Source organism: Lissotriton vulgaris, chromosome 4_1 (genome assembly GCF_964263255.1).
Source record: "Lissotriton vulgaris chromosome 4_1, aLisVul1.2, whole genome shotgun sequence".
Taxonomy (NCBI): domain Eukaryota; kingdom Metazoa; phylum Chordata; class Amphibia; order Caudata; family Salamandridae; genus Lissotriton; species Lissotriton vulgaris.
In genome coordinates, this window is record NC_141691.1 from 1,758,774,961 (window position 1) to 1,759,349,092 (window position 574,132).

A 574,132-nucleotide genomic window follows, 5' to 3' on the forward strand; every position below is an offset into this window, starting at 1 on the left:
AATCAATCAATCAATCAGAGTACTTGTAAAGCGCGTTACTTACCCGTGAGGGTCTCAAGGCGCTGAGGGGAGGGGGTGCTGCTACTGCTCAGAGAACCAGGTCATGAGGAGTCTTCTGAAGGCGAGTAGGTCTTGGGTCTGCCGTAGGTGGGGAGGCAGGGTGATCCAGGTCTTGGCGACGAGGTAGGAGAAGGATCTGCCACCGGAGATTGTTTGTTGGATGCGGGGTACAGCAGCGAGGGCGAGGCTGGCGGAGCGGAGCTGGCGGGTAAGGGTGTAGAAGCTGAGTCTGCTGTTCAGGTAGGCTCGTCTGGCGTTGTGGAGTGCTTTGTGTGCGTGGGTGAGGAGCTTGAAGGTGATCCTCTTGTTGATGGGGAGCCAGTGTAGGACTCTCAGGTGGGGGGTGATGTGGCTGCGGCGGGGGTGTTGATGATCAGTCGGGCAGAAGCGTTTTGGATGCATTGTAGTCGTCATAGGTGTTTGGCTGGGATTCCTGCGTAGAGTGTGTTGCCGTAGTCCAGTCTGCTGTTGAGGAGGGCCTGTGTCACCGTTCTTCTTGTTTCGGTCGGGATCCACTTGTAGATCCTGCGGAGCATGTGGAGGGTGTTGTAGCAGGAGGAGGAGACGGCATTGACCTGTTTAGACATGGAGAGGGAGAAGTTGAGGATGAATCCTAGGTTGCGTGCATGGTCGGTGGGTGTTGGTGCTGTTCCCAGTGTGGTCGGCCACCAGGAGTCGTCCCAAGCTGAAATGAAATTCACTTCAACAGAAAAATTTCTGACAGCGGTTCAGACTGCAGTAGCAAAAGAGAGAGCCCTCGGCAGGGTAAACGCATTATGGTCATTACACATGTACCTGCCTTAGAGGCAGTGACAAAAGCGAGCCTTCCCAATGCTAAAGCTTTACATCTGAGATGGATACAATGGGTTAATTCTCTTGCTGCAACATACGTTGAATAAGTTTTGATCCATATTTGAAGACACAAGCATTTCTACAATACGAACAAGAATGTCCTCTGCCTACTGAAATTCTGCCTCTAGATCAGTATGAATGTATAATTTACACTGACGGATCAGCTCAACCTGCTACGGGGGTAAACAAGCCTATAGTGCAGCATGCGCGATCGTTAAAGGTCGTTGGCGCAATGGCAAATTCCAACCAATGGTCACTAAAACAAAATCTCTAGGAGATTGCACAGCGCAGCGAGCTGAACTACAAGCAATCAAGATGGCGCTTGAGAATACAGACAGCGAATTTCCCACACTCATAGCGTGCGATTCTTATTATTGTGTTCAATCTTACAATGAATACTTGCAAAACTGGATTCAAAACGGTTACAAAGATGCAAAAGTGGCACAATCAAGCATAAACTGCTTTGGGAACAAGTAGTTCAGTTACGACAAGGACTACAAAACACTCACGTGATACATACGCTGAGTCCTCAACGTGATGGCATTCACGTTGCAGGGAATTCATTGGCTGATGAAGCCGCGAAGGCAGCTGTGCAAACTGCTTCAGTAGCTGCAATCACTTGTTCAAAAAAGGAAATAGACAGCGAAATAATGCAAGCTGTCAATGCTTCAAGCAAAGAAAGTGGTAAAAAAAATTACCAAAAGGGTTTCCACTCAAATACTCATACATAACTGATGCAAATAATGTTCAGTTTGCTCGAATCCCTCGAGTGGGGGATAGAGTAATTCCAAACATGGAACATAGATTAGGACTAATCTTAGCAGCACATGAAGGGCTCGCCTCTGCACATGCAGGTCTTTCCGCCACAGTGTCATTATTAAAACAGAGATACTGGTTGCGGTGCAGGTGTTTTGGAAAGCGAAATCTGCCAAAAGGTGAAAGTCTCTACAGTAAAACGTCCTGCACAGACGCCCCTGTTAATTTCAGATAAACTATTAGCTTGCGTTTACCTGGACCACTGTGGTTCCTTACAGAGGGATGGTTACTATAAATATATCATGGTCGCAGTAGATTCGTGTTCAAGGTTCATTTGGATGTGGCCTCAGCGTCCGGCTGACGCTAGAACTGTTATAAAAGAATTGCGAGTCTTTATTGGCACATAAGCAGTCGGCACGCTACATTCTGACCAGGGTCCAGAGTTTAGCTCTCGAGCTTACAAGGAGGCTGTGGCCAAATTGGGCGTTGCATTGCGGTACTCTAGTCCATTCCATCATGAGGGAAATTTGGTAGTGGAGAGAAAAAAAACGGGACATAAAGCAATCTTTAACAGCTAGGTAAATTAGGCTCGGGTGACGCGTGGGTCAAACATCTAATAAGTGTCCATTGTAGTCTTAACAATCTGCCAAGAAGTTTTCTACGGGGTAACTCCATATGAAGTCCTTTTTAGGACCAGAATGTTAGTATTGGTTCTCGATTGTCAGACATAAGTGGTAGAACAAAAACCCTTTGCTATCAAAGACCGTTTGGCAGTTGTACAGGACTTAAATGGAATTAGAATGAAACAAAGTAACATGTTCCTGAAGCCAACCACCACTGAAGAGAAATCGACCATCCCCGCAAGGCCTGTCTGGATTCCTAAGCTTGGGGATCTAGTCAGAGAGAAGATCGCGGACAAGAAGGAATTTGGGCCTTCTTACAGACAACCAGTACCTGTCCTAGCAATCCACAGATCAAGAACAGTAATACTGCCGCCCTGTGCTGGGAAAAAGGAGAACAGGTTTGTGTCCATCAACCTGGTCAAACCACATTATGTGGCTGATCATAAGCAGTAGGCCAAGTGGACTCCGCCAATGTAGCAGACGCCCTAATCTGGCTACTATCCAAGAGGTTCAAACTGAGAGACTCATCACCTTTGAAGAATCTGCAGTGCGAAATGAAGGTCTATGCAACAAAGCTATGGAACTTGTACCTTTTGATACCCAAATAACAGTTCAGCAAGAAACACCTGTCTACAACAAAGTAGCATCGGACTACACAAATGTATCAAGTGATCAAGTGGTTCCAGTAATTTCAACTAATCCTGATGCAATCCCAACAATTGATAGAATTGCCTCTGGCTATTTCATTAACTTTGATTCATTTTCCGAGGATCCAAGCGAACCTGAAACAACACTAGTAAAAAGAACTTTGAAAGAACAAGCAACAGACTTTTTTCATCACTTGGAAAAGACTTATCTTGTTTCACCATGGATTGAAGTTTGGATTGTATTGGATGTGCTTTTTCTTCTACTTTGGTTGGCTCTGGGAATAACTTTGGGAATGCTGATAAATGGAAGATATGTTAAAAAGGACACAGCAAGTAAGAACATCAAATTACTACTCAAGCCACACAAATCATCTCATTGTGAACAAAGGGCCCGATTCATAGAATGAACTTAAGACTCAATCCTAAATTTACTACTGTTTAGATATTCACAGATTGCACTTACTACTTTTGGTATTCACAGAAGGAACTTACTACTTTTGGCATTCACAGAATGCACTTATTACTTTTGGTATTCACAGAATGAACTTACTCATTTCGGTATTCACAGAAGTTAGGACTCCTAACTTTAGGACTCCTAAATGCCTTCTGTGAATACCGAAAGTCTTAAAATTAGGATTTTTCTCAATTTAGTAGTAGTAAAGTTAGGACTCCTAACTTTAGGACTCCTAAATGCCTTCTGTGAATACCGAAAGTCCTAAAATTATGATTTTTCTCAATTTAGTAGTAGTAAAGTTAGGACTACTAACTTTAGGACTCCTAAATGCCTTCTGTGAATACCGAAAGTCTTAAAATTAGGATTTTTCTCAATTTAGTAGTAGTAAAGTTAGGACTACTAACTTTAGGACTCCTAAAGGCCTTCTGTGAATACCGAAAGTCCTAAAATTAGGATTTTTCTCAATTTAGTAGTAGTAAAGTTAGGGCTCCTGGGTTTCTTTAGAATGTGTGATACTTGATCCACTTTGAGAGTATCCGGGATGCAGCCTTGTTGACGAGAGCTGTTAATTATCTTGGTCCAGAGAGGCAGGAGCAGAGGCGTAAAGTCTTTAACAGCGTTTGCGGGGAGAGGATCGATGAAATGATTAACAGGCTTCAGGTCCCTAAGAATCTTATATATATCTTCTTCAGTGTAAGTGGCAAAGGATGACCAAGCTGCTTTATTTTTTTAGGTCAAACTTAGTGGAGATTTGGAGTTGCGACAATGGAAGTGTAGGGGTGGTTTGGTTTTCGAGTACGGCCCTGAGTGTGAGATTAAATCATTGAGGAGTTCTTCTGAGTAAAGAAGGTAGAGAAATCTTCGGAGTTGGGTTGCAGTCCAACTGAGTCTTGAGGACGGTGAAGTGCATTGTTAGTCTGGGTTTTGATTAGATCAAAAGGTTTTTTGGTATGATTTCTAGCTTGGTCTAGTTGGTGGCTGAAAAAGTCTGCTTTAGTGCGCTTGATCTGTCTGAAATATGGATTTCACTTTTTCCTTAGTATCATAAGATGATTGGCAGATGGGACTGATCTCCAGTTGCGTTCAGAGGTTCTGAGAGACCTTCTATCCTCATTAAGTTGACCATTGTACCAAGGTTTAGAGCTTTTTGAGGAAACTCTCTTTAGTTGCAGGGGGGCTACCTTGTTTATTAAGGAGGTCATGGCATTGAGGTAGTGGTTGGTGAGGTCCTGTACTTTGGAAGAACCTGCTGGTGGCAAAAGCAGGTTGTGGCTAGGAGAAGGCAATAAGATAGGGTTGAGATTTTTTAGATTTCTTTCCAAACTTTTGGTCTTGTGGCTTGAGCGGAGTTATATGTCACAGTTTCCTTGATCAGGAAGGTGATGATGTGATGGTCAGGCCAGTCACAGGGTTTGATCGACTCAAGCTGAATGGAGTCTCTTTTGGAATTTATTATATCCAGGATAGAGCATTTATTGTTGGTAGGGCTGTTGCAAATTTGGGTGAGGTCTAGATCAACGAGAACATTTTTTAGACTATTGACCACTGCATCACTATGGTCATTCCAATGGAGATTGAATTTGTGTGTTTTGACGCCCATTGTTTGTAGAGACCATATCCATGAAGTGTTCCGTGAAAGTGAGGTTGTCACCTGGAGGATGGTAGATGGTGTGTAAGTAGCATATAGGTTTGCCGTTACTGGAGCTGTTGAGGCACACATATTCGCAAGAGTGGAATACCGGGGATATAGCTTTGTTTACAGAGATGTTGCTACGATGTATACAAGCGATCCCACCCCCTGTTTTATCCATTCTATCCAGTCTGATGATGTCATAGTTTGGCGGAACTAGAATGCCGATGATAGGAGAGGATGATTCCGAAAGCCAGGTTTCAGTTAACATTATTAAATCCAGGTTTTGTGAGATAATGAGGTCAGCTATGTCCGCTGCATGTCTGCATCTACAGTTTAGGAGTACGCATTTTCAGACGGGGAGTGAAGGGGAATGGAGTAGGGTCCTGCATGAAAGGGACTCTTCTTAAGTTGTTGTTGATGATTCCTCTAGTGTTTTGTTTAGAGGTCCTGTGAAGGTTCGGAGGGATGGTGGAGATGGACAGTGCAGTGGTAGTGAGGGGGATTGCAAGAGAAGGTTCGTAAGAGTGTAGCAGAGAAAGGAGATCACTCTTCGAAAGCAGATTGGTGCTTCTAATTGGGCGGGTTGAGTTTTTATGTGCGGGAACTGATTTCCAGCTGGGTAGAGTGAGTTTTGCAGTGAATGATAGGTGATTTGGGAGCTTGCTTGCTAGCTTGTTAGATAGTTTGCTTGGGAGTCTAGTAGTTCTAGAGCCCCAAGATTGACTCGCTATCGCCTCTTTAACGGTTTGGAGTTCTTCTTTGATTTGGCGAAGCATTATCATGATTTCCTCTAGTCTGGGTTCTGGAGCGGTAAGGAGAGTGGAAGGTGGCTGTGATGTGAGTGTGACTGGCTGCAGTGTGGTCTGGTCCATTCTGTGTTCAGGTGTCGGTGTAAGTATAGTGGCGGGGTGGATGTAAGTGTCTGGGTTGTGGGCATGGCTGGCTGGGGTGAGGATGTGGATGGGAGGGTTATGGATGTAGATAACTGAGTTGTGGATGTGGCAGGCTTGGGTGTGGGAAGTATACTCGGGTGTGATGAGTGGTCTGAGGTCGGAGTGTTATCCAAGTGGTAGTGGGTTGTCATATGATGTGGCAGCGTCTGATCAGGGTGGGGTGGATTGGGATGGGGAGAGTACGTACTAAGAGTAACATTGTGCAGCAAGGATGAGGTAGTGGTAGAATTGGTTATGGAGGGGATGATGATGGTGGTGGGGGGATCAGTGGTCGTGCACAGAAGGGAATCAATATCAATGGCGGGGTTGTGGATGCTGTCTCAATCGTGCTTAGAAAAAATACAGTATGAGAGTTAGTTGGTGTGGTAGTGGCATGAGTCTCCCGTATGAGACGTGGTCGGTGTAGTGGAGGAGCGTAGATGGGGGGAGTGTTTGGGGAAGTGAGGTGCAGTGAGCTAGAAGGGTGTGGTCTGGAAGGAGGAAGTGTGAGATGCCGACGCCCGTAATGGGAGGTGAAGTGGAGGGGTGTAGCTGTTAGATGGGATTGGCGATGTAATATTTTGAGTACTGGTGGTGGGGGCAGCTTGGGTGGTAGTTTGGGGATTAGACACATGATCTTTAATAATGGGGAAGATGTTATCTAGGAGACTCAGGTTGCGGTCTGTGGATTGCATGAAGATGGTTCCGGTATTGTATATGGTGATGGTTGCTGTCCCTTGGAAGAGCTGGGAGGGGGAAAGATAAATAACAAGACCATGCAGGGTTTTCCTAGACAATGAGATTTTAAATAAGGTTAAGAATGCTCGCCTCCATTGCGCTCTTTGTTTTGTGTGGAAAATTATATCAGAAATTGTGTTATCGTAGTGTATTGAGAAATAGGGGTCAGCGATGAGTGCTTCTGGGTGGAGTTTTATCAAATTGTGCTTGAATCGTGTGGCTGCTTTACTAGAGAGGTTGGGGTAGATAATGGTGTGAGTATGTGTGCCTGTGAGCTCCATGTTATGGCCAGGATAGTAGGTAAGATGACATGCGGTGCAGAGCATGGATGTGGTTCATGAAGGGTCAAGGCAGTGCAGCGATATGGGCTAGGGGAGGTGCATGGGTATGGGATAATAATAGTAGCAACTATGGAGGTGGCTGGATATTGAGCTGGGGGGAGGACTGGGGTTGGATCTAATATACTACTGAAAGTTCCTTGGGTGCCAGGAGTAGATTATGGAGTGGAATGGCCTAGTTAAGAGGAGAGACACAAGAGCAAGGAGAAAGAGGATGCAAGGACATGCGATGAAATGAGGAAGGCATGCAGTGAGATGAAATGAGGGAGGGGTGTAGTGAAATGAAGTACTAAAATAGATATATTAAGTTAAAATGCGGAGTGGGCTAGCTAAGAGAAGAGAAGAGACCAAGAGCAATGAGAAAGCATAAACTGAGTGAGGAGTGCAAAGAGATTAAATGAGGGGGAGTGCAAAGTAATGAGATACTTACATTAACTAGATTGAATTAAATAGATCAAATTAAAATGCTGGGAGAGAGCAAAGAGCAATAGTGGGAGGAAAGAAATTACATGAAGGGGAGTTCGGACCTGAAATGTGTAAGGAGAGTTGACGAGGGTCGATTATCAATGTGTTGTACTCCTGGGTGATATCAGTCTAATATGGCTGACTCCTTAGGCAGGATCCTCATAGGCATCTGTGTAGTCCTCTTTCCGTTTCCATAGGCTGTGAGATTCCCGGAGTAGAGGTGTTTCATCGACCAACAAACTGTAGGGCAGAGGTCTTCAAACTTTTGGATGTGGAGACCCCCTGTCAACATTTTGAGGCGTAAGGACCCCCTCCTGACAAAAATTTCTAAACCTGTAGGCAGAGCTACTAGAATTATTAGGAAGGTGATGACCAAATTACGTGACAGGCTTGACTAAAATGTGTGGGAAGAAAATGTAAGTGATGTTATGTGATGCCGCGTATTTTGGGATGATTCAGAAAAGGGGGGTGGTGATGGACAGAGTATCTGAATTAAGCAGAACACTCCTACCCAGTCCAAAGATCAGGGCTTGATCCATCACCGTTTTTTAGCTCACTGCACCATTCCAGCACAGAACCTGGCTACATGCAAATTAGTCTGTCCCTGGCCCACCTCACCACCCCCTTTATGTATCGTTTTTGGCCACTATAGGTGTGGCAGGGTATACTCAGACATCAGTCCCTTGCTCACTGCACCACCAGGATTCAAGCAAGCCGGGCCGACGACGGCTGAAATGCCAGAAACCGGTCCCCGGAAGCGTGTCTCCTTTCCGGTGAACAATTGGCTTGGTAGTTTAGTCTGCCCTGTTCCCATGAGGCACTGGGTCAGACTAATTTGCATATAGCCAGGTTCTGAACTGGGGTGATGCAGTGAGCTAAATAACGGTGATGATGGAGCCCTGATCTCTTGACTGGGCAAGAGTGGTCCTCTTAATTCAGACACTCTGTTCATTACCACCCCCTTTATGTATCATTTTTGGCCACTATAGGTGTGGCAGGGTATACTCAGACATGAGTCCCTTGCTCACTGCACCACCAGGATTCAAGCAAGCCGGGCCGACAACGGCTGAAATGCTAGAAACCGGTCCCCGGAAGCTTGTCTCCTTTCCGGTGAAGAATTGGCTTGGTAGTTTGGTCTGCCCTGTTCCCATGAGGCACTGGGTCAGACTAATTTGCATATAGCCAGGTTCAAAACTGGGGTGATGCAGTGAGCTAAATAACGGTGATGGATCGAGCCCTGATCTCTTGACTGGGCAAGAGTGGTCTGCTTAATTCAGACACTCTGTTCATCACCACCCCCTATATGTAGCGTATTTTGGGATAGCATTGCTTCATTATTTTGAAATTGTTTACACACGGTAACACTGAGGAAAGATTTCACCCCATCAGAACCCGTTTATAACCAAAATACAGCAATTAAAATCAGAAAGATTTCTAGTCAACTTTGAGAAGGGCCTTCCACTCCACAGGAATACGTGGTGCCACATTAGAAGCTCACCTGGCCCTGGCCAGGAGAAGCAGGGGTCTCGTAAAAACCTGGCGGTTTTGTGCAGAGTTAAGCAGTACCCATGCAGCATTCCTCTCACCCTTCCCTTCCCTTTCATTCCCCTCTCCTCTCGTAACCCTGGATCCCTCTCTCACTATGCAGGCCATTTTCTTTCACCGCTTTTTACAACTTCTGAACTCCCCCATTCAACCTCTCACTTCACCTTTAATCACCTCTTGCCATTCTCTCTTTTCACTGCCCTCATCTCTTACAGTCTATCGCATTTATCTCATGACCTCTCTGGTCCCGTGCCCCTCAGCACTTCTCATTCACCTCGTCTCTCCATTCAATTTTTGTCTATTTGTATCTTACACCTCTACAGTCCCCCCATTCAACTTTCACATCTCCCCTTTGTTCTATAAGGAGCCCTCACCTTTGGCTCACACTCACTTCTTGTGTGTCCACACGTCTCTTCTGCAATTCACATTTCTCCTTATCCCGGACCTCTTCAATCAAATTCTCTCACTCTCTTGCTGTCCTCTCTCATCCTCTAATATCTCCTCACCAAGCATATGGGTCGGACCCATATGGTCCTCTCGGGCCTGTTCCACTCTGCTTATTGTTCCCTAATTCAAGAAGGCATGAGTTGTCTGTCTCGCTGTTTTGGTGCAGGCTGCGCAGTTATGGAACTTGCACCCTCCTTTGCTTTGCTCCACTAAGAATCTATTATCCTTTAGGAAAATATAAAAGCCTTTCTCTTTGCTCTGTAGGTTACCCCATTTGGCTGGTTCTCCTTCTCCTTCTGCCTGTTTCTCATTTACCTACAGGCAGCAGATGGTTATTAGCCGCAGGACATCTTTTGGTAACAGTAGCGCACTACAAATGTAAATAATAATAATAGCCAGAAGCAGAGGAGTCACTAGACCAGAAATTCAGAGAGGACTAACACTCCCAGCCAAGGCTGGTCTTAACACTGGTCGCACACAGTGCAACAGTCTTTTTTGGTGCCCCACCCCTGTTTCCTCCTCCTCCATGAATTCCTTCACTGCCACTCACCAACAATGCACGTCGTCTCTCTATAGCACCTTTCTGACAAACATTTCATTTTTTATAGCACTACTCATAGTTTACTCACACTCAGTTCTGTGATCTGCATGGTACACGTTCTTTGTAGCAGGCACATTAACCCTCTGCACACTGCATGGGTGACAAGAGTGTCCATGTGAGTTCACGGTGAGCGATGCAACAGTGCAAGAGTAAGGTAAGAGGAGTGACTGTAGGGTGAGTGAGGTGGCGTATGAATTTATGAATTTGGGTGCGAATGCAAGTTCAGAATGGGACGAATGAATGTATGAATACTGATGGAGAATCAATGAAAGGAGCACCCAAATAGAAAAATTCACGATTAACAGTCCATATTGAAGTCCATATTCATTTTATTCAACGAAAAATGTTCATTTTCCAACAGAAGCATTCATTTTGTACGTTGCATCAATATTTCTGGTTACAAAGCGATCAACAGCCTACGCGTTTCGTTACTAATGGGACATCATAAGGGCTGTAAAGATAACAAAACAAAATATCAACATCAAAATTTGTTGCAAACATGATCATATAGATGTGACTATTGCATTCAAGTCATATTATTAATTGTTCACTCTTGTACAATCAAACTAACATGATGTGTCACCTCAAGACCGCAAAAACATATCATCTGTAGACACCACCGACATGAAAATTGCTTTTAAAACATTGTTTAGCACAAAATATGGAAAGCATAACATATAAGAATTATGCAAAACAAAAATATAATTCCTGACGCCCTAATAGTGTCATCAATTAATCAAATCTGTATATACCATTGATATTGCCACGCCCCTCAAACTGGCTTCAACTGTTCATGGATGTATTTCCATTCTTTTAAAAATCACGAACTATTATCCACAAACCTAGATATAATATTAAATGTTGTTAATAACCCCCAGTACATTATCTAACCTGAATAGGGGAGATCTTTCTCATAAGTTATTAAGGCGATTAGTAACAAAAGATCATATGATCCTGATAACGATCTGTAAATTCAAGAAAATAACCAGCCATTAATATCATCTTGGCAATAAAGAAAAATGGGATTCTTACTCAGCATCTACATTCTCACCTTAACCTCTTAAGGCAATTAAATTCTTCTTGTGTTCCTCAGTGCGTGTACAACCGCATTCAAGAACCTGATTAAATCCGAAACTTGCACCCAAGTTTGAGAAACTTAAATTTTAATCTGTAGATTTGAGAGATAGTCTGCCATTAATTAAATGTAAGATGTAATATTGAGTCCCTTCACATATCTCACCTTTGCTACTGTATCAAATTAGAAACACCTTCAATTCCTTGTTACAAGGTAGAGGGTTTGCCTTTGTTTCGTTACTTCCTGTAATCCCCGTAATTCTCACCAAGTCTAAAAAGAAATGAAGTCATATCCACTGTTAGGTCCATCTCAAAAGGAAAACGAACTGTAAGCATTTGAACATCCTAGCTATTACTAGTGGGGGCGTCGTTATCTTACAGAATCTCACCTAAAGCTGTATTTTCAGCACTTATCTGTGCATACTTTGAACAGAAAATATAAATAGAAAACACTTTTAATTGTGTTCTAGGGCTGCCTCAATGATCCATGACTGACAAAGAGAAAAAAGACAGAAAAGTCACATAAAGAATTCATACATACCTTTGTAATTATAAGTCTATTTAGTGTCAAGAGGAGGTCTTTCCAGACTCTTTAAACAAAACAGGCAGGCATTTTTCTTTTGGCAACAATACTTCATATTCCTTTTCATTAAATGCATCCTCACAGTACAACAGTAATTGTGAAATGCAAATGTAAGGATCAGGCAGAGTGGGGGCCCAGGGGGTACTGGAACCAGGAAAAAACTAAGCCTCTTTAACCAGTTTACAAAGCGATGTAAATATGCAAATGGTCTTTAAAGACCTGTGAAAAACTGGGGCTGCTGGAGATGACTCCAGACACTGCCCAGCCGAGCCCCCAGCAGCTCGAGGTTCACTGCAGCAGCAGCCGGGCTGAGACACACGATGAGGGAGGAGTGGGGCTGAAGCCCTTTGGCCTGGGCAGAAGTGTGAAAGTGAAGGCACAACCCCCTTTGCATCGCTCCATGGCCCCCCTGGGGGTCGCGCTCCATAGTTTGAAGACCCTTGCTGTAGGGGGATGTAGTCCTATTTCAGTGGTTGTGATTTGGGCCAGAAGGTTGCTGTTTATCAGTCAAAAGAATGCCCTATGGCTGAAAATGGTCCCCTTGTCTTTGGTGTTTACGCAACCGGACATTTTGTGGGTATATAATCCAAAAGCCCCTACCTTCCTACTGATCGCAAAGACCATCTAGAGAATACGTTTCAAGCTGTAGTTCCATATAAAACACGCTAACAGCGCTATCAGCGTTGTTATGGAGGTAGGGCAGAAATGCAACTTCCTGCACCGAGCCGAAGCAAGGTTGAAACGGCCCGACCTAGCCTCTGGGTTGAAACGGCAGGCGTCCTGAGCGTGCTGGCCCTGCTAATGTGAGGGATTATGATGTGGGGGAACTGGGAGACCCAGCTTCCTCCACGCACTCCTGCAGCCACAGGTCTTGTGTGCAGGTCCCGCAGAAGTGGGGAGAACCAAGCGTCCAGGTGTCAGACCGAGTGCAGGACCCGCAGCGGTGGAGGGATCCAGGTGTCAGACCGAGTGCAGGTCCCACAGCAGTGGAGTGATCCAGGCATCAGGACCGGTGCTGGTCCCGCAGCGGTGGGGGGGATCCAGGCGTCATGGCGGGTGCAGGTCCCGCAGCTGTGGGGAGATCAAGGCGTCTGGGCGGGTATAGTATTGTTTCCAAAAACCAAGACAGACCGGGAGTCGCTGTTATGGCTTTCACTGAACATCTCTTCTATACGAATTGATACTTTAGGAAGAATGAAAGCCATTCTTTTACAGAAAACTGTGCCACTGACCTCGGCCAAAAAAACATATGATCTGCAAGTCGCAAGGACTTCTGCAGAGATACATGCCCACTTAACTACAAATTGCTCTATACATTTCTCAGAAATGTTAAGTCCTATCTTAAATATGTTTTATATGAGTGGTATCGTACATGTATTTAAGACAGTATTTTCTGGACTGTGAGCACCTTTTGAAGCAGTCCTAGGAATATTTCCAAACTTTGTGCACTCTGTGTTTGGCGGATTGCCTCTCATTTTGGGACTCGCTGCAGGGATACTATTTTTGCTCCTACTTCTACAATATGGCAAGCCAATCCACAAGCGACACCCAGTTCACCCTGGAGACAACTCTACTGGGGATGAAGTGTCGTGAGCGCAACTTCCAAATGTTGGGGCTACCTCGTCTAAGAGAATTAAATACCACATGGTTTCTGTCATTCAGACCAATTTGGCAAGATTGCATCTTACCTGTTCTGCGCTGCCTGCTATGCGAAAAAGAATGCATGCTAGACACATGTCTGACAATCCCATCTGTAATGACAAAGAATGTTGATACTTTGGACACCAATGTGGGATCGCCCCTGAGCATTGTGGTCAATGCAGTTCACCAAGCGTGTGTGCTTTCAGGATTGTCTCGAGTAATTACAAAGTTGTACTGGCCATCTCTACACACGAGTTTCTGGATCATTATCTCATTTTCTCAGGTCACAGTACCTCTCAATGTTAAAAAGGGTTCCAAAGACATATCGCCTCTATGACCCACCAATATTAATCAATGAAGAAGCAGGCGCTGGAGACTGGAAGGCGGGAAACGAGGATTTTATTCTCTCCGGAGGAGAACACATCAATTCAGACAGCAAGTATCGTCACGAGGTGCTCTAACCACATCTCTGAGGCCTGGCCTCTTATACTAGGGTTTACGACCTTTATTGCACATAACACATTCTCGCAATACTTTAGAACTTGAAAGAACATTCTCGGAATCTCCCCTTCAGACCCGTTCCCACACACATTTACAGTTGGATTCCCCACCCTGGTCACAACAGGTGATGGTCGTCGCACAGCAGGGCATTCCGCCGATTCACGAAATGCATGGGGTTGATCGGATCTCATGGGGTGGGGGCTTTGATCGGTTCGGGGGTCTTTTGATGGAGAGGGGAAGCTTCCTACTGTACGGGGTAATAAACAGTATCCGCAGAGCCAGGTGGCGGCCTGGGAACAGGGAAGACAAACGGGGGCACAGGAAAAAGGGGTTTGTATCAGAAGGATCTGAGGCCATGAAAGGAATGAGGGGAGGTGTCGCGCTGGGAACAGGATGGGATTCCGTGGTGAAGCTGCGCTGAAGAGGGGTTTATGACCCGAGGCATGAGAGAGCGGGGGTTGTCAGCGTGCGGGGGAATGCTTGCGAGGTTAAGAGAGAGAGAGAGACGCGCTGGCTATTAGTGAGGGGCAGGGAGGCCATGGTGCTCAAAATGGCTGTCGCTTACGCGCACGAGTGGGCCTGGAAAGGGGCAAGATGGCGCCGATAATGTTCACTAAGTTTGTATTTATTTTTCACAGTCCTCCCTTTAACATTTCCAAGACATCTTGCTGGCCTATTTCCTATCTACCCCTATATGCAGTGATCATAAGTAAGGGAGAGGGGACTTAGGTGAAAGAACTGTACGTAAACACCACATTATAAACATCATATTGAAAAATCTCATCAGTTAGTAGGCGGGTTCATCGTTAAGTTGATTTCAGGAAAAGTCATCGTAATGCAATATCAGACTAGAATTACGTAGCGAGGGCGTTGGGTACAGATCAGAGAATAAGAACTGGTAAGTTATCATATGAGTAAGTCCTTTTTGTATACGGCGAGTGCGTAGTCAGTCCAATGGTGCTTGGGAGAGAAAGGAGAGACAGTAAAAATATCAGAGTTCTCGTTGTCTTTTGTCATCTTCTGTTGGCACTGTTAAGCACCTGGATTACAATTCGGTCCGTCAACAGGAATGTTCATGTGGATTGAGTCGTTGGAGGTCTGCGGGCAGGGGTACATTTTGTCTTGTTTCGCCAGGCCTCATAGGAGCAATGCGTTACGGTTTTGGGGCAGGTGCATCTTCTTCCGTAATGCAGAGCATAGATTTTGCAATGGAAAATGCAATTTGTTCCAGAACTGTGAGATCTGTTCGTTCCTTGAGTCTCTGTGGTGGGCACTTCCTGTTGCTTCCATCATCTTCAGGGTGCTTGGTAGCGGGCAGAACCACAGACTTTGTTTATCTTTTCTTCGGGGGTGACCCTTGGTGGAGTTCTAGGTCACCGTTCTGGGATTTAACATAGTTCGTGGTCTACTTAGTCGGAGCTCCCCCCCTTTCTGACGCAGGGAGTACTCTTCTCTGGGTAGCTCAGTAGGTTTTGGAGGAATTTGGGAGTTCGGATGGAAAGGTGCGGGTGTGAACAGTCCTTATGGTAGGTCGGAGGAGGAGGGGATGGAGCAAGGCCAAGTCGGGGACAGATCAGGGGGAGGCGGAGAGTTTGCGACAGGCGAGTCCGTAACCATGTTCAGAGAGCGGGGACTCTTGGCACACGTTGATCATAGAGCAGGGGCTTCAGGTCAGCCCTTTCCTTAGCTTTGTTTGAAACAGTGCCTCGTCCGGCGTCTCCTTACTGCTGTGGTCTCGCCTCGGCCTCCGTCGCTGATGTTCCACAATCCGCAGTCAGGCCGCGTGCTCCCACATCCGGTCTCTTTCTCCTCCGACAGTGATACCCTTAAATGAGTTTTGAAAAGACAGTCTTTAGAGATTTTGCAGAAAAAGGTAATTACATAAGTCTATTTCTCTCCCAACACCAAGCAACTGGGGTAAGCACTCGCTACATTGGAGATTCTTGCGGCTAACGTATAAACAATTGATGATGGGTTTGCTGGATTCCTTACAATTTCCTTTCGCTGGCTAATTCTTTGGCGCTTTGATGATTATTTCGTTCATTTGTCATATGTCTAGTATAGTAGATGTCAGTTCTTCTGGCAGAGACCCATTTCCCTAGTACAAGTCTTGAAAGGCTAGGCTGGTCTTCAGGGCCTTGTATTTTACAAAAAGTGCAACGTGCTATTCACCATAGTCTGATAGGCATCCTTCTGAGGGATGAACATAGGCTAAACAAGTCTGCATTACATAAAAGCATCTTATTTTCAACCATGCTTACTGCAACAAGTTCTTTCGTTTTTCAATCTAATTTTCAACTTTGCACACATCCTTCTAACTTTCTATATAAATCCTCGCAACCTGGTTACTACAAAAACTCGGGAGGGGTGGTTTGCAATAATTATTAAACTTATCCTCGGGGAAGGAGGGATCTTATGGATACCAAACTGGGGGCATTTTGGGTAGATGGGGGTGTCTCGATCATTTCTTACAGCTTGGGGTACGGAGACAATTTTCAATGGGGATGGTCGCATTACCACAGACACATTTTTATCATAGGAGCCACTGACAAATAGTTCCCTGAGAGTGGGTCAAATTTAGGGAACCTTAGTCGTCTTACCTGTCCCTTTCCTATCAGTCAATTTAAATTTCATCCATATTTTAGTAGAAAAGGAGAGGTAGTAACGTGGTACCAATACAATTTTATTTAGGACAAATTTGCGCAAATACTTGTGGTATTTGGGGCCAATCAGGAGGTGCACCAGGTTCGCCAATTAGGTGCCAGTTGCTAGGAAGAGGGAAAGTGTGGAGGGGTGGAAGAGTGAGTGAGAGAGAGAGAGAGAGAGAGAGAGAGAGAGAGAGAGAGAGAGAGAGAGAGAGAGAGAGAGAGAGAGTAAGAGAGAGAGAGAGAGACAATAGGCCGAACAGTACACGTGTGGCATAGAGAATGACCGTGTATTGTTTGGGCTATTCAGTGCGTTACCCAACGTTAGACGTTTCGGGTCTGTGTTAGGAGGTAGGAAGCATGCAGTTTTGGGACAGAAAAGCGTTAGATTTGGTAAAAAGGTCGTGAGAGCGTCCTTGTGGTGCCATTTTGTAGCGTTAGTCCGTCTTCCTGCATCGGGCGTGACGTGGTTCCAGATCCCTTATGATACTCTAATCGGGATTCTAATGTAACCTGCAGAGGAAAAAGGGGGGAGAAATAGGGGAGGTAGGGGGACAACATTCGAACATATCAAATGTAAGGGCACGAAAATCCTTTACTTACCACATACTCGTACTTGTCTCTTCGGGATATAATCCCTTAGGGTTCTGGTTTCTTAAAGTCATGGGGGCAGGCAATGTGATAGGTGGTTCATGGGGAGGTTCGAGGATGGCATTAAGGATCGTGTGTAGTGAAAAACGCTAAAAAGAGGAATCGGAGGTGCCTAGCGCGAGGTACCCGGTTTCGTAGATGTATCCGGTCATCGGGGTCCCTAAATCATTCCCAAAGCTGTGATGTTCTTAAGGCATACCAGTTCTTCGTTCAACTGTACCTTAGTACCTTCGACCACCATATCCTTATAACAATTTATCAATCACACCATTTTACTTTACCCACTCTCTGAAGTCGAGGTCCTTCTTCATACGTCAGTTCCTGAGCTTAGTCGCATATCTTGGAGGCAGCGTATCATACCTTCGATTTGACCATCAACCCAGGGCCGAACAACCATTTCTCGGATAACCTTAAAAAGAGAGCAGAACAGTTGCACACAGAAAAACCCTCCCACCGATACCCGTATTTACAAAAGTACGCGATGCCTATCCATAGCTTTTAAGACTTTTATTTGTAGAATTATTCAGTACGTAAAATGTGAGAGCGCAATTCATATTTTGGCCTGACATGTCGTCGATGGAAGCACATACAGTAGGGGGTTATTTTGTAGTACAAGAACATGTAAAAAAGGTCTAATTAATTATTTGTAAGTAACCAAAAACATTTCATTGCGTGACGAAGGAATCAGGGGCATTTCAGTTCATAGATGGAAACACAGTCAAGCTCATCGTAATCACATTTCCTAAATGCAAAACCGCGGGCGTGCATCATGAGCGACGTTATGTATCAGTTACAACAAATATCAAAAATAAATTGTTCATTGAAATCAACATTTTTACGGAACCCTTCTTAAATGTTCGCCAAGTGAACCCTCCTCCCTTTAACATCGAGTGCGCAATGGTTCGTATATATATATATATATATCTTAGTACATCCAGTTTCATTAGCTAAGGAATACCACGAGGCATCCGTTAGTTTCCATTGATACCAGCGCCATTTTGGGCGAGGCCGGTTTTAGTCCGGAAGTAGCATCAGGGGCAAAATATCCCCGACAATTGGCGGTTGGACCAGAGTCCCTTTCGGCAGTCCAAAAGAAAACTGTGCTAACAAAGGGGCTGGTGGTGTGGGCCGTCAATCAAGAGAGGGAGGGGGTAAAGTCTCTCTTACCGGGTCATGTTGATGTTCAGCCGGAACTTGCTCGAGTTCGTTAGCCCATAATGTTCCTGGGTGGTTCAGACGGAGGCTGATGCAGACACGAGAGCACCGCCATCTTGTTGCTGTGCCGTGGTTATTTCATTTGAGATCAATGCAACTGTTCCTCACCGGAAGCCTGAAGGGGCCGAGGGCCCTTGGGACTTTGGTAGAATCTTCAAAGTCGAGGGGATGTTTGTCGATGGTGGGGGCTTGCGCCCAGGTGGGCAAGTGCCCGAGTTGCAATTCCGGACAAAGTTACTCCGGCGGCTTAGACCCGCCTTTCGAGGGCCCAGACGCCATTTTGAGACCCTGTGGCAGCCACCTTTGCCGTATCCATCAGGAGTGGAAGAAACTTCTTGTGATGGCAAAAGACAGAGCATCATGCTGCTGGAGCAGGACATTTTGGTTCGGGGCGCCAGGGTGCAGCAGTGGAGCCTTCGTCTGGGGAGGTGAGGGAGGCTCGTCCGTGCCGTCTCCCTCTCCCGGCGCATCCTACACCGTCCCTTGGAATCAGGGGCGCACATGATGACCACCCTACACCCCTGATTCCGACTCTTGGGGGACCACTGTACATCCGGTGCTCCGTAAATATGCCCATCGGACATTGTGTGTCCTGTACCACGCAAGTATACCAGCCGGGTCTTGTATATCCTGTACTGAGAAAATATACGAGTCGGGCATTGTGTGTCCTGTGTTGCGGAAATATGGCCGTCGCCCGGCTGGAGGACATCGGCGTCGGGCCAGGGCAGGGAAGCCTCCTACCTGTGGAGGTGGAAGAGGCTCGTCCGCGTCGCCTCTTCCTCCCTGCCCACCCTGCATCCGTTCGATGGAGGAATTCGTGATGGCCGGACCAGGAGATACAAGGGAGGGGGTCATTTTCATCCGCCCCCTCCCTATTCGCGGTCCGGGGGACGCCATCCCTGGAAGGGCAGTATGGGAAGACCATTTCATTGCCCGCTGTGTGGGGTCTCCAGTACCTTCTCGCCAGCAATCTCTTTTTGGCTCATGGTTGCTGGCAGGCCCCGCCCCACACGTGCTATGTGTTTCGGATGGGCGGGACCATCGAACTGTTACATTTCGAGGACTTCCGGAGTGAGCATAACATGTTTTGTATTTTTCCTATTAGTCAAGTTTGCTTTTTAGAGAGTTCTACTAGTTATTCTATTTACTGTTGGTTGTGTGTTTTACCGTAATTAAATCCTAAGTTATATAATAGACGCTTGGCTTTCTTGAATCTTTTCTCTAACGGGGGGTTGTTTACACTGACCTGCAGTTGTGTTTGTTTTTCAGAGTGGGGGAGCAACAGAGAGCAATCAGTCCCAGAACTCTAACATGTCGTTAAAATTGGTCTGACGAAATCTGTGCCACCGAGCATAATCGAACGGGGTGGTCCTGTCTGTTCTGTCTGCACTAGTCTGATTGGTTTTTATCTCACGTCTTTTTCCTTTCTGTCGGTCCGTCCTTTCTGTCAACCCTCCATTCTTACCTATGCTTTGCAGAGTCGGGCATTGGGCTTTCCAGTGTCCAAGACATTTACAGAAAGCACATTGGTTTTGTTTTAAATCTGTCCGTCCTGTGCGTAATGTCGGGGGATTACCTTCGGGTCGTTGTGTTCCGGGGTTGGCTTGTCGGCACATCCCTTTACACCATTCGCTTTTCATGTCTACTCCTCGGGGCTGTGCCATCGCTGGTCCTTCCCTTTGCCTACTAGACGTTTGGAGGGTTGTCCGTCGTGTCCCTTCACCTTTTCTAAATTCGTCGCCTTCCCTTCGTTGCGTGGCTTCTTTGCGCCACATACCGAGACTATCGAGCATAATAGGTGTTGTTTCATTCCTACGAAGGGCTATTTCTACTGTTTCTATTTTGTCGAGATCAAAGGATCCTCTCAGTGGCCACTGTCTTTCTCGATCCCTTTTCGTATATTTATGCCACAGCTCACTATAGGCTATAGCAATTAATCCATGCTTCATGAACATGTCCTTATTAGGGGTGCCTTCCAGCGGAGCCGGATGGTTCATCTCTAATAAGCGGTCCGGGCTAAACAGGCTACTGACTAGTGGGGAGAAGACAGGCATGACGGATCACAATGGGATAATAGTCAGCACTACCTATCTTATCACTGCGCGCAAAGACTAGACAGAATATTTCTATTCTACGTTGTTTGCACGTAGTGAATACCTCATGAACCAATTCTGATCAATCAACGTTAGGTCAAAAATAAAAAATCAATATGGTCAATGGGGAGAATAAGTAGGCTCGCAAAAGTTCGCGTCACCTACCCTTTCACTATCTGTAAAGAGGGGACCTATTTTTCCCTGTTTGCAGACGGAGAATCTCCAGAAAACAATCTATAACAGTTAATCAATGTTTAGGTCGAAAATAAAAAATCAATATGGTCACTGGGGAGAATAAGTAGGCTCGCAAAAGTTCGCGTCACCTACCCTTTCACTATCTGTAAAGAGGGGACCTATTTTTCCCTGTTTGCAGACAGAGAATCTCCAGAAAACAATTTATAACAGTTAATCAATGGGGGAGAAAGATGGGTCCGATGGGTGCGTACCTATCCTTCGCTGTTTATAAAGGGAGAGCCTGTTGTTTCTCCGTTTGTAGACAGTGAATCTCTAATAAATTAACAAAAAGTAATACTAGTATTTTCTCAACAATTATCAACCACTTCCAATTATCTATCACTTTCGCAATTCGTCGTGTTTACACGACCTTACCCGGACCGCATGGACAGTTTCTCGTCTTCCGAATCCAGCGCCCGATCGTCCTCTTCTCTTCGTACTTCTCGTGGCACTTCCTGATGGTTCCCAGTCAGGACCGCAGATCACTCGAGAGAGGTCTGTTCGGAACCAGTGAAGTTCGGATGATCGGCTGTCAGACAAGGGTCTATCGGACAGGGTACCTTCCGATCGTTGCAGTCGTTCACTCTGTCGTCGGGACCTCTCCCACTGGATCCACGAGTCACTGATGGGCCCCACGTTTGGGACGCCAATTGTTAAAAAGGGTTCCAAAGACAACCGGTAACCAAAGACCCTTTTATGTTGCCCGGCAGTATCGCCTCTATGACCCACCAATATTAATCAATGAAGAAGCAGGCGCTGGAGACTGGAAGGCGGGAAACGAGGATTTTATTCTCTCCGGAGGAGAACACATCAATTCAGACAGCAAGTATCGTCACGAGGTGCTCTAACCACATCTCTGAGGCCTGGCCTCTTATACTAGGGTTTACGACCTTTATTGCACATAACACATTCTCGCAATACTTTAGAACTTGAAAGAACATTCTCGGAATCTCCCCTTCAGACCCGTTCCCACACACATTTACAGTTGGATTCCCCACCCTGGTCACAACAGGTGATGGTCGTCGCACAGCAGGGCATTCCGCCGATTCACGAAATGCATGGGGTTGATCGGATCTCATGGGGTGGGGGCTTTGATCGGTTCGGGGGTCTTTTGATGGAGAGGGGAAGCTTCCTACTGTACGGGGTAATAAACAGTATCCGCAGAGCCAGGTGGCGGCCTGGGAACAGGGAAGACAAACGGGGGCACAGGAAAAAGGGGTTTGTATCAGAAGGATCTGAGGCCATGAAAGGAATGAGGGGAGGTGTCGCGCTGGGAACAGGATGGGATTCCGTGGTGAAGCTGCGCTGAAGAGGGGTTTATGACCCGAGGCATGAGAGAGCGGGGGTTGTCAGCGTGCGGGGGAATGCTTGCGAGGTTAAGAGAGAGAGAGAGACGCGCTGGCTATTAGTGAGGGGCAGGGAGGCCATGGTGCTCAAAATGGCTGTCGCTTACGCGCACGAGTGGGCCTGGAAAGGGGCAAGATGGCGCCGATAATGTTCACTAAGTTTGTATTTATTTTTCACATCAAGGAATGCAGGTGCCTCTCCACGGGCTCATCAGCTCAACCGGCTCGAGGGAGCCTTTTAAACAGGAAACCAATGTGGGATCACACTGTTTCACCTCCCAGCGGGTCGCCCTGGAGCATTGTGCTCAATGATTGAGCGCTGTGTGCTTGCAGGATTGAGCCATTGAGCTGACGAGCTTGTGGAGATGCACCTGTGCACCTGTGAGAGGTACTGAGACCTGTAGGGATTATGGCAGCCTGCTCAGCAACCCCATATAAAATGTGTTTTTATCTCTACTGATGACAGATGTAATCCAGAAACACGTGTCTAGAGATGTACAGCACTAACCTGCATCAACTTTGGTGGAACACTCCAGTAAAATCTTAAGTAAGCATGTGCTAAGAATTGTATTTACCATAATGATAAGGGGCGAACTGTGCTGGAAGGTGAAGCAGTGTGCTCCCACCCCTTCTGGATGTTGATACTTTGCTTGAACCAGTAACGGCCCATGCACTGTGTTGTCCCCAGCAGCTACCAATTCTGATGACAGCATTCATTGAGATCTCACAGATGCAAATTGCTGACGGTGAGGTACGAGAGGAAACAGGCACACAGGTATCATCCACTACGAACATGGCTAATGCGACCAATGCTGACGGCGATTCTTCACATCTATGTGTGGTGGATCTTCTTAACGAGGTGATCCAACTCTCACCTACAATGGTAGACGACTTTTTAACAGACTTGGAAGATTTGATGTTTTCTACAAACAATAACACTGACTTTTGATTTGGCACACAGTATTCTGAGAGACTCTGAATTCGACCTTCATTTTTTCAAAACAAAGTTCTAACTTTGGAACTCTTTTTCCTATGATTATTATTTTTTTTTTTTAATTTGTATTTTTACTCTTTTTTGGCACAAAGTAATCTGCTTAAAGTAGAACTGTTCATAGAGAACTAGAATTCTTTGAAAAACATCCAGAGACAATATTTGACCTTGTCCTCATACAAACAGTTATATGTAATATGACATGAAATGGTTTTGGCACCTTTTTCTTCTGTAGTTACGAGTCATTTCATAAATGTATATTTTCATGATTCATTCAGACAGCATTTACAAATGTCAACATATATGCTCAGAATGAAACATTGCTTTAAATGCATACAGCACCAATGTGCTTTTGTGTTCAACCAGTACCATTGCATTTTTATGTATTTTGGGTGGGTTTTTAACACATCATGTTTAGATATGTTTAACGTGTTTAGAACTTAGTAGAAGTCATACATAAGAAAGTATAGTGGGTTTTGTATGGCGTTTTAGATTCCAAATTGATTTTCCTGATTCATGCCCTTATATAGGTACAATTCATGTTGCCCTTACATAGGCATAGAAATGAAGCCGTTCTTTAGGCATAGCCCATGCAACCCAAATACAGGCATGGCTACTTCATCGTTCACTAAACGTCACAACGACTTCTTGGAAAACCAGCTTAAGCCGTAGGGACTTCCCCTTGCTTGAATATTGATTTCTCCAAAAATTCAGTTAGTTTTACAATGAACAACTATTCCTTAGGGGTTCATTCATGACATTCATATGCCCGACTTTACGTCAAACATGGCATTCCTAAACACCTCCAATGTATAAATATACCTTCACTTTCTATGGCAAAGCACGATGGTTCGGAGCAGTTCGATGACCTACTACGCTACGGCTTCCTTCGGCAAGTGATGAAGGAAGCCGACTCTCCAGCTGACGCACTGATCAGGAAGCTTCCCTCCTCTGCTGAGAAATCCAGCTACAGTGTTTCTGACTCCCCTTGAGGGTGTTGGGAAATCGAGTCCCAAGACAGAGATACCAGACCTCCTTCATTCCAAGGTATGGAGCTGATTAGATAGTTAGTCAAAAGGGGAAATCCCTGGAGTCAACTAGTCCACTAATCACTGTTTGCCTTTCTTGTTGTAAAAGGAAAGGTCACAATATGCCATGGGTATTCGGACAAACATAAAAAATAGGTTTCCACAAAGAAATAGTCTTGTTTACAATCTAGATTTATTAAAATTACATTAAATTAAACAATAAAAACAAGATAAATTCATACAATTCTTCCAAAACAATTAAAATCCAAGATTAGGTGTCTTGGAGGGATAAAAATGATTATTCAACAGTATTACACAAACACAATATTACAGTACACGATAAATGGAAAAACAATCAAAATGTGTTCACAATAAACAACAGACGAAACATAATCACAACAAACCCCTCATGTGTAAGTGGCCCACTTGATATCTCTGCCACTGTATTACACTAGATCCAGTGGCCGTAGATAATTTGGTTACTCTGAAGCTTTAGTGGAAAAATGTGATACCCATCTAAAGTTTTTTCTCGGCCCTATCTGGATTCTTTTAAACCAAACAGTGCGTCGACGCGTTTCGGTGCTTAACACTTGATATCGTAGCACCTTCCTCAGGACTTTCTGGGGTTTCGAGGAACGGATGGATACACCGTATCCTCGGGACCGTGTAGGAAACGTTCCTAGATGGGGTCTATTTGAAGTATCACTTTTTGCTACTACAGATGAAGATCTTGGAGCCTTCTGTTAATTAAAAAGAACTCTCTCCTGTAAAGGGAGCTCCTTTTTATGGGGTTCCTTGGTTTTTTGTTTATCAGGCGATTGCCCACTTGTCGTATATCTCAGATGTTTTTAAAACGTTCTTAGAACGGGCATACAAAGTCGTTGGTCTACTCCTGAACTGGATATGTTCGGGTTAGCGCTGTTTGTCTGCTTCTGCCTCGTTCCTTCACTCGATCTCCCTGTTTTAAAAACATCTGAGATATACGACAAGTGGGCAATCGCCTGATAAACAAAAAACCAAGGAACCCCATAAAAAGGAGCTCCCTTTACAGGAGAGAGTTCTTTTTAATTAACAGAAGGCTCCAAGATCTTCATCTGTAGTAGCAAAAAGTGATACTTCAAATAGACCCCATCTAGGAACGTTTCCTACACGGTCCCGAGGATACGGTGTATCCATCCGTTCCTCGAAACCCCAGAAATAAGAAGTCCTGAGGAAGGTGCCACGATATCAAGTGTTAAGCACCGAAACGCGTCGACGCACTGTTTGGTTTAAAAGAATCCAGATAGGGCCGAGAAAAAACTTTAGATGGGTATCACATTTTTCCACTAAAGCTTCAGAGTAACCAAATTATCTACGGCCACTGGATCTAGTGTAATACAGTGGCAGAGATATCAAGTGGGCCACTTACACATGAGGGGTTTGTTGTGATTATGTTTCGTCTGTTGTTTATTGTGAACACATTTTGATTGTTTTTCCATTTATCGTGTACTGTAATATTGTGTTTGTGTAATACTGTTGAATAATCATTTTTATCCCTCCAAGACACCTAATCTTGGATTTTAATTGTTTTGGAAGAATTGTATGAATTTATCTTGTTTTTATTGTTTAATTTAATGTAATTTTAATAAATCTAGATTGTAAACAAGACTATTTCTTTGTGGAAACCTATTTTTTATGTTTGTCCGAATACCCATGGCATATTGTGACCTTTCCTTTTACAACAAGAAAGGCAAACAGTGATTAGTGGACTAGTTGACTCCAGGGATTTCCCCTTTTGACTAACTGTCTTCCTACCCTGTTCCCTGGTGAAAGTGGGGTACCCTCTCTTTTTTGAAACCAATGGAGCTGATTAGAACCTAGAGAAACCTTTGGTAGATTCTTGGCAAAAACTAAACCTATGCTAAAGACCATACTTACTTCTTCCCTCGTACTAAACCTTGGTTAGGTACATTGGGGAAGGCGTATTTTAGAAGCACCAGTTGAGTATTTTAGCCTGATTTATTTATGTATGTATTTTTATATGGCTTAGAAACCATACCATGCTTTTACAGTATTATTTTATAATACTATTCTCGCTGTACGCATTATACTTTTCATTCTGTCTAACGATTGTAGCAGTTCACCTCTCTTGCATGAGAAAGAAGACTATTCAATAAACCTTTTATTGAAAACGCCTGTCTCACTAATTCTCTGCAAACTCTGTAGAAACGAAGCATGCACGATTGACTGGGTGAAATACTTATCTATTGTTTCCACGATTTTGAAGTTAGTTATTCCAGTCTTAGGGAAACAAAGTTGTCATGTTTATGTGGTTGTCAGAAACTAATCTCTTCTTGTGAATTCAAGAAAGTTTCTAGTGACCTCTGAGCTAGCTGGTACTCACAATTAGGTTTAGTATTCGATAGACACCTACTGACCTAAGTCCTACGTCATATCTATAGGATATATTATTCCAATGCGCAGAGCCTATTGGGAATATAGGAACTACACTACAGTGCAGGGGTGAACAAAACCTCCCATTTCCCTACAGAAATAGGAAATGAGGTTTGGGGTAATTATTCACCCTTTATTTTATTGCACCTGCCCCCTCACAACCAAAGATGTCCTCTGTTTCAAAAAGTGGCTGAATGTCCTTCCCTTATAGTACTACTTTTGATCAAAGATCTAACCACATTGGAGAATATATGGATTTGTGTTGGCCAACACACAGCTTTAGATATAGTGGAGGGAGCCCTTGACGGGAGACGTATGAGACTCTGTTCAAAGGGACGGTGCCGTGCCTAGTGCAGCGAATTAAAATGTGTTATGCTCCCATCTCTCATGCATTCGGCACACAATGGCTGGAAGGAGACCACAGTCTTTAAGGAGATGTTTATATGGATGTTTATATGGGTTGTCTCAACAACCCAGATCAACTGGAGAGACTGTTCGGGTTCAATATGCTGTTACAAACAGGTGTTGCCTTCTGTATCAAGCCTGTCTGTGCTTCTGCGTTGGATGCGAGTGGTAGGAGGAGTCCTCTTCCAGGGGAGCAGTTAATAGGAGGAGAATCCCACATTGTGTGGGACACTGCCGGAATGCGTGCGTATTATTTAGCAGCACGTGTGTTTGTACATATTTTTTTGTGATTTTATGTTCTGTTACTTCAGACTGTTTGTATTTGAAAACCTGAACACCCGGCACTTATTAGAGTGTAGTGCATGTTGCAGATGTAGTAGGTGTGAAAACAACAGACTCTGTATTCTTTTTGTATGTGTATGGCTTACACATACATAGATGTATGTTCTGAATAGGGTTTGGACATTTTTTTAGATTTTTTTGTTGATATGCCTCACTCAAATAACTTGTATAAATCGGCCATAGAGGGTGATTGACGTAAGTCTTGTTAAGGGCGTGCTTGCAGAATAAATATTAATATGCTCGTCATTTTTAGCACATACATTTAATTTTGGTTTACACTGAAAATTTGAATCTTGGATGGCGCACACCAAATTAAACTGTCTACTGCTACTATTTGAAAGTTGCAAAAAAGCGTTACTTTTTTTATAACTGTCAATATAGGTATGGCTGTTTTTGTCCAGTGATATAAGTGAAAACTTATATTGTATTTTCCTCTATTGTGGACATACCAATACTGCACAGGAAAGGCTGCAGTGCTTCTTACGGGGTTTATTTGCACTTAATAATTTCTCTTAAGTCACTATCCTTTTTATAGCCACTCTAATTCCACTTTATTCCTTATAACCGCCTGACTACAGTACAGTATGTGCACACCGTCATTATCACTGGTATAAATTGGTCGTGGGTGCTTTGCAGAAACCCATTTATTTAACAAATAGTAAAATAATGAGCTGGTTTCAAACAATTCTATTTATTATTGCTGGGCCAGATTCAGAAAAATCCCCAAAAATTGGAATTCAGATATTTACTACTCACAGATTTCTTCTGGTTTTTTAAGGATTTCCAGCTTTCTAGCGACTCTGAAATCATACTTCTCCAAACATAGTTTGTCAGATTTCTCTTAAGTTACTCCTGAGGATTGTGCAGGAAAAACTGCAGCGAGAATGTGCAATTCTGTGGACTTCCTTTGCTGTGGCCCCACCCCCGGGAACTGTCTTACCCCCCCCCCCCCCCCCCAACTTGTCCTAACTGTAAATTGAGGTGTGCCCAGCGCCGCTTTTAATAGAAAGCACCTAGTCCTATTTTCCAGGTTAGCATAAAGGCTTCAAAGTTACTAGAGTAGCTCAGTAGGTTCATGGGCTTGCTGCAGAAATGTGTCCTACCTGTTAACTCGCGTTTGGGTAGGGCAAGAATTTCCGTATCTGGGATCTGGAAAGCAGGTACTGTTAAACTGTGGAAGGGTGTGATACACACAATTAATTACCCCATGTAATCTGCCCCGGCGCAGGCTGGAGAGTACACATTGGCTCCGCAGTGCACGTTGCATATGGATGGGCCAGTCCCACTCCCGTAGCTGGTGACGTGATTTTGCACTATTATGTGCGTTGTTCTCACGCACTTCTGGCAGGCCCGGCCAAGAACTCTTTGTGCGCGTTGAGGAGCCCTGACAAAGCCTCTCCTCTCGGGTAACACTGCTGCTGTCGTGGTGAAAAGGTGTGTGTTAACCCAAGACCAACATGCCCTGGAGGAGGAGGGCGAGGTTGGGAGCAGCCTTCGCTCCCCGGCCGGGTCTGGGCAGGCAGCGTGGAGTAAAGTGAGCCTAATCCCTAACGGGCCTGCCCGCCTCTCCCGGCCGCTTCCACCCAACCCACGGGGCCCCGGGCAGCGAGGAAGCGCAGGAGCTCCTGGGCGCGCGGGGCTCTGTACCTGGGCCTCTTGTCCAATGGGAGCGCGCCGGGGCTGGCGTCCGTCCAATCAGTGCCAGCTCCCCGTCCCCGGCTCCCAGTGAGTGGAAGAATGTGGCTTCTGTGCATAAAAGTACCTGAGGGGAGCGGGTCCCAACACCCCACTGCACTTGTTAACACAACTGGCGACTTTGGTGCTGGAGCCAGGGTTCGAGCCTCGGGGTCGCGTCCACATCCTTTGATTCTGGATCACTTAATCATCCCTGTGCCTCGCTGTGTAATGTAAATATGGTGCTATTGTAAAGCGTTCCAATACCTTCGGGTCGAGTTCGCGCTATATAAATATGTTTTTTTTAAAAAGTGTCAAAAAGGGAGCTTGGGGGACGGGACCAGGACAGAGAGACCCCAGTGTCGGGGCAGGAGCGGGAGGCACACGCCGCTCGGGCTCGGCGGCAGCGCGCCTGGAAGGTGGGGCCCCTTACCTGTTCCCTCTCCCTCGCGCTCTCCGGCTCTGATTGGGCTGGGAGAACAACAAAATAAAGGAGACGCGAGGGAGGGAGGGCGAGGGAGGGGGAAAGAAGACATACCTGTAGCTCGAGTTCTGCCATCTCACACATGCACACCTCCACCTGCACAGACCTGAAAGTCCAGTTTCTCCGGCGCAGCAGAGGGAGAAATTCAAGGGGGAGAGGTTACTGGATCAGACATGTCACAGGAGACGGACAAGTAAGTAAGCGCACACTGGCCTGGCTGCGCCGGCGGCGGCTGCTCCAGCAGCTCGGTCCTCCGGACACGGAGCCTGGAGCCCCGGACCCCCGCAGCCCTACCTGACCGGACTGTGCTCCTCGCCGGGGGTCCCTGCCTGCCCCACGCCGGGCTCCTTATCGCTCTCCGCCCCCTCAATGGCTGGCGTGCGGCTTTTCTCGGCCAGAGCTGCGCTGGATTCTTGAGGGAAGGCCTCCGAGCAGACATGCCCTGAGCCTTTTGTGCCAGGGCAACAAAGGGCTTTTCTTTGGAATGCAAACGGCCATTTCCCGCAACTTGGGTCTCCCTCCAGGGACGGCGACCCCCTGCCTCTATTTTTTTAAAAGATGAATTTGATTTTTATGTCACTTTTTAGTCACAGCTGCGAATTCTATTGATGTAGGTAAAATAAACCCCCAGTGCGCTTAAGCCTACCAGCTGTTAATTGTGGGGTGCATTTTCTTTTACTTTTTAAAGAACTTCAAAGGCGCATTCTTCAGTGGATGGGTATTGAAACCCTTGCAGTCTTGCTTTTGGCATCTGGCGTTTTAGCCATGAAACAAATTCAGTTCAACAACTCGTCAAATGTACTAGTGGCTTCAAATGTAAACGTGCTACATTAACATATCTAAGGTTTTATATATTTCAAAATAAAACATTTCAATGACCGTGATCACGAACACTTCACGTGTACAGTGCTGTAGTGCTGTGTGTTTCTATTTAGCAATGAGAATTTTTTTTTAGTTGAATGACATTTCTATGCTCCAATTTTAATTTTGTACACAATTCTTTGAAACTGTCACTCTGATGGAGGCTTGCTGCTGATGTTTTTCTCACACTGCCAATGCCTCTTCTAAACATATTGTTTACACGTGTTACTCTGATTACGGACTGACAGCCCGAAGTTTGAAAATTGTTTGCGGTATGGACATGGGGGCTGCAGACTCATTAACATGTGTTATTTCAGAATTGACATTTAATTTTCAATATCTATATGTATGCTCGAATGCCCCGAGGTACTGTTACGGATTTCATGGGTGGGTGGCGTAGAGCTAACATTATTTGTCAGGAAAAATGTGTTTACGCAAATTTCACGAAGGTTTATAGCCATAACGCTGATCTAGGTGTTCAATTTAAAAAAATTGCATCAATATATACACCGGCAAATTGCATGTAAATGGCTGAAGTTGCACCTATAAATGCTGCATAATCCAACATACTGTTTTTTAATCCAGTTCGTGTCCTCAGGGGCGAATTACAGAATCTGACAAAATCGTACTTAATTTACAAATGATGTTAACCAGTAGATAGATTGTGTGGAGAGTTTGACAGTCTGTTGTTGTTGCTAACTACTCTATTGCTTGGCAGCAGGGCTCGCCTACATATTGCCAATCAATGTGCCTGGCATGTTGTGGATGTGAGCAAATCTATCTACCTATCTATCTGTCTACCCCTGTAACATGGACCAGTATTGAAGTAGATGGGTTCTGGTGACATCATACACCGTGAGATTGAAGGCTGACTGGTTTGAAAATATCACCATAACCCCGAGATGGCAATATAGATCCATATTGTGTTATGTATTTTTTTATTTTTATATACGATTTTTATTTTGGAGAAGTTAGTTTGAAAGGGTTGGGCTTTTTCCGGTGCAGTTAACTCTGAGCACTGGTCTGAAACAGAAAATTTAGGTGGTGTTTGTTTTTCAGAAATTAATTTTTGATAAAACAATGGACAATGGTGAGTGCAGTGGATGTTTGCGATTTTGTGGTTGCAGGATTTACTGCATAGATATGAATTTACCAAGTTTGCCACTTCATATGTATCATTTGCAGATATAAAAGAGTCTTTCAAAATAAGGCCACCAGAGAATGTGCCACATAATTAGCCTTTTTTTGCTGCACAGCTCGCTAACCTTGCAGCGGAAGCTTTTTTCTCAGTACCACATAATCTAAGGGGCCCTGTCAGTGGTAACATTCTGCAGAGTGTTTTAGGGGCTGTCGTTGTGATGTTAACATCCATATTTTACAAAAGTCATTATAACACTTCATTTTGTGCAATAAAAGCATCCAAATGCATGTGTGTGTGTATATATTAGTACACACACACATACATGTCATTGCAGTGAAAATAAAAATGGCCCTGTAACACGTTATTAAGAGCACCTGTACTATTAAACACACATTTATTAGTACAGTACCAGGATCAGATTTGAGTTGTTTAAAAGAGTATACCAATACTGGCACCAGCAAAATACTTCTTACTGCTCGCAACGAAACAACTTTCGTTATAGGTGAGGTGTCTTTAATGTGATTTTCCGCACTGCTTTTATTTAATTCTTGCATCTTGGTTTTGGTTAAATGCCTTTTGGTAAAATAAGTACACATGAAAATTATCAGGGCATAATCCATAGATGCAGATGCACATAGTATAATGCTCGACGGAGGGGTGGGACATTATGACTCACTAAAAACTTTGCATCCTCACACTCAACAATGGTAACAAATAGCATGTAGCATAAACACTGCACACCTATATAGATAGACAGACATCTATATAGATAGATAGATAGATAGATAGATATAGATAGATCGAAAGATAGATAGATAGACAGACAGACATCTAGATAGATAGACAGACATCTAGATAGATAGATGGATGGGTGGATGAATGGATGGATGGATGGATAGATAGATAGATAGATAGATAGATAGATAGATAGAAAGATAGATAGATAGATAGATAGATAGATAGATAGATAGATAGATAGATAGATAGATAGATAGATAGATAGATAGATAGATAGATAGATAGATAGATAGATAGATAGATAGCTGGATAGATAGATGGATAGATAGATTGATAAACAGACAGACATCTAGATAGATAGACAGACATCTAGATAGATAGATGTATGGATGTATGGATGGATAGATAGATAGATAGATAGATAGATAGATAGATAGATAGATAGATAGATAGATAGATAGATAGATAGATAGATAGATAGATAGATAGATAGACAGATACATAGATAGATAGCTAGATGTACATGCACACAAACATACAGTGTTGCCAATACTGAAGCTTTAAGGTGCTGGACGGATGCATAAACAGAGCCAGACCTGACAGCCGACAATTCTCTGAAATTACATTTTACTAGTACTTGTGTTAAGAAGCTTGACGCTTCGCCCAGCCTACCCCAGCTGCAGCAGGACCTGACTAGTCCTTACTTCCTTGTGCTGTGGCGAGCATGGGAGGGGCACAAAGACGTCAGGCTCAGTGTACTGACCTGTCACGTTGCCTGGTTTCCGCACAGCACAGTTAGTTGGCTGTGTGCAGGTTAGGCTCTGACAGCAGGTGCTGGCAGGGGTTTAATAATGCAAGAGCGTGTGTATAGTACGGCAAAGGACCTGTAAATACTAGTACGGGGTAATGATGGTACTGAATGATCTGCTGTGGGACTGTACTGCTGATGCGCCTCACACCTAAACAAGGGGCCAGCCTTAGCATGGTAACAATCCCTGGAAACCCTCCAGGAAACCAGGACAACATTGGGATTTCTTTAGCTTTTTTTTTCCTCCAGAAGATATAAACTTTCCTTGAAAGCAACGCTTTAGGATGAAGACCGGGCAGGTGTTGATAGCTGAAGGTGGCCCGTGATGTCACTGCGGGGCCAGCTGTTCCCCTCCTGCTCGGACCGTGCCCATAGCAGACATTGTACTGAAAGAGATGCAGCAAGCAATTATATCTCCTGCAAATGCCGGTGTGTTAGGTGATTGAGCAGAGGCATGGCGTCTCCTTACCTAAAGCGTTTAAGGGATTTTTTTAAACATCATGTTGGATACTTCCTTATTTTCGCTAAAAAAACATAATTCCTTTAATGGACGTTTTGTGAGTGAGTGTGGTTACTCATGACACACCTGTGAAAACAAAAGTGGAGCATAGGGCAAGCGATCTGAAGCAAATGTACTAATAAACCTCCGCTCACACACGTATTACAAGAGTTTAAAGGTCAAACTCCAGGTTATTTGCATATGATAGTCTAATTTTTAATCTTCAGATTAAGAAGAAAACCCTGGCTTCCTGATGAGTGTTAGGTGAGCTGCATGGAAGACCCGTTGAGTTCTCATCTGGTCCATATATTTGTTTATAAATCGTACACATGAAGAAAAATCAAACCATGAACAAGAAACTCACGATCAGTTGGGAGGGGCTCAGTGGCCTTCGTAAGGTTTTGCCTCTCCTGACTCATGGCTCCACCCCCTCCACAAGAGTAACACCATAGAATTTGACCTTTGGAGGAATATGCCATGGAATTTGACGTCTGTAGAAATACAGTCAGGGCCACTGGAATTATGCGATTCTACGGCTGCAGCTGTTTCCACATAATTAAGGACTTGCCGCTTTTGCCACATAATCCACCATCTGCTGCATAATCCGCAGATGTAAAAAAAATGTTGATTCCAGCTCAAAAGGATCAAAAGTGACTTAAAACATGGTGATATGTATCCGCTTGCTTTGGAAGACCCTTTGCAAGGATGAACTGGTCCTCTTTCAGTTGCTTATATATTATGCACTTGTTTTAAACAACGCATTTTAGTCGGCCGAGTACATTTTTTACAAGGTGACATAGAAATGTGATTTTGTGTGTAGATATGACGTAGACTAGATCCTCAACCGCCAGATAGCAGTAAAATAGAATCCACGCAATCAATGAGAAACGGGCATTCTGGTGCATGTGCGTCACTTTAGGGTTTGGTTGCACCCGTTTTTGTAGTGCGCATAGGGCCATTAGTACGGTCCTGCATCCCTGATGCAGGGGCGTACCGCAAAGCCCCTGCAGAGTAGAGGGCCCTTCAACCTTTCAGGGCCCCCAGGCCACAACCTTTCAGGGGGCCCTCATTCAGCCCTGGGACGATGAATGGCTGGGATATGAGAGACTGAAGGGGCCTCTTCGCATTCTGCGCGGGTTGGGGGGGGGGGGGGGGTCACTTTGCGCGCCCGCTACGCCACTGCCAATATGGAATATTTACTCTTGGCTTAGTTTGTGGGCTCCTGCTGTTAGAAGCCAGTACTCTTCAGACTGTGACTTGAAGGAGAGGCCCCTTGAACCCTCAGACCGTGCTCACAGGCTGGGGTGACCAGGTGTCCCGGATCTGCAGGGTCAGTCCCGGGTTTCACTAGCTGTCCTGGCGGATTTTGATAACTTTACCTTATGTTCCGTTTTTTTAAAGCGGGTCGGCTGAAAACAGGAGAAGGGCCTTTTTTATGTGTTAGAAGGCAGGGGGAGTTGATAGCTCTTATAACTCCAGTTAATTAACAGCCATGAGGCTGGATTTAAAAGTTGCTTTTGATTTAGTTCCTTGCTGCCTCTTTGTGTCTCTGTGCTGACGCACGGCGTCATTTAAGCAATGTTCTGCCCTTCGACTGATGTAAACATACAGTCGTTCTTCTATGTTTGCTAAATGTCCCGGATTCCGAGTTATCAAAATCCCCTTCCCAGAGGCTGCTCGGGCACCAGGCCGCGCACAGCTGCAAACTCCCCCTGGACAGTGCACTGTGCATTCATATGGCAGGACCCGTCACACTGATGCTAAGATCCTGGTCACACACGCACCTGCCACCTGGCATGAGGCCGTGAGCCGGAGGCACAGATCACTGCCCTGCTTAACCCAGGCAAGCCCGGCAGAAACAAGGAACTCCCCCAGACGTGGCAGGCTGAGGGCACCTGCTCTTTAAAGAAAGGCATTTGATCGTTTCATCCAGCCAGGGGTTCGGGTGGGAAAGCCAATCTGTCCCTCTAGTTTCTCTGACTGCACAACACACGCACGCACGCACATCTCTCTCTCCCGGAAGCACACCTCAGTTTCACATTAGTTTTAAAGGATGGCTTGGATTTCATTCTAAGGACAAACAAAGACGTGAGTAGCGCGAGATGACGGAAGTAAGCGACGAATGTGGCTCTTGTGGCAACAAGGACACGCCTGCCCGGGTGAATATTGCCCCAACAGTCAGCCCGATAGTTTAGTGCGAAGGGCTCGGCCATTCGCCAGTGTAAACAGCCGAGTTAAACCGGTAGGTATCCTGAGAGCTCTTAGTGAAGATCAAACACTTTGGGTCTAAAAAGAGTTATTTTTTCAAACGCGCAATCGACCGTTCTGAATACTATGCGTACAACAGTAAACAAATGTGTCACGCCAGAGATGAGACTTTTTTAGTGTGCTGCGTCGCACATCATTGACAGGGAATGGCACTACATACACATGGTCTGTTTTTCGCTCATACATTTGTTTTTATTTTAGGATTTTACAATATTCAGAACACATGATAAAAAGTGATTTGTTACAAAAAATGTTTTAAAATAGCAGGATGAAATGGTATGTGGACCTGTCATGAAGGTGTAGTGAGCCACCCGGCTTGTCCATAACATTGTAGCACATTCACCCTTCCGGAACCGGTGCAGACCAGGAGGTATAAATTAAAGGGGACATCAGCGCTTGTGGCTGACGGCACGGACTACTAGCAAAGTGTGGTTGTCCCGTTATTTCCCTGTGCTCCATGAGGCCCTTATACCCCCCATATCCCACCACTACACTGGCGACGAGGCGAAAGGACCGCAGACGAGTGTGAAGCAGGGCGTACCATGGGTCCCGTGTGCAACAACCCTGCCGTAAACTGACTACAACATCTGGACCGGAGTGCGATAGAGTGCGTACCACGAGGAAGGAAGGCAGAGCGCCTTCGAGCCTGCCCGTGGGTACAGGGCACGAGTCCTAAAAAGAGAAGAGGGGGGACGCTGTCACCGGAATTGACGTCACGGCGGGAAGTGACGTCACGAAAGGTGCGCTCCGATCTCGTCCAGGAGAGGCCAAAGAGTGAAGTCCAGCTGTTAGGCAGGGGGGATGGCGTCCGCCCGGTAAAATAAGTGGTGGGACGCCGTCCACCCGCGTGGTACCCCGACTCGAGCCCTGCGTGGGTAGCTCTCACCACCGAAAGTGTGGCTGCTGCCGTGAAGAGGTCAAGCGCACACATGCGCAGTAGGTGAGTGCGCAATCGCACTGAAAGAGTGAAGAGCAGCGGGGGAGTGTGTCAGCGGGACGTACAGCCTGGAAGCGCCTCAGGCGGTGTTGAGGGAGCTAAGAAAAAGGTGAGCAACCCAATGTACCCTTGCAGGCTTGGGCAGAGAAAGGGTTTAGCAAATTGGGCCAGCAAGGGGTTTTGTTAATATGATCAAATCTCAGCTGGTGTGGAACTTAAATTGATTAGGAACTCGCACTGTTGTGGATTGATGGCTGAGGAAATTAATTTATAATGCAAGCAAATAATGTTACCACACTAACATCATGCAAAATAATACAATAACCAGGTGTTAAGAGTCAAAAAAGTTTGTTATTTACTTGAAGACAAAAAGTTGATCATTGATAAAATAGGGTACAAAAGAATGCAATTTGAGATATACAGGGAGTATATTACATGTATCACTAGTATTTCAGAAATGAAAGTCTAAACTGCTGACAAATAAAAAAACTCACACAACACAACACATTGATTTCAAATCAAACAGTAGATGTAAATCAATCGTGGTGGATGAATCAGGTGCAGAATTAGACAGTTGTCGACGTTTCGGTCTTTGCGTTATTATTTCATAAGACCATCATCAGGACATAGAATAAGAGTTTTGTATGTAGACCCTCTTTGGATATTGGTTCAACAAAGCACTCGGGGCCCGTTCAATTATTGTGAATGTGTTCTCACGCTTTCAATAGTCGAGAGATTTCGGCAAAATCGTCATCCGGGTCAGCCGTGGCAGCGTATTCAAAAGGAACATCAGCTGTTCCTTTGAACCACCTTGCATCCATCCATACATCATTCATGCATCCCACCCATCCTGCATCCATACATCATTCATTCATGCATCCACCCATCCATCCATCCATCATGCATCTACCCATCATGCATGCATCCATGCATCCATCCATGCATCCATCCATACATCATTCATGCATCCGCGCATCCACCCACCCACCCACCCTGCATTCATTCATGCATCCACCCATCCATCCATCATGCATCCACCCATCATGCATGCACCCATGCATCCATCCATACATCATTCATGCATCCACCCATCCATCCATCCACCCACCCATCCTGCATCCATACACACACAAAGCACAAAGCACCCCCCCCCCCCCACACACACACAGAGCCCCCCCCCCCGCACACCCACACACAGAACAGAGGGCAAGGAAATCGGGAGAAACTCAGAGGGCAAGGCAAACGAATGCAAAGAGGACAAAAAAAACGGATTAAAAGAGGGCAAGAAAAATGGGAAACATAGCATTGCAAAATAACCACAGAGCCTCGCACACACACACAAACCCCCCAAACACACAAAGCACGAAGCAAAGGGCAGTTCCACTGGGACTTAACTTGGAAAAACAAAGCGCTTTAATGCCTCATCAGGGGAAGCAAGCGCTACATAAATACAATTACAATTCCCGCCAGGTTTGAAATTATGCTTTTTAAAAGTTACATTTAAGAACGGCCGGTGTGCAAAATAACCACAGAGCCCCCCCCCCTCCCACACACACACAAAGCACAAAGCACCCCCCACATACACACACAAAGCACAAAGCACCCCCCCCCCCCCCCCCCCCCCCCACACACACGAAACAGAGGGCAAGGAGATCGGGAGAAACTCAGAGGGCAAGGCAAACAAATGCGAAGAAGGCAACAAAAATGGATTAAAAGCGGGCAACAAAAACGGGAAACATAACATTGCAAAACATAACGCATAATGCTCTGTGGCCTTACCTGGCTGTACCGTGATGGTGACGCGGGACTCGGAAGTCACACACGATCTGCAGCCTGGCACGAAGCGAGCGGCCATCCCGAAGTCACAGAGTGATTGGCCTACACGTGGACCACTGGACCAGCCAATCCTGGCGCTGCATGCAGCGCCAGGATTGGCTAGGAGGGCACTATGTCTGCTCGCCCAGTCCCCTTTGCAACCCCGGGGGCTGCGGCCCGCCCCCTGCTCCTATCTCTAAGGGGAACTTGAGCAGGAAACCCATCTGCGCATGCGTGGGCTAGTTTCTGCCCAAACATTCATGTGCGCAGTACTGCTGCAGCTGAGTGGACTGTCACTCAAGCTGCAGCAGGCCCAGCCCCCCCTTCACACTCCAAAAAAGTCGGTGTCTCCCGCATTACCGGCCGGCAGGTAGCGCAATCATTAAATATTTGCATTTTTATTTTAGCGACGACGCGGTGGGTCCAAGGGACTCACCGCGCCTGCCCCTTAGGGTTGTTTACGTGTGTCTTCCAGTGTGTACAATGTCTTAGCAATAGGCCATTGCCTGATTGTGCACCGCTAGGTGATGTGTCTAGCATCAGAGGGCCTGTGATGCTCTTGGCATCTGAATAGCGTGAAAGCGGCCATTCATAAGACATCATTGCACTTTCAACTTTGTGAGGTTTTTCCAAACCATTGTAAGGTTTCCATCTCAAACCACAATCTGACCCATTTTGTGAAACTGCGCTACCAGGAGTATGAATGAGTTGGTTCCTATGTTATGGGAAAGTGTCAGCTTCAGTATGGTGTGGTTGAATGTTATCCATGTTTGAGGAGTGAGACCAGAAGGCTGTGCTGACTTGATGACCCACATACACTTCTCCTAGCCCCTTAGTTGCGATGATTGCTGGGTTGGTGTGTGTTTTTTCATGTGTGTGAGTGCTGGTAGGTGCTTTAATAGAGTGACTGCAGAGGTATGCTGTTGGAAACCAAGTTTTTGCACCATAGCTGGAGTACTATAGAGGAAATGCCATTTGCATAGAATTTAAGATAACTACATTTATCTAAATGGGGAAATGCTAAAAATCTGGCATGGATCCGGCCCTCCAGGACTGACTCTGGAAAACCCTTATAGTAGATTCAGTTATTAGTGAGTGGTGGTGCTTGTTGGTTTAATCTGTTAATGAACCGGTCAATGGCCCCTGTGAAGCAAACGGAAACCTTTCATAAATTGCCAAATGTAATTCCCACCATGGATAACATAATGGTACATAACATACCATGAAAGGGCTTCACATGGCATAACATATTATAACTGTATGCTTGCTAATAAAGTCTCCAGTGACAGCTAGGGGATACAGGCTGATCGCCTCAGCCCAGGATGTTTTGCAGCAGCAGCAGCAGGCACCCGGCAGTGCTTCCGGGCCTCTGGTAGGGGAGCGCAGGCCACTCTGGTTGTTATAGGGCTCCTCAGTATTGAGCTAGGACCTCTCAGATTTCCTAGTCCAGATACGTTTGAATGTTATCAAGTAGGCAATGATTGACCAGTTATGGGCAGAACGAGTCCTAATATGCGCTACAAAGCATCCCGGGAAGAAAAGACCGCAGATGGTATCTCAGCTTCATTTTTTTAATCTGATCATGCCAATTCTTCAAATGCATGTTACAATATTAATACATCAGCGATTTCAATGTCGTAGTGATCAAGTGATACCAGGATTCATGTACAACGAACCCTTACCCAGTCAAGCGCCCAAGTGCACATGCATTAATCACTGCACATCTTGTGCCTCTCTTGATAAAAGCCTCAGCAAGGTTGGGCCCATTCACAAAACGTGATTTCAAAAAGGTCTGTTCTTCGTGAGTCTGATTCTCCCACTTTCTCCCCACATAAGTATTGACATCATTTGCAAGGGGCCTGATGTACTAACTTATTTTGCAGTCACAAACACCGCAACTTGCAAAATAGGTGCATTTGTGACCACAGCATACATTTTTAGTACGTATAGATCCCATTTTAGGATTCAGTACATTTTAGTGAGTTGTAAAATGGGACAGCGAATGGATACCAATACTCAATATGGAAGGGCCGTGTTTTAGGCACCCGCTCCAAACCGTGATGCATCAATGTTTTGCAGCTCTATATATATATTTTACTTTGGGGGTTGGAAATCGTCCAAGGGACCACTACCAGGTTGGACAAGAACCTAAAAAGAAAAGGAAACTTTTTCTTTTAACGGCAGCTCCAATTTGTTTAAGGGAACTGGCCGACATTAAAGACATTCTTTATTGAGAGAAGATCATAGACATGGAGGGTGGCTGACTCTAGGAACCCACTAGCGCTGTGATGGCCTCCAATTGGAGAGTCTCAATTTGTAAATCATGAATATTAACAATGTCGGTTGGTTTGCGACTCACTCCGAATTCTTTTTTTTGTGAACCAATCTATTTGTTTGTGGTTGCATAAAATACTGGTCACAAGTGGTAACCAGTGTGTGTGTCCAGAAAGGCCATACTTTAGGCCCCACATCATGAGTGACAGCCCTGGGATCTGCTGACATTTTCACTCACAGACATAATGTCATAGTATGTGGCGTATAGGAATGAAAAGGGTGTGTCAGAGGAGCACAGCATACAAAATGCAGCAAACACATGTAGATATCCTCGTAAAGTTGTGGATATTCACAAATGTATTAATGTGGGCTCCCAACTTGAAGTCATACATAAAAATACCTCTGTAAAAAGGCAGGAGTAAGGCATTTCCAGAGCTGGTAAGGGAAGGAAACAACCCCATATGTCATGTTTTTTTTTAGTGCAATGGGTTTATGAGCAAGGAAAATAATCCTGTGAGCAGAAAAGAAAAACATATTTTTGTTTTGTGCAAATGCACAGATAATTCTAACTTGCAGGTGCATATTGACTGTGCAGTGGACAATCCACACACATATGTTGAAAAGAGAAGGAGAATGCATGGAAATCTACAATTTACTAAGATTTCCATGACTGCATATAGGGATTATTGTAAACCCTCAAAAAGGTGAAAGTTAAATTGTATGTGGAAAGCTAGGATGCATAGATTCTGAAGTTCATAAAAAATGAATGTGAATCAAACCCATTGGAATTACTGCTAAAATGTCAGCATTTTTACCTTTGTGGGGATCAAATAACATCACCAGTCTATGCAAATTGGAGATTTTCACCTGAGTGACAGTTCTGTACTAGAGGTACTGCAGCGGTTTGTCATTCCCTGTGAACTGTCTTTCCTTGTCTTTTCTTTGCTATGCAACCCCTTCCCTCAAGACCAATGGAATATGGTAGCCTTTGGAGAACAATGACATTCCATCCGCTCCTGTATTCTTTCTGGAGTTCGTTCAATTTTTTGTGGAAGTGGTGGAAAGACTGGGAAAACTTCTGAACACTGAAAAGCGTATGCCAATGAGGCTTTCTCCTCCCTGTTACTGATGATATAATTCTTCAGTTAGTACTGTCGGAAATCTGCTATACTGGTAGCATTTCTATGGTAGTAAGACACAGAACTTGACTTTACATTTGGGATTAAACGCACAGGTAGATATTTGGGTTAAATTTAGTCCCAAAAGTTCAGATGAGTTTCATGTAAACTAATAGGCTGGACAGTTCAGGAGAATGGAATGTCTGACATTATGATCATGAATAGACACTCGGGCTCACTTTTAATAGACGGTTTATTTGTTGCTGCACAGGTAACGCATTTTGATCACAGCAGCGATCTTCATCAAACCGTTTTCCATTTCATTGCCACATTGATTTATACATGTTCCTGACGTCAATACTCACTTTTGCCACGCCGACTGCGCCAGGGGCACACAGGAGGACGAGCCGCACCGCCGAGAGTCACTCTGCTTGAAAGACCCGCGCCGCCGCTCCGGGAACCACAACACCCGGCAGGCCTCGCGGCGGCGCGTAACCGACGCGCTGAGAGTGCGCCCACGGCCCCATAAGAGAGGAGACACCCCGGCAGAGCGGGGGAGACGCAATACTCACTTTTGCCACGCCGACTGCGCCAGGGGCACACAGGAGGACGAGCCGCCACCGCCGAGAGTCACTCTGCTTGAAAGACCCGCGCCGCCGCTCCGGGAACCACAACACCCGGCAGGCCTCGTGGCGGCGCGTAACCGACGCGCTGAGAGAGCGCCCACGGCCCCATAAGAGAGGAAACACCCCCGCGTCGCGGGACGCCCGGGGCGAAGCCCGGGCAAAGAGCGGGCCCTCTACGGCCCTCATCGGCAGGAAGAGGCTGGGCTGGGCCAGAAACGCTGCTGAAAAATCGACAAAGACGCCTTTCCAAGTAAGACTTGCTCTCTAGCTGCCTTTTTGTTTGTATTAACACTGGCCTTGTATGGAATTTGCTAATTATGCCTAAGAAACCGGAGGAAGTTCAGTCTAATACCATTAACAATTACCTGGGGCAGACTGTTAAAAAGATAAACATACAAAGAAGAGAGTCTCTGGGACTGAGTCAATCCCCTGATATGCGATGTTTATCTCCCTCTGCATCTATCTTGATTGATGACACTACCCTGCAAGAAGCTCACTGCGTGGATATTAGTAGTGGTCCTATTTCCCAAGGTTCTATTGACACATCTGTTAATACTACCCCAGCACTTGAGGGATTAAACGAAGAGGCTGAGGGAAATATAGACATGGACACTGAACTTGAACTAGAAAAACAGATTTGTGCCTTAGCGGATGAGCAGTCCCCTACAAGACACGATGCTAGGCCAAAACGACATTGTACTAAAAACCCACCAAAGCGGGTGGGGTTACGCTCAGGGGCAAAACGAAAGAGGGTTACTACCCCAAAAGCTAAGCAAGTGATTTGTGATGAGGATACACCAAAACTATCTCTTGAGGAGGCTTTTTATGAAAAAATTACTGAATTCCTTGAGATAAAAATTAATACTATCATCAAACCTCTAATATCAAAAATTGATAAATTGCAAGCAGAGGTAAAGAAGTTGGGTGGTCTTCATACTTTGGTTGCTGATGGGGTAGAAAATATAACTACAATAGTTACACATCTAAGTAACACCACAGGGGGAAATGTCGCTGGAGATGTTGTAACTGAAAAAGTAGCAAATCAATTGCCAGAGGAGATTTCATCATCTCATCCATCAACATTAATTGTTAATAGTGAGGGCCCTTTGTCAGTCAACATTCCCACAGATATAACCCCCCTGGTAAATACCCCCTCAGCACAAACGTACCCATCAGACCCTCTACAATTCTTAGTAGAAGCTACACCTGTGGTCTTAGTCTTAGCAAATGTCCCTCCTTTGGAAGAGGGAACAGTGGAAAGCCCTACTTCCCTTAGTAGTAAGGCTCTGCACTGGCTGACTAGTAACACGCCGTTTGCACCAGGGGGAAAGCACCATCTGGCTAGTGTTATCAAGTTAGTAACTACGGTCCCCTGGTTGGGAAACCGACCGAAAAAATTTAAAGGGGACTGCGTGGCAGTCAGTTTCTCAACAAATGATGTCCTTCCCAATATTCTTGCTAACACATTCCCTCCCCAACGCAGACGGGGCAATGTTGTTCCCTTGACTCTAAAGTTCTTTTATGGCGAACAGGAAAATGTTACTTATCCAAGGACCCCAGCCCCAGGGTGGGACAGTAATTGGGATTCGAATTTTAGATGGGATCAGGAATCAAGGCATAATATAGCAGCTTACCATCGTCATCCAGCACAGCTTAACCCAGTTGCACAACCCCTTCAACTGTTCAACCGCTATGCTCCATTATCCTTTATGGATCAAAACGATTGACTCTCCCCAAGACAAGATAATAGAGGCGAGGACCTTCAGCCGACTCTTAGTCCATCCGTACAGAGCTCCGCAGGTATCAGGGCCTGCAGAATTATGAGCTGGAACATCGCTGGTCTCAGAGCCAAAATTAATGATAAGAATTGGCTGGACATAATTAGATCCTACGATGTCCTTGCCTTTCAAGAAACGTGGGAAACATCAGACAGTTTGGTTCTGGACGGCTTTTCCCACTTTACTGTACCTGCAGACCCCAGTAATGAAGGAAGGGCAAAGGGGGGCTTGGCCATATATATTTCATTAGACCTTCAAGGAAAGCCAAGATACATTAAATCTAGCTCAACAAATTGCTTAGCGGTTGAACTATCCACACCAAACTCCTCTCCCATATTATTAGTTAACTTTTATAATTCCCCTGTCGGTCAAATACTTAACGAGCATTTGGCAACATTAGAGGAAATTCCTGTCTACCCACAGCGAGAACAGTACCTATGGGTACGAGGTGATCCTCATGGGAGATTTTATCATCCATCCTTGCCATGCGGACTGCCCTGTGGAGCATGAGGAATTTTCCTCCCTTTCCTCTCCACCACATTTTGAACATACATCACGTGGACAGATGTTGGAATTGCTTCTAGCCACCTTTAACCTTTATGAATCATCTAGTTGTCCTATAGGCCCGAGGTTATCGACATACGTGGGCAATAATACAGGCACAATTATAGATTATATTTTTTTATCTTCTAGTTTTCTACCTGAAGTTATCAACTATAAGGTAGAACCGACAGTTTTTAGTGATCACAATCCTGTGATTTTAGAGACTATATCTCAGGGAGTCTTGGGAAAAAGAAAGGCTGACATTCTATGTGCTACAGAATTAGTCTTAAAAGATCAGAATCGGAGACTGAAGTGGGACCAAGTGACCCCGATTGCCTTTTTGCAGGAAACTCTGGCAAAAGTAGAGGGGGAGGTTGCAATTTGTCTGGACAATAAGAATTCTGGTGCCAACATGATTGAGGCCTTCGACGCCATTTGCCGACAGGTCAATCTAGACCTGACCGTAAAGATAAAGGCAAATGGGATCAGGGGCCCCAGATGGTATGATTCAAACTGCTCCAAGGCTCACTCTATTCTCTTAAAGGCTTTAAAAAACAAACCTAGAGACAAAACACAGATAGCGTTACTGAGGAAGCAATACAACCACGCTATCAGAGTGAGGAAACTCGAGATAAAAAACGAGGCCTGGAGTGAATTGTTATTGCCCAAAATACAACGAGATAGTGCCAAATTCTGGGCAATCATAAATCACCCATACTTCGTGGGACAAGATAATCAGAGAGCAGATTGCATTATACCAGACGATAAATGGGTGACACACTTTAGCAACATCTATAGTAGCCCTGACACCCCCTCAGTTTGCGAGACGTCATCTCCGCAACCAACAACCGCAATCCCCCCCTTTACCCCGGAGGAGGTCAAGAAGGCAATTAATGACACACTCTGTAAAAAGGCACCGGGGCCCGATGGGGTCCCCGCAGATTTTTTCAAAAGTGCCCCAGAATTTAGTACCAAGATTCTTACAAATATTTTTAATGTTACTAGGGACCTCATTTTTCCCAATAGCTGGACAAAGTCTACAATAGTACCTATTTTTAAAAAAGGACAAAGGACAGATCCGGCCTGTTATAGGCCAATTTCCCTCATAGACTCAAGCGTTAAAATCTTGGGGAGAGTCCTTTTAGGAAGATTGACCCAGCTCATAGAAGGGAAGGATATTCTATCAAATGTACAATATGGCTTCAGAGCCAAAAGAGGTACCATAGACCAATGCCTAAACCTGGAACTAATTTTAAATAAATATGTGATTGCCAAGGGGGGCTCTCTGTACATGGCCTTTATGGACCTCTCATCAGCTTTTGACCTGGTCAACAGGGCTAAGCTGTGGAGGATCCTTTTGGCCATGGGCATCGACCCCCCTCTGGTTGAATACCTAGCTGAATTACATAGGGAGCTTAAGACCTCGGTCAGAGTGACTAGGGAAGGAAGATGCACTTGCCACTTTAACTCGGAGAGGGGGGTTAGGCAAAGGTGTATCCTTGCCCCCCTCCTCTTCACTCTTTACATAAACGATTTGGAGAAAGTCATGGCTGCATCTCACATTGATATCCCGCGTGCAGGTGAGACAAAGCTACCTGTCCTCCTGTACGCGGACGACGCAGTCCTATTAGCACGCTCCGGAGTGGCACTGAATAAGCTCCTCTCATCCTTTGGAGATTTCATGACCACGTTGGATATGAAAACTAACACAGAGAAATCCCATGTTATGATTGCAGGAGTCGCAGGTAGGAAAAGAAAGACAAAAACATTTTTCTGCACAGGGAAAGAGGTTAGGAGAGTCCCATCTTTCCCATATTTAGGGGTGACCTTTGATGAAAAGGGCACTTGGGGCCCCCAGCACTCCGTTAAAAGCAACGCTGTTGCTAGAGCGGCAGCAGGGTTGCTTGGATTTGCGAAGAAATTAGGTGCCCGTCCCATGGAAAGCATTATCAAAGTCTACAAAGCAAAATGCGTGTCCGTTGCCCAGTACGGCTCTGCCATTTGGGGGTATACCAGTCACGATAAAATCCAGAAAGTAGAAAATACATTTTTGAGATCTCTGCTTTCAGTCCCCCAATCGACTCCCACTTACGCATTACATGCAGAGCTAGGTTTGGGCTATATAACGGACACCCTAAAATTAGCCCCAGTTATTGGATGGATGAAAACTTGGCTTAACCAGGAGCTCACATTAAATCATATTATTTTAAAAGATTGTTTAGCCCTGGATAGAGCCTTACACATCCCGTGGGTAAAATTTGTACAAACTCAGTTGACTCTTGCCGGACGTCCCAAGCTTTTTTCTTCTCCAGACCTGATTAGTCAGGATGATCTTAAAACAGTAAAAAATACCCTGACTGAGTTATACGTTCTGGAGAGGGAAGCTATAGAGCTAAGAAAACCCACGGTAAGGAAACATTGTATGCTGACATCTGTTCCAGGAATGGAACCATACCTTGTCCTGGTAACCAAACCATACCATCGTTTCCTTTTAACAAGATTTCGTTTTGATCTGATCCATCTTATTTTGGGCAAATATAAAACTTGGAGTAGACCTGATGATGCTGAACCATGTGACTGTGACCACTTTTCCACTCAGGACACAACACATTTTATTATGTTTTGTGGACATTATACCGACATCAGAAAAAAATATTTGCTTCCAATCCTGCGTAACCAAGGTTTTATTCAGGTTAAACCAGCTTTGATGTTTTTTGCAACTCCTTCCTAATGTTAAAGTAGCCTTCCATGTTGCTAGTTTTTTAGTTGCAGGAGCACGGATAAATAAGAACCGTACTAGAGTTAGGCACCTTATTGAACACTGAACATTGACTTCCCTTTTATCTTTTAAACTTCTGTCTTCCGGAGGGTTTCTTACTTAATACTTTTTTAATATTTCTTAATATTTTTATATGTTTCATTTGTATATTGTGATTTTAAATGTTTTTTAAATATTGATAACTTGCTGAACTATGTATTAACTTGTGCTCTGATGAATTGCTATGTAATTATGCTCGTTCTTTAATGATTTTTAATAATCGAATAAAGATAATTGACTGACTGACTGACTGACTGTCATTGAAACTTCAATTTTTTAAACTTTTACAGTGACGGTGCCATAAATACAAGTTAAAGCGAAACGTGCTAAGTGCAAATCAATAAACTCTTTCAGTTAAGAATGATGAACAGATCAAGGAAAAAGATAAAAAAAATAAAATGACAAGTGTCTGTTCAATAGAACTCATCATGCGCTACTACAAAATTGTTTCATATATTGGTACAATCGTATATAAAAAAGGCATTTACGGATTTTGTTACTAAATAGTCAACTTTTGCATTTCAACCAATCAAATTTAAAAAAAAGTTGAACGGGGGAGCGTTTAAAGAGCGGGAATTCCAGTCAAGTGCCTTATTTCTCAAACTCATCTTTTGACTTCCATCCCCAAATGGCCCAATGTCCTTATTTAGCAGCATCTGTAATATAAAGCATGCACAAAATCGCATCAACAGTACTACTGAAACTGTGCAAATTTGCAACATTCAACAAGACATCCTTATTCTTTAAAGTGCAAAAACCAATATATGAATGTCTGGATTAAAAATTCACATATTAAAATCACCAAATGGATCTAATAGGGGATATGCAGATTATGTGAAAAAATAGATGCATATTACTGGTAGAGTCTGGCATTCTAAAATACATATATATATAAAAGCTCCCACTTCCTTATGGAAAGACCAGGACTTGCGATAGAGGTTAAATCCTCAATATGGATTTTTTGCACACTTTAAACAACAAACGCATTTCGGCATTGCGCCTTTGTCAGTGTCGGCGGCTGCCTCAAAAACAATTGTTTTTATGTCAATTACACATCATTGGCATAAAGGAGGGACTCTGTTACTGGACATAATGTAAAACGCTATCTTGTAATGTGCAAAAACAATAATCCTTTAGCATGTATTAAACATTTACACATCTAGCATGCACAGTTCTTATGAGAAGGTCATTATAACTTCTATTCAATTTGATAGTTTCATGCTTTTGAAACTGTTCGCTGGATCTCCGCTTATTATTATTATTATCATTATTATTATTATTATATTTAAGTTTATAGAGCGCACAGCTACCCGGAGGTTTCCCGGCGCTAGGGACCAGATGAAGGAAGTGTACCGGCCGAAAAAGACTCAGGAAGCCAGTGATTATTGGTTAAATAACCAAGTTTTAACCTCCCTACGAAACTTGAGATAGCAAGATTCAGTGCGCAAGGATAAAGGAAGAGAGTTCCATAGGGAGGGGGCTAGACAGGAGAAGGAGCGGCCACCCATTCTGGCTCTTTTGACCCTAGGGACCTGGAACCTATCCTGGTTGGATGAACGAAGGGTGCGGGGTGGACAGTACTGGTGAACTAAAGTGCTAAGATAAAGTGGAGCCCTGCCTGCATTAATTCTGTGCATAAAGCAGAGGGCCTTAAATTTAGTGCGGCTTTCAATACGGAGCCAGTGCAGGCTACGTAGAGAAGCGGAAGGGGAGGATTTGTTAGGGAGTTTGCAGAGCAGCCGGACCGCCATGTTCTGGACTGTCTGTAATTTGCGAGTCACCTCCTTGCATGCCCCCAGGAAAAGAACGTTACCCTAGTCCAGTTTAGAAGTAATTAAAGCCTGGAATACGGTTTTCTGTGTCTCCTGAGGAAGCATCCAAAGTATCTTTCTAAGCCACTTGATGATAGTGATGCATGTAGAGGAGGTTTTGACCATGTGTTGTTTCATGGACAACTGGTCGTCAAAGATGATGCCAAGATTTCGTGCTGTTCTAGAAGGGACAGGAAGGGTGGCATTTTCGCCAGCCAATGGTGGGGACCCCATAAGGTAGTATTATGGCCAAACAAAAGGAGCTCTGTTTTCCCCCGTTCAGTTTTAATTTGTTTTCGTGCATCCACGCGGCGATATTACTGAGCCCTACGCAGAGAGATGATGGAGAGGAGTGATGTCCCATAGAAAGAGAGTAGATGATCTGAGTGTCATTGGCATATGAGTAAATGGTGAGCCCAGCTTGCTCCGCAATGGTGGCCAGTGGTCTAACATATAAATTAAAGAGTAAGGGGCTCAGAATGGAGCCCTGAGGGACGGCTGGAATGCCAGAAACCGGTCCTCGGAAGCTTGTTTCCGGTCCAGGGAAGACATGGCTTGGCAGTTCGGGCTGGACTGTTCCCATGAGGCACAGGGTCAGACTGATTTGCATATAGCCATGTCTTAACTGGGGTGGCAGAGTGGGCTAAAGAACGGTGATGGATTAAACCCAGATCTTTTGACTGGGTGTGAGTGTTTGATTGATTCAGATGCTCCGTCCATCACCACCCCTTTTTGTACCGCTGAGGGACGCCGTAAGCAGATTTATGGATTTGAGAGGCCGATGAGGAGGAGAATACTTGAAAAGTGTGATCTGAGAGGAAGCTAGCAAGCCAGTTGAGGGTTGAGCCAGTGATGCCAGATGGCTTAACTCATTGATTATTAGACACATATGTCTAAACCCCCCTAAGTCAATTCAATGTGTAAATCACATTTTTGTGCAAAATATGCGGCAGCGGTATACATCTTTTGGAAGTTTCATTACCTACAAAATAAATTGTGCCCTGAATTCTTACCTCAGGTGTCTGTCCTCTTCTCTTAGGTTTAACTGGGATCTCATGCTATAATTCTCCTATTTATTCACCTTCCTGCTTCATTGAAAACCTCTGTAATGCCTGTCACGGATCCTTCTATTGCTCTTACACTATTTACATTCCTGTTATTAGTTCTTAGTGCCACCTCTTTCCCTTACAGATGTACGCCCAACTCCACCTCACTTGTAGACCTTTCTGTGATTTTGTCTGCATATTGATTATATATCTTGACTCCAGTCCTCACAGTTTTTTCTCCCTGTCACCGCCTCTGATATCACATGGTACATGGTACAGACAAAAATATTGGAGCAAGAACCTATTGCTCTGATGGTGACTAGCAAAATGGTGAGCTACTGGATAATTGACGTCTTTATTGCTTATTACCTTTGCTGCTACTGGATGTGCACCTTCGTTGGGTGAATAGTGCTCCTTACATACCACAACCCACTGGGGCAAATTGGACAGTACACTGTATGCAATGTATTGCAGTTAATGAATTGTGTTATTTTCTTTCCCTCCACAAGGCCTATGATGTTATAAAAACTCACTTTTTTACTGTTAGCACAGGCCTTGGATTTTTCACAGGGAAAGAAACCAGATAGAAATTGCAAGGTTGAAGGCTGTTTGCTGGCTGATAAGTGGCTCTCTAATATCTGATCTCTTATTGTTCTCGATTTTCTGAATGTCAACTGAGGGTGTGATGGAAGATATCGACCTATTACTTGATCTGATTGCAAGATTCTCCAGTTCCTTTGTAGGATACTTCTTACCTGGCTTGTGGCATTTAAAAAACCTGTGATCATTTCAAAGTTGTTGGTCACCTTGCTTTCCTTTGTTTTAGGTTCATCCTGCAGCAAATCTGCCCTTACTTTTGTCTCAACTTTTGTGCATCTTTCAGAACTCCCTTCTGGTATCCTCTTACCTCAAATCTCTGAATACTCTCCTTTGCTGCCTGCTGGAAATCGCTATCTCTCAAACAATTTCTCTTAATTCTTAATACTTCCCTGTATGGGATGCTCCTAATTAAATTTGGCGGGTGATCATTGGAGGCATGCAACACTGAGTTTCCAGATGTTGGTTTTCTGTACAAGGCAGTGTGGATTTTGTTGGTACTCACAAATGCCTTTAGATGCAGGAATTTTACTTGGGAGGGGCTTATCTCGCTTGTGAAAATTAAGATTCAAACTGTTGTCATTTAAGCGAGTGATATATCGTTTGTCTGACTCCTCTGTCCTTCTCCATATTATGAAGAGGTTGTTGATATGTCTCCTCCAACTGACAATCTTATCTACCTATACATCCATGGTATCCGCCCAGGCCACCCGCTTCTCCCACCAGCCCACAAACAGGTTCGCGTAGCTGGGGGTAAAGCAGGTGCCCATGGCCGTACCCCGAATCTGTATGCACATCTGTCCTAGAAAATAAAAAGATTGCTATTTATACAAAAAGTCACATATTCTAACAGCATTTTGCTGTATTCCAAGTATGTCAGAGGTCGCCCTTTCAGAAAGTACTAAATTGCTTCCAATCTGTCTCTGTGTATCATACTTGTGTATAGATTGGTTACATCAAGTGTTATCATTAGGAAGTCTTGTTCCCATTCCACTCCTTGTATATGTCTGAGAAAATCTTTAGTGTCCCTTGTGTATGACACAAATTGGGATACAAATGGGAACAGGAAATAATCCACATATGTGGACATATTCTCCATTAGACTGCCTATCGATGAGACGATCAGTCACCCAGGTGGATCCGCTTTGTCTTTATGGACCTTGGGTAGATGGTAAAAGGGTGGTATCCTTGGGTGCTTGTTTTGTAGGTAGTGGAATTCCTCTGTTGGAGTATACCTTTTCTGTACCACTTCAAGGTTAGTTCTCCAAATCGTCTCATTGATAGGTAGTCGAATGGAGAATATGTCTACATATGTGGATTAAAGATTTTCTTAGACATGTTCAAGGAGTGGAATGGAAAGAAGACTTCCTAATGATAACACTGAAAGGGTGACTTCTGAAATGCTTGGAACACAGTGAAATGTTGTTAGAATTTGTGAGTTATTTCAGTCAGACGATATTTATGTATATTTTACTGCAACATAAAACCCCACCACATACATGGCAACATTTTAAAAGAGGAAAGTGTGATATTTACAAAAAATAATCGGGAAACTGTACTCCCATCAACTTCTTTTGAGGACGGAATCGGGTCTATTGCCATGTATCGGACTTGCAACTATGCTGCTGCGAGATCGGCTATTGGAAATGCAAATATATATATATTTTTTCCCTTGCCTGTCAAGAGCACGTATAAAGCGCTATGGCAGGCAGAGAGTGTGACAAAAGAGCTGGTTAGTGGCTGGCTCACACTCCGAGTCACACAAGACAAGTCCCTTTCCCCAAAAGCCTTTTGAGAAAACAGATTACTTGGATGTAGGAATCGGGATGTGGGACACTAGCCTTGAAATCGGTAGCCTCCCGCTGGAATTGGGAGGGTTGGCAAGAATGACACCATGGTTTTAAAATTTAAAATAAATACACAGAAGATAAGGCAGCAGCCCTGCTCTTTCTAACCTATATTCATCAAGTAATAATTGCAGACTACACTTGGAAGACGCTGTGGGAGATCCGGTTCCGAGTCGGTGGTGAGCTTTGTTTTTGCACCATGTTCCAAGGATATCCTTCAAAATGCAGCAGGGTGGGGGTGCATTTCACCCTTTGGGCAGATTTTCAACGCTGGACAGAGCAGAGCTGACACATTCTTGGGTCTTGTTTTCGAAGGACGGACAGCACTGGGACCAGAGGACGTAGTTGCATTCCTGCCAGATCCTGCCAAGCTGCACACACTTTTTTTTCTAATAAAACAAATTCATACTTGAATACAGTAATGCTGCTATTTGCACCTGCCTGTGGGAAAACAAATTCCGAAAGCATTACACACACCCTTGCCTTAGTGGTGCACTTATGTTTTATGACATTTCATATGACAGTATTTCCATTTAAGGCAGTCCCCCCACAGCCTCTCAAAGGGGCGAGATGCGCACAAGATGACACAGTGCATGAGTGTGGCTCCAAATTTTGAGGTTACCCAACCCAAATGCACTGCCAGGTACAGAACAGCTTGTCTTTTCAATAGGCTTGGCATAATGAATGAGTCACGTGTCATTCATGCCAAGTCTTATAGCGATCTATGAGGGAGCGCAGGCATTTTATACCGCAGTAAGAGCAATATGCAAACGCCATGCATGGCGTACCTACTCTAGCTGTTGCATCATGTTTACCACATCAGGGGGTATATTTACAAGCCCCTGTCACCACAGGAACGTCACTTTTTCTGAAGTTCCTGTGGCGATACGGGCTTCACCTTGCGAATAAGGCCCCCTTTCATGCTACACTTAGGGGCATATCTACAAGTCCCTATTGCCACCACAATGTCACTTTTTCAGACGTTGTGGTGGCGATATGGGCTTTGCCTTATTTCCAAGATAGTGTTAAGCTGCTTAACATGGCCTAACGCTGCCTTGTAAATAAGGCACCCTTTCACACTACACTTAGCGTGAAATGGTAGGGCAATGGGTGTTTCGGTGGGAGTTCCACCGCAACACCCATTGATTTTGAAGCTGCCCCCTATTTACAAGGGTGGCATAAATAGGAGGCAGCGCCAAAATTAATACCATGGAAAACCTGGTCTTAAACAGGGCAAAACAAGGAGAAATGCTTATTTATTTTTGTTTTTGCCATTTTCATGTGTGCTGCGTTGTGCAGCACACATTGAAACAACAAAACACCATTAATTGTTTATGTGCAGAAAGGTTTCCCTTCCTGCACATAAACAATCATTCCCCTGCAACGCAGATACCCTAGCACAATGGTGTAAGGGTGCCTCTGTTGGCGCTAGGTATCTAAATTAGTGCCAGCGCAGAGGTTAACACAGGGCTGCACTGTATTCTTGTGAATACAGTGCAGCCCTGCATTTCAAAAGTGGCAGAACATGGTGTTAAGCCAAGGAGGCTAACACCACGCTCCGCCGCTTCTCTCATAAATATGCCTTATAGTGTGAAAGGTGAGTGCAATGGGCGTTGCTCTGGGCGTACCACCGCAACACCCATTAATTTTGACACTGCCCCATATTTACAAGCGTGGCATGAATGTGGGGCAGTGCCAAAATTAAGACCAGGAAAAACCTAGTCTTAACATCACAAAACAAGGAGAAATGCTTTATTTCTCCTAGTTTTTGCTGTTTCTATATGTGCTGCATTGTGCGCCACTCATAGAAACAGCAAAACGTCATTGATTGTTTATGTGCAGGAAGGAATCATTTAAAAAACTTACAAGTTCCAACTTTTGTGTGAGCTGCATTCTGCAGCACACATAGAAGTTACAAAACGCCATTACTCATTGTTTATGTGCAGGAAGGAAAAATGTTGTAGGGCAGCATTAGCCTTCCTAGCTTAACGCCGCGCAGTTTCCTAGTAAATATGCCCCCTGGTGTCTGACTTGTATGTGCTATTAAAAATGGAAGGATCCAGGCTTTTACTGTGTGTTTGGGCCAATGCATTGATGGACTGAAATAAGTAATCAGTGTTAATATTGATAAGTGGATTTAGTCCTCCAGTGTCACATTGGAATGATTTATAACATGGCATCCTTCTTAACAGCATGGAAATGAAAATACTGGCTGATGGAAAATAGTGAAAGCCTTAAATTGTTAGTACAGCAAGAGTGCTTCAGTTGTTTCACCAGCCTCACGTAATCATAAGTATTGAAAATACAAGCAATGTCAAAGCCAATAGGTTTGATGCAGGCTGCCAGCCTTTTGGCTCAGTCATTGCTTGTTTTCTCCTGGTTTTTGTAAAAAAATACAGGTTGGAGCTGCCCGGACCTCGCCATTATATTCAAAGAAACCTTGACTAAAAGTAATAGGTTTTTTTTTGGTTTCAAAAAGTACACATTACCATAGTAATCTATGGCACCGAAGGGAACTCCTCTATGCGCGGATGTGCGTCCTGTGAAATGACATAATTCCCTCTGGTACAGAGAGTTAGCCAATGGCTGAAGTGAGATGACCCATTGCTCCATGCTGAATGCTGCAGCAAGAGGAAGAAGAATGTGAACAGGATAACAAATGCCATTTTTGTGTTGCCAATAACTTTGGCGATGTTACACAAAACTTTCCAAAACAGTACTCTTTTTTTGCCAATGTATTGTGCATGGAAGCCCCATGCTAACTACAGCTACCCAGAGACGACCGCCACTATATGTGTCTGCTATTGGTAAACTCAAGAAATCTTGGCTAACACCAGACCTCCTAATAAATACATGTACATAATTCTTAGCGGGGCTTTGGCTCAGCCCTTCTCATCCATTGCTCTACTCAACTGTCCTTCACATTCATTTTGGTTCTGTGCACCACATGTGGCAGTGGGTTAGCCCACATCAGCAGTTGGTGCTGTGTGGTCCACAGGATGGCATTTTGCCTGATCACTTGTGCACATCCACCTAAAAAGAAGTGAACTTCAGTACCAGGGCTGATGGATCAATATCTTTGCCAACGCCTTTCCTTTCTAATGTTTATATTTATTTGCATTTTTCTAGTCATCATTGTGTGTTTAAACTGAATTCAGGTTAGAGTAGTTGAAAGCCAATAGGACCTTTTCTGTACATCAATAGTAATCATATTGTGTTGTGATGTGCATTAAAAACTCAAAGAATTTCTATACCTATTCTAATTGCAGCTGCTTGCTAGGAAGGACATGCACTGTTCTATAAAAATTATATGCAATGTTTTTTTTAATGTAAATATGTTTTGCAAGTTTGTGGCTCCCATGTATAAGTAGCAGCATTGTGTTAACCATTACACCAGTTTGACGAGACCAGATCTATTGGCTTTACCACTGCTTGTTCCATCTATAGGTTAGGAAATGCCAACAAAAAAGCACATAGTTCCCAAGTATTCGGAAAAGTGAAAATCAAAATGTTAACATCATGAATACCAATGTATTCAGTGTTTACAATAAAATGCAATAACCTTGATGAATGCAGACCCCAGTCCATATTTAACAAATCAGTAGTGCTTTCCAGCAGTTGTAGCCCTCATTTGTTTTAAATGCAATTAGCAAACTGCTGAGATTAAGACATGGAGGTGATGGCATTGGCCCATCATTTTTTTTAAAACTTTATTTTCCATTTTTGCATAAAGAAAAAAAAACAGCAATAAAACTGCAATATGATGACATAAAATGACATTTGTGAGGGTTCTGAAAAACATTTCAATTGAAACATAAATACGAATCATGATAACAAAAAAGCAATGTGATACATAAGCACCGACAACAACCAATGTGATACACTTAATGAAAAAATCAATCACGTGACATAACTGGAAACAATATATACTGTCGAGAACAAAAACAAAAAGCCAAATAAATGCAATATAATCATCTCCCCGCTGATCCTATCCGGAGTCTGTAGGGAACTATCCCACTCCGGTAGAGGTAATGCCGGACTGCAACTGAGAATCATGCGCCAATCGGCGCCGGGAGATGTAATCCCTATATGGGCCCCAAATATCGATTGGCCTGGAAGAATTGGGAAGTAAAGTGCTAAATTCCACGCAATTCACATTACAGAACGCTAGGCTGTTCAACCAGGAGCGGTGGGTAGGAGCGCGTCTACTGCCCCACAGCAATGCAATCTTCAGTTTGACCAAAAGGAAGCCAAGCGCAGCTAATCTACGAGCTTTCTTAGGAAAGTTCACCACATAACCTAATAGTGCAATCTCAGGTAAAGGAAGGAGTAGCAGGGACAATATATCACCCAAGGTGGCGTGGATTTCCAGCCAATACTGGTGAACTTTAGGACAAGTCCAGGTTAAGTGTGCGAAATCAGCAAAGGGGGCCAGACATTTCCGACAGTCGTGTGGCCTGAAGTTGTCAATTCTGTGTGCGTGGGCCGGAGTGAAATACATCCGGCAAAGGAATTTAAACTGAAGCAACTTATGACGACTGTTCAAAGAAACGTCCATCGTGGTCCTACAGCAGTATGCCCACTGATCATCTGAGATAGGTCCACCAAAGTCCCCCTTCCAAGCAGCCCTGAGTCTAGAGTCATCTATTGGTTTGAGTGTCCCACACTGTTTATACAGTTTGGAAATCAGGTGTGCACTATTTGGGTTCTGAATCAACAAGGTGAGGGGAGGGGTCTCAACCGGGGCCAAAGGGAAGGAAGGAAATCCAACCCTCAAAGAAGTGCATATCCGGGTGAGAATGAATGTGTCCATAAAGGAGCGATCACTAAATCGAGCCTCCTCCGACAAGGAGAATACATGCCCGTCCGGGAACAAGTCTCCGACGGTACATATGTTAAATTTCGCCAAAGTGCGCTCTATCAAAGCTTCCCTGGTAATAGGAAAAAGGGAGGAATTGGGCAAGGGTAAGGCTGGGGAATATAAAAGATCTAATCCCAAAAGTCTACGCAATCTGATCCAAGCACAGCAGGTGGTGGAAACTGTTTGGATGTCTCGGGCGTCCCGAGGGAAGCCGGTGGGAAGAATCGTAAGAAGCCGTCTCTGGAGAACCAGATCTGCCTCTGGCCTCAAATACGGGATGCGTGCGTCCGGATGGAACCAGGCGTATGCGTAGCAACACTGTGCGACTAAATAATACAAATACAAATCTGGTATGCCCAACCCTCCTCTGTCCGGTGGCAAAGTTAAGATTTTCCAACCGACCCAGGGTGTCTTGTCTCCCCAGATCAAGACAATCAAAATAGAGCGGAATTGCGTGAAAAAGACCTTGGTTAAGGGAACAGGAATATTATTAAAATAGTAAAAAAAACGAGGCAAAACTATCATTTTAATGATTGCGATTCTACCCGCCATGGACAGGGACAAGAGGAGCCACTGGGTGACCTGTGATTCCAATGCGTCAATTGCGGAGCCATAGTTGAGACGGATCACCGATGCGGTGTCAAGATGAATGTGGATACCAAGATACTTAATAGAATCATTGCACCATTCCAGCAGAAACTTGCATGACCAAGGCACGGTGCTGGCTGTAAGCGGGAAAATTACAGATTTGTGCCAATTGATATGGAGCCCAGAAAAATTGCTGAATCGTATGATTTCCCGAATCAACGGTGACAGATTATTGTGAGGCAGTTGGACATACAGCACCATGTCATTCGCGTACATGGAAAGCAACAAAGGGCCAGTGCGAAATTGCTAACCGCGCTGGAGATGGTTCTCCTGAAATTCTCAAGCTAAGGAATCCATGGCTAAAATAACAAGCATTAGAAATGCAATAGGTCTCGCAGCATTAGAGTTAGTGCTTTTAGAATTGTTAATGGTTTTTTTTGTAAATCTTTAGCATGAGGTTGAGGGTGAGTGAGGGTGAGTGAGGGTGAGGGTGAGTGAGGGTGAGTGAGGGTGAGTGAGGGTGAGGGTGAGTGAGGGTGAGTGAGGGTGGGTGAGTGTGAGTGAGGGTGGGTGAGTGTGAGTGGGGGTGAGTGTGGGTGAGTGTGGGTGAGTGTGGGTGAGGGTGAGGGATTGAGGGTGAGGGGTTGAGGGTGAGTGAGGGTGAGGGGTTGAGGGTGAGTGAGGGTGAGGGGTTGAGGGTGAGTGAGGGTGAGGGGTTGAGGGTGAATGAGGGTGAGGGAGGGTGAGGGGTTGAGGGTGAGGGGTTGAGGGTGAGTAGGGGTGAGTGAGGGTGAGGGGTTGAGGGTGAGTGAGGGTGAAGGTGAGTGAGGGTGAAGGTGAGTGAGGGTGAAGGTGAGTGAGGGTGGGTGAGGGTGAGTGAGGGTGAGTGTGGGTGAGTGTGGGTGAGTGAGGGTGAGTGTGGGTGAGTGTGGGTGAGTGTGGGTGAGTGTGGGTGAGTGAGGGTGAGGGATTGAGGGTGAGGGGTTGAGGGTGGGTGAGGGGTTGAGGGTGAGTGAGGGTGAGTGAGGGTGAGGGGTTGAGGGTGAGGGGTTGAGGGTGAGTGGGGGTGAGTGAGGGTGAGGGGTTGAGGGTGAGTGAGGGTGAGGTGTTGAGGGTGAGTGAGGGTGAGGTGTTGAGGGTGGGTGAGGGTGAGGGGTTGAGGGTGAGTGAGGGTGAGGGTAGGTGAGGGGTTGAGGGTGAGTGAGGGGTTGAGGGTGAGTGAGGGTGAGGGTGAGTGAGGGTGAGGGTGAGTGTGGGTGAGGGTGAGTGTGGGTGAGGGTGAGTGAGTGCCATTACCCTATATAGAAAAAATAACAAAATTAGCCTTAGTCTTTGTTGTGAAGCGCTCTTATGTCCATGGGAAAGGTTTGCACTATTTAAAACTGCCCAACATTAAATGTGGATTCTACCAGTCACCCACCTCTTGTCTCAACCTCCAAAATTTGAGGACAAAGCAATAACATTTGATACAAGAAAGAATTAAACCAGGTAGCAGCTAAATTACACAGTGAGAAAAAAGAATGTGGAATTAATATAGCCTTTATTGCTGGAGTAAACTGTGTGATCTTAGGCAAATACCTTATTTCACTGAGGGCCCTTCATATGAGAGTACCTTTAAATAAGTGAGCTGTTCAAAAACCTCTTTTGTGTTTAATAGCTTATAACTTTGCTCCACCTATAATACGAATCTAGGCAACATTTAAGGTATACGTGACAACTGGTTTGCCTCTTCGTTACTTGTACGCAACGTCACCTGACGGGGCACAGGAAGGCTTCTCAGTCCATAGTTAAAAACTCACTTTTAATAAATAATTTTCAAATAAACTAGTGTACCTAAGGTGAAACGCTTACATGCGTTAAAGACATACAGTTCAGCCCTGCCACCCCCCCCCTCCCCTCCCCATCTCCAATATTTCAGAAGCCCCGTTTCAGCTCAAGGCTAATGAATATCTGTGAGACACGGAGCCTCTGAGGCTCCTAATCACATTTTGGAGCGAGGGGGGCAACACCAGTTCGTGTCAGGCCACTGGTCAGACAATGTTTGTGGGAGAAACAACTGAAAACACTGTAGGAGCCACAGTGTAGGATAATCGATTGGAGCAAAGATTGAGAAGGAAGGCTGAGCTATGCAGTCCTGCGGGGAGGGAAGAGTTTAAACTGCAGAAGGCGCGGCCAGGACGAACTTCAACCGTAGACCGATGACCCGAGACTTTGAAAACGAGCCTCGTCACGGGCCAACTTGTGTCGCCGGAGAGACGAGACAGGAATGCAAATTCGGCAGACAAATGCAAACCAGTACACCCCTGAGAAGAGCGGGATAAATATTTGATGCTGTCCAAATGGGAAGTCACGGATGCAGAGGACTAATCCTGAAACAGAAAGCAGGCCCTTCAAGGGAAGTCTGGCCGCTTTTCATGCATGCGGCGCGAGGCTCCTTTCCTCTGCAGAGCGCGAGCTGCGGCCGTTATTACAACACAACTCACATGCCGAGCACGAGCAAGCGCTTGGATACTGTGTGTGCAAACACCGCACTGTGGAGAGCGGGAGAGACATCTTTTTTTAAATAATACAACTCGGCGCGAGGCTCCTTTCCTCTGCAGAGCGCGAGCTGCGGCCGTTATTACAACACAACTCACATGCCGAGCACGAGCAAGCGCTTGGATACTGTGTGTGCAAACACCGCACTGTGGAGAGCGGGAGAGACATCTTTTTTTAAATAATACAACTCGGCGCGAGGCTCCTTTCCTCTGCAGAGCGCGAGCTGCGGCCGTTATTACAACACAACTCACATGCCGAGCACGAGCAAGCGCTTGGATACTGTGTGTGCAAACACCGCACTGTGGAGAGCGGGAGAGACATCTTTTTTTAAATAATACAACTTTAGAAGCTAAAAAAACATTTTAACCAAGTCAAAACAGCTCACTTGTAAACAACCAGATTGCTCAACAAGCCTTTCACCGTAACACGGCGGGCAGGGGAGGGGGCGGAGAGGGGAGAGGTGCGACACGGCAGGCAGGCAGGGGAGGAGAGTAGGAGGAGGAGGGGGGAGGAGAGTAGGGGAGGCACGGCCTAGCGGCAGGCAGGCAGGCAGGCAGGGGAGGAGAGGAGGAGGGGGGAGGAGAGTAGGGGAGGCACGGCCTAGCGGCCGTGCAATCAAGTAGTGAGGGGGCGGAGTTGTGGGAAGGCTGAGAGAGAGAGTAGGCGGCTGGGGGCATGTGCACGCGCATTTAAGCTCAATGCGCATGCGCATTGAGCTTAAATTTATCGTGCACTGCAAGGAATCGCCACGATTCCTTGCAGTGTGGATAAAGAGTGGATAACTCGCAATAGTCTCGCTTGCTCGATGCGCATGCGCATCGACAGGCGAGACCTAAAAAGGAGAGGGGATAGGGGGCAACCCTGCCTGGTGCCGCGGGACAGAGGGAAAGGGTCGGACAAAGTGCAGTTAAGACACAACCGGGCAGTGGGTTTAGTGTATAAAAGAGTAACAGTGGCCACGAAACATTCCGGCATACCCATCCGACGCATGACTGAAAGGAAAAAGGTCCACTCAAGGGAGTTGAGGGCTTTCTCCGCATCATGTAAAATTGCGGCAGCGGGCGTGGAGGGGTCAATACGGTGCAGCACGGTGAATAATGTCCGGAGATTAAGAGAGGTGGACCTGTGTGGAACAAAGCCCGACTGCACAGGGGAGATGACAAATTCCATCAATAGTGATAATCTAATGGCGATGACTGTGGCTAAGATCTTTTAGTCCAAATTTAACAAGGACAGTGGACTGTACAAGCCGCACTGCATAGGATCTTTCCTGGGTTTGGGCAATAAAATTATCACCGCTTCTCGAAACGTCGGTGGGAGGATACCCACCTCCAGGGCCTCGGCATAGACCTCAACCAAGCACGGCACCAATAGGTCTTTGTAAGCTTTATAAAATTCAGCCGGAAAGCTGTCAAGCCCAGGGGCAGAGGACGCGTGCAGGGCATCGATCGCCTCCACAATACTGGCCGAGGTGATGGGGGTCAGAAGAAACTCCTGCATGTATCGCTCCAGATAGACCAGAGCCACCTCGGATAAATAATCTTCCTGACTGCCGGGATCCCCGGAGAGCCGTGAGGAATAAAGGGTCTTATAATAAGTGAGAAACAACTCACCAACTGCGGGGGTGGAATAGATGGGGGAGCCGTCCAGTCCTGTCATAGGGATAATATACATGGGGCCCCTGGGGGAGCACAGCGTGTTGGACAATAAGCGGCCCGGGCACTCACCCTCCCCGTACCGCCGCACCACATAGTGTTTATTAAGGAACGATAGTTCCCCATCAGCCGTGCCCCGAAACTCAACACACAATTCCAAACGGCGGGCCGCAAGAGAGTCAGAGGGAGAGGTAAGCAATTCGAGATCTGCTGCAGCAATTTTCTTCTCGATCTGATCCAAAGTAGAACGCAGATCGGGGAGGACTCCGGCATGTTTTGAAATACAGACTCCCCTTATATAAGCTTTAAAGCCCTCCCACAAGACCGCCCACGTGTCAACAGAGCCAGTGTTCAGGTCAAAATAATCTTCTATAGCCTGTCTGACTTCCTCTCTGAAAACGGGGTCCATCAAGGCCCGGGCGGGGAAGCGCCATTGCCGTTCATAACCACTCTCACGGGGAATAAATAACTGAAGGAGAACTGGGGAGTGATCGGAAAGAGTAGGTGGGAGAGTCTGGACCGATCCCAACCAGCTATCAACCCCGGGGAAGACCAGCCAATAATCAATTCTGGTCCAGGTGTTGTGGATTCCAGAGCAATGGGTGAAGGCAGGATGGTGTGCGTGTAGATGGGACTCCACGTCTACCAAGGAGTACTGTGTGTAAATCTCTCGAAGGGCTAGTCGGGCAGGGGGCTTGGAGTCAGGAGTAGAAGCAGTACTGTCCCTAGAATGGTCCAAAAGGAGGTTAAAGTCCCCACCCAGGATCAAGAGCCCAGTGTCCACAGCGAGGAGGTGAGTCAACAGGGAATGAATGAAGGAGGGAGAATCAGTGTTCGGACCATATACGCACACAAGGGAAACTATGTCCCATCAGCAGACCAGTGACTATCAAGAACCGGCCTTCGGGGTCCCGTTGTGTGGAGCAATGTGCAAACTGAATTCAATGTCAACAGCTCTTGACTACGAGCTGTAGGTAGAGAAGAACCTGTTTGGGTCCCATCCAGAAGCTATTGAGTTAGCACCCATGTCTGCCAAGTAGGTCTCCTGCATAAAGAGGATATCTGTCTTATGTCGTGCTCCATAATTCAAAACCTGTCGACGTTTCCTATTATTATTCAGGCCACGCACATTCCACGTTAATAACGAAAGCCCGGAAGGACCGGGCACATTTCCTAACTGTACCATATATACTGTAACAAAAAAGGGAAGTCAGTGTAAAAATGCATCACATCACATAAAGAAAACCTCATCTTCTGCAAACTGAAATATCCATCATTAAACAAAACAAAAACTCCCCTCCACCCACCACCCAACCTCTCACTTCCCAGGAAGAGAAACACCCTAACATCAGATCCCAAAAAACAAACCATGGAGGTATTCACCATGGGGCATGGCGACGCCACGGCAGTCGGGCAAACCAGCAATCAAACAACAGAATAAGCGGAAAACAGGAAAACATGTGACAGTGCCAAAGTCAATGAAACACCACAAGGGCCAATTAACAAAACAAAACTGCACTCCGCCTTTCCCTGTTGGGGAGAAAAGGTCCACGCTGGATTGTGATGCCTGCAGTGGAGGAGAATTGGATCTAGAGCCACTCGATGCCCCACTTTTATTGTTCTTGAAGTCTTGAAAGAACTCCTGTGCAGCATTCGGTGTGTCGAAGATCCTTGGCCTGCCAGCAATGTCCACCTTGAGAAGAGCTGGATAAAGCATGCCGTAGTGGAGCCCCAGATTTCTAAGCATGGCCTTGACACTTTGATACTTGCGCCTTGCCTCCTGCACCATGACCGTGAAGTCCGGAAAGAAAGAGAGACTGTATCCCTGCCACTGGATCTCACCCCTCTCTCGGGCCGCTCGAAGGGCAGTGTCCCGATCACGGAAGTTCATAAGTCTGGCGACAATTGGTCTGGGAGGCAAACCAGGTCTGGGGCGAGGGCCTAAGGATCGATGTGCACACTCTACAACAAAGCCCTGGACGAAGGATTCCCTGCCAAACAGGTCAGAAAGAAGCTGCTCAGTGTGATTGGCCTATAGGACTCAATAGTTAAGGGGTCCTTATTAGGTTTCAGGATCAGAGTGGCTGTGGCTTCTGACCAAGTTTGTGGAATACTCTCGCCTGAAAGATGTATCTTGTTAAACAAGGTCATTAGGACAGAGATGACTTTATCAGAGCCTATTTGATATAACTCTACTGGGAGCCCATCGGGCCAGCTGCTTTCCCTTAGCCATTTTTTTATCTGATTTCGAACTTCACCCTCTCGTATGTCTGAGCTCAGGGATGCATTATCTGCCTCTGTTAACTGTGGTAATTCGAGCTGATTTAGCCAGTCTTCTGCTCTTCGAGATGGGAAACCATTCTCTTCTGTATAGAGTTTTTTCATAAACACTTTTGTCTCCTCAAAGATCTGATTGTTATCATAGGAGGTGACCCCTGTCCTACGCAAGATTAGTCCCTTGATCTGATTTCTGACCCTGTCAGACCTGGCCTTCCAGGTAAGAAGTCATCCGCATTTTTCCTCATAAGAGAAATTTTGCAATTTACTTGCATCCCACCTATCTTTGATTATTTTATCGAGATTAGCCTGATATTCGGCCCGTAAGGAATCTAACTCACTTTGTATAGCAGCCAAATTAGTCTGCTGATCTGACGAAGCCCTCTGTAGCTGCTGTTCTTTTTGTTTTATTTCAAGAAGACAATCTTCTTCCACTCTTCTTCTAGATTTATTTCTCCCGATTATTAAAGTACTTAGAGATCCTTTCATACAAGCCTTAAAGGCCTCCCATACAGTTTGATCAGTTGCAGTACCACTATTTATCCTGAAATACTCGGCTACCTGCATCTCCAAATCGATTCTCACGTCCTCTTTTAGGAGTATTGATCTGTCTAGGGTCCACCTTCGTGGTTGATCTCCCTGTTTAAGCTTAATTGTTAGTTCCACCATCGAATGGTCCGCTAACAGGGCTGGAATGTATGATACGGTGTGAACTGCAGGGAGAAGCGCCTGATCTAGGAGAAAAAAGTCGATTCTAGAGTGGTGCCTATATCTGCGACTATAGAAGGAATAATCTCTTCCATTGCCATTTTTCATCCTCCAAATATCCAATAAATTAAAGTCTTTCATGATGTTTTTAAGCTCAGTTTGTGATTTGCGTGGGGGGGGGGGGGGGTAAATTTAGCCCTGGAAGTGCGATCCAAAGTTGCATCGAAGATCAGGTTAAAATCTCCTCCCATAATAATGGGTATTGCCAAATCCAAGAGACTGTTTTTTAGACTCAACAAGGCCACAGGGGAATCTAGATTAGGCCCATAATAGACTGTGCGTGCCAACCGTGAGCTATCTACTACCAAGGATACAGTCAGCCATCTGCCTGAACAGTCAGTTTCAAACCTCTCTACTCTGATCCTGGTGTTTACAGGAATTATGACAGCCACTCCTCTAGTATTTCCACTCTGGTTAGAGCTGAGAAGGCCCTGAATCCCCCTTTGGTTCCTGAAAGCTGCCCTTCACTGTTGTGGCTCTAAATGGGTTTCTTCCAGTAAGCAAATATGGGCCTTTGATTTGTTCAGGAATTCACAGATTCTAGAAATTTTCCTGCCTTCCCTTTACCCGTTTACATTCCAGCTTACTATTTTTATTTTATTAAATGTACTTGTCATGTGAAAGGATATCTTGGAGAAAACTTAAAGATAATTTGAATCTTTTTCCTACTAGAGAGTAGGGCCTTATTTTTCTTTGCCTTCATGGTTGTATAAGGAATAGTTTTTCCCTTTATTAATCCCAACCCCCCTTGCACCCACCCCCCACCCTTGAGGAACCCCCCTTGTGATCTTTGACGATCTTGTCGCCAATTGGGAACCCTCAGTTCCGACTTAGGATCTGCCTCTATGTCAAAAACAAAAGTAAACCTATAGAGCTGACTGTGCCCCTACTTGATATAGAAGTGAGAGAGAATGAGACAGATAACACAAAGAAAGATAATATTATTTCCCCCCCCCTTCCTTTAACTATATTTCTAAACACTGACTACAAGATCTTTGCAGGGGTTTTGGCAGCGAGATTGGCTAAAGCCATCAAAACTATAGTACATAAAGATCAGAGAGGCTTTATTCCGGGCAGGCAGTTAAACAAACTAACCTTCCAAGCTATCGCTGCCATATATGTCGCTGCAGATAAGAAACTCCCCTTGACTATCGTAGCCATCGATGCCGCTAAGGCTTTCGACCAAGTAAACTGGTCGTATCTATGGTTGGCATTATCTGGCTTTGGAATTCCGGAAAATTTTATATCATCGATCAGATCGCTCTATTCCAGCCCTAGGGCAAAAATTCTTGTAAACGGACTCCTTACGGACTGGGTCCGTATATCGCGCGGAACTAGGCAAGGGTGCCGCCTTTCCCCGCTGTTGTTCAATCTATATATTGAACCATTTGTTTGTCAGTTAAGATCACACCCCTTGATTAAACCTTTTAATATCGCAGATCTAGCCTTAAAATTTGCCCTATATGCAGATGATCTGCTCATGTTCACCTCTAACCCGGAAGAGGCAATCCCCAGGCTATTCGATCAGGCAGAGTCCTTTGGGGAAATCTCGGGTTACAAAATAAAGAAAAAACCGAGATTATGCAATGGAACCGGGAGGTGGCGGCCCCAGGTGTTAAGTTGCGAATGAGATATCTTGGAATACATCTGGCCCAGGATATCTCAGAGATATCCAGAATAAATCTAATAAGAGTCTATAAGGATATCTGCGGTCTTCTACAACAGTGGTCAGGCCTCCCGTTAAACATCTTTGGGAGGGTGAACCTAATCAAAATGATCATCCTACCTAAAATCACTTTTCGTTTTAATTCAATCCCACTAATGTTTAACCCTTATGACATAGCCAAAGTACAGGGGAAAATTGGTTCTTTTATCTGGAATACCAAGACATCAAGAATCTCCTGGAAAAAACTGAGGACAAATTTAAAAACAGGAGGGTTAGCTTTGCCGGACCTACTTATTTATTATCATTCTTTCCACTTCAAAAACTTCAGACTTTTGACCGATAAGGCGGACGCATCTTCCTTAGGTCTATTGTTCCAGGCACTACTTCATGTCATCCCACAAGGGCAAGAATACTTTTTGTTTAAATATGGCTATCCAAATTTCTACAAGAAGGTGAGGCTACAGATCTTGGGTGCGGCCCTGAAAAACTGGATATTTATTAGGAAAAGGCTGGTAATTCCCTACTGCGTACCCCAGGCCCCGATATGGGACTCTTCAGGGACGCCAGATTGCCTCAATGAACAGCTATCATGCCCCCTTGAATTAGCAGGAATAGCATGCTCGCGTGATCTGCAAAAGAATTCACTGCTTATGGATTGGGAATCTTTGTCTAGCTTGACTGCGGGACTCTCACTAGGTTCAAGTATTATCAGCAGTCAGGCTGGTGGGCAACTATACCATGGGATTTTAATGCATCTAATCCAAAGTTTGATTTAGGAACTAGGAAGGGCAGATGGAAAAAAGAGCTATCCTTTTGGTACTGGGTCATGATTGAGGCAGAGGGAGTGACAGAACCTGAACTCCAAAGATTGTGGGGTAGCGTTGTGGGTCTAAATTCCAACAACCTAAAGGACCTTTGGGTGGGCTCCTTCACTATGCTGAAGGCAGTGGTCAAGTCAGCTCCCCACAAAAGAAATCATCTTTTTACTATGTATAGAGTATATGTATCACCTAAAAAACTAGTAAAAATTACGGCTCTAGAACATTACTGCCCAAGGTGTAAACATCTGGCTGCTGATGACCTTCACATGTTTGTAGAATGCCCAATGTTAATAAAATATTGGACTAAAATACAGGATTTTCTGGCTGAGGTACTACATACACAACTGGTGGTCACCCCGGGTATGATTCTTTTTGGTTTAGCCACAGACCATCATCTCAACGATATGGCGTCCAATTTTTTTTTCTATGTTATCATGTTGGCAAGGCGAGAAATATGCAGGGCCTGGAAAGATGAGAATGCCCCCACATTTTCAGAGTGCCTGAAACATATCATCTTCACAAGCGAGTCTGATATAGCTTGTGATAGTACAAGCTATAGTAAGGTCCGGGCGGCCCTTGTGGCATGGCGGAACAGATGACGGTAATCCAATGATTTCACCTGGGCACTGTTGGTTCTTTGCCTCCAAACCATCACATGGTCATCAGGATAGAGTGAAATGGAGTGGGTTAAGAAAACAGTTGCTGCTAGAGGGGCTTACCCCTTCTCTTTCTCCTCGGGTCTCAAACAACGGAGCCGGAACATCTTGAGTAGGGGAGAGAGGTTGGGATTCTCCATCTAGAACGCCCACATTGGAATATGAGGAATACAAAAAAAAATAAGAGAAAAAAAGAAAGAAGCTGCACCACGAATGAGTCCAGTCGACCAGTGGCTGTCGTCTCCGGTACGCCGAGAATGCGTATGTTATTGCGGCGCCCCCGAGCCTACAAATCTTCGTTTTTATAGCCACTTCCTTAAGGATCTTCTCGACCCTCTCCAGCCGCTTCAGAGAGGAGGAAGCCCCATCTTCAAGATCCGAAACACTAGATTCAACCACATCCAGCCTACAATCGTGGCCCTGGACCTTTGCGTTCATGTCAGCAAGCTTCTTATCAAGGTCATCTAACCGGGCATCCAGGGCCTTGAAGCCCGCTCTCATTTTGGCAAGCATGGCAGCGACCAGGGCGGCCGAGTCGGTCGCGTCCTGAGGGTGTGCAGTCTTTGTGGCCGAGTCCGCCGCGGGATCCGACGTGCCACCCGGCGTCTTTTCAAATTGAAGCTTGGGCTGCCTAGGGTCCTTCTTGACCATCATGGCAAGCAAGTTGAAGTAGAGTTGCGAGGAAGATGACCAATTCTTAGACCCTCAAGTAGGACACGCGAGATGGAACAAGAAGGTGCAGCCAGGCAAGAGGGCAGGTGCAGGAGCAAAAAACTGATCTCAGGGGATGAGCAGGGCCACCCGGGTGGGCAATGTTGCAGGCATAGTGAAAGTCACTGTAAAATCCAGGCCTCCAGGCAAACAATAAACCAGGAGAAGAAGGAGCGCCACCAGGAAGGAGCAGCAGGAAGGTGGGGCCAATATAGCGCCATAGGGAAGCGTCGCCGCTGTGTAGATATGGCAGGACGCCCAGGAGAGGGTCATGTGGCAATCAGTAGTTGCAGGATGGCCAAAGAGCGCGGCAACCAGTCAGGCAGGACAAGAAGCAAATGTAGGCCCATCAAGCAGGTACGGCCGCGTATCAAGGAGCCCAGATAACCACCAACACAGCCGGGCGATCAGTGCCACAGGTGTATCCCAGAGGGCCCCAAACCGGAAGGAAGGGGGGGCCAGAGAAGGCCCTCAGCCCAGCCGGCTACGGAGCACCCCCCAGGTGCCGAGGGGAGGGGGAGCCCAACGGCCCACCACCACAAGTCCACCACCAATCCCCGACCCCCACCTAACCCCGGATCACCTCCCCCGCAGCCGGCACTCAGAACCGGTCCACTCTCCTACTCGAGGCCCCGGCTTTTGCAGCGCGGTAGGCTCCAAGGCCAAGAGGTCTGCACTAGCAGCGGGGGCAGGAGAGAGGCGATCGAGGAGCGGGCCGCAAGAGTAGGCCCCAGGGCAGGCGGGAGAGGGGAAAGCGATCGGGCAAGGGGCGCAGACTCACCTCCGTCTCTAGCGGTGGAGTATGGCAGGCCCAAGCCGGGGCTTTGGCGGCATCCCACAAAGTGCCCCAGCAGTTACGGCGGCATCTAGCACCGTTGGGGAGCCCTGCGATCACAGGGGGACAGTGCAGGCATGTGGTGAGGCTCCCTCACCGCAGGATCGGGGCTGCTGACATCGCCCGACCGGCGGAGCTCTAATCGGATGCAGCCATCTTGGTCGCCTCCGTAGCAACGCCCCTGGCATTGGCCATCATTCATTTCACCCACCTTGTCATGTAAGATTTTACCTGCAGAGTGGCTTGAAATTAAGCCTACATTTTCAGCACCTTTTATGATTCCACCCAGCAGTCCAGTATTGATGTCACCATCCATCCCCCTGTTTGTCTTTTCCACCATTGTGCACTCTAATGTTAGGAGACAACGTGTTTTGATCAAATAAACGCTTTGTATGCATATTCTGAGCATATGCGCTTTAGTGGCTCTAGGGTGTCACCCAGTAGTGTCATCCACTCAATGAAATTGCCCGAAAACGAACGTTCTTTTTCTATTGGTGTCACCAAGATTAAGGAAGGGCCCATGCCAAAAGCCACCTAAGTCCGGTGGGTTCCTTTCCCTTCTGTGTGGATTGTTCCATTTGCTTTCAGCTGCAAGGGTACAAATAGACTGACCCACAGAGACGCACCTGTTGGTTGAACCGAGTAACTGTTGAGCCAAGGTTGGGCCAATTCATTTATGAGCAAGGGAGTAACATTCATAAATAAAAGTAGCTTTATGTACTCTTGCTTGCGTATGTGAATCAGCTTGAAACACCGAACACCCTTTTAGTAAAGGAGAAAATAGGGCATAGCCTTTTCTAGTTGCACTAAATATCTATGAATACTCACACTTTATTCCAAATTTAGATGCTTTAAGGCAAGTTGCAATGCATGTAAGAGTATGTAAAAGAGAACTTCAGGAATACTTCTTTACTACTCTGAAATGTCTTTGTGACTAGGCCCCTATATGCTTTTATTGCTACTGGTGTTGCTTGGCGAGGGGTTGAACAATGTGCCAGAGGTTCACCTTCAGGAAGTGTACTTCAGTAAACCTTCAAGAGCATAGGGCATGTGACTTAACATGGAGTTTGGTGCACCATAAGCAGCCTGGGATTGAGGACCCTAAATATGTGATAGTTTGTTACTCGAAAAATGTAGGCACTGAATTTGCATATGCAATGTGCATTTAAATAGAAGAACCCAATGATGAAACTGGCACTTGGAGTTAAATGTGTATTTATCTGCAATTGATCAGTCCAAATAGGGAAAGGATTTGATGAATGCGGAACTGAAGTATTCCATCACTCAGTGATATTCAGGTTGACTTACCAGACACTACAGGATGTCTGGTTGCAAAAGACCTATTGTGGGCTTACCAAGCACTTACAGCTGCTTATAGCTCGCCCATTGCTTACCATTGGTTGACTTTATTATCACTCTCATTTGCTTGCTTCCGATTCAATGGCTTTGCTTGTGTTTTGTTTTGCTCTTTACCGTGTCTCCGATTCCTGTTTGTATAAGTCTGCTGATCTGGGCTTCGGCCCTTATTTGTTGGTTCTTATATGCATGGAGTCTATTTATATGTGCATATTTATGCTTGCATTATCATGGGTATATGTGCCGAGGTGTCAGTAGGTGTGTTTGCAGTGTGTGTGGGTGTCTGCATGCCCTGCAGGTATGTGTCATCTATGTGTCAATGTGCACATGTTGTGTGCCCATGTATTCAATCCATAAAAGGCAAAACTATCGGTTTTGTCAATGCTTGTTTATTGGGGCTGAGCTTCCATTCATAGACTACTGTAACACGGAAGAGCAGCTTGTAATAAGCAGTCATGCCTACCTGCACATTAGAACTGGCTCACATTTCAACACTTAGCAGGCTTGTTTTGTGTAAACGAGGGTGTCTTATGCAGCCATTATTCGTCTTACATTCTGCACTGGGTTAAGTCGTGTAATTACTTTGATTAATGTTTAATTTCCTCCACAGTGCCGTGCCTCTGTGGGGCTCTGCTCTGGTAGTCACAGGCCATGAAGCAGGCCGTCTGAGGCGATTTGGAAGAGCTCATTATACAGGCTAGGTTCAGGTGTGCCTCGAGCATTTTTCATGTTTTATATAGCAAAGTTGCTGGGATTTCTGTTCTCACATGAATCAGTAAATTCCAAAGTAATGTTTGGTGACAACATTTTATCAACAACAATTGTATTTAACCACATAAACCAGTAACTCTTAACTGGTGGTCAGGGGACCGACGCCTACTCGGGTGGTCTCTACTGCTTTAAATTTAGAAGTGTAACATTGGACATTTTAGATCGTAGAGTAAATGTGAATGAAATTGCAATTGGAGGCTAAAAATGATGTGGGTGTACTCAGATTGGTTTGTGAGAGATGTGCAAATGTGCTGAATTTTAAATTTAAAAAAAGCCCCAACCTCCCCATTAAGATCTAAACTTTTACTTTTTATATTTGTTCGTGAATTAAATTACCTATTTCGTCATTTGTGTATGTATTTGCTGAATACGTGTTTCTGTATTTTTGTGTATTTTTTTGAGGTTTAAATCATCAAAATTATTTAGGCTTTTGATCCCTGGCTTTCGGTAATGACTCTGTGGTGTCCCGATTTTCCAGTAATGATTAATTGAGCTACAGGATTTAAAAAAAGCTAAGAATCACAGTCATAAACTATTTTTTCGACCCTACACTTAATAACAATGACCCTTGTGTGAAAAAGACGAACAAGAAATTCAATATTTTTTTCAAACTTAATTACATCGAATTTTTTTTCTTTGTGAAGTGCCCTACACACCTCTGATTTGCTGCGTTCGCTCATTGAATGTGACTTTACAATCTGAACACACCGTGATGAGGGGAGAATCTTTTGTATGGTAATCCCTATGTAATGTGGTCGTTCCGAATGTAAACAATGAGTTGTACAGCAGGTGAATGGCCCTGTATTATTGATGGCCTCTGCAGTCCTTACATACGGGCATTTCTCAGCGTTGGGCCTCAGCTCAGGAGCCCACCCTCTTTCTGTTACCTGAAAAAAGTCACAATCCTTTGACCAAATCTTACTCTTAAATTACAGTTGATGGCTGTTCCTGAGATGATTTAGAAAAGTTGTTCTTTTCCGCTGGGTATGGTCGGCAAGTAAAATGGCGCCCTAAAACATCTCCCTGCACGTTGTTCTCAGATGTATGGATTCCAGGAAGGCTGTATGTGCTCGGCCTCATATCAGTGTTGGAGTGTAAAGATGAAAACTGCAGAAAAGGAAATGGCGGCTCTAGCCATCACATGCTTCCTTTAATTCAAGCAAACAGCATCTCACTAAGTATCAAATTCAAGATGGCTGCGTTGGCCTGCCCTCCTCTACAGGAAAGTGGGCTGCTGGGTATGCAGACCCTAGTAGACTGCCTGTATAGACAGCTGTTAAACCTTTCAATCCCCAAAGCCGTTCTGCTCACTCTGGCATCCATGTGCCCCCTTCCGACGGAGAGTGGAATATCCTCAAGTGCTCCTCAGGGTATGGTGCACCAGATTCCCCGGAAGTCATTAAACCCTGTTTACCTTTGCCCTTGAGTGCTGCCCTTGCACTTTTATGGACTGCCCCGTCAGAGTACTTGTACTTTGTGTGTCAATCGCGTTTTTTTTTATTGTAAATTATTTTTTGTGTCTTTTGATGCTTTCGTATTTGAAAAAAACACTTTTATTACTGAACATTTCATTGTAAAAAATGTAATTTAGTCCCCATACCAAAGACATGTGGTCTTCTATACATAACCAGCTTCTGGGTTGCCTATGAGAACCATACATTCTTTTAGATATCTGCTTGCCTATTTCCTACAGAACACTGTGTTAAATGGGACTTCATCCAGTGATTCCCCAGTGGCTGATCTCACCTCCCTCTCTCTTAGGTTGTGAGCAGCTCATACTATTTTCCACCAAAGCAGCAGAGACAGAAATGAACTAAATATAGCTATAGCTGCATAGATTTCCACCTTTAGCTCAAGAGCACGCGTTCGGTAATATGCTCCGCTGCTTTCTACAGTTTACTTATAATCTTTACTTACCACTGCAGCTCAAGGGGACACTTGTTTTTTGTATTATTCACAGAGAAAATGGATTCTGTACAAACAGGGCACTTCTCTGCGCACGTCCCAACAACAGAGCAGTGTGAAACTTGACACAAGTATTATTGAAATGCAGCCACTGAAATTGGCACACATTCCTTCCTATTGGCTGGGCAGGGAAAACCTGTTAGTACCTGACCGAAGACCTCAAGCAGCGGGCTCGAGGCTTTCTAAATCCCAAACACACAGACACAGCCTTTCCTTGAGGACGGTGGCTCTTTGGAAATTTACACACACACTTCGTGGTATGTGTGCAATAGAACTAAATATCTTTCTACCTATAGCTCCAACTACCCACTCACTGGCCACCATGCACCCAAAACTGAGATCATGCTAGGTAAACTGGCCCCAACAGCCCTGCTCTGCAGCTGACATATTTCCTGGCTCTCTTTGTATACATTTTTGGCCTTACCACAATATTTCAGAGTTGTAGTAGAAGGGGCTAAATGCCAGATTATAGGATTAGGAGGGGAGAAGGGGGATATGAGAAATGGAACAGCTGATGTTGTTAGGAGACAGCATGGTGTCTTGTTGGAATGAACAGTTTTGCATGCACATTCCGTCTATATTAGTTTTAGTGTGAGAGTGGCTCCAAGGTGTCCCCCAGTAATGCCATCTGCATAATGAAGGCGGGTCTCCAGTGTGGGCCCCAAGATTATGGAACAGACCATCCCAACAGGCGTCTCAGTGAAGTGGATTTAGTCCCTGTGTGTGCTTGTGAGTGGAATGTTCCATTTGATTCAGTAAAAAAGCCTGTGATGATGCTTTTATAGCCAGTCTATGTTCATCGATGAGAATCTATATATTCTTAATTCTTATTTGAGTGACCCACAGAGACGCTCAACTCTGGGGTGCACCTGTGGCCGTGAAGCGACTAGCTGTCTGTTGGTGTTACTACGCCAGTTTTTGAGGACTGTCATTGTTTGTAGAGGGTTCCAACCATGGGCCTAAGGATTTATCCAGAAAGTGCACTGTAGTGTCTTTCAACAGCGTAGTGCTTTAACACTTCAGCTGCATACATAGACATAAGTCACCATGCGCTACATGCCAACTGCAGTTACCCACCCGTTAGCCTGTTTCTCCCTTTCGCTTTGATTGTAACAGAAAATAATACGTGGGGGGAAGTCAACAGTATGATTGGGGTCTTGCTGCTACACTTTAAAAAAAATGTTTTTATTAACTTTGCTCAATGACTCGTACAATACAGAGCAATGTTCAATTGGCATGTAAAAGGATAACAATACATTGTACATTCGAAGGCATACAGGGTAGTATAATAGACCAATACCAATTATCTCTCCTGTCCAACCCCACCCCTCATGGCTCGGTACTTCTGCCAAGGACCCCATACCCTCCTCCATTTCTTCGCACAACCCCTGGCCTTGTAGATCGTTTCCTCCGCCCTCTGGCACCAATCCAAGTCCCGCAGCCACTGGTCCCATTGTGGGGGCGCCTGTGCCCCCCAACAACTGGCTGTATTCTGTTTAGCCACCCCGGCTGCCGTGGCCAATCAGATCTCCTCATACCTGGACCAGTCCGTGGATCCTTTAATCATTAGTAATAGCCACCTGGGTTCCACCGGGACCGGCGACCCCACTACTGTCACCATTGTGTGTGCTACTTTGGTCCAGAAAGGCACTATATTCAGGCAATCCCAAAGAATATGGAAAAAGGTTCCCTCCCCCTGACAACCTTTCGCACACAGGGGAGACAGGCTCCTGCCCCATGAAAACAGGTGAGTTTGCGGGTAGTACACCCGATGCAAGATTTTTAATTGTACAAGACGGAACCTAATCCGAATTGTAATTTCGCGGGAGGTCTGCAGGGCGTCCTGCTAATTGTCATAATCCAGGCCTCCGATATCCTCCTCCCATCTCTCCCGCAGGGACAACAAGAGGTCGGGCATATTATTTATGAGCTTACGATAGATAGTGGATGTAGGTTTCTCTAAGATGGGGTTGAGTAGAAGCCTGTCTTCCATAGGAGAATATTCCGGGATCGAAGTGTCTGTATGTATATGAGTGCGTGGGGCATGCGTAAGGCGCAAATAGTGATAGTGTTGGGAGTCGTGCATCTGATACTCTTTTTTGAGATTTGTTGCTACACTTTTGAGCAAAATCTCAACTTGTCAGAACTTAGAATTTAGAAGAATCAGATTGACAGAACAAGGAAATGATTAAAAATATGTTTGCAAATCACAGTTGCAAACATCATCAAAACACCATTGATTGAAGGTTTAGTGCTGGGTCTTTGAAGCGGGTGTTATGGGGTGGACAATCCTGCTTAAGCAGGGGAGCATCTACAAACTGGTAGGGTTTTGAGCATTCACATACCTCTTGCAGGAAGTTTCGAACCCATTAAACACATACTAATTTACTTCCGTGAATGGTAGGAGTAAGTATCTTTCCAGGGTAGAGTGAGATGAAGTTGAAGGCTCTCCACAAGGAAGATAAAAAAAAGTTAATGCTTATTTCTGCAGGATTAACTTATTAAAATGTTGTGTCAAGTGGAAGATCTGCATTCATAAGTTTCAGATAATTATTTATCGTATCCATTTACCTATGCTCTTATATTGAACAGCTCTACCAATCCCAGCACTTTACATTTCAAACAGCATGTGAGACACTGACATAGAGATTAGCATTATATAAAATGACATCCAACAAGAAACTGCTTCTCCACTAAAGAGAAGGGTAAACATACTACGGTGGAGAGAGTTAGAGTGTGTGTGTGGGGGTGGGCGTGGGGGAGGGTGAAGAAAGATATGGGAGAAAAGTTTAGAGGAGCATTGTCTATGCACAGAATAGAATCACTGATGCAGCAAATAGAAAGAGCATCAGGTTTCATGCAAACACAGGTAGGAGAGGGTAAGGACTCAAGGAAGAGAATTTAACAGGTAAGGAAAGCAGGCAAACTGCGCCAAGTGGAAGGAAGATCAAAACGCGTAGAGGCCAAGACGAGTCTTAGTAAAGTGGCATTTTAATTAGGTTTGTTTATTTATTTTTATTTTTTTCAAAAAAAGAAGACCTACAAGTGATTATACTAGCTTGTTTGCTTTTGATTCGAGCTTCTACTGGGAGGCAATGCAACCCTCATAGGATTGGGGTAACATATTTGCATTTTGTGGTCCCTAATACGAATCTAGATGCTGGAGTACAGAGATAAGTGATAAAAGTGACTTTGACACTCAGTTAAATTGTCATAGTCGAAATGAATAGCGGTTGGCACATCTCTCTAAACGTCTTTGGAGTCAGACATGGTTTTAGGTTTTTTAAAGGAAAAGAGAGACAGTCTTGCTGCTCTAACTATGTGGTCAGTCTTTGAGGTCATCGAGCGGAGTGGGTCAAATCCGCTTCTGAGAGACTTTACTTTGCTGCCAAGTGTTTGATTGAAACTGTCAGTTTGTAGCGCCAACGCCCGGTCCAGACTGAATTTGTGATATCCGAGAAGCAGAATGCAATTCCCTTTCTTCCAGCTTTTGTCTGAGAATGTTTGCTGGAATCAGTTTTGCAATTTCTGGAGGCATAATATTGGACAGTGGGCATCTTGGAGGGTGGAGGTCTTCATGCAGGTTTGAATGACATCTGTATATTGGGGTACTGCAGCACCAACTTCCTCCATCAATATTCTCCTTGGCTCTTTATATCAGTTCACGAGCAAAGCAGCGCAAATTGATAAATGTGACCTCAGAACTCTGCGTGAGATCAGGGTTGGAGTGGGGAAGGACTGGGCCTTCCTCCCTCATTGTTTTCAATCTGTGAGGAACAAAGGAAACTAAACCGGAATCTTTCCCTTCAATACCGTTCAGGAATCAAACAATTTGGGGATGCACTATTGGGTGGAAGGGAAATGATCAATCTGTTTGAGTGCTGCTGGAAATCCATGATGGCTACAGACTTTCAGGAGGTTTCTTGGGATTCCAAACACAGGAATGAAGGATCCGCTTTGCAGCGGGAGGGTCAAATTATCACTACCAGGGGACAAATTCAAAATGCCTGCCCTCGCCTTATCACATAACACACAAGGCAGAAGTGAAGTGAGACAACACTCAATACATTTATAAACAAGCAAACATTTATTTGACCAAATTGTATTCTAAATCGAATTCTATGTCATTATTTAAGCTTGTTTCTAAAAAATATTTTATCCAGCAAGTGATAAGCAAACATTATTTAACTTTTCTTTGAGTCTCTTTGAGGAGTTTTATATAAAACGTTGTCAAACAAAAGGCTGCTTCACCATAATTGATTTGGTTTTTACAAAAATGCAATGTCCAAGCTAAAAATATGTGAAGGATTAGCTATTAATTCTTACCAATGGAAAATGATTAGGAATAGATGGGAAAATGAGTTCCTGTTATTCAGTTGTGGAGGTTTTAGTTTGATAACAACGGGTGCATACTAGAAGTCCCTAACCCCAAATTTTAAATATATATATTAAACCCCTTTATTTCTTGTTAGGACCCTTTTAATGAGGGTCATGAAGGGGTGCCTACAGAACAAAAAGAAAAATGTGTTTGTGGAATGCTTCTTTCTTATTTCCGGAACATTTAATATGTGCATTGCACTAAATGAAGTAAGTGGTCTCGTAATATAGAAAAGAGGTGATATCTATCTATCTATCTATCTATCTATCTATCTATCTATCTATCTATCTATCTATCTATCTATCTATCTATCTATATATCTATCCATCCATCTATCAATCTATAAAAAGGAAGCAGAGAACTCTGGGTAGTTCTCAAGTTTAGGTGAAAAGCACCCCCAACACCAATGACACTCTGGATCTGCTCACCTCAAATATCTTGTTTTGTATCAAAGTCTTTAATCATAGGACTAACACAGTGCTGTCCATGCCAAGATGTAAAACAACAAAAGCCTTTTGCCACTCCAGGCACAGTATTACAGCTTTGAATTGGGGAAATACCAACCAAGCCAACCTGAAATGAATAAAAGCAACCCCTGACAGTTGTTTCGCTCGCATTAGAGCTCTTCAGAGGGGTATCGCTGTGTCCAGACATAAGGAAGCACCCAGCATAAGTCAAAACAATACCCTTTCAGGCACAGAGTGATGCATTAAATTATGCAAAAAACAAGCCTAGAACTCTGGGTAGTTCTCAAGTTTAGGTGAAAAGCGGCTCCTGCATAGAGCACCCTCAAAACCAGCGACACTCCAGACCTGCTCACCTCAAATGTCTGCTTTTCTATCAAAGTCTTTAAGGATAGGATTAGCACAGTGCCATCCATGCTGAGATAGAAAGGGACAAAGGACCTAACTTTACTACTCCTAAATGCCCTTGGTGAATATCGAATTCGTAAACGTTAGGATTTTAAAATCAAAACTTAAGTGTAACGGAGACAAAATCCTAACTTTGCGGCTTTCCTTTTTCACAAAGGGCATTTAGGAGTAGTAATGTTAGGATTCCTAACTTTACTACTCCTAAATTTGCTCACTGATGCAGCAATACACAGGCACACACACACATAAACACATTAACATGCAGTGCATATATTATGCTGTGCTCCGCCCTGGTATGTCAATGGAAGCACAGGTACATTTTATTTTATTGTTGACAGACTATTCTAATTCATTGACTGAGATAAGTAATTAGTAATTCCTAATCCAACCGATTGTGCGGAAAATATGGCAGCCAACATAGGATTCCAGTCTTAAAGGATCTTCAGTTATTCCCTGTTGGTCAGAGGTGTCAATACAAGGTCTCACTGCGATGTACAAAGACATTCATGGCAAGAGATATAGATATCTCAGGGTCAGGTTGGTCGATTACAAATCAACAAGAGAGCCAAGACCCACTGGAAAAATGTTAGTAGCTCTAATATTTCTCAAAAGAGGAGCTTTTATAACAATAACACCCCTTTTGCTGACCACAAACCCTGGGCCCGAGTCACAAAAGTAACCTTGCACGTTTGTGTAAGTTTACTCTTATTAGGTATTCACAAAACTGCAACTTAATAGTAAGTTTACAACTGTCAACTCCACAGTCGAGGCGGAGAGCTCCGCACATAAAAAGATAGGCCTAATAAATGTTTTTATGCGCGGAGTTCTCCGCCCCGACTGCGGAGCCTACGGATTGTAAACTTACTATTAATTTGAGGGAATTAACCTCGTACTTGGAGAGGAATGCATTATGGACCAGGTTCACATATGCTTTGTAAAAGTCAGAAATCTATGGATTATAGATTTCCACCCATGATGGTACCAGGACTTTGCACAAAAAATGTATACAAATCACATTTTGTCATGCATCTCCCTCCAGTGCTATATATTTTTACCCTTCCCATGGAGAAACCCATTAAATGGTCTCTTTCTTTGCCCACCTTGGACTTAGTCCTGCTTTCATGGAAGAACCTTTACTGTTTTTCAGGGTGTACAAGTTTGCGAATAAGCACAAATGTATGTATTCAATACATTTTGCTTCATTCCATCTCTTGATAGACCCATGTTTCCTACCACAACCCTAAAGGTTGCACTGCAGACAGCAGTAATTAGGAGCTCAGCATCCACACCCTCTGATCACTTTTTTTTGTGAAACAGTGGAGTGTAGTGAGTGGGATGTGTGATTATAAAACATTAATAAAAAAATAAAGAATCCTCAACACTGCAGGTTTTTCTGCACATTTTTAGATAAGATGCCAGATAGATTAATGCATAAACTTTAAAAGTAACACTTAATTCTCAACTGACAGATGCGCGAGCTACTTCCATCTGCCATCTAAGGAGTCTCTGGCATCTAAATTTAATCTGCTCAGAAGACATGTCTTTGTGACTTTGAAAATCCACGCACTGTACCACGACAGAAGTTTCAAGTTAGCCCAGTAAATGTAGCATGTCAGAAAATCGAGCACTAAAATAGTGTGCTCCATATCAGCATGCCGTGGAGACATATACATTGTCAGAGTACTTAGGGCGGTGTGACCAATGCATCGGGCATTTGCTTCCCCATGAGGCTGGAAGGGTGGGTACCGGATATGCAGCAATGGGGGCCGCTTTGTTATTGGGGGGCGGCGGTATTGCAGCGGTGCTGCAATAAGGGCACTCAGTAACAAAAGTAGCAGCGTTTCACACTTGCACCACCCCCCAACCCCATTGCAGAGGCTGGTCTGACAAAACTGCTAGGGCAGCTTTGGGTTACCAGGCCTACTGGCACTGACCTCAGGGAATTCGGAGGGTTTGTGGGGGCTGGGGGGGGGTTAATTAATAATAACCTATGGGTTCAGTGCTGCAGCAGTTCCTGTGTGTCTTGCAGTTTTCAGGCAGCAATACAAATGTCAATATAACTCTGGAGATTAATGTGTTGCTGAAGAGGGATGGAGTTTTGTTTAGTGGTAAATGTTAATTCTAAAGTAGCGCAGCGGGTTAAAGTGCCTGTTTCAAAGAACATGTACCATGCAGATCTCAGAACTGAGTGTGAGTGAACTATGAAAGCATGTGAGAGAGGGGCTATGGAGAGATGAGCGGCACTGTTGGAGGGTGGTAGTCAGTTTGGTTGTCGTCCTGAGGGTTGAGGGGTGGGTGGAAAATTAAAAAAAAATGTTTAAATTAAAAGCATTTACCTGCGAGCGCGACATCCTCCTCAATGGTCTTCTCTCCTCGAGGCAGGCTCCAAACTCCCAAAGCCAACCCTGGTGCTGCTGTCACCAGCATGAGGGCAGTGCCAGGATTGGTGGGAGTGGCCTCTATCAGCGCTCAGAAGACCACTGCAGGCTTTTGCTTTCTCTAACCCAGATATCTCAAGACAGCTGGAGTGGAGAGGTTCATAGTGTGCATGTGTGGCTGGCCGTCTGAAGACAGCAGGCCAAAACGACATGCGCACTTTAAACTGAAAGTGCCCTGATCTCTCTGCTGCTCCCAGTCAGCAGGAGCCCCTCCCCGGTCCTGACACTTATATTGGGACGGGGTGATGAAAAGTAAAATGGTAATGAATTAACTTCATTCCCATTTTATATTTTGTCTCTCAAAGCATTTCAGAGGGGCGACTCTCCTCCGCTCAAACGGAGGCGCCACCCCTGGTGGTAATGAGGGAATTCGTGCGGTAGCCAGTTGTACTATTTCTGTTCATTTCCTATTTCATTTAATATTATGACAGTAAGTTCATACATGTAAGCATAGATTTACTATACCTAATTCCACACAGGGACGGCTTTAGTGTTGAATAAGGTATCGTAAATCTATGCTTACATTTATAACTTTACAGTCATAATATTTTGATTGACAGTGCTTTGGCAACATTATTTTGGTAGCACAATATTTAAAACCTGATATTCAGGTAGTATACCCAAGTAAACCTGCAAGCCTTGGAAATGCATACTAGACTAGACTATCTATTTGCAATAAATGAAATAGGAAATTAACAGAAATAGTACAACTGGCTAATGAGCCTGCTTCTCTTGGACAGTGATGGCCGGCAAGGCCTATGTTAAGCTAAATACAATCAAAGCTCCCTTCCTATTTGCTATTTGGGTGGTGGATGAATCAATTGTTTATGACTGCAATTGCAGTTTTAAGTTGATACCAACCAGAAGCTACTTAGAATATCTTCATTTAATACTCATTTATATGTTACTAGCTTGCAACTTTTCTTATGATGTAACTTTTGTAAAACGCTCTGATACCCTCATCGGGTCTAGTCCACGCTATATAAAACTCTATAAATAAATACATTGATCAGGTATCTCCCCAGAGTTTGAGAAGTAATTTTCTCAAAGGTGAAGATGTCCCAGTCTGACAGATTCCCCTTTGGGAATCATGAAGGGCAGCGTCTGGGGGAGCATTCAGTGGTTTACGGTGGCGTAGCAAGGGGTCCACCCTGGGTGGCACAAGTTTTGGGGTGCGGCAGCCCCTCCCCCACTCTTACTTGCTGTCCCTGGGCACTCTTCAATCGGCCGCAGACTGGTGGCAAATTGAAAAAATCACGCCAGCCCCCCACCCGATCTTTGATGCGGCCGCAGAAGGGGGCAAGCACAGTGACCGCCACAGGCAGCCAAAGTGATAGCTACGCCACTGGTGGTTCAGAGGAACTCTACATACTGCTCCCAATTGTGTTCACAAATGGATTTTTTTTTAATTCAACCCCTGTCTCTTTGATGAACATGGACTGCTTTAAAAACAAACATTGGTAAAACCTATAAGTATGGTTTGAATGTACCAATGCACTCAGCGTTAGGATATCAGAGCACAACACACAGTGAAGAGCCAGCAGAAGCAGAGTGAAAGATATATAGTTGTAACGTAGTCTCTGATGCAGTTTGATGCAAGTATTTAAGTAGGGGTGGAAGGATACTGAACAACCAATAAAATGGAGGTCAGTCTAAAGGCAATTGCTGAAAGAGGCTTTTTGAGGAAAACCAATGGTTGAAAGGGTAGACACAATTCCTGGAGCAAAAAGGTTTACACTGCGATAATCCTTGTTAGGCCCTGTTTGAAGGGGCTGTAGATTGATTTACCAACAGTAATTATATATACATATATTACATATATGTATATATAAAAAACACCATTCAGGCTTAAAGTGCCGGTTATGCAAAATAGGAAGCAGAGAACTCTGGGTAGTTCCAAAATTTAGGTGGAGAGCAGCTCCTAACTGGAGCACCCTGTAACACCAGCGACATTCTGAATCTGCTCACCTAAAATGTCTGCTTTTCTAACTAAGTGTTTAAGCATAGGATTAGCACAGTGCCATCCACGCCAAGCTAGAAAGTGAAAAAGCCTTTTGCCATTTATAGGGCAAAGTCTTTAAGCCTGGGATTAGCAAAGTGCCATCCATGCCAAGTTGTAAAATGACAAAAGCATTTTACCACTCCAGGAACAGTATTACAGCTTTGAGTTGGTAAAATACCATCCAAGCCAACCTGGAATGCATAAAAGAAACTCCTGACACTTGTTTCACTCTCATCAGAACTCTTCAGAGAGGTATAGCTTTGTCCAGACTTTGAGTTTGTCTAAATTGCAGAAAGGTGGAACTTAACATTTGGAAATTAGGATACCAGAACCGCCGCACCAAAGTCAAGGAAGCTCATGTTCCGTCTATATAGGTCAAAAGTTCTTTAACTGTATATGGATGAGTGGCTAAAAGATGTATTATTGCAGCTATGGCGAGGGGAACATTGATTAGACACAGAGCTTCATGTGGATTCACGAGGTCCAGCGGCAACCTAATGTGGGTGATAACGGGGCGAGGACTAAGCAAATGTGGCCATCAACGTGGGGATTTGTGTAATTGTACGTACCTACCTGTTCCTTTGCCGAACATTAAACTAATGAATTATCAATGAATGGCAATTACTTAGGGAACGGGAGCATGACCATCTGCAATCATGGACATTCACCACTGAAAGATGGCAGCTGTAGAAAATGTATTCAAATAATGACAGCAGTAGTCCCCTCCTATATGCTGTGGTCTCCCCCAACAGGAGCACATCATTTTGCGTAAAAGAACAACTTCCATCCTCATGTTGTAAATTTGAAAGCAAACATTGAAAAAGGTGTAAACCCAAACGCGTCTACCTGCTTAACATAAACCCAACTTAAACCCAGTGAGTGCTCCGTACTGTCCGTTGTTGGATATTTTGGCATATATGTATATAATATATCTCCTATGGAAACTCGATCCTAACTACCCAGTGGTGATTGCCACTGGGTAGTTAGGATTGTGTTTCCATAGGATATGTATTTTTTGGGTTGCTCATAACTTTGGCGTGGTTTGACGAATCTAGGTAACTATAACTCCTGCCCTCACCATGCATTGCTAATTACCTCACATATTACATAACTCATGAAATCTTCTATGACATCATTGGTAATATCACTGTAACATTTGCAGTGAAATTATTGATGAGAAAACTGTGCATGGTGCGAGTTATTGTAATAATTATATACATGTATATATTATCCTTACAGTTAGGTCCTCTGTTAATAGGAAAAGCATTTTTGTCTGGCTTTTTAACTTTGGTCCTGCTTGAAGAATCTGCAAGAAACTTTCCACAAAGGTCTACCTTCTGACTTGTTTGTGCATGAAAAGGTTCGGGTGATCTGTCAAGCAGGGGCTGAAAAAGGGGGGGTACCAAAACATACAATCCCCATGCTTTTTCCATTGAATTCTTTAAGAATGGCTGCAGGAAAAACTGCTGATCAGAATTTCACCAAATTTGACAGGAAGATAGTTATTGGCCCACAGATTGTGCTTTTAGTGATTTGGTGCAAACCCGTTCAGTAGTTTTTTTAGAAATTATGGGTCAAACATATTTGTATATCTGGGCAGTTGGGTCCGCAAGAGGCTGGAGAGACTCTTATGGGGGTGCGTCAATTTAAAAATGGAGCTTTCTGCTTGGCCCAGGGAGCTTTTTTTCCCTTGGGCCAATCCACCGCCGTGGGAGCGAGTGCTCTGATTGGCTTCCACCAACAACAGAAATTTTTCATTGGCAATCATTACAGTATTAGGGGACTTAGTCTCATGTCCTGAAGTAGTAAATAAAAAAATATATTATGGTGGAGGTTAGGGATAACATGCCTCTTTAGGCCCTGTGGGGGGGACACAGAGGGATGACCCCAGGGCCGTAATAAGAACAGAAAACAGCAGTTTTTGCCACAATGGAGCGGGACTCCCACTGGATCGAAGAAATAAAAATGCCAGCCCGGGGCCGGTTATAATAAATAAGTAAAGGGGGCATGCGGCCCCTTCCCTGAGCCATTTTAGGCACCGGGGAGCTCACTCCTGGGGCCACATTCAAGAAAGGGAGGGAGTTCAAGGCCCACCTTCTCAAGCCAAAATAGGCCCCGGAGAGCCCCCTCCTGGGGCCATATTCCTTTAAAAATGGAAGTGGGCCACACTCAACCCCCCTGCCCGAGTTGTTATGGGCCCTGAGGAGCCCAGCCTCAGGCAAAATTTACCAAAAAAGAGGAGGAGGGCTGCGCGTCCCGCTTCACCAAACTATTATAAGTCCCGGGGAGCCAACCTCCGGGTCGAAATGGACCAAAAAAGGGTTAGGTATTTATGCTGCTCCCTCCAAGTGTGAGCAATCTGTTTCTTTTTGTTTAAATCTGTTTATTGAACATTTACATGTAGATAACCTACACAATATTAACAAAATCAACACAGCATTAGTTTCTATGTAATTCAGTGCCAAACAAGTAAATGTACCTTATTGTGCAATAGTGTATGGACTATTGTCCACTGCAGCATATAGGACCGGTGGTGTATGAAATCAGCACATTCTACAGGTAGGATCCTAAGGTGCGGAGCAATGCGGACAATACATTTCGACAACAAGGTTCAAAGAAATGTAAATAAAAACTACTATAGACAAAAAACCTAACCAAGGAGCAGGCTCGCACCCATCTTTGGAATTTAACATAAGCTGTCTTGCTGCACAATGCCAAGGAAAATAAACAGAAAGACCTGTGGAAAATAGGCAGGGCAGGGCATACAACATATCTTGCAATCAGTTTGCAGCCAAGGTATTTGTGTTTACAGTAGCATCCAGCGGTCGATCAGGAGAGTCAACTGTGTGCGATATAGGAGTTTGGAAGTCCATTAGTATAGTGTCCTACCTGGCTGCAAGGGGATAGTTGTGCAGACCCAATTAATCTACCCTATGTAAGGCCATCCTTTCCACCTGAGTCCATGTGGACAGGGATTGTCCCTTGTGGCAAGTGGAGTGGGGTTGGTGATTTCCACTTGCATTGAATTAGGTGCCTGGCTAACAGGAGACCCAGGTCAAGGAATCTAACGGTGGCCCTGTACTTCTTATCTCAATTATCCAGGCCTAATATACAGATCTCACACATATGTAATGGAGTTCATCTGGTGCAGACTGTCATATGTGAGGTAACACCTTCCCACTATTATGCAGCAATGGACAGGCCCATAGCATATGCACAAAATCTGCATCAAGCCGATGATCTCAGTGGCAGGTGGCGTCTGAAAGATTACAATAAAGATTCATTTTATGTGGAGTGAGATAGGCTTTGTGAAGGGTGTAATAGTGGATGAAGTGGAAGCGGGTATTGCGTGGTAGATAAACAGAACTTTCCAATATAGAATTCCATTCCCATTGGTGTGTATAGGAGCAATCTGTTGATCTGTTTCCCTGCCTGCTTCAGAGCAGCAGGGAAACAGATGAGAAGTCTGCTCCAAGGTGGCAGGAGCATTTTCCAAGCTCCCGCCCACTGAGAGCAGATTTTGTTTGCTCAGGTTTGGCGTGAGTTTTGAAAATGCTCCCACCAGGTGGAAGCACACCTAAGTTTCCCTGCCTGCTCCAGTGTGGGCAGGGAAACTGCAGTTTCAAGGCTCGGGTGGGAGGCCACTTGGCCCCCTCCCCCTGGGCTCCCTTGGGCCTGTAATGGTTTTTGGAGGGTAGTTTGTGTGGCCCCTCCCCTTCTGTGATGGATTTTGGCCCTAGGGCTGGTCTCTCCAGGGCATATAATGGCTTGGGAGGCCATGCAGCCCCTCCCCTTATTGAATGCAGCCGCGGGGTGGTCTCCATGGGGCCTAAAATGGCTCAGGGAGGTGGGCTTAATTTAAGTAGCGGTCTTGGGGCATGGGGTCCTCAGGGCCTATTCCCCTTAAGAAATACTTTGAGCCCCCAGGGAATTGAATCTCCGGGGCTGACTATTGCTCAGGGAGGAGTCTGTGTGGCCCCCCTACCGATAAATACATTGGGCCCCGGGGCCGAATACTGATTGGGGAGGTGAGTCCACGCAACCCCTCCCCTAAAATAATAAATTGGGCCTCAGAGGGTGAGTTCCTCAGGCCAAATATAGCTCGGTGCGGGAAAGGGGGATGCAGGGGGGTTGCAAAGCCCCACCCCTTTAAATTACATTTTAGCCTTGTAGGGTGTAAGGGGCCATGAGCCCTCCTCTCTTTATTAATTATTTGGCCCTGAGCAATGGTGTCCCTGGGACCAAATCAGGTTCAGGGGAGGGGAGCTGTGGGGCCTCCCCCCCTTTTAATAAAATACGGCCCGGAGGTTGAGGTTTTTGGGGGTCTATTACGGCTCGGGAGGGGCCTTTGTATTGTAACAAGGCCCCGGGTTAGGGTTACCAGGGCCTAATAAGCTTGGGAGGGGCACCTTGTTGCCCTCCCCTTCTTTTTAAGAATTGAATGGCCCCAAAGGATGGGTTCCCCGTGGCTAAAAGAGGCTCAGGGAGAGGGTCTGTGTGGCTCTTCTACCCGTTTAAAAACAAATGGCCTTGAGAGAGGGGTCTCCAGGGCCTGACAAGGTGCGGGAAGAGGGCCACATGGTCCCCCTTCCTTCTAAAAAAATTAAAAAAAAGGCTCAGGGGGATGGGGTCGTCTGGAAATAATAAGGCTCAGGGAGGGGTGCTGCACGCCCTCCTACCCTGTTTAATTGTATTTTGCCCCAGGGACTAGGGTCCCTGGTGCCAATAAGGGGTTGGGGAGGAGGTTCTTCGCCCACTTCCCTTTATATATATGTTTTGCCCCTGGGGATGGGGTCCCTGGGTCCCAAAGGCCAACCCTACATTGCACACGCAAAAAGACTGTGGGCGGTGTGGGGTTAGGAGCCTGCTAGGGGTTTGGCCACAGGCCCTGGTGGCAAGCTAAACCCAATGGCCAAAACCCTGCTGCGCACTGCTAAAGTCTGTGTGCAGCGTGGGGTTGGCTGCCTGTGGGGAGTTGTACGCAGGGCCTTGCTGAAAGCCCTACTAACTATAACCAGTGAATTTCTGTGCTTTTGTAGTTTAAAAAGTTAAAGTTATCACTGATATATTCACCTAACTAGCGGAATTTAACCAAATTTAGCAAAAAGGTAGCTCTTGGTTCAGAAAGATCTCTTTTTGTTGAATGGTTTAAACATTTCTCAGTTATACAAATATCCCCATGGGGGATCCGCAAACCCTCCCAATCTGGAGCCTGCAATTTGATTGGCTGCCAACAGTTCCAAACAGAAAGTTGAACCAAATCACAACAAAATAGTAAAAAAAAGATTAAAAAGAAGAAAAGTGAGCAGTGTAGAAACAGCCGACCCCCTAGGCCTGCTCAGGGGATCCCACAGGGGCCTCCAGGGCCCTAAAAAGCTTTATCCTGTGCTTCCTTTCTTTTAAGCCCCTGGGTGGGCCAGGTCCCAGGGGCAATCCCAAATTATGATGCAGGGGCCCAGGGGGCCCCCGTTAGCCCCAGGGACCACCACTTCCTAGATCTTTATTTTAAAAAATGTTTGGGGGGCTTCTGCCCCCCACGCAGCCCGGTTACGCCACCTCCAAGGGGCTTTGTTTAAAAAATAAGTGTGGGGTGGTTCTCGAGCCCCCCCACATAGGCCCTGGGACCAGCACTTACCTGGGGCATACAATAATTAAATGTGGGAGTCCGGGGGGAGGAAAAGACACAAGATGGACAAGGCAAGCCATCCATTAAGAAGCAATGAAATTAAAGTGACAATAATACCAAGCAATGGTCAGTAAACGGCGCTTTAAGCCCGTTGTAAGATCTGGTAAGCTGACAATCGATATTTTGTGCTGTCTGGTAGGATTGAACTAAAAATATGAGACCTTAAATGTACCAATTATTTAAATGAATACTAAGGATTAGACATATGGTATTCTTTGTTTATGCAGGGATCAGACAATCCTACTTGCAAACTACACTTTGCATGCAGTAACAGTAGCACACTTAATTTTGTGCACTAAACAAACACGGTATTTGTAGGTTACATTAATCTTGCTTTCCTGGTAAAAAATGTTTCCTATTTGCTTGGCATTTTGTATCTTCCTAATGCTACTAACAGTAGATATGTATTCTTTTTATTTTTGTCATTGACAATTGATGTTTTAAAAGATGCTACGTTGACTTATTAGGTCATCTAGGCTGTATAACATATTTGCGAGTTAAATGCTTTCCTTTCCTAATGGTACTTTTTTCTATCCATGTCACCAATGAAAACTGCACATGAATACCTAGAATATGCACAGAAAAAAACTCAATGCCTGGAGCAACTCACTTGCATTATTCTCTTGTTCAGCTAATTACAAAGCATGGCATCCAAAGTCCCTTACTCTTAGTATGCCTTCTGAAGGGTTTGACATATGAGGGGATCTAGCTGCTTAAAGCCAAAGCTAAAAGAATACAATAATATGCATACCCCATCTCTGACCACTCATCCTACCTCTCATATAGTGTGCAAGGCCTAGTCTCATTTCTTCTGGGGAGCCAATGTGAAAACTAAGAAGTTAGCAGCAAACAGAAGCTTCCAGCTATGATGTAGGCCTGTCTCTTGGCTGATTATCGTGACATCGAACTGGCATTGCTGTTCTTGCTCAATAAAGGCTACAGGCATGCATGTGCTTCAGATATAACCAACTCTATAACTTTTATCCAAACCCAATAGGGCTTAGCTATTTAAAAGATGAATTAATTCATAGATACATCATCTAACGACACAAGCAGGGCTTGATTTGGGGAAAAATAAACACAGATACCTAAAGTCGCTCTTATGTGCCTTGCACTAACACTGCCAAATGCCAGGGCTGCTGAATACCAAGTTTGCCTGGTCTTGATTCCAACTCATGCGTCTTTCTTTCACCACCCTACACTAGCTCTTCTTTTAATTCACCTTTGCAGGTTCCTTTTTCATCACTGTTTCTCCCTGTCACTGTTTTCATATTTTTTCCATGTTCCTCCTTCTCTTGCGTGCTAAAAATATTGGCCTTACTTAGAGTTTGGAGGACGGGATTCTCCATCACGAACGTGTCCTGTCTGACGTTGTATAAGCCTATGGCACTTGTAATATGGCGGACGGGCTAGCCATCATATTTTGCGGAGTATTCCATCCTCTAAACACCAAATACCGCACGAAGACTCAGCCCCCCAAAAAGAAGTGCTTGTTTCAACCACAGGCACAAATGGAGCACTGTACACATGTCAGAAGGACAGTACCACTAGCATAACATGACACTCATACAGAAAGTAACCAGGCATTAGCCTGCACAGCCCCTACGATGTGCCCCCCGCCCAGCTCCAGGGAGCCCCCTTTAGCACTGTGCATGTGCGGTGGGCCTCTGCCCGGAGAGTCCCTGCCTGTGTCTGGAGGATGGGAGTCCCTCCATGTACTTAGAAAGGGGGGCCTCAAGTTTTGTTACACCACTGGCTGAGCACTCTCGCAGATGTAAGGGTACATATATCATCTTGTCTGAAAATGATGGGAAACAGGAGTGAATGCAAACGGGTCACGTGCACCTTCTGGCAGCAGCATTTCCCTATGCTGCCATCAAAGCAGTCAGCAAATGGCTGGCATAGTCGGCGTTACTCCAGCGGTCCTTCGTTCAGCAACCTGCCAACATCAAAACACAACGCCCGCCAGCTAGCGGGTGGGGAACTCAACGCTGTTTCAACAGCGGGACCCTTTCCGGAGAGATAGTAATCAGGCCTTAAATCTTCACCAGCAGATAATCCTAACTAACTCCCATCCAGTCCCTAAAATGGGATCACTCATATAGAAATAATCCAAATAGTTTGAACAGCTGAGAACCTTGTGACTCCTCATATCGATAGACACGTTGAAAGGCATGACTTGTAACTCCTTGTACATGTTAGCTGCCTTAGTACACAAGCATCATAAATACTTCTTGTGTTTTACTTGCTTGTGAATTACAGTCAGAGAGGAGGAAGGTATTCAGTGTCCTTAGAAACTATTATTGACAATATAGCTCTCCTATAAAATATTTATACCAATTATTAGATATTCTTTAAATGACTGTAATTGCTAGGCTTATTAGATACATTAAAGTACGGACTGAAGGTGCCTGATGGAATTAATTAATGTTATTTGATCAAAAAAGGAAATCACAAAAATGCCACTCATCATAATCCAGCTTTCTTCAATAGAAATAAATTCATGAAATAATATCTAATTACATCCTTGAGAGAAAGAACAAGGGTCTGAAAGGAGACACCGTGTTCAACTGAACTAACAAAGAGAAAAATCAATCAATAGATACATGAAATAAGGAAAACGTTTGTTATGGATAATAGCTTTGTTTATATGTTCTTATTTATTTTAACAGCTATGCTGTTTATTTATTTTGCTTGCCACCATTCCAAGTAAAATAACGAACAATGTAAGCTTACTTTAACAAGGGGACTTACCCTAATAAAGACAGAGCTATGTTATCAGTGGATCTATGACAGAATTTCGACTACAAAAATATCGACCTACAAGAATATCGAGTCAACAATATTGAGGGCAAAAATATCGACATCCTATCTACAACATGGTAAGTACAAAAATATCGAAAAAATAATATCGTTGTAAAAAATATCGATGTTAAAAATATCGATTTTTTTTTAAATATATATAAATGTAAAAGTAAGTATATAACACTAATAAATAAAATATACATATTTAAAAGTATCTAATAATGTTTAAAATTAATAAATAAAACATATATATTAATAATACATTAATTAAATATATACAGTAAAGATATAAGATATATGTACTGAACAATAAGTATTAATAATTAATTTACTAATTTCTAAATTAATGAAATATATTCTAATTTACTAATACATGTACAAACATAAAACAATAACATACATAAAATGTAAGTAATATAAAAAATAAAATAAACATGTGATATTTTAACAATTAATTATATAAAACGTTGGATAGCGTAAGGGTAAAAATTACTATTCCTACTCCAGAGAGTGGAACAGTAGGGAAAGCGTTTGATAGCGTAGGGATAAAATTACTATTCCCACTCCAGAGAGTGCAACAGTCGAGAAAACTGACCCTGAACCCAAAAACCACCCCTTTACCCACGAACTGAAAACTGACCCTGAACCCTAAAAATACCCCTTTACCCAAAAACTGAAAACTGACCCTGAACCCTAAAAATACCCCTTTACCCAAAAACTGAAAACTGAACCTGAACCCTAAAAATACCCCTTTACCCAAGAACTGAAAACTGACCCTGAACCCTAAAAATACCCCTTTACCCAAAAACTGAAAACTGACCCTGAACCCTAAAAATACCCCTTTACCCAAAAACTGAAAACTGACCCTGAACCCTAAAAATACCCCTTTACCCAAGAACTGAAAACTGACCCTGAACCCTAAAAATACCCCTTCACCCAAAAACTGAAAACTGACCCTGAACCCTAAAAATACCCCTTTACCCATGAACTGAAAACTGACCCTGAACCCTAAAAATACCCCTTTCCCCATGAACTGAAAACTGACCCTGAACCCTAAAAATACCCCTTTACCCATGAACTGAAAACTGACCCTGAACCCTAAAAATACCCCTTTACCCATGAACTGAAAACTGACCCTGAACCCTAAAAATACCCCTTTACCCAAAAACTGAAAACTGACCCTAAACACTCAAAATACCCCTTTACCCAAAAACCCAAAAATGACCCTGAACCCTAAAAATACTCCTTAACCCAAAGTTAAATAATATTATTTATTTAGCAATTAATAATTAATTAACAATAACAATAAAGTAAATATATTAGCACATAAGCTGTAATTAATATAATTTAATAATTAATATCATTTTTCCCCAATTAATTAATTAACAGTAACTAAAAATTATATATATAAATAAATTACTCTAATAATGTAATTAACTAACTAATATTATTTAATTACCAATTAATTACTAATTTAAAATATGTACCAAATTATATTAATTAATTAACTAATTAATATTAATTATTTGCCAATTAATTAGTTATAAATATTTAAAAACATATATTCATTAATTAATTATTATTAAATTACTCCCCACCCTATTCCCCTATAAACCCACATCCCGCTACAGAAAATATATATCAATTAATCAATTAATTATTTCCCAATTAATCAATATTAATTAGCAAATCATTATAATTAATAATTAATCCTACTAATTATTAATCAACTTACATAATTAAATTACTTCCCACCCTATTCCCCTATAAACCCACAACCCGCTCCGGTACTAAAACATCAAATTTCCTTATAAATTTCTATATTATTATAGAAAATGTATACACATATAATAGTAATTATTTTAAATACTTAAATTAAACATATAACACATACATAATAAAAAACTATAAAATAATACAAATATCAATATTAGTGTCATCGAAATTATTAACATCGATATATATGCTATCGATATTACTAACTTCGATATTACTTACATCGATATTAAGTATTTCGATATTACTTACCTTGGGTCGATATTCTGTCCTACGATATTCTTGCCTTCGATATTATGCTCCTTCGATATTTCAGACTCGATATTATGGTAGGTCGATATTTCCAACTCAATATTTTGACTGTCTACCGTTATCAGTGTCATATCAACGTCATATAATGCTCGATTTGCTAACTGATTTACTAACTGAACCAGACATACCCTTTGTATGTGAAGATTGGTGCATCATGAGTACCTCATAAAATCAAAAGAGTAGATCACTTAGAAAACACAGCCCAAATCATGTTATAAAAATATACCATTTCAATATATAATATTAATGTATATTAACAAATTAACATATAGGTGCTTGTAATTAAAAACAGTAAAAATAAAACAATGTTTTAAATGTTTTATTTAAGTGATATTATATTTTATTCATTTGATAATTGTATGTTTTCCTTTGTGTTAGTAGTCTACTTGCCTCCACTGATTTCTAAGGGAGTGTGTTGCAGTACTAATGGTTGGTTTAGAGTGGCGCTTGACTTACTGGTTCAAGGCTGAACTGGAGTACATTTTGAATGTGTTTTATCAATAGTACTTCTGTAGTAGACTTAAATGTGTATTTTGTGAATTGCAATTGTCTTATTATTTTGTGGGTGTGTGTTTTGTAGTAATCCCTAAACTCCCCCTTCAGTTTCTCTTAATCCTGTCCATTTTCTAGTAATTATATTTTGATGATTAACTGTTATGTATATGCATTTATGAGAATGTAATGTGTTTTGCGGGTGGGTTTCTTTATTCATATTACAGGTTTTTCTCTACAAACTTGACCTATCGGCATTTGGAGTTTTCATTTCTTCTTAAGGAAATCAGTTTTGGTTTATAATAAACCAATGGCTTTTACTTTGATTTTCTTTTTTTTATAAGGTTTCATGGAGCGTTTCTTTTTTTAAAACACTATTTCGGGTTTTTTGTATATTCTAGATACATTGGATTGCTTTTGATGATTTCTTTTGGATTCGTTATATTTTTGGAAGGATTTTTTGGATGTTATTTACCTCATTTTTGGTGGATTAATATTTTTTTATTACATGGATACAGAGAAGGTTCAGCAGCTACAGAACAGTAAGTTTTCTTTTTTTGTTCTGTGCTTTTGGGTGAGAAATGTGATAATATATTGTTTATGTCAAAAATGTGTGATTGTTATGTGAAATTATTTGGTTTATGTGTTGTAATTATTTTATATGATAGATTGAGTTTGCTTTCAACTACCTTGGTTGGTGATGGTTACATTGTTTTTAAAAAAGTACTATATACATTATTTTACAAAATGAGGTTTGGTATGTTGGTTTATAGTTTGTCATAGTTTTGAGAAATTTGGTAGGTTACTATTTATTTTATAAAAATGATTTTGGCTGTGTTTTCTAAGTAATCTATTTTATTGATTTTTATTAAGAGTTTGACTTTAAATTGTAGCATGTCCTACATTATTTTTGTTTGTTTGATAAGTTTAGAGACAATTTGGCTACCTGATTGTCCCATTCGTAGTTGTTGGTAGCTTTACTGTCTTTGTAATACTTCTATAAATGTGTACAGTGTAGGCTGAGTTCTGCCTAATATGAATTGGAAGGTGTTGTGCCATCCTTCCACTGTGTTGTTTGTTTTGGCTTTCTGTGCCAAGGTGCTGTCATAGATATTCCACCATCGTATTTGAAATGTGGGTTTGCACCAGAGTAGGAGTGTAATTCTAGGCGAACGTTGCTGAGACGGTCTCACAGCGATGGCTCTAAAAGATTCATAACAGAGCCTTAAAAGCAGACCTTTGCTGTGACAGCGCCTGCAACACGCTCCTGCACAGTGTGGCATGCATGCCATGCTGTGCAGGAATGGGGTAATTCCCAGGGCAATGCCAGGGATGGCACAACATGTGCCCCCTCACATGCCCCCACAGGCCCTTTCCTGCATTTCCACCACCCCGTTTATGGCGGGCTCACCTCCATGCAAAGGGCAGAAGATAGGTAGGTGGCAATATGCTCGGCGGAGCCGGCACCATCTGCATATTGAGGCCGGTTGCAGACCGCCAACCCAGTGTAATCCTTGATCCTGGCGAAGCAGGTGGTCTTGTGGCGGTCCGACTGCCACACTTAAAATACTTCAGGCGGACTCGCTGTGTGTCTGTGGTCACACCACCACTGCAAGTACCACAGTCCAGAGGACCGCTGTACTCGTAATAAGGGCCTTAGATTTCGGCGGATTGGTTACTCTGTTACAACGTGGCAGATGTTCCATCCGCCGAAGTATAAATTCCATAAAATCCTATGGGATTTATATTTCAGCAGATTGAATATCGGTCACCATTGTGACGGAGTAACCCGTCCACTGAAATCTAAATCAGGACCTAAGTTTTGTATTCATTTTGTTGGTAGAAAGGGCATTCTATTAGTAAATTTTAGTAGTCAGCTACTTCTGTAATCGTGACGTAGGCTAGTGCTATAATTTTTTTATTTCAAAATCAAAATGGCTGTTTGTAGCATATTTTACACTTAGTACAGATTTGGAGGTGTCTCCATATACTTTGAAATTATAGTAATAGCCTTGTATGTCTGTGCGGGGGTACATTTTTATAATGGTTTCCTTCAAGGCTTGTTCAAAGTCTATGCTTATTTTTGGGGGGCAGTAGTTATCAGCTTTATGTTTTGTGTGGTTTAAGAGGTTATAATATGTGCTGCTTTGTTTATTTGGTAGTAGCGCATATATAAAAGGGATATTTGTGTTTTGATATTCACTATGTATGCTGTATATCTGAGTGAATGGTTTGGTTCACATTTTGAACATCCCATCCAACTTCCAGGTTTGACATAAGTTGTTTCTCATTATTTAGGTTGTTAAGTAAAACGAAAGGTTCCTCTTTATGAGTTATTGTTAAATGTCCAAGTATGTGTATGTCTTGGAATCTTCTAGGGGCTTGTGGTGTATCACTGGTGGCTTTTTTAGTTTGTGCAATTACATGCTTTAAAGTCGGTATAGGTGGTAGTTACCTTGTTATATGTTTGTGGACTTTTAGTTAGTAGATCTTTAAGTATTTTGCTTCTGGGTTCCTGGGAGGTAGTGCTTGCTATTCTTATACTCTGCAATATTTCTCTTACTTCATTTTCTGTCACATTTGGGGGGATTGTGCTCTCTTACATGAATTACAACATTGTCTTTTATAGTTGCCCTCCCATAGCATGCATTAGGACAATATTTAGTACAGTTCCAGTTTATATTTTCTGATGATGCACTTTCTTGGTTGTATGTGTAGCCCATGTTATTTAGTAACTGCTTTGTTTCCTGTGTAGTGACACATTTGGCAGCCTCTGTCACTGTATCTGAAAGTAGTGTAATAGCATAAATATATGTTATATTTTATTTTTAGCACGTTTGTTAATAACATGAAAAAAATTCAACTACTTCTATTTAGTATACTTACATGTATCTTCTGTTTAGATGTTTGACACAGTTTTGCATCTTTTCCTTTGGGGGTGTTCTAATGTAGAGTAGGTGCTTTCTTTTCTGTAGGGTGAAAAAAAAATATGTTTCATTTTAAATGTCAGTTTGTAGAGGTTGAGGTCGTTAGGTTGACTTTTGCTCATTATTTGGGTGAGTTTATACTTTTTCATTAATTTATGTATACTGTTTAAATATATTTTTGCTGGTTTGCTATAGTTGCTATTTTCTGGCAGTGCATTGGTTTTCAAGTCGTACCTTTTTTAAAGTAGTCTATCTAAAGAGATAGTAGTTGGAGAGTGTGTTAATATTTATTTGCTATTTTACATTTTTATGTTTAACTGAGTTACGTTAAATATAAGTTTTACTTACTTGATTAAGTAGTTGTTGAGATGCATATATTTTTTCTTTAATGGTTTTGTGAGAGAATCCAGAAGAGTTATCTCATCTTGCAGCGTTTGTTGTTTTTGAAATATTTACTTGCTTAAATTAGTGCGCCATTTATACAGTTGTTTAATTGTTTAATTGACTTTATTGGTTAAAGATGTTAAGCGTTTTATTTTCTTGGTAGGTTTAGTTTAGTTTGAATTCTTTTAATCAGTCGAGTCCTTCTATGGTAAATGCTCATTTTAATTTTATAGTTGATGTACAATAAATAATAGGATATTTTTGGATATAAATGTATATATATAAACTTCTTAATATTATTAATATTTAGGTTGGTGTTTACATGTTTGTAATTGAATCAAACATTTTTGAAGGTTGCATTGTTAATATTTTAGATATATAATTTTTTAGGGTGAATGATAAATATTTTGTTGATGTAATATATTTGTATTTAATTTAAATACATGTATAAGACATTTTGGGTTTATTTAAAGTAACTGTTTTATGTTAAAAGAGTTTTTACCTATTTATAAATGATTATTTAATTATTTTGCCATGAATATGTTGGGCGATATTGTTTGAATCAATATTTTTGATATAGTATATGTTTGTTTAAAGGTAACAATATTTTTGTTTCATATATTTTTCTTTTCGGCATAGGTAAAAATTGATTTTTTGGGCAATTACATTTGTGTTTTTGGTATTTGTGCTTTTTATAGTTAAGTATAGGAAGTCGATATTTTTGTAATCAATATTTAATTTCTAATATTTTTGTGTTTCCATGTTATATGCATCAATATTATGTCAGTGATCCAGACCGACATAATTCCTGAACTGCATCAGCATTCTCTTTGACATGCGAGTGCATGGACATTGACATTTTAGAGAGAGACTCTCGTGCTATCTAATAATATATAATTGCAACATTATACATCATGATCTTGTGTCATGCTTGGCCCATAGGCCAACTGCACATTACCAGATGGGCTTGTATCATGTATTTCTCTGTGTACAATAAAATAATTGTTCACTTGATGTTCCTCCTGGATAAAACCTATTGTACCAGATGACTAATAATTATCTCTTCCTAGAATGAAATGAATAGAATTAGAAAATTGCATAAAAACAGCTGCAATTCTTTATCACTCTTCCTCACCGTTTCTACCCTTCTTTCCTCCCTGTTTAGCACCATTTTTCTCATCAGGAATAGTCTAGGATGAAATCCCCTATTGATCCATCCGGGCATCGCAAGCTAATAACTTTAATGGTGCATACGCACTGAACCACTTCTTCTATGCTTTAAAGACTATTAAAAGCAGCTTGAGTCTTGGAGATAAACTCCAGATTATGTATTTTTTAAGTAACAGGGCAAAGTGTTCAGGGCTCTGTATGTGAAATCTAATAAAGAACAGAGAACTTTAGAAAAGACAACATTGATTTGGGAATTATACAGTGATAAGAAGTAAGTAATATCTACCTAAATATACTTGCAGAGATCACATGAAACCAATATTAGTAAGGCATAACATATAATGCAGAAACTATCAGTAATTCTTCAGTTCCCCAGCATCTTGTTCTTCCTTTTGTTGTCCTTTTTGTTAGTGTTGATGCTATTGGTTCATTCATCTGTCTTGACCCCCACCTGTTTCTCTTAGTCTAATGCATGTTGCGTTGTTAAGCTTGAAGTTTGAGAAGATTGCCATTTATGCTCATCCAGGCGGAGGGCCTTTGTTGCTTCTTTTGTTGATGGCATGCATGTTGCAAGCTTGTAGTGAAAATAACTTTGAATGGCAATTTTAATGCATGGAGTGCACATTGGTCCACCTGGAAATATGGGCCTCCCAACGTCTTGAAAGATAAACCTGTAGGATCCTCTAAATTTTTGGTCTGATGGCTTCCTAGAGCATTTCAGAATTTTTTTCCCTATTAGTGGGCCAAGTGAAAAACCTTTGTTCTTCTGGTATGGAGAACAGATTTGGTGAGAATATTGAGCTGCTTAGTCAGAATATTGTGCACATGGAACATTTAGTCTATTAAGGATTTATTTTCCTAGTTTCTCTTTTTACCCCAGTTGTTACCTCTCTGTGAAGCAGGTAATTTCATTAAAGATCCTGAAATGCAGTCTTCTCACGAGCATGAGCCACAGCTGAGGTTTCAAGACCTAATACTAGTTACTAGAGACTAGTTATTTCAGTGGTGTTTTGAAACTGCGCATTCACATACTTGGTTTTGGCAGCTGTTGATACAAAAACATGAATTCAGTTGAATTGTAGTGCAAGTTATACAGAAGATAACCATGCAATGCCAATGTCAGAAACAAGTAAAATATATTAACAACACACAGTGTATCCAGAAACAGCTTGAATGCATGTTTTCTTTCTTTAGGACAGAGGTATTTCTCCATCAGTAAAATCCATAATAACAGTTGGAACCTTGAGCCTTAAGTGTTTTTTAAAAGTCTATATGCTAATAGTTTTCCTGAATCTTGGTCAGGAGGACATTTCAGAGGAATCTCTGAAGGGTGAAAGTTCCACCCCAGACTTATTCTTTAGGCAATGTAGACCTGAGTTTGAACTCAAGTTATGCCTGCGGATGATGGGCAGAAGTGTAATGTATGAAACCACGTTGTAGGATGTACAAAACCTGTTATGCACTGCAACATCCACCCGACAGAGCACCTTGAAATTGATTCTCTGTTCTGGGACCCAAGGCAATTTCTCCAGATTGGTTAAATATTCTCTCTGTGGTTGTGGCTAAGGACAACTTTTGCTGCTCTATTCTGCAATCATACAATAGCATCAGTTTGGAGACTCGGGTAGATTGAGTTGACTGAACTGCTCAAGGCCAAAATTGTTCCCCTTATGAGACATCCACTTTTTGAAAAGATAACATGTAATTGTTAATGCAAAACTGTGGTAACAGTGTAATCCCTCCACCTCCATTAAGGCCTTGTAGTCAAAATAGTTCTCAAGTTCTTTATGACAGTGGGGGGATAAGGGGACCCTTGCTATCAAAATGTTGAAAAGGGAGGGGAGAGTGGAACCACAGCTCCTAGAAGTAAAATCACACCCTTGGTCCATTAAAGATGCACCTGCTTCCTCCTATCCCTTATTCATCATAAAATTTGGATCTCAAATTGGGCATTTAGTTGAAACTAGTGTGTTCTTCGAGACAGTCTTGGGATTTATATCTATATCCCCGACATGTGCTTCCTCTTGTCAGAACGTCTTTAGAGTTTTTTTTTTTTGATTTAAGGATTTTTATTGAAAAAATAAAGTGGCATATACATTGGCAGTTTTACAACAGTGCTGAAGAGAGAGAGGAAGAAAAAAGAGAGAGGGGGGGGGGGGGGAGTTAGTGTGGCTTCTTTAAATGTTCGTCGAGTTGTTTCCACATGTGCTCTTGGGGCGTGTGTTCTTTCGAGAGGTTGCCCGTGATGTTGTCTGCTCCTCTTAGGAAGGTGACCCAGTTGATCCATGTTTTGAAGTTTGCTTTCGCCGTGTTCTTCCAGTTCGTTAAGATTATCTTCAGGGCTGCTGTCAGGAGCAGGTCTAGGAGGTCTCTTTCTTCCCTGCCGTTCAGGTTTGCTGTTACATGCCCTGTCGCTAGTGTCACATAGTTTAGTACTAAGTCTGTTTGGAGCATGTCATTTATGAATGCGTTTATTTGGGCCCAGAACCTCTTGACTTTGACGCACCCAAAGATAAGGTGTTCAAGTGTGCCCTCCTCTTTCTGACAGTTCCAGCACTCGCCTGAATCTGCTATTCCGCTTTTGTGGAGTCTTGATGGGGTCCAGTAGGCTCTGTGGAGAAGCCAGTATTTTGTTTGTGCCAGTTGCGGGGTGATCTTGCTTTTTGTGGCTGAGGCCCACATTTGCGCCTGTTCCTTTTCGTTTAGCTGTCTGCCCAGGAGTGTAGCCCATGAGTTTGTTGTCTTCTTGTTTAGAGACAGGGTCGTCGGGGCGAGCAGTTTGTAGATCTTGGCGGTCTGGTGTCCCGCCGAGTTTAGCATTAGCACGTACTTGACGATATCCGGTTCTTCTCGGGTTAGGTTTGCTCTTGTTATGGCAGACCTTATTTTCAGAAATGTGTATAGCTCTCTGTTGGGGAGGTTGTGTAGTTGTTGTAGGTTTGAGAAGGTTAGCTGCTTCCCCTTTGTTTCTATTTGTTTGGGAAGGCTTATCCCTTTTTTGATCCATGCATCATAGTCTATTACTGCCCCTTGGTATGATATTTTTGTGTTGTACCAGATGGATTCCCATGTTGTACCTCTCAGTTTCTGTGCCATTCGCTTGTCCACCTTCATCAGCGCTTCTCTGGTGTGCTTCAATATGGTGTTGGACCATAGGGGGTGTTTGTTTGCAGTTAAGATCGCTATCGGGTGTAGGCCTCCTAGGAGCTCGCTTTCTAGTTCCAGCCAGACTGGTTTGTAATGTTGTGTTCCGTCGATCCATGCGAATCCTTGTTTGGCTAGGCAGGCTGTCTGGTAGGTTTTGAAGTTTGCCAGGTTGAGACCACCCAGTTCCTTCGCTAGCCTCAGTTTGGGTAGGCTAATTCGTGGTTTTTTGTTTCTCCATAGGAAGGTGTTGATCAAGCCATCTAGTTTTTTGTGGAAGCCTTCCGTCATTTGGATCGGTAGCATGTTTAGCGTGTAGTTTATTGCGGGTGTGATCATCATTTTTATCGTCTCTATCCTTCCCCACCAGCTGATGTATTTTGGCGACCACAGTTCTAGTCTGTCTTTGACTTTTTTTAGCAGGGAGTCTTCGTTGTGCTGTATCGTTGATGTTAGGTCCCTTCCGAACTGTAGGCCAAGGTATTTGAGTGGTTTCGTTTGCCAGGCTAGGCCGGAGTCTCCTAGTACAAGTTTGGTGGTGTGTATGTTCATTGGTTTGCATTCCGATTTGTCCTTGTTGAGTTTGTATCCGGACGCTGCTGCATATTCCCCTATTGCCTCCATTAGTACTACGATCGACGTTGCTGGCTTGGTGGTGGTGATGAGGATATCGTCCGCGTACGCTGCCAGTTTAACTGTCTTCTCTCCGATCTTGACACCCGTTATTCCCTCATTGTCTCTTATTTTTGCAAGCAGTGGTTCAAGTGCCAGTAGGAAGAGACCAGGTGACAGTGGGCATCCTTGCCTGGTTCCTCTTTCCAGTAGGAGCGGGTCGGATGTGCTCCCGTTGACCACTATTTTTGCTCTCGGTTTGTTGTACAGGGCCATTGTCATTGCTATGTACTTCTCCCCTAGTCCAAACTTTGTCATGCAGTTCCTGAGGAATGGCCACGAGACTCTGTCAAAAGCCTTCTCCGCATCCAGTGCTATCATGACCGCCTGTTCATTGCTCTGTGTTGTGTGGTTGATCAGATGGCATAGTAGCCTTGTGTTGTCTTGCGACAGCCTGTGTTTGATGTAGCCCACTTGTGAGTTGTGTATGATGTCAGGTAGAATTCTATTAAGTCTGTTAGCAAGCACCTTTGCATAAATTTTGCAGTCCACATTTATGAGTGATATGGGTCTGTAGTTTTGCGGGTATTGGTGGTCTTTACCTTCTTTGGGTATTATTGTGATGTTTGCCTCTCGCATGGTGTTCGTCATCTCCCCTTTCCTTATGCAGGCGGCGTACGTTTCCGATAGTATTTTCTTGATGTTGGGGCAGAAGGTCTTGTAGAACACGGCGGAGTACCCGTCTGGTCCTGGGGCTCTGTTCCGTTTTAGCTGATTGATTGCGGCTTCGATTTCGTCTTCCGTTATATCCGCCTCTAGGGGTGCCTTCTCCTCCTCCCTGAGTTTCGGTAGGTCGATGTCTATTAGGAGGGAGTGGCCCCCGTCTTTGCTCAAGTTCTTGTCCTCGGAGTATAGCTCCTGATAGTACTGTCTGAAAACCTCCAGTATGCCTTTGTTTGTTGTTTGCGATACGTTGTTTTTGTCTGTTATTGCTGCTATTGTGTGCTTCCTTTGCTTCCCTTTGAGGTAAGATGCCAGTTGTTTCCCTGCTTTGTTCGCTCTGCATAGATTCACCGACTTGAACTTTGTTAGCCATGAACCTGCTCGTTCGCTTAGGATTCTGTTTAGCTCGTATTTTTTCTTTGTGAGCGTGGTGAGTGTGTTTTTGTCCGTTATGTTTGCGCAGTGACCTCTTTCCAGCTCTTCTATTTCCCTCTCTAGCTCTGAGATCTGCTTATTCCTGCTTCTGTTCATTCTTGATTTGATGTTTATCAGTTTGCCTCTTAAAGTCGCTTTGAGCGCTTCCCAGATGGTGTCCTTCTCCACCTCACCATTGTCATTGTCTTCCAGATAGTTATTTAGTGCTTCCTCTATTTCTTTTACATTGTCTCTTTTCTGTAGGATGTCATCGTTGAGTCTCCACCTCCTCGCTATGCTTTCATTGTGTTTGCCGTTGAGGGCGAGGGATATATGTGCATGGTCAGAGATGGTTATTGGGGCTATCTCTGTGTTCTCGATCAGGTGCGTGCGGTCGCTGGACATCAATATATAGTCGATTCTGCTATATGAGTTATGCGGGTGTGAATAAAAGGTGTATTCACGCGCTGTGGGGTGTTGAAGCCTCCATGGGTCTGCTAGGTGGTGTTTGGCACAGAGATCTTTAAGGGTGTTGCTTCCTGGAGCGGTGTGGCTTGGCCTGCTTGGGTGTCTGTCCGTGGCCTGGTCCATTGTCTTGTTCAGGTCGCCGGCTACAATCAGGAGGTCGTCCTGTGGTAGCTTGCTGAGTTCGCCGTCTACCATTTGCCAGAAGTCTCTGTCTTCGGTGTTTGGTCCGTAGATGTTTGCTACGTGTAGCTTGTCGGTTCCTCTTTGGACACTTGCTATCAGCAGACGTCCGTCTTCATCCGTGTTTGTCTTGTGTATGGTGAGGTTGGCTTTCTTGCTTAGGATGGTTACCACGCCCCGCTTCTTCCCCTTTGCAGGTGAGCATAGGATTTCACCTATCCATCTTGCCTTCAGTAGTTTAGCCTCTTCCTCTGAGAGTTTAGTCTCCTGTAGCGTGTAGATGTCCCCCTTGAGTTTCCCCAGGTGTTCCAGTATTTTCCTGCGTTTAATTGGGTGGTTTAGGCCTTTGACGTTCATGGAGATTACCTTTAGGTTCACTGAGAGGTTCGCCGGTGGTCTGTCTGTCATGGGACTTTGTAATTGTCGCTGGCTGCTATGTCGTCTTCATTGCTGGGTCTTGAGGTGCCTGCTTTTGTACCTCCTGAATACTTGGGTCTTCCCCCCCAGGGATTAAGCGGGTAGGGTGGGAGGTGGGAAAGAGGGTGGGTGTAGAGATCAGTATAGAAAGAAGAGAAAGAGAAAGAGTAGTTATACATTGCACCACTGTCCGTTGTCACGCTGGCCTTCATGCCCGCCTGCCCCCCCCGCCTCCTCTGGCCGCCCTCCTCCCCCCCCCTCCCCCCTCCCTCCGCCTGTAGAAAATCGGGTGTGTGACAGCAAGGTTCCTCACACTCCCCTCCCCCCCAAGTATGGCAGTGTCTCTGTGGACAGAAGGCAAAGGATATGTGCTTCATCGGTCTTCATAGTCTCTATGATCGACATTGGTGATTGAGGTAGCAGCGTTGATCATTGGCGGTATTGAGGTAGCTATGTTGATTAGTCTGTGCGTTATCGAGGTAGGTTTGTTGTCTAGAGTTCAAGGTTGGTCATCTTGTTGTGTGCTCGAGCTTGTCACACGCCCTCTCCTTCGTTCTCGTCCGTTGAGGCTCTTCTCTTGGCCCCTGGGCTTTGGTGTTCCATTTCTTCTGGGGGTGGCCCTCGTAGGTACCTGTGTAGGTCGTTGGGGTCTTCGAAGATTTTGCTACCGTATCTGTCTGTGATTCTCAGTTTGGAAGGGCCTGCGAAAGAGAAGGTGATGTTGTTTTTCCGCAGGGTTTCTCGTTGAGCTAGGAAGCCCTTCCTCACTTCCACCGTTAGCTTCGATAGGTCCTGTGTGATCGTCACTTTTTTCCCGTTAATTGTCATTGGCTTGCCTTTTCTGGCAACTGCGAATATCGCCTCCGTGTGGTCCTCTCGCAGCGGTTTGCATATGATTGGTCTCGGTGCGCTGCTGTTTTGTTGCTTCTTTGCTGGGATGCGGTAAGCTTTGACCAGCTCAAGTGGTCTTTCAAAGGTGAGCCCTGTTATTTTGGGGATAATGTCCTCCAGCATACGGGCGCATGCTCCCGGGGCGTCCTTCTCCTCCTCGGGTATTCCTAGTAGTCTTATGTTCCCCTTGCGGCTCCTGTCATCCTGCTCGGCCATTGATCTTTGTAGGGCTGATGTTCTTTTTATGACTAGGCCTAGATCATTGTGTGTTGTGTTGGCCCGGTCTTCCAGGTTGCTGATTCTTTTTTCCGCTTCGTCTATTCTGCCGTTGGCTCTGCTCTGCTCCGCTCTTATGGCTATTAGCTCCATTTGTATGTTGTCCACTATCTTCTTTGTCGCCTTTGCGAGGTCGTTACCCTCCCTTATCTCTTTCAGTAGTGTGTCCAGACTGGTTGTTTCTCCGCCCGTGTCTCCGCGATCTTTCGCGGGCGACGCGGTCAGATCGTTTTTGTTCTTCTTCTGGGCGTTTGTCACTAAGTTGCCTTCTTTATCCGCCATTGTGTCGAAACCTCTCCTGACCTGGTGCGTTCTGGGTTTGACTTCTGTTGGCTGCTGCTTTGTGGGTGTCTTTTGTTGTTTTCCGTCGTCCTTTTTCCTTTGGGCCGGCCCCGTTATTAGGTTACAGTCTCTGAAACGGGGTGGCCACTTGACCACTCTAGTCTTGGTCCTGGCCTCCGCCAGCCTTCTGCAATTCTGCGGGGTGGTGTTAGCCCTGGTTGTGTTGGCCCCTGCGAATTAGTGTTCTCTTGCTGGCGCCTGTTTGTCACTGGTGACTGTTTGTCTACGTGCTCTTTCTGCACGACCTGTGGTGAGCGGCTGCTTGTGCCTGTGTGTTCAGCGGGTAGGTGTGCTTCCTGTGCACTGCCCTAATTCTCGTTGTTCCCCCGCCTCGCCTTCCTCGCGGTCCTTCAACACCGCCGTTTCTGCTGCCAGAGGTCCCGCTGTTCTGTCGCGCCGGTATCACACCTCGCACTGCACGTTTCTGTGCGGCTATTTTGACCGCCGGCGATTTGGCCTTATTTGACCTCACTTCTGGTTGTGGGCTTGTTGTGCACCGGAGCGGCGCTTCACCCGCTGCTGCTGCCCCTCCTAAGATGGCCGCCACTTACTTCGCCTCAGGAGTGGCCTCAGGAGTGACCCATGGGCTCCGTGGCTTCAGTGATCTCGAGCGTTTCCGCACGCTTGGCCCTGTGCTGTTTGGCCTTATTTGACCTCGTGTCTAATTGTGGGCTTGTTGGTGCACTCCGCTCTGTTTCGTTTCGCTGCTGCTGCCCCTCCTAAGATGGCCGCACCCGTTTAGTTTCCTTCGGTCACCGTCGATTACACCCTCCCTTCTTTCCCGAGGATCTGCGCTCCTGTCTTCACCGCCTGTGTTAGAGTGTGGCACTGCCTCTTTGTCTGGCGCCTGCTTGGACCTGGGGGTGTGACTGCGGACTTTACTGATATGGCCGCCTCGGTTCCCAAAGGGCGGGGTCTTCTTTTCTCTACGCCTTGCTCCTAGCACTCGCTCTGCTCTCGGCCTCTCTCTGCTCGTCGGCCTGCCCGGTTTCGGTGAGCTCACTGTCGGATGGGTGAGATACTCGCCTGGCGCCCCCTTCACTTGGCCGCGTCCCCCTCTCGTGCTTGTACTACACCAAGATGGCCGCCCTTACGCCTCCGTCCCGGCTCTGCTCCCCTCCGCCCTGGCTCCGATGATCGTTAGCTTTAGGAGCTCCTTCCTGGGGATCGGGGGCTTCCCCGGGGGACTGGGAGGTGGTACGCTGCTCAGGGGCGGTGCACTCGGTAGTTCTTACTTGAGGCTCCGGAGTTCTCAGCAGCCCGCCGCCATCTTGTGCTTCTGTTCTTCCGTTTCCTTCGGTGGGTCTTTTTTGTCTCTGGCGGCTTCCCTGCGTCGTTTCAGGGCTTGTAAAGGGTCGCGGTTTGTGCTCCTTCAGTTCATGCACCTCTCCGTGTGTTCGCTTCGTTGCCTATTGCGTTCTGTCCTTTCGCATCGCCGTTATTTGACTTGGGGGATCGGGAGCTCCGGACTCAGGACTGCTGCCTCCTTGCCATCCAAACCACGCCCCCCAACGTCTTTAGAGTTTAACGTAGGGAGTAGTTGGTAGGGCAAGAGTGTAGCCTTGGAGATCTCATTTGCACAACTGTGAAGCTGTTAGTTCTCAGGGCTGTCTCCACTGACCTGGAGTCAATTACAAGTGTCATTAGTCTCTATTTCTCAGATAAATAGTGCTTGAAACGTAAATCTAAATCATGTCATTTTCTCATGCAAGGTAAGAAACATTTCTACAGGTGTTGATCTGAAATGGTGCAATGTTATCATCCCATAAAGTTATGGTCAGAGACCTAGTTGTTCTTCAATGGCTTTTGTAGTGGTGGATGAATGGCCCATATTGGTAATTTAAACTTAAAGATGGCTTTCATAATTCATGCAGTTCAGTGCTCCTGTGAGAACAGTACATCAGTGTGTTACTGTTGGACCCATCAAGAGAAGCAGCATATCTCCACTCTGTAGCAGATATTCATGGGGGACTATTATTATTGCTTACCAGCAGTCTTATGCACTACCATGTGTTTTGCGTTGCCTCCCTCCACCCCATGTAATGTTTTCAAATTGGTCTGCTTCCGCCCTGAGGGCCCCAACACCTGAGGACCCATTGCACACATGAGGACTGTTAAGGAATTCTGCTGTGGGCCACATACTCTCTGGGGCCTAGTACAGGGAGAGATATGTGATGCCCCTTGTGTTTACCATCTCTGTTGGATTTTGCTGTGTGGAAATTCAGTTGCACTGTGACATATTTTTGTCACCTTCCTCAAACAGGTAGACATGAAACAGAGAGTTTACTATGAGGGGGACTTCCACTTCATCTTTTGTGCCTGGTCCATCAGGAGTCCATGACTCCTTTCTCCCACCTATCCCTCAACTAAACCCTGAATCAGCATCAACTTCACTGCATGAAATGTGGTACAAATCTGTGCTAAAAATAATTTGCAGATTTTACAAAAAAAGATTGTTTGTAGAAAATAATATTGGTAGAGAATATGCGGCACATTTTGCATATTTGTTGCATAATTTAGATAACCTTTCACATGATTTGGTACCCCATGCACCTTAATCATAGTAGCCCTGACGATAGTAAGAGTATGCCGAGTGGTTCGGAGGCTATCATTATGATGATGAAATTTGTGTTTCACCTCAGCTCTTTCCTTTAAAGTTTCAGATGATCTGTCAAGCAGAGGCCAAGAAAAACAGATGGGGTGGGGGCTGGTTTCCAATGGTAATTCCCATAGGAAACTTTGCTCACTTATACGGATAAATTGGCTGAACAAAATTATAACACGTGTGGCAAAAAGATAGAATTTTACTTAGAAAGTGTGCTTTTCATTATTTGATGTAAAACGGTTCAGCTATTTTTGAGATTCACATTGAAAGAGGTGTTCTGGGTGGCCATGAAGGGGTTAAAAAGTCTGGTATATCCGGATGGTTGGTCCCAAGGAAGTACCGCAGGACTGCATTTTTAAAAAATATGAGGCTATCTGATTGATGCAGGGAGTTTTCTCCCCCTTTGGCCTTTTTCAGGGTCATGTGAATGGTTAGCTGCAGCTACAAACAGAATGCTTCAGCCGCCACTATAGGACTCTGGGACTCAGTCCTTGAGTCGTGAAGATGTTTTGTTAAAAGCCTAGAGACAGGGTATACTCTGACCCTAGGGCCATGTGGGGGAGTCTCAAAGGGCATTCCATTAAAAATATATTAAAAAGTTGTATATTTCGGGAACTGTGCACTTGATTCCAAACATCTTGTACCACAGTACCCAGATCGTCCCTTTGCAGTATCGCAGTACCAGCTGTTTTGTATCACAGTATCCGTCACCCAAAATATTTCTTTTATGTATTTGTATGTCCTCCATGAGCCCTGTGCTGCCCCTACACCATCCTTTATCCCTGAGTGGTCGATTGCGCTCTCCAGCTCCCCCATGATTCTCTCAAAGGTCACCCTGGCCTGCCCTACAGGGCCCAAGGGCTGCCCTGCTCCCTCCTGCCTGCTCAATTGTGCTGCCCCTGTCCTGCCCTGCAGCTCTCAAAAGTCAGCTTTCTGCCTTAGCGCACAGGCCTACACTGCAAGGTGTGTGGCTGCGTGTCTCCTTCCGCTTGTATCATCCGTTGTGCTGTCCCTGCACTCTCTGCTTCCACCAAGGTCAGCTTGCTGCCCCTATTCACCCAGACTGCCCCATGGGGGCTGTGGCCCGCCCCTGCCCTTTCCTGCCCGCCCTGCATGGACTGTTGTGCTGCTCCGGCCCCTCCCTGCTGTCCTGGAGGTACCCTTGCTGCGCCTTGCACCCTTCCATGCAGGGTCGGTGGGCTATCCTTATCTGCTCTATCCTTATCTGCTCTGTATAGTCTGTTGTGCTGCCTCTGCCCCTCACTGCTGTCCTGGGGGTACCCTTGCTGCTCCTGGCACCCTTCCCTGCAGGGTCGGTGGGCTATCCTTATCTGCCCTGTATAGTCTGTTGTGCTGCCTCTGCCCCTCCTCGCTACTCTCCAGGGTCAGCTTGCTTACCCTGACCCTCGGTGGTTCTTCTGCTGCTTCTGCCTGCCATCAGTGCTTCCTTGTGATGCCACTCGCCCTCCCTGCTGCTCTCCAATATCAGTTTGCTGCCCCTGGACTTCCAGTTGTCCATTTACTGCTTCTGGTGCCTCCCACCTGCCCTCTGTGCTCCTCTGTGCTGCCCCCCTGCTGCCCTCTGAGGTCAGTTTACTTCTCCTGGCCACCCGGTCTGCACTCTGTTGTCAGTGTGTTACGTGAGTAAGATATACCAATGGTTCATCTGAAGAAGTAGAAAAAGAAGTTTAACACTGATAAATGTTTAGAATAGTTTGTTACTAAGTCATGAAAACATGCCAAATGAGTTCTAAAAAAGTCCACAAATGAATGAAAATTATTTAACGTGTAGAATGCTTAGAGCTTTAACTTTTTGTGGTCTACATGTTGACTGCAGTAGATGAGAAATGAGAATTGCAGCTGAAACTAAAGTCACCCTCCCCTGCTTTCAAACATAGTTGTGTAAAAACTGATATTCCAACAGATCCGATGAGGACTGGGTTTAACGTGGGAAAGTGCACGTTTTACAAAGTTAGCAAGGTTTGAAGTCAAGTGTCAGGCAGCTCCAAATATTCCATCTACTGACATCTTCACTTTCCTCCATTACATTCTGATAAAGCAATTGGAGCTGAACCTACGCTGAACCCTGTGGAAAAACCATTCACTAGGAGTGTGAAAAGTGGGCCGCTGCTGGCCCTACCGGAGTGGTGAGGTTCCCTTTACAAAATGAAGGGAACAGATTATTTTGCACTGAAATCACCCACTCAATGCCAGTAAGGCACTACGTCTGAAGAAGTAGAAACAGTAGTTTAAGTCTGAGAAAAGTATATCTAGTTGTCTATTATGAATCTGTGAAAACATAGGAACCAAAGTCTGAATGTAGGCTGGAAAATTACTGAAAATAATTTAATGTGGAGACAGCTGTGTAGCTTTAATTACTTGTGGTTTCTGTGATAACTGTGGTAGCCGAGAAAGGAGAATCCCAGCGGAAACTGACATTGCTCGCCTCTGCTTCCAAGCATAGGCTTGTGAAAAGTGATTTTCAAACACAACAGATGAGGACACGGTTTAAGGTGTGAAAGTAGGCGTTCTATAAAGTTATCATGGATTAGTGTTGGGTGACAGGCTGCTCCAAAGTATTCCATCTACACACATCTTTACTTTCCTCTCTTATGTCCTGAGGACGAAATTTGAGCTGAACCTACGTGGAACTCCTTGGAAAAACCCTTCCGGAAGAGTGTGAAAGTGGGTTGCTGCTGGCCTACTTAAGTGGTGAGAACTGGCTTTACAAAGCGGACGAAAAACTCACTTTGAACCTCAGTCGTTCACTGAGGTATTCAAGTCCTACATCTGAAGTAGAAACAGCAGTTTAATACAGGGAAAAGTATATGGAATATTCTGTTAGTAACCCATAAGAACAAGCAAAATTAGGTCTGTAATTAGGTCTAAAACCTTTTAAAATGTGTTTAATGTGTAGACAGCTGTAGAGCTTTAACTTTAATTTCTTGTTTCTTCGGTAATGAGTGCAGCAGGTGAAAAAGGAGAATTCAAACTGATACTGAAGGCCTCCCCATTGCTTCTTGCCATATCAGTCTCAAAACGTACATTCAAATAGAGCAAACTAGTATAGACGTGAGAGTACGTAGTCTACAAACAACATTCTTTGGATTTGGGTCTCAGAAAGCTTTAAAATATGACATCTGAGGTTATCTTTTTACTCTTTAACTTTCTGAGTACAAAATTGGAGCTCGGGCTCCCTGAGATCCCTTGAAAACCAACCTCATAAACGGTCCGTAAAGCGGGTTGGTGCCAGGACTACTGAATGATTAAGATTTGAATTTAGAAAGTGGAGTACAAAGTTAGGGGCCGATTATGATTGCAGATAATCCGCATCCTCCGGGCCGGCGGAAACTACCGCCGACCCGGAGGATGCGGATTATCTGCTGCGGACTGTTATGACCATGTGGTCATAACATACCTTATTGTAACCACAAACACTTTCTTTTAAATATTGTCTAAGTAGCTTGAGAATAAATTTGTATTTCACACAAGTTATACCAGGACAATTTTTAATTTTTTTTTGTTTACACCACTCACACAAATACCAGCTCCACTGTAATCCAGATGTCGAAGCACACCCTGATGGCACTCGGCTATCAGGGTGGACCCCGATGATGAAGCATGTCACCAACCAGGTTGGTGAGTGAGGGGTTTTATAAACAAAAGAAGGACTCTCTTCTTACTCTTTTGTAGTCATCCCACTCAGATTGCTTTGTCGGAGCAAATTCTGATGGTACTCCTCTAATGTTTGTTTGATACTGAAACCCAGGGGACTAGGAGTACTCTCCATTCACCTTTGTGAATTTATTCCCTTACTCTCCCTTTGTTTACCGGTGTCTATCAGACACCACCAGCCATATTAGGATAGCTGCGGTCATATGCCTTTCCACGGCGTCATTTCCGCCGTGGAAAGGCATACGGTGTTGTCTTCGGGGGCCTGTTGTGGGCCCCCAGGGGTGAAGGGGGTGCACATGGGGGTACCTATGGTACCCCTCTGCCTTTGCATGCACGAAGCGGCAGGCACCACGCGGTGCCTGCAGCTTCGTGCATGCAAAGGTTAACAAGCATTTTTTTAACATTGCGGCATGTGCTGCTTCAAGCAGCACCCGCCGCAATGTTAAAATACAGTATTTGAACGCCAGGGTGGCGGTCACATCCTAATTAGCACATCCTAATTAGCAGCCCCTGCGGGCGGTCCCTCCTCCTCTGGGGTGCGTCCGTCCGCCATCATAATAGGTCCTAAGTTTCCACTTTACTCATCTGCTCAAGATAAGTGTGGAATACAAGTACTGCATATGAAGAAGTAAAACTGCACTTTATACATGGCCAAAGTTTGTGAAATACTCTGTTAGTAACCTGTGAAAACATGTGAAATGAAGCCTGCAAGTAAGGGCAAAAACGAATGAATAAGATTTAATGTTTGAAGAGATATAGAGCTGTAACTTCTTTTGGTTTCTGTAACGACTGCAGTAGGCAAGAAGAGAGAATACAGGCCTAAACATAGGCCTTCAAAAACTGATATTTAAACGTACCAGATAAGGAGGACAGTCAGCGTTCTACAAAATTAGCTCAGTTCTGAGTTGTGTGTTAGGCAGTTCCAAAGTATTCCATATACAGACATCTATACCTTCCATTCTTACATGCTGAAAAAGAAATTGGAGCTATGTGGACTCTTTGGAAACACCCTTCACACAGTTTGCGAGACGTGGGCTGCTGCTGGCCAACCGAAGTGGGCTGTGGACAGGGAACCCCACTTTGAACCTTAGTTGTCAACTGAACATGACTAAGTTATACAAGTGCTAAGTGGAATAGTCTGTTAGTAGTAACAAGAACATGTGCAATTAAGGCTGCAATTATTCCCCTAAACTATTGAAAAGTATCTAATGTGTAGACAGCTATAGAGCTGTAACTTCTTATGGTTTGTGTGAAGAGTGCAGTAGGTGAGAAAGGAGAATCCACACTGAAGCTGAAGTGGCTCGTCCCTTCTTCCAACCTCATCTGTCTGAAAACTTATATTCAAACAGAACACACAAGTGTATGATTTTAAGTTATGAAAATGCAGTTAAGTCTCGGGCAGCTCTAAAATATTGCATCTAGCACTGTCTTTAGTTTTCTCTCTGACTTCCTAAGTACAACATTGGAGTTCCACCTACTTGAATCCTTTGAAAAAACCCTTCATAAAGGGGCTGAAGTGTAGGTTGGTGCTAGGACTACTGAAGGACTGAGATATGGCTTTTGAAAGTGAAGTGCACAGTTTCCCCTTTACTCGTCCACTTAGTAGGATTGTAGAATACTAGTATTGCATCTGGAGATGTAGAAACTGCACTCTATGGAAAAGTACATAATATACTGTACGAGTAACCTGTGAAAAGATGCCAAATGAAGCCTAAAAGTTGGTGCAAAAACTACTGGATATCATGTAAGATGTACACAGCTGTAGAGATTTAATTTCTTGTGATTTTTGTTAGGATTGAAGTTGGTGAGAAAAAAAATAGAGACTGGGCTTGAAGTCACTCGCCTCTGGTTCCAAAAATAGGTGTCTCATAATCAAATAGCAAATGGTTGAAAGTGGGAAAGTGGGTGTTATACATATTTAGCATGGGTTGGAGCTGGGTGTCAGGCAGCTGCAAATGTTGCATCTAGTGATATCCTTACTTTTCTCTCTTACATCCTGACAAAGACATTTGAGCTGAATCCATGTGAAACCCTTTAGAAACATAAACACAAAGCGTGTGAAAAGTGGCTGCTGCTAGGGCAACTGAAGTGGCGACATTCACCTTTACAGAGTGGAGTGAACATTTGTTTTTTTATCTTACTCAACTTAGTGTGAGTAAGGTATACAAGTACTACAACTGAAGAACTAGAAACAGTAGTTTAAATGCAAGAATAGTATGTGGAATTGTCCATTGCTAACCCATGGAAACATGCAAAGGAAATCTGAAACTAGACTTGATAAGTCCTTTAAATCACATCTTCATCCCTTGAGGTTCAGGTTCTTTGCCATACACCATGTGTAGAACGTTTCTGCCCATTGGGGCCCGAATGAGGCTTTAATCACTTCCTGTAGAATATTGAGGTATTATAACCTGCCTGCACTATTTCATCTTATACCACAGGGCTCAGAAAAGGCTTAAATGTCTCTATATTTCTGGCCAACTTGTTGATATTTATGATTGCACATAAAGTGTTTACTCAATAGTATGATCATCTAAAGTTTCGATTTGAGCTTTGTGCTACATTACTAAACTAATTTTACCTGTTTGGTAACAGAGGTCACACATGGGTGTCACCGTTGTAAATTATTACTATATTTGGAATTGCTTGTTTATTATAATGTTTATTAGTATGTTATTGCAGTGTTTGCACTAACCTGTGAGCACTAAAAAAAATTCCTGTTGGATTACACATAAGGGTTTCATGGGAACCAATGTCCAGTGGCACAGTTGCATCACAGTCCTGGTAGATGCTCAGCACTAACTTATCAAGTAGTGGATTCATGTTTGTGGATGTGGGGTGGACCTGGTTAGTTTGTTGCCCATGGGCCAGATGCTGATCTCTTTTAATAGACATAGGGCCCAATTCACAAAGGGACTTACAACTCGTAAAGTTACAAGTGCGGAATCTCTACACTCAGGGCGGAGTTTTCACACTTGTAGCAGAATCTGTGCAGTGAGAACTGCAGGGCAGAGATTCCGCCCTGAGTGTGGAGATTCCGACACGAGTGTGGAGATTCTGCACTTGTAACTTTACGAGTTGTAAGTCACTTTGTGAATAGGGCCCTGTGATTTCTAAAGAGAGTACCACACAACTCACTGTTGGTCACGGAAATATTGTCTGAAGTGCAGAATTCTTCCTATATAGCTGTTGATGGGGGATATTGTAACCACTCTGGAGATGTGAAAAGTCGCGCTTCGATCACTTTGGTATCAGTGAGACTTATGTGATCCAGTTAGAGTTTCCCAAATTGAACCTGGGCAGCCATACATGAACATTTAAGTAAAGTATCTGTTAAGGTTTTTCAAAGTTACCTTCAAAATACTTTCCAGAAGCATCTCTAGGATTTGATGTGCACAATGTCCCCCAATGCATTTGAAACTGCAACCTGATCACTGCTTTTGTTCAGTACTTGTATGGAAAATTCTATTGACTGCATGGGAACTCTGTTATTTGAGTGTTGTTGCACCACTTCAAAGAAAACCCCCTCCATACACTCTCGAGTGCAGAGGGTTGAACATTTTAAAAAACATTTGTATACTGAAAGACTATCTCCTCTGAACACTCTTTCATGTGAGGCTGACAATTTCAGTTAATTTTGTTTACCGTATTTTTAAAGTTGTTATTGTTTTATTGAGTTCTCTGAAATGGGTGGATTTCCTATGATGTGCTATACAGGAAACCTTATCAAATATTGAATTATAAAAATACAATACATATGTGATTAATCCAGCATTAACATTTATTTATTTAAGACATTTATTATATCGTTGACGTGCCACCTTACACTCACTTCATTATTGCGAATAACTAGAAAGTCTCTCCGCAGAAAATCTTATATGGATATGCATATATCTGAATAAAGCTTGCATTTCTGCTTTTTATATGTTCAACCTAATAACTTTTAACCGACAGTGCGAGTGAAGGTAAATGGGAAGGTACCTATTTGTGCCCTGAAAGCCTGAAAGGCTTGAAAGCTGTGTCTGGAATTCTTTATCGATTATATTTAATTTAATACACCAAGTGTGATAAATGCTAAAACTCTCACATGAATGTGTTACATAACCTTCAATAAACCGTATGATTCTTTTCACAGTAATATTTTAAACAAAATTCTTATAGTTCTGTAAACATGTTATGCTACGTTGTTGGTATTTGTCCAGTGTTAAATGCCGATTGTGGCTATTTCTATGGTGGGAAATGCCAGTTTCCATTAGTTTAGATAGAGCCAACTCTGTTCTGCAGAGAATCTTGCCCTGGTGACCTCTTAATGCATTCTTAAACAGATTTCTTTAAATAAGGTTTTCCTTCAAATTATTTTTTATGTAGTTTATTTTTTATGTGGGTGATGTGCGGCAGTCTGCTACAGACATTTTATATAGAAATGTTAGGTTTATGTTTCATGCAAGATCCATAAAAAAAGTTTCTTTTAGATCGAAACAGAACCTCACATATGAGAAATGAGAGCGGTCACAGAGATTATTTGCAATACTATTAGTGACCTGCCGCTGTGTTAGAATATTGAAAAGTCACTATGCCTGAATATTATACATAAACACATTTAGAATTTGGACCAGTGTGTCTGTGCACTGTCAGTGACCTTGCTGAAGAGGGTGAGAAGGAGCAGAAACTGGAGCATAAATTCAAATATGCTCCAAACATGGGCCCCAAAAATACGTTTAGCCCAGGGCCCCCAAAATTCTTAAGATGTCTCTGCTCGGGTGACCCAAATAATGGAGATGGGGAGGTGAGGAAATGCTAGTTCTGGGCACAATCCTCGTGATGAGGAATTGTCATAGGCGGTGGTGCCAGGGCACAACAAAGGACACTGGTGAGCCAGAGGCTGCCTTCCGGGCCCCCAGCCATCCTTCTGTGGGCCTTGGGAGCCCGATGCTACAAGGCGGACCCCCACAGACATTGGAACATTTCCATAAGGAATAGGTATTTTAACAAAGGCCAGGATAGACTACCAGATGGACATTGGAATCCCGTGCCATTCGAGTAGACAATTACTGAAATAGCCAAGAGGGAGAAAGAGACCAGAAGGGACTAACGCTAAAATCAAGCTACCCTAACTGGGACTTCATGAACACTCCAAATGGCAACCCTGGCCTAGCCTTTAAATAAATCGAACAAAATCTTTCTTTTACATTTCGCCAACAAACCTGGAACATCGAACCAAGGGGAACTTTTTCGAACTTAAATAGGTATAACAGGACAACCCACTAGTAGCAGATACTATAGAAGGCTCAAGTAATACTGCTTTCTGGTTTCAAGAAGTTTTACTCAGAAGACTTATATAAGTCAATCTTTCAACTCAGGGGCGATTGTTAACACTCCCTGGTGAGGACAGAATAAATCTTGTCTTGATAAAGGTTTTAACCAATAAGAGAACCCACCGAAACGTGTCGACGCTACTTACCGTACAATTCAAGTCTCCATAACCAGATTTGATATGCCGATGTCGTAGCAGTACAACACTGGTTGCTAAACCATGGAGCAGGAATGTACAAGTTGTAACCAACAATTTTTATGTTGTACCCATCTTTGTCTGTTCTCGATAGTGCGGGTCATTATTGAGTGAATTGTTTTATTGTGTTTTATTCTTAGGGATTTAGATTAGTTTGCCCTATTGTGTGTTTTAATTTATTGAAAATAAATGAATTTTTAACTTTCATATGTTTCTGTTGTATGTAACTTTGACACTGTAAGGTTTAGTATTCTAAACCTCCACTTAGCTTTGTCTCAAGGGAATCCTCTTCTTTCTTGCCCGATGCTACAGCCTGCTCATCAGTCGACCTAAGCACGGGGGCATGGTGCCAGTTTGGTGGGGCAGCGGCAGCTCTACCCCAGAGTGCAGATTTCAGGCCTAGTTTCGAAGCCATGCTGTCAGATCAACCCCACCTATCAGTGAGAGGACATACAGGAGTACCAAGCACGCTACCAGGTTACAGAGACTGCATGCTGTACTCATCAAGTCTGCTAGGAGCTCCGCAGCATGGTAATATCTGGCAGTCATTATCTGGGGATCATTGCTGGAGAACTGCACCCTGCTGTAGGTGAAGGTGTGAGCTCTGACTTCTCTGAGCAGTTTGAATTGTGACAGCCCAAAGCTGTTTTGACAGACAAGGGCCGTCTGGACTCTTTTGTTGAAAACAAGCTATCCGAACTGTTTGTCTTGGCCATCTTTTCTGGCATGTTCCTTAAGGAGAGAGCTCACCGATCTCTTGGCCCAAGGCCACCACCAGGAGCATCACCGTGTCCGATTATTGCAAGACTCCTCAGCATCAGAGATCGTGATGTGGCACTTCAGCTGGTGAGGGCGAAAGGGCTGTCAAATACCAAGGTTTGACTCTGGAAATATAGCCATAGTTTATGTCGGCCAAACAAGAAATTTGTGCAGAGTAAGCTTACCCTTACATCAAAAAGACATCAAATACAATATACTATATACCACTAAACTTAAGGTAAACTTTGATGCGAGATCTCAAATATTCACAAATGCAGCAGTGGGCAAATAAGTTCTGGAAGAAGTGCATCAATGGAAGGATATCATCACTGGCACCACAGCAATTAACATCCTTGGAGGGAGGAAGAGAGCGCTCATTGGCATCGTGCAATGTAGAATACATTTATTATGGATTCCATGAACAGAAACCCTGTGCACTGCCCCCTCTTCTCTTTTTTGCTGGTGGAAGGGAGATAACTAGTTTATTAGGTCTCGCCTGGTGAAAGCAGGGCAGGCGGTGCTCTCGCCATTGCGAGTACCTTTTGGAATCGATTCTGCCGAGGGCTTTTATGCACGCGTCTGCATGGACAAACATGGCTGCTCTTGCCATTTGTCCTTAGCAAACAGCATGCACTTGTCCATAAGGACTGTGGACAGTCCAATGCCATCTTGTGAAGAACGAAAATGCCACTTCCTGTACCCAGCTTGTTTGTTTTAAGATCGCCATCGCTTTCACTTTCACGATCGCTTTCACTGCCGCTTGTTTATCATGTCTGCCATCATACACGCAGCAAGCAGCGCAGAGCCTTTCTCACTGTGCATTTTAGGTGTCACTCTTCTTCTAGCACCACAGGACCTCATCCCAAATTAAGTGCTTTCAACAAATGTATGTATATCTCTGAAATACCAGAACAGGTTGAGAGCGAACCTCAATTATATAGGCACAGGACTCTTAGCTTCAAAACCTGACGTGGGCAATAAAATGAGACCCACAGGACTGCAATACCTCTGAAAAGAGTAAGAGTAACACTTACTCTTCATAGAAATGCAAACCTGCAAGACGCTGGCCGAAGGCACCATTAAAAAACATCTTTTTACGTTTTTGCACAGGTGCCTCAAATGCCATTTCTGGTGCAAACCTACCCCGGGAATGCTGTGTTCTGTCACTGCAGAGCCTGTGTGCCGCAGCAGCAAAGTTTTTATCCCTCTCATAAATAAGTCATCTGACCCCAGAAGCCTGGCTCTCAGCCGATGCCCATCCCTCGCGCTTCACTTAATTGCCGGCAGTGGAGACAGAGGTGGTTAGGCCGATGATAAACTGGCTGTTAACCTTGCACTAATGGCTCCCATCCAGGGGACCCTGGAACTGTTTAGTAACTCGAGGCTTGGGAGGAGACGGGATTGACCAGGTGGCATCGGTCGGAAGATCTGCATCACTTTATCCACTGCCTGCTGTCCCTTTGAGTTCAAGGAACGAGGCCCAGGCAGCGTGTGGTGTGACTGAAGATGAGAACAGGGAGTCTGGGCTCAGGGTAATGGGTTAGCAGGGCTGTAAGTGAGATTAAAAAACAGGGGGGGGCTGCCTCCAGTATAATTAAGGGTGTGGTTTAAAAAGGTACATTAAAAATCTTTCCTGACCACGGCGTGCCGCTGGACTATTTGGGTACCTTTCTGTTATTCCCTCAAGATATGTAACACAACAACTGACATTACACCTAAAACAAGCCAGCTCTATTGATTTTGGCAATGGTCTTTAGCTGCATAAGGTAAACAAAGAACAACAATGTCATAGTTGTAAATAATATTGAAAATGTTTTAATTTTGAAATTATGAGACTGTGAAGTAATAAACACTCAATTATACTTGTGAGACGGCGTCCCGGCGACCCCAACATGAACACCGCCCTTCCCCGAACATACCTCCTTCGTTACCACCGGGACTGCATCCCCGGCACCAAAACGCCATAGCAAGGACAAGACTCGAAGCACCAGCCATAACCCAGGGAACCCCACCCTTCTTTCTCTCACAGGGACCAACCAGAACACCGAGTCTGACGGAATCAAATCTCGTGGACCCCGGAAGTTTCGCCCCTGTGGCAGCGGCAGAACAGGATAAAACCGAGAGCCAGGAACAGAACGCGGTCGGAGATTCGTGGCAGGACCCTCGGACTGGAGGTGGTGTAGAAGAAGGAGCTGGAGACGGAGAGCAGACGTGCGACGCAGACGTGTGGACCGAAGAGTGGTGGAGTCCACAGGAGGTGGCTGAAGAGCGGCTGTAACTCACTGGAGAGTTACGGCGGACCGCGTGAGTGCCTTAAACCTTCCTATTTCCTGCTCGCTAGGAGCCCTGTAAAGTCTTTGTACATTCTCCCCTATCTCTTTAGTGTCACGTCCCCTGCACTGTAGTATACTTGTATAGCACCCCACTGCACCCCCAACCATTCCCTTCACGTCCCGCCTGAGCACCCTTTCTCTCAACCGACCTGTGTTCCTACCTCCCGATACCTCCCTTCCCTCACTGTCTCTTTCCGTCCCTTTCCATACACGTCCCGGGCGACGGTGAGCGGTACATAGTGTCCTGAGACTAGGATAGGACTAACGGTCCCTTGTTTTCTCTTTCTCTTACTGCCCTCCGTGGATCCTCCGCGTCACTGGAGCCGTCGTTGGAGTACCCGAAGACCTGGAGCTGTACCCAAGACCCGGAGCGGATCCCGTACCCTGGAGCCTTCTCTGTTTTCCCCTGTAACATTCCTCTTTGACTCTCTACAATAAACAACCAGTATAGCACACTATATACGGCCTCCTCGCCTGCTTTTCCGGCCCGCTGCACACCCACCCTCACATCTGGTGTCAGAAGTGGGATCAGCTGGAAGCATGGAGGCCGTTGTTAGAAAGATGGCGGAATCCCAGGAACAGTTCGGTAAACTGATGGAGCAGTTCCTAAAGACCGCCGAAGAGGACAGGGGACAGCTACACGACGTCCTGAAGGGACAAGGGACAGCCCACGAGCAAACCATGGAAAAGTTAACAACTGCTCTGGGACAACAAAGACCTATAGCCTCCCTCCCTTCAGTGGTACTGCAGAAGTACGTCCCGGGAGAAGATCCGGACTACTTCTTCACTAACTTTGAACGACTCGCCCAAGCAGCCAATTGGCCAGTGGACCGTTGGCGTCAATACCTGGGTCCCCTTCTCACGGGCGACCTACAAGCCGCCTATCAACAGGCCAACATACAGGGCACCACACCGTATGCGGATATCAAGCAGTGCATATTGGAACGTCTTGGGATTGACGATGATACCTATAGACTTAAGCTACGACAGGCAAAAGAGAGGCCCCAAGAGAATCCAAGGGCCCTCTCATTCCGGATTAGGGACCTTGCAAACAGATGGCTCCGACCCAGACCTCCACAAAGGACAACATCCTTGAGAAGATATATTTGGAACAGTTCCTGAATTCCTTACACCCAGCCACCCAGCATTGGGTGAGGCAACACTCCAGACTCACCCTGGAGACGGCCATTGAGATAGCTTCAGCCTTTAGTCGAGCACAGGAACTCCAGCGGGGTAAGGAGGAGCATCCACACCGGGCCCCGAATGCTATGCAATCTCGTCCTCCCCGGCCCCTACAGAATCGAAGACCAGAACCTACTCCCCTCTTTCCTGCACCGGTCATGTTTTGGCCCCCTAATCCCGGACCCCAGTGCTATGCGTGTGGTGGGTTCGGACACATCGCCCGGTTGTGCCCACAGAAGGAGGAGCCGATGGAGGTCGGCCTTGTAAGGAACTATCTGTGCACCCCTCCAGGGACCACACCACCAGCCTTCCACTGTCCTGTGTCTATTGACGGTCAACAACTTATGGCCCTTGCCGACACCGGTTGCCGTCAGAGCGTCCTGAGGCCACAAGACCTGGCACACCCGGTCAGTAACCCTACGGGGATAGTTGCCATCCAGTGTGTCCATGGGGACACCAAACATTACCCCACTACCCAGGTGCGTGTCCAGCATCGGAACGACCCCGGAACATCCCTCACCGTTGGCCTCGTGCCCGCTCTCCCCGAACAAGCCATTCTCGGGAGCGATTATCCGGGACTGCCTACGGTTCTCCAGGACACCTCTGACTCCCTGACACAGTGGTGGAAGGACGCTCCTTATCAGGGACAGACCCACCCAGTGACAGTTCCTAAACCTCACAAAACTAAAAGCCAGAAGAGAAAAGAAAAGAAAGAGTACGTCGGCGCTTTTCCCGCATTTACTGAAGACCACCCGTGGCAGACTGACAGGGAGTTCAGAGCGGCTCAACAGGAGGATCCCCTTCTTCAGGAAGCATGGGGAAGAGCCCTCGATCATGAAGACCCTTTACAAGTAGGTCCTTACTTCTATAAGAAAAACGGGTTGCTATACAGAAAAGGGGGGCCACAACAAAACGCACAGCTACTTGTCCCCGGTCCCTTCCAGGACAAAGTCCTCTTCCTGGCCCACAGCCACCTTCTGGGAGGTCATTTCGGGGACGAGAAAACCAGTCAAACCATCCTGGAGAAATTCTATTGGCCCGGGGTATATCAAAGGATCAAAACCTACTGTCGTGAATGCATGGTATGCCAGAAAAACAGTCGGCATAGACCCCCTAGAGTACCTTTGCAACCCCTCCCTCTCATAGACATCCCGTTCAGCCGAATAGGGATGGACATCATAGGACCGCTCTTGCCATCCCGTAGTGGGTGTCGCTATGCCCTAGTCATAGTGGACTATGCCACCCGCTTTCCGGAGGCCATACCCCTACGCCAACCCACTACACAGGCGATAGCGAAAGCACTGATCTCCCTATTTTCTCGGGTAGGGTTCCCCCGGAAAATCCTGACCGATCAGGGCACGCCTTTTGTTTCCGCTCTGATGAAACGAGTATGCTCTGAACTCGGAATAAAACAAATCAGAACATCTGCCTATCATCCGCAAACGGACGGATTGGTGGAGCGTTATAACGCCACCCTAAAGCAGACTCTAAAAAAGCTCTTGGGCCTGGAAGCAAAAAGGTGGGAGGACATGCTGCCTTTGGCCCTCTTCGCCATCCGCTGCAAAACCCAGAGTAGCACAGGCTACTCTCCGTATGAGTTGCTGTACGGGCGGCCCCCTCGTACCCTGCTAGACATGGCACAGGAGGCCTGGGAAGCCGAGCCGGATCGTACACGTCCGCTCCCCAAATATCTGGAGAATCTGAAAACCCACCTATCCATGATCCGGGACATAGTCAGACAGAATCGGGGGAACGCTCAGGACAGCCAAAAGAAGCAGTATGACAAGGGCACCCGGTCCCGCGTCTTTGCTGTCAACGATTTGGTCCTCCTCATGATGCCCTCGTCCGACCAGAAACTTCTGGGACAGTGGCAAGGGCCTTACACCATCCTCCGGCAGGTGACTCCGGTTACCTATGAGGTTGAAATAGACCCTACATGTGGAACCTCCCAGATATACCACGTAAATCTGCTAAAAAAATGGGAAGGACCCCGTCCAGTTCTGTCCGGAACCCGCAAACCCCTTCCTTTCTCTTTTGACCCCTGTCTTGACCCCGAACTGACCCCCGTACAAACCCAGGAGCTGCGAGAAGCCCTAGAACTCCTGAAAGGGGTCTTCTCCTCTTCTCCTGGTCGAACCAGTATCACTGAGCATGCAATAGAAACGGAACCAGGGAAAGTAGTCCGCTTGAGGCCCTATAGACTCCCCGAGGCCCGCCGGGCGGTTATACGACAGGAGATAGCTGACATGCAGAAGATGGGAATCATAGAGCCCTCAGTTAGTGACTGGAACTCCCCTATCGTCCTTGTGCCAAAACCAGACGGGTCAGTCCGTTTCTGCATTGACTTTCGTGAGGTCAACAAGGTCTCTACCTTCGACAGTTACCCCTTGCCCAGGGTGGACGAAATGATTGAGAGGGTAGGAAAGGCGAAGTATATATCGACCCTGGATCTATGCAAAGGGTATTGGCAGATACCTCTCAGGGAACAAGACAAAAAGAAGACTGCCTTTTCCACCCCTGAGGGGTTATATCAGTTCCTAGTCATGCCCTTTGGTCTTCATGGCGCCCCAGCCACATTTCAGCGTGCTATTAACCACGTCTTGCGGCCCCATTCACAGTACGCCGGCGCCTATCTAGATGATATCATCATCTTCAGCGACAGCTGGCCCCAACACTTGAAGCATCTTTACGACGTTGTCTCCTCCCTAGGGTCCTTTGGTTTTGCCATCAACCCTGCCAAAACCACCCTGGCGGCGAAGACAGTGAAATACCTGGGGTATCTTCTGGGGGATGGCCTGATAAGACCCCAAGAAAGTAAAACAGTAGCTATTCGGTCCCTTCCCTTCCCACAAACAAAAAAGGACCTTCGAGCCTTCTTAGGGCTTCTCGGGTATTATCGCAGGTTTGTGCCCAATTTTTCCCAGAGAGCAGCCGCCCTGACGGATCTGCTAAAAAAATCAAACCGATCCGATGAGATGTTACGGAACCCCTCTCCCGAAGCATGGCAAGCATTCACGCACTTAAAAGAAGCTTTGACCTCAAGTCCTGTCTTGGTCCCCCCGGTCTATTCCCTACCCTTTATCCTACAAACGGATGCCTCCGATCATGGGTTAGGGGCGGTGCTATCCCAGAAAGATGCCCATGGTAACGAAAGACCCATCCTCTATGTAAGCCGCAAGCTGTTCCCCCGTGAAAAACATTACGCTGTGGTAGAAAAGTAAGCCCTGGCCATAAAGTGGGCGGTGGACAATCTGCGATACTATCTGGAGGGCAGAGACTTTGTCCTCTACACCGATCACGCCCCTTTGGAGTGGATGGCCCGGAACAAAGGTCAGAACGACCGGGTCCTCCGATGGTTTCTATCCCTACAGCCCTTCCACTTCAAAACCAAACATCGGAAAGGATCCGATCAGGGTAATGCGGATTTCCTTTTGCGATATCCTTCTTCTCCCTCCAGTACAAGAAGGACAGCTAGGGAAAGGGGATGTGAGACGGCGTCCCGGCGACCCCAACATGAACACCGCCCTTCCCCGAACATACCTCCTTCGTTACCACCGGGACTGCATCCCCGGCACCAAAACGCCATAGCAAGGACAAGACTCGAAGCACCAGCCATAACCCAGGGAACCCCGCCCTTCTTTCTCTCACAGGGACCAACCAGAACACCGAGTCTGACGGAATCAAATCTCGTGGACCCCGGAAGTTTCGCCCCTGTGGCAGCGGCAGAACAGGATAAAACCGAGAGCCAGGAACAGAACGCGGTCGGAGATTCGTGGCAGGACCCTCGGACTGGAGGTGGTGTAGAAGAAGGAGCTGGAGACGGAGAGCAGACGTGCGACGCAGACGTGTGGACCGAAGAGTGGTGGAGTCCACAGGAGGTGGCTGAAGAGCGGCCGTAACTCACTGGAGAGTTACGGCGGACCGCGTGAGTGCCTTAAACCTTCCTATTTCCTGCTCGCTAGGAGCCCTGTAAAGTCTTTGTACATTCTCCCCTATCTCTTTAGTGTCACGTCCCCTGCACTGTAGTATACTTGTATAGCACCCCACTGCACGCCCCAACCATTCCCTTCACGTCCCGCCTGAGCACCCTTTCTCTCAACCGACCTGTGTTCCTACCTCCCGATACCTCCCTTCCCTCACTGTCTCTTTCCGTCCCTTTCCATACACGTCCCGGGCGACGGTGAGCGGTACATAGTGTCCTGAGACTAGGATAGGACTAACGGTCCCTTGTTTTCTCTTTCTCTTACTGCCCTCCGTGAATCCTCCGCGTCACTGGAGCCGTCGTTGGAGTACCCGAAGACCTGGAGCTGTACCCAAGACCCGGAGCGGATCCCGTACCCTGGAGCCTTCTCTATTTTCCCCTGTAACATTCCTCTTTGACTCTCTACAATAAACAACCAGTATAGCACACTATATACGGCCTCCTCGCCTGCTTTTCCGGCCCGCTGCACACCCACCCTCACATCACTGTATTGCTAAATTTACATAGCCCTTAATACCCTTGAGGAGGTACTGTAGCACTTTACGTCGACCTGCATGCTTAACTCCACAAAGCCCTTCAGCATCGGAAGCAAGGCATGTGATGTGACTGGCTCTACCGATCGCATTAAACCCTGTATAGACAACAACCTGACTGTGCGCAAGCCCAAGAAGCTCCTCATAGATGTCAATCATGTAACTTCCTTCCCCAATGCCCATCAAGCTACATTGAGACATCAGCCTTACATGTGACTGACTCTGCACGAGCCCATGAAGCCCCATGGAGAAATCAGCCTCAACCTGACACATGACTGACTCTGCCCGAGCCCATGAAGCACCATGGAGACATCAGCCAGACCTGTGACTGACTGCTCAAGCCCATGAAGCCCTGAGCAGACAGCAGCCTAAAAAGTGACTGACTCTGCCCAACCCAAACGCTCTTCCAAAGCACTGGCATGCCTTGAAGCACTCCAGTTTGCCTGAGTTGCCGACTATACTGCAGCCCACCTGCCAGCAGACCGAACGAATGACCCTTTTTGCACTCATCAGGGGTAGCCTTAGGCATGTGCAAGCTGTGCACCTGCACAGGGACACCAGACCCCAGGGGCCACCACGCCAATATATATCCTTAATATAATAATCCTCAGAGGATGGATACTTATTTGTGTGGAGGCCCCTGGCAGGGATTTGGCGGCCTCCGGCTCTGTTCCACTTCCAAACACCACCCCCACCCCCTTCAATGGCCTCCACGCTCCGCCCCGCTCGGACCCCCTTTTCTGGGGCCCCCTACCAACGCTCCCTGCCCAGGGCACCCATGAGCCTAGGTTCGCCCCTGCACTCATTAGCAAAGCTTCACAAGCCTGTGTTATATCAAGATTTTAAAGGGTTTGCTTTATCTTTCTATAAAGCACACTCATTCCAAAGCCTGGTCCAGCCCTACATATATTGTATAATTGCTCATTTTTAATGGTCTCTACTACTCTTTCCTTTTCATCTTCGTTAGTGTCACCTTACGTACTACGGCTCTGTTGTTAGCCATAATAAACGGAAATCGCATGCAGGGCGCCAGCTCGGGCTTGGGTTTGTTTCTTGAGTGGTGTGTCTCTGGGCGCAGAGAAAGCGAGCAGCCTAGGACTTTACTTTAGAGACCATACGAGTCCCTGTCCCTGTATATAAATTAATAATTAAATACTCATATGAAAAATAAAACTAGTTGCACAATACAACATGCATGGAAAATGCAATAGGTCTCGCCTTTGATTAAGGTAAAGCCATTTGCTTTGCAAAAGGTGTTGTATGGCAAAGCAAATGGCTTTAACTTAATAAAAGGCGAGACCTATTGCATATTTAATGCTTGAATTTTACTGGCTCAACGTACATTTCTCACTAGTAAGAATCGATCAGCGCCTTGGAGTATGGCCCTAAATACATAATGGACAACGTGCTACTTATAAAGTAAAATTAATAATTTTGCATAGAGTGTGTAGACTAGATGCCATACCACACCAGGGGTGTATCACCACCTGAACGTCTTGAGTGTATTATCTGTTAGGGGTATCTGGCAGTGATAGTTTGGGTGATTAGTGTGAGTGGGGACGTGGGCAGGAGTCTGGGGAATAATTGTGTGCGACATGATTCATACACAGTTGTTTATTTTAGAGCATTTGTGCAGCAACGCAGCTCACTGTTACAATACTGACCCATTCGAGATACCTGCTAGAAAAGCTCTAGTATCCTTCAGGGGTCTAAAAATACCCAGAAGGAGAGGTAGTTGCTGATATACGTTGACAGACACTTCATGGATTTGACCATGTTGCAGGAAACATAACTAGACGTGCTAGGAGATTAGGCCAACATCCATTTTTCTGATCTTTCAGCACCTATTCCCGGGGAGTGTGCATTCTGATATAAATCTCAATAATTGTAATGTGATCAAAACAATTAAAGATCGGGAGGTAGATACATTGTACTACTAGGGCCCTTAACAAACGATAGATTGCCCATGTCAATGTATATGCCTCGGATTTAGACACCCCTGATGTCTTTTCATTCCCTTGGGATGCCTACCCCTCTCTATGTATGCTGGCGTTATCCTATTCTTCATCTAGAAGCTGACTGATAACCTGTGACTACAATAACAGAAGTGATAAGGTGTAGCAGATTCTCCTTTATTCCCATCAAAAGGTATAAAACCAAACTCTTTCCTCTCACTGATGCCACAGTTCAAACAGCCCTGGAATATCCAATGCACTGGGTGGAAGATTTGGACAAATACCTAGGGGTGACCCTGAACAGAGATTGCAAAGGCTATCGCCAGATTAAACTACTGGCCAGCGGTGGACAGGTTGGCACTTCAGATTAAGACCGGGATAAAACTGCCTCAATCACTTGCTGGCTGGGTGGCTCTCATAGGTGCCCGATACAGAAACATTATCTAGCGGCACAGTGCCACTTTGTAAGACAATAGCACCATTCAGGCGCTAGGCTCCCTTACTTTATACTGGAGAAAGAACAAACTAATGGCACTCCTCTGGAGTACTTTCTACCAAGACCCTGAAGAGGGATCCGCACAACAGCTGCCAAATGCTCGGCGTGAAAGACTATAAGCCAAAGGTCTGAAGTGTTGCTTTCACACTTCTCATTGATATCTTTAGCATGAAAATCTCTCTTTTCACTTGCCAAGAATCATAGAGTGATACATACTCTGTCCAGAGCCAGCTTGACTGAGCTGGGACCCTTCGGTGCCAAATGCAAATGCAATTTCTTAAACTACAGCAATACAAAGCTAGATGTTCTCACTTACTTTAGATGCTGTGCGAGAGGCGATCCCAGGGCTCGCTGGGAAACTGCTGGAAATCAGGTCATTAGCCCAGTTAATCAGACCCCCAAAGGACACAAAATGGGTATCTAGGCTATAAGTTATGCTTTCTGCTCTAAGGGAAGAAGGACCTGGCTGCAGCGAACCATAATGAGAATTAGAAGTCAGGGCAGATCTGACAGATGCAAAATGGCTTACTATTGTTTGCAGACCAAGATAATAGCTGCTTATTTTTAAGTTCTTGTTAAGATTCCTACTTATACTACTCCTAAATGCCCTTTGTGAATACCGAAAGTCGTAAAGTTAGGATTTTGCCTCAGTTAAACTTAAGTTTTGGTCTTAAAATCCTAAATTTATGACTTTCGGTATTCACAAAGGGCATTTAGGAGGAGTAAAGCTAGGATTCCTAATTGGTAATCTAAGGGCCCTAAGGGTTTTGGACAGGGGAGGGGCATTTTGTTTTAGAAGGATTCGGACTTGGGGTGGGGTGCACCAGGGACGGGTTTAGGGTTTAGTGTAGGGGTCACACATATGCCTTTGGCATACATGCATTTACAACGAAATTCATTGTAAAGGCATGTGTGGTAAACGCATATTTGTTGAAAAAGCATGCGTGGTAACAAGTTGCGTTGTAATGGCATTCGTGTTGTAATGCATGCGTGCGTTAAAATTGAATGGGATGTAACATCATACATCCCTCTATAAGTTTGGATTTCGAAATTAAAAACAAGCATTAACAAAATGCAAACATTTACAAAATGTTCCAACAAACGTAAATACCAGCATTCACAAATGCTATTTGCAATCCATGTATGCACAAAAGTTGTTTATCACACTAACTCTTTGCTAATATTGGGAAAAAGTATAAAACACTTTGCATTTTGTGGCACAGAAGTTTACATTCTGTGTAGAATTCATTTAGAAGAAAAAAAACTGCACAAACAACATAGTTGAGTTTATTTCTCAGATTTAGAATAATCCCATGTGTATTCCTATTGAAGCAGTTCCTGGAAATTGGATGATACATTCTCAACGGATAGCATAAGGTGAGAGAGTAATTCTCCTTTGGGTGCAGCCTAGAAAAATCCCTTTCTATTCATATTTTAAAGAATTGCTAAAATATATACTATACAGACAACTGTGTTTTCAAGCCAGACCTAAAAATGGTTGTTTACCATACCTAGATAGGAAACATTTAGAATAATAATGCACCAATATTTGGTGCATTTTGTCATTCATGGACATACTACTTTGGGGGTCATTTAGAATATCTAGAAAGTTGTAAAAAATCTATCTGGTGAGATATGTGGAAAGTGAATAACAGTCTATTTAAAATTATTTTTGCTTTTATTTCAAAGGCACAAGCACAAAACTTGTGTCATTTTACACCAATAACTGCAGAAAAAAGAGACCAAAATAATGCTTGCAGATTTATCTCTAAATGTGAGTTAATGTCATGTTGACTGGTTGTTGCTATGGTATTACCAAATTAGGCTATAACAGAAAAACATCCAAGATTCTGTAAATTACTCCATTAGTAGAGCATGCTAATTTTCCAAAATGGTAATGCAGCACAACTCCACTTTTCTTAAACAGCATATTGTAGTCTTGAAAGTGCCTCCACCGATGCACTAAAATGTTCTTCTAACGCTTTAAAGATGTTAGCTTTTCTGTGTTGCTCGACACCACAACAGGACGTCCCAGATATCATCCCAGAGTGACTGATATCAGGGGAAATAATGCAAATGTCAAATGGGACCTGAAGGGTTGCCTTAGAAATGAAGAATTACCTGGGGAATTAATAGTTTTGTACCCAATTCTTTTAATTAGTTCACCCATACTCTCCCCCTACATTTATCAGGAAGAGTCCCTGGTTAGGCTTTAAGAGGTAGGCAGGAGTTTGTAGGATTCAGGAGAGGGTTTCGATAAGAGGTAAGAAGGGGCATTTAGGGTTCAGAGAAGCATAGCGGTAAGGGCTAGTAAGGAGTGTTTAAGGTTTAAGGAACGGTAGAGTTAAGTGGCAGTAAGATGTTTTAAGGGTTTATGGAAGGATAGGCACCATTAAAGCGAGGTAAGTGGTTTTTACCCTAACTACCTAAGGGGTAGCTAGGGTTTTCAAGGTTCAGGAATGGGCAGCATTAAGGTAAGTAAGTGGTTTGTAATGTTACGGAAAGTGAGTACTATGAGGTTTGTAGGATTTTGAGAATTAAGGCAGGGTAGCATTAAGGGGCAGTAAGGAGTTTTCGGGTTTAGGGATGGGCTGTGTTAAGGAATAGTAAGGTTTTCTGGTTCAGGGAACAATAACATTGAGGGGTAATAAAGTGTTTCTAGGGTTCAGCGAAGGGTAGCTGTAAGAGGTAATAAGAGGTTTAGAGTTCAGAGATGAGTTGCAGTAAGGGATATTAATGGGATTTTAGGGTTGATGGAAGGGGCTTTCAGTTCATGGAAAGGTATTGTTAAATTGTGGTAAGGAATTTTGTGGTTCACAGAAGGGTAGCGTTAAAGGGTATTAAGGGGCTGTTAGAGTGCTAGGATGTTTAGCGTTAAGGGGTAGCAAGGGTTATTAGGGTTCAAGGAATGGTAGCATTAGAGGGCAAAACAAACACAAGGAGATGATGGACAGATCACTGAAACTTTTAAGACACTCACCCCAGTCACATATCTGGGTTAAATACATCACCGTTCTTTAGCTCCCTTCACAACCCCAGTTCAGACACAGCTATATGCAAATCAGTCTTGACCCTGTGCATCATGGGAACAGTCCAGCCCGAATTGCCAAGTCAATGGGTATACAGCTTTCCAGTAATAAGTCTAGATTTTCTTTTAATGCTAATAAATCAGGTATATTTTTGGCAAACTATTTACATATAAAAGCAGATACAACTCATATTACTACGAACCATAGTGTTGATGGTAAGGTGGCATTATCTCATAAGGATATAGTTAATGAATTTTTAACTTATTATGAATCTTTATATAATAAACCTCCTTCTGTAGACTCTTCGTTGATTGATAGTTTTTGGCATAATTATGGTTTGCAGAAAATATCACAATCAGTCAAAGACAAGCTACATTCCCCAATTACTTTGGAAGACATCAAATTGGCTATAAAATTCCTTAAACTCAATAATTCACCTGGACGAGATGGAATCCGGGCTGAATTTTATAAGGTGTTTGCTCCATATCTCGTACAATACTTGCTCCAGCTATTTACTGCTTTTAGTACATTAGGAACAACTGCTGGTTCATTCACAGAACATTAATTGCTTAATTGTTGTTCTTCCAAAACCTAACAAAGATCCCACTGTTGTCTCAAAGTATAGGCCAATTTCCTTAATAAATAAAAATTGTAAACTCTATGTCAAAATACTTGCAACTCTATTGTCCTCTGTACTTGATTCTATTATAAATCCTGATCAATCTGGTTTTATGAAACATAGATACTCTGCAAACAATACCAAAGGTTTACTTCACGCTATTGAGTAAAGATCTAAATTATCGGTACCATCTGGAGTGCTGACATTAGATGCAGAAAAAGCTTTTGAAAAAGTTCATTGGCACTTTTTATTCCACTCATTAGCTATGTTTAATTTTGGTGAGACTTTTATTCCCATGATATCGGGTTTATATATCATGACCTCTGTTAGACTTTTTATAAATTGCCCTATTTCTAATCATTTTCTTTCTTTTAGGGGTACAAAACTAGGCTGTCCTTTGTTTCCTTTACTTTTTCTTCTAGTTATAGAATCTCTGCTTATTGCTATTAGAAAATGTACAGAAATTAATGGTGTGAACATTAATGATATTACTATAAAAACATTAGCTTATGCAGATGATGTTCTTTTGTTTATTAGTAATCCTGAAACATCCCTTCCTCCGTTACTAAATGTAATATCATTATACTCTCAAATTTCTGGATATACGTTAAATACAAACAAAACAAAATTCTTTCCTTTCAATGTATAGTGCACGCCTGACATTATGCCTATTCAGGATATAATTTAGCAGAGAGAGGAATTTAAGTATTTAGGTGTACTTTTCTCCCATAATATTAAAAAATAATCACTTTTAATTGTGATGATATTATAACGTATATCAAAGAAAAATTGTATAAATGGTATTCTTTACATCTTTCCTGGTGGGGAAAAATAGATTCAATCAAAATGATAATAGCTCCCGTAATATTTTATCTTCTCGCTATGTTACAGACTCAAGTCCCTAGATCATTTTATAGAAGTATTAATAAGCTTTTTTCTAAATTCATTTGGAATAATAAAACTCCTTGTTCCGTTATAATAAATTGAAAATGGTAAAGTGTAATGGAGCTTTTGGATTACCTGATTTTTTAAATCATCACAGAGCTTTTATATTAAAGCATAGTTCTCTTTGGTTTACTCATTTGCAAATTACTAATCCTCCTACATGGCTTCTTATAGAGAGGGGGTTAGTGGCTCTATTTCCTTTGTCTACTTTAATAAAAATGTCTAATACCTCAAAATGACTTAATAAATCTGTTATTTTAAAATCTTCTAAACTTATTTTTCAAGATTTACATTCGTTATTTCAATCTACTGTCTCCCACACCACAAAAATATTGTTATGGCATAATGCACAACTAAAACTTTCTAGAACTATACCATTTTGGAACAATTGGATAAATAATGGGGTTTTCTTCATTAAAGATACAAATCATCATAATGCATTTCTTTCATTTAAAGATTTAGAACAAAAGTTTGGTTTACATTCCTCTAATTTTTCTAATTATGAGCCTTTATGTAATTCTATTTTAGATGCATTTTCTGGTAATATTCCCTCAGATAATACCCCTGATTTAGAAGTTTATATTCAAACGAATTACTTTACCCCAAGCCAGTTCCTTCATTCATAAGAAGATGTATAACTTACAAGGAGTAATATTGATATGATTTCTAACTTCTAGAATCTATCATTATCACATGATATTTGGCAGAAAATCTGGTTAAATGGTATTTCAGGATGGGGGCGTGGCCAAGGACCGAGCATGGCGGACGCGATCTAGCGAGGCTCCGTCCATAACCAACTACACTAGCTGATTATCCTTTACCCCCTACCCCCCCCCCGATCGCCACAATACACCCCCCGGTCCCGGGAGGCGGTGCGGACCCCCGACGCCGGTCAGCGGCTGGGGAGGACTGCGGACGGCTGTCTGCTGGCGGTGAATCGGGAGCGGCCTGACCCTCGTGGTGGAGCAGCGGTCTGGCGTGTGGAGGCGGCCGGCGCCGGCTGGGGCTGGTGCGGGTGCAACCTGGGCCGCTGAGGAGCGGTGAGTCGGAGCGAGCCTGCGGAGGATCCACGGGAGGGAACAGTGATCTGCTGAACGTCCCGGGGGCCTGATTCCGGTGAGGGCGCTGCCTACGAGGACTGCCGTTCTGCCCTGTCTGCCTGGTGAGGAAGCGGCGCTGACCGCGTTGGGTCCCGGCCTGAGCGCGCCTGCCCCCGCCGCGCTCGGCGGACCCCCTGTGACCACTGCCGCGACTGTCCTGCACCGAGCGCCGCTGCCCGGAGGGACCACGAGGGACATTGTCGGTGGCGGGCCTGACGGAGGGCCTCCCCCTCCCCCCCGCCCCGGCACCACGAGGACTCCGCTTACCGACTTGGGCCGCCGGCCAGAAGGTGCGGTACACGCAGCGGAAACGGGACAACAGGCGCCCCACCGCAGACTGCATTTAACCTTGAGAGGCCCCCTACCCCCCTTCACTGACGCAATACCGGAGTGAGATACCAGCTCCCGAGAGAGCTGTGTGGGCCGCCATTCCTGAACTCCCCCTTTTCCTGACAGTGACTGCTGGGCCCTGAGGGGGGGCTGGTGAGGCCTCCTGCATACGCCGGACGCGGCGGAGCGGCGACGGGCGACCCCTTCCTGGCGGCTGTACTTGGGGGACACCGACATCTTACTCTACTGGGACCCACTCGCCGCTGGCCCAGACCAAGAGCACTGGGGACACATCCAACGCGCAATATGGGCAGGAACAGGACCAAGGCGCAGGACCGCGGAGCTGGAGCCGACCTTCAGTCCACGGGCTCGGAGGACCCGCTGGCGTCCTCGAACGTGGAAATGATCCCCCCTACGGGCAAGTCCTCACAAGACGCGAAACTGGACCTTATCCTGATGGAGATCAAGGCGTCCAGGGAGGCGCTCGAATCCCGAATGGACAGCATGGCGACGAGCCTAACACTGCTTAAGGCGGACCATACGAAGCTGGCGGAGAAAGTCAAAGAGCACAAAATAGCGCTGGACGACCTCATACCACAACAAACATCCCACTCTGCGAAACTCAAGCAAATGGACAAGCAGATCAAATTGATATGGGACAAGCTGGATGATGCGGAAGGGCGGGCCCGCCGCAATAACGTGCGCATACTGGGTATTCCAGAGAAAAGCGAAGGGAAAGACCCTACCCAATTCGTGGAGGACTGGCTAAAAAAGGTAGTGGATCCCCAAGACCTCACACCACTATACAGTGTGGAGAGAGCGCACCGGATGCCTGCAAGGCCGCCTAAACTAGGAGCGTCACCGCGCCCCTTAATTGCCCGCCTGCTACACTACAAAGACCGTGACTCGGTCCTGAGGGCCGCAAGAGAGAAAGCTCCATTGCGCTTTGAGGACAAGACTATCTCTGTGTATCCAGATTTTACTCCGGCGGTACAGAGGGCCCGCTCGACGTTCCTGGGAGTTAAGCGCATGCTGCGGGACAGGGATCTGAAGTACGCACTGTTGTTCCCGGCACGACTCAAGGTGCTTTATAACAATAGGTCCTACTTTTTTGAATCACCGGAGGATGCGGCGGAATGGATCGAAGTGACACTGACGCCCCCGAACTCGCAGGACGCCGGTGGAGTGGACCACGGTGAGGGATCATCGCACCGGGGAGGCCGACACCGGCGGGGAGCGGCCAAGGATCACATGCACCGGAACGCGGACTCTGGGGGACCGACATTGGCCGGGGCCGAAGGGCTGGTCAACCTGACATCGGCCGCTTTGGCTGAACACGACGCCCGGGACCCTGCCACCTCAGCCAGCCGCTCTGCCACCCACACGGAGGTGTCGGGGTCTGCTGATAGCCTGCAGCTGTTTCCCAAGATCACGGCACAAGAAGCACATGACCTGTGACTGTGGCTAGGCGACGAGCCGGATGGTAATGTATGAACTATCTGTAAGGCGATTGGGGGGAGGAGTGGGCCTTCCTCGCTCTTTGTGAGATGGAGTGCTACCAGCTGACTCTGGACTGGTGTAGGAGGCCCCAGACCCCCACCGTATAGACATGTTTAACTGTAAGACAAGCCCACGTTGGGCTCTACTGTTTGGACCCCGGAAGGTTTTGTTCGGGGACCTGGGAGTTACGGGGTTGTTTCTTGTACAGGCACGAGACTCATGGTTGTTTAATTATACCTGCCCCATGGTGCGGAATCCACCGGCTACACCTGCTGCTACTAGGGATGGGGACCCATAATGACTATAAAATGTGCACTTGGAATGTTCGTGGCATGGGGTCGGTCCACAAAAGACATAGAATCCTAGCTCAACTGAATCGCAGGAAGGTCAATATGGCCTGCCTTCAGGAAACCCATCTAACGACCTCAGAAAGTGGGAAATTGCTTAGAAAATGGAAGGGCCAACTGTTCGCCACCTCTTACTCGGCCTTCTCGAGGGGGGCGGCTGTATGGCTGAGGAATTCGGTCCCCTTTAAGATGGTGGAGCTGAGGGCGGATACGAATGGCAGATATGTACTTGTTCGAGGGTTGTTGGATGGCTACCCTGTTGTGTTGGGAAGTGTATATGCACCGAACTCGAACCAATCAGCGTTCCTAGTGGCGCTTAGCGGAGTGCTAGCAGATTGGGCAGATCTTCCCTGGTTGCTGGGAGGGGATTTTAATGCTGTATTAGACGTCTCGATGGATAGATCACACCCACCATTACAGGCCACGGAAAGTAGGAAACAGGCTGAGGCGCTAGTGCAGTGGGCAGAGGGTTGGCAACTAACAGATGCATGGCGTGGCAAACACGTAGGGGACAGGGAATACACATTCTATTCACCACCACATAAGTTGCACACCAGAATAGATCATGTGTTCTGCACCACGCCACTCTTGGGGTCGGTTCTAGCTGCGGAACACATGGGGAAAACTTTCTCGGACCACAGCCCGGTGGAAGTCACTTTTCAATGGGGTAGGATCCCAACTCCCATACCAACTTGGCGCCTTACCCTGGACTTATTAGAGGACACGACCTTCCGCGCCTCACTAGAGATGGCCATTGTCACTTACTTTGACATAAACAGGGGGTCGGCGAGCGCCCGCCAGGTGGAGTGGGATGCTTTTAAAGTCACGATTCGGGGTGAGGCGATGAGCACACGGGTGGGCATGAGGCACATGGTGATGGACAAACTCCGGGATGTAGAGGGACGCCTGGCACTACTGGAGAGTGAAGCTGCCGGCACGAATGTGCCTTTCACGCCCCTGCAGGAAGCACACATCCAACATGCAGAACTGTTAGAGGAGCTGCGTATCCTTGACTACCGTGAGTACACGAGTAGACAACATGCGCAGGCAGACAAGGCGGGGCCTTTATTAGCCCGGCTGGTAAAGGACGACCCGATCCACTTGCCCATAATAGAGGTACTCGACCAGGGGGGGACCATGGCCACAACGCAGCTGAGTGTGAACGCAGCATTTCATGATTACTATGGGACGTTATACGGCCCACACGACCCTATGGTAGATAGGTCCCTCGGGGACTTCATGAGGGGGCTGGACATACCAAAGCTAGAGGAGAGACAAAGGAAGGAGTTGGCAAGACCTATCACAATAGCAGAAATTAGACAGGCCATTCGCGCCCTTCCACGGAACAAAGCCCCGGGCATGGACGGCCTTCCAGTGGAATTCTATGGAGCCTTCATAGATCTTCTGGCACCACGACTACTGGAAGTATACGGGGAGGCACTTAAGGCACGGGGTCTACCACAGACCACATTACAAGCACTAATAGTGTCACTGCTGAAACCGGACAGGGACGGCCTATGCATAGCAAACTACAGGTCGTTATCACTACTAAACACGGATTACAAAATATTGAGTAAGCTACTAGCGAACAGACTGGCCCAATACATCCCGACGCTCATACACCCAGACCAGTGTGGCTTTGTCCCGGGCAGAAGCACTGCTATGAATCTGCGGCGCCTCAGCCAAATCATGCTAGGTGCACCGGGAGGGACGGGGACGGAAGGCTGCGTATCACTAGACCTGAAGCAAGCCTTCGACTCCATCAGGTGGGACTACATGTTTGCGGTACTCGAATACTTCGGGCTGCCGGTAGAGAACATTAGTTGGGTGGAACTGCTTTACACATATCCGACTGCACGGGTCCGCACAAACAGGTGCATATCGGCGCAGTTAGCAGTGGCTAAGGGTACCAGGCAGGGATGCCCATTATCCCCGCTGTTGTTTATACTAGCGCTAGAGCCTCTACTGTGCAGACTCCGGAAGTCCGCGCAGCACAGAGGTGTACGGAGGGGTGAGACGACACATGTGGTATCGGCGTACGCGGACGACATTATACTCTATTTCGGAGACCTGGGAGGGGACTTAGACCCAGTGCCCGGCATATTTAACACCTTTAGTACCATGTCGGGCCTTACGATTAGTGAACCCAAGTCATATGGGTTCTTCTTCTCTGCAGCCAGGATGGGCACTCATCTTCCCTTTGCACCTTACTCATTCCAGGTGGCGGAGCACACCTTCCGTTACCTGGGGATACAAGTGTATAGAGATCCAAGGGACCTGCTAGAGGGCAACGTGGGAAGGGCAATCACGAGGCTGAGGGCACAGGTGCGATTTTGGATCACGCTCCCGCTAGCGGTGGCGGGCAGGGTGACTATTACCAAGATGGTGGTCCTGCCACGTTTGCTGTACTACTTTACTGGACTGCCGCTGAAAATCCCCGCCGCAATATTCAAAACGCTTGACACCCTGTTGACCGAACTGGTATGGGGCACAGGGAGGCGACGTATTAGCCTTAAAAAATTGCAGCTTCCCACGTCCGCGGGTGGTATGGGGGTCCCGGACCTCCGGGCATATAACTTTGCATGTCAACTGCAATGGCTTGCCTACTGGCTGGCAGGACGCAACTTGCACGAAATCGATATGTCTGACTCAGAATGGAATAGAGGGAGGGTTCACGCCATGTTGATCCCAAAGGCGGGGATCCCGAGATCCACGCCCCCCCTGCTCCGCATTGCGATTGAGCACTGGAGGCGGGCCGTGAAATACACGTCTCCCACGACAACTTACGCCCCTACGATACCATTACTAGGGTTACCAGCCGGACTGCGAACACTATCGACACACATGCTGACGGATTGGCACGACTTGGGAGTGACCCAGGTGGGGGATTTCTTTAATGATGGCAAGATGATGGCTTTTGAGGAATTTCGCATTACACACCACTCACCCGGGAGGTCGTTCTTGTTACACGCAGGTGTGAAATGTTACATAGCACAGGCATGGGCCCCTGACGGGACGGAGCCACCCACGAACCCGCTAATCACGATGCAGTATCTAATGGGGACTGGCAGCCACCTGACCAGGTGGATAACGCATGGTATAAGAGAGGGCAGGGCCATATCACTACAACCATTGCGAGATAAGTGGGAGCATGACATCGGGAGACCGCTTAGGGATAAGGAATGGGACAGGATCTTGAGATACCCCAAGAAGGTATCGAGGAACCAGAAGTTTAAGTTCATACAGCTCATGCTCCTCCATCGAGCATATCTGACGCCTCACCGCCTGCACACTATGTTCCCAGACACTCCTAATACTTGCCCAAGGTGTGGGGGGGAGGATGCCCGACTGGTTCACATGTTATGGGCTTGCCCTAAACTGGGGTACTATTGGACCACAGTGCAGTCTGATTTAGCTAGGCTGGTTCCTTCCAAACCGTACAACACATTGGAATATACCCTCCTGGGACTGGGCCCTGTGGAGCGGAGAAAGAGCGTAGGTACACGGTTCACAGACTTAGCACTGATCTTAGCGAAGCGTGCGATCACCATGAGGTGGAAGTCCCCCAAGCCACCAGACCCTGAGATGTGGAGGGCGGAGCTAGTGAGGTGGGGAAAGGCTGAAGGTACGACGCTACAGCGCGAAGAACGCAGAGGGCTTAGGAAACATCCCATTTCCCTGGACTGGAACACTTTGCTGGGGACATTGGAATCAGGGAGCGACTCGGACTCAGAACACACCATAGATATGGGACACCAGGACTAAGGGTAGCTCCACTTCGCAGGCTGACACATGTGCGGCGGCAACCAAAAGGTGGGACCCATCGCACGAATATAGAGGTGCACGGCCGAAAACGGCGCTCACACGACAGTGTCTAACCCCACATGCCCCTAGTGCGCATTCAATGTAACACCCGCTATATACATGTGTAGGAATGTCCGACATCAAGGGCTGGTGTAAAAGTGAATGGGTAGTGCCTGAGGGGGGGAGGGAGAGGGGGGGGGGAGTTTGGTTGGGTGTTACAGTAACATAATGGAAAATGGAAATGTGTACATCCTGTCAGAGTGATTATATGATGCAAAAATGAAGCTTATGTACCGAAATGTTATGCTCTGATTACTATACCTTCGTTTATCCTGCCAATAAAGAAATTTTCACAAAAAAAAAAATGGTATTTCAGGATGGCTTCCTGTATCCCCTTATATCAAACCAATTCATATATTCTTTTTAACTGTTTATGGACTCCTTTAAAGTTATTTCAAGCTAAGCTTTTACCTTCTTCTATTTGTTGGCACTGTAAATTAAATACTGGTTAATTAAAATATATGCTTTATGAATGTAATATATTTCAATTTTGGATGGAGGTTTGGGATGTTATCAAAAGTATATTACATTTTTCTGAAAAGTTTCATACACAACTTTGATTTATAAATCTGCTATTCTTCCGATAAATATGTCAGTTCTAGAATCCAAGCGTTTTGATTTTCTTATTCTGGCAGCCTTTAAATCTATTACAACTAATTGGAAAGGTTCTTCCTCGTTATCAGTACATGCATAGTGGTCATAGATAGTGTTTACTAGAAGAGGTGCTAGTTTATCTTTATCTGGTGTTATTCATGACAATTCTGAGTATAATAGATTTTGGGAACCTATTGATAGTTATGTATCTACCCATTTTTAATTCATTCTTTTGTTAACGCTTTGTTTATTTCTATATTTATAAGATGTATAATAGTTATCAATAGTAGCTCCACTCCTAATCTTTGAATAGATGATAATTTATATTTCCCCCTATTTTCTTTCATTTTAAGTTACATTTCCTATTCATCTTATATTATAGACATGTTTAATGCTTGCATATAGGTACTCTTATTCCATTGTTAATGTTATTAACGATTTTGTATAAGTACCTAATTTGGTACTCGTTTTTTTGTTGTTAATTTCCTATTACAAAATTCAATAATATATTTTGACCCAAAAAATAAAACGTGCTCCTGTCCACTAACATGTGGGTGAAGGCAAATGCCTCTCTCTGTATTTATCCTGAGAGCTCTTTTTAGCTTGATCTCATAAGGTATTGGACAACTCTACTGTCAAGCCAGACCTACAAATCATGAGATACTCCCTTTGACGCTTTAAGATGCAGGATTGCATATCATTAAAAAAGCACACTTCTGTAAATCCTGAAGGTTGCATAATATGAGACGTTGAGAAGCTATGGCGCCTGTTTACAAGTCAAAACAAAGAAGCATTGTTTCAGTTAGAATGCATTTATTACAAACAGTGATGATCACGGTTCCTGCAGGTTTCAAAAAGCATTGCCACACTCAAAGTTCTACAGGCTTTGTCTGTTCATTTGCAAGTAAAAATCTGCTGAATAACACATGAAAACATGACCTGGCAATCTGGTGACATTTATACATGTGCTGTTCCATAACTTGTAGTTGGTGGGGTAGCTACTTTTCAAAATATCGTTATGATATTGTTAAATAGATCTCATTGAACAAGCTGCTGCACAGTGAAAGACATTTTTGTGCAAATAAAAAATAATAATTAAATTGTCTCCCAGATTATTTCTGGCTTTATGCATCTGCTTCTGTGAAATGCAGTTGGAAAGATATTTGACATGAATCCACGCACTACAGGTTTTAGGTTGATTGCCCTTCATTATCAAGGCATAGACAGACCTCATGGCTATGCGCATTTTCACTGTAAAACATCCAATATTATTAATTTATATGTGGACGTTCAATTATGAAGCCCTACACTTACTTGATTAAGTCATGGTGCTAGAGAGTTTGACATTTGTATCATTTGACAAAAAAGGGTGGGTGGTTAGGGGGAGTTAGAGTCCCAACAGTGTGGAGTGTATGCTTGTGACCTCCTGCACAGGTAATTTATAATACAAGTCTAAATCGTTCTGTTTTCAGAAGTTAATGTTATTGCATAAGATACTTCCATCACAAGCTCAGAATAAGGATATGTGTACAGTTTCCCTTAAAGCACCATTGGCTAAGACTAAGACAGCATCTCTGAAAGTTGTTCAGCAATCAACAATGCAGTACACACTGCTTATGCCTTATGAGTATAATGCACTTGCCATATATTCAGAGCTATGAGTCTGGAAGAAAAAAATCTTAACTTGGTGTTTTGACCTTATTAGGAGCCCTCTTAATCAATGGAATTTCAACAAGCATTGGCAAAGTCACTAGGTCTTGCCTTTTGAAACAATTGGCTTTGACAATTCCATTTGCTATGCTGGGGCAACATGCATTGTTGCCACTGTTATACAGCATCCAGCAAGTTAAATTAAAAAGAAGGAAGATGATGTGGTTACTACCAGCATCATTTCATAGGTATGTGCACACATGATGACGTATGCGCCTGCATGCAGCACCACATATGCGCACGCCAACCAACTGCCTCTGGTGCCATTGCTTTATTTACTGATCTGAAATGGATCTGTACATTAAAAAAAAAATGCCACTAGGAAGCAAGTGCTTTTTGTAAGGATGGAGGGGCCAGTAGCAATTTGCTGCCTGTTCTTCCCAACAAATTACATTTTTTTCAAACAACCACTTAAATGGGGAGCAACGGAGGAGAGGGTGATGGAAATAATATAAAAGTGAAGCTGGGAGGGTTATGGAAGCCAGACACCCACAAAAGTATAAACACCAGTATTTTGTGCACCCCAATTTTTAACTTTGGTAATTTGGCTCCTCTGAGCTCTTGTTGTTCTAGCGCAAGAAATTACCCTCCTCATAAATTATTTAAAATCGAGATCGGAAATGGGTTACAACAATTTAATACAGATTTGTTCAATAAATAATACAGAATAAATGCAATGCTTGTCTTGAAGGCTCAGCTACATAAAACGAAATCATAAAATCATTATAAAATCTCTAAGCAGCTAAGTTGCTCTAGATTCTAAGTGCCAAACTAATTAAGACTAGTGACTGCATCGAAGTAAGGAAAAAAGTGTCAAAATAACACAGATGGACCTCAGGAGGAAAATGAGAAGTCACCCCAGTCCTTTGAAACTAAGAGGTTTTTAGTACACATTTTATACATAACAATTAGCAAACCTGCAAATTCACTATTTTATGATCATGGTTAGATCATATTGGCAAACCAAAAATGACTTTGTATTAATTAAATCATCTTAGCACTAACCCATTTCTTAAGGTAACAGAAATCTTCCGCTTGCGTCCTCAGCAACTGCACTCTAGAGATGTATAACAAAATATGAAACATTTCTCAAAAAATTATAGCTCATAGAATTATGTTCTTCTGCACCCATGCTTTGGAACTTTCAGTGGCAACCCTTCAAAATGATACATCAGGTACATAATGGAAAGTTTCACTCACAACACATGCTTTCTAATACATTTGCTCACTTTCGTCATTCTACTCTCCACGGAAACTGTAGGGTGAGAAGACTCGCAGTGGGTCACTTATTGGGAGAGGGGAATCAGAAAGGAGCAAGATGAGCAGAACATCAGAAACTCCATCCATTTTCAATAAATGGTGTCTTGCGCAAAAATGTGGCATAACTATACTACAACATTAATCATACTTCTAAACAAAACTATAAACTTGTTTTAAGTGCAACATCATTAGTTCATCTGTTGCGGTAATTTGCATCATGAAAATCACTAATTCACACTAGTAAAATTTGTCACCCAAAATTGCACATATGAAAAACTTCTACAGGGTGATGGATGAATCCACACACAAAGGAGAGAGCAACACATGGAATGGGGAAGTAGCACACAAGTGAGAAAGCAACATAGAAGCCAGAGGCAGATATCTGACAGGGTAGGAGAAGCTCAGAAGGGAGAGAGCTGGAAAACACGACACTCTCATATGGTGCTTAACAAAAAACAAAAATGTAGTCCCCTCAATTCGAGCATTGGAAGGATATGTCAGCCAATCAAAGGAATTGAAAGGGGTGGGACAAACAAACACAAGAAACGGAGGGCAAGCCATCGAATAGCAAACAAGTAACTGAGAGTAACCGTAAAGCCAACCAAGTTACGCAATAAGACAACTGTAATTTTTTGTTAAGCCTACAATAATTCTTTAGCAACCAGACACCTTGCTCTGCCTGGTAGGAAAGACCTAAATACAATATCAAATTGATTAGGGAAAATTGAAAACATACTTTGAGGCTATCATTTGGAATGGAATGCTTATTTTACAGTGAGGCAGGTTTGTAAAGGTTTTTTAGTACCTTGTTCAACCTAAACTTATTATTATTTATTTCTGAGTTTTAAATAGCACAAACTTGACCTGAAGATATCAGAGCGCTTTGCATGAGCACCATTTGCATTACAGACAGACACATTCATTTTTTGTTAGGCACAAGGAGATTACGTGATTTGCCCATCATCACAGAATGTTGAATATCCCTTGCCGAGACTCAAACCCAGTTCCCCAGCTACAAGGTCGACCGCTCTAGCCGTCAGGATACATTCTCTCCTCCTAATGGTGCTAATTCACAGAATCAGGAATGGGAAATGTATCAGCATAAATAGGTCTTGTTCATAGTCAAACTCCACCAGTACGAAGAATTTTCCACATTCACACAATAGTGTTAAAGACAAGTTTGTGGGAATTCCTGGGTGGGTCCATCTGTAAAAGTTGGTGAACAAACACAAACTCATACATTTGTGAGTATGCATCAAAAACTTGCAGGTGGGTCCCTTTGTTGGCAATCCAAGAAACGTTCCTCCAGTCAATGGCAGAAGTATGTGCCTTTTCACCATGGTAATAATGTGGGAATACCACCAATATTGGCATAAAGAAAGAAGTTCTTTCTCGAAACGAAATCTTTTCTCCAGGAGAAACCAACTACAAAATATAACGTGCAAATGGGAATTTGTATTTATTTTCTGCATTCAGAATTGTACATTTGTTTACAGTTTTACAAACGATAATGTTACACAATCGAGTACTCCTCAATAACTATGACTGCTGTAGTTTTCCATGAATAATCCTGGACATTCTTTGAGAATTTCAAAAAGGCGGAGTGGTAAACCGCAGGAGCAAATTTCTACCTTTTTTTCAAGGATTTCTGTCAATCAGATCAAATGTTGGAAACAGATTTCAAATTCTTTGACATCAGCGATGATCAGACTTAGTAAGGACCTATTGAAATTTTACTTTTGATTGAACCACCAGGGCCATTCCTAGATAAATCACTTCCATCATAATGGACATATTATGCGCATTCGTTGGCATCAGGGTCTGTCATTTTGATAATGCTTTTAGCAGTACCAGAACGCTGTGGACTTTCACCGGTACATGGACTATTTTTTTTTTTTCAACAGTAATTAGATGAAGATACCAACTAAAAATAACTTGTTAACTTTAAATAATAATGCAGAAACAAATAAAGCAAATTTGATAACAACAAAAAACCCTGTTTCAAAAATTAAATGTTCAGGACCAATAATACCAGAAACATTGTAATTTGAAAAGTGTAATAGTTCCTGATACACATTTGACTTGCTCAGCTAGGCTGGTAGCAAAGCATGTCAAATAAGTGACCAATATTGTGAGTGGTTAGTAACACACAATATGAAATACTGTGCAAATAACTCACAAATGAAAAATGCTTGGTTTGGTTGGTAAATACATATAGAGAAGATGGACACAGTTGTGAATGTATTTCACTTCACAGCATTGTACTAACCTGACAAGTAATACATTCAACTATGTACTGTAGAAACATTCCAAACTATGTTATTTTACAAATATTGGAGAGGTAGAGACTTAATATTTTCAAAAGGCAGAAGTTAGAAGTCATCTCCTTTAAGTTGTTTCAAATCAGAGCACTTAAACAAGATAAAAGTGGTAAAGTTGATCATAACATATTTTTTTTTAAAAACACACTTTTACCAATGGCCTATCTTGCTACAGTTGTTAAAGAAGGGCTTGTGCATTTTCATTGAAGAACCAATGTTCAAAGTTGACTTTTTGGCTTAACAATTTATTTAGTTCCGGCCCAGACCGTGCCCCTTTGCAGTAGTGATTTGGAGTTTGTGACATTAGTCAATGACTGTTTGAGGAGGCAGCCTATTTGATGGAGGAGATTAGCAGGGGTAAGAATAGTATTTGTGACTAACTATGCCTGTTTTACCAGTCTGGCTAATGTCAAATTATAGATGCTTGCTCCTAGAGTCCATCTTAGTGAGGCCTCTTGAAAAAGCTGAGCACTACATCTTCCTGTTGTTGGTTGTATTTGCAAATGGTGAGAAACTGGGTTACTGGTTGAGGGAGATTAAGCCCTTCTCAAGCAGCAACCACAATTCTTCTCAAGGTGAAGTCACAAGCAACCCTAAATTTACCTGTGCTCAATCCTCAGGTAGCTTGGTACAGAGGGTTCAGGCTTAATTCAGAGGCAAATGTGTGCAAAAGTATTTGGACAAGGTCAAGGGCAAAACATAAAAAACTCCAATTAGTAGAACCAGAGATATTGGTTTTTAAATTTATTTAGAGAAAATAGGACCAAAAGACATAAAGCGCAAAGTGTGGATATATGCTTGTGCCAGAATGGGACAAAGGGGCTCATTATGATGGCAGAATGATCGCCACCGCCGGGTCATGTATAGCGATTGTTCTGCCATCACATTCAGATTTACCCACCACCATATTAGAATGGCGGTGGGTATCGCAGCAGACACAAAGTTAGTCCACCGTTATTCCGCTGGTGGCAATCACACCAATTGCCTGGTGGGTGGAGCAGGGCCACTAATATGGTGGCGGTACCTAGCAGGCACCATCCGCCATATGTGTGCGGCCAGGTGCCTTTCCATGGCGGCATGGAAAGGCTGGTGAGAATTGGGTTTAGGGGCCCGTTGTGGGCTCCCCTTGTTGGGGGGGTGTCCTCTCAATGGGGTGTACCCATGGTGCCCCCCTACATTTCCATGCACAAGGCGGCAGGGACCAAGTGGTGCCTGCCATGTTGTGCATGGAAATGCACAACATGCGTTTTTCAACACCGAGACAGTGCTGCAGCCAGCAGCACAATCTGCAAGGTTAAAACACTGGAAGCCGCCACCATAGTGGGGGTTGCATCCTGATTTGGAGTGCGGGACTGCCACCTTACAGGCAGGCGGTCCTGTTACCGCTAGGATGGCGAGCGGACTCAAGTCCGCCCGCCATCCTAATGACCCCCAAAGTGACAAGTTCAGGCCGATCGCAATGCGGCGCGGTTGACTACAGGTATCAAATTAGGCCCGCTGAAGAGAGTACCTTAAATCCTGGTTTTGCAGCGCATTACATGGATCTGAGCCGAAGATGCGTTGCACTGCTGAAGCGATGTGTTGGTTCCAAAGCACTGTGAGGCTGCGATGTGGAGTTTGGCATCACAGTCGAGGCTGCCGTCAATGGGGGATGTGGGGTCTCCACTGAGATTGTGTCATGCAGCAGAGGTTCTGAAGGCGATATGGACTGCAATGCAGGTCTAGGCAACAGCTCTAAGCCACACAGCTGCAGCAATTAATTTGTTTGTCTTGGGTTGCACTGTACAGCAAAGGAGATGTGTCTGTTCCGCTGGGTTCACAGAGGCTAGAAAGCACCATAAGCCCTCTTTCAAGGGTCCAAAACTGGGGTGGCACAACTTGATGGGTTAGACTCTCAGATGGCAGAGACCAGGTGTAAGGTTGTAGGAAGCCGACACTCAACTCACACTATCCCTCACAAAGAACCCGAAGACACCAGACTCAGCTTCTAAGTAGGAATGAAGGACATCACAGCCTGGATGAAGGACAGCTGCCTGAAGTTCAACTTGGAAAATACTGAGGTCCTCATCCTTGGACATTCCACCGCTGATTGGGACAACTTATGGTGGCCCTCCACCCTCGGGATCCCACTCACCCCCACAGACCATACACGGAACCTCGGCATCATCCTCGACTCCTCCCTCACCATGACCGCCAGATAAACGCTGTTGCCTCCACAAGTTTCAACTGCCTTTGTATCCTCCATAAAACCTTCAAATGTGTACCGCCCGAATGCAGAAAGACCGTCACCCATAAGCATTACGCACTCGTAAGCAGCACACTGGACTATGGCAACGCCCTCTATGCCGGAATCAACTGAACACTCCTACACAAGCTCCAAACCATCCAGAACACCGCGGCCAGACTTATCCTCGGGACACCACGGCACAAACACATAACCCAACACCTACAAGAACTCCACTGGCTCCCCGTCAAGAAGAGAGTGACCTTCGAACTTCTCACGCACGCCAACAAATCCCTTCACAACATCGGCCCCAAGTACCTCAACGATAGAGTCTCCTTCCACGTACCCAAAAGAAATCTCCGCTCCACCGATCTTGCCCTGGCAGAGACCCCAGGCACCCACCAAACAAGAGAAAGGGGGAAATCCTTTTCCTACTTCGCAGCAAAGACCTGGAACGAGGTCCCAGTCAACATCAGGTGCTCCCCGACCCTGCACACCTTCAGGAAGAGCCTAACAACCTGGCTCTTCAGCAGAACCAGAGCTGCCCCCCCCCCCAGCACCTTGAGCCTCTCACGGGTAGGTAGCGCTTTTACAAACCCCTGATTGATTTATTTATTGAAGTCTGTAATGTCCCTGTTGGACCCGGGCCTTTTTGGCTGGTTCACCCCTGAACTTTTTGCTTTTGATGACGACCTGGCGTTCGTGATTTCTGGCTTGACACACTTTTTCCCTGTGTCCCAGGGTAAAGTGCGTGCGTGTAGTGAGGTTGACCTGCCCTCCCATAGGAATGCATGGGGAATGTATGGTGAGTGGAGAGATTCGCATGCTGATGTGAGGGAGGGGTGCACCTGGGGCCTGAATAGGGCTGGGCTTTTCCCACACAGTGCTGGCTCCGCACCCTGTGGTGCGTCTAATGACCCTAGCCCAACTAGTGAATAGGAAGGATGGCTGAGCACATCAAGAGTGCTCCAAAACCAGCTCTGACTGGTTTCTCCCCCACCCTCACACAGACAAAGGTTTTTACTTTATAAAAAGGGGCTGTGTCCCCTTACAAGATGTTCTTCTTCTTGATCCAAGCAAGGGGGGGCCTGCTGCTGCTGCTGGGCGCGAGGAGGACCGCCACTGGGGATTGCCTCCCTGCCTAGGAGGACCCTGTGAGCTGGCCCCTGGGCCCAGCCTTGCCCCCCACCCCCTGAAGGACTTTGTGCAGGACTTTGGGGGCACTAACGCATGAGAAGCGCTTGACTTTTACTTTCCTAAGCCCTACAGCGCCTGGGAGCACTGGACTTGCCCCTAGCGCTCAAAGGGCTTTTATTCCACTTTTGTGGCTGTCCACGCCACATGTTGCCAGTGTCCTTCTTTTAATTTGACCCCTGACGGGTGCCCACCCCGCCAGGGACCCTGCCAGCAGTTATTGTTAATTGACCGAGGGAGCCCACCCCTCGTCTTGGCCCCCGAGATCACCGCCGCAGCACTGGGGCCGAGGAGAAGCCAAGGGAGCAGCCGCTGACGTCACCCGGGAACCGTGTTGCCATTGGTGGAGGCTGCGGGAGGCTCGCCGGGCGACCTGAGTGGTGATTGGCCGCCCCAACGCGAGAAGGAGCAGGAAGCGGCGGGAGCCTACCCCGCGCTCCTGCATTGCCCAAGTGAACGCCACCGTCCCCCCCCCCCGGGGCTCCCAAGAGCGAGGGAGAGCCCCGGAGAGCGAGAGGAGGCAGCGACGTCGGAGAGCCCCGAGGAGCGGGAGCTCTCCAGCCCCAGCCGCCGCGAAGACCCAGTGAGTGTGACTGCGGGAGGAGAGGGGGGCGTCGGGGCACATTGCCGGTGCCCGCCCCTCCCCTCCAGTGCGAGGCCTGTAGTGTTGAGAGGCCCTTAAGGCCTTACTTGATTTTGAGTACCCCAGGGAGGGACTCCAACGACTATGCATATTTGTTGAAGAGCCCAGAGAGGCTCCGGGGCATTGCTTAGTTTTTGAGCCCTGAGAGGCTCCAGGCAGCATAGTTGTTTGGCGAGCCCTGAGAGGCTCTTGGTTGCCACAGTTGCTCTCAAGTCCCCCGAGAGGGACTCCAACACCTAAGGGGGCATTGTTCTTGCGTGGTAGAGCGGCCCCGGAAGGCAGCGGGCCGCTCCCACTTGCCCCACAGTTTGTTCTCGAGCCACGAGGCTCACAGGGACACGAGGCTTTTGTCCAGAGCCTGCGAGGCTTCACCGTGTTGGCCATATCATCTCCACAGCTGCCCAGCACTTAGTGGGCAGCTGCCCCGTTTAGGCCCCTGACATTGGGACACAGGGCGTCCTAGCCCCAGAGAGGTCAGTTGGCCTGGGGACAGTCACAGGTTGTGGTTTATGTGATTCCTGCGCAATTGTTATTGGCTGCACCTCTGAATGTGTTTTTATGCATCATGTGCTTTTCCCTACACCGCTGAATGTATGTTTATGCATCATGTGTTTTCTTCCCTACACCTCTGAATGTTGGGATGCATCATGTGTAATGTGTTCATGCCTATACCCCTAAATGTATAGTGATACTTAGGTGGTTGTTCTTTCTAGTACAGGTGTTGCTAGTGAGGTCCTGGTTTCCTGCGTAATATTCACCTAAGGTGGTTAGGGTTGCGTAGGTGGTACTTACCTTTTACCAGTGATTACTGGTTGTGTGCTTCATGTGCTAGTTATGATATGTTCTACGTGCTAGTTCTAAAAGTGATTACTCCTGACAGCGGCGGTCCAGGTGGCCCTGTCCCATGTAAATAATCCCTTCTACATTTTGCCCTTGCCCATGGCACCTTGTAAAGTATATGTTTATTATCTAATGTTTGTGGTATTATATAAAGACTATTTTTTATATATACCCTTGTGTGGAGTTTCCTTTGTGGTGGGACTTGGGTGTTGTTGCTGGGTGTGCGCGCAAATGCTTTACACATCGCCTCCGGGATAAGCCTGTCTGCTCGTGCCAAGCTACCAAGGGGGTGAGCAGGGGTTATCTTGGCGTGTGACTCCCTTGCCCTGACTAGAGTGGTGGTTTCTGCCTGGCTTTGGCGCAAGTCTTAGCCAGCCAAAAATCCCATTTCTAACAGTCCCTGAGGCTTCAGATCAGGAGGCCAGCCAACTAGCGCATGGAGTCACTCTGGGTTCTGGTTTCAAGAGAATCAGGTCCATTTCTTCTTACCCAGGCAAGAAGACGCAGGCGGTAGGTCAGCACAGCAAAGCAGGAGTCCAGCAGAGGCATTACAGCAGAATGGCATTCCTTCAGCAGCAAAGTAGTCATTCTTTCTGGTAGAGTATCCACAGGTCCAGAAGTGTACTCAAGTGGTCGTGTCTGAGATCCATTATTTATACCAAGTTGTGCCTTTGAAGTGGGGTGAAGCTTCTAGAGGCATGCATTTGAAGTGCACAGATGCCTTGCCGTTCCAGCCCTGGCTCCAGACTAACTACAGGCAGTATGCAGCCCTTTGTGTGGAGACAGGACACAGCCTTTTCAAGCAAAAGTGAGGCTGGGCCCAGCTCCTTCATCCCATCCTGCCAGTGATGACCCATCCAGTCATGCCTAAGAACCAATTGTGTGTAGCTGTCTAGAAGGAATATACAAAGCCCAACTGCCAACTACACCCAGGCATGTGCCCAGAGACAGGCTGTAAGCACTAAATTGGTAAGGCAAGAAAATACCAGCTCTCTAAAAGGGGCATTTTCAGGGTTATAATTTAAAATCCGACTTCACCATAAATTAGGATTTTAAATAAGGATTCCAATTCCAGATACACCAAACTCTTTGCATTTCGATACCCCACTTCTAAAATGTAGTAAGGCAACTCCAATGTTATCCTATGGTAGAGATAGGCCCTGAAATTATGAAAAATAAATGTAGGAGTTTTTCACTACCAGGACATGTAAAACTTAGAAGTACATGTCCAAATTTTTAAATACACTGCACCCTACCCTCTGGGCTGTCCAGGCCCTACACTCAGGGTGACTTATGTGTATTAAAAAAGAAGGTTTAGGCCTGGTAAGAGATATTTAGCCAGGTCGAAATGGCAGTTTAAACTGCACACACAGACACTGCAATGGTAGGCCTGAGACATGTTCAAAGGGCTCCTTATGTGGGTGACACAAGCAGTGCTGCAGGCCCATTAGTAGCATTTAATTTGAAGGCCCTGGTTACATGTAGTTCTACTTTACTAGGGACTTACAAGTAAATTAAACATGCCAACTGGGGATAAGCCAATATTACCATGCTGTAACGAGTTAGCACATGCACTTTAGCACTGGTCAGCAGTGATAAAGTGCACAGAGTCCTAATGCCAGTAAAAAAGAGGTCAGAAAAAATTGGAGGAGAAAGACAAAATGTTGGGGGAAGACCAAACTATGGTTGACAGATCTAATACAGATTAGACGGGCAAATGCACACAACCACTAGAATGCTATCAGAATATCAAGTTTTAAATATTACCCTACAATAATATTCTGGCCAAAATATGAACTACAAAAATCTTGTAAAGGTTAGTAAATGTTAGTATATACTGGTAGTCGATATTCTTGCTACAATATTTTTGTAGCACAGTATTTCGGTGCTCTATTTGCTGATATACAACACCTCGGTTGCATACTTTGCAGTCCGCCAATAGCAAATTTTTTGAGACTGTCATTCTTGAACTGGTTATTCAGTGCAAACGACCTGAGTTATAGATATATATGTTCTTAAAATTACTGTAAACACTGGAATAAACAGTTAAAAAAGATTTGCACAACTACAGGTGGAGTTTTGTTGGAAAGAAAACATGTCAAAGCACAGACTCTGTGGAACAGGTTTGAGTGTGACGTAAACAGGAAGAGCCTTCTCCTGGCTCTTTGAAGGAAGTGTGCCCAGTCTGTGTACACAGGCTGCGCCATCTCCAGGGACGATATGTAATAGTAATTGCATAAAGCACACAAAAGCCTCACCTCACTTCATCAAAGAAGTGAAAGTTATATTCCTAGGCAGGGATTTACTAAGGGGAACGTGGTTCCAAGTGTATAATTTCTATTTGGAGGTATAGACCTTCGACATGATCATCCATCGACATAACTTAATGCCAGGAGGAGCACAAGCAGCATCTCGTACCTCTGCCCCTCCTGATGGCTTCTTTTCTTACCATGAGCTTCTGAACAGCTTCCTGTCTGCTGCTAAGATAGGTGTAGTGGTTAGGGAAGCGCATGGAATAGCAGCAGTGCAAAGTAAACAATGATCTTGCGGGCAGGTGCATAGCTTCAGGGGGAGTGTTTGGGGTGTGACATCCCCCAAAAAATGCATTCTTGGCTTGAGAGTTGGGTCTGGGGGTACTGGGTCAGATTTCCTTTGACATTGTTGGTTTTTCTCATAGTCCTCCTTTGACTGAGAAGTTTTAGTTTGCTACATTTTTTGATCAGGGAATTAGACAGAGACCCACCTAATGCAAATCAGTATTGACCCTGTTCCGCCTAGGAACAGTCCATTCCAGACATGAACATCTCATCCCTCCAGCCAGCGGCATACTGTTATTTTTTTTTTTAAGGAGTTTTATATAGCGAGAACTTGACCTGAATCGGGTATCAGAGCGCTTTACATAGCACCAGTTACATTACATGAGGACACATTCATTCTTTGTTAGGCACAGGGAGATTAAGTGATTTGCCCAGAATAAATGGATGTTCAGCGTCGTGACTGTGACTCGAACCCAGTTCCCCAGATTTGAGGACGACCACCCTAGCCGTAAGGCCAACTCCTCTCCTCTATTTAGTTGAGAAATTTGAAAGTCACGCCCGCTGAATATCATGGACCAAGCTCTAAACCTGCTTACAGGCTAATCGCGTGTGTCACGCTTGATCTAGGTTGCAAAAATATCCAGGAAATTGTATACCTGCACAGTCAAGGTATTTCCTCAGGCAGTTTTAGAGCTGTAGTCCATTACTATGGACATTGATTCAGCAAATTACAAGGCTAGGAAGAAAAACCATGCACCCTTTGACCCCCAACCTATTATATCAGAAAGTTGACCCACTGTTGCATTCTTTTTTATTCTCTTTTTATTAAACAGTTGTGATAGTGCAGTGGTGGGCCGCAAGGCCACAAAACAATACCATACATTGGTAAAGACTCATGACCAGTAGCACAGATAGAACCATTTTCTCTGTACAACCTTAGGGAGGAATAAGATCAATGTCCAATTCTGCTCTCCGAATTCGACTAAAGGAGACACACATATGTCACCATGGGATATGTTCCATTTAGCCCATTTGTGATCCCATTTTGCGAGGCATTCCCTATGTTTAAACACATCCTTCTCTGCAAGTATCCCATTGTCCATATCATTAGCCCGATTTCGAAACGTAGGCAAATCTCCTATCCCCCACCCCTGAGCTATGTTTCTTTTGGCAAGGACAAATCCCAACGATGCCCATGTGCGCTCAGTTTGGGTCAGTTCCGTGGCCTCCCACACATTTAGTAAATACAATCGCGGGGAGTGGGCAACGTGTTTCCCCCTTACCCTTGCAAGTGTGAAGATAATTTTCCCCCAGTATGGCTGGACATTCGGACACTCCCAGATCATATGGAAAAATGTACCCTCTGCTGTACATCCTCTAGGACACCAAGGGTCCAGCCTACGTCCCATTTTGACCAGCCTATGCGCAGACAGGTATGTTCTATGTAGCACTTTAAGCTAAATGAGTCATAGTCCTAGTGGTATAGCTACTTCCTTGGGGAGGAGAGGGCTTCCTGACAGTCATCGTCCTCTAGATACCCAAGGTCTAACTCCCACAGCTGCCAGAGACGCACCAGTGGGTTTGGTTTCTTGTTAATTAATTTATGGTATGTGAGTCATAAAGCTTTGCGTGTCAGGGGATCGGTTAAGAGTCAATCTTCTAGATAGAAGGGCTAAGGTAGAGCCTTACCCCCGTCACAACAGTAGTTAGTGCATGGCAGATTTGTAGGTAGCAGAACATCTCAGACCCAGCTAACTGGTATTCTGCCTGTAAATCTGTAAATGGGACCATCTTGTTTCGCGTCCACAGATCCCCAACTGATGAAATACCAATCAAATCCCACTTAGCAAAGCCCGGACATCTACTCAACGTACCAAGTTGCTCGGATTCCCAAAGGGGAGTGAGCAGTGTCAATTTCTTGTGCCACCCCAGTGTTTTTGTTGCGGTGTGCCGAAGTGCAACTGTATGGGACGTGGGTCCAGTGAGGTGCTGTCGTTTGGGATTAGAGTAGAGTGCACGTTGATACCCCCGGCCTTTACCCATCTGTCTGTGCGGAACACGGGCTCAGACTGCGAGGCAAAAACCCACTGATTGACCACCGCAAGCTGGGAGGCCCAATAGTCTTGTTTTAGGTCAGGTAACGCTATTCCTCCCTCATACCATCCATGAGTCAATTTGTGTGGCTCAATGCGTGTTTTTTCCCCATCCCATTAAAACATTCTAATCTCGCTCTCCACACTGATAAAATAGGCATCTGGGAACCTATGGGGGGGTTTTGCGGCATGTATAAAATGTGTGGCAGCGCTAAGCATGAGCGAATTTTGCGGATCTCGCGTTCGCGAATTTTGCGGATTTGCGGATTCGCAATCCGCAAAATCCGCGAATTCCCGCGAATTTGCGGATTTTTTTTTTTTTTTGTGTTCGCCCGTGTTTCTGCCAGTTCGCGAGGGTTTTTACAATTTCGCAATTTGCGAACTTACCTGTCGGGTCGCAAGTTTTGCGAACTTGTTGTTTCTACGTGTCCAACCTGTTTGGGACACTCTTCTTCATCACTGCCACTCTCTGTCACCACTGCCACTCTCTGACTACTCATGCCACCCTCTGGCCCACCCATGCCACCCTCTGTTTCATCACCACACCCTCTGGTTGTCCAGTGTACATTATTTTCGGCAAAGCAAAGCACACCTTCCCTGCCTCAAGTGACCTGAATTAATTTGGGGCTGATTAATGTGTCACAGAATATTTTTTTAGCTGGCACCTGCTTCCTTAGTGCGCCCTGATTAGTGATCTTTTGCACTTGCTAAGTGCTTTCATTGTTGCAAAATTAGTTACAACACCTGCCCTGCCCCAACTGACAATAATGAATTAGGGGCTGATTAATGGATTTTAACTTCCAGCCTGGCTCCTGCTTGTCTCCCTTAGCTGTAATTCATGACCTTTGTGGCATATGTGTAACTATTCTGAGGTTCAGAGCAGGGTCACATAATAGTTTCAACTGGCAACTGAACTCTGGAGGGGCCCCTCAGGAAGCACTACAGGAAATGGCTACTAATGATGTGCCTGAACTTTTGAACCTGGTAAGTAGTTACTTTCAGTTTTGCTTAGATCGTATTTCTGCAATTTCGCACTTATTCGCGGGGCGCGAACTCACGCGAACAGTGCGAGCAGTGCGAGCAAAATCCGCTGCTCGCGGATTTGCGGATTTTGCAGGAAATTCGCAAATCTCGCGGATTGCGGATTTCCCGAAAATCCGCAAAATCCGCGAGCGGAACGGATTTTCCGCCCATGCCTAGGCAGCGCCAGCATGTTGAACAAAGCTGCCCTACCTAGCAGAGTAAGGGGCAGCGATCTCCAGTGGAGCACATCTTTATGCAGTCTAGTTAATGGAGCCTTAATATTAATGTCATAGAATTGGGCGGGGTGTTGAGTAATGAAGATGCCGAGATAACGGAATCCCTCGATAGCCACAGTATTATTGGTGCCCTTGGGCATACGTGGCACTAAGCCCCGAAGCATGAAAATAGCAGACTTTGTTCAGTCAATTGTGTATCCCGAGTGGGCACTGAAGATTGCAAAAATGTGTAAGATCCTATGGATCGAGGCCGCTGAAGCAGCTTCGTACAACAAGAAATCGTCCGCATAGAGGGAGATGCGGTCCTCGTGCTGATCTGACCATTTCAGCCCCCTGATCATGGGGTCACCCCAGACCCAGGTCGCCAAAGGCTCCAGTAACAGGGCAAATATGAGTGGCGACAGGGGGCAGACCTGTCTAGTCCCCCTCTCTAGGCGGAAACGTTGGGAGGTATGTTGGTTAACAACTACTTGGGCTGTTGGGTCTGTTTATAGTAGTTTAACCCACTTTATAAAGTGTGGGCCAAACCCCAGACCTCCGAGGAGGGCAAATAGGTAAGGCCACTCGATGGTATCGAACGCCATTTTTGCTTCCAATGATAGCAATGCAACATCTTCTAGGATAGTGTGGATTCTCCCCAAAACCTCATGCAATCTTCTAAGATTGAGAGCCGTGTTGCAGCCGAGCATAAAGCCTGATTGGTCAGGGTGCAAGAGTTTACATATAACTTGGATAAAGAGGTTGGCCAGTACCTTAGCAAGAATTTTAACTTTGGCCGTCAACAATGAGATTTAGTGATAAGGGTCACATCTCGCCACTAATTTGCCTTGCTTATGGATGACGACCACTCAGGCCAATATCAAGTCTTGGGGCAGGACCCAGATTGGTAACTCTTTAAGTACATGGCTCCAAGAGTGGGTGTTATCTTTGAGGTCACCAATTTAAACAGGTCTATGGGGAGTCCATTAGGGCCCATGGCTATAACCGATTTAATACCTCATATGTCAGTCACTAATTCCTCCTCTGTAATATCCCCCTCCAAGTATTCGCTATCATCTGGGGTGAGGGTGGCGACCACAATGGTGGCCAGTAGGGTGGTACAAGGGGTGGAGGAGTATATGGTGGTAAAACGGGAGGCAGGTCTCCCAGGTCTGTCTCAATAATGAGCACCCATCTCTGTGAGGTTTCTCGCTTCTCTAACCATGCAAGCAATTTCCTGGTACCCCAACTCATATATTTTATGGAGACTAGCTCACTGTTTTGACCTGGCTGCCTCCGTCTCCAACTGTTGGTAGTCTTGTTGTTTGACCTTTGATTCATAACAAGGTTTTCACTCTCCCACCCAGTAAAAAAAATTATTTATTTATTTATTCCAATTCGTTGTTCTATCAGGGTCAAGGATAAAACATCTAAATAAACAGCTCTGATCTATTTTTCAGTTCTGTTTGCTTGGTGCCAAGACATTGAATTGTACCAGATGTGTACACGAAGCTGAGGGACAGTCAGGGCCGGACTGGGAACCACAACCGACCTTGGCAAAGTGCTTGGCCGGCCCCCCTCCCACTACGCGGGGGTTGGAGGTGCCGCCGAGCTCTTTGCCGGTCCGGTTTTCGGCTGATTTTAGTACAGGGCCGATTTTTCGGGGGATTGCCCGGTGCCCGCTATGGCCAGTCAGGTCCTGCGGACAGTGTGATGCCACTATGTTTTATACTTCTGCCAGATAGTCTAGTTTTACAGCCTTAACAAAGAGAGTTGCTTTGGAAGACGCGTTGGCTCTTTGGAGTTTATCGGATCATTGGATCATATAATTGAGAATAAAGAATTTATTTTTGAAAAAAATCCCAGAGTTCAGCACTAGTCAGTTCTGGAACTGTTACCTTGATGTATTCAAACTAAACTTCTAACTGGGAGAAGGGACAACGTGATGCGCCACAGGGCTTCTGGTGCTGGAGTTACAGGTATTGGAAGTAGCATCCCCATGCCCCCAACTGTGAAAGACTCTCTAGAAAGTACATTGGCAGGATTGAAACACACCTATTTATATCTGGAATAATATATTTATATTGACTCCAGTGGCACTGTCTGAAGCATAATATAGCCTTATAGCCCGCCGTAGCGGGCTATACTGGTTATTAAAGGCCCGCTGCAGCGTTAAAGGCCCGAGCCAAAGGCGAGGGACATTAACAAGGAATAGGGACTTTAATAGTCGGTATAGCCCAGCTACGAAGGGCTATAAGGCTATTAGAACATTCTGCCACAAACATTCAAACAGTTCAATTGAATAAGTATAGCATGGCCTGCAACTAAGGAATGAAGTTGTAGTTGCATGGACGGGGGTGCAAAAGTAAGAAGGAAGATTAGATGGAAGGCTGTTGTCCTCAGGGACTCAAATACTTCCGTTCTTAAGAATAGCGCCGACGCGCGTTTCGGTGTGGGGCACCTTCATCAGGGTGAGCAGATACAGCCACGGAGGGGAACAAACATGCTGGGGTCAAGGAGATTTCGATGGAATTAAAGGTTCAAAGGTTCCGCATTTTCCAAGTCTTATAAAAAAGGATTTCTGTTCAGCCGAAAAGAGGATCCTATTTTCTTTCCTTTAAATAACTGTAGGGGTGTCCACCGGTAGGATTTATTATTCTTCTTTAAAACCGAGCTTCGTGTTTCAAAAGATCAAACACTGATGGTTACTAATCAGTTACAGCCACGTCTAGAATCTAATCTGCCTTCTTACTTTTGCACCCCCGTCCATGCAACTACAACTTCATTCCTTAGTTGCAGGCCATGCTATACCTATTCAATTGAACTGTTTGAAGGTTTGTGAGTTTGATTGATCCCCTGAAGGTATGAGTGTTTGTTGAGTCCTTAGAACTGCCCGGAGTGAGTGGAACACTGATTATTATGAATATGCCTTTTTCTTTTTATGTGATATGAAAAATTGCGTTTGTCTTATCCATTGAACTCTGTGTATGTATTTATCGAATGTTTCTTAGAAATGTCAGATTCTATCAAAATAAATAAATGTATATTTTCTAAAAAAAGTATGGACTGACCTACACATGTTTGATGTCTCTGGCTCTGATGCACAGTTAATGTTGCTCCCTATATAACAGTTGTGGATCCCTTAGAGGACCTCTAGTTATCTATCTTGGCAGGGTGTTGTTCTTTCTATTTACATTGTTCTAATCCCCTCCCTTCCTGCCTATAACATTTATCTTGCCGGGGAACCCCCTTCTATTGTGTACTTCTTTTTTTGGGACAAATTAAACACTGCTTACAATTTTGTTTTGAAAGGTGGTGCCCAGCATGTGTGGTCAGTTGGTACTAGGAAGTCACCACCATCCCAAGGCATGCCTTGGCTTAGATGAAGTCTTGTAGCAAGGGTTCTTCCGTGTGACGTGGCATGCAATGACTATCACCCATCTACCATGGAATGACTGATATGGTTGCCCAGTAGGCTACTGTAATGTTCTCTATATTTTACATACACTCTGGCAGTGACGTGCCCAGAGCCTTACTACATGTGTCTCATCTCGCCCGAAAATAGGGTCATGTATCCCAGCCTCTGACGTCACTGCACTGTCTTCTTATACAACCACGAGATCCCTATTCCTCTTTGTTCACAAAGTTGCCTCTTTGGTATGGTGGTGATAAGAAGTATTTTTACTTAGAGTTTTCAGCCAAGAGAGGCAAAGATATGTCAAACAGTTCCCCTAAGGCTTAAGAGTTCTACCTCTGTCTGTGGCAAAAAACAGTATTCTGACATATGTGACAGGGACAGGAGCAGTGTCCATGGAGCCCAAAGAATTAGCCCAGAAATTATCCTGTACTTCGACCAGAACAACCTCTGTTATATTGATATGGAACTGCAATGCATCTCATCATCCCAATATCAACTGCACTCATGCAGCACTTAAACTTGGCTCAGTGGCCTAACAGGACAGCACTGGATTAAACTGTATGGAAAAATACAGTAAAGGAAGCCAAGCACGCGTTTAAGGGGTGGCATAAATATTAAAAACTGTGGAGCCAAGGGAAGATAACTGGGGCCCACCACCTTTAAGACATTTAATGTTAGAACTCCTAGGTATGATGGCAACAGCTTGGCTCCAATCCTGTAAACAAATGTCAACCATTGTATAGCTGGACATCCCATTCAGATGGCTGTGAGATGCTCAGCCAGTAAGTGGTCGGAAACCATATGAAAGGCGACAGAAATAGCCAATAAAATGAGGGCTGCAATGCCCCCTCTTTCCACAGTCATGTGAAGATTGTCAAAGGGAAGTGCAAATGATGCACCCTTTAAAAAGCAGCTGACAAGCAGTCAAATTCAGTTCAAAGACACCTGACCTCTCTCTCACGGTGATCAAAAAGCTGCAATAAAATCATCCCTCCAGCTGAAGAGTGTCAGAGTGGTTGGTGGTCAGTAATGCAGTAGAAGCAGATCAAGGATACTGCTAATGGCCCAGTGTGCTTCGGTATTTACAACTCTCTATTTGACCTGCTTTTATTGGACAGCATATTGGACTATCGTCTGTGGACAATATGAGAGTCGATGCCCATAGAGCTCTACTTGGTTTCCAACATGGACTTCAATTGCGATTCTCATATTAACATGACTAGAGAATCTGGATTTCATTAAAGACTCGGAGGCTGACATTATGCATAAACCTTTAATGCAGACCCAAGCAGCCTCGTCACAATACGAAGGTTCCAATAGAACACAGGCAACTGGAAAGTGCTATAAACCAACAAGAGACAGCCTCTTTTAAATGAGGACAAACAAGAAGATAAAGTTCATAAAAGGCTTGAGACGTCGAAGGAACCAAACTTCGAAACTTGAGTGGAGAAGGTAGGAAAGGAAGAGATCCATGCAGGACGCACTGGTGAATGAGATGCTGTAAGCACTGTCAAGTTCAGGGATTATCTGAAAAAGATAAGGAAATTGGACCAAAAACCAAATAAAGGTAAATCCAAACATGTCATAAAATACAAATCCAAAAGTACACTAAGAATTGTAAAGATAATACAAAGACCTTAAAGCATTACAATAAATTGTACAAGGTAACAATACCCATTGGAATGCCTCCAGAGGAGGGAGGGAGGGATAATGTCAGCCTCCGAGTCTTTAATGAAATCCAGATTCTCTAGTCATGTTAATATGAGAATCGCAATTTCATTACAAGACCGGAGGCTAAATTATGTTATGTTATGTTATGTTATTTTTATTTGTACCGCGCACAGCTGCCCCAGCAAAGGGGCGTCCTGGCGCTTTGAGAAGGTAAACACAACACAGCATTAAAAGCGGGCAGAAAGGAGAAGAGACACAACAGATGAGCTAAACAAATAAAAAGGTCTTGATAGCCCGTCAAAACTGAAGGAGCTCATCGATGGCCCGGATTTGTGGAGGAAGAGAATTCCACCAGCTCGCTGCCAGGACTCGAAAGGAGCGGCCACCAATTCTGCTCAACTTAAAACGCGGGACCACTGCTAAGTTCTGGCCTAGCGATCTAAGAGTGCGAGAGGGGACATAGGGGATCAGCAGTTTCTCCAAGATTTGTGGGGAAGTACCCTTGAGGATTTTAAATGCAAGGCAGAGAACCTTGAATCTAATCCTCTGCTGCACAGGGAGCCAGTGGAGAGAGCACAGGGCATTGGACACCGAGCACCGCCTAGGCAGACCTGTCACCAGTCGGGCCGCAGCATTTTGAACCCGCTGGAGCCGCGGGAATTCTGACTGGTTAACCCCCGCCAGTAGGGAGCTGGCATAGTCCAGCCTGGACAGCACTGATGCTTGGACCACCAGCTGTCTTGTGGGTGCATCAAAGAATTTGAGGATGGGTCGAAGTCCTCTGATGATGCCATAGCAAGAAGCCGCCACCTTCTTGGTATGACAGATGAAACTCAGAGAAGGATCAAGCCACACCCCCAGGTTTTTTATCTCTGCCGCTGGGCGGAGAGTCACACCCAACTCCGAAGGCCACCATTTGTCACCCCACAAAGCCACCTGTTTACCAACCACCATAATCTCCGTCTTCTTGGTGTTTAACTGGAGACAGTTGGAATTCATCCAGTTAGCCACTTCCCGCAGACCATCACAGAACCTGGGAGCCTCCAGGTCTGAGTCCCCACTCAATGTGACCACCAGCTGCGTGTCATCTGCGTAAGAGACCATGGTCAGGCCCCACCGCTTGACAACCGCAGCCAACGGTCTCACATACAGATTGAAAAGGGTGGGACTCAGTGATGACCCCTGTGGGGCTCCCTGGTCTAACGGGTAGGATGACGACTTACCGGGCGGGATCGCCACCTGGAATGACCTATCCGTAAGGAAGGATCGAAACCAGTGCAAGGCGGAGCCAGAAACGCCCACCTCCTCAAGACGCCGAATCAGAATCCCGTGCAAGACCGTGTCGAAGGCGGCACTGAGATCTAATAACAATAGTGCCGCCCTCCGACCGGAATGCAGCACGGAACGCAGATGCTCGACCATCGAGAGAAGGGCCGTCTCCATGCTGTGACCCGCACGGAACCCGTTCTGGGTAGGGTCGAGAATGTTAAGCCTACCAAGATGGTCTGTAAGAGTGGCATTCACATGGGCCTCCGCTATTTTCGTGGCCCAAGGGAGAAGGGAGATAGGGTGGTAGCTTTCAGGTTTAAGGGGGTCAAGGGTCGCCTTCTTCAGAATTGGCGTGACTACTGCCTGCTTCCATCTGACGGGAACCACTCCAGAAGAGAGGGACAGGTTGATCAAGGACAGCACCGGGGTACGGCAAACCGGCGCCAGGGTCTTGAGTTGGGCCGGTTTCAGCGGGTCTGCCGGAGATCCAGACTTGATTTTGGCGCTGAGAGAGTCAAACACCTCCAGAGATAAGGGGGGTAAGATAGAAAGACATTCCCCCTCACCTAAGGTGCGACCAACCTGCTCTAGCATCAGGGAACCCGTTGGAAAAGTGCGATAGATGACATGCACTTTTTCATGGAAGAAAGAGGCCAAACCCTCACAATGTGAGTCCGAGCATATTTCCACTGCAGTTGCTCTCTTCGCCATCAGGTCCTTTAATACTTTAAAAATAAGTTTCGATGGATTGGCAGAATTCTGAAACTGTTGAGCATAAAAGGAAGCGCGAGTTTGACACACTGCCCTGTGGTAGATCTTGACCTTGGCCAGATAACATATCTTCAGATCTGGGTCGTACGACTTCCTCCATAATCTTTCGGCCTGTCTACAGGCCCTCTTAAGAGATGCCAAGGAAGTGTCATACCAAGGACTCGGCTCCTTCCGATGACACTTGGACCAACACATAGGAATCAGAGAATCGAGGGCACCAGATATCCACTCACAGAAGGAGTCGTATCCACAATCGACCTCGGTGAGCGGACCTAAAGGAACCTCCTCGAGCAGATGGTAAAAATCCTCCAGTCTTAATTTGTTCCAGTGTCGTTTAAGAACAAGTCTGTCCTGAGATAGAAAAGGAGAGTCAGACAAAGAGCATGCCGTTTTCACCAGCATGTGGTCTGTCCAGACCAACTGGGAGGAACCAAGAACTCTGAATCCTTCTAGATTTGTGAAGAACGGGTCAAGAGTATGACCACCTCTATGCCTTATGCATGTTGGAAGCTTCCTAAAGCAGCATCAGACATGTGTTGGATGGGTTTACAATAGTGACGAGCGAAGGTACTGGCATTGGACCAGTCAGCAGCTTTCAAGATGTCGTTCAACTTACCTCCGGACCAAAGTGCATTGCTAGCCATAGCACCTCTAAGGGAGTGAGCCTGAAATCTACTCAAGTCAACCCCAGCCAGATTCATCGCGGACTTCATCCATCTAGCGATAGAAGAGGAACTAATACCTTTTATGTGGCTTAATGAAGGAGATAAGCAATTGATTAACACCAACAGGAGGGAGTCCAGACATTCTAAGATCATATCCCTTCATGCACTCAACAACGCAGAGTTTGGGATGAAGGTCAAAGCGCGGATAGTATATGGAGTCAGACATGTCTTAGTCCTCCTATGGATATCAAACTTGACGCCAAATACATTGTAAGAACGATAGGCAATATCAAGAGCACGGATATCTGAGACCTTCTGCAAGAAACTAGGTATAAAAGAGTAGCCAGCTTAATAGAAAGATTCTTCCTGTTGAGGAGAGAATTAGAAGGCCAATTATTAAAAAGACGAAGAATCAAATTAACATCCCAAAGTGTATCATACTTGGGCATAGGAGGTCTTTTAAGACGGATACTCTTCATAACCCTACAAATAATGACATTCTTCCCAATGGTCTTTCCATTAACAAGAGTATGGCCTGCAGAAATCGCAGATCTAAAGCAGTTGATGGACCTGTAACTAAGTCCCCTTTCGAATTGTTCAACCAGGAAATTAGTTACATCAACAATAGGGGCCTCCAAGGCATCCAGATCCCTTTCCATGCACCAACGTACCCAAAGCTTCTAGATACTGTTGTATCTGTAATGGGTGCCTGGTGCCCAAGACTCCAGGAAGAGGATTGAAGCTGCATCCGAAAGGCCCGAGATTTCGTTAGATCTCCTGACACCCTCCAGGCAAGAAGGGATAAACTCCGGTCGAGAATTAGAGGATGTTTCCGTTCGTCCGAATTCACTAAAATGCCAGTGGTAGTGGAAGTGACATCACATGCTCTTTGACCTTCACTTTCAGTCAGTGCACATGCTTACACATACACACACATGCACACATACACACACTCTCTCTCTCTCACACAAGCACACTCTCACCCGCAAGCATGCTCGCAACTTAAATTTGAAATGATTTTTTTTTTAACTTACCTCAGCTGCCAAGGAAGAACCTATTTCAGCTAATTGTACTACCATTTTATTACAGTAATAGTGAATAATGTAATACTATTCAATACTAATGCAATAAAAAAAATTGACAGAAATCATGGAAAAGGAGCCTCAACCAAAGTCTATAAGGTTGAGTTGCTACTGTTTTTCATGCACTGATTTTGCCACCTTTAAGGCCAAGGTTCACATTAAATGTGCCAGGGGTCACAAGGAGCAAACCAGAGGTCAAAGCTGTGACCCTTGGTGACCCCTAAATGACGTCCATGGTTTCTAAGAAAGCACGATGGACGTACGGTCAGCACTACTGTTCAGTGAAGTTTGGATCTGCAGTTGCCCCTCAGCCTATGTTCAGTTGTATCCTGAGGTTAGTTTGAGTTTGAGTTTGAGTTTGAAATTACTTGTAAAGCGTGCATACACCAGCGGTTTCTTGGCGCTACAGCTGACAAGATCCGGGGCTAGGAGACAGGGGAAGCTGTTGGGAATTTAGTCAAAGGACTTAGTGAACAGGTGAGCCTTGAGGTGTTTACGAAATTGTGGGTACAGAGTGATGGTGCGGAGTTCAAGGGGGAGGGAGTTCCACAGGATTGGGGCAAGGGTGGCAAATTTCGAGCCTCCCCACTTTTTTCTCCGATAGCGTGGGATGGTGAGGAGGGACTGGGAGGAAGAGCGTAGTTCCCTGGTGGGAACGTAGGGGGTGATTTCAGAAGAGATGAATGCGGGTGCCAAGCCCAGTCGAGCCAAGAAGGTGATGGAGGCGAGCTTGAATTGAACCCGAGCTCGCACAGGGAGCCAGTGTAAAGATTTCAAGAGGGGGGAGGAGTGGTGAAATTTCGGAAGATTGAAGACCAGGCGGGCCGCCTGGTTTTGTATCTGCTGCAAACGCCGTAGACTATATGCAGGAATACCTGCATATAGGGCGTTGCCGTAATCCAGGCGGGACACCACCATGGCCAAGATGATAAGTTTGAGGGCAGAGAAAGTAAAAAAACGGGACACCCTACGAATAGTGCGCAATGAAAGGAAAGAGGAAGATACCACGGAACTAACCTGGGAGTGAAGGGTGAGTTGAGAATTGAGTTTTATGCCAAGGATTTTAACAGAGGTAGTGGGTGCAGGAGAGGGGCCAAGTGAAGGGGGCCAAAAAAGAGAAGACCAGGGGCTGGATGAACCACCCGTCAACACCAGCTCGGTCTTATCGGGGTTGAGTTTCAGGTGATTGTGGTTCATCCAGTCCCGGATGTGAAGCATTACAGTTTGGAAGTTAAGAACAGAAGAGGGGGAAGAGGACAGATTGAAGACAAGCTGGAGGTCATCCGCATAATTAAATACGGCGACCTCCATTTGTTGAAGAGAAAAGATAAGAGGGGCAACATAAAGATTAAACAGGAGGGGGGAAAGGGAGGAACCCTGGGGGACCCCGCACTGAACTTTCCGGACGTCCGCTGTAAAGTCACCGAGGCAGACGGCCTGGGTGCGGTCACTCTGGAAGGAGGATAACCAGACCAGAGCAGTCCCCCCGATCCCCGCCGCCCTGACACGGGAAAGTAAGATGGTATGATCCACCGTGTCAAAGGCGGCTGAGAGATCGAGGAGCACAAGGGCCTGGCGCTGGTTGGTATCCATACCCTCCCTGAGGTTGTCCAGGACCGAGATGACAACGGACTCCGTGGAGTGTGCGGGGCGGAAACCGGCCTGGCGGGAAGCAAGAGCTCCGTGCAGCTCCACAAAGGAGCTCAGAGCGCAGGTGACATGGCGCTCGAGCACCTTTGCCAGAAATGGCAAAAGGGAGATGGGGCGGAAATTGGCAGGGACAGAGGGGTCTGCCCGAGGTTTTTTAAGAATCGGCACAATAACCGCAGACTTCAAGGGGTTGGGTACTACACCTTGGGCCAGGGAGCTGAAGAGAAGATGAAGGGGGGGATCTGGGCAGGTAACAAAAATATGACGGAGGATGTGAGCAGCACAGGGGTCAAGTGGAGAGCCAGATTTGACCAAGGGTACTAGGGAAGTAAAGGCTTCCTTGGATATGAGAGGGAGGGTGGCGAGTTCTCCCTTGGGAGGGGGGCATTGAGGATCAACAAAGGAGGGAGAAGGGGGCGGGATGTTGGCTTTAATGGTAGTGATTTTGTGGATAAAATAGTTATTGAGGGAGTGGCAGAGTTCTTCGGACGGGGCGGGCTTAAGGGTTGTTCTGTCTGAAAACGCCAGATTATGAACAATCGTAAATATCTCCTTAGACTGGTTTTCTGCGGCAAGGATTTTGGAGGAGAAGTAGGTGGTTTTGGCCTCCAAGATGTCTTTTTTATACTGGGTAAGGATGTTAGTATACTCCAGTCTTAGAATAGGGCAATAGCTTCTCCTCCAAGCCCGCTCCGCGCGACGTACTGTAAGTTTGGTGGCCTTAAGCTCTGCGTTGAACCACCGGTTGGCATCCTTATCGCGCTTGGAGGTAATGCGTTTGAGCGGGGCAACAGAGTCACTACCAGCGGAGAGCCACTGATCTATAGCCTCGACCTGGGAAAGGGTGGAAAGGCCCTGCAGGGAGGGGAGGGAGGTGGTAAGAAGGGAAGAAAGATCTTCCAGATTAGCACGGCCCCATGCTCGGACCCAGATGTTTTTGGGGCGAGGGGGCTTGGCTGGGGGGTGAATGGGCAGAGAAAATGAAATCAGATGGTGATCGGACCATGTGCAAGGCGAAATAGAAAGAGATTCCACAGGACAGTTCAAGGACCAGATCTGGTCAAGCATGTGACCTTTGATGTGGGTGGGGGAGTGAACATGGGGTGTGAAATTGAGGGATTGAAGGGTTTCAGAGAATTCCTTTGAGGACGAACATTCAGCTGGGTCAGAAGGCCAGAAGTTGAAGTCGCCAAGGAGTAAAATAGAGGAATTGTTGACTGTAATGGTGGCCAAGACTTCCAAGAAATCAGAGAGAAACTGTAAGGGGGATTGAGGAGGGCGGTAGGTAAGAAAACAGGTCAAAGGGGTAGAAGTGGCGGTGGTGCGGATAACCAGATATTCGGTGGTCGCGATGTCAGGCAAGGACAGGGTTTGAAAAGGGAGATCGGTGTGGTGTCCTGTGGTCGTGTTGGTTCAGTTCACTGCACCAACCTATCATCCACTATTAATGCAAGGTTACCCTGTTTTTAAAACTGTCCTTCATTGGACACTTTCAGAAACAGAACACTTGACTGACTGGCAGTCACAGGTCAGTACTAAAGGTGAGTGCATTTTACAGACCAAATGCTCCTTAGTGTCTGCACTGATAGCGAAGAGGGGGTGTTCTGGTGGAGACGTGCCTATTGCATAAATAGGCATCTAGACACAGTAATCATGAGAGTTTGATTTGCTCTCAGCTGGACATGAATGATCAAGATCCCAGCATTCCCTGCAGGCTGCCTTCTGTCATAGTGCTCAGTTCTATATCAATGCTCCCCGGTCTGCGGCCATGCGCCTCAGGGTGGAAGTAGGAGCTGCCAGAGGCATGGAAGGGCACAGCTCTCTGATCAATGATGAACACTTTCCCCGTTTGGCCTGTTAAGATGAAATGTTGCCTTCAGCCTTGGCAGAATTTTCTCCACAATGTGAGGTTTTGTGAATTTTTATTTACTAAATGTTAAGCTCTCAGTACTTCTTTACTTCAGATTCTGGAGCAAATTACAGTATTTTCCTAGTGAACGGCCATTACATGTCCATGTCATACTCCTCAATGCCAGACATCCCACAGAATAAGTCATTGACTCCAGGCTGGAATCCTCCTGTGTGCCGCTGGGCTGATGTGGTTGTTTCTCTGTTCCATCAGGGCATAGAGACTAGAATCACAAAGGTAAGATTCTGTTCTTTCAAGGATTCCAGGCACTGAGTCTCACAGCAAACCTGTGCCAGATCTGGAGCAAGGACCCATTGGCCCAACACGCTCTGAAAGTAATCTTCAGAGAAGTGGGCACATAGGGCAGTGTGACAGCTCTTAAGGTTGACAGTGAGGTAGGCACCTAAAAACAATTGATAATAGTAGGTGACAGCATCATCTTTTATAAGAAAATGTTTATTTGTCAGTGGTGATTGTAAGCCTCAAAAATATCTAAAAAGGGATTTAAGGGAATTTCCTTTTTTGGGCAGCCATTAGCTTTTTTCAGTACCAAATGTCATGTCATGCATTTTAAACTTTCCAAATTGTCTCCATTACTCATTCCTTACAAGACTATCCTGAAACCATTCCTTCTCCTACTTTGTGTAATTCCAAGACATCTGACACTTAATATCAGAGACATATTGTGTCTGAGGAAACCCAGTCTTCTGTTGCTCTTGCAGATGACAAATACCTGCACATCTAGTGTAATAAGAGGCTCAGAGCTTTACATGTATAAGTTCTGAGGAAGGTTTTCTAAACTTTAATACACATATGATGCCATCACAGTGGTCACTGGAATGGTGAAATAAAGTGTAGACTGATAATTATTCACTTTTACAAAAAGCTTTGCTGTATATGGTCAAAGACAATAATTAAGTCAGTAAATGATAAGATAGAGAGCTGGATTGTGGACGGTTAATTCATTGGGATGTAATGTTCCCTAAAGAGGTGAGTCTTAAACTCTTTCCTGAATTGGAGCAGCCTAGGGTCAGTCCTGATGGATTCTGGGATGTTGTTTACAGATTTTTGATGCACACATGAAAAAGGCCTGTTGTCTTGTTTTTTTCCTTCTTTTTAAAACTTCTTTGTCTGCCTTCTGTCCTGGTGTCCTGTCTATGGGTGTGCAGAGAACCACCAGAGATAGTGAGCGTATCTGCAAAATAAGCAGGAGTGCTGGTAGAGATGGCTTTGCAACTGATACAGCTGATTTTGAACTTGGTGCGGGCTGGCAAGCCTATGGAGTTCAACCAAGGGCGATGTGATCATATATGTTTCAGGTCCTGGGTGAGACGTATAAGATGCCCATTTGGGGTGCTAGTGTGGAGTCTGGAAGGCCTTGGGGTAGGGCACTATTACCACCAACCAGATCAGAGTGTGTGAGGACTTGCACAGTAGTTTTGATGTCATTTTCTGGAAGAAACTGTTTGACTTTCTTTAGTTAACCTCTTCAGTGCGGCGCAAATTCCTGCGCTGTGCTGAACGTTCTATTGGGCTTATGGACTCATGACGGAACGGTTCCGTCATGAGCACAGGCCAACCGACACTCATGACGGAACCGTTCCGTCATGAGCATCGAAGGGGTTAAGAGAGCTGGCCCAGGCTGTCTTTTTTTCCTTGGCAATGTGTTCCTTGAGGGTGAGGTTCACGTCATTGAGCCAGGTTGTTGTTCCTGGCAAATAACAGGACTTTGGGCTTAGTTGGGTTGAGCTTCAGGTACTTGGTGGACATCCAGGTACGGATGATATGCAAGTAGTGTTTGAGGCGTTGGATGCCTGAAGCAGAGGAGGCTTTTAAGTAGAGTTGTGTGTCATCGGCATATTGGTGCTGTTATCTGTGAGCAGAGGACCAAGTGGCTCCATATGAAGGTTGAAGATGAAGGGAGACACTAAGGCACCCTGAGGGACTCCACGGGTGATAGGGATCTTTTGTGACCTGGAGGTGAAAGGGGAAAATCAAAGATTAATATATAAAAACTAGAAATTGGTAAGGAGAGATGACATTTCCAACATAGTCAACTGGATTCATGTTGTATTGTATAGTAATGTAGCATTTGTATACTGCTTACCCATATGGAGGGTGGTGAAGGACTTACGGTCTTGGATCCCAAGTTACACTGTGTAAGATGTGTGGTTAGAAGGGTACTGTTTCCAGTTTATGTGGCATGTGTTTTTGTGATGTGCAGGATAACCACCAAGTTGCAGTTAACAATGAGACGTAGGGCCCGATTCACAGAATGAACTTAAGACTCAATCCTAAACTTACTACTGTTTTGGTATTCACAGATTGCACTTACTACTTTTGGTATTCACAGAATGAACTTACTACTTTTGGCATTCGCAGAATGCACTTACTACTTTTGGTATTCACAGAATGAACTTACTCATTTCGGTATTCACAGAAGTTAGGAGTCCTAACTTTAGGACTCCTAAATGCCTTCTGTGAATACCGAAAGTCTTAAAATTAGGATTTTTCTCAATTTAGTAGTAGTAAAGTTAGGACTCCTAACTTTAGGACTCCTAAATGCCTCCTGTGAATACCGAAAGTCCGAAAGTTATGATGTTTCTCAATTTAGTAGTAGCAAAGTTAGGAGTCCTAACTTTACTACTACTAAATTGAGAAAAATCTAAATTTTAGGACTTTCGGTATTCACAGAAGGCATTTAGGAGTCCTAAAGTTCGGAGTCCTAACTTCTGTGAATACCGAAGTGAGTAACTTCATTCTGTGAATACCAAAAGTAGTAAGTGCATTCTGTGAATACCAAAAGTAGTAAGTGCATTCTGTGAATGTCAAAAGTAGTAAGTTCATTCTGTGAATACCAAAAGTAGTAAGTGCAATCTGTGAATACCAAAACAGTAGTAAGTTTAGGATTGAGTCTTAAGTTCATTCTGTGAATCGGGCCCGTAGTGCCTGGCAGGATGGTAAGGCACAGCCATTGAAGGCTGTGGTGGGGTGTGGCAGGATGGGGTAAGTGGGGGAGTTGACAGATAATGGAATAGGGAAACTAAATAAGTAAATAAAACCTCTTACATATCGAGTCGGCGATGTTCCGAGTGCAAGGTGAGTAGTGTTCTTTTGTTTTTCTTTTATTATATTATAATTGTAATTCAGATGGAAACATATAGACGAAGCGCGATCCACCAGAGAGAAGAGCCAGTAATCCATATGGGAACAGGCACCAGGGCGAGATATTGTGTGCTGCCTGGTCACAGACACTTATTACAACACTGGAGTGTTATTACCTTTCTGAATTTAAAAATGAGAGAGTGGCTGGGCCGAATTGGCTCCTGTTCCTTGAAGCCACACACGCAGATCAAAAGCAGAGTGATGTGCGGTACATTATGTGCATGTCCCCTCGTTCCAAATGCTAGTGTTGGCTCCAGCACAGTGGAGGGCTGTCCCTGAACTCAACACGAGAATAGAGAACAATGTAACAGAAAGAAGACAGAAACTGGCAAACAATCAGAGGGCATAAAAGGGGCAGATGCATGACCTGCACTATGCCATACAAGCCAATGCAAATCCACAGTACTGGACCTGATAATAACTCTGCAGCTCATCTGGGGTTGAGAAGAGACTGGAAGGGCTCTGACGCCTGTTACATCTGAGCGCCTAATTATGCAATGGGGAGCTCTAATAATAACTATAATCAGACAGGCAAAGAATTTTTGTTTTGGAATATTAATAACATCAAATTCTATTTCATATCATGAGCTATTATTACAGCAAAAATTAATTGCTACTTTTTTAATTAACATTGCAGCCGATGATGTAGAATTTAATTAATTATGATTAATTATCAAGCTTTTTTAGCTTAACGAAAGCAGTTATTGATTTCAATTTTAAGTATTATTAGTTAATGCCCTGGCTTATTTTCTGCATATGTGTTCAAAATGTACAAGATACATTTCAACAACTTTACAACTAACCATGTCTACTTTGAAAATGAGAACAGTCTAAAGTTAAACAGAAAGTATTTCTTACTCTTGAAGAGCACGTCTCAGCACGAGTGAACTCTATCACACATAACGTGTTCTCCTGCAAGGGGCTGTGTTAATGATCAATATGCAGAACATTTGAACATTTGTAGAAAATAAACGGAGCTAAATCTTTAATTAAGTGCACGTAAAGGATTGTATTTGCATTTATATGGCGCTTACTATCTCTGACAAGGCATCGAAGCGCTTTTCAGATAAAAACCAACCCTGCCCTCTGTTGTTGCAGCAATAAAAGGCTTCTTGTCCTGGTCCCCAATGACACCACATTCAACAGCAGGAGAGTGTACACCAGTGAAGATGAGGCCTGGAAGTCATACCTGGAAAACCCCCTCACGGCAGCGACCAAGGCCATGATGAGCATCAACGGCGACGAAGACAGCGCAGCGGCCCTGGGCCTGCTCTACGACTACTACAAGGTAGGCTGTTGTAACTTGTAATGTTGCTTTACAACCTTTTCCCATAGCTACCTGTTCCCTGCTGCTCAGCCAGTATGAATGTGATGCGTGTGTGGAATGTTTGAATGCCTGTTGAGGTAGTGGAATGCTGGAGTGCCTGGTGGAGTGGAGAGAGAGCGAGACAGTTGGAGTGTGTGGGCGGAGCAGCAAGAATGCTGCTCCTGGTGGGGCTTAACTTCTTACCTGCTCAACTGCTGAACTACTGAACCTATCATCCTACTTACCATCTGTAACTAAGCTTAACAAACCTCTTACATACAACCTACTTCGGGGCTACCTTTGGGCTTCTTTTGGATTACATCATAGACACTAGCAGACGTCGCTTAGGCTGCTTATCAGTCTTTTGCGCGTGCTGCTACACATGTGTTTTCTTCGGTCTGTAACCACACCTCCTCCCTTACATCACAATGGATGAAGAGTGCTTAGGCAACCTGTCAGGGCTGGACTGGCCATACTGGGCATCAGGTGTTCCCCAGAAGGCTGGGAGGGTGTGGCCAGTTTTGCAGTGGTGGGGGCGGTTTTGGTACTGGGGGGCAGTTTTGCAGAGGTGCTGCAATATCAACCCCCAGTAACAAAAGCAGCAGTGCTTCACACTTGCACCCCTGTTCTCCCCAACAGGGGCTGATCGATAAAATTGCCAGGGCTGCTTTGAATTCCCAGTCCAGCCCTGCTGCAACCTGCTCAATCCATGCATAGTGTCGCAACCCCAGTCGGTCATGGGTGGTAACTGCACTGACTGAGGTAAAGTGACTACATGCCTCACTTGTCAAGCCTATTCAACAGTAATCAGATATTCGCCCAATACTCATGAGACCCATTAAATGTAATTTTATTTCACTGTACTTAACCCTTGCATCCTGGTTCTGGTTATCTACCTTTAGTAATAATGATTGTACATTTTCAAAAAGCAGTATTGATTAACCCATAAGTGTAAATCCACAGAGAGTAATATGCTGTTCCTTTATTGTTGAGGAGGGAATAACCAACTCTTTATGCTTTGATAGCTACCTAGGAATTCTGGAACACTAATCGTAAGGAAAGATAAGTATTCTAAAAAAATAAATGGACACCCACACCTCTCCCTATGCTTAGAATAATTATCTCAAGCTTTGTCGCTCTACACTATTTTGTGGAATATGAGCATAGTTTCTCTTTGACTTCTGAAGAACTGTAAAATGAGGAATACCATTAACATCCTATTGTTTCCTACTCTTAATAATATATACAGATACTGGAAACCTAGGACATTGTACAAAACTTTCATGAATATACACATATATGCAGTTGTTCTCTTAAGATTATGTCTTGTTTTTTTACTTGGCTTTTAGAAGAGCACACAACCACCGTCTTAAGAGTACAGATAGCTGTAACAGTCTCTAAGAGTTCAAACAAATGTGCGAGATACAGTTTAAACGGTGTTTTCCATAACACACTTCTTCAGGATACTTCATTGTAATCCAAAATGTTTATAGCATAATCCTGTAGAAAGCAATGTATCTTGATAGTTGAAATCCAACATACTTGTCATGAGGTGTAGGCTGCTGCAACATTGCAGTATGATTGCCAAGCAAGGACGCTGTGAACCACAAGAAAAGTTAGACATGAAGAACCAAGATGGCCGCCATCTCTCTAGTACTGTGAGGGTTTGTGGTCTGCTGGAAATTGTTCTTCGCTGCCAGTGCTCTGCTGTGTAGTACATCCTCCACACGCACCCAGAGTGAATGCTGTCGGTGCAAGCATCCCTGCAATGACCTCCAACATTTGCTTCCCTGAAAGACATTCAGCACAAGCTAAATTATTGCTTTTCTGCACACAAGCTAGAAATAACAGTAAGCAGTTCCTTTAGCCCCAGTTCCTGACTGCAATGACCTCCTTAGTCTTGGTATGGCTCTTTCCTCTGGTGCCTTCCTGGATCAAGAGTTTCGGTTTTGCTAGGCCCGCTATGTTGTTTTACATGTGGCTGGTGTACTGCCAAAGGGTCCTTTTTTGCAGCCATCGCTAGGGTTTTTCCAGCCTTTGGTAAGATGAGGTCGCTGGGTGATCCTCCATGGTATGTACAAGGAATTACACTTGTCTCTTACTTAAGTCTTATGATCTGCGGTCTCCAGAGTTGCTCAAACTAGGAGCTATATGCTTAGTGCATAGAAGCTTGAAGACATGTGTTTACTCCATAGTCTCTCTTGTCCACTCCCCTATAAATATAATTTAAAGAGACTGAAACCCTATACCACTCTGGTTTCTGGTGATCGGTGTTGTCAACCCCTCGGAGTTCAGCCATCTACCGAAGGGGAATAGAAATATGAAAGATGCAAGTTCTGAAAGGAGTAGTTGAACTTCTCTGAGTAGTTAGCCTTCTAAATCACATGTTTGTTGTAAAGTCTATTCAGGCAAATAAGCTTCAGCCTTCAATGGGTGTTTCTACTTAAAGCCGCCCTCTCTATCCTCCCGGAAATTACCACGAGTGATCTCCCACATGTTCTCCCTTGAGGACCCTCTAGCACAGGAAGTAAACCTGGGATTTAACGGTGGTTCAAGAAGTGTAACCAAGAGGGCACATTTTGCCCTGCTTTGCACAATGAAGTCATTTATGTAACTCTCTGCTGTGCTCTTTCTAGTGTAATCCAATCATTTTCTTCTGCTACAGATTTCTGTCTCCTTTCCTACAATCCACATTTTCTAATAATGCTTACAGCCTCAATCAGGATGGCTGATTAACAATGAATACAATGTTTAGTTAGGAAATTACTTGTAGGAAAATGCAGGAAAGCACAAACCCAAAGCCTTTCTGGAGTTCAGTGGTTAATTGGACCCATTTGTTTATAAGCCTTCATTAAACTAGTAAAATGAATCTGATATATGCAAGGTAATGAAAGATATATAAACCATGATGGCCAAATAGGCCAATTGCAATGTGGCATGAATTTCAACAGCATCTATGAGATGAACAGGAATCTGACCTGTTTCGCAAACAAGCAATTGACCTATATTTTATTTCAATAAAAGCCTAGAGGTCTATGTAACCAACGTATGATCACGCATGACCAAGACCTAAGTCCACACTATTACCAACATATTCCTTTTCTTATCTCCTGGTGATTTTCTTAGGTGCCTCGAGAAAAAAAGCTGCACTATGGTAACAAAGTGAATGATGTTCAAGAGGATCAAGATAAGAGGTAAAGTACATTGAGAAAAGATTGTTCTTTTGTGTGAACTTAAGTATGAACTTGTGTCACCATTGTTGATGTGTTAGTGGCAAATTCTCAGCTGAAACTGATTTTTCAGTGCAAATCACCAAGTAAGACAGCTTGACTCAATTTTCACTGACCACAAATGTCTGGGTGAGGACATAGAAGGGGAGAGGTTACAGAGTTCCACCACTGTGTTATGAGAAGAAGGAGATCTCTATCACCTTTTTGTACCTTTCTAGTCATGGGCAAACAGACTATGTTGAGAGAGGATGAATGCAAGAAAGCATGGCCAGACTGCTGAATTGTACAACATATCTTTTTTTAACCGCAGAAACAGACAATAATTACACGTTATTGCTATCACCTGCAGGCAATAATGGCTGTTATTTACTCTCCCCATTAATATGGTCTCAAGCCTGATGGCGGACGGACTTGAGTCCCTCCGCCATCGTCACGAGAATCTGGACCGCCCAACCATATGGCGGTGGTCCCGCACACGCAATTATAATATGACTGCCACTGTGGCGGTCGCATTGTGCATCTTTACCATTTCGGCAGGTGCTGCTGGCTGCAGCACCCGCCGCAATGGCAAAAATGCATGTTGTGCATTTCCCTGCACTATGTGGCATGCACCATGCAGTGCCTGCCACCTGGTGCAGGGAACTGTAGTGGGGCACCATTGGTGCCCCCCGAGTGCACAATTGCATTGCCCATGCACACGAGGGGCCCACAACGTCCCCCAAAGTCAATCTCCGCCAGCCTTTGAATGGTGGAGGAACCGCCATTCAAAGACTGGCGAAATGCAGCATCCTAATGTGGCCGATAGTCCCATCTAGGCACTGCCACCATTCCAGGGTCCGGCAGGCAATCGTAATGTTTGCCTGTGTCGGACCCGTGTAAGACGGGCTTTCCGTCTGCCAGCACTCCGCCCCCCCATCCTTATCTCTCTCTCTCTCTCTCTCTCTCTCTCTTTCTCTCTCTCACTGTGAGCAAGGCAGGATCCTTATGCTAAAAGGAAAGGCAGGAATATCTTATCAAAGGATTATCAACTCAAGTTTGTGGTTCTTCAATACAGCCTACACAGATCAGTAAAAAAATATATTTTGTTCTGATGTTATAAGTGAATTTGCGGTTTAATAATTTTAGTTAAAAATCACAGTGGCATCTAGATGTGCATTCATGTCATTTTTACGACGATTTTTCGAAGAAAGTTTTCTATTGGGAGGTTAAAAGAGAAGAGACTTGAAAAATTACAAAAGCTTCAGTTATCTGTGTGGTCACTTGGACCCGAGGTATGATACCCTTCTTTGTTGAAGCCTACACATCTACTATGTTAAGTTGTGATTGGTCCTCCGTCGCACTTGACCCTCTCCAAGCTAATGCCATGTACGAGTTACGGAAGGGGATATTGTTCATGAGAAGCTCATACATTATATGGTGCTCCCTCCAAAAATTGGACTTTGAATGTATTTCCAGTGTCTATTCCCTCCTCAACCTCCTCTTTACCAATAAAAAATCAACTCTGGAATCCTGTCGCCTTCCTCGCATCCCTCAAAGTTTACCCCTCCTTTCACTGAAAATGTTATCCTGACACCGGATCTCCATCATCCTGCAGGCTACTTCATGTGTATTTTCAAGAAGCCTGGTGGCCTGGTGTCTGACAGCAGCCCCACTCCACCCCAACCCCACCACCCGCCTCCTTCTGGCCTTCCCTGTGCCTTACCCTTTGCACATATTTAACAAAAAAAAATTCATCCTGACCTCTCCCACTTCATTCTGGTCTTCTCTCTCCCAGGATCTACAAGATGAAGCTCTCGCTCTCCGCGAGACAAGGAGAGAGAGTAACTCGTACTGTGCGTGGCAGCAGTGCCATGACTGTGCCACCGTCGCCCTCGGCTCTGTGCAGATCCACCAGAGGAGGAGAGATGGTTCACGGTTAGGCCCTAGTGGGACCTGCTCATTCCTTCATGTCTGTGGAGCGTGAGGCAGGGCAGGGGCGGATCAGGATCTGAAGATCCATCACTTCATTTCTGTGAAATCCATACATAGTTGTAACATATCCAGATATTTTTTGATGACCTACACTTAATAATCGTTTAGTGAATGGAACCTGACACATGGTCTCTTGTATTGGAGTAAATCTGTTTATGTCCAACACACTACATCTAGGCAGTGTTGTTAACGAATATAGAAGCATGGAGCATAATGACAAGTAATGATAAGTAAGGACTGTTAGACCCGCCCCCACTCAGCAAAAACTCTTGGACGAGCCTGGCATGTGCATCCTAAGAGTTCTTCATCTTTACACTTACTTTTTCAATGCTATCATATTTTTTATATAGGTTGCAGGTTTTGGCAACGATTGTCAGAGACCTTCCTGCTCTATAATCATCACAATTCTTAGTGGGTCAGAACATTTCCTTCTGATTGGCTGTGGGGCCAGATCTCAGGACAGTCGTGCTGAGGTCATGCTATCTAAACTAGAGCAATGGCCCCAGAGCAATGCCAGAAGGCATGTAGGCCCTTTCCTAAAATGTCCTACAGACTATCCTTTGACATTGGACTGCATATAAGCATGTGACATGTCAAATCCAGCCCTTCTTCAATAATTTCTCGGGACATGATACTCCCCATACCTTCCCCGTTGTAGGAAGCCTGTTTAGATATTTTACAAAATGCATCTTCTCCATTGATGGAAGAAGGGTCAGGATAGGATCAGGGTCACAGCTTCTCATAGCAGCCGGTGCTCTTTTAACTCCTGTCCAAAGTTAATGAATTGAGTTTGAGGGTCTTCCTCATATACATATCTATTTATGCAGCGTTTTATATTACGATGCTTGTTTCCTTTTTGACTTCAGAGCACTAGGAGGAAACAAAACAACCTGATAAATGAGGGATGAGCAAATGTAGTTTGATTCAAGCCAGAATTGAAGGCGGGGCTCAGATCAGGCTTTCTTTAGTTGTTCCAGTTGATTTAGTTGATACATAGTGGATTATCAGTCTGAGTACCTTGTGTATTTTTACAGGTTTTCTCGACGGAGCTAGTTTATTTGCTGTTTTTTATAGCGCTATGAATAGACTCCCAGAGGAGTATCTCCGCGCTTATGACAGCCGGCCTAAAAAAAGCTATAGAGGTAGCAAAGATATCTAAAAATATTTATTCAGGATAAATCAGAGGAAAGGGAAATTCGCTAAAATGAGCTAAACAGAAACGTTTTCAGGTTCTTTCTGAAACGAAGATGGTCAGAACATTGTCTCAATGACAATGGAAGCATATTCCAACAATTGGGGCCCACCACGGACAAGGCCCTGCCGCCTAGCCTGTTTTTACTGATTTTAGGTACATTTAATAGCAGCTGTTCACTGGACCTAATGGTACGGGCAGGAACATATGGGACAAATTTTTTTGTCAAATATTCAGGTCCTAATTCATGAAGACTTTTATGAATAGTACAGCAGGTCTTGAACTTTACTCGTAAACGTATGGGCAGCCAATGAAGTTTACGTAGTAAAGGTTTGGATGGAGATCTGGGGGGTGCATTAAGCACCAGCCTGGCTGCTGTGTTCTGTACTACCTGCAGACGATCTAAAATCTCTTCATTAGCTCCTGCTAGCAAACCATTGCAGTAATCTAGACGGCTGATCACCAAAGCCTGAACTAGAGTTCTTCTGTGTGAGTCAGGGAGAAAAGGGAATATTCTTCGGAGGAGACCTATCACGTGGAAACAAGATCCTACAGTGACGTTAACATGCTGTTTCATGGTCAACTCCGGTTCCAGACGTACCCCCAAATTCTTAATTATTGCTTTGGGTTCAGGGACTGGGCCTAGGTCTAGAGGCCACCCATCAGGAGACCATTGGATCCTGGCTTTACCGAAGAGCATCACTTCAGTCTTCCCAACATTGCATTGGAGAAAGTTGGAAGACATCCATCGCGCTACTGCCTTCATCCCATCAGAGAAAGATTGTATGATCTCAGGGGTAAGATGTTTAAAGGGGAAGAGTAGCTGCGTATCATCAGCGTAGGACACTGGACAGAAGCCAAAGGATCTGGTTATTTCTGCCAAGGGGGCCACATAGGTGTTAAAAAGAGTTGGACTTAAACACGATCCTTGCGGGACCCCCTTGGTGATCTTAACCTCTTCAGATCTAAAATCACCCATGGTGACACATTGGGTGCGGTTGGAGAGGAAGCTTTTAATCCAGTCCAGTGCCCTCCCGCCGATTCCACTCACAGTCAGTCGTTCGATCAAGATGTTATGGGAAATGGTATCGAACGCTGCCGATAAATCAAGTAGCACCAGGACAACTGAATAACCATTGTCCTGATACATACGTAGATCGTCCGTTATCGACAGCAGGGCCGTTTCGGTGCTGTATTTTGGCCTAAAACCTGACTGTGATGGATCAAGGCTGTCTGGTTGCTCAAGGTAGTTGGAGAGGTGTTTATTGGTGTGCTTCTCAATAATTTTCCCTAAAAAAGGTAGAAGGGAAATCGGCCTAAGGTTGGACATGTTAGTCCAAGGAGAAGATGTATTTTTCCTAATTGGTCTAACTAAGGCCGTTTTCCATTGCAGAGGGACATTAGCTGTATTAAGTGAGAGATTCACCAGTCTCTGAATGTCAGGACCAAGTGTAGTCCCCAAAGGACCCATGAGCCGGGCTGGAAGTGAATCGACCGGGCTCCCACTTTTGATGTCAGTGAGCAGCTTTTGAACCTCTTGTAAGGTAATTTCAGGGAAATCATTGAATGAGTGAAAATTGGTAGGCACAGTTGGTACCGAAGTTAGATTATCTAGGCCAGTCGTAATAGGGATAAGTGCCTCTATTTTATCATAAATGGCATCAATTTTTTCAGTGAAAAAGTTTGAAATATTATCACAAAGGTGTTGTGACGCCATGTCTGCACTTTCACAAGCTACCAGTTTTTAAAAAGTGTTAACAATCTGGTATAGAACTTTGGAATCGTTACCAGCTGCCTCCAACTGAGTGGTAACATGGTTCTTGCGTGCAGATCGTATAGCTTTATGATATACACTTAAGGCCTTATGATAATTTGTTTTATCTTCGTTCAAATGGGATTTCCTCCATGTTTTTTCTGTCTTTCGAGCCCTACGTTTGAGGCTACGTAGTTCTTCCGAGAACCAAACCTCTTGTTTCCTTGCTAATCGCTTTTTAAAAGTTTTTATCGGGGCAATTTGTTGTACCGCAGTGTTAATGGCTAGATCCCATTTTGAAAGAGCAGAATTTATATCATCTGTGGGCTGGATGAAAGGGGAAAGATATTTTTGTTCAAAATTGGTGTTGGTAATTTTATGCCATTGTCTACGTTTAGATGGAATTTGAACCGGGGGAATGGAACAAATGCCCTTCACAGGCATAGAGAATTCAAGCACGAAATGATCTGTCCAGTGATACTGCTTGGGGGCATAACATTCAATACCAGAAAAATTAGATATTATCATATCTAAAGTGTAGCCTGCTTGATGAGTAGGTCCGGAGTTACATTGTTTTAGTCCCATTAGGGATAGGTCGGTCAAGAAGGATTGTACCTCATTATGATTTATTTCCTCACTGTGGATGTTAAAATCCCCGAGCAGCAGAAAGTCTTTGTCTGGGCGCACGTGAGGGGCTAGTGCTTCCAGTAGCTGTTTAGAGATGTTTTTATGGGGCCTGGGGGACGATAGACCAAAGCACCTTTCCTACAGTATTTGGCTGATGAACCAATCCTGAAAATCATCATTTCAAAAGCCGTATTACACCATTGGTCAAGAACCGAAACTGAGATATTATCCTTAAAAACAATAGCTATTCCCCCACCTACTTTTAGGGGTCTATCCATTCTGATCATCTTATAACCCTCTGGTATACTGAGGGTAATGGCTGGAGTAGAGTGGGGTTTAAGCCATGTCTCTGTTAGGAAGCACAAGTCAGCTTTATGGGTGGAGATAAGATCCCATACTTCAATATAGTGCTTTGCTAAGGATCTTATATTACATAATAAGTTCTATCCTCCCTGAGCTTTAACAGTAGGAATATTAGCGATATGTTTTTGGGGGGATGTGTCTTTTTCTGTATTAAATTGACAATGGCAGTATCTACACGAGAATGGTCCTTCAGGACTGCAATGGTATATTTGCTGACAGTTAATCGTGCACGAATTATCACGCAAACCCATTAAAGCCCGTGAGGAGTAGATTAGTCTAGATACCTTATGAGTACGAGCGGTTTCTGCCATGTCCCCTGGTCCCGTCCTGTCGCGGACGGGCGCAGACGGGCTTCTCTCTGGCGCGTCTCAGGCGCTTCGCTGCGCGCGACCGCTGCGCGCTTTCTGTGACGAGAGGGCTAAATACCCTCAGCGTGCATCAGCTAGAGCGATGTCTGCTCGATATGGGCGGAAGTGGCCTGGCTCTGCCTGACCCGCCCTCCGCTCAACGGCACTGGTTGCCGAGTCGGGGTGGGGCGGGCAGGACGGGAGATCGAGCCCAGGCTGGGTTAACTGTGAGTTTTGCCCTGAAGCGCGTTACCACTGATTGAAGTGCTTCGGTTTAGAGCTGGTGGTGTTCCAAATGCTTGGTCCCTAGACTGCTAAAGATGGCCCACCATGCATTAATCTCATGAATTAACATTATTGGATCAGATGACACAAGACAGGCGTACTTTTTCCTTTTTGGATAGTGGTGTGCCAGTTACTGTAGGGAACCAGAGCCGTGGCTTCGCTTTGTGCATCATTCAAGGGTCTTATGGTCCTGGTTTCCACTGGACGGTAATAGAATGCTTTCAGGGCTGTATTAACACGTCACCTCTACCTAAGTGTGTAAATGAGCATCGATCCTGCAGACATTTTAATTCCTAATAACATTCTGAGGACTATTATTGCATTGGTAAAAGCGATACACCAGTGATGAGAATAATGCTGGACTTATGACCTCTAAGACCAGCCAGCACATCCTAACTCAGTTAACACATGGCCAGAAGGCTAAACTTTGGAGGCAAACCAGAAAAAGTCATGGGTTGAGGTGTATGGATTAACCTTCCACTGTCCTTGAGAAACCAAGATGGCTGTCAGCAATTGAGGAAAGATCTTGAAACCTCCTTGTTTAGTGATGCTTTCAATCTACCCTCAGCTCGAATGCCACCTGTTAAAATGGTATACTCCTCTTATGCCTAGATTTCCACTGTTTATCCAGCCTAAAGAAATTGGGCCAAATCCTTCTTTTCTTATGCCAATGTTTATCCTTCCAGGTTCACCCCCTCTTGCTTCCCTGTTCCTCCTGCCTTGCTATTCCTTATTATTCATTTATGTTTCTTTCCTACCATCATAGTGCTCTGAAATGGCCTTCAGGCGACATGTAATCACTTTATTAAACCTCATAAATAATTGACTAAATTAATGCATCTGTCACTTAGATCTCTACGTGCATTCAGCCCCGGGAACAGGTCCATCCAGTAAGAAAGTGAAAGGCAGGATCGGCTATACTTTAAAAGAAAAAAGGATTTAGGATTGCTTACAAAAAAAATTATGTGTTAAAACTAATTGGAAATCTGGCATTGACACAATAAAGTTAAGCAAACGCAGTGTCTTTGGAGAATGAAATCCTAAAGGTTACAATTTCCATGGTTTATGATGGATATCAAAAGGTTTGTGGTCTAAGATTGGCTCATGGAATATTAATCTACATTTGGCCAAAGATCAGAAAAACTGCAGCATATCTGATCTGCAGTTTTGATCATCAAGATTACCTACTTGGTGCCCAATGTGCATCATTGATCTAATCTGTATTCCATCAACAGCAAAATATTTGCAACCTCACCCACAATTTACACACTTAGTAAAGACCATTATTTAAAACAGAAATGTGGTACCCTAGTGGTCTTAGACTACAGGCTATATATATATGGCCTGGCTTGCAGTGGCTTACACGTCAAACAGGAGAATGAGCCGATTCTGATCGCTTAATGGAAGTACTCCAATCCTGGAAGAACATCGAGTACGGCGCTGATATCACACAGAGAATCAGTTCAGGCGCCGTGAGTCATACATTTCTGAACTGGAGCCAGGGAAATTGGATTATTCTCTTGCTCATGATCCTTAATTGAGTAATGTGTTTTATGTTAGGTTTTACCCCCTAAAATGTACTCACAAGTTCTGTGTGATATTGGACAACACTACTATGTGCAGTTTAACTCACACTCTTGGGCGGTCTTATGTTTCCCCAGAAGATAGTCTCTGATGTTTGACCTGCTCACTGCACCCAAACACCAAGTAAATTAAGGTTCAAAGAGATGGCACCAGCAGGATTTTTTTGCAATTGAATATGATCTAGAACTAGGGTCTCTGTTATGAACATCCGTACCCAAGGGCCAAATCACATGGTGCGAAACTGGAACAATGCAATTATTTATTAACATTTACAACGGCCGGATCACAAGTACAAATGCCAACAAGGGGCCTATGCATACATTTTTTTATGCTGATCGGTTTGTGCAAATGTTGCTGAAAAGTTGAGCTGCCCCAATTCTGCACTATGTAATGTGGCACCAGATGTCTTTGTGTGCCTGCATGGAACGAGGATGGCTGATAGGTGGCTAGACAGCCGGGGATGATATGCTTAGAGTTTCTCTTCCCAGATATCTCACATTTTCTATGGCAGCTTCCTTTCCTTCCACTCAGCTGAATGTGTGGATTCCTCCTAAACTGGCTTCAGCCTGTGCATGTAACTTCCTAGACTCCACAACTGTGGCTTATTTCTTCAACATTTACACTCAGGCTGGTTGTAACATCTTAAAGCTTCATCCCTCATCCTAATATAGGCTTCCTCGCAGTCTGCACACAACTGGACAATACCTTTATGGAAGATGAGGTGGCAGGGTGTTGGGGCAAGGAAGGTTCCCAGGGCTGGAGTTTTTAAGCATCAGCACGGTCAACGCCGGTAGGTCGAGCTTGCATTTTGAGTCCTGAGTACTATATTTAAAAAGCCTTTTGCAGTCAAACCACAAAAGAAAAAGAATTATCACTTTCTATTTACAATGCTTCTTGGGCCAATATGACTGATGCTGTTTGTAATTATTCTAGAAGGCGGGTGCAGGTCAGAGGAGCTTCGAAAGAAGAATTGCACTTACCCCATGTTACAGAGCCGAAATGTGGGATGAAGACAGACCTTGCTTCATAGATCCTGATTTATTTAGAAGGTTAGAGAGGGAGTTTTGCTTTCAGCTACCAGGGAGTATCATCATCAAATATCTTTATTCGACACTTAAAAAGATACCATAAAAGTACATAAAAACATTTAAAAACCACATTAAAATGATTAAAAAAAAGAAAGGGCATTAAATTCATATCTTAGAATTTCTGTTATCAGTCTCTATTTACAGGGCATTACAATCATTTACTTCTCATGTATTCCTTAAACTCACAGCCACCTTAATAAAACTTATAATACAAAACAGTGTGTGAGCGTCTGGGGCCTTCTGCAAGAACAGTAGAGCTGCTTTTGCCGGTTTGAATTTAGCTTTTTTCAGAATCCCCACCAGAAACTTATGTCTAGGGGCTGAATAAAATTAACATAACAGTATAAAGTGAAGGGTATCCTGCGCAGACCTACTGTCGCAGCCGCAGGTACCCTTCAACTCCACTGATAAAGTAAATTCAGAGGGGACAGACAATAAGTGATGTAACATATTAAGTCTAAAACGGGTCATATAAAATCTGTCCTGTGCGTTGTACATCACTGATAAATAAGGTTCCATTCCATGTTCCGTTTTCAAAAATCTGTAGGACAAGACTGTAGATTTGCGCTTTTCAGTGACAGCCCTGCTTGTGGATGTCCATTCTCCAAACAGTTTTTGAACCAAAGTCTTATTCTGGGCATTTAGGGTTTCAGGTGCGGTGTAAAAATTCTTGCAGCCGATTGCCTCCAAGGTGTCTTTTACGTATTTTATCCAGGGGATGTGACTCCCTCTGTCACGATTCAGACAGTCTTTAATAATTTGTCTACTGAGGCCGGCCTCTGGATTAGTCCAGATTTTGATCCAGGCCAGGAGCGGCCTGATCTTTATTCGGTCTTCAATGTAGGGTTCTCCCAGTTCTTCGTGTGTAATGTAAGATGGGGTACTCTATGGCACTTTCAGTATCCTTTTAAAAAACGTATTTTCCTCCACCTGAATCTGGTGTATGTTTGTAAAGCCCCACACTTGTGACCCATAGGCTGCTTTAGCGCAGCATATCGACCTATACAAATTTAGTTCTTGCTCCGGCGACCATCTGCCCAGTCTTCTCCCATAACCCATTATGGCCCCTGACGACGCCACCAATTTTGCCGCGTTTTTGTCCATCAGGGATTTAAAATCTAAGCGCTCGTCAAATAATACGCCTAGGTAGGAAAAGGAGTGGACCAGACCTATTTTATAGGAGCCTATCCTATAGACAGATTTCCTGTTTGATCTTACCCCAGCTGACATAACATAAGACTTTTCCATATTAGCTGACAGGTCAAGTGTGGCCATGAAGTTAACAAACCCATCGATCAGCCTCTGCTGCCCCCGCGGTGTTCGAGCTAGCAACACCGCGTCATCCGCGTAAAGTAGGACGGGGACCGGACGATGACCTATTTGGGGGGAATCCACACTCAATTTGGATAGTTCCCTATCCAAATTATTAATGTATAAGGAAAATAAAAATGGCGCTAAAATGCAACCCTGTCGCACTCCGCTCGTACATAGGAATGGTGCGGTCTTACTTCCATCTTGATTATAACGGACTGTTGCCGATGTGTTCTAGTGTAGGGCCTTAAGGATGTCAACTAGCTCTTGCTCCACCCCTAAGCTTGTCATCAGTGCCCATCATTTTTCCCTATTCACGGAGTCGAAGGCCGCGGAAAGGTCCATAAACCCCAAGTGGATAGCCCCCTTACTGGCAATGGTATACTTAGCGATCAGGAGGTATAGGTTCAGGCACTGATCAGTGATTGACCTTCCCTCCCTAAACCCGTATTGAATATCTGTAATTATGTGGTTATCCTCTGCCCAATCTTGTAGGCGGTTTAAAATGGCCCGACCCAGCACCTTCGCCGTGACATCAATTAGAGATATGGGAAGGTAACATTGGGGGTCGTTCCGATTCCCTTTTTTGAAGATTGGTACAATGGTCGCCGAAGACCAGGAGCGAGGCAGCCCTGCCACAACTGCCTCGTTCAAGACCCTCGTGAGAATGGGAGCCCACAGTTCCATGTTGCTTAGGTAGAGGTCAGGGAGTACGCCATCAGGACCAGGAGCTTTATTTTTAGTTAGCCCCAAAATTGCCAATTCCACTTCTGCCATAGAGAACTCTAGCCGTGCAGTCAGTTTTAACCTCTGCCCTTCATCGTGGTTTATTTTCCCTGTGTGGTTATACAAACTCTGGAAATGAGTGTACCACTGTTCTGGTTTGATGGTGTTCAAAATTTGTGGTGCGCTTGGGTCCTGGAAGCACGGCTTATTTATAACTTTCCAGAACCCAGACAGGTCTCTTCTTTCTGCAGCCTCCCTTAGATCCTCCCAGGCTTGTCTTTGAAGGCTATCTTTATGGGATTTCAGGGCCTTTTTATATATCAATCTGCATTGGGCAATTCGTGTGTTTTCCCAGGGGCACTGTTTTAGGCTATATTTAAGCTCTTTGTGTGCCTCGGTACACTCTTTGTCGAACCAACGAGATGTAATGGCTGGTTCACTTCTTTAGGTGGTCTTTAATAGACCGTCGACGAGACGTGCCATCTCTTCGATTGCTGTAACCACCGTTACGCCCTCGTTGTTTTGGTCAAGGCATACATTTATAGCGTCTGACCCTGCGGTTACAACACTCTTGTAAAACTTATCTCCATCTATCTTGGACCATCTAAGCCCCCTCCCTTGGTCTACCACCTTTTCTATCGAGTCTACTCTAGTTGGTGGGTTCTTAAGGTTTAGTTTCACAGCCAAAGGGTTATGGTCGCTAAAAATGCTGTTTTCAATTGCCGCGCTGCTAATCCACGTTCTAAGTGTGGGAGAAACCATGATAAAATCTATATATGAATGACAGCCTCTACCCTTACAGGTTGGGCTAGGTTCCCCACTGCTACCTATCTCAATCAGGTCCATCGTATGCACCAAATTGTGTCTTTTCGTCAACTTGTCTATTTCCCACCCCTCTGCGGAGTGTACAAAGTGCGGTCCTTTTAACACTGTACACCGCGACCAGTCCTTATTCAATGGCCTCAAGTTCCCACAGAGATGACAATTAAAGTCCCCTGCGAGGATGACGCACGGGGCAGCTGCTACATTTGCCACCGATAACTGAGCATCTAGGCGGGAATCTAATTCTTTTATTACATTTCCTCTACTATTTGTGCCTACCGTGTTATACCAGTTTACCAATAAAATGTTAGTCCCTTTAGAACGGAAGCCTATCGCCTGCAAGTTTCGTGAGTTCCAATTATGGTTGGACCATACCCCTTGTATGCAAAGGTCTACATAGATTAAAAGCCCTCCAATCGCTCTCCCTGATGAAGACCTTACAGCAGGGACTGGAAAACACTTAAACCCCTCTATGGCATAATGGTTGGAATCAGTCACCCAGGTCTCCTGCAAGCATATAATATGGAAACTGGTGATATATTGTCTCCATTCTTGGCCCTCATATTTGGCCGCCAACCCTGCTATATTCCAGGATATGACTCTAAGACCGTCCTGCCCGTCCAACGTGTTTGCCCCATCCCCTGATGGAAGGGTTGTCCTATCCTCCACAGCTATTATTATATCATTTAAGGCGACTACATTGTCTGCATTTGACCCTGCTAGTTTCTCTGAACTAGATGTGACCCGCATGTCTTTCCTACATGCCTTATGCTCTATGCACTGTATCCCCCCTTGCTGCTACTTTCTTCAGGGGTGGTGGGTAATATGTTTCCCATCCGTATGGGCCCTTTACTAAGTGATCCCCTTGCAGGTTGAAGTGGACAAGTTACATCCCAAGAAAGTCAATCCACCTCATCTAATACACAAAACCTATTCCAATGGGCATGCAGTGGGTTAGTAAGATCGTATGCAAATGTACCCTCCCCAGGTGCTCGCCACTCTTGCACTCTATTTTGGGGGCCATAATAATCCCTGCTGACACCGGCCCTGTTTATATACACAGGTCTCTGGGGTGTGGTGGGATAAAATATGACAGGTGCAGTGGGTATATTTGGGTGTTTGAACTACCTGAAGGGGCATTACAGATATAATCCACAGCCGAAGTGTCCCTAAAATGTATTATTATAATGTCTCCTGCTACCGTTTTTAGTCCCTTCCCAATCCACTCCCCTCTTCTGACAGCAAGTATTTCCCCTGAGATGTTTGGGGGTAAGGGTCTATTAACATTTAACCATTGCACACACTTGTTTTTTAACACAGAATGGTTTTCTCTTTTCCCTTCCTTTAAGGGCGGAACACCTGTTAATACTACAACAAAGGGCAGGGCTTCCGGGGGGAGGTTTATGGTCGGGAAACGAGCTGGGCCTGGTTTGTCTGTTAAATTTTTAGGCAGGGTATTTTTGGTCACATTATTGCTCTCCTTCAAATTGGGGCCCATTTTACCGTTCGCGGAAGTAGGTTTTCCCACTCCCTGGTGGGTATGGTCATGAGGGGTAGTGGTAGGACAAGGGGGTGAGGGAACTCGGGTATTTTTGGAAGTGGTAGGATGTGTTCCCATCTTTAGATTTGAGGTGGAAGGGTTAACTGCTGGTGCCACCTTATCCCTATGTGTGTTGTTTGATATGTCCCTCTTCTGCTTGGCCGGAGCTGGGATTCCAACGGAAACCGCCGGCTTTGCCGTTCCTACCCCCCTGTTATTTAATATAGAGGCTAGTCTATCAATCTTAGACACCAGGGTTTTGATATGAGTGATAATAGTCTGTTCCAGACATGCCTGTAGGTCAGCTACCATATTTGCCACCCAACAGGGTATGCCTGGTGTGGTATTGGATGTTGGTGTCAGCAGGTTATGGTTGGCAGTGTTTCTTTTACCCTTTTTCTTTTTTGCTGAAGTTTCTTTATTCCTTCTCGGGCCTGTATTACTTATTGTCAACATTTCCGGAACAGGGGGAGGATTTAGATCTATAGGAGTGTTCTCAACCACTATGGGGGTCCCTGTGGGTGCCTGTGCGCAGGGAAGCTCAGCATAAGATGACGTTAAGTAGGAGCTTATGTCCGGAGCATCTGTTACAACCACTGAACAATCCCCTCCTAAGTCTTGGATGGATACAGTGGGTGTGAGTGATAACCTTCTTTCAGTGTTTACGATTGCCGTAGCTACTGCTCTTATCGTTTGTTGCAACATCTTGTCTATTGCTGTTAAGCTAGGTAGGGGCTGCGGTATGGCCTTTCAGTCTGGTGTTTGAACGTAGCGTGGGCATTTTGGCGATTTTAGTCACCTTCCTCATTCTTTAGTAGTCAATGCTTGTCAGATTTGAGAAGTGTCCTCACCAGGTGGAAGTTATCTCTTTCCAACTTTAAAATCCAAACAATATTACCAAGCACTTTTGGGGCCAAGGGGCTTTATATCGGAGTTGACAGTACCTTTAGATAAATATGTTGTCCTCACAGCAATCCAATAGCGATGTTAGGGGGGTGGCCCAGCCCAGCCTTCTCCGGCCTCTGAGGGCTGTAGAGGGCCCGCCCTTTGCCCGGGTTAAGCCCGGCGCTCCCACAGCGCGGATGTAGAGCCTGTTTTTTTTGCGCCACCTGGTGCGCTAGTTCGGGATACAGCTTCCGGTCCAGGGGCAGGGGCAGCTGGGAAGGGTAGTTTTTCTTGAACCCTCTCGCTCTCCCCCACTCAGTGACTGCTGTCAGGCTGCAGCGGCGGAGAGAGAGCGGAACACCAGCGCAGGTCCAAAGCCGGTAACTTGTGGCAGTGAGCAAGCAAACAAAACAGGTTTAGTATGTCCCCCGCTCCACCGATGTAGAGCTGGTTTTTATGCGCCACCTGGCGCGCTAGTTCGGGATACAGCTTCCGGTCCAGGGGCAGGGGCAGCTGGGAAGGGTAGTTTTTCTTGAACCCTCTCGCTCTCCCCCACTCAGCGACTGCTGTCAGGCTGCAGCGGCGGAGAGAGAGCGGAACACCAGCGCAGGTCCAAAGCCGGTAACTTGTGGCAGTGAGCAAGCAAACAAAACACGTTTAGTATGTCCCACCAGGGAGTAATTCCTTCAATCTAGCGATATCCAGCAAGGGACTGAGGGTCTGAAAGGGCCTGACCACGCCATATTTTCAAAATATCACCATAAAATATATTGACATACAATTAGCTCATGGAACATATTTACATAAACAGTGGTTATCCTGAAAATCTGACATGGATCTAATCCAGCGGGTTACCGGCAAAAGGTAATCTAATACCACATACTCACCTGGGCCCATAAACTCATTCACGACACGCTGGTAATAACCGCTGGGGTTATGTTTTTGTAATTCTCTAGATTAGTTATTTTAAGTCCCTAACTAATCTTTCACTGATCAAAAGTTCTTTCCTCTGGTCAATGGACCATTAGTTGGAACTAGTTGGTGGAGAAATGACATAAGATTTCAATATACTTACACATTGGAAATTGTCACAGAGTCGGAATGTCCTTTAAATTTTTATCTTAGATTAAATTCATGCGAACCACTTACTCAGTACAGAATAAACTCCATCTCTCACAGGAAGGAAGATTCAAATAATCAATCAAATTTGCATTTAATTATACTTTGCAATGACACTGCATGAAAGGGAGAGGATAGAGAGAAAAGCACATAAGCGCATATACAGATTGAAAGGGAGAGGATAGAGAGAAAAGCACATTAGCGCATATACAGATATAGATATAATTATCAAGTATTTATTTTTTTTAAACTTATTTTTATTGGCATTTTATAATTTGAGCATAACAAGTTATGTAACAAGACATACAAGCAATTGATATACTGCATTTGTATTAGTCCATTATGTCATCAGTGATGTGTGAAACGGATCAGTAGACTTTATGCAACGGTGGTACTTGGAACCGGGACGTAAAAACTGGGGAGAGGTGCATGTATGTACGAAGTGTGGGTATAGGAGATAGGATGCGGGACTGGGTGGTGTACGTCTCGCTAAGCTGTGCAGCAGCATACCAGTGCCGCGTGGGATATAATTATCAAGTATGGTGTGGAAACCAATTCCCAGGCCTGGGAATTGGAAAGGGTCCCCAAGGAAAGGTCTGGCGAACAAAGACTTCAGGACAGGAAATAAGACAGGAATCAGGACAGGACAGACGACCTCTCTATCACCGACACTTGCGTAGCACCCCTCTCTGACACTCACTTCCTCCTCAAGTTTTCTTTTGCGATGTTCTTCTAAATTAATTTGCTTAAGATAATTGGTTCAGTAATTCGATTCTTCTTCAGCATCACTCATCACTCTGACAGCATCCCGGTCTGGACTTCAGCATCTCCATCTCCAGTCTCACTTAACTAACTAAGAACTACCTCAATTATACCTTTCTGTATGCTTGTACTACCCATTAATGTTTCAAATGTATGAAACTCCTAACTCTGATTGGACAGGCAAAGGTAGGTGATCATCACACCATGCTTATATCCCATTATTTTCTTTCAGCTCTTTGTTTATAATCCCACTCCTTATGTTTTATACATCAATCTTTATTCCCACCCCTATTCACAATGTAATTGTCACATATTAGAGAAAAAAACAGTAGTTCCCATGCATTTCAGTGGACTGTCATTCCGGTTTCCATGTAAGTAACAGTTTGCAGCCTTGGCCGATGTTCAAGTTGACATTGCGTCTTTCAGTTTGGGTTCACTGCGCATGTGTGGTAGAACGAGAGGGAATAGACTGTGGTTCAGGACTCTAGACCCGTAACAAGCACTACTGAAAGAGTCAAAAAGACAAATGTTAAAATCAAAAATAAATGGTTTCACTGTATACCACCTATCTCTACTCTAATCCCATTTACTTGTTATTATTCTTTCAGCATTAGCATTAGTATAATAGCTGGGTTTAGTTTTTCAGCAAGCAGGTGGCAAGCATGTGAGTTTCAAGTGGCCATTTTATTAGCTACTGCGCAAGTGCAGAAAGTTTCCCTCCAAGCATAGATACCTCATACTACGTACATGGAGTAGACGCATGCGCACTAAGGTATTCCGGTTAGCGGCCATTTTAGAATCACTCTTGAGTTACTGGTTAGTAAGACACATAGGCAAGCTTCAATATTATACTCAAATGTCCTGTAAATGCATGTTATTTCCACAATACAAGTTTTAATACGGGGTTAGCGGTTACGGGAGAGGATTGTATTCAAGCAAGTCTCTTTTTCGCGAGTCCTTGCTCCATTAGATCCGACCTATAAAGACACAAAAGAGAGAGACCCCTGAGAACCAAGGGAACAGGGTCAGTGCAACATACAAAACTGAGAAGTCTCGTAGGCATAAAAATACCCACCTTCACAGAACATACGCAACCTGTGAAGATTTTTTTTATATACAAAAGGACCACAGTCAAACAACACTATATTATTTATTAAAATATAATCACATGTAACTCATAGATATAAAACGACCAACAATACCAAAAGTTAACAGAGAAGAATAAAGACTTCATAATAACACTAGTAAAAACATGGTTTTTAATATGTATTTCATATTTCAAAGACCAAATGTAACTAGAAATGAGCGTTTATGCTCATCAATGCATTTCGGTGGGCTAGAATGCTTAAAACCACCTTCTTCAGGACTCAAAGTATTTCTTTTGAATCTTCTAGTTTAAAATTCACAACATTTTTATATTCCCTTAATTGGGAGGGACAATGGCCTAATACTAAAAACAAACATAAACACAGCATGTTACAAAACATATTATATATGATGGACATAGCATTAAAATAACCAAAACATTTACCAAAGACCAGACATAAAATTAGCATATGTTTTGTATGACACTTCACACATATAGTCCATATTAAAACATTTTGTGCACAGCAAGCAACAGTCAAAACTAGTCCAATAACTCGTCAGACCCACACCAAAAATACCCTAAGGGTATAGCCAGGGATGCCCCAACCGAAAGCTGATGTGCAACATTCAGGATATTTTTAGATCTGTATTCCTATAATCTCAATGCCCACTCATTGGACATTAAACCCAGCACACCACCAAATGTGTGTGTGTAATCAATCACATAAAAATATATAACTTTACCTTTTCCAAAAACACCTACATAGGAACACAGACATCATCAGAGGGCCTCCTGTGCCCTTCCAATAACGCTGTTCCTGTGGTCTTAACCCATACAAAATTGAACCATGCTGATTACTACAATATAAATATTTTCACTAATACAAATTTCCATGGATATATATCTTATATCAGGCCTTTATGGACCTACCTTGAAAGCCTGTGACTTGATCAGTGTGAGATAACAAGATGTTCTGGCGAGTTTACTGAGGTGCGAGCAACAGATTAGGAGCTAGTTAACGGGAAATTTGATTGTTATAGGAGAAACATGAAACCAAATGATATATTTTCAGGCTGCATTTATAGTGTGAGTTACAAGGGCTGATTGGTAAGGTAGGAAAAGAGATGTCTCCAAAATGACTTCATTACTACATATGTTCATCCTTTGTTCCCAATTTCCAATCTAGTAAAACCCTTTGATTGAATATTAAGAATATGAATAGTCTCTTGTGACAATATAGTCACCCAGAGTTGGTCTACAACACTTTAAGATGAGAGAGGTAATTTTGTTGCGGTAGAGGTAAGATCTCACAAAAGCCTGTGTGCATAGAAGCAACGAAGACGTCTCTGAAAAGCTGAAGGAAATGGATGCATGAGCACCTTAGAGGCCAGTGTGGACTGTGCAAACAAATGCAAGTCTCAGCCTTTGAGACTGGAAAAAAAGGCAAACTTTAAAGACTCTGTAATTTCAATCCCAGCTTTATCATTAACTAAGCTAAAGCAGGGTTCACAGGCACTGGACATACCTGCCTTGATTTAAAGGATTGGTTGTGTCCCGAGGAAGACCTCATTACATTTGTGGTCCACTTTGTTAGATCGACAAGCACTGGCACTACCGAGGAGTACTTGGGTGCCACCATTATGGACTTTATAAAAAACAAGGAGACTCATGGACACCTTTCAGAGTACCCACATTTGGCACAACATTATTGTTTTTGAAGTAGTAATATGAATGTTGATGCTGGTTACTTCAAATAGGATTCTGATGTATAAAATCTAGAAGTCAGGTGATGAAGTCGTGGTTTAAGTAGGATATGGTTGGAAAATGTGGCTCAATGATTAGAGCGGCAGACCCTGATGCAGAGGTCTAGCCCGGGACAAGGGTTCCATTCCCTGCCTTGGTGGGTCTTGGGCTCAAAATTCCACGGACCTGATAAATCTCGCCTTGGTGCCTTTTCCAATCATGGAGTCCCACTCTGCAACTCTGGGCAATAGCTTGCTTGATCTCCACAACGGCCCCCACAACGCTAAGGATACCTGGCCACCACCTTGGGGATGACCAGGAGTGGACGCCTCAAAGGGAAAGCCAGGATGGGTTCCACAGCGGTATTCGTACAAGCGCCTTGAGACCCTTGCGGGTGAGTAGTGCGCTATACAAGTATCAATTTACATTTATATCAATTTACATTTACATAAAGTATCTGATTTTATTTTTCAACCACAATCCATGTAAATTATACAAACATGATTTTGTCAATACATTTAAGTGTGTCTTTGTTTTTTGTTGTTGTATATAACAGAATTATTATTTCATTTGATTTAAGTTGATTACGTGGCATGATTACGGAAAAGTGGATAAACTTGAAATAATTAAAATCTTTTTGCAAAGAAAATGGTACGCCATGATGAATGAAATCTGCATGTCATTATAAACTAAGTAAGGATTTATAGTGAATGATGGTGGTTAATGCATTAGTTGGATATCTGTCTGTGAGTAGAGCACCAAGTGGCTCAATGTAGAGTTTGAAGATAAAAGGATACTGTATGGAACCTTCAGGGAACTCTGCCGGTGACAGGGATCTTTTGGAAGCTTGGCGTGCGCATGTGAACAAAACTGGTGTTGGTTGGAATGGTAGGAGGAGAACCAGTAAAAGACATTACTGGTGAATCCCAATCGAGACTCAAGGGTGAGTTGAGAGTGGAATGGGTGACTGTGTCAAAGGCGGCTGACAGGTTCACCAATATCAGGAGGCAGGGGTTGTCTTCATCGTGGTCACATGGGCATTGTCTACGATGTGTAAGATAGCAGTCTCCTTGCTGCAGTGTAATCCAAAGCCAGAATGGTGTTCATGCAGGAGATTGTTACCATTAATGTGATGTTGGAGTTGACCATAAACTACTTTTTCAATTAGTTTGCTGATGAATGATAGGTCAGTGATGGGCTAGTCAATGGCGAGGTCATCAGAGTCAAGTGTAGGTTTCTTTAGGAGTGGGAGAACAGGGCTATCTTGAGAGCTTCTGAGAAGATGCCTTGAGTCCAAGAGACTTTACACTGATAAGTAGGGGTAAGAGAGCTTCCCCAGAGAGAGCTTTTATGAAGAACAATAGTAAGACATCATCTTCATAAGAAGTTGTTTTGAGGGGGTGGTGGCCAACATGGCGGTGGCGGCCTGAGTGGACATGTGTCTCGGCGCTCCGGAGGCATTGACAATGGTGAGTATGGGTAGGAGAGCATCCCCAGAGAGAGCTTCAATGAAGGAAGAGGGTAAGACATCCTCTTCATAACAAGTGACTTTGATGGGATTGAATATGTTGGTGAGATATGCATGTCATAGGGCTTTGAAGGCGGGATTTTACGGGGAAAGGTGGGTGTGAAAGTTGAAGCAAGTTTGGTGTTGTCAAAGTGCTGTCCGATGTTCTGTATTTTTTCACTGGCTGAGATTTTGATGACATTGCACATATCTGTGGAGTGCAGAAAGGGGGGGACTGAAGGGGGGTTGATGCAGTACCTTATGCAGTCACCTACATGCCAATGGTCTTTGAGTAATCTTACTTAAAACTGGGAGCTGTCAGTGCATACATGGTAACCCATGTTGAAACCTTTACAAACATACATCAAAGGGTCCATTTAGGCATGACAGAAGGTCAGTGATAGCTCTGTTATGTCTGGGATGCCATGAATGATACAGATTGCGGGAGATACGTTGAAAGCCACTGTATTTTAGGTGACCTGTCCGAGGGTTATGAAGTGATCCACTGCGAGAGGTTTTTCCCAGTACCAGAGGTAGCTTAGGGTCAGTATTGTTGAAAATGTCAAATGACATTGAGAAACCAATGAGGGCCTTGCCCTGGTCCAATACAGTGCGTGCTTTGTTTGTAACGGTCAGGATACTGGTGACTGTCCTTCACCATGAGCAGAGCTGTGATTGAAAAGTGTCCTTTGACTCTTCATTTCCTGTTTTTAGACTAATTCCAAAAGAGATAACTGCGATGTATTGGGAAAGAGTGCGCAGAGTCCTGGATCTATGATTCATCTCCTTTAGGAGATGAGAGAGTATGAAAACTGTTTTCTTTCTGTGGAGCAGTACATATTTGGCAGTTCACACAACTGTTTGGGAAACTTGCCTCTTCTTCTCAGACAAGCATGATAGGGTCCTCATGCTCTTTGAGGCTTTGGAAGTTTAACACTATATGAAATGTCATTAATAAACATTTAAATAAATAAATGTGACGATTAGAAGTACTTAGTTCAAGGAAGAGTCATGCATGTCACTTACTAGGAGTTTGGTCTTTGACAACTAAGTCAGGCAAGGCCCTCTTGGTGTGGCTATGTGTTATCTTATCAGGATCTCTAAAGCGTGACTTATCACCCAAGGGGTATCCAGGTGCTGGCACATGTGTGAAGGCCGTCTGCTGGGTCTTAGCTGAAGAGCCAGGTCTTCAGCTTCTTGCAGTAGGGCGTTGAAACGTGTGGGAGACTGATAGACCGCAGAGTGTGCTAATACATGATGGTCATTCTGTCAGAAGAGAGAGGCTCATGTAGAGCTACAAAGGTCTGTACTAGCGATGGACTATCTCACGTTCTGTAGTGACAACAATAAAGAAGGATCTGGATGGCAATCACCCACAGACCTTCCAGGAGTCAGTACTACAGGAGGGTGTTTGAAATGGGATAAGAACGAGTCAGTGCAGACAAGTTTTGAAAACCCCAGGCAGAGAAACACACAGAAGCACTACAGGATGGGAAGGAAGAGAGAGGAGGCCATCTCCCAAAGGATGGGTCTTGAGGAACCATATCTGAGGACCTTAAAGTTTCGAAGCAATGGGGCAAGCAGTATAAAGAGAGATGGGGAAATGGGATGAATAGAGACAAGTTCCTCAAATAGAAAATGACCCTTTATTTCACCCAGCGTATAAACTATTGATGAGATATCATCTAAAGTAGTGTGGCAATTTATAGAGACCACATCTCCAAAAGGAAAATGGATTATATGTACCCATGGTATGAATAAAGTAGAAGAGATTATCAAACACAAGTTTATTTGTAGTTAAAGAACCTGGAGCCAAAAGATAAGAATGACTGTGGGGTATCCGGCAGTTGAGAGTAAGACTAAGAAGGATTTCATCACAGAAATAGTGATAACTATATAGAAGTGCCTTCTAGCACGGGACATGGCATCAAAACCAATTACACAAGTAGAGTTTCTTATGTTATAAGAAACAGGGAAGTGAGCAGCCCAAGTGTCTAACCTGTATCTGACACCACACCCTGTGCATCCATGAAGATATCAAAGGATAGGACTGTTCACCTCAAGACCTCATGCCTTTCAATTGGAAATTACATTTAAGTTAAATCTCTTGTCACAGAACCATGTCATAAAATAATGATATTGCAAAAAACACAGTTGATGGACAGAATGTAGAACAATGTCATACATTCACCCCAGTACAAGGATCTGGGCCTAAATAATGATATTGACCTAACGTTTGGGTTACACAAGTGCACACAGAGTGGGATGGAGTAATGGCTTATGCTGCTGTATTCTACGAAAAATGTCTTTGTGTTGTCTATCAAACGCAGCTTTTCTCAGGTGAAAATATATTTTTAGCTGGATTAACTTATTTGCTTCTTTGTGTTTTTTGCAGAAGTTGTGTAGGAAATCACGACACTCCAAGTAATGTGAGTGGAGGAGAAAATCGAGTCCAAGTTTTAAAGACTGTGCCAGTCAATCTTTCTTTAAACCCAGAACATCTGGAGTCTTCGAAGAGAGAACAATTCAGCACCAGTGTGTCTGTGAGTCCCACGGCCATATCTGTGCCAGGGATTGCAGTTGTGAAAGCAGAAGAGTTCACTCCTGTGTTTGTAGCCCCTGCGGGACATTACTCCAGGGGGCAAAGTGAGGAACACCGAGGGGTTATCTTCGAGCAGTCGTCGTATGAGGTGCCCAGTATCGTACCACATTCAGATTACCTGAAGGATGACCAGCGCAGCACTCCAGACAGCACCTACAGCGAGTCCTACAAAGATGGGATGTCAGAAGTAAGTCTCATTTACTGTCACTGCTTGTATATCGGTATGATCCATTGATCAACCATCATAGAACACGCTGCGTTGACCATCTCAGTATACTCATGGTGGGATTAGCCTGAAACGGTAGGATTGAGACTTCACTTGAATGGACATAAAGACACTATCGTTCCTTTAGCTTTATACGACTGATAGCACCTAAACCTATCAGTGTAAGTGTAATGAAGTGACGTGCGAGCTTCTTCAATATTATTGAGGAAACCTCCAAACGGTGTCATCCTGATGTCGTACAATGCGATGATCTCTGCACAACTTTTCCATTTCCTAACCACTGGTGTCTCCTGAGATTTTACTGTTCGTGCCCTCGATTTGCTATTTTTAAACTGTAAATAATTAGTGGTGAAAATATGTGTCAGTTTGGTGGTCAGTACCGATATCACTAATTTGAAATGTGTGTCCTTAGTAGAACAATATGTAGTATTGCACAATGCCGGCCTCAGTTTTATGATGTGAATGGACTATCATGCACCATTTTGTACTAAAGCGAGAAGTCATGTGGTTTCTGTGGTAAAGCTAGAAGTGGTACACAATGGAGATCAATTTACACACAAGATCGGGGTTTTGGCTGCAGTATCTTTGTTATGCAATTCACTGTCCTGCCAGTCAAGGCCCATCAGTCATAAATTGAAGAATATAGGCAGGGTTCATCTAAGAGGCTTAAGTTAAATCACTTTCTGTGACCAATGGCAACATTTAGTGTTTTGCTACGTCTTTAAAGTGGTTGTAGGACATGTAGCCCTTTTGCTTCACCAATGCCTCTCTCATGTTTATGGGTAAGTGAGCCGCGTATAAAAGAGCTGTATTCACCCAGAGTTAAGCGCTCATTTAATGTTATACCAGCAGCAGCCAGGCCGCCATACTTAAGTCGCCTATATTTAAAGAAGCCCATTAATGTGCAGCCATTTTTCCCCTGAAGCAGCTCCCACTGTATGACGGGAGCCGCTTCATGGAGCAAGAAAAACTGCAGTGGAAGTTCATGCTATAGCAGCATGGCAGAACTTCTTGAGATAGACTGTCCCAAAGTGGGGTCCTTTTCCAGGACCTGCATAATAAGTATCTGTAGCATGCTGGAGATTTCTCCTAGCACATGGGGGACACTCAGAAAAGTTTCTCTGCTGGACCTCCATGTTTTTAAAGTTGGCCTTAGTTAAATGGCGGTAATGTCGTGCCTAGGTTGCCCGATATTTGACACTGATTTGGCTGCATCTATGTTGGCCAGGTATGCCCTGTTTTTGGATTGTAGGAAATATTTGTGAGCTGGGCCAAACCTCTGCTATGCCTCTCATTTGCTTGTTCTAAACCCTCGGATTACTAATCACAATTTGATGCATGTCTGAAAAAAGGTGGAATGTTTTTCTCACCAGCTGGTCTGAGCGCAACGATTTCGGAAGGACAGTGATGAGGCCAGAAGGTTGCTGCAATATTGCTATGCAACCAGCATGTGTTAGTGTAATTCTAGGATTGAAGAATATGGTGCTTGTTGTATTGCTTTTATTGTGCTAGTTTCTGATCAGTCACCATTACATAATAATAAAGGGGGTTGGAACACAAGGTAAATTGCATGTCTAGAAAGAGTAAATCCTGGCACTTTCTGAAGGAGACTTCTCTCCAGTGAAGAGAAGAGTTGGCAGGTATGCCAACTCCCAGTGCAAGGATGAGTGCAGCCCTAGTCACTGTGACTTATTTGTAAATTTTGGCTCAGAAGAAAGGTTTGATGCACTTGGAGGCATTTGGTGGCTTTTGAGGAGTGACATCATCCGGTCCAACCTGGAAACACTGAAGGTGGACAGTTATCCTGAGTTCCTGTACCAAACAATGCTTTTTCTTAAAATGTACATGAACTGTTAGGTCCCAGGTCAGAAGCCCTCTGCCACACCCATCAGCAGCTGCTCATGCTGGGAGCTTCAGATCATGTTATACCCTCTTCACTCTGACTTGTAGGAAGCTGGTCGAAGTTGACATCTTCGTTTACTTCATATTTTTCTACGTTTGAACTACTTCTCTTTACTTATGGAATTTTGGAAGAGTTTTATGAAGAGCGTTAAGGATCCAGCCGGCTCTACTGTAATCTCTCAATCATGTCTCTTTTCTGTGCCCTGCTGCGTTTATTCCACTGAGGTGTGAGGCTGTATATCTTCCTTGGGACTCCTGAGGTTTCTGTGGTGAACCCTTAGTTCAATCACACATCCGAATGGAAAAAGAGTGAGGCCTTCTTCAGCTCTTAAGTAAAGGGCGCACAAGCATTTTGCTTTTGTGTAAAGTGCATGTCTGATATATATCTGTGTCTGTACACCAGTGTGCTACACTATCTGCTTCTGTACAGTGCGCTATTTTTCAACGTGTGCAAAAAAAAAAAAAGAAATCCTCTCATCCGTCGCGCTTCTGACATTGTGTTAGCCTGCGGTGACCAAGGTTCAACAATGGATTCCTATAGGCCTCTATCAGGTCCCACCTGTTTGAATGAAATGCACGACTGCATACATACATTTTAACAGGTGGCAACAAATTTTGATCTACCAGGTATAGGTAATTTCCACTGCAGCTGACGAGTTTATTTGTCACGATTTTATACAGTTATACAGTGTTTCAGGGAGCAGCCCACGCCTGCACGCGCCAGTCGACCTTAGGATGAGATGAAGAGGTCTGTTACTGGTCTCCCATAATGCAGATGAAATGAGAGTTGTAACAAGCAAATCAGCACTGTGTACTGGAAACAGGTGGGGGTAGTAAAGCCTGCTGTGTTCCCCTTTTTTGCCTGCTTTGAGTGCTCAAGTTCCTGCAGGTGGTGGAATGTGAGATCTGAGAGAACAGAGAGACAGCAGCTTTGCTTTCCCCATTTGCCCTGGCTGTGGACGGGAGGAGTGGAAAATGTGTGAGACCTACCGGATCCGTGGTGTGCTTTCTTGACATTTAGTGACTAGTGAAATAAAGCCAACAGCCCATACACCACCCAGGCTCCACCCACAATGGCAATTTCACTAGGAAACAAAATGCCACTGAAGCCATGGGCAGGACTAACTTTTAGAAAGTTCCTTCGCCTGTAGGATGACGGAGCAACAGCACCTGGCAGGATGGCCCAGTGGGCTGGAATTATGAGGCTTTGAGTCAGCACTAGCGCAGGGCAAAGCATTGCTAACGGGTGCATGCTGTTTACTATCCAGCACGAAAGGTGGCCCTTTCACAGCACAAAATCTGCTATACGCCATTTTGTGTTACTTTGTGTAGATGGCTTTAAAGAGGCGTCTCAATGAAAGCATCACAAGGTTTTGACGGACAGCCCACTATACAAAGAAGCTGAGCTATACAACTTTCTGTCCATTGGGACAGCGATCACAAAGGCGACCTTCAGGATGTATGACGTTACAACGCATGCTTTTACCACGCATGCCTTTACAACGCGGTTTTTACAACGCATGCCTTTCCAACTTATAGTGCTTTGGGGCGCTGGATAGTGAATAGTTTAATTTACTATTCCAACTCCAGTCCCCGTGGATAGTAGGGAAGGTATTGGATAGTACATTCAACCTATTCCCTATCCTAGAGCGCCCCCCAGCGCAATGCGTTGTAATGGTTTGCGCTGTAAAAGTTGCGTCGTAATGGTAGTGTGTTGTAAAAGTTTCGTTGTAAAGGTTGTTTACTCGAACTTCAGCAGCCTAACCCCCTCAATTTTCAAATTCACAGAAGACCTAAACAAAACGAGGCACCACATATCTCACATATACAAACTCCTCCGAACAACCACCTCAAAACTCAATGACAAAAACATAAAATACTGGGAAACCCAGATAGGCAGAACCCTCACAGAACAAGAACTAATTTCCTTGCTTGTGGACCTCCCCCTCACATAATATAATTTCAGCAATACTAGCACAGAGCAAATTCTGACTACTGCACCAGGCACACTGGACCCAAACAAAGCTGGCAAAACTTAACCTCAAAGAAAACAGCCAATGTTGGAACTGCAATAAGGCAACAGGGGACATTGCCCATCTAATATTCCTGTGTAGCAAGGTCAAAAAATTCTGGGATAAAGTCTTCGATTTCATCAACTAAACACTAGGCTGCAACCTTAAGAGAGAGTTCCACACTCTGACAACAGCCCTCTTTAACACCGAGATCACCACACAGCAAGACAGGAACCTTCTAGACTTTCTCCTAACTAGCGCCATCAAGGTTATACTGTCCAAATGGAAGAACACCGCCAAAGCGACATTTAAGGGGTGGATAAGCTGGGTGACATTCCTGAGAGGGGCAGACAACACAGCACTGAGAAATACTCCATGGAGGAAACCAAGCAGACAGATGTTGGCATCGCTAGATAAAGCGCTAGACCCATTCAAAACGCCTTAGGTAACGTGTACGTCAGGGAAAGTACCAGGCAGGATGTAGTACGCCGATCACCAACAAACTGCGAACACCTATATGTTACATGTTTTATGTTATATGTGTATGAACAAGCATAGCGCCGCCAAAGCCATACCAGGAGTATGTTTACAACGATAACTAGCACAACGGACTTGAACCAAACACCCAAGGATGATGAAGATCACCCACGTAAAATGAGCTATGCAATTTACCGGCACAGTGCTCTATGTGCAAGTAATGCTATATATGTTCATACTTCTGTGTACCCCGTGTCTATGTAAAAGACAATAAAAATATATATTTTTTAAAAAGCAGGCATAAACAAGGCTTAGGAAAATTACTTCAGACGCTGGACTTTCATATATATCGTTTTTGAAATTAGTTGGTAAAAGGTTTGGGCATTCCTATCCCAAACGACGTTTTTCTCTTGTATTGGACATTTGTGCTCTATATTCAACCCGTTTAGAAAGAAACAGTTTGAGGTTTTATTTCTGCAAGGAATATTTGTGCCCACTTTCTCTTGATGGTTTTTGCTGGGATGAGTGAATAACCGAAGGCTGCAGTTAAATAAGATGCAGGGAGTGTTGTGGTAGAGAGGGCCGGTACTGTTTGGTAATGTGCTTTAAGATGGAGGTGGGTGACACATCAGGTAAAAAAGGAACCGTGGGGTGGAAATGGGGAGACTATCTACACCGCACACTGAGGCCAGTTCAGAGGAGGGAAAGCGAACTCACTCTGGGGCAAACTATGCTTCTCCCTCTGTGCTGTGTATAGTGAGATCCCCAGCTGAGAGGGTAGTTCAGTGTGAGCAGGTCTACTCTATAAGTGTGGCTCAGACCACACCTTAGGTTAGCCCTTCCCATGCTCACTTTATGTGACCCTGAGTGCTTTTAATTACGCCCCGATTGACAGACCAAAGGGAGCCTCATGGTGGGACACAGAATCCTCAAACTGAGCACCGGCCTTTACCAAATGCCACGGACTACTGGGGTCAGGTCCAGAGCTCCTCCTTCCAAGTTCAATGCTTTTATGAGGAGGTAATGCATTCATGCAAAAACCTAGGATTAATCAGAAGGTCACAGTTTCAACAAAAGTAACTGCTGATCCTTTTATCCGACTGAGGTTGATAAAATAGGACCCGCCGAGTTTGTGTACAACAGCCATTGTTTGACTCCACTGAAACAATTCAGTTTTTGGTCTGAACTGGGGGACTAGCCATCATTCCAGCAACCTTCCATCAGAGAATGTCAAGACACGTTGCCAACAAAAGAGCAACCGCAAACAACCCTGTGGCGGCCGGCTTGAAATTCAGCAGCCCAGATACACTCGGGGCACCTATCTGAGAGCGCAGCCAGAGTACCGCTTCCTCAGGACGTTTCTGAAAACAGAGCTGGTCAACATACTTTTACAAACAACTATAACAAGCATTTACAATGCAACGGTCTCGCCTTTGCAAACGTTAAAGCTATTGGCATTGTAAATGACAACTTTATTATTTATGAGTTGGTTTTGAAAACAGATAAATAAATGGCATTGTAATTTACAATGGCAATAGCTGAGCAGTAGAGAGCAGTAGTAGTGAGTAGTAGTTAGCAGAGAGTGAGTAGTAGACTAATAGAGAGTAGAGTTGTAGACAGTAGAGTAGTAGTGAGCTGTAGGCAGTAATAGCGAGTGAGTAGTATAGATTAGTAGAGAGTAGTATAGAGTGAGTAGGAGACAGCAAGTAGTAGAGAGTAGTAGAGAGTGAGTAGTAGAGAGTAATGAAGAGTATTAGATAGTAATAGAGGGTAGTAGAGTGAGTAGTAGATAGTAGAGTGGGTAGTAGATAGATTTAGTAGAGTGAGTAGTAGAGAATGAGTAGTAAAATTAAGTAGAGCTTAGAGAGCAGTAGTTAGTGAGTACTAGAGAGCACTAGAGTGTAGTAGAGAGTAGTAACAGATAGTGGAGAGAGTAATTGAGTCAGTTCTGAGTAGAGTGAGTAGTAGTAGATAGAGAGTAGTTAGAGTCTGTAGTAGAGAGTGAGTAGTAGAGAGTGAATAGAGAGTACTAGAGAGTAGTAGAGAGTGAGTAGAGAGGAGTAGCATGTGAGTAGCAGAGAGTAGTAGTAGAGAGTGAGTAGTAGTTAATAAAGTGTACTAGAGAGTCGTAGAGAGTAATAGAGAGTATTAGAGTGAGTAGTAGAGAGTAGTATAGAGTGTGTAGTATAGAGTTGCAATAGAGTTAGTAGTAGAGTGAGTAGTATAGTGATTTGAGAGTAGAGAGTAGTAGAGAGTGAGTAGTAGAGAATGAGTATTAGTGAGTAGAGTAGTAGAGTAGTAGAGAGTAGTAGTGAGTAGAGTATTAGAGCGTAGTAGAGTGATTAGTATAGAGTTAGTAGAGTTGTACAGAGTGAGTAGTAGATGGTAGATAGTGATTAGTAGAGTGTGAGTAGAGTAGAGTAGAGAGTAGTAGAAAGTGAGTAGGAGAGAATAAGTAGTAGAGAGTGAGTAGTAGAGTGAGTAATAGTGAGTAGTAGAGAGTGCGTAGTAGAGGAGTAGAGAGTGTGTAGTAGAGTAGTAGAGTGAATACTAAAGTAATAGTTATTAATAGAGAGTGAGTAGTAGTGAGTAGTAGAGCGTTGTAGAGAGTACTAGAGTGAGTAGTAATGAGTATAGTTAGTAGTAGAGAGTGAGTAGAGAGTAGCAGAGTGAGTAGTAGAGCGTTAGTATTAGACTGAGTAGGGAGTATTAGAGAGTTGTAGAGTGAGTTGTAGAGTGAGTAGTAGAGTGAGTAGTGAGAGTAGTACCTATTGCATTAGCACACACACACAGAGCCACACATAGAGCCACACACACAGAGCCACACATGCACACAGAGCTACACACACACACAGAGCCACACACACACAGAGCCACACACACACAGACACACACACAGAGCCACACACACACACACATAGCCACACACACACACACACACAGAGCCACACACACACACACAGAGACACACACACACAGCCACAAACACACACACGCACACACAGCCACACACACACACAGAGTCACACACAAAGCTGCACACATACAGAGCCACACACACACACTGAGCCACACACAGAGCTAGAGGTCATATCATGGGTGACATGAGTATTTCAAATGATCTTTTGTTTTACATTCTTTCGCAGTTCCCATAACAGGGGAAGAAGTGAAAAAAGTGTGCTATTACCTATTTTGAGCAGTGGAAAGACAATAATAAATTAATTAGTACTGTAGTACTGCCCATGAGTTGTCCTGTTTTTGTTGTTTGTTTTTATTAAGTTGAAAACCATTTGACAGTCCTTTGCAGTATGTTGTGGGTGATTGTGACGCATTGGTATGTATTCTTTTTTGCTCAATCGCGCAACAGGAGAGCAAATCTTATTCATTAATGTGCATCCAAGGGGAGGAAGAGGCAGCGCTGGGGGTTAATACCAAGATGGCTGACAGCGGTATGGAGGAGTACGAGAAAGAGGACGAGCTGCGTCCCTGTGTTGCACCCCGAGGTGAGCGAGCTGGTGGCCTCCCGCCGCGTAATCCTTACCCTTGCCAGGTGACGGCTTGCCCCGCTGGCAGGAGGGGCACTGTGAGTGAGCTGGTGGCCTCCCGCCGCGTAATCCCTACCCTAACCAGGTGACGGTTTCCCCCGCTAGCAGGAGGGGCGCTGTGAGCGAGCTGGTGGCCTCCGGCCACGTAATCCCTACCCTTACCAGGTGACGTTTCCCACGCTGGCAGGAAGAGCGCTGTGAGCGAGCTGGTGGCCTCCCGCTGCGTAATTCCTACCCTTGCCAGGTGACGGCTTCCCCCGCTGGCAGGAGGGGCACTGTTTTATCGCACACCCCGCGTGTTTGGGTTGGGAGCTGCCGCAAGCTGCGAGGCTCTTGTGGGGGCAGATGAAATTCTTAAACGAAAAGCTCAATAATTAATCCGAAGGGAAAAGGCACTGCTTCCTTTGTGGTGGCTGTCCGAATAAAGAAAAAGATACAAGATAGAGATGTTGGACCCTTTTATTTATGTATGCGTTAGAGCAAACAGTACATCCTTCTTTCTTCTGCACACAGGGAGCGATCTCCAATCTTTCAGTCTGCTGCAAAAACGGGGCTTCGTACTGGACGATGATTCTAGTTGCGTTTCATATGTTTCACTTTTTTGGCCGTGCCTTGTCATTGTTGCTCCCTGTGGCCTGTGAAACAAGCACTCGCAATGACACAGCCTTTTCTCTTTTAGAGCTTACTGCTGGCGTAAAAGGTTCCTTATCTTCTTTATAGGGCCATCTGTTTCGCCCCATAAAGAAGATAAGAAAGCTTTTACCACAGCAGTAAGTCAAGTAAGCCAGTCTGAAAAGGACGGGGCTTAAAGAGAAAGAAGAACATCTCTGGGACCTCTTCTCCAATGGCTGGCCACCGTTTAGCATGAACGGTGACGCCAGCCAATGGAAAAGAGGGGCAGGGCTTAACCTCGTTAGTGAAACTCACTCTATGTCATTAAGTCTCGCCAGCGAGACTGCGCATGTGCACAGTCTTACGCTAGCCCAGACCTAAAAATATGGAAGGGTGCTACAGCGCCAAACTCACAATATACTGCTCCCTCGGGTGTGCACTTCCCTCCCCAATCATCGTCCATGAGCAGGAAACAGGAGTTCTTACCTGCTCAGTTGACACCAAAACAAACCAATCCTGGAGCTGCTCTCACCTTGAGAGCAGCTTCAGGATTGGTGGAAGCAGGCTAACCCAGCGCTCATTTTGAGGCTGGGGACTTGTGCCAGCAATCACCCAGCTGTTTCACAGCCAGGGGATTGCTGAATTTACAGTGCACATGTCAGGCTGATAGTACAATAGAGCCGGCCAAACCAACATGCACACTGCAGGGGCAGCTGTAATCCTGCAATTGCAAGATTCAGCACCGCCCCCTGCCCTCGCACTACGACATTTAAGTACAATTGCATTAACATGCTATTTTACTTATTCGTGTGTGCCTGCTGCGCTATCAGCAGGCAAGGCGACGCTCCACCGCTCAAACTGAGGAGCTGCCCCTGCTGGTAAAGCAAATTTCAGCGGATGAGAAACACCAGAAAAAGGGACCCACCTTACGTTCTTTTCTGTCTCTCTAATGGGTTGTCTGCCTTTCCAATTCATTTACACATATATTTATTCATTCTTCCTTTCTCTTCCTAGGCTGTGCCCCATAGAAACATTAAGGGGACGGTTTGGTCTTCACTGCATGTAAGGAGGTCCTGCTTCTATGTGTAGGGGATGTGAACAACTAGGTTTATGTAAATGTTGATCCTGGGAGGGATGTACCATATCCCTCTGTTACTGTACGGAGGACTGTCTTCAAAGAGTCCTCTTTTGTAAAACATCCCCTGCAAGCAATGTGGGTATGTTTTCCCTTCTGGAATGTCACCGCTTGGCTGTAGCTATAGCCGGTAAAGGCAGAGAACCCAGAGTGGAGAAAGAGAAGGGAAATATCACTTTTGCCTGCACTATTCTTTGAAATATTCCCAGGAAACCTTTGTCTACAGCAGTGGATGCGCACTCCTATACCAGACTCCAAGTGGCTGAAAAGATTAAGTACCCTTGAAGAACCACACTGTGATCACTCTTCCGAGCTGGCACAAGACTTTACCCAGTTTTTATGACCATAAAATAACTGATGACTCAGTACTCAATCAAAGCCAGTATGCCCAGAGTTTCAACACCCAGTACTGCTGGACGTCACAGGGCAACAAACAGCAAAGTGACAGAATCCCTGCAACTGGCGTTCACTAAAGACTCCCATTCCAGACCATGGTTTTTCATCCACTGTGCCACTGTAGACAGAGGTCAGTCATATATAAATCACTTGTGGGACTGTCTTAAAAAGAAGGTCCACCCCACACTTCCAGCTGAGATCCTGTCAGGAAGGAACAAAAGCAAATACAGACTGGATTTGGTTAACTTGCGCCACATCAGTAAGATGCAGATTGGATCCTAGCATGGGACCCACTTCTGGGAGCACATGTGACACATAAGACATCCAGTGCAACAAAAAAATCAATGAAAGAATGCTTGAATTCATCTTATCCATTGGTAAACGTTAGGGCGGCATTCCATTGCATAATAGTTTGCCTACTGTGCCACTTTAGACAGAGACCAGTCATATGCAAAATAGTCTTGGCCCTAATCTAATCGGAGTACTCCATCCCAAACTGCCAGGTCAGGTCCCCTCCAGATGGGAGCACAAGCAACTCCATGAGGAACAGGCCTGGCAGGTCTGGTAGGAATCTGGTCTTTCAATGAATGTAGGAAACCAGTTGAGAATGTGGTGGAATCAAATGAGTACTATGACAATTATTTCTTTACCTCAAAGCTGAGGAACATTGTCTGAAAGTCTTATAGGAAAATCATTTTGATACATTTCCATACATTTCACTTTATTCTTGCTTGCAGCATAAACAAATGAAAAAGAAAGATCCGTCAGGTCAAGAACAAGTCTCATTTTCTCGTAACCGGAAAAGTGATGCCATCAATATTATTCTCAGCATGTTCTAAAAGTGCTCAATTTGAGCAGGTGGTATCCGGTGCTCCGATCCGGCACTTAATTGGCACCACCTACACTTATAACGGTCTGCATATGGTAGTGCTGTTTGTCAATTGTAGAACTGAGAACAACAACAGTTGTATATTAATACCATATACATTAAAAACAATGAATATCTGCCGACTAAGCCATTCTTAAAGTTTTGGGGGCCTGGGATGGTCTTAATTGTCAGACTTGTAGGGAGCACGATGGCAAGTAGTTGTGCTGGGATTGTTATTGCCAAAGTTGGCAGGGGCAATGGATGGTTTAAGTTGCAATGCCTCCTGAAGAGGGCATCAGCACTTATGTTTTTACAAATTAAACACGGATTAGTATGACCAGACCCAATTATAACACACTCCACAGACGCAGGCTGCCCCAACCAGTTAATGTTTGGGAGAAAACGCTTTGAGAATAGTAATGTGTGCAGTCTTATAAAGGAAAATGTAGCTGTCTGCCTCTTGTGGACTTTTTTTCACGTTTTATTATTTGAAAAGTGTTGTACGTACTCTATAACTTAGTCTATAGGTTGGGACATGAGTGAGTACATTAATTAAGTGATTATGTAAATCGTGAGGTGGCTGCGGAACAAGAGACAAGACATAACAAGCACTTGGCAGCAGACCAGGCTCTAGGATTGTGCTGGCCTGACAGTGTGAAGCTTTAGACAGCAGCACTATATCTCAAGTTACACATGTTTGCATACTCTGGTTTTTGACAGTGGATCTATCCTTCAGACTAGGACCTTATATGTATTACATATCAGAGATAGCCTTCAGGTATACCACAAATTACAGGTGTTTCAGTTATAAACAGCAGAGCTGTAGCTCAGGTTGCTCAAGGGGCCTATCTTTTGGGTTATGACAATGGTTTGATCTCTCGGGGTACATAGATGTTACAATTTTTCTTTAGGCAGCAAAGCTGCCTCTGACTCTACCTAGAACTTACAGGTTCAGGACACAGACAACAGAGCTATCTCTCAGCCTTCCTAAAACCTAGCAGTCGTAGGCTCTAGAAACAGATGTACCATCCCTTGGTAAGATATTACAAACCCATGAAACCCATGCTTCAGAAAGCGGAGTAATGACAACCTCTCAGGCCTCAGACAGCAGAAAAACCCTTCAGGTCAACAGCCCTGACTACATAAGACCTCGGAAAGCATATCTATGCTTTATTTTACACTGTAACTGGTGCAGGACATATTTCTTTCTGCCTTTCTGTTTTCAGATAGATGCTGCATTAAGGATTTGCAAAATTCGTGTTTCACATAGTCTTTTTTTTCTTAACTTGTTTTAAATTTGCAACAAATCTTGCTTCTTTCTTGCAAGTATGAAAATTAAGGCCTGGATCTGAAGTTACACCGTCATTCTAATGAGGGTTATTTTTCATTCAATACTCGTCGGAATTAGAAGTTGTGTTTAAAGTTCATTGACATTTTTTGCCTTTCTACAGTTCTCCAGGAAAAGCATGGTGACGTGTATGTGAGGAAAATGTGTTGTGTTATGTGTTCTTTTTTAGCTCTCACTTAAGACTACTGCCTCATGCTAGACAGATTGTTTTCTAACAGTGGGCAGAGAGACCACCCATTGATTACAATTGATTGGCTTCATTGTCACTATTATTTGCTTGATTTGTATTGGTCAGCTGCAGTAGGCTTCCTTCTTCTTTTTATGTTTGTACCTCCCTTGGACATGGACGCATTCCTTGTGTCCTTCCACTGCTCACTTTTAGGCACTATTTTTTCCTTTGTGTTGAAGCAATGTACAATAATTATGTTTTTCAGCTCTCTCCCTCGTGCACTTTTCCCTCCTGCATGTTCCTCCAGCTCTCCCTTCTCCCATTGTCTGTGTTGCTACCCACATGCTTTTCCGCCCTCCATTGTCTGTGTTGCCCCTCCCTCCATTGTCCATGTCCCCTCCCAATTGTTGTACCAAAAAAAGATGCAGACACAGCTGGCATCATATCACTAATTTCCCACCATACCCTCCATAATCCATCCGTGTTTAGCCCTCACCCTCCCGCTGTGTTACCTAGCTCAACGTTGCCTCTATCCCACAATAAAAATAAAGTGCAGTGTTCCCTCTCGCAATAAAAAAGTGCTGGCCACATCATAACACTGTTATGTTTACATTTAGCTATGCTGCACAGCAACTGCCATGCTGTACAACATGGTTAAATAAACAATGACAATGCCAATACTTCCCATAGGCAGGTCTACTGATTTTGTCCATGCCTGTTTGTGTTGTACTGTAGTTCAGTGGTTTCATGGCTTTATGTTTATAGTGCCATTTGTTGTTGTGTTGGTGTGCTACTGTACAGAGGCTTGCGTTGGTTTGAGGTGCATCTTTAAGTTGTACTGTTATTGAATTGTTGTGTTGTTGAATAGTAATTTGTGTTGCTATATTGCTGGTGTCATTGTTGTGTTTTAATGTTATGTAGTGGCTATTTTGTTATTGTTTATTCTATTGTGCTTTGTCTTATTATTGTGTTGCATCGTTTTGTCTACGTTGAGTTGCATTGCTGTGTTGTGGCTTTGTGCTGTATGTCGCTCTGTTAGGGTGGTGTTTTTCTGTAGTACTATTGGGCCTCTATGTTGAGATGTTTTGCTGTTTTGAACTGTTTGTAGTTGTTACATTTTGTTATTTTGGTGTGTTGCGTTGGTTCATGGTGCTTTTGTGTTTTTTTGTGTTGCAATATTGTGTTATGCTATTCTGGTGTTTTGTAATGTTAATTTCTTGTAGTGTGGTTGTGTTGTTATTGTGCTTTTGCTTTTCTGGAATATGTTGTGGTTGTTTTGTTTTGAGCTGGCCTGTTTTTTTGTGTTTTTGTTGCTGTTTTATTTTGTTCTTTTGTATTAAGTGCTTTCTTTACAGACTTTAGCTATTGTCGCTAAGTCCGAGTTAAAATGGAATATTCTTTTAAAATTCTAGTGAAAAATACAGCCATTACCTTTCCTAAAATTTGTGACTGCTACCACAGGTCTACATCTAAATGTGTGATTTAGACCAAACTGTAGGTTAGCACTTCTCTTGCTCACTTTATGTGATCCCGCCTGAGTGTTTTTAATTACACCCAAATTGACCAACTAAAGGAAGCCTCGTGTTGGGACATAGAATTCCAAAACAAAGAAATTGCCTTTACCAAATGATAACCTGTGGAGCCCAGACATTGCGAGGCCAGTAACCAGCAAAGAATGGATCTAGTGGTGTGGGTTATTTGTGGACCAAAGACCAGGGATTGTGGTTTGAACTTTTGATGAGCACCACCAAGTCCCTCTCCAGTTCTGGACACAGATTCACCAGTTCATTTCAGAGAAGCAGCTGCAGGAATAAGGAGGTTTATACGACAGTTACATATTCCCTTGTCAGAAATTCATTTTGCCTGGTCGAAAATTACGGTACATTGTCTCTGGCACCTTATTGGTGCAACAAATCCAGCATCAGAAATTCACCAAAAACTACCTGCCAGCATATCAATCATGTTGTGTCCAATCCTGTACTGCATGGTGCACTCTGAGTTCACGGCACATTCAATACCAAAGCTAGCATGTAGTTGGGAGAGTAGTAACTGTGCAGTTACTGTGTGCATGTGTACATTAGCCAGATTTATAGATTGAGACAGTGGGAGAGGAAGTGATATGCACCAAATCACACACTTGTTTATTGAAGAGTGAAAGAGAAGATTAGAAGTCTGGTCTGAAGGATCTAAGGTTCATGTCACCACATATAGTATTTATTTTATTTATGTATTAGTTCAAAATGGTGGATCTAACACTACATAAACTTTGAGTCCAAGGGTGGGACCTTAATTCTGAATTTCTGTGGGAATATGTGCTATAGTTTGGGTAACTGAAAGCACTAGAGTATTTCGACACAAACAAGGGAATGTTATCCTTGACTGTCCTAGTTTAAGCGCCAAAAATAATAAGAGGCTCAATTATATTGTGTCGTACACACCCATAGTTGAGCGGGCCTCGGGCGATCATGTTCACTCCTGCTCAGGAATAACAGAACAATGTGGCAGCTGTAGCCTCCTGAGCGAGAGTGTAATGGAGAAGATTACAAACACTGGCCTTTCTTTCAGTGCAGATGTAACGTCCTGTAGTACATAAGGTGACATCATATCCATATCGGAAGGTGGTACAGATAGATGTCTTACATTTTACCAGGGGTGGCTCCTCCATTATAGCGGAGGAGCGTCTCCCCATTTAAATGCCCCTAGAGATAGAAAAATAAAATGTTAATGAAATTAATGCATTCCCATTGTATTTTTCATCACCCCGTCCCGAATGGAGTGTCAGGACGGGGCGGGGCCTGCTGAATGGCAGCAGCAGGAGGGAGGAGGGTGGGCTGTCTTTGCATTTGTTTAAAGTGCGCATGTCTCTTTGGCCGGCTGTCTTGCGATGGCCAGTCACATATGCTCACTTTAAACCTCTCTAACCCAGCTGTGTTAAGACAGCGGTGTCAGAGAAAGCAAAGTCCTCCAGTGCTCTTGTGCTCGCTGATAGAGGCCGCTTCCACCAATCCTGGTGCTGCTCTGACGCTTTGAGAGCAGCACCAGGGTTGGTTAAAAGAGTTAGCTGGGGTCCTAGATTTACGAGAGAAGAAGACCGGAGCAAGGACGACGCAGCAACAACCACAGGAAGTTAATTTTAATTTTATTTTAACATTTTTAGATTTTATAAAACCACCCACCCACCACTCATTTGCCTACCCCACCACTCACAGAAGTTGGCGGTCGCCACTGCATTTAAACAAAAGTAATTACACCCATCGATAGAAACATGTCTCTGCCTACATGAGCCTTTAGGACGCACCAGAGTTCTTTGACTAAGCATCATAGGAGTCAACAGGCGAAGAAATGATGTGTTAGCATGATGAGGTGTGTGAGACCCTCCTAATGGTGTGTGTGTATATTCACCCTTTCAAGTGCTGTTGGCTACAGAGCCAGAAATGGGCAAAGTGTAAATCAAACAGGGGCAAGCTTGGCTGGCCTGGGTTTGCTTCAGTTCGACATTTTGAACTTATGCACCTAATAACTAAGATTTGTGAAAGATAATCCGAGGTATTGAAACATCTTTACGTGTTGGCACACTGAAAAGTTTTTAGTTGTGTTAACACTTAAAAGGGACCTTTAAGAGTTTCCAGATAATGTCATCTATAGGTTTGATAGTTCTCTGCCTGGATGGGAATTGTTATGACCAGGAATAGAAAATGGAAATGTTGTGGTGGCTGTAGCAGGCTTGGCAGGAGCAGGCGATAAACAGCAGTGCAAGGAGCAGGGGTGGCTGGGCCAGCTCGTGCTGCTGACGGCTCGCCTTCATGACTCTGGCTTCACCTGCGAATGCGATCACCCCCTGACCCAGGAGACGGAAATGATGCAGCGAGAGATACTTTCAGGAGAAGCTGAATGACCCAAGACACTGGCTTGGGCACAGCAGGACATTCATTTTTCGTTTTCAGAAAACAAAACAATAAATCAAAACGTGGCCTTAATTATTTTTTTTTTAAAGAAAAGAAATTGCAAGTAATGTGGTGGCTGTCTTAAAATGGAGCTTTCAGTGCCGGAAACTGACACTTCCTTTGCGACTCCAGGCCTCAGAGGTTGCACAGGACTAGAGGAAAAGGCATCTATCTCTCTCTCGGGTAGCAGCTTCTGTAGGCTGCTAGGCACAGAGCACAGTTGAAACTTTTAAATGTGTCAACTGGCCCGAATAGCTACCTGGTCGCTTAGCAACATCTTGACAGGCCTCACTCTCCATAAAACACAAGTGTGCATGGCCTGGAGGCTCTGGATTTCGGAGAATTTCTAGACTGGTGTGTCCTACTTCCCAGTGTAGCTGGACCCTAGCTTTCTTCTGGTATATAACCTGCACTTTTCTAGAATGAAGCATTTTTGCAACCTGCCTGTCGCCACAGCATGCAATTGCAAGTGGTTTCCTTTTACTTTTTGCATTTAAACCAGTTGGTGCCTATGTCACTCCGCCAAACTGGTTGTGAATACACACAGATTTATACTTTGTGAGTGTTGAATGCATTTTGCAGGGCCCCCGCCCCCAACTCTACATTTACACAGGCAGGAAATCCACCCTACTTGCATGGGGATTTTTCACAGGAATAAGTGCACTTTGCTCTTCGAAACTGCTTCTGATTCCGTGAATCAAGGTGGTGGAATTTCAAAGCACAAATTTAATTTCGAAAGTCAGGCCTTACGCGTTCACCAAAGCTTAATAATGACAATAATACATGATAGAAACGTAAACAGGGAGTGACATCCCCAGAAAGAGGATAACACGGGAGAAGGAAGAACGAGCTGCAGAGCATGTTTCAGGGGCATCTTTACAATGTGATCTTTTCTCACTAGGGTCTTAATCTAAACATTACACCTGCTCTTTTAAAACTGCTTCCCTATCCTTAAGTGAACAGCTTCATAGCACTTCACTGAATGATACCTGAAGATATTTTTTTCAGAATTACCAAGAGATAATGCCAAAAGATATTTCAGAATGATTCTTTGAGAAAAAAGTATTCATTCGGCATGGCAATCAGCACAAAAACTTCAAGCAAGCTTATATTAAAAACTCGAAATGACAAGCGTTTCAATAGAATGAAGTCTAATGTGCTATTTACAAAGGGCCAATCTACTAAGAGAAAGGTCGCAAAAAGTGTTTGAAAATTGTGCATCGACTTTTTGCGTCTTGTCTCTGATTTTGAGGTGCCACCTCTGTACTAATAGGTCACATTAGAAGTCCTATGCATTAATAGGTCACATCAGAAGACCTATGTATTAATAGGTCACATCTGAAGACCTATGCACTAATAGGCCACCTCAGAAGACCAATGTACTAATAGGTCACATCTGAAGACCTATGTACTGATAGGTCACATCTGAAGACCTATGTACTGATAGGTCACATCTGAAGACCTATGTACTGAAAGGTCACATCTGAAGACCTATGTACTAATGGGTCACATCTGAAGACCTATGTACTAATAGGTCACATCTGAAGACCTATGTACTAATGGGTCACATCTGAAGACCTATGTACTAATAGGTCACATCTGAAGACCTATGTACTAATGGGTCACATCTGAAGACCTATGTACTAATGGGTCACATCTGAAGACCTATGTACTAATAGTTCACATCTGAAGACCTATGCACTAATAGGCCACCTCAGAAGACCAATGTACCAGTTCCTTGGGGAATATTGGGTTGCCCTCCTCTAGCAAATGTACTAATAGGTCTCCAGGGAACACCATCCCCTTTGCAAATCAGTTACTAACTGATCGACCGTTGTACCTCTCAATTAGGAAGGTATGCCCCTTTCACAATCCCTCCTAATTGCTTTTGGAATGGATCGGAAACTACATTTTTCAAAGGCTTTTCAAACTTGCTAAATGGTTTTAGTAAAACAGAAAAAAAATAATTAGTGGTTACAAACCCTGTACTTTTTCGAATCGCACTATTAGCGGTCCTAAAATGCCTTTATACATCGTGCTCACGGCGCAGAAACACAGGCCCTCATTTCAAAGTTGCTGCTAAATAGATCAGCACTGATGACATCATCATTGCTGCTGTATGTATGGGTTTGCCTCAAAAGGTGGGGGGTAACTGGAACGACTCACGATGCTTAGTTTGTAGAAACATAAGCTGCAGCCCAAAGTTTTATTTACAAACCTGCTGCAGCTGAATGCCAGGGTTGCTGAATGCTATGGCTGCCTTTTTTTGATTCTACTCCATCCCACTTTCTTCGACCACTCTATATACCTTATCTCTTTATCTGACTCTATCAGATTCTTTTTATCCCCCTTCTAGCTTTGTCACAGTTTTGCTATCTTTCACTCAGTATTTTTTAATATTGACAATGGTCCCTCACAAAACAGATGAAACTCGAAGTTAATATAGAAATCCAATGAGATCTTTATAGGTTTGCCCATGCGGGCAAAGAATCTTTAACCCCTCCCATGCTGGTGACGGAACCGCTCCATCACGCCCCTCGGGTGGGCTGTGCTGGTGACGGAACGGTTCCGTCACTGCCCGCTCGCCGTGCCTGCGCGGCACTGATTTCGCGCCTGCACAGCGCGCTCTATTGAGCGAGCAGGCCGTGACGGAACCGTTCCGTCACAAGCACAGCTCACCCGAGGGGCGTGGCCAAGCGGTTCCGTCACCAGCATCGGAGCGCCGCGGGGCCCCCTCCGCCCCTTAGCGCTGCGCGGAATTGCCGCCGCAGCGAAAGGGTTAATATATATTTAAATAAAATAAAACAAACAGTAAATATTGAAGTGGGAACACATACAACATGAAGGGAGAGAAATTCTCAGGCATTTACAGATGCTTGGGTTCGAAGTACATAATCTGCAAAGTAAATGCGTAAAGCAACACCGTAAAATATTCCAATGAAAGAAACAATAATAATTGTGTCAAGGTGTACAAAGTCGACGACGTTTCAATCCCATAGAACAAGGTACCGGGATCATCATCAGGACATAAGATTGTATGTCTGAGACTAATGCCTGTTGATCTCAATGAAGTCACATAACCCATGTCCTAAATGAGAGCGGGATGAACTTACTCGGCAAGCGCCAGAGCGTGCGCCGTGAACAGAACTCCGCGGGAGGTCCGATGGACCCCGAACCATGTGGGGTACTTTCGCAGTGAATACGATTTTCATTGAATGGCACCCCGATCTGGTACATAATTTGATCACTGACCCATGTACGTCGGTTGGAACGACTGCGGCACGTAGACGGTTCCTTTTCTATGAATTACATTACCTGCTACTGAAAATCGTAGTGGGTAAGGGTCTTTGCAAGGTCACCAGGCTCATCTCAAACATTTTTTGGTACACTGGTTTAACACCTTTTCTGCCCCAGTATCTTTTTGGCAGCCTTGTCACCTTTCAAAGTCTTATGAGTCGCGCCCACACTGCAGTAGGCACCATAGATGGCTGCCTGTGTTTCCTAGGTCTGGATCGACCCTCAGTAGGGTGAAGGTGGTATGAGCTGGGGTGGCAAAGATTATTATTTCCTTGCATTTGCCCTCCAAATCTCAGCACAGAGATACCGCCGCTGCGGCCTCTGCGTTGGTGCAATGTCAGGGCTGCTGCCACCAGTCCTACTAGCGGTTGTATCTACTCAAGTTAGTGGGATTCTGCCTAGTCCCAAGCTTGTACCACTAATTCTCAAAAGCAGAATGACTTAACTCTCCAATAGTTCATCTCTAGTCTGAACTTTAACCTCACTTCGGAAGCCCCTTTTCTCAGGGGCCATTTCTTACAAGAATGGATTACATTTTGCAGCTCCGGTTAGCTGCCACAGCTTCTCTCTAGTTTGATGAGGCTTCCTGTGCTCATTAATTTGAGTGACATGTGGCACTGTATTGAAAAAGAAATCCCAGTTGTAGGTATTTTTAAAGATTTGAGTGCTCCAGTATTAAGGTCCATGAACTGACAGACGTTTCCGAGACAAAGGTCGCCCTCTTCTTCGGAGAGAAATATCCAGCTGAGTGAAATAAAATCCTTCGGTGAGTGAGTACACATATTAGACCGCATAAACAGTCGAAGGTGGCGGCGCGCCATCTTCGGTTCAGGCCTCAGCTGCTACGAGGAAGAGGATGGAGGGGTCAAAGGCCAAGCAATTACCGATGAGTTTAAAGGCAGCCCGGGGTGTACCGAGGGCTCTTTTATCCACAGCAGAGGGCTCCACGCTTAGGCGGGATTACGGCGCTGAAGGCCGGAGAAGGAAACAAGAAAAGATAACTACTGCAGCTGCCTATCTTTTAATACAACTCGAACGTAGCCCGCAGGTATCGAGTGCCAAGGGACCAGCCAGCAAATTAAAATGCCCCACTTTGATCCAACCTCGAATGTCATTGGGTGAGCGCAGCGATTATGGCCTACCGACTCTAGATGAGGTTCCTTATTAGCCCCTTCGGTTCATCTTTAAGCCTTTCATGTAAACATCCATCTTTTCATTCTTTCATCCATCCACCCTTTCATTAGTTTTCCATCCATCCTTCCTCTCACACTTCTAAACATTCATACATCCTTTTACCCATCCATTCCTCTTCATCCGTCCACCAATTCACCCTCCTTTTATCAATCCATCCTTCCACACCTCCATCCAGGCGACCACTCATCCATTCACCCATTCATCCAGACTTTTATAATTCCAGCCACTTTCTTTCTCTCACTCATGCGAATGCTGTTTTATCCTTACATCCATCAGTCCATTCAACCTTGCATCCATCCTTTCATCCTTTTTACCCTTCCTTCTCGGCACAGTCTCTTCGTTTTTTTCATAGGCCCTTCATTTCACTCTTCCTTCCAGCCCTCTCTCTCTCTCTTTTCTCTTCATTTCTTTGTTGTAATCATCTCTCCTTGCTTGACCTCTGTTATCACTGTGTCCGAGACTCGAACCTGTTTCCCCACTTCCAAAGTCGGGAGCTCTGGCAGTTGGCCACTTCCTATCCAATGTGTTTATTATATAAGGTTATGACAAAGGCAGTACATCTGAATTATTTTTTGTTAAAGCATATGCTAAATCCACTAGTCCTTTATGGGTGGATTGCTTTTACACTTCGTTAAATCCTGTAGACGAGGATCTTCTAACATGGATGCCCACAGATTACTCATAAGTAGTTTAGGATGTTGGTTATTTCTAACAAACTCTCTTTTTTTATTGCATCAGCTTTTAGGCCTTGCTTAAAAGCATAGCTCTCTCAAAGGAGTTATGTGATCTCCAGAAAAATAGCCATAAGAACCAGAATTAAGAGGCTCCTCCCACATGTTACTCTTCCCTATAAGCATTTGGTTAAATTAGTTGTGCTATCCCTCCTAAGAAGCAGTTCCATTGCTCATAACTGGTAGGAACATTTTTAACACAACCCCCATGTCAAATACAATAGGAAGGAGTCCTGAATGGTCTTACCCCATGGGCAATACAGTAGCAAGGAGTTTCACATAGGAAGCTCTTTGACAAATACACATGACAGGGTTTACACTGAACTCCTTGCCAACCTCCAAATGAAGAGAATTCACCTTATGCTCTGAAAAATGCAGCAATAATCGGTTTTACATGTTAACTTTGAAAATGCAACATAAAGGGTTTTAGGTAGTCAACTCTGACAAATGCAATATGAAGGGTACTTACATTGTGAACTCCATGACAAACGCCATAGGGTGAGGCTTTACATTTTGATCTAATTGACAAATACAATAGAAATGGGTTTTACATTGTCAACTCTATGACAAATGCAATAGGAAAGGGTTTAATACATAGATCTCTATTTAGGTCTGGCCTCAATAAATGCTTTACATCATGAAAGAGAGCTAATGTTCATGCCAATGTATACTTTGGATGTGCCGAAACCGTTTGATGGGTCTCAAGGCAGAGACCACACGGTCATGTTTATCTTCACAGTAAAGCCAAGAGGCTTGGTTTATTGAATTTTAAATGTGGTGTCAAAGGCAGTAGACTTCTCCTTGTACATTATGAATATCTTGACAAAGCCTATAGTCATAAACTTTTGATTGTGAAACATCATATTTTCGAGAAGGCTTTTATTGCAGCGTCAGTTGTTTTTAGGATTAGAGTCTGCTTGTGCGCCCATTATCAGATGGTACCTTACAAGAGCAGACTACATGGTCAGGGTTAGTTGCCCCTGTGATATTTCTTCTGGGTACATAATTTGCATCTTGGTTAATCTGCGAGGCCTCTGAAGGAGGGGTTCAAATTTTAAATTCCACCTGACATCTTGGAAATATTTGGCATTTTGAGTGTACTATTGAGGTGAGTGTGCATTAAAGTACTTTTCCTTTATAAAGCAATACTTTGGTTGAACATTGATGTATTGTGTGTGTCTTAGTTTGGAGTTTCTAGCCCACAACACCCACCTGAGTCAGCCCTGGACTGCGAGTCTGAGAGCCATTGTGAACTCTTTGACAAATGCAAGGAAATAGGTTTTTATTGCAAATTCTACAACAAATGTTAGATGAAAACGCTGTACACTGAGAACCCTGTATCAGCTACAATAGGAAGAATGTATTGTTGTGATCTTCTTGATGACCAGCACAGGGAGGGGCTATATAATGTTTAACACCAACAGACATTGTGACACAAATCTCTAGTTCAGGTGGTGCTATACTGGTCTGATTTTCATTGTGTACATTTGCAATTTTATGTTTAGTATTTAATTGTATGTGACTTGAAGGACATTGTCTTTCAAAGGTAGAAACTCTGGAAATTGATTTCTTTAGAATTATTGTGCCTTTTGTGGAGTTCTTTAATGCTTATTTAACCCCTTTAATTGCTTTAATTCATTCCTTTTACTTTACTTTTTTAACTGCGCTGTGGGTCCTCAATTCCTGTTGCAAAAATTGGCAGTAACTCTGAATGTCCCATTAAATTTCTGATATCTTTTGCTTCAGTCACATGCTGTATTATCAATAACCATTTGAAGTTGAATGCAAAAAAAAAAGGGTGCTGGTTTTAGGTAATCCTTCTTAGACCTGGCTCTCCATTTCATAGTCACTTGATTTTGGCCCAGCCCTGCTACTTCGACACAAACGTCTGTATTACTATAAGTGCTGAGTTTACCTTCTGTCTGCATGGGACAAGATCGCATGTTTCTCCCTTTTGAATAGCTTAAGGAAAATTCTTCCTTGCCTCCAGGTAGACAGGAGAAGGGTAATGGGCCACACAGCTACCTCATCCCATTTGGATTATATGAATGCAGTCTTTCCTGACTTCCTAAATATATTATCTGTCACCTTCAGTTGAGCAAAAAGAAGCAACCACGTCTGTGACTTAAATTATCTCAGAGAGCTTCAATTAAATCTAAGTTGTACTTCCTCTACAGGTTACCACTTAATAAACAGAATCTGCTTAAGATACTTTGCATGCTGTGCAAAGCACTTTCCTGAGTATCTCAGCTCTCAGCTCCAATCTTAGGAGCCGTCTCACATGCTTCAGTCCTCTTTTAATACACTCTTGTTTGTTCCCATCATCACACAAGAGAAGGGAGAGAGTATTTCTTGGTTATAGTTCCTTTTCCTAGCACACCAGAGGTAAAGCTATCTGCCCAAATGAATGCTAGTGGGAGGTGTTCCTCTGAGAGTGCAGAGTACAGCACATTAGAGCCAGACCTGTTGACATTGTCAATGCTTGTTTTTTTTTAGCCATTAGAATCTCATTCTAAATTGACGTAAAAATATGTCAAATGGTCCATCATGGATGCCAGGTATCCTGGGACATTTCTTCCTTTGTTAGCGGATTATGTCACTTTTTTTACTGCTGTGCTTTTGGGAGGTTGCTGTCTCAGAAACCCCTTCAACACATGCAGTCTAATCTGCTGCTATCAAAAAGAAATCGGTCAAAACTCACCCCTTTACAATAGGAATACCTTGTTTAAAAAAATTAACATTTTATTGCCGAATAGAGACATCTCCAATTGTATGATATCAGTGCTGGTCAAATCATTTGCCCCTTTCAAGTCCCCCAGCACTAGCATGTGGAATTTCATATCCTTTACTTTACTCCTGCTAGGTGATCCTCGCCAGATTAGAGAGTTATAAATGTCAGACCTCAATTAATAAGGGAAGTGGGATTAGCCTCTACTTAGAGGGGTGACAGCAGGTTCAGCTGAATGTCTGTATATGTTTGGATTTACGTAGATGGCGGTCATTCTATCTTGGCTTCAAATATGGCACCATCTCCTATAGTTCTTGAAGGTTTGGACAAGCACATGCCAGAGGCTCACAGTGGTGGGTGCCATGGAAGAGCGGACCACGAACAGACAAAGACATTGGTCAGTCCACCAAAGAAGGCTTCAGGCACAGCAGCACGAGAAAGAATAGGTCAGCTAGCCAAAGTGGGCAAAGTGGAGACCTATTACCATGTGGAAGCCCTGGTCAGACACTGTAGCAGCCATGTGAAGGTGACAAGCGATAAGCAAGGAGCTAACAGCACACTATTACTGCAGCCTTCACATCCAGCAGATTGCTTTGCACTCAGGGGCCCTTCCTATTGGTGCGCTCAATGTCCATGCATGTTTGGCAATGTGGCCCTCACTCACATTGGAAGACACGGTACATATTTTATGATACTGTCTGTCCAGCCCTTCATAACTCCTGAGGTCCTGGACATTGTAGCGCTTTCTCCAGATGCTTGCATGTTGTTGATAGGATCTTCCGTGGCACAGAGTTAGTCTGTCATAATGGAATGTGGAGCAGCATATCTAAAAACACAGACTGCATGCTACAGACAGGAATAACTGGAACAATACTACCTCAAGCAATTAAATCAAATATTACATAGTAAAGGGAAAAATGAGGTCTAGAATTTATTTTATGAACATCAAAACTCTTCTCATCATAAAATTCCTTATTTTAAAAGGAAAGATTTCATCACAATATCAGATTAAAATATTTTAAACCATCAAGTAAAGGATCTGGAAAAAGAAGACAAGCCAATACCTGTTTTGGGAGTTTTATCATTATTTTGATGCTTATTCAGGGCTACCAAAATATTATAAATTGGAAATTCTTTAACCCTAATCATCTGTAGAAAAAACAAACCTATCATTATTTTCTCATTAATATATTGACTTAAACCACAGAAGACTTTCAATTCATATTTGTGATTAAATAATACTTCTAATTGTGGCACTAAATGGGTGGGCATTGATTAAGATTACATATTTGACCTTTTATAACTCTACAGATTAAAATATTTGAATTTGATATGGGCACACAATCTATGCTTTTATCAGTAATTCAATATTGAACAGATTTTCAAGTTCATAAAATTTGCATCTAGACCTCATTTTTGTCTTTCAAGTGCACAATTGGACTCAGATTGCGAGAGCCCCAGCATTTAGAGGTGTAATCCGGAGGTTTTGTTTGAGGTCCCATCCTCCCTTGTTGCATGGGTGTTAAGAACCAATCTGGTGCTGTGAAGCAGATACTGTTGAGTAGAAGTAGGGTTAGGAGATCTTGCCATTCATACAAACAAAAAACAACCCCCGATTAACAGATATGGAAATGAAGGAGTCTCTGTCTGAACAGGAATATGCTACAATGCCTAAACAAATCATAGGAAGTACTCATACAAAAGGTAGTATTTAAGTTCAAGGGTATAGTAATATTTTTCCATATTTCGTACATTGTTATACTTTTGGGACGACTTTAATCTTTTTTTAATACAGAGAGTCTATTGTAACAATGACACACACTTAAAACTGAAATATATTTTGTGTTTATTACCCAGTGCCATTATGATCCAGTCCAGAAGGATAACATTCTGAGTCAGTCCTGTCTGATTTGGACCCTTGTGCCTATAGCTTACTATAAGAGCTCACCCCACTGCATTTGCTTTCCTATAGTGTTCTGCCCTCCACCTCCCATCTGATTGAACTCAATTCAAATGTCAGACCTTGAAGGTTTATTTGTATTAAGTCGTGTTAAGAAGGGAATGAAAGTAGAAGACATATAAAGTCTTCAAATACAAATATATTCTTTTTATTTAATAATACCTGTGATTAGTTATTTCTGAAATTACTATTTCTGAATTTGCTAACTGTTTTGGGTGTACATTAATGTCAAATATTGTTTCCTGATGATTTGTTTTCTTTCTAAAACCTCAGAAGTACGGCAGCGCATCGGTCGGAGCTGAAGAGTTCATGTATGAGGACACTGGAAGGTAAGCAATGAGAGCTCTCTTACCAGATGAGGGGACACACAGGTAAAAAGTGTTGTCAAGTTTAGAACATGGCCGAGAGACATCTGATGCAATGTTGTAAAGAGGTGCCATCAGATGGGATTCATGTGACCATTTTACACTGTCCTGGATTACAAAGCCATCTGCCCACCCAAGCTCATGCTAGGGGCACACCTGGAATGATTTACAAGTGAAAATCTAATGTTCGAGTAAAAAATGTTTAGCATGTAAAAAATGCATCTCCCTGCATGTATTTTATGTTTTGGAACATTGTAATGGTTTTAATTAGCTATACAATAAAGAATTTTCACTGCATCTCCCTGCAATCACAAGTTTTTTTTTTAGATAGTTTTTATAGTTCAAACTTGACCCATGCGGTGATCAAAGCACTTTACGGATTTATAGAGAGGATAATAGGGCTAGCAATAAAATCAGTAGTAATCATAGTGCTATCAATAAAATCAGTATCAATGTTTAAGTGTCAACCAGAGAAGGGAGGGAATGTTATACAAGGTTCGCAAAGCAGAGGGGGAAAAATAAATAAAAGCCAAAAATATGTGCAAATACACCATGTACAATTGCATTTATAAACGCTTGGATAACTATTCATTTGTAAATACTTGCAGCTCTCACATCTTCCCAGGAGTGCTTGAATTATTTGGTGCAAATTTGTCACCCATTTCAGCCTAGCAACCAGATTTGCAGCATTGCGGTGTGTGGAAGGGAAGGACCAGAACTGAGCCATATTACTAAAATGCCACTGTATACCCCCACCACTCCCCGCTCCCCCAGGGATGTAGCACTTTAGGCTGCCTTGCACCATGAACAATAGCACAAGGGTGTGTGTGTGTGTGTGTTGTGTGTGTGTATGGGTTTGTGTGTTGTTAGCCAATTGCACATTGCCATTTCAATGAACTATGACTCCAAAGAATCACGGAATCCTGATCCAAAGTTTAGTATTTTTATTACCAAGCCAAAACCAGTTGAACATGCAAACACCTCAAGACGACGGTGTAGAAATACATTGGAACTAATACAAAGCCAAACATATGGGTGAAATTGCACAGGATAATCAGTCCCAAAATCAGGGTACAGAGGATGACGGGTCCCACGTCCAAATTACTTTTCATTGGAGGTTCAGAAGTGAAAAGCCTTTGTCTATCCCTATACTACTACTATCATTACATCCCTTCTTAGCTTTTCCCAGGCAAGTTCTGCAAAGGTTTCGGCACATGAAGGCTTCCTAAGAAGTCCATTCACATTGAATTGGTCAAGTAGCATAAAACTACAGAGTTCGTTCTAAGATCCTCCCTCTCTATCAAGGCAAGGTAGAAGTCCCCGGACTTTGTCTCTAACTTCAATACAAAAGTTTCAGGTAGTGTCCCTGAGTACACTTCGGCATCACCCCATCCAATCAAACCACATCCTTGTAGGTAACTTTCCATGCAGCAGTGATCCTCCCTGGCCTTCACTTGATTGCCTTGATTCCCAGGCCCTCTGATATGATATGATATGATAAATGGAATTTGTAGAGCGCACGGTCACCTACGATTTCTTGGCGCTGAAGTGGTAGGGCTGAGCGGAGCAAAGCAGAGTGAAACTAGTTGTGAGCCAACGAGAAGAGCCAGGTTTTAAGTGACTTTCTGAAAAGGGTGTAAGAGGGGATAAGGCGGAGGGCAGGGGGAAAAGAATTCCAGATAAGGGGAGCCTGGGTGGATTATCTCAGGCCTCCATGTTTCTTACGTCTGAAGGAACAGGGAGTAAGAAGATTGGAATCGGAGGAGCGAAGAGCACGTTGAGTAACATATCGGTGTAGAAGAGAGGAAATGAAAGAGGGTCCTTGAGAGGAAAGGGCTTGATGGGTCAGGCAGCCGAGTTTGAAGAGGAGAAAGAACACTGACCCTTATTATCAGCATCCCGGTTCAATGTATCTTCTCCTCCCTAAGCCTAACTCCTAAAACAAAGACATTATTCTAACTACCAAAGACGAATTTCTCCACCTGCTACAGAAGCTTGAGAAAAAACAATTTCCACACACACATGAAATTCACTACAGAGTTTACTGCAAGAGCTTCCAGGGGAAAAATGCAATTCCGGCCTACAGAGTTCGGTCCAAAAAAAAAAATGGTACATGAGTTTAGAAAAGCACATGCATAAATGAACATTATTACTGAGCACATTCAAATCAACAAATAAATAAGCACATTCATTGCAAATGTTTTCATTAGCTATACGTACAATTCTGCACGATAAGGTTTTCGTCTAACTATGCATAGTTGCAACGTTGATTTCTTCACGTTCACATTGAAATACACCTAACACTTCACCTTGCACGTTATTACAGTACACAATCTAATGACCAAATGTTAACACAACAAAGGATTATATGCAAATTACCCATAATTATAATGCGCCCCTACAAATAAAAGAGCAAAATCGCGCTCTAACAGTTTGATGCACATTAGGAAGTTATACCCACTGCATCACGGCAATAAAGTACTGTGACTGTAATAGAAATGAGCCATTATAATGTTGTGCCCAAATAGCATAGGTTTTTCCAAGAAACCGCTCTATCGGTAGTGCAAGCATTAATGCGCTAGTTCAATGAGTAGCAGCAGCTTTCAGCATCTGTGTGCGCTTGCGCACAACATCATGGCGCGACCATTGGACTGACAGTCTATGACTGATAGTATCTAACAAAGCAAGAGATGGTATGTAAGCTGAAAAGTATATTCTTCCATGACCTAATAAACAAATGGATGAATAACACATAAGAAAGGGTGGAGAGTTATTCAGGTAAATTACAAATGTTTAAGGAAGACACTTTTTCAGAAGTTGAGTGACCCTCAGCAAAATGTATATATGAGTATGGTACTTTGCTGATGATTTTAATACTCCAAAGTTATATGACCTTGCGAACAGAAATAGCTGTGTTCCTACACATGACTTGTAGTTTGTAAATACGGTCCATGATTACAATTAAAAGTCTATTGTTTGGCGTAGTTCTTGGAGAATCACACTTTTCCCCCTGCAAGTCTCACAGATTTCCACTCTGCAGTGGAATCACATACATACCTAGGAGTGCGTACTTAACTTCATGCACATTGTAGATGTTCACGCGCAGTCCTCCTGTATATTTTGTACTGAATTGTCTGCAGAGCAAATAATGTACACGTTTTGCAGACATTTGCTTTCCACCTGGAAAATGATATTGTAGGTGGAGAGGTGCCTTTAAATCCCCTTGGGAGGTGCTTGGGTGCTGCATACAACACTTCTCTAATTTCATATTGGTGTAGATATGACATGTTCCTTTGCCCAAGTTCAGTGCGATCGATTCACCTGTGATGTTTTCAGAACTCAAAAGTGTAAAGTTGGAGTACTGGTTTGTTCTTTTTATTTTGACAGCAGCACGTTTCAGTACACGCTGGAAGCTACCAAGTCTCTGCGACACAAACAAGGGGAGGGGCCTATGACCTATTTAAACAAAGGACAATTCTACGCCATTACCTTGAGCGAGACGGGAGCGAACAAGTGCTTCCGGCATCCAATCAGCAAAGTCCGGGTATGAGTACATCTTCACCATCTTAAAAATGTGTCTCAAATTGATTTCCTGTTAGAAATTCCAGTTGATTAGTTACAAATTGTTACTTCTGGATCGATTTGTAAACCTAACCTACTTAAGTGTCATATTTAGATCCATTCTAGGTGATTTGAGCCAATTTTGAACAGATTATATTACTTTATCTTTGGGCATCGTATTTGGGTGATTTTTAGATGAGAAATATTGAGTGTACACAAACCCTATGTTTTCAGCTATGACCCAGGAGCGGGGTCCTTATGCAGGAGAAAGGGTTGGTGTAGTGAAGTGTCACCACCCAGGTTCACAACAGGGCACAACGTGTACCAGCCCTCCTTCATGGCCTTTTCTGCTGATATGCAGGAGGGCTGTGAAAGCTCACAGCTGTGATGTTGCCCTGGTCACAAACATGCACAAGGCAGCTGTGATAAGCCACTAATGGTGCCTTGAGTTTAGCCACCCTCACCCTTGGGCAAAGTGAGTGGGAAGAAGCAGCCAAAATACAACTAGCCTCGCCCTTGGAGAATACAGGAGTATGACCTTCAAGGTTAGGCCACCACTCTTGGGCAACGCCCAGGGTACCACACCATCCCCTTGCACTTTGATGCTGCAGGGGCGGGTGTCGGGTTGAAATGTGGACTCTTTTTCTGAATGGTATGTCAGAATATTGTTAGAAAATATATTGTCAGACAGAAATACTGCAACTAAACATTGTTTGAAAAATACTGTCCCAATGGGGCAATGTTTTTGTAAAAGATATTGAGGATGTGTGTAGTGATACAATGTTTGTCTTACTTCTGTTTTCACCACACATTAACAGGCCAGGTCTTCAATGTGATATAGCTAACAATATTTTGGTTAGGATATTCTGGTACATTTCCTTCTCTGCCCTTAGGCAACCCTTGGAGGGCCAGATAAATCAGGGGCAGCTAGCTAGCTACCCCGGTGAAAAGTAAACCTCCTCCCTTCGGCAGAGACGGGGGAGTGAAAGGGCATGAGGAAGAATAAAAATCCCCACTCTTGAGTAAGTTGAATAGGTTTTAGTGCACCAGGGTAATGGAGGGTTTAGATTTTAGGCACCATACCTAGTATGGCTGGAATGTATTTTTAACCTCTTCCTGGTCCCAGCAAAGCCAAGAATATTTACAAATACGTACATAACTGGAGCATTCCTACTTGTCAGTCACATTTTTTCTTATGTCTCCAAAACCACTGAATTAAAATTCACAAAACCGAGAAAAGGCTCTGAATGACGACAGCCACATGCCATAACAATGTTGAGATTTTTAATTTCGTGGAACTGAAGTCACACACACAGACAGGAGCAACTTTCCAAAGGAAAACCCCATATTAATTGGCAATATGACAAGTTTTGGGGTGCCCTTAGAAGGTGTGATCCATGTGACCAATCCGCACCAGATTTGGTATGTCCAAAGCCTGCGGCTAAACACGGTCCCACAAGCCTGATGAAACTTGCCCTTAGGGGCAATGCGATCTGAAGGGCAAAGATAGAATTCCGATGAATCAAGGTGCGATCGTGACAACAGAGATACAACACGTTATATTGGTAAACACGTTGACCACTCACCAGCCCTCTGCTGCTCAAGTGTTTGTCCTCGTAGTTCTCTCATAGGGCACGCCACTCTGCATTTGCCCTTTCTCCATGTCACTTACATGTTTTAGATACTGGCTGACACTGTATGTATGAGGCACTTGTCACGCCCTAGGTTGAGTATGGCTTGTGGCAAAATAACACTCGTGTTTCAGCCTATAGCGAATGCTGGCAACTCGGTAATGACTTCTAAACTGTTCCAGAGACTGGATCGCACTTTTTTATCCAGATTTGTACAAGATTATTTTTCAGTTCTGCAGAAAGCGAGGACAATACTTCCATTATGAGAATATTTGAACTCGGCTATCGGGTGTACTGCTCACAATGGAAGCAGAGCGTTTCCGCCTCATGAATGGTTTGTTGTTTGAAAGAGAGCTCCAGCTATTGTCAGGCGTGTTAAGTGGCCTCGCCTCCTTTTTGCAAAATGTGCATCGACTATGAAGCCCTAATGAAAGCTCACCTCATGTAGGGTCGCAAAAATAGAGGGACTACAATTTTACCGAAATCTGCCAGGACAACTATTGTAAAACAGGAAGTGTCCCAGCCTGGTCACCCTAGTGAGTCTAATGCACCATCACAGGCGCCTGCACCTAAAAGCCGGCCATTTTGGAAGTACAAGAGAGAGAGATGGCAACTGTTGGAGAAGACACAGAAATGAGTTTGTTAGATTGGAACGATCTTCACCTGTCATTTGGTTTTCTACCTGTTTGTTTTCTTGTTATTTTAAGGTGTTGATTACCACCCATAGCACCTTCAGTGGACTCATCACAACAAAGTCTGGCGAAGACGTGAGAAACAGCATGTCGTCAAAACATGACCAATGTATACACTAAAATACAAAAGAATAATTAATAAGCAAATAGAGTTACAGGTCTCTCGCTCACACCCTAAATAGTCTCTTGGGACTTCAGAAAGGCAAATACATTTTTAAGTCATCTAAGAACATCAGTGGTCACTCAATCAATCAATAAGGATTTATAAAGCAGGGCAAATACCCCAATAGGGTATGCAGGCGCTTGCAGGCCCCGGAGGCTTATTCAAACACTAGGTCTTGAGGGCCGGGTGTTAAATTAGCAGTGGAGTCTGGTAATAGTTGGATCAGGAGCCGCTCTCTGCCAAGGTTCAGCTTCCTGTCCCCCTTTCAGATTACAAGGCATGGTGAGGCCAAGGTCCCCTCAATCATCTGGTGGTATCCCCACATCTGCTCCTTCCAATGGGCAGCCAAACATCTGCCATATTTGAATTGGGTGCCTGATCTTGCTGGCGGAAGGTCATAGAGCGTGTAGGGGAAGACGGATGACCTTGCAGTGGTGCTCGCCACCTCTGACCTGACCATAAGCCTCCGTTTCCCACTTCCTAGTGCTTGGGGAATCCCCGAGAGTTACTCTTTGGCCGATCACATATTCAGGGAAAGCTGTGTGAGAATCCATAGGTAGTCCTTGAGCCCCAGGAGAGGGGAGATAAGTCCCACCACCCCCACACCTCAAGCCACCATGGTAATCCACTGTGACAAATTAGGTAGTTAGGGATTCTGTCACTGGTATAGCACGAGTGCACAATACCAGCAAGGTAAACACCTGGACTCCCCCCTCAAGGACAGCAGTGTGGTGGGGGCATCCAGGGTATTACTCAGATCTAGAGGGTCTGGGCCAGGTACGCATTCTATCTGGTATTCTTTTAGGTGCTGCCAGGAGTGTACGAGATGTCAGCATGCAGTGCTCGCATTGCTACGCTTAATGTCACCGCCATGCACTGTTCCAACACTACCGTCCGGCCACCGGCGTGTCCACATTGTTGGCGGGAGAAGGGTAGCACTTAGGCACAGGCAAAGGTGGTGCCTCTATCCAGGTGTGAATACGTCCCAAATCATATTCTGTAAACCTGATGTACTCCCAATTTAGGGCTAACTCCTGAGTTTATGTGAGTAAGCTAAGCCTACAGAAAATAAACTCTGGCCTTTTAGTCGTTTTCCTTGATTATGACACAGGTTCTCACCTCTACCTCTCTACTAAATTGGATTTACTGGAAGAGAGCCTGGGGTTTGAAGAAATGCATCAGTAGCAGCCATGTTAAGAAAGTTTTGCTAAATGTGAACAGTATATTAGCCAGATATTTTGATTGGTCTTACTAAATATACGAAGATTGCCACCCCGTCTGCAGTGAGAATATGGACCAGCCTTGCCCCAGCATGCCTTACATCAAATTGACTCTTTGTTATGAACCTAATATGATTTGTAACTTCCAAGTGTGTGCCTTTTGTGACATGGACAGGATCTTACATAAGAGCTGTGTAGATAACTTTGGCCTGAAGTTTCTGTTGTGTGACCACCAAGAATGTTTTATTTCAGAAAGTGGAGGCACAATGTTAAGAGATTACAATGAAGGATATGTAGCCAGCAAGAACATCTGATTGAATTTCATGCCTGGACTAAATTCACAGCTGCGGGTGAAGTTCTCAATGACTTAAGACACTGATGCTGCAGCGTGAGCAAATGAACACAGTTTTGTGACCATAGTTAGTTTAAGGGATTACATGTATGTGTTTTGTGGATCCAAGACAAGTGCTTTCTTGGAACTAGCTGCCACATTCCCAGTGCTTAATTTGAGCCGGTGGTTGCCACCAACAACGACTGGCACTCGTGTTTGGGCACCGGCACTTATTATTAATTGTCATTGAACATTTACCAACAACCGAAAAATGGAAAAACATCACAAAGGGAGACAGCAGAAACCTCCACACGTGAGATAAAGGGCAGGGAGTGTCTGGTAGTGGATGGAAGATCCATCATCTTGATTCAAACCTATGCAGCCTTGTTACTCGGCATGCAGACATTTAAAAGCACTGTCTGCAGACTGGATCTTTGAGCTCCAGCACTCACTCTTTTATAAATTTGAATATTGGAATGTTGAGAGCTCCGTTGATGAAAATGGAGTGGCTCTAGGATTATAATGGCTGATAGAAGCCTGCTGCTTCAACAGTTCAATGTTTGTCTTTCTGTTTCTCCCTAGAGCTGTCTACCCTTAGTGGGTGGAATGTTCTAATAGCCGTGTAGCCCTTCTGCCTCGGGCCATTCCGGGTGTTAAAGGCCCTCAACCTCATTATTTGCCCTCGCTGCACTCGGGGTTCAGGGCCTTTAAGAACCGGTATAGCCCTCTGCAGCTGGCTATATGCTATATTAAGCAACGCACTTTCGACAGCCCCAGCATAAAGGTTTATTAAGGGCATCATGACGGACATGTGTAAGACACACAATATCAATTTTTTAAAGGTTACATTTAGGAAAGCTGCATCAAGTGCCCTGGATAGGACAGTGAACTTCTATGTGCAGTGCACTGGTGTGGCCCTTTTATACTGCTGCATTGTAACAAATGGCCTTAAAAATTGCCTTGTTATTAGGGGAAAGGAAATGTCAACATAGAAAAATATCCTTGTACATGGCACTGCATCTTTTTTTGGGGGAAATAATCTTACCAATGTGTTCATGTATGAGTGCACCATACGATGATTCACATGCTCAGGGGAGACTCAGAGGTATGTAGCGTCAATGGCTCTTTACTGTGAATCTGTTGGGAAACTTTTAGGGAGCTTTTTATTCAACAACTTTTACACTAATGTATTTATTTTATTTATTTTGAGGGTTTTATATAGCGCTAACAAGACCGTTACGAGTATCAGAGCACTTTACAAGTCAAATGTAGAAAACAAGATGTAGCAAACAAAGATATAGGTGAAACAGCTATACCTAGGTTACATGTACACATCAGCTATCGTGAAAGACAAAATGACAGCTATTGAGCACAAAGACATAGATAGTTATAATATACAGTAAAGCTAGCAAAAGGCCAGAATTCACGTGAATTTAACCATAAGGATCACTTTCACTTCTTTTTTGAAGGAGGCGGAGGACTGGTTCGTTCTTGTTTCAGTGGGCAAAGCGTTCCAGATCCTAGGAGCCATACCAGAGCATGAACGGATATAGGTTTTTTTCTTGGCAAATCGTTGTGGTTTTAGGAGAAGTGTCTTGGCACTCCTGGAGGCTCTGCTGCCCGCAGTGAGCTCCAGTTTCTGAGCTAGGTAGTACGGGGAATTGTGGTGTAGGGCCTTGTGCGTCATACAAGCGATTTTAAGATGAATTCTAGCTTCAAATGGTAGCCAGTTGAGGGCTCTCAGGTCAGGGGATATGTGAGAGTTTCTCTTTGAACCCGTGATGAGTCTCGCAGCTGAGTTGATAGTGGCTCTTAGTGGAGCTGTCGATGACCTTGGGAGCCCGCATAAGGTTACCTCCCCATATTCCACTCTAGGTTTTACTAGGGCTTGAACTGCTTGTTTGAAATCGAAGGCTGGCAGAAAGGGTTTCAGTTTTGGCAGGGTCTTCAGGAGGAATTTGGCCCCTTTTGTGGAACAGCTGATATGCGTCTGCATCTTTAAGTTGCTGTCAAGCGTTATCCCTAGCGATTTCGCTGAGTCAGCGATGAGTGGTTGTCCTTTGAGAGCTGTTAAGTGTTTCAGCCAATCCAGGATAGTGGGAGTTTTGTTTGGGGGAGCGATTAAGAGAAATTCCGTTTTGAGGGAGTTTAGTTTCAAATGGTTTTCGGCCAGCCATGTTTGGGTTTTTTGTAGAGTGGAGTTGAGTGATTTATTGTCATCAAGTGAGTGGATCTTGATGTAGATTTGGGTGTCGTCTGCATACATATGGAAGTGAATCTTGGGGAGGCTGAGAAGATAGGTAAGAGGTTCCATAAAAAGGGAGAAGCCTTGTGTAACTCCTAATGTGACTGGCATGGGTTTGGACAGGGATTGGTTGACCTTGAATCTTAGTGATCTGTTTTGAAAGAAGGAGGCGAACCAGTTAAATACAGTACCACACATTCCTATTCTGTGTTTCAGGAGTTCAAGCAGGTTGTCGTGTTTGACGGTGTCAAATGCTGACGATAGGCCGAGTAGGATAAGTAAGCAAGCTTCGTTTTGGTCCAGGACTTTTAGAGCGTCGTCAATTACATGTGCCATGGCTGATTCGGTACTGTGACCTGCTCGGAAGCTTGTTTGCAATTGGTTAAGCAGGTTGAATTGATCAATGTGACTGTTCAGCTGCATGTTAACACATTTTTCCAGGAGTTTGGCTACCATAGGTATGTTAGAAATCGGACAATAGTTATTTAGGTCCGAGGGGTCAGCTGTTGTTTTCTTTAGGATAGGCAACACCTGACCTGTTTTCAGGATGTCTGGTCTAATAATAAAGAAATTAAGGATAATAATGGTGGGTGAGTGGGAACAGTCCCACAAGCTAATATGTTGATACTTGGTTCAATACTCTAGATCTCCTAATAAATCCTACTCACGTGTGATCATTCGTGTCCTTTTACTCTCAATGTTCCTCCTTGTTGAAGGATGGTGATATCCATGTGCACGACTCATGCTCATTTCTGCCAGGAAGCTACCGTGGGAGCTGGAGGTGAACGCCCAGGTGTCCTCAGCAAGGCTTGCTGGTAAGAAATGGCCTGGCCTGCTCAGTAATGGGATTTCTAATGCTTTTTTTCTGCAGAGCGTGATAATGGTTGTCTTCAGTGAAGATAAAAACCGCGACGAACAGCTGAAATACTGGAAATATTGGCACTCGCGGCAGCACACAGCGAAACAGAGAGTCCTCGACATAGGTAAGCTGAGTCTCAAGATCACGTTGATAGAACTCAAATTGCAAGGATGGCTGGGACACAAAGTGGCTTTGGGCACCCCATCAGTAGCAGGAAGATGAATGTGCAATTGTAACGTTGTGTTAATGGTGCATGGTCATGCTATGTGGAGACAGGAGGACTGGTACTCAGGATACTTGAGAGTCGTTGAAAGTGTTTGCTTCAGATCTTGGTTCATGATGAATGGAGTTGAATATCTCAGAAGAGCCTGTTTGGGTCCGTATTTCAGTGAATGGATTAAAAAGGCCATGTTTATAGGGGCATTATTTTGATTTTCTGTAATTTTTGGACTTCAGTACCACTCTAAGATTTAATGTGTTGCTTGAGTGTTGTTTTTTTAAACATAAAATAGCACTGGAATTCGTGAAACGTATCGGAAGGGTGCTCTTTCAACTCTTACTTCACAGACAGTAGGAATCAATTACAGAAGAGAGGATGGAAAAAGGTGTAAGGGGCAGTGAAGGGAAAAGAGAAGAAAGGAATAAAGGAAGAGAAGGTTCCTTCCTGTTACTAATATATTAGATGAGTCAATTTTACGAACAAGTAAATATTCCATGAAGTACAAAATTAAGGACCTGGTCGCAAGTTGCCTGGTGCTGGCTGGATTAAATCTGCACTCACTTAATTATTTTTAATGTCCAGTAACACCCCACCACTACCACGTAATTATGGGTAGTTACATCCCTTGGAGTGGGAAATAACTGTGTAGGCACAGAATGACTATATGGACTTCTATATGGTATTCTTTATTCAATGGAGGTTAACGTACACCCACGGCCAGTTTTAGGGCAGTTCGGTCGCACTGGGCATTGACCCTTGGAGAGGGCACTGGCCTCATGGGGTGGGTGGGAGCGTTGTGTTTAGCAATAACATGTGAATGGAGAGATGAGGGGCACTTTTGCCCGTTGGTAGTGAGGGAATCCAAGGAGATAATAATAATGGGATGTGGGGAACCAAAAATAAATATTGCACCGGGATCCTCCAGAGCTAAACCAGCCCTAAGTACGCACTTACCCCCGGCTCTGAGCAAGTGGTATGTGTGTGAGGATATGGGTTGAGGCTAGGGAAGGGAAGAAGAAGACTGCATTGGTAGGCAAGGGGAAGGGGATCTTGTCAAGTAGCAGCATTGCATACTCCCCTCTTGTCAGAGATAAAAGTTGGATGGGACCAAGGGACAAGGCTTAGCTGCTAGAGCAGCAAAGCCTCGAGTTTTTATCAACCAGAATTTATGGCTGGTAAAGTCGGGTCTGGGGTTCTTGCTCACGGAAAAAGCAGGCACAGGAACACCAAGTCATTTGTGATTGGGGGGAGTGGAATACCACACTGGAATTCAGCGTCGTCCCGCTCCTAACCGGGCCCCAGGTGGAGTGTACTGCTATCCTTGATATTCTGACTCATACCAAATGTCTGCTTGGCCTAACATTCTATATGCCTAATAAGGATTTTTTTATCTTTTCCCCAGGCACTTAACTGTATTGTGTGGACCACTTTTGCTCAATTAATTCATGGTTTGATGGTATCTGTAGGTCACTGTTGAGTTGTCGTGGCTGATAAAACGGGGTGCTATCGCAAATTCGCGCTAGACAATGAATTTTGTGAGTGTCAAACAACCCAGTTTTAAGAAACATCATTAACATCCAAGAATTGCTTAGTTTTTCTCTGAACACTAGATAAATATGTTTTATGTAAATTGCAGAGCTACACAGCTTTTATTGATGTAAGCAGTGCTTTTAACAAGTTGGGTAGGCCACAAAATTGCGGCTCCTGATCCTTCGTTAGTTCTGCTGATTAAATGACACCCGTCAGCAAGGGGGCGCACACACCCACAACACCACCGCTGAGCAAATTCTGGTTCACCATCGTCTCCCCTCTTTGTAGCTTGCTGAGCTTCCCAGAACTTCTGCGTCTATAAGTTTGTGATCTCGTACGTACCTAGTATCCTTAAAATATAAATATGATTTTGCTGGCTATGCTAATCATGGGCTTTTAGAGTAAAATCTGTATTTTTAATTTGAAGGACTCTGTCAGCATACTTTAGGGACTCTACTGGAAGACAGTGTTACCCATGAGACAATGCAATAATGCCTTTCAATTGAGGTCTTAAGTTTGGAACTGAATATGATTGGAATTAAGTTTAAATTATAAAACTATGTTAGTATAACATCAACCAATATTTATTACCGTATTTATTACAGATTCAATCATATAAGGATTTTGCAGGAAAGTTACAATTAAATGTGTATTTATGATAGAAATGGGATGCTTAATGAAGCGTGAAGAGACGTAGAGCCAAATTTAATAAAAAGTCACCCAACGCAACGCAGCAAGACAACTTGCTGCACAGCGTTGTGTGGTAGCCTAGCGCTTACACAGGCACCCTTGCGCCATGGTGAAAGAGTGCCTGCTTAACAGGCAGATTGTTTTTGTACAGAAAGGGGCACCATCCTTCACAAAAACTATCCTCTGAGGCTTTTTTCCTCTTTATACTTATGCTGCAGAATGCAGTATACATAGAAAGAGGAAAAAACAAGGAGAAATAAAAATATTTCTCCTGGTGATGCCTCACCTGGAAAGGTGTAGCATTTTGACGTATTCCCAGGTTTACTAGAGTGAGAAAATCATGGAGTGCCCCCCAAAAAGTGGGTGGATGCGTGGGAACACCCACGTTCCACCCATGGAACGCCTTCCCAGGGCAGAGTAACACAATTCAGTGATTCGTGCAGCCTTGCGTTACTCCAAATGTACTAAGTACGCAGAGCCAAACGAGGTGCTGTGTGTGGCTTAGTAAAACTCACTGAAGCCCTTGCGTTGCCTTGTGCCATCTTTCATGATGAAACGGCAACGTAAATCTGGGCCTGAGGCTTTACACACTGTAGCATGCTGTATGTAAATTAAGTGATTAGAACTTCATGTGACAACTGCAAAACTACATAGGATGCAATTTTATGCAAAGGCAGCCTGGCTTTGACCCAGTTATCAGACATGTTTCCCTTAATCTTTTACAAGGTGGCGAGTCTGGAACCCTCGCAAGGCACAATACACTCATACCTCGGCCTCCCACCATATCCATTCCCGCATTGATCTCCTCCTGCTCCCGGCCACAGACTGCCATTTGGTCTACGGAGTGAATAACTTACCTAGGGGCTGTCTGATCACTCCCCCGTCTCCCTCCGACTTGGATCCGCTCCGGTGGGACCGCGAGCGGTATGGCGCCTCAATGCATGGTTCCTACAAGACCAGGTGCTAGCAGACGAGCTTGGACAGGAACTAACCCACTATTTCACTGCCAACGAGGGTTCGGTCTCATCGCCAGGGACCCTTTGGGAGGCCGGCAAGGCGGTGATTCGTGGGGTGGCGAGGGGGCTTGTCCACGCCAAACGAGCGGACCGGCTGGCCCGGCTTGCAGAGTTGGAGTCCCGAGCGGCCCGGCTGGAGGCCGAACAATCCGCCGTCGGTTGAGAGGACCCCACCCGGCAGTTGGCGCTGATCCGAGAAGATCTCCGTCAGATCTCACTCGACTCGGCCCAGCAACTGTGGCGGCCGTCGGTGGCGCGGATATACGGCTGGGGTGACAAAAAACGGTAAACTCCTCCATAACCTGGTCTCCTACCCCAAGATCCACTGCATTATTCCAGAGATCCGCGCACCAGATGGCACCCTCCAGGTAACCTCCGAGGCCATGGCCGGAACCTTTGCCGTTTTTTACACCCTCCTATATGCGGTGCGCCTGCCCGACGCACCCCTAACCACCCTCCTGGGCAGGGCCGGTGCTCGACTACCCTCTCTTACCCCGGCGGATGCAGAGGCTCTGGAAAAGCCCTTCACACTGGATGAAGTCTTAGAGGCTACCCTTCTTCTGAACCCTGGCAAGACACCCGGTCAGGACGGGTTCCCGCAGGAGTTCTATGCGGCCTTCCGGGACACTCTGGCTCCCCACCTGCTGAGTCTTTTCCATCACATGGTGGATAAGGGCTCCTTCCCCCCGAATCAGACTTGGTCACGATTGTGGTCATCCCCAAGACCCACCCGCCCTCTAAGAACTGTGCAGACTTCCGTCCTTTCTCCCTTATTAACACCGAGATCAAGCTCTTCGCCACGATACTGGCCCAGAGCCTTAAACCCCTTTTACAAGATCTGGCCCTCCCGGACCAATGTGGTTTGATGCCGGCCAGAGGCACCCGTCACTGTATCCGCCGCCTCCACCTGGCCCTGGCCCATCGCTCCCGCCTGTCACCATATCTGGCCCTCCTCTTTCTCGACTTTGAGAAAGCCTTCGATACAGTGGGCTGGGCGTATCTGCAAGATGTGCTGGAGGAGATGGGCTTTGGCCCACGGTTCCGCTGATATATTGGGATTCTCTACGCGAACCCCAGGGCCCGGGTGCTGATCAATGGGTCGCTGTCGGAGGCATTCCCGATATGCAGAGACACGCGCCAGGGGTGTCCCCTATCCCCACTCCAGTTCGCGTTAGCAATGGAGCCCCTGGCGACGCTCATCCGGCAAGACCCCCTTGTCCAAGGGTGGGCCTGGAACCAGAGTCACATAGATAAGATAGCCCTTTACGCCGACGACGTGATCCTGTACTTGGCGGACCCGGCGACCTCGGGCCCTAAATGTCTGCAGATCCTTCTCGATTTTGAGAAAGTCTCTGGCCTTCGGCTTAATGCGGCCAAATCCACCCTGGTTCCGCTGCACCCCTCCCAGGAATGCTTCGACTGGCAGTCGCCCATCCCCATTAGACGCCACTTGGTTAAATACCTGGGGATCTGGGTAACTCTACCGCTGGAATTGGAATGGGCTCTGAACATCACACCCCTGGTAGCCCGAATGCGATCGGATCTGAAGAAATGGCAATCCCTCCCCCTCGACCCCCTGGGACGGAGTGCACTGTTAAAAATGATGGTCCTCCCCCGTTTCCTCAACACTTTACAAAACATCTCCATACCCCTTTCCCGTACTTGGTTCCGAGAGCTCGACAAACGCTATCCAGGTTACTCTGGGGTGGCGGAAGACCAAGGATCTCTCTCGCACACAGCCGCATCTCCCCCTTTGACAGAGGGCTACGGGTGACTCACCTCTACTACCTTGCCACTAAACTGATTGTAGTCCACGACTGATATGCGGGCGGCTGGTCCGACCCAGCGTACCGGCTGGAACTGGAAGAGGCGGACTTCACGCAGATTCAAGCGCTCCTCTACGGCTGCCCATTCCACAAACCAAAGCCCCAATTACAAGAGCGGTCTTGCTGGCGTGGCGCGCCGCCCTGTGCCACACAGGATGGGGCCGCAAACTTACCCGCCAGACGCCACTCTGGCATGGAAACTGGCTCCGGGAGGTATCATCCCTAAGCGGATTCCGGCGTTGGGACCTTATCGGGGTGTCGGTGCTCGGAGATGTATGGGTGGGAGATAACATTTGAGCCTTCGCTGACCTGCAGCAGCGCCACGCCCTTCCCCATGCCCAGCATTTTAGGTGCCTGCAGAGAGGCTTTTCCGAGCATGACTGAGACCTTCCCCAGAGTGCCCAAGATGTGGACAATCCCCGGCCGACTTCTACCACATGGTGTGGCTGTGCCCGGGGTTTAAGAGGTGTTTTGGAGGGGAGTGGAGCGGGAGCTTTCACAGGCTCTAGGCTGGGAGGTCCCTCATGACCCGCTGCGAATGCTGCTAGGGACCTTCGATGGTCTGGATGGCACCAGATTGGATAACCGCCTATTGGGAACAACGGTGGCCGTGGCCAAAAGGGACATAGCAAGACACTGGTTACGCAATGCAGCGCCCACGGTGGGGGGGATGGAGGAGGGGGGTGGACTGGTGTGGTGCCCAAGAGGAGGCCCTATTCGAATCCCGAGGCTCTCCAGAACTGTTCCCTAAAATATGGGGGAAATGGTTCAACATGATCCCGCCGTGAACCCAGATATACTCACTGTCTTCATAGTTGTTGTTACTATTACGGAAACTGTAACGTCGGACTGGAATGGATTGACCCTACCCGGATGTAATGCTGAATTTAACTCATTTTACCTGTTGATTTATGAGCTGCAGCCAATTAAATTTCTTTGCTGTTTTAAAATTCTGAATCAAGTTGATTATCAAAAAAAAAATCTTTTACAAGGGGGTCTACTAAATGGAGTAGATTCTGTAGCTCAGACAAATGTGTTCCCCTCTGTGTGAATCTGCTTGACAATATCCTGGTTTCCGTGCACATATTGTTCGGATGCTTGTTATTAAGAATGTTACAAAGGAAACATATTAGCACTACATTTTTAAAGCAGCATTATTTGAACCCACCCGGTTAGTATATAGACCATCTCTGTAATATTTGTAATGCCTTTAAAAAAAATTCAAGATCATTTATCATTCTTTATGTGAATGACTAAGCCAAGTTGCTTGCTTGAGTTGAACTATTGTTTAAAACATTTTAATTAATTGTTTTTCATTGTATGTACTCTTAATGGGCCCCTCACACCCCAGGGCCAGGGTGCCACAGCACCTGCTGCTGGTAGCAGTGCCCATGCAGACAATGATGGTTAGAACAAAACTCTATATTATGCGTGTGTGCAAATGTATTATACAAGATAAACGAACCCAAGTTGCTATGCTGGGACTTCTGGTTCATGTGTCTTCTATAGCCATCTGTGTTTCAGCGCAAGCCCACAGGTTCGAACCCTCGCGGCTCCACTCAACCTTTCACCCTTCTGAGGAGGAGATGCGTACCAATACCACTTGTTGCATGACACCAGAATGACCCTACAGGTGAACGTGTGCTCTATAAGTATGTTATATGTAGCCTAGCACGTATTTGACTGCGCACAAGATGGCTTCTTTGAAGTCACGGGCCCTCTTTAGCTTGATACAACTAGATATTGTTTTATCTACATATTCAAATACTAATTTAAGAGTATTTGTGAAAAACTTGCAGTATTGGAATATGATTTGTCATACTTTGCTCTAGTTTTACTCAGCTGTGCAGTTAATTTGAAAAGCTGGGTTCAAGCAGCACCATTTCGTATGATATTTTAGGCCTGTCCCACAGAAAAAAGGCTATTGGTGGTGAATGTATTTTCAAATGTTAGCTCAGATTTAGTTTGACAGTTAAGAAGATTGTAAAAAGCTGCCCTGCATTTTGCAAGCTGCAGGCCATGTGAGCTGAGAATCCCGAGAGCCACACCCAGAAGGTGTGTGCTCGTTTTCATACTGTCTGAAGGTTGTTTACCTTGATCGCCTGGCCTGACCCAGTCTGGTTGTCGTTCCGCTGGATTTAACCGGAGCGCTTTTTGTACACACCCATGCAGTGTTTGACAACCTTTCTTTAACAAAAAAAAGTGTTTTGTACTGTGCTATTTCGGAGGCTTCGCCGCCATTTTATATATATTTATCCTGGTTGCTGCATGACGCATAGCCATTGAAAGTGTTTTTTTTCTGGTCAATTTCTTTGTGTTATGCCTTTGGTTACTGTGCGCCCTCTCCTGCTACACAAGGAAAGGGCGGAATTCCCTAAAAGCGAGCCTATCATTTGCTCAGTAACACTTTAACAGGCAGGGGCAGGCAGCCAAAGGGGTGCAGGGAATCCAGACGATGGAAGGTCTTGATAACCTTTTGAAAGTGCTTAAAGTTAATTGAGGCTGTGCTGTTTGAAGATTCCTTCCTGTAATGGGCCTCACAGCAGTCCTGCCCAGTAGACGCATGAATGGAGGCTTCGCTTCGGGCAGTTAGTTAGCCTGGCCAGGGGCTGAAAGAGGGCAGTTAATGAAAGTGGAGAATTGGAGTTGAGGAAAAACAATACATTTATGATGGAATGAGTTGACAGAGTGGAGCACAAAAAAGGGACAAGCTTTGTTTGTCCTTTAGAATATTCCAGATATCCTTCTTTTGCTTATGGGCAACTTTCCACAAACATGGTATTTTTCCCCTGTCTTTTCCTGTCTGTCTCCTAAAATCTGAAACCCCACCCTCCTGCCACCAACACCAGCCTACCCTCACTACTCCCTTGCTGTCTCTGATTCCTTTCCTCTGGATTTCCGTTTTAGGTCTGGTATGACAGCCCAGCAGGTTGCAAGACATACTGTTACAAATTCTTTAAACTAAACATTGATTGGGCTTTGGTTTCACCCACAGGAGTATTACTGTGTCACTCACCTCATGGTATTGGCTATTTGATGCATTATTTAATCTTTCCTGAAGTTATTCCATTAGAATGCATGAGGGAGTATTTTTTTTTACATTTGAAGAATGCACTCAATCATCACACTGTTTGTTGCATTAAATTATCTGCTCTGTGTATTCTGTACTGCTTTGGATTTAATGTGATAAGCAGCAGCGGTGCTTACAATGCATATTAAGCATTAAATAGCATTTTCGAATGCCTTCGTTTAGATGAGTTGGCACATTAAAGCCAGACCTCTTGTCTTTGCCAATGATTTTTTTACTCAGCTGTATAGGGCTTATGGTCACTCCACATATTATATGAACCCCAGTGTAAAGGCTTTTTGAATTTGCGATTCCTTATTTTGCACCCAAATTCTTTCATACATACCATTTTGCGAAAGTTAGTTCGCAAACGCCAACATTCTGCGAATTTCGGCATTTGCGAACCCATTTGGCCTTGATACATATGGCCCTTGGATACATTTTGCACTAAAATATAGCACTGAATGACACATTTTGCATTTTGCTTAATTATGCCTAATTTTACAAAGCAAATACTTAAAATTTTACACTCCCCTAATTTTAAGTATTTTGCTATATCACTATCAATCAGAAGAAATGAACAATTGAACTTAGTGCTTTACACCTGATTATTCAGAGCAAGTCTGATTAAACATTTGAGTATTGAAAATGTTTTAATCTTTAAATTACGTGTTTCATTGCTCTTAGCCTCTGGCAGTTCCAAGAGAGGGCAGCCTGTGTCTCAGGACTTGCATGTCGAGTTACTTGTGGATATCAACATTCTTCTGAGATTCAGTGCTCTTGTTTGTAGCACATATAATTGTGTTTATGGATTTTGACTCAAATGATTGTATGTGCAGGGCACAGTACTTGCAGTCTATTCTACCCTAAGCAGTGGCCGGTCAGGTTCTTTCAAGGCAGTTAGCATCAACACTGTGCTGGATGGTGGAATGTTTTGTAAATAATTTATAGCAAGTCTATTAAAGAGAGTCATGAAATAGTCAAGTCTGAGCATCACTCTGGTTCAATTGGTTGAACATGTTATTAGCGGCATTTGTGCACTTTCTGCCTCACAGCACTGTTAGCGTGCCATGTGTTTCTGATGTTTCCCCATAATCCGGACTCTAAGTCGTCCTTTGATGATATGTTTAGTGCTGTGGTCTGATTAGTCCCTATGTTGCATGGTCATGTCTTATTCAATGAGCTCAGGGTGTATCATTTGGTGTTCGAGAGCTGTGGCAGGAGCGTTTCACGGATTGCTTATGCATATTTTACCCGATGCTAGGCTGTTAGTACAGAACAAGCATTGTCAAAGCCAATTGGTCTCACCTTTGCGATTCACTGGCTTTGCCATTAGGTTTAGCCGTGCTGTCAGCATTCCTAATGCTGTGCAGCATGGCTTAAAAAAGAGAGAAAAAAAGCCTATGATTCTGACAGCTGTGCCACTTTGTAGGCATGTGAACCAAGCAAGCGACGTTCTACCAAATAATGTAAGCGCTTTGGTTTCTTTTTGTTTACCTATCTTGAGTTGGTCAGAACTAAAAGGAGAGCAAGCATTGGCATAGCCAATAGGTCTCGCCTTTAGGACCTTCTACGTTTTTAGCCAGGCAGCACATTATCTATTACATTAGCCATTTAAGATATTCAAGTTTGTGGTAAATCAATGGCAGGAGATAATTTATATGCTGTCAAAAAAGCCATCAAATAAATGAATATGCAAGCACATTAGTAATAATGATTGTTTTGTCAGAAATTGATTGATACCATGGCAGACGGCCGACAAAGGATTCTTTATTCAAATAAATGCAATATCACATGTTTTTCGAACAGCTGCCGCAGATCACTGTACAGACATCAGTCCGAGGCTGTAAAGGCCTATTTATCGATCCACGCTCAAGCACCGCGTGTGGGGTTTTTGTATACTTAACAGCTGTTACCAGAAGTTTATACCCACCTTTCCGGGGACACCCCACCACAGGAGGCTGCAGTCCCTGCTGCATAACGCATTCTGAAAACCCCCCTCCCCTCTCCCCCCTTCCGTTCCTCATTCATAAGCCATAGGCCAGCCCCTTACCAGGACCGTCACTGTCCGATCTCAGCGACATCGATGAAGTAAAACATGTCCTCAAACACACACACAGCTTTTCTTGCAGTTTTATATAGTGCGTACTCGACCCGAAGCCGGTCTTGGAGCGCTTTTCGTAGGTGCTGGCAGGAGCAGGAAAGCCAGGGGTTAAACTGGAAAAAACAATGCATGGGTGTACAGGCTTGGGGTCTCATGCTAATAAAGCCTTCCCTCGCATCACTATGCTTCAAGCACGAGCTCAATAATAACTCCACAACGGTCATGTACTGCATTGTCTCGTGCTTCTGACACAGACTCGAATCGCTGCAAGTTAATAGCACTTGGTTTACCAAACTGGTAAGGATGAAAAGCTGAGCAGCCCCTACAGCGATTGAAGTTCATACTGCCCTGCAGTCACAGACAAACCTCAGCATTCAACCGAGCGATGATTGGATACTGTAATTAAGTGCCAGTGTGCGAGATGACAAAAATAAGGCACATTTTACATGCAGTCAAAAACAAACAGAAAAGAGAAAAGGCAGACATTTTCAGAGGTTGTGGGTTGGTAATCTCAGCGTTCCGGTAAACAAGTGGTTCGTCCATTGAAAAAAAGAAGAACAATAGGAGAGGAGGCTTTAACAAGCGCGGCAGCCCGAAAGCTAAACAAAGAAGCACGGCCGTGTGAAAGCTAAATGAAAAAGCGCGGCCGTGTGAAAGCTAAATGAAAAAGCACGGCCGCGCGATAGCTAAACAAAGAAGCACGGCCGTGTGAAAGCTAAATGAAAACGCGCGGCCGTGTGAAAGCTAAATGAAAAAGCACGGCCGCGCGATAGCTAAATGAAAAACAACCTTTGAAACCTGACACAAAACAGATGGCACACTGCGCGCCGCTGCTCGTAACCGCAAGCCGTAGGCAGTGGGTGGATACATTTCCTGGGAAAGGTGGGACTTGCACTCGCCTTTGCCCAATTGCATGCTGTCTTCGCACGCAAAGCCCCATAGGAAAAATGCAAAAAAAATTTTTTAAAACACACGCACTAGCACGAGAAAAGTCCTGAGTGATTTCAAGAGGTCGTTTTCCTAGTGCAGCACATGCACGCTGTGCTAGGATCAATCTAAAAAAGTAGCACGGGCACATGGAGAAAGCAACATGGGTGAGGGAAAGCAACTTGGTAGGAGCATTGGAATCAGGGAGCGTGGAGGTGGGGAAAGTTAAGAAGGGCGGGGAAGGCAACATGGGAAGCGGGTGGAAGCAGTGCGAGGGACTGAGTGGGTGAAGCAACACGAATGACGTAGGCAGAGAAGCAGACAGAGAGGAACGTGAAGGAGGAAACAAACGTACAAGTGAGCACAAAGAGGAGCTGGGTAGAAGAAGTATGTGGGTGAGAAAAAAACACTGGGGAGAAGCACACAAGTGTGAATGCATCATAGTGGGGGGCAGGAAAAAGCACACAGGCAGAGAAAGAGGAACATGAGTGCAATGGAGAGGGAAGTGCACAAGGGAGATACCTGGAAAACCGAAGCACTCTAATGGGGTGCTTTAACTAAAAAGACAGAAATAGCACCTTAAAAGTGAGCAGTGGAAGAACAAAAGTAATATGGTAATGTCAGAGGCGAGGGACAAATGCAAGAAAAGGAATTAAAGATAACTAACAGGAAGAAAGCGTGAGTGACAATCAAGCCAACCAGTGGAAGGCAATGGGCCGGGCCTAAGCCCAAGCTAAGTTGACAATATGTCTTGCAAAAGATAGCGCATGCGCTGCCTAGTTTGGGAGACCTAATAACTGTGATATTGGTCACGCTGATATGGGTACGTGGCTGGATTTCTGTGATATGTGCATTGACTGCCTCATTCTGAGTGCTGTGATTTTTGCTCCCGTAAATCACCCTGAGTAAAACTATTACTGCACGCAGTGATTTCGAATATTGTACTGTGAAAATTGTACCACCTTATTTTCAGTTGGATACTTGTCACAATATCGAGTGACAACATATCATTCTGCCACCATAATACTGTTAATATTACTATTCTTACCAGAATATTGCCTACCACAATTGTGTGAAGGTAAGTATGTATACAAGCATACATTTAATATTCTTAACTCTGCTCTGATACCCTCTAGGGTCATGTTTGTGCTATACAAAACTTTCCAAATAAATAAATACATCTACATACCGTAAATATATATATGGAGTGATGCTGTGGTGCCCTTTGTTTTTGGATTGCTTTGAGGGTGTTCTTTTGCACATTTTAGAAGTGACTTGCTCCCGCCCCGCTGGCACTGATGCAGAGGGTGGTTAAGGCTGGTTCATATTGCAAGAACTTTCTCTGATATATATGTAAATCAATCTATCTGTCTGTCCATACAGATATAGGTATATAAATCTATATATTTATATGTGGATGTACCTACAAATGTCAGATTCCAATTAAACCACCACTCAGAAATAGGGACCTCTCACAGGCATATCCTAAGACATACCAGGCTTATTCGTAAACTTATCACAAGAGAAGTCACACGTGCCAGAAACCTTGGATATGTTGAACCAACCTCCCTTACACTGGAGGATTCTGCAGATGAGAGGGAATTCCAGAGACAATAGTACTTCAGGTGAACTGTCAGTATTCCACACATTGAGAAGCATTGAGGTAATGGAACCATTCCCTTGTCAGAGGTTGAGGGGTTAGGGAGGGGGTGAGAGAATGTTACAATAAACTTCTGTTAGCATATTCACCTTAAAAGCCATTACAGCCACAAAAAAAGGCATGATCATGTAAAATGAAGTAGTGTTGTAGCACCACAACTTGGTTAGTGGTTGTTTGTTGAGAAAATAGTTTCCGTATTATGCTCAAAAAGAGTGCTTATTCATGTACTGAAACATAGAATATCAACAGGTGTTTCCCATACCAATGTGACCCATAAGTGGAGTGGAAGCTGGATGTTAATTAGGTTTGAATGCGGCACAGCTTCTGACATATACAATACAGTTGTCTGTTAAGACTTAATAAACAAAATAATATTTTACACCTGAAGAAATAGCGTAGACCATTGTATATTACAATGCATGAAGCACCTTATCTTTGCAGTGGCATCTTTGAACATCTTGAACATTATGAACATGTAGTCCCACATAACTATTCCGAACTAGACACAGTAAAGCGCTACCGAGGAAATCCACAGCAGACAGAAAGACTCTAACTTCAGACCCATATCCCTTCTCCGAGCAGCCACAAAAATTCTAGAGTCCATAGTAAACAAACAACTTTCAGAATTCCTAAAATCCAACCACATTCTGCACCCCTCCCAACCAGGTATTCGTTTGTGTCACAGCACTGAAACAGTATTGCTGGAAGTTTCTGAGTCGCTAAAAAAAGTCCCTGTATCTCGGACACAAAACCGCACTCATCTTGTTAGACCTGGCGGTGACTTTCGACATTGACCCCATGACATCCTTCTACAACGCCTATCAAACTGTGTTGTTAGAGGAGTGCTGTGAGATTGGCTGACTGCGTTCCTCTCTGAGTGAGAACAATCAATCTGGATAAAACTTCACTACTCCAAGGCCTTACCTTTAAAATGTGGGGTACCCCAGGTCGCCTCACTCAGCCCAACACTATTATGCTTACATGTCCCCAGTGGTCACCCTAGTAGAGTTGTTCAGCATCACCATAGTCTCTTATGCCAATGATACATAGCTGGTCTTATATGAACGCAACTCAGACACCTGCAAGGAATCTTTCTCAAAGTCCATGAGAGCAATCTTAGGTTGGCTCATAGAAAGCCAACTACAATGCAACCTGGATAAAACAGAAATCATACTGTTCGGGTCTAACCCTATTCCAGGTTGGGCCGGCACCTGGCCCAAGGACGGACTTACACACCTTCTGCCCACTTTGGTAGCCAGGAATCTGGGAGTCACCTTTGACAATAACCTATCTTTCAAGACCCCGATCCATCGAGTCTCTAGAAACTGTATATGGCTACTCAAAGCTTTAATGAAATCCCTGCCCCATCTCCCTTGGGATGTCAGCAAAACTGTAGTTTGAGCCACAATTCTTTCCAGTGTGGACTACGTGAACTTCTTGTACCTCGGTCTATCCACATGCCTAATCCAGCAACTGCAAGTGGTTCAAAGCACAGCAGCACGCCTTCTCTTCAATTTGCGAAAAGGCACCCCCACTTCACCCTTCCTCGCCAAACTGCACTGGCTCCCTGTCAACTAATGGAGCACCTTTAAAGCACTCCATTTTGCACACTGGCACCTGTACAATGCTGGCCCCAGCTATCTGAACAAAGGAATCATCAAGTACCAGCCCAGCAGAAATGCACGTTCTAGTATGGCCCACTTCATAGCAATTCCCCCGGCTTCAAAAAAACTAGACGTGGTGGGAACTCCTTCCTAGTGTATACTGCCAAAATCTGAAACCCCCTCCCTCTTCAGCTCAAAAGCATAGAAACTGAATCTGCCTTCAGCAAATCCCTAAAAACCTATTTGTTCAGCCAATAATACACTCTCTCCTTTTCTTTCCCTCTTCTTTGTGCTTATGACGGCACCGGGACACTCAATTTTGAGTAGCTGTTGCGCAATACAAATACTGCCATTCATTCATACAAGGCTTTTCCTACATGTATCCCTTGAGCTCTCCAGTGTGCAGCCCAACAGTCCAGCCTATTAAATTAGTTTATGCATGGATGAATCCATCTATCTATCTATCTATCTATCTATCTATCTATCTATCTATCTATCTATCTATCTATCTATCTATCTACCTATTGATATCAATATAAATAAAAAACTTGTGTATTACAGATGAAAATGTGTGTATTTTCAGAACTCATTAGCTTGCGTTTAAGGATACTTATTACTAATATTAACTTGGTCCCAGGGGCATTTCAGATCTGGCTTTTATGTATTAAGAATTGTATTTTTTAGTGCTGGAAACCGTGCCTGATTCACTGAGTGGATCACTGCGGGTAATCTTGCATAAGGTGGACACTAATGTAAACTTTTCAGATGTGGTCAGTATTAAAATATATAAAAAATATTAGTTGCCACGGATGATTTTCACTGAACATGAAGCATGTTCCAGTTGTCGGACACTTGTTCTCAACATGAGTCTGCTTGCAGTTTGTATAGTACGCATTGTTTTTATACGTTGTAAAGGCACTAATGAGAGCAACAGTACACATGGTAACTTTAAGGCAGTAGCATGCACACTTCTTTGATTATGGGTGACGTTAAACATGCACATTGTAATTTTAGCTGTTTTATATACATCCTTGGATACTAAGCACGGTCTACATTATTTGTCCAACTTGGTAGCACTTCACTTTATCACTGGCGAATTAGAGATACTGTCTTCAGTGCCCCGAGACTATTATGTTTTCATTTCTTTAGATACCCCTGAAGAAGGGTCATTTGATCCCAAATCCATTGTGTAATAGGAACTGAATGAATATTGGATACATTGAATATGTTTGGATGGATAAATAAATGAATGTACTCTGGAATTTGCATAACAGCATAATAAAAGATGCATTGTTGTGAATAAACAGCGGTACAGAGACTTGATGACTAACGTCTGAAGTGTATTATTAGTTTTAAACTGTTGAAGTACAACCTCATGGTTCAGAAGTTAAGTGCGACTGGGGCAGGCAAGTGAGGATCCACTACCATCACATTGCTCATACCCAGCAGGATTGTCACATAAATTCTCTCACTTTGAATTCAGGGAAAGAAAAGTAAGCACCAAGCTTCTATGGCAGACAGAGTCTGACATTTGACCTCTGTCCTTGGATGCATAGCAAATGTGACAAGATAAGAACAAAATGTAAAGGCATGTTTACAGAAAGCGAGCACACATGGACACTTTCTTGGAAGAATGCAAGGAGCCCTGGTAAACAGGCTGTGCTCTACAGAATAGACTAACAAAAGCTGGAGAGCCTAAAATAAATAAAGGCAGCAAATAAAAAGCAAGCAAAAGAGACTAGCAAACCACAAAGTCAATGATGAGCAATGGGCATAATGCATTCCCAGGGAAGCTTTCCGGATATATCCCCAAGATGTCTTTAACAACCCAGACAGCTGTACTGTCTGGTAGGATTCGACCTAAAAAGGTGAAATTGGTGTTCATAACTGTATTTAGGATTAAATGATACTTCGCTAAAAAAGAAAAAAAATCACTAGGAAATATTCTGCTTGTGAAATGTGAATTGTCCATGTAAGTTAATCTTTATTCTAGCGGGGTGACACTGCTGAGAAAGCAAGTCTCCCTCATGGATGTGATATTTCAACCAACCCTACTTAAATCAGATGTACTCATTTTCGGGGGATAGTCACCGCTTCGCAGGGCATCTTGCCTTTTGAAGCAGACACAAGTGACGCCATGAAGGATCCTGACAAAGGACAAATGCGCATGTGGATACCTCTTGAATGCTTTTATTACAAAGAACGAAAAAAGTAACACTTAATAGTTCAGGCGCTAGAGCACCCGAAGTTGCTAGACGTGAATCACCAGACAAAAACATTTGATAAATCATTTGATAAATATATGATATACATTGCTCTTACTCTAATAGCCCCAATATTGGCTCGCCACCGAACTACTACCAAAGGGAAACAATATTTTACTGAATATCATTAGAAAGGAGGACAATTGTGGTGAGAGTGTAAGCCTCAACCGGAAAGGGGAATCGTGAAGAAAGCGCCAAGTTCAAGATTGAAAACAGAAAGCAGGGATTAACGGAAATTGATGAGATGCATAGAACAGAAGGGGCAGTGACTGGTTATCAAGTTACTTTAAAATTTAAGGAGAAAACAATCATTGTATTTAGTGATAAGTGACAAACACAAGAGGCCAAGGCAGGGTAGCGTGTGTGATCTGAGCCAAAGGAAACAGCTACCCAGTCTGTAAATCAAAGTATTCTGTATACTGGGTTAAGTACTGTATTAGTGACATGTAGTGGAGAGTGCTGGTAACTGGGGACTGTTCTGCTGGAAAGGAAATTGCAAGTGGCAGGGATCCATCTCTAATCTTCATTAAATTCACAATACTGGACATAACAGGTATTGTACGCCCATTTTCAGACGATGCAAGGAGATGCTATAGAGATAATGGGCAGATTGTTAAGGCTTTTTGCTGTCACAAAGGATCCGATATGTAAAATCAAACCATTTGCAACTGCAAAATGCTTTTTGCTATATATCAAGCACAAATTGCGATTGAGTAACACATTACCAAATCGGACTTTGGATTAGTGACTACATACCAAATCAGTAAAGGGTGTGTTAAGAGTGTCACTTCCAAATAGTGTTTCGGAAAGGGATCTATTAACGTTTTGCGACCGAATTCCGGTCACACAACATTAATATTTTACCAACTTAACAAAAGTAGTGGTAACCCACTTGTAAACAGGAAGGGATCATCAAGACTCCTTTCCCTTAGTAAATGTAGACAAAAACATTTTTTGTAAACCAGGCAGTGGATCACTGCCTCGTTTTAGAAAATGTTTGTAAAACGATTGTTTTTTTCAGTGCATCCCAAAAGGTTGCTTTAGTTAAAAGCAATCACAGACATGGTGGTCTTTGATGGCAGCAAATCCAAGTGGATCACAATTTGCAACCCTAACTCAGTAATGTTCATGAGGTAAGTCGAATTGCAACCCACTATAACGCAGTATTTTAAAAACCGACTTATTAGTACATATGTCGGTTCACAAAATGCCACACTGGTTGCAAAAATACTGGTCTTGAAGATGGCTGAGAATGTTAAATATGGCTGCAGTACAATCATTATAATTGCTAGGAATGGGAGGCAAAGTTGTGTCACCACGCATCATAGTATCCTGTGTTTTAGTGTTACAATATTTCATGGCTTCGAAGTACTTAACACCATGCGCGCTAGCGGAATTCCACTGATGCGCTGAGATTTAGAAAAACGCACTTTACGTGACGAGCTGGGCTCGTCATCAGCGTGCGAGGAGGCTACGCCATGATGAGCCCAGCTCGTCATCAGCGTGGAAGGGGTTAAACAGTGCAACAGGGGCAGTGGGAGGACACGTGGCATGTTGGGATGCATATGGAGAGTAACACTAACAAAGCTAGAGGAAGTGTCACTACTGTGCACTTTGCCAGTAAGGGCTTATTGGAATACTGAGTTAAGTCTGGAGGTCGTATTTTAGATAAACTTTATATAACAACTTTCACCTATGAATATGATCCCCGAGAGGCGAATTTCTGAATTTAATATTTCACTATATAGCAACAAAAGCACAATCCTTCCTTCTGCAGAATGTAGTTATCTAGCTTCAAAGCCATGGACAAATTGTCTACTGTTATTGGCAAGCCTCCTTTGTATTCTAGTAATGAAATCACGCAAGCATGGACAATAAGAGTTCCCTCTACAAATATTGGCTGTACACAAGAGAGGCATTCCTCTCCAGTGTTATCTGGCACCTTCCACAGCTTCAGCAAAGTGCGCCTCTTTCCAAGACTTGATCACCGGAGATTGATACCGCAGTTTTATTTTGCAAGGTTAAATGAAAGCCATAGGCGAAATACTAGAAGCCCCATAGAGTTACTATTGTGGGACAATTTTTTACTGCTGATGGGGGCCACTTTTATGTTGGTGAAGAGCCTATTTTCCAATCCCAGTCCAACCCTGTAGGTGGTGTCTTTCAATCAGTTTGCCGCTGAAGGGGGTCCACTGTGAGTTCTTAGGTTGCTGGGAATGGGCACAGGTAGGTGAAAGGGGGGTTGGACGAAGATCTGATAAACCTGATTGTGGCTCTCCTGCTTATGATTAGTATAGGGTAAAGAACAGTCAGACTACTCTCGGGGACACGGGGAGGAGAGGATTATGGTTAGAATCTTCCTCTTCACCAGGTGTGTACAGCAGATCTCCATGTCTGTGGGTGCCTGCCCATCTTGCGTCGTATCCTTAGTTGGAGTGAGCAGATAATGTATTCAGGCATGTCATGTAGGTATGGGTCACAGGGTGTTTTGGGGGGTTGACATGCCTGAATTATACTGAAGGGAATAGGATGTCTTACAGAGAGTGGTTAGTGTTGGGCTACCAATGACTGACTAAGAAGGGGATGGTAACGGCTTTGCACTTCAATCGAATTCAGCTCCACTAGATCATCTGCGACTGTGGATAAACCGGGGAAATTCAAAGAACATAGTTATTTTTGAGTTTCCGGGTGGGGATGCCTGTGTCAGCCTTCTTGGTTTGGGGGCAATTTGTCCACACTGGTTCCGTATTACAGTGTCCATAAGTTCTGAGAGAGTGTTAGTTTTCGGTGCCGTTCTCCAGTAGAATGATAGGTTATCTTGGGAACAGTAGCTGTTTTTCTTTTTTCTACTTGTGTTAAAGAATACAAGTAGAAAAAAGAAAAACAGGTACAGTCACTCTTGCATATGATGTTGACTTTTATGTATTTTATTGTGGTTGTATCAGAGGTGAATGCAAGAATGAGTGGATGAATGGATGGATGCTTATGTGCAAAGATGAGTGACAGAGCGCATACATGATGACTTCTTGAGTCCCTAAATCCATCAATGACACAAAACACATTTTGAATCATAAGCCAGACCTATTGGCATTGCTAATGCTTTTTTAGGAAAATCTAAAGCACACTGATTCATGGAGTGTGCCGCTACATCATTCTCAAAACTTCAGTTTATAGGAGCACCGGAAACTGCTGTGAATATGTGCTTTGTGTTAAGTGTCCCACACCCATGGCAAGGGAGTGTCATGTATAATTAAGAAAAGCTGGTATTTCTTCACAGCTTCAAGCCTGCACACGCATTGTTGCTGGTGCATTGCATACTTCTGCAGACATGCCCATGCGGCGTGATCCAACCACATGTGTCGGTTCGTCTTTCACAGTCGTGCACTCCCAGCTAAGTCTGACAGACTGTGGAGAAGAAATATTCAGTGACAAAACACACAGCAAGTGTCTAGGTGCTAGCCACCAGGCAGGCATTTTTATTCGGCTTCTAGGAATCCTCCTTCGATGTTCTAAATTAATGGACAGGCAGAATTGTTGAAATTGTACTACATTTTTCTGGCTTGTCATTATTGAAAAAAGGAATTTGCTCTCCAGGCTGTGGTGTAAAGAATGCATGATGGATGTCGGCGGTTTCAGCCGTTAATGGAATTCCTGGCACATTGTTTAACTAGTTCAGACAGTGCTGTTCCCGCCTTCCTGCGTGTTGCTGTGAGGAGCATACCTTTCTCTTCTGTTGTAATCTGTTCAGGGAGAGGTTTTACAGGTTTTATGAGAGCGAACAGGAGAACCGTGTTTAGCTGCCATCTCTGGGGAGAGGCAGGCTCCCCGCTTGGCGTAGGTCACCTGAGGGGCATCCCCACCGCGGCTCGGAGCGTTGTGTGTGTGCAGAGAAGGTTCCTAACCACAACGAATGTATGACGTTACAACGCATATATTTACAATGCATGCCTTTACAACACAGATTTTACATCGCAACATATTTACAACGCATACATTTACATCGCATACCACTACAACAATTTTTTTTAAACTACACTTACAACGCATTCCATTACATCGCATTATACCTTTACAATGCATACCATTACAATGCATACCATTACATTGCATTTAAGGTAAGTGTTGGATAGTGTAGGGGTAAAAATAACTATTTTAACTCCAGGGGGTGCAGCAGTAGGGTAAGTGTTGGATAGTGTAGGGATCAAAATTACTATTCAAACTCTAGGGGGTGCAACAGTAGGGTAAGTGTTAGATAGTGTAGGGGTATTATGCGTTGTAATGGGATGCGTTGTAATGACATGCAATGTAATGCCTGCGTTGTAGTGACATGCGATGTAGTGTCATGCGTTGTAGTGACATGCAATGTAATGGATGCGTTGTAGTGACATGCTTTGCAAAGGATTTTGTGATGTAATGCCTGCGTTGTAAATGTAGTGCAATGTAATGGTTGCGTTGTAAAGGTTGTTTCCCAGCCAGAACATATCACTAGCACACGTTCGCACTCCCTGTAGGGGGCAGTAGTTTTGGTTCCATAAACGTACATACTAATACTTAGATACACGCCACACTGAGCAGTCCCCACGGACCACGGTCCCCATTGTAGATGGTGTCTGTGACGGCCAGCACTCAACAGCGCAGCTCCTGGAACACAACTAGGACATGTGTCGAGCAACAGATAAACATTGGCTCTTGCTGACCCGGACTAGAGCCTGCAGCACTACCTTTTGAAAAATTCAAGTAACACATTTTATTTGGTGCTAACTAAGGTTGTAAGCTGAACTATAACTTTAAATGTGAAAGAGAAACATGCAACTTTTAATCAGTGAAAACAAGTGTGTTTTTGTGTGTGCACAGGCGCGCATACAGACCTTATCTATCATGTTTTTGGGTGGTGCATTTATCAATTACTGTTTTGATTCTTTTGGGGTCGGAGTTGCAGCTGTCATGATTCAATATTGTAATTAATTAATGGAGTGGTCTCTGAGAGCCCGTCTGCCTGAATTATAACTGTTTGTGTGTTTTGTATAGTCCGGAACAGGAAGAGGCGGGCCTTTTCCCCTCCCAATGTACTGCGAGTGATCTGTGGGCACCCTATGATCTAACCAATGTACAGCCTGTGTGTACAGCACAGGACCAGGTCATCTCAAAAGGGGGGTGCATTGGCCTATGATCTTCCCAAATGGAATCAGTGTGCCATGTGCTGAGATTCAACACCTTATTTGACCCATGTGTGTGGTCAGAGAGATACTGGGCCATACTGGCACCTCTGGATCCGAGTATTGAGGTTTTTGAGATGTCTGGAAAACAAAGTTAGGGAAAGGTTGACAGACATCGTTTTAGGAATGTCATAGGAGACATCCAGTGAGGCTCTCTTTCCCTGCAGAATTCTATATAGCAGAGGATTCCTCATAGGGGGAGTAGAGCGCCCTGTGAAGATGCATACTTTTTTCTTTTTTCTAAGCAGGAAAACATGTTTGTCTTTCCGTACACCACCACCACCACCAAATCTGTTGGCGATCCTTCCCATCCTGGGATGAAGGTTACTCCATCATGAAACCATTTGCAAGTTGCGAAAGGGGTGAGTTGAAGTTTGAGAATGCCCACACGCGTACACACCATACCCTTGAATTCCCGGTTCCCTTCCATTGATGGGCTGTGCTACTCATTGAGGAAAAATCCGAAGTAGTAATTTAATTGACACTTTCTAGAATTCCTGGCATACGTAAATTGGATGTATTTTCAGCCATAAATGTACATTTATGACAGAAAATAGTTATGTGAATAAGGCCCTACGTCCTGAATTGTATTTCGTTTTGTTTGGTATGGGTAAACCAGTGGAGGGTGCTTTAAAATGAAGAAAGTTTTGCCTCCTGCGCTACACCTATGTGCCTGGGTGGTATGACATGAGTTGTTGGTGGCCCATAGGTATATTACTGCCTAACCTTTAAATGTATGTGCACCATTGTGTGAGGGGTCAGAGAGCTTGTAATGTTGGTTGTCCTGATTGAGGGTTTTCCATGAAGGAAGGATGCTTGCTATTTGCCTCTTAACTTAGGTCTGTGATCAGTGAATCATGTGGCTGTGTTTGTCTAGATATCATCGATTGACTTACCTTTATGTGTGTATGTTTCTGTATGATCTGAAGGTTGAACTGTATGTGCAATCCACTGTCATCTAATCTGTATGTGAGTATTATACTTTTCTGGTCAATGTATATTTGCCTTCTTTCTCCTTTAATTTGGCTTTGAGCAACGAATAGGGCGGAGAGGAAGGAAAAAGAGGATTATCATGCAGGGAGGGGACCTACTATGGAAAGAGTTGGATAAAAGAGAGAAAAGAGTGTGCTGCTATCTTGCTGCAGATGAATGGGTGCGTAATAAGGGTATTGGAGTGATTAGAGATGGTACCATGAGAATAGGGCTTGTAAGGGTTAGCAACCGGAGATAGGTAGGTGATATTTTCCGGATTAGAGGACTAAGTAGAAGGAGAGGGTGTAGGAAACTGTGTTATAGAACAATGGATGAGAAAGGTCTACGTGTTGAAGTGGGCTGCGACAGAACTACCGCAAAGTCAGATCAATCTAATTCTGTGAGGGAACCCTAATTTACCTGTAATAGATTGGCACAAGCATCAGGGCCTTCTGCATAGAAAATTTCATGTGATACATGAACAGCAACATGAAAACAATATTATTCTTATAAAATGAGAAAGGTAAAATTCCCACACAAATTCAGGGCAAAAATAAATGATTAGAATGATGCAAAAATGTTGAAAATGGAATGGTGAGTTATTAGAATGTCGAAAACCATACAGCGAATGTCCATGGGTTGTGGTTGACTTGGACAGACCCAGTTAGGCTGACTGGTTATGAGGTGAGGTTGGATACAAGCTTTTGGCTCACCCCCCAGTTAAGTATTATACGAGGCTGGGACTTAGGCACACTGAGGCTGGCCGGTAATGGAGTAAGGTCATGGAAGACTTTGTGGTCATGTCCCAGTCATAGGCTTTATCTTTGGACTTTGAAACTTTTTTCAAAGTTGAACATTTCAAATAGTGCAAGCCTAGAGTCGAGGAGCAAGCACCATGCCACAAGGCAAGATACCGCTTTTCACTGTTTCTCCATGGCCTCAAATTTCCCCATCAAAAGCTCAGAGCAGAACAGACTATAATAAACTAGCCACTGAGGTCTCAGCTTTTTTTAGGTCTGCTTTCCACCTTATCCATGTCCTGCAGATATGGAACTTTACTGTGTCCCAGTCCTTTTAGACAGAACCCTTCCTTGGTGGTCCAACTGTCTCCAAGTTTTCAAGAAACTCTTTTTTGATAGAAGGTCATAGGTTCAAGTCCGGAAATGGCTTCTTACACATCAGTTGAGGTCCCCAGCCAAATATCTGGCCAGAACCAATTTGCTGTATTTTTCTGGGAGCTCCCTGTGTCTTTAAGGTATTCCACACTCCTCTAGCTTAGCAGAGACCTTCTAAGAAGCAGGTATTTTCCTTCTTTAGAGATAGGATTCCATTTTCCTTTGCGGGCATTATCAAATGGCTCTTTCCCTTAGCCTCCAGAGCAGTTCTCAGGGCTACATATACAAGGCAAATTAGGAAACTTACCTTTACCTTCCTTCAAGAATATGCAGAGACAAATGAGGAGTTTTGGGCAGAAAAGTGAGTAAAGCCCTTGCAGACACTATGTGATATGGGATGTGATTGGTAGCAACTTTAAGGTGTGGGTTATTTTCTACTAAATCTGGTTGTGTCTGTTAAAGTGCCTTCATTATCAATATTTTCTCCGCTATTTGTCTCAACAGTTTCTTCAACCATGCCCTTTTTTAAGAGCGGGACCTTGTTCTATTCAGCTTTTGTTTCCCTGATTGGCTTGCTTCCAAGCCCTTTTCCTTGGTGGAACTGTACATATTAATGAGACAAATAACTTTTATCAAGCACAATACATGGTATTTAGCACGTTGTAACGTCCATAGTATATATACTATCAAGAAGTCCAACTCATGCTGGATACCTTCCGCTATACTGACCTTTAAGCGAACAGCAAGTTCAGTAATTCGTTTTTTTCCCACTAGAAGAGTAGGCCTACAGTTCCAGCGTGCAATGAGTTGATGGCCAATTCTTGCTCCATTAATGACAGTAGGCATGGTTTTAGGCTCCCCTGCCCTTTGTAGGATACCTACCTATAAGACGAATGTCTTGTGACCTACCATTTCAATCTTGCTCAATGATGTGTTAGGATTGTCATCATTAGGGTCTTTAGTTACTGCTGTTTAACCACAGGTAGGCAATTTCTTTCAGTGTGTTTCTGGCATGATTTTGGTCTTGAATTCAGGTTCTTCTGTTGTGACTGGCTCTGCATGTTTGTTCTCATTAATACTCAGGTTGCTTTCAATATAGTAAGTCACTGTTGCTTCTGGATTTTGTTTGATGTTAGATGTATATTCTGTTGAAGAAGTTTGTATTTTGCGGCTGTGGTGTTCGATATCGTTCGATATCGTTTTGGACTTGATATCGTTTATTTAGAAGTGTCAAGAAAGTTTTAATACTGCTCCTTCAGTTGTTTTACAGTCTTGAATAGGGAATGAGTCTGTGAGGTCACTTGTGAAAAGTATCAAGATTTAATGCTTTTCTTGAAAGACAAGTGTTCCGATGTGCAAGAATGCTGTGGGTGGGTGGGGGGAATTTCTTGCATTCTGATGCTTGTATGTTTGCATTTCTTGTTATAAATGGCCAAATGCACTACCCATGATGCATAGAAAAATATTGTACTGGGTCAACTGCCCATGCAGACTGTGTATATGCGACAACTTGAGAACTCGGGGAACACTACTTCTTAGTCACCTGCTTGTCATCACGCGCCTTTCCGTCAAGGGACGCAGGCGACATTGACTTCATGACACCTTCGAAACAATGGTCCTGAGCTTTTCTTCAATCACTAAAGGGATTCAGGGGGTTGTAGTCCTAGATTACAACAAGTAATGGAGCATGGTGTCCTGGGTGACAGGAGTCCTCTGGCGATCTTAATTTCATGACATCAAAACACCATGGGGCCCATTAGGATCACGGGCAGATCGCCACCACCCGCATGGTGGTGGCGATCCGCCCGTGATCTGACCCCGCCGTCCACCCATTTCCCCCCCGCCATATTACTATGGCCTGGGGACAGCGGCGGACAGGAAGACTGTCCGCCGCTTTTCCGCCCGGTCAGCTTGTTGACTGGGCGGAAAAGGGTTTAATATGGCGGCGGTGTCTGTTAGACACCGCCAGCCATATTACCATGGGTGCGGTAACATGCCTTTCCGTGGCGGCAAGGCATGCAGGAATAGACTGTGGGGGCCCCCAGGGACTTTGGGGGGTGGGGGTTGCACAAGGGGCGTACCTATAGTACCCCCTGCAGTTCCATGCACAACATGGCAGGCTCCGCGCGGTGCCTGCCATATTGTGCATGGAAGTGCACGACATGCCTTCCTGGCATTGTGGCGGGCGGTGCTGAGTGCAACGCCCACCACAATGACAGGAATAAGGATGCGTGGCGGGCGCATCCAAATTGCCCCCACGGGACCCCCGCCCTTAAGGCGGGCGGTCCCATTTCCCCGATAGGATGGCGGGAGGACAACGTTTGTCCGCCATCCTAATGACCCCCATGTCTGTTTTTGTCTCTCTTTTGATACCTTAACACGTTCTGGAAGTTTGGGACTTTTTCTGCTTTCTGTAAACTAGTTTGACTTGTTTTTATATCTTAGAGCTTTCAGGCATCAAATTACAATGTCTAGGTGTCAATAACAGGTGTTGATAAATATGATGTCCTACTTAATGAGTACGATGATCCATCGAAAGGAGCATGGACAGCCCGACTGTGAGACTTATCCTGTAGCCGAGAGATCCCTTGAGAATTTCTCAGGTTCATTTTGAGGAATGTCAACACGAACAGCCCGAACCGGTAGAACCTGGTTTCACCAGGGATTTTTATCTAGACAAATTGTTTTACAGTGGAAGAGCATTTATTTGTCTAACAAGATAAGCCAGCTAATTAAGATAACCTCAATGTACCCAACAATGACAGGAGGGCACGTGCTTATAAATCAAGACTTCTCAATCAGCTGGAAAAACCCCAGCTTGGCTTTGTTTGATCTATTTATAGAGCCCTGACATAGAGGTCGGTAATGTTGGCCGAGAGATACTGTGCAAGAAAAAACAAAAAACAAAACGGGAAATGTGAAGCACGAAGGAATAACCTGTCGGTTTAAAAATTGTTAACAAAGTGAGAAATAAAATAACAATAACAAAAAAAAGATAATCTATATTTTGATTACCATTGGTTACTTACTGTATGGCTCCCTGGGGCGCCTTTTATCTGGTTCTGGGATTCCATTTCACACATTAGTGCTTTCTGGGAGTTGTAGTCTTGTGACAACTAGATATACTAACACACCTGAAACGAATGATTTGTAAAAAGAAATCCCTGAACTGGAAAGTTGTTCAGTGACCTTCAGTCATCCGTTACTTCAAACAGTTCTCCAATCGGTGAATCCGTAGAAATGTATAGTTTTTTTTTCCTTTTTTGTCAGAATTGACTCACAGTTTAACAATTCCCTTTGAAAGGCATAGAGCGTCAGGTACATGAAACAATAATAATAAACGGTGTAAAGTGTATACACCAATTTGAATCAGCAATGTACAATGTGTTAAAAACACACCGACAGTCAGGCAGCTTCTCTTTTTCATTAGGCCTATTTTCATTAATCACTTTGAATGTTATAGCCCGGCACTCCGTAACGACAGCGTTATACACCCATTATTGGTAAACACACCAGGAGAAACACTCAACAAATGAGTCAGCCTGAAACCGTTAGTCACTTTCACCTTTCTTCTTAGCGCTTCCATCACAGACGGAAGTGAGGTATGTTGCAAGAAACAATGATACTTTAAAGCTGGATGAACTTTGAGCACGTATTTGCTATATAGGTGCAGAAAGTTATCACTTACAGGTCTAACATGGATAGTTCATCCAAGCCTGATGTTGCTGTCCAGTCCTGATTTGGAGTTTTACCCAGTTATAAATTCAGGCCTATACATTTCCAGCAACACAAAGCTGGCTCAACAATCTAGAATATTAGATACATTTTGGTTCTAACAACGACCTCCTGTCACATTCTGGTGTTGCTATTACTACCATCTGTGTATCTGCTGCCGCGGCTAAGACTGCAATGCCCAAGGTCCCTTGTGAGGCATTCTGGTGTTGCTGTGACTACTAGCTGTATATCTGCTGCCGCGGCTAAGAGTACCATGCCCAAGGTCCCTTGTGAGGCATTCTGGTGTTGCTGTGACTACTAGCTGCTTATCTGCTTCCGCTGCTAAGAGTACAATGCCCAAGGTCCCTAGTGAGGCATTCTGGTGTTGCTGTGACTACTAGCTGTATATCTGCTGCCGCGGCTAAGAGTACCATGCCCAAGGTCCCTTGTGAGGCATTCTGGTGTTGCTGTGACTACTAGCTGCTTATCTGCTTCCGCGGCTAAGAGTACAATGCCCAAGGTCCCTAGTGAGGCATTCTGGTGTTGCTGTGACTACTAGCTGTGTATCTGCTGCCTCGGCTAAGAGTACAATGACCAAGGTCCCTTTTGAAGCATTCTGGTGTTGCTATGACTACTAGCTGTACATTTGCTGCTGCGGCTAAGACTGCAATGCCCAAGGTCCCTTGTGAGGCATTCTGGTGTTGCTGTGACTACTAGCTGTATATCTGCTGCCGCGGCTAAGACTTCAATGCCCAAGGTCCCTTGTGAGGCATTCTGGTGTTGCTGTAACTACTAGCTGTGTATCTGCTGCCTCGGCTAAGACTACAATGCCCAAGGTCCCTTTTGAAGCATTCTGGTGTTGCTGTGACTACTAAGACTACAATGCCCAGGGTCCCGTGGGAAGCATTCTGGTGTTGATATGTCCACTAGCTGTATATCTGCTGTCGGGCCAAAGAGTACAATGCCCAAGGTCCCTTGTGAGGCATTCTGGTGTTGCTGTGACTACTAGCTGTATATCTGCTGCCGCGGCTAAGACTTCAATGCCCAAGGTCCCTTGTGAGGCATTCTGGTGTTGCTGTAACTACTAGCTGTGTATCTGCTGCCTCGGCTAAGACTACAATGCCCAAGGTCCCTTTTGAAGCATTCTGGTGTTGCTGTGACTACTAAGACTACAATGCCCAGGGTTCCGTGGGAAGCATTCTGGTGTTGATATGTCCACTAGCTGTATATCTGCTGTCGGGCCAAAGAGTACAATGCCCAAGGTCCCTTGTGAGGCATTCTGGTGTTGCTGTGACTACTAGCTGTATATCTGCTGCCGCGGCTAAGAGTACCATGCCCAAGGTCTCTTGTGAGGCATTCTGGTGTTGCTGTGACTACTAGCTGTATATCTGCTGCAGCGGCTAAGAGTACAATGCCCAAGGTCCCTTGTGAGGCATTCTGGTGTTGCTGTGACTACTAGCTGTGTATCTGCTGCCTCGGCTAAGACTACAATGCCCAAGGTCCCTTTTGAAGCATTCTGGTGTTGCTGTGACTACTAAGACTACAATGCCCAGGGTCCCGTGGGAAGCATTCTGGTGTTGATATGTCCACTAGCTGTATATCTGCTGTCGGGCCAAAGAGTACAATGCCCAAGGTCCCTTGTGAGGCATTCTGGTGTTGCTGTGACTACTAGCTGTATATCTGCTGCCGCGGCAAAGACTACAATGTCCAAGTTCCCTTGTGAGGCATTCTGGTGTTGCTGTGACTACTAACTGTATATCTGCTGCCGCGGCTAAGAGCACAATGCCCAAGAGTCCTTGGGAGGCATTCTGGTGTTGCTGTGACTACTAGCTGTATATCTTCTGCCACAACTAAGAGTACAATGCCCAAGGTCGCCTGGGAAGCATTCTGGTGTTGCTGTGACTACTAGCTGTATATCTGCTGCTGTGGCTAAGAGTACAATGCCCAAGGTCCCTTGCAAGACATTCTGTTGTTGCTGTGACTACTCGCTGTATATCTGCTGCCGCGGCTAAGAGTACCATGCCCAAGGTCCCTTGTGAGGCATTCTGGTGTTGCTGTGACTACTAGCTGCTTATCTGCTTCCGCTGCTAAGAGTACAATGCCCAAGGTCCCTAGTGAGGCATTCTGGTGTTGCTGTGACTACTAGCTGTATATCTGCTGCCGCGGCTAAGAGTACCATGCCCAAGGTCCCTTGTGAGGCATTCTGGTGTTGCTGTGACTACTAGCTGCTTATCTGCTTCCGCGGCTAAGAGTACAATGCCCAAGGTCCCTAGTGAGGCATTCTGGTGTTGCTGTGACTACTAGCTGTGTATCTGCTGCCTCGGCTAAGAGTACAATGACCAAGGTCCCTTTTGAAGCATTCTGGTGTTGCTATGACTACTAGCTGTACATTTGCTGCTGCGGCTAAGACTGCAATGCCCAAGGTCCCTTGTGAGGCATTCTGGTGTTGCTGTGACTACTAGCTGTATATCTGCTGCCGCGGCTAAGACTTCAATGCCCAAGGTCCCTTGTGAGGCATTCTGGTGTTGCTGTAACTACTAGCTGTGTATCTGCTGCCTCGGCTAAGACTACAATGCCCAACGTCCCTTTTGAAGCATTCTGGTGTTGCTGTGACTACTAAGACTACAATGCCCAGGGTCCCGTGGGAAGCATTCTGGTGTTGATATGTCCACTAGCTGTATATCTGCTGTCGGGCCAAAGAGTACAATGCCCAAGGTCCCTTGTGAGGCATTCTGCTGTTGCTGTGACTACTAGCTGTATATCTGCTGCCGCGGCTAAGACTTCAATGCCCAAGGTCCCTTGTGAGGCATTCTGGTGTTGCTGTAACTACTAGCTGTGTATCTGCTGCCTCGGCTAAGACTACAATGCCCAAGGTCCCTTTTGAAGCATTCTGGTGTTGCTGTGACTACTAAGACTACAATGCCCAGGGTTCCGTGGGAAGCATTCTGGTGTTGATATGTCCACTAGCTGTATATCTGCTGTCGGGCCAAAGAGTACAATGCCCAAGGTCCCTTGTGAGGCATTCTGGTGTTGCTGTGACTACTAGCTGTATATCTGCTGCCGCGGCTAAGAGTACCATGCCCAAGGTCTCTTGTGAGGCATTCTGGTGTTGCTGTGACTACTAGCTGTATATCTGCTGCAGCGGCTAAGAGTACAATGCCCAAGGTCCCTTGTGAGGCATTCTGGTGTTGCTGTGACTACTAGCTGTGTATCTGCTGCCTCGGCTAAGACTACAATGCCCAAGGTCCCTTTTGAAGCATTCTGGTGTTGCTGTGACTACTAAGACTACAATGCCCAGGGTCCCGTGGGAAGCATTCTGGTGTTGATATGTCCACTAGCTGTATATCTGCTGTCGGGCCAAAGAGTACAATGCCCAAGGTCCCTTGTGAGGCATTCTGGTGTTGCTGTGACTACTAGCTGTATATCTGCTGCCGCGGCAAAGACTACAATGTCCAAGTTCCCTTGTGAGGCATTCTGGTGTTGCTGTGACTACTAGCTGTATATCTGCTGCCGCGGCTAAGAGCACAATGCCCAAGAGTCCTTGGGAGGCATTCTGGTGTTGCTGTGACTACTAGCTGTATATCTTCTGCCACAACTAAGAGTACAATGCCCAAGGTCGCCTGGGAAGCATTCTGGTGTTGCTGTGACTACTAGCTGTATATCTGCTGCTGTGGCTAAGAGTACAATGCCCAAGGTCCCTTGCAAGACATTCTGTTGTTGCTGTGACTACTCGCTGTATATCTGCTGCTGAAGCTAAGAGTACAATGCCCAAGGTCCCTAGTGAGGCATTCAGGTGTTGCTGTGACTACCAGCTCTATATCTGCTGCAGTGGCTAAGACTACAATGCCCAAGGTCCCTAGTGATGCATTCTGGTGTTGCTATGACTACTAGCTGTATATCTGCTGCCACAATTAAGAGTACAATGCCCAAGGTCGCCTGGGAAGCATTCTGGTGTTGCTGTGACTACTAGCTGTATATCTGCTGCTGTGGCTAAGAGTACAATGCCCAAGGTCCCTAGTGAGGCATTCTGGTGTTTCTGTGACTACTAGCTGTATATCTGCTGCCGCGGCTAAGAGTACAATGCCCAAGAGTCCTTGGGAGGCATTCTGGTGTTTCTGTGACTACTAGCTGTATATCTAATGCTGCGGCTAAGACTACAATGCCCAAGGTCCCTTGCGAGACATTCTGGTGTTGCTATGACTACTAGCTGTACATCTGCTGCCGCAGCTAAGACTGCAATGCCCAAGGTCCCTTGTGAGGCATTCTGGTGTTGCTGTGACTACTAGCTGCATATCTGCTGCCGCGGCTAAGAGTACAATGCCCAAGGTCCCTTGTGATGCACTCTGGTGTTGCTGTGAATACTAGCTGTATATCTGCTGCCGCGGCTACGAGTACAATGCCCAAGTTCCCTTGTGAGGCATTCTGGTGTTGCTATGACTACTAGCCGTATATCTGCTGCCACGACTAAGAGTACAATGCCCAAGGTCCCTTTTGAATCATTCTGGTGTTGCTATGACTACTAAGACTACAATGCCCAGGGTCCCGTGGGAAGCATTCTGGTGTTGATATGTCCACTAGCTGTATATCTGCTGTCAGGCCAAAGAGTACACTGCCAAGGTCCCTTGTGAGATATTCTGGTGTTGCTATGACAACTCGCTGTATATATACTGCAGCTGCTAAGACTACAATGCCCAAGATCCCTTGGGAGGCATTCTGGTGTTGCTATGACTACTCACTGTATATCTGCTGCCATGGTTCAGACTGTAATGCCGAAGGTCCTGTGTGCCGATCTGTCACCAGCCCTGAAGTATCCCTGAAATAACCAAGCCAAGCACATGAGTGTCTACATTGGAGAATATCCAGTCTCCCCCAAACCTACTGTGTAGACTATGTTGTGCAGCCGCTACCAAAGAATTCCTACACAATGACCTGTAAGGCCAACATACAACAAGTGATACTCTCCTTTCAGCGTCTGCACATGAGACTAACCAAAGCTCTTTGAAGAGACTGAAACACAGAGGTAGATCCCTAGGAATAAAAGCTAAACCCAAACTTGAGATGCCACCAGAATCATTGGCACTTGAGAAAACATCTGAAACAAAGCTTTTTTAGACTCATTTTCAACAGACCATGTATGCGACTGAAAGGTGCCCCTTTGTTTGGAGTCTAACATCCTTATTGATGCTTTTAAGTGACCCAAATGCAATAAGTAAAGCTTCACAAAACATTTAAACCAAAAATACAAAAAGAGGTCTTTAATGAGTTGAAAAGTCTGATCGCTGGGCAAGAAGTAAAACTATTAAAGGGTAACAAGATCTTGGGAAGAAGTTGATTTTCTGATCTAAAGCAGAACATTATATTAGTGTTTGTCTAGTGCCTTTCCTGTAGTTAGGGGAATGTTCTGCAATGCATGCGAAGGCCTTGACTCATGGCATCCCTTGGAAAGTTGACACTGCTGCTTTAAATTTAGAGCTCCAGTTAAGGGCTGCCTCTGGGGAGTGGCTCAGACCGCTCTGAGGCAGTGAAGCTGTCAGCCTTATAGTCATCTTTATGCAAAGGTAACTTTAGTTTGAGCAACCTTTCTCCTGGTGAGTGTGTGAGTCAGACACTCCTCTTCCTGTAAGTGCCCTATAACTTCAAACACAGTAAATAGAAAATTCATCACGTGACGACTGTTCTAAAAATGTAAGAGCTGCAAATGCTCCTGATAGGGTGAGTCAGTGCCTCACAGTCAGAGCTGACCTGTCAAGAGTCCACTGCAGAGGCGAGCACAGAAAGCTATTTGCTTCTTTGCTTGACTGAAGGCTTGTCCTTGTGAACTTGATCCCTGCCATGATCTCTCTTAAGGAGCTCAAATAAGAAGCAAATTGTCCTCCTCTTTTTCAGAAGCAAAGAAAGGGCAGCGCCAGGGCTGAAATGAAGGGTGGGAGTGGGTTTTATAGAATCCACAGCCAGCTAACGTGCCGTAAATGTAGGTGTGGTTTCCTTGCAATATTCTGAAGTCAAACGGAGTCGGCCTTAGCAAGCACAATGCTGTCACATTGGTGAGTGAGCATAGTTGTTCCAGATGTCTGTCTGAGCGGTCTGGCCGAAGAACAATTACATTGTCAGATTTAATTACCTTGCACCCCCAAAGAAACCCACAAAAGTAACTGATTTACACGTAAAACACAAGCATCTATTGAACACAACATCTTCCTGTCTTGTAAAGAAAGCATTGCTTGATTTTCGGAGGTGGTTGCAGGTGGTGGGCATCAGCACTCATTTTGGAACTGTGATTTATATTTTTATCATCTCTCTTTGGTTCAAAATAAGAGAGAGAAGGTCAGAAAAGAGAGAAAGAAGGAGGAAGAGAAAGATAGTAAAATAGTAACAGTATGATAGGACTGAACACAACTCTTCCTCATCAAAAGTCTTTTGATCTCTGTATCAACTGTCCAGTCTGTAATGTCCTACAAAAGTGTTCAAAAAGTGTCCACAGGGGACCATATTGCTTCTTTACAAATCCCTGTCCTAGACACATCTTGCACTCAGCCAATGCTGCAACTAAAGCTCTAGTGGATCTTCCCTGTATTCTATCTGGGAGCAGAGATCCTGACACAGATTAAGCCAAAGCAATCATCCAGATAATCAAGGTTAAATTTGAAGATTTTATACTATGTTTGATCAAAAGTTGTAAGTAAATCATCTGCTAAACAAAAATCTTTAGATCTTCGAAAATAGATCAAAACAACTCTCTTAATATTCAACAAATGCTACAGTTTCTCTTCCTCCATTGAAGGATCTGGAAAGAAAACAGATGAGTACAGTTCCTGAAATTTAGGAATTAATTTAGGATGTGTGCTTAGAACAATCCCATCATCAACCATGGATAATAAAAGATGGTCTACATAATAGTGTCTCCAGTTCCACAGTTCTTCTGGTTGATGTATTAGTGATCAAGAAAATCACTTTCATTTTAAAGAATTTAAATCAAACAATTCCAACAAATGGGTACATAGAGCCTTAAGAACTAGGAGAAAATATCCCACATGAGCAATAGGGTAAGAAATAGGATGTGAAATCTAAAAACATTTTACAATCTGTTTATCATCTTTTAAAATGTCCTATGGGTGTCTTAAAGCTTTGGTTGCCGACCACTGGACTCGTGGAGTTTGTTTATGAAATCCATGCCACATAAATTCAAGAAGTGTTGAAAGATGATCATTTAATGAAGACATAGAATGTTCTATAAGAAGATCCCCTCAATGTTCTTTGAAAAAAATCCCCAGCTTAGCGCATAAGATTTGAGTGCTGACGGCCTACTTGAATTTTGTATTGTCTTTTCAATACGGAAACAAAATCCTTTTTTTTCACTAACTCTCTGCTCTCACCTTCGAAACTGAGAGGCAATGGCCTCAAAGCGTTGTCTAGCTGAGGTAGAGTGGTGGAGATAATGGGAATTCGCCATTGCTGACAAATCGACAACCTTCTGGAGCAGGTAGGACCAAAAGTTCCTGGGCCTAGAGGTCAGCACAAAAATAATGTTATTGTTAGACTGCTGCAGATGAGGCAAAAAGTTCAGGATCAATGAAATTGAGGGAAAGGCATAAATCCACTTCTGTGGACATTCAGCCGTGACTGCTTCCACCCCTATGCTCCCAGCAGCAACATACTTGAGCAAAAGTTGGGCACTTGATAACTGGTTGACTGGAGGTCTGGGGTGGAAAGTTGTAACTCTGACATATTTTCTGAAAAAACTCTCTAGTATATATATATCAAGGAAAGAACACTTCTTTGGAGAGCGAGCCACGAGGAAACAGCGGGGATCATGTCAGGAAACACCTTTATTCACAAGAACAGCTTTGGCATAATGCATTTCGGCGTGTTCGGCCCTCTTCAGACGCCGCTGTTACTGCATCATCACCTTTTCCCTCCTTTGTAATTCCTCTAGCGCTCCCATTGGTGGGAGATCAGGTGACCCAACTGCGAAGAGATGCTGCAGTCAAATGTGAGCCTACAGTTCCCAATGTGCATCAGTTCAGGTAAGTGCGGCAGCTGGATCTTACTGAAGTATGCTACTCAAGGGAGGGGCCGTGTAGCAGCAGGTGAGGACGTATTGAAAGTGTTCGAATGTCTCCCTCCAGTCCCCTACGCCCGAGCCTCAAAATAGAACCAAACCAGGCTGTGAGGTGAACTGTAATCATGCTCACCTCCCCGTGCAGTCACAGGCTGTCATTGGCAGCAGCCACTTGCGTGATTGTTTCTCGAGGCGATCCTGGGAGCATCAATCCCTTGATGCACATAATCCATTTGCCAGACGTAGCCCAGGACGCTTGCAGGACGGGTCCTCGTTTCGCGCTGCTGGCAAGCGCGATAAACGTCAAGGAAGACCACTTCTTTGGAGAGCGAGTCACGAGGACACAGCGGGGATCATGTCAGGAAACACCTTTATTCACAAGAACAGCTTTGGCATAATGCATTTCGGCGTGTTCAGCCTTCTTCAGACGCCGCTGTTACTGCATCATCACCTTTTCCCTCCTTTGTAATTCCTCTAGCGCTCCCATTGGTGGGAGATCAGTTGACCCAACTGCGAAGGGATGCTGCAGTCAAATGTGAGCCTACAGTTCCCAGTGTGCATCAGTTCAGGTAAGTGCGGCAGCTGGATCTTACTGAAGTATGCTTCTCAAGGGAGGGGCCGTGTAGCAGCAGGTGAGGACGTATTGAAAGTGTTAGAATGTCTCCCTCCAGTCCCTTACGCCCGAGCCTCAAAATAGAACCAAACCAGGCTGTGAGATGAACTGTAATCATGCTCACCTCCCCGTGCAGTCACAGGCTGACATTGGCAGCAGCCACTTGCGTGATTGTTTCTCGAAGGCGATCCTGGGACCATCAATCCCTTGATGCACATAGTCCATTTGCCAGACGGAGCCCAGGACGCTTGCAGGACGGGTCCTCGTTTCGCGCTGCTGGTAAGCGCGATAAACGTCAAGGAAAGGCCACTTTTTTGGAGAGCGAGTCACGAGGACACAGCGGGGATCATGTCAGGAAACACCTTTATTCACAAGAACAGCTTTGGCATAATGCATTTCGGCGTATTCAGCCTTCTTCAGACGCTGCTGTTACTGCATCATCACCTTTTCCCCCCTTTGTAATTCCTCTAGCGCTCCCATTGGTGGGAGATCAGGTGACCCAACTGCCAAGGGATGCTGCAGTCAAATGTGAGCCTACAGTTCCCAGTGTGCATCAGTTCAGGTAAGTGCGGCAGCTGGATCTTACTGAAGTATGCTTCTCAAGGGAGGGGCCGTGTAGCAGCAGGTGAGGACGTATTGAAAGTGTTCGAATGTCTCCCTCCAGTCCCCTACGCCCGGGCCTCAAAATAGAACCAAACCAGGCTATGAGGTGAACTGTAATCATGCTTATATAGATATATATATTTTCAATCGTCATGGGGCATTCTGGGATTGGTAGTCGAGTGACTTGTATTCCGGTGAATTGTGGGCATTTATGCCGATATTTGACATTGCACACTTGTCATGCATTTAAAAACCGGAGTGCGGCTACAATTCTTTCCGCTGCCATGCCCTTTCATAACTGTCTTGGAATGCAGCATCTTCATAAATTACGAGAGGCAACTCGGATTGCTAAATGGAGGTCAGAGGGTGCGTCTCAGCATTGCTGTGATTAGAGGCTGTGTCTACTTCGGGGCTAATACTGTCTCCTTGGAACAATTGAATGACTTTTAGCAGTATGAAGGTTTTTAATTGTGAACATGATTTTTACGTGTTCAGGCGTTACAAGAGGTTTTAGTTTGGCGGCACATTCAGCTGTTTTAATTACATTCCCAGTACAACGTTTCAGTATACAATGCCTGCAAATGCTATTTGATCTATGTCAGTCAGTATGAGGCAATTGTTGTAAACTGTCTAAATCATGTATTGTGCATTTTTATATAGCAACATATCGCCTCACCAATATTGTGGACATAACTTTGCAGCACATATTTATAGGCTCCGTTAGCCATACAGTGTGGAGACGCATTGGAGAGTATGTCTTCTATGTTTATCGTTTACTTACAATGGGAGTGACTGTATATAGAGTGCATGAAATGGCGCCAACTAGATTGATAAAGGCTTTTGCCGAAACGCGTCTCTTCTTTTACCTCATGGGTTGAGGGTGTCCATAAAGAATAAATTGATGCCATACCCTGACAGCCTTGTGTCTGTGCCTGCTTCTATGGTGTACTCTGTGGGAGCTGGATGGAATGTTCATATATATATATATATATATATATATATATATATATATATATATATATATATATATATATATATATATATATATATATATATATATATATATATATATATATATATATATATATATATATATATATATATATATATATATATATATATATGTAATTATAAAATGTTCCAGGCCACCATCCTTATAAGCGCCAGGATCAGCAGCTCGACGCGTCCCAGGGTACGAGGAAACCCCTGTAATACTTAAATTTTCACCAAAAGCAAACACTCTGCACAGCAAGCACTCCCTCCAGACATGTTAAAATACACCTCAAATGTGGCTCGAGTGATTTATCCATAGCCAGCAACCCAACCCGTTTCGACATCTACACGCCTTGATATTTATATCATATATATATGCATTAATTGTTCGACAAGACTGGGATATGGTATCCTTTGACCTGTCGGAGAATAATTAAAGCATTGGGATTCAATTACAATTATCTCCAGTTGAAGGATTGCTGACTGTATTTCACAGACTACTGGAATTGTGTGTCTAACCATGCTCCCGATTCAATTGCACTGGCATCAATTGTGATGACCTTTGGGGTTACGGCATGAAAATAAATTACTTTCACTAGAGAAGCAGGGTGAATCCGTCATACCAATGATTCCCAAATCTCCTTTTTCACTGGAATTAGTCTACCCAAATTCTGAGAGCTTGGGCTCCAAATCCTTTGCATATGGTTTACCACTGGATACAGATGGAGGTGAGCCCATGGCACTGTGAAAATGCATGCTGCCATGTGTCCTTGAATTTTCAACAAAAATCTGGGTGGTGTTTTTTTTCGTCCCATAAAGGAGCTGCAAGAGGGTATTCAGCCTCATTGCTTTTTTCTGCAGAAGAAACACTTTGGGATTGTCTCTCTTAAACATGGCCCGATAAGAGGTTGGTTTTGAGAGGAAGTTGTCTAGGATTTCTTGACATTCATAAGAAACCTATTCGTCTTCATGCATTGTTTCATTATTCCCAACCCCTATTCTAATTCCCCAATCATGGGGTCATGAAGCATCCAGTCGTCCAAATAAGGGTAAACTGTTAGATTGTGGAGATGTAAGACGATTACCAGTGGTGTCGCCATTTTCATAAACACTCTGGGAGCAGGCTTCAGTCCAGATGGCAGAACTTGAAATTAATAATGATTGCTTTTACCGACAGAATCAAAGGCAGCATTGATGTTCTTTCGCTATTGTGATATGGAAGTAAGAGCCCTGAAGATCTATACTTCAGGACAATCCATTATTTTGGAATCTTCAGGTCTATCGCTTTGAATTCTCCTGATGGTTTTTGAACAAGGGGGATGACTGAATAGAGTCACTGAACCTTTTACTTCCCAGTACTGGGATTATTGCTTGTTTCTCAAGCATTTTCTGGATGATCTCCAACAATGCTGTCCTCTTCCTCTAGCACATTCGTCATTTTGTTGGTTTTGACACTGATGTCCAGTGGGTGAGGGAGGCTGATGGCAGGTTCTCGAATTCTATTAAATAAAGTGTGGCTCAATGAATAGAGCGGCAGACCCTGATGCAGAGGTCTAACCCGGGACCAGGGTTCAATCTCCCGCCTCGGCGGGTCTTGGGCTCAAAATTCCACGGACCTGATAATTCTCGCCTCAGTGCCTATTCCAATCGTGGAGTCCCGCTCTGCAACTCTGGGCAATAGCTTGCTTAATCTCCACAACGGCCCCCACAACGCTAAGGATGCCTGGCCTCCACCTTGGGGGTGCCCAGGAGTGGACGCCTCACAGGGAAAGCCAGGATGGGTTCCACAGCGGTGTTCGTACAAGCGCCTTGATACCCTTGCGGGTGAGTAGTGCGCTATACAAGTATCAATTTACAATTACAATTACATCCCTCTTCATCCATGTATCCAAAGTAGGTTTTCCCCATTTTCTCACAAAATGCTGAACTTGACATCTTATGGACAATTCTCCCTTTTTATTCACACAGCCAGGATCTGTTTCCCGGATGATCCTTGTCTTTGCTGCTGGATTACCTTATCTGGATTTATTATGCCTTTTGATTTTTAGGATCTTGACACAGACTGCTATCTCCTTCAGGGCTATTGAAAGCATTTTTCGCAGAATAAGAAGATTGTTGCTGCCTGAATGAAGAAGAATGTTGATTTTGTTATGCAGCTTCTCTTCAAGCTCTTTGCCAAAACGTCAATCACCTCAAAAGCCATCTCTAAAACTATAGACATCTGATTAGAGTCCATATGCCACTCTTTTAGACAGACTTCTTCCTGAAGGTATTGTAGACCCACTTGCCAGTGCTGAAGCATTTAAAACATTGAACAAAATATCTAAATTAAACTCCACATGCTTTTCCATCATCTGTAGCAAATATTTTCTGCAACTTTATAATAATTCCTTGAAATTTGAGAACAATGATTGTACTGCAGAAGCACCATAAATGGCATCTCTCGTTGAATTCATGCCCCCATCTGCCTTATTTTCGGAGGAAATAATTTTCTTTTCTGTTTGATCTTTTAGAATAGATCTTTCCACCATTGAAACTCTACATGAACAACCTCATTGGTTCAGCAATTTTCTCTAATGGGTATAGTTTAGCCATAAAGCTTGACATGGATATTTTCTTTGCGTCTATACATGCCCTGTAAACCACAACACAACCATGTTCCAGAAAAGGCAAGTCATACAATGGGGTTTGTGGAACTAATGTTTTCTTGCACCGCAAACTCCATATTCTGAAAAAGTCTTTCTGGCATGAATTCTTACCCAATGTTATTTTCCTTCTGATCTTAAGAAGAAAAATCACTTTCATATCCACTATTGCAGGGTCACAGGGGCCAATTCACCGAACTAATCTGAGATAAAATCCTAAGGTTACTACTTTTGGCATTCACAGAAGGCATTTAGTAGTATTAAAGTTAGGACTCCTAACTTTACTAATACTAAACTGAGACAAAATCCTAACTTTACGACTTGCAGTATTCACAAAAGGCAATTAGTAGTAGTAAAGTTAGGAGTCCTAACTTTACTACTACTAATTGCCTTCTGTGAATACAAAAAGTACTAAGTTTAGGATTTTATCTTAAATTAGTTCTGTGAATCGGCCCCACAGTCTCTATTTCCTCCATTAGGACTGTGGCATAACTTAGACTTATTCTTAGAAAGATAAGAAAGTTTCTTCTTCACAATACATTTTGAAAGTAGAATAAATATTTATTAGTTATTATGTATTAATTAAGATGTATTTGTATGTTTATATGTTATAGGTTTATTTTTTTAATTGTAATAACAAAATGTAATAATAACTTTTTAATTAATTATAAGACTGGTATACATTTTCTTGTTGGGAGTATATTTTCAAATATTGTCGATATAAATGTATTATGTATACTTATTGTATCATCATAAAAGTTGTTGTCAATTTTTTTAATATATTTAATCAAATTTAAATGTATATTATGTATTTATTTTTTATGTTCTGTTTCAAAAGTTGGGAATATTAATAAATATTAATACAACTATAATATTTTTTAAATAGAATAGTATTGTTTCATTTTAGTTATATCGGTTTTTATTTTGGGTTAATATATCTTTTAAGTACTTTTTATCTTATACATGAAAATGTATGTGTGACTATAAACATGTTACTGTCCAAAAAGAAATAGTAAATGTCACCTCTGTAGTCTCCAACCCCTTCCCCCAAATGGCTTAGATTGTAGGTGAAACAGTATATGTTGCCCATTTAGTGCTCATTTACAGGTCTGGCGGTCCTCAGACCGCCAGACTCGTCGTGGTGTAGCGTATTCAGCCATCACTGTACCAGCAGTCTGACCGCCCAATTATGACTTGGGCAGTCGGCCGCCCTGGGACTGCCGGTTCTGCCAGGAAAACGATGTTCCCTCGCATTGGAGCGGCGGTCAGAGGCCACAATATGCGGTCCTGCAAAGCATATTACCAGTTTCCTCTCCTCCAGGATTTATGTGGAGATTCTTCCTCCGTGTAAACCATGGAGGAGAAGAAACAAAAGGAGCACCCTACAGGGCCCCACGGAGCCTCAGCCACATGTAGATGCTCACAGGGGGGCATAACATGTGCCCCCCTGTGTGCATGCACATAGGTTCCTGCACAGCATGGACTTTCAAGCCCATGCTTTGCAGGAACCTTGTAGTGCAGTCCCACTACGGTACCTTTTCCAAAGATTCCCCCCATGGGACCGCCACCCGCCTGCCTTCTGGACTACTCACAAGTCACAATCAGGTGAGCAAGCGGCGGTGACTTTTGGCGCGGCGGTGGCGTCGCAGTTTGTACCACCGCTCCACCAAAAAGTCGTAATCAGGGCCTAAGTGTCCAACAACTTTCCCAGATTGGTTTAAAGTGGAGTGGAAATAGTAAATGTGACCACTTTAGTGTCCAACACTTTTCCCAAAATGGTTTAGATTGGAGTGGGTATAGTAAATGTCACCCCTTTAGTGCCCAACACCTTCCTCAAAATTATTTAGATTGTTCTGGGAATAGTTAATGTCACCTCTTAATGGCCAATATCTTCCCCAAAATGGTTTAGATTTTAGTGGGAATAGTAAATGTCGCACATTTAGTGCCCAACACCTCCACCAAAATGGTTTAGATTTGCATGGGAATAGTAAATGTTTCGCCTTTACAGTCCAAACCTTTTCCCAAAATGATTTAGATTGAAGTGGGAATAGTAAATATCACACCTTGAGCGTCCAACACATTCTCAAAAATGGTTTACATTAGAGTGGGAACTTTTATTTTAAACCTTGTAGTGTTAAATTCCTTTGTGAAAATGTATTTCTATGTATTAGAAGTAGTTTGGTATTTAGTCAGTATTGTGGATGTTTAGAAAGATAATTAAAATAGTGGTTGGTGGTATATTTGTAATAACATTGGGCCTAATTACGATGGAGGTCGGATGGACGACCAACCGCCATCACAGCAGGAATGAGACCACCCTACAAGCAGTCGGCGGTCCCAACTATCATATTATGATAGGACCGCTGTGTAGGTGGTCAGAAACTGCCTTTTTCTACTACAGCTTGTGCTGTGGCCCGAAAAAAGGGCCACAGTAGAAAAAGACACTTTCTGCACATTTATGCACTGTGTGCCAGGCAGGATGTGGTGCCTGGCACACCGTGCATGGATGTGTGGAAGGCCCTACAAGTGCCCCCAGGGAACTTGGCAGTGGCCCACGGGGGACGTGGTCTGCCATGGAAAGTCTGTTGGAAAGGGACACCACCTTATTCAGGATCACAATTACATCTGCTGATTACGTCCGCCAAACCGTCAGGATCAAGTAGATCCTGTCAGAGGCGGTGGTCTGCCCTGACAATCAAAGCTTTGACCGCCTGCATAGTAAAGCAATGGTTGGCCTGAAGGGCAACGGCCAGTCGGTGGCACTCCCACCGGCATCGTAATGATACCCATTATTATTTACATATTTTCATGGAATAAAGATATGTGACACATTTTCATTTTTTGTCTATTGTTTCAAAGTTAATTTGATGTATATGTTTCAAATTACTAACATACACAGTTATAAAAACATTTATATACTGATAAATTAAAAAGAATACATGTTTATTATTAAATAAACAATGTAAAGCAAAATTAAATAGTATTGTATGTTATACATTTTTCAAGTTTTTTTCAATTGTTCAGCATTTTTGTAAACATTAATTCAGTTTCATATACATATTATTAATATAGTTTTTACATAGTTTTTAAAGTATATTTTAAATAATTGTATATTGTTTATACTAATATTTTATTTATACTTTACAATTTTATTATATATTTCAACAACATTTTATAGCATATTTTAAATGTATAATAATTCTTTATAATTTTGAAAACATCTTTACCATTTTGTAATATGTTAAAGTTATATTACCATTCATTTCTACAGAGAGATAGTCTTTTTTTTAGTTTTATTTAGTGGCTATTTTTTTGTTACTGCTACCTTCTATTTTTAGTCTATTTGTCTGGGATCCAGGTCACAGGAAGGTGTTTTTGTTTATCAGAACAGTAAGTCCTTTTTAAAGGTTTTTTTTAGGTTATCGAGGTTGGGAGGGTTCTAGTGGTTAGTTATAGTGTTGTTTGTGGGTTTTTAGTAAATTTAGTTGTAGAAATTGTAGTGTTTTTTACCAGTGTGTAATTTGGTTCTCATACTGTGTTTTAATAATGTATTCATATGTATACATATGTTGTTATATTATGTTTTGTGCTTCTTTATGATTATGCGTAATGTATATGTAATTTTTGATGGTACTGCTTATTGCGTGTGGGTTTTCTGTTATACTTTGCAGAAATTTCTTTGCTTATGTGGCCTATGGACAATTAGATGTGGCATTTGTTTTTTGAAAGAAAATCTATTTTGGTTTCTAATAAACCAATATTTTTTTACTTTGGTTTCCTTTTTTGGATTAAAAAGAGCTTTTTTTTCAAACTCTTTTTGAAATGTTTAGGGTTCTTGAATATTTTGGATTGCGTCCATGAATCGCTATTGGATTGGTTTTAGCTTTGCTTTTTTTTTTTTTTGCCTTTTTGGAAATTATTTTTCCAGGTTTTGGAACAACATGGATACTGAAAATGATTTGCAGCTACAGAACAGTAAGTCACATTTAATTTATTTGTCTTGGGTGGGAAATGTTATATTTTATCATTTATGCAAGTGTTATGTGATTGTTAGTTGGTATTGTATATTTTACGTGTTGTAATTTTTTATTTTTCACAGTGGATTGAGTTTGTTGTTTGAGGTTTTTAGTTGGTGAGGTTTATGTATTTTTATAAGTAATATACATTTTATTTTGTTGTATCAGTCTTATTAAAAATTGGAGTTTGATGTAATGTTTTGACTGATTTGATATAATACTATGTTTATTATTTATATTAAAAAATGATTTGTAATATTGGTCAAGATTATTCCATACTTTTTGGGAGATTTGTAGGTTAGTGTTTATTTTATAATATGCTTTTGGCTAATTTTGTTGAGTAGTTGTAGGTGCAATTTGAATCACGGATTGCCCCATTCATAGTTGTTGGTACCTCTGCTCTTCTTGTAGGGCTTCAATGAATTTAGTGCAGGTTGGGTTCTGCCTAGTATGGATTGGAAGTCATAAACATTCCACCGTGGGATTTGGAATTAGAGTTTGCGTCTGTGTCAGGAGCGATGTAGTCTGCCAACCCAAGTGTCTTCAAAATAATCTATTAGGGGGCTTAGTGTGTGTTTGTTTTGTTGGTAGAAAGCTCTTTCTGTTAGTAAATTGTAGTGGTTAGCTACCTCTGTGAAAGGGACATTGGATAGTGCTATCATTGTTTTGTACTATATTCCACACTTTATGTAGATTTTTGGAGATGTCTCCATATGTTTTGATAGAAATGGTAACAACAGCCTTTTTTGGCTGTGTGTGGTTAAACTTTTAAAATGGTTTAAATCATGGCTTGTTCAAGGGTTATGATGATTTTTTACGGGTAGTAGTTATTTGTTGTCTGTTTAATGCAGTTTAAGAGTTCATAGTAAGTACTACTTTGTTTATTTGTTCGGAGGGCCTATATAAAAGGGATATTTAAGTTGTGATATTCACAATGTATGGTGTATATCTAAATGAAAGGTTTCATTTCCAACTGGTTCATATGCGCGGAAAATCAACAATAATACCAGTTTGCCACCAGTGTTAAGGGGTACATTGGTGAAGGCACCCGATGAGTCATAGATGAGACAAATGACTAGTTTCTGCCCATTTAAAACTCACCGGCATACTTTGTGGTTGCGTTCACCAGCCCGTCCTGCATCCCCGGACCTGTGTGTGCTTCCCGCTCTCCCCCCGGCGCTGCAGACCAACAGCAGCTGACGAGTGAGGGAGAGTGAGAGGGAGCCTGACTACAACCCCCAGCTGCCCTTGCACCGGGACCGGAAGGGAGGAGGTCATCCAGCGCGCCAGGCGGCGTTTAAATTCAAGGCTCCACATCCGCGTCGCGGGAGCGCGCGGGAGCGCCGGGCTAAGCCCGGGCAAAGGGCGGGCCCTCTGAGGTCCTCAGAGACCGCAGGAGACCGGACCGGGCCACCCCCCTGACATTTACCATTCCCGGCATTCCTAAGGTATACAACCCATCCTTTGTGATTATATACAGTAAATATTGGGTAACAGGCCCGATGGAGGGCAAAAGCAAAAGTAGGGTGGCGGTCAAAAAAACACCTATGCACACTCGCTCAACTACAAGAAAACAAACCTTGGCGCCAACCCCTTTACCCACCCTAACTGCAATTGATAGGATGTTGCAACAAACAATTGGTGTTGTTGTTAACGCTATTGAAAGTACTGAAAGAAGATTATCATTACCAGCGAGTATGTGTTTGATAAATCAAACGTCACAAACTATTAACACACATGTTAGCGTTCCAAATGAAACAACAATATCACATGATTCACTTTTATTGGAATCATTTGCAGGTTTGCCAAGGTATGATATAATTCAACCTGATGTACCACAGCTTTTAGGACCCACTGTTCCTTGTACTAGAGAGTGTAGATTGTCTATAACACCTGACCTGTCAGCCAGCATATCACCACAGCCCCTAATGCCTAGTGTTGTGACTATAACTAATGGGGATTTGGATGGCTGTGTTACTAATCTTGTCATTCCAACTGTACAAATCAGTGAAATTAGTTTGTTAAGTAGCGAAACTGACTGTGAGCCTGTACCCTTTAAAAGGAAACTAACCCAAAGTCGAAAAAGGCTAATAATAAATAAACAGACTAAAATACATAGAAGAAAAAAGAAGAGGGCCATACAAATTCTTGAAACCAACGAAAGTGAAGGTGAGATACAGCAGAACAGTGGAGGGAGACATGTAAAAGATATAACATTACTGGAAATGCAAACTTTAAACAAAGCCGAGGCAGTCAAAGAATGTCTCGAGAAAATGGTAAAAACCTACATCGCACCAGTGATGGAATCTTTAGAAATTCTAAGTAAAAAAATAGAAAACCTAGAGAAACTGGGAATAGCTAACTTGGATGTCCTAGAACAACTGGGTTCACAAATTAGACCTCATTCAAATAAAGTAAATTCTGGGACCCAGAGTAATAGTAAATCAAGTGCAGAAAATCGCACTCCTAGTGTGCCCATTGTGATGGGAAACCCGGTACCCTCTACAAGTGGAAGGCAGAGGCCAATAACCATCACTCCCAAGGTAGCACATGGGCAAAAAGTAGATGAGGGCCAAAGAAACATCAATGAACCTGCCACCACCTATAAGAGCCTACCTGTACCGAGGTCCCATATTAATAATGTCATCCCAGCCACTATTAATCTGCCACCTGATTGCAGACCATTTGTAGCGATACTCGCGAATGTCCCCAAGCTGCTGCCTAACCAATTTGAAAATCAAGAAACCTTGAAAAATAAGACCCTATATTGGTTGGTGAAAAATTGTGGGTTCCCAATGCGAGGCGCGGATGAGATCATAACTACACAGAGGGTAGGTTGGGTAGGGCCTAATAAAAAGGAGATAGACGGGGACTGCATAATTATAAATTTCAGGACTACAGAATGGGCGAGAGATTCGATTTTACATGCACCTATGCCATCGAATCATGAATATAACATCACACTGTTCCCACTGGATTATTTTTATAGGAACCAGGCAGTAAGACAAATTACTACACATAACTTCCAGCATCCAAGAGCGGCTTTTATCAAATACCCTAATGTTGTATCTATTTGTCCCCCTCTACTGCCTAACCTGTATGACAACTTCTTGGTCCCAACCTCTAATAGATTCCAGTTGCTCAGCTCACTTGAGGAGAATGACTGACTGTGCGATCCATGCTTGACCCCGAGTTCTGGTAGTTCTGTAATAGGTGATACATTAACCTTAGAGAAAGAGCGGGGTGATGAAAGCTGTGCAAATAATATAACTGAGTCGCAATTAATTTCATCAAATACTGTACTATGTATAGGCAATGTTATAGACAATGAACCATCTGTAACAAATGATAATGCTATTGTTACCCCGATTGTAAGCTTTGAAGCTTCACTCTTGACTAATCACTCTGAAAGTATAGGATCTAGTAATGCTGATTCTCTTGTATTTAACAGCTGGAATATTGCCGGAATTGCCTCTAAATTATGTACCCCATTTTGGGATGACTTTATCATATGTGGTTATGACATTATTTGTTTACAAGAGACATGGCATACAGGACCAATAGAAGTTGAAGGTTACACCTCCTACAAAGTGGCAGCAGTAGCTTCCAAAGCTGGTAGAGCCAAGGGAGGCCTACTGACTTTGGTTTCAACTAAATTAACAGAATTTATTCTTGGGGAACACTCTATAGTCTGTCAGCATGCGTCTATATTGCGCCTAAAACATAGCCATGCTAGGGATCTAATTATTGTAAATTTTTATAATAATATTGTGGGCCCTAAACGTGATATGATTGTTCCCGATGTTGAACGTGCTATTGAAGCTGCAATCACTCTCTCCAAGAACAATTTTATAATCCTGTGGGCAGGTGACTTTAACATCCAAGCTTGCAGATATGCCCGGAAGGGGATATGTGGTCACCTCGAGGATTATGTAGGGGGTGACAGTGTTTATGTCAATCATTTCCCACACAGTAACTATGGCAGCGCACTGAACAATTTAATAGCCAAGTTCAACTTGGAATTGCTTGATTGTACAAAAAACAAAAATAATGAAATTTGTCCAACTTTTAGGGGGAGAGATGCCCATTCCAATATCGATCATATTTTGGTGTCCAGCGGCTCAATTTTTACTAATGTTTGGGTAATAGAGCAGCCTGTGAGCGATCACAACAGCATCTCTGTGGAGTTAATGGGTTGGGGTCAAAAAACGGTTGTGAATGGCAAAGCTGTCCATGGGATCTCCGTTGAGCGACCTAATGGCACGAGAATTAAATGGATTAAAATTGACCCTAACAAACTAACAAAGGATATTATTTGTAAATGTACCAGAGAGGTTGAATACTGCCTTGCACCTAATGTGATAGCGCCCGATGTCCTCTCCAATTTTATGAAAATTACATGCACAGTTGAAAATTCCCTGTTAAAAAGAAACAGAAGGGTTAAAAGAAACAAAACTGTGTGGTTTGACAAACATTGTGCAGAGACTCTGAAAAGATTAAAAAGTGTACTTAATGCTAAACCTAGAAATAAAGAAAGAGTCAGAGAAGAACGTATTAATTATAAACTGGCCCTGTCAACCAGGAAAATGGAGCTACAGGACGAGGCCTGGAATAAACTTGATATGGCCGCTGTAACTAAAAACCATAAACTCTTTTGGGAAACGATAAATGGCCCATTCTTAAAGAATGAAAACATTCCTGAGGTCAGTTCGCATGTCAGCAGTCTTGCATGGATTGCACATTTCTCTGAGATTTTTAATTCTGATCTTAAATCTGATGGGTCTATTTTATGTTTTAATTGGAAGAAAATGCAGTTGTTTTTAACTTTAAATGAAGTGACAGACGCAATCACAAATAGTAAGGGTGGTAAAGCACCCGGGCCCGATGGGGTACCCATGGACTTTTATAAACATGAAATAACATTATGGGCCCCAATCCTAACTCGTTACTTTAATGCTGCGGTGGAAGATAATTTACCACTGACATGGGGCCAATCAATTATTATACCCCTTTATAAAAAAGGATCCAGGTCAGAGGCAAGGAATTATCGTCCAATCTCTCTTTTGGACTCGACAGTTAAAATCCTTAGTCGAGTCCTATTAGTGAGATTGGAAGCCTGGGCCGAGGAGAATACCATTCTGTCCCCAGTGCAGTATGGGTTTCGTAGGGGATTAGGAACAATGGAGCAGTGTGTGAACCTGGAACTCATAGTTGGCAAGTATACCAAAGCTAAATCTGGTAATCTTTATTTATGCTTTGCCGACTTGAGTTCCGCGTTCGACCTGGTGGAACACGCACTGCTCTGGCCCATACTACTAGCAATGGGCGCCCCCACTGAAATTATCCATCTGCTAGCTCGTTTGTATAGTAACTTATCAAGCAAAGTAAGGTTTGGAATAGATGGAGAGTGTACCCCTTTCTTTGAAGTTAAGCGAGGCATCCGTCAAGGATGCGTACTTGCCCCTTTACTATTTTCACTTTTTATCAACCATGTGGATACATTTCTGAAATTGATTAATGCAGATGCCCCAACTATAAATGGTAACCCCGTCCCAGTCCTCTTATATGCGGACGACGCGGTCCTCCTCTCTAGGACACATAATGGACTGCAACAATTAATTGATCAATTCCATATTTTTATTAAGAGTAGGAATTTGAAAATTAATAAAGGGAAAACGGTTACCATGGTTTGTGGTAAGAAACCTAGAAAACACAAACCTTTTTTTTTAGAAGGAGAGAAACTAGAATCTGTTAATAGCTTCTGCTATTTAGGCATCACCTTTTCGGGAAATGGGAAATGGATTAATGAACAAAACAGTGTCCTTTTCAAAATGTCCCGGAATACAAACTGTATATTTAGATTTGCCACTAAATTAGGGGATCGCAGAATTCGTGAAATGCTATCCCTTTTTAATGCTAGATGCGTCTCCTCAGCTATATATGGAGCTGGAGTATGGGGGTATGATGTACAGTGTGCTAAATCTATCCAGGTGAGGGAGAATGTGTTTTTAAAAAGATTAATTAGTGTTCCAGCCATGGCTTCAACTGAGCTAATACATAAGGAACTTGATATGTACTATATCAATGATCTAATTGCCCTTCGTCCTCTATCCTTATGGCGCTCAATATGGGCAAAGGAGGAAACTAAGTTTACGCAGGACGTAATAACAGATTGTATCAAACTTGATCGCCGATCAAACATCCCCTGGCTGAAGCATATACATCATTGGTACAAAACATTATATGGACTGGACATTTATAATGAACTAATAATGGACCCTATTTTATCAAAGCGGGAACTGAAAGTTTCGTTTATGAAATTTACAGAAGAGACTAGGATGGAAAAATATACCAAACAGAGTACATTCAATCTTTACCAACAACATAATATTAATGTAGGCTTCCAATCTTATTTTGTAATAGTTAGTATTCCCTCCCATCGATTTGTTTTAACCCGCCTCCGCCTAGGAATTGTACATCACCTTGTGGCTTTCCCTGTGCCTAAAAAACCTGGAACTTGTGTATGCCCGTGTGATGGCAAATCAAAACAGAGCACGTGTCACTTTATGTTGACTTGTACTTTTTATACTTTTTTAAGGAAATATTATTTGAAACCCATCTTTTTAAAATATAATACGCATCATCTACAAACAGCAATGACACTAGTGTTTAACCTAGAGTCCCCAGATGTTTGCTTTTATGTGGCTACTTATATTTTAAAATGTATCTCTGCAAGAAAATCAATTATTATATGAATTTCTTTAGCTGCTAAATGTACTATGCACTTTAAATTGATGCTGCTGAATTATGTATTTGTATTTTTGCACACATATGTTTGTTGGACTAATTGCTGCTACTGTACTAGATTTATCATAGGATTGGCTTACCACTTGCACTTTGTTTCATTTATTATTGTTTTTAATTAATAGATAGTCTAGGTGCTGCTAATTGCATATGCACTTTAGAATTGCCAATTTGCACATATACTAATATAGAGACAATATTTAGCACTTTAAATTGCATCTTTGCACATAATTATAGGTCGCAGGATTGTTAAAATCTTAGCCAAACTTGAATGACCTAATGACTATGCACTATTGATACTGTAAATGTTTCTACAATGAGCGCTACTGTGTAAGACTGTTTTTTTTTTTTTTTTTTTTTTGACAGCTTAATTTAGTATTGTGTTAAATTTTATGTGTATGTTGCTATATGGTTGTATTTTTTTTACAAACCGAATAAAGCACCTTTTGAATTGACTAGTTTCTTCTAAGACAGTGTGTCTCATTTCTATCAGAGTAGCCATGTCTGAGGTCTGAGTTTTGGTATACCAGTTTAATATTGCCTAATCACTGTTGTTAGTGTTGACTAAGGCCATTTTCTCTAATTGGGGAGTTTATGAGTCTGCTGTGAAATCATATCTGCATCGGTTATCCTTTGCATTTGTTGCTGCTTAGGATTAGATAAAAAGGAAAAAAGTAATCCCAGGTCTGAAGACACTAGTGTCAGCATTGAAAGCTCTAACCTTTACAAAAAACAGTTGGTAAAAGGTGGGTAGATTGAGTGGGTTTATGGTCGGTAATATTTTCCTCACATTGATGGCATGCTCAGCACACTTGAATTATTCATTACCATAAGGACCCTTCTTTAGCACCTGTGGTCACCATTTTGTAATTATGCTCTTTGCTCAAATACAATGATTTCATCTGTGGATATGGGAATGGTAGGCAAAGAGACAGATAGTGCTATAAAAAGGCACCTTTTCTTTTTCTAGAGTAAGGAAAAAATCTTGAGTGATAGCTGCCGTTGGCAAGGTTATATCAAAAGGGAAATGCAGTTTGTACGTCAAAGACATTTGAAGACCTGGCAGAATGTGTTTTTGGTACCCTATCCCCTGATTCAGTATCCTTTAGTACCAGTCTTTAGTTAAAGTTGTGTTGGAACAGTTTGGTTTTTAGGATCTTCTAAAACATAGGTGGCTTTGCTTGTGCTTTTTGGGGTAAGCTAAGAGCATTTCACCCTCTGCGATCCAGTTTTACAAGTTATCTGATCTTTTCTTTTTATGTGTGAACTCTGAAGGCTTATCGTTTTTTGATCAACCTGACATGCATAGTGGAGGTAAAGGTTTCTGCAGCAATCCTTAACCCTTTCTTTAGAAAGTCTTTCACATGTTGCAGAGCACTATGAATATAATCCTGTACTCCACTTGCAAGGTATCTAGGCATTATTAAAGAGTACTGACTCAAAAAGTTATTTATGTATCCAGCAAGTTTCCTCGTTCATGTTTTCATCTTCTTACTGTGTTTACTTGCATGTTTCTATTTAATTTAGTTCCTGTTCATCAAATTTGTAATTGGTGACTTAATATCTATTATTTGGTTATGGATGGAAACCTCCATAGCCCCCTTCTGACTTCTTTCATTCGCCTTGCCCATCTACCAATCCTGTCACCCCAGTTCCCACCTCGTGTTTGTTGGTCTCACCACATATGCATGCCCTGTTTGTATTACCTCTCCATCATATTTGTATTCTTTCCTTCTGGTTCTGTGTTTCTCCTTCTGTGCTTTTACGTCCTGCTTCGATTATTTCCAACCACCCACGGATTCTGTGCGAGGACAATCTTCTTTAGAAATATATTTCAACCTGGACTGTCATTGATGTTTCTCTCTAATTGAGATGGTACTTTCTAAAGGCTTGCCTTCTTTCATTTTGCATCAGAGCTGAATCAGTTACTCATTGAGGTTGTACAGAATTGCAATGAACTTGTTAAGTTTCTCACTGATTAAATTAGTTATCTAAGAAAACTAACTGCACCCCAGTAAGACGATGGAGGACTTTTAAGGATGTGTGTATGCGTCTCTGAATGCAATTCAAGTTTAGCTACCTGGATGACCACTTGCTCCAGCAGGTGATGTGATGTGTGAGAGGCTGATGTAAATTAGACCACAGAAGTCTTGGAGTGCAATTTGAAAGGATCTTGCCAACTTTCATCAGGGCAGTTCAGTGGTTGGTTGTAGGAGTGGGAGGATCTCTGGGTGCGTGGATAGTTCAACATTTCATAGAAGGAGGATAATTTGGAAGTTTGTTCCAGTGCCCTCATCAGGAGGCCACTGCAGCTTGCGCCACCCATTGCCCATGCCGGCGCTGCCAATGACAGTACAAGCACACCTACTAACCATCACACTCCTACTTCAGACTATTCAAAGCCCCCAAATCTATTAATGGCTTAGGTGGAAGGTATGAGTTATTTTTTACGTATAGTGAATTAATAAACAACTGTTTTTATGTTCATCTCTAAATAAAACAAACAACTCCATCATGTGGCAGGCTGTCATAAGTGTTAGTGTTAGTAATTAAATGCCGGTGCCGACTACTGGAAACTACCATATCAAATTAAGCACTTATTGTATCACAATAAATAGGGTACAATTTAGTTTGGAAATCAACAGAACGTGACACTGAATGTAGCTATTCTGTAAGATTTTTAGTTCTGTTTACTTCTAAGTGAAAATTTGCAGCTGTTCTCTGCAGCTAGTCTAGATTTTGGAACTTCAAAACATACTGTTTTAGAACTTTTCTCCCTTGTGTGGCCTCCCTAGTTTTGCAGTTATGTATGTGTTTTAATTTTACTGGTCAATGGATTCACTGTGGTGTCTACCACAAATCAGATACAGGGGAATTCTGATATCCATTAGAAATGGTAAAGCCTGATTTCATTTCTAAACTTCAATGAGGTAAAGAAAATGAAGTTGTTTTTTCCTTGACAGTGGTCAAGTGAGCGTAATATAATATCTGTGTATCTAATAACTCTGAATCACTGTTCATTTACTAGAAACCCTGTGATTAGGAAGTACTGAAATATAATCATAAAATAAATGTTTTATTAAAAGATTGAAGAGAGTATTAAAAGATTGATGGGAATCAAATTTGAATTTATTCGAATAGGATTCATGATATAAGCTTTCTTCGCTAGTGACATTAATATTTCATCCTACTTTTCACCCATCTTTGATCACACAAATGAACAATGTGAAGACAGGAAAGAGCTTTCCAGTCCTGTGCAACCAGGAAATGCTCAAGGAGAAGGAAGGCACTTAAACGTAGATATTGTAGTGCCTCTAGGGTCCAAGATTAAAGTTCCATTTTAACTGTACAGAAATGTGAACCAGCAGAAAATAACGTGGAAGACAATCTTATTATTATGATGTACCCTGAATCACTATTACATGGTAGAGATACTTCTCTTAATGTACTAGGAATTTGCTGATTTTACACTTAATTACCCAATTGTGGGCATTTACTATTAAGGACATTAGCTGTGTGGTTTATCTATCAAATCACCATATGGGAAGTTTACTTTTGCCCACATGAAAGAATTTATGTATGGCTCTGGTAGAGAGCCTCGGTCATTTATTTCAGTTTCTAAATGTTATACCTCTCTGCTATGATATAGCAACAGTTGTTAATAAAAATGATTGCCCACTGTTGTGATGTCACAAAGTCCTTCCAGGCCAGGCTGACAGGGCTTTCTGAGAACCAGTCAGCACAGCTCGGCTTGTCTGCTTTGAATGAATACACAGCTGCAGGAGGAGGATGGAAGGCAGGGAAGGTGGTGGGGGCTGGTCAAGGATGGCAGATAAGAATGTTATTTTTTACCTTTGGGACAGGGATACATAACAGAATAACCAAAGCTATGTTATGCATGGGTCCTCTGCCACTGCATAACAGTTGTAAGCAAGGGCAGATGACATAAAATTATATGCGGGTAAAAAGTAAATTATGGGGATGTTTTTCACCTCGGGATTCTGTGTGACATTATAGACAACTCGAACTTCCCTCTTGTTGTCTCACATGTCACTCAGAACCCCTCGATTGAAAACATCCCTGTAATTCACTGTTATCCATCTATAATTTTCTATATTATTATGTTCCATACTGGGTGTATTTGTTGTAAAGTAGAAAGATGGTCTGACACGCAGATAACTGGCAGGTAAGTCATTTATTACAGCACAGAAGTAAACAGGACTGTCGCCCATCTGGCCAAGCTCTAACTGCCACAATATAGAACATGCAGGAGCCTCACAGGGAGAATCTACAGGCAATCTAGAAGGTTGACAGGAAAGGAAGGCTAAGGAAGATTAAGCAATATACAACAGTATTCATGCAGTAAATTATGATTTACTTTTCGCAGAGATGGCCACGTTGAAAAAAATAATGAAAGCATTTCCTCCTGAACCAAACTATGACTCGATATACAGGAATGCCTGAGTTCTACCAGCATATTAAGCAATATACAACATATCTCCCCCCCTTGGACAACAAAAGAAAAGAAACAAAATACAAGAAACAAAAAGAACAAAAAGAGTTCTCAATGAACATAATCATTTAAGTAAACAGGTGGGTGACGAGAGTGAGGACTCCTCAAATTAACACTTGACTGAGAGGAAAGAGCAGGAACGGAATCAGGGGTAGAGACTCCAACTTCACATGAAGAAGAAGAGGCATCACCACTACCCACCTCCCCCCGTACAGCAGGCAGAGAAGAAGCATTAGAATCCTCCTGAGAAGATAGCATGTAACCACTACAACTTTTATCATAAAGACAAGAAGAAGCACCCCGAGAAGCTACTCCACACTTTTGATAAAGCGCCACCCTCCTGTAGTTCCACTTTTCCCCATTGTCAAGAAGTACAAAATGAGAAAAAGCTTTCTTAACACCAAAAGGACCCCTAAATTTGGCAAGACCTTTGGCACACCGACCAGGCTTGACCTTGACAAGATCACCCACTGAGATCGGTAAAGAAGCCAAATCAGGTGAGGAGGATTGATTATCACACCCTCTTAACCATGCAGGAGTCAATCTCGAAACAGGAGAACGACCACGCATCAACTCAAAAGGAGACTTTTCCCCTTGTTTATGAGGAGTTGAGCGATAGGCCCAGACAAGCTCCTGAACACGCTCGTTCGAAAAACACTCACTCGCAACAAACATCTGAATCACACCTTTCACCAACCGATTCACTCTCTCACATAAACCATTGCTCTCAGGATTGTAGAGACATGTGCGATGATGAGCAATATCACACTCACGCACAAAAGAAACCATTTTCGCAGAGGTTAATTGAGTGCCATTGTCGGTGATCAACACAGACGGGAAACCCTCATCAAGAAAGACAGACTTGAGAAAACAAATAGTAGAATCAGTCGTAATTTCTCTCATGAAACGAACAGTCAACCACTTAGAGAAACAATTGATAACGACCACAGCAAAACGTTGATTTGAGGGTAACTCATTCATTGGACCAATGAAGTCTAAGCATATGGTATGCCAAGGCACATCCTTAAAAGAGATATTACCAATAGAATGAGAACCAACAACTTTTAAACGTTTCTCTCCTTCCTTGCAAAAGCAACATTTAACCACACAATCCACAGCATCAGTGTCAATTGAAGGCCACCAGAAATTCTCCTTCACACGACGTGAACATGCAGGAGCATCACAGGGAGAATCTACAGGCAATCTAGAAGGTTGACAGGAAAGGAAGGCTAAGGAAGATTAAGCAATATACAACAGTATTCATGCAGTAAATTATGATTTACTTTTCGCAGAGATGGCCACGTTGAAAAAAATAATGAAAGCATTTCCTCCTGAACCAAACTATGACTCGATATACAGGAATGCCTGAGTTCTACCAGCAGGCTTAAACTATGATACCATAGGGCATGGTTGCCCTACTCTGTAGACCAGATTAGATTGACTGCAAATCTGAACAATATAGGGTGAATATAGTTGCAGCTGGTGAACTTGAAGGTGGTGGGGTGCACATGTATACCCCAATGAGAGTGAGTGCAGCTTGCAAGCAGGATGAGAGTGAGTGCAGCTTGCAAGCAGGACCTCTAACCCTCCCCACCCCCCTCAACCTGGGTGAAACATTACATTTTCTAGCATACAGCATACTTTTCGGAAACACAGAAAAATGTCTAGTTTTGGCAAGCAAGCCTGAATTTCTACAATGGTGTGGTATGTGGGCAGTGAGACATGGCAAACAGAGTGCGGAGAATAGAATGAGATATACACTTCGAAGAGAGGTGATATCATGATACAGGGAAAGGAGAGAGGAGAGACAGGAAAAAACTGCAGAGAATGAGACATTCATGAGAGCAGGGGAGAGGCAGTGAGGGGAGCCCAGACATTGGCAAGCGGATAGAAGAGAATGGAGACCTTTAAAGCATGACAACAAGATTCAACAGATGTGAAACAAAGGCAGCAAAAATTAAGGGTTGGCATACAAGAGAGACAGCAAACGGAGACAAACTGATATTAGAGAAGTTTGAGAAAGGAAAATAATTGAAAAAAAGTGGCAAGAAATGGAGGGTGGGGAGATGATGCTGGGGAAGAAAAGTGTGAACAGTGGAGAAGTGTACTAGGGATGTAAGTGAATAAAATAAGGTAAGAGAGGCTGGAAAGGTAAGGGATATATGTTGGCTATCCTCATTTAGGTTTAATCATATAATAACTGATAAAACCCCACTGAAAAGGAAATAGTCCTCACCAGTATAAACATATAAACACTGAAAAAACACCTGCAGAACCACAAACTAAATGCAGTTCAAAGGAAGGGTAAGGAGAGAGAAAGAGTCATTTTTATTTCTTCCTGAAGGGGCCAATACAATGTAACTTTGTTATTCAAGGTAGCACCAGGAAAGACTGGGCTCACATTATTCTGCTTAGGTATTGTTTCTTCTTCCTTTTGCTTTGGCCAGTTTTGTGGTCTTTGGTCTAAAGATGCAGGGTTAAGAAGCGTTCTTTTAAGTCTCATTTAATTACTTTATAAACTGTAGAGAATCAGGAAATATCAAAATCCTATTTGATATTTTGGCTACATTAGATTATTTCACTGATAGGTAAAATGACTGGTTTCATAAGAATCTTTCACAATATGTACCATCACATTTACCCACAGACAGAGAATGGGTGAAACCCTTTTATACATTAGCCCCCTTTTCTATCAAGTCTGTTTTGTTATTAAGCTAATGGCCAACCACCCGAGGCTTTAAACAATCAATGCAAGGGGTAAGGCCAGGTATATGTGAAAAGAGTGCTGTCACCAAGCACCTGGGATATTGGTGAAAACGTGGCACCAGACTTTTGGAAAGCATGAAATGCAGTGTTACTTGGAATGCTGCTGTAAAAAGTTATTGTTTGTATTTGCAAAGATTCAGCTACGTATCTGAAAAAGTTGTGTGATGACCTGACCTGTTAAAATTGATACCTGAGCGGAAGTGCTTCCCTGTAAGAGATCCTTGCTTCTTGCTGGTTGGTATGCTGGAAGCCTCTTTACAATCTTCAGCGTTAATGAAGAATGCAATTGACTTTGTAGTCCATTCAGGTGCACTGTTTCATTATGCATGGGAACTAAAATGCAAATATTTCTCATTTGTGCACTAAAGAAAGAGTCATCCCAACTGTGTCATTTAGCCAGTGGCTTTCAATCCTAGAGGCAGTGATTGTTATATTATCCATGTGATGACCATTTACAGAATATTTGCTTAGTGATGATGCCAAAGGCAAAAAATGTGAGAATCTTTGGTCCCATATTGATAGGGATGTGAAAAAGTACACTCTACTGCATTCTTAGATTTTCACAGGAAAACATGTACTATGTCCACATGTTATATAGTGGACACAAACAAAAAACTAGAGGCTGGAAACACCCTTATCTACCAAGTGTTCAGCTTAATTGGAACATCTCCTCGAGAATAGGCTGTGCAACACTTTTAGTGACTTTGGCACTGCAACATGTTCCATGTTAGAATGTTTGCCACTTGAAAAGCAAAGAAATGTTGTGGAGCAATTCAGGAAATGTTATTTTACAATGCAAGAGAAATGGCTTGCAATGAGGCATAGACATGTCCCTTCACCAACCATTGTAATTGAAGTCAATAAAACCTCACCGTGGTACTCTGCACAAATTCTAGAACCCTTCTGTGAAGGGAAATTTTCTCTGGACTTTGAAAAGTGCTACTTCATTTTTGACACTTTAATAACTCTGAGGGCATATGCGCCCAGTTCAACGCGTATGTCACAGAACCTGTCCTAGAGAATCGCAGTCTTCAAGTGCACCGGCATTGGCATGGAAAGCTATGCCAGTGGTGCCCATGTCGAGAGAGCCTTTTCACAGATAAAAGTTTACATGGGAAAGAAAGAGTGAGTGCACATGACCAAAGACTCACTGAAGAAGTATGGTGTACTACAATTAGTTTGATATATAAAAATGTATTTGGACCTCATATACACCGTGTGTATATTATCTATATACCATGCACTATCAGTGCAGAAAGCAAGCAATAATAAAAGCAATACGTTCCATAAATACTGGAAAAGGCAATTTCTGTTGTATTTAATGGCACACAAATGTGTAACCAATGATAACCACTGTTTTGTAAGGTATTTAAATCACTGGCAAACACTGAAAAACCCCACCAGAATTTACCAAAAATACAAACTGAAAACAGGAAAGCCTAGATGTATGGTATTGAGAAGGAGAGCAAGAGAATGACATGGAAGAGACCAGACATCTTATCACATAATCCTACTGCAGTACATCATAGTCTGCCAACCCCACAGAGGTTTCTACAGCACCACACGTATTCATAGTTTCACACTCTAATAATTATTTCAGTGAAAAGCAGTGCTTTGAAGCAATATTCTAAAAGCAAATGGTGAAATATGTTGCAGGGATACACTCTGAGGCCTAGGGTACACGTTGAGCTTGACACTGGTTGAGAAGTTATGCATAAGTAATAAGAAAAACATAATCGGGGTCAGCTTATGAATGTCATTATTCAAGGAAAATGTCGTCCCTCTTCACTGTTTGACTTTTGCAGCATGAAACAAACATACCCCGTTTTCCCTTCAAAATGCATATGTGGTATACACTGGTAAGAGAAACAAGGACATTTCCCCTGCCAGTGCAAGCATGCTAGATGGCAGTTCCCTAGGCTTGGCTGCACAAAAAAGAGTTTACCATTTATGCGTTTTGCAGAGCGCCCTTTACTGTGCACAGAGCTTGTAAGTAATCTAATACCTATACCTGCTGCAGGATTGGCTAACTGGCAGCTGCACAATTGTTGGTGCTACTCCGTAAGCATGCTGCATTTGCAGCACCATAACTGTAGACTGCACCACGTGAGGCAAGCTGTCACGAGTACCTCAGGAAACGCTCTTGGGCTGGAGACCCAGGGTCACGTCAAATAAGTTTGCGTGAGCTCCTCTGCGCAGAGTCAGATTGGGAAGGCAAGCAGTCTGGCATTTGCCGATGGGCCAGTTCCTAAGGGTGACACGTGGGCCATGTGTTTTTTAGGGCCTCTGCTTCATTCCTCCCCTGCCAGGCCATTGTATTGAGGCTATGGTGTGCGTGGAGAGGCGAGTTTGAGAATTGTCCTCGCAGGGGGCCAGGTGTTGCTCTGGATGTTACACCATTCTCAATATAACCCTCTTTACTCCACCAGGGCAGGCCAGACTCAGAAGAAGTGTCTTTCTCCTTTGTGACCATTGGGCCATCTTTAGCTCAGCCCCCACCCCCTGGAGCAGCAGCAGCTGTGTGCTTTTCTGAACCGACCCTTCCCCTTTCAGGCTATGCCCTAAGGCTTTAGTGGGATGGGGAGTAAAAGAATCAGCCTAGCTGGGAGCCAGGTATGGGTGGAGGGGGTGTGTGTATTTTCTTAGGCCTTGCTTTGAGGCCACCTTGCCCAGAGTAAAAATAGAGAGGCTGTGATGTTATGGCTAGAGATGCCAACTTTGGAACTGGGTTTGAGTCTCGGCATCGGCTAAATATCCTGTGAAATTGGGCAGATCACTTAATCTCCGAAGGCCCTATGCCCTTGGACTGAATTCACCCTATATAAATCTACAAAAGAGCAATAATTCATAAAAATGCCCATTTGGTCATGTTTTAAGATTCTTCAAAGGTTGTATCATAATAATTTAAGAGGATTCTAAATATAAATGCCCATGTTCTTTTATAACATGGCTTATCTGCCTTTTTTATTTGATCTATCTGTCTCTGATCATTAAGGCAGCTTTGGAACACATTTGTTTGAGTGCTTTCATCTTACATTTACTGTTTAAAATACATCCTGACCAGAGGAAAAAAACAGACTAGTGGCAAACCCTAGTCAGAACAGGTTTTGCGGCCCTTGAGCCATTTTATTTCATCTCACTTTCCTGACCAAAATGCAGTGCTTCTAGTTTTCAGCAATGTTACTGGTTTAATAGGCTTTAAAATGCTTGTTACCAAACATTTCTCTAAAAATTAGTCCAGTCAAACTAACCAAACGGTGTTTCATAAAATAGCATGATCCAGGAATATGGCACACTTTTTTGAGTGTGCCCAGGCCAAATTGTGATCCAATCTGACCCCCGGCTAGAGTGGCATGCTGCCTTGCCTCGGAAGGGGCCATATGAGGAACCACTATATCAGTGCAATATCGTTTATGGCCACCCATCTTCATTTTGTTTGCAGTGAACAGGCTGTTCAGATGTAAGCCCTAGGGTATAGCATCATGCTCAGTATGCCACCTGTATGCACTTGTGATTGTGCTGCCGAAATTGCCTGGCTCAGACTGAGAGTCAGGCAAGAAACTGATGATGTTTTCAAAAACAGCATGTTTTATCTTCATGATAGATTGGAAAAGTTTATTTAATATGGGCTGCATATTAGAAGTGTGAGAGTGGTGGACCACTCGTTTTTTAGTGGCCCTGCTTGAATATCAAGAAGATTAAACTGCCACATTCATGTCAGAGAAAACAATTTCTCAAAGACAGATGAACGCCACGGTGCAATAAATGATCCTCCTCACTCAAGACATCACTCATGAGACTGGAAATTTGCAACAGGGATGTGTATCGTCGAATGTAGCTGGACTGAGAAGAAATCCACAAGTCGATGATATGATTGAGTACTTGACTGATTATAATATCCTCTTCCATCAAGAGACATAGGGCCTAATTATGACTACAGCGGTCCACTGGACCACCGTAGCCATGTTGACAGTGCGGGCACCGCCACACTGATGGTCCGACTGCCCTATTACAAGTTGGACGGTCGGACCACACTGAGGCAGCAATATGCTTGGCTGTGCGGCTGCAGCACCGCCAAGCATCTTACAAGTTTCCTCTCTGCTACAGTTTTCATGTCGGTGAGCCCACCATGAAAGGTACAGCGGAAACAAAGGGGGCCCTACACAGCCCCTTGTTCCCTCATGGCCTTGGTGTGCATGTGCCATCCTGTGTGCAGTCACCCCCTTTCCTGGATGGCATGGACTTTACAGTGACAAAAGACGATCCCTTTTTGGTGAAGAGTCTAACCAGACAATTCTCGACAATGTTGTGTGAGTTTACAGAATGTTTTGCTTCTTGTTTTGTGTGGTAAATGACTTCTATGTCTCTTCCCTCTCTACCACTTCATCAGAATGTCCTGTGACATCATAGAATGTTTGAGTGTTTTTCTGGAGCTAGATTGTCAGTTAGTCATCTCAGGCTGAGCAGCTGGTAGCTCGCTCCTGGGGGGGGTTTCTTTCTACTTACTTATCTCCTGCTATCTTGCCACCTACCTATCTTGTCAATAAAGAGTTGTCTACAAATACACCTGGACTATGGATCATCATTTGTGTACCACATTTTGATTATGACGAACTGCTAGAAGTAGTTTTGAAATGTACAGATTGAACCTCATTGTTGGTCAAATATATCCCTCTGGACTCAGCTTTGTTATGGCGTTCTGTTTTTTCTCCTATTTTTACTGAAGTAACTGAGGTTGAGCACACTTTCTCCTCTCAGAGAGGTGCTCATATGATAACGCCGCATAAGAAGGGAGCCTTGACTGACCCTTCTAAACCATTGCCACTGGGCTTTGTGAGCCCCTGGTAAAAATAGTGTTCAAAAACTGAATTACAATGACTAACAACTTGCGGAAATGAGCGCAATCTCATTCTGGCAACTCTTTTCCAATTTTGTAAAGACATTTCTAGGACATGGAAGGCATTATCCTTACTGACGTGGAATGCAGATCCCTGTAACAGGATGCTGTTCCTCCGCATAGTGTTTATGATTTCTTCCACAGCCCTGGACTAGGTAAATCACTTGCTACTCTAGCTTACGGTTATGATGTCTGGCATGCTGAGCGACTGGGTAGTCATCATTTATGAGACGCAACCTCTCTGGGGGAGAGGTTGTGGCCTTAAGGCCAGAGCTGCCGACTTTGGAGTTGAGTAACCAGGTTCGAGCCTCGGCGTCGGCTCAGCTTCCTGTGATTCTGGGCTAATCACTTAAACTCCCCATGCCTACCATGCATGCCTTGTGTAACGTAAGTAGTGCTCATGTAAGGGACTCTAACACCTTCAGGTCGAGTTTGCACTATATAAATCTGCAAAAATAACAAAACACTTTACTGATATCTGGGCTAGGGTAAGAACAAGAGTGGCCAGTCAAAGAACCCTATTCTGTACAAGTTTAACTTGTGTCCTCGCACTTAACTGATTAACCTCAACTCATGTGAACCTAGCATAGGGTTTGGGCAACAACATTTTTATTTATTTAATTATTTTATTTATAAGGTTTTATACAGTGCAAACAGGACCTGTGAGGGTAAAAGCACACTTTACAAATGAGCGGAATTCAGAAACAAGGAAAGCAAACAAGAACATAATCAAAAGAAGAAACAACTGTGTATATTCACGCATTGTGGAAAGCAATATTCTAGTCGACGAAACTATAGATACGGTCTGACAGTCTAATGGTGATCATTGTGTAGATCTTGAGCGAAATTGTATGACCTAAGGCAGTGATTTGTTCATAAGCAGTAATTTAACTTTGGGGCAACACCTGAGAAGGTACTGTTGCAAGTTTTCTTTTTTATTGAATTTCTGCGGTGCTTGTGCTTCTAGAGGATCTGCATCCACCAGATAATTCTAGTTTTTGTGCCAAGGGCCTTGGGGTGTTATAATGTAGTGCTTTCAGAATCTTTCTATATTAGGGGCCTGATTTAGAGTTTGGCAGTTAGATGCCCAGTCTCAAAGGTGAGAAATGTCCCGTCAACTCTATTAGAAGTGCATTAGATCATAGCAAACCTATATTGTACCGGTCGGCCAAACTCTAAATCAGGCCCTGTGAGCCTTATGTAGAGTTTGGCGCATGCAGGACATACACCAAAAGCTGCTGTAATTAGCACTATAAAAAGGACATTTTTATAGTACTGCGTTTTGGAGGTCATCCCTCTTCATCAAACTCTAAATATAACCCTGCCTTCTTATATCTACTCTTAACTATGCCTTGGGTATTGTCATCTTTGGCCATAATGGAAATAGCCCACAAATGAGTTTGAACTCCTTCTTTTTTTGTTCTCAGACCTGCTCGGTAATCATATGAGGGCACTCCGTTAATGAGCTTTGCCTACATAGGATACCCTACAAGCTGGTACTTTGGAGAAGTCTATCTTGGTCATAATAATTTTTTCCAAGAGATCACTGGATATTTTGATGGAACAGCTTCCAGATTGATGTTTCATGATACTTTATCTTTAGCCCCCTCAATATGAATGTATATAACTCGTGTGAACCCAGGTTTGACAAATGAATCCCCAATGTTGGTCTCCTCACCCTGACTAATGATGTTTTATATATGCACCTAAAAGACAGTACATTTTTAGATTGTATATATGTTTTTGTCGGTTCTATATGTATGTATTCTGAAAGAGTTTTTATTGAACGTTTTTTGGGGTAATAACCTAAATAAACTGTAATAACTGGCTTATTGAGGGTCCTTTTTGGGGATGTTCTGGACCTCATATCATTAACTTCACTGCGGTAGAGTTGATTCATTTAACCTAGAACTGGCAGCTCATGGCCAGCACCAATATTAAACCTTATTATGTTTTTTTCGGTGGTCGAAAGTATCCCAGTCATCTTTGTCCTTTTTAATTTCGGGGTGGTTTTTACTTCCTTTTCTTGAATCTGACATGTGAGATGTCAGATGCTGGACATGTTCAGTGACTTCTCTCTCACAAAAGTGATGTTTAAAAGCAGATTGAAGAAATAAGTTTTGAAATAAAGCTAATGGCAAAATTTAACTGTGTGCTGAGGGAAAGCATTCTCTAGTTCCTAGGGTGTAGACTGCCATAACGGAGAGATAACATTAACCTGTAACTAAGTATAATAAAAGTTGATTTCTAATAATTATTTCTTGGTGGACATGGTCTTGGGGATGATGTTATATTCAAGGATTGTGCTAAACATGCTTCAAAAACGTGCGGATTGGTTTTATCTTAGGATCATACACGTCATTATGTACTGCCATCAAACTCACAGTGTTTTCAGAATGCTTTAATTTAGAATTGTTTTATTTATTTTGGGAGATGGTGGAACTAGTCTACTGAAATGTGTGACAGGAATGATTGTTGGGAGACTTGTAGGTGAACAGCGGCCCCAACCAGAACCTACCAAAGGCAAAAACTCGTAGTAAATGACAGATCACACAGTGAGGTCGTTTTATAGAAAGTGGTGGTTAAGTATATTATAACAAGCATTTACAATGCAATGGTCTCGGCAATATTATAGGTAGAGCTATTGGCATTGCTTATTATTATTATTATTTTTTTATCCCTTAGTAAATGTTATTGTCATTTCTATTGTCAATAGCTTACGTGTTTGCATATGTGTTACATATTGCATTAGACATATTGCATTAGCAGAGAGTGAGGTAGCGAGATAGAGAGGTATTGAAATAGAGAGTGAGTGATGTAGTGAGAGAGTGAGGTAGATAGAGAGTGATGTAGTGATGGAGAGTGATGTTGTGAGGTAGTGAGATAGTGAAAGATAGATCTATTGAAAGAGAGAGTGAAGTAGTGAGTGTTAGTGATGTTGTGAGGTATTAAGATAGAAACAGAGTGATGTAGTGAGATAGTGAGGTAGTGAAAGAGAGAGTGTAAGTGACTTAGTGTATTTGAGAGTGAGGTAGTGAGATAGAGTGAATTAGTAATTTAGAAAGAGAGAGTAAAGTTGTGAGGTAGTGAGAGAGTGATGTAGTTATTTTTTGAGAGTGTGTGGTGATATAGTGAGGTAGTGAGAGTGAGATAGAAATAGAGTGATGTAGTGATAGAGAGGGATATAACGGCCTATCTAGCTCACCTACGCCACGGCCTGACTGGAATAAGACCTACAGTTTTGAACTGCCCGATTGGGCGCCCATAGCAATGGTAAAAATTGAGCCACCCGGAAGGTAGCAGGTATGCGAAGTTCTGTGGCAAAACACCTCTGCCATTACCACTGAACGGCCAATAATTACTTGCGCCCCGTCCCTGACGCATCCGTCCCTCGGTCCTCCGTATACCGAAGCCTATAAATGCAAAGCATGCGCTCTACCACGGAGCTACATCCCCTCGTAACACTGACGGAATAAGGGGGAATAAAGGAGGGAATAAACCAGGTGGCGCCACCCGGTTTTAGGATTACGAATTGTCGTAAATTTAGCCGCTGAGAAACCCGTACCAGGGTCGCCTTAGGCGCTTGCCCCATTACACCAGGGTCACCTTGAAAGTATACCCTAGTCGGAGCGGAGTGGGATATCTGGTGACCTGGCGCAACCGCTTCCACAACCCTTCTGGAAAATGGAGGGGATCGGGAAGGTTGGAACTAAAAATGGCTGCCCTGATTAGTGTCCAGCCCAATAATCCAGCTGGTCTCCGCCATCTCCTAGGCGCATAGTGGCTACCAAAGTTACCCCGTAATCGAGTACGGAAAGAACCATGAAAACGCCTGACGTATCTCCCTGCCGGCGCAGCATGACATCCCGAGCCCCTCCTACCGGTGCTGCTGGTGGAAAGAGCCCAAGTCCTATATCGTAAAGCAAAGCAACCGGAAAATAAAGAGCGCGGGATACTTAATGCAGTAACACAATCGCAAGTGATATGACGGATCTCGGAATGTGGATGTGCTTGTAACCAAACTACGTTTGCCCTATATGCGAATGAATGCATCCTCTCCATACGCGACAAAGCGCAGACCACTCGCAAGACGCGGCTCCTTGACGGTAGGCCCCCAGGAACCCGACGCTGCAGGGAGAGCTGCCTCCCGGGCTCATCAAGCAGACATGCCGCAAAAAGGACCGGGCGGAACCACAGTTCCGCAGGAGCCGCACGAAACCCCACCTAAGATCTGCCTGCTCCTGGCCCGTGCTGCTCCATCGTCCTGAAAACAACTCCTTTCCGGCCCCCGCGAACCCGCAATAGATGCATGACAAGCTGGACAAAGAGTAATGGCGCCGCCAGGGGCACAATTGCTCTGACCTCCACACTCGCTGTCCAACACAGGACAATAGTACCTACCGAGTCCCCCCGGACTCGGTGCTAAAGATCACGGGTTCCGATGCGACTCGGCTAGCCGCTTGCCAACACCATGGACACCCGTACCCAGCGTGGAAACATAGACCTACAAGAACGGCCACATTACTCCCAAAACATAAACCCCTACGGTCACTGCTATGCTCAGGGAAACGCAGAAAGCAAACACAAAAAAAGAGAGAATGTAAGCAAAAAAAACAATATGGCTTACCTGCCGGTCCTTGCATCACGGAGAAAGCGAGACGATCCTCATGGTAAGACAAAACAAATAATGGCGGACACAACGTTCCAAATTTTTCGGATTGGGGGCTTGTTCGGTGTTCTCTGAATGGGCGTGGCCTAAAAGTGGAAAGAAGAACACCGAACACACCTCCAAATCCGAAAAGGACGGAGTCTATTCGGAGGGACAGCTCTCTCCTCCAATGGCTGCCTCCGTTTAGGAAGCCAGCCAATGGGAGAGAGGCAAAAACAGAGGCGGGACAAATAGTCCCCACTAAGAAACATTAAATCTCGGTACGTCCGGTTCTGCCTTCGGCACACCGAATATTACCTCGACCTAAAAAGTACAATTGCCAGCATTTTCTTTCTTGCATGTTGTTCCTATGCAGAGTCTGCATGTTCATATCGGAGAAACGCAGTGGTACAGACGGGCTAGAAGCGGTTTCACCGTTTGTTCAAAGGCCTCTTTTCTTCAGGGGACAGTTTGCTGGGAAGTAAACAAAGAGCCCTTAACATGGATGCCGTTTGCTGGGCTTTTCTGAATCTCGGGTCTGTTAATCAGCACAACCGAAGCTTTCTGTCTCCAAAATCTTGCCAGGTGGATGGCGAGTCTGTCCTTGATGGTCAGAAATAGATGTTTGGTCAACTAGTCTGGTATCCTCAGGGCGAAAGGCAGGAGGGCACGAGAGCAAAGGGCATAATACGGAAGTCATATTGTCTATGATCTGACCCGTTGCTTGCTCCGGAGCCAGTGGCAGGGCTGGACTGGCTGAAGTGGGTACTGGGCATTTCCCCGGTGGGCCAGAGTAGTGGGGGCTGGTTTTGTGCATGTGGGGGTCAGTTTTGCAGCAGTACTGCAATATCAGTCCCCTGTAACAAAAGCATGAGAGGTGCTTCTTGCTGGCACCAACACACACAACCCCTCCTCCTATGGCCGGTCGAGCAGCAATCTGCCAGGGCTGGTTGCTGTTCCCAGTCCCGCACTGGCCAGTGGAGTGGCTTTAGAACGGATGCAGCGTGATCTGTGCACTTGAAGATGAAGTGGATGACTTGTTTTTTATTTATTTTTTATAAACTTTAGTATCAGTAAGAGCATCAAGATCCAAATAAAAGTGAACAAGTTTGACTTCAAACAAACAAACTAAGTGAGACATCCACTTGGGTGCAATTAACACAAATATGCTATCAGTGCACCAGTATAACACATTCTACTGCAGAAGCGCATCATGGAGACGACAAGCACTAGAACAGAGGCCATTTTTAGGCCTCAGCCTGCGATGGCTGCCTTGTGCAGTCTCGCTGGTGAGATTTAATGAGATAGAGATAAGATCACTAGCGAGGTTAAGCCCCGCCCCTCTTCTCCATTGGCTAGCCTCCTAAACGGTGGCCTGCCATTGGAGAAGTGGTCCGAGTGACGTTCTTATTTCTCTTTAAGCCCCGTCCTTTTCATATTGGGTTCCTTGACTTAATGCTGGCGTAACAGAATTCTTATCTTCTTTATGGGTCCAGATGGCCCCATAAAGAAGATAAGGAACCTTTTATGCCAGCTGGAAGTACGGGCGCCCATTCTGAAAAGGACGGGGCTTAGAGACAAAAGGCATGGCGAGCGCTTGTCCTAAAAAGTCATCTGGGAAAGAGAGGACACGGATCGGAATTAGTCAACAGTTTCAGATGCACGCCGCCTGCAGAGAGATTTCTAACTACAGTCTGGACATTTCAGAAAAGGAAACGCAAAACCCCTTCACTTACCTCCCCTGTCTGCATCACCCCGCCCCCCTACCCCCACCCCTTCAAGGGTTTTCAATGAAGTTTTTGTAAAAAACGAAAGTAATATTTCATGCAAATTTCGTAATTATATTACGTTAAAAAAATACCAGCGGGTCGGATCGAGCTGCGCCGCCTTTCAACCAGGACCAGGCAGGGTCCTGTCGTGCTGTCCGCCCACCGCCTGGCCACGGACTTCCCCGAAATCCGCTCCGGGATGCGACGCTTCTGCTGGCCTGACGGGATCCGCAGCCGTCGCTCTGCCCATCTCCGGAGGACCCAGCTGGGGAGTTGGTGCCGCGCTGCTGTCTCACGGGGGATCTCACAGCCCGCCCGCCCTGGATCTGGGCTCACTCGCTGCCATCTGCCAAGCTCCGTCCGAAGCCCTCCCTGGCTGCCTCAGACTGCTCGCACCATGGGGCTCCGCGGCCGTCTGTCCGAGTGTGCGCTGCAAAAGTGATTGAAGAACGCTCTCTGTGCAGTGCAAAGTCTGCCTGCGGGTGCGCTGCCTGCACTCACTGCATGCACGAGTGCACCAAACAGGCAGTCGGTGCAGTTAGTGCAAACTGCCTGTTACGTGTCTGTGTGTCTCCAGATGCACACACTGGGTGTGCGCTACATGCCTCACTGAATGCGCTGAATTTACTCACCGAATGCACCCCGCGTGCATTCATTCACTCACAGGCTCTGTGCCTCACGCACTCACTGGATATGCGCGTGCATTCAACAAATAAGCAATACATGCAATTGATCCGCTCAAGTTCTGTGTGTGCTCTGCGTGCACTCACTGGGTGTGCGGTCTTTGCACTCACTGCCACTGCATGTGCTCTGTTTTCACTCAAGGAGGTAACTATGTGCCGTGCCAAAGGTCCACCCCTTGCCCGTGTTTTCTCTGCCTTCATTGGCTGAATGAATGTGTATGTGCACTGCACAAACACGCGACAGCATGCAGTTCGAAGGGCCTGCTCACAGACTTTGTGTGTGCAGTATGCATTCACTGGTTATTTGTACTGCAAGGATTTAACTGTGTGGTGCGAGGGTTGAGCCCCATCTTTTGTGTGCTCTGTATCCACACACTGGGTGCAGTGTGTGCACTGCACACTAAATACAAAGAGGAAAACTGTGCAGTGCGTGCAGAGTCGACTCCCTGCCTGTGGGCGCAGTATGCACGGCCACTGTCTGTTTATCTGCACAAATTATTACAGTGACAGATGGATCAGCGTGTGCGCGCTGCACGGATCGCTTGTGCACGGGTGCAGTCAAGGGCTAGTGTATGCACTGCCCTGGTCTTGTAACCGATGGGTACATAGCGCACACTTTGTGTGGGCCATATACTCAGAGCCTAGTGTGCACAGACTGGACCTGCAGTTTGTGTGTGCACTGTGCACACTACCGTCCATACCTGTGCACCCTGCCTGTGCCTGCACTGTACTCGCTGCCTACTTTAGACAATGGGCTCCAAACTGCACCCCTTCTGCATGTCTGTTTTTAATCATATACAGCTAACGAAAACGGCTGTAGTTAAAGAGGAGAAATGCATATACGCCGCACTAATCGTGCTTCAATCTTGGTGAGCACGTGCAGTGCCCTGCATTCATTGAAGAAACACAGAGTAGCCTCAAAGCGCTACGAGCCATCTGCAGTGCCAGATCTGTTACCAGGATTCCCAGGGGGGGGTTGTCCTTTGTAATGCGATGCAATAGTAACTACAGCCTCAGCCTCCCCACAGGCTGCAAGGGAACTAATACATACGTCTTTCATTCAGTACCAATAAATCAAGAGAGTGCAGAGATGACTCGGAAGGCTTGTTTCCCTATTTTCAAACTAGGCGAGTGACCAACTTGGACCCTACCGTTGTGACTGCTTAGTTGAGAGGAAATGATCCTGACTCCACCATCATGCACAAGCTTTATACAGCTGCCCCAGCTCCCTTCCTTAATCCCACCCTGCTGCCTCTCAGCTCCTCTATCACCCTGATCACAACTTTTAAAAAAAACATGACCCAACCCTCTTCAATATATCTTTCGAGTGTTTATTTTTCTTTCTCACTTTTTTTTCGGTTTCTAATTTTTTTGTCCGCACCCGTGGTTTCTGTCCTTGTTTTTCACAGTCCTTACTTATCTTGCTCCATTTTGTACTTTCTCGCTTTTATCCTTCACTGTTCATCCCCTCTTCATTATATCTTCTTCTGTGTAACCCTTCTCGTTTGATATGATGTATTGAATTGTAGCATTTGCATAGTGCCACATACCCCAGCATGACCTCAAAGCACTTTTGGTAGAATGAGTAGGAGGCCACTTTATTCTTTGGGAGTGATTGGTAGGCAGTGGCCTATGAGGGAAGACTTTTGGTGTTATGAGAGGTTTAGAGGGGTGTTCCAAACGTGGTAAAAGTAGCTGCACATATGTACGAGGGAAGTGAAGAGGAGTATGAGGGCTACAGTCACATCCTGCGTCTACTTCCGAACTTGCTGCAAAGTAAACAACACCCCGGGGAAGAATACCGAGAGCGGGGTGATAATTGCTAAAGCAGATAGGACACTCCAAGAGCTACGTGATCTGTGGCTCTGTGTATGTGTGTGTGGCTTTCAGCCTGATTCATGTACATGCCGTTTTGCGTGTCCCTAATAGCGAATAATAGCGACTCGCTATTGAGAAAACGCAAAACGGCATTCATGTATTTTTCGGGGAAAAAATAGCGACTCGCACGCGGGCGCTAAAGCCGTTAGCGACCTACAAAAAACGCAGAAAAATCGCAATTTCCGGGCACCAGCGATCGGGATTGCGACTCGCAATCCCGATCGCACGGGATAGCGACTCGCAATCCCGATCGCACGGGATTGCGACTCGCAATCCCGTGCGATCGGGATTGCGAGTCGCATTATCGCGGGATCCGGAAATACGGGATGACGCATTCCGAGCACCGTGATGACATCACAACCAGGAAGCAGCCAAATCCCACCCCCAAACACCACAGTGACGCAATCATCCGACTCTACACGACGGAAAGCTGCCGCTAAACCGCCGATAGCGACTCCCGACCCGGCAGAAATAGCGACCGCCATGTCTGAAGAACCTCTGCCTGGCCCCAGCAACAGCGCTAGCCGCAAGCGCAAACTGAAGTTCTCCGAGGCGGAGCTGGAGAACCTCATAGAAGGGGTGGTGGCCCAACACGCCCAGCTCTTTGGTGCCAACTCCAGGAGGGTCCCAGAACAGGAGAAGCGGAGGATCTGGGTGGGGATTGCCTCCAGCGTGAACTCTGTTGGCGTTGCGGACAGGTCGGTGGAAGAGCTTAAGAAGCGCTGGTACGACCTCCGAGGGCGTGCCAAGGAGAAGGTGGCGGCGCGTCTCAGTGAGTCATCAGGCACCGGAGGTGGTGGACCGACTGTCCCACCCAACACCCCCCTGGAGGACCAGGTAGAGGACACCTTGGAGAGGGAGGCGTGTGTTGGCGTGACAACTCTGGACTCCTCCCGCCCAACCCACAACACCCAAGGTAAGTGGCATGCGACTGCGCCCCTGTCCCCTATGACCGTCCCTGCCCGAATAGGCTCACTCATTGGCCCTTAATCATGCCTATGTTGTGCATCAGGAAATGCCCTGAGGCATTGTGGGAGACGTAGGGGCAGATTTATGTTAACTGGTGCATCCCCAGGGATGCGGCAGTTAACATGCGCCACAGTGCGCCACAGCTCCGCCAGCCATGGTGCGCCGCATTTGTAATGCGGCGCGCCATGGTGCAAAAACGGCACAGATGCGTGACGCATCTGTGCCAGAAATGTGGCGCATTGCTGGAGTTGCGTCGCAAGCACGACGCAGCTCCAGCAAGGCTCGGGGTGCCCCATTTTAACAATGCTGCGTCAAGACCTACGCCTGCTTCAAGCAGGCGCAGGCTTTTGACGCAGCATTGGCTTAAAAGTGACTGAGTGAAATCTCATAGATTTCACTCAGCCACTTTTGCGAGGCGCACCTGCCCCGGAACGCCCACCCTGCGCCGGAACGCCCACAAGCGGCGCAGGGCTTTACAACGTGACGCATCTGCCTAGATGCGTCACGTTGTAAATCGTTCGTAGGGATGCGCCACGTTTACGCCGCCTTGCATGACGCAACAGCGGCGTAAACGTGGCGCAAGGGCCTCATAAATCTGCCCCGTAGTATGTCCACAATGTAGTAGTACCACAATGCGGCCTGAAAGGTTCCTAAGCGCACAAATCCACAGCCATCCAGGGAATGTCACCCAGCATGCATGTAACATCTGCACGTCTGACAGTCACATGCACCTAATGAGTATCCACTTACCCTCACAGGTGCAGATGATAGCAGTGACAGTGAGAGGCTGGTGATCGTCGAGGAGGCCCAGGAGGAGGAATCCCTACCCACTACCCAGCCACCATCCCCTGCCGCTGCGCCAACACCAGCAGCCAGGCCCCCCACCTTACCTGCTGCACCATCTGCAGGCCCACCGGTCACCAAGGCCAGGCCCCCCACCGTACCTGCTGCACCATCTGCAGGCCCACCGGCTGCCAAGTCCAGGCCCCCCACCAATGTGCCTCCAGTGCCTGCCGCACCTGCGACACCAGCTGCTACAACACCTGCAGCTCGTCCTCCACGATCTGGGCCAGCCACATCCCCTACACAGCGGCAGAACAGCAGGAGGGGCAAAGGGCATCTCCATGCCTGCATGAGCGTGGAGCGGCGAATGCTCCGTCTACACCAGAGGCAGTCGCAGCAGCAAGGAGCCATCCAGCTCCAGCTGCAGAAGATCGGCCGCAATGTGGCGGGAGTCGGCCAGCGGGTGGACCGCATGACGGCGGCCATTGAGCGCATGACGGCGGCAATGGAGGCCAAGACTGCTGCGCTGGGGAAGCAGCGCAGTGTTGCACGCAGGCGCCACCACCAGCTGCTGAGCCAGATGGCGACCTATAGTCGCTCCAATTATGTGGCAGCAAATGCCACCACCCAGCTGTCGCGGCGCTCTATGACCCAGCAGCACCAGCTGGTCCAGTGCTGCGAGGAGATTACCCGGGTGCTGGAGCACTTGACCACCGCCGTGGTCCCACTGCTCGCACCTGTGCTACCGGCCATCGTAGGGGGAGATGATGGGAGTGAGGCTGCCTCCAGCGTGAGCAGCAACTCTGCCACGCAGGCCCCCCCCACCTAGGCGCAGCACCAGGGCTACGCCTGGTCCATCTGCCCAGGATGAGGATGAGGAGCCTCAAAGGCGCCTGGGAAATGTGCGCAGGAAGCACCAATGACATTGTGTCAGGGACACAGGCGCAGGCTGAAGATAAGCCTGCCATGCACATTTACATGCAGTATGCTGGAATACTATATTTTTTTGTAAATAGTTCTTACCATGACCCTTTTCTGTTGTGAATCAAACAAATACATTTATTTTGAAGCATACATTCGCCTTGTGTTATCATTACATTTTGCATGCAATTGTGATATGTGGGGTGGGGGAAGGGGGTGGGCTAGAAATTGTTAGCTGTGATGTGGTTGCGACGTCTGTGGCCTTCAGCTGGGTTCTCCCCGCGTGCATGGTGCGCATTTGCTGGTGGCCGGTCGTCCCCCTCAGATTCACTGCCTGAGATGTCAACTGGTATCCGGCGCTTGGTTGCAATGTTATGAAGCATTGCACAGACAGCCACAATGCGGCAGCACGCTGCAGGACTGTAATACATGGCCCCACCTGTCTTGTGCAGTATACGGAACCTGCTCTTGAGCAGGCCAAATTTCCTTTCAATACAGTTCCTTGTCCGGATGTGCGCAACATTGTAGCGCCGTTGCTGAGGTGTGGCAGGGTTGAGGTAAGGGGTCAGGAGGTATTCCCGTAGGGCGTAGCCACTGTCACCTGAATGAGAGGAGCAGATGTTGATTGCCTGTGCAGCGCAGTTACTTCATAGCAATGTGACATTGTCGACAAAGTGTACTTACCAAGTAGGTGTCCTTCCCCAAACTCTCCCCTCATCAGTCGTGTGTGGAGTCCGCTGTGCCTGAAGATGAAGGAGTCATGGGTACTCCCTGGGTACTGGGCCACAATGTCAGTGATGATGCTCTTGGCATTGCAGACCATCTGTATGTTGAGGGAGTGGTAGGACTTTCTGTTGCTGTACATATACTCCGTGCCAGCTGGTGGGCAGATGGCGACGTGGGTACAGTCTATGCAGCCGAGGACATGGGGAAAATGGGCAACATTATAAAATTGTAGTTTAGTGAGGTCCAATTCCTGTTGGCTCGTGGGAAATGTGATGTGCCGGTGGAGCTGGCTGAGCATGGCGTCAACAAAAGTGTGGAGGCAGCGTGACATGGTGGGCTGGGATATCCCCCCAGCAGCGGCTACTATGCCCTGGAAACTGCCGGAGGCCAGGAGGTGCAGGCTGCACAATACCTGCACATGTGTGGGCACAGAATTGTTTCGCCTTGTTGGGTGCTGCATGATGGGGTCGAGTTCTTGTATCAGCCAGGTGATCATTTCCCCATTCAGCCTGTATTTAGCATAAATCTGTTCTCTGGTTTGGCCCAGCAAGGTGACCCGCAGCCGGTAAATCCTTGCCTGCCTCATGCGTCTCCTCCGTGCTGCTCGCTGTAGCCTTCGCCGCCTCACCACCATGTACATCCCAGGCATTGTGGAACGCCTAATGCTGCTGCTGAATGTCCTTATGTGTGATTGGTCAGGCCTGGAACTGTTGGTGATTGGCTAACAGTTTTTCAAATTTGGCTTCATCATGGCTTGTATGGTTACCACCTGCTTTGAGCTGTCCTTAAATTGCGCCGCGCAAACGTGCGATTTTGCGCTTTTTCACTAATGTATTTCTTGCATGAATGCCGATTGCGACAATATTGCGTTTCGCTAATCATTTCGCAGATTCCGTGGTTGGTCGCTATTTCCGTATCGCTAATGCTCGACTTCCCGGAGTCTGCGACTATTACTGCGTAATCGCTATTCCAGTCGCAAATATTTTTTTGCGATTTCGCTATTTCGTACTTGAATGCCAATTCCGTCTTTTGCGCCCGGAATTGCGTTATCGCAGCCATTGCGGGCGCTATTTCGCTTTATGAATCAGGCTGTTTGTGTGTGTGTGGCTCTGAGTGTGTGTGTGTGGCTCTGTGTGTGTGTGGGTGGCTCTGTGTGTGTGTGGGTGGCTCTGTGTGTGGGTGGCTGTGTGTGTGTGTGTGGCTCTGTGTGTGTGTGTGTGTGTGTGTGTGCAAATGCAATAGGTCTCACATTTGAGAGAGATTAAGCTATTGCCATTGTAAATGACAATGCCATTTATTTCTCTGTTTTCAAAACCAACACATAAATAAAAAGTTTGTCATTTATGCCAATAGCTCTAACTTTTGCAAAGGTGAGACCGTTGCATTGTAAATGCTTGTTTTATGTGGGATTCCTCGGAAGTGGCATGCGTGGTGGAGGAGGTCTTTGGTGATGCTCTTCATCTGTGGTACCAGTAACAGGTTTGTGTTGAAGATTAAGCCATGGTTTCTCTAAAGGAGTCAGCAGAAGACCAAGCCACGGGTCCAGTAAGTGGAAGTGAGATGGGCATGGATGAGCCACGTGTAAAGTTCTCAGTCTGAAAGTTTAAATACATCCACTGTCCGGGTTCTGCACATGGGCTAAGCCATGGCTACTCACAAAAATGTTCCTAGGGCCCACAAAGTATGGTGTGTGGTGTGACCAAGGGCCGTACTGATGCCAGCAGGGTGGTGGTCGGGCGATTTGCAGTTTGTAAGTTGGATGTAGGGGAAGCGATGCATGTACATTTAGTGTCTTAATTGCACAATGCCAAACTTGAAAACCTAGGATCAATCCTGGCATACCTACTTGAACAAATTGTGTGATCCTGGCAGTTGTTATTTTCACTTGGCTTCCTTTTCCTTCCCGTGTGTTTGGTTTAATAAACTATGATGTTATCCATTTATAATAACAACACATGAAAACCTACTTGCCTCTTAGTTCACTATTGGCATTGTTGTCAGGCTCAATGAAAGCATGAATGTTTCTAAATTCATGCTTGAAAACTATAAATAAATAAAAAACTCAATTCAGTGATATCATTGGATGTACTATGGTGAAAAAGTTCTGCATGTTAATTAAATATACGTTTTTGAATTTTTGAAGAGACTTTATCATATTTTTACACATTTGATGTAAGATGTTTATAAAAAAATGTCTGTAAAAAAAGTGGTGCAGGATGCCTTAGTTACTTCCATTCTGATAGTTAGTGCTGAGTCTAGTAAATAGCAGACCAGTGCTAGAGTTTACCAAGGGGCCGAATGAAAAGGTCAGGAGGACTGCGAGCGGTCCCCCGGACTGTACTTTGAGTATCACTGGGCTAAGCAGTTCCTGACATGCTAACAGTCTCCAGCCGTGCTAAAACTATCTGGAAATACCAATACAAACTTCAGTAAGCTCTGATAAAGTATTCCATTTCCACCAGACCTCTATGCATACTATCAGTGGTTTAGCTTAGAGTATAAGCATACATGCCAACCCTCCCGATTCAGATGGGAGACTACTGATGTCTAGGCTAGTCGCCCGCCTCCCGATTCCTGCATGCAAAATCCTGAGTCCTCTTGGATTTCTGCTGAGAGGGCCTGTAAGTGTGTACCTTGAGTATGTATTGCAAGTAACCTGCTCCTGCAGGCCAGTGCACAATACTTGCATCATGATGCTCTCTCTGCCTGCCATAGCGCTTTCTCCGTGCTTCTGACAGGTAAGGAAAAAAACTTACATTTGTGTTTCAAAAATCTGATCCGGCAGCAGCAGACTTGCTTAGCCCATACATGACAGAAAGTTGATTCAGGCCCCAATAAAAATCAATGTGAAAAAGACATTCTCCCGATTGTTTTTGATTTTTTTTTCTTTTTAGAAATCTCCCACTTTTCTCTTTTAAAATGTTGGCATGTATGTATAAGACAGTCTCCATTGGCAGGGATCCGGGTATGAAAGGGATAAAGAAAGAAACAAGTAATAAGGGGGAGTCTTCAAAGTTTTAAGGCTGTTGCAGGCACACCCTGATAGAACACAATCTACTCCCACAATGCTATGCAAGTTATCCTTGCCTACTCCATGCAGAGTACTGAGCAGCAAATCACAGCTGGACTCAGAAGCCAGAAGCAGCAGCACGCCCCTCTGCATCAAGACACCCACACGGACACTGCTGGAAATACTGAGGTTAAGATTGTACCTCTGAGATAGATATAAGCCGCAATGAGACCCGGATGACAACCCCATGGAAAAGGCAAAGCGAGTGGAGTGCCCCTTTAAACCCACACACTGTAATGCAGGCTGCAGTTTATGGTGCAGAGAAAAGTGGAGACGACATGGCACACATCCCCGTGTGCCATGCCTGCAACCAACTGCTTGGGAACTAGATAAGTCACTTCTCTAGCAGGATGTGCTTGACCACAGGTGAGGGTACAGCAGGCTTAGCACGGTATCCCTAAAATTTCTAAGCCCATTCTTAAACATTGTAAGTGCAGTAAAGTCATAAAGAGTATATGGTCTGGGATTTGGTCATTACAATCTCCACAGCTCCATAATGGCTTCACTGAAACCTGGGAAGTTTGGTAGCAAACTACACAGCACATTAAACCCACACTGATGCCAGTGTGGGATTTAATGTAAAACACACTCAGAAGGCATCTTAGCGATGCCCCCTGAAAAATGACCAGCCCTGGTGGGATTCCTGAATGGCTGCCCACCACCAGACAGATATCTGGACCCCTGGGTAGAGGGGCTCCACTCTCTGGGTCGAGAAACAAGCCTATCCTGGGCAGAGATGTCATGCCTCCTCCCCCAAGATGGGCTGGGTCCACGAAGAGGAAGCTTCAAAGGTCTGCTACCTTTGCGAGCTGTCCCTGCCTTTTGCTCCCCGCAGCAACTGCCTCCCACCAGTTCTGATCCCCGCTTTGACGGGAGAATCGGTGTAAAACCATGTTAGGATGAGAGGTGTGCCCACCTTTGACAATCTCACCCCTCAGGTGGGGAGGTGAGGTGAAGCACACATTGAAGTCCCCTCCATCTTGAAAAGGAGGGTACCCAGCCAATTAAAGATAGTCTCATGTTCCCTCCCACTGGAGGGTGGCATAATAATGGATTTACTCACCCCAAGGAAATGACCTATTGGTCCCGCTCTGCGTAACATGTCAGCGCCCCTAAATGTAGTATTGAGGGGAGACCCTGTACATTGCCTCCCTAGATTCCTGCAACCTACGAAGAAAAAGGACGGAAGAAGTTGTACAGCAGAGGAGAATGTAGAGAAGAACTGACTTGACCACAGCCCTAACGGCCCATCTGCAGTTTCCAAAGAATCTGCACTGAAATTCAACTTCTCCTGCAGCCGGCGACCTCCAGAACCCCTGGAATTACTGACTGCCTTCGGCAAAGGCCGGATCTCTTGCGAACAGCAGCTCTGTTCCAAAGAAACTCCAAAGAAAGATTCTGAGCCTACTGTGGATGAAGAAACTTGTTCCCCGGGAACCAGCACTGCATCTGTCGCCTACGGCCTGAGTCCAAGTGGCACACCGGTCCCAGCGAGGTTCCCGAGCTCCAGAGTCCAATTCCACATTGGGTTGACCTTTCCAGGACTCCCTGATGTCGCCTGCAGCCACTGCATGTAGATCCCTTTGAACTACGAGTGGCCGGGTAATCTCAAATCTGACCTCAAAAGGCACCCCTTCATCCGGTTGCCCTACGCCCTGAAGAAGTCCTGAGGTGCACCGATGCCCCTGAGCCCTCCAACTTACCTGTCCAGCTGTTGGTTCCGCCAGGGAGGCAGCCAAAATGGAACACCGGCAACCTCCATACGTCTACATTGGGCTCCCGACACTTCCTAAGCACCCTGCAACTGGCCGCCCCAGCGTCGCTGGTGGTGTCGACTTGGTGTCAACCTGGCACCCCCTTTGCCCTGACTTTAACCCTAGAAGCTTGGCTCCCAGATCCGAGTGGCCTGCTCGTAAGCAGCCTCCAAACGACAGGCCCATAGTCCTATTGGTTAACATTGGCCTCAGCACCCAGTCGCTCTAGTGCAGCTAGTGGTGCGATTTGAGTGCCTAACTGGACCTTGGGGAACCTTGGTCCTAAAATCCAAAAGCCATACTTGCAGGTCCTTTTTTATTTACCTGTAAATCGTTAACACTGTTTTCCTCCATAGGAACCAATGTTATGATTTTTTTGTCCAAAAATGTTCTGTGTTGAACTGACTTTTTGTATGAGAAACCAAAGTAACTTTCTTTGACCTACAAACTGTTGTACTTACCTGTGTTTTGTAAGACCCATGGTGTGATATCTAGGCATATCACCCCGAGTAGCAAAAGAACCTAAAAAGTAATCTCAAAATACCCTAAAGTAATTTTTAGATATCTTTTTACTGTTTTAAAAGCCAACAAACCTGTAACGATTGCAATTTCAACCACAACTGTAAAGTTTTGCATTTGAAAGTCTATTTCACCTACCTGTGCCACATCTTGCTTTGTTCTAGAAATAAAACATAAGTGTACCCTTTTTAGGTCGAGCCTAGCGACAGCGGGTGTGCACTGCTCACTCTGTGAAGCATGCTGTATTAGGGTATACACTAGCAGCCCCGCCAAATTTCCACCCACATTTGCCATTGGCACTTTTTTGTTTTAGGACACTGATGGGTACAATGGCGGCTGCATTTTTTTGTTTTTGTATTTGCTTGCTGAGTGTGGCACCCACTTTAAGGACACCGCACTCAGTTTAATTTTTTTTTTTTAACTTTGATGTTGAGCATGGCGCCTGCTCCAGGAACACCGTGCTCTATTTTTATTTTTTTAACTTTCATACTGAGCGCTGCGCCTGCTTTAGGGACACCGTGCTCTGTTTCATTATTATATATGTTCCTTTAGTGATGAGCGCGACGCCCGCTACAGGGACATTTCGCTCTTTTTTTTGTACTTTAATAATGAGCATGGCGCCCACTTGACGGACACCACGCTCTGTAATACAATAGGTATTGCTTTTGGTATTGTAAATGACAATGCCTTTTAATTTTTTATAAAAGGCATTGCTATTTACAATGCATATAGCTCAAAAAATTGCAATTACAAGACCTTTTGCATTGTAAATGCTTGTTATACTTACCTAATTGGTCTGGATTCTGTCTCTGAGTGTGTGCCACCAGTCTTGATTGACTGAATACAACAAATGCTTAACACACCCTCCTGATAAACCTAACTGCTCGAACACACTACCACAAAGAGAGCTGATAGTGATTATCTAATTTAGCCTCTGCTATACCTCTGGGGACTCCCTGGACTCTGTGCACACTATACCGTACTTTGGTATAGCATAGACAGATCCAGCTTCCTACACTCATACCTTGCTTTTACCCTTTCAACAAAAAGGACACATTTGTAAATGCAATTGTTATACTAGGAATAACCTCCACACCGCTGTACAGGGAAGTAAATAAACTTTATATTTATTTATTGTGTTTCTGATAATCAAAGAGGAGAACAGTATGTACAGGTAGGAGTTTATTAATACCATGGGCATAACAAAGGCCCCCGCAGCCCACGCGGTGTGGGGAGGCCCCAAGCTCCAGAGGGCCACCCCAGCATAGTACACTAACTGGGCCGGAGTCTGGGACCATTTAGTTTCATGTGGTTGTACACCGTGCATGCAGTGATGGCACTATACACGACGGTGTGCCATTAAAAATGCCTTCTGAGGCTCGGTTCACACAGCCACAGCCTCTGCATGTGTTCACATTTGGTGCTTGCTGTGCCGCTGGCTGTGTTGTCTTCAGGGTGGGGGAAGGGTGCTTTAGTCCTGCGCAGTGTAAACCTCACATGCAACGGCGCCAGCTGTCTGCGCCTGCCACCGAAACTGCAGGGTTGGGTGAGTACATCCATTTGAAAAGGCACTGTATATGTCACTCTGTGTGCAATGCTACACCCACTGAATGTGCAGGTATATGCAAGTGTACTTTGAAGAGGGCGGTTTATTAGTACACTGTGTGGGCATGCATGTGCTAGCTATGTGTATAGTACACAGTGTGATTTTGTACTTCTGAGAAGAGTCTGTTTCAACTTTGTGAGCATCCTCTTCAGGGGTGTGGCGAGGGGGCCCTCTGGCATCTAATCCTGGTCCCTAGTGCTGAGCGATGGTGAGTGACACCCTTCTTGGACAGGGGGAAAGCCAATGAGCTTCATTGGCGCTAGAGACCCCCATATCTCTGTGTAGTACACAGACCCAAGACCGATGACACTCCAAGGTCTTCCCCAGAACCGAGCATTCCTCGTGAATAAAGACACAAGGGAGCGCTGTCTCAAGAGTGCATCCTTTCAGCTAGGGCTCCCTTGTTAAAAGTTCACACCGGGCCACTGTATTTGGTATTGAAGTAAATTCCAAACCAGATAAAAAACCAATGCTTCTAGCGAGTGAAACGCTCGCACATGACGTCCACGGGAATCTGCAGGGCACCAATTGGAATCTTAACTAGGCCAGTTTGGTGACCATCGTTCTAAGGTTGGTCGGTTGATTAAGACTAATCCTTGTTATGAAAAGGGCTTAGAAACGGCAGGAAGGAAGCCGAAATCTATACATATAAAATATGGTATTAGTGCTGTAACATTCCATCCGTATTCATTCAAATTTATGTTTACCCTCTCTTTTCAGGGTTTATGCACATTTATTTTATGCTCTGACAAAGTTAAAGTTGCAACTTCTATATTTCCACATGCTTGTAAACGTGCACACACGCGTATGTATGTGGGTGACTTGAATTGTTGCAATACGGTCCAATAAAAACATTCAGTTTAATGCATAGACACATGCACAAATAAACATTTATTTAAAGAAATCATAAAGTCATAGTTTTGGGATATTTTTTGTTCCTAAAAGTAAATATAGGCAAGGAAACACTTTATTTCCCATTTGTATTTATATGCAAGCATCAGTAAAAGAGGAAAAGTGGGAATATTACCTATAGTTACTAAATGTAATGTTGACCAGTGTATTGACTTAGGAAGAATGAAGGGCAGAGCTGGCCCTGCTAGGGTTTGAATGCATAGTTTGCAGGTCATGCCAGTGTCAACAGTGGGATAGTGCCCTGATCACCTACTAGGGTAGGTTGCTACTCTATTGGGCATTTTTTGTCTAATGCACCTGACATTGGCCTCTGTTCTCACAAAATATGACATAAAACAGTACAGAAAACGACTGTCATCCAACGGCGTGTACCCAGGTAAACAACTATTTGCATTATGCCTTGATGCCTTGGGCCCTGCTGCAAGCAAGGAAAATGTCCCCTTTGACTGATGTTTTGGTAGTAAATACAGCAATTATCAGGGTTCAATGGACCCCTAAAGGCACAGTGCCTGGTTCCAGTGCACCTGCTGCACAAATGGTAGCTACGTTTCTGGCTACTTGGTGAGGAACTACAAGTATACTCACTGTGCAAGCAGCACCCAGGAGACCGAGGACAGCAGTCACTGAGCATGCTCACTTTGTGCAGCAGAAGGGGAGAGCTGCAGCCTTGGAGAGGAGCTGTTGGGTGCATTCACTGTGTGAGCAGCTCCCCAGCAGCAGCTGAGAGGAGCTGCTTGCACCACCCCGAAGAGAGGAGAGATGCAATAGGATAATGACTAAAAGGCACTAACTGGGCATGATGAGCTGACTGCAAGATGGCCACCTCTCAAACTCTTGCAAATCCTGGTGGGATAAATCACACCCCCTTTTGGACTGCTCCCCTGCTTGTCTCTTCAGACTGAACTGCTCGTACCGTGACTATACACATTGAGAAGTCACAAGTGGTTGCTCAGTGCAAGTGTTTGTGTGTTAATAGCATGTAAATCACTGTATTGAGTTTAGCAGCCATAGGCATGCAGTTTCTCTGTTCCCTATATTATGGAACTGTAGAAAAGCCAACACTGATTCTCTTTGCACAAACCCTCAGAGGCCTGTAGCCTGAAGTTCAAGGAAGAGGTCAACATCAATTTCCTAAATGAATATGTGTGGTGGGCTGCACACAGTGGAACTTTAAAGACCAAGACGAGAAATATGGTTCAGGCCCGCGTTTCTGTGTGGACTTAGGATAATAGGCCACCAAACCAGCATTATTTCTATGTGGGGGCGTTTGTGGTGTTGGGGGTCGGGGGAATATAAATGAGCTTCACAAGGATTATCACATTTTCTCTGTTAAATTTTGCAACATTCTAAAAGCTTCAAACTGACCACCCTGTGGTAAACTGGGGAGTGGCTCGGGTGGAGGATCAGAGTATGAACATCTCCACCACCCCAGAGGGTTTGCTACATCTGAGCACGTTTGAGGTGGAAGCTCCACACGATGAAGTCTACTGCCCGCCATATTCAGGACAAGACCTGGACATAGACCCAGAAGTAGAAGAAAAAAGTAAAGGTCCTGTGTGTGCTATTATCCATCAGAGTCTAAACCTCTGAGGCCTGTCCAGAGACAGAGCACAGCTGGAAGTACAAAGACATCGGGAAGACAGACAGCCCAGCGCCCACAAACGTACATGGTGCAGAACGTGGAAGCAAAGGCAAGGGCGTGACGCAACCATATCCTTCAGGAGGCCCCTTTTCACTCCGAGGCCAACTCATATTTATGCGATATGGGAGACGCGAGGACCCTTCGTTACTTTCTGCAGGGGGGCCCCACCATTTCTCGTTACGCCACTGATTAATACCTCAGAATATAAATCTTAAAAAGTAACATTAAAGTGTGTTGTGGTGATGACACAGAGCTCTTGTGTTGCAAACATGCAAATTTTAGCCGTGAACGTTGATAATATAAAAAGCCAGATTGCAGTCTGTCTGCAGTTCCATCTGAGGACATAAAAAAGGCACATTTTAACACTAAAAACAAGTAGACGCATTTTTTCGACCCCAATTGACAAAATTGAGAGGCTGAAAAACAGGACACGTCACTTTTATCGGTAAAGTCAGTTCCTCAAACAACAGTAATGGAAATGCGGTGAAAACATCCATGTGCGTTTTTTGTATTTAGCACCTACATATTTTCCCTTTTAGTTCGGTGTAATACCTACACACCTGTCTACATATTATGGATTTGTCAAATTTCATAATTAACTTCAAAGATGCAATGGTTTTCAGGCCTCCTCATTCAGCAACAAGAAGCTTTTTAGGTAACCATGTGTTCTATAAATGAACTATATCTGTGCATGCATATAAGTATAACACCACATTATGAGATATATCCACTTTAATCACTAACACTGAGGCGCATTGCAGAAACCTATTTAAGACATACATTCATAAAGATTACCCAGTACTTAAAATACAATACTCAAAACATTAGGTGAGTTCTAGCGGCAGAGACCAGAGCATGGAGTTGGCTTTCTTTGGTGTAAGAAATTAAATCCAACCTCAATTGTGTTGAATGTATGTCCACTTTTATTAACCCGTATTGTACTGTGTTATATTTTGTTGTATTGTATTGCTTTTGATTTAGTGTGTGGACCACTAGCGTGGCCGCAAGAGCTGCATGCCATGTTTTCAACATTTATGACAGTAGCGTGTTGCAAATCTGCCAAGTGGCCACTTTCAGTGATTGACCCTTTCACATTCTGGCACTTGCAGTTTCCATTTCTCCATATGGTTTCCCATGTCGCAACATATTAAGTGTGGATAGCTAAAAAACACAAAGACTGACACGAGGTGCCACCCATGACATGGTGCCACTTGGCAACTAGGTTGGAGATGGGTTTTCAATGAGAAAGCAATCACTGTAAATTATAGGCTTGGTTACAAGACTTGAAATTACTTCGATCTGTCTGCAGACTGTAGATTGTTAAATTGTGTATTTATTCTGCTTCTTAAAATGTCATTTATCAGTCAACCTCTATTTTTTGTTGACATCATTATTTAGAACTAAAAAGAAACAATTCGCGTGCTTACGGCTGTTTGTTTAATCACTTCTGTTAGTGTGCCGTTGGAGACAAATATCTGGTTCTCAGTCTCAGCATTTTCCACATTGATGTTCAATAAATCCGTACCCATGGTGGGAATGGGTCAAGGAACACCCTCAAAATTGGTGCAGGTACCAGGCAAGGGGATTCATCAAAGGGGAAGTCTGTGATAAAAAAAAATACTTTAGAGCAAGTGCATTTCTCGAAATTATCCACACATTGATTCACACCAGATCACCATCCCTTATTCCGCTCAAGTTACTGTAACACAGACTCTATTTCCTGCTTGTTGTTGTTTTATCTGTATTTTCTGTAAAGCACTCTGATACCTCCGGGTCCAGCTAGCGCTATACAAAACTTCAATAAATAAATAAATAAAAAAATACATTCGTAATTGTACACCTGTATGCTTGGGAAAATGCGTTCACACGTGAAATTCACCTAAGAATTTCCAGGCTACTCCTTAGAACTGTTAACGTTTCTTAAGAGTACTGCTGGATATTTATGTGAATTTCCAAAATATCATAAGCAAATGTATTTACTTTTTTGAGACTTGAAACCGGTGTGTTTAAGAGCCATGAAAAGACAAAATGGTTTACGCCTTTATAGTAGAAGATGGCTTTGTAGTCATGCTTTAGTACTTGAGTGGTAAGTGTTAACTGAAGTGTAGATATTTGTAATTTAAAGACTGCAACTCTTTTGACATGGTCCGAATCACAAGACATAAACAGATTTTATATCATCTGCTGAATTAATTCCCAAGGCAGTATTCTATCAGACAGGTTCTTCCCCAATCTTCTCTGTAAAGAGAGTCAAGGAAAGACCTCCCGAGCTACTTCCAAATGTTATCACTGTAAAATAGTGACCACATATACTAACATTACCCTATGAACACGCAGGATTATCAGTATTGACCTCCCAAGCATTTCAGGCGAGATTACCAGCAAGAAAACCAGGAACAAAGCTCATCAATATAAAATGCCTTTACCTGACTAATGAAATACCAGCCAAAGCATCACATGCCCAGTGGCTAAAAGAGCATAACCAGAGCAATAGAGTTCACCAACTCAGCTTGATTTATCAATAAACTATCGACAATAAATATTTTTGGGAATTGCAAAATGTTGTCTTCATCAATATATAATCTTTCTGTAAATAGCCAAATTTTTTCCCAATTCCACTTTACATTTTGGAGTTACAACCACAATTGTCCTCCAAAAATGTATTTTCTGTAAAAATATAATCTTTGGGATTCAAAATATCAGTTTTCATTTTAGTAAAATACACAGTCCCTAAATATCAGTTTAGCATTTTTATTCAGTACGTACATATACAAATGCCTTGCATGGTCAGATTTTGCTTCAAATACTAAAGTTCTCCAATCCTTGACATGGGTGCTCACTGTGAGACCAAAGATGCCAGTCATATGCCAATATTTCCAAGGCTGGACACCATAATGGCCACGATGCCCACCATATAGCAGCCATAGTCCTTGTCATGAGAGGGGCGGCTACCATTATGTTAGAGATGCTAAAAGTAAGCCTGTCATGCTCCTAATATGTCAGTGATGGCTGCCAATATATCACAATTAGATGATGCCCAAAATAGTCAAGGATGACCATTGTTATGCTAGAATACCCAAAAGGTCAAAGATGGCCATTATGCCAACTGCACTATTATGCCATGAATAGACACAATTGTGCTAGAAATTGACCACTTATGATGGGAGGGCCGGAGTTAGATTAAACTTTTAGCGATCCTTGACATTGGGTATAGCTTCCGTGGAGTGACACTATTAGGGAGGGACACAATGCTTCATGCACGCGGACAACACACACAAATGTACACACATGCATACACACACAGATGAGTGCATGAGGCTCTTAATTGTCTCTGCTCTGGTTCCATACCTTGCTCTCCTCAGTTCTTCGTCTGTTCATACACCAAACTAACACATTTTCACTCTGACTACCACAGTCCTACACTTGGGTGGGTCAACAATGATTAATGTTCAGACTACGGCTGGCACTCTCCTTTCATGGCCTGCTGTTCACACACATGGTGCGACTGGTAGAGTAGGGACTACTGACAGAGCAGGGCCGACAACATGGCCAATCTTCGTGTGACTTAACTCAATCAATCAATCAATCACGTCATTTGTATAGTGCACTACTCACCCGGAGGGTCTCAATGCGCTGGGGGAGGGGAAGGTTACTGCTCGAACAGCCAGGTCTTGAGCTGCTTCCTGAAGGCGAGATGGTCTTGGGTTCGCCGAAGGTGGGTGGGGAGGGAGTTCCACGTCTTGGCTGCCAGGTAGGAGAAGGATCTTCCTCCGGCGGTGGCTCTGCGGATGCGTGGTACGGTGGCGAGTGCGTGGCCGGTCGATCGTAGCTGGCGGGTGGGCATGTAGAAGGTCATGCGGTCGTTGAGGTACTTGGGGCCCAGGTCGTGGAGAGCCTTGTGTGCGTGGGTGAGGAGTCTGAACGTGATTCTCTTGCTGACAGGGAGCCAGTGCAGGTCTCTCAGGTGTCCGGGGATGTGGCTGTGTCGGGGGATGTTGAGGATGAGTAGGGCGGAGGCATTCTGGATGCGTTGGAGTCTTTTTTGAAGTTTTGCTGTGGTTCCGGCGTAGAGGGTGTTCCCGTAGACCCGTCGGCTGGTGACGAGTGCCTGGGTGAGGGTCTTCCTGGTTTCCGTGGAGATCCATCTGAAGATCTTGCGGAGCATGCGCAGGGTGTTGTAGCACGAGGATGAGACGGCGTTGACTTGTCTGGTCATTGACAGGGAGGAGTCCAGGATGAAGCCCAGGTTGCGTGCGTGGTCCGTCGGTTTGGGAGCGGTGCCCACGGCCGGGGGCCACCAGGAGTCCTCCCAGGCAGAGGGTGATGATCCCAGGATGAGGACTTCCGTCTTGTCCGAGTTCAGTTTAAGGCGGCTGTTCCTCATCCAGTCGGCAACGTTTTTCATCCCTTCGTGTAGGTTGGCTCTGGCGGTGGTGGGGTCGCTGGTGAGGGAGAGGATGAGCTGGGTGTCGTCGGCGTAGGAGATGATGTTGAGGTTGTGCTGGCGTGCGATGGCTGCGAGGGGGCTAATGTAGACGTTGAAGAGGGTTGGGCTGAGTGAAGATCCTCGTGGTATGCCGCAGATGACTTCGGTGGCCTCGGATCTGAACGGAGGGAGGCGGACTCTCTGGGTTCTTCCGGTGAGGAACGAGATGATCCATTCCAGCGCTTTTTCTCGAATTCCGATATTGCTGAGGCGCTTCACTAGAGTTCGGTGGCAGACGGTGTCGAATGCTGCAGAGAGGTCCAGGAGGATGAGGGCCGCTGTTTCCCCGTTGTCGATCAGGGTTCTGATGTCGTCGGTGGCTGCGATCAGGGCGGTCTCTGTGCTGTGGTTGGCCCGAAACCCGGACTGCGAGGGGTCGAGGGATCCGTTCGTCTCGAGGAAGGCTGCCAGCTGTTTGTTGACGGTCTTCTCGATAACTAGATTGAGAGTGGAGATAGCTGGCCATGTGGCAGGCCTCATGGGCCATCACAGTGTTATCAAGAGGCACCACCATTCGTTTAACAGGTTGTCATTACAGGGGTCTTGAGATGAGCAGTGCTGACTTTTTAAATATGCACAGGCCCTCTAAAAAGGTACTGGGCTTGACTTTACCTCTGAAACCTACTTTGAGGGAGCTGGTGAGCTACTAGTTGCTTCAGATCTACTCGGAGATCCCTGTTCTAGATTACTAAAATTGACACCACTGTGTTGGGGAGTAATTATCACTATTTACTAATCAACAAAAACGAAAACGATTATTTTGTGTGCGTTTCCATGGAAAATATTAGTACAATTACACACATCAAACTACATGTATACAATACATTACATATAACACAGATTTAATTGACATGGTGTGATCTTTGGATTTTAAGCACAGAATGGGGTTGTCCTACATTGTTATATGAGTTTCCTCACACATATGTGCTTTCCCTTTATACGAGTTTTGCTCTTTAAGTGAGAGGAATGAGAGGGCCTCCACTTTTTAGTTTTCCTACTGGGTAATTTGTGAAGTCATGTGAAGGGTGCATCTTTGTAACCCTTGATGGGTTGCTGGGTCTGGAGGCAAAAGTGTTGCTGTGTCCTGCTACTCCAAGCCAGGACTCTACCTTGACAGAGAAATCAGTGTTTGTTCTTTCGGTTGTAGCTGTGGCTGAGGGATATCCAATCTGCCAGGCCCCCACCTATACAGCAGTGGCACTGACTGTGTGCCACCACCGCTGAACAACTTACTGCTGTGTCCCTTCAAGGTGCACTCTGTCACTTCACACAGCTGACGCGGGCATGGTACTGGCAGTACGTGCTGCTGGTACTGCGTTGGGTGAGTTGCACAGGCATGATAGGCTGAAATTTATATTGTATGCTAATGGGCATTTTATGATGAGCGGAGTCATATCTTTAAAGAAAAGCACACTTTGTTCACAGCCTTATACAAATCACCAGTAATATATTTTAGGCACACTGACACCCTTCCAATTAAAGACAGATATTGTATTATTCTTTTACTGCCAAGGGAAGCAGGATTCAGAATTTTCTGTATGAAAGAATTTGTAGGGCATTCCGCCAAGATGTTTTCTGCCATTTTAGAACTTTCCCTGCGGTCCTGCTTTGCTGTTCTTGTAAGCTTTAGTTTGGTTGAGTGGGTAATAATGAGCTGTCATTCCCTCCACCATTATCAATGAGCAGCGGGAATTGCTGAGGGTGGATTAGTCAGTATATATTTTAACCACACTCCGTGAAAATTGATAGCCGCGTCCTGTCATTAAGTCCCCTGGGAAATCAACCAAAGGCAGCATGTCAACCTCCTTCCTCTAATTCGAAGGTGAACCTGGGTTTCAGTTGGCATTAATTGTGGTGGTGTGGGGCTGTACCTGGCACTGGTTAGCGAGGGCATGATATGTCACACGCCCTGACCGTACAGGAGATTCATTTTCTATCTCCTACTGCCTAAGCGCCAATTTCATTGCTGTTTTGTGTTTTTTTTTTCTGCCCCACACTGGAATGTCGGCACCTACACTTTCCAGGTTCATCTCAAAGGCTAGAGGTCAATCGGAGGGGGAGGGGCGATTTACCATTGTATCTTCTCTTTCCCCCCTTCTGTTTAATCTTTATATCTATCCTCTGATCTTTGCACTTCAGCAACTGGAGGTCACTGTTTTCAATTATGCAGATGACCTCCAGCTTATCTTTAACCTGTCTTCTTCCCCTCATTCCATTTCCAATTTTCAGTCTATTATGATTTTCATCAGGGACTGGATGAACCACAACCATCTGAAGTTGAACCCTGACAAAACAGAATTGGTCCTTACGGGTGGTTCCTCCAGTCCCTGGAACTCTTCTTTTTGGCCTTCTTCTTTAGGATCCCCCCCCCCCCACTCCCTCTTCCTCAGTTAAGACTCTGGGCATTAAACTTAACAATCATCTCAACCTTCACTCACAAATTAGTTCTGTTGTTTCTTCCTGTTTTCTTGTTCTTCGAACTATCCGCTCTGTTTCTCGTTTCTTTTCTCCCCCTGCACTTAAGTTAATCATGTCCGCACTGGTTATCTCCCGGCTGGACTACGCCAATGCCCTTTACAACGGCATCCCAGCGTACAGTCTGCGTAAGCTCCAGCTGGTTCAAAACCAGGCGGCCAGATTGGTGTATGGCCTCCCCCGCTCCCATCATTCTACTCTCCTACTGAAGGCACTACATTGGCTACCTGTCAGGGAGCGATCCCTTTTTAAAACCGGTTGCATGGTTTTTCAGGCGCGCCAGGGGACTGCCACTGCTTTCATCTCTTCTCTGCTAAAAGAGTACATCCCTGTCCGTGAGCTTCGTTCATCTACCCAATCACTTCTTCAGGTACCCCGGTACAGACGCAAGAAATGGGGCAGAGCCAACTTTTCATTCCTGGCACCATCCTTTTGGAACTCCCTCCCCGATCACTTGCGTCTGGCTAGTCACTACTCCCATTTCCGAAAAGATCTTAAGACCTTTCTTTTCACCCAGGCTTTTCTTAATGTGAACTGATCTTAATTTTCTTTTCTCCACCAGTTCTTCGTCCTACTGCTAAATTAACCTCCACAGCGCCATGAAACCGCGTGGTGAATGTTGCGCTATATAAATATTTTAAATTCAAATTCAAATTCATTGGATTGTAGAATCTAGTATTTTTTGACACAATATTCCAGTGGCTACCCATCTGAATAATCCTCTACTTTGTCCCTAAACAACTCAAATCATCCTTGGGGGGGATTGTGAGCTATATATAGCAGCATCTTTACCGCTCTTGCCATTAGGGAAATTCCTTGCGGCCCTGAAAGGTTGTAAACATGCCTGTGATCTTGTGCAATTAGATGCTATTGGCTGCCGGACTAATCAACTACAACATGCATAGTCCAATTAGTATAGAGTGGCAATATGGTGTCGGTTTCGCAAGCTACTTGCAGCTGGAGGTTGCGTCAGCATGCTCAAACATGGATCTACTCCCAGAATTGTTTATGTTGTCTGTAAGTCACATGATCATCCCTATGTGACCACCTCTTTCGCATGGCAGGTCACTCACTTACCCCTTTGATCATGTGACCTTGTCGGCTTTACCCCGCCTAGACAGTGGCTTAGCTAGAGCAATGCCCCCCTGTGGCTGCCCCTGCATTTGCCACCCCTCAGCAGTGTGCAATAGCAGGGGGTGCTGGCGATTTCCTCAGCGGCCACTCCGGGAGGGGGGCACCACCCCTAAAACTCACACCCACCTTGCCACTGTGCCCAGAACACAGGTGCAAGAAGCATAGGGGCAGTAGTATGACCTTACCTACTCTCCACTTCTGAAATGCCTTAAATCCCATAGTTTCTACCTGCCTCATTCCAGGCCATTACATCTCCATTTGCACTGCCATGACCTAAGCCCAGCACGATGCTTTGCTAAGGAGTTAAACATCCTTCCTAAGATTTCAGGAATTCTTAAAGTAATGGCGACATAAAAATACAAATGTATTATGCCCAGCTGAATCAATGGTCCAATAATGACACCACGTACATATGGATATAAATTCTTCCACTATTAAAAAAGCCCACAGCAGACACCATGGAGCAGTCCAACTACAGGCCAATCTCCCTACTACTAGCATTATCCAAGGTACTTAAAAAGTCTGTTAACCAACATCTGTCTCAGTATCTTGAAACCAGTGAGCTACTCCAGCCAATCCAGCTTCAGGCCAAACTTCAGTACTGAGATGGCAGTGGTTGAAGTCACTGAAAATATTAGAGGTACCTTGGATGCGGGGGGAAATTATGTTTTGATTATGTTAGATCTCGCAGTGGCGTTTGATACGGTCCCTCATTCTATGCTCCTAGCTCGTCTCCAGGCCTTTGGTATAGGTGGAGTGGGTCTAGATTGGATAGCTTCCTTATTGAAGGATTGAAGGATAGAGGTATATGGTTTCCCCATACTCATTGGGGGCATTTGAGTAGACAGTAGGAATGCTGCCGGGGTCGTCCTTGAGCTCCACTTTGTATAAAGCGTAACTTACTCATCTAGCACAGTTAACAAAGGCCCGGGGGGTCATTGTGATCACATATGCCGATGACACACAGTTATTTACCTATAGGAGGGGAGAGGAGATTTCGGGAGAGTCAATTAAAACCTGTCTTTCCTCTGTCTTTCACGGGATCTCCTTACATCAATTAAAATGCAATGCAGAAAAGACAGAGGTCTTATTCTTTGGCCCTAATCCTCTGGACTGGCAGATGCTGTGGCCCAACAATGCCCCAACCCTTGGACCTCTGGAGGGCAGTCAAAAACCTGGTCATCAAATTTGATTATGCTTTGTCATTCCAACCACAGATCAGGTCGGTGGTCGTACCGTGCTTTTGGCTCTTGCAATCTCTGGAAAAACATTTACACTATCTTTCCCTGTCCTCAAAAAGGGTAGTAATCCAGTCACTCATAATATCTAGACTGGACTTTGGAAATACGGGACTCCGGGACTATCTGGTTAACAAGCCTCAAAACATGGCAGCACACATTCTACTTAACCTGCCCACAAGAACACACGTGTCTTTGCACCTGAATACCGAATAAAGAAGAGAATTCTCTTCAAAACGCTGGTCCTAATCCATAGAGCACCACACCATTCGGGTGCAGCCTATTTTAGGGTTAGATTTAGGGGCATATTTACAAGGGAATTGCACCACCAGAACGTCACTTTTACTGACATTCCGGTGGCACAATGCCCTGATCCATATTCACAAAGTGTTGTTAAGCCACTTTGGCTCGCTTAACGCCGCATTGTGAATGTGGTCCCATTTCATTCAGGTATCTACATGAAAGGGGCATGTAATGGGTGTTGCTGTGGGCATTAAACTGCAACACCCATCTCTTTGTGATCCTGCCCCAGATTTACAAGGATATTTAAATCTGAGGAAGCGCCAACAACTAATGCCATGAAAAAGCAGGAGTTAAATTGGCGCCACAAGGAGAAATACTTTTATTTCTCCTCGTTTTTGCTCTTTCTCCCCTACACATAGAAAGAACAAATCACGTTTAAAGCTTGTTTATGTGCAGTAAAGTGTCCCTTCTAGCACATAAACAATAATTCCCTGCAATACGCACTATGGCACAAGGGTGTCTGTGTTGGCGCTAGACAGCTCTTTTTTGCGCCAGCACCATGGAAAACGCAGGGTAGCGCTGTATTCACAAGAATAAGGTGCATTCCTGCATTTTTTTAAACAATGCAGTGTGGGAGGGTATGCTCAGACGTGAGTCCCTTGCTCACTTTGCCGCTGGATTCAAGCAAGCCGGGCTGAAGACGGCTGGAATGCCAGAAACCAGTCCTCGGAAGCTTGTTTCCGGTCCAGGGAAGACATGGCTTGGCAGTTCGGGCTGGACTGTTCCCATGAGGCACAGGGTCAGACTGATTTGCATATAGCCATGTCTGAACTGGGGTGGCTGAGTGGGCTAAAGAACGGTGATGGATTAAACCCAGATCTTTTGACTGGGGGTGAGTGTTTGATTGATTCAGATGCTCCGTCCATCACCACCCCCTTTTGTACAGCAAAATTTGCCGCAGCACAGTGCTGCTCCATTTCCTTGTGAATATACCCCTTAGTTTCTATACCCCATCCAGAAACCTACGGTAGCCCATGGCCACTTGGCCAGGACCCCTAAGGTCTGGCGCATGAGAATGGGCAAAAGGACTCTTTCCTATCTTGGATAAGTGACCTGGAATAAACTCCCATTGGAGCTATGCTCGGTAGCGTCCTCCAACTTGTACAAGAAAAGGCTGAAGACATGGCTCTTTCGACAAGTATAGTGATGTGGTTGTATTTCGAGGTCAACTGCAAGTTCAGCACTGGGACACTCCAGAGAGTAGTCATGCACTTTAGAAGGAGTCTCATTTCATTCATTCATATTGATATATTGAACTGCGATACCTCCTCACACACCAACACAAACCCAGCCTTAGACCAGTTGTTTATAAAGTCAGACTTTAGGTGAAAAGAAGGATTCACATAATATATGACTGAAAAGCCCAGCAGAGGCCTGTCACCTTATACTTCCATCAAGGTTTTCCCATGTGTAGTGTGCAGTTTTCCAATATATTCTGGCAATGGATTCAGTTATTACCTTTCCAAAAGTGAAATCACTTCACTTGGATAATTGCCTCTTACTGTGTATTCCAGATGTAAATGTTTCACCCACGTGGTGGACTCAACAGCACAGAATGAGACCTATGTCCCCTGGTGGTATGTTACCATAATATAATAACCAAAATATTGCCTGACCCCACATTGTGCCCTAAATATAGTTTACAAAAAAACCACCACATTGGCAGTAGATAACAGAAAATCTACATCCAACGGGACAATATTTTTGTAAGCGATATGTAGGATACAATAGTTCTATAAGACGATATTTAGCTTACCACATTCTGATGTCTATTCCTCCAGGTTTTCACAAATAATATTTCAGCCTAATAGCTTCAGAAAAAAGCACCAGGTTTGTAAGTGATATCATCCGTCCAATATAAATAGACGGTTTTGTAGAATTTCATATCAATTATTAGCGAGCATATGTGAATCGTGACTTGTGATCAAGATCAATGTCATTCCTCTGAGAGTGATAGTCCATATTGATGCATGGAATTAGGGTGTTGATTGGCTGTAATCTGGATTTAGCCGACCTTCTTAGCCTGACTTGCCAGGAGTTTTATTAATGTGATCAGATGATGGTGCACAGCACGACAAGAGAATTACTCGACCTGAACATTATGTGTAAAGAATATATTTCTATTTCATGCAAAATTGGGAAAAACAATGGACGTTAACAGTGTCAAAGCAAAGGTGCTAAGGGTCCTTATGCAACAGGTTTCACTCTCCCACATGATCTCTATTGGGTATCAAAGAACAGCCATAACTGGGGTGCAATGGGTCCCTCATAGCCCTGGGCCCCTGTGTCATTGTACCTGCTGTGATAAGTATAGCTATGGCCCTAATCCTTTGTATCATCCCAACGTTATCCCATTCGAGGTGCTCTAAAATATTCATGACTTTAACTCCATTTTAGTTTTTTAAAATAGATTAATGGATGTTGTTTACAGATAAAGTCCAATGAGCCTTGCAGTATCAATCATCTGACACAGGGCTATAGACCATATATAGTCTAACCATACTCTTACACAATGATGACATCCATGTGTAGATCACATGCTCTTTGGAATTTGGTTATTGACTGTGAACTGACCTTTCCTGCTGCAAGGTAGTTCCATACACGAATTACACTTGCTGGAAGACCATTCTTGTGTCTCCAGACATGGGTACCATGCTCTACAGAAGACTTCTGAAATGAGGTGTACAGTGGAGACCCCCTTTACTTATTCTACTGAAGAAACCTATTCCCATGCACTGACAAATCCCACTGCAGCTACACACCATATGTCGCTAAGTTTAGACCTCAGATGTGTCATTGGACAGGGCAAGCCAACACTCCTTCTCTGTGTGATGGCTATAAATACTCTTCTAGTTTTTTCTGGTATTGCTTCTTTGGGGACGCCAGCCACAATACATGTCTTCTCTTAATTTATTATGCAATGATTGTCATGAAGGAATCAGATTCAGATAAAAGAGATTCCAGTTTGATGTGTTTGGGAGTTTAGTGGCTCCTCACCTTCATAGTGAATATTGTCTTCCAAAATATAGTTATTGTAGGAAAGTGCCCCTTTTTGACATGGTCACCCTCACTTTTTGTCTGGTATATAATGTGATTTTGACTGAAGCAGGTCCCCAGTGCCAGAACTCTTTCCCAAAACTATACAATTGTTACCCCAATTGGCAAAACCTTTAATACTCTCTGTAGGTCCCTAGTAAATGGTACCCGGGTTCCTAGGGTCTGAGGTACTAAAGAGCATCCGTAAGGGCTGCAGCATGAATCGTGCCACCCTAAGGGACCCATTACCAAGCACATGCATGACTGCCATTGCAGGCTGCGTGTCTTGGTGCACACAAAAGTGAAAAGACAACATGTCACACATCCTTGTGTGCCATGTCCCCTAACACTGCATGTAATATTTGTAAGATGCCCCTACAGCAGGCCTAACAGCCGTAAGGCAGGGTGCTGAATATTACATGTGAGGGCATACCTGCATGAGCAGATATGCGCCTGTGCCAGTCAGTCCTATTACTGTCAGCACACATTGCAGTACTTAGAAATTGCACTAAGTATACATTTTTTTATTGAAAATAATTTAAAAACATACTTCCCGATGTCTAAACATATATAAAGGTATTTGTTATTTTTATGAATTGGTGTGGATCTCCTTCTTAAGTTGTGAGTGTCATTTATCGATCATTGTATGTATTTGCAAATGTTTTTCACTCCTCTTTGTTAAGCCTAAAGCTGCTCGGCCACACTATCTCCCTAGTAGAGTACTTTGGGATTGCATAGCTAACCCCTGTTCATGCACAACGGAACTCCTGGACTCTTTACATCGTATATCAGATTCTTGATATATCACATAGAGAGCCAGCTTCCTACAGTTGTCATTTCAACTGTTAGTCATTCATTTCAAATGACTGCTATCTAAGAGGGCTTTACCTTATCGAGGATTCGATCTCCATACATTTCCGCTAATTGGGCACACAAATTATAGAGAACACAACCAGAGTTAATTAAATAAGTCTCAAAGTATAGCATATCGGTGTTAAGTTACATTAGCACAACCATTAAGGAACAAAGTTTCAGGCTTATTCATTTGATTAACCTACAAAAATGCCTAAAATTTAGACTCACATACTATCCACTGTATATTTGTTCCCCAGTTATTCATACGCTATATTAAAATAGGTGCCATTTTGGATGGGGTGCTGTTGATTAATCACCAATTAGATTTCACATTTGGGAAATATAGAACCTTGTGGCTTTTGGACTGCCTCCCATAGGTCGCACAGTTCAGACCTCAGATGTCATTGGACAGACCAAGACAACACCCCTTCCCTATGAAACCTCTTCCTGTCTCGTCTGGTATTGCTCCTTTGTGCTATCATCCACAATACATGCCTTCTCTTTAATTATTCTGCAATGGTATTGAAGAAGGAATCAGAAAAATTAGACTCCAGTTAGATCTGTTTGGGAGTTTAGTGGCTCCTCATCTCCAGAGAGTGAATATTGTCTTCCCACATACTTTCTCTCCCATTCTTGATCAAGTCACTGTTGTACCAACAATAGGGCTATTGCAGATGCCTTGTAAAGCGCATGTTGGTGGGGTAGAATCGTAATACACAGAAAGAGGATTTGAATGATCACACAATCATGGATGTATGATGTGCACCAAGTACATTTTCTATCCACTCACACCACCTTGATTGTGATTTTTATTTTATAAAATATTTGGATATGGAATGAAACAGGTCCTGCCAACAATTTAAATACATATAAAATAAGAGACTTTAAAAGGGAAAATTGTTTGCGCTCTTAAGTGATAACCAGGCATGTACAGGAATAAGCACCGTTCTACACAAAATAACAGCAATTTAAGAAATACTAGTGCATTGGTAGTGATGTAATGCTAATACACAAGCTCAACAAGATGAATCATTGTCTTTTTCATTTTTCTCTTCTTTCTGCAGCGGACTACAAAGAAAGCTTCAATACAATTGGAAATATTGAAGAAATTGCATACAATGCGGTGTCGTTTACTTGGGATGTTAATGAAGAAGCTAAGGTTAGGACTGGTGAATGTGTTCATGTGTTTATTGTCTCTAGCAATAGTCCATTCTGTGTTCACACAAATGACTCTAGAAAACTGGCAGCCTTGTACTCAGACCACTGTATTTCACTCATTCACCAAAGACCTACAATGCAGCAGTGGAATAGAGTTAGCCTAACAAACTTCATTGCCTCAGAACCCCAAACTCCTAAGAGTTTCTCCAGCATCCATTCATTACCTTAGCACACCACTACACATCCTACTCCTTCATGACACTCCACCCCTTTGATGTTTGCGGGATGCCCGAGGTCCCTGCAGGGGACCCCATAGGAGGGCAAACCCCGTAGTAGGGCGTGGGGAACCGCAGGCCAGTCCAGTGGAGGGAGGTGGGGCAGGGGGCGGGTTCACCCAAGGGAAGGCCGTCCCCCTTTTGGGACATGATATAGGGGAGCCCCTCCCTCCTGGCGCCCTCTTTGCTGCTGCCCACCCTCACTAGTCGGTCGTGCCAGGCTGCTCCTCGCCAGCCTTAGGTCCATTAGGCCTCCCAGCCCCTCCCCCCTCTCATTTCCCCCCCGACGTCGGACGCGAGGCCCGTGCATTCAGCTCCACTCGGAGGTAAGGGATCATTAGGCCTCCCCCCGGGCCCCGTCCTCGGGAACATCCGAGTCGACAGGGCTCCGTGGTTCTACCACGGGGAGCCCAGAGATCTGTTGTGTTTGGCGTGCGGGGTCTGTTGTGCGGGCGGAGGGAAAGAGAAGGTCACATGGCGTCCATGGGGCGAGGCTGTGGTGAGCTGTATCGGCATCGCGCGCACTACGCGCGGAGAAGTAAGAGTTAGCGAGGTCGGGGTGGCGGGGATCGACGTGTGGGTCCACCGCGAACGACAGTGAGGCATAGGGGCGGGTTGCCTAGGCGGTCCCGCGGCACCCGCAGTTCTAGCAAAATTTTAAGTTACAGGGCAGCGAGGTCGGGTGGCGGGGAGCGGCATGTGGCTCCACCGGCACCGCGAGCGTCAGCGAGGATAAGGGGCGGGTTGCCTTAGGCGGCCCTGCATACTCCCGTAATGTCAGAATGTGAATTACTGGGCAGCGAGGTCGGGGTGGCGGGGAGCGGCATGTGGCTCCACCGGCACCGCGAGCGTCAGCGTGGATAAGGGGCGGGTTTCCTTAGGCGGCTCTGCTTGCTCCCGCAATGTTAGCAGAAATGTGAATGACTGGGCAGCGAGGTCGGGGTGGCGGGGAGCGGCATGTGGCTCCACCGGCACCGCGAGCGACAGCGAGTAGAAGGGGCGGGTTGAAGCGAGGGAGCGGGTTGCCTTAAGCGGCTCCACAGTCACCCGCAGTTGTTAACAGAATTTATAATTATTGGGCAGCGAGGTCGGGGTGGCGGGGAGCGGCATGTGGCTCCACCGGCACCGCGAGAAGGGCGGGTTGAAGCTAAGGGGCGGGTTGCCGAGGTCGGGGTGGCGGGGAGCGGCATGTGGCTCCTCTGGCACCGCGAGCAACAGGAGGCCAAAGGGAAGGGTTGCCTGAGGCGGCGACACCGGCAACCGCAGTTTAAGCGGTTATTTTATTGTTCCTCTAAGCACCCGGGTGGCGTGAGACACTCGGCGGACTGATCTCACATTCTGCAAGCGCTTCCGGAAAAAGGGGCTTCCGGACGAGACGGCAAGCGGTTCCGCAATTACGGGGCAAGGTTGAAAGGCAGCATCCGGTCGAGGCTGCAGGTGTTTCCGGCAAGACCGGGTTCTGACCGCAAGGCTCCCTTAAACACCCGGCTTATAGTGCAGGATTGCGCGGACGATAGTGCAGAGTGCGCATCATGTGCGTTACGAAAGACCGCCTCAGGCAACAATTTAACACAGTTTAGTGAAATACACAGCGCCCGGGTTTAAAGGACAACCAATTCAGGTGGCTCTGATTTTAAATTATGCTCATGTGTTCAGAGGACAATTAATTCTATGGAAGCAAAGTGCAGTGTGGGCACATGAGGTGTCTCTAATGTTAAACCATGCTCACGTTTTCAGGTGTCCATAATTTTAAATTATGCTCGTAGGGTTCCTAACGGCACATTCACTTTCCTAGGCATGGGGGAATTACGTTACTTGACCACAGTTAGCTAGATTGTATTGTGAATAATCCACAATAGGACATGCCCTGATTTACAACTACAATTTTGTGCATTTTGATAAAATATTGACGCTATTAATTACGCAACAGAACAAGCCATGTGGTGCACTTGCATAGGTCAACAGTGGAATGTTTGAGGACAGTATTAGAATTATTGGAATGCTAGTGATTCCAGTTGGACTTGCTACATAGGACTGGAATATAATATGACTTCATGGTTGCGTCTTCTTGCTGCATGTTGTAATGCGTGTTCCCCAATTTTAGGCAAATAAGGATTGCGACATAAAGCAGCGAGAGCACAGTGCCACCCCCAAAAAATTGGAATGTAAGAACCAAGAAGGTGGGGGGTTTGCCGGTGAAGAGGGTCATTGACTGCAACCAGGGGGGCCGGTGTTCATGGCCTGGTCCCCCTGGGTCTACGGTATGGTAGGGACAGTGGGTAGGGCCCATGACCGGGGGACCGGTGTTTATGGTCTGGTCTCCCTGGGTCTTCGGTTTATCAAGGCATTGGGTAGGGCTAAGCCTAAATGATGTTTATATCAACCAATACAGGACCGTGGCACACAACCGACGTCGCTGCACCGTATTCATGGAATAGCGAGGTCCTCCCTTTTAACGAGTCCACGTGTTTCAAAGTAAGTATTAGAATGATCAAGAGAATGCTGCTTTTAAGAATAAGGCTAAGGATCCATGAGGGGAAATCGCCCGGTAGTCACTACAATTTTTCTTACAGGGAGTGAGACCACACAAGATGTCGGAAATGAGACCAGCTGGCGCAGGATCAAGGGTGGTTTCTGAAGCTCAAGCAGCACATGCGGCGATTTTCCTACAACTAGTGGAAACGAACGGTGTGGCATGGGCTACCAATTTGCTTAAGGGCACCATGGCGAACCCTTGTGTGAACAATGACATCATTGCATTGGATGATGAGGACACAAGTAGTACAGGACACGCTAGAGCATCTAAAAGAGTAAGGGTGCCTACGAACAAAGACTTCCCGCCGCCGTCTAAAAAGAAAGGCAGTGTTAAAACGACGGTCGCAGTAGTACATGACGTTCCTGGTACTTCGAATTTGTCGGCAGTGGTTCAGGAGTTGCCTGGCCCATCAAACTTGCCTGCTAACGGGCAACCAACAATGGAATACGCCACTAGAAGCGATCTGGGTAAGATCATGTCCACATTGGAAGGATATGAGGGAGAGTGTGACGCCTGGCGCTAATGGTGGGGTAGTACCATCCAATGTGTGGGGAAACGGCGCTGCTATTCCTGGCGCATCTGGAGCAGCCGGGGGAGGGCCGGAGGGCACTGACCTGTCCAACCTGCCCCTTGCCCCACCGGCATCCGTGCCAGCACTACCTACATTACCCCCTGCACCGCACATGACGATCATTGTGGGGTTGCGGGCGGCGGTGTACCGATAGAGATACTATGCAGGATGCCCGTGGTCCCTGCAGGGGACCCCATAGGAGGGCAGGCCCCGTAATATCGCGGAGGGCGCAGACAGCCAGCTTATCCTGGAGGGGTGGGCGGCGCGAGGGACAGGGGAAAGGGGCGGGGCCATAGGTATATAGGGGTGTTCCCTCCTCCCACGCGCCCTCTTTGCCTGCTGCCCCCTCTCCCGCCAGGTCGCAGCCTGGGCTGACACCAGGCCCATTCAGCCGCAACGGCTGTAGCCAGTCCCCCACCCCCCAACCCCCCGACCAGGTCCCTTAGATCCCCCTTTTGCATCTCCCCTCCCCACCGCTCACCCGCTGAAAAGGGGGGAAGTGGTGAGGGGGACTGTATTAATGTTTTGGGCAGAACAATCTCTTAGTTCCCAAAGTTTGAATTCTTGCAGTCATATAATTATATAATTCTTAGATGTTCTACAAGATCTCAAAATCAAGCTTCCTTAAACTCCTGACACCTTCATCTTAAACTACAATCTAAAAAACCAAAGGAGTTTTGCAAAAACAATTCCTGTTTATAGAGAACATTGAACACCTGGCCAAGTTTCTGAACTGCATGCACAATTTCACAAATACAGTCCATCTGCAGATGTTGCTATAAACTGCTGAATTCTATGAGGTAACTTCTATCTGATCAAAAATATCTCTATGGTTAGGTCAATGCAGTCCTGAAGCTCACACTGGGAAACCTGACATAGGATGTAATCTGCAGGTCACAAGTTGAAATCCTGGCAAACCGACTCATCCACCATCATTCATAGGCTTACTCATTGTCAGTGGAACACGCATTTTGTGGTCATGTAGCTCTCACTCAAAAGAGACTAAAGGTTACACGTGCAGAGGTGGTATCGAATTTTAATTCAAAATGTGGCACTGTGCGGAGCGCTACTGTTTGAAAAATCAGCTTTTGAGAACTGCAGAAGCTGCAGGAAACCATCTCACCACAGTGGAGGAATCCCACCGACCCCTTCAATTCAAGGGAGAAGCGCTTCAGACAAGCGCTTCAACACCCATCAGGGGTAACAAGTGCTATATGACTGCAAACCTTTCTTCCCCTTTTATCCCTCCGCTATCCTTCTCACTCCAAATAACTGACTAATATCCACCACTGAAATTACTTCATATTCAACCATGTTAATTCACCACTAATCCTTTATGGGCTTCCTGAATAGCGTGCATCAACACCCCATCAGGGGTAACAAGTGCTATATAAATACAAACCTTTGTCCTCCTCTATCCTTCTGTTATCATTCCAAATCCAAATAACTGCCTAACCTATCCACCACTTAAAATGTACTTGCATGTTTCACTATACAAATTCAACACTAATCCTCTATGGGTCCCGGAGTAGCGTGCTACTCGCCGAAAAAGCGCTTAGACGCCTCTTCAGGGGTAGTAAGCGCTATATAAATCAATACAAGAATGAGGAGGCTGGACACCTGGGCACTGTATGTTTGTAAGGCGTTTTTACTGAGTGTTATTTTTTGAATGTATTTTTTATAAAATGCTTTTACTAAACCAATGATATCACTTCTGGTGTTGTCACTGACCTCAAAGGCTGTGTGACATCACTTGCTGAGATGTCATCCAATATGCTAATTACTTCTCAGTCCTAGGAATGTTTCAAACTGGAGAGCTCTGGCTGGCCGGTGCAGTCTTCCCAGAGGTCGCTGCTCTGCGCGGTGGTCGGGGCACACTTGGCTTTGATGAGAAGGGTGTGAGTCAGAGTCACCCACCAGAAAGCACATAGGGCCACATGTAGGTAGCCCTTTACCGGTCGGAAACGGCCAAAAATACCGATTTTTGGCCGTTTCCGATCGGTAAAGGGCTATTGAGATGTAGGGGCACATTTTCGGAAATTTTACCGAATCGGTATCATTACCGAATCGGTAAATTTACCGATTCGGTAATATGTACCGAATCGGTAAAATAATTACCGATTCGGTAATATTTACCGATTCGGTAAAATTTCCGAAAATACAATGTAGGTAGGCAATGTACCTTCTGCACATGGCTTACAGAATCGGTATTTTACCATGGAATACAAATCCATGGTAAAATACCGATTCCGGTGTGCATGCACATGTGTGCATGCACACCTATGTCATGTGACAGGCAGACCTGCCCTTAGGGCAGGTATGCCTGCCACATGGCACCTGTGCCTGTTTTGGGGGTGCCAGAGGGTGTCAAAGTGACACCCCCTGCACCCTTGTGAATTCTTTAATTACCGATTCGGTAAATACCGAATCGGTAATGCCTAATCATTCCTATGGGCTTCAAAGCCCATAGGAATGAATGGCCATTACCGATTCGGTATTTACCGAATCGGTAATTAAAGAATTGTTAAGGATTCGGTAACGAATCCAGATGTTGTGACCTACATACCATTTACCGATTTTGAAATACCGAATCGGTAGGATTCGGTATTTTAAAATCGGTAAATGGCATTTACCTACATCGGGCCCAAAGTGATTTAATCTGGAAGCCCGCCTGCATTCAAATGGCTCAGGAAGCAGGGGCGGGCTGCAGACTGCCGCTGTGTGCTCATGCCTGGGTGTGGCGCGAGTTAAGGACGCTTCCGCAGAGAAATGTAAACATTTGCCGGAGATTTTACTATTGAGGGGAAACAAAGGTCCTGCTTCTGTGTGCTTTTATAAGCTGATGGAAAGCAGGCGAGTCCATAAACCTGCACTTACTGCGCATAAAGGGGAAGACGTTGGAAGACGTTTAACCCTTTAGCTGCAGCTCCAGACTGTGCAGCGGGCTGAAGGCAGCGCCCTGGGGCAGGCCCTGAATGGATAGCCTAACTCCGCAGACTTCATTCATAGTCAAAACCGCGCAGTGAAACCAGTGACCCTCTGCAGCTTCCAAGGACACATGGCACAGGCCTGCTGTTTGCCTGACGGTGGAAAGATTTGACACACTGAAATAGTCTTACTTTTCAAGGCAGTATACATTTAAATAACGTCAACAGTTTTTCGTTCTGCGGTGCGTTTTAAGATACTGCTTTTGTATTTACCTGTGTTTCATGTATATTTGTACACAGTCTCTGCATTTGTATCTGTGTGATGAGACTTGTCTATGTAAAGTTTGTTGATGCTCTGTACACGCTATACATAGCTGCCAAGTTGTCAGATTGCTATGCGTCACATTTTCATAATTTCATTTTCAATGTAATTATGAGTGACATTTCAGCGACTATGAGTGACACTTCCTCGGGCAAAATAAAGCAAAGAAGAGGAGGGAAGCATATAAATATCAGAAATTACACCCATTTGAGCAACGCAAAAGGATAAGTTAACTGCTTCAAAGCATACAAAATAATTGTTAAACAACTCATTTATCAGACTGTATCCAAAATTGCGGAAAATAGATAAAGCAGTCTAGAAGACGTTCATAATTTATTATAATCAGCGGATTTACTCGCAGACTCACTCGATTGACGCTGACCACATGAGCTGTAAGCAGGGCTGCATTAGAAAGTGGAGCGAGGGAGGCACTCATTAAGGCCACAGCTAGGCTGATAACAAAGTCTCACTGACCTGACTTTCAGAACACTTTCTTTTAGGTTTAAAGCTTTTTATTAAGGCAAAAAACAGAGGAGGTAAGGGAACAAAAGGGGGAGGGGTACATACATTCCAAATGAAAACAGCAGAGTAAAGATCAAGGAGCGCGATGGTGGACAGGGCTACTGCAAAGAAAAAGTCAATGAGCAAAGTAGTAAGGGCTAAACATGGTTGCCACCATCAAGCGGGCTAAAAAGTAAAAGGCAGAGAAGCAAGAAACCAACTCCACTACCCCCCTAGCCCCTCCCTCCAAACACCCCAACACCCTCCCACCCCCCCGGTCCAGTGCTCAGCAATAATGCGTCCTGCCATCCCACCCCATCCCCCGCCCCATGAGCCCCCATCCCATGTCTTCCTAATCAGCCGGGACCACCGGTGGTGTGAGTCTCAGGAGTCTAAGGTACCTTGGACAGGTGAGTTCTCTAAATTCTGTGGTTAAGAGCGCGTGAAAGGGTTGCCACAATTCGTTAAATTTCTCCACATCCCCCGCCACCATAAGCGATAATTTCTCCATACCTAAAACGTGCCAGAGCCGGTGTAGCCAGCCCGTGATGGAGGGGACTGTAGTGGTGCGCCAATGAATCAAGATGTTCTGAATCGCCGATCCCAGCGCTATTGCTATTTGCCTGCCTTTGCGGGACTTCAGCGGGTACATCAAACCATTCGGGAGAACCAGCAGAACATACGCCGGGAAGCGTGGCAATTCAATCTCAAAGTGAGCATCTATCTCATCAATGATCTCCTTCCAGTAATCCTGCAACAAGGGGCAGTCCCAAAGTACATGTGTGAGAGTCCCCACCTGACCACACCCCCTCCAACACTCCCTCCCAATATTCCTGTTCATTTCGTGTAGCCTCTCCGGGGTATAATACCAGTACGTGGATACCTTGGTGAGTGTTTCCGTGAGACCTGTGTGATATGCAGAGTGTCTCGCCCGATGTGCAATCTGATCCCACTCCTTATGACTAAGCGTCCTTCCTAGTTCTCTATTCCAGCGTTACCTACCAGGGTTATAGAAGTGAAACGGGGGTGGGGGGTTGCAGGAATTTGTAAAGGTCCGTGATCAGCTTAGCATCAGAGGTGCGGGTCACCAACCACCACTCGTATGGAGTTATCTGGCGATCAGCAGTGTCTCGCACCTGTGGCTGAAGCGCCCAGTGCCTGACCTGCATGTATCGTAACCTATCCGTCTCGGTCAGGTGGAACTCCTGCTTCAAGTGCTGAAAGGGGACCAACCCCTCAGAGTCATAGATCTGGAAGAGCGCCCGGCAACCCGCCTCCCTCCAATGTGAGAAGGCGCCCGGTTCCAAACCCGGGGAGAAGTCAGGGTTGTCTACTATCGGCGTGAAAGGCGAGGGGAATGTGGTGAGTCCATGAGCTTCACTGACCGTATCCCACACCCTCAAAGGGACACGCGTGACAAAAGAAGCATATAGATTGGGAGGGCGGTGAATCCGTCGGAAGAATCGCACCTCCTGAAGGGGGCGTCCCGCAACTGCCTGATCTTGAAAGAGCCAATGCTTGTCAGATTCCCACTTGCTCCACTCTACCAGGTAGCGCATTTGCGCCGCTTGGAAGTATTTCCGGAGGTCCGGGATGCCGAGGCCTCCCGCCTTAGGGGCCAGTGTGGAAAGAACCCTCTTCAGTCTCGGTTTGCGGCCTTGCCAGATGAAGCGCGCAATGTCAGCTTGCGTCTGTCTGATCCATCCCGCAGGTGGCTGGAGCGGTAAAGCTCGAAAGAGATACAAGATCTGGGGGAGGACTGTCATCTTGACCGCAGCAATCCGGCCAAGCCAGGACAACATGCCTTTGCTCCAACGGCTCAACTCCTCCTTGATTTTCCTGCTAAGGGAGGCATAATTGGCCGTTACCATCGCTGGCAACGTCGGTGCTAGCAGAATCCCTAGGTAGGGAACCAGGGATGACGACCACTGCATGGGGAAAAGCCTTTGCAAATCTTGTCTTGTATCCACAGCCAGGGACACATCTAGGGCCACTGACTTGCCCATGTTCATCTTAAAACCCGCCACTTTCGAAAAAGCGTCTAGTTCCTGAATACACGCCGGGAGGGCCCGTCTTGGATCATCCAGGGTCAAGAGGACATCGTCCGCATAAAGACTGATCGTGTGTACATACCGCCCCATCTTGACCCCAATCGCATCTGGGTTCTGGCGAATTCTCTGGGCAAACGGCTCCATATAGAGAGCAAAAAGGAGGGGGGAAAGCGGGCATCCCTGCCTGGTACCCCGTTCAATCTCAAAGCTGTGGGAGCTGCACCCATTAACCCTAACTGTAGCCGAAGGGGACTTGTAACAGTTGAAGACCATCGAGCAGAATTTTTCTCCAATACCCATCTTCCGAAGCACCAGCTCGAGGTAAGGCCAATGAACGCGATCGAATACTTTCTCAGCGTCCACCGCCAGCAGCATCCTCTCACCTGGGATCCGCGAGGCTTTCTCCAAGATGTGTGCCACCCTCTTGGTATTATCGACTGTCTGTCGGCCCGGGACAAAACCAGCCTGATCAGCCTCAACCAAGCCCGGTAGATGCAGGGCCAGCCTAGACGCCAGAATCCCTGTATATAATTTAAGGTCAACATTCAGGAGGGATATAGGCCTGTACGAGCCGCAGAGGGCCCGATCCTTCCCAGGTTTCGGGATCACTGAGACCGTCGCCCTTAACAAATCCGGCGGTATGGCCCCCGGCGCGGAGACGGAGTTAAACAGGCGGGTAAGAATAGGGGCCACAATTGGGCAGAAGGTTTTATAAAACAGGGACGTATAGCCGTCCGGGCCTGGGGCTTTCCCGTGTTTGAGCCTGGAGACAGCGGATATCACCTCCTCCACATGAATGCTGCGTTCTAGATGTTCCGCTTGTGCTGGGTCCAGGGCCGGAAGGGCCTCTGACTCCAAGTAGTCCGCAGTATCCTGCGGCAAAGGGGGCTCTTCTGCGTAAAGCTCTTCATAGAACCTACAGAACGTTTCCGCCACAGCCGCGTCATCAGAGACCGCCACCCCATCAGAACCGAGCAGTTCCTTTACTACGTTACGCTGATGCGCCATACGGAGTCTATTCGCCAAGAGCTTGCCGCACCTATCCCCGCCCGTATAAAACGTGTGTTTTAGGCGCAGCGCTGCGTATTCCGCCCTATCCATGTCCAACGCTGACAAGAGCTTTCTGGCAGCCTTCAGTTGTTTCCACACCCTAGGAGCTCCAGTACGGCGATGGACCTGCTCCAATTCTCGGACCTTGGAAGTCAGCTCCTCCCTCTTGCGTTGTCTCTCCCTATTTTCTGCCGAGGAGATGGAAATGAACTCCCCCCTTAGAACCGTCTTCAACGCCGCCCACTGTGTCGCTAGTGAGGTGTCTGAATTACCGTTGTGTACCTGATACTCCCGGATCGCTTCCTCAATGTGTTTAACAACAGTTTTTTTTATGTAAGAGGGTGTCCCTAAGTCGCCATACCCCACGAGATGGGGGGGGGGCGGCGGAAGCGCAAATGTGCCCACGACCGGTGCATGATCAGACAACGACAGGACCCCGATGTCCGCCGCCGTAGCGGAGGCACACATCGGTCCACTGACCAATAGGTGGTCCAACCGTGCATAAGTCCGGTGTGCATGTGAATAGTAAGAATAGTCCCTACTCGTGGGGTGAAGGGTGCGCCAAAGATCATGTAGGTCCATATCAGCGATTCGAGCCTTCCCTGCCTGTGAGAGTTCCCCAGATTGTGGATAACGCTGCGCGGACCGATCGAGTGTGGAGTCAAAAACCATATTCAAATCACCCCCTAGAATGATATGTCTATCAGGGGAGGCCGTCACGTCCACCAGCGCTGAGTCAAGAAAGCGTTCCTGGTGGTCCTTCGGGCTATATAAAGAGCCGATAGTGAACGTCGTGTCCCCCAGCTTGAGGCGATACGCTAACAGCCTCCCCTTTTGTTCTGCGAATTTGTACAACACCTCCCCCCTGAAGGAACTTGCTATCAAAATGGCCACCCCCGCAGTCTTAGATGCAGCAGAGGAGAAGAACTGTGTGGGAAACTTGTTAGAGCGCATCCTGTGACAATCCTGGGGTAGTAAATGAGTCTCCTGCAGGAGACATATGTCTGCTTGTGTCCCCTCCAACAAAGATAAGAGTGCTCTCCGCTTTACCGGATTGTTCAGTCCCTTAACATTAAGGGTCACTACTTTCAGAGTCGACATGGCCCCATAGGACTGTGTGCGCTAGGCCGCGGGTGCTCAATCAGCGGGGGAGGGGTACGGGACAGCAGCGCAGGAAAAGCAAAATAAAGCAAAGCAATAACATTTAAGACACTGGACGGTGTCCCCTCTACCCCTAAACAACCCCCAACTTCCCTCAAATCAAACCTGTGGCAACTGGCCAATTCCCTACCCAAAACCCAAACTCGAACAACCCATTGTCCCAGTCATGTCCCAAAACGGACAAGTCCGTGGAAAGTACAAAAAGTGGACTTCCGGCCACTCGTTCTTCCCGCCTCTCCCCCGACCCCCTCTCCAACCCCCAAACCTGTCGTTGCAGAAGCTATGTCCATCTCCCCCCGGAGCGATTCTACGCCGTCATGGCGACACCATTCGTGGCAGCCGGTCCCTGGCCGCTTCTCTCAGAGCGTTGGCCATTTCTGCTCTGATAGTGGGTGAGTCCGGCCTCCCAGCACTGGCCGTCGACCTCCGCCTCGCCGATCGCCGTCGTCCTCCTCGATCAGGGCGCCTCCAGCCCGGCGTCGCTTCACTCTCCTCCGTGGCCGTGAGGCCCAGGACTCCACAGACATCCTGCAAGGAGCGCAGTTGGTGCAGTACGCCATTCCAGCGGAAAATAAGGCGAAAGGGATGCCCCCAAGAGTACGGTGTTTTATTCGCTCTTAGGAAGTCCGTCGCGATTTTGAAGGCCCTGCGCTTCTGCAGCGTGATGGCAGACAGGTCCTGATACAACGCTACAGGCTGTTCACGGAAGGTCAGCGGCTGTTTCTTGCGGGCCTCCGCCATTATGCGTTCCTTCACTGGGAAGTCCGGGAGGTAGGTCAGAATGTCCGGAGGAGGCGCCGTCGACTGCCGCTGTCGGCCGACTCTATGGGCCTTATCGATCCGGATCGGGAAGTCCGCGGGCTCACCCAGGATCTCCCTGAACATGTCCTTCAGGTAGCCAGCCAAATCAGTTCCCTCTTCTGCGGACGGAACACCCCGGACTCGAATGTTATTTCGTCTCGACCTGTTCTCCAGGTCTTCGTTGTGAGCCTGGAGGTCGACATGCTGTTCCCTGAGGCGGAGTACGTCTTGCTGTAGATGGACAATCTCCTCGTCCCTCCGCTGAGCCGCTGCCTCCACCGTTTCCAACCGTTCACCAAGGCCCTCCACCTCTCTGCGGACCTCTCGCACTTCGCTGGCTACCTCCTGCTTTAGCGTCTGAAAGTCAGCCTTGAGTGAGCTGAACAGGTCCTCCATGAAGGATCTTGTGACTGGGGGCTCACCCCCCGCCGGTTCTCCTGCGGTTCTGGAAGAGCTTGGAGATGGTTGCGCCCTGTCGCGTTGCTGCTGGGCCCTGCTGAGCATGTCCGGGAGGGTGCGGTCACCTCTCTTCGCGCCCCGGTTCCCCGACATCTGTGCACCATGGACCGCAGCACTCCCCTCAACCAAAGAGGAGATCCCGAGCCACTGGCAGCAGGTCCCAGTGTCGTTGAGTCCCCCCTGACGGGTAAAGCACCACAGAGGGTAGAGTCCGATGCAGCAGGGCCGCTACGCGGTCTGTGCTTCCGAGAACAAAATGGCGGCCAGGCTCTATCGTGGAGGCCGACCCACACTTCCAATTAAAGTCCAAGCCGCTAACCGCTACAAGGACCTCCCGGTCCGTGGAATCTCCTAGGACGGGAGTTCTGCCCAGGGCCGGGGGCGCCGGAATTGTTCCAGGACGGCACTGTAGGAGATCTTCGTCACCGCCGCCGTGGAGATAAGATGGCGGTCGGGCGTAGCCGGGCAGACCTTCCGAGTCCAATGGCCCCCTCCGGAGTCGTGCAGAGAGTCAGGGCCCCAGAAGTGAGTCTCCTCTGGGCCCGTCGAGTCGTAGTAGGGCCGAATGACCTGGCCCTCTATCCGGAACTCCGTCCCAAGCTGGTTACAGGGCCGAGGCACACGCAGTGTAGAAGTCTACTGCCGCAGACTCAAGCGCCTCCATGCTCAGACAACAGGCGTCTCTCCTCCCGGCACCTCGCGGTGGCCAATCATTCGGCGCATCAGCTCCCAAGGCACAAGCCGATGCGAGTAGGCAAGCGAACTCCGCACCAAGCAGCCAGATACTGGCGCCGGGGCCCACCCAGGCCTCCCGGCCGGCGATCCGCTGCGCTTCGTTTCAATGGCGCTCCGCAGCCAGCTTGTCGGCCCCCGGGTGTGCTCCTGCAGAAGCGCACGGGCCAAAGTTTACCACCGGTGTACGCACCAAGGTCTCCGCCACCCGTCCCTCGGCCGCTGAACTCCAGCGGGGGGAGAAAAGCTGTCTAAAAAGGGCTCGGGCCTAGTCGGGCCGGGGGAGCTGCAGGAAGAAGCGTCCGCTCACCCCGCCATCTTGGCCACGCCCCCAGAACACTTTCTTTTGAGGAAGGCGACAAGCCAACTGTGTAGTTAAGATTATGCTCAGTCCTGATGGCACACACGCTGTGATGCATTTTTGGATTAGGATTTGCACATTTACTAATATTTTTTAAAAAAAGGTACTGGCACTGGCCTTTACTTTCACCCACCTGTTCAGTTTAGACAACAGTTGCCATGTTTTTCCCATGTCATGTTTGACTTTTCCAGCCAGAACAGCGTTTTAACAAAATGCATGTTATATTTTCGTGCCAGTAGTTTCACTTCTAACACTGAAACACAATGATTGGCTCAAAACTATCTCAGCATAAACTGCTGTTTTTTAATGGGTGTACTTTAGGGTCTGAGCACTGGCAGTTTTTTAAGGAGGCCTCGAAATGGGTCTCTATCGGGCTCTGTTTTGTGCCCTGGCACAGGCGATCCGATTTTTTCGAGCATTATAGGGGAAGAGAAATCCTTTAAAGAGTCATTTTCTCTCTGGATTTCTCTTCTCTTTTCAGAAGCAGGAGCAGCAAAATTGTCGTGGGGTCACCAGGGCTTTATGTGGAAGCGTTTTCAATATTGCATACAAGCCACAGTTGCTGCTTAACAACCATTGACAAAGCCAATAGTCCTGACTTGTATGAGAGTGGGCTGCGGAAATCACCATAAAACATTCTTGCATTGTGCAGAGAGCCTAACAGCACCCTTAACTCTGCTGCAAGACCCAAGCCTGCAGCGAGAACAGCGCGTGCACGCTAGTTACGGCGCGCTGCTAGCTGCCACACTTTCCCTCCATGATATTTAGGCAGTGCCAGGGATGCTGAGATACTATGCAAATGCGTGACAATGAATTTCAGTGCAGTGATGCGGATCACCAAACTGAAATGCATTAGTTCAACGCCTGATACGTGGTACTTGGCAGGACTGGCTATACAAAAGGACTAAATAAATAAAGAAAAATATATACCTAATCTACACCGTTGTGTATAGATCAGGTGCCCATTCACGAGAACCAATAATTTGGTCTTGAAACAGGTACTACTCTAAGCTTTAGATTGACCTAAACCACAAAAAACTTTTTTAAAGAAGCTTAATTTCTTCAGTAAACCATTGGTTGTTAACATTTGATTGTATGGATTGGGATGCATGGGAGATTTGCATGCCATGAAAGGAGCTGGAAGAAAGAACCTTCCATACCCTTAGACGTTCACTTGGAGGACTTGTTACTCTTAAGTCCTTGGTTTGTACCGGTGAAGAAGTTATCATTGAGGCCTCAATCATCCCACTGGCACACAGGAACTCTGCATACAATAGAACACTCACTAAGGCTTGGAGCTCTGGACTACCACCCATTTGTGGCAGATCTTTTTTATTTAGCTCACCAGCCGCACAGGGTGGGTGTGTCCTTTGAATCTTATCTCAGATGTCTACATCGGTTGGATGAATATAAAAATTACCAATAAGGCCTCGCTATAAGTGGACCCTCTTCTCGTCTGGTGAGTTTAGGTGGCTTTAACTATTGGCATATCTGTCCGTCCTTGTTAAGTGTCCGATGAATTAACTGATCCTTTGTTAGTAATAGTGGCTTGATTCCAGCTTCTTAGATTTGCTCCTGCGATGTTATTCATGCACGACATTAACCCATGTGTGGGTGATCAAATATTGAAATTAATAAACATACTTATGTGAGTGATCTCCTTCTTGGTTATTGGACTACAGCTCTTTGTATCAGGAGATGCGTAGTGGAGCAGTTGCCCACCCACTGGGGTTGGTGGAGAGCCTGCCCAGGGCATTGGCCATTGGTTGCCCGAGAGGGTTGGGCATATGCCCAACATTCAATATGATTAAAAAACCCAGAACTTATCTATAAATCCAAATATTAAAGTGACATTATAGTTAGGTATGATAATAAGATCTTAACTTACGTTTAAACATTTTTTTACTGAAAAGAGGAAAGGTTAAAGTGACGTTATTGTTAGTTGTTGAAATGAGATAAGAACTAATGTTAACAACACAAAAAACACTGAAATTCACTAGTTTTATTTTAGTGATCTAACTATAATGTGTGGCCCATCATGCACTGCTTAGGACTTAACATGACTCACACTTTACATATTAGATCTTTTATGACTTATTAAATGACATAATTGATTACTTCACTGAGGCCATCTCAAATTACATCATTAATGAAATCCCAGGTTACATTTTCCAGTGATCGTGACAATGTGCTATAGATGTTCTGGACTTGGAGCAATTGAACAAGCTACACTTGTGTCCACTTTTGTACCACCAATCAAGTCATTATAGGTATAACCCTTGGCCAATTTCCGGACACATAGCTGCCAACTATGTACATTTTACTGGCATTCACCTTCATAACAAACTAAATGCCTCCATAGACTTTAACATGGCCATCTCCTTTTAAAACTTGACATTTCTCCTAAAAAGAGTTTGTACTCTATTCATTTCATCTTATAGTGATCACCCTTTCAAAGACTGCACATGACCTGCAATTTTAAATCAAGAGGTTGCATTTGCGACTGATAAGACACCTCCTACAGGTCCAATGAAGAACCCTCCATAGTTTGCTAGAATAGATTACACATATTCTCGAGATGAGCACAGTGGCATACAACCTGGGAGCCATGCTTACATCCCCAGTATGAGTTAAACCACCTCTAAGTGGATCAACTGTGCATTCCACATTATTAAACAATCTGCAATACCTTCAAATCTTTGGCAACATTCTGGAAATAAAATCCAAGCTTTATAAATGTTCTCCTACTTAGACTTTGTCTATAGCACTGCGTTACAACTGTTTAACACGGGCATGTGCCCAGACATCTACTGGTGGATAATTTATTTTCAACAGAAGCTTTGGCTTTTCACAGAGATTTTATGTAACAGGCTTTTGCTGTAAGCCACAACCTACTTTGAAGAATGCTTCTGCAACCCACATCAGGTGCACTCAGCCTTACCTTGTTTAACATGGAGTACTAAATGCACACTAAATGTTACTGATTTGCAAAGAGTGCACCATACGCACAACCAAGCTTGCCTCCAATGCTTACGCAACTTGCATTCTATGCACCCACATATGTACACAGTCACTGTATGCTATATATAACTATAGGCCCTTTGCTAACAACTTTAAAAAAATGATTTAAGGCTTCATGAAGTAACAGAATTAATGGGTGATGTCATCAGTGACATGTTCCATGATACTGTTATTTGAGATGTCATTAGTGATGTCATCAATGATGTCATTTAATGTGATAAGTGATATCATATGTGTGGTATTATACACTGCATGATGGAGCTGTATATATATTATATATTTAACTAACCTGATTGGAATGGAGAAATATATTTATGCAATCCCAGTGAAAATAAATGTGACCAGATAGCACATGTTATTTGGTACAAGTGTGTTATCAAAGTCTCTTCCTCACATTTATTTTTACAATGCAAAGGACAAAATCCTCATTATCACCATCGTATAGAAGAACGGGCTTGAAAAAAAATGCTTACTGACTCACACATTCCATTCTGAAATCAGTTGACAGAAGAAAACAACTGTGGCCATTCACACAAAGCTTAGCTATTGTGGTTCTATATCACTATGTAAATGTAATCCTTTGTACTCTCAATATATTTTACATAACTACTGCACAAGATTCTTTTGTGGGATTTGTAGACCTGCACCACCTAAAATGGTGGCTGTGGACTGCAGTACTAAAACTGGTCCTCTGGTTCCCAGCTGTCACTTTGGATGTTGGGTTTTGTGAATCTGAACAGAATTGTATGCTATTGAATGGATTTATAGCAAACCAACAATAGCACAATTTCTATTTTTATGGCATGTCTGGTGTTAATCCATTCAGCGGTTCGGCCTGTATGCACAAACAAACAATCCAATGGGTGCTAAAATATAAAAACACTATTTTTTTTACCCTTAATTGCACAAAGATCCACGAAACTTGGCATGACTATGCCAAGCGACTGCCAAAATCATTGCAAATCTGTCCATTGGGTCAAAAGTTACAGACAAATTAAAATAGTGCCTTTTGAAAGGAAAGTGCAGCTGAGCAATAACTACACAGTGGCAACTACCATTGTGTAATATATGCTGATACATATCATACAGACAAAATAATTGTATAAAAATTACAGATTAAGAGTTATCAGAATTATAGAGCACCTTTTTATTACAATATAACAAGATTAGGCAGATGATAAATGAAGTAAAGTAATACATATATTCAGCAGCTATTTCAAAAATGTTATAAGACATTTGACAATATGTGGAACTTGTTAACTTCGGGTTTGTGCAGCTTAGTAGTCACAAATGGGGTCATTAGCATGGCGGGCGGACTTTGTCCGCCCGCCATATCCCAGGGAAATGGGATGGCCCGCTATGCATGTGGCGGTCCCGCAACTACAATTAGGATGCGCCGCCACACTGGCGGGCGCATCCCGCATTTTTAACATTGCGGCGGGCGGTGCTTAAAGCACCGCCCGCCACAATGCCAAAAATGCAAGTTGGGCATTTCAATGCACAACGTGACAGCCACCGCCCAGTGCCTGCCACGTTGAACATTGAAATATAGGTACCCCTTTGTGCACCCCCCACCCCCCAGAATCCCTGGGGGCCCGCTACGGGCCCCCAATGTTGTTGACTGCATGCCTTTTGCCGCCATGGAAAGGCAAAACCCTGCATGCACCTTAATATGGATGGCGGTGTCTAGCAGACACCGCCACCATATTAACAGCTTTTCCACCCGGTCGACTGATCGACCGTGCGGAAAACCGGCGGCCAGTCTTTCCGTCCGCCGGAATCCCCAGAGGAATTTGAATGCGGGCGGGAGGAAATGTCGGGCGGATTGCCACCACTATGCGGGCGGTGGCGATCCGCCCGACATACTAATGGGCCCCTAAGTGATTTTAATAATTTTAGCACTATCTTCCAGGCTTTACATTTCCGTGTCAATGTTTGACATAAGATGCCTCTGAGGTAATGTGCTGTCACAGGTGAAAATATCCCCGCAAATTATTTTCACTGCCATCTCGGAGCTGCATCTTATGTATTTGCATCTTAATCTGAAATAATATAGATTCAAATGATGCAGAAGGTGTGAAAATGAATGCATTTTGAATTAGACAGGTAAAGTTAAAAGGGGTGGTCTTTTACCTGTACAAACTAATGGAGGCATATGTTCCACCAGGATCCCTTTAGGTAAAACTGTGAAATTCCTTATGTCAAGGTACCACACGAGCACGCCTAGACCTGCTTGTAACATTTGAAAGAGCAGTACCATAGTAATGAAATGAAATGAAGGTTTTATGAAGCGCATGAATGCCGAGGCGTCCTAGCGCTAGGGCTGTCTTAAAACTTGAGCAGAGGGACCAAGCAAAGGTGAAGACTTGGATGCAAACAGCCATGTGTTTAGCACTTTTCTAAACAGCTGTCTGTTAGTCTGGCTTCTCAATGTAAAAGGCAGAGAGTTCAAGAGTTTAGAGGTCAGATGAAAAAAGCTTCTGCCACCCCATTGTATGTTCTTCACTCTAGGGATCACCAGCAGAGAGGCAGTCGATGACCTGAGATTGATATGTGGGACGTGCCATCTAATGAATTTGCTGAAGTAGGCAGGTCTGCACCGTAGAGGGCCTTGTAAACAATGCACAGAGACTTAATTTGGGCCCTCGCTTCAACCAGCAGCCAAAGGAGATCTTGAATACTTTGGGACACCGGACTGAATATGGGGATTTAAAACAGTAGACGTGCTGCTGCATTTTGAAGTGATTGAAGCTTTTGTAAGGTCATCTTTTTTGTACCCAGATAGAAGGCATTGCAGTAATCAATCTTTGATAACACTAAGGCTACAATCACTGTTTTCTTAGATCCATCAGAATAATAGGTATGTTTTTTTAGGATCTTCAAAGTGTAGAAGCGGGCCGATGTAATAAGATTGATCTGGTCCGATAAGGATAGCTGATCGTCTCCTATGCTTTTTACCTTCGTTACCGGCGATGGGCAAGGTCCCGCTACTTCTGGCCACAAGGATGTGTTCCAGAAAGATGTATTTTTACCAAATAGTAGCATCTCAGTGTTCTCGGTATTCAGCTGTAAGCAATTGTCCTGCATCCATCTGATAATGTCGACCATACAGTTGTTAAATTTCATTGCCACGTCATCCGGCTTTGATCATAAAGACACCACTATTTGTGTGTCATCCGCAAAGCAGATAGCAGTAAAGCTGTGAGAGCGGATAAGGTTAGCCAGTGGGGTAACTTAGACATTGAACAGAGTTGGGGATGGCGAGGATCCCTGAGGTACCCCGCATGGCAGGGCATAGAGATGTGATTTGTGTTCTTCCATCGCTACACTTTGTTCTCTGTTTGCTAGAAATTATCTTAGTATATTGGAGGATCCGCCTGTGATCCCCATTTCAGATAAGGGCCGGATGAGTACTTGATGGTTTACCTTATCGAATGCGGCTGAGAGGTCTAGCAAAATTAATATTGCCTTCCCTCCTCCATCTAGCTGGATGCAGATCTCCTCGGTGGTTGCAATAAGTGCTGATTCTGTGCAATGTAATGGTGAAATTCATGTTGTGCAGAGTCCATTTTGTCATTTGACTCTAGGAAATGTAGCAGCTCTTCGTTTAGGGCTTTTTAAAGAATTTTGGAAGGAAACTGCAAACAGGCGACTGACCGATAATTTTTTTTAACTCCATAGGGTATTGCGAACGTTTTTTCAGGATGGGCCATACTAGTGATTTTTTTCCAAGATATTTGGAAAAGATCCTGCGTCCCGAATATTGTTTAGGAGGGGTGCAAGGTGGCATGCAATGGTACTAGGGACCATATGAAGGACTGTAGCCAGTCTGGGGTCCACTGGGGATCCAGATTTGGTTGACAATATAAGCCTCTCCACTCGTTCGGGCGTTAAGTGATTAAAGTTTTCCAGGCAAGCCTGTATAGTTACCTCGCCCTGATCCAGCTTGATGACTGGAGAACTTGTCGTATACTTTTTTTAACTTTATTGTAAAATAAATCGGCCAGTTTATCACAAAATTCTGTGTTGGGGATGAACTGTTTACTTTCATCAAATTTTGATAAAGCAGTGACTGTTTTAAAAAGCTCTCTGGCTGTTTTTTTGCGGAACTAATTTCCTCAGTAAAGAAGTGTGACGTTTGCTGAAATGATGACCTCTTTGTGCTTTCCAATAATTTTTCTATAATGTTTTTTTCCATTAAGGAATATTTTTTCCTCCATTTTCAATCTTGGGCCCTACACTGCTTTTTAAGTTCCTTCAGCTCGGGTGTGTACCATGGTGCTGATGGTTGCTTCATGCAGTTACGTATAGGTTTTTCAGGGGCGAGCTTGGTGACTGAAATCAATACAGCCAACAAAATTGAGGGCTGCCGAGTTAGAATAAATGTTTAGACAAGGAGTGTGGGAGCGTAAGGCTGAATCTAAGTCATGTGTATATATTGCTTTGAGGGTCTCTCCTGGGATGGTTAAACCAAAGAATACAGCGCTATGATCTGTCCAGGCCATGGGTAGGGCTCTGTTAAAAATAATCCAAGCGTAGTTGGTGAAAATGCCATCAAGAGTATGGTTCCCTACATGAGTTGGCTCAGTAGCGATCTGGTTTACGGCATAACTCTTTAGTATCAGTTAAAAATATATATCTGCTACCTATTGTATCCACAGGGGACATTCTCACATATTATAGTTCATAAAATATTATTGTATATTTTCAATAGCAGAAAAATGAGTTAGAACTACATATGGATTTTCAGGATCTTCCGTCTAGTGAAATGCTAGTTTCTTCCCAACCCTGCTATTGTGTGAGTTAAAGATCTACTTTTGTACATGTACTAGAACACTATAAAAGTGTTGTGGTGCTGGTTCATGGTCAGAGCTCGTGCAAGCAAACAAACAGTAGCAGGTCGTGGGCCATTAGGCAACAGTAGGCTGTAAAACGTCAGTGCCTCTGAGGATTTAAAGACGTGGCTGCAGGGAGGAACATGCACACTTTTCTTCATCACATGCATCATGGAGTGTGTAGTGCGATGGCACAACCCAGTGGTTGAAATGGGTGGCCATAAATGGCATTGAAGAGCCACGTGTTTGAAAAGCTCTCAGAGAATATTGTATTTAAGTGTCACTCTCTATCATTGTGGCAGTCAGTAGCTGGTGAAATTGTCAAGCTGTGGATGCCATGTTTATACAGAGGCAAAAATAGATAATACTAACGCTTTATTTGTGGTAGTGTGGGCAAGCAGTTAGGCTTATCAGAGGGTAGTGCTAAGAATGTGTTGTACTCAGAGGCAATAAATGTGACACACACTCAAGAATAAATCCAAGACTAATGTGAGAATGTAACATCAATTTTTATATAATGTTTGAGATCAAGAACTTCGATCTACAGTAAGTACTTTTTAAGATAGCAGTTTTTAAAGTTTGCAAAATGTATTACTTTGGTGCACAATTACGCACCATTAAAATCAATGGGAGAAAATAGAACAAAAGGAATAGAAAATTACACAGTTGACTCTCAAGTTCCACCTTTGGAATTTAAGTAAGCAGCAAGGCCAGGACCAAAGTTCCACCAACGGATTCTCAGGACCATCCCGGATTCAGCCGGGAGCAGGGTGCCGAGGTCATTGGTAGTTGGTGTGCTACGAAGAAGGGGGCCACTTGAAAACACGCTGCGCAAGGAGACTTAAAGGTACATCTGAAAGGTCCCTCAAGAGAGAGCAGGTCACAAGGGATTCAGAACCACGGGAGCACAGCTGGAGCGCTGTTACAGGATAGGTCAGCAGGGCTTCAGTTCTCTGGCAGCAGCTCTTCTGGTTCCGTATCTTCTTTGCGTCAGTTGAATCTAAGTTGCAAGGTCCAGGGATGCCACCTAAATTCCTAATTTAGGAATGTTAAAGGAAGAGACTGGTAGTAGCCAATGGGCTACCTATCTTTAGGGGGTCTACACCCTCTGAGTTATCACTTCCTGTGGGAAGGGGCACTACCCTATCCCTGATAGGCTAATTCCTGCCATCTCAAGATGGTGAAATTGGAAAAGTCATGACTACATCAGCTGCCCAACCTTAGGGGTGGTGCTGGATGAATATAGGCACTTCTCCCAATTTGATAAATGTTCCCATCTGTTTTCCTGCCAAATGTGGAGCAAGAAAGAGGGGTTGGAATCATCCACTATTAGGAGATGCCTGGGTCACATTTCAGAGGTGGTAACGCCTTTGAAGCTTCCTGCTCAGGAAGGCCACCCTGTTGTGGAGGAGGTATGAAGCACTTCTGTGCTTTGTTCCTGGTCTCTGAGAGCGCTGGCCCTTACCCCATGAGATCAGAAACATGTCTGGTGGTGGCAGGCTGGCTAAAGTCAGAGACCACACCAGTGCTCATCCAAGGGACCCTCTAAAGGGCCTCCTGTGGGCATTTATTAATAAATCCAAGACTGGCGTTAGTGAGAATTGATTAAAATGAGATGTTTGGTACCAAATATCTTAGGGTGCAGTGAAGCCATCATGGAGCTAGGTAACTTGTAATGACAAGTATCCAGCCCATGTACTCTCTATGGCTTTCCTGGGCACTTTCAATCACCAAGAATGGGCTTGATATTGTAGGGCCATGTCTGCTCATGCAGATATGTCCACACATGGGATATAGTTCACCCTGCCTTATGGCTGTAGGGCCTACAGTAGGCAGGACTTACCTATACCTCATGCAGTGTATGTGTGCATGGCATGTCGACTATTCAGTTTTCTCTGCACCAAGACATACAGCCTGCAATGGCAGTGTGCATGGTCTTGGTCAGGGATTCCTCATGGTGGTGCAAGTGGTGCTGCAGCTCCAGTAGACGCTATTTAGTCCTAATGCCTCAAGTACCAGGGGTACCATTTACTAGGGACTTACAGGGGCTGCTGAACTTGTGCCAATTGTTATACCGTTTTGGGGAAAGAACACTGGTACTGGGAACCTGGCTGGCAGGGACCCAGCACACTACAGTCAAAAAGTTCCATCAAAAACCAGGCACAAAGTGGGGGTGCTGCAGCAAGAACCAAGGGGCTTATTTACAAGCCCCTTGCGCTGCCGATGCATCACTTTTAATATGGGGAAAAAGTGAAGCTCTGGTGGTGCATGGGACTTGTAAATAAGCCCCCTAGTTTTCCACAATTATTATGCCATTTGTCCTACCACTTGTGAGCTCCAGTTGTTCAATGATGGTTGACTAGATGATTCCTTCTCTTAGCTTTGGCTTATATAAAGCACCATGAGAAGTGCTATTGAAAGGCATGGATAGATTATATGCTGGTTGGAACAATGTAAAGATGTATTTAAAACTAGCAACGTTTAGTGAAATCTGTAAAGTAAGACACAATGTATAACTCTAACAGCCGACACAAAAGTGCACAATATAATAATAAAATAAAAGAACACTCCACAGCACATGATAACATAACATAATAAAAACTTAACAGAAGACAACAAAACAGCCATAACTGAAAACAACATGACGACACAGCCACAAATGATCAGAATAGCAAAGCAATATAACACCAAAATGAACTTCGAGATAACATAAAACATTACATTATAAAAAAGGAATAACAAACCAAACAACTGATCACAACAACATGAAACAGAGGACCTTAGAACAATACAATTACAACACAAAAGAACCAAGAACAAAACAACTAAATCACAACTGCAACAGAACAAAAATACAAAGCAAAACAGAGCACCATAACACAAAACAGAGAGTAACAACACACCATAGCAAAAGACAAGAGCTAGGCATAATCATATTGTTGTGCTGCTGTATTGTTAATTTAGCCTTGCATTGTTTTGTGTTGTTGCACTCCTGTGTTGTGCTGATGTAGTTCAGTGTAGTTATAGTATTGTATGTGTATGTTGTTATTTCTTATTGTTGTTGGTATTTTGTTTCTGTATCTTTTTGTTGAGCAGTGGTTTTGCTTTTATAGCTGTTTGTTGGTTTATTGCTGTGGTCTTAAGGTCCTATGGTAATGGTGTGTTGTCCCTATGTGCATATGCTGTGTTCTTGTGTAATATTTTGTGTTTATGTTTATTTTGTGTTGGCATGTTATTGTATTGTGGTGTTTATTTGTTGTGTTGTGATTTTGTTGTTGCACTGTTTGTTGCACTAGTGTGTTGCTTTAATTATTATTTTTTGTTTGCATCTCCATGTGTTTGTTATGAATTGATGAGTTCTATTTTGTTATGTTGTTATTGGGTAGTGCTGTATTGTGGGGTGTGTTTTTGTTGTATTCCAGATGCCGTCCACCTGCCTATAAATACACAAAAACTCATATCACACAATAACACCTCCACAAACCCACTTTAATCTTACAGTGTGGGAAGTTGTTTTCACCAAATGCTGCAGTCTTTTCCACTAAGGACACATGCAGGGGCCGTTTCTCCATTTATTTATTTATTTATGTGATTTGTTGAGCGCGAACAATTGCCAAAGGGCGTCTCGCGGCTGAGGATGAGGCAGAAAGTGGAAGAGGGAATTGGGTTATTGATTGAAGAGCCATGTTTTTATTTTTTTCCTGTAAATGGTCAGAGTGGGAGCGGACCTAACGTCTAGTTCAAGGGAATTCCAGAGTTTTGCCGTTGATACGTGGAAACTACGATCACCCCATGCAACAGTTGTGGTGTGTGGAACTGTTAGGTTGAAATTGTTCATTGAGCGGAGTGATCGTTTAGGAACATGAAATGTGAAAGGGTCGATGAGAAAACGCGGGCCTTGTTTGTACGCGGCTTTGTAGGCTATGCAGAGCGCTTTGAACTTTATCCTATTTTTGACTGTGAGCCAATGATAGTTTTTTATGGTGTCGGCGATGGGTTTGAATTTAGGGGTGCCGGAAAGTAGTCTGGCCGCTGCGTTTTGTATAGATTGTAGCCTTTTGATGACCTTGTTTTGGGCATTAACCAGAAGTCCGTTACAATAGTCCACTGAGGACATGACAAATGAGGTGACCAGGGTTTTGCCAGAGTTGGGGGGAATGAGTGGGAGAATCTTTTTTATAGCTTTAAGTTTAAAAAATGACGATGAGACAATGGAGTTAACATGGGCTGAATAAGTGATTTTATTGTCTATGAGTATTCCTAGGTTTTTAACCTTGGTAGCTGGGAGGGGGGGGAGGGCCTAGATTGGTGGGCCACCATGCATCTGACCAAGTAGGAGTGAGCTTGCCAAAGGTCATAACCTCGATTTTATTTGAATTTAATTTGAGACAGTTTACTGACATTCAATTACTGATGGCCAGCATGCCCTGTTGGAAATTGGCAGCTATTTTTACTCCGTTCTCTTTGATGGTAAGAACCAACTGGGTGTCATCTGCACAGGATGTTAGGCTCATCCCCCAGTCATTAATTACCCTTGCCAGATCGGTGACATAGATATTTAATAGGGTTGGACTGAGGGAACACCACAAGGTAGGGCCAGTTGTTCAGATAAAAAGGTGTCTAGCTGAACTGTCTGAGTGCGGCCGGTTAGAAAAGATATCAAAAGGTCTTTAGCTTTAGCTTGGATGCCGATGGCATTGACACGGTCGATCAAGATGTTGTGATCGACCGTGTCAAAGGCCGCCGTGAGATCAAGCAGGATGAGTACTGCCGCTCCTCCCTGGTCAAGTGTTTTCTTATCTCATCGGTGGATTTGATGAGTGCGGTTTCTGTACTATGCAGTTTGCGGAAGCCGAATTGACGGTCATCTAATCGAGAGTGTTATTCTATATATTGAGAAATTTGATAGTTCATCAATTTTTCGACTATTTTTGCTGGAAATGGCAGACTAGCTATTGGTCGATAATTACTGGAGTCATCCGCATCAAGGTGAGGTTTTTTGAGTAGGGGTTTAAGGAGAGTATCCTTCCAGATTGCAGGGTAGATTCCAGTGCTAAACATGGTGTTAAAGATGTTAGCAAGTTGGGATGCAATGATATCTGAAATGGGAAGGAGAATAGAGGCTGGACAAGGATCCTTGGCTGATCCTGATTTGATGGTATTCATGGCTTCGACAACTTGAATAGGATTGATGTTGTGAAATTGTGAAAACATGGGGTGATTGATGGGGGCAACATTAAGGCAAGAGTCTGAATGGATTTCTTGTGAGAAATTGGCATAAATATTGTTTACCTTATCATAGAAAAAGGTGGCTAGGTTGTTGCAGAATGCTTGGGTCGGTTTAGGGGTGGATTGGGGAGGCAAATGTGACAGTTTGGATACCACTTGGTATTGTTCTTTATTAGAGTTCTTGGCTTGCTCAATTTGAGAGGAGTAGTAGGTACTTTTAGCATAATGGATGAGAGATTTATATTGAGTCATTTCTCTCTTGTAGTTTTCCTTATCTTCAGTAGAGTAGGTTTTTATCCAATGTCTTTCTTTATTACGGCATAATTGTCTCTGTAGTCTTAGAGCTTCAGAGTACCAAGGTGCCGATGGGGTACTACGATTTTTTGAGATGGTTTTAGTGGGTACTAGTTTGTTTAGGGTTAAAGTAAGCCATTTCGAGTATTCTGTGGCTGCGTTATTAGAGTCTTGGGGCAAATTAATTGCGGAAGCAGATAGCATTTCACGAAGTTGTTGGTGATCAATGTTTTTACATGATCTAAAGGTTTTAACTGGTCGAATGTTATGTTCCTTATGGGACGAAGGATAGGATGGAATAGTGAATATGACTGCATGGTGATCTGTCCATCCCAATGGGATGATCTCCGTGATATGTAAGTTATTGTCATTAGTGAATAGCCCGTCAAGGGTATGCCCTGCTTTGTGCGTACTGTTTGTAATCCGTTGAGTAAGGCCAAGAGATTCTAAGTCCGTAGTGAGGGTTTTGGTGTCATTGTTCGTCCCATTTTCTAAGGGAAAGTTGAAATCTCCTAAAATGGTGGAGGTGTTTTCGATGGCAAGAGATTCCATCATCTCAGCAAAAGTAGCAAGAAATTGACTTTTGCTTCCTGGAGGTCGATATAGGAGGATGCCTTTAAAGCGTTGGGGCTCTTGAGCTGCGCCCCTCTGAAATTCCTACAGATTCCTGCACAAATATTAAATAGATCAATTTATTTAGAGATAGGAACGTATCTCTAAACCGATCAATGTAATTAAGTCTGGGCTGTCTGTTCCAGGCTGCCTGCTTGCCTGCCTCGTTTCTGAAGCATGAGATGGAAACCAGGCAGTGAATCAACTTTCTAAACTGTGAGGCAAGGTGCAGGACTTACAATTCTAAAGCCCTTCATTGCCATTGTTGTCTATTGTAGTATCCACTGTAGGCCAGTGATGCTTTCAGTGACACTGTTTCAGGCATTAGAGTCTCCGTTCCTGCGTTAAAGCAGGCGTCCATCATTCACAGGCATAGATCCTACCGTTTTCAATTAGTCACACATAGTAGCGGATGCTAGCATGTTTGTTTAGGTGCCTTCTCCTAAGTAATTGTGTTATAATGCTAATCTTGTATTATGTGTATTATGATATGATCCCTGATCATGCTAACCTCCCCCAATGTGACACCCCAGGCCCTGGCTGCACGTCGCTGACCCATTAGAAGTGGAGCTGCTGTATTTGTTCCCCCATGAAATTGATCCAAAAGACGAGCAGGGTTTTTCCTAAGTTGATCCAAATATCCCAGTCAAGCTCAAAGGGAGAAATATACGCTTATAGTAAAGCCAGTTTTCAGCATTATGGCAATACAACTGGCCCTTTCTTCTTGCCCTTAACATTAATGCCAAAAACATGGACTGATTCACGAACAATAAAAGTTAAAAAACGTTAAAGCAATGCATGTCAGCATTCCAGTTCCTCTCTTATTTCACTTTTACTTAATCTTGCACCCCCCAAAAGTTAGCTATTTTATCATTGTGTTTCTGTATTTCTTTTCCTGAATACTTTAAATTATGCCAGGTGTTTATGAGGGGCTTTGATTGAGAGTTCTGACACTCAGGCCGAGGCTAAAGCAAAGTGCCTGTCAGTGAGTTGGCCCCTCTGCGGAGCACATAGAACAATGGTCAGGTATACCAGTTGCAATTGAAATTTTGTTGAAATGTATGGGAAGGGTACACAGATGTCAAAATATATACAAGGCAAAAGCAAAAGGAAATAAATTGCTTAAATGTGAGTGCAGTGTATGTTTGGAAGTGGTGAAGTGAGGGAAATGCGAGTAAGTCCATTCGGGTAAGAGTGAAAATAGGGTGATGAAAAGGAAAGAGAATGGTGGTTGAAGATGTGCAGATGGACTAGATATGCAGAGAAAAAGAGCATACATATCTAACATAAAGCCCACATAACTGAAGGCCAAACCTCCTTCCACAGCTGTCAATACTATTTATTTCACAGACTCACAATTTTAGGATTGAAACATTTTCAATGTTAATTATTTATAACAAAATGTTGTTACTCATTTATCTTAACCATCTAACGACCATTGACAAAGCCAATCGGACTGACAGGTTTTAGTTGTATGTCAGTTGCTGTGTTATATATCTGGATGCACTAACATCTCAGAGAGAAACCAAAATACCAGTCAAGTGCAGTGGCGGCTCCTCCGCTAAGACAAGGGAGCGTCTCCCCACTGCTTTGCAGCAATGAAAGAAAGGAAAAATAAAATGCCAATAACTCGGTTATTCTCATTCTATTTTTTCCTGCTGCCGGCAGCTTTGTGGGTGGGGTGGGGCTACTCCGATGACAGAGGAGTAGGGAAGGAGGGATTTGCCCACTCCAAGTACGCATGACTGCTTGGGTGGCCCTTTCTGGACGGCGAAACCGTCAGGCTCACTTTACATGTTCTCCACCCAGGCTGCATTACAGCCTGGATGGAGAAAATGTCCAGGCCCCCAGCCCCTGTCTGAGCACTGAACCACGGTGCTCAGACCAATCACAAGGCTGCATTGGAGCCTTGTGATTGGTTTAGGGTAATCAATCACAATGCTGCATTGCAGCGTTATGATTGGCTGGCCAGGCTGATGACGGCTGATTAGCCAGAAAACGGCCCCAGGATGCCTGTTTCCTGTCCAAGGAAGACATGGCTTGGCAGGTGGGGCTGGACTGTTCCCATGAGGCACATGGTCAGACTGATTTGCATATGGCAATGTCTGAACTGGGGTGGCGGAGTGAGCTAAAGAATGATGATGGATTAAACCCAGATCTGTTGACGGGATGAGTGTTTGCATCTGTCATCCCCTTTGGTTTTGCTTGGCTAAGGGTAGTCTTAGCCTGGGTGCTTCCTGTTTGAAACACCAGCGGGGAGAGACGACGGAGAGATGACGGAGAAGAAGCTAATCGACACTGCAACCGGCTACAAGCTACTGTCTCTCCCTCCTATCTGACTGATAAGGAACCAGAGGCTTTTACAGCAGAAACATACATGCAGGGAGGGATGTGTTGAACAGAATAAGGGTATATTCATTCATGATCCATGAGGTTGAGTAGTAGGGTTAATTAATTACGTACATTATTACTGTATGGAGGTGGATGTGTAACTTTCTATTTTTGAAATCCATGCAATGCATATTTGCTGCAAATTCTAGGTGTAAGGAACTGTTGTCTATTTAATGAGTCCAGAATAGGGAAGAAAAGTTCAGAAACTGAATACCCGGGGCTGTGTTATACAAAGTGGCCTGGGTGCAATGGGCATGTGCACCCGTTTACACACTCTCTTGAACATTATGGTATTATAGGAGGGGAAATGATTTGTTTTGTGCATTTCACATTTAGCACTTGTGGCATCCAAAGGGAAGCACGGCCCTGTGTAAATGAGAGGATGTTTTGCCTTTGTGCCTGTACCATTTTAGAAATGTGGGTGCAGATGTAGAGAACGTGGGGAGGTGCACTGACTGTGTGCCACACAGAAAAGACAATCACCCCCCGCCCAAGGTTTCCCTTTAGATGGGAGGCACATAGATCCCAGAGAACCTTCAAGCATTTCCCACAAAGACAGGTGCAATGACTAATTTAACATGCCTTCAGGAAGATGTATTCCCCCTTTAAATGAGAGGCTGAGTATGAGAAAAGTGGACCAGCCCCTTCAAACAGCCTCTCCGCCTTTCACTAATGTGCTGTTCCCAGTGCAGGCTTGAGCTCACGCATGTCATAAGAATAGCACATTACTGTCTCAGTCATTGCCCGGCACACCTTGTTAAAGGTGTGCCATGGTGCAGACTGGGGCCGCATGCCCTAAATGAAACACACGCCCTGGTGTACATTGATGGATTACAGACATTTTTTTAAACCGTACAATTAATATTTGAAATATTTTCATTAAATGAATTGTTGTAAATTGAAGAGTACAAATGTAGCATAACCCTAGGAAGCTCGGATTTGTATTAAATTCTGAACGAGCAAAAATTGGAAAAATGTGTCAAGAACAGTTGTGAGGTGTTGGAATGTGGCACTTAGATACATTCATTAATTATACAGAAGCGCCACAGGGGCATAGATTACAGAGCTTTGATAAATTACTATAGAGTGAATTAAATCAACGCGGCTACACTAAAAGAGAGACCAGTAGCGAGCAATGACATCGATAGAAGCGGTGAGAGCGAGGTTAAGGGATTCTATGGTTTTCATTCATTTTCTGGGCTAAGTTCATTTAGAAAGACAATTTTGTTTCGTTATTTCGGAAAAAGGCATCCAATCATGCCATTCAAAAACTGAATACGAAGGATTCCCGAATGAAGGCTTACAGTCATGGTCATATCTTCTGAACCTAAACTCCAGGAGCCCTTGGACACAACCTGCCCATGCTATGCAAGAAGTGGATTGTGTCAGAAAGGCCAGTGTTCACCACTAAATTCATACTCCACGTTGACCCTACTACAAAAGAGCTGCATGCCTTATTGTAAGCTAAAATGCACCAGCAGAGGTTCTTCATTTGAGTATTTAAATCGCTGTGGCCTGTGGATGTTTCTATTGTGAAACATGAACACATGAGGCACTCTTTCTCAGAATGTAGATCACCGGAAAGTGGTCGGAATTTGCACCATTCCTCCAAGAGAGCTTTTTAAAAGGTTCAAAAGAGAATAAGTCACCCTCAAGACCACAAGGAGCAACTTACCCCTAAAAGATGGCTAGAAGATATGCAGTGTGGACAATGTGGTCAAGAAAGACCTTCAGAACTCCCTAAAGGATGGGTACAATAAGAGACTGCAAGAATGGCACCCACCTACCCACAGAGCCAAGGACTACACCCCAAAACTGAGGGACTTACATATTACATACGGATTACACGTGTGGTCTGAAGTGCTGCAGCCCGTCTGTACAGTCTGTATACGCCAATCCTCATTCACAATAAGGCGCATTGCATGATTCTGCCAGTTATCTTGATGGGGAAAAGATGATTTACTGTAACTGAGTATGCCAATAGTTAATGGTCACTTTTACAAACTTCATTTATTTATTTATAGATTTTTGACATTTATTTATAGATTTATTATCAGTTTCATGTAGAATAGACAAGACCCAATCAGTAACAGCGCTTTTTACAAAAAATAACTGTTTCTAACTAATATAAGCTGAGGATAATGGGGGTGGTCTATATAGTAGAATACTGCATAATAAAATATAAAAAGTATTTTTAATTGACTGTAATAGTACAAATTCAAAGAAAATATTGAACAGCCAAGATACAACCTTAAAAAGGGTTAAGTATAAAAGTGAAGCAGTTATTCTGCGTAGAGTTCCATATATATTATGATCGACTTTATAGATATCAGCACTTGTCCCTGAACATTACAGCAACGAGACAATGAACTTCATGTTTGGGATTGATGTTGAAATAGTAGCTTCTTTAATTCATTATTGAAGAGCGCATAGGATGCAGTTGTTGTAATAACTGGCAGGACAGAGTTCTACATCTTAGAAGCGCTTTCTTAGATTGACTCTGTTTCAGTGTCTTTTCTTTCTTGAATCCAGGAACTTCGAGGAGGAAACTGTCTTTGATTCAGAGGGTATGTTCCACTTAGATGAGCAAATTAGCTAGGAGTTGCCAGGGGATTCCAAAAACACAACTTTATGTGTAGCAGAAGTCAGTTACTCGCTATTATATGAAGTCATGTCAAAGAGATCTGAATGGTTGTGATGTAGAAATGTTGTTTTTACTCCCATGGCCATGATGATGCTGATGAGACTGAAGTACTATTCTTTGGAACAAGAGTCTCTGGAATTCAGGATTCTGACCTAGCCAAATTGGCTAGGGCTCCTTGCACCATGTGGGCAAGAATCTCTGTTTCTGATTTGACAAGGAACTCGATCTGGCATAGCAGGTCAGAGTTGTAGTTCTTGCTTGCCTTATCTTGCTGTGTCTTTTGAAGAAATGTCTTTTAATCATTCCTGAAAAGGCTAACTACCTTCTGGTCAGTGCAGTTATTTGTTTCCAGAATTGACTATGCCAACGCCTTATATCTCCCATGCAAACCTTACTATTTACAGTTTATTCAAAGCTTTAAGCACTGCAAGCATTCTAGCTGTTCAGACTTAAATCACTCAGTTTTTTTCTCTCTACACTCTCTGCTCTGCCTCTCACATTATAGCCTCAGACCTTTGCTTTAGGCAAGCTTCCCTATTGGGTAGACCTTTTTTGGTGCTGGTACCTATCTTAAGGAATCAATTACTGTTACCTCTTCACGCCATTACAATGCAGTTAAAGACTTATTTTGTTAACTCATTACTTCTTTTTCCGGTCAATTTTGTTCTTACCAAGATGCCTCTGAGTATATGACGCTAATAAATACACCATTCAATCACTTCTTCATGAAGAGTTGTTTTGAGGGGATCTAGATACAAATTTGCAATACCTGTGAGTAGGGAGATGATGCAATCGAGTTCAGATAGCACAAAACTTTGATTAACTAATTTACATTGAAGGTCAGAGAAAAAGGTTTGATAGCACATGCTTTATCTGGCTCATTAGTGAGCCAGATAAAGCATGTTACAGCACTTGCTTTTCCTTGTTAAAGTTGCTTAGAAAGAGATTACCTTATCTACCAAAGGCTGTTCCTCGAGTTGTGGTGTGTGCAACAATACTTAGACCCCAGCACTACTGTAAATCTCTTTTCTAGGGTTGGATTGGGTCTCATAGAAAAGCTAAAAAAAGGATACAAAATGCTGTGGCCAAACTTTCATTAGGCATCCATGCTTTCCTTCTTCTTCTTACATCCTTAAAACCTGCACTGGATTACTGAGGTAAAGAATGTTTTTAATACATTTGCCTCGCATTTAAAGTAGTCCATCATAGAGGGCCAGATTAATTGGCTCAGACGTTTTGTATTTATATTCCTTCGCGTTCCCTTTGCTCTTTGGGTGCCAAACTGCGGATTGTGCCTTAGATTAAACAGTCTTGCACAGGTAGCAAAGCCTTTTCTTTCATTTTTTGATAAACTCTTCACGGCTTGCTTCTTCCTTGCTCAATTTGAACAAAGCTCCAAAGACTTTGCTTTTCAAGAAATTGGTCTACGCCTTTTTCAGTTGTTCCAAAAGCGAAAACAGGTAAGGTTTTTGCAACCCGGCTTTCTCAATAGCCATCTTTCCTTTTGGTTCTTAGTGCCAGGGCACCCATCGGGGTATTTGTTGAGCTCTGTAAGTGCTGCTACCATAACATGACTTCAGATGCTAAGTTGCAGATCAGCTCTCTTTGGTATAGCATTGATGTGTGCTTGCAGGTTCAGGCTTTTGTCCAATACAAAGCCATTTAGTCTGGCAAACTCCACTTGATTTCAAAGCCATTATTTTTAAACGTAGAGGGCATTATGGAATGAAATTGTCCTTAGATTATCAATGTTTTATTATTCTCAGGCGGCCATCATGTTCAGAAGCAAAATGTTGACATCATGGAACGGTGCAACAATGGTACAGTATGCACAATACCATTCCAAGATGCCCGCCCACAGTAATGTTTACTGAGTGGCCTTCTAGTAATGGTGTTGTGAAAATGTATTTTTTTTTACCGTTTTAAGATGGCCAACTCATTGCTTCAAAATATGGTGGCCAGTTGGAACTTTAAAACAGTGTTTTGCTATGAACAATACTATTCCAGGGTGGCGGTCTAATGCTGCTTATGTTTTTTACTTATTTGTATTGCAAGCATGTGCTTGCTATGTTGAGATGGAAGTATATAAAATATTCTCTACTTTTATTCAGTCAGGGGGTGAATCTGCACTTTATTCACATGTGTCACTTTGTATTATATTGTACTGCACATGAATTGATTCAATACATTTGTGACAGAAACTAAGATTGTCTTTTTGGTACAATTCATTTGGAATAGAAATGTATGACTCATTTGTTTTGAACTCCTCAAATGTACAGACAAGGTTCTCTATCCAAATGATAATACGTCTCGACCCCTAGTCTCGAATATGGGGTGTCCTTGTTTAGTATATATAGTGTCTATGCTCTTCAGCAAATGTATTGTGAGATTTCAAGAATATAATTATGATATCCATTACATACCTGGGCTAAGTAACACTTTAGCTCAGGAGCGGGTCCTCCGCTAAGGCGGAGGAGGTCGCCCCACTGCTCTGAGATCAGGAGAAAAATAAAAATTAAATAATAACCCTGTTATTATAATTTTTTTTCACTACGGGGCAAGGTTAGGGTGGGGCGGGGCTTGGGTCACAAGGGGAGGAGTGGTTTGCACTCCTTAAGTGTGCATGACTGTTTGGCTGGCCCTCTTGTGCTGGCCATAAAGTCATGCGCAATTTGCATGACCCCCATCAGGCTGCATTACACAGCCAGGCTCCAATTCCCCTTCTGTGCGCCAAACCACGGCGCTCAGAAAAATCACAATGCTGCCAAAGAGCAGGTGAGCTTGAGGTGGTGAATGCTGAGAAACACTTAAAGTATTGCATTAAAGTGACGTGTAGTACAATCATAGTTTGCAAATCCTAAATGGAGTACCAAGTTAAAGCAGCCGAACTGTTGGCATAGTCACATTGAGCTGTGTCACTCACCATGATGCAGTAGTTTTGTAGCGGAAAATGATCTAATAAATTGTTTTGAGGATTGGTCAGGTGTGTTGAGGTGCTGGTTGCCCTCTTGTCACCACCACGGAAATGACAAAGAATGGGTCAAAGACAAGAAGTCAAAAGTCCTAATTAACAGCATCTCAGGCACAGCCTGTAAATTATCTCCACTCAGCTTGAACTGGTCTAGATGCAACCTCCAAACAGATAAACAAGAACATTGTACACAGTACAGAGAACATTCCACTAACTGAGATACCTTTCTCTGAGGAGAAGAGAAAACATAAGTGCAAATACCACAACAGTGTTTCACATTGGGTGGCAAAGTTGCTGTATGTTTCCGGTCCAAAATTCTTCGTACGCTGGGTGGCGTGCAGGAAAAATCCCGTCCGCAGGGATCTGGTGGCTGGGTTGACTGGGATTGCCAAAAGATGAAACGACTGGTCAGAGAGAGAGAGAGAGCAAAGAGTGTTAGGTGTTATAACGTCCCCTCAGCCACCCAAGAGTTGGTTAAACTCAAATGTCAATATAAATCCTTTATGCAGTCAAAAAATGCAACCTTTTACCATAGTAAGTGGAACGAGATGCAGGAAATCATTTTATTAAGTGACCAGCAAACATTCTGGAAAAAGGTCAATGAGTTCAATGGTCAAAATAGGGGCACACTTGTTTGTATGATTACTGAAGACCTGTGGGCCGCTTATTTGATTGATTTATACAAGGGACCCTTCAGGGGCAGATGGTCTTCAGGAGATATGTGGGTAAACTCTCCCAGCTATATGGTTCTCAGCAAAGAAAATAAAGCTGTTATTGAAAGGGTAAAACTCTCCTGAGTTGCTGGCCCGGATAATATCCCAGCAGTCATAATCAAAACAAATAGCTTTTGGTGGGCTACGATATACTCCTTGTTTAGCTGGATTGCTATTTCTGGTCTTTATCCCTTGTCTTGGAAGGGGTCAATAGTGAAAATGATTTTAAAAAAGGGGGTGGTACAGACCGTTTGCACTACAGGCTGATAAGGCACTTAGATATCTCTTTTAAAGATATTTTCTAAGATCATCTTAGCTAAACTCAAAGATTGGACAATTGAAACTAAGGGAATTCAACTAGAACAAGGGGGCTTCCCTGAGGGTCATTCCACTATAGACCACTGTTTTGATCTGTGGGCCATTATTCGAAAGGCTCTGGAGGAAAATCGAAGGCTGTGCTGTTGCTTTGTAGATTTCCGGACAGCCTTTCATTCTTTTGGGAAAAACTTGCCTCCTGGAACCTTCCACCAAATCTTCTTGGTGTACTCCAATCCTTGCACTCTGGCAATTGGGCTCAGGTGGAGTTAGATAAGTCGGGTCGGTTATCACCAAGAATTTCTATTGACAATGGCCTGCGCTAGGGGTGCATTTTCAGCTTATTTCTGGCCGACCTCCAGATCTTTATTTCGCAATCTGAGTCCTTTTCGCCAAAAAAACGGAAACCAGCATTTTGCTTGTCTGCTCTCTGCAGACGATTTGGTGTTATTGGATTATACCCCAATAGGGTTGCAGAGGAAATTAAATACCCTGGCAACCTATAGCAAGCAGAACCAGCTCTGTATCAATCTGGAAAAGACCAAGATTATGATCTTTGAAAAAAAGTACAGAGTTTTTCTTGGCATTTAAGTATGCAGGGGGTGGAGCAAGCCAATCAATATAAATTCCTGGGTTTCATTTTTAGGAAGAATTTAAATTGGGGAGCGCCTTACGATACCACTAAACAAAAGGCCCTATTGCAGGCCAGTTGTTTGTCAAGATTCAATGGTAGGTTCGGGGGGCTATCTCATATCCCATTACTGAAGGCTTATGAAAGGAAGTTACCCCTGTTAGGCCTGTATGGGGGAAATGTTTTTCCCTCGACCCAACTTATGAGTGGGAGAGACTGGAAGGGGCGGTGCTCAAAAGACTTTTATCACTCCCCCAAGGCACAATGGTTCAGGCCACAAGGGGAGAGTGCAATTTGGTCTGTTGGAGGATTGTAAGAGACAGTGGTCCCTTTGAGCTGGAAATCAGAACAAATGTAGCCACATTATCACAATAGAGATTGTCTCTGATTTTGTCTTAATTGACAATATCAAGATAGTTATTCACATAAATGAAACACAAAACAAAATATATACGGTGAGGGAGCTAGACGTAACTGGGTATTGGGAAATAAGCTGATTTCCTTACCACAGGCAAGTGACTTTAAAAGTGACTTTTTATGAAGGAAAAAATTTAAATAAGCAAAAGTCACAAAGAGAAATGCATCTTGTACTCCACATAAATAAATAATTAAAGAATAGAGTTAAGATGCAGGTGTCGAAGACGTTTCGATCCCTAGAGAAATCCTGGAATCATCATCAGGACTGAATTATAGAGTAGATGCCTGGGAAGTTGCCGGTGGCTGGAACTATTGTATTGCAGTCCAATCGAGGTAATGATCAGGCGTACTAAAATGGCATGTTACCACGTCCCATAACGGGTGTCAACGGTGTGTTAAAGGAAAAAAACGGAGGTCCGGTTGAGTTGGAGGGGAGCTAAAATAAGGCAGATGACAAGCCGTCAGTCCAAGCAGGCGAGCAGAAGTACTGGCCAAGTGGGAAACAAACGGGGGTCGGGTTCAAGTAGGAGTTTAGCCGAATTGAGGCTGATGACAGGCCGTCAGTGCGTGCAGGCAAGCAGCGTATTGGCAATGTCCCGCTGCTTATAACGCTCAGTAACAGAGGTGGTCAAAGTCTCCCAATTGTGTTGGGAAGACATCCAAAGCAGTGAGAGGATGTGGGCAAAGGCTGTGAGAACCAGAATAATTGCACTAAGGAACCTTCATGTAAATAGTGGTACAGTCACATCTTGGCTCCCATTTCCAGGCAAACGACAATTGAGGGAATCAGCTTCTACGGCGCCAGAATCGACTTGCTGTATCTAAAGAAGAGATTATCCATTAGCTTCTCGATTGCTACATTGGACCAGGATACTGTTTTTCCCTATCTATCACGGCTACCAGACCTAGGATTGAGGAATGAAATATTAAGGGTCAGGGTGGAATGTAATCCGATCTACTCTTCCCGCCCACACAGGATCAGGGCACAGAATAGTAGTGGTCTTTGTCCCTGCCCTCTAAAAGTGGAAAGTACCCTCATGCATATTCTTATGAACTGTGTCTTTTATTTTGCAAATAGAATCAAGTTTTAAAGCCCTCTGTTTTTTAAATATGATGCTCTCCATAGGAATAAAGCTGTGGAGTTATTGTCTGAAATACGTCATCTTGATGTGACATTTGGAATTGCTCGATTTTTACGATCTGTAAAGCAAAATGTTAATCGCGAAATGTAGTGTGTTGGAGGGGGGTGTAGGGTAGCTAAAAGGGGGCTCTTTTTAAATGTTTTTAACTGTTTTAATGTTTTAATTGTCTAGTGTGCGTTTTTCTTTAGAATGTTCTATGGACAAGTGTCTAAATAAACTTGTTTCTGAACCTAACCTTAGTACGCTGTGCAAGCTGCAAGCGTTTTACATAATGCTCACACCATTCAGTGGGTCCATGGGCATACTATGGTGGTTTTATTTATTTTTTCATGTTTACAGCTTGTGTGATCTGTATATATATTGTAAAAATGGAGGAGGGGGTCATCTGCCAATATTTCCATAAAAGATCTTTGAAAGAAATCTAAACCTAGAACTTTGGTAACTCTGGTCTTTTCTGGGTTAGGTAATGTTGGGCTTACCTTTGCAAAATGCTGCTTTTTGTATATTGGTTCATCTGACTAGCTTGATTACCAGAAAATCTGACTAGCTTGATTCTTCTTGATTCTTATCCATTTTACAGTTTGGTGTTCAAAGCTGATTAATCTTGAAACTGGTAATTAGTTTCTTCCAGCTTGTTTTGTGGTGCTTCTTGTTTGAAGATGCCCTCTGATGACTGCTTGATGATGGAAGTGCTTGTCAGGTGGAGCTAATATGAGAAGTCGTGTTTTTTGCAAGTCGGTGTTAGATTTGCGCTTTAGGAAGGGCTAGACTTTGAGCATTTACCTGAATGAAGTGTTGTCATTGATGGCTTTCTTTGAAGTGGGGAATGGCAAATTGAAGTTTGGATGAGGATGTTCAAGGAAGAATAGGTTAGATTCTCATATATATTTTTCAGTGACCCTGGACACAACGGCCCTTTCACAAAGGTAAATTTACATGTGTAAAATTACCAATAGTAAATGTATTCTTACACTTTTGAGTAACTTTGCTAATTTGGGTTACTTACAAAATCCAAATATAAAGTTACTTAAAAGTGTAGATATTTCCATGTCTCCACTCCCTGAAACAGGGGGTTGGGCCAAATGTGGAAGGGTGGAGTGTGCAGTTGCTTGCCAAAAGGGAAAGTAGTAAGTGCAGCACCACACATTCCCAAACATTGATACTGCAACACTCTCCCATAGAAAATAATAGAGGTAGGGATTTAAAATAAAACCTTATGTTAAATCAAATTACTTTATAGCTACGAATATAAATAAATTTAAGTTAATGTAACAAAAGTATTCAGAATAAACATTTTATTATATTTTAACCTGTTTTAATAATCTGTTACAATGTATTAAAATATAAATAAGTTACTTTCAATTAATTCTGTACATTACTTTCAATATTAATAATATAATAAAAATATGTTGGTACTTTAGGTGGGATTTTGTCACACTAATCATTTCACATTGTTTGCCACTCTCGAATGCATGAATTAGACACTATTATGACTCACAATCTGTAGGTAGCTGTCCTGTGTGTTGTGTATAGTGCTGCTATGTAAGATTATAGCTTTATCAACATTACTATCTACAAGCCAATATCTACATCAGTGGCATTTGTATACTCCTGACAGATATTCTGTTGGATACTAATTCTGCTGCCCCTATGTGCTAAAAACAGAACTAATCAAAGTTAATGGCTGTAATCCATGTGTATGCACTTCTTCACTTTCTACAATAGAGCTGACTCCCCTGGTTTGGTCCTCAGCTGTTCAGCCCATGTATATGCGCTGCCCAATGTTTTGTTGCTACCTTCCTCTTATCTAGTTACCCTCCTATCTTGCTAAATTAACTCTCTACATGAAACCTTTCTTGATTGGGCACCATTAAGGTGACTGCATTGCTCGAAACACAAAGCAGCCATCATGACTTCATTTGAATTCAACTTCTATGTTGGAATTGTGGTGGTAATGTACTAAAAAAATAATAAGTGTATCAAAAAAATGTATTCTGGAGAATTGATTTGATTTGTATTGATAGTTATGGTTCATGAGTTGTCAATATCTCCCTGCAATAAATACAAACTATTTGTGCAATCTGTATACAATTAATTTCTACTGCAAATTCTTTCAAACAATAGTCTATGTTTGTATTCTGTCTTCTAAAAATGAAGGCTGCAGTCTGTTCCTATCATCCCTGCGTTGCACACTTCATTGCACATGCACGTTTAATGAATCACGTCATTGATGCCTAAGTGCTTGTCTCGATTATACTTTTGTTGTGCCAACACATCTATTGCATTCTCTCTATTCAAATATGAACATTGATGCAACACATTCCACCTAGGGAGTCAGGAGTTCTTCTTTGCTTGCATTGTTCTAGTTTGATATTTTCTCAGCTGGAGGCTTTCATTTATAGACCTAGGTACATTGTGTCAACACTTCCTTTAATGTATTACTGCACAGTGGCCTTCCCGACAAAATTACCTTATTCTTAGTTGACAAGAAGAATGTACATGTCTCCTTCAGAATATAATGGTTTTCAAGTCTCACCTACAGACAACTTTAGCTGTCCTTGTATTACCAATAATTAAGAAATGTTTATAAGATGTAGTACACATAGATTGGGCTTTGGGTCAGCCTCCTTTAGCCATTGGCTTTCATATAATTGTCAAGGACTGTTATTGGTTGAATGGGCTGTGTATCAAGTTCATGGCATTTTGTGAAATGCTACTCTGATCAATTAGGATTTGGTGATAGGGCTACGAGGGTGCCAATGGTGTATTTTTCTTCCTACAAAGGCTGATTGGACGTTGAATAGGAAACTAGCATCATGGTGCCTGACGCATTTACTGTTCAATTTCCACTCAGCCACAGTGTCTTGTAAGAGCGTGCCTGGTGGGTCCCATTAATCCTTCATACTACACCCACAACTGTTGTGTTTTTTCTTTCTTTCTTCTGCAACCGTTGGTGGCACTGTAGGACTCGGGCACAGAGTGGTCTCAGGGTAAGTAAGAATTTCTTGTCGGACAGCGATGCTGTATGCACCATACGCTTTTCAGTGTTTTTCGAAATAATAAGTATGTTCTCTGCTGGACATTAAAAATTGCAACATTTGAAGATGTATGTTATTCTCTAGTGACTTCTGGTGTGGAGCAGTGCAGTTGTAGTCCTTCTTCCATGTTGCATTAGTGTGAGAGCTGTATTACACAGTAATTTGCAGGACAGCACTGGATTTGATTCTTTGACTTTGTACACGATTGTGAATGCAAGATCCGAAGCACACATCTTCCTGTAAACCAAGATGTTTAAGCATTCAGCCTAAGAAGCATACTCCATGGCTTGGCATTGGTTTTGTTTTCTTAAGATTGGAAATCAGTATAGTGTTATTCATTAAAGTATAGTTCAATGAGTAATTTCATAATGTTGCATTTTTTATTTGATATAGTAAAATATACTACTGCACAGTATTTTGTAGTTGTCATGAAGCTGATGCCTGATGGAGAATGTTTGGCTGCGACTGGGTCCAGGGCCCCAAGTTTTCACAGTCTTAGCCTGGCAGAGGTGAGGGCGACCACTTATAGCAGCCATGTTGCTGATGGCACTAGGTTGCAGCTAAGCAGAAGTTCCTCACAGAAAAGGTCTCGAATGGAGGAAAAATCCTAAAGGCAAAAAAAATCTAGAGGACACAGAAGTCCTGGAATGGAACGCTGCCCATTGCTGACCAGGACTCAATGCTGGAGATACCGCTGGAGAAGAAGAGATCCTTCTAGAAGAATTCTAAGAGGGATCTAGGAGATGATTGGAGGAGCAGGATAATCCAGAATGAAAAAGAGTAGGAAGAGAACTGGCAAAACCCCTGACGAGAACTGCCATTCAATCAGTAGTGCTGGAAGAAGACAACAGGTCTGCACTTATCATTGCGACAGAAGGAATTAATCACCTCCTTCCTTATATAGGCCAATGGAACTGGAAATACTTAAGAGTCCATATTTGCTTGGGAAAAGTTATAAACTTCAATACTGTGATGGCCATCTTGAATTTAAAAAAATCAAAAAATGAAAATATTATTCCTCGGAAATCCTCACTTGGGTTTCTGGGAGAGAGAAGGGACTGGGAGTATAGAGGGGCCGATAGCATCTCCTGATAGAGACCCCTCAGAAAGAAGAAAAGTAGCATAGGGAACAACATTGGAGGGCCTTCCTCCTGTAGGTAAGTTTAGATTTAGAGCACAGCAGCCTATCAGCAAACTCACAGACCACCCAGCTCTGCAGGAGACATGTGTTCTACTCAACTGAGATAGCCTTGGGTGCTGACAACGGGCAAGACCCTGGCACCAGTGAAACAGCAATACCTTAATAGTTCTCCTATACCATCCGAGTAAAGGGTTTCTACATATTTTCCCTTTATTACACCTATCTTTTGCTTATTTATAGTAGGACCACTCCATTGAACTACAGTGGCACTCTCATCTGTTTTGTTGGCATGCAAATGCAAACGTATACTTTCAGCGAACTAAATTATTTAGAATAGCTACATCTGTAATTTCTATTTTAGAAACCATTTCCCTTGTTTTGCAGATTTTCATCACAGTGAACTGCCTGAGCACGGATTTCTCCTCTCAGAAAGGGGTGAAGGGGCTGCCTCTGATGATACAGATTGACACCTACAGCTACAATAATCGCAGCAACAAACCAATCCACAGAGCTTACTGCCAAATCAAGGTGTTCTGCGACAAGGTGAGAGTTCTGCAAAATATTGCAGTGGTGACTGATCATGCTGGACAAATTTGTTCACAATTTGAATGCATAAATCTTGAAGGCATCTTGTTGCTCACTTGTTGAAGTCAGAATTTATACAATTTGCTCATGACTGCTTTGAGGTTAAGTCACATTTCTTCTCCCTGCCAAATTCATTAAAGTTAACAAGCTCCACCTAATATTTTCTTTTATGCATATGATTTACATTTGCAATTCTTCTTTCCCGTGGAGAGTTCCTATCCATAGCTCCTTGGTACAGTTCAGACCTCCGAGGTATTTGTATGTATATGATGGCCCATTCATTTCTCCCAATTGCCCCCTGATTACAAGGGGGCTGGTAAATTCCAATCCCTGTAAGAGGACCCCCATTTATGCATGGTATGGGAATCCCAGTACTCGGGTACACACTGCACTCCAACAAATTTTCCATTGGTAAATTCCACAAAGTCAAACCTGCCAAAATGTACTGAAGATAATGTTCAGTAAATTCTTCTACATGTAAACTTTAGTGCAGAAAGCCCCAGCTCTTCATGTAATTTCTCATTCATTTTAGAGAGGTAAACTTGAATTTGGAAGCGTTTGCCAAATCCAAAAAAGAGTGGCCCACCACAGAGTCTGCATTACCAAGTGTAATAAACAGTACACACTTTATCACTCCACTTGTAATTCTGTCCATCCTGAAAGTGACACTAATCATAAATTCTAGCATGTAATTCAGGAGAGGGCCAAACCCTAGACAGTTGAACAGTCACAGCCAGGAAATCAATAAAGACAATCATCATCACCCAACTATTATGGCCATACATTATTCTGTGGGATGGAAATCAGAGTTCTATCCCAGCATGCTTAGTGATGACAAGCAGCATGTTAAGGAGTTGTTAAAACTCGATATTTGTGTAACAGTGAATATATGTGCTGTGTGGGTCAGACGCCAGGAAAGCTGTTGCTCCTGGTTTCTTTGTGGCAGTACCTAAAATAGTCCAAGAAGTGACATGTTAGAAAAGGGGAGCCCTGTGCATGAGTCTCAGGATTCTTCTGTAAGGCAATCTAAATTTGTAAGCACAAGATGCCACGAAGGGATGGCGGCATCATTGTGATGAATGTCTGTTAGCACTAACTGTCTTGCCCTGGACTTTAATTAGCTCTTCTTGACAAGATCAGACAGTTTTTTAGGTCGAGCCTAGCGTTGCTGCACATGCGCAGCTCGCTGTGCGAGGCAGGCAGTATTCAGTATAGCGTGGAAGCTTCATGGAAGCTTTGTGGAAGCTCTGCCCACTCTAAGCCCATCTTTTTCATTGGCTTAGGTCCTAAATGCTGCCTTCTGATTGGTTTTAGGCTTGTTAGTCCCTCCTTATGACGAGCATGTCATCATTTGTATCCTTCCATGGCTACTGGCTCCTTTACTTTCAACACTATTTTCTTCCCTGACTCCCCCCTCCCCTCCCCCAGTCCGTGACTTCTCGGCCCCCCCTCTCACCTCCCCCACTCCTGTTCGTGCCTTCCCGCCCGCCCGCACTCCCCTTTCCAATGCAATTGGTCTTGTGTAAATGCGAGTCCTATTGCATTGCAAATGCTTGTTTTTTAGAGTAAGTAAGTAAGAGACTTTATTTCGGTTTAGATTCAAACCATAAAAGTACCTATACAATATGGACCATTTAAAACACAGTAGTTATAAAACGTGAGCAATAAAGTGAAAAGGTGAAAAGTACAGAAAGTTCCATACATGAAGAATTCATTTAGAAAGATAATTAAATCAACAAAGGTACCATCATTGGTCCAGACAATTTCTCAGCTTGACAGTCAATTTTAAAAATTCAGTAACTTGGAGAATACTGTCACTGTGCAAAAGTTGCAAATACATTTGTGCTGGTCTGATATGATTAAAATTGAGTTTCTTTAAAAGATCTACCAGATAGCGTTTGCGTGGGTATTCATAAAATTTACATAAAAATATAAAATGCAGCAAATCCTGTGGAGACTTTCCGTCGCAGCCACAGAGAGCAGTAGGTTTGTTAAAAACATCATTTTTTGGTCTAAACATCCGACGATGACAGAGATTTAATCTAAACCTTGTTAGCAGGAGCTTCTCATGAGAAGTCAACGAGCCCATCAAATAAGGCTCCATCATATCACATGTTTTTAGCATAGCAAATTTTCCTACACTGGGTTTCAGGAGCTCCTCTCCTTCTCTTTTGAGCTTTCTGTCCATAAGGAAGGCATGCTTAACTACCTCCAGATCACCCTTTACAGTCCCACTCGGGTTCTCAAACAAGTCCAAACGACCGAGCCTTGAGAAGTTTGATTTCAGATATTTTAACCAGGGGGTGCCCATTGCCTTATCCTGAGACCGGTAATCTCTCACATTCAAATGAGTCAGTGGTATGTCCTGATTCAGCCACAGTTTTAACCAGCAAGTCAACGGGCGTAAAGAAAAAATATCACATAAATATTGCGACCCTAACTCTTCATGTACTACAAAGTTGGATGTACCTGCTGGGACACACAGGAGACGTTTCATGAAAGAGTTTTCAGCAATCTGTAGTTGTTCACCCGCCACATAGCCCCATATTTCACTACCGTAAACGGCGGTTGCCACTGATTTTGCATTGTAAAGTTTCAGCATTGCATTAGTAGGTTTTTTCCCCAGTTTTGACGCAAAGTTAAAAATAGTAGCATTCACCCTTGACAATTCCCTTTTCTTTTTGTCAAGATGTGGACCCCAATTGAGTTTGGTATCAAAAAGGACCCCAAGATACAAGAATGATTTCGAAATGGGGATTGCTACATCATCTATTTTAAATAAGAAGTTCCTTCTAGGTTGTTGGCCAACTTGCATAACGAAAGATTTAGAATTGTTGACCAGGAGGTCTCTGTTCGTCATGAATGTTTTAAAAGCATTTAGTAAAGCTTGAAGACCTCTCTCGGTTCTAGAAATTAAAACCGCATCATCTGCATATAAAAGAACTGGAATACCCCGCCTGCCGACTCTGGGACAGTCAGCCTTTACATTCTGCAATACGCTATCTAGCTCGTTAATATAAAAATTAAAAAGAAAGGGGGCGAGAATACATCTTGACGCACACCCTTTCTGATGTTAAAATTACCAGTTACACACAGATCTTGAGAGTACCTCACATTAGCACTAGTATTGCTATGTAGATCAATGAGGAAAGTGACAATCCCACTGTCAACACCCTTATCCCTCATGGACTGCCACAGCTTTCCCCTGTTAACACAGTCGAAAGCTGATGACAGATCCATGAAGGCGAGGTGGACAGTACCCTTTTGGGCAACAGTGTACTTGCTTAATATTAAAAAGAGGTTAAGGCACTGTGTAATAGTAGAGCGTCCACTGCAGAAACCATACTGAGAAATGGACATAATACTATTTCCCAACGCCCAGTCAGAAAGTCTCTGCAGTAGGATTCTTCCCACTATTTTAACCATGGAGTCGATTAATTAAATAGGTCTATAACAAAGAGGGCTACCCTTATCCCCCTTCTTGAAAACTGGGACAATCGTGGAAACCCCCCATGATTGTGGGCAGCCAATTTTATCAGCTGAGTTAAAGACCGATTCTAATATGGGTGCCCAAAAACTGGGTTCAGACTTATATAAATCTGGAGGAATTCCATCAGGACCGGGAGCTTTCCCGACTGTAAGTCCCAGTATGCCCTCAATAACCTCTCCTCTATGAAACCTGATAGTATCATTGCTATTACAAGGAGGAAGATTAAGATTATCATTTGTCGTGCAACAGTACAATTGCATGAAGTGTGTTTCCCATTCCTCCTTTGTTATGCAGCATTCCAGACCATCCCCCGGGTCCTGGACCAAAAAAGGTCTCTTTACTACCGCCCAGAATCTAGTGCTACACTTCAGGATAGAGGGGTCAAGAATCTCATTCCATGCCTCTTCTCTTAAAAATTCCTTGCGTCTATTGATAACGGATTTAGTGATGAACGGATTTGGTGAAGTAGTGTGGCTCACTGGTTAGAGGCGGCAGACCCGAGAGCAGAGGACGGCCCGGGACCAGGGTTCGATTCCCGGTGCGGCAGGTTTCTGGACCAGGGTCAGCGGACTCGATAATTCTCTCGCCTCGGTGCCCACTCTGATCAGCGATCACACTCGGCAACTCTGGGCATTAGCTTGCCTCATCTTCACTAACGGCCCCACCAGACCGCCGGGGATGCCTGGTCTCACCCTGGAGATACCCATTTAGGGACCATCTCTCAGGGAAAGCCAGGAAGGGTTTCGCAGCGGTCGAAGCGCCTTGGGACCCTACGGGTAAGTAGTGCGCTATATAAATGCCAATACAATACATTTATATTCTTTCCTGCACTGTTGAATATTCTCCTTTAATCTAGGATTTGCTGCCAGGGTTATCCTTAGATTACGTGACGCCCTAGAGCAGTCATGATTAAACCATCTTGGTCCCCCAGTCTCTGTATGCTTTGCTGGAGCGAACATCAACTGAGACACCTTGTCCGATAGGTTTTGAAAAGCACTGAGGACCTGGCATGGGTCTGACCCTTCTTGAGTACATTTAGCAATTTCCTCAGTATAATTGTCCTTGATGTCTTTGTACAACAAGTCTGGTGTAATCATAGACCATTTAAGGCGCCGTCTACCATCAGTTGTGCTCAACCTGCCTGTGATACAATTTTTAGAAGTTTTCTGTTTGTTTAATAAATGTATTGGTTCTTTCACTGGCTGCTGTGAGAAATAAAGCAGGGAAGATGACCATAATGTGAAGCTTACTGTCTTGTCATAAAATTCAGGTTTTCGTTAGTATTTCTACTATTACTTTCGTATAGAAGCTTGAAGAGGAAATCCTCTGTCCACAGGGACAACTGGATATATTATGTCTATGCACTCTATGGCACTCATTCAGAAAGTGATGGTAAACTTGGGCACAAAAGCTTATTCATGTTTGGTGTTTGTTAAATTCTATTGGTCAAATTAACCTAAACTGGAAAATGAGTCATACCCAACACAACAGGTTTTAATGTCTATTTGCCCATGTTACTACCACATTTTTCTTTGTTTTTGCTTATCTTGTATTACCCCAAAATGCAAAAACAAAGAAATGTCTCCCTGCTCTGTTTGAAGATAATCTACATTTGGACAGTCTCTTGTGCCTGCCACTTTCTCAAATTTCAGATCATTTCTGGTTTTCTGAAACCAGTCTTTTCTATTGATCTCAAATTTGAAGGAGAGCTCTGCACTACCAGCTGGGAGGGTGTGTGAAGCCAGGCCCAGGACTTTGCCACTGATCCTGAGGATGCTGAACAACTAAAGGACCTTAGAAACTGACAAAGATGCTATGACCACCTGAAAGACACAGACAAGAGTGCCATGCAAATAAAGAACAGCCCTTGAACTGGGGTCATGGGTGCAGCTGAGACTACAACCCTTGTAGAGGACTGATTCCGAGAAGAGCTAGTACTGACCAGCACTGAAGAGCAATAGGTGAGTCCAAGAAGCGGCTGTTTCGTAAGAGTTTCCTCACTTGTGTCTTTCATCAGAAAGATTTTCAGCTCACCCCCTAGCTGAGGTGGGCCAGTGATGTTGGTTGTACTGAGCGTGCAGCTCTATCACACTTTCCCCTGCTGACAAAAGTGCCCACTAATACCTCCTGCTGCCATTGCAGCTATCATTATCAAGACAGGAAAGAACAAATGGTGCTCGACTTTAGACCAGCCTTGTGCTGCCTTCTAAAGGGTGCATTTCATCAAGCTGGATTTGGGACAGTTTTAAACATTGTTGTATGGTATTTGGTTCCTGGATTAGCATGGTAAAAAGATCATTGTGTTACCCTAAACCTGAATCAGGGTACCTGCATAGAGTCACCAGTGTTTATATCTCCAAAACCATAAATTATCGACAATGATCGTCAATTTCTGAGATAGCGGTCCATGGCGCTTCTGTAATACATTTGAGTACCAAACATTGGTGCTATCATGTCTCACAGCGCCTACAATAGCTAGTTTGTGACTCCTATCTGACATCCTTGAAGAATGTTTGGTGCCATCAACAACTGGATGTTAACCAGATCAAGTTTATCAAACATTCTCCCTTGCAGCAGCCTGCAGCAACTTTTTGTTAAACAGAATAACCCCTCTTCGGATGGAGACCCATTTTCACTTTGAGTGATGGGTCGTTTGGCGTTGTCGTACAGGCCCACCACAGAAATGATAACACCTCATGAACATTTTGTTACACTTCATTGGCCAAGCATGTGACCTAGAGGAAATGCAGAGAGATGCATGTGTTGTAATTGTCATGCTTGAACCTTGAATAATTGATGGGGGCTTCCTTTTGGAAAAGATTGGAAAGACTTTTGAATTCCCAGCCACAGAATATTGCTCATAGATTCTAAGGTTAACTATTTACAACCTCTAGGTGTGCAAGCACTAAAAACTCTTTGTGAGTTGTATGAAATGCTGGACTGGTTAGCTGCAACTCAAGGCTGCCTGCAGGGTGTTAGGTTTAGCCATGTCAGAAGCAACTACGAATGAGAGGTGCTACTTCTAAGCTGCAGAGCACGCGAGCCCCCAACTCTTGGCACCTGCACTGTGTGTCCATGCTCATCACATGTCCTAACATGTCCATGCACCGTAGAGCACTGGGGTTGTGAATACAGTAGAGGTGTTGTCAGAAGGATGCAGCTGCACACTACCTATGTACTAGCAACGGGCCAACACGGTATCTTGGGCTGCGGCGACATGGATGGCTCTCCACTTCTAAACTGAACACACCATCAACTCATGAAGGAGCCACTTTCGGCATGGAGGGGATTACCACCTATGATGCCAGGCCGTCGGTTTTGACTACTAGAGACGAATTACAGGTGAGCAGAGGATCGAGGACATGGCAGTGAGAGGGTGCTTAGCATGAAGGTGCACTGTTGAACTGGCATGACTTTGGACCTTTACCTCCTCTGGTTTTGTGAAGCCTATATATTTGACGAGTATGTACAACACTATATCCACACCATTCTTCACATCGCCCTAGTATGTAAATATCTTATACAGGCCAGCATTGCCCAATTAGTATGTTTCAGTATATTGAAACTGCGTGGCTGGCTGTTTTCCTTTACATACTGGCGCTTTGTGAAAGTTGGCCTAGTTATACTTCTTTACATAGTGGGGCATTGTGTAAACTACCAGGCTATGTAGATACTGTCCTAGTTATGATACTGCTGCACATTCTAGTGACACCAGCTATAGCTAGGGTCTTAATGAAGTGTGTCATTGAGGTTACTGTCCCGACTATGGTTCTTTGCATTCTGACATTGAAGAAGTGCCCTGGGAATGGTACTTAACGTATCAGAGAACTGAGAAAACCGACCTGGCTATTGAGGGTTAAAAACTGTGGAATTGTGGAAGTTGCCTGATATTTATTTCGTTTATATACATTACATGTTAATGTGCTTTAGAAACTGGTGTATTTTGTAAATTAAAATGTCATGGGTGTGGTGCTTTATTCAAAAAAACCTAGCAAGAATTATTCATTGTGGACTATTTTTAACCTGATTAATGAATCTAAAACAGAGGCCATACATCCTTACAACCTAAGAAACCTGAGCCACTCTGAGCAGCAGTCTGACACAGTGAACTGCTGCCTAGCACGATGACGTTTCTCCTGGGATCATGCACAATTCTCACCACTGACAGTTGCGCCTAATGAGACTTAAATATGGTCAACTTGACTAGCACCATAATAAAAACGTAGAACCCTTACAATGTATCAAATACGTTAGTATGTGAGCATCACGCATATGAATATCTGAGTTACCATGGCATATAATGGCAGGGTCATTGTGTATAACAACTAACATCTGTCTTAGACCCAATCTCTTATGCTACCATTATTTTGCTTGACCTTTCGACGGTGTTTGACACAGTGGATCACAATACGCTTTTGAGCTGCCGGGCTGAACCCAGGTTCGAGGCGCCTACTGTAGTGTGCCTCTCATCCTCCCTTGAAGGACAGACCCACATGGTGGGTGCTCCAGCCCCCAGCTCATCGCCCCTGCCTACTTCCAGGTCTCACCGGGCTCCTCTCTCTCACTGATGCTATTTACTAACTGAGGTCACTCCCGAGACGCTTTGGCTGTCTTGTGATTTTATATGCTAATTGTACACAGCTGATTGCGCTCCTTGACCTTCTTGTTCCAGTGCCAAGCTGACCACTTGCGTGTCGGTAGTCCACCGATGGATGGCGTCTGTTATAAGGGAGAAATGTGTGGAATTTAGCCTCTTGTCTATTAGAGCTTGTAATGGTATTGGGGAAATTCATGTGATTAAGTTTTACCATGTCAAATGTATCTAAATAGTCATTTTGTTTTGCAATGTAGACATATTATTCTTAACTGTTATCTATTTATTAATTAATTTGTATCTGGGTGGTTGAATATTGCTGCTTGATGAATTACTCAATTTCCAGCTTTTAGCATGAAGATACATTTTCGAATTCTTGTGTACAATACAAATTGTGGGTTATTTTGCAAGGGCTATTACAGGTCTTTTAAAAATGCTGATTTTATTAATTTCTTTTTAAAGATTGATTACCTTGTATGTGTATACTTTTATGATCTTTTTTTATTATTTAGATCAAATAAAGTTGATTGGATTGGATTGGATTGGATGGCGTTTAACTTCTTGATCCTTAATGCCCACAAAACTGATATTTTGTTAGGTGGTAACACCATCGAGCAAAGGCAAAACTCTCTCTGGCCCACATCTACGGGAAATCCACCTTCTTCTGCAACCAAAGTCAAATAACTAGGAGTCATGCTAGAGTAGAGGACACCTCTCTTTCCAAGCCCAGATTATAGCTGGGTCATCTGCATACTTTTAGTACCTAATTCTCTAAAGAAAAATCTCCCATTTCTGCCTCGCCATCACCATGTAAATGTGTCTTCGGCTTGCGTTCCGTCTAGGATCGACAATTGTAACATTCCATACCTAGGCCTGTCAGAATCCTCTCTGACTCAACTCCAGATTCAAAACGTGGTTTTCTGCCTAGTAAGCACCTTAAAGAAGTCCTCCGATCTCATAACACTTACAAGAATCGATGGCCACTGATTGGCACTCTGTAAAAAAAAAAAAGAAATCTGCAAAACTCTTTGTCTTATGCACAGAGTTTTCTATTGTGCAAAAAAGTTACCTACCTGAAAGTACCTCACTTCTTGTAACTCTGGGAAATGTGCGCTCAATTTCTTAGCTTCTGTTTTCAGTCCTCTGTGTCAAGCGCTCCCTAATAGGTGGTCGCTCTTTCTCCTTCTTCGGACCCAGCTCTAGTCGGACAGTTTCTTGTTAAAGGCCCTCGCCTTGGGCTCAGGCCTTTAACGCTGGGGCAGGCCTTTGACGGCCGGTAGAGCCTGCTAGGTCGAGCTCTAAGGCTATATTAGAACATTGGAATGCTGAGAGCTCCATTGAAAACAGTGGAGCAGCAGAGGCCTATATGAACTGGTATAGGCCCACTGCTCTCAACATTTCAATGTCCAAATGCACAGCCTTGGCCTTTCTCTTTCCCCTGCCTCTTGAAAATATATTATTAAGCACAGGAAAGTGAAAGGTAGGGGCCGTGCAGGAGGACACGTGCAGCCTTCACCCTTCCTTTCCTCCCTCCGGAGCTAAGCTCCAAGAGGCCTTTGTTTTTCTAACTAGGCCATTCTGCCCTCTAGGGGACGGAATATTCAAATAGCTTTATAGCCACTATACCTGGGCTATAATGGCCATTAAAGGTCTGCTTCCTTGTTAAAGAGTGGGCTTTTAATGGCCGGTCTAGCCCGCTACGGTGGGCTATAAAGCAGTAGTAGAGATATTACAGAGCCTTATGGAACTCCCTTGCTTACTTGTTTCAAGAAGGACTTTGAAGTGGAACATGATGATGCTTTGATAGTGATCTTGTAGGAAGGAGAGATCAAGTTGAACACCCTATTCAGAATCCTCATTATGGAGAGCCTATTCCAAGAACAGCTGGTGGCCAAAAGTAATGAATGTAACAGATAGAGAGAATTGAATTGCCTTCACCAACTCCACTTTCATTTTATCAAGCACCTCTCAGACCATAGACTTATCCATCCCAGCTTGAAACACATTTTGACATATGTCCAGGGTGTTGGAAATCTCTGTTATTTTCTGCAACGGTCAGGAAAGAGGTGTTTCCAAGAACTGGGCATGAAATGGCACAAGATATTTTGAATGATAAATAGGATTCAAGATACTTTTTTTAGTGACGGCTTAACAATGGCTGTCTTGCTGAAATCATTCTAGTAAGAGGGGAAGATGTTGAGAAAGCCGGGTGAATAACCTCAGCAGGGACAAAGATGGACAGAGGGGCTGAAGTGAAAGATGTTCAAAGAGTGATTCATTATTTATGATTTTGGCTTCATCTTGAAAGAGGTTGAATACTTTTGTGCACGGTTCAAGTGCATCAATAATAGCAAACAGTGCATTAGGAAAGCTTGGAGCCAAAAAGATGCAATGATATAGCCATTTTAGGGGTGTGACGGCCTGCACCGAGCCTTTCAGTTACTGATTAAATGTCAGTTTATTGCTCCCTCTATAGATGCGCCTCCAATCTCACTCGAAGATTCTGGTCTGTGCCTTTTCTGTTTGCACCTTTCGGTACATCACTTCCAAGAGGGGTTTTTCAGAGCTCCAGCCCTGGTAATTGGTGCCATGACGTCAACAAATTCCTCCAGCATGGGTATACATGAGGTCATAAAAGTTGCATAGTTACCTAAGAAGATATCATGTTTCAGCTTTGAAGATATTTGTGAATGAATAAGAAAAAGTCACTTAGATACAATATGCAATATGCATGTTTGAGAGAACAGAGGGCCTAACCTCACTGCTTAATTTGAGCCATTGGTTTCCGGTGCTCAGCACCAGCACTTAATCATCAATACTAGCGCTTTTCATGAGCACAGTTACAACACAATTATTTTTGCCTAGAATCACAGGATGTTGAACCAAAGTCAAGACTCGAATGTGGCTCTCCAGCTCTGAAGTTGGCAGCTCTGGCCATTTTGCCACATCCTCCTCCAACTTTCATGGTTAGTAGTTGTTTCTGTTTTAGGTGGCATTAACAGGAGAAATTGACTTGTGCAAGCTGCCTCCTGACAACAGCCCTGGCACTTATTATTTTAAAAAGTAACCTCTGCCTAACCGGAAAACAAAAGAATGTTAAGTAGTGGTAAGCACATTTAGTGGGTGCCTTGAAGAAGACCAATCCCCATGAAGAAAATAGGGTGTAAAATATGTCTGCCAGCATGAGGGGAAGCTTTTATTTGTTGGATCAGCTTAAAACCTTGTAGCCACTCAGAAAGAATTTGGAGGCATACCAGATCCAGTCTGTCACTCAAGGAATTAAGATGACTCCAGGTTTTTAATTGGTTAGAAGAGGTTGGTTGACCAAGGGGATGACAAATGATAATTAACAGAATAGATTAGAGCCTTTTGTTAAACTGGCTGTCAAGATATTGCTATTAACTATTTGTCTATGCAAACAAGTGACTAAGGTCTGCTTTCCAAATATTAGCAACACTTTGTCCTCTTTATAACAGAGCACCTGGATAGATAATTATTTTAGTTTGAGGCACCAACTTGTCAAAAATAGGGCCAAGTAATAAGGTGATTATGCCAATTTTGAATCATGCATTGATTACTGTCAACTAAAACCGTTTAGGAACCCCACTAGTTGTGACCCCACAGCCACATTCCATTAATAATCTCAGGCATCAATATATTGGCCAAGTTCTGCCCAACTAACCAAGCAAAGTTGTTCCTCTGCTTGTGCACTAATAAGTTGGCTTTGTTGGTGATATTTTGGGCATGGATGCCCACAGTTTTGATCTGTCCTTTCAAACTGTGAAACTATTTGACAGGGTAGACTGGAGCTACCCTTAAGGAAAATGCACGTTTTCTACTTAGGCATAAACTTAATATAAACGGACAACAACCTGATCACTAGTCCACTGCCAAATTGAACTGTTGTGGTATCAGTTGGTGCCTTTTGTCAAAAGAAGAGGACCTGCCAAGAGCTGCACGCTTTCCCCACGTCATTTCTTGTTATCCTTGGACACTCTCTTGATTGCATTGCAATCCAGTATAAAAGTTAAAATATTACACATTGTGCAAGCGGAGATCTAGATGAAGCTCTGTGCAGACACTTTAATGGTATCTGTTACTAAATCCCTTTTCTCTGTTAAGCAGCTGATAATGAAGGAAAATACCCAATTAGGGTCACCCAGGTCACTTACGACCACCTCATAGCCTTCCAAACAGGTGAAGAGTCTGTCAGATAGTAGAGAATACAAACAATCATTTATTGGTAAAATACACTGCCGCAGAATCCAATCTGACCAGCTCCCAGGGATAGCGGTTAAGGAGACTGGCTCCCCAACACTCGGTAACACATAATTATTCTTCCAACAATCCCCAACCACGCCACCAGTGGAAAGTTACCAGCATGAGCTGTGCATGAACAAAGAAGGCACAGAAGGATAGGCTACCACCTGCTAGATGGGTACACACTATCACTATCCCAAGGTTGCCTTGCTAGGGCTTGGCTCCTCCTAACGTGGGAGCAGGGCTACAGACAAGGATAGGCATGCAGGGGCAGAATGGGCCATTCATTAGTAAGTCGAAATCCAACCTTGAACACAAAAGAAAAAAATAGCTGAACACAGTCTTCTGCTGAAGCAAGCAATACAGATAATTGGAGCTGAATGCAGTCACAGTGTAACATGGCCTACGAACTACAAAATGGAGCGGCAAACACTAACTTAAGCCTGTTTTATAAGGAAAAACTCAGTGGGGTACATTAGGTGTGGCGGATGCTACTAACATAGCCTTATAAATGCTAACTTAACATAATGCAAAACAGGCCTACGAGAGTACATTCATTTTTTAATTCCAACAATAAGCGTTATCAATGACTTATGTGTGAAGGGCTCCTCTTAACACGTGTTACTGTGAAAGGCTTAAAGACATAATAACTGACACCCAAGAAGTACTGTAGCAGTAGATCGAATTAGGATACCACATTGGGAACGTCAAAATAAATCCCGCAAGACAGGAGGACACTCCTAATCTGGTGAGGGGTCTGATCATGGCTTTGGCGGTGTGGCAGTGGGGCGGACCTAGCGCAGCATCGCCATAGTCGTAATCAGGCCCTAAGCGTGCTGGGGGACTCGTTATGACTTAACCTGCACTTTAAGTGAAATAAACAGGCGCTGAAAGCAGAAGGCATACCATATTTTAAGACGTCCACAGGACGATGGTAATCAATAGCCAAAACAAAGTTATGACTGCCCCTGGATGACCATGACATTTTACAGGCTGGCTCACTGTAGGCTGTTGCCTTTTGGCTCTGCAAATCTGTTGAGTGCAATCTGTAGCAAATTCTTAGAAGCTGCCTGAACATCAGAGTTTTTGTTGAGGGAATATACTTCACAGCGAAGACACTCACAATCGAAAGTAAGCATGGCATTCTATAGGACTGTGCTGTATCTTAGAAAATACCTTAACGCCTCTGCCGACTCTTTGTAGCAGGCATATTACCTTCCTACAGGGTTATTAGTCATAAGTGGGTTCGACCAAAGGTCCGTATTGGAGCATTAGTTCAAAGCAGCAGCCGTGTGGTGTTGCCACATTACTGAAAACAGCATGATTAAAGTCATGATGCAGTGCCTAAGGACTCCTACAAGATGTAACATGAGATGTAGCCTAAAGGCTTGAAAGTCCTGGCACCGTTCCTACACAGGATCCGTTCCTGCACAATTATCCAGTGTAACTGATTTACCCCAGATGCATCAAGCATCCATTTTGCGATTCCTTATTAGTGAAAAATAAGGATTCACTAATAAGGAACAGCAAAATGCCATGCATGAAGAACTCGCTTAAAAAATAGCGATTTCTTAAAGTTCCTTAATTGCGACTCGCAAATTGCGATTCGCAATTAAGGAATACCTCCCCATTCATTCCTTTGGGCCTAGAGGCCCATTGGAATGAATGGGAAGACAATCTCAATTTGCGATTCTCAATTAGAGAATCGAAAATTGAGATTGCAATTTCAAGGGTGCTAGGGTGTCAAAAGGACACCCTGTTGCACCCCTGAAATCAGCATATGGGTACATTTTGCACACACACTGAGGGCATGTCTGTGTGTAAATTGGAACTTTGAAAAATGCACTTTAGTGTATTTTTCAAAGTTTTTCCAAATTACCATGAAATTCAACTTCATGGTAATTTGCGCCCCCTATTAGCGAAATTGCCAATTTTTTAACTTTAATGCATTGCATTTAAGGAATCTCAATTTGAGATTCCTTAAATGCAATAGCAATGTAAGTAATCGCAATTTTGCGATTTCTTAAATTGCAATTTTTGCATTTGGGACGATGCATCCTAAATGCTAAAATACTGGTCGCAAAGGGCCAGATTCTGAGAATCTGCCCCTTTGCGAGCGGATTTTAGCTTGATGCATCTGGGCCTTAGCTACCTATGAACAGTGATTTCTAGAGAAAAACGAGTTAGACTATTTGTTTCACTCAATAAAACTTCTGCTTCTGAGATCTGTCTTTGGAGATCTCTGTAGGTGGTATAGAATCTGCAAACCCTAAAGAGGTACCCATACCGATGAAAGGCTCTTTTTCCTAACATTGAGCACATGTCGTCAGAGGTCCTTGCAAGATCTGCCATACTCAGTTTACGTAAAATGCACTACTTACTTATGCTGTCTTTTCTAGATTCCTCATCTGCATAATTTTAAGATAGTTGCATTCAGCCATTTGAGTCAGCCAGCTTCGAGTATGGGTACAGACGTGAGACACATCTTTTGTTACACATGATATTCATACACCAATATTGTTGGGTGTCATACCACAAGACAGGATGTTATTTTATTAATATTTTAATGTGTTGGGTTATTTATTAGCCTATATTTTAAACAATAACTATAGAACAAACCTTATTGTTTTTTGTCTTGCGCAAACAATTAGCTTTGGTTATTGTAAATGGCTAGGCCTGGGTTTTGTGCTCCCTAACTGGTTGTGTAGTCTTATGGTAGGAGCCAATGCTTGACTACGACCGCAGATCTAGTGCTGGTACTGTGGACAAAACAATCCATCTCATTCATTCATTCATTCATATTTAATATCGTGCTGCCCCCAACTCACTGAATCGCTTGAGACCAGTGGCTGCAGAGCTACTGACCTCTGTGCTTGTATGGTGCGTTTAGCCCCCTGGCTCCAGTTTCACGCATTTCCTATGTTTCTTGAAGTGATATGTTTTCGGTGAGATGGCGGCCTATTTGTCTTGGTATTGGTTTTGTAATTGACTGCACAGTTCCTGTGCTCTCTGATTCTATCGCACAATAGCTGCTCCGCGCCGAAACTGCTGCTGTTGATCGAAATCCCCTTTCTGGCAGGTCGGGTTCCAGGGATGCGTGCTTTCACTACACACAGCGAGACTGCGGAGCGGTTCTTTGTCATTTGTTTGCGCTGGGCCTTGCCAGTTGGTCCGCTGATTCACATCTGCACGATTTAAAGAATAGAAAGAAAGGCTATTGTTCTTCCGGTTTTATCACAGCGGAGCCCCCGCCATTAACGTCAACTGACTGAGGGTTTAATTAAAAAGGAAGTCCCATTAGTAGCGGCTCACCCCTTGGAGAGGCTCACTGTAATTACAAGAGCGAGTAAATTATGTGCATGGCAGCGAAGTCACGGGCTTGCAGGGCGCGTTCAATGTTGCGGCTCGCGCGCCCCGGGCGCAGTTTTCTTTGTCAATATGCGGAGCGGCGCCATGTTATCCACACCGGATCGAAGTGGAGGACTACGTCATCATAGGGTCTACAGAACCAACACGAATTGCACGTCAAAATCAAAACATATCCAGAGTTCTCGCCCACCTTACAAAGAAGAGCATTGTTTCCTGTCCCCATGGGGTGGATCATAATTGTCGCAGTGTGCATTGGCAAACAGGAGTGGGTTTCCGATGCTGGAGTGCACATGGTATAGTGCGACCAGAATTTTAAAGCAAAAAAACGGGACATTTCAACAAAAATAGAAGGACCATAATTTTACGTCAAGCGAGCGTGCAGAATGACAGCGCAAATTACAAAACCGGCAGTAAGAACATAAATAAGATGCAATTTTTAAACCCAGTAGCTTGCCTGTGAATTAAATTGCTTTCTTGAAACAACTGCTAACCATCCCCGCTTTGTAAAACATAAAAAAACACCTCCCCCCGTTTTTAGTTGACCCTCTCCAAAAACCAGGACATGAGCTACATTCCTCGAAATCTGCCCGGTCAGCTGGTGAAAAACAGGGACCGTTCTGGCAAATCCGGGACGCTTGGTCACCCTAACATGGTGACAATGTGTGGTGCCTCACATGCAGTGTCCCATACGTCAAAACCATATTGAGCAAATTCAGCTCGGCCCAGAAGTGCATACAAATTTCCCACATTAAACATGGGCTGGCTATCAGTGGTGCACCAGGGGTGAGGGCTCACTGAACACCAATGATGGCAGTCTTTTGATATCCAACTGGATTTGGGGGGGCTCAAGACCCTTGCTTGCCTAAGGGTCTATGGGACACTTGCTACACCACTGCCAGTAAGCTTGCACACAGGTATTATGTGCCAACTCATTTATGTGTGGGGATTTCACAAGAGGCTGCCTGTTGCAATCCAAAAAAGAGCAACTGGGGATCCCTCACGAAGGATAAGGCTCAACCTGACCTTCTCGAACCATCCTAAATATGCACAACCCAAAAGTCCATGTGTGAGAAGAAACATCTGCACCTGCCCTGGTTGTCTCCACAAATATTCAGGACATAGGGTAGATGGGCTAGATTCGTCAGTGTGTTTTTAAGCCCACCCAACCAGCCTCCTGAGACTAGGCAGCTCCTACAAACACAATATCTTTGACCGGCCACATGATCCTTATTCAGCTAAAATCTATAATCATTCGGAGGAACTTGTAAAGTTCCCAAAAATATAAGTCTGCAGAAGTTAAATCATTCTTGAAGAAACTCAACCTGCATCTGCTGCAATGGGGGAATGTTCTCCCCATCTCCATTTAGGCCATTTCCAAAAAAACCTTTGAAGAGTGTTGTCTGACTACAAACTGCAGCATTACAGTGAAACAGGTTCTATCCAGGACTCTTTTGGGGTGAAGGAGGAATTAGATCTGAGAGGGTATGCACGGAGTCCTTATCACTGTTGATGATATTACGATGGAGGTGGATGGCAGCTGTGTCAGTGTGACTGATCCTTTTGCATTTCTCAGCTGTGTTTGATGCTGATGACCACCTACTCTTACTATAACCCCTTGGTGACACAGGTGTAAAGGTCCTTGTATGTAAAAGGGGCCTCATTTCTTGAAAATCATTAATAGAGCTTTGTATATTCACCTTTTTAATAGTACCTACATCATCTCAGTTGGGAGTCGCTCACCACTTGGCTGTCTCCCAACTCCTCTTCTACTACTCTCCTAGGCTCAACTTTGAAATGATTTCTATTAAGGCCGTCCCAAAAACAGGCATGTTGTGGCTTCAGAAGATCCAAATACTGCAGCTAGATTGCTACTCAGGCTCAAATAATCTAACGCTATCTCATCTAAAGTGTCACAGTGATGCAGCCCCTTGCTTCAATCTCTCAGTATTGTCCATGAAGCTGTCAATTACTTGGGGCCTCTTTACCTCAAAATCAAGTTGAGAAAAGTAATACTGGACTCTGACATTTTGCTAGTCTCAATAACCCGCCTACTCCACTGAAGGAATTATGTTGATTGTCAGGTCATAGCTCATGTTGATGCTTCCTGAGGGTGAACGAGCACTCTACAAATGCCAGTACTGTGACCCAGCATTACACAGAATACCAGAGCGTAGCACAGCAAGACATAACATAACATAACATGACTTGACAATGCATGACATAACACCTGATTAGTGGCTGCCTTGGAGTGCACAGAACTAGAGCCAGAACTTCTAACAATCACAGATGTTCTGTTGGACTAGTAATTTATTGTGCTCCTTAAGGTAAATGGAGAAAGCCCATTGGCTCCATCTTCTGAAGTTCAGCTTTTTAACTCTACTGTCTGTTCATCCAGTGGAGACTTGGTTGGGCGTTTTTCTTTCGTAATAAACAAATATATATCAAAGTAGCACTTACAACGAGGTCGGGGAGTTTAGTGCATTGCTGTTGCCAAGGGTTAGAGGAGTGATCTAGAAATGAGTAAAGTCTGCCCGTTAAAGAGCTCACAGTGACCTATGACTTTGTAGGAAAGGCGTCAATGTGCATCTAATGCTTGTTAGGCAGCCATGGTGGGCAGCGCATGTGACACAGATTAGCAAGAACAGGCTGTACAAATGTTTTCAATTTCTCTCTGTTGCATTTTCAAATGCCTGTTTTAGGGGCTAATTTAAAGCATTATGGTCAAGGCATATCTGCTAGGAATTGCAGATTTACCATTACTCAGTGTCGGTGTTAGAACCGTGGTTTAGAGTTTTGAAAATAATGGCTATCTTGCCAGTGGAATCTTATTTAGTTCCGCAGCTCGATCCACCAAGGTGCATATGTGACTTCGCTAGGAACGGTGGCAGATCTAGACCTCCTAATCTGCCACCATGTCTTCGAGATGTTACCTCTCGGAAACATAACCATATTGATGTATGGAAGAGAAATTCCCCTCTACAACGTTTGTAATGCATGTATGGTTCGCCGTGCACTCAATGAAATAAATGTTTAGAACCTGAAAATAATGTTTTCCAAATGTATGTTCTTTTGAACTATACCGGGATGGGGGGTGGGTAAAAGGACCGGGCGGGGTGTGTACATGAATGGGGTGGGGTGGGGAGGATGGCTTCAATCTCTGCCTTGGGAGCAGACTGTTAATTTCTGATTTCTGATTTGAAGAAACAGTTTGACTGTATAAGGTAGGGTATTCCCTTTACATTTGTGAATGCTTGCTCTTAAATCTGAAGATTGTTGTTGGGATTATAGATGAACCAGCATCACATATCCACCATTCACTCACATCTACTACATGCTTTAAGAATACTACTAAAGCATTAGAGTTTAGGAAAGGTGTTATTAAAAGTTATACTTGAAGGTGTAATATACGTCTACGACGGTGTGAACCCTAAATATCGAAGACAGAATATCATGGGATGGAAAGATCGAGGACAAAGAATCAAAACCGAGATACTGAAAGTTAAGTATAGATTTTCTATGTTTAAACTCCACATATGTGTACCGTGGCGAAATATATATCTTCAGGATGCACAGATATGGAGTTAGGAATAGAAAATCTATACTTTCTCTATATGCACTTACAGTTAGATATTTTGGTCCTCGATATTTTGTCCACAATATACTTATATCAGAATAATTCTATGCTCGATATTCAGTAGTAAAATCTTCTTCGATAGATATGGCACTTGTCATAATCTTCCGCCTCCTATCTTCAATTTATATAGTGTATATCCCACTCCAGTGCCGAGGAGAGCTTAGGTCATTTTCTCTTTTCATGTGAAGCCTATGTGAATCCAAGGAGGAAATAGGCTCTCGCCGGTATGCAAAAACTTGGGGACACGCAAAAGTTCCGTGGCTCTAAGAATCCTATGTACAACACATCAGGACTCGATAGTCATGGGTGTCGCCAAATACATGGGCTGGGCTTGGGCGATAAGACGACGGTCCTTAGGGGATTGCAGGTAATCAGGGACTCCTTTTAATAAATTAATAAACTTTTATGTATTGGTATAAATAGTTTTATCTGCAATGTTGTATGAGCTGTATTGTGTTTAATGTATTTTTACTCTGTACTATGTATTTGTGAAATTGTTCTGATTTTATGTGCTTTTATGAGAATTGTCTCGAATAAAGCTTATACAAACATAAAAACATAAAACACTCCAGTGAAACTATCCACTAGGGGGTGAGCAGCCAAGTTCATACTCATTTATTCATGACCTTGATTGACCTGGACTCCATGGGTATGTTGACCCCATCAGTTCTCTTTTATTTATTTATGGTGTCATCGCCACCTTGCTACCAAAGATCTTTCTACAACTGCACCTACTCCTTATCAATTTGATTTGGGTACACTTCATACCACCCACATCCTTTTGCTATTTCAGCTTTTTCCAACCTTTCAAATATTTGGATTTTGAGGAGTTTGAAGAAGGGAGGAGTCACGAAATTTAGAAGGTGCCTGAGACTTGTTAGGTCACATCTGATCCTACCTGGAGTTATTCATGGAAGGCAGAGAATCTTAGCGATAGGAGGGGAAAAAGAAAAACTAGATCCAAAAAATAAGCTACCTCTCCAAACATCTCTGCACAATTTGCAGGTAACAAACTTGAATCTTTGGTGTCAACAGGATTGTGTTTTAGCACTTAAAGGTCCTGTTAACAATGCACAATTCAGTGGAATTAATTGTGTCGACCTCAGAAGCTCAAAAGGCTAAGGGCCATATGTATTATTCCAAATTGCGATCGCAGGCCGAAATTCGCAATTTGTGATTCCCTATTTTGCAATTGCATTTAAGGAATCTCAAATTGCGATTCCTTAAATGCAATGTAAGAAGCACAGAAAAAGTGCAATTTTGCCTTAAGAAATTGCAAATTACCATCAACTTCAAGTTGGTGGTAATTTGCGATTTCTTTGAAAAATGCACTTTTTTGAATTTTTCAAAGTGCCATGTGGCGCACATACATGCCGGTAGACATGTATGTGTGCCACATGTGCACACATGCACATTTCAGGGGTGCAACAGGGTTTCCTTTTAACAGCTTGGCTCCCTTGAAATTGCATTCTCAATTTGCGATTCTCTAATTGAGAATCGCAAATTGAGAATGTCTTCCTATGCATTTCTATGGGCCTTTAGGCCCATAGGAATGAATGGGGAGATCTTCCTTAACTGCGAATCGCAATTTGCGATTTGCATTTTGTGATTCTCAAATAGCGAATCGCAAAAAATCGCTATTTGAGAATCGCAAAAGAACATTTTGATACATATGGCCCAAAGAGCCTTATTATGAGTTTGGAAGTTTGGTGGTCCGACTGCCCTATTGCAAGTAGAGCGGTCAGACCACCATGGGATCGCTGCTGCTGCCAGGGATCCATGATGCCTGGCAGTCTTGCAGTGGTCTGAGGCCCATAATGTGCTGGCGGTGCCGCTGCGGGACTGCGAAGCGTATTAGGAGTTTCCTCACTGCCACATCATGAAAAGTGTGGCAGGGTGGAAACAAAGGGGGCTGTTGCCTCTGCGCCAGGGGCTTCATGCAGGGGGGGCATAGTCCATGCCCTACTGGAACATGCAATGGCATTCCCATTGTGGTGCCTTGCTAAGGCTTACGTAAGAGTCTTAGCACTGCACCGCCGCGGGCCAGCTACCGCAGGACCGCCCGACCTAGATTCCACGTAGAATAAAGTGAGCAGTCTCAATATGGCTTTGGCGGCGTGGCAGCAGGACGCTGGCGTTGCAGCCCACTGCCAAACCGTCAAAGTCATAATAAGGCCTTAAATTAGGTTGAATTCAAATTTGACAAATTTCTTCAAAAATGGTTTTCATTTTAAATTTGGCATTTATGCCTTAAGAGTGTTTTGTAACTTTTCAGAAGATGTTTAAAAAGTGAAGAAAGAACCTGTGTAGCAAGCGCCTACAGGGTGCATATGTTTTCTATGTCTGTTGTTTCTAGACTGCCTTATAAGGCAATAGTGCACATTGTTTTTGTTTAGGCCATGAGGAAGACCATCTGTGGTTGAAAAGCATTGCTGAGTAAATCTTTACTGCAACACTTTGCCTCCTAAAAATAATAATGGGACCTGCACCTGTTTTCTCGTACCTGCCCAGCTTCAGGTGGAAGCGACCAGGCTTCTGCAGGATCATTTGCACTATTTACGTGTATGTGTGTGTGTGTGTGTGTGTGTATATATACACGTGTATATATATATATATATTCTCCATGACTGGTTCCTTTCGCCACTCCAACAGCGCTCAATACGGGTGCGGCGCCCTGCAGCTGAACCACGCTGCTGATATATTGTCCACAGCTCCCTCACAGGAAACAAATGGGTCGCACTCCACGGGTATTCTTTTTGCAGTTTTTTTATTTTTAAGTTACATTCCACAGGCAGATGTTCCGATCTACGCGTTTCGGTATTACAAATACCTTGCTCACGATCAACCGTTCTCTGAGCTACCCCTTCAAGATATACTGCAGTACATTGTATTCAATACATCACTTCCTGTTAGGGGTATGTCAGAGCCTCTAAGCTTTATGGGACATGTAGTTTTTTTACCAAAGTGTCAATATTACTTCATATTGCCCAATTTTTGTTACATTTTACAATTCAACAATTGCAAATAAGGATGTTGTGACATGCTGGTGATATTAGGATCCCTCTAGTGGGATTTGGTTAGCAGTGTAGTAACAGGTTTGACTCTGTTCATCCATAAGCAGCTTAGCTCAGAGAACGGTTGATCGTGAGCAAGGTATTTGTAATACCGAAACGCGTAGATCGGAACATCTGCCTGTGGAATGTAACTTAAAAATAAAAAAACTGCAAAAAGAATACCCGTGGAGTGCGACCCATTTGTTTCCTGTGAGGGAGCTGTGGACAATATATATATATATATATATATATATATATATATATATATATATATATATATATATATATATATATATATATATATAGTTATATCTAGGTTTATATATAACTATATAAAACGCACACATATGTATATATACATACACAGATGTATGTTTGTGTGTGTGTGTGTATATATATATATATAAAAAATACACATATATATATGTATTACCTTATTAACCCACAACCCCTAAACCCACACTCACCCTAAACCATAAATGTATCCTTCCCACCCAAAAATCCAAACCTAGCCTAAACTCTAAAAATATCCTTGCCACCCAAAGCCCCTACCCACCCCAAACCATAAGATTACTGTTGTCACCTAAAAACCCATAACCACCCTAAACTCTAAAAATAACCTTGCCACCCTAATATATACACACACACACATATATATATATATATATATATATATATATATATATATATATATATATATATATATATATATATATTTAAAACAGCACTGGCTCTAATGTGGTGTCTCCGAGTTGTTTCCTGAGAGCGTGGGATATGGACTGTGCTTATTGGGAACTTATTTTAGTCGGTTTCACTCCGCCGGCGTCCACGCCACCTTTCACGGGTCGAGGGATCCGGAAGGAGTTCTGTTGGGAAACGAATATATATATATATATATATATATATATATATATATATATATATATATTTCGACAAAGCTCGTCCCAATTGCAACTTCCAGCCGGATTCGCTTAGAAGACAAGACAGACCCAGTTTGGTGCTTTGAAATTTATTTCTTAAACGCCACCAAGATCCCTGCCTTGATCACATGACCTATATATATATGTGTGTGTGTGTGTGTGTATATATATTAGGGTATTTCTGTTTACCTTGTAAGTTAGAGGTGGAAACACTTATATATTCAACAAGAGAATGTTTACAAGCTGTGCTGATATGTTTTGATGTTCTTTTTGTATGTCAGGGGGCAGAAAGGAAGATCCGAGATGAGGAAAGGAAGCAGAACAGAAAAAGAGGGAAAGCACAGATGGCTCAGTCACAGTGTAGTAACTGTAAGTAGCCCTGGGGCGCCTTGACTTCACCTGTAGCTCTACAATGGATTATCACGACTGGGGCCCTCATGCTCTTAATGCTAATCTTTTGTGTTGAACAGCAAACAATGGAAAGATATCTGCGACAGCAATCCCTCTGCAGAAGAAAAGTGACATCACCTTCTTTAAAACAATGACGGATCTGGACTCCCAGCCCGTGCTCTTCATTCCTGATGTTCACTTTGGAAATTTACAAAGGACCGGGCAGGTAAGGATCAATTCACCCACCTGACATCTTATTATGATATAGTGTCTGAAATGTCTGGCCTGAGTCCAGTGGATTGGAGGCCACCAGTGAGACTCAGAGTTGGTTTAGTGTTTATGCGTGTTTGTACAGGGATTTGTAAAGCATGAACCTAGGAAGCAATAGAGATCTGAGATTCGAAGGGATACTGAGAAAGTTCACAACTATCGTTATTTTGGACTTGTGTGCTAGATAATAAATAACAGTGTGGCTCGTGACCCAAATAAAAACACATTCTCCGCTATTTCACAGGCGGATTGAAAGTTGAATGTTGCACATCTTAAAAACAGGAAAATTAGAGGTAAACTAAAAAAGGAATAAGGGGAAAAGAAAACTAAAGTGTAAAAATGCGGGACATCAGAGCTTTTATTAAGCAAAGTGAGATGTCTATTAGAGAGCCCCTCACAGGAACCAAATGTAGAGCCTGACTCTATAGAGTGAGCAGAGAGAGGAAGTTTTTGTGTCGGAGAGAATCAAACCTCAGGCAAATTCCACGATGTAAAAAAGAAAAGTGATGGAGAAACTACTGCCAAAGAGGCACGGAAAAAAGGAGAGTGTTTGAAAGGAATTAATGGTGATTTAACACTTTACTTTTGAAATTTGTACCCATCATTTCCAGTCTTGAGGCTCACTCAAGAGTGTTATTTGTTGTCCTGATTGCTCAGCTGAGAGCACGTGAAGGCCTGCGGACCCATCGTGTGTTTTCTGCAGAGTTAGAGATGATTTGTGTAATGGTTTAAACAAAGGACATGGAGATAGATTTGAAATGTGTGGTTCTGATTTTGTTCCTTCCCCCCCCCCCCCCCCCCCCCCCCAGCCCCCCTTCATCCTCTATTCAGTGAGTTTAAAGCAAGGACCAGAGGGGTGTCCTGTTAAAAATTATAGGGATGACGAAAATGTTGTGAATAATAATGTCCAAAATAATGCTGAAATGCAAACTCAAGATGAGTGGGACTGGCTTCCGGGGAGTCTTGAGAAGTGCATTAGTGAACAGGTAGCCAACTAAACCGGGGTGGTTTGCTTGGCTGGCATAATGTTGGATTGAAGTTCTGGAAGCTCTTTGGTGGTGTGAATGCCGGCCAGAATGTTGCTGGTAACCTATCGTCTCTCCCTGTGCTTTTATGTGTTATGCACTGACGACGAGTGAGCGATAGACAGCTTGAGCTTAATATTATTGTGGAGTCTGGTTGTAAGGTGTTTGTGAGCGGGGACTACATGAAAGGTGTTATGGTGTTCTGTCTAATGAGTGTGGGATTGCACTTCTCATGTCATTGCAAACATGTAGTTGCACTTATTCGTGGACTGGAATGAGAGATAGCTGTGCATGTCATCATGCCTGCTGTTCCTGTGGGGGACCTATGTACTTATTCTTGAGTAGGTAAGGTCAAGAGTCCTGCATTGCTCATACTGTCCTACTGTGGGAGGTTGGAATAATTCATATGTTGGAGAGATTTTGAATCATTTCTTTTTGAAAAGCCAAGCCTTAACAAGGAGTGTACATATTTTTATGAGAGGCAGGTGGACCATGAAACAAAAGTTGGCTCTGTGTAGTTTTCATCTTGCATTGAAATCCTTAACATTTTCTGCTCATGGATGTTCTTGGGTGGGACATCCTGAAGCGAGAGATACAAACATGCAGGATGCCAGCTGCATGTGCTGTGTGCTTTCCCGTAAAGGGTGGTAAGTGCAGCCTATGGCAATCACAACAGTGCTGGATGAGGTGGCGTCTGGAGGCGAGTAGGTGTTCTGGATTATTCTAGTTTTGGGGCTGGGGGAGCTGGTGTGGCAGGGCCATGGGTGAGTTTTGGGTGGGAGTCTGGCAGCCACTAAAGTGCTGAGGGAGGCTATGTAGGGGCCTGAGGCCTCCTGGACCATGCAGGCATTATAGGTGGGGTGCAACGGGACGCTCAGGCTATTGTTCATGGTTGGACAGGGAACAACTGTGTTCACTGGTTCTCTCAGGTTGCCCCGACGTTTGAAAAAGGGTGCAGGATGCTCCTAATGTGCCCAAAGAATTTGGTGTAAACTTTAAATAGTTATGTACATGTGGCTCTCGTAGTTAAAAAATTATATGGAGTTGCATGCATGCAAGATTCACACTCCTATTCTTTAAAATTTTCCTCAATTTCAAATGATCATGAATATATCTTGCATTTGCCAGAAGAGAATTGCATAAACTTTCTGCTTATATAAAGAATGAGGGGATGATCAGCTAATGTGGTAGTATGGAATGAAGGGCTCTGTTCTGAGAGTATCTTTGTAGCTTTCCTTGGATGAGCAGTGGCGCTTACTATTGATGACTCCAGGAGCAACGCAGATTGCTCTGGTCATGGAGAGTCAGTAAATCACTTGGAGCACTGGCATTATTCATAATTCAATTACCATCCCACCCTATAATCTGCAATACCAACAACCCACGACTAAAATATGTATCTTACTGACAAAAATATAAAAAGGTAAATATACTTTGAAAATAACCAATAAACGTAAAATAATTAAAATACCTATTAAACATTTAAACAATTCACATAATTATAAATCCATTAAATACTACATTTACAATACACAATTACTAATTACATTAATTTGAATTTAATTTACTGTTCACTCTATTTCTCTACAAACCTAAAAACCTGCTATTACTTAATAAAAGAAATTATACATTTTAAATTACAAACTGTACCTTAAAAAATTAATAACAATTAAACTAACAATACTAACACCTGAAGCTGCCCCCACTGTGGTCTGTAGCAATGCCCTGACTTGTATTGTTTAGCATTGCCCTGACTTGTATTGTTTAGTATTGTGCTGTTCCGTTGCCCTGGTTGTTCCTGTTGCCTTGTGCTGTCCACGCTGCCGCCCACCCCGCTCCCTGCCGCTGCTCCTCCGCAGCCCCGCCCCCACTCCTGCTGGTTACCTCGACCCTCCCATTCGCCACCCCGCTCCCACCTCCCAGCTGCTCCTCCCTCGCTCTGCCCCCCCCACACTCTCCATTTATGGCAGAGTCCGCGCGGGTGCGCCGATTGTGCGCCAAAGGTAAGCCCGTCTGCGCCCGTCCGCGCCTGGACTGCGCCCAGCGCCAGACCCCCTGGCCCCCGAAGATGCCAGCCCACCCGCCAGACATACGACTACGCTACCCTCAACGCACTCAACACCGGCCGAAACCCCGGCTGCCACCGTGCCACCCCAGGACACACCCATGGACCCTTCACCTGCCAATCCTGCAAGTTCTCCTGCATCCGGACCTGCACCGCACCCGCCAAGACGAGCACCAGCAGCAACCACTTGAAGTGCATCCTGCTCAACACTCGCTCCGTCCACAGACACGCCGTGGAACTCTGGAACCTCCTCGACACCACATCTCCAGACGTCGCCTTCGTCACGGAAACCTGGATGAACTCCTCCTCAGCACCAGACATCGCCATCGCATCGCCATCCCGGACGGATACAAGATCACCCGAAGGGACCGCGTCAACCAGACTGGAGGAGGAATTGCCATCGTCCACAAGAACACCATCCGCATCACGACCAACTCCGACGACACCCTCACAGCCGCCGAACACCTGCACTTCCAGATCCACACCGACCCCAAGACCACCCTCAGAGGCACCCTCATCTACAGACCCCCGGGACCTCGCACACAATTCAGCGAAGACATCGCCAACTTAATCAGCCCACACGCCCTCCCCTTCGCTGACTACATCCTCCTCGGGGACCTCAACTTCCACCTGGAGAACAACAACGACCGCAACACCACCACCCTGCTGGACAACCTCGCCAACCTCGGACTCAAGCAACTGGTGACCACGCCACCCACTACGCCGGCCACACGCTTGACCCCGTCTTCTCCTCCAGCAAGGACATCTCCTTCAGCCACGCCACCGGACTCCACTGGACAGACCACAGCTGCGTCCACTTCAGCTTCAGAAGGACCACGCTCCACCACCACCCGCAACAGGTCCCCCGCAGAAGCTGGAACAAGATCACTGCCGACCAGCTCGCCACAGCCCTGAGCCAGAACCCTCCCGCCAGCTCAGCGAACCCCAACCAAGCCGCCAACAACCTCACGAGGTGGATCAGCAACTGCGCAGACGACCTCGCTCCACTGAAGATCTGTGTTGGATTTTGATTGATTATCTGTACCTCAGGGGTAAAGGGGTAGATGGGAAATACCCCTGGTCTCTGGAGGGGAGGTTGGGGTCAACCTGATGGTAGGGGACTCTCCAATACCTGGCCATATTGCATGACTCTGGCTCACAGCATAAGCCCTACTTTTCTGAGGCCTTTGTTACATGACTAGAGCCGACAAGGACTGCGGAGAAGTCTGGGCGCACGTTCGTAAGCGGCACAGAGGTACATTTACCATCAATATTCGGCTACATACTCTCACATGCCTTTGAGAGTTAGGCCCAAAAAATATTAAATGGGAATACTCTGCAAATATTCATATGTTTGTACAAATAGAAAGGACTGTGTGCTCTTTGCACTTTTACTAATGGAAATTTGTAGACCTGCCAACTTAGAAATGACTTTTACCAAATAAGGAGGGAATGGGGCCTTGAGGGGAGGGATCTGGTATAGAGAGAGGACCTCTGAGCCCATCGCCACCTGCCAACAATGAAGAATGCATTAGCCATTAAGAGTGGCCAGGGCTTAGAGCCCGGCATTGTCTGAGGAGACCCCCGAGCTCCCCAAAATAAATACACATTAAAGAGGCTTCTAAAGCTCGTAAAGCTGGGTAGAGACTCCACACACTGAACTTAACCCTTTCGATGCTGATGACGAGCTCAGCTCGTCATCACCCACGGGTGTTGTGTGCTGATGACGAGCTGAGCTCATCATGGTGCCACTAAGATGGCATTTTCCAGCACAGGGGGGGGGGAAACGACCAGCAGCCATGTGGTTAAAACCATGTAGCCTGATGGCTAGAGCGGTCGACCTCGAAGCTGGTGAACAGGGTTCGAGTCTCGGCAGGGACACTCAACATCCTGTGATTCTGGGCAAATCACTTAATCTGCCTGTGCCTAACAAAAATGAATGTGTCGGTGTGTAACGCAACTAGTGCTCGTGTAAAGCGCCCTGATACCGTCCGGTAAAATTTGCCCTATATAAAACTCTTGAAAATGATTAAAAAAAACATGTTAAGCCGATATCCTATGATACATGGAGGCACCATGTGAGTTGGCAGGTCAGAATTTGGACCTTTCATGGCCAATGCACAAAGTCTTGTAAAAGTACATAGTGTGCTCTTGTAGTACTAATTCCTGCACGCGTAAGTGCTTTTGTGAATCGGCCCCTACACGACCAGCGCGGTACTGTAAATATATGATGCATAATCCTGCTCACACTATGAACATCGCCTGCGTGAAGGTGCAACGAGGGAGCGGTGGCAGAGGCGATTGTGATCTTGGTTCAGGGGCACTTCCTGCCCTGCTGCCTTGAGCTCTCCCTGGCGCTTGCAGAATGACCCTATGGCATAACCACCGTGAACTCATAATTAACAGTTGAGTGAACAAGTGAAACTTGTAACCGCTTTAAGCATTATACAGAGAGCGAGCACGTTTTTGGGCCGAGATGAAAGGCGAGGGCTGGCAGGCGGCCTCGCGAAACGCACCCCTGGGGCCTCCGAGAAGCGGACTAATAAAGGTGAGGCCCCTCGGCCACCGTAAGCATCAGCATCAGCACCCTGGTAGCCGGAAGGACTGCTGCTTGTGAACAAGGCTCCCGGAAGTGAGCTTCACCTACTGACACCACAAGTCTGTCTACCTGTGGCGGATGTACCGCCGGCGGTACCTTACTCCGGCTGCTAAATAAACTTTTCAACTTTGGAGATGATGTTCGCACACGCTGAAAAATGTATCCGTTTCAAGCCTGCGCGATAAATTAAAAAGCATGTCCTCACTTATCAAATGGGAAACAATCTATCTTGTGAGATAAATCGGCTCCTTGCTGACGTCTAATCTCCAAAAACAAACCCATTTCATCATGCATGTCAAATGGGATATGCCCCAAAACACACGAGAGACGGGACTCAGTAAAGAAACAGGTCTGAACTCCTGCCCATGGAGGGCTGAGCTCCGCCTCTCTCTTTTAAAGGCCAGTCACTCAATAAATAAATAACGACGAAATGAAATAACACTACTTAAATCAAAGTTGTGGTGTTAAAAAACAAATGTATACATATGCTCATTGCTCATGGTGAAATGGCCTGGATTACAGGAAAAGGACGCTCACAAATCTCTTAAAAATATATGGGAATGGTGCCACCACGTGGCGGGTATAAGAAATGCTCAAGTGGTAAAACGGAGGGTTTATGTAGTAGAGCAACAATCCCAATCTACCCATCAACAACCAGCAAGCAGCCCGAAAACCAAAGCACACAGCTATGTGAAGAAATAGCTTAATTTCTGCCAAGGCTTGGAAATAGGGGTTTTTAATAGAAGGCCGAGAGTGGATTCACTGGAACAATTTACATAGAGGTCGCGTCTAGCAGTGTGAATGTCCAAACAAGCAATGACATACCTGGAAACATCATCGTTGCATTCATTCACCTTCACCCTACAGACACACCTTGACCACAGTGACACATGAGAACGAATAATACCTCTTTTGGAACTTCAAAATTACGTTTTTAGAAAAAAGCGAATCTTTTTGTTCCCTATGTGAAATACACAAGACCTATGGGTTTTTTTGCAATTCAATTTTTATTGCGGGATTTCCATGGCGTTCGTTTACAGCTTGTTGTAATTTAATACAGAATTACAGTTCTTTTCTTACGACCCCATTGATTCCCACTGTATGGACATATGAGTTTTGTGGTGGGCAGGGCCACTGGAAATCTGCTATTCTGTTGCCGCAACATTTGCTGCATAATTATGGTCATGAAGCATTTGTCACGTAATTCATCTGCTGAATAATTTGCAGATTCTGCAAAAAAATAATTGTTTACTGTTCAATCAAGTTAAAAAGTTAAAAATAATAAAAACGCAGCAACACATGTTGCCTTGCAGTGGAACGCCTTTTGTAAAAGTTGACTAGTCACTTCAATTGCCTATTGCAGTGGCACCTCTAGAAGTGAATTTTAAGGGGGCTACACAATAGGCCACTGAGAAAACTGGTGGGGCCACCTACAAAAGGCAACCAAAACGGTTTGTATACAATTGACATATGTACACGTTTATACACATATGTACATATATATATATAATATATGCACACATGCACATGTTTGTTTAAAATGTTTAAATAGGACTTGCATGTAAGTGTATATATATCTATATAGATGTAGATATATACTTACATTCATACATACATATATAGATAAACATTTTGTAAGTGATCATTGTTAGAAATTGGATTTCTGGTTGGCTAGGGCATGCGGCTAAGTCAGGCAGAAACCCCCACTCTAGTCAGGGCAAGGGAGTTACATGCTGAAGATAACTCCTGCTTACCCCCTTGGTAGCTTGGCAGAGCAGTCAGGCTTATCCCAGAGGCAATGTGTAAAGCGTTTGCGGAACACACTCACACAGCAGCGACACATTAGGCACACCACAAAAGAAACTCCACACAAGGGTATATCAAAAATAGCCTTTGTTTTATCCATAAAACACATAAGAACATAATCACATATATACACTGTGCCACCAGGCACTTGGCATGACTTTACAGGGATTATATATACCACAGGGCCAATCGGGCCAGTGTAATTACATTACATAAATCACCATTAGGGAGGACAACCAGTAACTACTGATAAGATCACATTTCAGCCTAGCATATTATGTATATAATCACAGGTGCACCTTAGGTACACTTGCAGCCGGCCCATGTAACATAGACCCGCCCCCTTTAGACATCACCATTATGGTACACAATTCTTGCGTGGGCCACATAGGCACCACGATGTAATCAGGGCCTGCCCCGATTATACCTGAGAGCACACTGGCCCCCAATCGGCTGTCCCAGCGCTTCTGAGCTAACCACCTGGACTGCGTGGTAATTTTGTGGAGGTTCCTTCCTCCACCTCGACCTGTGAGCCTAATCTGCAAGCGCTGGGACGCCCCGTTGCTGTCGCAGCCATGCGCTATATAAGCCCATTTAACATAACATTTAATCAATGTCCCTTTTCAAAGTCAGGGCTCAGTGTACCCCTCCAGCAGCTGCCCGCGATCTGGCAGTGGCAGTCACAGACCTCACACTTTCTAAGCGCGGAGCCACAAAACAACTCGGGGAGAAACCCAACAGCTCCAGGCAGGCCCGCAAGTAGCAGGTCTCTCTCTCTCTCTCAACAAAACTGATGGCCCCCAAAGTGGCCGCCTGCTACCCTGCGGTGCAGCTGCCTCCTAGCAGCAAATGGGAGACAGTGATTCCCCTCCAGCCGGTTCTTCCACGGGACGCCAAGTGGAGCCTTGCGCGCCGCTGGCTCCTTCTACATGGTGAGACAAGGAGTGAAGTCCCCGACTCACCACTTCTTCGTCGATCTTTCTCTCTGCAGCGGTGGGCCCCACCCACAGTCAGGCTCGGCCTTTGCCTGGCTTCTGGCTGCTGTTCCCAGCTTGTTTCTGCTCGCGGCAGTGGGTCCAACCCACAATCAGGCCCAAATGCTGCCTGACTCCAGGCGGCTTCCTGGCTGCAGCGCTTGTTACGAGCAGAGTTGGAGCCCCCTTCTCGGGCTCTGGAAATATAATAAAAAAGCGCCCATCACACATGTCTTGTGTGCGACACAGCGCTGAGGGGCACAGCAGAGACAAAGTGTTCCTCACGCTCCTTGGTGGTGTATCAAACACAGCCCTCACCAAGCTCTGCTTTGGCACGAGCCCACGCCAAGGGCTCAACACATAGGAATCCTGCAGCTCCCCAAATCCAGGTCCAGGGCAATCAAGGTAGAGTGCTCAACCCGGTGCTAACTCCACAGAAATAGGAATCCTTTAGCTCCCCAAGCCCAGGTTCAGGGCAATCAAGGTAAAGCGCTCAGCCGGGCGCTAAGTCCCAAAAATCCCATAGGGCAGAGCTGGGCACATGCAGGACCGCACGCAGGGCCTCCCGGCAGAAGACAGCTGCTGGGTCCCATGGCGGTATCTCCTGGTAGTGTCCTTCCTTCAGATCCAAGAAAGCTCACCTACAAGGGGTCAGAGACCCAATATTTATATCAACCAGTGTATTTGTTCTTCCCCCTGGCACAGGGCCCTGTGCCCAGTCCAAACCAGTTCTGGGGGACACTTGCACACATGTTTTCAAGTGCACAACCACATCTATTGTTAGTGTAGCCCCTGGCCACAGTCACACCACATGGGGACGGAGCCATCATTGTGGAAGGCAGGCACAGCCCTATTCAGGTTCAGGTGCTACTCCTCCCACCAGTTCCAATGCGGATCAGGCCTATTCAGCCTGGCACTGACTCACCCAGACCCTCTGGAGCCACAGGCAGGCACAAAGACACATAGCACACAGAAAAGCCTACTTCTAAAAGTAGCCCCTGGCCACAGTCACACCACATGGGGACGGAGCCATCATTGTGGAAGGCAGGCACAGCCCTATTCAGGTTCAGGTGCTACTCCTCCCACCAGTTCCAATGCGGATCAGGCCTATTCAGCCTAGCACTGACTCACCCAGACCCTCTGGAGCCACAGGCAGGCACAAAGACACGTAGCACACAGAAAAGCCTACTTCTAAAAGTGGCATTTCTAAAATAGTAATAACAAACATGTGCATACCAGTACGCAGCAATCATCACCACGATTCTAAACATACCAAACTTAATCACGCTACTCCTCTCATGTCAGTAATTACCACTGAAACATATATCAGGGAATTCCCAATCATTCCTATGCGAGGGCAGCCTCACAGCAGTGAGACACCGTATAGGCTGTTTCTCACTACCAGGACATGCCACACAGTTAAGGCACATGTCCTACCTTTTACCTATACCGCACCCTGCACATGGCGCTAGCTAGGGCCTACCTTAGGGGTGACTGATATGTAGTAAAAGGGGAGTCACAGATGTGGCAACCCCTTTATGTGCCACGTTACAGCGGCAGTAAACTTTGTGAGCAGGCCCTGCAATGGCAGAGGCCTGAGACAGGTTTGAAAGGCTACTTTGGAGAGTGGCGCCGCCAGCACTGTAAGCTCACCCGTAGCATTTAATTTACTGGCCATGGGTATATGAGATAACACTTTACAAGGGACTGATAGGTAAATTAGCCATATTAACTCAAGGAGACCAAGTCTATCAAGACGTGATTAGAGACTCAAAACTGTGTGTTGTTAATGGTAAAAAGAAAAATCTTTTTTCTTTTTATGAAGCCCTCACCCACCAACTTAGTTGGTGGATTGCTTCATCATTGCGCCCACCTGGTGACACTGAGTGTGTTCCGGGTGTGTTACAACGCCTGTGTTACAGCGGAGCAGGTATATTGCTGAGCGAGCAGTGATGGTGACGTGAAAGTGAAATTTAAAAACTCTCCAGTGGTCACATTAACACAAAAGGGATTCTCTTTAATGTCTGGGCCTCTGGCAGTAGTAAAAACAAGGCAGTGGATGTAGGTGGAGTAGTGTTAACAGACTCCTGCATCCAGTGGGTGGTCTACATGTTTCAGCCAGGCCTTGGTGTTTAACTGGCTTAACAACCAAATAGGTGTAGACCAATCTTAACATGTTTACCATAGAGAACACATGCACTTTAACACTGAACAGCAGTAATAAAGTGCCAGAGTCCTAAAACCACCAACAACAGCTCAGAAAAAATACCGGAGGAAGTCAAAAAGTTCTGTTATGACCCTGCAAAAAGGGCCAAGTCCAACAATCATCTTTTAAATTAACTGAATGTAAATTTATCCCATGTGGATATCCTGAATATCAGACCTAGCGGCACCCCTGTGGATCGACAGTGAACTGGTGGTTGCTTGTGTTAGGTTGTCAACATTGTTGGACATTATTGGACATTGTTCAACAGGCGCACTCCTTTAGACAAGAGCAGCGGCTTCCATTTTCTGTATGGATTTCCTTGTGCTTGGACCAAAACCTGTTAAAAGTTTGGTTATCCTTCTTTAGGTTGCTGATATGTGGTAGGTTGATCAGATTGAGTGCCACTGCAGTAGTCCTTCACATTTATCTAGTATTGTTTGCCCTTTTGCTTGCTCTATGCTTTTATGCAGTACTTCTTTGAGAGGAGCCTTTTGGGCAATGACTTGCAGAAGCAATAGAGTTATGAAGATCCCCCAAAATTACGTTCACATGAGGGTGACTATCTTGTCATCGTGGCCTGCCTCTATGTGGCTTCCCTTGACAATTGTGAGATGTTTGTTTTAGGTCAATAAGGATTGGAGGTTTGCTGCAGAATGACATTTGGCCGCTTTTTACTACACAGATCCTTTGCCTTACAATGGAATCATAAATCATTGCAGGGGATTTGTGTATCCTTGACGAACTACTTTTTCATTCAGGCTACAAAATTTAGTTTGACACTGAGTTGTGCAAGTGGAGTGGGGCTTATAAAGCAAGAGCCCGGGACTGCGACGGACTGTGAAGTCTTGAAAAGTGACAAGTCACTCATCTGAAGTTTCACAGCACTGAAAGGCACTTGTTTTACTGGAGTAAGCTACTTCTTGAAATTGTTACAATTCTTTACTGGTAATTTCATTACTCTGAGACCTTCTTCTCGAATCAGTCATTACTGTATGAGTAGAGCCCATCTCTTTAGGTAGATGTAATCCAGTCCCATCTATAACTCTAATTTTCCTAAATAAGCAAACCTCCCTTGTATAACGTATGCCTCCTCCCTTCCAGAAATCTTGTGGCATCAAAGCTTAAACGTATGACCTGGAATTCCTTTTTCATCCTAATGACTAGAGAAAGCAGGAAAGAAATTACTGGTAAGTAATTGTAACATTACCTCCTCATCTACTTCATCGCTCCAGTCATTACTCTATGAGGCATACCAAAGCTTCAGCCATTTGAATGCATTTTTAAATCAACCACAAATGGCAACAGTTAAGCTTTCACTGCTTTGTTCCAAAAGCTCCAGACCTTTTTCCTTCACACTAGATTCTGGACAAAGTGAAAAATACAAACAGGTGACCAATCTCAGGTCCTCACAACCACCCGGTGGCACATCCCTGTCCAAAGTGAAAATACATTCTCTAACTAGTTGTCTTAAAAATCACATCATTGAGGGTCCTTATACCTCTGAACAAGAGACTGACATGTTTCTCGTCGAACCCCCTTGAACCTTGAGGGAAAAACCTCCTCAGTTGTTTTACACTAAGGGTAAAGTGAGAGAAAGGCCTCATAACTAACACCTTAAGTGTAACTCATACTGTAGATAGGTAGAGATCTGCTTAATCATATTACCCTGAAGAAGACATTTGACCTTCTTGGGCATCTAAAGAGCCCAAAACATCTTGATAAGAAATGTAGTTGTCTGAGTCATTATATTCAGAGAATATCCTAATACATTTGCATTAGATTATACCATGTGCACCCTCCGAATAAAGAGAAAACTACAATTTGTATAACGGTTCGTATTTTAAGTCACTGCAGCCTAGGTTATATGCATACATTCTTATTAAGAACGCCCATGATATGTTACCTACCTTGAGGGGAGAGGACACCAAGGATGATGCATGCCGTGACAATGTGGGTGAGGTGTCATCTTCCAGTATCTGGGCATATCTGATTTCCTTCATGTGATCAAAAGGGTATGATCAGAAACTTGAGGCCCTATGTACTGAATGTGTTTATTTAAACCTCATCAGTCTCAGCACATCCAATTACTGAGGAATCCATCTACTCAATGGAGAGAAAGATGGATTTATCCTTTCTTAGTTGAATAAAAAAGAACCAACAATGGTCCCCCTTCATAGACAAATTATTCTGTAATTGCGCTCTCTGCTATTTCTTTCATTTACAAAACAAATTCTGTTGATCAAAATATGAATTATTTAAGTACCTACAAATACGTGATTCTTTTCTTGAAAACATTCTAATATCTGCTTGGACAAAAATGAATGATTGGAATTATAGTATAATAGAAATCGTGTAGCTAAGTTTTGAGACTTTTACAGTATCTTCATTGAATACACTATTGATGACTTAAATAAATCTCTTTCTGAAAGTGGTCGTCTAAGCTTGGTCAGGAAATCAGTACTGTTAGCATCACAAAAGCCCTAGTGATGGTGTTTTATACATTTAGTTCAGCAAATCTTCACTTAGAACAGTTTAAGTTTCTGAATATGATGCATTACACTTCACAGGAACTGATTAAATTGAACGGTTGTATACATTTTAAATGCTTTAGATGTAACTCAGAAGTTGGTTAGTTCCATATGTTTGTACAATGCATGTGTCTGGCTGAATTTTGAACTAAATCAGCAAATGCCGTTTTAGATCTACTACAAGGAATCAGCACAATGAGACATTCATTTTGTTTTCATTGCTGTGGTAGTGGCTACATTGTGTATAGCTGTAGAATGAGTTAATTATTTTCCCCCAGTATCAAAAAATGCTAGAACCTAATGTATCACACATAGAAAATGTGGGAAAGGAAGAATATAATTTGTTAAAAATAGGGGCAGGGCACAAATTACAACCAGTATTTAAGATTATTTTTAAATATTTCAATTTTCCCCCTGTACACCCTTCAATGACACATTGTTAAGTAAAACTCCAGAGTAGTAATAAGTTGAAGTATTTATTTTAATGGTAGATACCAACGGAGCTTCTTTCCTCAGTCCTTCTCTCTGGTCATCAGCTTGAAACAATGCAGCGTGACCAGTGAGAGCAACCGAAAAGCAGGAATGCTCACAACAAATAATAACATTCTGAAAATGACATATTGGCTCGTGTGGCAACACGAGAGCACATTACAAGAACTAATTCCTTAAAGGTATGAAACACAACACATCTTCCCCTTAATACAAAAAATAAAATACAATTGAAAAAAAAAAAAAAAACATTAATCAGATGAACTATCACAAACAAAATCTTTTAACCATACTGGTTTGGATCTAATCCTCACAGATCGATCCACATTAATATTATCTTGAGATGCATCAAGAGTCAAGTCAAGTCAAGTAAAAATTTGTATAGCGCGCTACTCACCCAGAGGGTCTCAAGGCGCTAAGGGAGAGGAGTTCGCTACTGATCGAACAGCCAGGTTTTGAGTTGCTTTCTGAAGGAGAGGTGGTTCTGTGTAAGACGGAGGTGGGTGGGGAAGGAGTTCCAGGTCTTGGCCGCCAAATAGGAGAAGGATCTTCCTCCCATGGTGGCTCTTCGGATGCGAGGGCTTGGTTGGACGATCGTAGTTGGCGAGTGGGGGTGTAAAAGGTCAGGCGAGTGTTGAGGTATCTGGGTCCTAGGTCGCGGAGTGCCTTGTTTGCGTGGGTGGGGAGACGAAACGTGATTCTCTTGTTGACAGGGAGCCAGGGCAGGTCTCTCAGGTGACCGGATATGTGGTTGTGGCGAGGTAAGTCTAGGATGAGTCGAACGGAGGCGTTCTGAATGCGTTGAAGTTTTTTCTGCAATTTGGCTGTGGTTCCGGCGTAGAGGGTGTTTCTGTAGTCCAGTCGGCTGGTGACAAGTGCTTGGGTGACCGTCTTCCTTGTTTCTGTGGGGATCCATCTGAAGATCTTTCAGAGCATGCGTAGGATGTTAAAACATGATGATGAGACGGCGTTGACTTGTCTGGTCATCGAGAGGGAGGAGTCTAGGATGAATCCCAAGTTGCGAGCATGGTCCGTTGGTTTGGGTGCGCTGCCTAGGGCCGGGGGCCACCATGAGTCGTCCCCGGCAGAGGGGGATGATCCTAGGATGAGGACTTCCGTTTTGTCTGAGTTCAGTTTAAGGCAGCTGTTCTTCATCCACTCGGCTACGTCTTTCATCCCTTCGTGTAGGTTGGTTTTGGCGGTGGTTGAGTTTTTGGTGAGGGAGAGGATCAGCTGGGTGTCGTCTGCATAGGAGATGATGTTGAGGTTGTGTTGGCGTGCGATGGAGGCGAGGGGGCTCATGTAGATGTTGAAGAGGGTGGGGCTGAGCGATGATCCTTGTGGAATGCCGCATATGACTTCGGTGGCCTCTGATCTGAAAGGGGGGAGGCGGACTCTCTGGTTTCTTCCGGCGAGGAACGAGATGATCCAATCCAATGCCTTATCTTGTATCCCGATGTCCCTGAGGCGTTGTACAAGGGTGCGGTGGCAGACCGCGTCGAACGCTGCGGAGAGGTCCAGGAGGATGAGGGCCGCTGTTTCTCCGTTGTCGAGCAGAGTCCGGATGTCGTCTGTGGCTGCAATGTGGGCGGTCTCGGTGCTGTGGTTGGCTCGGAAGCCGGACAGTGAGGGGTCGAGGGAATCGTTAGACTCGAGGAAGGCGGCGAGCTGATTGTTGACGGTCTTCTCTATGACTTTGGCGGGGAACGGGAGGAGCAAGATGGGGCGGTAGTTCTTAAGTTCGTGGGGTCTGTTGTAGGTTTCTTCAGGAGGGCGCTGAGTTCGGCATGTTTCCAGCTTTCCGGGAAGGTAGCGGTGTTGAAGGAGCAGTTGATGATGTCCCGGGTATAAGGTGCGATGACGGAGTCGGCCTTGTTGAAGATGTGATGGGGGCATGGGTCGGTTGGCGATCCGGAGTGGATGGAACTCATCAAGCGGATGGTGTCTTCAGTGCTGATCGGGGTCCAGGCGTGAAGAGTGGTGGTGAGGGGTTTCGGTTCAGTGGTGAGGGGAGTGGACTGGTCCCCGAAGCTGTTATGAATGTTTGCAATCTTGCTGTGGAAGAACGAGGCTAGAGAGTCGCAGAGGTCTTGAGAGGGAGTGATGTTGTTGTTGCCAGCGCTGGGATTGGTGAGCTCTTTGACAATGCTGAAGAGTTCCTTGCTGTTGTGGGCGTTGTAGTCTAGTCGATCCTTGAATGCTGATTTCTTGGTGGTGCGGATCAGCTGGTGGTGTTTGCGGGTGGCGTTCTTGAGGGCGGTCATGTTGTCTGTGGTTGGGTTTATTCGCCAGACTTTCTCGAGGGTGCGGCAGTTCTTTTTGGAGTTCTTGAGGTCGTCGTTGAACCAGGAGGCTATTTTGCTTCCTGGCTTGTTGGGATGGTTTTTCAAGGGTGCTAGTTCGTTAGCCCAGTGGGTGATCCACTGTGCGAGATTGATGGCTGCTTGATTTGGGTCCGTTGATATGGCGGGAGGGTTTTGGTTCAGAGATGTGTTGAGCTGGTCGGTGGTGATTTTGTTCCAGTTTCTGCGGGGAATTTGTTCCGGGTGGTGGTGGATCGTGGTCTTTCTGAAGCTAAAGTGGACGCAGCTGTGGTCTGTCCAGTGGAGTCCCGTGATGTGTTTGAAAGAGATGTGCTTGCTGGAGGAGGAGATTGGGTCGAGCGTGTGTCCGGCGTAGTGGGTGGGGGTGTTCACCAGTTGTTTGAGTCCGAGATTGGCGAGGTTATCCAGCAGGATGGTGGTGTTGTTGTCGTTGTTGTTTTCCAGGTGGAAGTTGAGGTCCCCTAGGAGAATGTAGTCATCGGAGGGGAGGGCGTGTGGGCTGACAAAGTCAGCGATGTCTTCGCTGAATTGTGTGCGGGGTCCTGGGGGTCTGTAAATGAGGTGTTACTCTGAGTGTGGTCTTGGGGTCGGTGTGTATCTGGAAGTGGAGGTGTTCGGTGGCTATGGGGGTGTCGTCGGAGTTGGTCGAGATGCGGATGGTGTTCTTGTGGACGATGGCGATACCTCCTCCTGTTTGGTTGATGCGGTCCCTTCGGATGATCTTGTATCCGTCCGGGATGGCTATGGCGATGTCGGGTGCTGATGAGGGGTTCATCCAGGTTTCCGTGAGAAAGGCGACGTCCGGCGATGTGGTGTCGAGTAGGTTCCGTAGTTCAATGGTCTGTCTGTGGACCGAGCGGGTGTTGAGCAGGATTGCCTTCAAGTGGTTGTTGTTGGAGCTCTGTTTGGCGTTTGTGGTTGTGGTGTGGGTCCTGGTGCAGCAGAACTTGCAGGCTTGGCAGGTAAAGGGTCCATGGGTGCTTCCTGGGGCGGCTCGGTGGCAGTCGTGGAGGCGGCCGGTGTTGAGTGCGGTAAGGGTTGCGGCATCGTAAGTTCCGCGGGCGGGATGGCCTTTGCGGGGTCCAGGGGGTCTAGCGCTGGGTACAGTCCAGGCGCGGAGGGGCGTAGACGGGCTTACCTTTGGCGCGCCTTCGGCGTGCTTAGGGAGTGCCCGATGAGCGTGAATGCTGCGCGTATGCGACTCTGCCATAATTGGAAAGTGGAGGGGGGCGGAGCGAGGGAGGAGCAGCTGGGAGGCGGGAGCGGGGTGGCAAGGTCCGGGGATGCTCGAGGGAGCGGGGGTGGGTCCGCGGGAGAGCAGCGCAGGGAGCGGGGAGGGTTAAGAGCACAAAAACAATGCAGGCGAGATCGGGGCCACAAGTAAGGCAATACGATACCAATACAAGTAAGGCAATACGATACCAGGCTCTATTGGGGCACAATCAGGAATACAGTAAGGCAATACGATATCAGGCTGGCGATTGCAGGCAAGATCGGCACAAGGAAAGGCCAAGGAGGCACAAGGAAGGCCAAGGAGCGGGTGGAGCGACCGTTTCTGACTATGTCAGGACGGTCACAGCTCTTCACGTCGCGGGACTTCCTTTTTGTTTATCAGTGGGAGGGAGGAGCAGCTGGGAGGCGGGAGCGGGGTGGCGAGGTCCGGGGATGCTCGAGGGAACGGGGGTGGGGCCGCGGGGAGCAGCGGCAGGGAGCGGGGAGGGTTAAGAGCACAAAAACAATGCAGTTGAGATCGGGGCCACAAGTAAGGCAATACAGTAAGGCAATACGATACCAATACAAGTAAGGCAATACGATACCAGGCTCTATTGGGGCACAATCAGGAATACAGTAAGGCAATACGATACCAGGCTGGCGATTGCAGGCGAGATCGGCACAAGGAAAGGCCAAGGAGGCACAAGGAAGGCCAAGGAGCAGGTGGAGCGACCGTTTCTGACTAGGTCAGGACGGTCAGAGAAGATGTTATACCGTCTGGAATAGGAATAGGAAAAAAGGCATCACCATTGACATCATCATTTTGACTACTATTAGAAAGATCTATATTTCCCAATTCTTTGTCAACACCAATATCGTCTGATCCCATGGATGTTAACTCTACACAACCATCTGATGACATAGATGTTGAAGCAACACCACTCGTTCCACAACCACGTGTTCCATCATCTTGATTTTTATTGATGTCATCCTCAATGATAAAATGTTGAAAACCCTTCCTTGACAAACCTGAATCTCCAGAATTTTTGTACAAAATAATATTACTCTTGAGAACTGCAATGCGCTTTAAATTCCACACTTTTCCATCACTTAAGCGGACCGCATTTCTATAGATTTTTTCAACCTTTAATGGACCTGAAAATTGACTCTCACCTTTTTTTACCATCCATGGTTTTTTAACTTTGACCCAAGAACCTATATTGATATCACAAAATTTCACATTGTGCTTCAAATCATATATCTTTTTGTTCCTCAAATGTTTATCCTGAATTCTGTCTCTTAATTCTTCCAAAGGAATCAAAGGTTTTTCACAAGAAATAATCCATTCTGGATTACATTTTGTACGTACAGATCTTCCTCTCATAACTTCTAAAGGTGAAGTACCTAAAACTTCATGAGGTGAAGTTCTATACGTCCAAATGGTCTTAAATAACTGTAACTCCCAGTCACAATCATTACTTACAGCACCTTGAATAGCATTTTTTAGTACTCTATTGAATCTTTCAATCATACCGTTACCACTTGGATTATATAAAGACGTTGTGCAATGTCTTATACCAACCTTCTTAAAATAATCCTTGGCAATATTAGGAGTGAACTGTACGCCGTTGTCACTAATCAATAATACAGGTAAACCTTCCCCAACAAAAACACAATCCAGAAAATGTATGACAACTTCTGAAGTGATTTTTACAACTACTTTCAAAACTGGCCATCTAGAAAACAGATCAATAACACATAAGACATACTAGTTGTGTGCTCCTATAGGCCCCATTATGTCAATAGCAACTGTGTGCTAAGATGCTTTAGGAATATTGGGCTCCGCCATAGCTGGTTTCAGAGTTATTAGAGTCTTATCAGAATTAGCACACCACACACAATTCCTAATGATCCTTTCAACAAACAAATCCATTCCCGGCCACCAAAACCATTGTTTAATTTTTTGCTTAGTCTTCACTATACCACAGTGGCCTTCATGACACATTTCAACAATTTCTTTTTTTAAATGTAAAGGAGGAATAACCCTTCCATTTCGTATTATGTTGCCATTCAAAATAGAAAGTTCATCACGAATCTCCCACAATTGCTTCAATTCACCAGATAAATCCTGTTTATTGGGCCAACCCTTGGAAATGAAAGAAGATAATTCAGACAAAACAGAATCTTTCTTATAAGCCAATTCCCAATCACTCCTATCAATACAAGGTAAACCATGATCGTGAACTAAAGCAACCTGAATATTCTCCCATTCATGATCCGAACTATCCAAAAGATTGATTGGCATCCGTGAAAGAAAATCTGCTGCTACATTTTCCTTACCAGGCACGTAAATCACTTTATAAATATAATCCTGTAACCTTAAAGACATTGTGGCTATTCTTGGAGAAGCATTGAATAAACCTTCAGTAGTTAATAACCTAACTAAAGGTTTGTGGTCAGTTCTGAGAGTGCAAGGTTTTCCCCAAACATAAGCTCTAAAATGCTCCAGAGACCAAATGCAGGCTAAAGATTCTTTTTCTATCACAGAAAATATTTCCTCAGTAGGGGACAAAGAACGGGAGGCATAAGCAATAATATATTCCTTTCCATCAGAATCTACCTGTGAAAGCACGCCACCCAACCCCTTATTACTTGCATCCACAGTTATTAAATTGTCCAAATTCGGGTCAAAAGCGCTTAAAGCTGGAGCTTTTGCAATCTCACTTTTAATGTTCTCAAATTCCTGTTTACACTCAGCAGACAACACAAACTTAGATTTGTTCTTTAACAATTGTCTGATATTGAAAATTTTACTCGAAAAATCTTTCACAAACTTCGAATAAAATTCAACCAGACCTACAAAAGATCTTAACTCATCTTTATTACTAGGATTCGGAGCATTAATTACTGAATTCACCAGGGAAGGCTTAGTGGAAATCCCTTCCCCACTAATAACATGTCCAAGGTAAGTAATTGATCTCACACCAAACTTGCATTTAGAATGCTCCCCTGTCAACCCTTTTTTTTGCAGAACACTTAAAACTTCTTTCAAGATGTTATCATGTACCGCTTTATCTTTTCCGAAAACAAGAATATCATCTTGGAAGCATCTTACATTATCGAATTTAGTGAACAATTGGTGCATTAATCTTTGAAAGATAGCTGCAGCAGATGCTAAACCGAATGGTAGTCTCTTATATTGAAAACAACCCAAGGGGGTAATAAATGCAGTCAAAGATTTACTTTCATCAGTGAGTGGTATTTGATGGTAAGCGGCAGACAAGTCTAAAGTTGAAAAACAACTTGCATCCTTAATCAAACTTAACATTTCTGAAATCTTAGGCAACGGAAACTTATCAACTACGATATTATTATTCAAGTGCCTTAAATCAATGCAAAGTCTCAATTTTCTATTGCTGCGTATGGCCACCACAATGGGAGAAATCCATTGTGATGACTTGATAGGTTCAATGATATCCTCTTGAACAAGTTTTTCAAGTTCTAGCTCAACTTCTTTTCTTAACACAATAGGAATGTTCCTCACCTTGTGCACTTTTGGACATGCATCTGGTTTCAAAACCACTTGATGTTTAAAATCATTTAGACTTCCAATACTTTTTTTAAAGACATTTGGGTAAACATTCAAAATTTCCTTGCAAAGATCTGAATTATCATCTGGTAGCATCACTGGATCCACACTATTAGGATTAAGTATTATCCCAAGACTCCCTTGGTCTATCCATCCCAATACAGACGGACCCTTCTTTGAGATATACAATTTTCCATAGGCCTCTCTTCCTTTAAATCTAAAGAGAAGAGGTCTATACCCAAGTATATTAATTTTCTCATCAGAGAACCCTACTGGTCGAATATCTGATGGTAACAATTCATTACCCAGTTTCTTAACAAACATACTCTTCCAAATAGCCTCATTGACTATTGTATATGGAGAACCAGAATCTGCATATATTTGGACGTCAACACTACCTAAGGATAGTAGACAAAGAGGTTTCTTTCTGTTATTTTCCTTGTCAGTGATGTTTAACAAAAAAAATTCTTTAGGATTCTCAGTATCCTTATCTTCTAAAATAGTATTAAATGAGATTTTCTTAACTGAGTTATCATCTTCGCTTGAACTAGTAACTTTACTGATAACACTTTCACTCTTTTCCTCAGTCTTGTTATCTTTCTTTAGAGTTTTAGCACTTCTGCTTGAAAGTTCTGCTTTTCTCACTAGCGCTAAAATATCTTTTAATTCTGAGTCACCATTAATCCACAAACGGTCTGGAATGGAAGTGTCACTAGCATGCATAACAACTTGATCTCTTATTAATTGATCTTCCAAGTGATCAAATTTGCAATCTTCAACTATTAATCTTAAAGCTGAGACATACTCGTCGATGTTTTCGTTAGACTCTTGTATTCTATGAAAAACCTTGTATCTCGTTATGCCAATGCAGACTTTAGGTGAAAAATGATTATCAAAGTCTTTCAAAATAATTACAAATCCATCCATATCACCACTGATTGTAGTCTTTTGCATTTTTTCATAGGTTTTTAAACCAGTTGGGCCAAGAGAATAAAGAAAAAGAGTCTTTTTCCTTTCTGTACTCATTTTTTTATCGACATCAATAGCCTTTATGACGTTTAAAAAATATGCCTTCCATTCTAACCACTTAATAGGAGGCTCACAACCAGAAGACCAGAAAGGAGATGGATTTTGAATGGTAAAGTTTTGTTGAGTAGCCATCCCACAATAAAATCACAATTCTCCTTTGTAATGAAAAATGTGTAAATTGTTTAAAATTAATAAAAGGGAAAATAGTACCTTTAAATCCTTAAAAATGTTGTTTCAGGAAACTGAAGAAAGCGAAAATATAATTAATTTTATGAAATGGTAACTTTCAAATGAGAATAGCGATTCACTCGGCTTCCGATGACTAAATCCTTCGTAATCAACAAAATCCAAGATGGAGGCATGTCGTTTAACCTCAGCGTGACCTCGCGTACGTCATATACGTCAGCACACGACAGTAGGAAGCTCATGTGCCCGTACGTACCGCGTAATCATTTACTCGAGGAGACGTTCCAAAGCTGCAGGGATTCCGTGTCTCGAGCGCGCACTTTAAAAGATGCTGCAACGCTTGAAAAGCCGGTGAGAATATTCCTTTTAATAAAGTAGTGAAAACTCATACGTTACCAAAATCAATTACACACAGAGTTGAACGAGGGCAAAGAACAATGAACTTCAAAGCATTTCCATAAAATAAACTTTTTCACGAAATGCGATAAAATCTTGCAGAGTTCTTGTTCTTGTGGGTTCTTCCTCCGTTGGCAAGAAATCGTCGCCAAATTGTCAAGTAAAACTCCAGAGTAGTAATAAGTTGAAGTATTTATTTTAATGGTAGATACCAACGGAGCTTCTTTCCTCAGTCCTTCTCTCTGGTCATCAGCTTGAAATAATGCAGCGTGACCAGTGAGAACAACCGACAAGCAGGAATGCTCACAACAAATAACAACATTTTGAAAATGACATATTGGCTCGTGTGGCAACACGAGAGCACATTACAAGAACTATTTCCTTAAAGGTATAAAAAACAACACACATGCATAAAGTGATGCTATTTACTATACTGTACATATCTGATTACAAATACAATTAAAATAAAGGATCAACCTCTACTGGATCAACGTGAAGTTTCTGCAACACTATCAAAACACCAACATATTTCATTATGTAGCTACCTTCTTTACAGTTGATCTAGCTACCAAGAACCCTCTCAGCATACAGAAATTTAGGTTTCCATATCATCGACATCATTCTAAGGTTATGCCACTGCTTTAATAACGATAATTTCCACAAACCAAAGCTGACCAATGATGCGCTTAAGGTTTGAGAGTGGCTAGTCTTTCAGATGCTCCGACCACCTGTAGCTAATCCTTTATTTTTAAGACTAACCTCTCATTTTAAAACTCATGAAACGAAGAGTAGCTCGAACCTTGCGGCTCATAGTTGAAGATTGAAAAGAAAGTGAGTCACAAGAAGCACTCGCTGGTGCTTCCCACTCATCTGGAGCAGAAGAGTTAATCGAGGTGTGCGAAGGCATGAATGAACAATCATCACCCTTGCCTTTTTCCTACTTTATTCAAAAGAGGACTTTATGGAAATAGAGGAAAATAGTAAATAAAAAAAGTTTCATGGCCATTGAAATACCTAGACATCTATTGCCTTGCACTCTGAAATGAAAACGGGGGCACAGTGTGTTCTTTCCTGTATCTAACAGATGCAATCATCAAAGCCATTTTCAGAAAAATTCTATTGAAACTAGTGGACTCAGAAGTTTCCTAAAATAAAGGAAAAAACTGTTAATATTTCCCATCAACATAATGTCCCTTCACTTTAAATGATTTTTTGTCAAGATATATGGTTCTTGTTCTGTCCACTGGAATATCAGCACAGCTAGTGTCACCACGGAATGAGACCAGAATTCCCTATTTGTGTATTGCATATGGTTGATGGATTGCCCGTTCTTACCACCGCTGATTACTTTTGGATTTTCAAAGAGAAGTTTAGTAGAGAATCTTTCTGATTACAGCTCCTTCAAGCTCGATGGAGGAAACGTGCTGTAGCTAGAGGACTCAGGCACAACCAAAGGCAATGGCATCTAATTACAAAATTCCTCCGGTAGACAGAAGCAAGTGTACTCATATTCACTGATGAACCACCGTCCAAGGAAAAATGGCATTTGCTGCTGTCCCACCCCTTGGGCTTGTATCCAGACTTTCAGCTTCAGAGCACTTAAAACATCCTGTTCCGCGTAGACATATTTTACCATAGTCTACATGGAACCTCACTCCAATAAGTTGGAGAAGAATGGACTTTCCCCATTTTTCTGAATGATAAACACCATCTGACCCAGATTAGAAGGTGCCATAGATTACAATGAAATGTGGATTAGACAGTCGACCAGGCATGTGAAAAGGGCAAGTCATTTTGTTGTAAGAAAACGTGGACAGTGGAACTCACTTTCATGATCACTTACACCTCAATAGCGGATACTTATGGTGATCTCTCCAGCTTGTAACATACATCTAAGCATTCATGGGAATGCTTTATGGAATTGCGTGACATCCTTGCACAGAACCCACCGTAATCTTCCCAATGTGCAAGTTTGCCAAGAGCGTCTCTGGTTATCTCAAAGGCAACATTTCTAGTAGACCGTCCATTAAATGTGTTGTCCTCCATTTGTATGACTTTTTAGATCAAATTCTCAGCAGTATTCCCATGAGACATTCTCTACCTCTTTCTCTTTTGATATTATTTCTTTCTGCAGTAATTCTCTTAGGACTTTCTATAGCACTTCTGCTTTCCAGTGTTCTTTGGCAAAGGGGAAGGAGAGGAATCTGGATTTGGAGATTTGGGTGCAAATTTGCTAGTAAAACACGCATCACAATGTCCAACACCCACTGTTCTGTGACATATTTCGTCCACATTTGAGTCAAGTCTATTAAATGTCATTTCACATTTTCTTCCACTTCCATTACAGTCAAATTGTCAGGAATGGTAATCCTTCTGTCCTATAGGCAGCTGAGTTGAAGAGGGCTTATTGGCAGAACAAGGAGGCTGACAGCGGTTCACCTCTTTTACTGTTTACAGGTATCCTTTGGAGAATAAAGATTGCCTACTCTTTATGTGGGAAAGGATATTTCTTACTTAAAATGCTTTCAGAGCATCTTATCAAATTGATCTCCCAACATCTTTGTTTCCATAACGAACACTCTTAACGCATTCAAAGTTTGCTAGTCCACATGTTGATTAATGGTAGGGCTTTTAGAAGCTGTAAATGTAGCTTTCCCAGTGACCTAAAGCTGACCTCGAACCTGGTGGTGGGTCTGAAACAATGTCCTGAAGGCGTCTGTGAGCCAAGAGGCACGAGGACTTGCCAGGATCTCCTAGAGTGTGAGCGGGCAACACACTAGATGAGATGGAAAAACCACAGCTGTGTATATGTGAGACTATATGAGCCATATTGTCACAGTGGTGCTGTTCCTTTTGCTGGCATGGTTAATTCGAAATAGTGCCTTCCATTAGCAGTTTCCCCACATGGTAGCCAAAACTTTTGCTATAAAGGTATTCCCAACGTGAACAATATTCTTCCTTTTGTTTTAGTTTATCTGTCTCGTACGATGTCAAGTCTTTTGTTTCTATTGTAACTTTGCCTAATACATCCACTTTACACACGGAAGAGCTGGTTCAGGATGCTTCTCAAATTGCAGAAACAGCTCAAATTGACATATCCTATTCAACTTTCAAATCCTCACATGGGAAGTTCAGCTTCCCCATCAAATGTCTCTTAAATGTGTCAGAACTTGCCAGGTCTCCTCTTGTGACGTATCTGAATATATAGGAAGGATCAATTGCATAGTTATTTCATATTTGCAAATTCACATGCATCTCCCTGAGACTCGGGCTCAAGGTTACAAGTCTAATCAAAGTTTACAATGGTGTAAAGTACATTTGCATTGCATGCGTTTCTCAATATACATAACATACACTTACACACATACACTGAACTTATATTTACTTACATCTTAAATGTTGTGTATTTTACTCCTGTGAAAAATACAGATCCATGGAAGGTGTGTGTCCATTTGGGAGAAGTTGATCTTTTTATAACCTAGACCTGTAAACTTTAGCAAACATGTATGTGATGTCTGACAGCACAATTCATAAAGCTTTAAGTGCACCGCCTGTAAAGTTGTTTTTAGAGGCTCCAGATTGTCATATGTTTTCCACTGTGTTAGAAGTTGGCCTGGTGTATGCTGTCCACTAATTATAGTGGGCACCCTGTACCAGTCCAAACAACCCTTATGGTGATTTAAGAGGTCAAAGATAACCTTAGAAAGCTATCCAAGTGGTAACTATGGAGAGCATCCTTCAGGCTTAGTCTTGAAGGAATGTTGATCAGCTTGTTTTAACAGAATGCAATCTTACTGTATTGGTTAAATGAAAGGAGAACCACACAGTAGTTATAAAAATATGTATTTATTATAACACACTCAAAATACTTCAAAGTATCTGCTACATGCAGATAAACACAAAGTACACAATACTGTAGCACTTGTAAGTAGCACTAATATACAGTGAGCTCCATGGGGAGACCAAACCATATACTAAGATAGTGGTATAAGAACCACGAATTGAGTTAAGACAGTGTCTAGAGTATGTAGAATCGCTGGGACCCCAAGGAACAACCCAAGGTGAGCAAGTAGGGACCACACGAGGGACGGGTGCAGTGTGAGAACACGACTGCGTGCACCGTATTATTCCATGAGAGTGTTGCAGTTGTAATTTTAAAGCTTAAGGACCCTTCTAAGTCGACTTCGAAGAAACACCATGGAAGTTAGGAGGTTGGAGAGCCACCCCACTCATGAATACCGTAGTACCAGAGTTACCTATCCCAGGGAAGCCAGGTGCATAGGTCTGAAGTGGCGTCAGAAACCGCTGTTGATCTCTATTGAGGACTTCGAAGAAGAGCCACTGCTGGGAAGAAGAAAAGTGTCAGTTGGAATCCAAAGGTGGACTCTGGATGATGAATACCTGAAAGCAGAGGGGTCAGAGCCTGGGTCATTTAGGAGTGACCAGGGGCTCGGTAGACGAATGCCCACCAATGTCGGGTGCTTCAGGTGTGTTGAGGAGGTTCTTGACTCTGCAGCCACAGGGACCAGGAAATGTCGAGGACAACCAGGAGCCAGATGCAACTTGTCCCATGAAAGATGTTGAGTGCAGAGGGGTTGTGTCTGGCTGGAGCACCAACAAGCCTTGGCAACGACAACCCTTGAGGAAGGTCAAGAAAGGTTACGGTTTGAACCAGCAAGTTCCAGGAGACTCACCAAATACAGGGGAGTCAGGGCAGGCCTGGAGCAACCAGAGGAGCCCAAGAAAAGCAGTCTTGACCCTTGAGAAGAACCACAGGCCAGAGGCACAGGAGTCCTGAGGGTACCTTGAACAGTTTCACAAAGCAGAAGCCAACAAAGCACTCGGTGTGAGGAGGCCGGAGTTCTCTGTAGGAAACGGTGCCAGAGGTTGTGGATACTCAGAGCCCAGTGCACTTGTTTTGGGAACACCAAGCATATGCACTTTCAAAAGTACACAGTGCACAGGGGTAAGGGTATTGCAGCCCCCACATGGGATTCTGACCTCAAACTTGGTAAGAGGGCAGCTCAGACCTCGAGGGACATGGAAACGTACCTCCTGTGTTGCTGGAGCCTTCAGAGTCCCTAGGAGCACAGAAGCAGCAGACTGGTCAATCGTGATGTGGTGCCTGCGGTTGCAGGGGAATGACTCCTTCACACCAAGGGAGTTATCTTCAGTTATCCTTGATGTTATGCTACAGGTTCTGCATGGAGCCTGTATAGTGCACGGACACAGATGATGCTTCAGACTGAGAGGGAGACGAAGGCGGGAACAAAACGAAGTTCAGCGAAGTCCAGAGTGTCCAGTCGGTCGAAGTTCAGTGGTTTCTTGTTCAGAATCTTGTCCACGTCGAATCTAGGGTCCTACAACCAGGTAAGCCCTTTTGTACCCACAGGATATGGTTGCACAGATTCAGGGTCCCCTCCCAGAGGAGGGTCTGGACAGTGGGGAGGTTACTCCAATGTCCTTTGTCCAGTTTGGCGCCAGAGCTGGAGTCAACGGCTCCCAGGCCTGTTTTGAACTGGACTATGCACAGGGACACCAAATGTGCCCCTCATGGAGACTTTTGGACACTGGCAAGAGCACCCACCCAGGCCTAATACACTAAATCCTGTCTGAGAGGTGGTCACACCTCCCTGTGACAGGACACCTATTGTTCTGCTTTTCCCTGCTCGAGATTGGCTCAGTAGCAGGAGGGCAGAAATGTGTCTCTGGTCGGCAGCAACCATTTTGGGCTGCCCGGGACTTGAAGGCTGGTACCGGGAAATTCAGGGACCTCACAAAGCTTGTTTCTATGGGGTGGAATCATACCTACCACACTGGTTACCAGCATGGGGGTATGATTAAAAAATGTCTTATACCAAACACAATCGGGTTACTTTTAGTAGTTTAGAGTTGGTCATTACGCGGTTGCATAATGCCACTCTGTTTAATTTGGCCCTTTTTGGCTAAAGTTCCCTAAACGTTTTGCTTTCCCCCTAGACCTTTTTTCTGACATGATGTTGACAACTTAGATCCTTTGGGCACTTTGCCACTGCTGATCAGTGTCAAAGTGCAAGTTCTCCCTGTATAAAGTGTAATGGAAATTGGTTGTCCATGATTGTTATGTTTGCCTTACTAGTAAAGTCCCTAGTAAAGTACACTATGTGTGCCAGGGCTGGTAATGCAAATTGTACTAGTGGGCCTGCAGCACTAATTGTGCCACCCACACAAATAGCCTTAAAGAGAGAACTCAGGCCTGCCACTGCAGTGCCTGTGCGCAGTTTGTTAAACTGCCAAGTTGTCCTGACAAGTGCACCCACTTGCCAGGCCTTGCCCTTTCCCTTTCTATGCATATCAGACACCACTATGGTAGGTCCAAGGTACCCCCTGGGCAGGGTGCAGTGCATATAAAAAAAAAGGGTAGGAAATGTACTGAGGTGTGTACCATGGCCTAACAGTGAAATACTCTCCATTTCGTTTTTCATTATTGAAATGCCATCTTGCCCAGAGGACAGGATGTGGAGGCTGTGTAATATGTTTTCCAGCCTATCTTTCCAAAGACTTAAGATGGAGAGATGAAGTTTAGTGTGCCTTTGCATAGTGTGCCTTTGCATAGTGTGTTTAGAAACCACTCTTTTAGAAGTGGCTGGGTTTTTGTGCTCTAACATTTCTGTGTGTCTCTGCCTGGTTGTGGATTGACTGTCTGGATTTGAAAGTGATAGGATCTGGGGAATGTATTGACCCAGGGGAGGAGGTGAGACAGCAACAGGCTGACCTGCATCTGGAGTGTAGGAGGGAGGAGTAGCCCCTAGAGGTGAAGAGGCCTGGGTTGCTGCCATAAAACAATGCCCCATCTCCTGCTGAGTGATTGAGAATCCAGACCCCCGCTAATCAAAGGAAGAAGGTGTCACTGGCATGAAGGCACCCAGAACTGGTTTGAACAGGGGTCAGTGCCCTCCTGAACACAAAGACTTCAAAGACATTTAGGGGTATAACTATGAGAGCTGAAACCCCTGAACTTGGGAGAAATGGATTGATCAAGACTGAAAAGGATTGAACCTACTTTTTGGTCAAGAGGAACCTCTGCCAAGGAAGAAACAGCTGAAGAGACTGAAGAAAAGGACTCACTGTTGCTGTGTGTTCTGGGGCTGGCCTGTAGTTTGCTGCTTTAACCAAGGAGAGGCTAAAGGGACTTTGCTGTGTGCTGTGTTCCCCTGCTTGAAAGGACTTTGCTGTGTGCTGTTCCAGAAGTAACTTATCCCCAGGGGGCCGAGGTGAGCTGGCTCCCTGATGCGGAAACTCAGGAACACAAAAGTTTCCAGGAGAGTCTCAGCAACGCTATGTGTGTGTGCTTTTTGCAGCCTGAGCCCTTTGTGAGGATTGTTCTGTGATCGTGTGCACCAGAGTCCAAGTGAGTCTCAGCGACGCTGAGTGCGTGTGCTTTGTGCAAACTGATACCTTTGTGAGGATTGCCCTGTTATCGTGCACACCTGGAGTCCAAGTGAGTCTCAGTGACGCTGGGTGCATGTGCTTTGTGCATCCTTAGAACTTTGTGAGAATTGCCCTGTAATCGTATACACCCGGAGTCCAAGTGAGTCTCAACCACGCTGTGTGGTTTGTGCAGCTTGAGACTTTTGTGAGGATTGCCCTGTTATCGTGCACCCGGAGTCCAAGTGAGTCTAAGCGACGCTGTGTGCGTGTGCTTCGTGCAGCCTGTGACCTTCGTGAGGATTGCCCTGTTATTGTGCACCCAGAGTTCAAGTGAGTCTCAGCAACGCTGTGGGTGTGTGCTTCGTGCAGCCTTCGATCTTCGTGAGGAGTGCCCTGTGATCGAGCACAACTGAAGCTCAAGGTAGTCTCTGCAATGCTGTGTACGTGTGCCCTGTTGCATCTTGAGATCTTCGTAGCACCAGCAGCCCCAAAGGAGCTGAGCTGTCGGCCCGAGCCCGCCGTTGCCAGCGTGGAACCTCAAACCAACCCCGTTGAGGGAGGGCCAGAGTTCCATTGCCCGGAATCCACAAAGTTGCATCAGAGGCTCAAGTCGCGCGAAGAGGAGAGCGAGGTCGTACCCCCCAGGTAACGTGTGTCGCCACCAGGGGCAGGGTGCGGGCTTGGAGAGAGACGCTTTCTGCCTCTCCTATTCCTGCAGTGTGAGCCTCTGCTTTGACTCATATCGCAGCCTGTACTTGCCAAGGAGTGGCAGTACCGGGGCCGGAGTGCAGAGTTCCACTTTGGTTTACACCATACCCGTGTGGGGGCATCTGTTGACGGAAGCTGACCGCGAGTCAGTACGAGTGGCGGAGAGACCGCCTAAAGCACCGTGATCGGTGCTGGAGTGTATTACGCATTGCATTATTTCTGCATACGAACTACCTCATTTTTGTATTTCGCATTGCAAAATTTCTGCATTACGAACTACCTGATTGTTGCATTACTCATTGCATTATTTCTGCATTACGAACTGCCTGATAGTTGCATTACGCATTGCACTATTTTTGCATAACGAACTATCTGATTGTTGCATTACACATTGCATTACTTTGGCATTACGAACTACTTGATTGTTGCATAACGAACTGCATTATTTTTACATTGCAAAGTTCCTGATTCCTGCATTACGAACTGCATAGCATTGCATTAGACTTGCAGTGGATCATTTTGAATTGCTCATTAATATCACCAGAACTTACAAGGGCTGGCTGGCCTCACAACCGGCCAGGAGGAATATTACAAATACGCATACGTTAGATTTATATCGTGTAGTCTCATCGTATATCTTTTCATATAAATGTATACTTGTTTTTATGAAACTCTTGTGGAGTCCATTTGTGGTGTCATCATTGGGTTACTGAGAGCATGGTTGCAAATACTTTACACACTTGCCTTGAAGATAAGCCTGGCTGCTGGTGCCTAGCTACCGAGGGGGTGAGCGGGGGCTATCTGAGAAGGTGTTCTTCATTTCCCTGACGTGGAAGCAAGGGTCCCTATTTGGCCTAAGGAACCTACTTCAGCCAACTAGCGACCCCCAGGTCTAACACACTCTATATGTCGTAAATGGCTGATACTCTGACAACCCGGGAGAATGGACTCCATAGGCTGCAGGGGTGTCCTGCTCATGCAGGTCTCTCACTTAGAACCAAGCACACTGTCTTCAGGATTGTTAAGGCCTGCTATAGGGGTGACTTATAGGTTTTAAGTGCAGTGACCCTTAGATATAGGAAACCTATATCTAAAGTAAGATGCGCATGCACCATCTTACACAGGCTGCAATGGCAGGCCTGTAGTTCCATTATGCATGACCTCTCATGGGTAGCATAATACATGCTTCAGCCCATGGGAGGTCTCTGGGGTACCTATGCCCTGGGTTCCTTGGTACCATATACTATGGACCAGGGCCGGACTGGCGGTAGTTGGCACCGGGTGTTTCTCCGGTGGGCCGCCAGGGTGGGGGGCGGTTTTGGGCCCTTGGGGGCCACTGTTTTTGTTACCGGGGGTCAGCAATATCGGCCCACAATAACAAAATTGTCCAAAACCGGCCCTTGCAAACTGCTTGTCTGCACCCCCTCTCCCTCTGGGGGTGGGTGGGGGGAGGGGGGACTGTCCGAGCAGCTTGCCAGGGACGGTTTCGGTTCCCAGTCCAGCCCTGCTAGGGACTGGCAAGGGTACCCCAGTATCCAATCTGGAGTGTACCTAAGTACATAGCATAACAGTTTAGGAAAAAAGCAGATAGACTGGGGTCCTGATTACCAGGATCCCCGTCAGACTAGTCAAAAACAGTATCACATGAAGCAAAAAGTGAGAGTAACCATAAGAAGCAGATTCTACTTTCCTACACACTGCAAAAAAAATCCCCTACACCTCCATATTTTCTCAGTTTGTAGAGGAAAGGATTTCTCAGCGTTTCCACGTGGAGAAATAAAGAAAATAGATGTATGTAATACATGCTCCTCTGACCTGTACACTCTGCAGGTGTATCACCTGGAATGGTTACAGAGAAGGAGTAGGAGTATGGACATTTACTACATTAAAAGACTGAATTTTTATCAGTCATTTAATAGTAGGAAACCAATGTTGAAAAACGATGCAAAATTGGGGGAGGGGGCAATTTCTACAGCCCTCACTATTAATAAATCTAACATCCTTTTATTTTCCAGAGCAGGTGTCATCCAAGAGAGGGGCAAGACATATTACCCTGACAATGGCAGCTTGAATCAATACATAATTGTGTTATCTTTATACTTGATCAATAGTAACAGGGTTGTATGTATTGTTAGAGCTGTATAATGATCAGCGGCTCAAGAGGACTCATTTTTCACAATCATGCAGTATTTCTTTGTTTGCGGCATGTGTAAATTCAAGGCAGCTGATGAGCAGGGGTTGTCCACTGAAGTAAAGATTTCTGGCTACACAGGGGAGATGGTTAGCATCATACACGTATTTTAAAAGAATTCAAGCTTTCACAGCGTTGACCCGCTTGTTTGAACGATTCCTTTTCAAGAAAACAACTTTTGTGACTCTTGTGTCTTGTTGTGCAGGTCTACTACAACACGGATGACGAGAGAGAAGGGTAAGACTCCCATTTATCCTCTTTCTAAGTATTTGCAGGCAACAACCGAGGAGTGGGATCTTGAACCAGGGGATGGTGTAGAACATCTATTAATGTACTGGTAGGCAAAATGCATAGGAACAAAACAGTAACCAAAAAAGACGGCAACATTAAGGATCATTTAAAATCAAGAGCATCATACTTTGGGAAGCAGAGTTGCCAAGGACTGGAAGTGAGGGATTGTCCTATTAACTGTGTCTTTATAGGGCTGAAATAGACATCTATCAGAGATATTTAGCAGTCACAGGCAAACTTCATCCTGGGTGAATGTTTTTTCTATTATTTTACTTGTCATTAAAGTGGATTAGCTCTAGGAGTATTGTTACAGTTTGTAATCAGGAGTCAGGTACTCAGCTCATGTATGTTTATTGTAGAAGATAGCTGATAGGTTACTCGGTCAAATGTCCCATCCGGAGCAGCATCCTCCGTGTTCACTCACTCATCCCCACAGACACACCTGACATGCTATTATGTCACAAGTTGACCGCGCAGAGCAGGGAAGGAAGGATAGAGCATCCATTATCACGGATGTGTTTTGGAACAGTGGTGTGAATTGTTAAAGGTATTTATTGCAAATGCCTTAATCACAACTGTAACATGTCACATGTAAAAACAGACATCATAATAAATAAAGAGAGACGTAATCACGATCTCAAGTGGCTCCAGTGCTTTATTTGTAAAAAAAAAACATAAGTGCCAGGGCTCTCGTCAGGAGGCCACTGCAGCTTGCACCAAGCATTACCCCTGACAGTGCTGCCAATGACAGCACAAACACAACTAATAACCATCCCACTCCTACAAGTGTGGCATTTCAGATTATTCCTGGCCCCCAAAGCTATAAGAATGGCTCGGACGGCAGGTATTAGTAATTTTTTATGTATACTGAATTAATGATTGATTGTTGTTGTGGTCATCTCAGACAGCACCCTCTTGTGGCAGACTGTCACAAGCACCGGTGTTGAGAATTAAGTATTGGTGCCGTGCACCGGAAACCACTGGCTCAAATTAAGCACTGCATGGCTCCCAGACAATAATTCAACAAGCATCAAAATCAAGGTTGTGCTCCTACAAGTGATAGGACAGATCTTTCAGCAATACATTTACTCCCCCTATTGTGGCTGATTTTGGCTGCATTTAGAACTTAGAAACAGTTCAAAATGTACCTATGTAGATCTTTAAGCAAATTTGTGACTCTTACAGTCTAAATTTTTGCTTAAGATATTTTGAGGTCTGTCTTTTCAGTCTTTGTTTTCTTGTGAAAAGCCGTGGTCAGACTGCCCACCAGATTGGGAGTTTCTTATGGTGGGCTTTTTGTTTAGGTTCCGTACCCTGAAAATGGGTACCGCAAAGGGAATGGCAAAAATAGCTGCTACACAGCATTGACTGAAAAGTCCATGCCATGCAGGGACTGGTGTACATGCACACGGGGGGCGCATGTTGTGCCCCCTGTGTGCATCCACATGCGGAAGAGGCACAAGGGGGACCTGCCTTTGTTTCTTCTCCATCACAGTGTTCATGGAGGAGAAACCTCGATGATATAGCCAGCGGAAAGGAAACTCGTAATATACTTGGAGGGAAACCCGACTCCTGCAACTCTGCCAGGGAGTGGCTGTTCCCTGGAGGCTGTGGCGGGGCCGTGGTGGTCCGACCGAAACGCAATAGGAGACAGCCACCGCCATGCACCAATTAGTCTGTGACCTTGTGTAATGTAACTGGTGCTCATGTAATCGCTCCAGGTCCAACTTGGAATTTTATGGGATATATATATATATATATATATATATATATATATATATATATATATATATATATATATGTATATATGTATATATATATATGTATATATATATATATATATATATATATATATATATATATATATATATATATATATATGTGTGTGTGTGTGAGCGTGTGTGTGTGATCGATGTCACTTGTTGACCGAAAAGCGTCAGATAACGTAACCTGTGAGCAAATAAAAGAACTTTGCAACCTTACCCATTGGAGTTTGTTGCTCTCTGTTCACCGCAAGGAAGGATTGGAGAGCGTATGGTGTTTCGATATATATATATATATAATATATCTATGCAATAAATTGAGTGTCTGCCTCCAGACACTGTGAAATGATGCCATCATACGGGCGTGCGGTCACCGTAGACAAGATTTACAGCCGAACCTTCTCGTTCAACTTCATCATCACCATATTCACGCACCTAAATTCATCTATGCAGTTTTGTACACTGTGGATAACAAAACAATTTCTGACATGTAGCGCACAAAAAATCAAGCAAATGTGTCACAGACCTCTGGGCCTGGCTCAGTTTCCCTACTTGGCTGCACAGATTTCATATCTCACAGAGACAGGAAGTCTTGCAACCCAGCAAACATTCTCTGAAGGGTCATCAGTCCAGAAAAGGAGAGTTCCCTAGGAAACGGCAGCGGTTTGTAAATAAAGCGGCCCACCCAATTTCCTATGGCACACATAAAAGAAGTACACGGTGGACTATTTCTGTCCTTTGTTTACCCGGCACTTCCCTGTTCTCTGACACATTCGTTATTAAAAAAGAGGACATGAGCATTCACCATCGGGTTCCCAAGAGCGAAATTGAATCCCTGCTTTCATAGTTTTATGAAACTTTAACCTCTTCGCCGCTAATGACAAGGGTAACTCGTCATGGACTTTCCATTGATTTCAATGGAAAATCAATGGCAATAAAAATAATGCCTTAGCAGTAAAGGGGTTAAGAGCTGTGAAGAAGGTCTTTGGAGAAATATCTCTCCGAGTGCAGGGCTGCTGACTACACTTTGAACTGCGCACACACGGTTTAAGTACAGCTTCATGTTTCCATTTTGTAAAAACATTTTTTGATGTCTTTATTGTATTTCGACAGGAGCAGTGTCCTAGTGAAGAGGATGTTTAGGCCAGTGGAAGAAGACTACGGCCCTCCTGTGTCCAAGCACATGAAAGAAGACAATCATAAAAGAGGTACAGTAAAGGGATGCCACAGCACGAGAAATGTATAGATTGCCATCACCAGACTGGTCAGAGGGGAAAATTCACAAACCTATTCTTGAAAATCACAAATCTGCACGTCATAGGTTCCTCCCTACAATTTCAGTAGTGCTACACATTGCTGGGCATTTTTAGGGGCTTGAAGGCACGAGCTACCGACTTTGGAACAAGGGAGCCAAGTTTGAGTCCTGGCCGCCTCTCAACATTCTGTAATTTTGAAGAAATTACGTCATCACCCCGGACCTAAACAACACTTGTCATATAATCTGGTGCACAAGAAAGTACTCTAATGACCTTGGGTCAAGTTCGTGTTATATAAAACTGCAACAAAAACAAATCACCATAAATAAGTATGCATGAGGATCTGAGGCAGTTTTAAACTTGTAAGAGCACTCATACTGGCCTACTCATAGTCCTGAGAGCTGATACACCTCGTGTCCTTTTTATATGTGGGTACAAAGTCCCCCCGTGCCTGTTTCCACTGGGCCACTTTGGGTTACTTCACAGCTACAGAGTCCACATAGCAAAGCATATGATAAAAAGCAAATGCAAAAGATTTTTAACAAAGGTGGGCCAGGGCTACCTTGCAAATGGTCATTTTTTGATCGTACCTTTCAGACTCTTCCACCGTAAGCAATTTTTAGACGCAGTCCCTAAAACACTTGGAAACATCTAATATTATCCTTTTCTGCCAAGCCTTTAAAGAACCCTACCTGCTGCTCCCCGGGAGTGCTCTCAAGCGCCCACCTCACACTGCAGCAGAATAGTTGGGAAATCTGGCAAGATGGCTGAGTGTCAGCCATTGCTTGAGCCTGTACAGAACATTACATCTCCACAAGAGACTGAGTCTTCTAGAAAATAAGCAGCTAAATATTTACAACAATAGACCAATGAGAAATGGGAACAATGAGAAATGGGAACAATCTGCTTTTCTGCTTTTCTTCTCTATCTCACTTTTCTCTTACACTGAAACGCCCTATGTCTCATCCCCAGTTTAAATCTATGGTAGTAGGGTTGTCCATCCTTGTAATGAGCACACATGCTCTGCCATTTAATCCCTCCTACATTAAGACCTACCTGCTGGCCTTTCCATCAGTATATGGATGATCGAATCTTACATTAACGTACTGATAGCTCATCTGTGATCATAGGATCCACTTATTGCCCGAGTGTGCCAAATTTATATAGGTTTTGCTCAATGCAAAGGCTAAAATCCCTAATTAGGTTAAAAAATACAAAGCAAAGGGAGGTGTTTGAATGGCCAGCTCTAACATCCCCTCACCTTTAATATCTTGAAAGGATAGATACCGTTCATCATACTGCTGAGCCCAATAGTTTGTTTCAAAAGAAAAAGCACCCAAGAGGCAATTTACTTTGGGGCTAATTCACAAACTTGTTGGCAGAGGTTGGTGGAAGGTATGAACACATGAAATAAATTTACTCTTGTGAAGTCTTCGTCCATAATCTGAAAATTGGGATTTATGGAATCGCACAATCACAAATTGCACTTTCCAAGGTGGGGAATCCACAAGTATGCTAAATTTTTCACTATCGTGAATTTAGGGTTAGAAGTGGGGAAGGAAGCTATTATAGAAGTGCTGACCTTACAAAATACATTGAGCATCCACAAACCTCTACGTACGGGTATTCCCAAACAATTTGGCGTTAGTCGTTTCCTACACTGAAAGATATGCAAATTTACTCCTATATAAATCTTACAAATTATGTTCTCAAGATAGGATTATAACACTCTCTTATTTTATATAGGGGTGAAGTAGAATTTATTTCGCATGAGTAAAAACCTAATTTGAAAATAGACATTTCTGCACCATATACTCATGAAAATGTTCACTCATTAGAAAATCTGCATGAAAGAATTTCAGAAAGCTGGAGTTCTCCGGGAAATCTAGAGCTGCCGTAAAATCAGAAATCTAAGCGAAAAGATGTAGAAAACCAACAGAAGTAGTCATTTGTAGTTGGTGCACTATAAATATTCTTACTGATGCACTTACCTACTCACTAAAAGTAACTGTGTAGAGTGTCATGGTCTCTGCTTTAGAGACCTGGCAATCAGAAGGTAATTGGAGTTGGTGAGAGAAAGACAGTGATCTGGAAGCAGTGATGTCTCTATGATCTTTTGCTTACGATTAAACTGATATGTTTTTTTTCCTTACCAAGTGTCTTGATTCCACCCTCTTACTGTTGTATCTTGGTTCTTCCAGTACTTTTGTATGTCAGGAAGGAGACAGACGAGGTGTTTGATGCGCTGATGCTGAAATCACCGACAGTGAAGGGTCTAATGGAAGCGGTATGTACCCTTAATCAATCCATCCTTCACAGTCTGCCCATCAGAAACCCTCAAGTTGATGCCACGAACCGGTGTTCATTAATCCATATGTTTGCATGTGCGTTGTGAAGCCATCCCCTTTCACTTTAGTTCTTTCCTGAAGTCCGGTTCTCAAATTCTTCCAAGTTGAAACACAAAACTCTAAAAGGTGGCTCCGAGTCCAAGATGTTTGTAGAACGTTGCATATATTTGTGCTCATTAATTCTCAATGCATGCATTATCATTTTCCACTGTTGTTTTAAAATGATTGTGCAGTTTAATATTTATTATGGACCGAGTTTGTATAAACAGATGCAAATTATCATGGTTTTTGACATAATAGCTGACACAAAATAATTTCTGATATATCCCTCATGTGAATCCTAGCAATACACCCGGTCGTAATTTGCAACTCTATGGTGATCCACATTACTCTGATCTAGTCATGCGTAACTCAACAAATGGTTTGATTTATACACTTAAAGGTTGGTTATTCCCAAACCGTTCCACAATATCCCTATTTATCTTATTTTACATTTTTGGACTCTGTGCATGGCATCGGTTCTGCAGGCATAAGTTTAGTGAAATGTGACATTTCGTTTTAGAATTTTTTTTACCCCCTTGAAAGAAAGCACCTTTACTTCTTACATACACCTAGTTAAAGTAAGGAGTATTGGAGCTCATTTAATAAACATAGCATTTCACAAAGAAACATTTCTACTAGGCCTGGGCGATATTTTAATTATGCTGGAGTAATTTCAGTAATTATGCATTACTCTAGTAATTTGAAATACCAAAATTACGCAATAATGCCATCTTGAGTAATTAAGAGACATTTGGGGCAAACATCCTATATAAGGAGCACAGGAACAACAAACTTAGAGAGAACAAGTGGCTGCTGGCTACTGCTGTTCGTGTCCCGAAGCACTTAATGCTATTTTTGTAGCAGAAAATGCAACCTCTGCCCCATTTTGGATCCAAGGGTGCATTTGAAAGAATTAGGCCAGTTACACCCATCACTACATTTTAGAGAAACAATAGCAGTACATGGTGCAGTAAAGTGATGAACATTAAACAAATAAATCATGTGCAGTATGCTCTAAATGTGACAGTTTTTAGGAATATCATTGGCAAAAATATACAAACACACTATATATCTATGCCTACAGCAACATAAAAAGAGTTAAATATACATATAGTGATTTTGAGTGAGTGTGATAGTATCACGTGTGTCTTTCTAGTTGTAATAGATAACATTTAACTGTATTTGAACTCCTAGTGACTGGTGAAGAGGGTTGAAATGGTAAAATGACTAGACATGGAGGCAGCAACTAGAAGATTATGGTTGGCAAGTTTAGGTTCTAGGTTGGGTTGGCCCACGTGCAATCAGGACACCATCAGAATAGCTTCAGGTTTCAAGTTTTTATTAGTTTAGCACAGTTACTTAAAACCATTGCTGTACAAAATCTACTTTAGCACGGGTATAAAATTTAGCTTTTAACACATTTATCAAATAAAACAAGGCTAAAGAACAATTTTCAAGGCTTAGAGACGGATATGGTTATTGAGGAGTAGCGTTATGGTTGCCTGTGTGAACTTTTTGCTGTGCTTGGCCAGATAAAATAATTAAGACAGAGAGTACTGGGCCAAAGGACGGAAAAAGCCTGTAATGAGTCTTTGAGGGGGAGGAAGCATGGCAATCAAGGGAGTTAATAGAAGATTGTCCAAAAGTCTCACAAATTTTCCAAACCTTGCGAGCACTTGAATGTCCGTAGAGGTAAAGCACAAGGTCGAGGCCTCCCAGCACGTCCTAGCACCCCATTTTAAGAACAGGGGTTTCAAAAGGGACCTTCTGGGGACTGCTAGTGCCGGGCAGCAGCACAGAAGATGCAGCCATGATTCAGAGTGGTATTTGCACAGCCTGCAAGCCCCCCCCCTCGCTTGTTGGGGCCCATTTATTGAAGGCCGTCGAGCGCAGGCCTAGAAGTCGCATACACATTATGTTCTTCTGAGCCACTTTGCTTAAGTTTCCCTGGCAGTATGCTTGTGGACGCCCAAGAAGATACGAAGAGTTCAAGGGGAGCAGAATGGTTGATCCCTTTAAGCCTGCAGATCCATGGACTGAGAAATAATTTTTACTTGCTTATTGATGGTGCTTTTCCAGGCCGAGTAAGGAATAGTGACTGAGAGGAGAGATGACTTGTCAATCTCTAACACTCTTATGGCCTTTGTAATCTCGGTATTCCAGGGATTGCCAGGGCTAGACAGGATTCCTTGTAGCTGGAATTTAAGAGTGTTATCACCTGCTTTTAGGGTCCTAATGAACTATTTCAGGATGTCGGCCTCGCAGTGAAGAGATTGTCTTTGTAGGCCCAGCTCCAATCATAGACTTGTCCGCTGAATAAAACTTGGCAGATGGAAAAGTTTTTTGTAGGTGGAAATTTGGGCGAGCTCAAGACTGGAGGAGCACGCACCTGGAAATGCCTGGTGCCCGTAGATTAATGCAGGAAGTAGAATAGCTTTAGTCACCTTCAAGATGGCTTCGGCAGAGGGACTGCTCAAAGTTTGGTTCAGCCGGGTCAGGGAGTATGTAATTGCGCCTGCTCTCTTTTGCAAAGCAGCTAGGTGACCTGTAGGCCTGGACGTCTCGTTGAACCAGACTCCCAGGTAATTATATTTTACTGTTGTGTTAATCCTGACGGGCCCGATGTTCCGTGCCAGCCTTTTCTTGTTCTTGCATCTGCCAAATACCAGTGCCTTCGTCTTTGCCTGGTTGATTTTCAGGGCATTGGCAGAGTTATATATATGAAGCGTACTTAATGCCCGTTGGAGACCCGATTTTGCTTGGTCCATTATTACAATATCATCTGCATATTGTAATATGTGAAGAGGCTTTTTAGCAGGTCCCAGTTTTGGCGGGAGAAGATTACTATTCTCCAAGAATATGCCGAGATCGGCTGTGTAGAGATTGAACAACAGCGGGGCAAGAACACAGCCTTGCTTTAGCCCATCTTCGATGGCAATTCTTGAAGAGAGTGTCTTTGGGCTGGTTTTAATTCGCACCCACGTGTTCTTATGCAGGGAAATTAGTGCACCTAGTAGGTCATGCGGAATCCCCCATTTGTTCAGCTTCCTCCACAAGAAGTTCCGCGTCAAAAGCCGCGCTGTAGTCTATAAAGCAGCAGTAGAGTGGAAGATGGTTTTTTTGTACTGCTTTTTGACACAGAGCGGCTAGAGTAATGATGTTGTATATTGTGGAGGCCGTCGCCCGGAACCCAGTTTGGTAGTATGGTATTATGTTATTTTCTTCGATCCATTTTACAAGCATCCGAAGAAGACATCGAGCATATATCTTTGCCTCCAGGTCTAATAGGGCAATAAGGCGGTAGTTAGCCGGTGACGCAGGGTCACCTTTCTTGAATATGGGGCAATGAATCGAACCTAACCAAGAGTCTGGGTGCTGGCCTGTCGCAAACACGTTGTTAAATAGGGGAGTCAGAAGGGCCGCCCACTCTTCCGGGGTGCATTTAAATAACCCGTCAGGGAGTCCGTTGGGCCCTGGAGCTCAGTCTTTTTTCATGACTCGCAGATACTTGGTGATCTCGGCTGCAGTGGTCAGTTCGAATGTTTCTATTTGAATGGAAGCAGCACGATCTCTTAGTTCTATCACCGCGGGGTCCCCAGAGTCACTACAATAAAGAACGGACACATGCAGGGCCCAGGCTTCTTCACAGACTGCATTTCCTCTCGTCTTGTTGGTGGAGCGGAGTTTGTTCATATAATTCCAAAACTGGGACTGACTTTTGCCCTTGAGAAGGGCGAACATTTTTACCCACTCAGACTGTTCTTTGAGTCTCTTGGTCTCCCATTAAGATTTCTTGTAGGTCGTCCGCAGCAATGCCACCTTTTTAACCCCTTCCACGCTCATGACGAGCTGGGCTCGTCATGGCGTAGCCTCCCCGCACGCTGATGACGAGCCCAGCTCGTCACGTAACATGCGCTTTTGAATATCTCAGCCCAGGAGCAGAATTCCACTAGCGCGGATGCGATTAGAGGTGTGCACGGTTCCAATCATTTTGTGCCATCAGAATAAGAAGAGTAAAAAAAAAAAACAAGACAATAGGTCTTTTCCATCCACGCACTCAGGATCTGGAACAAAATCCCTGTATCCTGCAGCAATATGCCAATCCTGCTGCAATTTAGGAAAAAGTAGAAGGCTTACCTCTTTTAAATAACATTACATCACACTGCAATAACCGCCAACAACTGAGCTTTCTCTCATCTCCTGTTACTCACAGGACTTTAAACTTGCTTTGACTATGTACAGTGCTATGCTGCCTTTTCGTTAGGTTTGCATCATAGAAATACCATAGAAATACATACTTACATATATACATACAAACATACATACATATATACATTGGTGAATATATACAAACGTATGGATGTGTGTAGCTTGTGTAAGACTGTTTTGAGCCATGAGACAGCCATCTTTGTTGTAATAAGATTTAGGGAAAGTGTACCTAGAAAAACTGTAAAAGGTTCTAGCTGTGAAGTTTAAGACCTCATCAAGTCCGACTAACAAATAAGGTTATTTTTTTTAATACTGCATGTGCATCACTTAACCCTGAAGCATTCATGTTTTAATACGATATGTAGGTAAATGTGGGGAAATGTGACATAAAAATAGGAATAGTCACTTCTGCATAATCAAGGGGGCCTAATAGTGCATAGGTTATCCCATAGACAGTTTTTGGTTTGTGAAACACCAGTAAGTTGCATCTTTGGAATATCGGACTTCTGGTGTCTGAAACATGAAATGCCTGACCACATAATTGCTAAAGGGAAACTCACATATAATAGTTCTGAACTTTTATCAGCTTGAGCTCTGTAAGATAAATTACATTTCCCATCTCACTTGCCTTGAATTAACAGTTTCAGAGCCAACCTTAAAACGTATGTGCAGGAAAGCTTTTGCCAAAAGACTTATAATTTATTCTGGATCTTCTGTAAAAGATTGGCATATAAATGTATCCAGATCCTAAAAGGATCCACAGTGGTATGTGGTTTATCAAATTCTACCAGATGCTGTAGACCTAGTATTACATGTTGCCTAAAATAAAATCTCAAAATTGTTTGGGGCGTAGTGGTAACGTTACCCCCCTTATATGACACATACTATTTGCAGAAATAAATAGATTGCTTCATTGATCATTCAAAGCATGACAAGTACATTACCCAAAGGAAATGCACCCTCTGTTTAAAATCCTCCTTTATACAAGGTTGTAATCAGTGGTTAATTTCAGCCTGTGGTTTATGTGCTCGGCACCGGCACTTAAATGTCAACACCCACACTTATGACAATTTGCCACATGGTGAAGCTGTTTTAGAGATGAGCACAACAGTACTTTATTAATTCAAAACATATTAAAATGCTTAATACTTGCCACCCAAGACATTCTTATAGCTTTGAAGGACATAAATAGTCTGAATTGTCACACTTATAGGAGTGTGATGGTTAGTAATTGGTTTTGCACTGTCAGCAGCATTGAGATGGGGCAATTGGTGGTGCAAGTTACAGTCGCCTTCTGACGAGGGCCTTGGCACTTATTTTATTTTTTACAAATTAAGCACTGGCTGTAATAGACTAGACTGTTGTTGGTTTGTCACATATTGTCCAATGGTATTAGAATAACACATAACAAACATTTTCTATTTGTCTGTAGATGTATCCCTCCTTTTATCAGCAAATGTTCATTCCATTCACTTGTCCCACTGCCTATTTATATTCAGTTTAAATATGCATGATAATTTATGCAAGTCAAAAGCAATAATCCTTTGGTTTTTGCCAATAAATGGAAACTTTTCTGTGTTTTCCAAGTCAACGGGATAGTGTCCGTTTACATTTGCAGCTTTACTGCTTAGATGACTTTTTTCCTGTCCTCATGTGTTAATACTTTTTTTCACTACTATGGTTCACTGCTTTTCTAGCCACCTCTCCACATTCCATGAAGTTGACAATGTTTGCTCCTCAACATTCAGCAGGGGGAAATGAGGGGAGGAGTGTAAGCTATAGCATTTTGGGTATAATCAGTTACCTGCCAAGGAGGTTATTTACTGGGTGAATTATAGTTGAGACACCCATAATAATGGGAGCTAGAGAGTTAGGTTTTATCTTTTGACCTGTTCTTCTGCCTAATCCCACTCTCAGAGCAGCAAATATCCCCTTAGTTTAGTGGAACATTATCCAGCTGAGTACTCGCTTACAAATGCCCGCGCCACTCCTTACTGTGTTCCTTAACAATTCAAGGAACTAGACCTGTACTCTTGGATGCTGCTTTTCAAAGTTCCCTCTTCTCCCATGCTGTGTTAGTCATCTTTTTTAGGCATATTTCGTAAGTGAAGGTAACCAGTAATTTTTGTATTAGCATTTTCCCATCTTAGAAGACATCAGACCCAAAACAACACATTTATTGTGCTTGCTAAGACTTCGAAGTCCGGAGATATTGTGTAGCATTGCTGTGTCAGAGATCTAAGTATGATTTTTGTATGAATGAATGGATAAACGAATGAATGAATGAACGATGTAAAGAACCATGTTTTGAGATGCTCGCAAACAGATGATTTAATTGATCATGCATGTTCCGGGGAAGGTATTTTCGGCAATTTTAGGTGAGCTAGGCCAAAGGGCGACCACCCTGCATTGAAAAGACTGAAAATAACTGGGTGGAAGAGACTAACTGGTTGAACAGATATTGTAGATAACGAAGGCCCCAATTGTAAATAGCCCAACAAGATATACACAAAATTTTGAATATCGAGTCTCATTCTACAGGGACCCACTACAAATTGGGCAAGTAGTGCAAGATGGGGAATCAGGGTGGAAATCCAAAAATCAGTCAAACCGCAGGATTTGGACAATTGCAGGCATTGACTCAAATAAACAGGTAGGCTAAAATGTAAGTATTTACTGGAGTCTATAAATGAGAAAAAGAGACGGAACCCGTATACATTCACATATCTGCCACTGTAATTCTTTATATCTTTTCCACTACTTCTCACATTTACCCCAATGCATTTACCCAGTCTTTCACTATGTCACGCTCTGCCCTATTTCACTGCTAACAGTGAACTATTCTGTATTGTCCTAATCTACGCACACTTAAAGGGGTCTGGTTCCATCTGTGAAGCACTTTACATTTTTCAAATCGTAATCCTAACCCCCTGATTTCTAAATTATTAGTTAACAAAACTGTGTCCCAATGGTCTTCTTCAAATCTCTAGCCATTTCAGGGATACAGTAAATGGAGTCAGTTGGCATGTCATACATCATTCTTACCAGTGTCAGTGGATGCTAATAGGTTAGGTCTTTGGCAGTCAGTGAGCTGCCCTACATTCTGCCCATCATCTTCCCACTCTTCTCCAGGCACTGTTACTGCAGGATGCAAGAGGGACCCTTCAAAGAAGGAACAATCAATAACAAGCAGCAATCAGCAACCAGGAACAATTGAACCATTCTTTGCCGCTCCATTTTAGAGCATATGGCCAATGTAGCCCTAACTGGGACTTGTGAACACCAGCATCACTTTACTGGAGTCACCCTTATTGCAATAACAAAAAACACAGTTACAATATCATCATATTAAATACAGTCCCAGATTCTCAAAGGTGTCCCACAACACTGCGCAGCAGCGAAAAATGCTGCGTTGCATAACGGGGAGAGAGTAGGAGAGTGCCATATTCACAGAGATATGGATCTCTTTTGCCTTTCAATTATAAAAGTTGGACAACAGGAATAATGTAGGTGTTTTGGGAAAAAGAAGTGTGGTGCAGAAAAGGGACACCTCCACGCTGAGTTCTGTGTGTGCATGGGGATGGAAAATACGCTTGTGCATATAGACATACGAACACCTTAGGTGAGAGCCACGAGGATGGCTCAGTTAATTAACTGTTTCGTTGATCACTGAAATTCTTCCATAGTTAGCAAATAGGTTACCGTTTAATTAGTAGTAGTAGTAGTATCATAATTAATAATAATAAATAATTATAATAATATAGTAACATTATTTATTGTCATTATTTTTAAATATTGTTATAAAAATCGTAGTAATAATAACAATAATGGTAGTCGTATATTACGTAATTTGTGGGAAGAAGCAAGGAAGAGAAATTCCATCAAGTAAACAAAGGCAAAATACAGTTTCGAGTAAGTAATCCTGAAGACAGTTTAAAGCCAAAACGCGTAAAACATAGACTGAGAAATATCACCTTTCGGCCTAACATGGCATTGCGTTACAAGCATTCCCCGCTGACACAGAGTGCCAGTCCGACAGGGAGGGGCTGAATGGACTGCGGAGGGCACCGTCCTGCAGTTGATAGAAGTACCTGCCTGTCTCGCGCTTCCGGGGATAGGATAAGGTGCTGTACTTTACTTCTAACCTCTAACCTCTTGCTGCTTGCAAATTGCTTTCCGTGGCCAGAGCGCACTCCTATTTCTGTTGGGCGCCGAGGGAAGGTGGTTCCCGCTGACAGCGGCGACGTGATAAATGGACCCTCGGCTCTACTGCTTTGTGCGTAATGACCACAGAGCTCGGGCGCGTGCGTCTCTTCACGCGGCCTCTGGGCCCTTCGTCCGTTGTGGCGGCGCGCGCCTCTCGCGTGAGACCGAGGCCGCCGGATTCTGATTAACTGGAAAATGGGTCGAGTTGCTGGTTATTTGAGTTCTGTTTATTAAGGTCGAAAAGGAAATGCAGAAAAACACTGTGTACTGCCGAACTTGAATTGTAATGTGTACGAGAGATTTAAAAAACTCGTGTAAGATGTGATGACAAGCAGAGGTATTAACTGAGGTATACCACAGGTTTATAAAACGATACTACTACATGTTTAGCATAGTTTGGTTGGCTATTTGAACTGAAAGGTAATATAGAAAGGTAATAAGGTGTTTTGTTCATGAAGTATATTGCAAAGGTAAAGGGAGTAGTCCGGGCTTTAAGTGGGATGAAAAAACTAGGGGGTTTCTTAAAGGGGCGTGACCTATGTAATTATGGGTGTGGCTTAAAAATGCCTAGGCTAAAAATCTGTGCTTAGCTTAGCCTGCTGCCCATCTGGTATTTTGCTGCTTCTATCATTCAATCCAGATAAATAATACAATAAGCAGCATTACACCTACAACAAGCCAGGACTATTGGATTTGCCAGTGGTTGTTAGTTATATAAAATAAATAAGCAACAACTATGGCTATGTTGTATATAATATTGAAAAAGCTTTCATTCTGAAATGATGAGACTGAAAGAACTATAACGGGGAGATAATTGTAATGGGAGATTTTAATTGCATCCTAGACTACAAAATTGATACAACTAAACCTCACGTACATCAAAGGATGCATAGGACTAGATCATCAATATTAGATTTATGTCAGATACATAACATTAAAGACGCTTGGAGGTATTTATATCCAACCCTACCAGGATATACGTACTATTCTGCTCCCCATAAGATGTGTAGCAGACTAGACATGGCTCTAGTGAGCGATAATTTATTACGGACAGGTTATTTGATCCTCTGTCCCCGGATCACATCTGACCATAACGCGCTAATACTGACATTCAATACACAAAGTACCAGGACACCACCTAGGCCATTTTCTTTTCCAAGATATCTAATTTCAGACACTACTTATGTGATACAACTCAAGACTCATATAAATGAATTTATTAACATCAATAGGAATTCAACCGGGTGCTGTATGGTTTGGGATGCTTGCAAGGCAAGCATTAGGGGCTTTACCCAGGCGTACGTTTTTAGGCAAAACGCAGAACAAAAACAACATAAGATTACAGTACTAGAGAACATAACCAACCAAGAAGACTTATTAGCTAAAGCTTTACAGATCAATTCTCCATCGGCAATGGAAATTAACATAAAACTTAGTGCACTGAAAAATGATATAAAAGCCAATCTTATTCGCAAAAACAGTGCAAGGATCCAGAAATTTAAATTTGCCCAATATGAGGGTGGAGACAAGATTGGTAGAATTTTAGCCTACAAGGTGGCGGAAAAAAGAGCTGACACACTAATTCCTAACATTCGGGGACTGGGGAACAAGATATATAACCGACCACAAGACATACTAGACCAATTTGCATCATATTACGAAAACTTATATACCCCGGACAGCCCCGTAAATACAGATCAAATTAAGGAATATTTGAACGACTACACAGTAAACACAGAGAATTTATCAGGTTTGGATGCACTCTCCAACGACATACAACTGATCGAACTTCAACAGGCTATCAATACATTACCAGCAGGAAAAGCGGCAGGGGAAGATTCGATACCTCTAGAACTGTATAAAATCTGTAGACTAGAACTAGAACCACTTCTTTTAGAAGCAATTCAATCAATCGGAATAAATGGAACAACCCCTAAATCCTGGAATCGGACCAAAATAATTTTTTTTTTAAAAAAGGGGAAGCCTAAAGAGGAGAGAGGGTCATATCGACCCATCTCTCTAATAAATACGGATGCCAAAATATTCGCCAAGATCATCGCACACAGACTTGCCCCACACATGCCTAGAATTGTAAACCCGCAACAACACGGCTTTATCTCAGGGAGAGACACAACGATACACGTAAATATGGCAATAACGGCATTCGATATTGCGGAGATTGAATCCACCCCACTCGGTATGATACTATTAGATGCTGAAAAGGCTTTCGACCGGGTGGGGTGGACTTATCTCTGGTGCGTACTGTCTAAAATGGGCTTTGGGGGCAGCTTCTTAAAGGGTATAAAAGCGCTCTATGATAAACCTACCGCCTGTATTAGTTATGGGGGCCTGACCTCATCAGAATTCCCAATAAAGCGGGGGACCCGGCAGGGGTGCCCTCTTTCTCCCCTATTATTTGCTCTTACGCTGGAACCTTTCTTATCTGCCCTTAACTCCCAAATATTGATTGCTCCATTTAGCTCCAGTTCACAGGAACTGAAAATGACAGCTTACGCTGACGACATTGCAGTATACACCACAGATGTGGCCAAGGCATTGAAGGGGATATATATCGAGGCTGAGAAATTTGGGAAGGTGTCAGGCTATAAGCTTAACCAGCAGAAGACGCAAGTTATAGCCAATTATTCTCCTTCCGCACCTATTCCTGAGATATGTAAAGAGGCCACTTATTTAGGGGTGAAATTAACAGCCAGAATACAAGACATCAATAAGATAAACTATAATGATTTGACTAAAAAGACTACTCTCATATTGAAAAAATGGAACAAACTCCCTTTGAATATGATTAGCAGGATAAACCTTATAAAAATGAAAATACTCCCTAAATATGTTTATTTATTCCGATCGATTCCACTGGCATTAAATAATAAATTCTTCCAACACTTAGATGGGATTTTTAGTAGTTTTATTTGGGGCTACAAAAAAGTCAGAAGGTCACTAAAAATGCTGAAAAACAATATAAATAAGGGAGGGTTGAATGCCCCAGACTTCAAACTATATTTTTGGTCTTCATTTATTATACGCATACGCTCTTTATTGCATGGGGGTAGTACACTTTTTTTTCATTATTTTATGCTAAAACAAGACTCATTATCCTTTTTGTTCAGAATCAACGACCCAAATTACTACAAAAGGGTAAGATTTAAGACTGCTAGAGATATCATTAAAATATGGGAAAACATATTAAAATTTTGTAAAACAACTTTTTTCCACCCAAAATTACCGTTGTGGGGCAACCCAGGTCTCCCGGCTATATTTACAGATTCTACCACCAACAGCTGGGCTTCTTCAGGGATTAATATTTTAATGGATTTATATGGCGGGCAAGGGTTTCTAGATTTTAACATGCTTAAACAAATATATGATTTACCTGAAACCTCAAGATTTAAATATATGCAAATCCACGATTATTTGATTAATAAAAAAAAGATACAAACTCTGTCTGAATGCGATATATGGGCATGTCTTTATTCAAATAGGAACAAATCCACTATCAGTGAAGCTTATCGAATATTCAGCACATTCAAAACAAATGACAACGACAAACTGGCTTTGAAATGGAGCATACAATTAAATCTAAATGTTACGCCCAAGCAGATAGAGAATTCTCTTATTAACATTAATAAACTGGTACGCTCATCTAGTCTTAGGCTTCAACAATATCGAACGACCTGTATGCTCTACTACACACCTGAAAGGATCGCTAGATGGTCTTCGAACCCTACTTTTAGTAGCCGTACCAAATGTCCCAAATGTTCGGCTGTAGCAGCTAATCTAGTTCATATCTTGTACTCATGCCCCAAACTTAAGAGCTTTTGGGACGATATACTGAGGGTTTTAAGAATAAAAAATATCCCACTGCCCACAATCACGGCCGCTTCGGTTCTGATAGATTTTAATTTATCTACATCTCCACTATCTCCTTTAACGACTATATTGTTTTCATGTGCTAAATTAACTTTAGCTAGGGCTTGGATAGATTTAGATACTCCGACGGTCTGGAAGTGGTGGACATTGGTAACAGAGGTACATGCTATGGAACTGGCTCTAGCTAATCTCAGGGGAGCACGATCTTTAAAAAAAAATGATAGAATCTGGGGTAGCTTCATAGATTAAAATCAGGAATTTGTTTTCATACTGTTGAAATGTGAAACTCTCATGTATTAAAAATGTAAATGCAACTTTAATTAAGATGACCACACACCATAACTAATCTGTTTTTTCGCTAGCTCCTTTTTTGTAAACAATTTATGATTGTCTTACGAATGTTTGCTGATTCTTTGCTTTCTTGCTTTTTTTTTCTGTCACCCTGTCAACATCAATAAAAATTTATAAAAAAAAAAAAAACGAGTCTCTTTGAAGTTACCTCAAAGGCAGGGAATAGTGGTCCTGCTACAGAGTTAATATTTTTTTCACCCTGAGGGTGAGAGCAAAAATGGAAAGCCCAATAGGAACCCATCTCAGCAACTGCTTTTTAGAACTGCCGCTGCGGAGCACCGTCAGGACCCGGCACACTTAAAGCCTTGGGAATTGTACAAAGGATTTGGGGGACAGTCATTCTTCTTTCAAAGAGTCACACCCTGGAACCCACGCCTTCCAAATAAACTGTTCCGTGGCGCTCAGAAGAACGGTGCAATCACATGTGGTCCCTCGCATCCATGTCTTCTACAGCATCCAGCTTGCCACGTCTTTTAGGCATCTGATCTGACCAATACCAAATAAAAAAAGCTTTGTTTTTTTCTCTGTTCTCATAAAAACTATGAAATTTAGTTCGTATCATAAGTGATCACTCGCTTGCATGTGTTAATTTAAGCAGATTTGTGGCCTTATGTCACAACATTTGTATATATTTTAAAATGCAGCTCAGTGAAAACAAATGCACAAGCAGGAATCAGGTAGTTCCCTACCTGTACAGGTGTGACAAATCAGACCTGTTAGACCTGTCAGCCTTAGAATTGTCTTCCCTGTAACTTTTTGCCTTCCTTCTCCAATTCTGCTGATCTCGTTTTTGTTGACCTTAGGACTCTGAGCATTTTGCAACTGCTAACAAGTGCTTTAGTGTATGTTCTCACTCCTTAAAGCATGGTAAAATTGGCTAATCCCCAACCAGCATATTTAATTTACTTATAAATCCCTAGTAAAATGGTACTGCATGTACCCAGGGGCCATAAATTGAATGCTACCAGTGGGCCTGCAGGACTTGTTGTGCTACCCACTTAAGTAGCCTTTCAATTCAAACCTATCTCAGGCTTGCCATTGCAGCATGTGTGTGTAGTTTTAAAATGCCATTTCGACCTGGCAAACCAGCCTTTTCTCAGGCTTAAACCTTCCTTTTTAATATATATGTCACCCCTAGGGTAGGCCCTACACAGTCCACCAGACAGGGTTCTCTGTATTTTAAAAGTAGGACATGTACTTTTAAGTTTTAAATGTCCTGATATTGAGAAACTCTTTAATTTGTTTTTCACTAATGCAAGGCATACCTCTCCCATAGGATAACATTTGAATGACCCTATTACATTTAATAAAGATAACTTCGAAATGCGAACAGGTAAACAATTCATGTTTGATGTCTTTCGAATTGTAATGAAAAATGCTCTTTTATGATAAAGTTGGATTTTAATTACAATTTAGCTATTTAGAGTCTGGAGCCTGCCCCTGGGTCACATGACAGGGTGAAGCTGGCTGTTAGACTTTGTGTATTCCTCCCAGACAGCCACGCACAGTAGAGAGCTTAGGTGTGCCTGGATGTGCTATCACTGGCAGGATGGGGTTGCGGAGCTAGGTACAGTCCCACTTACACCTGAATAGGTTGTTGACTGCCTTCACACAACGGACTTCAAACCCTCTGTAGCTAGTGTGGAGGCAGGGCAGGTGAGGCTTTAAACCTGAGCACTTCATAGAGAATTCTTTAAAAGCTTCTCCCACTTCAAAGAAGGCAGCAGGTATAAATATGAGACCTCCGATACCAACACTTCAGATCACTTCTAGACCTGGGGACTCTGCCAGGAAGGACTGCCCAGCTGAGGGCTGCTCTGATGCCCAACGACTGCTTTGCAGCACCAAGACGTTTCTGCTGTGTGCTGCCCTGCTGAAACCAGCCACCTGTTTATCCCAGGACTTCAAGATCTCCAAGAGTCAGTCGGCTGACCTCCTGTTCTCAAGCTACAGGGACACAACAGGCTTCTCTGCATCGTGTATCTTTGACGTAGAACCGCGGATCACCTTGACAGCACTGCAAGCTTGATCCAGCGCAATGCATCTCAGCACAGACAACCATCCCAGCGACCCGCTACTCCTTGCAGCTCTGATGCAGGACTGCGCATCGCCTCAGCAGGTCTGCCAGCCCAACCCTGCACAGCGCATCTCGGTGTCAAGTACCAACCCAGCTCAAAGCAGCATGGTACCTCGCAAATCCTAGCAGCAACACCAGCCAGTGCAACGCGCCTTGACCTCAGCACAGATGGATTTTACGCTGGCCTTTAAAACCATAGTGGATTCCTCAATGATGACGCAGGACGTCACATCGCAAGCTCCCATCGATGGTCACTGACTTTGCTGTGCAACGCATCTTGGTGCATAACCTCACATCGCAAGCCCCGCTTCGATGGTTCCTTGACGCCGGCCAGCGCACCTCAATGCAAGGACTTTGCATCACTCTGCAACCAGGATTTAAGATACTTTTGTTCAGTGGGCCTGACAGCATGCCCAGATAACCACAGTTGTCACTTTGTGCTTTTTGGTGATATATTCACTCAAATCTTTAAATTTGCATATCTTCGGTTCTACTGGTTGGATTTTTGTTGCTTTGGTATGGACTTTGTTGGAAGTGGAGGCCCTTGTCGTCTACCGCCACCACCAAATGCTGGAGGCGTGCGTCCCCAAACCCTCGATTCACCGTTAGGCTAAGTAAGAACACCGTCTGAGATAGCCCTGCTCACCCCTTAGTAGCTTGGCACAAGCAGCCAGGCTTATCTCCAAGGCACGAGTGTTCAGTATGTGCAACCACGCTCACAGTAACCCCATTATGTCATCACAAATAGACTCTACACAAGTATTTATAAAACGAGTATAATCTTTATATGAACAATTATACGAAACAACCACAGAATACAAAATCAACATATAAGAATGGTTAGTATTCTTCTTACGGTGGGTTGGTAGGTTCTTATCTCAACCACAACTTTTAACCAACAGTTAAGCTCACTTTTAACCGTTTCCCAAAAGGTTAGGCAAGTTGTATTGCTAGAATCACACACGCTTCAAAAGGAAGCAATACTGTAATGCATAACAACATTCTCTTATACTGTGCCACAGGGAAACAATGCCATACATAGCGCCACAATCATGTACTTGCAATTGAAGGAATAATGCAATGCGTATCTCCACCAGCATGCCCTTTACCAGGAAGAAACAAAGCAATGCGTCACGCTACAATCCCGTACGGTGCAATAAAGAAATTATACACTGTGCCACGTTCTACTCAGATACTGTACACTGAAGAAATAATGCAATGCGCCACGTTACAATCCGGTAATATGCAAGGGAGAAATATTGCAGTGCGTAGCACACCAAACATAAAGTTCATCAGGCACAAATGAGGTCAGGCATCATGCAACAGTTCGATAGTTCGTTAGTAGCAATAATGCAAAGTGTAATACAACAGTTTTACGTGCTCCGTTAACAGTGCCCCCGTTATGGATCAAATGATGACACAAAAAGTACTGCTTCCCACTCCGGTCCCAGTACTGCGATGTCTTGGGTCAGCACGGGCCGGGATCCGAGCCAAAGCAATGGCTCGCGCAGCTGACTGAAACAGGAGGCTGAGAGAGTGTCCCTTCAGGCCCGCATCCCAACCCAGGTGTTGATCCACATTACCTGGGGGGACGCAATCCCACTCTCCTCCCGACGTCAGCGTCTTGGGCCTTGATCCAGAACTCCATCACGGGTTGCGGCGGACTGGGGCTGGCGGTTCAGCTCTTCCGTGGCTGCCGGTCCGGGCCGCTGCTGATCGACTCCGAGGGCCCCAATGACTTGGCCCTCACTCCGGCGGTCTCAGTCCACACCAAGACCCGCCCTCAGCATTGTGTAGACTTTACTTCAATTTGGTGCACACCCTAACTCGGCACTCTTCACCAGCACCTCGGGTTACACTTTGACACGCAGACTGCTTGTCTGAGACTCTCCTCTTCTCTGGTGCTCACGACGATTTGGCAATCTTCACCAGCGCTCCACTTGCACCACGACACGCACTCTTGCACGTCTGAGTCTCACCTCTTCTCCCGGTGCACACAATGTCCAGGCGCTTTTCCCTAATGCCCTGGCTGCACCACGAAACGCACTCTTGCACGTCAGAGACTCAATTCTTCTTTTGGTGTCTATGAGGCCCCGGCGCTCTTCACCAACACCTGGGATGCACCACGACACGCACCCAGCGTCCGAGTCTCACTTCCTCTGTTGGTGCACACGATGTCCAGGCGCTCCTCACCATCGACCTGGTTGCACCACGATATGCACCCAGCCCGTCCAAGTTCCACTTGGAACTCCAGGTGCCCAAGATCACAAGGCACAACTTGCAAAGGTCTCAGGCTAGACAGAGCACACACATACACACGGCGTATCTGAGAGTCTTCTCTGGAAACTTTTATATTCCTGTGTTTCCAAAACAGGAAGTCAGCTCACCTCGGGCCCTTGGGGTTTCAAGACACAGCACAAAGCACAGTCTTCTTCAAGCTGAGGGACCCAGCTCCTCCGAGCACAGTCCCAACCACCTCTTCCTTAGTTAGAACAGCAAACTGCAGACCAGCCACAGATCACGAAGCAAGGATTGGTCTATCCGGAGCAGTCTCTTCAGTTGCTTCTTGTTTAGCAGAGGTTCCTATTGACCACAGAATGGGTCCAAGCCTTTTCAGTCTCCATCTATATCTGTTTCATTTTCCACCGTTCAGGGGCTTCAGCTCTCATAGTTATACCCCTTAATGTCTTTGAAGTTTGTATGTGCTCAGGGGTCCCTGACCCCTCCCTAAATCAGTTCTGGGTGTCTCCCTCCCAGTGTCACCTCTCTCCCATTGATACTGGGGATCTGGATCCTTAATCACTCAGCAGGAGACGGGTCAATTGGTTTATAGCACCAGCCCAGGCCTTTTCACCTTCTGGGTTTCTCCTCCCCCTACTCTCCAGATGCAGGGCAACCTGGTGCCATCTCAACCCCTCCCTGGGCCAAGACCTCTTCCAGCTCCTCTCACCTTTCAGTTCTAGACAGACAATCCACATTTCAGAGACACACAGCAATGCTCAAAGTACAGAACTCAGCCACTTTCTAAAAGAGTGGTTTATAAACACACAGTGACAAAACCACTTTCACAGAAAGATGCATTATGACACTGTGCGTCCATACATACTAAACTTCACCTCTCCATTATAAACTGACAGGAAACTAGGCTAACAAACACAACACCCAGCCTCCCCCATCCAGTCCTAAGGGCAGAATGGCCTTTCAGCAGTAAACAAACGAAATGGAGAGTTTTTCACTGTCAGAACATAACACACACCTCAGTTTATGTTCTGCCTTTTACCTACACTGCACCCTGCCCAGGGGTTAACTGGTACCTACCACAGGGGTTCCCCCATGTTAATGTAAAAGGGAAAGCCAGGCCTGACATGTGGTTGCACTTGTCAGCATTATATGCTAACTTAGCATTCTGCGCGCAGGGCCTACACTTCTCCGCGCACCCTTGCATTACTAGCCCTTGCACACACAGTGCATATCACTAGGGACTTTTACTAGTAAGGCAAACATACCAATTATGACCAACCAATCACCATTACATTTTACATAGGGAACTCGTGTACTTTGACACTGATCAGCAGTGGCAAAGTACCCAAAGCATCTAAATTGGCATCTCTAGGTCAGGAAAACAGTCTAGGGGGAAAGCAAAAAGTTTAGGGAACTTTAACCAAAAAGGCCAAGTCCTACAGACTTATTTATTAAAACATTGTTCTAACTTGGTGTGGGATTTTTCTTGTGTTTTCAACTTATTACTGTTTGAAGTGCTGCATAAATACTAACACATTGCCTCTAAGTTAAGCCTGACTGATCTGCACCAATCTACCAGAGAGCTGAACACAGGTTAATTCGAGGTTTCCTTGTGACTTAACCCTGACAAGTTTTGTGGTTTCTCCTTGGTTAGGATTTCACCCCCCTCAACCAGTAACCCAATTTCTTACACTGGATGTTCAAGTTTAGTTACATATTTTATATAATCGAAATCAGAAAGTACACATTGGTATGCAGTGTTTTGTGGAAGAACATTGAGTGATTTACTCTGCAATGTTCAGCATGGCTTGATTTTGCACAAAGAGTATTACCCCTGAGTTGTCCAGTTGATTTTCCAAGTCTGGCTTCATCTCAGTCAGCATCCCTCCTTACAGAGGCCGGGAGTACTCTTATAACTAGCATAGCGGTGAGGAGACTGAGACCTCATCAGTTGAGGTGGCCCCCTTGCCTTCTCCCGGCCCAGTGTGGCATTCTGAGAAGGATTTAAGAAAGCCATTTTGGATCTGGAAAGCTGCAGCCTAGATCACCTTGGTGCTCAACTGCACACAGCCAGCTCGGTAGGACAGTAGAGACTAGACCACGAGAACACATCCCCATTATAGCCTACTATTGGCTGACCAGCACACACACACAGTTTTGTTTGAATGACATTTAGACTACTCGAGTCTATCATTTTCCAGCTGGGCCATGGTAGGACTGGTTTATATTTTTTTCAAGTCTGGTCCTGTACATGTCTGTAAATTAATTATGGGTCTGATTCACAAAAAGAGTATGAAACTTAAGTATGCGTAGTAGTATGTAGAGATCTCCATCTGGCAGACTGATTCATGAACCTGCCAGGGCTATGCAAAGGACTGCCAGGGCTATGCGAGGGAGCAAGTATTTTTACCTTCCTGGGCTACACTTGCCCATAATTCCACATCTGCAGATTATCGGCGTTGTAAACAAATATACAGGCAGAACGTTCGGGAAATATGAAATTTCACAGTTAACTTTTTTTCTACTCATAAATATATTTCTTAATGAAGGCATGTACTCCCACTTGTCCTGTTACTAAATAGGCATGCTCTATGCCCTTTCCACACTGTCAGCAGCCCTAATGCCTGACTGGTGTTCCAATACAGCTCTCTGTCTGAATGCTGTCCCATTCCATTTAACATTCAATGTTTGAGAAAAGTAAAATATATTTATTTAGTTTTTCTCATATTATATCATTTCCACCTCTACTCCTGAAATGAAGATCCATTTTTCCATATTTAAACTTTTGACATACAAAAATAAAGGTGAGTGAGCCAACTAATCAACAGGGAGTGCCGAGCCAGAGCAGAGCCAAGGGTCTGACTCGAATCTTAGAGCCTGTGCACAAGTCGAACACTCAGATCATCGGACTCTCAGTTATTGGTCTGCCCCCGCTACAAATTAGTGACTAAGGGAGGGAGAGCGTTCTCTGTTCTGGCCCCCCAATTATGGAACAAGCTGCCTGAGGGGCTACGCAGGGAGATGAATCTCCTACGGTTCAGGAAATCACTGAAAACCCTGCTGTTTGGAAGAGCCTTGATCGCAATGTAGTCCTGTAGCTGCGTCTCTCTCAGGAGTGAGCCAAGTTATTGTAATGACATCGATTTCCAAGCGCTTAGAGACCTGCAGGTGATTGGGCGCGCTATAAATCTAAACTAACAATAACAACAATAACAAATTTCTGCTATGTAAATCATTCAACAAACATCACATAAGTTATGATAAAGTATTTTCAAAATTCAAAAAGGTTTACTTACCACGTGAAAGCTTTGAAGTTAATAAATCAGATTATAGCACTGCCCTGAGAAGTGCTTATTAAAAGTTATAGTTTTTAAGCATGAACCGTTAGTGAACTAAGAAGGTAAGGCAGTTGTTATATAAACCCCATGCGGGCCCGAGATAGTTATACAGGAACATTATAGTCTAGGAAATAAAACACAATAGGTTTTTGTACAACTGGCATTCTGAACTCCCATGTGTGAAGGTGCTTTACAGTGTGATAAGGAAGAAAAAGAGTTTTGTCGAAATATTTTCACTTTGATAACTTTATTTCGGTCAACGACCATAAAAGCAGAGATAAAATATGTACATACAATAAAATACATAAATAATTAAGAACGAAGAGTTAAAACATTATTAAACAATCAGTTATCAAACGAAGAATGGCCATTATTATAATTAGTCGCAATTAATCAAAGTGGACCTTCTGCGCCACATGCCATACAAAAAACGGGAAACTGAAAACACAATGAGGGGGGATGTATCATATTTTAAAATTATTTTAAATATATAATATGGGCCTAGGATCACACCATTCAAGCGGGGAAGCTACGAGTTATCCACGTTTTTGGTTTCGCTTTGTACAACTCAGCCAGTAAACGGGTCTCCATTTATTTTTCCTTATGTTAAGGCTTTGCTTTAACCTCTTAGTGCAGTGTTTTTATAGTGGTTACTCAATCCCAAGATATTGGGGCACTTTACATAAGCACCAGTTACTTTACACAAGGTTACCATTTGTTGTTTAAAGGTATGAAGAGATTAAATAATTCGCCCAGAATCACAGCCGACCCTGAGACTCACACCTGGTTCCCCAATTCCAAAGTCGACAGCTCTGGCTGAAACACCACACACTGGTTGAGGTAGGGTGGCATGGAGAAACCACATTTTGGCTTGGCTCGCTAGGGACTCTAGGTTCCAACAGGACCTCGAGCTGAGGCAGACAGAGCCAGGTTTCATGCTCGAGCCTGGCTTGAGCTTTCAGTGGCTCGCCCACCTCTATACAAAAAGATTAGCTATGGTAGCAACTTTAATTAAACAGATGGTGATCTCCTAAATGAGATGGCATGTGTTTCGCTTTCCATCTGTAGTTGCCTCTGAGCTTTATCAATAATGTCAAAAGTTCTGTTTGCACAACCTCATAAAAAATCCATTTATATGAGCCATTGGTGTCTCTGAGACTTGTTCATACCCTGGTTTATCTCCTTCAAAACGGCATCTCTATTTCAGTCCCTAGCGCAATGTGGTAGCATTCATTCCGAATGCCTTAGCCTGTGACAGCAGCAGCACAGTGCCTAAACATTTTCTGCAAGCATACTAAAACAAGTGAATCCTACCCTATGGTTTTTGTTCCCAAATGCATGCCCCATCTGCAGAACAGCATATTGCTTGATGTAGCATTCACCACACTTAGGAGGAAGCGCTTCTGTACGGATTGCTCTTACCTTATAGAATGACTACCTGCCAGTCAATCTATGCTTCAGAGCCTCTGTGAAACCTTGAGCATATGAATATTGGCAGTAGTCTTTCTTAGCCTAGAATTAATGTTTGGTATTGTAGACTACCCGTAGATATCTGTTCACACTTCAATAACTTGTCAGTGGGTGTTATACCAGTAAAAGTCATTTGACGCCTTGAAAAACTGAGGGGCATATTATCAAGATGTGCGTAAAAAAAACGCACATCGCGCATTTCCCTATCGCCGGATTTTATCACTGTGATAGCGCGTAATTATCAACGCGCAACACGTAGGCGATATTAAATCCGGCGATAGTCGGCAATAGTGAACATTAGCGCGTGAAAACAAGCGTTGTTGTCACGCGCTAATGTGTGCCTTGATAATATGGGGGGGTGGATTCAGCTTTATGATCCGCACCCCCATGTTATCAATGCCTAACACCTGATCAAAGCATGCGTTGGGAGACCTGCGATAAACAAGTTTATCGCAGGTATCCTTCTCCCAACGCCTGCCTTGATAATAGGGTGTTACCACCTCCAACCACATTTTACATGTGGTTGGACGTGGGAACGCCCACTTTGCATGTCATTAGCGATGTTTCTCGCTGACATGCAAAATGGGGCGGTATGAGGCTGAGGCAGGCGTTAGCATGCCCTTGTTGATAGGGCATTAGAAGTATCACCGCTTTCTCTGCACAATTCGTCGAAAAAGCGGCGATACTTCACCTTTATAATATGGCCCTGAGTTCGACAAATCTGCAAATAAATGCCTCCACTAAATTATTGTCTTTACTGTTCAACTACAAATAATCACGCAAATGAATTGCTCGGGCGATATTAGATTGAAGAAATGCACTTAATTGGTTGAGCTGACAATGTTGCTCTTCATAGATCTATAGTGGGGGAGGGAGAGTTCCCTTTGTGTCACCAATCCTTTATCTGCTCTGATAATGCTTCTTCGGCAGGAATTATGTTGTCAGTCACAAGGGACAGAGTTAACACAGCAGTGTACCTTCATTAGCCTCTGGATTGTGTGATGGCAGGTCAGATCTGGGCCTTAATTCTGCCAGGGGCAGTGTCTGTGCTCAGCAGGAGTGCAGCACAGCAGGAACCCTGCTTTTCTTTGAGCTCTGACAAGGCAATCAATGGATACCTCATTCAGAGTTTGTGTGCATTGTAGAAAAACATCAATGCTCCTTCTTTTAGTAACATGCCTCCAGAAGGAGTAAAGGGGTTCAAGGTTTTATAATTAGCTTTATTTTATTGTTGAATACCACAAACAAATACTGCTTTGTCAACGAGGAAGCAAGGTGCACAAAGAAAGGTTGTACGCCCATGATGAAATAACATCATTCAAAGATATTATGGCCTAAAATTGAGAACCAAAATATTTTGAAGGTGTGTGTGTATAGATAGGTGTGTATAGATTTACTATTCATAACTCCACATCTACATACCTTGAATATATATGTATCTCCTTGGTAAATTATGGAAGGTATAATGAAGCTGTACTATATGTACTTACCTGCATGACACTTTGGTACTCAATATTTTGTCGACAATATTTTTATGGAGATGGATTTTCATACTTGCTGTTCTTACATGGCAAGAGCGGCATGTGCTATTTGTATACAGTTTTTTAGAGCTCTGGTATTTACGATTGTGCCATGGTGGTGCCAGTGAAGATGCTCCTTTAGGGGAGTCTGGTTTCACTCTCGTACAATTCACCAAAGTAATGTATGTCCTTGCTCCCTGCATCCTTCTCAGCCTTGCTTTGTATGTCCCTATTTTAAAGCCATGCGCGCCAACTCATAGAACCATGGGGCACATATTTGAGAATGATCAGATGCTTCTCACACCATAAACCAAAATTGTTTGTCATGTAAGTCCCTGTTCATACTATAGACAGCCAGGAAGGGGAAAGAGCGATGGCAGATTTACTTATAGTCGTCACCCGCCCCTTCACGCATAACAAAATAGTGAGTATGCACCCTCTTCTCTGTTATGCGTTTGGTCTGCAGAGGTAATTAGATGTCAGCGGGTTCCCACCCATGCACCCACGTCACACAGAGGAATGAATTAACATGTACAGGCCTTAAATCCCATACATGTTAATGTAAAGAAATAAGGAGCTCATATACAAAGGTGTTTTTGGTCTCAAAGCGTGCGAATCGCATAAACCGAGAAAGGGTTTGCCACTGCAAATAGATTTTCACAATCTATGAAAGCCCTTTTATTCACCGAAAAATCTTTCTGTCTCTTAAAAGGGCTTTTTTGTCCCATACTGAATTGCAAATAGGAGAGGGCATTAAAGAGATTCCCCTCCTTTTAGATAGTCGCAATGCAGTGATTAAGCATATTACAATCTCTATTATGGTTGTAAATTATTCAACAGATACCAATGCCAATCACAAATGGGACAGCTTTCATTTGGGAATCATGTTGAACAGCCTCAGGAGGCACCTGACAGTGGCCATCACACACACAGAAGGTGATGGATAGAATGATTGCAATAAGTCTAACCACTGGCAATAGGTTGAGGTAGCTTTCCAACCTAACATTCTTTTGCCCACCATGCTACCTCAGGTTAGACCCAGCCATTTGCCAATCAGTCTTAATCCTGCTGTAACAGGAACAGTCCAGCTCAAACTGCCAGGCCAAGACCTTCCTGAACCAGAACACAAGCAGAGAGTGGTTTTGGCTTGATGGGGCCTCTTCAGTGGCTATAGCTTGGTTCCACTGGCACAGAGAGCAAGGAACCTACGTCTGGGCATATCTTGGCCAATTAAGGCATTACATCAGACACACAAAAGGTGATGGAAGGAATGCTTGAAGTAAGTCTGACAACTGGCAATAGCTCGGGGTCATAGAGTCCAACCCATTGTTCTTTCCCCCCCATGCCACCTCAGATTAGACCACTACATGCTCCGCCAGTGGAGTCCAAGATGGGAAACATGAATGGACTTGGTGAAGTTTGAAAAAAACAGCCTCGCACTTGGGTAAGCAAATGCAAGAACAGTGGCTTGTTGTTCTGTGCAGGCCCATTCCCTGTATATTTGCCATTCACAAGTGAATTCAAATTGAATCTTGCCTAATTAGTATTTATTAGGTGGTCTTTTTTGACCCTCTCTGGTGGACATTTGCGATACAACTTATTAGTACATAGATCGTGTCACAAAAAGTTGGTGCATGTTTTCATCCACTATTTCTGACCCACTCCACTTAAATCAGGCACTATTAGTAGCTTAGCAACAGGGGATTGGTGGGGGTGGTCTGCCCCAGGCAGGTTGAGTTTTGGGGGCAGTGCCCCCCCCCCCCTGCTCTTACTTGCGGCCGTGTGGGCGGCCGTCGCAGGACTCACCAGCACTCCAGTCCCCCCCACTCTCACATACAGCCACCGGGCGGCAAACTCAGGTACCAACACCGGCAGCAGAACGGCTAGCTTCGCCACTGGGCACTATATGTATGTCTGCACCTAAGCTACAGGTGGAAATTTTGTACTCAACCACTCACATACCTCATGTACAGGGGAGTAAGGAGTCTTCAGTGCACACAGGGGACATTTTTGTCTCATCGCCTGAATGGTGCTTTTTCCTGTGGCCGCCATATGTCTGTTGAGAAATGCATTGGGAGAAGGGTAGTGTGCACGGCATACATTTCAGGGTATCCCTCTCTATGGAGAAAATACACCAGCTCGTTCAGCCACCAACACAGGTTGAGGTTCTCGCAATTCTGACAAAACTCTACTGTTTGTCACTGCGGCAGTGCAAAATGTATATCACAAAGAGCCCATTAGTGAATAGGTCCCAAATTACTAAAACACATGTTTTTTCATTATGTCCTTGGACACAGTCTGAGATCAGTACAGGGCTACTATTTACAACAGGACCAGGTAAAAACACACTTACACGTAAGGTAGAGCCTTTGAAGTACATGCTGCTCAAAATGGAACAAGCTCCCAACACAACTATGAATTCAAGACATTTCAAAGGAAAACTGGAGACTTGGTTGTTTCCTTCCTACCAAGCTCACCAGCAACTACCCTGTTCATGAAACGACCTGTTTGACTCTTAGTTTAGCAAATATAACACTCTGATGCCTCTGGGTATACATGTGCTTTAGAAGTTAATAAATAAAAGAATCCAACAGTGGAAAGTTGGATTTTTACCCCACACTCTTCAACATTGAGATGCCAGACTTCCATTGCGAACCTACATGTGTGAAGAGGCCAAAGAAAACACTTAAGTATACAAAAACACACAGCATAGCATTGAGTGTGGGAGAGGTTATAGGGTAAGAGATGGGATGACTATCCGAGGGCCCCTTGCGTAACAGGAACTAAGAGCCTGATTATGACCCTTGTGGTCGTATTGCCACGCAACTGTTGGTGGCGATCTGACCGCAGCATGTCCGTAGGTCTGACCGCACAATTAGGAGTGGGGCGGTCGGACAGCCCCAGCACCGCCGACACCAATGAGATCATGGATCCCGCAGCGGAGGTAGTCTGCAAAGATGCAGGGTATGGCGGCAGTGCTGAGGCAGGCATCGCATCGGGTTTGCAAGTTGCCTTTCCAACAAACTTTTAATTTTTCATGTCGGGAACCCTAACTTTGCTTGGCTGGCAAGTGGGAACATATGATGACTACTATTGTAGAGATTGTGGCAGTGTAATATTTTGGCATTTTTTATTGTGATAGGTATGTGCTTAACTATGTTGTCTCTTATCTGTGCGCACTGCTGAAGCTTCCCAACAATGGCGTGTTCAAATCAAATGAACACTAGGACACCTATTACTTAGTGTGCACGTCAGCAGTAGCACAACTCAGATACCATATGACTTACAAAATGGTGGCACTACTGCCTCACCAATGCTGTCTTGCTTTGATGTTGGTACCATTGGGAGAGAGGATGCTTCAGTCCTGCTTTACTTTAAGCAAGGCACCTGGGAGTGTTTGAATATTTCAAGTCTCTGCATTTTCAGAATTTCTTTATATATCATCTTGGTTTGTCAGATTTGCTTTAAAAGACACCATTTGCCGACTCTTTTATCAACATTTTCTCAGGGGGGCAGAGGGGGGGGGTGGGGGGGCATCCAGACACTCCTTATGACAGTCATGTTCACTCGTGATGCAACTGTCATCCAAAACTTCCTCACCACTTTCAAAACTCACCAGCCGCCACTGCCATGGGGTCAGGAATTTGGAGGAAGACTGATGCTAGGATGGGTCTGCCAGTCCCCATATTCTTTTTTCCTCTTTTTCCCTGGTGGTCTTGGGGAACCCTCCCCCTTCTGGTCACCCAACGGGCAGACGGACTGCCAGGGCCTCCTGAGAAGAGGGCACCCGGCATAATGTCCTACCACGTTCCTACTTTATAATTATGTCTCTGGTGTCTAGTGGGCTTTCCAGAGGGAGCAGATTGGTGATAAATCCCTCAATCTTCCCTGGGGGTCGGGTGGAGAAGAAAGGCAGATTTTGTCCAGGATCATGTGGGGCAAGATGTCCTTTGCCAATGAAGCCCCTGCCCGCATGAGAAATTATCTGGTGTGTGGTAGTCTAGTGGACGTATCCCTGCTTGGGCATATTGTGGTGATCCCAGGCCAGGGATCCACTTGTGAGAGGTACCACTGGAAAGAGGAGAGTCTTCCCTTTCTCACAATGCCGCTTCCATTGTAGTTGGTGTGTCAGCGGCTGACCCGTGCCCCTAAGCTAAGAACAGAGTCAAAGCAGAAGGGGCAGAAAGGCCTCTACTTGCACTTTCAGTTGTGATGATGTCAGCATGCCACGCGCACTGATCTTCATTCACAAAATCAGAACCTCACTCTGCAGCAGGGGATGCTCTTCACCAGCAGCCAGAGGTGAGTGTAAAAACAGGAGTTCTAAGTCCTCCGCACTGTGTGTGTGTGTGTATATATATGTATAGATATATATATCCACCCAACAAAATGGCGTTTGCTCCAACCTCTTAACGTGAGGAGTGCATGGCGAGGTAGCGAGCCTCTTATTACCAACAACAAACTTCAACAATCCCCAGTAAAAGTATCCTGAGCAGATAATCACAGAGCCGACACTCTATTCAAAATCCAGCGTATGTTTATTCACACATAGGCAACAAAATACAGCAGAGAATTTGGAGTTCACATCCTTTTAGTTAAACTCAAATTGTGGCACCAGTGTCGGTACTGTTCCTGAGGCACTGGCAGCTGCAAGAGCATCCCTGAGGAGTGCAGAAGAAAGACGAAGATCGGCGTGTTTGTACAGTTTTCCCACATAGACAATCATCCCACTACTAGGTACATTCAAATCCGAAAAAACACCTGTTCTCTTCACTGATTAGCAGTGCTTATTCGAATTCACTTTGTATATGTAAGAGTGTGTTCATTATGTAGCATTAATTAATTTCATGCTTAGTTTCTTATTCCTATTTGTTTATTTCCGCCCTTCTAACCATAGCCGGATGGCTGTTTTTAAGTGCTTCTCAAACATTGTGAAGGGACTAAGAAAACAAATTAATTAATTGAACAGCTTAAACATAAAAAATAAACACAACAAATGCAACCAATTAGGCAGTTATCTGCATGTTTACTTTTTCAAACAGAATATGAATCATTTGTATTGTGGAATCTGTTTCAGGTCCGGGTTAGTGGGTTGCAGATAAACCCATCCTGCACCGTGGAGTGCGCGAGGGTGCATGTGCGCCCAGCTCCTACATCGGCGGCTTCCTCTACTCATGCATCTAACGCATGCTTTCTTTTTCTGTAAACGTGTATAGCTTTGGCTACTCTGGTTCCATCCAGCTGTAATTTACTTATGGTTACAATCTCATACTGTTTTCAATCTTACCAACTGGTGCAGAATTCCTGGGGACTTATTTACAAGTGCGCCACTTTTGCGTCAATTTTAACATGGGGAAAGTGGCACAAAAGTGGCGCAAGGGGCTTGTAAATCTGCCCCCTGGTATTTCTCTGAGGTCAGAGTCATGACTAATGTTTGGAAGTGAGAGAGCTAGAATTAACAGTACCAGAGTCACCATGATGACAAGGGCATGGGAGAGTTTTGAGAAGGTGACAGATCTGTTCCAATGTTGTATCCCTTCTAGAATATCTGGGGATGATTGAGATGGTTAGGACTGGCCTTCATCATCACTTTGGTCTGGGCTTTGACTAATGAGGCCTTAACGTCTTCGGCACACCAGCACTAGTTGCATGTATGTAACTTAATGCACAAAAAGTTCTCTGCCTTGCGGTATTTTATGGCCGAGAGAGTTCGCTCTCATCCAAGTCGGGAGTTCTGGTCGGGCGACCAGTGACTGCCAGCTCTTCCCAGGCCTTTCAAAGACAATTATCTGGAGGATCACATTGGTCTACGGAGGACATGGGTGGTCATAACTTTTGATGATTTCATAGTAAATATTGCATCTCTCTGGGAGCACTTGCCCCTATTAATCTGTGTAGAAGGTTGGAGATTTCACGTGTAGATTAACCAGTGTATTTGTTAAAACAGGAAATTAAGCTTACTTAGTTTGCTCTTCTCTATAACAAGATACCATGTGTTGGGTCTTAGGACTGGTTCGAGATATCGGGTTCTATGGTCCGTTGTGGGACTGATTCAAGATATCGGGTTCTATGGTCCATTGCAGGACTGGTTCACGATATCGGGTTCTATGGTCCATTACAGGACTGGTTCAAGATATTGGGTTCTATGGTCCATTACATTAGAATGTTGGTTGATGGCTCGTGTAAACTGGGTTCTGTAATGGGAAGTTGCTGCTGGACATGAACATAGTGGTAATGCAAGACTTTCACTGAAAAGCTCACCTTCCTGGCACCCTTTGGGAGACTGTCCCTTTTCATCATACACGTATTCAGAAATCGACATGTGCGATAATATCAATTTAAAATGTTCTTGCCAAAAAATACTTTCATTGCGAATGAAAATAGACATTTGGTGCTGTTGAGACTCCTTCCTTTTGCTGTTGCACCCCTAACAATGCAATGTTTTATACTGTGATTTCAGATATATGATAAATATGGTATTCCAGTGGAAAAAAGTGCAAAGCTTTACAAGAAAAGTAAAAAAGGGTAAGAGGAGCATATTCTCAAGTTATCAGAAAATATTTCATAATGATGTCTGTATGTAGGTGTGTGGCTTGGTATTTGTAGAGCGCAAACTTAGGTCGAGAACAACAAAGTGCTAAACTGTGGGCATGGCCTCCAAGAAGATACAGTCATTGGATCATGCCTTTAAGTGAAATTCAAATAATGTTTCCAAAAAAGGAATGGACATATAACTGAATGCTGGAGTTTGATTCGCAAAGCTTTTGCGCATGCAAGTAAGACTTTGACAGGAGAAAATACCACCTTGCAGGTGAAGAGGTAACGCAGAAAGCCAGACACAACTGAGTGCACATTACAGCAGTTCCAACTACTGGTGCACAGCCCATGCAGTGCTCTACTGATGAGTAGAAGTGCATGTTCCCAAGGGCGAGATTAGGGGGTAGCCAGACAATTGTATTTCAGAGGAGGCAAACATCCGCGTGGTTATACACTTTTCGGTATTCATAAACATTTATAAAGATTTCTCTCATTTATTTTTATTTCTAAAGTTACACCTAAATGATCAGGGCTAAATTGTGCATGAAATATGGGAACATTCATAATTTTTCCTCCTTCTCACCGGAGATCTGCACTATAAGAAGAAAACACTTTTTGTGATAACATATATTCAATCACAAGGAAAACTGAAAGGAGAAAATATTTTTAATATTTCACAGATTTTCTTACTCCAGCATTACAGTATGTCTGTAATGCTGAAACTCCTCTCAGTTAGATTTAGGGACAGCAGGCAAATGCCAGAAGCATGCGTGATGCATACACTTACACCGGTACATTTTGTAAGTAGTGTATTTTACATTGTTTTTAATTTAATATCATTGCATCAGGTATGAACTCCCTAGTCAGTTACCTTCACTAAGTATTGCTGCAACATATCAATGTTATAATGCTTTCTTTTTTATGATCTCACAGTGAGTCTTCGTGCATTTCTATATAGCCTTATAGTTCACTCACGACAGCTATACCGGTTGTTAAAGACCCTGAACCCGAATTATTGACCTGAGACAAGGGCCTGTAACAAGGGAGAGGGCCTTTAACAACCGGTATGGCCTGAGGCAGACGGGCTATACGGCTATTAGAACATTCTACCCACTAAGGCTAGAATATTCTAAATTAAAAAGGGAGAAACAGAAAGACAAACATTTGAATGTTGGAGCTCTGGGCTTATGCTAGCCATTATAAGCCTGAAGCTACCCCATAGTCTTCAATGGAGCTCTCAACATTCCAATGTTCTAATTACATTTTAAAACTTTTTCCTAGGTCTGCTGTCACACTAGATTAAGCATTACTGTAAGGTTACGGGTGGCTTATTTACTGGTTTATTTTTCTGGTTAATGGGCAAAACAACAGTAGTCTTTGGCTTAGGGTGGTGTGTTTGAGTGTGCAAACAAGCATGGTAGGTGGACACTCTTCTCTCTTGTTTTGCTTGAGACCATAGATAGAACCCTAGCCTTGTTCTCTCTTTAAAAGCAAGGACAAGCTTAATATAGACATTGTACGAAGTACCAACTGATTACAGTCTTCTTCTCCAGCTAAGTCTAGCAGGCAGCAATGGTGCCATTGAAGCATGTTGGCCTACCTGTATGAAGTCATGCCACTTGATCGAAACGGCCACATGGATTTTTATCAACAATAAAAAGTCTTCTATCAACACTCGTGCTTTGTTATCTGTCATTTTGGGATCATTGCTGTAGCCATGTAAACCTAGGTGTAAGGCGTTGCATAACAGAGAATAATCAATAACTTCAGTGCCTAAACATAGTTAGAGTTTTCTCATGGGTACTGCTTCCAGTTCTGCAAGAAAGCCATTGTTTACCTGCTGCAGAAAAAAGCTGATAAAATACAAAAGAGGGCCGAGGAAACACCACAGCCTTGGTCGAGCACAGCTATAGACAATTAATGTCTCATTCAATTTCTCCAGATACATGCATTGATTTCAAAATAAAATGTACAAATAGTAATCCTTTCTCATATTATATTTATATTTCAAAGCTTTCAAAAACATATCAGCATCCCTAGAAGCTGTTTATATTGCAATAATGCTTTTAAATTTCTTTGAGAAACAAAGTAAAATGTTCAAGATGCCATATAACATCAGTAATTCAATATATACATTTTTACAAACAAGGACATTCCCAATGCATTTTGGGTTTGTATCTGAACCCTTCGTCAGGGGATAGATGTTAAGTCCGTTGTATTTGAATACAGATGATAATGCAGTCCTCCGCAGGGATCTCTAACAAAATTATTTCTTTGTTACATGAATGATGAATTAGAATTTGCACTCTAAAAAAGAGGAATGATGAGAATGTGCTACTGCACGTGAATAGAATGTGCCAGATAGTCATTATAAAAGAAGAGGAACGACAGGCTAAGCATGCCAATCGAAATGTGGTGAAGATAAAATGATAATCCTGTGCCGCAATACTGTTACCCATTGTGGACTCAGGTGTGCCAAACGAAACCCAAAGTGGCAACCTTTACCGATATGTGAATACCGATATGTGAACTTGTGCCTTAGTTAGATCCTTATAACCCGCATTTTGCTGTGTGTGCATACCGTTACAAAAAATCAATCACAAATATAAAACTTACCCTGACTGTTCTAACCGTAAAGTCAAAATCTCACCTTCACTTTCAAAATAACACCGCCGACCTCGGGCCGATCCAGTTGCAGACTAAAACGCCAACAAACAAGACAACGCGCATGTCCTTAAACTGCCGAACAAGTTTAAAGGGGCCGCCTCATCGCTAACTCCCATCACATGATAAAAGTGAAAAAACATCAACAAAACTTTATGTGCACTTCGTGCCCAACACGTTTGTAATTCCCATCCTACGGTCAATTAATAAAGTATGGTGAATGTCGAGGTGTTCATACTAGAGCGATAATAGTACCATCGAGTGGTGTAATAATTACAATGTACTCAAAGAAAAATGTGAGTTGAAGCTAACCCGATGAACACTCCTATTGCGCGTTGTCTTGTTTGTTGGCGTTTCAGTCTGCGACTGGATCGGTCCGAGGTCGGCGGTGTTATTTTGAAAGCGAAGGTGAGATTTTGACTTTACGGTTAGAACAGTGGCACTTGCACTTATATTCTTTGGGTTAACTTTATATTAAACCGGTTATATTTGCAGAACTTTCACATCTTGGATATCGCGTACGGCTCCACATATATGAATTTGATGATTGCCATTATACTCCCGAATGTACGGTGAGACGGTGTTCTGATTTATGGCATGAAGCACATTGGTAATATACTTTAGACACATTGTCATTCATGGCATTGCTTATATACAGGGGGTGTTGAATCCGGCACAGCGACACGCGACATGTGACATTCTGTATTCCTCAGTTTTTTTCAAAATACGGGTAAGAGAGCATACCTGTGAGCATTTTCTAATCTTGTCACGCTGTGCAAATGAGGTCATTAAAGCGTGTTTTTATGTCTGCAGAAACTTTACCCCGTCCGGGTAAGTTTTATATTTGTGATTGATTTTTTGTAACGGTATGCACACACAGCAAAATGCGGGTTATAAGGATCTAACTAATGCACAAGTTCACATATCAGTAAATGTTGCCACTTGGGTTTCGTTTGGCACACCTGAGTCCACAATGGGTAACAGTATTGCGGCACAGGATTCTCATTTTATCTTCACCACATTTCGATTGGCATGCTTAGCCTGTCGTTCCTCTTCTTTTATAATGACTATCTGGCACATTCGATTCACGTGCAGTAGCACATTCTCATCATTCCTCTTTTTAAGAGTGCAAATTCTAATTCATCATTCATGTAATGAAGAAATAATTGTGTTATAGATCCCTGCGGAGGACTGCATTATCATCTGTATTCAAATACAACGGACTTAACATATATCCCCTGACAAAGGGTTCAGATACAAACCCGAAATGCATTGGGAATATCCTTGTTTGTAAAAATATATATATTGAATTACTGATGTTATATGGCATCTTGAACATTTTACTTTGTTTCTCAAAGAAATTTAAAAGCATTATTGCAATATAAACAGCTTCTCGGGATGCTGATATGTTTTTGAAAGCTTCGAAACATAAATATAATATGAGAAAGGATTACTATTTGTACATTTCATTTTGAAATCATTGCATGTATCTGGATAAATTCAATGAGACATTAATTGTCTATAGCTGTGCTCGACCAAGGCTGTGGTGTTTCCTCAGCCCTCTTTTGTATTTCGTCACTTAGAGAGAGGTGGGCCTCATCTCTCATTAGGGTAGATGCACGCACATTTTTGTTAAGATTGAGTACCTTTTGGTTTAAATTAGAATACACTGATTAATAGGTGTGCAGGTTCACTTCTCACTGCAGTGCAGAAAAAAGCTGGGCATGATCCACAGGAGATGAAAAATGTAAGACCTATCACCCATCTCCCAGCCCATATTAAGATCATGGAATATACTGTAACGAGATGGCTGTCCAAGAGGCAGAAAATCTTGAAACTCCTGGATCAGACTGTTTGGATTTAGAGGAGGCCATTGTACTGAGATCGCCTTAGCGAAATTAATAGCATAATAGTAATATATAAATAGTAATGCCAATATTATAATAGTAATAGAGATTTGGAAAGTCTAGGAACCTCTCGTTAATATAAAAATGTCAAGCTGGAAATATAATATTTATCGAAATTGCTCACTTCTGCTCTTGAGTTCAACCTTCCTTCAAAATTTCAGAAAGGCTCTTTAATATGTTTTTCTTCATTTGACTGTTTAGTGAAGTATTCAATTAAATATTCAGTGTATGGTTATATGAGTGTTATAGATTAAGGTTAGGCGTAATGGGAATTGAGGACCAGATGAATGTACACATTTTCCTATAGACACAAAATGGGTAAAACCCTTTGATACATCCGACCCTTAGATCCTTGACCAGGAAGGTGATCTTCAGCTTGAACTTGCTTAGCTTACTGTATTGCCTGCTATGAATGAACAATTGTGGTATGTTCTATTGTTAAATATTTTGTTTGAATATTTCATTTTGGATGGCACCATACTAATTTCCATATTTTCACATCTTCACCAGTATCTTGGTAAACATGGATGACAATATTATCGAGCACTACTCCAATGAAGATACTTTCATACTCAGCGTCGACAGCCTCTTGGACGGCCTTAAGATCACACTCACGGAAATCTAGCCTGAGGTGCATCCTTTGCAGCGTCCGAAGAGTCACCGCATTTCACACCTGAGGACACAAGAGGAAGAATGCCCTGGAGTGCACAAGATGCTTGGCAGCATCAATCAAAAACCCATGTTGATCTGTGTGAAGCCAACTAGAAATATGTGTCTACTCTGGGTAGCATACTTCCTTTTTGTTCAATACCTATTTGCCAACCAGGATATATTGACTTGACATCATGTGTCTGGAACCGGACTTTGGGAATCCTTTGTGTTCAAGACCATATTTAATGCACATCATTCTTCGGTGTGTAAATACCTTGGGACAGGATTTCTATCCTAGACTTCACAATGTAAGGTGGAACTTTTTTTATCAGCCTATTCAGTAAACACTTAAGAATGTATTCATCTCTTGGCAATAACTACAGACAATGCAATGGTACAGTTCTCTGTACAACAGTATACAATGTGAATGTGGTTTTTCACATTCACCGCATGCCTGTGAGGACATGCAAGACACTCAGTCAAAATGCCACTTGTAAATAACTAGAGTACAGTGCTAGCAATGTATAAAATGTGTATAATGTGCAATAATATATATGACCTCTGCCGCTTTGCTCTTAGAGGGTTGGATGTACTTAAGGACTTGGTGAAATTCTGGCACTCACTTGAGAAAGTTTTTGTTTTAGTCGGCTGTGTTGTAATTACAAGGAGACTGGTCGAGCACCCAACTAATTAATGAATATCAGTTATTATTTCTACCACAATAACTTATTTAAGCAATGTTGTTTTCAGGATGAACTTGATGCAGAAAAAAGGGAATGTTTGGGGGTTCATTGTCGAGTCCTATTGAAAAGGGCAGCAAACCTTGAAAAACTGAGATTCAACTGCAGTTTACCACTCTTTCCTTCCAATTTACCACTCATTCCTTCCACAGTGTGTTCATGCTCTACTTCTTTGAAATTTGTGAAAACATGTATATGAAATTATAAATGAACTGCACAAAAAACTGTAAATAAATGCATTAATTTACAACCGCAATACCCACCAAGTAGGCTAGTTAAGGAGTCACACAATCTATATTAAAGCACCCCTGCCCACCTACACTCATAACATTATACATCTTATCAAATATGACACACTTCATATATAACTTAATCCCTGCTACTTCCAGACAATGTCTCACTGTGTACAGTGGGATATTAAACAACTGGTGAATCTCTCTCCCTATGGTGATACATATGGTGCGGAAAGTGAGGGGGTAAGCTGAATGATGGTGTATGCTCAACTGAATGGTGAATTAACCGCTCTCCTCTGTGGGTTTTTGAGGTGATCAATAAGGGTGTACAAAATTTGTGTAATTTGCTTTTGCGTTATTACACAAAATGTTGGGAAGATTGCTTGAAACTAAGCGTACTTACACAAAATTCAAATCCAACATTGATTGCTGTATTTTAGGGCAAAATGAATCCTTGTTTAAATTTTTGACAGGATGCCTTTCACAATGAAAAATACTGCAAAAAACACAATTGTAGCAAACAAAATCCGCTTGCTTTTTGGTTGCTTGCTATACTTCATTATTATAATTTTGTTACGAACTGCGCCATTATGCGATGTGGCAAAATGGTGTAACTTTGGGAATTTAACTTTAAAAGGGTAACGTAAAATTTGTGCACTTAATACCAGTTTAATTTAAATTTCACCCGGGTCTAATGATTAGTGGCATAACCATTAGTGTAATTCAAGAAGACACCGGTAAAGGTAGGGGAATGTTGCATGTGTACTTCCCACATTTTTCGAAAACTTTACAAAATATATCATGTTAATTTTACAATTTTTTATTTAATTCCTTCACGATTTTAGGAGGAAAAAAACCGACAATCAAACTAAGATGTTGATTTTCCAGGCAACACTTTGACAGTGAATGTGATATCTAAGCTGACATGTGGGCCTGGCTGTGATCATTGAGTCTGGCTGCAGGGTATCCCGCCACACTCCACTGACATTTTTTTTGTCATAGGGGAAGTCCCATAAAATTAAACCTCTTCTCTGCTTTGGAGAGAGAAAGAAAAAAGTCCTATAAACAAGAAACTTTTTTCAGCATTGTCCAAAATAGTAAAAGAGCCAATTAATAATTTATTGATAGTTATCAGGTGTGTTCCAGTGGTAACATTGATACCGACAGCGCAATTTGCTTTGAGGCACACCGTGTACCAAAGTTAATACCTTGGTAGATCCACCTCAGCATTACCAGCTATTTAAAATAAGCCTTTTAAACATCCTGCCTTTCTTATTGTAGTTTAAATAATGTTTCATTGTTTTGTTATTCTTTTTATGAAGTTTTTAATTTGCTGTCGCAATGTTGTATATTCCCCATAGACTTGCGTTGAGAAAACATTGATGTCTGCTGCAGTGATGTCTCAATCCGTACTCCTTGAATAAAGACAGAGAATAGAATGTGGCATCATGCAAGAAATTTGCTGATATTCTGCAGAGAGTCTGTAGGTTTTTTATTTGTCTATGTGGAATGTAATTTTTGTATATAAAAAAATAAAATGTAACTTTGTACAGGAGCTCAAAAAGTAAAATTCATCATAAGCACAATCGTAATGGAAAAAAAATACAACTCAGGAACACCCATACATTAATTGAAATATTAGTGTAAACTATCCCCTTAAGGTACAGATGGTCTGTTTATTTTGCCAGTGTTTATGAAAGACAAATATTTTATCAAAAAACAGAAACCCTAGATAACATTGAAAGTAGTAAATTTCATTAAACTGTGTATGCTGACCTTCAAAATATTGCAGTGTAAAAGTGTATTTATTTACTAGCAAAAGAATAGCCAAAAAGATTCCTCAGATAAGCCATTCGTTCTGGGTTTGTTGCACCTCTTCACTTTAGTGCATGGCCTCTGGTTATTTTGAATGCCACGCTTTATACACAAACAGAACAGAAAACAAGCTTGAGCAACATCAACAGGACTGGCAGCTTCTGCCAGACTACTGGGCGTTGTGATTGCTTGTTGTGCTTAGGCACAATATTTTAATATTCTTATGTTGGCGGAGCTGCCAGGCCCTCTTCAATATAGACGTGACATCACTCACAGTGAAATTAGCCAGTAGCTGATGTGGGTGGACCCATTTCCCATGCTGTATGCTGTAGTGGGCGGAAGACAAATTTGAATAAAATAACAAAAGACCAATGGATACGGAGGGCTGGCTGAAAGCCCAAGGGAGTAACTATATTATAATTTTAGTAGACTCAAAAGGTCTTGGCTAATGCCAGACCTAACCATTATAAGTAGCTCTTCCTGATAACATGAGTAGCCATCAAATAATGTCGCCATTAGTTGTCGAACCTTTGAAATGCGAGTTAGTAGAGCACCCTTGCAGCAAAATCACTTCTAGTCAGTCTGGCCATGGCGAACTCAGTAGTCCTTTACACAGGAAACATACTGCTATTTTATTTTCATGGCCTACAGGCTGCTTTATGCAGACCTTGACTCTCCCTCTCAATACCAGAAAGCGTCCAAGGCCAGGAAACCTTCTGTCCGTTGGCTACCATCAATGAGCACACTCTCCGGCTCCTTTGCAGTGTAGAAAGTCACATGCAGTTCGGTAGAGTTGTCTAGTTTAATGTTAATTAGGACATTGCAATGTTGAGCACTTCATTGAAGACAATGGAGTGCTCCAGGCTTCTAATGGCTGGTGGAAGCCAGGGGCATCAACATTCCAATGTTTCCCTTTCACAACTTTTGCTGTGAACAAAGACCTCACTGAGATTTCAACCACCCCCAGCCTGCGAGGCCTTTGTTTTACTAATTAGAACATACTGCCCTTTAGAGTGCTGGAGGCCTGCATTCTGCTTGGGCCTTTAACGCTGGGGCAGGCCTTTAATGACTGGTATAGCCCAATACAGTGGGCTATAAGGCTACAGTAGCAAACTTTTTGAACATTACCTCTCTTTTCCTTCAGTTTGAATAGATTGTACACTCTATGTGCAAAGAATGTTAAATGCTTCCTGGAGATACTTGATACTATTCTTAGATAGATGCTGTTAATTAAGTATCTACTTACTCAATTGCTTGTTGGCACCAATTCACTCACCAGAAATCTTGTTCTTACTGCAGTTAGCTCATCCCACAATGCACATTGCATGTGTATTTTTGTTACTTTCATCCAGAATTCTAGAATATTTTTAGGGCGGGGTTAGTAAGTGAGCCAGTTAAGTCACTGCCAAAGGAACATGTCTTGCTGGAAGAGAATGAGCTTGAAGTAGTATTTTAGGCACAAGTTTAACACAGCATTTAAATGGACCCACAATATAAGAAAATATACATTAGGCAAGTGGCTTGCTTGGGATAATTGAGCAATAAAATTGAACAGATTATCCTTTATGTCAGGTGTCTTAAAAATAACATATTTCAATAGAGTTCCAGATGTAGTGAAAGAAAATTCTGGTCAGAATTAAATATTTATCCCTTCTAATATTTGAAAGTGGCAACCATTTGGTATTAGTATAAGGCTAGGATTGGAAGGCAGTAATGGATGTAATAGAGAATAGCAACTGGTAGAAGGATTGATTAATTAGAGAGAGATAGAAAAACAGCACAACTCTTCTCTATTGTTTGATCACATTTTAAGCTTTATTTTCTTCAAGGGCTCAGTGCTGCTTTAGTCCTTAAATAAGAGCTTCTTGTCAATGTTTTAAACAATGCTTTTTGTTTTCTAATTGGTGGTGTATCACGAGTTCTGTGGGAGTTTTAGACATTAGAGTATTGATAACATCACTGGACCCCTAACACCACCTGTAACATAGAAAACCACCCTATGCTTTTATAAATGTCAGACACTTTTACCAATGCAACTTGGAAGACAATAGACTATTAAAACATTGGAATGCCGGGAGCTCCATTGAATACAACAGAGCACTCCTAGCTTCTAATGGCTGGTAAAAGCCCAGGGCTCCAACATTCCAATGTTGGTCATTCACAGCTATTGTTGTGAACAAAGGCCTTGGTGAGCCCGAGGGGATTTAAACCCCCTGGGGCTCCCTGAGGCCTTTGTTTTATTTGTTAGAACATTCTGTTCTCTAGTGGCGGAATGTTCTAATAGCCTTATAGCCTGCCGTAGCTAGACTATACCGGTCATTAAAGGCCCACTCCCTTGTTAAAGGCCCTCACCTTCTCTGGCCTTTAATGCTGGAGCTGGCCTTTAATTGTAGTGTATTGTATTGGATGTTTTGTAGCGCGCTCAATTACTCGAGAGTATCCTGGCGCGTGGTGATGCAAAGAGACAGAAAAAAATCTCAAAAAATTAAAATGGTAATTTAAACAGATGAGTTTTGAGTGCTTTTTTAAAAAGAGTAAAATCCTGAGTGGTGCGAAGTGAAAGCGGCAGAGTATTCCAGGCCGTAGCAGCCTTCACCGTGATAGACTGGCCACCAAGGCAGGCACGGTTAAAGCGGGGAACCACCAGCAGATGTTGAGAGGTAGAACGTAGAGGGCGGCCCGTCACATACCACGCAAAACGCGTCTTCAGGTACGCAGGTCCTTGATCGTGAATGGCTCTGTGCGCAAGGGTGAGAGATTTAAACACAACCCTTTGTTTGACAGGGAGCCAATGTAAACTGCGCAAATGCACACGAACACTAGACTGCCTAGAGATATTAAAAAGGAGTCTGGCCGTTGCATTTTGTATAACCTGAAGGCGGTTAGTAAGGTAGGCGGGAATACCAGAGTAAAGGGCATTAGAGTAGTCAAGGCGAGAAAGTATAAGGGCCTTTGCCACCGACTCTTTAGCAGCTCTAGGTAGCAGGGGAAAAAACCTACGGAGAGACTTAAGAGTGCCAAAGCAGCCGCATGTGAATTTTTTAATATGCTCCGTAAATATAAGATCTTCTCCGAACCAAACTCCCAGGTTCTTGGCTAGTTTGCCAGTCGCACTCGGGAAAGGAACATCCGGTGGCCATAAGGACTCACTAAAATTGGGGGGGAACTGCCCATAAAGGAGGATTTTAGACTTGTTTTCATTACATTTTAATTGGTCCGGAGCAAGCCAGGAGAAAACCGAGGAGAGGCAATGCTGGACAGCCAAAGTATCAAGATCTCCGCCAGGCCAAGTAAACAGCAGCTGCGTGTCGTCGGCGTAGGCTATTATTTTTGCCCCCAGTTTCTCGGCCAAAAACACCAGGGGGTTCAGGTAAATGTTAAACAAAAGTGGACTTAATGTAGACCCCTGAGGTACCCCTGTCAAGAGCAGTTTGGCCGATCATCCACACCTGCTGGGTTCGATTGGTCAAAAACGATGTCAGCCACTCTAGAGCAGACCCAACAATGCCGATGGAAGCCAGTCCCGAGATCAGCTGTTGGTGAGGCACCGTATCGAAGGCGGCAGAGAGGTCTAACATAATCAGAGCTGCTCTGCCGCCTCCGTCCAGGCACTCCCTTATAGCCTCAGAGATCTCAATCAAAGCAGACTCAGTGCTATAAGTAGCACGGAACCCAGACTGTGCAGGATGAAGTGCATGTGAATCGTAAACAAGCGCATCCAGCTGGCGAAATGCTATTTTTTCAGTGACTTTGGCCAACACTGGAAGCAGAGAGATGGGACGATAGTTGGCCAGAGTATTGAAATTAAGCCCTGATTTCTTAAGAAGTGGCAGGAGTTTAGCCTGTTTCCAACAGTCAGGGACAGTGGCCATCCTAAACGAGAGGCCAATGATCACTGCGGCCTCGGAACAGACTACCTCAGCAGCACCGCCCAAAATGCGGGCCGGACAGGAATCAGTGGGGGAGCCGGATTTCATCGATTTAAGGACAGCTAAGGTAGTTGCCTCTGTAGGAGGAAAAAAGGCATGAAAAACAGGGGAAATAGGGGGACAATGATCAAGGGGACACATAACCTGGTTACTCTGATCAGGGCAGATAACACGCAGGCTGTCCTGGATACCCACAATTTTATCAATAAAAAAAGAGGACAAATCCTCACACCATTGGGCGGAAGAGGGAATCAGGGGTTGTTCAGCCTGAGGGGAAAGGAAGCTTTTTACAATAGAAAAAATCTCCCTACTATTGTTATTTGCCCTAGAAATCCTGTCAGCATAAAATTCATTCTTTGCTGTTTTTATAGCATCATAATAGACCCTCTGAGCGACGCGCAGGGCCTCTTTGGCAGAAGGACAATATGCACATCTCCAACATCTCTCTACCTTTTTACAGTCAAGTTTTAATGCTTTCAGCGCCTGTGAAAACCAGGGCTTGGAAGGAGTAGCGCGCTTGTTAGGGCCAGAGCCCTGTTTGGCTGAGGCCTGCACCCCCGAGTTAATCCAGGTGTCAAATTGCTGTACAGCATCTGTAAGCCCGGGCCAAGCTCAGGACAGCTCTGCTGAAGAACATTGGACAAGGCTGACACGGTAATCTTTTGATGGCAAGTAAGTGGGAGGGTCGGAGAGGAAAAATTGATCAGAGGCCACGAGAACCTAATGAGTTTATGGTCCGACCATGAAAGAATTAGGGGGTCGGACGTGGTCAAGGCAAAATTGGAACAGATTAGGTCCAAAAGATGACCACCCGAACGAGTGGGTAATTTTACCCACTGTGTCAGCTGGGCCAAACTGAAGGTTTCTAGCAAGCTGAGCGCATCAGATGACTCCTTCCTGTCAGCAAGAATATTTAAGCCGCCAAGAAGCAGAAACCTAGAGAACCTCAGCGCCCGGGGTACAATCACCTCTTCTAGTGCTTTAAGAAAAATGCCACAAGGGCCTGGGGGCGGTAGATCAGAGTGCCGCCTAGGGTAAAATGAGGCGTAAGGGCAAAGGAGAAGTGGAGAAATTCACCATCTCCTAGTTCACTAGAAGACTCACTAGTAAAAGACCACGTGTCTCTAAAAACCACCGCCACCCCTCCACCTCTCCACATGGCACGGTCGGTTCTCATAATTTTGTAGCCCCGCGGAATAGCGAATTCAACCACAGGGGCGCAGGAGCTGTTAAACCATGTCTCTGTGATGAATAAGATGTCAAGATTGCCATCCGATAGCTGCTCAAATATGTCCGCAGCATGTTTCACCATGGAGCGGGCATTAATTACAAAGGCCAAAACCATGTCTTTGATATTAATTCTTGGAGCTGATGTAGGTGGGGTTGGGTGTAAAGTAAAGTTGAATTTACAGAGAGAGCAGATTTTATGAACTCAGTCAGAGACCGCCCATGGTTGTATCCCTTTACATATATTATGATTAAGAGCCAAAAGCTCACTCTGAGTATACCTCATTGGACCACCCACTGACAAAGAGGGAAAAAGGGTAGCCTGGCCGGCACTAGGCCTGCCCGAGGCGCGGACGGGCGCAGACGGGCAGACATTTGGCTTACCTTTGGCGCGCCCGCAGTGCGTGACAGCTCCGCGCTCGAAAGGGCATGGTCAATTTATGGATGCACGTCCCTCCCCCAGCTAGAACGTTGCCACTGGTCTAGCAGGGGACCGGAACTACACCCAAGATGGCCGCCCGCCCTCCACTCAAATGGCACAACAGCTGCGGCGGAACGGGGCAGGCAGGCACACCAGATGGCAGAGTACACCTAAACAGGTAAGCGTGTAGCCCACAAAGATAAGAACTGAGCAAAGCGAATTTTAAAATAGAAGTGGAAGCGCCTCTGCGCTTTCGAGACAGATTTGTGCAGCGCATGGTAAAATACAGTACAGTTTAAAAATCAGAGATATCTCCTGAGTGCATCCAAACAGGTCCGTATGGGAGCTGCCAGCACCCACACTAGCCGCCAAGATCGCTAAGCCAGGCTCAATTTATGGATGCACGTTCCTCCCCCAGCTAGAACGCAGCCACTGGTCTTGAAGGGGTCCGGGACTACACCCAAGATGGCCGCCCGCCCTACACTCAAACGGCACAACAGCTGCGGTGGAACGGGGCAGGCAGGCACACCAGATGACAGAGTACAACTAAACAGGTAAGCGTGTAGCCCACAAAGATAAGAACTGAGCAAAGCGAATTTTAAATATATAAGTGGAAGCACCTCTGCGGTTTCGAGACAGATTTGTGCAGCCGGTATAGCCCAATACGGTGGGCTATATGGCTATTGTCAATGACTTCCTATTATATATACCTCCAAGTGTGAACTTATTTCATGTTCTAGCTGAGCATGCTTCAGTTCTTTGCACAGTCTAACATGGGTCAAATGTCCCCCTACCTTTCTTAGTATTTACAGTGGAATGCAATCATACACAGACAATATACAACTGCAACTGTATGTAACGATTACAAAAGCCAGGAGTACTTAAATCATCTATGACAGTGTCTTACTGCTACTGAAATCATAGTTATCTCCAACCCCATTTGAATTATTCAAACTAATTATGTTTGGTTTCAATCACATTAGGGTGCCTAGAGATTTTGTTCCACATTAGCTCTGTAACCTACACTCTTTGCCATTGGAGAAGTTCAAACCCCTTGACATTTTCTTGGATTCCAGAATACTCTTAGTTCCTCAGAAGAGTGACAATCTTGAAGCTACTGTAAGAAATACAGGATAAACCCTTCTTATTTAAAGCAAACCCTAAAAATATGTAAAGCTTTAAAGCAAATTGAGTTACAACATTTGCCTGAATTAATTACTTTTCAATACAATACATTATTCAACATTTGTAATATGAATTATTAGCATTAAAATTGCTTTACATAACCTCCTTTGAGACAAAGAAAGGCTTGGGTGCCAGAAACCCGATTGTATTAAACAGCCAAAGATAAGTTTTAACTATGGCAGGTCTTGGCCCAGACAGGGTCCTCGGGTCTTACATCACCCCTGAAATGTATAAACCCTTCAAGGAAATTTAAAGCCTAACACTCCTGTGCATTCCCTCAGCAAAACCGTCTAACTTCATGAAAAGGTTTGAGCAGACAGCTGCACTCACTGTAATATTAGGATACCTACGCAGAACAATAACAAATCCATGGGAAAGTTGAGTTTGTTAGGCATATATATCCACCTTCACGCCCAACTTTGATGGAGGGAGCCTTGACTGAAACATGTCCAGAAAGATGCAGTCTGGATCTCATTCTTTCAAGCATTACACTTCTTCTTAAGCTGTTTTGATCTTTATGGATGCTTTATTACCCATCAAGGCCACTGTCGAAGCGAGTACTGATCTTTACTTTTCAGAATGTACTATTCATTCTTAGGGCAGAGTCCCCTCATCTCATGGGTTTGCTACAACTTGTTTGTGCGTTATTCTTGTAAATGGGAGTATCATAGAACCCTGTGATGACAGACCCCTGCTATGATAGAAACCTGCTATGATGGAACCCTGCTACTACAGAAACCTACTATGATAGAACCCTGCTATTACAGAACCCTGCTATTACAGAGCCCTGCTATAAGAGAACCCTGCTATAAGAGAACCCTGCTATGAAAGCTCCCTTCTATGATAGAACCCTGCAGTTACAGAACCCGGATATGATAGAACCCTGCTATTACAGAACACTGCTATGATATAACCCTGCTATGAAAGAACCCTCCTATAATAGAGCCCTGCTATGAAAGATCCCTTCTATTACAGACAGAATCCTGCTGTGATAGAACCCTGCTATTACAGACACCTGCTATTACAGAACCTCGCTGTGAAAGAAACCTGCTATGATAAAACCCTGCAATTACAGAACACTGCTATGATATAACCCTGCTGTGAAAGAACTGGGCTATGAAAGAACCCTCCTATAATAGAATCCTGCTATGAAAGATCCCTGCTATTACAGAACTACAGAATCCTGCTATGATAGAACCCTGCTATTACAGAACCCTGCTATTACAGAACCTCGCTGTGAAAGAAACCTGGTATGATAGAACCCTGCAATGAAAGATCCCTTCTGTGCTAGAACCTTGCTATTACTGAACTAAAGAATCCTGCTATGATAAAACCCTGCTATGATAGAAACCTGTTATGATGGGACTTTGCAATTACAGATCACTGCTGTGATATAACCCCGCTATGAAAGAACCCTGCTATGAAAGAAACCTCCTATAATAGAACCCTGCTATTACAGAACCTTGCTGTGATAGAAACCTGCTATGCTAGAACCCTGCTATGAAATATCCCTTCTGTGATAGAACCTTGCTATTGCTGAACTAAAGAATCCTGCTATGATAAAACCCTGCTGTGATAGAAAGCTGCTATGATAGAAACCTGCTATGATAGAACCCTGCTATTATAGAACCCTGCCATGATAGAACACTGCTATTACAGAACCCTGCTATGATAGAACCCTGTTGTGATAGAACCCAGCTATGAAAGATCCCTACTATTACAGAACTACAGAATCCTGCTATGAGGGAACCCTGCTATTGCAGAACCCTATGATAGAACACTGCTATTACAGAACCCTGCTATGATAGAACCCTGCTATGACATAATCTTGCTATAACAGAACACTGCTATAAAATAACCCTGCTATGATGGAACCCTGCTATTACAGAACCCTGTTATGATAGAACACTGCTTGCTATGCTACAACCATATGACAGAACCCTGCTATGATAGAGCCCTGCTATGACAGAACCGTGCTATGACAGAACACTGCTATAATAGAACCCTGCTATGATAGAACCTTGATTTGATAGAACTCAGCTGTTAGAGATGCTGGCTACGATAGTACCCTGCTATTACAGAACTAGAGAACCCTGCTATGATAGAGCCCTGCCTTGATAGAACCATGCTATTATAGAACCCATCGATAACAGAACCCTGCTATGATAGAACCCTGCCTTGATAAAACCATGCTATTAAAGAACCCTGCTATGATAGAACCCTGCTGTTACAGAACCCTGCTATGATAGAACCATTCTACAAAAGAAACCTGCTATCAAAGTTCCCTGCTATGATAGAACCCTGCTATCACATAACTCCAGAACATTGCTATGATAGAACCCTGCCTTGATAAAACTATGCTATTAAAAAACCCTGCTATGATAGAACCCTGCTGTTATAGAACCTTTCTACGAAAGAATCCCGCTATCAAGGTTCCCTGCTATGATAGAACCCTGCTATCACATAACTACAGAACATTGTTATGATAGAACCCTGCCTTGATAAAACCCTGCTATTACAGAACATTGATATGATAGAACCCTGCTATTACAGAACATTGCTATGATAGAACCTGCCTTGAAAGAACCCTGCTATTACAGAACATTGCTATATTAGAACCCTGCCTTGATAGAACCCTGCTATTACAGAACATTGCTATGATAGAACCTTGCCTTGATAGAACCCTGCTATTACGGAACATTGATATGATAGAACCATGCCTTGATAGAACCCTGCTATTACAGAACCCTGCTAGAGAGAACCCTGCTTGCTATGCTACAACCATATGACAGAACCCTGCTATGATAGAGCCCTGCTATGACAGAACCTTGCTATGACAGAACACTGCTATAATAGAACCCTGCTATGATAGAACCTTGATTTGATAGAACTCTGCTTTTACAGAACCTGGCTACGATAGATCCCTGCTATTACAGAACTACAGAACCCTGCTGATAGAGACCTGCCTTGATAGAACCATGCTATTATAGAACCCTGCTATTGCAGAACCCTGCTATGATAGAACCCTGAAATTACAGAACTACAGAACCCTGCTATGATAGAACCCTGCCTTGATAAAACCATGCTATTAAAGAACCCTGCTATGAGAGAACCCTGCTATGATAGAACCCTGCTGTTACAGAACCCTGCTATGATAGAACCATTCTACAAAAGAACCCTGCTATCAAAGTTCCCTGCTATGATAGAACCCTGCTATCACATAACTACAGAACATTGCTATGATAGAACCCTGCCTTGATAAAACTATGCTATTAAAAACACCCTGCTATGATGGAATCCTGCTGTTATAGAACCCTGCTATGATAGAACCCTTCTACAAAGGAATCCTGCTATCAAAGTTCCCTGCTATGATAGAGCCCTGCTATCACATAACTACAGAACATTGTTATGATAGAACCCTGCCTTGATAGAACCCTGCTATTACAGAACATTGATATGATAGAACCCTGCGATTACAGAACATTGCTATGATAGAACCCTGCCTTGATAAAACCCTGCTATTACCGAACATTGATATGATAGAACCTTGCCTTGATAGAACCCTGCTATTACAGAACCCTGCTAGAGAGAACCAAGCTTGCTATGCTACAACCATATGACAGAACCCTACTATGATAGAGCCCTGCTAGGACAGAACCTTTCTATGACAGAACACTGCTATAATAGAACCCTGCTATGATAGAACCTTGATTTGATAGAACTCTGCTGTTACAGAACCTGGCTACGATAGAACCCTGCTATTACGGAACTACAGAACCCTGCTATGATAGAGTCCTGCCTCGATAGAACCATGCTATTAGAGAACCCTGCTATTACAGAACCCTGCTATGATAGAACCCTGAAATGACTGAACTACAGAACCCTGCTATGATCGAACCCGGCCTTGTTAAAACCATGCTATTAGAGAACCCTGCTATGAGAGAACCCTGCTATGATAGAACCCTGCTGTTACAGAACCCTGCTATGATAGAACCATTCTACAAAAGAGCCCTGCTATCAAAGTTCCCTCCTATGATAGAACCCTGCTATCACATAACTACAGAACATTGCTATGATAGAACCCTGCCTTGATAAAACTATGCTATTAAAACACCCTGCTATGATAGAACCCTGCTATGATAGAACCCTGCTGTTATAGAACCCTGCTATGATAGAACCCTTCTACAAAAGAATCCCGCTATCAATGTTCACTGCTATGATAGAACCCTGCTATCACATGACTACAGAATATTGTTATGATAGAACCCTGCCTTGATAGAACCCTGCTATTACAGAACATTGATATGATAGAACCCTGCTATTACAGAACATTGATATGATAGAACCCTGCTATTACAGGACATTGCTATGATAGAACCCTGCCTTGATAGAACCCTGCTGCCTTGATAGAACCCTGCTATTACAGAACATTGCTATGATAGAACCCTGCCTTGTTAGAACCCTGCTATTACGGAACATTGATATGACAGAACCCTGCCTTGATAGAACCCTGCTATTACAGAACCATGCTAGAGAGAACCCTTCTTGCTATGCTACAACCATATGACAGAACCCTGCTATGATAGAGCCCTGCTAAGACAGAACCTTGCTCTGACAGAACACTGCTATAATAGAACCCTGCTATGATAGAACCTTGATTTGATAGAACTCTGCTGTTACAGAACCTGGCTACGATAGAACCCTGCTATTACAGAACTACAGAACCCTGCTATGATAGAGCCCTGCCTTGATAGAACCCTGCTATTACAGAACCCTGCTATGATAGAACCCTGAAATTACAGAACTACAGAACCCTGCTATGATAGAACCCTGCCTTGATAAAACCATGCTATTAAAGAACCCTGGTATGAGAGAACCCTGGTATGATAGAACCCTGCTGTTACAGATCCCTGCTATGATAGAAACATTCTACAAAAGAACCCTGCTATGAAAGTTCCCTGCTATGATAGAACCCTGCTATCACATAACTACAGAACATTGCTATGATAGAACCCTGCATTGATAAAACAATGCTATTAAAAAACCCTGCTATGATAGAACCCTGCTCTTATAGAACCCTGCTATGATAGAACCCTTCTACAAAAGAATCCCGCTATCAATGTTCCCTGCTATGATAGAACCCTGCTATCACATAACTACAGAACATTGTTATGATAGAACCCTGCCTTGATAGAACCCTGCTATTACAGAACATTGATATGATAGAACCCTGCTATTACAGAACATTGCTATGATAGAAACCTGCCTTGATAGAACCCTGCTGTTACAGAGCATTGCTATGATAGAGCCCTGCTATGGCAGAACCTTGCTATGACAGAACACTGCTATAATAGAACCCTGCTATGATAGAACCTTGATTTGATAGAAATCTGCTGTTACAGAACTTGGCTACGCTAGAACCCTGCAATTACAGAACTACAGAACCCTGCTATGATAGAGTCCTGCCTTGATAGAACCCTGCTATTACAGAACCCTGCTATGATAGAACGCTGAAATTACAGAATTACAGAACCCTGCTATGATAGAACCCTGCCTTGATAAAACCATGCTATTAAAGAACCCTGCTATAAGAGAACCCTGCTATGATAGAACCCTGCTGTTACAGAACCCTGCTATGATAGAACCATTCTAAAAAAGAACCCTGCTATTAAAGTTCCCTGCTATGATAGAACCCTGCTATCACATAACTACAGAACATTGCTATGATAGAACCCTGCCTTGATAAAACTATGCTATTAAAAACCCCTGCTATGATAGAACCCTGCTCTTATAGAACCCTGCTATGATAGAACCCTTCTACAAAAGAATCCCGCTATCAATGTTCCCTGCTATGATAGAACCCTGCTATCACATAACTACAGAACATTGTTATGATAGACCCCTGCCTTGATTGAACCCTGCTATTACAGAACATTGATATGATAGAACCCTGCTATGACATAATCTTGCTATAACAGAACACTGCTATAAAATAACCCTGCTATGATGGAACCCTGCTATTACAGAACCCTGTTATGATAGAACACTGCTTGCTATGCTACAACCATATGACAGAACCCTGCTATGATAGAACCTTGATTTGATAGAACTCAGCTGTTAGAGATGCTGGCTACGATAGTACCCTGCTATTACAGAACTAGAGAACCCTGCTATGATAGAGCCCTGCCTTGATAGAACTATGCTATTATAGAACCCATCGATAACAGAACCCTGCTATGATAGAACCCTGCCTTGATAAAACCATGCTATTAAAGAACCCTGCTATGATAGAACCCTGCTGTTACAGAACCCTGCTATGATAGAACCATTCTACAAAAGAAACCTGCTATCAAAGTTCCCTGCTATGATAGAACCCTGCTATCACATAACTCCAGAACATTGCTATGATAGAACCCTGCCTTGATAAAACTATGCTATTAAAAAACCCTGCTATGATAGAACCCTGCTGTTATAGAACCTTTCTACGAAAGAATCCCGCTATCAAGGTTCCCTGCTATGATAGAACCCTGCTATCACATAACTACAGAACATTGTTATGATAGAACCTTGCCTTGATAAAACCCTGCTATTACAGAACATTGATATGATAGAACCCTGCTATTACAGAACATTGCTATGATAGAACCTGCCTTGAAAGAACCCTGCTATTACAGAACATTGCTATATTAGAACCCTGCCTTGATAGAACCCTGCTATTACAGAACATTGCTATGATAGAACCTTGCCTTGATAGAACCCTGCTATTACGGAACATTGATATGATAGAACCATGCCTTGATAGAACCCTGCTATTACAGAACCCTGCTAGAGAGAACCCTGCTTGCTATGCTACAACCATATGACAGAACCCTGCTATGATAGAGCCCTGCTATGACAGAACCTTGCTATGACAGAACACTGCTATAATAGAACCCTGCTATGATAGAACCTTGATTTGATAGAACTCTGCTTTTACAGAACCTGGCTACGATAGATCCCTGCTATTACAGAACTACAGAACCCTGCTGATAGAGACCTGCCTTGATAGAACCATGCTATTATAGAACCCTGCTATTGCAGAACCCTGCTATGATAGAACCCTGAAATTACAGAACTACAGAACCCTGCTATGATAGAACCCTGCCTTGATAAAACCATGCTATTAAAGAACCCTGCTATGAGAGAACCCTGCTATGATAGAACCCTGCTGTTACAGAACCCTGCTATGATAGAACCATTCTACAAAAGAACCCTGCTATCAAAGTTCCCTGCTATGATAGAACCCTGCTATCACATAACTACAGAACATTGCTATGATAGAACCCTGCCTTGATAAAACTATGCTATTAAAAACACCCTGCTATGATGGAATCCTGCTGTTATAGAACCCTGCTATGATAGAACCCTTCTACAAAGGAATCCTGCTATCAAAGTTCCCTGCTATGATAGAGCCCTGCTATCACATAACTACAGAACATTGTTATGATAGAACCCTGCCTTGATAGAACCCTGCTATTACAGAACATTGATATGATAGAACCCTGCGATTACAGAACATTGCTATGATAGAACCCTGCCTTGATAAAACCCTGCTATTACCGAACATTGATATGATAGAACCTTGCCTTGATAGAACCCTGCTATTACAGAACCCTGCTAGAGAGAACCAAGCTTGCTATGCTACAACCATATGACAGAACCCTACTATGATAGAGCCCTGCTAGGACAGAACCTTTCTATGACAGAACACTGCTATAATAGAACCCTGCTATGATAGAACCTTGATTTGATAGAACTCTGCTGTTACAGAACCTGGCTACGATAGAACCCTGCTATTACGGAACTACAGAACCCTGCTATGATAGAGTCCTGCCTCGATAGAACCATGCTATTAGAGAACCCTGCTATTACAGAACCCTGCTATGATAGAACCCTGAAATGACTGAACTACAGAACCCTGCTATGATCGAACCCGGCCTTGTTAAAACCATGCTATTAGAGAACCCTGCTATGAGAGAACCCTGCTATGATAGAACCCTGCTGTTACAGAACCCTGCTATGATAGAACCATTCTACAAAAGAGCCCTGCTATCAAAGTTCCCTCCTATGATAGAACCCTGCTATCACATAACTACAGAACATTGCTATGATAGAACCCTGCCTTGATAAAACTATGCTATTAAAACACCCTGCTATGATAGAACCCTGCTATGATAGAACCCTGCTGTTATAGAACCCTGCTATGATAGAACCCTTCTACAAAAGAATCCCGCTATCAATGTTCACTGCTATGATAGAACCCTGCTATCACATGACTACAGAATATTGTTATGATAGAACCCTGCCTTGATAGAACCCTGCTATTACAGAACATTGATATGATAGAACCCTGCTATTACAGAACATTGATATGATAGAACCCTGCTATTACAGGACATTGCTATGATAGAACCCTGCCTTGATAGAACCCTGCTGCCTTGATAGAACCCTGCTATTACAGAACATTGCTATGATAGAACCCTGCCTTGTTAGAACCCTGCTATTACGGAACATTGATATGACAGAACCCTGCCTTGATAGAACCCTGCTATTACAGAACCATGCTAGAGAGAACCCTTCTTGCTATGCTACAACCATATGACAGAACCCTGCTATGATAGAGCCCTGCTAAGACAGAACCTTGCTCTGACAGAACACTGCTATAATAGAACCCTGCTATGATAGAACCTTGATTTGATAGAACTCTGCTGTTACAGAACCTGGCTACGATAGAACCCTGCTATTACAGAACTACAGAACCCTGCTATGATAGAGCCCTGCCTTGATAGAACCCTGCTATTACAGAACCCTGCTATGATAGAACCCTGAAATTACAGAACTACAGAACCCTGCTATGATAGAACCCTGCCTTGATAAAACCATGCTATTAAAGAACCCTGGTATGAGAGAACCCTGGTATGATAGAACCCTGCTGTTACAGATCCCTGCTATGATAGAAACATTCTACAAAAGAACCCTGCTATGAAAGTTCCCTGCTATGATAGAACCCTGCTATCACATAACTACAGAACATTGCTATGATAGAACCCTGCATTGATAAAACAATGCTATTAAAAAACCCTGCTATGATAGAACCCTGCTCTTATAGAACCCTGCTATGATAGAACCCTTCTACAAAAGAATCCCGCTATCAATGTTCCCTGCTATGATAGAACCCTGCTATCACATAACTACAGAACATTGTTATGATAGAACCCTGCCTTGATAGAACCCTGCTATTACAGAACATTGATATGATAGAACCCTGCTATTACAGAACATTGCTATGATAGAAACCTGCCTTGATAGAACCCTGCTGTTACAGAGCATTGCTATGATAGAGCCCTGCTATGGCAGAACCTTGCTATGACAGAACACTGCTATAATAGAACCCTGCTATGATAGAACCTTGATTTGATAGAAATCTGCTGTTACAGAACTTGGCTACGCTAGAACCCTGCAATTACAGAACTACAGAACCCTGCTATGATAGAGTCCTGCCTTGATAGAACCCTGCTATTACAGAACCCTGCTATGATAGAACGCTGAAATTACAGAATTACAGAACCCTGCTATGATAGAACCCTGCCTTGATAAAACCATGCTATTAAAGAACCCTGCTATAAGAGAACCCTGCTATGATAGAACCCTGCTGTTACAGAACCCTGCTATGATAGAACCATTCTAAAAAAGAACCCTGCTATTAAAGTTCCCTGCTATGATAGAACCCTGCTATCACATAACTACAGAACATTGCTATGATAGAACCCTGCCTTGATAAAACTATGCTATTAAAAACCCCTGCTATGATAGAACCCTGCTCTTATAGAACCCTGCTATGATAGAACCCTTCTACAAAAGAATCCCGCTATCAATGTTCCCTGCTATGATAGAACCCTGCTATCACATAACTACAGAACATTGTTATGATAGACCCCTGCCTTGATTGAACCCTGCTATTACAGAACATTGATATGATAGAACCCTGCTATTCAGAACATTGCTATGATAGAACCCTGCCTTGATAGAACCCTGCTATTACAGAGCATTGATATGATAGAGCCCTGCTATGACAGAACCTTGCTATGACAGAAAACTGCTATAATAGAACCCTCTATGATAGAACCTTGATTTGATAGAACTCTGCTGTTACAGAACCTGGCTACGATAGAACCCTGCAATTACAGAACTACAGAACCCTGCTATGATAGAGCCCTGCCTTGATAGAACTCTGCTATTACAGAACCCTGCTATGATAGAACCCTGAAATTACAGAACTACAGAACCCTGCTATGATAGAACCGTGCCTTGATAAAACCATGCTATTAAAGAACCCTGCTATAAGAGAACCCTGCTATGATAGAACCCTGCTGTTACAGAACCCTGCTATGATAGAACCATTCTAAAAAAGAACCCTGCTATCAAAGTTCCCTGCTATGATAGAACCCTGCTATCACATAACTACAGAACATTGCTATGATAGAACCCTGCCTTGATAAGACTATGCTATTAAAAAAAACCTGCTATGATAGAACCCTGCCTTGATAGAACCCTGCTATTACAGAACATTGATATGATAGAACCCTGCTATTACAGAACATTGCTATGATAGAACCCTGCCTTGATAGAACCCTGCTATTACAGAACATTGCTATGATAGAACCCTGCTATCACAGAACATTGCTATGATAGAACCCTGCCTTGATAGAACCCTGCTATTACAGAACATTGCTATGATAGAACTCTGCCTTGATAGAACCCTGCTATTACAGAACATTGCTATGATAGAACCCTGCTATCACAGAACATTGCTATGATAGAACCCTGCCTTGATAGAACCCTGCTATTACAGATCTATGATTTAAGAGCGATTTCGTCAATGGCTTAATATGCTATGTACCTACCCAGAACATCCATGGATGTTCATTATTACCATCTGTCTTACATTTCTGTGGATGTAATAGAAAATTAACATGGAGAGCACGGCAAGTTTGTATTTTAAAGGGAAATTTATTCCGCATTTTTCGTCTCTGTTTCACAAATTTCACAAATGTGATTCTGTTCCCAATTAGCAAACACCTGAAATTCGTATTCAGCTCACATTTTGATCTCTGAAAATGCGCGCCTCCACAGAGCTCTCTGATACCAAGCTTGGCTTTGCATCTCCTGTCAGTCAAGCAAGGCCAGAAATGTATGATGTATCCCTGTCTGACAGAAGCTCGTGAAGCAGTGAGATTGCGTTGATATTTAAACTGTGTAAACATGGAAATCGCTCCTGAAGTTCAGTTGTTTGTTGCTTAGGTGAAAGTCAGAAACCTATGCACCGCCAATTTCTGCCTACAATTTGTGAAGATTGCTGATTTCGGGCGATTTACAAGCATCTCAAGGAATACGTGTGACAATCTAAGCATCTTGTAGAGCAAACAATCGAGAGCAGTACATTTTGTGGAATTGTACAAAAAGCTTTTGTTTTCTCCAGAGTGGAATATATTTGTCTTTGTTGTCTGATATTTTACACCCTGGAAACACCCTCCTTCCTTTTGCAGAAATGACTTTACATGTGTTTCCAAGATGGAAAACAACCTGCAAACTTGGAAGTGTGGAGGGTTCCTCACATTTTGCATCACAACATCCATGTATATTCCATTTTCCGCCCTTAAAACTATCCTACCACCTCGATGTGTCACACTGAACCTTATCCACAAGTTCAAGTTTCTTCTGAGGAATAAATGCCTGAAATCCTTAGCCTACAATGCAAGACCTGGACATATGTTCCCAGATTTCACTTGATTGTAATCTCTACATTTATAGAATTATATGATTTACTACACACTGCGGTATAGCCAGGGCTACTGGAATTATGGATTTGCCACATAATCCATCATCTGATGCATAATCTGCAGATTTCAACAAAATAAAATGGTTTCTAACGGTTCAAAAGTTACTAAAATGCAGTGGCACATATTGCCGTGGAGTGGAGGGCCATTTGCAAAAGTTTACTAGTCTCCTTTTTGTTGATTATTGCTGTATTTGCACTGGAACTAACGAGGTGCAAACAATGCCTAGGCAGTGTTAACAAGTGTTAAAATGACACAATAATGAATTAATACTATAAACAAAATGTGCCAGATTACACAGCATAATTTGTTTTTCTAGCTGTATAATTTACCCCCCCCCCTGCCACTTAACTTGGCCCTCCCCTGCCGCATAATTCCAGTGGCCCGGAGTTTTAAAAAGGTTCCAAAAAAGGCGAATTAGACACATGACGTTTTCACAATTTTTTACCTCTAAATCTGAAAATACAAATTCAAATGCGATCTTATGTTTTTCATTAAAGCCCATTAAACCCACAAAGATCAAATATGGCGGATCACGTTATAGACAGCACATGCTGCTATCGAAGAGAATTAAATGGGTGGAGCTGAAGATGAAAGTACTATAAAGATCTTCATGGCAGTTCTTTCAGGCCATATAGGGATTAGAGGACTATTCCTCTATTACAGTAGCCCTTCAAACAAGCATTTGCAATGCAATAGGTCTCGCATTAGGAAAGTTTGAGCTATTGGCATTGTAAATGACAATTTTTTTATTTATATTTTGTTTTTGAAAATAACTAAATTAATAGCTTTGTCATTTACAATGCCTAAATCGTAGTATCCACTGATCAACCTAACATGGGTTTCAATGGAAGCGTGCAAGCCCTGGCTCCTCTACCGAGCCCTGGGTAGAAAAATACACTACAAACTGCCACAGTCCACACTCCGAAGACAGAAACACAGTGAGTCACACCATTCAAGTGACACACAAAACTCTTTTATCAGACTCTCATAGACCAGGCAGTACGTAGCAAGGCTCCATTCCCTGCCCTACTCCTGACCTGTCCTATGGGATAAAGCTCTAGACAAATTGCATGCTGTACAGAGAGACCCTCAAAGCCATCCCTCAGGTAGGATTGCCGCCTGTATTTTACCATCATGTCCTGTATTTTCATGTCAAAACCAGCAAAAAATTGTGAAAAATCAATGAAAGTCAGTATTTTTGCTCTTTTCGATATAAACGTAATACAAAAAATAAAAGTAAACACCACATCTGAAGTATTTTAGAGCTGTCTAAATTACTCATTTATTATTACAAAAGCAAACAGAGGCAACATTGTCTTAATAAAAAAAGAATACATAGGAGTTTACAGAAATTCTTATTTAAGTTCCAGATCAGATCGTTGCCCCTCCAAAATTTGTAAACAGGAACAAATAACCAGTAATTTTCTCTCAGAAAGATGACAACCTTATCAGCAGACCAAGATACTGGCATGCATATCATAACTGAAACACAAGAAACAACGATCACACCCACACAAGCTTGTGTAAGATCCCAGCTCTGCCTCCCTCTTATTGAGCCACTGCTCTGATGAAATCCACACATTAGAGGATATGTGAACACCAGAGACTGCAAGCCATTTACAACCAGGGCAACTGCATTTCGACACCCCCTGATCACTTTCCCTACATACCACACATTGTGGAAAATACCAACAGCGGACACGTCTGCACAACAAGGGTAGAAAAACAAAGATATTCAAAAAGCAACTAATGCACAGGGGCATTCAAAGGGCAGCTAATGTGCACGAGCCACTTATAACAGAGCAGAGGCCTAAAGTCTCCTTAAGCATCTCGCATGTGAATAATGCACATTTGGCCAAAAATCCGCCGTCAGAATGAGACAGCGGATTCTTTCACAAGACCAACTTCGTGTCTGCATGACAGATCCCCCGGAGTCCTGAAATTACTTTTGTCTTGTTTTCAATCATTGGACACTGCCTGTAAGCGGCCTGGATGACTGGGCAACGTTAGCTGAACAATTCCTGGTCTAAACCTGCCTCAAAGCCCGCCAACTGCCTCCATAGATTAATTCAGAAGCTTGGGTGCGTCCAGGGGCAGGGATTCAGGCGAGTCACTCACGTGCGACTCCGGCATGTGCCTCGGTTGGTGGGCTGTGGAGGAGGGAGGGACATGACTGCTATCGCCAGGTCCTGATTCGTCTTGCAGGTGTCTACTATTATCAGACCCCAGGCTGGCGGGGGCTGGGGCTAGCCCTGCCATATTGCACACTACACTTTGCAGACTCTGGTGGTCTGGTTGTGTGATGTGATGCGACCGAGCCCGTCATCTCACAAGGTTTGCAGTCAGTGCCCAGTTCTGGCTGTCCCAGCCACCCACTGGTGGCCTCGTGTGGTGGCCCAGAGCCTTCATCATGGGCTCCAAGCCAATAGCAGCCTATTTGTGCCCAGCCTCTGTTGCGTGCAGCAACGCTGCAGCATGATGAAACTGCCTGCCAACCTGGGCATGTGAGTGTGGCCTGGATGCTACAGCTGAGCCATTATGAGGCACCTGCTGGGCACGTGACAACCAACCCGATCAGCGACGGAAGGTACCAAGGACTTCTGAGGGAGGCCTGGGGTACAGAGCTGAGATTGTGTCACCATATTTTCTGTGAAGTCAACAAAATGCAAATGAGTTCTTATGGTGAAGAATGTTGGAAACTTGGAATCTCTACCTCTATGTGGGTTAGGTGGAAGCTCTCAGGGGTGAAAATCCCCTAAGGGAGCACCACCCATTGGGGAAAAAACAACATACAGGAAAACGTCGGCACACGAAGATTCCCAACAACGCCAAGGGCCTGATTAGGAAATGGCTGTGACACAGAGATGTTCAGATTTACTGGATGCAATAATGACAGCACCAACAACTGAAAGTCCCAGTGCTTCCACGCCCTTCCCCCCACCCTAAATTCTGCATGCTTGACTCGCTAAAACTTAAGGAACGGTGCAACGTTTGCCAGAGCTGGTAATTACCCAGTGTGATAAACACCGCCCCAATTTTATTCGCAGAAATGACAACTTATTGCAAAGAGGGGGGACAGCGCGCAGCGTCAAACCTCGGAGACCAGTCAGCATGAAGTGCGTGTGAGCCTGGAAGGAAAAGTGAATAAATTGGCTAGACAAGTTCATATTAAGGAGTGCCGCCGCGCTGCCCGCGGCGACCCGGAAGCTCTTGGCCGGCCGGCGAATCCGGTCGCGGCCGACCGGAAGTCCCGCCTCCCGAGGTCCGCGAGCCCGATTGAGAAGAGGAGACGAGACGCGCCGCGCCGTGAGGAGCCTGCCGGAAGAGCGCAGTCGGTGAGTGGGGCCCAGGGCTGAAGTGAAGTGCGTGCGTGCCTGTGTGTATGCCTGGGAGGGGTGGGGGAGGGTTGGAGTGTGTGTGTGCGCGCGTGTGTGCGTGTGTGCGCGAGGGAATGTGTGTGCGCATGCGTGACTGTGTGTGATTGAGAGAGAATGCGAGGTAGGGGATAGTGTGCCTGTATGTGTGTCGTATGCCTGCGTGTGCATGCGCGCGCCTGTGTGTGTGTGGGTGTGCGTGCATGCAGAGGGGTGGGGGCTGCCTGTGTCTGTGTGTGAGCAAGGGATTTGCTTCGCGCATGCGCAGCTATCAGACGCTCGCTCCCGAGGTGAAATCTGACCTCGTCAAAGCGCGCGTCTGGTAGCTGTCCACATTCCTAAATACGGGCCACAAAAGGTCTGAAGCAGACACTCTCAATGCTCACGCATTGAGAGTAGGTCTGCTCGACCTAAAAATTACATGGGACCAGATTCTCAAAAGGCACGCAACGCAGCCCCCAAAGAGGCTGTGCTGCATTGTGTGACACGGAGGGAGCAAGAGAGCACCATGTCAGCAGAGATATGGCTCTCTTCTCCCCTCTCCCTAGCGATGGCGCTGATTTCAGCTGCCGTGCGCCAGGCAAACATCTTAGCTACATAGCGCTGAGGTGCGTGCCTGAGTCTAGCAGTAGTTTTGTACAGCTAGGGTACCCATCCTGTACTAAATACTATGCCTAGAGAAGTTCGAACTCTTTTCCCACTTTGTATGTTTGCTGCACAGTGCAGTACGCCAGTAAAGTAGGGAAAAAAAGGAAAACTTTCTCCTCTTAATGCCTCTTTTCAGGTGGGGTTAGCTTTGTTGGCACTAAACCCTGTGTACAATTGTTTGTAGATAGGGTTTTGCGCTAAAAGGCATGGGTGGTTACATGGGAATGCCTATGTACCACCTCTGCAACACCCTCTTTACGCTAAGTAACGCATAGCATTGCTTCGCGTTGCTTTGCTTTACTTGTAGTGTACTTTCCAACGCAAAACAAGTTTTGCGCTGGAAAGTAAATTCTTTAAAAAACATTTTGTGCTGGTTAGCGTCACTTATGTGACACTGACGCAGTGCAAAATGGGGCATATTTACAACCCCATTCGCCACCAGAGCATCACTTTTTTGATGCTCTGGTGGAGTAGTGCCAATTCTAATATTTACAAGGTGGCGCTAAGCCACCTAACGTGGCTTAACGCCAACCGTGTAAATATGCCCCTGTTTGCTGCAGTCCTCTGCAACAAAGCGGCTTGCAATTGGTGTTGCAGTGGAAATTCCACCGCAGCATCCATTGCTTTTTGACACTGCCCACATTTACAAGACTGAGGCAGCGTCAAAAACTAACAGGGAATACCTGGTCTTAGCATGGCGATACGAGAAGTTATTAACTTCTCGTTTTTTTGCTCTTGCTATGTTTGCTGCATTCTTTAGCACACATAGAAAGATCCAATTGCCAATATTGATTGTTTATGAGCAGGAAGGTGCCCCTTTCTGCACATAAACAAGAGCCCCTGTAGCGCAGGCACCCTTGCAACATGGCGGCAGGGTGCCTGCGCTTGCACATGACAGCCCTTTCTGCAAAAGCACTAGGGGAAACCACAGGCATGTAGCAGCACACTCTGACATATTTTTGAAACTATGCCCCAATGTTTGAAAATCTACCCCTATAATTTTCAAAGAGTCCCCTAAAACTGGGAGCTGCGCCGAAGGCCTCATTGTACCTTCTACTGTTGTACACACGTGGGAATGTGTATCATCTGATGCTCTTATCAGGCACTGGAAAGTCCAGCCTCTGCGGGCAGCATGAGTCCTGAGAAGTGCCACTGAGGCTAATAGAACCCCAGGTGAGCACTACAATTCTTGCACTCTGCCTACACTCTGACCACGTGGAAGAAGGCAATGAAACCTTGATCATGGCCTGGGATCAGGTCAGTACCCTTGTGAGTCTGTTGGTTAAATACCTACAATCAGCGTTTGTCATTGTGGACTCCCAGACTCAAGGCTTTTTCATCTAAATGTCCACCTGAAGAAAGGTAGTCAAATAATTAAGTGTTACACATTGTCCCCACCCACAGCTTGACAACAACACCTGGGCAGATAAACTTCACAAGGCTCTTTGCACCCATCCTAGCACTTCCCTGTTCCCAAACCTCTGGGAGGCCACAGAAATGTGGATGCCACACTCCAAAGAACCCCACAATGAGTACAGAAATGCTCTAGCTCGGTGTTAAGGGCTGGCACTGAATCTCTTACAGCAGCACAGTACCAAAGTTTTGCCTCATCAGCTGATTGATGGCTTGTCCAATGTTCTTGCACTAATGATGACGTCAGCCTATGGCCATCTTTCTATTTTAAAAATACCTCTCACGCCCACAAAATGAGGTTTCAATTTTCTAAACGCTGCTAAGAGTCTTTTTGATCCGATTGTGTTCAGATTACAACCTGACCAGTCACAAAGCTATTTACAATCCGAAAGGTTTAAAATATGTATTATGCACTTTGACAAAGTAACAGGGACATGAGACAGTATATTGCTATTTTTTTTTAACAAGATAAACCGTGTACTTTCAAAAAACAACAAAACTGAAAGATAATGGCAAGACAAGCCTGGCCTTATTGCCAATAGGAAATCTTGGCCGCAAATTGACCAGCACCAAGAAAATCATTCATTCGTTTTTCAGAAAGAGAAGAAAAGAGGAAGATGCGCAGATGTTCTTTGTGCAAGCATAACTTATGCATTCTGAAGTGCAACAGTGCATAATAAAGTACAAAGTAGTGGAACAGATCATTTTAAAGAGTAGTTGAAAAACAAAAACTGGACTGTCTTAAAAATGGCAATGCAAGAAAAATAGGCCTTTCAAAGAGTTTGTGATGGACTAAAAAAGAGCAAATGTTCTCTAAGTGCTTACTATGCTCTACTATGCAGGCGCCAATCAAAAACCCATTTATGGCTATATTCATGAAATGTACAATATTTTCCATTTAAATTACATAAAAAAAGCTTACTGTAAGTTCTGCCCTAACAAGTGTTACAATGCTCTTGAGCAAGATGCACCTGTGCTTTTGTGCGAAAAGTGATTTGTGCAAAAAGTGTTTTTTTCCGATCATGGAACTTTCTGTGAATTAGTACAAAATCACAATTAATGCACAAGCACATCTTGTGTGTGGTATATTTCGCATTGTTTTCAGGTATGTTTTTCGAATCATGTTCAAAGATTTGAGCTAGAATTGAGTATGTAGTTGTGCTTTGGGCGCCTAGGAAACTCAAAGTTGATAGTGATGGTTAACTGCCCGATTTCAAGTACAATCCACAGCTCACTTGGCATTCGGCGCCACTGTCCTTTTGGGCCTGTGTCTGGTGGTCGCACTGTGTTGCACATGCTGTCAAACCTTGAGGTGAAAAATCTCAAGTATAAAAAGTAACACAACCTTGTAAGAGTACGTTGACAAAGTATTACACACTTTTACAGGTGGCAAAACTCACAGGCTGAGGAGAGAATGAGTTCTGTAGTTCTGCAGGCCCTTGCCTGTCTTACCTAATACCACGGTCTTCAAGTTGTCTGTACTGCATTGTGAGTAAGCACGAGGTTAGAAGGAAACGTGCAAACGCAACTTTTATTCTCCTTTCAGTTTCCATATGAAGAATCCTCCATATACATGGGCGAGGTGTATGCGGGTCTACTTCCCACACTAACTGCATCGCTTACACATATATTGTTGGGTGAAACTTTGGAAGTGACATTATGGTGGGAAGGCATTGCAAATGTCTGAGAGTACCCAAAAAGTTAAAATTTTAGGAGTGTTTGCAAAATTTGTAGTGGCCAAACCCATGACAATTCGATCCACTAACAACTTTGACAGTCAGTTACAACACTGAAAATTTGACCCGTGAGTATAATTACACCCCGTATCACTAGGGGCATCTTAAGGAATTTGGGGGCCAGCGTATTTTTGGGGCCCCTGTTCAGAACCGCTTTGAATTTATGATCCAGTTTCAGTTCTTTCATGTCCACTTTGGCCAGGTCACTGACACTGCACAGGCACACTGGTCGAAATTCTAAATGTGTTTGCATCTAATTTTCAGGGAGAGTGATGTGTTTTCAATATGAACACAGCAGTAGCTCTATAATATTATTGTAAGTAATCTCTGTGACACCCTCCCATTTCTCAAATGTGAGGTCCGGTATCGATCTAAAAGAAACTTTTTTTATTGATGTTGCATGGAACCTAACCACAACGGGCCATATGTACAGTGAAGCGGCGGAGAGAGGACTTAGCCTTCCTGGCTTAACGCCTCTATTCGCCACTTCTGAAACGCGAGGCTGCACAAAATATACAAGAATGTGGTGCAGCCTTGCGTTTCTCCCTGCGATGGCGCTAAGTTTAGCAACTTAGCGCCTACGCAGGCACCCTTGCACCATAGTGCAAGGATGTCTGCGTGCAGGGGAGGATTGTTTATGTGGCGGAAGGTGCCCCTTCCTGCACATAAACAATCCTAAAATGCCATTCTGTCACTTTCATGTGTACTGCTTCATGTAGCACACATTAAAGTGACAAAATGGCATTTTTTGTGAAGATTGTTAACGTACAGAAAGGGACACCTTTCTGTACATAAACAAACCATGGGAATTTGCTTTTTCCATGTGTGCTGCACATGGCAGCATACATGGAAAAAAGCAAAAACGAGGAGAAATAATGCATTTCTCCTGATTTCGCCAACTTAAGACCAGGATTTACCTGGTCTTGATTTTGGCGCTGCCTCCTATGTAAGCCTCCCTTGTACATAGGGGCAGCATCAAAATGAATTGGTGTTGCGGTGGAACGCCCACCGCAACGCCCCCTGCCCACCCCTTTCACACTAACATAGTGTGGTGTGGAGAAGTGTGGCTCAATGGTTAGAGCGGCAGACCCTGATGCAGAAGTCTAGCCCGGGACCAGGGTTCAATTCCCCGCCTCGGCGGGTCTTGCGCTCAAAATTCCACGGACCTGATAATTCTCGCCTCGGTGCCTATTCCAATCATGGAGTCCCACTCTGCAACTCTGGGCAATAGCTTGCTTAATCTCCACAACGGCCCCCACAACGCTAAGGATGCCTGGCCTCCACCTTGGGGGTGCCCAGGAGTGGACGCCTCACAGGGAAACCTTGGGGGTGCCCAGGAGTGGACTAGATGGATTCCACAGCGGTATTCGTACAAGCGCCTTGAGACCCTTGCGGGTGAGTAGTGCGCTATACAAGTATCAATGTACAACATAGCGTGAAAGGGGATCTTATTTACAAGGCAGTGTTAAGCCACATTAAGTGGCTTAACGCTGCTTTGTAAATAAGGCACAGCCCCTATCACCACCACAACGTCGGTAATAGTGACGTTGTGGTGGTGATAGGGGCTTTTACATATGCCTCTACATTTCTCTACAAAATGTCTATAATAGACTCTCACACATCACCCATATTACAAATAAATTAAAGGAAAACGGTATTTACAACAATCTGATTAAAAATTATTCACATTCACCAGGGCAAGACCCTCTGCAGAAGAGTGCTGCCCATTCACGGGGCCCTCTGTAAAGCTGGGCTCTTGGGCCAGAGCCCACTTTGCCCATGACTTAAAACGTCTCTGCCTATCAAAGCCATGAAAACCCACTCACTTACTGTGTGTTCTTACTGCGCATGAATGCATTACAATTGTCCCACTGTGCCTTTTCTTGATCCTCTACTACAATGTCTTTCATGTTACTTGACTGAGGTAGTAATGAGAAGTGCAAGCTGCAATATTGCCTGGCACAGCTTTATACAAGTGCACATTAACCTAGCCCTGCCACCAATGCAGCAAACTGGTTCAGCAGTAAAAATGCTCCTAACAGACCACTGTCAGGCAAACCAATAGTATATTATGTTTTGTGCCCTTATATAAAACTGTAAAGTAAAACAAAAAAAATTGCATCTGTGCCAAAACACTTTCTAAGGCTTGGACCTTGAAATGTACAAACATATCCAGAATGTACTTTTCTACAAAACAATTATCTAGTTTGTATAAAGCGATTGTTTTGTAAAGGGGAGATGGGTTCTCTAAGGTTATAAATACAGTTATATGATTTATTTATTTAAAAATTTTTAAGAATAATAAAATTTCAAAATGTAAAGGCAAATGTTCTTGAATTGTTGTATGTTAATGGTAAATGTAAAAGTGTCAGTCTCGAAAGCTAAGGCAACATTGGAGTAGTACTGAAGTACTGTACTTCACTTTCTTTAGTTAATAACTACAATCATACATGCTGTCTACATAATGTCGGGCTTTGGCATACATACGTTTTTTAAACTCAATTCTTTTGCAAACATATGCAACATGCGTTAAAAAAGTTTTTTAAAAAAGTACAAATGCAGTTTTTTTAAAGGTGGGTCTCATAGGTTTGCAAAAATAAATCGCAAAAATAAACAAAAAACAAGAAATTTAAGAAGAGGTGGCCCCACCAGTGCTGGCACAGAAGTGGACTACTTTTTAGGAGGATGAATAAAATGGCATCACTTATAGTGAGAACCAATGGCCAAGGTGGCTGACCCATTGTCCCATACTGCCTACTGTGATGGGTGGAAGGAAAATGGAAATAATATTTGAACAAGACGATGGATGAAAAGGGATAACTGAACAATGTGTATACAATTTTATGATGATTTTTTGAAAAACATAAGACTGGTGAGACCTAAAAAAAGAAAAATAGATATACAAAGCAAAAGTAATATATTCAGAATCATAAAAAGGGACAGAGCACCTACTGCAAAATTAATATTAATAACAGAAGACGCACAGTCTGGAACTCACCAAGGAAGCCTTCAAAACCGATCTTAGCAACAATCATAGGTAGGAGGCCTATAAAAATCCAACACACAACAACAGCACAAAACTACCCTGAAGACCTGGGGATAAGCAGGAAACACATGGTGGGTCTTATTCTCAAAACAATCTGTGAAATGTACTCCCGCACATTTTTGAGAGCATAGAACACGATAAAGCGTCATGGTGAAGTTGTGTCCTAACGACTGAACATCCTGTGATTCTGGGCAAACCACGTAATCTCCCCGTGCCTTAAAAAATCACCTTGTGTAATGTAAGGCCCTCTAATGTCCTTGGGCCACTTTTGGTGCTATATACAAGAATAAAAAAAGAACTGTCTGTGACTTTGTGTTTTGTCTGATGACACAGTACGAATCGTATGGCACCAGCATCGGATTGGCAGGACGGGCAATTGGCCATTGCCAGAGGAGCCTGAAGCCGAGGCCAGTTGGTGGGTGTTTATTTCAGATGTAGATAAAGTCACATTTGCCTGGGCTGGCTTGGCCTGACCCTAAATGCTGCTGCAGCCTAAGAGGGAAGATCGGAGCTCATTTTAACGAAGTACAGATAATGGCTGGCTCATTGTCTTGTGCAGTAGGACTTCATCCCAGGTCTCTCACCATGACAGTGAGGCTCCTGGGAGGGGATGTGCTCTTTTCGAGCACCACAGCTAGCAGTAATGTTACCTGGAGGTCCAGTGAAAGGGGCTATGCAGGGAGACAGATAAGGTGTGGTGGCATCCAAGAGGCTCTATTTTTGTCTCCAGAAGCAGACAGACGTGCCCCGGGTGCCCGCTGACATCTTGTCATCCTAAAAACAGTGAGGGGACTCCTGTTCACCACTGAAAGATAATAGAAAACAATGAAAACAACCAAAATGAGCAACAAGAAAAATGTTTTTGGCAACACAAAACACATTTTGATTTTCTAACATTACTTTGAAACATGTTAGTTCAGGGCCAAAATGACAAAGGGAAGGGAGAATAACCATGGCAGGACAGTGGCAAAAGGGATTGTGCGAGGAGAGCAATGTAGAGAGAGACAAAAGGAGAAGTGAGACAGCAGAGGGGAGAAGAATGAAAATAATTGGGGAAGAGGAAAAGAAAATCAAGTGAATAATAAAGGAAAGGTAAAGGAGAGTGGATAAGAGTGCTAGAGACGCAGCCAGATGGGGAAGCGAGGGTGAAGAGATTAGGGAAAAGTGATGTATGACAGTGGAGAGAAGGACAGAAATTGTTGAAGATAAAGCAAAAGCTGGAAAGCAAAAGTGGAGAAGAGGGAAACAGGAAAGTGGTAGAGATGTGGCCTAATAACCAGAGCTACAAACTGGGGAACCAGGTTTGAGTCTTAGTGTTGGCTCAACATTTTGTGATTCTAGACAATTTACCTAATCTCCTGGTGCCTAAAAAAAAATATGTGTCCATGTAAAGAGCTCGAATACCATTGGGTAGATCCTGCCCTACATAAAACTACAAAAAGAATGATGAAGGAAATGATGGAGAGGAAGGCAAAAGAGGGTGACAAACATTTCCTGGTCTATGAGAAAAAAGGAAGGATGGTTCCTACCTCGCATGCACTATCGTAATTCTCTCCCTCAGTACTCTAGGGCATAGTTTAGAGGCTCCTGGCATTCCAGGAGGAAGTGCTAAATGTAGATTACAATCCACCAGTGGAATTTCCTTCATCAAAGGAATGCAATTCCACCTGCAGATTCTCCTTTGGCTTAAATGCTGTCTGCAGCAGACAATAAAAGGGACACATAAGAATATAATATTAGTTGTAGTACAAAGAAATGCAAGGGGCAGAGGGACGTGAATGAGACTGAAAAGAGAAAAAGGGAAGGCTTTCACTACAGAGAAATGAAATAAAACTTCAAGGAGAGATATAAAATGACAGGGGAATAAGGGCATGAGAGATATAGAAGTAACTGAAGAAAGAGCACACGGACGGGACAGGAGTGGGAGAGAGGGGAATTTGTAAACAGAGAGAAATATAGGAAAAGAGAGAGAGGCAATGTGAGAAACTGAGTGAAGCGCATAGGTAGAATGAGAGAGACCAAGGAGAGGAAAAGAAGTAGACTTTGAGAGAAAAAGGAAGAACTAGAAGTGGGGCAAAAAGTTATAGGGAGAACGAGAGAGGCACATACAGCAAGTAAGAAAGGGGTATGGGGATTGAGAGAATGAAAGGAATTTGGAGTGGATTCCTACAGCTTTTCCAGATTCTCTGCCCACAATACAAAAGATAGCAAGTATGATGCTGCATACAATCCCCTAAGATGTTGCTTGTGGAGAGGTTCCTGAGTGATAACCAAAAGAGGAAGAGTCCTGGTTTCTTAAGGGTGAACACAAGCCTTCAGACACAAAGAATGTGCATGGTTTTCTTCCGCATGCCCTGATATAATACGGTATATTCAGGGATCTCTGGGTGGGAGCACAGACTACGGGAACAAAAGATGACTAACACATTTAGGCACCCAAAGTAGAGAAATGTATTGGCCTGAAGATCAGGTGAGGAGACCTGTGGATGAGTTACAGTGGAAAAGTGGTGCCTCTACTCTTGGTCAGTGCTACTGACCCCACGAGTTTAGAAACCTTAATTTATCAGAGATTTCTCCCAAAATTACTCCCAATACTAAGCAACGTTTCATGAAAGGTCATTATTGATAAATGTGGGCCACTTTCTTTTGGGACCTGGGCCTAATTTTGTTCCGAATGCGACCCTGGATGGCACTCATGAGGGGAGCATACCTTACATGCTGCTTTGTGACAAGAGGAATAAAAGAAAAAGCTTAGAGGAATTGCTTGTCGGCAGATGGTTTTCGTCAGGCGGAGCGTGCCCCAGAAGCTACTTTGTGCCAAGCACCATAAATAAAACTACAATTATGCTCTCTGCTGTGAAAGGTGCAGTTATGTTCCCAGCCTCACTGACTCACTAGAATACCTTCTCTAGAGGACTGGTCTGTGGCGCGCTGGTTGTAAGATATGTCTACAATTGCCCAAAACCGATGTGGAAGCACACAGTGAATGAGCAGAATTCCATCACTCACGAAGAAGTTACCAGTGGACGAAGTGGAGTGACACCTTGCCCCTTTCTGAAGTGGGTTCAAGAAATACATGAATGACACTAAAGCAGACAAATGGATAAACAGGACTGACTGCAAGTACCTGTAAATTGGTTTATTGTACATATATTTTTTTTGATAAGCAAATTTCTATTGATTTTAAAAACATGTAAACAATTCAGCCAATACACGAAAATCACAAAGGCAAATTCATGCACACCAGCACTGTATCCCCCAATCACAAGTCCCATAAAGATCACATATACACAATTAGGAAACAGATTAGTCAGGACCCTCCACATTCCCCAACCACTTCCCCCACACTCTACGATATTTCTTGACACACCCCTTAGCTTTGTAAAGGACTTTTTCTTGGGTCGCACACCAGTCTACCCCTCTACGGCACCTTTCTAGAGTTGGCGCGTCAAGGTTTATCCAGGCCGCCTCAATATCCCGCTTGCCCACCATCATGGCTGTGTTGAAAAGCAGCTTCTCGTTCCTGGACCCATCTAGTCCATCAGTGATCCCCTACAAGGTGGGTCGTGAGGGACCTCCCAGTTCAGTACCTCCGTTAACTCTACTTCAATGGATCCCCAGAATTACCCCAAGCGGGGGCATAACCAAGCCATGTGGAAGAAGTCGGCCGGTGCATGATTACATCTGGCACACGATGCGTCTGGGCGCAAACCCACCCGATGCAGGCGCAGAGGAGTGAGGTAAGCGGCATGCAAATAGTGGAGCTGAATCAACTTGAGTTTGGCGGAGACAGTGACTATTCTGGAGGCCATAAGGGCGTCACGCCAGTCTACCTCATCAAGGGGGCTCACCCAGTCCACCCATTGATCTCTCAACTTGTCTAGTGAAGTGGGAGTATTGTTAACTAGGGTACGGTAAAGACGGGAAACCCCACCCAAGTCTCCCATCATCATCTGCGCTTCGGTAGGGCTGTGATGTGCATGTAGAGAGCATGTCTCAACTGCATATATTTATAAAATTGGGATGGGTGCAGGGAATAGCGAGTTTGGAGCTTCTGGAAGGACAACATATGGCCCCTTGCCCATACATCCCCTAGCTGAGAGATACCAATTAGATCCGAAGTTTTAAACCCCCGCAACCCACTGACTTCCTGAAGCCAAGCCCCCTGCCAGGGGGGTAAGTAGACATAATATTGAGTTTTTAATTTCGACTAGACATAATATTGAGTTTTTAATTTCGACTAGACATAATATCGACTAGACATACTATAGACTACAAAAATATTGACTAGAAAAATTTAATATTGACTAGAATAGCAATAATATCGATTCAAAAACATAGAATGGACATAATATCGACTTGACAGAATATAGACAACAAAAAAATCGAATTTAAGGTAAGTTAATATTAATGTTTAATTTTGTGTGTAATATAATTCTGTAGCGGGTTGTGGGTTTATAGGGGAATAGGGTGTGAAGTAATTTAATCATAATTAATTAAATATGTTATTTAAATAATTGTCATTTCTTTGAAATTAATTGTTAATTAATTATTAATTGGTAATTAATTAAAATATAATTGTGATTAATTTTAATTGATTAATTGATAACTATATTATTTTTAGTAATTTATTTTCTGTAGTGAGTTGTGGGTTTATAGGGGAATAGGGTGGGAAGTAATTTAAATATAATTATTTAAATATGTTTTTTAATTATTTGGTATTTATTTAGAATTAATTATTAATAATTATTAAATGGTCATTAATTAAAATATAATTGGTGATTAATTTTAATTGATTAAGTGATATCTGTTATATTTTTTGTAATTTATTTTCTGTAGCGGGTTTTGGTGTTTTAGGGGAATAGGGTGGGAAGTAATTTAATTATAATTAATAAAATATGTTATTTAAATAATTGTTATTTATTTAAAATTATTTGTTAATTAATTATTAATTGGTAAGTAATTAAAATATAATTGGTAATTAATTTGTATTGATTAATTGATCATTTAGCGGGTTGTGCGTTTATAGGGGAATAGGGTGGGAAGTAATTTAAATATAATTAAATAAATATGTAAATTAATTAAAAGTTATTTATTTAGAATTAATTGTTCAATAATTATTAATTGGTAATTAATTACAATATAATAGGTAAATACCTTTAAATGATTAATTGATAAATATGTTAATTTAATTAATTTAATTTTGCAGTGGGTTGTGTGTTTATAGAGGAATAGTTTTGGAATTAATTTAATTGTAAGTAATTACATTGTTTTAAAAAATATATTGAGTTTATTTTGTAAAATAATTTTAAATTTTAAATTAATTGATTGTTAATAGGTAAATTATTAGTATTAGTAGGCAATTTATATTATTAAATAATTTGTATTTTACAATTCAATAGATTAATTAATATAATTTACACAATTCTAAAATAGTTCAAATATTTTGTAATAGATTTTACTATTTATGTTATTTATATTTATATAAGAAGTATTTACTTTCCCTACTTTTGCACTCACTGGAGTTGGAATAGTAAATTTAACCCCTACCCTATCCAACACTTTCCCTACTGTTATACTCTCTGGAGTTGGAATAGTAAATTTTACCCCTACGCTATCCAACGCTTACCCTACTGTTACACTCTCTGGAGTTGGAATAGTAAATTTTACCCCTACGCTATCCAATGCTTACCCTACTGTTACACTCACTGAAGTTGGAATAGTAATTTAAACCCTTACGCTATCCAACGCTTTCCCTACTGTTGCACTCACTGGAGTGGGAATAGTAATTTAAACCCCTACGCTATACAACGCTTTCCCTACTGTTATACTCTCTGGAGTTGGAATAGTAATTTAAACCCCTACGCTATCCAACGCTTTCCCTACTGTTGCACTCACTGGAGTTGGAATAGTAATTTTAACTCCTACGCTATCCAACGCTTTCCCTACTGTTACACTCTCTGGAGTTGGAATAGTAATTTTAACCCCTACGCTATCCAACGCTTTCCCTACTGTTGCACTCGCTGGAGTTGGAATAGTAATTTTAACCCCTACGCTATCCAACGCTTTCCCTACTGTTACACTCTCTGAAGTAGGAATAGTAATTTAAACCCCTACGCTATCCAACGCTTTCCCTACTGTCACACTCTCTGGAGTTGGAATAGTACATTTTACCCCTACGCTATCCAATGCTTACCCTACTGTTACACTCTCTGGAGTTGGAATAGTAAATTTTACCCCTACGCTATCCAACGCTTACCCTACTGTTACACTCATTGGAGTTGGAATAGTAATTTTTACCCTTACGCTATCCAACGCTTTCCCTACTGTTGCACTCACTGGAGTCGTTAGAGTACATTTAACCCTCTCGCTATCCTACGGTAAAAATATTAGTAGTATTAATAATTTTTCTTTTTTAAGTTACATTAATTATTTCTTAATTTTTCATTTATTTAAGTATTTTAAATATGTTTATAATAATTAAATTTACTGTTATATTACTTGTAAATTACTTTTAACATACTTAAAAAATTCGATATTTTGACATTCTATATTTTTTACACTCGATATTTTGGAGTCGATATTTTTGTACTTACCTGTTTGAAGATAGGAAGTCGATATTCTGTCATTCGATATTTTATCCTTGATATTTTGGCATCTCGATATTTTGTCTGTCGATGATCTGTCAGTGATCCGCCAGGGGGGTGTACACTGTGTCAACTTCCCCTTCCACCAAGTGTGGCGCAGCAAGGCCCGCCAGGCCAACAACACGGAGCGCGTCACTTCAGGCATCCGGGCTGGAATGAGCTCCCTGTGCAGCATGGCTTGGATGTCCGCGAGCCCCACTCCACTCAATTTGACCCTATAGGCTGGGTCCGACCAGCCCCCATTGAACCAATCATGGACTACTAGCAGGCGCACCGCCAGGAAATACAGGTACAGATTCCGCTGTCATAGGAGGGAATCTGGCAGGCCGTCAGCGCCATGCGGGCCCTTCCTCCGTGCCAGAGAAACCTATTCATTAGACTGTCCAGTTCCCTTAACCAGACCCTAGAGTAACAAAAGGGGGTGTTCTGCAGGACATGAAGGAACCTGGGAAGGATCATCATTTTAAACAGAGCCACCCTTCCCAGGGGGTTCAGAGGGAGCGTTTCCCATTTGCAGAGGTCCTCCTCCGCCTTCTTAACCAATGGGGCCACGTAGAGGGACCAGCCCTGCTCTGGACGAAGGGTAATCTAGATCCCCAGATATTTAAAAGACTGCCTCCGGAGTGGTATGGTGGCCTGCCAGTCGAAGCACTCTCTAGAGAAATCAGTACTGACTTCCCGGGGTTTAGCCGCAACACTGAGGCTTGCACGAAGGCGTACAGCATCCGGAGACACTGCAGCCCAGAGGAGGCGGGGTCGGACAAGAAGATAAGAACATCATCCGCATATAATGCGATCTTGTTCGTGTCCGTATTGGGCCATTCCCTTCCAAGGATGTGGCCTTCAGCCCACACCAGGGATGCTAAGGGCTCCATCGCCAGGGCGAACAGCAACAGAGAGAGGGGCACCCCTGCCTAGTGCCCCTGATGTTGGGAAAGGTCTCTGACAGTACCCCGTTAGCTAAGACTCGCGCTTTCGGGTGGGCGTATAGGACCTGGATCATCGAACGGAAGCATGGCCTGAACCCCATCTCGAGGAGCACGCCCTGTAGGTGCGTCCAGTCCACTGAATCGAAAGCTTTTTTGAAATCTATGGACAGGAGTGCCAGATATGGAGTAAGCAGGTGCTGATTTGCCAAGGCCAGCCGCAGCCTTCGAAGACAGTAGCGGGTCCCCCGCTGAGGCATGAACCCGCATTGATCCGGTGGACCAATGAGGCCAAATAGAGTTTCAGCCGTTGGGCCAGAATGGTGGCATAAAGCTTAATTTCGGTGTTCAGAAGTGATATGGGGCGATAACCGCACACTGCCAGGAGGGAGACTGGGACTTCGGAAGAACCACTATGGTGGTGATGTCCGCCTCTGGCGGAAACAAGCCTCTTTCCACGGCTTCCATAAATAAATTAGCTAGATGAGGCGCTAGGGTACCTCGATATGCCGCATAGTATTCCTGCAGAAGACCGTTTGGGGTCTTGCCCGAGGAGACCAAAGTGATTGCCTCCTCGATTTCCTTCAAGGAGATGGGGCGCTCTGAATCCTTCTGGGCCACTAGGTCCAGCCTAGGGAGGCATACCCCACCCCGGTCCACTAGGTCCAGCCTAGGGAGGCATACCCCACCCCGGTCGAGGAGAGCAGCGACTGTCAGCCCCGGGGTCTGTGCAGTGTACAGTCTTGGGTAATAAGCAGCAAAGGCATTTGCCATTGCCACAGGAGCGATTTGCACTGATCCTGTGGAATCCACCACCTCCGGGATGATGCGATTCGCCCTGGGATATGTGACCAACCTATGCTGGATCATACCATTCTTGTCCCCCTCAACTGTAGATTCTTGCTACCGAGGACCTCCAGAGGAGCTTGGCCGCTTCCAGGGATAGCTGCTTAATATGGTCCCGGAGGAGGGCCAACTGTCGGGTCTTAGCGACATCTTCTGACGTGGACAGTGGCTGCTCCAAGTGAAGCACCTGCGCCTCCTTGGAAGAGATCTCCTGCAGCTGTTATTGTCTCTGGATTTTAAGCTGCCGTTTCGTGAACCCCTTATGGTCGCCTTCCCAGCTTCCCACAAGATACCCAGAGAGTTCACCGATCCCTTGTTGGTCTCAAAGTATCGTATAAGCTCTTTCCCTACCTCTTTCTTGAAATCTTTATCCTGGAGGAACCAAGCATTCAGCCTCCAGGTTTGACGGGCCACCGGAGGAGGGGCCCCTGAGCTAAGGATTATCAGGGAGTGGTCAGAAATGCCTCTGGGGAGGATACCAACATCAACAATCAGTGAACAGTCGGGCACGGGGACAAAGATCGCATCTATGCATGCTTGGGTGTGGTGAGCCGTGGAGGTATGTGTGAATTGGGTGCTGCGTGGGTGCCATGTGCGCCATGCATCGCAAAGCACCAGAGACTCCGACCGATTCCACAGCTGTTTCGCACTCGACACCCGTGCGGTGGATGGGGGTCCCGATATGTCAAGGGCCGCGGCTAAGACTGCGTTGAAGTCTCCCGAAATAACCATGCAGCCTGCGGGCACCTTATGTAGCACTGAAGCAGTATGTGCAAGTGTGGGCTCAAGCATAGAATGAGGAGCATATATCGACATGAGTGTGAGTGGTGTACCCGCCAATGAGCCACAAACTGTCACAGACGAGCCTTGAGGGTCATGTACCACTCGGAAAAGGACAAAGGGCAATGCGCGCCGAAGAAGGATTGCTACCCCTCGCGACCCCCTGGAAAAGCCAGAGTGCCACACCCTATCGTAGCCATACCGAGCCAAGAAGGGGCAGCAGTTACCCAGGAGGTGCGTTTCCTGAAGCTTGAGGATGTCTATGTGGAGACTCTGCGCATATCTTAAGACCGCTGTACTCTTGTGCCGATCCAATAGACCGTCGACATTCCACGACAACACGTGGAAAGAACCCAAAGGGGAAGGGTTATCTGTCATGATGGGTAATATCTAATCTAGGCCAAGCATGCGGATTTGGGTGTACAGATGCACTTGGGAGCCTACAGTGGTGCGTGCGATGAGTTACTAGGGGGACACATCCATCTCTCCCTCCTGCGAGCTGTGTCATTCCGCGATAGCTGAAACAAAAAAAAACAACAAAGAGCAAAACAGTGTACAGGAAAAACTTTCCCCAACCCCCCCTCGCCCCACCCTACACTTCAGGAACAGTAGCATCTGTCGACCCCCTTAAACAACACCCAGTACACTGGGCGAATACCCAAACTATAGTGCCTGGGAATGGTATATTGTGGAGGACCCCTCCTTGTGAACAGATGCATATTTACAAATACCATCGGGAAGCTAGAAAAAGATCCGAGACAATGCACCATCTACGGCCGCGGAGCAGGGCCCGGCGTACGGAAACTGGTTCATGCAGGGGCCCTTAACAGCATCGGGCTACAGGAGAGATCTGTGTCAGGAAGATCAATCACGGAGGGCCGGGACGCCACACCTCTGTCCTCCAGGCAGCCAGACGAACCTGAGCGCCTCCCACTCGATGCTCCCTCCTCAGCCTGGGGCTGCTGCTGTGCGTGACCCGGCGGGGAGTCCGAGCGGGCCCGCCTCCGGTCACGGCACTTATGGGAGCGATTACATGGAGGCTGAGGGGCAGAGGGAGCGGAGAGGCCTAGCCCGGCCCCCGCCTCTCCCCCGCCCACAGTGGTACAAAAGGGGGTGGTGATGGACGGAGCATTTGAACCAACCAAACACTCACACCCAGTCAAGAGATCTGGGTTTAACCCATCACCGTTCTTTAGCCCACTCTGCCACCCCAGTTCAGACATGGCCATATGCAAATCAGTCTGACCCTGCGCCTCATGGGAACAGTCCAGCCCGAACTGCTAAGCCATGCCTTCCCTGGACTGGAAACAAGCTTCCTAGGACCCCCCCGCCCACGGCACGACCCTCAGCCAGCAGAGGGCGCTCCTCCATCACCCAGGTCCAGACCTCCATCGGGCTGTCAAAGAACAGTGTCTTGTTCTCAAATACCACCCTCAACCGAGCCGGGAAGAGGAGCCGGTATTGAATGTTCAGTGCCCTCAACTTTTGCTTGACCTCCCCAAAGGAGCGCCTCTAACCTTGGACCTCGCGGGTATAGTCGGGGAAGATCATAATGGCGCAATTTTCGTGAAGAAGCCGATGTTGCTTGGTCTTGGTTCTTGAAATTAGGAACCCGCATTATAATTGGGCGGGAAGGGGCACCTGGCATTGGCTTAGGGGCCAGGGACCGATGCGCCTGTTCAATTGCAAACCAAGGGGACAAGGCTCCCTCCGGAACCCAAGATCTCAACCTCTTCTCCAGGAAGTCCACTGTACGACCATGTTCTGCTCCCTCCGGGAAGCCCACTAGGCGGAGGTTGTTGCGTCTAGACCTGTTTTCCGGGTCCTCTGCCAGGCGATGCAACTCCTGAGTGTGGGACCGAAGACGGGCCACCTGCCCCTTGAGTTGCTGCACGTCGTCCTCCACAGAGGAGATCCTTGACTCAGTCTCTTTGATCCGGGCGTTTGCGTTGCAAAGGTCTTGCCTGATGAGAGTCAGGTCTACTCTGACTTCCGCGATTTTGCCCTCCACTAAGGTCTGGGATGTATGGATGGCCTGGAGGATGACGGCCAACTCGGCGGACGGAGGAGCCTCTTGCGCAGCCACTCCTCCAGTAGTTCCACCCTCTGGAGTAGTGAAGCGGTACATTTTGGTCTGGGTAGCTGGGACCCTCGCAGATCTGTCTGTTCTACCCATGTTCTGCCCCCTGGGAGGATCGGACTCTTAATGACCACCCGGCCAGATGCCACTCCAGACTGCACCCAGTGCCCACAGTAATAGTGCCGGATCCAGGACCTACGCGACAGGCGAACACAGAAGCACAGTACCTGGCGGTGCCAGGCCCGGGACGGGATGGCACAGCCAGATCAGCCCACCTCGGCCGCAGGACACAGGAGGTGCACCAGGAGCGGGGGAGAGGGGGAAGGAGACGGGCGGAAGAAAGGAAGCTGTGCCGACCAGTGCTACCCGCACCCGCCCACCGCCTGACCGATGGCCGAATCCTCCACTCCAACCCAGATGCCTCGGCACCCCCACTCCGTACCTCCACTCCAAAGGTGCAGGGGCTCGCCTCATGGCCCTCACCGACCGCCGGCGGGCCCGCAGTCTCAGCACAGGCCCCACATCCTACAGGGGCTAGCAAGGGGCAAGCAGGCCTCACCACGTGGCTTCCAGAAGCCACCCATGTCTCCAGGAGCCCACCAGCAAATGCAGACGGTGCCTCCTCGACGGACCTCCCCCAGGCAGGATTAGCAATTCAGCTCCAGCAGGCAAGCAATAAAGTGTAAGGGCTGTGGAGGGCAGACTCATGCCGGACGAGACAGTAGGAACGACAGGCCGATCACCCACGACACCCCTCCACTCATGAGGTGTGTGAGGCAGAACAGACGCATTGGGGGGCCCTCACCACATCCCCAGACGCCCCTTTCACCCGGAGCCACAGCCCCACAGTCCCGCCAAGTGCCTCCTCCAGATCTCCACTCAGTGTCAAGGGCCTCACTCCCCCACCAGCCTCAGCCCCCCGCCACCCGGGGTAGCGGCCGGCTCTGCGGCAGTGCCTCAGGGGGGCCGAAATGAGCCACAGGGCCTCCACCACAGGGGCCCCAGGGTCCGCTCCTCTCCGCAGTTGCACCCAAGGTGACAACGTAACAAGAAAATGGAGGAGAACGGGATGGTATTTGCCAAAGGTGAGGAGGATCTTGCACTATTTCAATGTTCCTTGCAGAGGGCTGTCTAATTAGGCCTTGCCCTTTGATGAGGCACCTCCGCCCGAAATGGCAGCTGTGGCCTTCCCCACACCCCTTGGATTCCAAGAAGGGGAACACAGCTGGAGGCCAGAGCGTAGGGTTATTGCTTCCCCACCTGCACAGTGACACCAGAAGCGCGGGGAGCGGGTGAGGGGTAGGAGGCTAGAGGAGACGTGTCAACCAACGGCCTCCCCCCTTTGCCTTACTGCCTGACCGACAGCCGAAACCTCACCCCGGCGCAGCCGCGCCCCCTTCTCCCCACCTCCATAGAGATCCCCTGCAGCAAGCCTCTTACCGGGTAAAAGCCCACGGCATCCGCAGTGCCAGTCGAGGCCCAGGGGCAACAGAGATGTTCTGACCCCTCTGGGCCACCTCACCAGCTCCGCAGGGTCTCCGTCCACAGCAGGCGGCCAGCGGCTTCAATCCAGGCCTCCGGGATCCTGGGCCTAAGCGCCACCAAGCCTCTCACACGGGCCTCACCGGGTCACAGCCTGCCGCCAGAGGGCAGAGGTAACCCCCGCCGTGCCACTGCCACAGGGGCAGGAAGGCACCGCAATAGGGACCCAGTCTCCGCTTTCAACCTGAGCGACCCGAAGTACCCCCTTCCTGCAGGCAAGTCCGGCCAGGCTCAGAGGGCCGCCAAGGGTTCAGGGCAATTCTCTGGTGATGGCCGCCATATTAGAAATGACTCGCTGTGGGGGGCAGAAGGAACCCCGCCGCACCAGCATCACAGGGCCGGGAAGGCGCCCCAATAGGGAGCCAGGCTCCACAATCAACCTGAGTGACCCAAAGGGCCCGCTTCTTGCAGGCAAGGCCGGCCAGGCTCGCAGGGCCCCCAAGGGTTCAGGGCGCTTCTCCAACAGCGGCCGCCATCTCAGGGCTGACTCACTGTGACTTCGGAAATCCAGTGCGCCCGCACAGCTCAAAGTCTCCTCTCCAATGCCAGGAGATCCCGATGACGGCGGATGGCAGAACGGATGACGGAGGGGTCCGGAGCACACCTAAGGTGCGACTGCCATCTTGACGTTCTTGGCCACGCCCCCACATATAATTTTAATAATCAGAAGTTCTGGGTGAATGCCTCACGAATAAATGGGGGCAAACATTCTTCCAGGAAAAGAGACATGACCTCTTGATAAATATCTAAAAAAATATGAATAGTGGAGCTGAGCTAAAGTGATGTGAAGTGAATATGTCACATGGTATCTAAAAACAAAAGAATATGGTGAACACACCATCACGCCAGAGAAGCACAGCTGCTGAAAGTTCACTGCTTACGTAGATCTTTGTTTCTAGTCATCCCTTTTGACTACGTACCCTGTATTTCTGTGTCATACAGTTCATCTTGCAAAACTTCATTATATCCAGTCTTCTGGCTCAGTAGTCCAGGTCTGTGTATTAAGGTAACTGAAGTGCAACAATTATATTGAGTCTGATTCCTTTTAGATATTTTGCTGTTTTTGAGCTCCTCATAGTAATGTAGCACAGCAGCTCTGAAAGGAGGTCGCCACCACACACTGATCACCAGACTTCACGACACAGGAATTCAAGGACCAGGTTGACAATGGATGCGCTCATTCATGATCGGAAGGCCACAACAGGTCAGGCTGCCTCCTTTCACCTCGGAACCCAAAGACGTCAGCAGCGGATTGCCACAGGGGTCATCCCTCAGCTCACTCTCTTCAACATTTATCTGGTGCCACTTGCAAAGATCACCAGCTCCCACAGACTCAACATCATCTTATACACAGATGACATGCAACCCATCTTGTCCCTCTCATAAGACCCCATCGACACCTAAAACATGTTGAAATGTTGCATGATGGATGTAGACACATGGATGTGCACTATACCTGAAACTCAACGCAGAGAAAACGGAAGTCCTGAATTGCAGACTCAACAACTCACCCAGGGGCACCATCTGGTAGTCCACAGCAGTGTATATTCCTTTATGAGCCTTTGCAGTGCTCTGCAGTGCTCTTGGGGTTCTAGCCAGAAGAACTGCATCGTCTGCATAGAGGAGTATTGGGAGGGGGGTTTCCTTAATGTACGGAACATACCTGGTGCATTTTCCTAGGGCCTTCTCCACTGTGTTGGTTTAGAGGGAGAACAGGAATGGAGAGAGGATGCATCCTTGTCTCACTCCACACTCAATGATTTAGTGTATTTACCTTCGCACACCAAACTTTACGCTGCCTGAGTCTCCTGCATAAAGCTGCCTTGTAAAACTAATTATTAATTGATCTACTCCCATGGACTCCATTACTTCCCATAGCTTACTATGGACTACACAGTCAAATGAGGCTGATTGGTCCATAAACATGATATACAAATGGCCCTTCTTTGCCAAAGAGTACCTGGCAACCACCATGCTTAAATGAAGGCATTGATCTATGGTCCCTTTACCCTAACCATACTTGTGTTGAACTATTATCAAGCCTTTACTCTCCTCAACCCATTCATCCAGTCTTTTTAAAAGTAAGCGTGCCATCAATTTAGCCGTACTAACAATCACAATCAAAGACACCAGTCTGTAGGTTTTTGAATTTCCCTTATCCCCTTTTTAGGTCGAGCTTTAGTGTCAGCACACATGCGCTGCTCGCTCTGCGAGGCATGCAGTAGTAGAGTATGGAGTAGAGCTGCCCTCACTCTTCACCCATATTTTTCATTGGCTTCTGTGTTTGTCATTCGTAAATTCTGTCTTCTGCTTGAGTATGAGGTTTGTTAGTCCCGCCTTATGATGCTATGTCGTAATTTGTACCCTCCCATGGCTATTGGCCCCTTTACTTCGAATGTTACACTGTACAAACGTGTTATTTAGAGCACTATTTTTTTATGCCTTCTTCTCCCTCCCCAGCAGACCCATTGTCTGTGCCTTCTAGCCACCCCGTCCACACTCCAGCTGTCCGTGCCTTTTCGCCCCCCTTCCCCCACCAGCCTGCCCCAGCAACAACGTCAATATATATTATGGTGTTTGTAGGTTTTCTCACCTGTAATGTCTCCAATAGCTTCAATGAAGTTTTCGACAAGCGCTGGGTACTTTGTTGGTCGTCTGTGCGTTGAACTCCTGCTCTGCCTGAGATGATATTGCCTGTGAGTGTTGCGGGGACTGTGAGGCTCTGTCTGTGATGTTACAGTCGGTGAGTGTTGGGATGATGATGATAGTGATTTTCTGTGCGGTTATCACCTGATCTGTCAGTGTCAATGGGGAATCTGTGGGTGCTGGGGTGATTTAGTAAGTCTCTATGTCACTTACACTACTCTTGGCTAAGGGGGGTTTGGATCAGGAGTAATAGTTTCGGAATATGTGGGAGTTGTTTCGGAATAGGAAGGGGCTGTTTCGTGTGGGTCACCACCTCGGATCTGGCACCCACAGATGTGAAAGCCAAGGCTCGCCCCACTGATCCCCGGCGTATACTAGGCATGTGCTCTCGTGCCATCTTTGAGCGATCCTCATCCCCGCAGCCGCTCCATCCATATTTGAACTCAAGACTGCTCGGCGCTCCCTCTGAAGGGCCAGTCCCAGGACCACAGGTAGTGTTTGCTTTGCCATTCCCTCCACTCTGACGGATCATTGGTATGAGAGCAGTCATGATTCTGGTGCAGGGCTCGCTGGGGAGACCATTGGGCGCAGTGCTCGCTGTCCAACTCTCTAGACCCTTGCTTGGGATCACACTGCATCTGTGCAGGGCTGCCGGGCACACAAAGCACTACAGTGCCTGCTGCTGCAGTACGTTCACTTCCGGCCTCTCCTGGTGTGTTCAGCCTGCTGCAGAGGAGAGATTACGCCAATCGAGCTCAACAATGAAGAGAACTTGAGTTCCTGGCGATGGGCAACAAGGACTGGTGACACTTCCAGTTTACAATCGTACAATTCCATGGAGGAATCTGAAGACTTTGTTTCCGCACCTCCAAACCTCCAAACACCGGATGTAGACAGGAATAAGTACGCAGGTGTTGAGAACGTTCACTACCGAGCACCAGCCGTCTGACCCAACATATCCCGGACGCGAGGCCTTCCAACTTCACGTGCCGTGATGGTCTGCAGCCTTGAATTTAGCGCTAATCTACCATCGCAGTCCCAAACGCTCTGGGGGCTGATCCATATGCCGCCTAAGTAGGCGACGGGCTAGTCTTTAAACAAGGTCTCGGACTTCTTACCGAATTCAGAAAAACGATCTACACTTCGATGAGACACAGGCGCAACAACAATGACCCTCAAAAAGTGGATTGCCTGAACGTGCTCAAGGACTACAAAGCTGAACTACGCAGTAACATCAGTCGCGACATCAAATCCTCAATGGATCATCTACGTTCGGCCTGGTCGGAGCGGTGTCGTCCCTCCAGCAAGATGTGGATTTGGTGGGCACCAGGGTCCTTGACCTCATGATTGAAACACCAGGACCGCGATCTATAGCCCACCAGATCCATGAGAACTTCCTGCCGACCTACCTTTCTGCCTTCACCTGTCCTGGCCCTAATCCCAACCCTGTTTATCGCCTCGCTCTACTCCTCTCCACTTTCCTGTTGCTGACCTCTGCCTTCACCTGTCCTGGCCCTTAGTCCCCACCCTGTCTATCTGTGAATTTTTCCCTCGTCATTTGAGATCTAGCTACTTTGTCTGATGCCCGATGGAGCTACCTGGTTTAGCTATAGGGGAGACAGGTCGGGGATTCCCTCCTTGGACGTCATCTACCCAGTCGGTCTTCAGCCAAACTTCCTTTCGTCTCTCCTGTCGTCTCTTCCCGCAACCACCCTCTATTTTTGTCTCTCCTTCTCTCCTCTCCCAATGTATTGAGACTGAACTATTTTGTCGAATGCCCGATGGAGCTACCTGGTTTAGCTATAGGGGAGATGGACCGTGGACTCCCTCCTTGGTCGTCACCTACCCAGTCGGCCGTTAGACAGACCTCATTTTGTCTCTCCCTGTTGTCTCTTCCCCTATACCCCCTTTCTCTCCTTTATTTATTTATTTATTTTTAAAATTTATAAAGCGCGACGTATGCCCATGGGCGTCTTGGCGCTGTGACTCATTATGGCCTAGGCTCAGTATATATTTTAATTTTAACCGTGCAGGAAAGTGAGGGTATTATTGGTTAAAAAGCCACGTCTTTAACCGTTTCCTAAACTGTAGCAGTGTGGGAGAGGATCTGATTTCCAATGGGAGTGTATTCCAGAGTCTGGCTGCGGCGATGGTAAAAGATCTGTCTCCCCAAGTAACAGTCTTTGTTCTCGGTACAGTGAGGAGGAGAGAATTTACTGACCTTAGTTGTCTAGCGGGGCGGTAAAGTATAAGCTTCTCCTTCAGGAACTTTGGCCCTTGGTGACGAGTAGCTTTGAAGGTGATACACAAAGTTTTAAACTTAATTCTATTCGTCACCGTCAGCCAATGATAGCTCCTGATAGTCTGTTTGATTGGTTGAAATTTAGGGGTACCAGACAGCAGCCTCGCAGCCGCATTCTGGACCATTTGCATTTTAGCCACAACCCGGGCCTGAGCATTCAGGAACAGGCCATTGCAATAATCTAAGGCGGACAGTACTAGTGAGCTCACCACTGTTTTTCCTCCTTTGTCTGAAAGAAATGGTATAATTTTTCTAAGGAGTTTGAGCTTGAAAAAAGCTGTGGAGGCTACTTGATTGGCGTGTTGGACAAAGTTGAGTTTCTCATCAAAAATCACACCTAGATTTCTGACTTTCTGCACCGGGGATGGCAGTGCCCCTAGCAACGGGGGCCACCATATTGAGGACCAAATCGGGAAAAGTTTTCCAAAAATGATCACCTCAGTTTTTTCTGAGTTCAACCTTAGGCAATTACAAGCCATCCATTCCTTGATGGCCAGCATGCCTTCTTGTAACCTGGCTGCCACCTCCTCGCCGTCGTCATTGATGGCCAGGACCAGCTGAGTATCATCCGCATAGGTGGTAAGGCTCATCCGGTAGGTGTTAATGACCTTAGCTAAGTCCGCCACATAAATGTTAAAAAGGGTCGGACTTAGGGATGAGCCTTGTGGCACACCACATGGGAGAGCCAGGTTCGTTGATCGAAAAGGCCCCATTGTTACTGCCTGTGTTCTTCCTGAAAGGAAGGAAGCGAGCAGAGCCCTGGCCACGGCCTGGACGCCCAGCTCCTCGACACGGTCAATCAATATAGAATGGTTGACCGTGTCGAAGGCCGCCGATAGATCCAGCATGATTAGGACCGCCGTGCCACCTTGATCTTTAATGGCCCTGATATCATCAGCTGCCTTGATGAGCGCAGCTTCGGTTCCATGTAGTTTCCGAAAACCAAACTGCGACTCATCCAGCAGGTCATTTTGATCAATATATTCCGAAAGCTGGGCATTCATGACCTTTTCCACCACTTTAACTACAAAGGGAAGACTTGCAATAGGTCTATAGTTTTTTAATAGCTCTTTATCTAGGCCTGGTTTCTTCAATAGTGGTTTTAATAGTGTGGTCTTCAATTTATCCGGAAAGACACCCGAGGTGAACATATTGTTACAAATTTGCTTTACAAATGCACCGATCAGGTCCATCACTGGAGGAAAAATCTTAGGTGGACAAGTGTCTAGAGCGGAACCTGTTTTAACAGATTTAATCAAATCTATTATTTGATCCTCTGTCGCCTCTTTAAATTGGGTGAGTGAACATGTAGTTTGTTTATCAATTATCGTAGGTGCCAAATTGCTTGACGGGTTGATCGTAGAAAACTCGGCATAGATATCGTTCACTTTGGAGTAGAAAAAGTTTGCTAAGGCGTCACAGAAAGTCTGTGAAGGGGGAGGGGTCAGGTCAGGTTGATTTCCAGTTAAAGATTTCACTACCTCATATAGTTGTTTGCTGGAATTTTTCGCGCCATTAATTTGTTCCTCATAAAAGGTTTTCTTGGCCTCCAAGATCATATTTTTGTATAATGCCAGTGTCTGTTTATATAGTGTTCTTGAATCATTATCGTAGTTTTCACGCCATTTCCTCTCGACACTCCTACAAACCTGTTTCTGTTTTCTCAAGGATTCCGAAAACCAAGGGGCTGAGGGCGTCCTCCGGTTTTTAGAGATGGTTTTTAGTGGCACCGAGGTTTCTACTGCCAAAGTTAGCCAATCTGAGAATTGCTGCACAGCTACGTTGGAATCCTCAGAAATGGATGGCCAAGTATCGGCTAGCGATGTTCTCAACATCTTTGTATCCACGTCCTTCCAAACTCTGAAAGGTTCTGAAGGTAGGGTGTTCTGGTTAGTTTTAATGGCCTTGTTTATGCTAAAGCTACTCACAATAGCAAAATGGTCAGTCCAGGTTAGGGGTAATATTTCTTTTATAGTTATATTATTTATATTCGTAAAGATCCCATCTAGGGTGTGACCGGCCTCATGTGTCGGTGCCGTCACCAATTGGGATAAACCCATGGTAGCAAGATCAGCCACCAGTGACGAGGTGTCAGAGTCATCGGATTTTTCCAGATGGAAATTTAGATCCCCCAGTACCATAAAGGTATCTTTGATTGCTAGAGGTTCCATCCAGGAGAGTAGAGAGGCCAGAAAATCTGCTCGTGCTCCAGGAGGTCTATATATGAGTACTCCTTGAAGGTTGTGTGAAGGAGAAGGCTTAATTGCAAAATGTAGGGCTTCGCAAGTATTAGATGATATTGGCGAGACTCGAACTGAGTAGTTGTTCCTCGTAATGATTGCCAGGCCCCCTCCTTTTTTATTTCCTTGTCTATCCTGTCGATATACAGAGTAACCACTAGGTACCGCTATCACTAAATCCGGACCGGATGAGTCATCCATCCATGTTTCGGTGACAAAAAGCAGATCTAAGCTTTTATCGGTAATTAGATCAGAGATTTCTTGCCTGTGCTTTCCTACAGAGCGGGCATTTATAAGTGCGATGGTAATTTCACTGGTCTTGCTTTTGGGAGATTTAGTTGGTGTACTTCTCCTATTATTAAACGGTATTTTGGTTTTACATCCCGGACAAGAGGTACTTACATCATGGATGTTATCAGGGCTGTGTTGGACGCAGTCTGATCCTTCCATAGGTCTGAGCCGGTATAAGTCGGCCGCGGAGTATCTGCTCCCATCCCATCCAGGCTCCATTTATTTTGCCCTCCTTGTTCCTTTAATTGTTTTTCCCATTGAGACCGAGCTATTTGGCCAATGCCCGGTGGAGCTACCTGATAGCTATAGAGGAGATGGGTTTTGGGACTTCCCCTCGACCATCACCTACCCAGCCAGACTTTGGACAGACTTTCCTTTCGTCTCTCTGCCGTATCTCCCTCCTATCCCTTTACCCTTCCCCCTTCCCCTATACACTTCAATTATCTCGTCTTCTATGTCTCTTGCAATTGTTTATCTAGCAACTGATGTAAATTGGAACTGATGTAATCTTGTCATTGTAATTTTTGTGGAACCTCATGTAAAGCGCTCTGATACCTCCGGGTCTAGCCAGCGCTATATAAAACTCTTGAATTAAATAGAATAATAAAGAATATGTCTCCATTCGTTCACGGGCTGTCATTGCAGACTATGTATAGCTGGACAATGCCAATTTACCTTACACGCAAATATGAATCCTGCTGCAACGTGTCTATATACCTATATATTAACCTGTACGCCTACCAGCGAACCACCAACAAACACGGCCACCATTTTCTGTCTAAAGCTCTATTATTGTATTTACCTATATGTATGCATTTCAATTAGAACTTTTCGCTATTCATCTGTCCGTCTCTTCGTCTGTCCGTCTACCAGTTAGTCAGTCTGTCAGTGTGTCTTACCCCCTACTTAGGATCTGTCTGTCTGTCTGTTCCTCCCTCCATCTATCTTCTACGTATCTATACGTTGAACATTCAAACTATCTGCTTATTAATCTGTGCCCTCATTAAACTACCTCTACACCTACCTGTCTTATGCTCAGATATCTTCCCTTATTTACCTATTTGTGTGCATGTATGTAGGTACCTGCATATGCACATATTTATGTTTATATAAAAGTATATGATTCCATGCATTTTAAATGGCTTTATCGATTTATCATCACACCTCAAAAAATGGATGCACACATACATATTGAATAAATAGTCTTCCTTTATATTTTTGCCTGTATTTATACATCTAATATTTCCTTAACATCTGTACTAAAAAGTATGGAATTTTTATTTTATTGTTTAACTTTTACATTTTTCCTACCATTTTTAGGTGAAGCCTAGGCAGCACGCATGCTCTGTCTGCAAGACCTGTGATTATCTCCTCTATCGGCTTTTGGCATGCCCATGAATTGCCATTTGTTCGTTGTTGTTGTGCCATTTAGAAATACAGGGGTTTGGTCGGCAATAGAGGAGTATTTTGAGATAAACTCTGGCTCTGTGACAACCTGGGCCACCTTGTGGGAGGGGTTCAAGGCCACTATCAGGGGGGTATGCATTACCAAACATGCGGGTGCGCTGCGCGACATCCGTGCTACCCTGTCCCGCCTAGAAACAGACTTGTGGGCTATCGAATCCGTTCTCACTACTGACCCTTCCCCGATTCATGAGGCGCGTCGCCTCGAGCTTCTGCTTGAGTTCAGGGACGCGGCAGACAAAGAATTGAAATTCCTGGACAAGTACCATACGGCGCGACAATACGGGTAGGGTGACAGGCCGGGGAAGCTCCTGGCCCAGATGTTGCGTCCACCTCGGCAGGCCGCATATGTCACGGAGTTGGCGGACTCGCGGGGAACGCATCACTTCCCCACTCCTGAAATCTGCAGCACCTTTTTGACCTACTACCGACATCTCTACTCGTCCGCCCTTCCGGATGAGTGTCGGGATCCGGGTCCATACATCAACGAAATAGCAATGGTTTTTTTGGAGAAATATATGCAGAACTATCTGGCCCATCCCATCACCCCGGAATTGATTGCGGAGGCTATTGACTCCCTGAGGGGGTCTTCGGCGCCCGGCCTGGATGGCTTTACGGCCGACTTTTACCAGGAGTACAAAGAGGAGCTGGTCCCTGTACTTGTCGAGGTGTACGCCGAGGCCCTGGAGTCTGGTATTCTTCCACCTACGCTTCGCGAGGCGGTCATAGTTTTGCTATCCAAACCACTGCCTGCAGCTCCTATCGCCCACTGTCACTTCTGAACCTGGACTATAAGATTCTGGCCAAGGTTCTGGCAATGCGGCTCGCGCTACTAGTTAACACCATTATTTTACCGGTACAATCTGGCTTCGTTCCTCAGAGATCCACGTCCTTGAACCTTCGCACTCTTTTTTCTGTTCTCCACAGAATAGATGCCTACACTCCGGCTGCCGCAGTTTTTTTGGACACCGAAAAAGCTTTTGATACTCTGGAGTGGCCTTTTTTTTGGAAGTGATGCGGAGGATGGGCATGCCCGCAATGTTTGTCGCGACTGTGGAGTTACTATACACAGCACCCACAGCCCGCATCCGCCTAAATGGCACCATCACTGAAAGGTTCACACTTTCCAGAGGTACCCGTCAAGGATGCCCCCTATCCCCTTTGCTTTTTATTTTGGCGATGGACCCCCTGGTGCGTCACTTTCAGGAGAAACATCTGCACAGGGGGCTCCAATTCCGCACTGGTCCCCTCCTGGTCTCCCTCTTTGCGGATGACATGGTTTTATACGTCCGCACCCCAGAGACCAATCTGCAACCCTTATTATCTGAAATTACCCGATTTGGCGAGTATTCGGGCCTCAAGGTCAATTGGCATAAGTCGCTGCTGTTCCCACTCACCCCTGCCACTGTACGGTGGCCTTGCTCTCTCCCGTTGGAATGGTGTGAGGACTCAGTTAAATACCTGGGGATTCATATTCACCTAGACACCGTGTCCATTATTCGCTTGAGCTATGGCCCTGCTCTTGATTTTCTAGAGGATAGCACCGATAGGTGGCTTCGGCTTCCCTTGTCGATGGCTGGCCGCATCGCAATCATAAAAATGGTGGTACTGCCCCGTTTTTTGTACCTTTTCAACAACATACCGATCACTCTCACCAAGGTTTTTTTTACACAACTGCGCACGGCTTTGGTGAGATTGGTTTGGGGAGGGAAACGCCTGCGACTGGCCTGGCGCACTCTGACCCTACCTTACGAGAAAGGCGGCTTTGGGGTACCGGACTTTTACCTCTACTACTTGGTTGCACAGTGCTCTTATGCCCATACTTGGTATCATCCCGATGCCAGGATCCCACACTTGAAGCCTGAAGCGGACGCAGCGCTTCCTGTACCACTTGCCGAGATTCTTCCCAAGAGTCTCCCTCGCGTGCCACATGATATACTCCCACTCTCCACCACGACTTGGGCTTGGGGCAGGCTACAACGATTGCTACACATAGACATCTTGTACTCTCCGTCCCTCCCACTCCCAAATTCCCACTGGCTCCCCATCACGGGCGAAATAGTAATCCGCCGGACCCTTTCAAAATTTCAACTGCATACGATCGGCGATCTGTTCCCTAACGGCCATGCATTTATTACTACAGAAGACCCCCGCTTCACTGATTGCACTTTCATGGATACATTCGTGCTACTGATGGTGCGGGAGCTGATGCGGGCTACATTTCCCACGTTCCCCATTCCGCCCAAGGACACTCCGGCACTTACCACCATCATACAACACTCCTCGGGTGCCCACGTAGTATCCAAACTATACAAGTTGTGCTTGTCCTCGCTCCCAGCTTCTGACGAGGCAGTTTGCGCCGCTTGGGAGCGGGATTTGGGTACACAGATCACAGATGATCAATGGGAAGCGTGCTGCGCCATGACAAGAGAGATTTCCATGAACAGCAGACACAAACTCATTCACTTTAAATTCCTTAGACGGCTGTACCACACCCCAGCCTTGGCACACAGGATTGACCCTACCAGACCCCACTCCTGCCCCAAATGCAATGCCCCCCAGGCCGACTTTGCACATCTTTCTTGGACCTGCCCTATGTTGCATACCAACTGGGTTGAGGTACACAAAACTCTGAGCGAGGTTCTGGGTCTGTCCCTGTCTGTCCTGCCTGAGATTGCGCTGCTGGGCTATGTTTCCAACTTCCCCCGCAAGATTCACAAACTGGCGTCCATTAGTTTCCTGCTAGCCAAGAGAGAGGTTGCGCTACTATGGTGCTCGCGATGCGCTCCTACGGTCGCGGCATGGCTCAGGAGTGTAGCATATTGTAATACGAATAGTGTGGAGTACTCCAAGCAGCTTCCGGCCACCTCCCGCCCTACTGATATCTGGGGGCCATATCGCCAATACATTGCAGGAAAAGCACAGGAGGCGCCCTCTCAGTCCCTGCACCCTCACACACCTACTGGGGTGGGTTAGACCATGGGACGTCCACTCCTACTCCCGCAACAGCGCTGGTTCTACTGGGGCAAGTCTCCTCCCCGTGGATGCTAGGTTCGGGTTTTCGGATAGTTGTTGAACGTTGGTGCTCCTGGCACGGGATACACCCACTTGTCCTTGCATGGGTCTCGTGCACCGTTCAGTTCATTCCTTGGTCCTTTTTCCGGCATCATTATTATACATGGGCTCCCACTCATCGTTCATACCCCTGATGGGCCACAGGTGAATTATCTGTCTTGCTATTTGGTGGTTGTTGTCAACAGAAATGCTTGTCATCGCATTAGCTGAATTTCTATACTAGTCTTGCAGTTTAACATTGATGATTTCAGTCTCCTTTATCTTACTTTCTACCCTTCGTATTATTTGTTTATTTGCTTTTCAAGTTGCCTTATCAGAAAATGTTAGTACTGCATCATACACGACGCACTGTTGTTCAATCCTATTTCACGCTTACCTGTACCGCTTTACATGCTGATTGTACTACCTGATACTCATACGTACATGTCATTTATTCGTCTTCTGTTACTGTGGATTGATTCACCAGCCTTAATAAAGTGTGTTATAAAAAAAAAGAAATACAGGGGTTTTCTTTGCGTACTTGGGTCACGCCCAGGTGATTTCACTCACTGTTTGATTGGGTTGGCCATTCCAATATGTCCGGTTCCTAGAGGTCATCTTGATTTGCCTTTTTATTTTGTAGGCTATCAACATCGTTTTAGGCTTTCAGGTTGTTTCACTGAGCAATGCTCTGTTCGTCACCTGTAAAGTGGCAATTTCTGTCTGGTAGCTGTTGAGCTATACCAATAGCTCTAACTCAAAAAAATGCAGAACCTATTGCATTTCTAATGCTTGTTGATGATTATTGCATGTTTCCATGAAATCGGGGGGTGAGGGGCACTCAGGCTATTGCATTGAAAACATTTGTTAATTGAGGTACCCATATATATTGTTCCACCATATAAATGTCTACTGTAACCCCATCTGGGCCAGGGGCTTTTAGGGAACTAAGTTATGCTAACGCATGCGTTAACTTGACCATCTCCAACACTAAGTCAGTGTTGTTTTCCTCTTTCAATTCAGGCAAATTATAACTCACTACTTCTATAGGACTTTTTAAATATACTTTGGAAGTGTGCCACCCATCCCGCTTCTCAATATGAGTATTTACATAGAGAGAATCACAAAAAAGGGGCCTTTACAACCTTCCAGAATCCTCTACCATCTTTTATATCACTTGCTCGTCTCACTGGCGTAACGAAAACTGAGGGGTCTCCCTGCATGGTACGTGGAGGGGGCCCCTCCGGGCTCAATCATGAGCTCTCTGGCCAGAGTGCAGTGCAGAGGGGGCCTCTTGGAGCTTGGGGCCCCCCCGCACCGCGTGGGCTGTGGGGGCCTCTGTTACGCCCCTGGCTCGTCTCAAGTCCACCATGCTTCCTCCTTCAAAGTTTCTAATCTATTCTTTCTCGCCTCCTTACATTTAGCCCCAAGGCTCCTAGTCAAGGGAATGACTCCGGGAACCATAAATTGAGGAGATTTGATAGAGCCTTTGTACAGAAAGTATCAAACCAACGTTCCGGAGGAGGATTTTTTTTGTTGGAAATCGGCATGTTAGATGAGATTTCATTTCAGCTAGTACTTCCTCAAGGGTTACTTTAGCAAGTTCGGGGATCGTATTTGGGTCTTAACATGTCATAATCTCCGCTGTTTTACGTGTGACCACCCGTGGGAGGGAGTTTGCTATATCCACTTTGTCCCATTTTAAGACATATCAATTTTTTTAGGTCTCGTGCCTAGTGATACACTGCTCAGCAGTCATCGCGCAGCAAGAGTCCTTTTGTCAGGGTTTTCAAAATGGACCTAGGAAATGCACACGCTCGTGCGTGTTCATTTCCTATGGTCGACAAAAAAAGAAAGATGACAAGTATGTAAGCGTGCCTCACTCCATGTTCATGCAAAGGTACAAGTCGCTGAAATTTTATTGGTGCATACCTCTGAACCTCCAGCAAGCGTGACACAAGAATACTTTTCACATAAACTTGACTAAGCAGCAGACACACTATCAACCATACACGAGAATCGAAGACGCTACTTACCCGAGCTCTGAGAATGCGCTTTGAGGGCTGGTTAGAGTTAGAAGCGCTTTGTAATTATACTAAAATACAATACACGGGTCAACGTGGCAGTTGTAAAAGGCACCCAATTATGGTTCTGGGTAGAACTGGAAAATTACTGGGACAGAGTACCACAGAATGTACGGGAAGAGAGTACATCTATCCCAGAGCAACATGGAGGATGGGTGGTGGGGGGTGAACAAACATGGCAGCGCCGTGGAGTAATGACATGAAGTTTGGGCCCCCCTCTGAAGTTACTTGTATGACCAGGGAAAAGAGGGGACTACGCTTATACACACAAATAACAGAATTTCCCCATGGTCTAGTCTTAGTCTCTTTTATGGCATTGCTCTCAACAATTCAACAAATAGCCTTCAATTTAGTCCAGGGACACCAATGTCTTTTCTTTCATTAGTTATATTTTATTTCTTTTTTTTGGGAATAGATTTATCAAAATATTTTTAAAACAGTTTTTTCTTTTTTGAATCTTTTTTAAGGGTGAACATCAATTCATCAACATTGGTATTAATCCAATCAATATAAAAAGTGCAAAAGTTAATACTATGATTTTTACAGTCTATTCAATGTATACTCTATGTTTTTAACAAAATAGGTAAAAAGCTAACAATTACCCTATCTCACACACTAACTTTCATACACACCACTCATTCATCCAGTGTCACAGTCTTACAAGCTCTAAAACAATTTCTAAGGTTGAGGTAACACAGATCGTCAATGTTTTTTACACGCCAGGTCTACGCGCGTTTCGGTGGGTTCGTACCACCTTCCTCAGGACCAGCTTAGAAATAGTTTTACTCATCCCTCATCTCGTGTGTGCAGGGTATCTGTAATTAGAAAACACACTGTAATGTACCTGTAACTAAACCAAGACCTATTGCATTGCAAATGCTTGTTCTCACTAATAATGGTTTGAAGTTAATCTGAATAGTTATTGTGTCTTCCCTCCCATTTCAAATCGCAATCAAGATCAGCATGGTCATTGAACCCCATACATTTTCCCTGCATATTCATTTTCCCTGCATATTCACCAATCTCCCACTAATGGAGGAGATTATGTAATTTATCATGGATCCCTTGTCTACAATCCCTAATGGCGTAACCATGACACCAGTCAGTGGGTTTCTGCTATTCAATATTACCAAGTTCCACATAATCAATAACCTATTCAAAGCATTCCCATAGGTACAATGTTCAAAGTGGGCCATATAATCTTCTCCACAATATGTTAGCCCACAGATGGGTCTCCCTGCTTTTTGGCAACATTAAACATTGAAATCCCGCACCCATAAAAAGTCCAGGGCCTTGCGATAGCGAAAAATAATTTCGCCTATCGCCTGTTCCAAGAAATCAACCACTTGTGCCATGTCCCCCTTAAAAAATTAAATAAAAATGTATTATAACCACATTCAAGTCTCTATTGCCCTCCCAGACCAGGAGATGAAAATAGGGATATATATGTAAAACCATCAAGATTCTAATCTTGATGGTATTAGCAATCATGGTCAAAATACCCTCTCTGGCCGATGAGACCTGGCTGGAATTGTTGGAGAGTGAAAGCCTTCTCAAAAGGCTGAATCCACTTCCCATGTTTCCTGGGAACATAGTACATTATATCCTGCTATGTTCTATGTAACCAACCTTAACGAGTCAGTCTGCCCCTCCATCTTTATACTTCCTATTTATGAAAGGAACCCTAGGCTCCCCAACTTCTGGAACGTTTTTGCCAATTATATTCAGTCTCTCGCATTCCTCAAGGCTGCCCGGTGGGGCAAATATATTCCTATGTGGAATCTTATCCTGTCTCATTTGTAAGTTACTTTGCTGGTGATATCAGCCAATATCCTTTGTTTTCCACAGCTCTGTCCTCTGAACAATATTTGTCATATAGAAATGAATTAATGGGAAAACCAAGATCTGAGAGGTTAAGGATGGGGCAATTGGAGTTCAGTTATCTTGTTCCCCACTAAGCCTGGGTTATCCAAGTTCACCACAATGTAATCCCCCTTTATATTTTTAGTGGCAGCGTCCACCCACATTACTCTTCTTGCTATTAAAATGTGCCTATGTCCATGGGAACCCCCTCTTGTGATCTTAGAGAGCCAGTGTAACACCTTTGTCATGAGTTGCTCTGTGGTCTCAACCTTATCTTGTCTAAGTTCTTGAACGTTTACCAATACTAGGACATACAGGCAGGCTGCCAGTGGGAGGTCTAATGACTGGGTCTTCTGGGACCTTCCGCCTCACCTACTACTCTTTTTAGCCTAGGGCTTTTAGATTTCTCATGAAGTGATGAATGTTTGTTTCACACAAGGTTTAACCTGGTTGGAGACTACACCTAACCTGGTAACAGAGTGCAATGCTAAAGAGGGGCATTATCCCTATCTGGGTTTCAATTAATTGCAACCCACCCCCCCTTGATCACCATCTTCGTGTAATTCATTCTCAAGGAGTTGCTGGTGGCTGATTTGATTTGCTGTGATACCATATTTACTCCCCTGTGCCTAACTTTCTTGCCCATCTTAAGTGATGAAGTGAAAGGAATTGACAATGGATTCAGAGCGCTAGAGGGACTACTAACTGATAAATTCTGTAGTGACCCACTGTGATTACTTATTTGTAAGAGACGTTGCTCTATTAGATTCAATCTGGTCAAAAGCTGCTGTAATAGTGTCATTAAAATACATTCCTCTCTTTGGCAAAGTTCGTCCATGTTTACTGGTAATAAACTCTGAGGTGAAAGTTTAGGATCAGTTCACTTTTTCGGCTTCTTAGCTGGGGGTGCGCTGATCTGTCTGGTCCTATCCCTTACCCTCTTTGCCAAAGAATCTGTTAAAGTCATGAACATGCAAATCGGTGGACCACAAGGGTTATCAGTCGGGTTAGGGGGCAAATCCTTCTATCCGGCAAACGTTGATGATCAATAATGAGCTGGCCAGTTCTTACCTCCTCAGCAGAGAGTCTCCGTCCTGTGAGCTCGCTCTCCTTAGTTAGTACATTTGCTGCTCTATTTATTTTTTTCTCCTTCTTTGTCCTGACGCTTATCCTGTTTCTTCCCCATAGATCCTTTCTGAACCACCACGCAATATTAATCGTTCCGGACGTTGACAAGTGCGTGTCCCATGCAGCCGCAGGATGCAGCAAGCGCTTTTCAGCAGGGCTTCAAGCAGCCACTCCCCCTGGAAACACTCAGTGTCAGCAAGCGTGCTTCCTGGCACCTTTCACGCTGGAACTCGGTGCCCACAGGGGTGCTCTGGGGCAGTAGAGAACAGCCCCCTCCAAAATTAGCCTCAAAGGAGTCCCGCACAGCAGAATGCACCAAGCAATATTCAGCGCGTCCTCAAGAGGCCATGACCCCTAGAAAATATCAAATAGAAAGGCACTACCACCACTCTGGAAAATGAATATGCCTGGCATCCATTGGTGTTGTTTTGTTTGTGTGCATTGGATGGCTTGTCCAAGTACAAAATACACGTAAATCTGATATCATGACCAGTACTTAGCACCTGTTATTTACCACCAGTACTCTCGATATCCACGGAATGAATCCGAATGAGCACCGGATATCACACGCCAGTACTGGCGATAAGTGTGGCATGAGCACTGACTATTATAGTGGCATGAACCTAATGCTGCTGTTTTTAAATGTCCTTATTGCATTTTCCTTTGCAGGTATTCTACATTTTTTGTGAGGACCCATACACGGTTAGTCCTCTATGCATGTTTACTCATGCCTAAATATTTTCGGGTAGCAGTAGGAGCTGGTGTCCATTATTTGGGTTAGTCATGTCAAAACATATCACATATAAATGATACAGTCTTAAAGGGATCGACCTTCAGGAACACCCAGTGTGCTCACTCCTAGGTACACTCCTATAGAACTCTTGGTGATTTTAACTGGATCACAATGAGCTGGCCCTCTCATGCTCCCAGGTGGAGTCTATACAGTGCCCTTGCTGCGGCTTAACAACTCTACTATTTGGGTTGTCTTGTTTGATTCTACGGGATGGACTCTTATCTTAGTGGTCAGAGCTCGATGTAAAATAAGACCGACCTAGAGTTAACAACTCCACCATTTGGGTTGTCTTGTTTGATTCTATTGGATGGACTCTTATCTTAGCGGTCAGAGCTCGATGTATAATACAGACCGCCCTAGAGTTAACAATGCTACCATTTGGGTTGGCTTCTTTGATTCTAGTGGATGGACTCTTATTTTAGTAGTCACAGCCCTATGTAAAATTTGAACCGCCCTAGAGTTATAAGCAGATGCAGGCACAACAGCATCTATCCTCTCTGTTACCTGGAAGGATAGGGTATGAGTGTAAGGAAAAAAGGTCACTGACAGGTGTTGTGCGAAGCTAAGGCTTGGTGGTCTACCAACATGCAGTTTTGGATAGTATAACATTTTTAATGCTTCCCGCTTATATTAGCAATGCGTCGCTTCATAGATGATGTATTCCCCATGTCACTGATTGAAAGGGGTTCCACTTATTCTTTCCAGCTGCTATAGTAAGTTTCGCTGCCCCCAGATAGACAGATTACAATGTGGGCCACCCACCTATTCTAGACAGCTTCAGGACCAGGATTGCTATGCCTGGATCCCCTTTTGTACTGGATATACCTCTGTTTATTTAATTGTTTCCAGCACCCTCCTCTAAAAAAGTATTACTAACGGACAACCTTACCAATTGCGTGAAGTTTACCTTCTCTGATTGCATCTCCTCTACCAGTCAGGACTAGCCCCTGGCAACATGTGAATACCCCTATCTGCAGTATGGTACCAGTTCAGCATTATTTTATAACCTTCCAGATGCTTACAAATACAGAGCAGGTGCTTCTCTCTCCAGAGGAAGTTCCGCTCTCGGTTAGAGAACTCCTTGTTCAAGTTCTACACCCATTAATATTTAGATTATCTTTGGGAACAGGACTTAGATTCCAATAAAACCCTATAAAGTTTAAAATTACTTCTTTAGTGAATTTAAGTGAAGAGGCTTTCAAAACTGATCGAACCCCTCCTGCGGACTCCATTATTGTGGGGTGCTCACACCATGACATAGTTAAGCACAGTTAAGGCTCTTAAATTCTTTGAGCCTCAACTCTAACCGACATTGTGGGCAATTTCTAATCATACCTTGTCTAAACAGATCAATAATTTATCTATAGCTGTGCTTTCTCTACTTATCAAATTGGTTATAGTAGGGTGCTAGAGAGAAATCTGCGTTGAAAAGTGGTGCATAATGGGATGGGATAGAGCCTTTGTTTCATTGCTATACTGTCCCAGATTATTATTATTTAAAATTTTATATAGCGCGCAGTTACCCTTGGGCATCCCAGCGCTTTTCCAGACACAATCAGATAGTAAAAACGGCCAGTTAGAAGCACTCAAGCGGGAAACAAAACGGTTTTAAGACCTTTGCGAAAACGCAATGTGTAGGTCTCGGCGCGTAATTTTAAAGGAAGCGAGTTCCACAACTTCGCCGTGTTAAATGAGAATCTTCACCCGCCCGTGCGGGCCCTTTTGACTCTGGGGACTAAAAGAAGGTTTTTTTGATCAGATCACAACGTTCTGCTCGCTTTGTATGGGATCGCTAAATTCTTTAGAATAAGGGGGCCTTTCCCCAAAGAATTTTATGAGCTGTACGAAGTGCCTTAAATATAACTCTCTCCCGCACTGGAAGCCAATGCAGCGCCTTTAAGGCGGGTCTCGCCGATTGCGTCCTAGGAACGTCCATAAGCAGCCTTGCCGCCGCATTTTGGACCTGCTGGAGTGTCTTGAGAGTGGATTCAGGGGCGCCCAGAAAGATGGCATTACTGTAATCCAATCTGGATGTTATCAAGCCCTGAATCAGCAGCTTCCTCGATGTTACCGGTAAAAGAGGGAAACATTTTCGGGCAGACCGTAACAGGGCGAAACACACTCCTGCAGTTTTCTTAGCTTGGGTCCAAAATGATAAGTCTTGCTCTAACCAGACTCCCAAGCTCTTAATCACCTCTTTGGGGTCCGGGAGGTCTCCCATACAGCTCGGCCAGCTGGTCAAAGGAAGAAGAGGAGTTTTGCTCCCTAGCAGCATTATTTCCGTCTTCGAGCCGTTCAGCTTAAGGGCTGACTCTTCCATCCAGGTGTGAACGTCCGACAGACAGGAGCGCAGAATATCCGGATTCTCAGTCAGTTGGGATAAAGAAACCACCAACTGCGTGTCATCCGCATAACTGATGATCTTAATGTCATACGGGGACACTATATCCTCCAGGGGGGCCATATAAACATTAAATAATGTAGGGCTGAGGGAGGAGCCCTGTGGCACTCCACACTGGAGGGGGATCGGTTTAGATCGCTCACCGCCTTCCCAGACCTGGTATGTTCGTCCGGTAAGAAATGATCTCAGCCACTGCAGGGCCACCCCAGACACCCCTACCTCAGCCAGCCGCCGAATCAACACCTGATGGTTCACGGTGTCAAACGCCGCACTGAGGTCCAGGAGGATCACTGCCACTGACCCTCCTGAGTCCAGAATGCGTCTGGTTTCATCAACGTCGGTACCCTGACCTGGGCGGGAGCCGGTTTGCGAGACTCGAAGCAGTCCGTTGGACTCCAAGAAGGCTGACAATTGTTGGTTGACCAGCCGTTCAGCGATTTTGCCGAGACCCGGCAGCAGGGAGATGGGACTAAAGTTAGACAGGTCCGAAGGATCCAAATTGGGCTTCTTTAAAAGAGCCTATACAACAGCAGTTTTCCAGGTTGGAGGCACCGGACCCTGGGCAAAAGAGGCGTTCATTAGGTCTGTCACAAGAGCCACAATGGAAGCTGCTGCTTGTTTAAGGAACTTCATAGGGGCCGGGTCCATAGGGGAGCCACTTTTCAGGGATGCTAAAGCTTTGGAGACCTCGGTCACTGATACTGGGCCAAAGGAGTCAAGATGGGTAACTGTCTCTCTGGCCTGTGTTCCTAAGTTCAGCTTACCGTTATCCTGAGGCAGCGTGGGCTGGGGCAGGGTGTTTAAAATCTTCACAATTTTTGTGTGGAAGAACTCTGCTAGCTCCGTACATTTCTGTTTGTCATAAGTGACAGCAGGCTCGGGAACTTTGAGAAGTTCTTTAACCACTTTAAAACTCTCTCTAGAGGAACTAGAGGCAGATTTTATACGCTCTTCAAAAAATAGGGCTTTTGCCTGTCGAAGAGCGGACTTATAGCCCCTCATTGCGACACGATATTCGTCTCTCCTGGATGATTCCCATTTCTTCCTCCATAACCTCTCCAGCTTTTTACATCCCTTCCTAAGGGTGCGAAGCTCAACAGAATACCACAGAGCAGTACCCACTCTTTTCTCCCTCTTTTGAGCTCTCTTTTTCGGAATGAGAGCGTCCAAAGAAGCAGACAGCCAATGGTTAATATTGGCATCCACCTTAATTGGGTCCGACTCACAAGGAAGGGGCATGTCTTCCAACTTGGAGGTCCAGTCGTTGATCGATAATCTGGACCAGGCTCTGTCGACCAGAAAAGCCTGCTTGACGCTTGTAGGCCGTGAATCGACTTGCCAGAGTGCTAATACCAAGAAATGGTCAGACCACGGGAGGGGATGGGCAGGCCTAGCCATAAAGCGGGGAATGTTGGAGAACATTGGGTCAAGTAAGTGTCCCTTTTCGTGCGTGGCCCCGGAATTAATTAAGACCAGCTCACAAGCTTTCAAATCGCCCTGAAGATCTTGGGCTACTGGATCAGCGGGATCATTGAAGTGGAGATTAAGATCTCCCAGCACCATGAAATTAGCCGTAGATGAGGCCAAGATCGTCACTGATTCCACGAGGGAGCTCGCAAAGTTACTCAAACCACCCGGGGGCCGGTAAATCAGTAGACCTGATATCGAGACTGTGGGAGATATCCGCAAAGCGAAGTGGCAACACTCACAGTCCAAAATTAAACCATTCTGAGCCCTGCATACAAACGAGTCCCTGTATAAAATAGCAAGGCCGCCCCCTCGCCCCTCAGGTCTGTCCAGATGATAGATAAGATAGCCCAGCGGAAGGGCTTGCACAATGTCCGCATCGGAACTAGGAGTTATCCACGTTTCCGTCAGAAACAGGATATCTAAATCTGAGTCTTGTAAAAGTAGGTTGACTTCTGCTGAGTGCCATGGAAGAGATCTACAATTCAATAGACCCACCGCCAAGGTGTTCTTACCTTTGTCAAAGAGAGTGGTCTCACTTAGCCTAGCGACAGTGGGGGGAGTAGGGCCTTGAATAGCTGGGTCACCGCCGACGGTATTCATATGGCGTAGAGCCATAAGTTCATCACGATCGTAGGTCCGCCTTATAGCAGAGAGTTTTAGCAGAGTGTCGGGCCCTAGGCCCGTCTGGGCCCGGATGGGCACAGACGGGCTGGACTCTGGCGTGACTCCGGCGCTGAGACGGCGCTTCCGCTGCGCGTCACCGCTGCGCGTCTCCATCGAAGCTTTAAGTATGGACCGCGCCTCGTGTGGATAAACACTAAAGCGCTCCCGAGAATGGCGCCTGCAGAGCGTCCTGAAGCTACCCCCAAGATGGCGGTGGTGTTGTTAAACTGCCTAAAGACCCGCGAAAAGCGCGGTGAGGGTCACAGTTTATTGTGCAGGTAAGAGCTAATCTGAGGAGAGCCTCTTTAAAAGCAGGGTATAAGAAACGAAAATTAAAATTAAAAGCCAATGACAAAAACGGGAAATAAATGTTAAAAAAGCGCGTGAGCAGTCTGCACAAAATGCCTGCTATGATAAACTGTACTCTACGCCAAGATACATAGAGTCATAGCGCACTCCGCCACGCAATGCACAAACCTTTGTTACGGTCATGTGGACCACTTTGCTAAGATAAGCATTAGGGGCCCCTAATGCCTTCCGTAACCAAACAACACTCTAAAGGGTTCTTTCCATCACTGCCTTTTCCATATGTGGCCAAAATGTATGTTTACGCTTCGGGCCGTTTTATTAATAGTATCACCTGTGCTGCCGGGTACTACGTGGAAAATCATAGAATCCCGCCAGCACCTTGCTACATTGTAGGAGTTCCCTTGGGATTCTAGCACCAAGTGCCTTTCCATGTAAAGTGAGAGACAGATCGGTGTAGCAATTCAACCATTAATGACACAGCTTGAAAGGGATGCGGAACCCTAGGGAGCACATTATTGTTTAATGCATCTACCTGCCCGTTCAGGAGACAAACAAACAAGAACGTTTCTGGAGATCTGAACAAATATCACCATATGATCTCTAAATATTTTATTTGGTTTGCGGTCCACTGGAACATGTAATGCTCCTTCCGTCAGGACACATTTTCTTGGGATTGTGTGAGGCTCAGTATCTAGGATTTCTCTATATAGATTTTGTCATCAGCTAGATTCAGGAAAGTTTCAAGCTGGTCGATCAGAGCCAGAAGAGGTCTATCTGGGTCACCCCTTGATATGAGGGCATCATCAGCAAACATGGCTAATTTATGTCTATCTGGCTTGAAAAGGTAGGACCTGGACACCTTTAGATTGATGTACGTAGCATGCCAGCAGTTCGAAACGCAGGGCAAATAGAACTGGAAACAATGGACACCCATGTCTGGTTTTCTTCGTTAGCTGCACCGTACCTAATGTTTGACCAATCAGGACTACTCTAGCCATAGAGCTACGATATTTAGCTATGTCCCCTCATAAGGGATTTAGTAAAAAGGTGGTCCCAAAGGAGTCAGTTCGTGTACATGCTAAAGGATGGGGATCCTATGGAAGAACAAGCCCATTTAATCACAAACAAAAAATGTCAACTCTGGCCTTCAGCCAGAATTGGCTGGTCAGCCGTTCATTTCAAAGGTCAATCATTCAGTTTTCTCTTCCCGCCTTTCGTCTCCTCTGAGCTCCAACTTTAAGCCATTTCCCTTTGTCACTCAGACTTGTTTCAGGCCATAAAACCTTTGAGTGACGTCTCCATGGAGGGATCCCAGCCTGTCAATCCAATGTTCAAGAATACTGCAGCTTCAGCCAGGTCTGTGATGTGAAATTGTTTGTTGCCATACTGAATATAATTCTGTAAGGGGAAAACTGTCTGTAGCAGGTGCCATCCTTGCCCATAATCAGCTTGAATGAGATGTTTCTTCGAAGTGTCGCTACTAAGATGTCGTGGAAGAGCGGACATGAGTTGTATTGAAAAGAGGCTTCTTTGAGTTGAGCTAGTCGCAAAACCTCCTCCCTTTCACTGAAGAAATGACATTTAGCTAGAATATCTCTGGGTTTCTGATCATGAATCCGCCTGTTCTGTGGGCCATCGTCTCATCCTTTTCCTCATCCACATAAGCAGTGTCCTGGTTGTGCGCTCCTGTCACCAAAAGTGGCAACTCCCTGCAAAGTTAGGTCTCATCCATTAATAAAAAAATCAAAATCTAAAATATAGCCCAGGTGTACTTGGATTTTACTGCACAGTAAATGAGGCATCCAATTAAGGCTGCATGGTCAGCATCACCTGCCATTCCCTGATCCTGCGCTGTGCCATACCCTTGGGTCACGCTGCGCATCCCTTCCTAGTGAGTCATGCCACACTGTCTTTATAGCCTCAGAGGCAATCTTGTAACAAGCTCCGGGCTCACCGCTGCTGCATCAGGGAGGCACTCGGGGCTGCATTTCTCAGTACCACCCCAGACATTTGTCAGATGGGGCTGGAGCAAGGTACAGTGCTTTAAATGGGCTGGTACTGTCCGGTACGGAGTACCTGCACTTTTTTATTTTGAGAGGGAGAGTACTGGCACTTCTCAAGAGAAATGTAATACTTTTAATTGGAGAGTACCAGCACTTCTCAGAAACAAGCAGGCACTCTGTTACAGAGTACCTGCACTTCCATTTTTTCCATTTCAAGCACTGGCAAGGTACGACTATCAGCTTCTTAAAGTCAGGGAGCACACCATTGGAACCTTTCAAGTTTTCTTTCACTGCCACACACAGGTAGGTACCATGTTGGAATCACACTGCCAAAGGAGGGAGGGCATGGTTTGACAGCTTCCCTGGCCACCTCTAGGGTCCACCACCTTAGTGACTGCAACAATCACTGAGCCTTGCTGAGGCCTGGTCGCCCCCACGCTCCTCCTGCCTACTGTGCCTGCCGCTGCTACCTCGCTGATTCCTCGCCTCGTGCAGGCGACCCAGCCGCCGCTGAGCCGCCCACCCGATTGGACCCGAATTTCCCGCCGCTGCCTCCCTGCAGCCCCGCCCCCGCCAGCCGATTGGACCCCCGCTCCCGCCACCCAGCGGACCCTCCCTCCCGGCTCCCTTCTTAAGGGGACCACAGCCTCACCCTCGGGAGCGACCACTGAGCCTTGCTGAGGCCTGGTCGCCCCCACGCTCCTCCTGCCTACTGTGCCTGCCACTGCTACCTGGCCTCGTGCAGGCGACCCAGCTGCCGCTGAGCCGCTGAGCCGCCCGCCCGATTTGACCCGACTTTCCCGCCGCTGCCTCCCTGCGGCCCCACCCCCGCCAGCCGATTGGACGCCCGCTCCCACCACACAGCGGACCCTCCCTCCCGGCTCCCTTCTTAAGGGGACCACTGCCTCACCCTCGGGAGCGACCACTGAGCCTTGCTGAGGCCAGGTCGCCCCCACGCTCCTCCTGCCTACTGTGCCTGCCGCTGCTACCTCACTGATTTCTCGCCTCGTGCAGGCGACCCAGCCGCCGCTGAGCCACCTGCCCGATTGGACCCGACTTTCCCGCCGCTGCCTCCCTGCGGCCCTGCCCCCGCCAGCCGATTGGACCCCCGCTCCCGCCACCCAGCGGACCCTCCCTCCCGGTTCCCTTCTTAAGGGGACCACTGCCTCACCCTCGAGAGCGACCACTGAGCCTTGCTGAGGCCTGGTCGCCCCCACGCTCCTCCTGCCTACTGTGCTTGCCGCTGCTACCTCGCTGATTCCTCGCCTCGTGCAGGTGACCCAGCCGCCGCTGAGCCGCCCGCCCGATTGGACCCGACATTCCCGCCGCTGCCTCCCTGTGGCCCCGCCCCCGCCAGACGATTGGACCCCCGCTCCCGCCACCCAGCGGACCCTCCCTCCCGGCTCCCTTCTTATGACGCCCACTCCCTCGCGCAGCGTTGACGCGCAGCGGGCGCGCCAAAGGCAAGCACGTCCGCGCCTGGATCGCGCCCAGCGCCAGGACCCCTGTTCCCAACCGCCAATGCAAGACCACACGACGGATCTACGACGCCGCCACCCTCAACGCACTCAATGACGGGCGGAACCCTGCCTGCTACCGAGCCGCCCCGAGACGCACCCACGGACCCTTCGCCTGCCAAGCCTGCCGTTTCTCCTGCTACCGGACCTGCACGGCCCCTGCCAAGCCCAGCACCAGCAGCAACCAGCTGAAGTGCATCCTGCTCAACACCCGCTCTATCCACAGGCACGCCGTGGAACTCTGGGACCTGCTCGACTCGACAGCACCGGACGTCGCCTTCCTCACCGAAACCTGGATGAACGCCTCCTCAGCGCCCGACATCGCCATAGCCATCCCTGACGGATACAAGTTCACCCGAAAGGACAGCGTCAACCAGACGGGAGGAGGCATCGCCATCGTACACAAGAACACCATCCGCATCTCAACTAACTCCGACGAAACCTTCACCGCCGCCGAACACCTGCACTTCCAGATATACACTGACCCCAAGACCACCCTCCGCAGCACCCTCATCTACAGACCACGCACACAATTTAGCGAAGACATCGCAGACTTCATCAGCCCGCACGCCCTTCCTTCCGCCGACTACATCCTCCTAGGAGACCTCAACTTTCACCTGGAGAACAACAACGACAGAAACACCACCGCCCTGCTGGACAACCTCGCCAACCCCTGACTCAAGCAACTGGTGAACACCCCCACCCACTATGCCGGCCACACGCTTGACCCCGTCTTCTCATCCAGCAAGCAAATCTGCTGCAGCCACGCCACCGGACTTCACTGGACCGACCACAGCTGCGTCCACTTCAGCTTCAAAAAAACTACAACCCACCACCACCCGCAACAGGTCCTACGCCAAAGCTGGAGAAAGATCACCGCCGAGCAGCTCACCGCCTCCCTCAGCCAGAACACTCCCACCAGCACAACAGACCCCAACGAAGCAGCCATCAACCTCACCAAGTGGCTGACCGCCTGCGCCGATGACCTCGCACCACTAAAGAACCCTCCCAGCAGACACGGCAGCAAGAAAACCCCCTGGTTCACCGACGAACTCAAGGAATCCAAGAAGAACTGCCGCACCCTTGAGAAAGCCTGGCGGCTCGACCACACCACAGACAGCAGGACCACCCTCAAGCACGCCATCCGCAAACACCATCAGCTGATCCGCGCCACCAAGAAGACGGCACTCAAAGAACGACTGGACAACAACACCCACAACAGCAAGGAACTCTTCAGCATCGTCAAAGAGTTCTCCAACCCCAGCGCTGGAAACAACGACATCACTCCCTCGCAAGACCTCTGCAACTCTCTCGCCTCGTTCTTCCACCGCAAGATCGCCGACATACACAACAGCTTCGACGCACAGACCACGCACCCTACCACCGAACCAACGCCCGCCACCACCACCCTCTGCAACTGGACCCCGATCAGCACCGAAGACACCACCTGCACGATGAACTCCATCCACTCCGGATCACCAACCGACCCGTGCCCACACCACATCTTCAACAAAGCCGACGCCACCATCGCACCCCATCTCCGAGACACCATCAACTCCTCCTTCCACACCGCCACCTTCCCGGAGAGCTGGAAGCACACCGAGCTGACCGCCCTCCTGAAGAAACCAACGGCGGACCCCACCGACTTCAAGAACTACCGTCCCATCTCGCTCCTTCCTTTTCCGGCCAGAGTCATCGAGAAGACCGTCAACAAACAGCTTGCCGCCTTCCTCGAGATGAACGGATCCCTCGACCCCTCGCAGTCCGGGTTTCGGGCCAACCACAGCACCGAGACCGCCCTGATCGCAGCCACCGACGACATAAGAACCCTGATCGACAACGGGGAAACAGCGGCCCTCATCCTCCTGGACCTCTCTGCGGCATTCGACACCGTCTGTCACTGCACCCTAGTGAAGCGCCTCAGCAACATTGGAATCCGAGAGAAAGCGCTGGAGTGGATCATTTCGTTCCTCACCGGAAGAACCCAGAGAGTCCGCCTCCCCCCATGCAGATCCGAGGCCACCAAAGTCATCTGCGGCGTACCACAAGGATCTTCACTCAGCCCAACCCTCTTCAACGTCTACATGAGCCCCCTCGCAGCCATCGCACGCCAGCACAACCTCAACATCATCTCCTACGCCGACACCCAGCTCATTCTCTCCCTCACCAGCGACCCCACCACCACCAGAGCCAACCTACACGAAGGGATGAAAGACGTCGCCGACTGGATGAGGAACAGCCGCCTTAAACTGAACTCAGACAAGACGGAAGTCCTCATCCTGGGATCATCACCCTCCGCCTGGGATGACTCCTGGTGGCCCCCGGCCCTGGGCACCACTTCCAAACCAATGGACCACGCACGCAACCTGGGCTTCATCCTGGACTCCTCCCTGTCAATGACCAGACAAGTCAACGCCGTCTCATCCTCGTGCTTCAACACCCTGCGCATGCTCCGCAAGATCTTCAGATGGATCCCCACAGAAACCAGGAAGACCGTCACCCAGGCACTCGTCACCAGCCGACTGGACTACGGGAACACCCTCTACGCCGGAACCACAGCGAAACTTCAAAAAAGACTCCAACGCATCCAGAACGCCTCCGCACGACTCATCCTCGACATCCCCCGACACAGCCACATCACCGGACACCTTAGAGACCTGCACTGGCTCCCCGTCAGCAAGAGAATCACTTTCAGACTCCTCACCCACGCACACAAGGCTCTCCACGACCTGGGCCCCAAGTACCTCAACGACCGCATGACCTTCTACACGCCCACCCGCCAGCTACGGTCGACCAGCCATGCACTCGCCACCGTACCACGCATCCGCAGAGCCACCGCCGGAGGAAGATCCTTCTCCTACCTGGCAGCCAAGACGTGGAACTCCCTCCCCACCCACCTTCGGCGAACCCAAGACCATCTCTCCTTCGGGAAGCAGCTCAAGACCTGGCTGTTCGAGCAGTAACTTTCCCCTCCCCCAGCGCCTTGAGACCCCCCCCGGGTGAGTAGTGCGCTATACAAATGCCGTGATTGATTGATTGAATAATAGCTCCTGTTGCACTGACCTCCCTCCATATGCAACGGGAAGCCTGTCCAAGAGCGTAGCCTCACAGATCTCCAATATTAGAGCAGTGATGAGGATAGATGTAGTACATGCTTCGAGTTATACCCCCACGCTTTGGTTTTGAGAGCTCATTTCGATCTGCAGCAGGGTAACCCCTAAATATATACTAATGCGTTCATACAATTTTCATTTCAATTTGGCACTCACTGGAAAAAAACCTGAAGGATATGGCACTTGTAATTTCTCTTGCAAAAATATATGCATCACGTTTACAATTTTATAATCTTTATGCAGCATATATGAAAATCTATTAAAAAAGTTAAAGATGATCCGACGTGGCGAACTGTTCCCCTTCAATCATAATTCACATATTCCGGAACAAATCGCAGTTGAGAGCTTTCAAAAGTGGGAAACCTATTTGAGAATTGGCATAACTGGCAGAAACATCCCTACTTTCCTTTTCACAGGCGCCCAGCAAATCCAGTTTACTAGAACGGTGTGGTTTCAATGGATGTTTACAGTGGAGAAGCTACTTTGGCATGTCCTTCCCAATAACTACCGGAGCGGGGGTGGGGTTTGCTCAGGTTTTTTGACAACAGCTTGGCAGAAACCTTATTGCTCGGGTTCTTCCCAGATCTGACACTAAAAGATTGCAAAGACAATGCAACAATAAGCTGAGTTTGGAGATCTCGGCATCTAATAAGAAAGAGGAGTTTGGAAAAGAACCCTGCACACGAAGGTTTCAATTCATGGAACGGCCTCTCCCATTATCATTTACATACATGTTCAAAAGAACATACGTAAAGAAGTGTTGCAAATGGCAAGGCAGTGTTGGAAACTGTGGCCATATGCTCTGGATGTGCCCAAAACTAAATGTATAATAGGGGCTATATTTGACCTTTACCAGCTCATATAAGATTCAGTCTACCATTGCTAGGAATAAACAGTGAATCAACTACTATAATCAGTCGTTTTCTAATTTAATACTTTTATTAAATCCTTCGTGTCTCAGCTTTTCACTGCTTAGGAATGCAAGGGTAGCACCCTTCGGGATTAGGGACAATTGGCCACAAAAATTAAATATTTAAATCTTTTGGAAGACTCAATTATCACCATAAAGGCTGGCATGCTGAACTTAATGAAATTTGGAGAGGTTTACATAATTCTCTTCAAACAATTTAATAATTTATTAATATATAGTCCCCCCCTTACAGTTGGTTGGGAAAGCTAATCCTAGACCTTATGTAATTCTAATGCTAGGTATTACATTTCCTTCCACCCTTTATTTTCGTTTTTTTGTCACCTTCGTGAAGTATATCGTTACTTAAAGCAGAGGTCGGTAACCAGAACTCCAAAGAGCCATGGACAAGGTGGAATGAGTATGAATGAACCCCAAAGGGTCTTTCTAGGTCAGGGCGTAGCAGATCTTGAAACAAAGTATGACACACTGTGAACCAGTGGGTTAAGTGTATCCCTGTACCTTTTTTAGCTCCAGCGAAGTTCACAATTTGGCAATCAACTGTTCTACTCTATCATGGACGGTTGGTGTAATGACACAGTAAAGCTGGTATCCAGCCTCTTCAGGAGTTCCTCCTCCTTGGATGTATATAAACCACACAGACACATGAAAGAATGCATGGTGGCTATATAGCCCTTAACTATAGCCACTACCAGCCCCTGCTGCGTAAAGAATAATGCAAATCAGAAGACAACACAATGGCAGGATGTAAAGGGGTGAATGACTCCCAACTCACACCGCTGACAGAAGGCAAATGTACTCCAACAGGAACTGCTCAATCTCCACGCTCGCAGCCACAATGTGTGGAGACTGGGGTGGAGGACCTGTGCGAGAGCAAGTCCACTCATTATAGGGCTTGAAGGTGCAGCCAAATGCGGAGTGCCAATATAAATGCACGCCAGACCCTTCTCGTCCAGTCTACGGGCAATCAGAATCAGCAATATTCAATCCTCCCAATGCTTCCACAGTATTCCTAACAAAAGGAAGATCAGTGAATGTATACTCAGCATGTCCTAAGACTAGCTGAACCTGAAAGCATCACCAAGAGAACCATTCAGCTGGAGAAGTATGGCACAAAAAAGGGCCATTTCCTGTTCTGAGCCATAGCAAAAAGGTCCATGAAAGGAAACCCCAACCAGGAGAATATCAGGGTGGAGTTCCCTCTCTAGACCCTTAAGTGAGAGGGTACAGAGCATCTGCCCTCCAGTTGACTGCGCCTGGTACGTGAGCTGCAAGTGGCAAGATTCCCCATCACTGCAACCACTTCCACAGGTAAATTGCTTACCATCATACAGTCTGACCTCTCACTGCCCTGTTGCCATTATGCACACTGGTAGTGTTGCCGGACAGAATTTGTGTTGCTCTCCGAGATTGAAGGGTAAAAAGTCTTCTATCAGAAACGGGTCTTTAACCAGCTTTGTAGTTAGGTAGAATTCAACCAACCACAAGGACCTTTCCAGGCTGGTTTTCATGCCAGAATGAGTACAGCTAGCCATAGTGTATTCTTTGGATGATATACGTAGGTACATGGATGCTGATGGCCCTACCATAATGGTGCTCCCACATCTTTCAGCAGCCTTCAATACTATTCGTCATGCCATCTTGAGAAAAAGGCTAGCTGCAATAGGTATCCGAGGTACTCCTTTGGTCTTGATTATCCGCTTTCTGTCTCAGCACCAGGTAACATAATTTACAATCCCACAAATTGAGCAAAGTCTATTCATTTTGGCATTCCGTAGGGCTCCATATTATCCACAATCTTTTTTCATATCTCAATGCCGCCTTTGGCTAAACTCCTCTACGAACTTGGCATGAGATTTTACATGCACTTCCATGACACCCAGCTTGTCCTCAATTTCTCCTTTATGGGTACAACCCACTCAAAAAAAACTTCTGTATGACAGTGTGACCCTAACTTGCTGGTGAATGTCATAAAACTGTTTCAAACACAACCACAGCAAAACCAAAGCGCTCTTAACTTCTTCCAAAATCCAAATTCATGATCTTTCCTGGGCGAGCACTGTAGGTCCCTCTGTGACCACAGCTCAAGCGGCAAAAAGAAAAAAATCTAGGAAGATATATCAATTCAGAAATTAAGTCTGGAATCTCATAGACACAGTTTGTTTTTTCATCTGAAACTTTTTAGGAAATGCCTGCAATTTCTAGGCGCAGAGATGAGACCACCGGCTATTAATGGTCTCACACAATCTTACGGCAATGAAATTAGATTAACAGCTTCTAAGAAATTCACTGCAAGATTGCACAGCCAGAATGATTATAGTTCTAAGAAAGTTTAGCCAATTTGAAACTGTCTTTAAAAGGTCCACTGGCTCCCAATGTATATGAGAATTATCTTCAAAGCCATGAATAAAGTGATGAATAAAGTCATCAGTCACTGCCTAGTCCTGCTCATGCCTCTTACTTGTGATCGGTCTCTGACCTGGTCTGGCCCTTGCAGAGGCAGCTTTGTCTCTGTCAGAGGCTCCTACCTCGCTCTCATGTTCAATCAATCATTTGTAGAGCGCACTACATACCCGTGAGGGTCTCAAGGTGCTGGGGGCGGGGGCGCTTCTGATCGAACAGCCAGGTCTTGAGTAGCCTCCTGAAGGTCAGCAGGTCTTGGGTCTGTCTTAGGCTCAGTGGGAGGGTGTTCCAGGTCTTGGCGGCGAGGTGGGAGAAGGACCTCCAGTCGGTGGTTGTTCTTCGGGTGCACGAGCGAGGTCGGTGGAGCGGAGCTGGCGGTTGGGGATGTAGAAGGAAAGTCGTTTGTTGAGGTAGGCTGGGCCGGTCTTGTGGAGTGCCTTGTGTGCGTGGATGAGGAGCTTGAAGGATATCCTCTTGTTGATGGGCAGCCAGTGCAGGTTTCTCAGGAGGGGGGGTGATGTGGCCGTGGCGTGGTACGTAGAGGATCAGTCGTGCAGAGGCGTTTTGGATACGTTGCAGTCGTTTGATGAGCTTGGTCGGGGCTCCCGCGTAGAGGGCATTTCCGTAGTTGAGTCTGCTGCTGACGGGGGCCTGGGTGACTGTTCTTCTTGTATCTGTCGGGATCCATCTGTAGAACTTGCGGAACATGCAGAGGGTGTTGAAGCAGGAGGAGGAGACGGCAAAAGTTTTTCTTTCACTCTAATTCACTGCTCGTCTTCCACTTCTTTGTTCTCTTTCATTGCTCTTATGATTGCAGATTGCTTGTTTCACTCTTGTTGCTCTCTCACATCTCTTTTATTCCTTTTTTTATATTAACTTTATTTTTCATTTTATTGATTAATAACAAAACATACAATTAGAAGAAGGGGTCGTTAAAGCACAAAGTATACTTAATTGCAGGCAGCAAGGTACAGCATTGGGTGGAAGGTATTGTTGCAGGTCTTTCAATGGGAAACGTAGACTTACATCAACATCACATATATACAAATATATAGGTCAAGTCTTGTACCATCTTAATCGTCAGGCATGGATTAGACATCGCAGTTATTATTAACTTGTTTCTGGCCTGCCGCGTGAAAGATTTTGACTTACCCATCTGCAGTTAAGTCCAGATTGTAATATTTTATCCACGGCTTCCAAACTTTTCAGAATTTACATGGGCAGCCCCTCGCCTTAAAAATCACTTTCTCCGGAACCATGTATAGGTCCATGGTAGCCTTCCATTCCGCAAGTGTAGGCGGTTGCGGAGCCCCCCAGTACTTAGCTATGACTCTTCTAGCTACTACTAATCCTAGATTAGCCAGCAGGAGCCTGTATCGCGGCAGGTCAATGTCTGTGGCGATACCCAGTTGCAGGAATTTGACATCTACCTCTAGGTGAACTGCCAGTATATTGTTCAATTCTCCCAGGATCGTGTGCCAGTAGGTTTGGATGTATCTGCATTCCCAAAGGGTGTATATATATGTGCCGTGCTCCACGTGGCACCTGAGACGGGCCAGATCCTCCACCCTCCCAATCGCGTGCAGGCGTGCCCTGTCAAAGTAAACTCTGTGAAGGATCTTATCTTGTATGAGATGTAGCCTCAGTCTGATTGCAACTTTGCGGGGGTGCATAAGGGCCGCCTCCCAATCTATGTCTTCAAGTGAGCCAGTGCAGAGTTTCCACTTGGTGCGCAGCGGACCAAGGTTGTCGGGCATATTGTTGATTTGTGTCTTATATGTCAGGGATATCGCCTGGGTTGGGATTTCCTCCTGTAGAAGCCTACGTTCTAGTGGGGCATATTTTGGCAGCGTCACAGCGTCCAACCCCTCAGCCTGCCAGGTGTGTTGAAGTCTAAGGTATGCATAGGCTTGGGAACTATGAAGCTGATATTTAGACTGTAGGGAAGAAAAGGAGGCTAAGGAGCTTCTCTCCAACAAATCCCCTATCTTAGAGATACCTATAAGGTCCCACCTCTCAAAGCCCCTCAACTTTCCGATCTCAGTCAGTCTGTCACCCTCCCAACCTCCCACAAGGGGGTCTCACGCGTAGGTTTCTCTTCTCATTTCATCTGTTTTTCCGCACTCTTCCAGGCCGCTAGCACACGTTGGGTAGCGGGTAGGAGGCGTGCGCTCTCGGCTCCCCCGTATATGTAGTGTAGGTGGGTGCGTGTATGGAATTGTAGTCTTACCAATCTATGTCAGGTGATCTCCAGGCGCGTGGCTCCAGTCGTTAATGACTATGAGGTGGGCCGCCCTATCATAGACTCTGATATCTGGTACGGCAAGACCTCCATTGTATGGGTTACAATGTAGGGTTTGCAATGCTATTCGTGGGTGGGCTCTGCCCCATAGAAGGAGACATAGTTCAGTTGATGGAAGCAAAAATAGCGTCTGGTATTTTGTGCTAGGTGTTTTGCAGAATATAAAGGAGTTGCGGGAGTGTTACCATTTTATACATTCAGCCCTCCCCATGATGGTCAGAGGGAGTTTTCTCCACCTCTTCATGTCTGCCTGAAAGTTCTGTAATACTCGCCTAATATTACAATCTAGTCTGACCACAGGGTCGGTGGTAATGAAGAGCCCCAGATAGCTAAACCCCTCCATGGATAGCTACAAACAACTCGGGTAAGCCTGAGGTGCAGTCACTCCACTCAACGGGTAGAGGGTGGATTTATTTCAATTGATCTTATAGCCTGCATGTCTGCCATATACTTCAAATATTTGCAGTATGCGGGGGAGTGTCTCTACTGGTTGTGTGATATAGAGCAGAATATCGTCCGCATATAGTGATATACGTTGTTCTTCGAGAAGGCATGAGTCGTCAAGAAAGCCACCCAGCCCTGGTCGGGTTCTAACCAGACAGGCCAGCGGTACTAGTATGAGGGCAAACAAAGGGGTTAAGGGGCATCCCTGCCTGGTGCAGCGCTGTATCGGCCAGTTGGCAGAAAGAGTTCTGTTTACCCGTACTGTCACTTCAGGTGTGTTGTATAACAGCGCCAGCCATTCTCTGAAGCCCATTTTTTCCAGAGTACACCACATGAAGGGCCAATGAATCTTGTCAAACGCTTTCTCTGCGTCAAGCAAGAGAAGCAGATGGGGACTATCCCGACCCTGTATTGTGTCCATCCAATTAGCTAGACGGCGCAGATTAAAACATGTGTCACGCTTTGGCATGAAGCCGGATTGATCCCTATGTGTCAGCGGGAGAATCACGGTTAAGAGACGTCTCACTAGGATTGTGGCCAGGATCTTTGTTTCAATATTAAGTAGGGATATGGGGCGATACGACCAACATTCTTCTGGGGGGTTCCGGCTTTAGGGATGACCACCACCGTGGCCAGGCGGAGGTCTCGTGGCAAAATCATGTTCCTTCGCTTCCTGGAACATCTTAAGATGTGGCGCCAGTAGTATACTATTCAGTTAAAAAAAATTCCAAGGAAGACCGTTGGGACCCGGGGTCTTGCCCGCCTTCTGTGAGCCAATGGCCTCGGTCACTTACGCCAGTGTCAACTCCCCCTCTAGGCTGTCTTTCTCATCCTGTGTAAGTGAGGGTAGGTCAATGGTATGTAAGTATTGGTAAATCTGTGACTCCTCCGCCTAGGTGTGGGCTGTATATAGTGTTGTGTAATACCACGCAAAGGCACCCGCTATAGCCTCAGGAGTGGTGTGGGTGACAGCGTGTTCCCTAATTGACAGTGACTATCTGGACTCTATTTCTTTCAGTACCAGCCATGCTAGCAATTTCTGAGCCCTGTCCCCGGTTTCGTAAAGTCTGTGTTGGGTCGCCAGTTGTTGTGTTTTCACCTCATTGGTGGCAAGGGCCAGCTATTCTCGTTTGGTGATTTCAATTTGGTGCAAAGTGCGCTCGGTCAATGCGGTTGGGTCAGTTCCTTCTAGGTCTAGAAGCTTCTGTTCCAATTCTTCAATCTCCTGGGCTACATGTTTCTTTTTGTAAGCCATTATGTTCTGTCCTCTATCCCATAGGACCGTTTTATACGCCTCCCATAAAGTAACTGTGGCCTCATTTTCACTGAAATAGAGCTCGGAGTCTACCCGGAGCTCCTCGGCGATCATCTCATCCCGCAATGCCCACACATTCAGTCTCCAGTGTGGTATGTGAGGACTGCCCCACCTTCATCAGTAGGGGAGAATGGTCTGATATGCCCCTAGCTAAGTAATCTATGGTGTCAAACTGGCGAATTTCTCCTGCCGGGGCGAGAAGATAGTCCAGTCGTGAGAACACTCTGTGGGCCCCTGAAAAATAAGAGTAAGCTTGTTGATGAGGGTGGTGTCGCCGCCACAATTCAGACAGTCCCAGGGTTTCTAAGCAGCGGGCCAAAGGTGTGGTTTCGGGGACACCCAATCGTGTGCGATCTAGCGAAGGATCAAGGACATCAGTGAAATCTCCCTTCATGATATGTATGGCTGGGCCAGAGTGCAAAAGGAGCGCTGTTAAGTTATCTAACATGCGTTGCAGTTGTGGGGGTACATACACACTAATAAATAGTAACGTCTGTTGTTTCCAAATACCTCTTACTGCCACGTATGTCCCCTCTTTATCCACCCATTGTTGTATGGTATGGAATGGAAGAGGGGAGGGGATTTTTTTTAATAAGGATTGCCACGCCTCGTGAGCCTTTGGTAAAATCCTGCATGTGCCAGAGTGGTGTATTGTCCCCGTCCTAAGAAAGAGCAGCCCAATCCTAACAGGTGTGTTTCCTGTAGGAATACAATATCAGGTTTATGTCTCTTAAGATATCAGGTCACCAGCCCCTTTTTTACTTTGCTACTCAAGCCATTGACATTCCATGTCATTACGGCATATTTATCGTCCATTATATCAACCTATTGTTTTGATCGTCCCCAGTCTCGTCTCTCATCAAAAGCCCGCACCCCCACCTCCCCCGCTGCAGCATAACGTGCATACCCTCGAGTCAAACGATCTCCATTTCCATTATAAAAAACATACAATACTGAAAACAATGTCCCACCCACCCCCCACCCAACACTCTTCAAACACCCCCGACACCCTCCAACTCGTCAACATGACAACGTTGGTACGGGTAATACACTAAGAGGTCTGTTACCACCCCCTTTCCCCCCTCACAATTAACTACACAACAATAATACAATAACCTCACACAAAATGCTACCCCGGTTCAGCGCTAAGTCCTTTGATACACACTGAACCATGTGAAAGTCTTACTGTCTGGTGGTGGCCGGCTGGCCCCGATTCTCAGGAAACCTCGCCATTGGTGGGCAGTTGCAGAGTATGTCCATCTGGGGTCTGGAGATTCTGGTCCATTGATTCTAATCGCATAATACTTTCAAGCAACGGGTGCTCGCTAGGCACATCATCCGAGTCCTCCCTTAAGGATAGTTCGGTGTGTTCAGTGTCTTCTGATCGATTCAGGGATCATGATGTAACGAACCTCTTCGTCTCTAGACTCTGACAAAAGTGTGTCTGTACCTCTGGGTCACAGCGCCCTTCCCAGAGTACTCCCTGCGGAGTTCTGGGCCCTCAACCCTCGTCACCAGCGTTTTTCCTTGGGTCTGTCCTGAGACACGCCCCCTCGTTTCAGTGGTGGCTGGGTTGAGGCGTTAGGTATCGTCTGCCGCAGCGGCAGTCGTTCCTCGATCCAGGACCATGCCTCTTCAAGAGTTTGAAAGAATAATGTGGAGTCTTGGAAAATAACCTTCAGTTTGGCCGGGAATAATAACATACATTGAAGCCCCATTGCTCGCAGTTTAACCTTGAACTGGTCAAAGGTTCGCCTCTGCTTTTGTACATCACGGGAGTAGTCCTGAAAAAACATCGCTTGGGTATTCTCATAGCAAACCTCTCCTTTCTTCCGAATTTCTCGCAATATTAAATCCCTGTCTTGAACATTTAGAAAACGTGCTAAAAGGGGTCGTGGAAGGGCTGCCGGCGGTAGAGCAAAGGTCTGCATCCTGTGCGCCCATTCTATAACAAAGCAAGTCGAGAAAGGCGCCTGTGGTAAGGTATTTTTTAGGAAGGTTAAAAGAAATTGACCCGGATCTGACCCTCTGCCTTTTCTGGAAAACCAACAAATCGCAGGTTGTTCCTTCTGGCCCTATTTTCTGCATCATCCACTCTCCAGGCAACTTCCTCCATGGATGCCAAGAGTCCCATATCACCTGTCCGCGTGCCGTGAGAGACATCTTCAAGCTCTGAGATCCGGTGTTCGGTCTCGGTCAAGCACTCTGACACTTTGCGGAGATTGTGTCGCAGCATTGTCACCTCCGATCGGACCTCAGCTATCTTCCACTCTAAACTCTCTCTGGACTCATGAATGCTTGCAGGATAGTTGCAGTGTCCGGAGGAGGAGCAGGGCCGCCCTCTGCATCAGACGGCGTGGGAGGACTTTGGCATAGTGGTCCAATTTACCCTGTCGAGATTGTTTGGGTTCTTTATCCTGATCTTTCTCCATCTTGGGTGAACGTGCAGGAACGGACAACCTAGCAAGTCTTTGCGCATGTTTTCGAGTTCTGTCCCACCTGTTGATCCCTGAGAGGTCTAGCAACGTCCGAGTGAGTGTGCTGGCACAGAGTGGGTTCAGGGGCTGGAGCCGGGCCCTGTGGGTGCCCTCCCGGGTTTGTCGGTCTATTAAGAGAAGCACCAACGCAGTGCGTCGGTGAGGCCCATGTTGAACAGCTCCCTAGCAGCAATCCTGGGCATGTGCTAGGCAGGTGTGCCCAGTCAGGCGGGAAAATTTGTGTTGAGCCCCCTGTGGCCGTCAGACGTGGCACAGGCAAGCGCAGGGCCCAAAGGGAGGGGTCTCTGCACTGATCGAATCTCCCAAACTTACGTGGCTGGGCTAAGTGGCAGCAACCCGGGGGGACGCATGGATAAAGGCGACGGACAGACGAGATACACCCACGTGTCAAAGCACAAGGCAGTCAGCAGGAGAACAGCCTCCCACTGCGGGTCCCTGCCACCCGTCTGAACAGGTCACAGGTGAAGTTCGTTCTGTGTCCACAGTAGGGGGGGGGTGTTTGGCTCCACAGCGGTCTAGGTGGGCCGGATTGGATGGAGGCACCCCCTCCTCAATCTCAGAGCTGGGGAACAAAGTTGAAATTTCCCTTCAACTGGTGCAGGCAGGAAGTTCATATGAATGGCAGAGATAATCTAGTCGGTGTACCAGTCAGGGCTGCAAAGGTCACGGGCGGCGCCACACTGAAATCCAAGTGTGAGCTTCCCAATACGGTGTGGGCATTGATTCAGAGGCCCACCACAGAACCGCAGTGTAACAGGTGCAGGGGCATCGCCGGGGGCCTGCGCAAGGGAAGCTCCCCGTTTAGGGGGCACTGCACTCTCCCACAATCTCCAGAGGTCCACCATGCCACTTCAGGGATTCTCTGAGGCCGTTGTAGAACCTCCACGAGTCACACACCATCCAGGGCAGCGGGCAGTCAAGTCTCGGTGGGCGTTAGCAGTGTGGGGCGTCTGGGAAGCACCACACGCGGGGCACAGCACAGACGGCAGAGCCGACGAACAACGCAGCCACCAAGAAGCCGCACCCCACCTGTCCTCATCGTCACACCTTCACCAAAAGCTCTTGGCAGCCAACAGGGTCGGGGGACCCCGGAAGTCCCAAGCAGCACAGGACATTGGCCAGGCAGCCGACACTATCCCAGCAGCGCCACGGCCGCCCACCGATAGGGCCCACCTTACTGACAGGCAGGAAACAGTCCGTGCATGCAAAGGGCCAACACCGTAGTTCTCACTCTCCCAGGCTCCAGGCCACTACCACAGGAATCAGAAATATGCAGGGAAGGTCGCCTCACCTCGGAGACCTAAGTCTCATCACCTTTAGCAGCGGACCGCTCGCAGCTCCAAGCGCCGAGGTGTATCCTTTAGCGCCGCAGGACAGGGAGCAGCCGGCACTTGGAACAGGCACACCATCAGCCACAGATGTTCGGCTGCACCTTCGGGGCCCCACAGGCTTACTCTGGCTCACCACTGCTGCAGTCGGGGAGGCCCTCCGCCTGTGACTTCGCGCACAATCCCCTTTGCCTCAACAGGCACTCTCCTCTGTTTCCTTCCCTGCAGGAGCGCTGCTCTCCCGGGCCCGGGTTTCGATTAGTTCTTCACCGTCACCATCTTGGAGGCGGCCGGGCAACAGATCAAGCGCCAAGAAACGTCCCTAATGCGGGGTCGGGACAGCCTCCTCTCTCTCACCGGTAGCACCGCTGTTTCTCTACAGTGTTCCACCGTGGGTATGCCAGGTTTGTGGCGATGTTGTACAGGATTAACGCAGGATTATGATCGGGGCCAGCGGAGCTCTCGTTCAACATGGCTACTCCGCCATGCCCCCACATCTCTTTTGTTCTTGGTGCGATTGCTTTCTAACTCTTTTGTCTCCCACATTGCTGGCCTTTGATCTGCATCAGCCTTAATCTCATCAGCTTTTACTGCAACTTTCTAACCTTTTCTTGTGCCTCCTTTTTTACTCTATTGCACATGGACTCCTTTTAGCTTTGGCTTCTCCACTTTTGCCTCCTATAGGCCCCATTCTCCACCTGCCCCTTCTTGTCTTTTTCGACACGCTCCCCACCTGGTTTTGCCGTCACCAGCTCTAGCCCACCCATCACATCTGGGACCCTATGCTCTCCAAATCCTAATGGCAGCTAAACCACTATTGCGCCAAAGGCATTGACCTGTCCAAGCCCCGCCTGCACCCAGTGGCCAGGACCCTTGGTACTGCTCCAGCCACAGACACTACAGTGCCACCACTCACCTCACCAACTCGGGATGCCAGTGCTGTTGCCAGGCTTACCTGGCTGACACAGAGCATGCGTTCCTTTGAACTGCCTGACTCTTCTTCTGTGTTACTCCCCACCCACCCACCTTCTTGCCCCCACACCTTCCTCTTTCCAACACAAACTACGCCCCCCACACCACACAGCTTCCAACCATCCATGTTCTGACTCCTCAATACTGTGTCAATCACTAGACACACACCACGGAAGTCTAGGACCTCCTGCATTACCTCTCACTGGACCTGATTGTCTTGACTGTAAACGGGCTGACACCCTCATTGTCCCCTGACATGCACCATGGCAAGCCTCTCCAGTTACAAGACCATAAAATGGGAAAGAGCAGGCAGACCCAGAGGAGCGCTCTCAATCATCCTCAAAGAGAGAATCTGCTGCTCTAACACATCAGCAGACACCAACTCAAGTATAGAACATCTGGCCTTTAAATTATATATCTCCAGCAACTTCATGCGAGGTGGTGCTCTCATCTACCAACTCCCAGACTGCGCACCAACTTCAGCAACATCACTGCAGATTTTGTAGCCCCTCTGTTACGCCATTCCAGCTCCTTTATCTCCCTGAGTAACTCAACTACCACCTGGAAGACCTTGCCAACCCAAATACAAACAACCTCCTTGAGGACCTGTCCACCCTTGGAATTACTCCCTGAGTGAATGGAATGACCTCACTCACACCACTGGTCATTTCCCAGACCCCAGCTTCACTTACCTCAACAACATCATGGAGACTGACCACACCCTCGTCCATTTTCATCTGCCTACCCCCCACAATCACAGAACTGCTCCCACCACATACACCGGATTAAAACTGGAATAGGATCCCAGAAAAAAGCATCGTACTCTGAGCTCCTAGTCCACAAACCTGAAGAAATATATAACCTCTCATGGTTCATCACCAACTTCAACGCCTGTATGATCTCCAGTGCAGACACCCAAGCCCCACTCAAGACCACCACTAGGACAAGGCAGCAAGCAAGCAAGCGGATATACAGGAGAAGACTCCAAATTCCACCACAAACAACTCAAATGCAGATGGAGACATACACTGCTAAAAGCATCCCAGATATTACCTTACGCAAATCAGGTCCTTCAAGTGTTCACGAAGGCATTGAAAATAGCACCAACAGTGTCAAAGAAATCCTCGACAACATGAAGGATTTCACCACACCCGCTACAAAGTCCTCAAACATCACCCCATTGCACCCAGCTCTGACTTTTTCAGCAGCAAGATACCACCCCTCTTGAAGAAACCCTCAGATTTTATTATGCTGACCAGCTACCACTGGCTCCTCTTGCTGCCCTACCCTTCAGGACAAGATCATTGACAACCATCTCCTCAATAGAACTCAATCTGTTTTCTGGCCAAACCACTGCACCAAAACTCATTGCCACAACAGATGACATCCCACAGATCACTGACAGAGGAGACACTGCAGCCCTCATTCTACTCATCTTATCCGCTGCCTTCGACACTACCTCTGACCCCATTCTCATCAGACATCTTCACAAAGCTGGCACACAAGAACCCAGGCTCCGATCGATCTGCTCCATCTCGGTCAGCTTGGTTCTTTACACATCATTTGACACAAAACTCATCTGCAGGGTTCCTCAAAGATCATATCTCAGTACCACACCTTTAAAAGCCTACATGGCCCCACTGCCAAACATCATCTGGACCCAAGAAATCAGGATCATCTCTTATGCTCACAACACCTAGCTCATCCTTTCCCTATCTGATGAAACACCTAGCACCTGAGCCAACTACGACGACGGTTTGTCTGAAGTAGACAAATGGATGACGGTCAACTGCCTTAAAGTCAACATGGAAGTAATACTCTTTGGCATAGACTGCTTGCTTTGGAACTCAACCTGGTGGACAGCTGACCTCCCCTCTACACCCTGCTCAGCTGCCCAAGCCAAAAAACTTGGAACAGTGGTTTAACAACCAGCTTGCAATGACGAGCCAAGGTAACACAGCTGCCGCATCCTGTTCAACATCCCCAAGAAATGTTTCAAGTGGCTCTTGATCAACACATGCAGTACCATTAGCGCATGCCCTCATCACAAGCAAGAGGGACTAGGGCAATGCAATATACGGTGGTAAAACCGCTAAACTGAACAGAAGAAAAAAAGCAGCAGCTAGACTCAGTCTTCTGTCCCACACACAGATTTGCCTATACCTCAAAGATCTTCACCGGTTCCCCATTTACAAATAAGAAATGTACAAAGCCCTACACAATTTGGGCCTCACCTACCTCTACAGCCACATCAACTTTTAGAGGCCTCGAATTGGCCGGACACCTGCTCGTATAAATCCCCGCGTATGCAGAGCTAGAGGTCACGCTGTCAATTACCTCATTCCCAGAGTCTGGACCAACCTGTCTTTCACATAAGAGCCACCACTTCAGAGCTTGATTTCAGCAAGAAACTGAACATGTGGCTCTTTGCCTATGCCTCTGGCAATTTTTCAACCTCTTTTTATCAGTGCCAAGCTACCCTCCCTGGTGAGTTATGTGCTCTACAAGTAATCAACACCATAACATAACGTCTATACAGTCATATATTTTGGGCTTAACAATGTTCTATATATCGACCTGCATGACATCTATGCTCTACACATAAATATGTGCTTTCCATACCCAGTGAGAGAGCTCACACTGCCATTTTTGGCATATTATTATTTTTTTCAACAGCAGTCATGTTCTGGAACTCCCTCTCTGCCAGTCTTCATTGCGTTACCCAAATACTGTCTTTCATGAATTTTTTAGACTGACCACCTGCAGCTCATGCAGATTTATATGCAGATGCACACCATCATGTCGTCCAGATGCACAGACAAGGTCAACAAAGAGGCAAACATGACTACTATAGACTACAGTGGGCTGAATGGGCAACACCTCAGAAGGTTAGAGAGGTCCATTTACTAGTGAAAATCCTGATGCATTGACTGAAAACTCTGCGCCCTGTTTCAAGACACTTCTTTGGCGTTGCACACTCTGCCTCCTCACACGTCACTGGAGGGCTTTCATCCATCATTTGGCATAACGCATCAATGAGCCTCGGCCATGGAGTAGTGTCATTGTCCGGCGGTGATGTTACTGGACTGGTGTGCATATTACTTGGTTTGAGGCAGGCATTCGACTCTTTGCGTTGGAATTCTCTTCTATGCCCTCGCACGATTTGGTCTCCCGGAGTAATATATTGCGTGGGTGCGCCTGCTGTACACGAATCCCACGGCGCGGGCACGCACGGGTCAGCATATATCGAGGCAATACACTGTGGCCCAGGGTACAAGACAGGGCTGCCCCTTGTTCCCGTTATTTATTCTAGCACTGGAGCCGCTTCTGCACACTCCGTTCTTTTGCAGGATATAGGGGAATAGTGCGGGGCAGTGTATCTCACACTGTCTCCGCATATGCAGATGATCTCTTTCTTCAGATCATAGACATAGACGTAGATGCACACCCGATACCCTCAAATTTTGAGTCATTCCAGGAACTTTCTGGCCTGGCTATTAATGCTGCCAAGTCGTATGCATATTTCTTTGATACTTCGTCGAGAAGTGGTCAATTTACGTTCGGCCCCTGGACCTTCCACATAGCGCCTGACACCTTTAAATTCCTCGGTATACAGATCTATCGCACTGCCACGGACCTACTAGATGGCAACTTGACACGCGCAATCAATGCTCTCAAATCTCAGATCCAATTCTGGGTTTCACTGCCCCTATCGGTGGGGGGCAGAGTAGCCATCATTAAAATGGTGCTACTGCCGCGGCTGCTTTATTATTTTACTAATTTTGCCTATACTGGCCCCCTCAAGAATTTTTAAAGTATTGAATTCTCTGCTGATAGACCTAATATGGGGCACAGGGCACAGACGTATAAGCCTTGCAAAGTTACAATTGACTACGAAGCAAGGGGGAATGGGAGTGCAGGATTTGTGCGCGTATTGCTATGCTAGCCAGTTGCAGTGGCTAGCGTACTGGCTTGCAGGCCGGAATTTTCAAGAGCTGGATATGCCACTGCGGGATAGGAACAAAGGGGTCCTCCACAGACTCTTACTACCTCAAGTCCCCCTGTCGATATCAACACCCCACTTGCTAAAGATCGCCATTACTTACTGAAAAAATGCAGTGAGATACACTGGACGGATAATACCGTTTGCTTCTACTATTCCGTTAATGGGTCTCCCTACGAGATCGAGACTGCTCACTAACCGTGCGTTGCAGAAGTGGGCGGACGCAGGTGTCACCACGATAAGAGATTTAATGTCCCATGCAACATTTGTGCGCGTACATGGTGCCTCTGATACACTATTCCTGTTACATGAACACTTATCCAGATACATACGCACCACCTGGTCACCCGACGACACTGAACCACGTACGAATATACTACTTACCATGCAATACCTCATGGGTAACGGGGCACGCCTGACAAAATGGTTGACTTACGGAATTCGGACTGAGAAGGCGATCTCACTACGACAGATGCGGGACAGGTGGGAAGTGGACATTGGCCGTGAGCTTACAGGTCGGAAATGGGACACCATACTGGGATACACCCCAGGAAAGTATCTCGTAATCCAAAATTTAAATTTATTCAACTGATGCTGTTGCATAGAGCTTATTTAACCCCACGCAGATTGTGTGCTATGTTTCAAGAGGTGAACGATTCCTTGCCATGCACCAAATGCTGGGCTGATACACATGATATGGGACTGCCCTCATCTGGGACACTACTGGGCGACGATATGCAAAACACCCTCTGATATAGCCCCGTGCGTTCTAACGACACCTTGGAATATTGCATATTGGGATTAAGGCCCCGTGATAAGAGAAATTCCACCTGTCGTTTTGCTAATCTTGCACTCCTTTTAGCTAAAAGAGCCATAACCACACGATGGAAAGCTACCAGGGCCCCGTCCCTACAGGACTGGCATACGGAAATGGCGAGATGGGGCAGGGCAGAAGGGGCTGAACTTAAGAGAGAGGAATATAGGGTCCTACAAAAAACGACGATCTCCTTGAGCTATAATGCAATGATGGAGGAATATGCTGCAATAGATTATCCTATTAGGCTTGGACCACCACCACGAAGCATGTGGGCTTCTCATAGCACCAGTGGGCTTTATCATTAGTCGCTTAGCGAGACTGCTTTGTTCACTTCAGACAGACTGTGGGACCGAAACATATAAGATTTTCATATAGGTGTGTCATTATTATTACAGCTGTTAAAACTGGGACCCTAACCGTGAACATTAAGTAGTGGGGCAGGAAGAACTGGAAGATGAAAGCAGGCCAACAGGACATGACTCAGTGACGGCATCTTCAACCTGTTCTGTCCAATAAACCGATTCAGACTAAGAAGCAATGGGTAAAACAATGCACCCCTCTTTTCTAAAGCCACCTCTTCTATGGTCCCTTCTCTCAGCAAGACAAGGACTTTTTCTTCCAGGACTGGTGGATGAGATAGCAAACACTCTCTGAACGAAAGTGGGTAGACTAATGGGTAGGAAGAGACAGCCTAGACAGATCAGCAGGAAACCCAGAAGTCCATTGTGATCACATCCCACTGAGAGACAACATTGGAGATTCTACTCCCAGCAGAAGATGATGCTGTGAGGGCGAAAGGTCAGAGAAGTGTGGAGGTAGCAGAGGCCACGCAGGATTAGGGGGACTGGATGTGCAGCTGTATAGATTCAATTCCGCCTTAAAAAGGTACAGTACATTTGCTGTAGCATTCCGATGGGCTGAGACGGCTACTACTGTTGAAACTGCACAGATCTAGAACAACAGCACTACTGATGCTATAGGGGATGTAGACCTCCTGTTCATTAAATATTTCATGTAGGAATCTGCATTCTCTTTAACTAGCTGCTTGCCATCAAACAGCAAGCAAGGAATATTATCGACAAATTTACCTGTGAAGTAAATGCACCTCAGATATTAAAAACACAACGTAAATATTGTCATGCTGTGCTTGCCTTGATGTAATGACCCTGATGTAAAATTTGACAAAATGATGATTGGCAGGACGGTGGGCACAAACGTATAGAGAGGAATGAACACATGGATCAGAGAAATTTATAAAAGCCTCTACAAGCATTCTTCCCCAGACCATAACTCTTTTAACTGGGAATTAGGATAAAACACTCCTTTCTCTCAAAGAATGCCATGTTTAGGTAGCTCTGAAGTGGATGATGGAAAGCAAAGAGGGGAGGAGTTGGGGCTGCAAAAAGAAATACATTCCTCCTGACTGCTCCCTTCCCATCTGCGCTGCTGTCAGAGAACAACTGTTGCAGGTGTTTGACCGAAAGTGTGTAAGGTCAAGGTCATATCATAACACAATAGCTTGACTTGATAAAGAGCCCTGGTTCAAGCTATGTAAAGGCCTAAACACTAAACATGCAGATGGGGACATGTATGGCTAGTGTCCATCTTTTTTGAGTTAAACATTTTTAAACAGTGTTAAATGGTTTGTAACTCTAGGGGGTTAGAATCTGCACCGAACACTTAAGTGTATACCTTCACACTGGCTAGAACCTTTACCAAGAGGATCACCATTGCTTTTATATGCATGTTGTGTATTAACTGGCTCCTTCACATTTTTATTTTCATTGGTCTTTAAATTATAAAGGTTTCTGGTTCCATAAGGATTCATTCCCATACTTCCGCTATGCAAACTAATATGGAATTAAAGCATCATCACATATGGAGATTCACAAGTTTACTTAAAAAACGTTATCAACTACCAATTTTTGTCAAAGGCATGTTTACCACCTGGGATTGTAAGTGCAAGGACTGAGACCAGTTGGTTCATTTACTTACACATAATCGGGTCTGAAATAACTGCCCCAGCATGATGGTGTCAAAGGAGTATTTAAAAAGCTCAGTTTAAACGGACAACTTGTAGAAAGCTTATTCATCAATTTGTT

General features: G+C 44.5%; 1 protein-coding gene across 2 annotated transcripts; it reads left to right on the top strand.

Moving 5' to 3' along the window:
- The first annotated feature begins 29,491 nt into the window (after nt 1–29,491).
- On the top strand, nt 29,492–482,206 carry GRHL2 (grainyhead like transcription factor 2). Of its 2 annotated transcripts, none has more exons than XM_086966065.1 (16): nt 29,492–29,624; nt 175,249–175,438; nt 178,583–178,650; nt 201,794–202,187; nt 228,818–228,873; nt 232,297–232,453; nt 239,624–239,735; nt 339,917–340,011; nt 383,536–383,694; nt 407,338–407,425; nt 407,527–407,672; nt 440,659–440,690; nt 443,621–443,715; nt 445,965–446,050; nt 475,914–475,978; nt 481,072–482,206. In XM_086966065.1, the coding sequence occupies exons 1-16, from the start codon at nt 29,605–29,607 to the stop codon at nt 481,184–481,186; spliced, it is 1,878 nt and encodes a 625-aa protein (XP_086822191.1). In that variant the 5' UTR covers nt 29,492–29,604; the 3' UTR covers nt 481,187–482,206. The 2 variants fall into 2 exon arrangements, with proteins under 2 accessions (XP_086822191.1, XP_086822192.1); XM_086966066.1 differs by having other exon boundaries at nt 232,300–232,453.
- The last annotated feature ends 91,926 nt before the right edge of the window (nt 482,207–574,132 follow it).

Excerpts from the sequence above, each read along its gene's own strand:
- GRHL2 (XM_086966065.1), top strand. The coding sequence starts at position 29,605 with ATGTCACAGGAGACGGACAA. Across the intron at positions 29,625-175,248 it reads ATGTCACAGGAGACGGACAA|CAATAAAAGGCTTCTTGTCC; the intron begins GTAAGTAAGCGC and ends CTGTTGTTGCAG. Across the intron at positions 340,012-383,535 it reads ATGTTAATGAAGAAGCTAAG|ATTTTCATCACAGTGAACTG; the intron begins GTTAGGACTGGT and ends CTTGTTTTGCAG.